This window comes from Chaetodon auriga, chromosome 22 (genome assembly GCF_051107435.1).
Source record: "Chaetodon auriga isolate fChaAug3 chromosome 22, fChaAug3.hap1, whole genome shotgun sequence".
Taxonomy (NCBI): domain Eukaryota; kingdom Metazoa; phylum Chordata; class Actinopteri; order Chaetodontiformes; family Chaetodontidae; genus Chaetodon; species Chaetodon auriga.
In genome coordinates, this window is record NC_135095.1 from 14078586 (window position 1) to 14520233 (window position 441648).

At 43.5% G+C, this 441648-nt stretch overlaps 23 protein-coding genes and 6 non-coding genes across 45 annotated transcripts; 7 read left to right on the plus strand and 22 right to left on the minus strand.

Annotated features, from left to right (window-relative positions):
- Positions 1–15967: 15967 nt before the first annotated feature.
- Positions 15968–218664, minus strand: anks1b (ankyrin repeat and sterile alpha motif domain containing 1B). Of its 6 annotated transcripts, none has more exons than XM_076722031.1 (28): positions 217996–218664; positions 164199–164279; positions 161579–161735; positions 147932–148084; positions 145166–145309; positions 138675–138750; positions 136401–136502; positions 132334–132456; positions 131292–131479; positions 127283–127414; positions 110106–110262; positions 99229–99365; positions 87863–88049; positions 69738–70396; positions 68910–69032; positions 67101–67170; positions 65028–65134; positions 56507–56605; positions 54619–54771; positions 34156–34263; positions 32696–32899; positions 30592–30717; positions 26997–27068; positions 25203–25286; positions 23735–23872; positions 23458–23625; positions 18455–18546; positions 15968–17261 (listed from the first exon to the last, which is right to left on the minus strand). In XM_076722031.1, the coding sequence occupies exons 1-28, from the start codon at positions 218124–218126 to the stop codon at positions 17213–17215; spliced, it is 4020 nt and encodes a 1339-aa protein (XP_076578146.1). In that variant the 5' UTR covers positions 218127–218664; the 3' UTR covers positions 15968–17212. The 6 variants fall into 6 exon arrangements, with proteins under 6 accessions (XP_076578146.1, XP_076578145.1, XP_076578147.1 ...); XM_076722030.1 differs by having other exon boundaries at positions 25203–25289; XM_076722032.1 differs by lacking the exons at positions 87863–88049; positions 99229–99365 and having other exon boundaries at positions 25203–25289.
- Positions 218665–223420: 4756 nt separating this feature from the next.
- bltp3b (bridge-like lipid transfer protein family member 3B) lies at positions 223421–254458 on the minus strand. 6 transcript variants are annotated; one of them, XM_076721988.1, is made up of 24 exons: positions 254070–254458; positions 244469–244631; positions 242735–242773; positions 241039–241130; positions 240009–240198; positions 239774–239914; positions 238985–239152; positions 238171–238351; positions 237984–238067; positions 237575–237736; positions 237046–237161; positions 236789–236930; positions 236183–236376; positions 235346–236095; positions 234097–234794; positions 233246–233329; positions 232361–232509; positions 231780–231937; positions 231428–231578; positions 229346–229387; positions 226698–226957; positions 226161–226269; positions 225863–225996; positions 223421–225134 (listed from the first exon to the last, which is right to left on the minus strand). In XM_076721988.1, the coding sequence occupies exons 1-24, from the start codon at positions 254111–254113 to the stop codon at positions 225006–225008; spliced, it is 4380 nt and encodes a 1459-aa protein (XP_076578103.1). In that variant the 5' UTR covers positions 254114–254458; the 3' UTR covers positions 223421–225005. The 6 variants fall into 6 exon arrangements, with proteins under 6 accessions (XP_076578103.1, XP_076578104.1, XP_076578106.1 ...); XM_076721989.1 differs by having other exon boundaries at positions 234109–234794; positions 254070–254421; XM_076721991.1 differs by lacking the exon at positions 233246–233329.
- A 1565-nt stretch (positions 254459–256023) lies between these two features.
- Positions 256024–259498, plus strand: ckap4 (cytoskeleton associated protein 4). Its single transcript, XM_076722532.1, has 2 exons — positions 256024–256374; positions 257930–259498. Exons 1-2 carry the CDS (start codon positions 256057–256059, stop codon positions 259145–259147), a joined length of 1536 nt encoding a protein of 511 aa, XP_076578647.1. The 5' UTR covers positions 256024–256056; the 3' UTR covers positions 259148–259498.
- Positions 259499–259712: 214 nt separating this feature from the next.
- On the minus strand, positions 259713–264953 carry ikbip (IKBKB interacting protein). 2 transcript variants are annotated; one of them, XM_076721771.1, is made up of 4 exons: positions 264516–264953; positions 264318–264435; positions 261777–261998; positions 259713–261615 (listed from the first exon to the last, which is right to left on the minus strand). In XM_076721771.1, the coding sequence occupies exons 1-4, from the start codon at positions 264719–264721 to the stop codon at positions 261049–261051; spliced, it is 1113 nt and encodes a 370-aa protein (XP_076577886.1). In that variant the 5' UTR covers positions 264722–264953; the 3' UTR covers positions 259713–261048. The 2 variants fall into 2 exon arrangements, with proteins under 2 accessions (XP_076577886.1, XP_076577885.1); XM_076721770.1 differs by lacking the exons at positions 259713–261615; positions 261777–261998 and adding an exon at positions 262181–263545.
- A 666-nt stretch (positions 264954–265619) lies between these two features.
- arfgap3 (ADP-ribosylation factor GTPase activating protein 3) lies at positions 265620–272573 on the minus strand. The gene is made up of 16 exons (XM_076722541.1): positions 272411–272573; positions 271642–271760; positions 271221–271293; positions 270960–271091; positions 270730–270810; positions 270515–270608; positions 270370–270429; positions 270229–270275; positions 269992–270140; positions 269728–269859; positions 269498–269626; positions 269244–269396; positions 268997–269114; positions 268560–268647; positions 268311–268435; positions 265620–268224 (listed from the first exon to the last, which is right to left on the minus strand). The coding sequence occupies exons 1-16, from the start codon at positions 272477–272479 to the stop codon at positions 268207–268209; spliced, it is 1587 nt and encodes a 528-aa protein (XP_076578656.1). The 5' UTR covers positions 272480–272573; the 3' UTR covers positions 265620–268206.
- Positions 272574–273290: 717 nt separating this feature from the next.
- On the minus strand, positions 273291–292534 carry pacsin2 (protein kinase C and casein kinase substrate in neurons 2). 4 transcript variants are annotated; one of them, XM_076722289.1, is made up of 11 exons: positions 292396–292534; positions 285356–285447; positions 284918–285074; positions 284490–284725; positions 282834–282989; positions 282181–282356; positions 281957–282077; positions 279783–279913; positions 276503–276646; positions 275265–275446; positions 273291–275183 (listed from the first exon to the last, which is right to left on the minus strand). In XM_076722289.1, exons 2-11 carry the CDS (start codon positions 285410–285412, stop codon positions 275071–275073), a joined length of 1473 nt encoding a protein of 490 aa, XP_076578404.1. In that variant the 5' UTR covers positions 285413–285447; positions 292396–292534; the 3' UTR covers positions 273291–275070. The 4 variants fall into 4 exon arrangements, with proteins under 4 accessions (XP_076578404.1, XP_076578405.1, XP_076578402.1 ...); XM_076722290.1 differs by lacking the exon at positions 276503–276646; XM_076722287.1 differs by lacking the exons at positions 273291–275183; positions 275265–275446 and having other exon boundaries at positions 276038–276646.
- Positions 292535–293792: 1258 nt separating this feature from the next.
- ttll1 (tubulin tyrosine ligase-like family, member 1) lies at positions 293793–302957 on the minus strand. The gene is made up of 10 exons (XM_076722695.1): positions 302477–302957; positions 302217–302340; positions 301454–301662; positions 301166–301346; positions 300887–301024; positions 300515–300623; positions 300155–300298; positions 298554–298640; positions 297340–297503; positions 293793–295971 (listed from the first exon to the last, which is right to left on the minus strand). The coding sequence occupies exons 2-10, from the start codon at positions 302327–302329 to the stop codon at positions 295842–295844; spliced, it is 1275 nt and encodes a 424-aa protein (XP_076578810.1). The 5' UTR covers positions 302330–302340; positions 302477–302957; the 3' UTR covers positions 293793–295841.
- trnay-gua (transfer RNA tyrosine (anticodon GUA)) lies at positions 296157–296243 on the plus strand. Its single transcript is given in 2 exon segments — positions 296157–296193; positions 296208–296243. It is a non-coding gene; the product is annotated as a tRNA-Tyr (tRNA).
- trnay-gua (transfer RNA tyrosine (anticodon GUA)) lies at positions 296667–296753 on the minus strand. The gene is given in 2 exon segments: positions 296667–296702; positions 296717–296753. It is a non-coding gene; the product is annotated as a tRNA-Tyr (tRNA).
- On the minus strand, positions 297115–297201 carry trnay-gua (transfer RNA tyrosine (anticodon GUA)). The gene is given in 2 exon segments: positions 297115–297150; positions 297165–297201. It is a non-coding gene; the product is annotated as a tRNA-Tyr (tRNA).
- trnay-gua (transfer RNA tyrosine (anticodon GUA)) lies at positions 299280–299366 on the minus strand. The gene is given in 2 exon segments: positions 299280–299315; positions 299330–299366. It is a non-coding gene; the product is annotated as a tRNA-Tyr (tRNA).
- Positions 299629–299715, minus strand: trnay-gua (transfer RNA tyrosine (anticodon GUA)). The gene is given in 2 exon segments: positions 299629–299664; positions 299679–299715. It is a non-coding gene; the product is annotated as a tRNA-Tyr (tRNA).
- trnay-gua (transfer RNA tyrosine (anticodon GUA)) lies at positions 299897–299983 on the minus strand. Its single transcript is given in 2 exon segments — positions 299897–299932; positions 299947–299983. It is a non-coding gene; the product is annotated as a tRNA-Tyr (tRNA).
- A 1199-nt stretch (positions 302958–304156) lies between the features above and the next one.
- bik (BCL2 interacting killer) lies at positions 304157–306065 on the plus strand. Its single transcript, XM_076722854.1, has 4 exons — positions 304157–304932; positions 305105–305257; positions 305348–305462; positions 305949–306065. The coding sequence occupies exons 1-4, from the start codon at positions 304838–304840 to the stop codon at positions 306063–306065; spliced, it is 480 nt and encodes a 159-aa protein (XP_076578969.1). The 5' UTR covers positions 304157–304837.
- On the minus strand, positions 305890–308651 carry mcat (malonyl CoA:ACP acyltransferase (mitochondrial)). 2 transcript variants are annotated; one of them, XM_076722735.1, is made up of 5 exons: positions 308029–308651; positions 307677–307764; positions 307384–307601; positions 307121–307258; positions 305890–306935 (listed from the first exon to the last, which is right to left on the minus strand). In XM_076722735.1, exons 1-5 carry the CDS (start codon positions 308470–308472, stop codon positions 306663–306665), a joined length of 1161 nt encoding a protein of 386 aa, XP_076578850.1. In that variant the 5' UTR covers positions 308473–308651; the 3' UTR covers positions 305890–306662. The 2 variants fall into 2 exon arrangements, with proteins under 2 accessions (XP_076578850.1, XP_076578851.1); XM_076722736.1 differs by having other exon boundaries at positions 306738–306952; positions 308029–308643.
- Positions 308652–309024: 373 nt separating this feature from the next.
- Positions 309025–317038, minus strand: def6c (DEF6 guanine nucleotide exchange factor c). 2 transcript variants are annotated; one of them, XM_076722732.1, is made up of 12 exons: positions 316560–317038; positions 315635–315775; positions 314598–314780; positions 313677–313907; positions 313452–313598; positions 313144–313252; positions 311745–311965; positions 311553–311660; positions 311100–311266; positions 309846–310044; positions 309650–309740; positions 309025–309458 (listed from the first exon to the last, which is right to left on the minus strand). In XM_076722732.1, exons 1-12 carry the CDS (start codon positions 316653–316655, stop codon positions 309247–309249), a joined length of 1905 nt encoding a protein of 634 aa, XP_076578847.1. In that variant the 5' UTR covers positions 316656–317038; the 3' UTR covers positions 309025–309246. The 2 variants fall into 2 exon arrangements, with proteins under 2 accessions (XP_076578847.1, XP_076578848.1); XM_076722733.1 differs by lacking the exon at positions 316560–317038 and adding an exon at positions 315945–315999.
- A 3268-nt stretch (positions 317039–320306) lies between these two features.
- Positions 320307–321395, minus strand: LOC143314790 (tetraspanin-7-like). The gene has a single exon (XM_076721958.1). The coding sequence runs from the start codon at positions 321393–321395 to the stop codon at positions 320307–320309; it is 1089 nt and encodes a 362-aa protein (XP_076578073.1).
- Positions 321396–324148: 2753 nt separating this feature from the next.
- Positions 324149–328830, minus strand: LOC143314644 (uncharacterized). Its single transcript, XM_076721685.1, has 9 exons — positions 328676–328830; positions 327966–328168; positions 327785–327886; positions 327615–327710; positions 327422–327532; positions 327207–327324; positions 326332–327109; positions 326170–326228; positions 324149–326074 (listed from the first exon to the last, which is right to left on the minus strand). Exons 1-9 carry the CDS (start codon positions 328779–328781, stop codon positions 324552–324554), a joined length of 3096 nt encoding a protein of 1031 aa, XP_076577800.1. The 5' UTR covers positions 328782–328830; the 3' UTR covers positions 324149–324551.
- A 599-nt stretch (positions 328831–329429) lies between these two features.
- Positions 329430–333100, plus strand: washc3 (WASH complex subunit 3). The gene is made up of 7 exons (XM_076722606.1): positions 329430–329636; positions 329983–330081; positions 330201–330266; positions 330363–330500; positions 331123–331239; positions 331326–331390; positions 331503–333100. Exons 1-7 carry the CDS (start codon positions 329586–329588, stop codon positions 331600–331602), a joined length of 636 nt encoding a protein of 211 aa, XP_076578721.1. The 5' UTR covers positions 329430–329585; the 3' UTR covers positions 331603–333100.
- On the minus strand, positions 333013–336982 carry dram1 (DNA-damage regulated autophagy modulator 1). The gene is made up of 7 exons (XM_076722605.1): positions 336584–336982; positions 336150–336217; positions 335801–335943; positions 335533–335710; positions 335289–335347; positions 334495–334587; positions 333013–334397 (listed from the first exon to the last, which is right to left on the minus strand). The coding sequence occupies exons 1-7, from the start codon at positions 336712–336714 to the stop codon at positions 334353–334355; spliced, it is 717 nt and encodes a 238-aa protein (XP_076578720.1). The 5' UTR covers positions 336715–336982; the 3' UTR covers positions 333013–334352.
- A 1938-nt stretch (positions 336983–338920) lies between these two features.
- gnptab (N-acetylglucosamine-1-phosphate transferase subunits alpha and beta) lies at positions 338921–356105 on the plus strand. The gene is made up of 21 exons (XM_076721870.1): positions 338921–339189; positions 339845–339930; positions 340341–340460; positions 340922–340972; positions 341717–341919; positions 343317–343381; positions 343547–343681; positions 347561–347722; positions 347806–347985; positions 348336–348506; positions 348618–348741; positions 348828–349043; positions 349307–350355; positions 350434–350633; positions 350709–350928; positions 351049–351162; positions 351284–351369; positions 351472–351570; positions 351659–351826; positions 352765–352855; positions 354277–356105. The coding sequence occupies exons 1-21, from the start codon at positions 339028–339030 to the stop codon at positions 354346–354348; spliced, it is 3774 nt and encodes a 1257-aa protein (XP_076577985.1). The 5' UTR covers positions 338921–339027; the 3' UTR covers positions 354349–356105.
- A 447-nt stretch (positions 356106–356552) lies between these two features.
- On the minus strand, positions 356553–364919 carry chpt1 (choline phosphotransferase 1). Its single transcript, XM_076721871.1, has 8 exons — positions 364495–364919; positions 362412–362559; positions 362130–362271; positions 361956–362040; positions 361364–361495; positions 361124–361282; positions 359966–360091; positions 356553–358156 (listed from the first exon to the last, which is right to left on the minus strand). Exons 1-8 carry the CDS (start codon positions 364732–364734, stop codon positions 358040–358042), a joined length of 1149 nt encoding a protein of 382 aa, XP_076577986.1. The 5' UTR covers positions 364735–364919; the 3' UTR covers positions 356553–358039.
- Positions 364920–365736: 817 nt separating this feature from the next.
- mybpc1 (myosin binding protein C1) lies at positions 365737–392874 on the minus strand. The gene is made up of 32 exons (XM_076722730.1): positions 392608–392874; positions 388329–388355; positions 386873–386944; positions 384634–384681; positions 382767–382808; positions 382177–382218; positions 381283–381393; positions 380515–380663; positions 380292–380409; positions 380154–380205; positions 379404–379460; positions 376419–376585; positions 376130–376262; positions 374851–374859; positions 374435–374559; positions 374212–374317; positions 373877–374043; positions 373598–373763; positions 373412–373518; positions 373170–373306; positions 372753–372912; positions 372556–372660; positions 372284–372472; positions 371556–371690; positions 371181–371348; positions 370961–371049; positions 370690–370885; positions 370431–370570; positions 370185–370344; positions 369622–369758; positions 368996–369182; positions 365737–366574 (listed from the first exon to the last, which is right to left on the minus strand). Exons 1-32 carry the CDS (start codon positions 392627–392629, stop codon positions 366477–366479), a joined length of 3621 nt encoding a protein of 1206 aa, XP_076578845.1. The 5' UTR covers positions 392630–392874; the 3' UTR covers positions 365737–366476.
- Positions 392875–399286: 6412 nt separating this feature from the next.
- On the minus strand, positions 399287–401673 carry LOC143315121 (transcription factor Spi-C-like). Its single transcript, XM_076722603.1, has 5 exons — positions 401622–401673; positions 401398–401485; positions 400800–400921; positions 400617–400722; positions 399287–400525 (listed from the first exon to the last, which is right to left on the minus strand). The coding sequence occupies exons 1-5, from the start codon at positions 401658–401660 to the stop codon at positions 400044–400046; spliced, it is 837 nt and encodes a 278-aa protein (XP_076578718.1). The 5' UTR covers positions 401661–401673; the 3' UTR covers positions 399287–400043.
- Positions 401674–405492: 3819 nt separating this feature from the next.
- Positions 405493–410381, minus strand: LOC143315066 (uncharacterized). The gene is made up of 2 exons (XM_076722511.1): positions 410254–410381; positions 405493–406708 (listed from the first exon to the last, which is right to left on the minus strand). The coding sequence occupies exon 2, from the start codon at positions 406535–406537 to the stop codon at positions 405800–405802; it is 738 nt and encodes a 245-aa protein (XP_076578626.1). The 5' UTR covers positions 406538–406708; positions 410254–410381; the 3' UTR covers positions 405493–405799.
- Positions 410382–411157: 776 nt separating this feature from the next.
- Positions 411158–416244, plus strand: atp6v1e1b (ATPase H+ transporting V1 subunit E1b). The gene is made up of 10 exons (XM_076722309.1): positions 411158–411247; positions 411369–411429; positions 412118–412183; positions 413443–413552; positions 413791–413857; positions 413952–414041; positions 414319–414387; positions 414512–414606; positions 414697–414784; positions 415468–416244. Exons 2-10 carry the CDS (start codon positions 411397–411399, stop codon positions 415528–415530), a joined length of 681 nt encoding a protein of 226 aa, XP_076578424.1. The 5' UTR covers positions 411158–411247; positions 411369–411396; the 3' UTR covers positions 415531–416244.
- A 114-nt stretch (positions 416245–416358) lies between these two features.
- On the plus strand, positions 416359–422408 carry ada2b (adenosine deaminase 2b). Its single transcript, XM_076722308.1, has 10 exons — positions 416359–416506; positions 416848–417227; positions 417817–418036; positions 418122–418332; positions 418460–418587; positions 419701–419791; positions 419897–420005; positions 420106–420263; positions 420729–420931; positions 421531–422408. Exons 2-10 carry the CDS (start codon positions 416927–416929, stop codon positions 421616–421618), a joined length of 1509 nt encoding a protein of 502 aa, XP_076578423.1. The 5' UTR covers positions 416359–416506; positions 416848–416926; the 3' UTR covers positions 421619–422408.
- Positions 422257–427646, minus strand: LOC143314951 (putative polypeptide N-acetylgalactosaminyltransferase 8). Its single transcript, XM_076722307.1, has 11 exons — positions 427502–427646; positions 425611–425845; positions 424951–425117; positions 424591–424774; positions 424265–424462; positions 424018–424132; positions 423284–423469; positions 423024–423161; positions 422736–422831; positions 422489–422656; positions 422257–422391 (listed from the first exon to the last, which is right to left on the minus strand). Exons 1-11 carry the CDS (start codon positions 427644–427646, stop codon positions 422257–422259), a joined length of 1767 nt encoding a protein of 588 aa, XP_076578422.1.
- A 1785-nt stretch (positions 427647–429431) lies between these two features.
- rad51ap1 (RAD51 associated protein 1) lies at positions 429432–432679 on the minus strand. The gene is made up of 9 exons (XM_076722604.1): positions 432339–432679; positions 432188–432234; positions 431552–431687; positions 431178–431284; positions 431007–431096; positions 430736–430864; positions 430443–430628; positions 430210–430350; positions 429432–430127 (listed from the first exon to the last, which is right to left on the minus strand). Exons 1-9 carry the CDS (start codon positions 432353–432355, stop codon positions 429997–429999), a joined length of 984 nt encoding a protein of 327 aa, XP_076578719.1. The 5' UTR covers positions 432356–432679; the 3' UTR covers positions 429432–429996.
- Positions 432680–441648: the final 8969 nt, after the last annotated feature.

Genomic DNA, 441648 nt, shown 5'->3' on the forward strand with positions numbered 1-441648 from the left:
TTCAGTATTCCTTCATGGGTTGAGGAAATTGATGAATTTTTCCCTGTTCTGAAGCAAAATAAATCATCTTAAAACCCACTGGATCGCTTGAAAATTGCATTGTCACGAAGCAGACAGCGGGTTGACATTTTGGAGCTAAATAACTTAATTTTCACAGGACACATACATTGATGTGTTACAATAACTGTACAGATAATAATGTGATCTTGAAGTCACGGGCTCAGTATGTCCCGATTCTAATTAAAGTATCAGTATTTATTACGAGCACCGCAGCCTCATGCTTTTACTCTCCCCGCCACAAGGGGCGCTGCTGTACACACACGGTGTAATGATTATAGCGCCATTTCCGGTTGACTTCTGATGGCGGGCTAGCCAAATTCAAGTTTGTAGAAACGGACGAAAGAAGGGCAAAATTTCTTGGAAAAAGACTATAAGCAAATGAGGAAACCGACAACTACAACAATAATGGTGAGAAGAACAGCGAAATTGCAGAGTCTGAGGATAACTGGGGATGAAAACAACCAGACAGTGAGAGAAAGTTAGCAAACGGCTGCTATTCCAAAGTTTGTTTTGAAGCTAGCTAACGTTAAGCTAACGCTGCTAAAGTGACCGCGGCACCTGAAGAAGCAATCAAACGACCCGTGTGAACACCTGTGAATGCTGCTTGTCCAAAATGGGAATTATGCCCGAAAGAATGAACTAACAACCAGATGAGCTTCTGCACGGAGACAACATAACTTGATTTAAGGTAAGACAGCTTGCTCTGTTACTATCTTTTTATTGTTTATTTTGCTTGTTTAACTGGGAAGTTAATGCTTAGCCCGGGACATGCAGGTAGCAGGACATAAATTCAGGCTTGATAATTGTGGCATTCTGATAAATTTGGGTGGAAAGCAGAGGGTTTTGTTATGATTTATTAGAGAAAGTCACCAGCAGATATACTGTACTAAGGCTCCTTTGAGTTGGCTCACAGCCTCTGTGTTGTTAATCTGTCGTTGGTGTATCCTCATCCTGGGAGCTGAACATAGCAGAATGAAGTGCATATTAGCTTGAGTTTGAGTATTTCTGTGCATATGTGTTTGTCCTTTACCCATCTGTAGTTATTTGTGAGACAATAGCTAAACCACATTATTCTAAAGACCCTGGAGCTGCCACTGGTGATAACAGTTAAATGGTTATGTGAAATTAGAAACAACAGGTGGAGCTCTTATTCCCCATACGTATATACAGTATATATATATGTCCTACATACTGACGTCACACTACTGATTTACACACAGGCTGAAGGACAGTCTGGATTGCGGCCCATGATGACATGACATGTTCACATTCACTTAGGCAATGTAGCTGATGTATGTTTTTAACACCTCCCTGTCATCACATCCATCAGTTGACTTTGCGTAAACTTGTGTCGCAGGGTGGAGGCTGGGATCCAACTCTCAGCAGAGTTATGTGCTAAAGCGGTGATTGATAAAGCCGAAGTGTGATTCATCAGTGCTTAATTAATGAGATATCTGTGCAGAGGTCTAACATGAGAGATGATAGAGGTAGAGGTTGTAGTAGTGTGGTATCAAGGCTTGTTGCAGGAGATTTTCCCTGGACAGTGTGTCAGGATGGACATTTTTCATAGGCGTGGTCATATGAAATAATTTAACTTGTATCACACTAACTTCTGATGTCAGATGGTTGTGATGATGATGATGATGATGATGATGATGATGATACTTTTTACTACACCATTTATGCAATTGATGTTTGAGTGGTCAAGAAAAATCAGTAAAATCAGACCTCTTGCTGGTAACAAGGCAATGTCAGAAAACAGCTGCTCAGTCTGAAAACAGGCCACTCAAAAAGCCCCAAGTAACCTTGTACCAAGATCTTTTCCTGGGCAAAATATGGCTCTCATGACCTCACCACCTGTTTCTCATCTTGAGAACCAGCTCTGAATGCTTGTGGTAAATCTGTCCTTTATATAAATTTAGAATAACGATGAGCTCCAGCACACAACAAGAGGCCTTGTTATCTGGCCAGAACAGGACAGCATTACGTACTTATCCTCTGACAGTAAACTTGAAACCATTTGTCTTGGGGTCTTTAGACATTCTGGGCGCTGCAGAGCATCATGGCTGCCAGTCAGATTTGGGACCTGGTCCAATCATGGTGCAAGACTTGGAGCCATATGACATGCTAATGCAATGTTGCCAGCTGTCATTTAGACTTCTGTGCTTTCTATTTATATACTGTCATTTCGTGGGTGATGTAAAGGCGTCCTGGTTTTCTGCTGCACATGCCTTAGTCTATATATTGAGTAGTATATTCTCAGTGACGTCTGAGCTGAATATTTCCAGGATTTGAAAGTGGTTTTAAAGAGAAAAGAGAAAAAAAAGTGCCAAATTTAGGGTGTTGTCTTTCATAGGTGGTGGATTGGATATATGCTGCATGGAACAAATGATTCAGAGGAGGTTTTAGTCATGTTTCAGCTATGATTAGACACATTTGAATAAGAGCAAAGGAGGCTTAGGTGTTTGATTTTAGCATGCCCTTAGCCAAGGGCTCATGTGAGGAAAGAATGAGCATCTTAAATTGTTGCTGATGTCGCGTTTTCCTCTGTGCAGTTGCCAAGTTCAGATAATCAGCAGCGATCCCTTTGCCTTCAAGTGTAGATTAAACATATCGGATACTTTCAGCCTGGAGAGGGGATTACTTTCAGGTGTCTGGTTTGAAACACTAAATTCGTCTGGATTTGTTTGTGTAACAGCACATCTCATGTGGCTTTTTCAAGCTGAAAAACTGGGAAAATATTGACTTCCACGACTTGTTTCCTTTTCTTTGGGTGCGTCTTCATCACCACATGCATTTACACACCCTGCAGTCTCTGCAGGAATGGTGGGAACTTTTTAAAGTCTGGTTGAGGTGTGTGCTAACCTCATTAATTCTGCTCTCTCCTGCTTAATTAATCTTTGTCTGCTGCTGAAGTAATTACAGCTATCTAGCTGTCTGAGTGTCTACACAATGCTGACACCACCTTCCCCTCGTGGTTGCAGCTGGGTCAGGGTTTCCTTCTCGTCTGTCATACTGTAATCACTAATTCACTGTGGCATGAGCGGGAGTTGAAAGGGCCTATGAACTCCTGAATGTTGTCTGCCTTTAATATTTTATGAATTAAAATATACTCTTCTCCTGCACTCATGAGTGCCAGCAAAATATTTACAATTTCCCAAAAATGTTTCATTGTGTCCCTTTGTTTATTTAGATTTAGAGGTGATGAATTTGTCCTCAGAGTGAAGGCAGAGGAAGGACGCTGAGCACTTGTTGATTTAATATCATGAAGTTGTTTTGATAAGAAATAGAAAACAAAGTCATAGTAAAAAATAAAACCAGGACATTGTTTTGGATATTCAGATTGCAAATTGTACCCTGGATAATACCGTCTGCTTTTAAAAGTCATTTAAAATGTAAAGTTCAGAGGCCCACTAGCCTAATTAGCCTGATTTAGTGGCAGTATCTGTTTTGGGGTGTAGGCTAATGCAAGGCTGATATTTAAACCTTTGTAGTTTTCCCAGTGAGAGGTCTGCAGTCACACGTGGACTCCCAGGAGATTTAAAAAGGTTCTGTTTCAAAAGAACTAAGCTCCCCTCCAGCTTTCCGTCTGCTGTCGAAGACTTTCATTTTGTTTTCATTCTCTCTCTGCTCATTAATTTTTCACTGCTTGCTGTTTTTCAAGCTTGTGGCTATGCATTGTGCAATTGTGCATGCAGATTTTTGGAGTATCCAGCCAAACACACCGACACACATGCACACACAGTGATGCCTAAATACAATCGCACATGATGTGTGTCGTCACGAGAGAGGTGTGAAGCATGTCTGAGTGTCAGGTTTTGCTCGTGGGAGGGGGATTTGTGTGACTGTGTGGCATCAATATAATGAATGTTTGTGGTGTACAACTGGTCTCTCCCTGGTACCTGGTGACACCTGCCAACAGCAGCAGCTACAATGATTACAGGACTCTCTGTTACACCCACGTATTGTCCTTCTGCCCTCTGACCATTGGAGCTCTGACATCCCTTGAGTTTCGGGTCGCCACATTATCTGTCCCCTGTGTTTTTTGACCCTGTTTTGCTGTTACATCCTCACCCCATGTGGATGTGTGTGTGTGTGTGTTTCTCCTGACCTTGGCCAAACATTGGTTCCTGTTCTTGTCAGCTGTTGGCTCAGCTGCACTCCACCTTTATTGCTTTCCCTGGTGGAGCCAGAGGGCTGAGAGCCAGGACTCCTTCCACGTCGGGCCGCTTCCCATTTCTCCTTAGCTGCCTCACCTTCCCTCACCCATCTGCCCAGATGGTTTGGGCTGATTTTAGGAATCAGCCACGGCTGCGTCAGACAGAGCAGGACTGAGAGATATCAGAAATGTAGACCATAGTCATTATTGTGTATAGTAGTCAGTGCGCAAGATAGAGGAATGAAGTGGAAATTGCAATGGAACAGGGCCCAGGAGGAGCAGATGCTGTAGTCACCTGTGCCTCACCTCGTCCAGTAGCTCACCCAGCCAGACCAGCAGCACCCACGCTGACACGCCGCAGGAAGAAAGGGCGGGTGGCTTACCTTGTCTTCATCTGTCCAGCTGGAATGAATGAAAGAGGCTGTTTTCATATCGTGCTCTAGGAAAACATTCAGCGTAACATTCAGGCTCCTGTGTACTGTTTTCACATAAGACATTCTGACTTGTCAGAGTAGAAAAAGCAGGTGTAAAAGATAAAACGAATGATTGAATCTAAGAGGCTCTGATTATCTAGAAGGGAGGCAGAGTGGGAATTGATTATCTGCCAAGATTATGTGGAACAATAAAAATCAGCTTGATTTGATGGATTTGATTTGATGAAGGAGACATACATGTGATTATTTGTCCTGTTCTGCTTTCAGTGTGCACAAGAGCAGCGTTTGACCACGTGAAAATGTGGTGTTTTTACAATCATGTTAGGTGTCACTTAAGGGCACCAAGGCCTTGTCCAGATTGGGTTTAGATTGATTTTAGAAAGTCAGCAATAAAAAAACATATGAAATATGATGTTTGCAAATCTAATCCGAGGCACATTTGGAGGTGGCTTGAAATGCGAGAACTAAGTCTTCTGCAATGCAACATGACTGCATGGTGGGGCAAAGCAAGCCATTTAAAGTCACCACCTTGGGTTTTAGGGAATCGTGATGGACGTCTTTTGTTCTTTTCTGACGAATAATCGATAATGAAAATAAGTGTTAGTTGCAGCCCTACTGTAGTGTACTTGGGCAGATGCCATGAATATTGTAGTATTTCTTGTAATTCTAGCTAAGGTGAAATGGCTGTTATGAAAGCATGTAAGACCCCCTTATCACCCTCATCAGAATCAGAATCAGAATCAGAATCAGAAAAAGCTTTATTGCCAAGAATGCTTTTACACATACGAGGAATTTTTTCTGGTGAAATTGGTGCATGACACATCTACTAAAATATGACACATCTATCTCATGCTCTTCATCATAGGAATAACAGCATTACTAAGACCACAGTGGCTGTTTCTGTCAGTGTGACTCTCCTGCTTATTCACATGCATTTTTCTTACTTTGTGTTTTCAGTCCCACTAAAGTCTGTAGTTTGCTGTGAGTGTTGGATGAGGTGTTACGAAAGCAGCAGTGAGTAGACATTGAAGTTCCTCTCATCCAGAGAGAACACATCATTGTCTTGCTCAAGGGCACCTCAGCCAGCCTGTTGATGATGTGTTTGCATATACAGGGTGTTTGCAGGAGAAGGCTTTTGCTTACAAAACAGTTTCTGGAAACCACTCCGCCACCCTGCAATCACACGTTATACAACGTGCTTTTGAAGCAGACAATCAAACTGTCTTACTTGACAACTCATTTGTCCCCATTGTATCCCCGCTGCCTCTTCAATCACACACTCGCTGTCACTCATATTCAGCTCAGATGCGTTCAAGAATTATGAGGCTGGAATCATCCGAACCTTCACAGCAGCAGTTTTTAGGATGAAGCAAGGTGCTACTCTCCACAGATAAACCCCAAATACACACACACATGCTGTTCCAGATAGCGCTTTATGCTTTAATCTGGTTTTGTACCCGTGAACAAGATTCGTGGCATGAGGAAAAGTGCAGGCCACCTAAAGTTCAGCAGCAGTTTTAAAAGCCTCTTGAGGCTCAGTGGAGTGACAGTCAGTTTTATCTTACCAGCATTATGGTGGGGGTATACTGATCAGATTATAAGGTCCCAAGATGCAAGTCCTAATGTTTTACAGCATATGTGTCTTCTTAGGAAAAGCTGAACAAAACTGCACTTCAAAATAAAATCTGAGCTCTTTAACTTCTCCATCATATGCTGTGGTTATTACATAAAGAGCTTTCATGAGCTGGATGAAAACATGGTGCATCTGAAAGCCGATGATCGTTAAGTCTGCGGAGAGTTATTATCCGAAGAATATCACAGGATGAGCAAGTCACAGGTCACACTGAGACAACGAATATGAGCGATGCCATACCAAAAGATGTTATCAAAATTTTAGGCCTGCAAGTGATAATTATTTTTCCTAATCGATTAATCTTCCCATTATTTCTCGAGTATTCATTTGGATTATAAAAACCCAAAGTGATGTCTTTAGATCTCTTGTTTTGTCCAGCCAGCAGTCTAAAACTCAGAGATGTTCAGTTTAGAATAATATAAAAATCAGCAAGTCGTCACAGTTGAGATGCTTAAACTTGGGAATGTTTTGCATTTTTTATGAAGCGATTTGCTGTCGATTGACGAGTCGATTAACTGCTTCAGATCTAGAAAATGTATTCCTGATTCTCGTCTTCACTCTTATGTCGGCATTAACGTATTATCGTATAGTATTACTGTATAAATTATACTGGGTGTAATATGGGATCTGAAGACCTGTGATATGTGTTTAAGGGTTAAAAAAAATATGGCACTTTCTTTCTGTGGACTCCTGTTGACAAGAAGTTGGCCTCATATTTTGTGCTTATTGCTGTGGGACATTTAACTCTAATTATTTAGAAAGCTCGAATCAATAGAGCCAAACTTCTGTTCACGGTGCCCAGAAAGGCTCTTGTTGGAGTGACTCCACTGACTGTGGGCTCACTGGCAGCAGTCATGAAGGAGACACACATCCTGCCTTAAACTACACCCAAACAAGCCTTCAACTTTCTGCCGCCTCTGTTTCTTGGTGGTTTTGTAGACCAGAGTCTTGTTTATTTGGTTTGTTGTTGTGAGGTTGTTTTTGTTGTGGGGCAGTTTGCACCTTGTCTTCAATTTTATCACATCTTGTGGCCCTAAAAGAGTCCTTTCAGAGTTTTTATGGTATCAGGCCATGGTGCAGCTGTTGTCTCCCGTCAGCTATATTTACTGAGGGACCTTTTTTTACAGATTTATTGTATTACATGTAAGCCCACATCAGCGAGTGGAAGGTATTTTCTAGTCAAAGTTTGTTGTGCAGTTACTGACATTGACGTCTGGGTAATCAATTAAGAGAAGCGCTAATCGATTTGCTGCTTGCAGGTTTTATCTGACATAGTAAATTTAATATTTTTGGGTTCTGGACTGAACAAAACAAGACATTTAGTGATGTCACCTTGCAGCTGAGGATATTATGATGGGCATTTTTTACTGTTTTCTGATGTTTTATAGACCAAACGATTAATCGAGAAAATAATCAACAGGTTAATTTATAATGAAAGCAATTGTTGCCTGCAGCCGTAGTCTAACTGTACAAGATCTTTGCCTAAATAAAACAACACAATTAAATGAAACTGTTTGATCAATGTAAGTTAACAAGTAAACAAGATTATGGCAATAAAATCATTGTGGTTTGACCCCTCGCTTTACTCACATCCCAACAGGATAATCAAAAATCTGAATCCATAGGTCAGAAAGTAATTAGCAGGGAATGAGAACCATCGGGATGTATGTAGTTTGTCACGTATCTCAAATAAATAACTTTACATAACGATTATGAAAGCGGTCTACAGGCCCTCGAGGTTGTCTGTGCTACCTTTCAGCTTGACCGAGCAGCAAACTGAGTCATTTTAACATGTTTTTTTTTTTTTTTTTGTAAGGAAGCCATTATTAGATTTACTTGTGCCAGCGCTCTCACACCATTTAGCATTAAACATTGGTTGTCCCAAACAATTAGTGCTGCTGCCGTTGAGCTCAAATGAAGGCAGACAGATCTGGAGCGGAGTGACTGGAGCAGGCTGATGAGCTGTGTGGGCTTGTAGTCTGTCTAGCCTCAGGAAGCTTCTGTGATGGTGCATTTGTGCAGTTTATCTGCTTCATGAGCTCCTTTTGGAAAACATTTGTTCACTCATTTGTAGCACGGCTAAAAACGGCATCATGGACACAGCAGCTAGGCTTCATGTTGGTTTTGACTCCAAGGATTGAGATGGGATGAAAGTCGGTGATGGCTTTTCCCTCTTGCTGTTAGATTAACCATTTTTGACAACAGATGGCTTAATATAGCTTAATGGTTCTGTTTTGAGCAGCTCCTGCCTGCCTGTTCAAGCAAAATGCTCATTAAATAAAGCGTCTCAGTGTGTCAATTAGTTTGAATATACAGCAGGCAGTGGTGTGGACAGCTTACTGTGTGGTCTGCCTGAGCTCTAGACACAGATTTTACATGTTAGTGATGTGATCAGTGATTGATTACCTCCACTAAACCTATGATCAAGCAAATAAGTGGTTCTAGAGGGAATTATGTCTTTTAACTTGTAGCATAGAAGTTCCTCAAAATATGAAATAATGTTGGGCGCCAGACAGGAGAATACTCAAAAAAATCAACCTGCCAATATTTTAAATCAAATACTACCAGAAATTTAAGAAATAACCCAGCAGCTGGCTTCTTCGCTACAAAAGTCACACAATAAAAACACAGCCAATTGATGCAGTCAGTAGGTTTTCTTATTTTCAATCAAATATTAATCAAAACATATCAGATCAATAATCAAACTCAAATGTCTCTCAATTCATAAAGGTTCATTCATAAAACAGAAACCAAATTCAAAGGAATTATTCTGAGAGTAATCACAAAAAGCAAAAGTTCTTTAAATAAATAATAACAGTTCCCATCAGTTAATGAAGAAAGCAAATTGTGGGTTTGTGGATGTGTGTGTGAGTGTGTATAGTTTTGGTGTCTTTCGGTGAGGGGAGAGAAAAAACAGCGTAGTTTGAGGTCTGACGTTAGGAGAAGCCAGGAGAGGTTCAGGAAAAAGGGGACTTACCTGCTTGACCATCACCCAACTCGGACAGAGATCTTTGCTGCTTCATCCAAACAGGCCAAGGACCGTAGACTCAGCTTCTTTCCGCCTGCTCCAGGGATCAGCTTCTTCCTCCAGTGTCCAGTTTAACGTCTTTAATACTCGGTTTAATTCACTTGCTTTCTTGAAATTAAGCCGGCAACTTAAGCAAAATTTGAGTTATCTCCTTTTCTTTCTTTCTCACTTCTCACCTCCTTTTCAGTCCTCCTTCAAGCATCCTTTGTCTGATTTCCCTCCTCTCTTGAGCTCTCAGGTGTGTCTGATTTATCATCTCCCTCCCCCTTCATTTCCAGCTCAGGTGGAAAAGGCTGTGTTGTCGTTTCCTTTTCCCCTTCCTGCTACAAACTCTTTCTTGATGAACAGTTTATCAGTGTGCTCTGTACTTCAGTGCAACTTTTCTTCACGCCAAAGTCAAGACTCACAAATCCACCAACTGTGGATTTAAACTGTTTGTGTTCAGATTAAACACACACATTAAGTAGAGAGTAGGTGTCGCTATGTGTATTTTTGATCTTTGGGGAAAGCCAGGCTAGCTGTTTCCCCCCTGCTGCCAGTTTTTATGCTAAGATAAGGTAATCACTGCCAGGCTCGAGCTCTGTACTTAACATGCTGACATGTTTTCTAACTCTTGGCCAGAAAGCACTCAGAGATATTTCCCAAAACATCAAAACTAGTCCCTTATATGGGAAAATATCTGCAACCTAGCAGTGGTGAAACTGCTGGGAGGTGGTGAGTCTAACTGGGATGATTGTTAGTGAATTACAGCACTTAACTACTCATCATTTTGTTTTGGATTTACTGAAACTCTGACAGCACATTAAGCTAGTGTTTACCAACCTGGAAGGTTTAGGGCAGTTGTTTTTTACTTTATTAATTTGTGTCTTTTTGGTATTTCCTGTGTGGGATTAAAGCATTTCACTGGGCTCTTTAGAGGGAGCTTGTTTGTTTATCTGTTTGTTTATAGAACAGGGACGGTACAGTATAATATTGCACAGGAAAAAGAGATGCAACAGATGCTGAAGCTTATTTGCAGCCCCTGTATCTCTATTAACAGCAGGATGCTCTGCTCTTTTGCAGCTCCACTTTGTGATTAAGGGGAAAAAGATTAGTGGATTTTTTTAATATAAATATATATAGATCTCCTGTCCTATCTTTCTTTCTGCAGCTTCTTCCACTTTTCTCTTGGTTTTGGCACCTGATCTCACATTTCTTCTTAATTCTTCATTGCATAAAAGATTAGTTTGTGATCTCCGCTGTGCTGATTCTTGTGTACTGGAAAGGTGACATAAGCAGCTTTATGTGACTGCCTGGCTTCGTTGCCGTCTTGTTGGTCGGTTGACTGCTGGGAGACGGCTCGCTATGAGCCCGCAGCGCCATCGCAGCTTCAGGTGTTTTGGGACTAGACGTCAAAGTCAGCTCAGATATGTCGGCCAGGACGTTAGCTAGAGCCTGTCAGCTCTTATCGCAGTCATGCCGGTTGTAGTTTTTGTGCTCTCCAGGGTAAATCAACATGCGGCTCTCCCACATGCTGTAACATCAGCTACCTTACAAGAAACGTTTCTGCTCTTCATTCAGCTGCACGAATTTGTTGTTATGTAAAGTGCTTCCTCTGAGCCTTTTGCTGTGCTGTCAAATCCCATTTTGCTGTAGCACTTAACCTACATGCTTATCCTCTGCCTATTCGGCACTCCATGCCGGCTCAAGCTAACAAATACAGATTTAAATTCAGTTTGATTTTTCTTTATGCAGATGTGCAAATTCAGTGAATACAAACTTGAGGCACACCAACCTGGGGCCATGTTCCAACTCTGTTTTGACCAGCTCTCCTTGCACAGGCCAGGAGCGTAGGTTATGTTAACCCTCGAGTCATGTAGCTGCATGCACCATTGTAGTCGAAGCAGAGGGGGGTGGGGTAATTTCCTGGAGGTCGTTGGGTTGATGTCAGGGTCCACATGGGTGATATGGCAAAAAGAATTTTTTATTTTCCCCCAACAGGCTCTCAGTGTTCTCTCAGTGGCTTGTTATGAGGTGCACATGTACAGCGTGTCTGTCTTTCTATCAGACTTTAATACTAAAACGACAGCATGTGGTGTGTTTAGTAAACTCAGCCAAGCTTTCTGTGCCGTGATTGGTTGTTACTACAGTAGGTTGTCCACAGTGTTTTATTCTGTCCATCATGGGTGGGCGGTATAACAGTTTCAAGATTTTTGCTTCAAAACTGAAGCCCAAGGATCGATCGATACCAACCAGTTTTGCCATTTGTATGTTGCTTTGTGGTTTATTTTACTGGTTAGCCTGCTGAATTTGGTGTTAGCACATTCTGTGGCTAATGTGGCTAGTAGCATCTGTTGTAGACCCAAACGTTGGAGCAGTGTTGGTGTATTTAAAACTGAGGGACAGTCAAGAGAAACTGTGTGAACGTTAAGCCTCATTTGACACCAATAACATAACCAGAGTAGCAGCTTGGATGTTGGAAACTGTTTTTTCACGTAGCTTTTGGTGTCGTCTCACATAGCCAGACCTAAGGTTATCTCCACACTTCATACTGCAACACAAGCTCAGCTGGTTCTGTTGTTACAGGAAAGCCTCCTCTGCGGCGTGCTGCATCGGTGTGTGTGTGTGTGTGTGTGTGTGTGTGTGTGTGTGTGTGTGTGTGTGTGTTGCTGCCGCATGTAAATGTACTTGATGTACATGCCCCGTAGTACACTGACTGTTGTACTTATGTAATATACTTTGGATTTTTTGCTAAATAAATGCTGTTGAAATGCCTAATCCTACTGCTTGTCTAATTCTGAGAATTAGTCACATTACATTTACTAATTAACCCACATTATGGGGCAGGTTACTCCTTCCATGTGGATGTAGGCCTATAGCTCATTTTCATTCCTGTGAGGAGCCAGTAAACACTGTATTTTAATCAAGGTGTGTCCACTTACATTGCTATTAGAGTGAAAGGAGGTAGAATAATGTTTTGAGTGGAGTGTCCCTTTTATTTTTGTAATACCGTGTTTTAACACACATATATTTTAGGTCATGTTGGCCATCCCTACTGTCTGTGTCACCCAGCTCTACAGCACAGCGATGGATATGTTTTCCAGATCCAGCCCCTCCCTCCATGAAACCTGAGGTGGCAACACTTCACGGATGTGTTTGCGAATGTTTCTGTTGGAGGACAGTGCAGGATTGTTTTGTCCAAGTTGTTTCTTTGTACCCTACAGAGATAAAGTCTGCCAGAGTCTGCTGTGAACGTGCTCCGGTGTATAAAAGAGAGAGAACCTCTTATTATTTGTCCAACTCTCCTCACTGTGTCCAGCTTTATCAGGTTGCACATAGTGCGCCAAACCAGCGGGATGTGTATCTGTGTATGTGTGTTTGCTTTCCTTTTGTTTAAGTCTTTTGCAGAGGTAGTTTATTCCTCTATCACCCACTTTCCAGCGTTTTGTATTCATCCAGTCATTTACCAAATGTCCTTTTCGTGAAGTAGTTTCTCTGTGCAGATCATCCTTCCATTTCTTGGCTCTGTATATGCACGAGAGGTGTATGAATGTGGATTTGAGTGTGCACACAGGATAAACATGGAAGATCTGGATCTATCTAAGCTGTCCCTGTTGACTGAATGCCAGATATTATTGTGATTGTTACATGAGCAGTTTTTACATAGTCGTCTCATTTAGCCGGTAGCCGTGGGCAGTACACACCATCTGGAACTTTGGCCCTCTCCCACAGTCTGACACAGACGGTGAAACAAAGCATGTACTCTTCCTGTCTTACACTTCACTGCAGACAGTAGAAATTAGTGTCCGTTAACAAACCACCGTCCTACCATCTATCAGTCATTTTCTCTTCACAGCGCTAAAAACCTGCAATGCGTTCCTGCCTTCCTTCATTATTCTGTCCTCGTTGTCCCTCTTTGTGCACAGTTAAGTCCAGTGCCTGCACCCCTGCCAGCAGCAGAAATAAAATCGAGCTGTTTGAGCTTTGGAAAGCCTAAATACAGCAGCCACTGCACTACTCTCCCCTCCTGGTCTAATCTTGCAGAAAATAACGTCTTGAATTACCTCCCACTCTCATCCAACAGTGGTGTGCTCCGAACAAACGATAAGATGTTTTGTCAGTTTTTAACAGAATGCAGCAAATTGCAGATTGGCAGTAAATCTTCAGCAAACCCGTGTGCCGCAGCCTCGGTCCTCTCTCCTCCAATCTCAGAAAACAGCCCAGTGGTCGCTGGTATTGGCTGCAGATTGTAACTGTAGATTGTGAGCCTTTTCATTCGGCGCTTTATAGCTCATGACAAGTGCTTGTTCAGCCTTTCAGAGGCTCACTGTAAATGTCACTCCACTGTAGTTTTGTAGACACTCAACCACAGGCGTTCACCCTTACTTTCTTACCACACGTACTGTTTTCTTTTTTTTCCAATTCAGTTTTTATAAGGCTCAGTAAAAGACAGTGATAGTGTGTAAATCTTGCAATAACACCAGGGTTGTAGTGCAAAGTAAACACTCTAAACAGTATATATTTGTGCAACATACTTCACTTCTAGCATTTGTAGGAGACTTCAGTTGTGAATAACTAAAACTAAAAGATGTAGAGTCTTTATGTGTGTTGCTGTGACCTTGACAATGACATGAGCAGGAGAGGATATGGCGTTTTAGTTAAATATGTATGTGACACTTTCAGGGCTGCAAGTAAGATTGATTCTTGTCAATCAGTTGGCAGATTGTTTTCCCTATTGTTGAGGTTATTTCATCAAAGTTCTTGTACTATTTAAGGAGAGATGTGACCAGGAAAAGCAGCAAATTGTCACGTTTGAGACATTTTTGCTTGAGCTTTATCAATTATCATTTAGTCTTGATGAACTGCAAAAAATATAACCTGAGCTGTTACAGAATTAACATTAATCAACTACAGCTTTCATAATCTGCTGCCGGTGATGTTTGTCATTTTAAATGGAGACAGTAATTGTCAGCGGTGCCTAAAATAATTCGGCTGACATTACCTGACGGTTATTTTCATTATCACATGGTGACATAATTTGCCCTCATTTACCTGAGAGACACTTACCTTTGCCACTGTAGATCCTTTCAAAGTAGTAATGTATTTTTCAGCTGCAGCTTCTGTCAGTCCAATCCAGGTGGACCATGTGCTGAGAACAGTCAGAGGGGCTCTCAAACCCTGCTAGCCTTTTCATGTTTGTTTAATTAAAGTCCTCATCTCTGAGCTTTAAAGGAAAGAGCTGTAATGGCAGCTGCATCTAAGGTGACATACTAAGCACTCTGCTTCCAGAGTGGTACCTGAGTTAGAGAGATAACCTGCCTCTCTTTAGGTGCAAAGTCTGAAATGGTGTGCACAAAGCTAAAATCTGGCCCAGGGTCTCAGCCACCTTCCCTCCCATTCAGTGCTTGGAAATCCAGAAAAATGCAGGTGGAGGTTTTGTTGCTTGCTGTGGGTGCTTCCACATTAGCAAAGTCCCTTCGGTCAACAAATGGCTGCTGTGGTGGTCTGCGGCCTATTTATCATGGCAATGTCAATGTGCATTTGTGCTTTTTCAACATTACATAGAGGCTTATGAGTGACTGTAACTGTGAGCGGATGTGGTCACCATAGAAACTTGGCAAAGCTGCAGCCTGGTCTATCATTACCACATGTGTCACAGTGTCAGTCAGGTGGTCTGGAGGCCAGTGGAGGTGGTTGATTGAGTTGATGAGAAGGCAGCTAAGTGCTGACCTGCTGCAGACCTCCCTGTCAGAGTCGATCTGTCAAAATTGAGATGTCTTGCATTCGTTAGTCACAAGCTGGAACTGCTGTGTAGCTTTGAAGAGGTGTTACCATTCATCTGATCATAATTAGCTCTAAGATGTTCTTTGGCAGTCCTAATCACTTATTGATTTTGGACAAAACAAGTTCAAACAGATGACCAGATGACAAGGAGAGCTACTTGAATATCTGTTGTAATTCCAGCTGTGGATGAAGTTCTTGATCATCAGATCTTTACTCATTTGAGATGTAAACATACAGAAAACATACTGCTGGATCAAAAATAAAATAAAAATAAAAACTGCTTTAACATAGTTCAGCCTTGAAAGAACTGAGAAAACAGGAGAAAGTGCAGTAAGCTATCATATCAGCTGTATCACACCACCCTGCCCTCTTGCTGATGTCATCAATAACTCACTTTGACAAGCTACACCACCTGTTTTGCCCTCGTGTGACTGGGTGCTAAGGCAGAAACTTGTCCACTCTAAAGATGAAGTAGAACAAACTGATTCAGCAGCTTAGGTTATCAGTTAGTATGTGAACGATTCTTTGTTAGATTCTTGGTTTGAATTCTGCAGAAGATTAATAACTGTTTGTCTGTCTGTGTCTCAGTGTTAAGGTGCTGGAAGGACGAGCGCTGAAGCCACTGCCACCACAGCCTGGACCTACAGCCAACACGAGGTATGTGACAATCATTACTACGAGGTCAGTTTGGTATTAGATGGCTTATTGTTGACAGAACGATTATACATAATTAGCTGTATGTTACATAAATGTAGACGTTTCTGCAATGAATAAAATTCTCCTTTCACACTTTCTCAGAATCCCTAAAGGACGGTAGCCAAACCTTTTTATGTAGTGAGCATTTAGAAAAAGGAAATAACTCGTGACAGCTTTATCCCAGGGACAAATAATGGTTTTACAAGTCATATTTTATTCCGTGTGCTTTACAAGGATATAAATAATGGCCAAAATTACAAAAATCAGTGTGCTGGAAGCCCAAGCCTATGTACATAAGTTGGTCAGCAGTGATGTCACCAAACAACCCATTTAGTTTTCACTCAAAATACAACCTCTACAATCTACCACTTCTTGATTTCCAACCTTTATTTTGGTACCTTGTTTCCAGTGCCATGTACTGCAAATCCTTTATTCTTTTCTCTTTTACATTACATGTATGAACAATGAGTTGGCAAAATATCTATATACATTTTATAATTGGACAATTTCTCATCCAAATAATACAGTAATACTGCGTTTAAAATAGTACATCTGCTAGATAAGAGTAGAGCCCCATGAGAAATGATGTAGGATTCGACCTGACAAGAGTTAGCTAGCCACCTGCAACATTCACTCAGTAAGTATGATCATCTAGTTTCAGATTTTTTAAAGGATGGCCATCATTCTCAAGCCCAAGGTTCATATCATAGAAAAATAATGTAACATTAAGACAACAGTAGACAAGAATTGCACACAAGAATAATCATAATCATCATGGTAATATAATACTCTCATATTAAACATTAAAATGTCGGGCAATACGAATAGAATACTTTTTTTTTTTTTCTTTTTTTTTTAACGCCAGATGCTGTTTTTGTTCACATAGGTTCATCATCTGTTATGACGAGACACACCTGTTGCATCTTGAGCGTGTTGCAGCTCGTCCAATCACATTTACACGCTTGTGCATATATCTCTGTATTATTTTCTGACTCGAAAGAAAATAAAACCAAAAGCGCCAGCCGGACGTCCTCAAACCCATGCCTATTCCAACATTGACGCGAGCCCATTGTCTGTCACCAGCAGATGCCCTGTAACCATACTCACAGTCCCCACGGAGACCCCGTGACCGGCCCTAAAGTTCACAGGTCATTCCTTCCAGTCGGGCACATAAAACGGATCCTGCTGTAGTTGCAGAAAGTTGAGGCTGCTTTCAAATAAGTGTACATTCAGAGCAGACCGTCGTCTGTCAAGATGCAGTCCTGATAGTGTGTTTAAGTGTCTGTTTGTCATAATGTTTACTGTGTCAAGCATCATGTGGATGAATGATGTTAAAATTTTGTAGTCAACCTTAAACACTGTGGAGTAGCGTCCATGTTTGGAGTCCTTTGTAGTCCATTTTGCATTGTATGTGTGACAAGGTCCGTGTTTAGGGCTGGCTACATTCTTTGCATTCCACAGTAATAGACATGAGCGTCCGGCATTGCCCTGCAAATGAGATGACATCACTTATCGAGAGAGCCCTCACACCCCGCCTCTCCACCGGCCCCCCTGCTCAGCAAATCCAAAATGGCCACCATGCGTCTCACAAGCCACATGCTAAACCTTTTACATACAAGATTTTTTTTCCCCCTCCCAAATAAAACAAAGTTTACAGCCAGGGAAAAATCCACGTGGTTAAAAGAATTCTGAACACATACACACACATGTGCCGAAAAAAGGTGCTATAAAAGAAAAAACTAAAACCACCTACTTCTTCCTGTGTCACAGGTCAAGTTTAAAGTTGTTTGACAAAGAAATTCACAAGTTTGTTAGTATTTTCAAAAAAATAATCTGATAGAAAGAATCAAAAAGTTGAAATACATTCTAGTAGCCTGCTGGATGAACCAGTTTGAGTCAAAGTTAGACTGTGCTACATCACCTCTCCTGTAATTCAGCTCTCCTTGTTGATTTAAAAAAATGTCTAAAAAGTCTGACCCTTCCTCCAGTTGTCATCGTTTTGACAACAGCCCTCATCATTGTCAGCTCCCACTCTGGGCTCAACAGACAGCTAAAACACTGTCACAGCGCTTAGCAGTACTCTGATAACAAATCTCATTCAAATTGTCAGGGGCGGTTTGACAAAGGGGCTGAGATGTAAAGAAAGCGAGGGATGGAGGCAGTCAGGAGAAAAAAGGAGGAGAGAGACGAAGCCAAACGGTTGCACCCATCAACAGGAAGAAAAAAAAAAAACAGAACGAGAAGCTTGAAGCAGAACAACCGACTGGTTGACTGCTGACTGACCGACAAACAGGAAGTGGAAAAACAGACCCAATTCCCCTACAGGTGGAGACAGAGAAGTGCACCACAGCCCTGGGTTCAAAGGTCATGCGCCAGCCCTGCAGGCAGGAGGATGGGGCCCGGGCCAAAGAGGGGGAGAGCAGAAACGAAAGAGAGGAGACAAGGAGAAAGAACAAAGAGACAGCGCAGCGCCAAACGTCATCATGCAGTGGACAGGCTCGGCTAACGGGGGCGGGGCGGGATGTTTTGTTTTTTATTTTTCAGCCGGTGAGGTGACGCGGCGGCGTGCGTCGCTCGTGCCCAACTCCGGGGCGGGGCCCCAGTACAGGGCAACCTCTGAAAGGCACACACACACAGGAGTGGACAAGGCGGGTGTATGTTAGAAAATAGTGGTCTCGTACTTGGTGTTGACTCCTCTCTTGGCCTCCTGACCCGGCTCCACAATCCACGGCACGTTGGCGTGGCCCTTCTGGTCCATGGACGGCTGCTCCATCTGACACAGAACGAGATGTGACAGGAGAGAGAGACAAGTCTGAAAAAGAACCCAATTATTTTCAATGACCTGCATATTCTCAACGATACTACGCATTACTGTTTTGACTTTGTACTTGAGGATGCATGATTTCAAACCAAACCATCCCATCATTTTGAATGCAAACAGCTGTTTCAGTTGAAAATCGACATTTTGCACACTGTAGGGGCAATCTTCTGATACAATTTCATGCTAATAAAGTAAGTGAAAACAGAGTTGGACGGTAGAATCAATGAGATGGAGAATTTGCTGCTTGAAGTCATGTAATGGAAAATAATCAGTCAAATGAAAAAGGGAGATGGGGCATAGATGAGGAAGGAGAACTGAGATCATAGACAGAAGCTCAGTCTGAGAGAGGAAATTCATTTTCCATATCTGCACATCTGTAAATACAAGATGCCGGTCCTGTCCGGTATGTACATGTACAGCAGTGCACTTCCTGTATATCATGACAGCTTCGACTGTCAGGAGCTGTGGACTCTTGTCTGCTGCTGCCACTGTGAAGTTATTGTCACTTCAAAGCTGAGAAACAAACCAAGCAGCCCTCATTGCTTTCAAAAATAACCTCACAGCAACCAATCAGACGGCTGGGTTTTGTTGCTGAGGGTGTTTTCCCTCTAATCTATTGGGTTATTTTCAGATAATTTGGGGGGAGGGGAGACTTGAGTGTGAGAGCTGCGGTTTTGACAGTAGGAGACTAAATTTGTACTTGCGCTCTGTCTAATGCTAATAATAATACATGAACAAAAATATGAAATGCATCTAAATATAGTGTTCATATTTTCTAAAAAGAATTAAATCTCTGCTTCTGGGATCGACAGAGTTAATCTCAGTTCTGCAGTGCACTAACAGAGCCATGTTTCTCTTATCTTCTCTCAACACTGCTACAGCAACAGTACACAAACTAACTAATACTAATCCAGTTCTCTACCCTCTCACACAACCACAGAAAGACCTTAAAATCTTGTTATGGGGTAACAGAATTAAGGACAAACACACTTTCAATCTCACAGCAGCACAACGCCATCATGCTTAGTGACGAACTCACCAGAGCATCACCAGGATCAAATTCATCATGATACATGAAGCCTTGGAGGGAACAATGCCTGCCTTCAAAATATGTTTTACACCAACACCGCTGTTTTGATTTTATGCAGAAGGGTCAGCTTCCAGCGTGTGATTCGGCTCTGCAGACCCTCAAAGACAGCAACCTCAGTTATCCAAACCGATGCTAAACATGCCGTCTGCAATGGAATCACGCTCTGGCCATGCAGTCTTCTTCTGGTGACCCTTAAAAAAATTCAACTGCCTTGTGTGAGGGGCGAAGAGGTGGATGAATGAGGGAGGGAAAGCACTCCAAGTGTGAAAGCTCATTCCAAGTATTCAATGAAGGTTTTAATGATTTTATAAACTTTTAGCGTATCTTAAAGTGGTGCTTATAGCAAATATGCATCTTAAAGAGGCAGTGTATCCCCATCCACAGGTTGAATCGGCACAGCAGGGCAAGTAAAAACAGATGGAGGCACTGAAGTCGAGGTCTGTGTTTGGCTCTAGATTAGCTGTAAAGAAGAAATGGGCTGGCTTTTCGAGAAGTGACACATCTGTGTTCTTCACACTAATGCTACTAACGGTTATGATATGGGAGATAGGGGTAGGAACTGAATAATGAGACACATTCACTGCAAACAGACCACACAAGGATGCAGAGTCAGTTGAATAAAAGCGAGAGAATAAAATGGAAGCACTTACAGACGACGCTTTCTCCTTGACTCAAAGAAAATAATGTGAAAATAAAGGATAAGAGAAGGAAAAGCGTGGAGGACCTGTGACTGAGCTTTGTGAGGAAGATGGAAGAGTCGAGGGGGAGGAAGAGGAGGGTGGAGAGGAGGCCGGTGAGGGGTGTAAATGTGGCCCAGTGACCAGCGGCTGGAGGGGGACATGATGACCTACAGGGGCAGAGGTCATACACAGGTCAAAGTGGGCCTGCTCAGCAACACGAACAGGGAAAACAACACAGCAGCAAGGCGAAACCACAGCGATGACAGAGCGGCTGCATGGAAACAGGGAAAGGCAACACCACGCCAAAACCATGGCAAAAACATGGCAGCAAAGTCATCGCCCTGGCAGCGTAGTGGAACAGCAGCGTCACTACAAAACTAAAGCTAGGCCATCTTGCGCCACATTTATATAGCAACAACTCCCGGATGGCAAAAACACTCCGAGCAAGATGAACACGGCACGGCCACTGTACAAAACCTCACTCTGCAGGAGCATCGTCACAAGACAGACTTCCAATTTCAGATCGACTCAAGGTCGTGAAAAATCCTGCCAATGAGGCGACATAGCTTGTGGTTCCACTTCAGTCGAAAACGAAGCAGCAGCTATTTTCACTTCACTGGAAGGCTTTTTCACTCCCTTTTCACAACAGAAAAACTCAATCATACACGGTTTGGGTCATATATTTCAATCCCGTTTTGAAGCTGCGCTCAGATTACACAACATGCCGATGCTGATCAAAGAGAACAGGGTCACATCGAACCCACTCAAACACACAAGGGAAAGTTAAGTAGATGTTGAGGGACATTTACAAGCAGATATGCTCACATACATGACATAAATATGAATAGGAGAGTGTGGAGAAACAGATACTTGTGGGCAGAGAGACAAAGCAACTGTATTTTAAGGCACAGGGGCTTGAGAGGTGCTGCAGGATGGAGATTATGGCTGGCAGGTGGCAGGAATATTAAGTGAATACTGCGGTATCTTTGCCCTGCTGCACACCACAAGCCATTAACTACACCACACACACACACACACGCACACGCACACACACACATATGAACACAGGGAGGAAAAAGGCAATTAATGGTTAATGTAATGGTTGCAGAGTCAGCAGATTGTGCATACACATGCCATCGTCCATCATCTCTGTAGGCACAGGACCACACGCAAGCTTTGCGAAAGAAGAGAGCAAACACACAAACACATGTGCTCTTCTTCTAGCTTTTCCTCTCACTCCGTCTTTCCTCACTGCCTCACATCTCGCTCTAACTTTAGAAAGTGAGACCATTCCTCCGGAGCCACCGATTCACCTCCATCACCATCTCGTTCTTCCGTGGCTCACAGTATGTAAATGGACTTAATTTTGGTCTAAGCACACTACTGCCGCCGACGTAACACTATACCACTGTATCCTTTAGACACACACGTGTGCTGCAGTGCCAGCCGATGTGTGTCGGTGGAGGAGTGGGTTAGTGTGACTATTTTAACGCTCTGTCGCGGGTTAATGGGAGGTTGAAAGGTTTACAGATAGACTTTGTGACGCTGTGGTTGGAGAAGGCATGAAGAAAGGCCACACATGTTTGCACGTATACACACACAGAAATTCATGATAGAATGTGGGACAGAAGTATCTAACACCACAAAGCTTGGGCTGAGTATCGAACGGCAATACGGTATTGTCCTGACTGAAATAAGACTGTTAAATGGACCCTGTAGCATTTTTGACCACTTGTAGCGTGATCGCGTTCCACTGATTGCCACTAAGGGGCGCTAACATGCAAGTAGGCACAGCAAGTTGCCAACAAAGATTAAGTTAGCGAAGCATGGATGTAAACAATATCCGATGTAAAAATCGTCTGGTTTAACTTTAGATCTCAAAGTTGGGCTTTGGTGAGAAAAAAACGAATGTAAACATAACGTTTGTATGTTTACAAGTAAAACCTCCAGAGGGCACCTTTAAGCACAGAAAGCTGGCATCAAATCTCTGGTCAGACTCTTAATCTTATTAGCTCTGAATCAATTCAGCCAATTTTGGGCCATTTGTTGGACAGAGTCCTTGTACTGCTGCTTGTGTTGGTTTCCAGAAAAAACATTTATCAAAACAAGGCAGTGAAAAAGTTTTGCGTCCATAACCTTTAACAAAATCAACAGTAACGTGTGTATTTCAGGTTTAACTCTGCTGCTAATGAACTAACATCAGACACTGGAAACACGATAAACAGGTAAACGTTGGAGGTCGGTCTGTAGATTCTGTGCACCCTTTGCTGTTTGCTCAGACACATCAGAAACCCTGCACACCACAGCAATCTTTGATGAGGAGCTCATGGACTGAAATGTCAACAAATTAATTCTCCATGCAGGGCTGCAGTATGTAGGAGTCTTTCACTTGAGGATTCTTTACCTTGTTGCACACAAACACACACTCTCACACACACACAGTGAGGCGAGCCCAGAAAGCCTCCCCAGAGCGCTATGCAAACAGGCCTCATCAATCAGCCCAGTGTGTAAGAGACTGCAGGGACAACAAGACCGGACGGACGCTTAACAGATCAAATATCCACCTACACCTCTGCCACACTGTCTGCTGGACCAAGGCTCACACACGCTAAACACAAACGCTCCAGGAAAATCCCAGTGCACCAAACTGAGACTGAAACTGAGAGTAGGAGAACGACGTAGTTGAGCTGGGATGAGAGACCGGGACGAATCAGAGCAGAGGGATGGAAATTGTGGACAGTTTCCAGTGTAAATGGGACAGAGTTGATGGGATGCTGGTTAGATTTGATTAGAAGCAGATACATAACGGCTAAGTTTGAGTCAAGAGTTTGAAAGGTAGTATCAGAAGTTAAAGTGAAAATCCATCTTAAAACACAGTTCTTTTATGATCAGTCCTGTTCTGTGTATCAGTTTTTGAAAGACCATCTAAACCTTAAGCTTATCATGGAAAAGCTGTAAGATGTAGAGGATCCACTTCATAGAAATGTTATCATCTACTCCATGAGGAACCTTCAAAAACCAGCTGATGTGAATTTCAGATTAGGATGGATTTTCTCTTTAACAGGAGTGCGGCTGTGTGGCAGCGATGCTTACAGATTTGCGGATGTTGACACGGGGTTTGGGGACGGGTTTGCTGGGCTTGCTGTCGAAGCTCTCAGGCAGCGTGGACGATCCGTGGCCGCTCTTCCTGGCCTGCAGGGCCAGCTGGTAGGCCACCTCGAAGGCCTGGCCAAGTGTCAGGATGATCTCATACGCCAAGTTCTGACAAGAGGGTGAAAGCAAACAGGCGTGAGAGTCCAGTGTGACATTAGAGGCACTGTGAGTATGATATCTGTTCACAGAAACACACAGATGCAGCGTCAGCACTGACCACATCAAAAGCAGTGAAGACGTGGCAGTAGTGGTGACTGGACTTGAGGTCTTTGGTGATGTAGGCAAATGTAGAGAGATCCTCTGGATCCTGAGCCGCACACGAGATGTTACGAATCTCATGTTCTGCTATGATGTTCTGCAGAGAGACAGAGAGAGCAAAGAAAGACAGAGGCAGGAAGATAAAGAGGTGCAGGGAGAGATTGTTGATTATCTCCAGTGAGCCACTTCACGGAAAAACAAATCTGATTTATTATTCATCTCATTTCACACATCCCAAAACCATAATGACTGTAGCACAATTTTGGTTTGAGAGTTTTCTGGAGTCGCTGAGTTGGAATGTGTCCTCTGGTAATGTCGCTGGAGAACACTTAGACTTGTGTTAATTAAAGCACATCTCAGAGCTGTGAATTATAGAAACTCAAAGCCCCAAAACAAAGTTTAGTGAGGGCAAACATTAGGAAAACAGATTTCTTTTGGTCATACTATTGATTGTTTTTGTAAGGTCAGTGGGAATCCACTGTCTCTGCACTGTGACAGCACAGAGGTGAGCTCAGGAAGGGATTTAGTACTTTCACAAAATATTCCAGAGGTGAATCCAGGTGAAGCTGCTGTCACTTTTTAGTGTGCCTTATCCCTTTAATTGATTTATTACTCTTCTGTTGTATCATTCTTTATTCAGTCTGTAATGTACAGTAGGATCTGGGGACTTGGAGAAAACTGAGATGTAGATTTTGTAAACGGGTCAGCTGCTAAATGTCTGAGCAGGGTGAGTGGCGATGCCTGATGTTAGAGGCGGGACCAGCTCATGTTCTGTTACCACGCAGAGCCAAGAGAAAAGTTTGTCTGACACTGAACAGTTTGGGCAAAGAGAGACACAACACATCCTGGTGTCTGGTGTCACCATCTGGCCACCGTGTCATCACTTTCTGTATTACTTGAGTCTGTGCAGCGTCGCCCGGGGACGAGCTCTGAACTCCAAATGTACCGACTATGTGCAAATTATGCTCATCTTCTGCTGCATGCGTATAATTATCTTCAAATACTTTCTCACTGTGCCCCGTTTTCATCCAGGCGGACTGTTTTACATGTATGAACGGGACTCTTTACCTGACGGGAACGACTGCCTTCACGTGATATCGGCACACAGACACAAACTCATTACATTAAACACATTAAACCCTCCAAAGTTTTTTATGAGCTTTTCAAACATCCCATTAAGGATTTAATGAACCCAGTTGATTGTTATTGATTTTTCCCAGCATATGTATTCCATACTAATTATCGCCTGTTTGTGTTTTGCCCTCTTTTACACCTTATTGATTTTTTACACCATATAGTCTTAAATCAGTCAGGCTGCAGCCAAAGCAGACCTCAGCACTGCTGTGTCGGCCATTTCTGACACCGGCTCAAAAGCCTGACCTTTCACGTGTTACTTACAGTCACAGGAAGTGAGCTGTGAGTGTTACCTTATTTGTGGCATCGATGAACTTCACTCCTTTGTAGGACACGGAGAGCACGATGGTCGGCACTTTCTTCATCTGTTCCGTCGACTTCTTGGAGCGCACAAAAAACAGACAACACAAGAGGAGGAAGGCGGCAGTGACTTTTGAGGCAGTGATCAGTTGAGAATTATAATTTGACTCAGATTAGAGGATTTCAGTTGGTAGACGTCTCCAGTGAATTTAATAACCTTTCAGTTTCATACGAGACTTCCGTCCACGTCTGGGAAGCTATGACGCCATGTGAGAAAAACAAATGGAAGCTGAAGAGCTAAAGAAAGCGTGAGGTAAATGAGCTAATCTGGCTTTTAAGGCTTCCTCCTTAATTACCAAAGTCAATTCAAATCATCTCCAAAGGTTAAGGGTTGTCAGGGGCCTCATAAAAAAAACCAACTGCTTCCGAATTACATGTCTAAACCCAATCGACCGCAGTGCTGCATCCAATAAGTCTATCAGCTTATAAGCCGCATCAGGCTCCTGCTGTATATCTCTCTTCGTTCTTTTTAATTACATATTGGCACTTTAACACACCGCAATTACCTATATTTAAAGTCATTATGCAGCGAGGTGCTGTGGCGAATCGTGTGATTTACAGCGATGTCAGTGTCACCCTCTAAGCCGTCATTCTACCTGCCAAAAGCTGTAATATATTCACATATATCAACATGAGATGAGTAACTTTCCTGCTTTCTCTGTATCACTTCTTGTCTTTCATCGCTTGTCTCTCACTATCCATATTTCTGTCACGTGCCATCCCTCCTTTCTCCCCATTGCTGAATCTACTCGCTGCTATCTCTTCCCTATCTGTTTCTTTTCCTCTGTTCTGTTTCTTTCCTCCCTGCTCGCAGCGTGTTGCTGCGGCGGTTCAGCCTTGTCAGGATCAGGTAACGCTGAAAAGCTGACAAAGGCAGCGCTGCCTGGCTTCGCTGGCAGATACCCAGCTAGAGGCTGTGAAGTCGGGATTTACACATCCATGGTGGAAGGATGGAGGGACAGATGAAAGGAGGGATGCTGGGAACCGGAGCGAGCGCGTAAAGAAGGAAGGTGGAAGCCAGAATGATGCGATGTGCATCTCACTGCACTTAATTACGACCTTGGTGCGCAGCAAAGGTGTGACAAACTGAAGAAGAAGAGAGGCAGAGGAAAGAAAGATGCCCTCTGATGTGGCAGCATAGACAGAAGAAGAGAGGGAGGACGGGAGAGGAACAGAAAGCTCTGCTCATGAATATTAACATTTATCTCCACACTGCAGCAGCTCAGGATGAGAGTGAGAGTCAGTGTTACAGTAAAATATTGAGAGGGTGAGCGAGCAGGAAGAAAAGACATGATAGCAGGAGACAGATAACAGCAGTGAGAAATACAGCAGAGGAAGAACAAGATAGAGAGAGCAGCACAACACAAAGTGAGAGGAAGTGATAAGGTGATGTGAGGTAAAAGGGGGGTCACTGAGCCACCCAGGCAAGGATATTAAAAATAAATCCCTCAACACACTTAATCCACCAGCATGATATTTTAAGTTTGTAGAAGTTCTAGTGTGAGTGTGAGGGCACTCAGACTCAGACTGTGTCCCAGATTTAAAGGTCTAGTAAGGGTGTTTTTTATGCCACGCATCCTCAGTTTATTACAACTCGGGTCTTTTTTTCATAGCTTCTTTCTTCAGCAATATTTCCGTGTTTCCAGATCTCAGCAATAGATATTAATAACGTTAGCAGGATCTTTCCTAACAGCAGCAGAGGTGTAGTGTGCTCGGTGTTGCTTTACCCTCATTTTGGCACAGGCGTCTTGTGTGGACTCCGTCCCTCTCAGCTCCTTCACCAGCATGGAGCCCAGGTACTGTGGAGAAGACACACAAACACAGAGCATGCTCAGAATACAGGAGAGGCATGTGAGTGTCTCGTTATGGCTGTATACAAAACACTGCCACCATATTAACCTCCTGAGCTGTGCCAGACACTCTGGTGGGTCCGTCTTTTCGAACTCGTGCTGTGCAGCCAGGCATTGTGCAGCTTCATTTTCACAGCTCGCATCCGAGGGGCTTGAACTGGGAGGAGTTTGGCATTTTTGCTCGATCAATGCAAAGAGTGGTTTGTTGTAGCGATTGAAGTAGTAGGGCTTTCATTTAGAGCTGAATTATTCTCTTCAGTGTTTTGTCTGTTGTCTCAATGAAATCAATAGACAAAAATGTAAATTATGTGTACTTATTTATAGTTTTAATTGTGGAGTATACCTCTCTGTGACAGCTGCACCAACATGTAGTTTGATTAAATGCACACAAACACACACAGCAGTGATTAAATCCACCTAGAGAGGCTCCTGGAAGGACAATAACACCTGAGTGTGGCAGATCCTTCACTCTGGATGCGACTTTGCGTCAGACATTCTGCACACGTAGCATCTGATTTAATAAAGAAGCTCCTAATAGTGACAGTGTTTTACAGGGACGATGTTTATGTCGACATTAGAGCACTTAATGGGTGTGACATTCACCACCTCGCGGTGCCCTTCCTGCTTATGGAAGAGGCCTTATTCCTTAAAGCGGGACCCTTACAAGGCTTTTAGTGGATTAGAAGAGAAATATTTACAGCTTTTTTATCTCATCTGTACATGACTCCAAAACTGAAGTGATAGATTTGCTTATGGAGGAAAAACCTTTTCGGCAAATTGTTTTGCGTGATGAGTTACTTTCTTTCCGTAGCACAGACTGTGATTATCGGTTTGGTCTTTGGTGGATCAGAAGGAGGTCATGTGGGCATGTTAATACTTTGTCTTGATTCAAGCTAACAATCTTAAATCACTGTTATGGCGGGATTGCTGGCAGTTATCCTAGAAATTGCATTACAGTTGCACACAAGACCAGCTGCTGTCCTGTCTACCACGTCCACAGCAGTATTTGTTGGACACACAGACGAGGTCTTTTATTAGGTCTAGATAACGTTCAAAGAGGTTTGTAACATAGAAAGATTCAATGTCTGAGGCTCTGTGAGGCTAAATGCTAATGCCAGCCTGCTGAAACAGTCAAAGTCACAATGCCTAACATACTGATGTTTACAAGGTGTTATGTCTCACCGTGTTTATCATCTGAGTTCTGTGTGTTAGCATGCTAACATCTGCTAATTAGCAGTAAATACAAAGTACAACTGAGACTGAGGGCAAAGTCATTCGATTTACAGGCTTTTTTGTCATCAGTCAGAGTGTTGAAAGATCAGCAGTGTGATTACAGAACATGACAATCCATCCAAAAGTTGTCAAGAAATTTCATTTCAGTGTTCATACGGGACTCTGAATATTGTTTTAAAACAGACTTTGTCCTTAAAGGTTATGTTTGTGTCATGTTTCATCACCGGCTTTAAACCTGACATTAATTACTGAAGGAGGAGAAGACTAGAAAACTTAAATGAGGACAATATTGGTGGTGTCAGACCTTAAATCGAACGGTCAGAAAAATTCAAAATGGTGCAGAAATTTGTACAAAATGCAGGTACTACTCTGTTCATGAAGGGGCAATCCAGGTGAAAGCAATTATCCTTTAGAGATTAAAACGAAAAATGGATGACATGACTTAAAAAATAAGAAGAATAAGGCTGTAATTCAACATGTATATTCGATGTAGCTTTCAGATTAATATGAAAACAGAATAACATTGGCTGTTCATGCTGTCGAGTGTGGTAATGGAGTTTGAATGTCTGCAGGGTTTTACTGGAAATAGATCTGTAATAACTCCAGATAATATTTCGGAGCTCTGGCTGTAAAGCTGACATAATAAAGTTAAGATGTCATCTGAGGTGGTCCTGAAAGTGGAGGTTTTGTTTATTTTGAGCTGGAGATGAAAATGAGAGCAGCGCTGATGCATCAGTTCTGTCCTTTCGCCTTTTTACCATCCCGGTTTCTCTATTAACACAAACACAGTGTACTCCTCTCTTTCCTCTCTGCCTCCCATCACTGTCTTATCCATCTAATTTATTCGTATTCACTCTCCATCTTCCTCCAGCTCACAGATATTCATACAGAACGCTCTGCCCACCCCCGCCGTCGTGGCTCCTGCTCATTTATCTCACTCTGAGCTTCCTGGAGCCCGTTGTCCTGGGACAGCGAGCATTAGAGATGTTGTCATAAACGGCTCCATGAAAGCACCTCCATATTTTCCCCCGACAGCCCACCCGTGGTGCGTTCTCCACCATCCGCCCAAAACACATCGCCTGTGTAGTTATACATCTGTCAGAAGCCTAATGGTCCACGCTGCTGCTATCAATCTTCTGAGGTGAGAAAACGAAAAAGGGGCGATTTTTGACTAAGGGAAGACTCGCTCTGGGGAAACTCCTTTCTTATTCACTTCCTCTCACTCATCTTTTCTTGCTTTCATTCATATTTGATTTCAGCATCACATTTTATTTCTCTTTGTCCAGCTCTCTCTTACTTAATCATCCAGCTCACATCTTTTCCGTGTCTTCACAGCAGTGCCTCTGAACCCATCAGAGCACGAATCTCTGAGATACACAATTATTAATAATTCCCCCTCTTTGTTTTTGAGAGCCAATGGCACGTCAGGTTGCTTTTCTGTACTGTTTTAATTGCGTCAAGTAAGTAATCATTCCCAGTCTGGATGCTGAGCATTTTACCAATCAGAGGTGCAAGTCTGTATCCCTGGTAACGTGGATATATAACACTCTTTATGTAACTGGCAAAGGTCTAAATTTATCAAACTGCTGAGATGCAGTATGGGTGCAGTATTATCTGAAAGGTGAAGCTGAAGGTCATTGATCTTTAAGGAGTTTAAGGAGGACCTTAGGAGTATGTTGATTAGTCATTTCATTGACAAGTCAATAGAAAATTGAGGCAACTACAAAACTCTGCAAAGCAAAAATGCCAAAATTCAATAGGTTCAGCCTCGAACATGTAATTTGAACCCATCGACTTGCGTTTTGGACATTTTTGGGGGGTGGTGTCCTTACTCAACCAACAAAGGCAACAATACTTTTACTTAAGTTGACAACAACTGCACTCGTTACTGTAAGCGTAATAAAACCTTTAGAAGAAATCCAGTAAGAGTACTTTCTCAGGACAGATGAAGTGTACAAAGCGATATTTTCACCTATTTTACCGCCAGTCTCACATCCACCGCCAGTACGGTTTACACAACCACAGCTCATTGGCTAGTCCAACAGCTAACTGTTAAGAAGCTAAAATGAAAGCTGAATTTAGCTGAGCAAAAAAAAAAATGTTGTCACCTTTTTGGGCCATCGTCAGACTAACAATCAATCCATTAATCAAGAAAATCATCTGCAGATTAGTTAGTAATGAAAATAATTAGTTGCAGGCTGGCGTGCAGAGTGAGGTGAGGTGGACGGGGAGGACTCACGTAGGCTTCGTAGTCACAGGACTGAAAGATGAGCTTCTCGGGGTGATGCTGCCAGTACTGCACCGGGGTGGACGAGGTGGCCTCGTTGGGCGGACGCAACGTGATCGGCTCGCACCACTCGCCTGCCTGAAACGACAACCAATCGCACATCAGGACACAGGCAGGATCACACGAGATTACAAGATAGGGCACGACATGAGGGGCTTGCGCTGTGTAACCCGTGTTGACATAACTCGTTGGCCTCATAAATGTAAGTTCATAATGCAACAGAACATGAACATGCCTTCAAAGGAACACGCTGCAGAGAACATCCAAGAGGAAATTAAACTTGGATGAATTATGCTCGGCTTCTACATGTTCCCGTTCCTTAGCCCAGTTTAAGACTCTTTGCTGCGTCTCACTGCTTTTTCACCCACTGAGCTTTCACCTTTTACACAGAGGAAACAGCTAAGTCCTATCTGCATCCCTCTCAGATGTCTGCGGATAACAATTAAGCTTGTTTTATGGTCTTTCATTCCTTGTTAAGTGAAACCAGATGATTTCCTTGTGCACACATCCTGTGACTGTACGCTTGTGTGTCTATCTTCTATCCTTATCTGATTGCTTGTGTGTGTAGTCGCTGTCAGAAAGTTGCTGAGGCGCTGTGGAGGTGAGATCTTATGAGCAGATGTAAAGATGTTGGGTAAACAGCCTGTGGATAAGCCTTTAGAAAGCACCAGATTTACAATATTACACACGCTTTTCCCACAAACTTTGACCCTGCTTATGGACTAAGTTTTTAATGCATCGCTACCCCAAGGACCTAAAAATGTGTCTAGAAAGACGTCAGCTGTCGCACTTGTTTTGTTGGGGGAGAACAGAAGTGGAGGGAAGAGCCAGAGAGAAAACAGTGATGAGGGAACCAATCACAGAAACACGGCGACAGTCGGAGAGGAGGAGTAATGAAACGGAGAATAAAGATATTTCCTCTTTTCTATAATAGTTATCCTTCTCTTCTGGCAAAGCTGACTCATCAGAGCGTTGTTTCTAAAACAAGGGGGGAAACACTGTGACGCACACACACCGAGGAGATTCAGCAGGGTAACCGCAAGTGTGTGGTAGTCTGCACTGATAAGCTCTGTGATTCACACGGAGACACAAAAAGACCCCAATCATAGTGAATCAAAACACAGCTGCTGCCTCAGACGTGTGTGTGTGCGTGTGTGTGTGTGTGTGTGTGTGTGTGTGTGTGTGTGTGTGTGTGTGTGTGTGTGTGTGTGTGTGTGTGTGAGAGAAAAGTCACCGTGCTGCTGCTGATTGGAAGACAAAGTTCTAATTTTGCGTTTGGATGAGATTGAAATTGGCTGGAAAGCTGAAACACTTGCTCTGAAAAGTCTGTCTTGTTGACGCAGATCTATTAAGTGTTGCATCTTTTCGTGTTCGAGACAGACTCCCACAGATAAACGTTTATTTTGTCAAGAACTTGTTTATGCCTGATTGCAGTTTGCATATTTTATCGTTTTACAGCCCAAAGTTTCAGGCATAAATTTCTTGTTTCCTTGTTCGTAAAATTTCGATGAGCTCTAAAGCACAAAGACGGCTGGTGGTGTCAGATGGTCTGCCTGCTGCAGATTATTACTGGTGGATTTTCAACAACCGAACAGGCAGATAAAACACTTTTGGCCTGCATCTTGTAGTTTTTTGGGACCAGCATTTAATTAGTGAGACACTTAATTTATGATTAAGACGTATTCCACCGTCCTGGTGAGAAATGTGATCAGCCTGAAAGCTCATTAGTTTATTATTGCTTCCAATTTGTAAAATGACAAGATACAACTTTGAAATCTCGCTGATTAATACACATTTGGTGCTGTGGTGAGTATTCATGGCAGCAGGACGGTGTGTGTGGGATTGACTCAAAGTAAACTATAGTGTAGGTGTTCGTGGAAATTAAGGAACAGTGTGGCTCATTGACGCTCTGCAGTAGAACGTGTGTTTGTTGACAATAAGAAAGAATATAGAATATTACCAAACTTATCCTTGAAGCATTTCTCCAGCCGACTTCGACCATTCATAATACAGTCCACCCCCCCACTCACCCTCCAACCTGTCCCCCCTTCCTCACCATGCTGACTTGAGCCATCTGTCGCTCCAGCTTGGATCGCGGCACGTCCTCAAAGTAGTTGTCATTGCTGCGCTGCCTGCGCCGGGCGTCCGCCTGCATGATGAGGTGCTGCACGTCCAGAGATCCGCCCGGGACCCCCGCCGTGTACGCTGCCTGGCCCACCGACGGGCTGAGCTGGGGAGGAGTGTGGTTCCCGCCGGGCTCCTGGGACAGAACGGGTTGGGGATTGAAGCGGTGGAAGGCAGCAAGAGAGGGTTCATTCATCATTTCATAATGTGCTGTGTCACTGCTGCAGCTACAATAAGTAGAGCAATTGCATTCACTGTGCGCTGTCACATTTTATTTTTCAGCTACAGCGCTGCCATACTGCTGATCACTAGTATCTAAGCGTTTTGTGAAGCGGGGGGCAGAGACGCTCCTGTTACAGGAAGGTCTCAGCAGGTCCATGACAGAACCCTTAAGCACAACACTGAAGTGAGAGCATCGGGCAAGTGCTTAAAGTGGAAAATGGTGTTCATTTAAAAGGTTTTCCAGGCTGAGCGGAGACAGACATTCCCAAAAGAATTACAACTTGTATGTTTTAACGGTGAAGTGGTCAAACACTACAAGGTCATCTCATTTGTCCTGAGAGATTATTCACTCTAAGTCGATTACATATGAGAAGAGTCTCAGCAGAATCGATTTTTCAGGTGATTTTTTAAAAATATTTCTGGGCTGTGGAGGCTGACGTATAAAAACTTTGCATGCCAGCTCTCCTCCTGGGCCATTTATCCTAACGTGCTCGGCTGTAAGCCACTATTTGTACTGTATTTCAGAGCAGACGCAGCCCTTAAACACATCATGTCACTCTGTATTAAACCACACAGTCTAATCTTGCTTTTCTTCAATCACAAACCAGGTGCAGCTATTTCTCTGTGAAACTAGGGCTGAAACAACTACTCCCTTAATCTATCCAGATGGCAAACATTAGCTTATTCCAGCTTCTCAAATGTGAATATTCACTTCTTGTTTTCACCTCTGTGCAGAACTGATGGACATGTTGAGACACAGTGAACAGTTTGAAGTTGCAGAAAGTTCAACACATTCAGCGTCGTCTCAGAAGCAGAAGGCCTCCGTGGCTCAACAGTAAAAAGAGCAAGAGACTATTGTAAGGACATTAAAGTGAAGCCCCGATGGGAGAGGGAAAGCCAGTTCCTTGTGATTAGTATCCAGGACAAGCCGGCACTGAGGAAACTGCAGTGGGTCGGCCATTTTGTTCCTGTCTGAGAGATTTGGGTAATCAGTTGGGTGGTAACAGCAGCAGTGGGGAGGCAGCAGCCCCCTCAGAGAAACACGGCCATCTGGGAGGGACTGGTGCTTTCTTCCTCCGTCCGATGACTTCGGAATAATTTGATTCCGCCTTGCAGAGAGTTTTCATGGTTCATACATCACGTACTGCCTGCTCACTGAGTCTCACTCACCCTGAGGGAGATGGCCCGCGGAGGCTTTTGCGGGGTGTCTTCGTGTAGCCGGTCCCCCAACGAGGCCAAGATCCGTTTTCTGTGTCCGATGAGGCTGATCTTCAAAACCTGAATGAACACACAGATATTAGACGTTAATGTTGAATAACATGAAGGGTTGTTTGCATCTTTGTGTGTATTAAAGTATCACTGAAATGATCACATGATCCGTAGAAAATGAGTCATTTAAGTCATTTATCAAGCAAAAATTCAAACATTTACTAGTTCCAACTTCTGAAATGTGAACTTCTTCTAAGTTTTATATCGTAAATTTAATACTGTTGGTTTTTGGACATCACCTGTTGCTCTGGGAAAGAGTGATGGATATTTTCCACTTTTTATACACAATGATTTGTTGATTGATCAAACAGATTAACAGATAGTGAAGATCATTCGTTGCAGCTTTACACTGTAACACAGTATGAGTTAATATGGCTGTTTTTTGTGTTCTCTGCAAATACACCAAAAACGCTGGTTCAAAATCCACTGCGCTCTCAGAAAAGGATGACTTTCACTTTCATTTGCATAATTTATAACAGCTTTTATGAAGAGCAATAGTTCAAAGGCTTTCAGACTGGATAATAACAAGATTATATCTGAAAAAAAAAAAAAAAAAACCTTTAAAGGTAAGAGACCATCATCATCATGAGCCTGAAATGGAGGATAATACTGCAATCCAGAAAAGAGTTTCACAGAGAAAAACAGCAGAGTGCACTGCAGAGCACTCAGGGACGTACTAATGAGTTCATAATGACATAAAATGCCCCGGAGCACATGCATACATCATGTTGTTATTATTACATAACCGATATGGCTTCAGCGACTGTGTTCAAGCTGTTGGTTGTGCTGTGAGGTGGGAGAGATCCAGTGTACCAGTCCTTTAATGTAAAACACACATGCCAGGATCCAGTGTGAGACTCACACACAGACAGAGACAGAACGAGAGGCAGGCATGGAAAGACTAAAAAAGATTATATTAATTGGTTCTCCTATTGTAATTTACTACTGTGCTCTGTTCTTCCAGTTAAATTAATAAGAAACTAATATCCCCTGAAGAAGCAATGTATCAGGATTAATTAGAGATGTAGACTCGGGACCAAAATGAGGATCTGAGACTTGACATGATTTGAGACTTAAAAGCTAAAAAAAAAATCTTTAGGTTTTGATGTATTCAAATCCTGGATAATTGAAGAACGACTGAGACGGGGCCAACCACACACCTCGATTAGTTAATTACAAGCCCAAGTCCAAAACAGCTGGGACGCTGTAAAACATGATAAAATGATGAATGATGGGAATGATGCAACGCTGCTAATAAGCCCTAACATCGTCCTCTGTTTGGTCAGCCAGGCTAGCTGCTTCTGCCTGCCTCTAGTTTTTATTCTGCTAACGGCCTCATAGCTCCAGCTCCATGCTTACAGAGTGGCATTGATCTTCTTATCCAACACACGACAACAAAGTTAATAAGCATATTTTTCCTTTAAAACCTTTCTGGCATTAATATACTAAAAAAAAAAAAAGTCCCAACACAAACCAGAAGTATTATCAGATTTTCAGGTTCATTGTTGAGGGCACATGATAAAACACTGTTATTGAGAGCTGAGAGTTTTTGCACTGACAACCATGAAATGCAAATTCAACAATATCAGATTGTGGCAAATGTGCACTCGTCTATTGATTTCCCCGAGGCGCTCGTTACACAGGCACAAACAGAGACAAAACACACATGCACACTTGGACTCCAATGAAAGCATTCATTCTTTCTCTGGTCACCAGGCGGCCGCTGACTGTGCCAGTTACTGGGTTTTCTAAAGAGACGGGTTGGAACACGGCAGCCTTCTGCAAGGCACCTTCTGGCACCCGTACTCCAGTATACAACTAACTGCTGATTGGTTTAATGGGGCTGCCTCTGGAGGTCTTCCAGTGAAGGTATGTGTGAGTGTGACAGTGTGTGTCTGTGTGTGTCTTTAGGGCAAAAGGTGGAAATTAGCCTCAATCTGAGGTCTCACTGTGAGTCTAATAACAGTCTGATTTGAGTAAATGCAGCTCACACACACACACACACACACACACACACACACACTTCATCCCCTGCAAAAGTGAGTGCCCCACACCTGCTGGAGAAACCAACAATGAGAATGGTGAGATGCACGTGCACGGTGTGTGTGTGCATAAACCTAAACACACAAACATAAATAAACCAACACCAACCATAATGAATAATGTATTTATGCAAACTGAATGTAAACAACTGATATATAATGTATCAAGCAACTTCAGAAGTGCTCACACGTCATCTGTTCTGTGATTAGTAGAAGTCATTTTCAGTCAGTCAATAAGGAGAAAGGACAGTTTGACTGGTTAAACACACAGCAGCAGCTCATGGGTTAAAGGACGTCCTACGCTGTTCTTGTCTGCATGGAAACAATGTATTTTAATTGTTAAAATTAGATGGATCAAAGGGAAACAGAGAGCAGAGCTGGGACGAGCGGGTAGTGGAACTAATTGCCATATTATGGCCGCCCTGTGCTCCCTCCGCCAATTTTTACTCCCTCATCTTTCCCCTCATCTTTTCTCTCCTCTCTGGCTTCCACAGCTCTCACACCAACCTTTATGGACACACATGTTTCCACACAGAGTTTGTTTCAAGGCTTCTTTCATCCACAAGGCTGAAGATCAGAAAAGGGAAAATAAATCAATATGTTTTTCAGTTTTTGACTAACAAGACAGGCCGTTTCAGAACATCACCTCGGGATTTAGGAAGCTGTGATGGGCAGTTTTTACTATTTTTTGGGAACCAAATGATTAATAGATGTGCTGAGAAAATAATCTGCAGATTAATCCATCGTGACATTGCAGTCAGGATAATTTGACATTATTGCTCCGTTAGGTAAAGTTCAGTAAAGTGACACCTGATTCCCATAAAATAATAAAAGATAAAAGATTGCTTTATTGACCTGTTACATCAGAAATAAAATCTGATGGATTTGAGTGATTTTTTTTTTCTTTATGCAGCAAAGGTTATAAAACCTCCATTCTCATGCTTCTGTCTTTCTGTCTGTCTCCTGAGGGCTAACAGCGTGACACTAGTCCTCATGCTGCTGTTTCATCACTTACAAATACACACACACTCCAGCAGAAGCACAGTAACTGCCTTACATGGTGCGCCCGCGTGTGTGTGTGTGTGCGTTAGACTTTGTCTTATGCAACAGCATCTACTTCAACTACAGTCGAAGCCTCAACCTCAGCTTCAAGTTCAACTGTCACCATGGCAACAGAGAGCCACAGCAGTCACCCACACACACTCATCCAAAAAAAAAAAAAAAAACATAAAATCCACATGCACGTGGATGCGTACTCTAACACACACACACACACACACACACACACACACACACACACACACACACACACACACACACACACACACACACACACACACACACACACACACAGATGTTTGGGAGCCCGGGGAAGAAGATTATATTGTTATCCTTGAATGGGCGAGAACTCGAATGCAACCCGACCATTATTGTTAAAACACACACTCTCTCTGTGATGTCGACTGCAGCGTCGCACCATTTGCATTTAAATGATATTCATAGCAGCTGTATACACTGACAGGAGAAGTGTTGAGCTACCACAGCGTGCACCCCTCTCCTCACTTTCCATGCACTGCAGTCGCACTAACCACGCATTCACTTGAGCTCAGATCTGTTCACATAAACTCTGACTGATCCTGATCTTCCTCTGTCTCTTTGCAGTGTAACAGTGGTGTAACGTCGAGTGGCGAGAGCGTCCAACGAGGGTTACTTACCCTCTGGTCCTCATTTTATTATTGCAGTATGAAGTGATTTCAGGCGCTGTTTGCCTCCAGTATCTAGCTGGGCGTCTTGTGTGTGTGCCGATCAATGCACTAATCCTGTTAACGGTCCCGTTAGCCCAGATTGAACAGGCTTGATTAACGGATTAGCCGCCACACATATGAGTAATGGAGCTGTGCTCTCATGCAGCCATGTGCTCTCTGCAGTCTTCTGTTTATATATTTAACAAACAACAACATGATTCCTTTCCAGTTAAATATCTGTGTGACTGTAAACACCTTCAAGTTATTTAATTTTGCCATGAGGCATCACGTAAATCAGATCAGATCAGAGATTATTTCACTTGTGACCACGAATAAAATGAGATTTTTTCATTGACTCGCCCTCTTTCACGACGCTGAATTTGTATAAACTTCCAAGAATATCATGAGAACACACTGACCTCTTTAAACGCAACAGCAACCACAGAATAATGCCGACAGCTGCGACAAAGTGACATATTTTGCAAAGAAACCAGTGCAACAATAAGGGCTAAGTGGAAAGTGTCTGTGATTGGGGACATTAACAACGACCTCTCTCATTCAGGACACTGGAGACAAAAAGCCTTTTCTCTGTTTCCTACTGGAGGGGAGGTTGGAAGCTGGTCGACTCACTGGAGCATAAAACCCAGTGAGGGAACCAACAGTCCAGTCACTGTCTGTGCTCAAGCTAGCACATAGTTTTAATGATGGAGAGGGAAGGGACTGAAAACGCTTTCAACAGTTTCTCTGCTCCTGTTTAATCTGCACTAACTGCCTAAATATCCCTTTCATCACACTCATATCCCGTCCCACTCTCCGGCCATCTTCAGGTTCCCTTGACCTCAAATTACCTCCCATCATCTGCTCTTATCTCTCCTGATGATGGGAGGAGGGGCTACAAGCAAAAAGACTGTCAGAGGGAATAAGCAGTGCGAGAGTGTCAGTGATTCGGCCTAATAACACAAGAGGCTCTGCAGTTGCACTCAAAAGAGCTTCTTCTCTTCAGCCTTAGCAACTGCGTGTGATTGGTCCATCTTTGTCCGTCGGCTTGTGTGCGTCTACCTTCTCCAGGTTCATGTCGATATGATCAATCACCTCTCCCCTGTAGACTATGAGGTTGTGACCTCTGTGATATCAACAGACCCCTGAAGCCCCTCAGGCGCCGTCTGCTAATGGTGCGATTGGGGCCCAACTGTTTGAAGAACGCTGCATTGATTTTTCCAGATCCAAGAATCACTGGCGTAAGGTTACTTGAATTGTCCAGGTCAGAATACATTACAGGCCGAATGAATGGTAATATTGATCAGCAAATAGCCCATGTCTGTCTCAGTGATATCTTAGAGGTTGAGTACAGGGCTGTGGTGACTATTGAGGACATAAAGGGTGGATCCTCTGCAATGTTTAGGAGAATTTGGGGTTTAGAGTGCTTTTTTTTGGACTAAATATCTTAAAAAATTGAGTCAGTATAGTCAATCATTCAAGTGGGCGCAGTATTTAAAGGCTAAGTTCATCTAAAAACACAGGAAGGAATTTATAATCTATGATAACACACATTTTAGAGGCTGATTCTGATACCTTTCAGACTACGTATCCCAACATTTTACTCGTAAAACTAAAATAAACTAGAAGAGGATTCATTTTCCAAGACTGTCAGGATAGAGACGACATGTAGAACATTATATTGGGGGTGAACTTCAGGGAAATTTAACAGTTTGTACGTGTGTGTGCCTTTTTTAAGCAGTAGTTTAACATTTTGGGACACATGCTTCAGAAGATTGATGCCACTCTTATATCTGTACAGTGAGTCTGTAGCAGACGATTAGCTATGTTAGCATAAAGTCTGGAAACGGTGAGCCTCACTCTGTATGATGGGACATTAGTGTAAAGACCACAGCTGTCATTTGGATGTTTTTGGTTATGTGCTGGACTCTTCTTTGGCTGGGACACAAAGAAGTTACTTTCCTTTAAATACTCTGAATATTGTACATAGTTTGGTTGGTGGCTGGTCTGGCTTAGCGCTGAGGGAGTATTTCTAACACCCTGGACAGCCTGAGTTGAATAGTATAATTATACACTCCTACTTTGTGGCTTTTGCAAGAAAAACGCAACTGAGAATAAACATTAGCCGATAATAAAGCCAGAGCTGTGGCACTAAATCTGTCAGCTGAGATGGGATGTAAAAGAGGATAAAAGTCAAAGCTGGCTCCATCATTGATGAAGTGTGGATAACGTGTGCAGCACCCAGTGAGTGAGGAAGAGGACATTTACAGCGACAATGCTTGGCTCATTTTTCAGCCGGATTATTGACGTTTTCTCCAACCCTGAATACTTAATCACAGCCAGCCACCTTTGCCTCGCTCCTTCCTGACTGCTCCATCCCTCACTTAATGTGTGTGTTGTTTGGAGGAGGGGCTTCATGGCTGGAAGGATGAGTATCGATTTGCCTGGACTCGCAGTAGATTACACACACACACACACACACACATCACATACACATATACACACACACACACACACACACATACACATCACATACACATACACACACACAAACACAAACACACACACACACACAACACATGTAACTAACAGAAAGCAGCCAGCAACTGTGAGCTACGCTGGGTTCATGTCAGTCAAGTCCAGGTTTCAGTGTTATCTCTTTGCTCTGTTTAGAACCACAGACACAGACACACACACAGACACACACACACACACACACACACACACACACACATTGTGTGGGGGGGGACACTGTAGGGAAACGAGAGACCACTGGTTGCTTAGCAACCAGAGAGCGGAGGGGAGTTGCAGCTAAGGGTGATGTTCTGAAAATGATCCAACAGGGTCCAATAGGAGGGCTTGTTTCAGTGCTGAGAGAACAGGCAGCCAATGAGAGTGGGCCGTTAATAATCCCGCCTACATGGAGACAGATACGTCTCCATTAATAGTAAGAGAACTGTAACTATGACTGGAGCACAGGCTGCGTGCATGTGTGCGCAAATATCGCCAAGTGCTGCAGGATCAAGGTTGAAACAAGATCTCTCAAAGCCTGTGTTCTGCACGCACGCACGCACACGCACACGCACACACACACACACTTTACCACACACAGAGGAGCTCATGAATTGAATTCTCAGTATGATGAGAGAGGAAATGGTGTATGATATTTTTATGGGTTAATAAATACTTCAGACCTCCAAGATGGAACCGATTTTAACACCGTGTGTGTGTGTGTGTGTGTGTGTGTGTGTGCGTGTGTGCGCTTCAAAGAATTTATCCTCCTCTGGTATTGCTACGGTAAAACGTAGACAGGTTTAGATTTCTTGAAACCGCAATGAAAATTAATTAAATCTCACAAAAGGATTTCTGTTTAAATTTGAAATATTTGGCTTTTACAGAACCACCAAGATAAATTAAAGCTGCATATTTGATCACTGAGGCTTCGTTTCACATCGTGCAGCTCGCGTGACGTGCACGTCCACATGACATGACACAGTTAAGGTTGACGTAGCAGCAGACAGCCTCGTGCAGCCTCGTGGAGTGATGTTTACATTGTTCTTTGGTACCGTTCACTGCAGAGGTGCAGTAGGGCTCACACACCACAGCTGCTCACGCTCACTCAGTGAAGTGTGGAGCATACGGACGCACTATTCAGGGGAAAAAAGGCCACAGGTACAAGATCAGGTCAATAGGATGCTTGTAGCAGCCATATGTGCATCTGTGTGCTCTCTGCTGAGAGACAGCTTTGGACGGGGCCGTGCCGTGTAGCCTTCATGGTCCCCAGTGAGAGGAGGAAAAACTTCAAAATGAGAAGAGAAAGGAGGCGCCAGCGGTGCCAGTTCTCCTCCTCACATTTATGTTGTATGTCGCTTATCAGAGATGCACTATAACTTACAGCACAGGTTTGTCTGCGTCTGCTGTATTGTGTGATGTTTCCCGCCGGAACAAAAAACCCTGGATTGTGTTGCACCAGCGGTTCTTAAACGTGTTACCAAGTTTGTTTGTAAAGCGAGCGAGTGGGCGTGTTGGTGACATCGCAGGAAGTGGAGCTGCTTCATACTCTTTTCTGCTTGCCTGTATGATGCTTTCCACTCTTTCACTGACATTGTGGTTATTGATGAAGACAAAATCATCATTGTGGATGAGTCGTCCTCCTCCTGCACCCTCCAGGCGCCACCGCTCGCCTAAACCAAACGGAGTATTTCCAGAAAGTGAGAACGCTCTAACACAGATAAATGTGATAATGTGACAACTCTGGACAGTGTCTGGACCTGATTCTGTGGACACTGTCTGGAGTTCATATGAGAAAATGGCTCTCATGTCCGTGTATTCAGAGCAGGCAGCATGATGAAGCAATCCAGCTGCCTCGCAAGGTCACGTGACCCAGGGCAGCAGGACTGATTACTAGCATCAGTTGTTGGCGATGATGGACCTCTACTGCATCTCTGTTGTTCTCATTTGGAACCGTAAAGCTTCTTTTCCAAAGGTCATTTTTACTATTTTGAGTCTTTTGTTTTTAAACTCAAGCACTGTCTCATGTGACGGTCGTTATTGTTTGGTCCAAATAACCCCGAACACTACGTTTAGTCACTCAGGCTAACGTTACTAGCTGAACACATGTTGTGATTTGAGGTATTTTGTGTTTATTTTGGTGAAATGTTACTTAAAATCACAGTTCAGATTGGTGTTAAACAGCACTCTGATCAGGTGTTAGGTCAGCTGTATTTCATACTGCCTCCTCTTCTTCAGTCTAAACCAGTCAGATGTTAGCTAACCAACATTAAACCCATCAGTTAGCTTGTAAATTAGCCTACAGTGCAGAACAGGCACATTTAGCAATGTTAGCTGCAAATATTAAACAACAATGTCCAGATGAGAACTAATCTGAGCAGCACAGCCTATTTCAATATAGTTATTAAGCTTAAATCTCCATCTACATTATATCAAGGATCAGTTTGAACTTACAAGCGACTCCTGATGATCTGTACCAGACATGCTAATGAAGCCACAGCCGCAGTGTACGGCAGGCAGTGAGGTCAAACCTGTCACTCTTTCAGCATTTCAAGCCTCAGCCACTGCACTTAACCAGCCAATGAGGACAAAAGTTTGTGTTCCTGTTTTGCAGAGCAGTTCATTCCGAAATAAGATGTCAGCACTTTGAAAATAAACTCTCCCCTACTCATATAAATGACCGGAGGGTGTGAAATAGTGTTGATGCTCTGAATCACTCGAGCTCTCGCTTAAAAAAAGACGATAGGGTTCACTAAACAGAGTCTGAAAACACTGACAGCATAAACAAAACGGTGTTCAGAATGTAAATCCACAGCATCAGTGCACCAGTTACTGCCTTTGTCCACAGCGTCTCTCACGGCGTCATCCATCAGGCTGTGGTTTCTCTGGGCTGCCCACTGTCTAATGCCAGTCACTGAAGGGGGATCTAAGGCTGCGACTCCTCGCGGTGCCGATTCGATGAACGGGAGGCAGGATTATGATTGATCGCCGGTGTCTGAGGTAAAAAGCACCTGCAGGATTTCCAACTCAATCTTTCTGTCAGTTTGGGCTGTTCTTCAACAGCTGGGAGAAGACAAATACTTCCTCTTCCTGTTGTCCTGCTGGGACCTGTCTCATTCCCTCTGTCACTTACTTTCCTTTTCAGTCTTGCACTGTCACTGTTCCTCTTCATGGCTGTTGGGTAACAAGCCCGTACAGGTTAGAAAATATTAATTTACCGTCTTGGTTGTTTGACTGGTGGATTATGGGCGATTTAAAGCAAAGCCAGGAAGCCCTCAACTGACGCTCAGTTCAAATCGTTTGCTCATCATCATTTGAGTGAGTCTGAAATGCCATTTGGCACAGAGAGCGGGCCTAGAAGAAGTAATAGAGGTATAATTTGAAAGCTGAGATTAAACACCTGAAAACGGTCGTCACATGACAGCCGATTCACCTTCCTTGTTCTACTAAATGTTTTCAGTTTCAGCCTTTACGCCCGCAGACTCTTACAAACCAACTTGAAGCCACAACATGCCTTTCTTAAGCAGCTACATCCTTTCTTGGTCTCGTCCCAGATTCTCGCCATCTTCTAAGAGTCTGTTAGCGCATGCAAATGAGGATAGGACACAAATTAGGCCAGCAGTTGTATCTGAGTGTATTGAACTGTAATCACAATCGCTTTTTGCTCTTTCTCTCTGCTTCCCTTGACTCCATCTGGAACTACGGGAAAGAACTGGCATGTCCTGAGCTCACATCCGACTTGGGATTCAACTCGCCTTTCGTGACATTTAGAAACATGAGTCCAGTTTCTGGCAGGGATTCAGACGATGCTCAAGAAAACCAAAAATACACCCAGTACACAATGTCAGGAGACATCCTTACCATCTGAGTAAGCATGACTTATAAGCATCGATTCACGCATCAAGAGGCGTCACTGGCTGCTGTGTTGTGATACTTGTGGAATAATCAGAGTTTGCAGCGAACTCAAGTTTTATCAAAGCACAGTCGATGCTTCACTGTTTCAGTGCTGAGCTCATCCTCTCAGGTGGCTGAAGGACAGACTCCCACACACTAGATGCACAAAAACACACACCTCTAACTCCTGCCCACACACACACACACACGCACGCACACACGCAGTCACACAGCAGTAAATTAGCCCAGTCAGCAGTGTTGATTAAGCTCTGTGGAAGCATTTCATATGTTGCAATGGCCTCAGCTCGCCTGAGCACAGAGGTGACAGATGCATTGATAAAACAAGAACAAAAGGATCAATGGCTCATCATGGTGTCCTAGACTTTGTCTTCCCTTGTCTCTTCTGTGTTTTAACACATTTTCCTCATCACTCATGCCCTGTCCCGTCTTCTGCAGGGTTACCTACCTCCCCTCAGCACTGGACTTATTCCAAACGAAGGAGTCGTCTTCAGTTTGCTCTCCTCCGTCGCCCGCTGCCTTGTCTCTTCTCACACTCTTCTGCTTCCTTGCTGTCCAACACAAGTGTGTCTTCCTTCTCCTCCTCCTCTTCTTCTCTTCTGTCTTTCCTCCTCGCCTCCTCACCACCAGCTTTTGTCTGCCTTTCTCTCACTCTCTGCAGATTTCCAGCGCTCACCAACTCCTCCTCTTTCTTCAGCTTGCGGCAGCCAGACTACATCTCCTACATGTCTCTGCCTGAGCGCTCGCTCGCTCGCTCCCTCTCTCTCCCTCTACACACTCTCTCTCTCTCCCTTTCTACCCGGTGTACATTTCCCCCTCCTCCTCCTCTCCATCTCGTCACTATGGAGACACTGGGCCCGTACAGAGACAAGCTCGTGCTGGCTCATAAGGAGCGTAGATGTGTTTTTGTGCAGCAGGAGTTTCAACAGTCTCGTCATCACTTCAATGTAAAATACCACATAAATTACTCAAAACTGGGTTTTTCTATTTGCTTTTCTGTTTGAAAGAAAAGGACAGAGCTAGGCTAGCTGTTCGCCCTGTTCCCAGTCTTTGTGCTAAGCTAACTGGCTGCTAACTGGAGCTTCATATTTCCTGTGGAGACTTCTCATTTGACTTTGAGCATGAAAGTGCATCAGGATACTTCCCAAAATGTTGAATTGTTCCTTTGATGATCTCCTTAACGATGCTCATGTGAGGAGTACAGTGTGCTCTGCTGAGAGGCTCTGAATACAATGCCCATTAGACTGTTGCTATGGAGAAGAAACCAACCAGAGGTGTGAATAAAACACATTTTTGTTGCAGTTTGCCACAAACACCTCGCCATAGTTGTCGAATTCATCCAAAACTGACCAAAAATCTAAAAGCGAACTGATTCAAAGTGCTCAGTGTTTTCTACGTCTCTGCTCGCCAAACGCTCGCCGGGAAGCAGTTCCACTTGTCTCTTTACATTTCTCTGTACACGAGCTTGTACCTTTGATACTTCATCAAAGACATTGATGTTGTCTGATGCAGCTCCTTCATACTAATGATAGAAGCTGAGTTTTTGTTATTATAGCCAACAGTGGAGAGATTAAAGGAAACGAGGGAGTAGAGCTGGATGCTGAGGGTGATGGTCAACGGCCTGACCCCGAGGCCTCCATGCCGCCCCTCAACCTGGAGAGTTTGATGCCCCCTCGAGCCCCGGTAGGTCACATAACGTTACGTTCATGAAATTAATGGGACTTTTACCTAAAATAATCCCTTCCACTCTGCAACTCTGCCTTCAACTGTGAAGGGTATCACATTTTACTGCTCACCTACAGATGCTGACAAGTTTAGACATTTGGCAGGAAGTAGCTCAGAGCAGAGAAACCCCCGTTTATCTGATCCTAATTACACGTTTGAAATCTCCCTTTAGGCCTCATGTGCTTCAGAGTAACGTCATCACTGAGCAGACGTGAGCGATATCTGAATAAGACGTGAGAGCCATAACAACCAAATATCCTTGTCTGGGTGGGAAATGAAGCATGTTTGAAACCTGACTCACTGCTGCAGTGTCCTCACAACCAACAGACCACAGGACAAAACCGGGTCCACACCAGTGCCTGTGTGTGTGCGTGTGCATGTTTGGTGCATTATATTAATCGTGTTTATGTGTGAGGATGTATATTCACATGTGTGTGACTGTAAGTGTCACATAAATGAAATCCAATCCACAAAGCTCGACGTCATTCTGACTATTTCTGTCTTTTTTACTAGAATCTACTTCTGTGATCCCGTCGGATGAAAACCAAAGATAGTGCGTAACTCCTTCCTTCTTGTCTCTGAGAAAACACTTTGACAAGTATAGACTTGAATTAAGTAAATATACCTTTAAGGGTAAATGGAAGACAATTTACAAATGCACTCAAAACTTTTCCATCACCGCTACGTTTGAATGCAGCTGCCCTGTTGTGCAGACGTGTATTTAAGCCATTTAAACCAGTAAGATAAAACTTCAAATCCAACAGATCTTAAGAGGAAAGGAAGAAAGGGAAATGAGGATGCTTCGACCGGCTTTTACCAACATCCAACAGAATTCACAAAAACTGTCACTTTCTGCAGCCAAAAATCACGTAGAAGTGATTTTCAAATTTACTGTTAACACCATTTATTTCAATAAAAACACCTTTGGAGATCCATCCGAAGAACTTCTTCCTTTACTGCTCTTTCAGCTTCAACCTAAACAGCTGAAACAGAGTCTGAGTCGTTACCTGCTGAGATAACTAGTGAGGATGTTGATTGCGAAGCAGCGGACCAGCAGCTGCAGCTCTTCAGGTTCAGGGTGCGCTCGGGGGGTCACACACATTCTCTCCTGACACCTCCTACACTATCTCCACACTATCTCCGGCACGGCGAGCGCTACGACGGGAAGCGTGAACGCCAAATAAGGCTGCAGGAGAGTGATATCGGCAGGCGGGGACGGTGAAGTACACTGCAGTCCTGAGGCAAATCCACCCACACTAAAGCTGCAAACTCACTCCCTGTTCACACATACTGCATGCGAACGCGCTGTATCCTCACATACTTAAACACATCGGACATGTATGAAAACCTGCAGCTGACACGAGTGTGCGACAGCTGCACTTATGTACCTAACGCACATGTAGACGTCTTTTTTGGTGTGAACGCGCAGGAATCTGATCTGTTAAACTAATTAACAGAAGTGTGGATGCATGTGTGTGCGTGTGTGTGTAGGCACTCTTGTAGGATATATAGGGTTTAATCCTGCAGAGTCTAACGAAGGCAGGAACCATCTGGTGTTGGGATGTGAGACAATCTGTCCATTTGGAGAGGTGACAAAGAAGGTGATAGGCACAGGAACATGAGACACACACACACATAAATCCGGAGTATTTGGAGTAGTGTCAGCAAAAGGCAGTCCAGTACACACACGTTTCATTTATACCAAGCGCACATATCTCTAGTCTCTATGGTAACTAGTAGCCGTCATGGCAACAGCGTACAAGCGGTAGAAGAAAGGCTGAACTCTCCTGACTGTCCTCATTTTATTTTGGACCCCTTTTACACACACGCACACATGCACGCACGCACACAGTTAGTCCTTTTAAGGTTTTCAGAACACATTCCCAGTCGTAAAGTCGTGAAGTGGTACGCTGTAGTAATACTGGGGAATGCAGGGACAAGTCAGGCCCTGCAGGTGAGTGACACACACACATGCACACACACACACACACACGCTCACACAAAGGGAACACACACTAACAGGCCTTCACATGCAGGAGACAGGCATGAAGGAGCAGAGATTCACTCACATACTGTAACAGGGTTGGGCGATATGATGATATTTACTGTACATGAAAATACCTGTTTAATATCACAGCTTGTGTTTGGTCAGTGGATTCAGACCTCGGCACGCACCTTTCTGTCTGAACCCGACAGACTTTTTCTTTTTTATGTCCAAACCCGACCCGAGCACGACGCAGTCAGTGTGAGCTGAAGCACCCAGTTTGATAACAGGTGTGTTTCATAAAGGCTAGAGATAGTTTTAACATACACACACATTACTCAGGTCTCAGGTGTTCACCTTCTAGTCAAGAACGCTCCAAAACATCACAAAGTAAAGCTGCGAGGTTAAGAAATGGCCAAAAAGAGGACATACAGAGGTAGTGCTTTTACTATTTAAGGCTCTTGTGCTTGAGTATTTCAATTTTTTTTTGACTTCATATTTCCAGTTCACCACATTTCAGGAGCAAAAACTAGTTTTTAATCAACTCAGACAAAAGTGTCACACGTCAACACATCAGGAATAATAATCCAAATCCTTTTCATTTTGATACTTAAAACGCATTTTGTTGCTAATACTCGTTTACTTTTACTTTTGAGTGTCGGACTTTTACTTGTCACTAAGTTTTCACATTCCTGCGACACAGATGTTTTCTCTGAGAAGGCCACATTACTCTTCACACAACTCGTGGGATTCATTTAGTGGGTCACAGGTTCATCATCCAGCTCGAAAACAAGAAAAAATTCTATTCTGATTAACAAATTTATGTTAATCTTTCAGATGTTTTTTTTCCAACATTTGCTTCTGTTTTGTGAAATACTTTCTTTCTTTCTTTCTCTTTCAGGCCTGCTCCTGACTTACAGACATGCAGCCCATCTCCGTGAGATGCTGCTTGTTATTATGGGGTCACAGCCAGGAACAGGCTGGAAACCGCCGATGTGGAGAAACAGGTGTATCGCAAAGCCAGAAAGACTTCCTTTAATCTCTGACCTTCAGTCAGACGCTTCCCATTGTCAGCACCGTACACAGGTAACCAAGGACACTCAAAGCACACACATTTGAAGGCGCCCTCCTGTGTGATATTAGACTCCACTCATCCAGAAAACATTAAGGGAATTGTTCCTGGAGGATCAGAAGCTATCTGCACTCCGCCGCCGTGAACGTGGCTTTCCAAAGCGAAATCCATTTCTAATTGCTTCGCTCTGCGCTCTCTGAGGACTCACTCGAAATGAGAGCAATTTGCAGCCCTGACGCAGTTGTTTTGTACTTTACTCGCATGGAGACGAGGCGGCCTGACTGCACGGAAAGGCAGCAGCACCACCGTGTGGATTTACACAGGATGTGTCTGCAGCTCACCGCAGGGAGGTGAAGGCGAACACGAGGGGTCCTTTCATCTGCTGCTGGACCACAGAAACACTCAAACAAGAAAATATTAAAATAATAAGCTGCTTTTTAGAGGCATTGATCTGACTTATGTTCCTGATCAGACTGACCATCAGCCAACAGCATTAATGCTAAAGCTAAGACGTTCCCACATGAGCCGAGCCGAGCCCCGAAGCTTCACAGAGCTCCGATCACGGCAGCAAATTATTCTTGAGACAGCTGACAGATTTTACCAGGAGACATGTGATATTAAAAGCAGCCCGGTAAGAGTCATAATGTCTTGCTTTGTTATATTGAAGCACCTGACACAGCCCTCTAAATTAGTTTGGGTTCAGGGGAAAATTAAGGGCACAAAGCAGCTTAAATGGCAGCTCCCTGAAGACGAAGACGTTTAAAAACTGCACACAGACTCCGTTTACAACCGTCAGACATGAAGGAAGGCAAGAAAATCTACCGAATGTTTCCTGTTTTACTTGATAAATTAAAGATTGATGAGTAATCACATATTAATCTGCTGTCAATCCAGTGTGAATTTTAGCACTATAGGTGGAAGTTAATGGGCTCGGTACGTTCAGCAGAATATGATTAGTTAAATCTTAGCATAATGTAAAAAAAACTCCAATTATAAGCAGTATGTGCACACTTACTCAACCATTTTTAATACTGAATTCTTATTAATTATTAATATTAAGTTAATAATTCAAAGATAGAAAGTCTAATTTAATGAGTTTTCATTTCAGGTCTTAAGGCTTTTAATTCTCACTCTGCTTCACAGAACAGAGCAGAACATGGCGGAGCCATGAGTAGCTGTACATACACTGACAGTACTGACTGTGTGTGAACGCCTCCTTCTCTGTGCTGTAAAACTGAGCTTTCATAGTTCATTTTGCCCTGATGAACAGATGTTCAAGAATAATTCATTTCATAAAAGTTGGGACTTATTTTTGGAGTTTTGGCCATCATCAGTAATAATAATAATAATACATTAAGAAATATTAATGTGCGGGAGGAGGGGGGCAAAGAACCCCAAAAGGCTTTTTGACTGCCTCTGCTTACTGTAGATGATATCAAATGAGGAAAAGAGGTCTGTAGGTTAAGACCCCGGTGGCCTCTGCTTTCACACTGTTTGGGAAAATGAAGGTTGGATGTTATCTTAACTTGTTCCTTTATTTTAGGACCTGAGTCTCTTTTCCAGGAGCCACACAAACATCTAAGAAAATCTAAAAGTGTTTACACACGGGTTCAGTCCATTAATGTCCTTCCTGTGGACTAAATGTAACAGTTAACCTGGACCAGGTGTGACTCAGATGAGTGAGTCTGATGACATAAAACCTGAGAGCCACACACACACACACACACACACACACACACAGTATACTGCAGACAGAGAGCAGGTGCAGCTCTCTGTCTGCAGTATACTCTGTGTGTGTGTGTGTGTGTGTGTGTGTGTGTGTGTGTGTGTGTGTGTGTGTGTGTGGACGGGCAGGATTAAAAGGTGTTTTGAGATGCTCTTGTAATCCCACAACAGCAGGACGGCACATATGTGCCCAATCAAAAGGACACACACACCCACACCTACACCCACACACACTCTTCTATTTTAAAACGCTCCAACAATGCTTAATGCTCCGCCCTCGTCTCCCTGGACACCAAAGCATCTGTTGCCCATGGCGATTATCTGGCGATTACATGAAAACAGCCTCCAAATTCTATTTAGACTCATTGTCCTCTCTCTCCTTCATCCCCTCCTTTTTCTTACATCAAATATATGTACTTCACCACATCACTCCCACTGTAATAACACACACACACACACACACACACACATACACACACACACCTCGAGTACAGAAGTGACCTCTCCATCACCCCAGAGACCACTTCAGCAACAGTGTACTGCTGCAGAGGTTCACTGTCACTGCTTGGCATGACAGCTTTTACAGCGCGCGCGCGCGCGCGCGCGCACACACACACACACACACGCACGCGCACACACACACACACACACGCACGCACGCACGCACGCACGCACGCACTTGCACACCATCAAACAGACCTGCCTCAAATGGCCAAAAGTATGTAGACATCTGGTTCACAGTCTGCGTTGAGTCCTAAAGGTGTCGGTCAGGTCGAGGTCAGGGCTCTGTGCAGACCACTTACTGGTAACAATATTTTATGGATCACATGACCTCCTAATAATTTCAAAGGATGCTTCCTGGACATTTGGTACTACAAGAATTACAGGGGACATAAAGGCAAACCCCTTTAAGTAAATATTCCTTCATTATTCATCCATTATTGCAGACTGTATTCTCCATTTATGCTAAATTGTTTGCTGGACACACGTTTAGAGACTGAGACAGATTACTGAGTGGGCGTAGCTTCAGGGGCCCAAAGGGTCGAGGGGCAAGAGCCTCTTTACGAAGTCACTTTTCGAGCAGTTCTTGTTGGAAAGTTTCAAGTCTATGTAAATGAGTCTTTTGGCCAAATCTGACATATTTGTGTGTGTTGACCCTGATAAATAAGGAATAAAGTCACTCAGCTGCTTACAAAAAGTCAAACAGGAGTACACTGCAGTACTTTGAAGGCTGCTCTGACCGTCAAGCGTCTTGTAATCCATTCATGTCTTGAGGCTCTACTAACAATTAACGGTAACTAATTCTTTGGAAGTATGACAATTAAACACCACCTCTATTTTCTCTGAAAACCTGCACATAATACATAATCTTTTCCAAGACCAAACAAGGAAAACTATTTCTTTATGGACCTGTCTTTGTGATCACACTGAAGTATCAAAGATAGAAGCATCCTGCTGTTTAAAATATAACTGTGCTGTCACCTTAATGTCTCCCTAAACTGGAACAAAGGGCTCAGCTCAAACTATGATGAAGAATCCCAGCACTCAGAAGTATGTGGAGACCTTGTTGTGTACTTGTGCAGCCTCTAGTGGCTACAATGTGTACTGCAGTACAGCTTCACTCAGAATACTACAATAATTCTTCATACAGACAGAAGAATTCTGCTCGACAGTTTTTTTATGCACACACACACACACACACACACGCAGGTTTAGACGGGAAAACTAAAGGAGAAGAAATGCACCTCACATGTGCATCACTTAGACTCTGAGGCTCCTCTGTCTGCGTGACAGAAAGGAGATTGTTGTTTAGTTTGTGATTGAAAAGTGAGACATTTTAAACACACACATAAACACATAAGCATGCATTAACACTTCCTCTAACTCACATATGCATCCACAATCACACACACACACACACACACAAGCACAGCATGTGGGCGGCATCCCCAGCGCTGTGAAACATCTTGCATCCCACATGCTTATATAACTCCCTCTCCACCTCCTCCAGCTGATCACTCATCACTTTATCACTTTATCCTCCGCTGGGAAGGAAAAACCCCTTCTTCCCTCTCTCTCTCCCATTGAAATCAGCCAGGCGGGCGCCCTCTGCAATCGAGCATGATTTCGTTACACTCGGAGCATCAAAAGAGCACATCGCTCCGCTGAGATCAGGCTGCAGCATTTCCCATCTCTGGTGAAGATTTTATGTTGGTAAAAATTGAATCACAGACCTGCACTACTTGTGACAACATAGAAGCTCAAAAGTCAAACCTTGTTATCATCCGGCATCACTGATATTTACAGAGGGGGAACGTTCGATGAAGGGAAAGCAGCTGCAGACTACTTGCTTTTTGTTACTGCAAAATGTAAACCACAAACTTCTACAACGAGATGAAGAGCTGTTATGACAAGAAGCAGAGAAATAAAAAAAAAAAAAGCTGCAGTGAGGTTGTGATGTAACAGCAAAAATGCACCTCCTTCCTGTTTGTATTCTTAGCACGCAATGTACAGTAATGAGGAGAAATGCCTGATGGGCATTCTGCACAGTATCCCCTCAGCATCGCTCCCACAGGAGGAACTTTCGCATCGACTTCAGCCGTGTTTCAGATAAAGAGCCAAAGGACAAAGCATGTGCTCGTGCTGATGTATGGGTCTCCAGTGTGATGCACTGAGCAGGAGAAACAAATCCGGTCTGTCGCTGAGGTGAGAGATGACGACAGAAACTAACAAGGGTTTAGCTTCACAAAGCCCCAGCTGATGTCCTCTGCATGTATTCACCATGAACTAGCTGCTTATTAGCAAACAAATCGGCTCTTTATTAATCATTATAAAACACTTATTCTGCAGGTTGGATTATTAAGATCACACATCATGGACAACAACTTCCTTACAAGCAGTGATAAGGGGCTTATTTAATGCCTGTTAGTGTCCAAGTAGTTTTAGAAAATGGTCATTTAGAATAAGGCATTAATACATGCTTTATAAAGAGTCTAAAATGCATGATAATAAGCAGCTAGTTAATGACAAATATGTGTACTTTAAAGTATAAACCAAAGAAAATATGTCCATCAGAATCTGATTTGAATTGTCACACAAATGAGATGAGAGTGTGTGTCGACACAGTGTCAAGGTGGCGTCGCTTGAATGAAAAAGAAGTTGTGAAATGTTTGACATCGGTCCAGCTCGCACATGTTCTGTGTTTTAAGAAGAATTTGTTAAAGGTTGACTTTGTCAGAGTTTAGAAACTGAAGTATCCTGATCTTCACGTGTCAAAATTTGCAGAGCCCCTTTAAAAACAGGTCAGAAATATAAGGTTTTATTTTTTACAGCGTGCACTGCGGTTCGTATTTAACAATTTTTGGGGACTGTTTTCAGCTGTGGATTAATACTGTACGTGCTGGTGCATTGGCGGCTATTTACAGCAGCAGGATGGTGCATGTGGGATGGACTAAAATATACTGCAGTGTGTTTTTACAATGGAGGCTTGTGACAAAGATGAATAAGATATATCAGGATATGGATACACAGACAATGCTTCGGTCTTTTCATGGGAGTCGTTGGCAAGAAGTAAACAGACTCTCACAGCCTTATCCTGTAAGAGGAACATTTTTCAGGACCGCGCTGCTGTAGAAAATAACTGGGACTTACATTGATGAGCTCGATCTCCCAGATCTTCTTGACCAGCTCCATGGAGGTGTAACCGTTAATGAGGAAGGACTTGGTGTAGTCGCCGAGCTCCAGTGATTCCAGCCACTCTGCCACCGACGTCGGGTTGTTGCCGTCGTAACCAATAGGCCGCACCTTGGGTACAGACAGGAAGGAGAGAGAGAGAGAGGGAGAGAGGGAAGGGAGGAAAGTGAGGTTTTAACATACGGCTGAACATGTTTTGTAATATCTCTGCACACTGGCTGCTGAGGATGCTTCACTGCGTGTTTTCCTCCATGTTCTCAGAAATATAGTGATACTGTGAGGAAATGTTGGGTGTGTTTTGCTGTTTTTCTGCCCATATGGCACCCGACCTTTGACCTGAAGCTCGGCAGCATAGAACAGCTGGATTCTTACCTCTGTTCAAATGCCAGCTACGTTACAGCCTACGTACCATTTTCTTACATAACGTGACAGCTGTTTGAATTCTATTTACGCTATGTTTGACTGCTGCGCTGCACTTTTCTCATTTTCTGTCTTCATTCTGCTGCAACAGCCTCATTCCTGCACGGGGTTCATTAAAGATTTATTCTATGTTAAAGAGCTTCTCCCAGTTCAGCAGAGCACAGGAGGAAACACTGAGCTCTAACAGAGGGAACTTTTCAACACAGAGCTAAACCTTATAAGCATGTGCTGGATTAAAATCATGTACTTCTCGTTTATTTGCAGCGCAAACAAGTAAACACAAGCCTAATGTTTGAGAGAGGGCAGCATAGGACACAGACAGCGGGGGGTTATTGCCTTCAGTCAGACACTTTGAGAGCGTAGCAGATTATTCATAATTCATTCACTTTTATTTTGACAGTCGGAACAGCTTCAGAGAGTTTGTGGTGCCTCAAACAAACATCCCACATCCTCCACCTCAAGTCGCGCCTACGTGTGAGGGCAGACAAAAGTTAAAGGTTTCATTTTTTACAGTGTTTGGGAAAGTTTGGGGGGGGGGGGGGGGGGGGGTTAGAGGAGGAGAGTGGAGATCAAAGTTTTCTGGGTGTCTGTATGAAACCTGCTTATCTCTGAGCTCAGAGTCTCCCTTTTCTTTCCGTCATCTCTTTTTCAGACTCCTTTTTGGCTGCTCTCACTTCATACAGTCACACACCTTTGATCTTACTCTCTGTCTCACACACACTCTCACACACTCTCACACACTCTCACACACACACACACACACACACACACACACACACAGAAGCATTTGACCTTGCACAAACTTCCCTTTAAGTCTGCAAGTTTTCTTTGTATTATTTCAACCCCCGCTTTAAAGCAACTGTTGGACCAAAGAGTTTTCATGTGTGTCAGGACGAAGTGCATGTAGACTCAGCAAAGTCTGAGCAGTCATCATTTAATTTAATGTGGATTCGATCACCTTTACACTTTGCAATAAAATGTCTCTTGTGTCCAGACTGCATCTAGATATGATTTCACCTGACTGCACTGACACCTGGTGTGTGTCTCCAGGAGGTGTTATGGCCGAGCGAGTCGCAGTCCGTCCTCAGTGCGTCTCAGATGGATTTACACCTGTACTCTCATGTGGTCAAGCGCTATCCGATTTCAACCCGATGACCCAAAATGCAGTTTAATGCAAGGTGTGAAGGGTGTGTTAGTGCATATTTTCTTGAATCTCCTCGGCACCTTGTTTGAGTATTCTGCAGAACATGCAGAGAGAAACCTAAACATCCACAGACGGACTGGCTGCAGCTGAAGATCAGCTTGTGTTACGTTAACCAACAACCTGGAAATGTAGTTTAAAACTTAATGAATGTATGTAACTTGCATGAGACTGAGTTCCCATTGGTCAGAGCTGTCTGAGACGCTCTTGTTGATTTGTACTGACCCTTGGCAGCAGCCGTATGGCCTGCAGGAGGCGTTGTCTGTGAGCCGAGTTGAGGATTCCAATCTCCAGCAGGTCCTGGTCTTCCACCACATTGCTGCCCTGCAGAGTAACAGAACAATAGCTAAAGTTAGCATTGATGCATCATTTCTCCACCAATAACAATGCAACACCAGTGTGTTGCATTGTCAACATAAAAACCTCCAGTTTGCTTGTTTTTTGTTTTCAAACAATACGGCATCAAAGACAACAATCTGAGAGTCAGAAGATGAGAAGATAACAGTTCACACATCACTTTCAAAGCTACACACACAAGACACACATACAGCTGCCTGTATGGGTATTAGAGTCAATGTTCCACCTTTAATTAATCCAATGGGAAACCTTACAAGACCTTTCAGTCATCCGCCCTCAAGAGAGGCAGAAGCAGAGAGCCTTAATGCAGACAGATAATTACAGGAAAGATGGAATGCATGGAGGGATGGGAAGAGATGTGGTGTGCATGAAGACAGCTGCAGCGCAGAGAAAGGCCAACTCAGCCCGAAATACAGTCCGAAATATAGATTGTGACAGAAGTGAAAAGTAAAGCAAGGTAATCACCAAAATGATGGTACAGAAATAGCAGGAGAGGGACCATGTGACCAGCCTGGAGGCAGTCTCAGGACCATACACACACACACACACACACACACACACACACACACACACACAGCATACATACACACACACTCTGGTACAGGAGTGAAGGATTGCACCTGTCAGTCCGTCTGAATCTCCTTCCTGTCAAACTAATAACAGTGATAAACATCCAAAAGACGAGACGGAGAAAAAGCAGGTGGTAGCAGATATCTGCTTTTTCCTCCCTCTGCTTTACTTCAGTCCAGAAGCCCACTCTGGGGACCGCCGTGCCCTCGAAAAGGACATTTCGCTTGTAGGCTGGGACGCTGTACGTCCACGTAGGAGACAGCTGTTTAGCTTTCACTGCAGTATCCTGCATAACCTCTGCTCAAGTGGCTTTTACTTTTGAGACTCCAGATCTGCTGGCCTAAGCCTCTAGATCATCACAATTAATTACTAGACGTTCACTCTCTAACTGCAGAGCTCTGAACTGACAGTCCACAAACTAGTCAAGACCTGGCGAGCAACTGGAATATCAAGCACGAGGAGCGGTGTCAGGAAATGTTGGAGCACTGCAGGAGTTCAGATTCTATTAAGCACAAGGTTCCCATCTTGACTCTGAACTCTAGAGCAGCCTGTCTGAGTTGCCTGAAGGCTCTGGTTGCATTGTGGGCATCTCCCAAATGTAAATGTGTGGATCTTAACTTGTCTGAAAATATGAATGATGGCAGTGCTGGAAAACTTTGCACAATTATTCATGTTTGATGGAGTCATATGGGAGAAAAAGTGCAAACTTGTTCACATGGTGCTTAACCTTGGTGTCAGACTCTTCCACTGATCAACAGCTGGTGGCAGCAATGTGTCAACAAACGTAGCAGCTACCAAGAAAAGGCAAGAAGAAGACAACCACCAGCAGGCAAACATTTACATGAATAATCCAGGGTTTAAAAATTCTGTAAAAGACGGGCTTTACAAATGTTTAAAGAGGGGGTAAATGCTTTTAATCTTGGTTGGAAACATTAACATTAATCTGCTTTAAAGTTAAATCCATGCTAGATATCGGAAGACGGAAAATATAACTGCAGTACCTTAAAACCAACTAACCCGCCCACATCGGTTCATTGTGAAGGTCAAAGGTCCATAGTGAAAGTTTGTTTCCATTAAAGCATCTTTTCTTTGCTCTTCCAAAGTATTTGTTCAGCTCATTTTATGAATCCACGAGCACAGACGGCTGTAACACACACTCGCTCTGTTAATCCACGCTCACTTTTTATTTATCCATGCACTTTTTTAAAGCTTTCTTGTGCCTTGTTCTCCCGACTGGGGATTCCCTGATCACTTTATCCTGATGAATTAAAGTTTAAAATGTCAACATACTTTGAACCAAAAAGCCACTTATACAGTGAGTGACGTTGCTGCAGGTTTATTAGTATAACAGCGTCTGCAGGGCTCCGCCTGTCGTCCCTGCAGCAGCTGATTGGACTCATCCTGTGGCTAAACTTATTCCCTCCGACGTTCGCCTCGCCGACCTGTACGACGGGGCCTCGGTGAGAAGAGCGCAGTTCATAGATCAGCTCCCAGGCTGATTAATAGAGTGCAGAGCAAAGCGAGCGCTGGAGTTACCGTGCTACAACTTCACAGCAGAGTAATGACTCAGAGTCAGCGCAGGGTAGATTGTGGGGGGATTCAAAGGCATGACTAATTGCTCCCTGTTGGGATCCTGATAGAAAGAGACACAGTTCCTTAATATTTGTTCTTTTTTTCTCCAAACCTGTCCTGGCCTGTTTCCCTTTCTGTCTTCACATTATGCTTGCCCCATATCTGCCATTTCCACGAGCACATGATGGATCAGGGGATAAATATCACAGGGATACATCAATATTAGTCCAGTCAGGATAAATGAGAGTGACAACAGAAACCAAACAAAGTCTGTGTTTTCTCAGCTCAGCCCTTCCTTCTCATGCCCACATTGCCTTTTTAAGTAAACTCACTTATTCTATCTTGCATATGTATGATAAATTTCCCAACACTTATTATGCAGCGCTGGGCTGAGTAATCTATTTTGCTGGTGTGGAAGGTGTTTAGCATCCACAGTGTTGATAGAAGCGCCATGTGGTTAGCTTGTGATACTTCGACCGCATTGCTTCAAACCCCGTCGCAGTGGGTCACAAACACTTTGAACGCAGGAATTAAAATTCATGCAAAGCAGCAGGGGGTCGAGGCAAGACTAGAGATGGGGCTAAAAATGATATTCAGTGATGGTAGCGAAGGCCATAATCAGCACCAAAAGGCTGAAGCCAGTACTACAAGTCATGCTCGGTCTGCTGTATCTCTTTCTCTGGTCTGCTCCTCTCGTTCCTCTGTTCATCCTTCGCCTTTTCCCTCTCATTTCTTTGCCGTTCTCGTTATCTTGTTCCTTCTCTCTTACTGTTCATCTCTGCTCTCATTTGCAGTTTTAGTCCATAATTCATTTTGGGCTCTTTACAGCCAGCAGTGGCTTAAGTTTCTCCAAAATGCTGGCAGTTTGCTGCTCAGAGTGTTTTCTCTACGTTCCTTTATGAGGAGGATTAGAGGTGCCACCTTTGAATGAAATATGGATAGTGGCAATATTTCATTTCAGATATTGTTGGTTCTTCCCTCTGAGGAACAGTTGGGTCAAATTAATTTCAGTAGCCTCACGGCCGCTCTTATCGTCTGCTGCGTCTTTAGCGCACGCTGCACGACATCATTATCTCTTCATTTCTGGTGTCTAATACTGCACCCCCGTTCACTTTTATGATCCATGTGCAAACCCAGCCCTGCTCTGCTCTACCTCTGTCTTCCATCTTTCTTTTAGCTCATTGTGTTGCATGAAACTTGAAATTTAAAAAGCATCGCGACGGAAGGACTTTTAAATGAAATGCTTTCATTGTTCACAGCAGCGTTTGTGTGTTTCAGCGCCTCCACAATTCAGGAAGCATCAGTTGGTGTGACGCTTACGAGTCAGCTACAATGAATTGTGCTCAGTTTTTCTTCTATCCGCCTCCGTCCCTCTCCTCCTTCCACTTCCACATTCTGGTCACATTTCTAAGTGTCTATGCTGGCATGCCATGTTTAGTGAGGAGTGTGTGTGTGTATTGGTTGGTAATGACGAGTGTTAACAGCGAAAGTGTGACTGCAGTCAGAGGACTAAGCAAGGTGAATAGGCTCTTTGCTGCAGACTAGACCCATAAAGAAGACTAAGATCCACCATTAAGTGGTTCTGAACATGCAAGAACTTGAAACACTGCTTTCAGTCACACTGATTGGATGCACATAATGCCAGACGTCGCAATGGAAACAGCTTACTGTTTAAAGTCACAGTCAAATCACAGTTTTCCTACATTCACAATGGATGAAATGAAGAAGGATGAATGTTATGCAAATGTGCTGCCTGTAGTGATGAATAGACCAAATGTATCCAAACAACAGAGCAAAGCAAAGCTAGCAGTTTTTACAGCTTGCTGTGATGCCCCCAAGTGGCCAAAAAAACCCTCCCACAAATGTAAGTTAATTGTTAATTGATAGGAAGAAAAAATATGAAATATATATATATATATATATATATATGTGTCTTCAAACCTGAGCTGAGTAGCGATGTGGCTCTGTGGCCAGTAAACTGACATTAGCAGGCACATTCAACAAGCCAAAGAGGCACGTGGTTTTGGTTGTACCTGCACAGACATTAGCAAGAAGGCTAATGTTAGTGGTGTCCTGAAGTCTGTGGCTCTTTATGAGCAGCCTCTGCAGTTAGTCAGTGGATAAAAATCTCTTTATGAATCCACTCCCTCCATCTACTCATATGGACGTGTGTACAGTCTTTTAAAATAGGCTTGATTAGTCTCCATCCCGTGTCCTTCACATTAAACACCGTCTCCATAACAACCACGCCGCCCCTTTGCTATTTGTCCATCAGTGTAGCAGCACTTGTCCTCTACTGGCTGGTTAAGGTGACCAGACATGCGCACTCTAATGACCCACATTAGTGGTAAATGGTGATGGTAGATTGGTGCGGTCCATGTTTAGGTGTATATGCACATGTCTGCACACATTCCTGCACAGTGCATGGTGCCTTTTCACTGATACAGATCAGACTCCAGGTCAAATTCATTTACAAACCAATCAAATATACTTGAACCGGCGCAGAAATGAAAGAAAGAAAAGCTTTTATGTTCTACTGCACACTGACTTGTTTCGGTTGGAGTCTGCCATTCAACTTGATTTCCCGTACTGAGCGCTGCCGAAATGAATTTGACCCAAACCTCTCCTTGAAGAATCCCCAGCCAACAATACAAAGGAGCACCGCAAATACCAATGTAATCCCTGTAGCCTGCGCCTCAACTGCATTAATATCAATCTGGGAAACCCACCGAGCTTTCCCAAGGTCGGAAAACATTAACCGTCTTCCTGTTTAGTCACGAACAGCAAAAAGAGATTAAAAAATCCACTCAGCAAGCGGGACGCAAGAGGAACTTTAAACAGAGAAGGACCCAGCCACAAAAAGGACTTTGAAGTCATCTTAGCTGTTTCATCTCAGCTCTTTTCAATATTAATTGTATCCAAGAGGCATTTCAGAGGAGACGACTGAGCTGCTGAGAAACGCTTTTAGACAAGATGGGAGAGGCCAGGAGAGCAGAGAAGTCTCTCAGAAGTACTGCCAGAAACTGTTAGCAACTATTAACTAGGTGCAAATGAGAGTAAAATTGTTGGTACGCTGGTATGATGGCAAGTATGTGTGGGAGTGTAAATGAATGGAGGGGGCACCTGGGGACATTCCTAACAGAGGAAAGACATTCAGAGCTTCAACAGAGTACTGCTGACGTGAACATCACTGTGAGAAGATGTGACCCAACGTAAATACACAGGAAATGGGGTGGAGGGGAAGTAAATGTATGTTTTAATTCAATGTGAGACATGTGGAAGAAGAGATCTGCCAACAGCAAGAGGTGTAATTTAATTTGAAAGATTCATATCTAGAAGGGGGGCAGTTGTGACAAAGGAGAGGTTGGATAGGTTTGGTTAGATTGTCAACGCCTTCGATTTTTAGGAGCGAAAACAAAGAAACCCTACAAACAGAACAATGTGTGCGACTTCTCTTTGAATTTATAGCTTTAATATTAGCACTGGGTAAATGTGTAATTTGAAAGGCAGCACTTTCCCTCAGTTCTACAGAGCATTCGAGCTTTTCCAGCGGCCTGGTTTGGTTTGATGTCCTGCAGCTTCACAGTTGTTTCAGTCTCAGCGCTCTCATCAACGTTGTTGCCACAAGCAGCAGGCTGCCGTTTCCAGCAAATAGCTCTCATAAAGCCGCTGTACTCTTCCTGCCCAGCACCAAACAGCAGATTAAGTTAGTGACTAGCTGGTGAACTCAGTGGAGCTTTTAGCAGCTGAGGAGCTAAATATTTCCCTCGGGCTTCGGTAGAAACCAAAGCAGAGAAGAGGAGCGACGACTGGACTTGGTCGGGTGGACAGAAGCACTCCAAATGAATATAAGGCATCTGCTATGTGTGTAAAAAGGCAACTGTTTGCTTTCTCATCACAACTTTCTACAGTAATAACAATAATATGTGTTGTTCTTACAGCTTGTTGTGCTGCCCCCAAGTGGCCAAAAAAATAAATAAATTATGCTGCTTTTATGTAAGTTTTTGGGTGAGGACATGAGAGTTCACTGACACCAGGATGAATTTGGTCAAAAGGTTCAGGTGAATAAGGGAAATTTATATCCTTATATTTGGAATAAATGTATACAACAGCCTGGAATGCAAAACGTGTCGAATCCTGAAGTGCATGAAAGCTCTTTTTCAGACATTTTGAGTCCTTTATTCACCCTTGGAAATCTGTGTTTCTGCATATTTTGCCTGTGGGAGTTACCCACAGTTCATAGCGCTGTGATGCTAAACACAGGGTTATACTGGAAGCCCGGAGTGTTTAAATGAAACCATAAACATATCTGTTAATCCAGATGTTGGCACTCTTGAATATTTGATAAATTTCATTAGTCTATATGCAATGTTTTTTCTTTAATTCACAAATCTAATTCATCACATTTTCTCCTAGAACTGAATTCTCCACTTCTGAAACATGAAACTTCTCCCCCTGAAACCTCTGAATATGTGTTTATTTGTGTGCATGTGTACTCGTTTTCTTGTTTTTTGTGCAGCTGTCCTTTAATATCTTCATATTATGGTTTTCATACGTGTTTGTGTCATTTAAATTTGATGTGTATGTGCTGCTATTGTTTACCTGAATGTTTAGATGTAAGTGTATGGTGCTGTTTGGACATAAACCACTGAAGCCCGGAAGATGTTCAAATCAAGCAGTCGGTCCTTTAAGAGCCTTTGCCTTTAAGAGAGTAAAAGACTTAAAAAGTCTCAAACTCACACGGTGATAATGACACAAAGTGCTGTCCCATTCATATTTATACCATTCTGGACCCTCGCAGGTACCAGGTGATGTTAATTAAGTCTATGAGGGTTCAGGATTTAAGGCCAAAGGGGGAGCATTGAGATTAGGGTGAAAAGAGAGGATGAAGGAGAGGAGAGTGTTGATATGTCGGTGTGTTAGTCGCAGTCATGGATGAAAATGTAGACGAGCAAACACGAGGAGCAAGGGTGTCCTCAAACGCTCAATTAACGGCAACCCAAAAGCCAATTCATCTGCACTGAGTCCTGAAGGAAGCTTGTACAAAAACATACAGACACACAGTGACCACGTGTGGGTGAAACACATGAAAAAGAAATGGAGAGGTTCTCTGATTTCCTCCTGTTGCCAGGGTAACCAAATGAACACATGCAGGTCAGTGAGTGGAGGACCAGAACGCACACACACATACTTATACATAAATACATACAAATGCCCACACACGCATTGTTAGTTGACCTCATCGGAGAAAAGCGCGTTGAACTGCCTGATCTGCTGGCGGCTCGCAGCCCGATCGTATAGAAAACACCTTCTCCTCTACTGGTCGATAAAATACTGTAACACTATTGGTTGTTTGCGTTTTGAACCCTTTGGATAAGCCCTTCAACATTTGTCTTTTTGGTCTTGTAAAGTTGCCGTTTGTGAGATAAGGGTTTTTTTTCCCCAACAGCAACAATCTGCAACTCCAGATAAACTCATCCAGTCAGCATCCCTCTGCTGTCTCCATCTTTCTGCCCCTGCTGCAGTTTCTCTCACTGTGGCATCATCGCTTGCCTTCGCGGTCCCTCATTTCCGATTTCATCGCTCACTTACTCTCTCTCTTCCCGTGGCTGACCCACACATGTACACACACCCACACCAACATCACCAAAAAAAAAGAGTTTCTGAATACGAAACGGCCCAGCAAGTTTCTCTTTCTACGTCATCGTAGATGAAGGGACCATCGGATGAAACAGGATCCGGTAGCGTCCTGATCACAGGCTACAGGTGGTTGTGTTTCTGTGTGCCTTCATGCACCAGTGTGTGTAAAAACTCGGAAACAAAGCATGTTTTTGGCAAGCGTTTTTAGTGGAGTGTGAGCATGTATGTCTGCAGCTTGACGCTGGAGATGTGGCGTAGGATTTCTGTGCGTAGGAGGACCTCACATGGCATCAGTGGGGAGAGGCAGCGATGATGGGAAAGGAAGAAGGAGAGAGGAAATCTAATAAACGAAAGAGATCGGAGTGAAGGAGAAACAACTAATCACTGCAAAGAAAATGATGAGAGATGACAAGCTACACGTAGGGGAGCAGAGAGAGCTTAGAGGGAGGTGAGACAAAGAGATAGATCACATTTAAAGCACGAAAAACAGCCAAAGCAAAGGCAAAAACAGGGAAGAGGAATGCATGAGCATATCCCATCCTAAAGTCCCAGCATCAGCATTTCTCCTGCCTCCTTTTCCCCCCAAAACACTTGAGAAAGCACTCACCATGAACTGGACGTTGTCAAACCCGTTGGCCAGCAGGTGGTTCTCATACTGGACCAGGCCGATGGAGTCGAGCCACTGGCCCACAGACTGCAACGGGCAGCGGGGACCTATGAGGGGGTGGAGGGGCAAACGCTTCAGTAGGGAGTAGCCGTCCACGCGGTAGCAGCGGCAGTCCGGCTGAGATAGCTGGCACTGCCACATCATGTTATGGCGGGCGAAGTGGCTGTCGAAGGAGCCCGCCATGCTTTTGAGGAGTCTTTTGGCAAGGCAGCAGGAAGAGGAGAATAAAGGGGAGGCAGGTAGAGGGGAGGGAAAGGTGAAGAAAGGAGGTGGAAAAGGAGAAAGGGGAGGCTAGGCTACAGGCATGGTGAGGATGGAGGGGGTCAGCATGCAAGGGTGCAAGCGGGTAAAGGGTAGGTGAAGGCGTCCAGATGCTGGTATCTCTGAATCCAGCCGGAGGGAGGATGAGAAGGGGGAGAAGGCTGAAGTTGTATCCAGAAAAGAGCTTCCGTCCTGGGGTTAAATCCTGCCAGAGATGGGTGTTGGATAAGACTGGAGGTATAGATCCGCAAGCGTCTGACTGTGTGTTTGTCGCGCACAAAACAGCAGCCGCTTTCTTTTTCAGCTGTTGCACTCGCTTGGCTGCTCCCTCGAGCGTGTGTGTGTGTGTGTGTATGCGAGTGTGTGTGTATGCGAGAGTGTGTGTGTGTGTGTGTGTGTGTGTGTGTGTGTGTGTATGTATGAGAGAGGGAGAGAGAGAGAGCGAGAGAGCTGCCTGTGCTGTAGATTTCTCTTTATCAAGTACTCCCACTCTCATCTGTATGCTTCTGCAGCCTCCTCTCTCTCTCTCCCTCTCTCTCTCTCGCAGCAGTGCTTTCCTCCCTCATTCCCTCACTCTCTCTCTACCTCGCTCTCTCGCTCACTTTCCTCTGTCTACCTCCTGTCTCTATCTTCTCTCAGGGTGTTGATCGTCACCCGGCTCTCTCTACATATATCTGGCTCACTCTGCTGATAATAGCCATCACAACAGCTCCAGCTTCTTTGTCTGCGAGAAGCCGAGCTCCCTCCCACTCACACACCACGCTGAGTGTATGTATGCAGGCGCAGCTATATGTTTGTCTGTGTGTGTGGTGGAGCTGTGTGTGCGTTTGGTGGTGGTGGTGGTTGCGGTGGGCTGCTTTGGCACAAACAGGATTTCTCCCTGTGGTAACCATGGTTAGCAGAGGCTTTGCATTCATAGATGAAAAGAGAGGAAGAGGGGAGGGGATCAGGAGGTGGAGGATGGGGGAGTTAACACATGGAGAGGGGGATGAACGCAGTAAATAGAGATGAGCAGCGCAGGATTCAAGGTACGCAGGTGGGGGGAAAAAAAGGGCAAAAACAGGGATTTGATGCACAAGTCAAAGTAGAATGATCCACAAACACTCCTGCAAATTAAAGGATGGTTCTGATTTATTGCAATTCAGGTCTTATTTCTGTAGTTTTGGCCATCATTCCTCTGGTTATAACGGATGAAGCTTTTAGTGCACGTTAAGCAGGGAGACAATAGTAAGTCATCATTCCTCTGGGGCTCCGGCTCTCAGTTATTAATCAATGAACTCAACGAGATCTATCCACAGACTTCCTGTCAACCCATGAGCACTGAACTCCCTTACCTGCTTTGTCTCTTTAATCTCATTACAGCCACCAGTGGCGACTGTCTGTAGCTCCCGAGGACAGGGGCTGGTAACTTTTTGGCCTTGTAGCCTCGTTAAGCAAGTTTCTACATGCAGCACATCGTCAACAGTTGCATGTCTAAAGCTAAAGTAAAGCAAAAAGTAATTACCAGGCCCAAAGATGTAGTATTATCTTAACATCTTGTAATATTATTGCTGCACTTTCTGCTTTTTTCATCCTGTAAATGTTCTCACTTCCTCAGGATTTATTGCGTAACCTCTTGGAGGGTCTTGACCCCCAAGCACAGTGTGATCATAATCAATAGTAATAATGGCGAAAACCACTAAAATTAGGCCCAAATTGGAATAAACTGGAATTACCCACACACTCACACATACATACTTGTGTGAATTTTACCTGAGGTGTCCTCCTTGATGTCCAATCCGCTGCCTATTCCTGCCCCGATGGAGCTCATAATCTTGTCAATCTGAACAAACGGACGAGAGAGAGAGAGCGAGAGAGAACCAGAGTTACAGAGATTTACAGCATGTGCAAAAGAAAGTCATTTCACATTAATAAGCCTAACCCCTATTTCTGGATTCAAGTTTCACATAACACGATCGTTACGCCCGTCAGCACGCCGAATGTCAGTCACTGAAAAAGCACAGAGGAGCAGAGGGGGAAAAAGATGTCTGAGAGCGGAGATGAAGGAAGAGGAAGACTCGATTGGAGGGAGCAACAGTGGCTTCATTAGTCTGTCTGCTGGCTGTCGGCTGGTCATCCCTGACCCTGGACCTGCTGCTAACCACTGAACTACGTGACCTGCACATCCATCCACCTGTCAGGACCACTGGCTCACCACGGGTCAGAGGAAACTGGCCTCGCTGGGACTGGTCCGAGACCAGCGTTTAAAGAGACTGACAAATACAAAGGGGTTTTACAAGCTGGTGGAGCATGAAGGTGGCCTGATCTTATTAGCTGGATAAACAGGCAGCAATTTCTGCACATGTCACTACACTTAAAGCATTGATTCACATGAATCTAACAGATGGAATGTGAAAGTGAACGCACTGGAGATGTTGATTTCCATGCACGAGAAAAAGAAAAAGAAAAACTCTTTCTCAAAGTACTACCATTCTGTTACCGGCTCTTAATTACATCCAAATTACTGCAACTACAAAACTTAAGCAATTTTCAAGGTAAAGCCACATTAAAGCACAAATTTGTAACATACAGACGCTCCTTTAATTATGCCTGTAGCACTAATGAGTATGGATATCTTGAGATCATTGACTGCTGAGGGACCTCCCTCGTGACTCGCCTCTCACTAATCATGCAGCTCTTTCCAGACTCTTTCCTACAAATAGAGCAACTTTGTGATTTTTTCCTCTGAAATCCCCATACATCACTCCACAATTTCCCTGAAGCCATCTTATCCCATCCTCCCGTAGCATGCAATTAAACAGGAAAGGTCACCTTAATTGCTGAGAATTATGGGAAATTCCATATGGTAATTCATCACCATCAGCAAGTTAGGAGCTGTGTTGAGGAACTAATGAACGTGCACATGCAAATGCGGAAAGACATGCACAAGTGTACTTTCGCTCACACGCATTAGCATCTTCTTAAAAATAGAACAATGAAGTCATCCTTTTAATTATAAAATGAAACGCATGAGATTCTTCATTTTCGGCACGCATTAGCGTCAGTTTGCAAAGTGCTGTCTGCGGTGTGAATGATGACCAGTGAGCGGGAGCTAATGTGTCTGTGACCCAAAGAGTTTGTAAAGGGGAGAGCCGTTCAGCCAATGGATCACATCTCTGTCAGAGACCCTTTAATGCCGAAGAAGCCTCAGGCACAAACACGCAGAGACCGGAACACACAGCAGCCTCGACCTCCGCGCTCTACAGCCTAACAGAAACTGCTTTCTGTCTTATAGCTGGTCCTCCCTGCAGCTCCAGTGCTGGTTACAGGAGAAAATCAGTGTGGGAGCATGTGAAATTGGCACTGGGGCTCTTTCTGCACTGTAATAGCTGAGCTGATTTCAAAGGGAGGAAAGACTGAAGTAGCTCAGTGCTGTGGGTGCAGAGCTTCGATTGGCACCTGCAGAGATGGTTCACGTGAAAACGCGAGTTGGTTTTAAGAAATTCCACAATGGAAATGCATGTAGTGTCACAGTGAAGGGACTGATTGACCATCCCGTAATATTCCAAAACCTCGTCTTACCTCTTCCCACTCAGCAGTGAAGGAAGGCGTTCTCTCCAGTCTTCCCCCTGGACTGGCACCCTCCCCTGGGCTGGGACTTCCAGGCCCCTGGCCTCGAGATCCAGACCCCCAGCTGTGCTCCTCCTGGACACAACAAAAGCCAAAAATTTGTTTTCATCCATAATCAAACTACAATGGTTGCCAAATATTTTAACCTTAACAGAGCACTAACAACTGTTTAGAGAGTCCTTTCAGCGCTCATCAAAGTTTCATCTAAAGTGAGGCACTTTTCATCAAACAGACTATGTATTTAGCTTATGATTTATTGACTATGACTTAAAGTAGAAGTCTCATAAAATGTGCTGCACAGCAGGGTGCACTGTGGCCCAGTTTAGTGAGTTATCTAATTGGTTGGACTGGTTTCTGTGCCGTTTCTGAAGTCTCTCTACATGATACAGCAGGATGCAAACTACCTCCACGGCTGCATAATTTATACAAGTGAATATTTACAATAAATACATTTGCTTTCATGGCTAACTGAGATGTTGATGCTGACCTAAACTTTTACAAAAAAGTATTTTTTAAACTTTTAATAAAAGAGACTTTTATGTTATCCTCGGCTTCTTACATAAGAGCCTCAGAAGAATGAGACGGTATCAGAGAAAAGGCTGAGTTAAAGATTTAACTCACTTTCATAATGCAACATAAATGCTGGGCCCTATTTTATATGATGATTTATAAATCATGCTCTCGTTAACGCTTTGATTTCACATAGAATGAGTAATTTTAGGTAAGATAATAACGAAAGCAGATGAAAAATTAATTTGAGACACGTCAGCAACAACTTGCCTGTATGGGAGATACAGCTACCAGGTTGGAATCAGACTTGGACAGAGACTTGGACAGCTGCAGGTCCAACACACTGCGGGGCATGGACCTCATCCTCCCCAGGGTGCAAGCCCTCTCTTCGTAGCCAGCACCCACTGAACTGCCCTTGGGCACACCTCCCGTCTGGATCCCCCGTAACTCTGCAACTTCCCCGTTCTGACCTGAGTAGGAAGAGGGTGGGCGGCCCAGTGTAGACCAGCCGCGAGGTGGATCCAACTGCTCGCAGTTCTTGGGTTGGGCCTGGTCCTGGTTGACTCTAGTGTGGAAGATAGTCCGGTACACCACCTGTGGCTTCTGGGGGTCGCTGGCGGTCGACTGAGGTGACGACTCGCTGCCTGTCCTGGAGAAAACCTGAGTGGGTCCTCCTCCGATCACGATGTTGAACTCTGGGGTCTGCAGCAGGCTGCTCTGGACGTCTGTTGAGGCATATTTGCGGGGTTTGGGGTTGTAAAGGTGGTAAGGCGTGTCAGGGGTTTCGCAAGCCGGGGAAGATCCATGAAGGAGGCCTGCAAATTCCTCTGGGATGTGGCTCTTCCTCCGGTCCTCCAAAAGAGCGTTGGATGTGGACGAAGAGGACAGGGGAGGAGGAGGAGGCGGGTCTCGCTGGCACAGCCCGTCGTCTGGAAGGAGGACACACAACAACAGTGACTGATTAGGATTAAATCACACAGATTTGCATAAAATGGCCCTGTCACAACAAAGATACACACTAATGAATTCACTCGATCAGGAAAACAAGACGGAGATCAGAAATTTACACTCACTGCACAAACAGAGCACACGATAATATTTAAACCTGGGGAGCCAAATGCTGAGTACACAACAGAACAGAGAGAGCAAAGCAACGGGGCTAAAAAAACAAACACTGCAACACAACCAAAGCTGCAAATGAGAAGATAAGAAGGAGGTAATACATCTTCGACTTCCCTTTTGAAAAGCTGCCTGGAAAATGAAAGAACTCCTGACTTGGATTTTACACCCCTGCTCCTTCGCTGTTTGGGTGAAAAAGTGTGTGTTTGGGTGTGTGAACCTGTGCATGTATGCATGAAGTCATCGGGGCAGATGTTCCTACATCATTGACTGGGTTTTTTTTTTTTTGTTGTTTGAGGGAATGCTTTCATGGCCCGCTCACTGTCTGTGTGCAGCGGGGTGAAAGAAACGCCGCTGAAAGCTTCTTTTGGTTCTCCTTATGTTAGTGTAAGTGTAGATGCACGTCTGTGTGTGTGTGTGTGTGTGTGTGTGTGTGTGTGTGTGTGTGTCTGACTACTCGCCTGTCACTCTGTGAAGCTTATGTTCATATCCACAAACAAGTTACACCTGAGGGCACAACAATTGTCTTGCATGTTAAAAAGATGTCCTCATGATGCGAGATGCAAAATGAGAGATGCATTATTTATTCTTACTCTTCCAAGATTATTTATTACAGTTCGCCAGAGCAGCGACATTCTCAGATTCAGAGCGATAAATCTTCAACTCAATGCAAGTATGGAGCAAAGGAGCAACATCATGTTCATCATATTTATGTTTACAACAACCAGTTCTCCCATGAACCCACTGTCCCCGAGTGCTGCTTTCTGCTTTCTGTATGAAGTTTGAGCAAATCCATGTGTCAAATAACTGGTCAGTGTGGACTGTGATATACTGTATTTGTATTATTACAGCTGGCATGATTGAACCTTGTTACCACCTACTGGACTTTAAGATGCATGGCTGGTATCTGAGGTAGGGCATGGGGCCCTGGTAGTAAACCTGGGCCCCATGCCCTACCTCACAATGTTAATGAAAGTGAAAAATAAGGGCCGCTCCAGTATTTAATGGATTCTTCCTTAGTCCATGCTACACCTGCTAGTAGACAACAAACTGACAGACTGACTGAAAACAACCTTGTTGGTGGAGGTAATTAATGCTAATGTTGCTCTCTGTCTGCTAACTGTTTACCAACACCTATTAATGTCAGTACTCTTGTTGCTCTGCCCCCGAGTGGCCTCAAGTTCATTCACTACAAATCATGCACACTTTGTTATTATTATTGCCGACAGCTTTCAAATGCAGGATGTACAGTTTGAGAATCTTGGATGTTTTTTTTTTTCCTACTGCTCCGGGAAACCACTGGTTTCTTTTCAGTGATGTGAAACGTCTGTGCTGCATTACCTCGCATAACGCAACTTTGACAAAAACTGAAGCAGACTGATGCTCACAGTGTGCAGCCTACACGACTTTCAAGAATCTGTTCATAGATTTTCATCCTGTGCAGGAATGAATTCAAGCAAATGAACGAAAGGAACAGTGTGAAAAATACATTCATACATTTCTCCAACAGCTTGTTTGGCACTAATTGAGAGTACTCAACACTGCACTGGGGCTGAGCATTTATATGTAATTTACAAGAGCAGGCAGGACTGCTGGAACCATCTGAATGTCATCATCAGCAAGTAAAAATGACATCTCCCTGATCTGCCCAAACTCACGTCTGAAACCTGCAAGAGGCTTGTCAGGATCTGAGTTTGTTTTCCACTTTATCAGCTGATTAAACTGTAACACAACATCATATTCTGTCTCATCACCTTATACTCCACAAACAGCTGAAAGGGAAACTGTGCGTTTCTGTCCGGAGTCCAGACAATCTCACCGCTGATAAGTATCACACACAACAGTCTAACAATCACGTAGTCACTTGAATGAGCAGAAACAGTGCCTGTCCACACACACACACGCACACGCACACACACACACACACACACACACACACACACACACACACACACACACACACACACACACACACACACGAATGCTAGACCCTTGTAATCAGAGCTGTCACTTGACTACTTGTGTGTACCCCCACATTCACTGAAAGTACAATGTAATCATCTGACCACATAGTCCTGCTGCCTGTCACCTCTTCACCCCACGCACACGCACACGCGCGCACGCACACACACACACACACACACACACACACACATTTGTTGTCAGCCAGTTTTTGCTAGCACTTCATGACTGTCCTCGGCCACATTTCCATATGAAACAATTACATAATGTGAGCACAGATTTGCATGAGAAAATCTAAGTCTGCCAGAGTCACTCACATAAGAGTGACTAACCAGAATCATTCAGGGTGATTAAAACGGACGACGCTCGAGCTCCTCACGCTGTGGAGGAATGAAAGTGGGAGAAAGTGGAAGAATACGAACGCCAGTCCTCGAACAAAGAGCCATTTCACATCTTGTGAAATGTGAACGTCGCTGCACCTTTAACAGTCTGATGCCTTTAAAAGTACGCAAAGTGCATTAACGGTCTTCAGGTAATGAGGGCTGAAAACGTGACTCATCTTCAAGCGTTACATCGACAGACATTGTCATTATTTCCTCTCCAGGCTGAAACCTCTTTAGTCATGACTAATCCTCAACATTAGCAGAATAAATAGTTTCTAATTGGCTGAAGGGTCAGCATAAACACACAGTGTGTTGACATTTGTCCTCAGTACTTAATTTATCTTTTTATTCCTGCACTGTCTTCACACAAGGAGCATTTCTAGAGATGATCAAAGCATTAACACAAACATTTCCTACATTTTGACGCACCTTGAAGGTGCTGATACTGTACATTATATTTCTCTTTCCGCTCTGTCCTTCCTGTACATGCTTCTCTCATCCCTGCCGTGCGCTTCTTTTACAATCCTTTATGACTTGCTCCACGCTGCTCTCTCTTTCTAAAGATGAGAACTGTTGGCAACAGGTGAGCCGGTTGGTCGCCATGGCAACAGAGAGCCCCAGCGCCAGCATCTCTCCCAGTTTTTGGGCCATTAAGTGTCTTCGGCCTTCGGGTGATAAACACAGCAATCAAATCAGCAGGTGTGGGTTAGGGTTAGGAAAGATAGCAGGAGGAAAGCCGTGTGCGATGTTTTTTAAAAAGTTTTCTGAAAAGACTTATTTCAGGTAAAAAGAGAGAAATAAACCTCACATCAGTTGAGCTGATGAGGATATTGACATACTGGCAACTTGTGCCAGCCAAATTACAGGATGGATAACGCTGCAGAAGTGTAATTTGGCTCAACTCAAGCAGGAAAGTCTTGTTTCTCTTCTTCTTCCCCTGCAAGCAATCAATAGTCTTCCTCTGTGTGTTGTTTTAACATTCATCACTGAGCCACTTCTGAGCCTTCACATTGCTCTGCAGCTTCGCCTCGCTGACTGCCCTCTGTGTGAGTGTGTGTGTGTGTGTAGCTTACCTGGACATCCGAGGTAACATCAGCTCAAACTAAGAACAATCACACTGTGTGCAGTGAGCACATCTATAGTAACTCCCCGACCCGCTGAAATGCAGCAAGTGTCTGAGAGTCAGATGGTGAAACGGCAGCGGCATCACTCTGCATACCTGCATTTTTTATTGCGGAACTAGTACTCAAATACACATGCATGCAACCACACACACGCAAGTTGTGGCATGCAGCCGCTCCGCCCAGAGACTCATCGGTATTTGGATAAGTTGTGTTCATCTCAAGACAAACAGCCACAGTAATGTGTGTGTTTGTACACACCGTCTCCATCACCAGATGCCTCCACAACACCGGCAAAGGCTGATTTATCAATAACATTATTGATTGATTGACTGACTGATGCAGTGATGTGTCAAGTCATCATTTCCTCAAGTTGATACAGTGTGAGAGGCAAAACCTTAAGCTGTGTACATCTTCCCACCACCCACCTATTAGTGGAAGACAGGCAGAGGAGACGGCAGTGGGTGGGAGAGAAAAGGATCTGAAACCGAGCTTTTACCAACATACCTACACACCATCTATTCCACTGCACTGTCATCTATTTATAATCTACTTGAAACTTATCACTCCTGAGTATACATTAAATGCATGTTGAGGATGATAATAAAGTAGTTATTATATAAAAATATTCGCTCTAAAATAGGCATCGCCAAAATAAGTATTATATCTGTTAACATTAATTTTCCTGTCTTGTTGAGCTTAATTGGCCGGGGCGGCTCCAATGATTGCCTGTCATCTGTCAGCCAAGTTTCTATTGTATAATAAATGTATACAGCATAGAGAGGGAGCATCAGTCGTTTCAACAGCTGCCCCAAAACAGCGCAAGTGTACGTTCAGGTGACAAGGCCCTCTTCACAAAGTGCTTATTTTAACCCAATCATGACCTTTCCCTGGACAAACTGTTTCTGAACCTAAATGAACCAAACCACAGCACCGTGACATCACACAACAGATTTACATAATGTACACAATATGAGTACATACTATGGAACTGGCAACTCTTTGTTCCTCAAAATACTGTTAAAAAAATCCTGAATTTCATCATATCGCTCATTCAATCATTCTGTTGTTCGTATACAAGATGCTTTTCACAGCAGGCTAAAATGAACTTGCTACAGCTGGAAAAACACAAGTGTAACTAATAACATTAACAGTGTCCCTGTTCTATTCAGAGACCCACTAAGCCACGACAGAGCCTGCATGCATGGAGGTGTGGACCTCGTACATCTAAATGGAATGCAGTTATAATTCCCATTGTTAACTGCACCTGTGCTCATCTTGCTGCGACATGCTAACGGATACAAACAAAGAAAAACCCAACGAGGCCTTTGGAATACCACTGTACCACCAAGTGTTTTTCATAAGAATTAATCCATTAATTTCTGAATGTTTATTTTCTAACATTCTAATTTCCGACAGCCGTCTCACCACCATCTGCAATTTGCTTTGCAGCTGCAGGCAGCTCCTCCATTTCTTTTGTGCATTGCAAGACAACAGTATCTTGCAAAAGCACACTCAGAAATCAAGTGTTTTAGTGCAAACACTGTTAGAGTATACTTCATTTGTCGCTTTCTTCTGTGAACACATTATATAACCTGCTTAGAATTAGTATGTAATATTGCACTGAGACATACTTTGGTCTTAAAACCACATTTTTCTGTATAGTAAAAGCTCTTCAAAGTAATTTTCTCAATTTTTCCTGCAAGCGGTCACTTTGCAGAAGTAAGATTTAATTTCAGAGTGGCAATTAAGGCATCTGCACTCAATGAAGCCCTTCGCACAGTATCTACAGAAAAAGATTCATTGGGAGGAAGGCGGAAAAAAATGTTAACAGTTGTCAGAAGAGAAAAATATACACTATATATCCTGGATAAGTGAAGGGTGAATCCATTTTCCTTTGCTTTCACACAAGCCACAAGATTTAAAGACGTGTTTAATTGCTCATTATTAAGTGTTTGCTGCAGCCGTGGTGGACACTGCTGGCTTCTTGGCCAGCGTTCAGGATCGACAGACAGAGAAACAGAAGAGGACAATGGGGGGAAAATGACCTGAGGGAGGAGGTGGAAGAGGTGAAATAGAAAGAGAGAGATAAGGAGTGGGCAGCAGAGGGAGAGGAAGCAGAGATAAAGATGGCAGAGGAGGCTATTTGGATGGAAAACAGAGTTTAAATGGAAGGGCAGAAGAGTTATGGAGAAGCAAACTGTAGCAATACAGCAAAAACGAAAAGAAGGCGGCTTGACGAATGGCAGCGAAGCTGAGGGAGAGTGAGGGGGCGGGCGGGTGGGGAGCATATAACAGTGAATGACAGGCAGAAAGAGAGACAGAGCAGCGAATGAGAGCTCAGGAAAGTGGCTAGAGAAATAAGGGAGTGACAGAATGAAGGATTGAATGACGGAGGGGGGCAGGAGGGAGAGAAATGAAAGAGTAGAGATACAGAGCTGGAGGTTATATGTCCAAATGGGAGGAAAAAGCAACTGGGGAGACGGGAGTATGGCTTGATCTGTCAAAGTAAAGGCATTCAGGCCACGCAGGAGCAGAACATTTCCCTTGAAGTTGGGTTTGTACAAATAATTAACTGAAGGTCCTGAAATGATTTAAATTTCAACTGAAATAAATATTATAGCCACAAACACTATTACTGATGTGTCATAGTGTTAAAAATACAGCAAACTTCTGCAGAAAAGATGGACCAAGATGTCTCACCGCATCTTTATCCAGAGCAGACCTGTAGTAATGTCCTGATGGACACCAGTCGTCCAGGCCTAAGATGATCCTACCAATGCAACAAAACATCACAGCCTCAATGCAACCAGCTCATGGATTATACCTCCCCCTCCCCTCACTCTCTCCTCTCCCCTGCCTCACCACCTTTGGGATTCGCTAATAAGATAGAAGCGGTGGGTAACCCCACTTCTGCTACCCTGAATATGCCTCTTCTTTCACGCTGGCCGTGGAGCTACCGCCTCATTCAGTGGCCTCCACCATCGCCCAGGAGCAGGATTTTCTTCTGCACATCCTGTTTTCATAAATAGCAGACTGAACAAGATGCACTCAACTAATTCTGCAAATTTATCAAGTGTGATATTAATTCCTGAGAACACAAATGTTCAGAGTTAATCAGAAAACGTTGTACCGCTGAGAACACCAGTGAATTATTCATTCAGGCTTTCTCTTCCACACCTGCTCCCACCTGGGTCTCCGTCAAGGATCTTGTGGATGATTTCAGTCCTAAAATTGCAAACGTTATCGATGCTGATGCTCCCACTAAGGTAAAGGTAAGGTCTCTGATAAGAAAGAAGCAGCATGGAGGTGCTGGTAAAAAATCTATGTGTCTACACGCTGAAAGTAGGTGCTGAAAAACAAATCTCTGTGTGCATAAGTCTACAAAGACTTTGCATTTATAATTTTGAAATGCAAAGCAGCCATTCTTCTGACATCTTTGCCAAAAAAACATTTAATGCACATGCCTTGTTTGTTAATGTTGACAGGCAGCTGAACTTTTATCCACCAAGTCGTGCAATGAATTAACTTTCTTCACTGACAAAATTCAGAAAATCAGACAGTTGTCCTTACATTGACTTAAAACCAGTTCAATCAGCATGGCCCAATTTGATCCTATTAGAAATAAAACTAAAGAAAGAAATCTGAAATTCTGCTCGTGCTGCCTGCTGCTTGTGTTTTTAACTGCCTGGTATCATTTGCAAATAGTCAACACTTCATTATTCTTGGGTTTTCCCACAGGCCCGGAGAACTGCAGTTATTAAGCCACTCTTGAAAAAGAATAATCTAGACAACTCATTAATGAACAATTACAGGCCCATATCAAAGCTCCCATGTTTACATAAAATCATTGAAAAGATTGTTATTGAACAGCTTATCTCCCTCTTGGTTATAAACAATTGTTTTGATGTTTTCCAGTCAGGACTTTGACCACACCCCAGCACCGGGACTACTCTTGTTAAGGTCTTGGATGACGACTTCCAGCCTTGTTATTATTAGATCTCAGTGAAACATCTGACACAGTCGACCACAGCACAACAGACTAGACTAGAAAACTAAGCTGGACTTTGTGGCACAATGCTAAACAGATACTGCTTTGTGTCGATTAGTAAATTACACATCTGAGCTAACAAAAATGGTGTGGAGTTCCCCAAGGCTCCATTATCGGGCCTCTTCTGTTTAATATCTACATTCTTCCACTAACACAGAAACAACAAAATATCAGGCAAACAAAGATAAAACAGAAATTCTCAATGCTCACTTCCAGCTGCTAATGTTTAAAACCATAAACCAGGCTAGCAAAATTGCTGGAGTATTAAACTCACGTTAAAACTACATCAAGATTTAAAGGATTTATGTCTCAGGATTTAGAAAAACGTGTCCATGTGTGCGTCTTCACTCAGCTACAGCAATGCTGTCTTTAAAGTTCTCTTGAAAAAGTCGATCAGACGGCTGCAGCTGATTCAGACAATGTTGCGAGGTGAGTGGATCACATCGCTTCGGTTCTCAGATCTTTACGCTGGTGTCAAACTTTAAAATACGACTGCTGGTTTATGAGACACTGAATGGTTTGGGGCCAAAATCCATTCCTGGTCTGCTGTTGTAGCACGCTGTTTTTATGCATCACATATCTGGAACAAACTCCCAGAAAACTTGAGATCAGCTCCGATGCTCAGTTCTTTTAAATCAGAGCTTCAGACTTTGTTTACCTCTGCATTTTATTAAAGTCAATTTGGGACAATTCAATTATATGTTGCACTGCACTGGAGCTGTACTGTAATTTCTATTCTTTTGTTTGATTTGTCTCTTTCTAGTTTAGCTTAATCTTTTCATCCAATTTCTTTGTTTTACTCTTAAAATCCTATTTGTCTTTTATATTGCCTGGTGTCTTTTCTTAACGCCTCTCTGTCTTCAGTAAAGCGCTTTGAATTGCCTTGTTGTTGAAAGGTGCTACACAAATAAACCTGTTTTTATCATTGCCTTCATTTTTTTGTTACATTACTGAAATGAACTGTGAGTGGCTGAATGCAGACAGACACACAAACACGATAAACACCACACACACTATTTGTTGTTGGATGTTTCCCTGTGTGTGTGTGTGTGTGTGTGTGTGTGTGTGTGTGTGTGTGCGTGGTGGAGGGAGGGGCTGGGAGGTGATCCAAACATCTGATAGCGCCGTGTTCATCTCTCCGTCTCTTGTGGCGCGGCACTGACTTAAAAACTACAGAGTAATATCTCAGCTGTCAGTCATCCCACAGATTTAAGACTGAGTCTATTTCCTAAGTGCCACAGGCCTGGATAAATCATTATCAGCTCCCTGAGCCTCAGGTACTAAGCTAACGCTAGGTTAGTGCTAGGCTATGCTAACAAAGGCACATCAAGATGGTACTGTAGGCCTCTGGAGGGCTGCTGGTTGGACTGATGACAGGAAATGGTCTGAAGTCTGGATCGTTGACTTGACAAAGTGTTAAGGTGACAAGAAAATAGATGAATCACATGTGAGAGCTGTAGATATGCTGCTTTCAAGTGCTGTTGGAAATGCCAACACTCTGAAGAAGCACTGGTGGAAGGATGTTTTAATTATACCCAAGCTGTGATGTTCAACCCTAAGCAGTCCCAGTGAACGCCAGCTTTAGGTCATGAATAAAAAACTGATGAAAGCTTTGTAAATAATTCACATTGGAGGTGTTGACCCAAGCAGCCTGAAAACCTCCCACAAAACTGCTTCACCTGCACATGTGCAGCACATCTGCTAAATATCTGAAGCTGATAGACATTTACAGACAGATAAATGAAGTAGAAAAACTGAATTTCTAGCTTGGGACTGAGGTTAGTAACTGTTGGTAAACGAGATGTAGTTTATTAACAGTTATGAACAAACTGTTCATCATGTTCAACAACAAGGTCTAGAACGTGAGAGAGAAACACACCATCCCTGAATCTGCCTTCACTCCTCTTCATTGTAATGCTGAGTTAAAATGTCTCCAGATGAGGAAGAGCGTTCCCTGGCTTCATCTTTCTCTCCCAGTTTGTGCGTGACCGTGCACCTCAGCTCTGTGACACCAGAGCTGAGAGCATCACCTCATGTCTGACAGCCCGTACGTATAAACCCAGCCTGAAAGGCACTGAAGGGCCAGTCTGCAGATATCGAATTCACATTTTCCCTCCTGATTGGAGTACGCAGACTATATTGCCACGGCAACTGGCTCGTCTCCCACGGTAACCCATTTTTCGAGTCTCCTGAAGTCGGGAATGATGGCAGCTTCTCACGAGTGTCATTCAGTGTGTGTGTGTGTGTGTGTGTGTGTGTGTGTGTGTGTGTGTGTGTGTGTGCGTGAGCAGGCAGGCGACATTCAGAGTTAGATGTGAAGAAAAAACAAGCTCAACATGAAGCCGTGTGACCGCTCACCTCCACCCTCATCCTCCTCACCCACTGTTTTACTTCAAGACGAGGAGGATGACAGCTGAATCAAACACGCTCTTTGAAAAAATTATGATTTATTTCCCCAAACATTCACCTCCTATTATGCTTTAGCCCTGCTAGCCATCCACCAGCTAACAGTCAAGTGTGTTTTTCCACGATGGGCTCGTCAGGTGAAGTCATCACAAATCACATTTGATTTATTTATGTTTATGTAACTGCCCCCGAGTCCGAGCTGAATCATCAAAATATTTAGTTTTGCAGGCAAAGGAAAGAAAAGAATCACTGCGACGCTGAGATTTACAGATAAATGAACAGTTAAGAGCGGGACCTGGACTCGAACACTGTCTTTAAGATGCAAACAGAGCGTTTACTCAGATCAGGACGATTTCCAAAAGTCACCTGACAGTTACAAGCGATGCCAGCCGCAAGTTGAAGTGAAAGCAGCATGCAAGTGTGCAGTACAACACTGAGTGTGTATGTCAAAGGGCTGACGTCTGTCCCAGAAATACTGAACATTTCTATGAGTTTACATCATAATTAACGTGTTTTATGCAAAGTTGCAGCAAAACTCCTGCACTACTTTCAAACCTTTCAAGCCTGCACGACAACAACTCGGCAGAATTCAGTGTTTTTCTCAAGGACGTGCAATCAAAACCTCCATTAAGAGGTAGTCACTGTGGCAGTGACAGTGCAGCCTGTGACTAAGCACATCATAATACACAGAGTGTGTGAATAGAGGAGCAGTGGGACCCTCTTTAAACTGTTCAGCAGTACAACCACTTGGCAATTAGAGCTGCCTTACACCACAACCACTGCCTGTGAGCATGACCTCCACAGGCCACACATTTATAGAAATCTCTTCTCCAAGATCACACAATGAAGCTCATGTTTATATTACTGCTTTGTTTATTTAGCATTTTTCTTATTTATAGTGATATGAAAGCAGAAATAAAGAAAGGCTATCAAGGAAAACTGCTCCTGGTATGTTTTTTGATCATTGAACGCTTTCTACGTTTGAGAGGAATTCAAGGACACATGGTGGGTTTGTTAGAGGAATCAACCAATCACCACGAAGAAATGAAGGGGGTTTAACCCTAAATATAGACTGGAGGTTGTGCCAGAACATTACCTGCTATCAGCTACAAAATTAACAACATAAATCCTGTCAAGGCGGGTTCACAAATGACTGTACAGCATGACAAACAGATGACTACATAAGAACAAAGTGCAGTACAGGCTCTATAAAGCTGCTGCTGTAGTCTCCTCGTCACTGCTGCTGAATTCAATCAACAGCCAGATGAGCTTCTCTCCGCATCCGACTGGATTCTGTTACTTTCTGCTCTGCTGTTTTGAAGTCTGTGTGTCTGTGTGAGCCTCGTTTGTGTTCAGAGCTTCCAAACATGAGTCACCGTCACCTACAGCCATGCTGGCGGCTCTGTGAGGCTGTACTTTGACACAGCAGCGCTTTGAGCTGAGCGCTAACATGCTCTCAGTGGCAAAGCTAACACGCCGAGGTTAAGCAGGTATAATGTTCACTGTGTTCCTCGTAGTTTAGCACGTTAGCATGATAACAGATTTCTTCCAGACCTGTTTAAGATGAATATAAAACACTGGACTTTCGCATTCTCAGTGTTTGTGCATTGCAGGCTTCAAGTTCCCACATCACACCTGTGTACAATCAATACTGGACCATGATTGGCTTCCAAACTATTTGTGATGTCACAAATCACACATGTAGGCCCGCCTCTTTAAAGCTGGGTTTTCCATGAGCTCAGAGAAACTTTATTTCAGCAGATGAATGTGGAAAACAGCCTTCTAGTGTCAAACCAACAAACACTGCCATCCCTGGAGCGATGCAGTACGGCTGGAAAATTCAACTGACGCCCCCCCCATCAAACACACACCACAGACAAAGCCTTTCAGTCTGAGCCTATTTTGTTAGCACGACTGCCTGAGGTGAAAACTAAATGATACAAGCACACAGAATGTGTGATCAAGACCATCCCGCTCATTAATGAAATTATGCTGTAATTAGAGCCTCGTCTCTGAGGGCGCTGCAATTTGGAGAGTTTTACCATGAAGACTGGCGACGTCCGAAGGGGCAAGACTGTGAGCCCACTCTGCGTCAGGGAGGCGTTGATCCAGCTGTGCAGTCATTTTTACCAACACGAGGAGGACAGAACCAAATAAAACAGCCATTAAGCAAATTCCTGCCATTTTTCATAAGAGTCTCGAGGTTGCACCGCTGCTTCTCTGATTCGACGTAAAACACGGGAGGAACGGGAAAACTGCACGATACACGTTTGTTTATGTTAAACACCAGAGGCTGCTAATCACAGGGTTACTTCATGAAGCTGCATGCTATGCTGGCACACACACTTAAAGAGGAAATGTGATTGTGTATAACAGAGAGCAAAAGGTTGAGCTGAAGACGTCAATGGATGGAAAATCGAAAAGAAACACAAGTGTGTGTGTGTGTGTGTGTGTGTGTGTGTGTGTGTGTGCATGACTATCAAATTAATGCTGCAAACAAAGGCGCCGCTGACTTTGAGCATGATCTAATGATCAAGCACAGCGGGCTGACAGATCGACTGTGCATCTGTGCAGAACAATGTGCTCGTAGCTGTGAGTTCATGTCAAGGTGCATGACAATTGGGTGGTATTTTGGGAACAAAGGGCTGAATTAAGCAAGCAAGCTTTAATGAACTTAACTCTTTCAAGTAAACACGCAGCCGGTGCCGCGCTGGCACACATGCAGAGCGGTTGATCGCTTTGCCATTTACGGCTCATTAACTGTAAGAGCTCATCGATCACTCAGCCCCTCTGTGGCCACTTGCATTATGAAGAGTACGAAGTCTTTTGCTTTTTCAGGTGGCTGTTTTTCTGTCTGTTTGTGGCTAACTACTCTACACCTGCATGTAGCTCCCTACAGCAGCTACAGGGACTTCTTGAGGACCACCTCCACCAAAGCCTGGGGGGAAATCTTGCTCTTTTAGCTTCTTAATGCTAACCAGGTAGCTGCCAAATGTTGTGTGTCTGCAGTTTGGAGCTGGCCAGGCAGTGCACAGCTGGTTTATCTGAGCTTTCTTCATCAAAAACAGCCACCTGCTGCTTCTAATAAACATGATAGCAAGAGAGCGAACCAAAACAAAGAGTTGAAAGAAGCTAAAAAGCTACGCAGAGCTGAGGGGTTAATCACCAATTTCACGTTACATGCAGTCACCTGACCCATTGTTTATGTAAAAACAATGATTAGCGCAGCTTTAAATGTTATTATGCTCAGTAGTCATAAGAAAATGACCCAGGTTAATGCTGGGATTTCCCTTTAAATGACATTAAAAATAACACAAACGTGAGTGCAGCATGCGACATGTAACAGCGTATTATTAAAATCTGTGCTTGCATTTTCATTATGAAGCTCTGATGTATTCCAGCAACTTAACAGCTTCCAGATGAATAAATAGAGACCTGCAGATTTGTGCCTGTTTGTTACTGACTTGTCGCAGGGGGCACTGCATAATTCATGGAGGACAACTGCATCAACAGTTGCGCTGTTTTTGCATAACACTGCATTGCACTTGGCACTCTGCACCGAGGGCACCGGGGGAACATCTTCTCCAGCGTTGTCCAACATTACGTAAAGTGTAGCATCAACAGCAGCAGCGGTTATAAATAGACCTCCTTTTTATCCAACTGCCCCCGCAGGTGGATGACACCTGCATGTTCTGCTGCAGGGCCGGAGATTTTTTTTTTTTTGTATAAATGTTAGGATGGCGAAGAGCGGTTCAGGATTTTTAGGAAGCAAATGAGCAGAGAGAGACAGATACTGACAGGAAGGAAGGAAATACCTTTTATGGTGTGCGTGTGTGGGGGGGTTCCTTCACTTTCTTGTCCTCATTTCTCTATCCAACCCTGAAATCTCTCTGTTTTCCTTCATCGCCCCTCCCCCCTCTCCTCCCCCCTCTCTCTCCCTCACCCACTCTCTTTTTCACTGGCATCCTTTGAATCCTGTGACTCCTTGCCTTCTGCATCCACATACATACATCCTCCCTCTTTCGCTCATCCTCTCCCTCTCTTCTCTGTAAGCCACTTGTTACCATGGCAACTCGACAATGGGCCCTATAAAGCTAATAAGTGAGGAGAGCGGGAGGGATGAGCGGAGTAGCAGAAGAAGAAGGAGGAGGGGAAAAAAAATAGAGAAAAGAATTAAATGGAAATATAAATGGTGCCAGTCTATTCCTGGTGTTGGAGCTTCAGGCGAGGAGAGCGAGACAGAGAGAAACAAATGGATGTAAACACACTTAAAATACATTATTAAGTGTATCTATAATGTGTACATTATGTGTAAAATCAGCAGTGAAGATGAAGACAGTCTTCCCACCGCTGCTTCAGGTTGCAGTATGTTTGCGTCAGTCACATTTTCCCATAAGCAAATATTACAGGTACTTCCAAAAAAAAAACAGGAGAAGAAAATACTGGATTTGTTTGGACTGTCTGGTAACGCTGGTCACATTTCATGCTCTCAAACTACGATGAAAACAACGATGCACAACAATCTGCACAACTGTCCACGACGTCCCGTTTGTCAGCCTAGTGTGACCACGTCATGGCAGACAGGATGAGATGCCCAAACGTTCAGGCCAGCTAACACAGCTAACACGAAATGCATGGGCCAAACAGCTGCTGTGAGTGAAGCTCAGGTAATGATGGGTCAATAAAGCAGCTGCGGTGCCACGGTTGGTACAGCCTGTCTTCTCCCCTTAAGCTCACATGAGGGGCTCTGATGCTCCTTTTATTCACACAATTAGCCAGGAGTGCCAGTAAGTATCAGCCCTGATAAGAAGTATTGTTGTTTCTAATAAAATCCAAAGGACAATCATTCTCACTAATCACACCAGACTTGTTAAAACTAGCCACAAGCATCTTCTAACTCATTAAATCCTTATGTATCCATAATTTAACATTCCCCAAAATTACTCTGATATCCAGTAAATTAAGCATGTTGAAAGTAAAAATGAGAGCTGTGATCAAAAACTGCTCCTCGGTCTTTGTCCTCAGACGACATCGGTCAGACGTCACCGTCAGGCCCGACACTCGTGTGTACGTTCAAAGGGGAAATAACACACTCTTGTTAAATAAAGTCTGTGGTGATGCTTCAATGAGAATAGCAGATGAAGAAGTCTCAATCAGTTCTACATCTGTGTGTGTGTGTGTGCGTGTGTGTGTGTGTGTGTGTGTGTGTATGTGTGTACCTGTGGATTGATAATGAGTGTTTTTCGTTGGAGGCACTACACACATCAAAGTCTAACTGGGCCTCTGAACTGCTCCTGAATGAAACACACGCACACGCACGCACGCACACGCACACACACGCGCACGCGCACGCACACACTGCCCTCCGGCCTGGTCGACCTCCCCTGCTCTGCCTCGTCTGTCGGTGCCTGATAGGAGCAGGTGTGACTGAATGAAACCCAGGTGAGAAAAGAAAGCATCCGGCATCCAGTAAACTATCGCCAAGGCCACCGCTTCGCCATGACAACAAGGAAACGCATCGCTATGGTAACATGTGCCACGAGCGACAAGTAAAGGATGCGAAGGGTTGAAGCAGTGGTTCCCAAAGCGTGGCACGGGGACACCGATGGGTCCTTGAGACAATGATACAGGTGGAGATAAAAAGGCTGAATTAAAGTTCCATATGGGGGTTAAATGTTAGGAAAGAGGGTCACAGGAACCACAGTGTGGTTATTTTAGGATCCATGATGTGAAAGCATTCGTCTAAATAAAAGCACTGGAACGTGCACGTGTGCAGATTTAACACTTAACCCGCCTCATTATGGGACTCTTACGAGAAAACACCTCGTTCGTCACATGGAAAATTCCTTTTGGAGGAGAGACTTTTAAACTCAGCGGGGGGACGTCATTAGATGAAACTAACAGCGTTTCATCTGCTCTGACAGTAAAAGAGCCTCCACACAGAAGTAAGGGAGCGTCTTCTGCTGATGTCTTGGGGCCTCGTTTTTAAGATATCCGGTGGAGTTTTCCCCTGAAAGTGCTTGTTTGCATCCTGATTTCCAGTCAAACAGACTTGAGACTAATTTACAAGTTAAGAATAATTTTCACCTCAAAAGCCCTTTGAAATGTCCTCTTTTCAGAGCGAACAACAGCTACGTTTAGTATTTAACAGGAAGAAATACGTCTCGAGAACAACATGCTCGTTTAGGCTTCGTCAGAACAGGTAAAGTAAATAAATGTGTGCAATGTGTTCAACTTCAGTGAGTTCACGAAATATTATAAAGTGCTGACCTTTGAGGGAACACAGAGACTCCAGACAGTCAGTGGGATGGGTCTCTTGAATAAACTTGTTGTCCCATTAGCGACCAAGCTAACCAGCTTGTTAACGTAGAGTCAGCTAGCTCAAAAAGCTACAGCGACTGACTGGCAATAGCATGTTCCCGGCTGGCTAAGTAGTCCTGAAGGTCGGCACTATGTCTCCTCGAACTAATGTCATACAGTCACAGATTGCAGCATATTCTGAACCATATCCCTAATTCTCATTTGGCAGAAATGTTGCAGCTGTCATGGTGCGCCCTCCACTGCCTCCATAGTCCAACTGAGTCCAGCAGTTCTTTCTAAGATCTGTTTTGAGCCTTTAAGGCGTTTCCCTCTTGGCTCTGGTCTCAAGTATGACAGGAGCAAGTATGATTTCAATTTCCTCCGACCAAGAGCGAGAGGATTAAAATTTCATTTGGTTTCCAGTTTGAAGAGTTTGAACAACATCTGCACCAAGGCATCAAATGCAGAATGAATGAGGAGGCTCCAACAGCAGGAATGAAAACAGATGAGCAGCGTTAAGACAGTCGACTAATAGTGAAGAAATTAATGCGCCACAAGGCCAAAGGTATTATACCGACACTCAATACGCCGACTTTCAGAGTAAATTTGTGCTTTATGCATTATTGATGACATGACCGAACAAAACGCTGTTTCAGGCTTTTTAAAGGTGAGTGTTTGCTGCTTTTCTTTGTCTTCTATGATATTAAACTAAAAATCTTTGAGTTTTGGACTTTTGGTCACAGAAGCCTTTTTGAAATTGTGATAACTTTTTGACTATTTTTGGACATTTTATCAACCAAATGATACATTTATTAAGAAATAATTAGTTGCAACCGTACAGTAGAGAACATTCACTGTGAACCTAAATGTATTTGTCTTTAATGTGTTTTCATATTGTGATCTTCCCCTTAAAGGGATATTTGTTCTTGCTGATCCTCCACAGGGAGGTCAGAGGTCAAGGTGTGTTTCAGCCGGGCCGACGCTCACTCTCTCTTTGGGCTGAGACGCGGCCTTTAACACCCACTGCACCCTCCTGCCTGCTTCATGAGCTACCTGTGAGCTGACAGTCGTCGTTGGAGCCTGCAGAGTCCTCCTGGTTGGGGCTGAGCGGTGGGCTGGCGGGGGGGCTGGTGCTGAAGCTGGCGTAGCCCAGGGACGAGCTCACCTCGCTGGGCTCACAGCTGTGGTTGACCGGCCTCTGGACGTCCAGGGATGAGGACAAAGAGGTGCGCTGCTTGGGCTGGAAATAGGAAGGGAAGAAGAGAAGGGCAGCAGTCAGAGAGGTGAAAGCATCTATTCTGTTCTTGCTCATACAGAAACTAAACTTCACTCTCTCACATGGAGCTGAATGATTGTGGGTTTATCCATTTCTGCTTTTGCATTTTAAATGAACGCATTAAAAGTAAATGCTTTGGTTTCTTTGCTTGTTCCTTTTGGCTTTCAGTATGAAATACACGGAATAAACAGCAAAATGCCAATTAAACAAACGCTGAGAAATGATGGTGCTACCCATTACATGCATGGTGGCATTTTAATTTTTTTCTGTATTACTTCCACTATCATAAATGGTGATTATTCTTATTATAATCCTCTTTGGTACTCTTGGCACGGGACTGTGTATTAACTGTGGAAGTCGTCTGCGATCTTCACCCCAAAACACACACAGAGGTCATGTGACATCAGTGCCGTACAAACGGGCATGTTGGTGATTTGGGGTCGTATTCTTTGTGTTTTCTGTACTGAGATCTGCTACTGACATTTAAAATGAGTGATCTCAGACAACAAAAGGTTGTCATATTCAAGTACAGCCACCATCTTAATGAGCAGCCAGCGGCTACTTATGCAAGCTATGACTGGCTGAGATGGAACATGTCATCTCTCCTTCCATCTGCCAAGTCACAACAAGAGTTTATGACTTAAAGAGCGGCGATCATCTCGAAATGCCAAACTGTTGTGCAGTCTGATCGCAGAATGTTTGCAAGTCATTCACTGCGTTTTCCTCCTGAATGACAAAAACCCACGTGGCGTGCATGACTCACAAATTCAGACTTATTCCTGATGACACCTGAACATGTGTGTGACATAATGTGATACATCAGCAAGTTTTATGTAATGTAAAATGTGAATGCAGAGGTGAGGGACACAGGTAACGACAGAGAGACGTAATGATTCGCTTACAGCAAGTGAGAAAGTGAGAGAGTGAGAGAAACAAGCGAGGCAGAGGACAACTGAAACTGTAGACTGGCATCTGGTAAACACATCTTACATAATGAGGCATTTGCAGTTCTCAACAACCTGCTGCTATGCTTCACAAGCAGCACAGGCAGTCAAAACCCTGCTGGTGTGTGTTTGTGTGTGTGTGTGTGTGTGTCGGAGGATGTAGGCAAAGTGAATCAATACTGTGAACCATAAAGGCAAAACAACATCCTGAATGTTGAGACCCAGACACATGACAGGCCACCTTCACGAGACCTTCGCTGTCTTATGTGAGACTCGAGGCACAAAAACCGAACCTTGGGAGAGGAAGAGCGGGGGCAGAGGATGTGAAAGGAAATGAAAGCAGAGGAGGAGAGAGGGCTCTTCTCCATGCGCGGTACACGCAAATTGGCCTTTGAAGAGTCTTCAGATCGACTGAACTAAACTGAGATGAAAAACAAAAGCAAAACAAGAGAAAGAGGGAAATAGGTTGAGCAAGAGAAGAGCACGAAAAATATGAAGAATGTTTTCATTTCTGCCTGTCAGTGAGTGGAAGCACTGAGGGAAGAAAGGGGAAGGAACAAAGAAGAACAAAGAACGGCGTGGAGGATGGTGAGAGGAAGGAATTTTAAAGAGGAGATGAAGGGGGAAATAAAGGAAAGAGGAGGAAGAGGAAAGAGAAGAAACAGAGGCATTAAAGGAATAGTTCAAGATTCTGCATGCGCTCCCTTTCTGGCTGAGAGTTAGATGACAACACTGATACCGGGCTAACTCGGCCAAACGTGGAGAAATCCAGTATATAAGAGGCAACCACAGCCGCTTTAGAAGACCAGACTGCAGCACAGATACAGCAGCGAGCTCGACTTTTCTTTTCTTTTTTTTTTTCTAGTGTAGAGCTGGTCAGAGGGGAATAACACCACAGCAGCAGCATCCTGCGAGTCCGGGGATGTTTAAAGGACCACAGCATCAACCAAACAAAATCACAGCAGCCCAGAGACGCAGCGGGGAACAGGATGATGATGCATGAGCCCAGCAGAAAGTCACCCTGACGGGGCGAGGGGAGGGACACTGCGCAGGCTGCCGCCGACAAACATGTATTTACACATTTTCTATCACATCTCTGTGATCAGAAGCACCGCTGACCTGCGTTTAAGTCAAAGAAAACATACTAACGCTAAACCGCCTCACACAGCGTGCCTGCACGGATGCAGAACCTGCAGTGTTTACTTCGCCGCAGGCTGAACAACTAACAAAAAAGGACCCAAAAATAAATGAGATGAAACAGCAATCAACCCAGAATGATGGAGCTGCTGTAATGTGACTCTCTGCTGTTTCAAAGCGGGAGGTTCAGGCTCTGTGTGTGCGTGTGTGTGTGTGCGTGTGTGTGTGTGTGTGTGTGTGTGTGCGCAAGCCATCTAATGTTTAATGAGTTTAATACCAACTTCAACTCCTCCTATTCATCCTTTAAACATCTCTTTATTCCTGCACTTATCTCGCCATTGTCTGTGTGTATTTGGCGTCTGCTTCTCTCACTTCTTCTTCTTCTTCTCTCTGAACTTGTGTTTATTAAGAGCTGGCACACACAAACACACTCCGACACATGCAACAAAACACACACGTACACTGTAGCTCCGGCTGAGGCGTAGCGTTAACAATGCAAACGGGCAGCAGGCTAATGAACATGTCATGGCCGATTGGAAGGGGATTAATGAGCAAAGACACACAATCACACACAAGGACACACACACACACACATATAAGCAGGTTTCCTCCATGCCTCACTAAACTACAGCAAAAGACATTTTCCCCGCCCGGATCAGCATCCCTGTGGGAAAGAACGCCGTTTAATACCTCCCTAATGTGTGTGTGTGTGTGTGTGTGCTTGGGCGCTAATAAATGACGCACCCATTAGCTAAAAAAATGCAATTCCTCACCTAAGATGAGGTGAGATGCGCTTCTGTGTGAAACTGAGGAATGGTGCTGAATTATAAATAACGGGATCATCAATTTTCATAGAATTATCACGTTTAATGAGCTGCATTGTGGTTCTCCTGGTGACCTGCCAGTTCTGCTCTTCTACGCAGAAGCAGAATTTACAGCATAAACTGCGGAAAACGTGTCGAACGCTGATCGTACCAAAGAGCGAAGGTGAGCTTTTTATCCCAAAATGTTGCCTTACCCATGAAATGTCTTTACTGGTTGACTAATTTAGCAATTGAACGTGAGCAGGGGACTGAAAGGTAATTATCAAACTGCGTGTAATTGATTGTTGTTGGAGCACCTTTTCTTCTGTTCATAGTAGCGCAGAGCTAATGAAGCTCACACGGAGCAGCACACGCGTATTTTGCATTCAGCGCTTCTGCTTCTTTTGCATTCCCCCGTATTTTCTGTGTTTGGTCGTCCTGACACAATCACAGAAAGATGTAAACACAGAAACTCAAAAGGCAAAAAGCAAAAGGAGCAAAAAGATAACAAGAGAATAGAAAATAAGAGTAAACACGCAAACCCTTTTCCCCCCGCACATCCAAAACAAACTGCAGCTCTTCAGACTATAACACCACCATTCAGCTTGATTCTGCATTCACCTCTTTCTTCCATCTTTTTCCTGTGATGATCAAGCCTCTTTTTTTTCACTCAGGTGAGCCTCTGAGGCGCTGACAAACTTCAGTGATATTAACATATATAGTGCCTCTTCTGAAGGCTCAAACATGGCTCATGCAGCAGCTCGTACGGCCTTTCCAGACACACATGTACAGTCACTGCATAGCTATTGATAGCTCTACTTTCCCTCCACTTTGATCAGGAGAGCTGTCGCTGACTAAAATAAACATGGTTTAAAGAGCCTCTTTTTGCCTTTTTGTTTAATTATGTAAATATAATACTCTTCAGAGCTAAACAGCGTCTCAGCTAGTCATGATAAATGTGGCAGCAGAAGCACTCATGAGTAATATAATAAGTTTTCTTGCTTCAGCACAGCCTGATCTCTTTAAAAAATGGTTAATTTGTCCGAAGGAATGCTGCGTTTTTTTTGTCTCTTTCACTTCACTTCTATAAATTTCGCTCTCATTGTTATTTCATGTTATTGAAAACACACACAAGTCAGTTTCTGCATTGAACTAAGATGCGAAACAGCCTGAGAGGTTGCAGAAATTAAGCCTTATTTCAGATACAAAGCCTGAATTATGAAGGTCAGGAGTGGGTCAAACCATTCCTCATATGTTCAGCTTGATCTGGCGTCTGCGCGTTGAGTTAAGTTAAATATCATTGGAGGTTTTTCCAGATTGCAACCTCAGAGCAAACAGCTGGTTTTTGGCTTTTTTTGGCTTCAGCTTCCACACAGAAGACTTCCACTTTGTGTCGTCAATCACATTATCTGCTGTCACTCCAATTGGGTACATTTACTCAGACCGTACCATCGGTCCGATGACACAGTCTAATCTAAATCTGTGAAAAACTCTGGGAGCTTCACTGAAGCTCAGTTTGAACTAGAAGTAATTCACCTTCTGACTGTTATAAAGTATTAAAGCAGCTGTCGAATCTATCGCGGCACGCAATTTAAAATGCAGTGCAGAGGCCAGTGAAAGCTAGCGGTGCTCTCAGCTCACAGCTAATGAGGTGAATGAACTGCATGATTTATTGAAATCATCAAAATGTTACCTTCCAATCCTTTTAATACAAGTGGGAAACACCAGGAAATAACTCCCCCCGGAGAGCTTTTAGCATTAGCTTGAGTCAGTCCAATTAGCGGCGTATGATCCACGCCTCTCCTCGAGGGGGTTAAGACCAACCTACTGGATGGGCAAGCAAACCTCAACCTCACACACACACGCACACGCACACACACTCATAAAGATCTTCACCAACTTCAAAACATTCAGGTGGAGCAGCTATAATGAGAGGAAGGTCAATTGATTTTTTTTTTTCTATATCTATTTACTCTCCTCTTGCTTCCCAGTAGCCTCCTTTCTCGCCACCTCTCTCTGACACCAAACAGCTGCCACGATTGTTATTGATTATTGACTGCGTGCGGACTCTCTGCACAAACGCAGCCTCCTGTTCGTCGAGGTGTGCCGTACTCCGCACACGTGGTGTAATTACGCACATATCCGAGCAAATTTACTGGAAGATTAACTAACTGGAGCAACACTGTCAGAGAGCGATCATCAAGTGACTGTGTGTATTCAGCACAAACATAGCCTCAGCGGCTAACTGATTGATGAGTGTGAGCAGATTAATGAGCTCTAAATGCCAAAGTGATTAGAGCTCTGTCTGTGTGCATGTCTTGTATTACAAACTGGAGTTCTTCTGGTGGAAAAAAAAAAATGACGTTTTTCATTATGAATCAATCTGCTGTTTGCTTTTGTTCGTTCGTTCGTGTCAATGAAAGATGGAAAAATAGTGACAGTGTCAATCACAAAGTCACAGAGCCAAAAAATCTAAAATGAAATCATTTCATCGCGCAATTTAGAATTTAATTTACTGTTTTAAAATGATATAAGATTGAAAAGTTACATTACACATGACAGGAGCTGAAACCAGAGAATATATTTTTGATTTAGAAATAACTCAAAATGATGAACAGATTATGAGAAAAAGGTATTAATCCACTATTAGAATTGATATACTGCATTTCATCAAGTTCATACTGGTAACGTGCTGGTGAACGTTCCAACTGGAGTGTTAAACATAAGTTCAAGACCTTATTTTAGTCTTGTTTAGTCCATCGACTCCCAAGGAAAAAGAAAATCCAGAAAAGGGGAAGTTTGGTTTGCTTACTGGCCGTTTAGTGATTAGCAGGTAGCCTCTGATTAGCCTGTGTGAGCTCGTGAGCTGCCGAACGAGGAGCTGTTTCGCATTGGGTTTGGCAGCACCATCAATTCTTTTGATTTAACATTAATATCAACAATATTTTTCAAAAGAAAAACCAGATTTTACATAATCTCATGTGTTTCCTGTGGAGCAGAGGGCGCTAGCTCTCCCTTTGGCTTTTATAAAACCAGATTTTTTTGTTAGATTTTCGCTCGCTCCACCAACTCCAATTATAAGGAGCTCAAAGAACTTTAGCTCCATTTGAACTGAGAACAGCTCAACAGATTTCCAATGAAAATGTGTACTTCAAGAGTAAATCTCCGGCTGGTGGAGCCTGGCAGTCATTTTCCTGACTGTCTTATTTGTTTACTATAATTATGCTGTCATCTCAAAATGACACTGATGTTGAAATTACACATATCACCTTTAAGTTCAGCAGATCTGAGCTGGTCAAAACAAACCATCTCAGGAAACTAAAATCAATACCACGTTTTTTTATTCAGCCCATTGATTGAGGATAATGCTGTTCATGCCTTGCTGAAGAGCACCTTGACCGCTGTAATTTGGACAGTTGAGAGTAAAATTCATTCAGTTTCCTCCAGCAGATCGTCCTGAGGGATTTTCAACAAACCGGCTTCAAGCCTGCTCCTTAAAGCTCTTCTATACGCTCTCTTACGTGACAGCTGTGTCATATTCTGTGCATTTAACGCCGAGTGCCTCTCAGCCTCTGGATGGGAAAAATATCTACTATCAGCACACCACTGAAAAGCATCAGAAACCAGTTAGCCTGCCTTATCTGCACTCCTCTCTGAGTGTGAGCGTGTGTGTGTGTGTGTGTGTGTGTGTGTGTGGTCAGGAAAGCTATCAGCCTGTCACTGTGTGTATTCTTCTACATGCCCATACATATGTAACGCAATGTGTTCATGTGTAACAGTAGGTCTGAATGTGTGCCGTGCATACTATACTGTAGTCTAGTGGCTTTAAAAGCAAGCTGTTCTCTACGACGCTCGCTGTAATACACTCCTTTGCTCTTAACCTCAAAGTGATACTCTATACGTCTCTTATAGTCCCAGCAAATAGACGATTTATTCCAGTGTGAGTAAGGGTTGTTCAATACTACAGAGCAGAGCTACAACTCAATAAATTCTCCCCTCAAGGAGGCTGTAATGTTCATTTCTGTTGAATTTGTTTAAGAGGGCTGCTGATTAAACTTTATGGTCATTTTGGAGGTTGTAATTTGAGCTGCTGTTGAACTGTGCCATCCTGAGAGGTGTTTCTAATATTTTGTCCATCACACTTACATCAACGGGAGCTCGCCAAATTACTTTTTAATTACAAACACCTCGCGGTAAAATGCACCACAGACTGTATCCTCCAAATGACCGTAAAGTTGAATCAACGTAGAACAGCCTGGAGAAACATTATAACCTTCCTGAAGGTAGAATTTACAGCAGCATTAGACTGTAAAAGTTTCAGCAAGGTGGACCAAGTAAACCGGCAACCGAAAATACGTAAAGTCAGAGCAAATGAGGCTGAAGTGAGGCATGGTTTCACTCACTCAATCAGGGAGAAGATAAGATACAAGCCAGGAGGTCCATTTTTAATAAAATACCTACGATATGGGAACACCTTTAAGAGTCGTTAAACGAGGTTTTGAGCTTTTCAAACTGGCAGAGATTTCTCTTTCAGAAGAACTGATGTGACTCAGAGGTAACGTTAATGCATAAGAAGCACAAAACGGGGCTACGCCAATGCAGTGGCCTGACTGAGATGAAAGAAGAGGCTGCTTTTCTGACACAATGCTAATGTTGATCTGAATGCAGCTTTAATCCTCCTGCAGCATTTAGAGGAAGAGTCGACCGTCTGAGGAGAAAACGTCTAGACTTTAAGGTCTGAAACGCAAATCCGTCCTCACAAACACAGGAGAGCGACAGAGGCGATGCCCAGATGTGTGTGTCGTATTGTGACGATGTGATGGAGCTTTGTGGGCGCAAACGTGAGTTCTGTCACGAGGTGACTGTAACCAGGAATCTCTCATAGACAAGAAATGGGGATTAAAACATACTGTTATCATACTGGCACAAAAGCAGCAAAGTAGGACACTGAGCCAGCGGGTGTGAAACTGATAACCCCGTGATGAAGAGTCTGTCCGTCTCCCTCTTCCTGCTTCTTTTTATCTGTTTGACTATTCCCTCATTCCTTTCTGTTCACGTCCCATCTGGCCAAGAGTGTGATCAAGAGCCCGAGATCTAACATGTCCAGCTGACACTTTGGACAAGACGCAAGGGACGAAGAAAGAAAACCGACCCAAACGCTGAGCCCATGGATTTCAGCCTGTGTGGTCCTTTCACGCTTTTACAAAGTCATCACGTGTTTTTTAAAAAATTCTTTTTAAATACATCAGCAACTCGCAGCATTAGTGACACACAAGCTGAATAATTTCTTTTAAACCTGGATTTAAGGGGATAAATTACTCGAACATATTTTTATTGCAGCAAAATGTCTTGGGGGGCCTTGTCAGGGGCGAGGGAGGTTTACACACTGTAAGAAATGTGCAAAGCAGGAAGTCTTTAAGCCTCAGAATCAAGCCATTGGTTTAGTCCACTTGTTTTAAGTCTGGTTTCAATGGATTTGAAATTCAAGAGTTAATCTTGACTTTAGATAAAAGGCTAAAATTAAACTCTGTCAGGTTGCTTTTGTAAGAAACACAAGACTTAGCTCCATATCTACATGAAAGAGGAAGCAAACACTGTCAGTGTGACATCTAATGAGCAATAGACTAAAAGCACAAACCGAGAGCTACATTATATTATTCACCTCTGTTAATGCAGGAGGAGAGGACAAGGCAATAACACTGAATAGAAATAACAGAAATGACAGTATAAAATGAAGCAATTAAATCAACAATTTGTGAAGTGTACGTACGACAGCGGTTCTTGGAAATTTTTAATATCAAGGTCCCTAAAGGGATTCTCTTCAGATGTATTATTCAGCTTTGTCCAAAGCAACTTGAGAAAATGTGACTGCTCGAAATGATTTAATTTAGAATCGCATGACTGTTGAAGAGATGGCAGCAAAGCATCTGATCAAATCTCCCTCACAGTGTATCACCATGTCGAAAACAGTGAAATTGAATCTGTACTTCTTTTTCTGAAAAGCACCACATTAATATTCCAATGCTGAAAACAAAGACTGTACAAGACTCTGCTGTACATGCTGCAGCCGTCATATGTGAGTTTGTGTGCATGTTAGCCCGAGTTGCACAGTGTGTACTGATGAAATAGCCAGCGGGAGCACTAATACGAAATGAAATGAATGCTAGAAAATTAATTAGGCGCTATAAAATTGAACTCTGGTGCTCCTTGATTATGCACGCTTCAAGCCGAGCGGAGGCCCGCTGGGCACCGCATGTGATCCCCCAACACACATTAGTTAACGTGCCAAAGATAGGGCTCGCGATGAAGGATGAGGCATGATGGGAGAGGAGGCGAGGGAAGGAAACAAGGGAGGGAGGAAGACATCGAAGGCAGGTGAGGTTCTGGGAGCCATTTCGTCTCTTAGTGAGAGGCTAAACTCTTAAAGCTAAGACACGTATCTCACCCCACTGTCAGACATTTTGCTCATGCTTCACCAAACTAACATTTTATGACTCATCACTAAACGAGTAGTTCAGATGGAGCCTTGTGTCACACGTCATCCGCAGACCGAGAAAACAACTGCCTTTAATGATCAAGGTGCGAGAAACGCTGGCGCCGAGCTGCTGCGTCTGATACTATCTTCCCCGTGACAGAAGTGAGAGGACTGAATTACTCCCAAGTCGCTAATGATGCATTTGAATTGCTGCGTGTTGATTTGAGGTTATTCCTGATCAGTGACAAATGATTAATTTATGATGTTTTTTGCTGCACAGGTCTGTTGTGGAGGTAGCAGACAGTGAAGTCGTCTGAGCGTTAAGGCGCACACAACAGGCTTTAGGATGAAGGTAATCTCGTCCACTCCTGATATGATGACACTGATAGATATTTGTTGCGTATTTCCTTATTGCCGCCCCGGTTGCCCAGGAGGCCCCTTCCCTGAAATAATCCTACTGCGGCATTTTTATTAGATTCCACACAAGTATGCGTGAGTCATTTCTGTATCATCATTTCAGCGTTAGATGATGAACCCACCTCGGCTTCAGGCTGCCTGGACACTGAATTTTAACAGTCTGCTGGATTTGGCTTCTCAATCTGGATCAGATACTATATCGTCCATGTTATCGGAGGTCTAAAAGATTAACTGATGTGTTAAACGGTTCAGATGATGAGCAACTGCTGTGTGACCTCAAAATGCGACTGTTCATCCGGCCTCTCACTGCAGTGCAGTAACACAAGAGGGGTTTACCCACTTTCTCAGTCCACTGCAGTACAGAACACAACTGGAAGCTAAGAGTGAAGCCGAACAGTCAAAATCACAAGCAGTTTATATATTTGAAAAAGTTAAGATAACTGAATAATTTGTCAAAAATGAGCTCCCACACACTGCAATGATTCACCACATCAGGGCTCAGCACTGGACCACGCACTGCGTCTGCAGCTGGACGCTCACCGTCGTCGCCAACTAATGAGGATGTGCTCGTCATCTTCACCTGCAGCGGCTCTAAGACACTTTAATGGCCACAGAGGTGGAAGTTTTTTTGTTTTTTTTTTTACAATGGCTGCACATCACCATTGAACAGCACGCGAGTTGTTTGTTTACTTCCTGATTCTTCTCAAAACTACGTTGGCCATCTGGTTGTGTTTTTGAAGGAGGTGGAAGAGGAAGCGATGAGCCCGGAGGTAAGAAAGATCAACAGCCCAGCTGAGGCTGCAGAATGAAATGCTTCAAAACCTCAATTATACAGTTGTGGAGGTTTGCGGGCGCAGTTGCAGGAGACTGCAGAGAACTGTGTGCACACGCAGCACACAGACACAGCATGAGACACGGATTAGCTCTGTTCCTGTTTACATCCACAGCATTAACGTCTCTCGCAGCCGCGCAACAACCACAGTCAAGCCCTCGAACCCAGGACAGGGGCTCATCTGGGTTTCTGTAACCAGGATGTGATGTTCAGATAAACAAACACAAGACAGACGTCCCCTAAACTCCAATCTGCTATGAGAATGACTGACAGAGACGGAGGAGAGCAGACGAAATAAAACAGTGAGAACCAATCTGAGGGAGAATACACAGACAGAGACGTTTACCATTGTGTGTGTGTGTGTGTGTGTGTGTGGGTGCAGGTGTTTAAGTTACTCGTAGGTGGATACTGTGATGTTCAATAATGCATCAGGTGCCCCTGCAACATATTCATTAGTGTGTGTGTGTGTGTGTGTGTGTGTGTGTGTGTGTGTGTGTGTGTGTGTGTGTGTGTGTGTGTGTGTGAGCGCACTCACCTGTGGGCGGATGACTCTCTCAATGTTCTTCAGGGCCGTGTCGGGAGAGGGGGGGGAGCAGTCTGGAGTTGGGCCCGTTGTGCAGTTGCCATGGTTACTGTGCTCCCCCTCACTCACCGTTGCATGGGACAGGTGACCTTGGAGAGAGAGCGACAGAGTGAGAGAGACAGGTAGAGGAAGTGCGATGTCGCGTGTTATGCTGCGATGGCCGCCGCCGTGGGTTCGACCCAGAGCTGTCAGGGATTCATGCTAACGCCCACGAGCCAGCAATTTCTTTCAAGATGGCCACTATGTCCAGTTTGGTGATTACAGTCCTGGCATTTCCAAGTTTCCTGCCCTGATACACTCCACCTTATTTAAGTCAAAACACCAGTGGTTTGTGCAGCATGTTTTGCACCAACTACACTGATTATCACGGCACAGCTTCACTTCAGGTTTCTCCAAACAACTGAAATCGCTCGACACTAATTCTTTTGTTAAAAAAAAGGGCACAAAATGGACGATATCTCCAAAGAGCTTGTGCAGCACAGTACCCAGTTCTGAAGCGTCTGGAGAGCTTTGTACTCCATCCTAATTATCTTCTTGAAACTTTTCCCAGTCGCTTCAGGGAGAAAGTTTAGAATTACTACCGAGCCGCATCAGCCGGCTAACTATATTGACATAAAAATGACTCCTTAGTGCAATTTTGGCTAAAGCGAGAAATGAAAAAGAGGGTTGAGCTCAACACCTACAGCGCTGAACTGAACCCTCTTGAGCTGAGGGTTGAGCTCAACACCTACAGACAATCACAGAGATGTGTCAGCATGAGAGAGACGTGAGGGGAGAGCGTTTTGTAAATTGACAAGCCTCTGCAACAACCACAGCAGGGAAGTATGATGGCTGCCCACTGCAGCTTGATGTCTATCTCAGGTGTGTGTGTGTGTGTGTGTGCGTGCGTGCGTGCGTGCGTGCGTGCGTGCGTGCGTGCGTGCGTGCGTGCGTGCACAGCTGAGTGCAGAACCCAGTGTCAGGGCTAATTTCCCCTGCGTATGATCATTTAGCAGAGGGGAGGGAAAAAACACAAGAAGAAGAGAAGAAGAAGAGAAGGAAGTGCTGAGGAAGCACAAATTAAATTTCAGAGGGAGAAAGCATCTGTCTTAATCAACCGGAGGAGACTCAAAACACAGACCGGCGCACCTTTCCCAAAATACTGTTGTCAGAGAGCATGCACACACACGCACACACACATGCACACACACGCACACGGACACACACAAGTGGCTTTTTGTTAGCTGCCACCTGTCCACATGGATCCTATCAGACAGCGGAATATCATCCAATTACGGCCAGGACCCAGCCAGGACTTTCAACGCGCACACACACACACATACACACACACGCACACACAATGACATCACCATCAGTGACAGCAGAGTCACATCTCTGCTGTGGAGCGACTGTTGCTTAAACATTCACTGCATGAATAATCACATTTCGAATCTCAAACTGGGAATATGAACCGTATTCCTCGTTTTAACTTTCAACGTCCATGAAGGTGCGATTTTTCACAACTCCCACAAATCATCTTCACATATTCAAAAAGAACAAAGACACACAGGGGGAAGAAAAAAAAAAAAGTGTCACTGTTGCTTTAGATAATGACAGCCGTAATGACACAGCTTCCTGTTATTTCATTAGATGGGAGCACCTCCATAATTAATTTGCCAGGATGTTTTGGTTGCTGAGTAGGAGATTTGCATTTTATGAAAACTCCATGAAGACGAAGCGACAAACGACACACAGAGGAAAAGTTAATCGTGGCTCCCCTTTTCCGTCCACTGCCTCTAATATTTGATGAGACTGAATCGGTTTGGTCTTGGCAAACAATTTTTTTGTTCATCTCGGTCTTTTAGTTGAACTCCCTGATTTGTGAGTCCCAATCATGTAGTAGCACAATTTCACTCGGAGAAAAAAAAGTCCTGCATGTTCTTACTGTAGCAGGGCCAGGACACTTCAGGCATGAGTGGAAAAACTGAGAAATACTGCATGTATCCGGGTCTAAAAATGCTTGAGTTAGCCAAAAAATGTGCATGTTTCTATCTGTAAAATGCAAACTCAAGCCAGGTTAGTAAAATCTCCACATTCCCAGAGAAAACATGGAGGACGCTGGCTTTGCTTCGTGGGTCGACAGGGATCAGTTTGTGTCCACAGCTTGTGTCCAAACTCTTTTAATGACCTTTTTGATCATCTGCTTGCTGTTTGTGCATGGTTAGGTCTGAAGGACTAAAGCGATGACTGGAGAATGACAGAAGCGCTCTCACGCCCGTCTTTGCTCGTGTCAATCACCGCACACCCTCGGCTCTTTCCAGGAAACCGACGTTCAAGCTGCTTCGCTCTCTGCTCTGCAGCGTTGGGACGACTTGCTTTGAAGCAGGTGTATTAAGTCAGTTTTATGTTCGATCTGAGCTGTTCTCATGTTACATTTTAGCTTTTGTTTGCCTGCAACTTTGACACAGATCAGCTTTTTGAAGTGTGCATATGTATTTTTGAAATTCCGGTGAAGCAGTATGTTAACCGGAGCTCAATTCAAGACATTTTCTGGGAAATTTGTGCAAGGACATTGGAAGGTATTCTGACTGACTTTGCCATTAAAGTGAATAAATAGAGAAAAACAGCAGCTAGAAGGGCGCACTCTCTTTGCTACAGAAAGCAGTGGGGTTTATTGGAGATGTGATCGTAACCTTGAGGAAACACAAGCAGTAACAATTTTGTAGCCCGAGAGATTAAATCATCTCATTTCTCTTAACCAGCAATTTCATCTGTTTTAATTCTCACAGCTCAATCGCGAAGGCTGTGTGAAGCTCAGAGTGTCTGCTTCTGCTTCGCCATCATCATATATTTATTTTGAGTTTCAACAGCCTGGCTGCAGACACACAATCACACACCCACATCAGTCCTTCAGGGAAAGTGACACAGCTTCACAGCATGCTCTCACATCTATCAACACATGTGTCTCTTAACGTGTGTGTGTGTGCATGCATGTGCAAACACAGACAGAGGTAGTCTCTAGATTTGACTTAAGGGTTGTGCAAGAATACACCGCTGCAGACGCACACACATCATAAAGAGCTGCCTGGAGCTGAATCAATGATTAAATGTGGGCGTAAATAGATAAAATATAAACTTGAAAAAATGAAGGAAAGGGAGAAGAAAGGAAGGATGCAACAGAGGGATATATATAGATAGAGACTGAGCTTTTGTCCTATTGAGTAAATAAGCCTGTCAACGCTGAGGCTTTGATGATGGATGTGAGGTGTGTGTGTGTGTCTGTGTGTGTGTGTGTGTCTGTGACTGTGACTGTGCTTCCCTCAGATCTGCCTTGAGCTCACTCCTGGGAAACACTCTGAGCCCTCCCTGCCAAAGGGAATATGTGTTTGTGTGTGCGTGCGTATGAAAAGGTGCATACACCTAACACATGCGTGAATGTGTAGATGTAATAACTGTGGGGCATTATCACTTGCTGTTTACATCCATGTGCTCAGATGTGTGTGAAGCGGTGAGAAATAACATCTGGGAAAAAGAAAATGAATAAACTCTGAAAGGCTTTCACAGGTTTCAGATATTCTTTGCATGGCGGGCATACATAGAGCCGTTTGTGCGCGCAGCACAGCATGTGACGGCCTGGATTAAAGGCCAGCTGCACGGCTTGTTAATGCAGGCATGCAGCACAGTGTACAGGAGTGTGTCTAAGTGAATGCCTGCTCGCACCAAGCGTTCAAATCAGCCGGCCTCTTCCCACCCGCCTAACAAGACAAAAAACTGTCAGTTTCAGACGTTTTCTTCAGGCTGTCAGTTCTGCCTCTGTGCCACTCTGACAGGTGGCATTTCATATGTATACTGTGTGTGTGTGCAGCTGCCCTCTCATGTTCCTCTCGATGTCAGAGTGGCAAATTGCAGCACATCTCTCAACACAGTGTCTGAAAATGATCGAATACTGCAAAAAGAACCGTAATGTATACAGTGCTTTCTAGAAAAAAAAAATCACAAATCTGCGACGAGACGCTGACAACTTGAAGTCAAGGTTCAGTCCCACAAAGTGATTCTGATTTTCCATGTTTTAAATTAGACATCACACATTCAGTAGTTTGTTTAGTTCACAGACTTCCTTTCAAAGGCTACTCTGTGTTTTTCGACCAACAATGATCCACTCAGTATTGTCCACGAATGCAGAGTCTGATCATTCCTCTGTGCCACAGAGCTCCACTGTTGTCTGAAAACTATTAAAAACACATCAGGGATCCACAGCATCACACTGGCTGACGCGTTCCTTCGTTATCATAAACACAGCGATTGTTGTTTGACGTTAATCTCACATGACCCGCCCCTATGCAGTAAACATTCACTTTAAAACCAGATCCACAGCTGAAAATAATCCCCAAGAAATGCATCGTTTACTCCTGTTTAGGTAGTGTTTTAGGACAATTAATGAGTCAATTATATTTTTTTTAAAGATACATCTTCGGAAGACTAGCACACAGCCGGTTTTGGTCTTTTGGTGGGATTTACTGACAATAAGAGAAACACTGAATAAAAGCAGCTTTATCTTTGAGGAAAACATATTTTAAACTTCTCTTTAATCCTTCGTTAGAAATGTCTGAAAGATGAAAAAACTAAAACTAAAACTTCAAATTAACAAATTCAACTTGAATAAAAATTCAAAACTCAGGTGAAAAAAAAAAAAAAAAAGCGTGTGAGCATGCGCGAACTGGTTCCAAACATCGATTTCTCCTGGCTGTCAAAGAGGAACACACTCTATTGCCTCCCTTTCAACAAGTCAATGGGCCTCGACCCTTTTAATGGCAAAGCCCTGGAGTTACTACTTGCTGCCATTAGCCACTCTGAGCCTAAGTGGGATAAATGGGGCAGAACGCAGAAACATCACAGCTTTATCCACCAGAGAGAAGTGAGGGTGGAAGTTAATACGGGAGGGAGAGTAAAACACAAAAGACTGAGACCCTTGTCATAACTTACAGGGAGCAGCACTGCAGTGTGACCGCTTCATCTGAACTCCTTCACAGATGAAGCGCCGCCGCCTCCTTCTCTAACATAATCCAGATGGCAGCTAATGAAAATTAACATGCTGATTAAGCAATATTTTATATTAACCACCCTGATTAGACTGTGCGCAAGTTCAGAAGCCGGCAGACTATGAAAGACAAACAGCCCCCCCCCATCAGAGGTCTTGACATCCAAAAATGTTCAACAAACGGACGTGAAGGTGTTAAATTAAGCAGCCGACTCTGTAAAAGTATTTCAAACTCCTTCACACTGCTGCCATACATTGAAAATCCAAAACTCCACCTGTGTGTTGACCTATTTTGTCATGAAAAAGTTTGCTGAGATATGCGACGCAATCTGCAGTGTTGCAGAGGACGCACACATGCATGCGCACACACACACACACACACACACACACAGGTTTATGGTTTCATGTTGTACACGTCAGCAGCCGCTTGTTTACCGGCTCAAAACAAGCGTGTGTTTATCTCGGGAGGAGTCTGTCGATAGCAGTTTGGCAACGCTCTGCGCTTTCTGTCTGCTCCATACGTGACTGGAGGCGGCGAGGCTTCGCCCGCGGGTCCCTCCTCACCGCTCCGCCGCCTGTCTTCAAATCTCCAGGATCACATTTCACCTGCATGCTTTTGTGTTGAGGCAATCTGGCTGTCAGAACCGCGATCCTGTGGTTTTAACCTGTTGTGGCAGAACTGAGGATGAGAGCTGATCTGCTGCTGTCCGGCACACAGTCCACAATTACAAACGCTGAGGGATCATGTTGAATTGGTGATGTCCAAGTATTGAGCAATGGACAGAAAATAATAAATATGAAATAAGTGGGTATGAAATAACAAACTTAGGAATGGCTGAATTCCATTTAGCTGCTTCAGCTTCATGATGAAACTAACCACCGTCATGACTTAAAGCGCCACTGAACAGAAACGCTTCGAGCAACAACTACGACTTCTTCCACATGGTCTGCTGCGAAAAAGGCCGACTGATGAGAACAACGGTCAAAAAAAGGAATAAAATGCTTGCTTGTCAGACTAAAGCAGAGTCTTTCCTTGGCTCCTTGAAGGCTAAAGGATTTCCTCATTTGTAACAAATGAAATTCCACTAGAAAGGAATCCATTGAACACAACAAGTATAATCCTAAATTAATGTACACAATGACTGCCTTAGGTCTCACTGAGCAGCAGGATTATGCACATGAGTCTGTACTCGGTGTGCTTTGCATTGTAAAGAAGAGAATCCCATTTATTCACTGTCAGAAGTGACAGTTGTCATGCCAGAGAACATATGGCGCCATGGGATATCATGCATGCGACACTCCCATGTGGTCTTTCATGAATACAGCGGCGACGAAAGTGGGACGCTGCTTCTAACCGGTTTCGGAAAGTCGGAAAGGGAAAGAGTGATAAAAGTAAAATAAAAAGAGAACGAGGCGGAGAGAGATATGGAAGCAGCCAGGACATGAAAAATCAGGGAGCTGTTTGGGGTGGCAGCTTCACTGACAACAGGTCCCTGGTGTTTCTGTAGCGGCGGCGCTGAGTGACACTCACTAGATGGATTTTGATAAAGCCGCCCTGATTGCCTGAAGATTCGCAGAGCGCCGTAGTGTCTCCGTCTCCTCGACTGTGAGACTGCAGCAGCCCAAAGGCGGCAGAAAACTATCTAACAGCACAGGACAGGTGGGTATCAGGCAGGGCTTACACTGCAAAAAATATCTGCGCACATCCCTCATCCCACCTTCGGCTTTCAGCGACAACTTCTGCTCAGATGAGCTTAACATGCAGTTCACTTGTTCAAAGTTTGGCAGGCTAAGCTCACGGAGGGAGCAGCGGCGACGTGGGCTTATTCTAAATAATTGTGGATGGTTGAATAACTTTGTAAATTGTACCTCTAACATCCATCAGCCTTCAGGCAAACTCCTGACAAACTTTAGGAGAAACTGTGGAGGATTCATGACTGCACATGCCCACATCTTTGTTATCTGGATTTGAGTGTTTTTTTTCTTCACCTACTTTAATCCTGTTATCTTTGAGCTGATCACCCTGCCCTCGGTCATCTCATGATAAGCAGCTGATTTCCTTTGCGAGGAACTTAAAGAAATATCTCTCCTGTGCCTTCAGATGAGTGTTTCGTATCTTATCTAACAAAATGACAACTAGCCACGCTGTGAAATGTGTTATTGGTTATGCCTGTGAAGTTGTGTCATGAAAGCAGTGGGACACGCGCTTTATTATTCAGCATGAAAAATGAAGGTAATGTGGTTGTGGGGACAACAAGCGCTCCATCATTTAGCCATTAAAGTCATTAAAGCGCACACCCGACGGAGCAGCGGGGCCCGATACATGAAAGCGATTCTACTGAGACCTGCAGTGCTGCTGGCCAACGCTTCACCACCTTGAAACTAACGGCAGTGTGATAAAAGAAGGCAAATCACACTTTCACTTTGTCCAGAAAATGAATATTTCTTTGGGTTTGTGACATTATAACATATTTAACTGCACTTATCTTTTTCACACAGTTCATGCATACATTTATTTCTTGGCAGTTTCCATTAATTCTGTACTAGTTTCATTCCTTCTGCCGCTCCTGTTACTCACTGCTCTCATTAATAACCCCTCAAACAAATGCTGAGGTATTTCTTAAGGATTAAATTACACACAAAACTAATTTTACTGTCTATCTCACGTCTGCTCTCTTATAATCGTATTCTTGTTACTTTTCTGTGTATTTGCCTGTCATCTCACTTCTATACTGCACATTGTTTAGTTTCATCTCAACCTAGAGAAAAGAAAATGGCATCTAATCATGAAAATGTGATATTAAAACAAGCTGATTTGCACTGGCGAAAGACTGAATGATCTCACCCAAGAGGAAGATTTTTAAGCCTCAATAACAGCCCCGTTGACTTATCAACATGGACACTTTTTTGCAGTGTAATGCAGCAAGGCGCTCTCTGCTCTTCCCCTTTCCCTTTCTTCTCATCTCAATCCCTCTTTCCCCACATTCCTTCATCATCATATCCTTCCTCTCAGAGGCAGATAACGAGAGACTGACTCACACCCATGTCCAATTAGCCTAACATGTGACTGGACTCAAAGCAGGAATCCAGGATTTTCCCTCCTGCTGCGTCACAGACTCACATTCATGTTGACGGCTTAGCCTGAGACGACCCTCCAACTTCCTCGACTGACTGTATAATCCGCCCTCTCTCCATCTCAGACTCTTTCCTCACCTTTTTTTAATGTCTGTGTCTCTGCAACAAGACTGTATCTGCGCCTTCAGAGGCATTTTTAGTCATTTTCAGCGATGACATGGAAATGCATGGAGCTCTCCCTCACCTTGCACGTTGTTTCTATGGTTTGCTTTTTGTTTTTCTGCCTCTGCTGCTCTCCCACATTATGCGCTGATGTCTCCCTCGCTCTCATCTACATCCTCTCTCTCTCTCTGTCTCTCCCATTTGGCCAGGTATCAGCGTTTAGAGAGCTGAGAACAAACAGAACACCCACACTGCTCACTTACGTCAGTGGAGCAATTTTATACCAAAAGACACTTTGACATAAAGCAGCTAACCTCACAGATCTCTCCCTCACTCACACACACACTCTCTCTCACACACACACACACACACACAATCCACTCTGTATATTGACAGTTCAACTCTCCTCTATCCTGCAGCCAATCACAGATGAGATGTAACAGCCAAACGTGGGACGAGACACGCGTGAACACACACACAAAACAAGTCTCTACAGTAGCCTCTCTCAGCTCCTGTTGGGGGGGAGGGGGAGGGGGGGTGCCACTAGCAAGGCAGTTCCCATGGCAACATACAGGTGACTCATCAGCCGGTGATGCAGTTGCCCTGACAACCTGCAGTGTGTAGCATCGCTATGGGAGCTGAGTGAAAGGGAAGAGCGCATTGTGGGTGTCTGCTGTCGTGGGTGTTCAAGTATAACGCCGCACACCGAACAACTGATGAGACTCAGGACACAGAGGGAAGGTCCGAGGCTGCAGGACTAGCTCACACTGAACTGAAAGCAGGTCTGGAGACGGTGCTGATGACAGTGGAAAAGTGTGCTGAAGTTACCTTGTTTGGACTGGACTGACATTCCAGGAAGAGGTGGGTAGCAAAATGTTTGGTTCTGGCTCTCTGTGACTGCATTAAAGCCGCTGTCACACACAGACGGTGCTTTGTATTATAGAGGAATATCATTAAAGCTGCACTGTTGAACACTTTCTATATCAAAATGAATCAAACGCTCATGCGTGATGTGAAAGGTGTTGCTTGTGGTGATGAGCTCACAGCCAACACCACAGGTCCCTCAGCACAGCAGAGAGTTTCAGCATCTTTCAGCTCACTGCTTTAGTTTCACCGTTTCGCATCAAGCAGCTACTCTTGGCAAAACTCACTCATTCAAAAACACAACATAATGGAGTTTGAGAGGTGAATATCGGACGTAAATTCACCAGGTAGAGAGAAACACAACCCCAGATGAACATAAATCTTACTGAATGTTGTTTGTTAATGTGTTCACCATATTGCCTTTACAAGGTGTCACTGTCAAAACCTGGCGTCCACATTACCCACAATGCTACGTGACTGTCACAACTTTTCCTCACTTGCAGTTGTACTACTTCAGACCTGTAAACCGACTTTGTAGTTTGTTTGTTTTTTTCAGATGACGTTCATCTGTCCAGAGGGAACTTAAAATAAGGAACGATAAACAAGCACACTCATAAACAGAAGGTATTTGAACTGTGATTAATACGGGGGAGGGGAAAGATATATGGCATAGACAGGACTGACATCTGATCCATGCATGCAGCATTAAAATCACCCAACCTCACCTAAAGAAATAAATCCCAAACAGAGCAACAGGCATAAATTCAACAATACATATATCCCAAACAATGTTGCTCTCACTCTCACCCACATTTTCCACACCTGATTATTGCTATGAAAGTTGTGTTAATGTCGAACAGGCAATATGCTCGGTGGTTCGAGTCTTCCACTGAAGTCGTGATCATCACAACAGCGGGACGTTCATATGGATTCTTGCTTGTGAACACAGTAAACATGGAAACACTGGAAAGCACCATATGTTTATCTTAAACAAAGGACAGAACACAAAGTGTGAACAAAGAAAGAAATCCAGTAAAAGAACACAGAGTGAAAGTGCTGTTAGCAATGACCATGACCCCAACACTGATTCAATCTAACAGCACGGTTACGTAATAACTAAACACATTCAGGTTTTCAGCTCTTTTGGGCGTCGGTCAGCTGATGCAGTGACGCACCTGTCTGACTACAGTTCAATGACTCACTGTACATTTTTGTACCACAAGCATCTGAGTTGTATCCTTTTAGATTGTTGGTAATATGATCATCGTTCTCATTCTTAGCATTTGTTTCGATGTCTGTGTATTCCTCAGAAGCATTTATCTCATTATGATGGCAACATCCACGTCAGGTCGACCCACCAACCCATTAATAGCTTGTGCTAAAACACAGCACTTCTCTCTTTGGAGCATATCTCAATCTGTTCTACAGGCTAGCTAGCTTAACTGCTTAACCCCATCAAAGGGTGCTAGCTGCCTCCTCACTGTATTAGCACATTAGCTAAAACACCATTCCTCTCAGTTAGCACTCCAGCTAATGAAGATGGAATTTTTTCTTTCCCCAACTTTGATGTAGGCAATGATTTTGTGAGGGAAAAAAAAATACTGTTAAGGTTTAAGCAACCTACCAAAAACTGAAGAAATACATCGATCTGTGATTTGATGAACTTTTAAGAACAGCTGGCACTGATTGTAAAATAAGTGCTTTGCCCTACCATTGCGTGGACACGCGTTGAGCCGGTGGTTGATATCGAGCGAGCAGGGTTTGCGTGTGACGGCTGTGGTCACAGACTCGTACGGGTTGTCCTCGTCCTCTGGCAGGAAAACATCCAGTGATGGAGAGGTGACAAACTCTGCTGAGTGCTTTGAATCCTGGGAGAAGGACAGAGAAAGAGAAACAAACATTAAACACATTATCCAGGAGTGACTCCAGCAGGAACCAGCAGCAGTGCTACAGTCATTGAGCTGAACACAAACACACCACTAATTGCATTATTAATTATGTACTGCAGCCATACTGGCCTATTATCCCTTCCAACAGACCCATAAATGAAACATTATGCTAATTAATAGTGCTTGGATGGCATAGTGAAGAGGCCTTTCACTGTGTTCGGATGCAGCTCCAAACCCAAAGACTCACCCTGGTTTTATGAGCCGCATGTGAAAGACAGACAGCGCAGCAACAAAGCAGCAAAGAGATATTTGATGCGGCTTTCAAAAGTGTGGCTATCCAGGGCCAAAGGCGTGTTTTCGTTCACCTTTGCTTGAGGTGCATCATAAGAATCAAAAGGAAAACAAAACACATCAGCTAAGTAATCTCTCACTTCGGCTCAGGGCTATCATTCAAGTCCAACCACGTCCACACAGGTGGATTACCATGAAAGATTCAGCCCTATCTTCAAAGCAAACACACACAAAAAAGTTTTCTTTCTTCTTTTCTTGTAGAGTACATGTGGGAAACGTCAGGCCTGCAGGCCACAAACAGCCCATGAGGCAACTCATACATACAAAAAAGCAATTACTTTTTTTTTTTTTGGGATAAAGAAAATAAAACAGAAAACTGACATGTTCTTCCGAGTGGTTCCTGAACGCAACACGGAGTGGCTGATATCATTGTACACAAGTTAGTGTTTGAAACACGCTACACTGGATGAGCTGCAAGGACAAATGCACTTTGCAAGTTGACCCTCTTTTTTTTTTGGTTGGAAGCCCAACAAGCAGCTTTCAGAGGACCACATGCTGACAGAGACAGTGTCGTGCACGCAAGTTTTATGGTGAGCGAGCTAATAGCTAAGAAGCTGAAGGAGAATTTGTGAAGGAAAGCCTTTACACTGCTGCCGAGCTGTTACCACCGGACAAAGTCAAATTGTTCCGAGGTGTCAATTTCTCCGGAATAATTCAGAGATGAGGGAAAACCTGACGTGGAAACTCGTGATTTGACCATCATGCTGGACATTAAGTGCCTCTCAGAGCTGAACCTCAAGCTTCTCTCTGCTCTCAAATGTGAAATCATTTGAAGCTAAATTAAACTTCTCATTCTCCTACTGTGCAAGAACAAAAGCCTGCTGTGATATGTGAACATGCTGATGAGTGCGAGCACTCCTTCAGGAGTTTGGTGAGAGGTTTCAGGATATGATAAGAAACAAAAAGGAACTGAACATATTTGCTATGCTGTGTAATGTGGAGCCAGCTCATGTGCCTGACAACACACGACATGAAATCAATCATCTACTGCTGTGAGCAGCTCTTCTCAACGGCCGGTCGCTGTAAAGTCTCGTAGGCCCACCTCTTAAAATCTGATTTTCAATGAGAAGAGAGAAAATTTCCACTTTCAGCAGATGGATGTGAAAACAGGCTTTTAGTGTCACACCTTCACATCCATGATCCCACACAGCTCAAACATTCGGCTGAAGGAACAAGAGGAAAAACGCATTTTGACTGAAGGGAGACTTTAAGGGTAAGTCACAGGCGATCTTATGTTGATTTGCTTGTTGTCAAGCGTCCAAGTGCCTTTAATGAACATCAGATTGTCGCGAAATTGCTGCAATTTTCTGAAAAATTAGGCAGCCATTTTAAGGTTTAAGGTTTTTATGTAATGTGTTGCTAAAAAGCACATATTTCTAAGATATGTTTTATAATGTACACCCTTAAAATGTGAGATAGAATAGTTGCATTTCCATTCATTACCTTCCTAAATCATAACAGAGGTGCTTGTTGTTGTTAATATCTGTCCTTGGACAGTGAAACAGCTTCAAGGTCTCATCACATGCTGTGAATGAATTTCAAAAAGAGAAAAACAACCGCTGAGAAAACAGGGCGCAAAACTGTCCAAAACACAACAGCAGCAGAGCTTAAAGTCGGAACGGCGTCTATTTTGTCTCAGCTGCTGGCTGAGCGAATCCAGTTGGCAGCTGGAATTGTTTTACAATGAGCCGTTTTTGTTTGAAACACGTTTAAAAGGCTTTCAGTCCCAACAAGGAGGTTTCTCAAACGTGACAAAAAAAGGAAAACTGAAACAAAGCACTCTGCTGTTTGTGTTTGTCTTCAGGAAACCAGACACACGAGGGCAGAGCATGAGACTACAGGGTGTAATCAGGTGGTTTAATACGAGTGAATCTGGATGCTTAATCTCTTTCTCTGAGTTTCTCTGCTATGCTCTTAAACTCCAACGAGCCTCCATCCACTCTGCAGCCCTTTGAGCAGTGCCCTGCAGCTGGAGGTAAAGTTCTCCTGCTCAACTTATTCAAAATGGTTTGACGTCGACCTTTTCAAGTTAGAGCGATATTGCAAATGTTCTAGCATCTGATTTTGCTCTTTTATGCTTACATCTGCTGAGTTAAAGCAAAATGTCACCATGTAAACTGCTCGTTAATCAGCGGAGATGATGACCTCCTCTTTGGCTCTGAAGAGGAAACAGGTGTGCTTCTGCTCTGAGTTTCAGTTGAGTCTGAATCTGTTTCTCCAAAAATCTCCACCATCCACCGCTAACCTCAGTTTGATCCTCAACAAACAACTGTGCCGAGCGGTCCACAGAGCAGCCACCACCTGATCCTGCAGATTTGATCTCTACAACCTTTGTGGGATCAGACGCAGCTTCACCGAAAAGTCCATTCGACTGCAGGTCGTCTAATCCGCAGGTCTGACTGCTGCAGCTGCATCCCTGTTATTTCCCCTGGCTTTACCAGTTTACCAGTCTTATGGAGGTTAAATGAAAATGTATGATCTGTTAAATTTTACAGACTCTATCCATTTTCTGATACAGGTGGAAAACCATTCGTCTGACAGCACATCGCCAGGCTGCTAATGGGAACGATGTTGTTGCTTTACTTCTCTTAATTAATGCTGTTGCACTTCTTGTTTGTTAAGCTGATTGTTAGTCTCTCTGAATAGAGTGTCTGCAAACGCCTAAATTGTAATTTGCATACGAAATGAAATACATCAATGATTTTTGCCAACAGGGACTTGCAGCATTTTGAAAGAAACATTTGGAGGTGATTAATTCAGAGTAAGATGAGGAGCGGGAGACGTTTCTCTGGGACCTTTATATAACAGCCTTCTCTTTGGGTATTTCACAAAAATTTCAGATTGCACTTTGTTGCAGCATTGGTGAAAAGGTTGAGCCCCAAAGGGCTCAGAGAGAGAGTTGAGGACCAAAAGGTCCCTTATCTCTGAGGCAGATGTGTACCCAGAAAGAATGAAAAACAAGACTGAGTGATGTGAAGCAAGGGAAAAGGTTACGGGGGCGAGCGCCATTTCAGCCAAAGAGACAAAACAGTTCTTTCCAGCGACGCAGCCTCTGGATATCTGCCTTTTTCCCACAACGCAATGCTCCATCATCATTTCTGGAGCGTCACTTGGCAACCTGCCCCTGGTTGTACCCTCTCTAATGGGATCAGTGGTAAACTTGTCACCATGGCAGTACGCTGTGGGTGTGGCTACGCCTGCTCTCAACCCTCTGACTGCCTTTTCCTCCTTCGCCCTCCCTCGACCTTCTTTTCCTTGTTCAGCGGCCGTTCCTCTTCCTGTCATCATCTGCTACTACATTACCCAGACTGCACCGGGCCATCAATCAGGCACAGAGCACACTCAGAATGGATTAATCATTGTGGTTGACAGAGCAATCAGTCCCTTGATGATTTCTCTCACTTACACCCTCTGCACTCAATCACAGCCTTATTTTACACTGCACTTTTTTAAAAGGCCTATAAACTACAGCGCCCCCCCTCGCCCGACCCCCCACCCCCCCTTTTGATCGCCATCAGCACTCAATTAGACCGCCATTAGGAGTTAATGGACATCCAGTCGGTCTTTTATGCTTTCGCTCCGCAGGTGGCCCCGCCTCAGCTGATGCTGATTGGACGTGACGACCTGGTTAGCGGCAGATTTCACCCCCCCAGAGCTGATGGAAAGGCTCAGAGCGCTCTGATGAAGCCGTTAAGACCTGCTGCTAGTTCAACAGACGGTTCAGAGACATAAAAAGTCTACTCCAAATTATAATCTCATCTGACAGCTCAGATTAAAGTTGCAATGAATCATCTTGACATTCATTCTGAGACTTTGGCATAATTGTGATTGCAGATCATCAAGACTGGTATTCTCATCAAGCCATTATACTGTTTCTCATACAGTGTGTTAACATGCACTTGCTTTCAACACTAACCTGATTTCCCACTATATTTCTCCTGCAGGAGACCATGTACAGATGCAGGAGTACATCTAACTGGGTTTCTAATCAGCCTTAAACAAGTACGCAAGTGCATGATAACTGTGACCATTCCTGTCTAAAAACTACATTTATTTACTTCGGAGGAGGCTCACCTGTAATTAATGAAGAGCAACGTCAGTCAAAGTCATGCTTTTTGTAAAACATATCACATGGATTTTAGTGACACTGAGGGAAAAGCGACAAATCAGACAATTATAAGCGTGCAGAAAGGTGCAGAAACACGCTCCACCAATAACTGCATCGCCCTCTCCTTCCATTTGTCTCTCTTGCCAGTAGCTTTTCTCAACATCACCACTGAATCCTAATGTTTACACAATGTGTACATATCCTTCAAATAATATAGTATCAAGTAATGCATAATTGTGTTTTCATTTATATAAAGCAGGGATGTTAACAGCATGCCATTTTCAACCAGGGATCTGATTCTGACCACCTAACTGTAGTCACTTCATGAAGGAACTCGTTGACCCAGTCCTTGCTGCTCTGATATTTTTAATCAATTCGTCGCCTCGTGGTGAGTCTCCTCTTAGAGTTCATTGTAAGAAGCGGTACGAGGACCAGGGCAAAATGCAGGGAAATTTCCCTTATTTTCAAATGCCAGTGCTGAGCAGGTACGAGATCCGCATGCATGCAGCAATGGAGCCGTGCACTCAAAACAACTCCATCCAAAGTCTGACTGAAACTGAAATCACCACAAATCAGAGTGATTTTAAACTGTTCGAGCTGTGCTCTCACTACAAATCCTGTCCTCTCACTGTACCATCAGCCCTTCGACGCACCGACACCGACACCGACACCGACACCGACACACACACACACACACACACACACGTATCACTAATGCAGTTAAAGTAAGAAAGTAAGTCTTTGAAAATAAGGATAGGGGAGGGAGTGTGTGTGTGTGTGTGTGTGTGTGTGTGTGTGTGTTACAGGCAGGAAACGCAATAGATTGCTTCATGGCACGAAGCTGGAAGAGGGAGCAGTTCTTCAGAACACAGAGATAAAGTGTGCGAGTCACTGGAGGTTAACACAGATTCAAATGGAAACAGAAACAAGCGAAACAATCGTCTTTGCAACAGGAAGTGACAGGGTTAATAGAAAATGCACGTCCTTATGTGAAAGTTAAACATCAGCTCTAATAGTTCTGATGAAAGCGAGACTGAGGCTACCGATCTTCTCAAGCACGGTCTCGTTTGTTTACAGCAATTACCAAGATGTCACGATAAATTAACGATGAAATTCGGAAGTTTTAAAATGCCACAGGTACAACAGCATCATTAATAGAAGCACTGAAGAACGAGATTCCTCTGCAGCGTCTACAGGGAGAAACGAAAAAATGCAAATTAAAGGAGAGAGAGGAAAAGACAAAGACAAAAAAGCAGGAAATTAATAAGAAATGTGCCTGAAATGATCTTTAAAAGGACAGATATGAGGAATCACCCATAAGGTGTAAATTAATTTCTTCTTCTCCCGCCATGAGCTCCATCTATTCTTCCCCACCTTTTATCACTACTTCTACATCATCTTTCATTATCCCTGTTACTCTAAATCTCCAGCTTCCATCCCACCAGCTTAGAGAGAAACAGAAAGAGAGCGGACAAGGTTAAAGCTGGAGTTACAAAGCCCATCGCCAAGGGTAAGGACAGAGAGAGAAAAGGGAAGGAGGAGAAAACACACAGGTAGATCAAAGGACGCCAGGATCCAACTCAACACTTACTTCAGACTGTCAGTGAACTCCGAGGAGACGAGCACGAGACAGAGACAGAGCGGGAAGAGGAAAATGAGTTCGTACTGAGGAAGGGAAGCAGAGGAAGTGGGAGTGCAGAGAGTTTGGAGCAGGGACTTCCTCACTCACACACACACAGATATGCAAGTCAAGTAAAGGCAACATGCTTGACTTCTCACACACACGACAGTGCGAAGAGAAATGGCCAAATATCCAATTCGGCTGCATCGAGGTGAGCGACGACCTTAAAGTTTGAGCCAGCGGAAAACTAGTTTGCACTCCATCACGAGCAGGACAGTCTCTAATGCTCAAGGCCGCAGTGAAGCCTGGGAGCAAACCAAAACCTGGAGATGGAATAAATCCGGCGGTGTGACAACAGGTTTAGCTACCTGGTATCTTGACGTATCCTCAGTCTTCCTCCTCTTCAGCCCTGGAGGGGGTCAGACGGCTTTATGAAGCAAGAGAAACGGCTTCGCTTGGTTCGATACGCGCAGTCCTCCCAACAAACAAACACACTCGGTCTTCATTCATTTCCCTCCCTCGCCCTCCACCCTCCCTCCCTCCCTCCCTCTCTTTCTTCCAGGGCAGAGATAGGACACAGAGAAACTTGTGTCTGAGCTGCACAGGAAGAGAGCAGACAAACAGAGGCCTCCTCTGGCCACTAATTAGCAGGTCGTACGCCGCTCCCGTCCAACTGCAGCAGCCAGATTAAACGTCTGAGCATGTGTGTGTGTGTGAGTGTGTGATGGCGCCTGCACATGTGACCAAAGGACTGTGTGTAACGGTGTGTGATTATATCTATGTGGGGTTTGTACGTGTCTGTCTGCTTGCAGCAGTTATAGTTAACGTGTGGGATCATGTGAGAGCTTATGTGCATGCTATTTTGTGTGTTTCCACGCATAAATGAGTCTGCTTGTATCATACAGTGTGTGTATGGCGTGTGTGTGTGTGTGTGTGTGTGTATGTGTGTGTGTGGGGCTGATAGCCCAAATAGGAAACGGGCAGTCGCTTTGGTCACGTCTGAGGAACTTCTACCTGACAGCCTTAAGTCTCTCGGTCTGTTTTAACCCTGTAGTGTAACACAGCCCCGCCCTCTGCCTCACACACTGAGAATCAGGTTCATAGGCCATCAGATATGAATAGAGACTATAATTTGCTGGCATTTCCTCATGGAGGCTATTTGATTAGAGAAAAAAGGGAGGGGTGGACACCAGAGAGGACAATGGGCCCTCTGAGGCCCTCAGCGAGGGGGGAGACGGAGAGAGAGGTGCAGTCACAAGAGGACAGCACTGGAGAGACAAACTGACCAAAACACTGAGAGGGAACATGAAGGAAAATTGCAGCATTTACAAAAAAAATGAGAGGAGGCAAATGACAGCTCACCCCTCAATTCAGGCTAATATGCAAGACAAAACAAGCTTTCTTCCCTCGCACGCTAATTAGCACTAAACATCAAGTACAGCTGAGTCTGACGGAAATGTCATTAGTTCTGCGGCTTTTTCCAAACCATCAGCAGTTTATCCATCAGCCCTCAACGCTTCCAACTTGGCAGCCTCACTGCGATGACAAGACTTCAGGAAGCTGCTCACAGTCACTGCGTCCAACTTCTCTAAAGCCTCACCTGGCAGCAGCTGGACTCACGAGCTCATACGAAATCACGCCATGAATCCATCCTGCTTCAAGTTGTGCGCTTGCGGCCGAACATATAGTTGAATGATGGTTCATCCAATCACCTGTCAAGTACTTTTTCAACAGCACCTGCCTGTTTCCAAACATTGACAACTTCCCAGATGGTTCTGTGTAACAAACAATGGGCACATCACGTTATCTACAACCAGACTGTCATTCATACATTCCTGTTTAAAAAAAGATGCACCTTTCTCAAATTTAGACTTCTTTTTCCAGTTCGAACAAAGTCAGGCAAAACTATTTGAAGAAAGCCAATAAGCGTATTTCCAAAACTGTGAACCGAGCCAAGAAAGGGAGAGGTAAAAGGGTTAATGGCAGAAAAAAGAGATGAGGAATACAGCGGCATAAAAGATGAGAGAGGGAAACAGAGAGAGAGGTGCAGGTTGGTCAGAGCGGAGCAGGGATTGCCTTGCAGAATTGGATTTCCCTCCATGGCTGGCTAAGCCCACAGAAATCAGCTAGCAGAGCCACCCATGGGACACTGACAGTCACTCCTCAGAAAATAACACCCTTCATATTCTCCATGATGGCTTCTGTATTGAGCACAGCTCAAACTGTGGCTTCCCTTGGCTCCACGCTTAATCCCACAGACACGGCAGCCAGCCAGAGCAAGAGGCTGCCGACAGAGAGCCGCTGCTGCGTGACCCGACTTTCACTGCGTTTAACTCCAAGCTTGACAACTCTGGAGGAAGTGATGGAGAGCTGCTCAGCTGCATATTTCTCTCTGTACAGTATGTGATGGCCCGAATTCCTGCACCAGCATCTCCACTGAACTGCAGTCAAAGCCAGCCAAATGCATTAAAAACTCTAGCAGGGGAGTTTGAGCTTCTTTGCAGCGGTTTGCGCTGTGTCACAGAGGACGTCACGTGATGAGGATTCCCACTCACGAACATCAAAGTCATGTGAAGTTTTCCATTTCTAGTTAGTCTTTGTTGTTCATGCGTCACAAATGTGTCTTGTGATCACTTCTGCAGGAAGGAAAACACGTTTCTATGATTTTTCACTTGTCTTTGCAATGTGAATTTCTAGTATACATCAACATATTCTATGTAGCAGACCAGATGGGTTTGAACTAACTTCCTCTTGGATTCGCTTCATGCATTAAAACATTCATCTGTTTCTCTCTGTTTGCTGCAGATCAGCCAGAAAGTGGCTGAGAAAAACTGGAAATACAGAATGTTCACGCTGCAAATCTTAATCTCACAATCCAATTTTAGCCCAGATTTTTGGGTGAGAGATTTTTTTTTAAGCTCGATTTTTACTTACTCCATAAAAGGTAATTAAAAACCATCAAATAATGAAATGAAGAGCCACTCTGTGACTGTTTTACTGCATGACTTTTCCTCGTTCTTTGCCGACCAGGCAGCACGTTTAGTGGCAGCTCAGAGTGCTAAAAATGACTTCCTATTTATTACTTTTATGGGTAACTCTGCTTTTTATATCTCAATCATGATACAGGGAATTGCTTTAGAGGATGTTTACGGCTCCCGTCAGATTTACAGCGATCTTGAACACACTCACTGATGCCTGATGTGCCAACAGCACAGCATGACAGCTGATCTGCCCTTGTTTTGATGGGCTTTGTTTTAGAGGTAGTGAAACATAGTTTGCAATGTTTTGAGGCTGTTCTTGACAGAGGTACAATGCTGTGGGTTCAGTAACTGTCATTTTAACCAGTAAAAATCTACAATATACATGACACATAGGCAAACAGTCAATATCTGTAATGAATCACCTATAGATGTTCAATTCAGCCAGAGAGAGAGATAAAGAAAATGATGAAAGAATGAAAAAAGCCACATCAGGTGAATGAAGAACAAGGTCAGAAAGAGGAGAATGAATTGGAACATTAGACCTCAAATTATCTGTCACAAAGTCGTTCTCCTTGAGAAACCTGCGAAGCACCACTGAACTGCCACATGACGCACGTCTGGAAAGAAAATACAAGGTCCCTGGCATTAAACCGCAGCTCAGCAACAAGACGAGTGCCTCCTGGAACTTCCTGTGACTTTTCAAATTGTCTTCATTTATAGCTGCTGGGCTCTCCACATATGGTCTTCACATAATAGTTTGACATTTGGGGAAAGTGCTAATCAGCAGCACTCTCATGTCTGTCGGTTAAATATGAAGCTACAGCCAGAAGATGGTTAGCTTATCTCATCTTATCTCTGAGTTAGCTTTAGAGGTACAGGTAGGCAGATTTTTAGCCATAAGGTGGCAATGTTGGTCAGTCAGCCAGTCGGTCGACATGTCTCAAATACCTGTAAAACTAATCACACTCCCATAAGCCTCAGCTGCACTCTGTGTTCCATGCTAATTAACAAACGTTAGCTTTCAACATGATTAACTAAGATGCTCATGATGGCGTTCATGTCGCTAAGTGCAGCCTCAAAGAGCTGCTAACATGGCTGTAAACACGGGGTGATGTTGAACCCTTGCTGGACAAAGCCAGACTAACTGTGCCCCCCCCCCAGCTTCTAGCCTTAATGCTAAGCTATGCTAACTGGCTGCTGGCTGTAGGTGTAGCGCATCAATCTCCTCGTGTAAATTTCAGCAAGAAAATAAATAAGCATATGTCCTGAAACACTGCAGTACTGCTTCAACAGTGACCCGCTCTTTTCTGGTGACTCATAAATCCTTTGTGATTGAATCAAATTCAACTTTATTGATCCCTGTGGGGCACAGTTACATCACCCTGCTGCAGCCTCCGTATCTCTCAACAAACCTGTTAGTTGTGAATAAATCACTCAAAATGACAAAAACTTATTACAACGAGCTCTGTCTTTCGATGACCGTGTTGCCAGGAGCAAGAGGAGGAGGACAAACAGTAACTGTGTGCAAACACCATTAGCTGTGAATATTTACAAGTCATCTGGGGCCACAATAGAGTGACTCATATGAAATATTAACTCCACAGTTATGTGCATGTGCGCAATGAATTTTCTTTAAATATGAACCAAGCAAATCACCTTTCTTGTTTGTCCTTTTTAAACACGGGGGCAGAAAAGCCTAATTACAACTTCTTTAATTCATTTACACAGAAATACACAAGAAGCAAATGTTCCCTTTATCTCCCTCTGTCACCTGTGTGTGTGTGTGTGTGTGTGTGTGTGTGTGTGTGTGTGTGTGTGTGTGTGTGTGTGTGTGTGTGTGTGTGTGTGTGTGTGTTGCACGTTAATCCCTGGGATGTTAACTTGGTTTCGACGCATCACCGCTAAATGATCGCACACATTCCACCATTCTGTTGGTGCTCCAAAGGCACTTTAGGCTTGACTGCCTGGCTCAAGAGCACCTCAACACCAGTGGCATGGCTGTTGTGTTGTAATACACAGTAGTAGTAGTAGTAGTAGTAGTAGTAGTAGTAGTAGTAGTAATACTGTGGAATGTACTTTTTCCTGGCTCCTACTCCTCCTTCTCCAATCTTTTCTCCCTTTTCCTGTTTACCTCAAGGACAAGAAGATCAGCAGGATGTCAGACTACACAAACACACACAGGGAGCATCTCCGAGTACTAAAGGGCAGCATACTGGATGTGTGTGCCAATCTATTTCTGTCAAACCGCCATACTGTAGGTGTGCGTTGAAGGCGATAGCTGCAGAGTCTGCAGGGCATAAAGTCATGAACGAGTGCAGAGTGCAGAGTGCAGAGCTGCAGAGACGGAGAGCAGGAGGTTTCATGTGTGTTTTCAGCTAATAAAATTAATAATTACGTGAGAGATATAATTAACAGAACAAAGACAGAAACATCCTTGAGAAATTAAAAATCACATCTTTTACCCAAATAAATAAGCTCTCCGCTGGATAAAAGCACATGAACTGTCAGAAGACTCAACCAGGACTGCGAGTGACCATTCATCTGTAGACTGGTTCATAAAATAGTGAAAAATGCACATTAGGTCCAAGCGACATTATCAAAAGACTAGTTTTATTCAACCATCAGTTTGAACTATTAAGACATTCACTGTGTTTTAATGTGTGACAAAAATGCATGAAATCCCGATTGACAGGATTAAATGATCGTCTGAATAGTTTTCAGTCAAATAATTGTTTCTCAACGGCTATCTGATGATGTCCTGCTGATGTTCTTGAAAGAAACTGACATGTCTTATGTGGTAAACTGCATTTACTTTACTTTAGTTTTATGTAGATAAAGAGATGCTTGTAAACATTATGACAAACCATGAAATGAAGAATGACCATAAAACAATATAATTGATTCCTTGAAGTGAGTATTTCCATTTGAAACAGGATGTTGGGTTTTGTGGTGAAAAATAATGTCAGTCAGTGTGCTTTTTTTTAAATTTAGTGTTCATAGCTTTCATTATTAAAACGAAGAAAGGTGTTTCGAGAAATATCAGAAATCCACTTCTTCATCTCAGCGAGGCCGGAGGGGGCGTGTCTGTGTTTGATTGACAGCAGCTGAAAGGCTGCCCGAGTGTCAGAATGATGATAAGTGCTGCAAGTGTCAGAAATCCGAACTTAATGTGTCCATTATTTAAGAAAGGAGTGAACGAGCGGACAGGGGAGTGATTCGAGACGCAGCCACAAACAGCTACTCAAACTATTACTTTAATGGCATTATTTCTGCAGCAAAACTCTCAACAATATTGAACTAATCAAACAAAGCGCCAGATCGATAACGTCACCCTCCCACAGAATATATGAGCTCCATTTACAGGCTTAGAAACTCTCCACATAATCCCTGACGTCTCAGAAACGCCGTCCTGTGAGGCCCCTGAACATCCTCGAGGGCCCTCACAGGTTTCTGATCTTAACCTCCGCCAAGTGTGACATTGACCCACCCCCCACCCCCACCCCCGTCTCCAAAACTCAGCGGGCTGAGGACGCTAAAGGTCAGCAGCCACCCACTCGAGAGAGGAAAAGAGAGCTGGAGAAAGAGAAATCTGAGGGGGAAGTCTGAGGAGAGACTAAAACAGGAAGGAAGACGTTCAGGTGGTGAAAAGGGGGGGAATGAAGCTTGGACACGCAGCCGGGAAACGCTGACGTGTGCCAGCGTGCGTGTGTTTGCGCGGCACTCTGACGCACCTGCGCTGATGGCGACCGAGATTTGTCAATGGTGGACATCCCACGCCTGATATGGCATGAATTTCTGGGTTGCCTGGCAACCCGGCCGACCTCTCTCCACTTGAATCTTTGTGTTGCGTTCGTTCATTATCCTTCTCCCCTTTCATTCTCTGGTTTGCTTTCAAGGTTTCCGCAAGTGAGGTCTGAGCGTCTTTGTTCAAGTCAGCGGCGCGGAGGAAACCTCCTCCACGCACGCTGCGGCGTCAGTCGACGTCCACATGGGAAGGGTGGGAGGAAACCCGTGGAGGCAAATTCACAGCGAGGGACGCGTCCTTATGCAGGCACGTACGCGCACACGCACACACACAAACATGTGACAGACTAACGACTGAAACATGAAATTCATTCGCTTGGAACACAGCGCACTCTTTCTGGCTCATCTAACGTAAAGTATTACACACACAGAAGCAATCACATGATTTGTGCAGGCATCTGCTAAGGCACGTGCACACTCACGCAGACATATGCAACACAAACACAGGAACACACACACTCAGTTTCCAGTTTCTTTGATACACCGAGTTCAAGCTAATGCAGGCTAATACGCTGCTTCTGCAGTAAATACTGCTGCCATGAAGGTTATATTCTGTCTTTGCTGAAACTGTTTCCAGAGGAGGAGGATTCAGTTTGTGGTGCTGTTATATTGTAATGCATTAGATGGCTTAAACGCTGTGGTACTATTAAGCTTAACTGCATGTAAGTGTGTGCAACTGTATGTGACACCAACAGCACACAGTTAGCGACTGCCTTGGCTAGAAACATGACCCCAAATGAACGTGAAGATATGACAATATGTCACTGTGGTGCTCAGAGCGTGTTTCTTCTGCTCCAGATTAATTATTCATGATTAAATAAGTGACGAGTAATAAGCTGCTGAGGCACAAAAATGACATTTTTGCATGATCTCTCCAGTGAAAGATACAGATGATATGAACAGAAATCCACTCGGCTTCACACAGATGTTAAAGAACTCGATCTGTCTGTTTCATGCAGTGAATCTCGGTTAGCTGAAGTTTTCAGAGCAGCGATCTCGTCTGCATCGCCTGTTAGACGAGTCCAGTTCTTTGACTGACAGGCTTGAGTGACAGCTGGACAACCAGGAAACTGGGCGCTCTGACAATCGAAACAAAGGTTAAGACATTTCTGCTGGGATATAAAGTGAAAGATAAACGCGGCAGAGAGAGGGAGAGGTGAACATGGGATAGAGAGGGATGACAGAAAAGAAGGAGAGCGGAATGAGGCTGGCAGATCTCATGTGGGACGATGAGACGATAGGATGGGATGGAAAACTTTGTCCATTCAGGCTGCACCGGCTTCTGTCTTTATACTAACTCTGTTTATTCACAATTACAGAGGGCAAATTAGCACTTAATTATGCAACTGAATGACTCTTTCCTCACTGACACTGTTCCTTCTTTTTTCCGTCCTCTTCTTTAAAACCCACCCACGCAGACTCAAAATGACGGCGCGCCACATTCAGAGGCGCACACACACACCGAAGCGGATAACACCACATATGCTCTGCACACCCCCAGGCTCACATTTAAAAACAAATGCACAGATATTCCTTTTTGTGATGCACCAACATATCAGCACACGCACACAAACACACACACACACACACACACACATCCAGGTGCAAACCTCTCCAGGCAGCATGCCAGTCAGCCCGGCACGCTGCCAGCGTACAAGACAGAGGGTCTGTTGTGTTGTAAATGTCAGATGTCCTGCTGTTTGAGCCAGCATGCACCTCGCCGCTAAGCAATCTCATCTGCACACACTTAACCACATTTATATAGGCAGCACGGAGGGCTTAGGGGGGAGGAAGGACGGAAGGAAGAGTGAAAGACGGAGCAGGAACACAAGGCGGTGGAGGAGAGTGTGGATTCAGCTCGTCTTTCTAGAGGTTTGGTTAAAGGTAAAGTACTTCACACACTGGAACTGAGAGGTAACGCGTGTTTTTTATCTATTAAAACTTTAATTCCTATAATTCATCCAACACACTGCTCATATCAGTGTGTGTACTCAGGTACAAAAGGTCTAAAGTTAGTGAACTAAGCTCTGAGTTTCTCTTCAGGCTAATAAATATACTTGTTTCGTTTCTTCTGTCATGACAGTGGAGCCAGTCTACAAATATTTGTCAAGGTGATCGACTGTGAAACCACACAATTCTCCTCAGCTGCCATCTTTAAATCCAGTATTGCTTCGGCTTTCGTCCCCCCTCTAGTTTACCACATGTAGATTAGGACCTAACGTGCTTCTGTTTCAACTCATTACATAACAAACCTCTAAGCTCAGTACCCAATGTGGAGTAAGAGTATTAATCTTTCATTTTACTGTGCAATATGTGCTGATTTGCACTACTAATGTGCAGTACTTTAATGTGCACTATTAAAGTACAGTATATATTTCAATATGTTATAAATCTCTCGTTTTGTGTGGAATTTGCACTTTCCAATTGCAGAATTAAGTACTTAGAAGATCAACATTATTAATCCCTTGAGGGAAATTCAATAAGAGAACATATTAAGACTTAAACAGCAAAAACATTCAAATGACTACAGAAAAAATATATGATTCAAATGGGGAAAAAAGACTATATGTACAAAGTGTGTACACATTTACCAAGTTAAATGGAGCTGGAGTGCAGGAAACTTACATATAAATGAAGCCGTGTTTCCATCAACATATTTTCATGTGCATTTTGAAGTTTCTCATTAGGAAGGGTTGATGTAAAGGGGAAATTTGAAAGTTTTTACACTTTCTTTAGGTGGTTTTCGCCTTTTTCAAAAGAATTAATGCTCTTGATGGGACACAGAAACACCTTTTCCCCTCTGATGTATCAGTGGTTTCAGATCTGATGTAACCTTCCTCACATTAACAAAGGAAACAAACAGAAAAGTCACATCTCTGTCGCGTTTTCTACATCTTTTCACAGGTTCAGGTTTGCACATGATGGTTTCATATCATACATATTAAAGGCTTTCTGACCAGAGACTTAACATGACAAACCAACTCCTAATCATCCCAGAGCAGCAGTGGTTGGGAACATGCCTTAATTCACATTTTCTTTGGCTGATTTCCTTGAAATTCGGTTAAAATTGAAATGTTGCACATATGAATGGAAACCCAGCTAATGATTGGTTTGACAGGGCTGAAGGGAAAGCAAGGGTGGTGACAGAGTAGGCAACTACTGTCGGGAGTGTGGTAGCACCACAGTGTAATTACTCCCACTGCCAGAAGGGGAAGACGAAGGCTCTGCTCTGCAGGTTTAAGTAAAAATCCTTTCAACTGCAGCTTACTGCGGAGGGCCTGAAGCTCATGAATATGTGAAGATGTTCTTCATCTTTTTTTTTGTAACGCTGTACAGCAATTCTCTCACTCGTGCATATGTGTGTGTATAATGTTCTGGTTTTAAATTGGTATTAACAATATACAAACACGGAGCATATCAGAGCTTAGAGATCAGCTGTCGACATAATGTGCACATAAAACTGCTTCACATTAGCTTTCTGACAGGATAAGAAATTGGTCCCCGACAAAACAGGATATCAGCCAAACGCTGAAAGTCACACATATACATACACTGCTTTGTATTCCTTTCCTGCTGCAACATTCACATTTCCCCCCACAGGGATGATCGTCCTTTCATGTGATCTCATCCAATCAGACGTTTCAGCTGAATGCTATTCATTCAAAGTTCACGAACCGAGTCCTGCTCATAAAAGGTAAAAGCTTGAAAACTGGAGAGATTTTCTTGAGAATTCTAATAAGGAGAAAGAAGGCGAACGTGGAATATAGACAGAAGCAGGAGTGCGACGAGAAAAGGACGGATGCTGAGCAGAGCGTCCAGAGCTGCCTCATTCGCCGCGTTCCCAAGGTAACAGTCAAAGTATTCACTCAGAACAATGGAAATATTACTAGCCTGTAATTTCACTGTACTGAAGCAGCGTGTGTGTGTGTGTGTGTGTGTGTGTACTGCATTATTCCACACGTGACAAACTTATATGTTGATTATGAAGTGATATGATGAGTGTGTTATACAAGCCCTTTAGATGCACACTGTAAAAGATGATGCATACTGGAGTGAAAATATTTGCTGTAATTTAATTGAGTTGAGCAGGTTCATTCAGGCTCTGTGTGCGTGTGTGTGTGTGTGTGTGTGTACCTGTGACAGGCTGGAAAAGCCCAGGTTGTGGCAGCCGTTGCAGGGTGTCAGGGACTCCCAGAATCCAGTGGGGCCACAACTCTTTTCTGCTTCATCCTCCTCCAGGGCCGGAGGGAGAGGCGGGGTCGGCCGCTGTGAGCGCAAAGGTGGGAAAAAATAAATAAACTATTCGACTTCCAGGACGCCAACATGATGAGCAACCGATAGGAAAGAGGTCAAAGGTCGCAAGGACTGGGAATTGAAACAAAGTGTGTTTATGGATTTAACACTCCATCAAGAAAAGCTGCTATAATCAATATTTTTACAATAATGATGGATCAGATGAAAACGTGTGACGTCAAAGGGGTCACTCAAATAGATTTATCACCCGACTCTGCTGCTCTCCTCAGCTCCGCAGACTGCTGACTGAGTCTGTCAGTCCATTGTTTCTCACAAATGTACTCTTTTGGTTCAGTCTAACGGCTCTCACAGCCACAATAGGCAGCAGTGTTCAGCGATGAAGCACCAATAAACCCACTGTCGGCTTCCCGCCCAGCACCAAATCACAGATAGGCAAATATAGTGACTAGCTGCTGAATATTATGGAGCATTTAGCAGCTTAAAAGTGAGAAGTCTTTGTCAGGAGCTGGTAGAGACCATAACAGAGCTAAAATTAAGTGCCAAAAATACATCTTTTAGTCGTTTCACTTCATATTGAGGTTTTGTTTATTGGTTGGGAGAGTTTCAATGATTGCTGAAAGAACAATCCTGAAACACCATTTAAAGAAGAAATGGCTTTGCATCGCTTCTCTGGATGCCACAATGAGTTAACCAGAGAGGGGAAAGTTGCAGCTTCAACACACACTCATGCACACTGTGTCCTTTCCTGGGGCTCTTTGGCTCCCAGGAGCCAGGTGTGTGGATGAGCACTGTGCCATGAGGTGTCAGAGGGCACACGCAGCCCACCTGATATCTCAGTGAACCATATAATGCAGCAGAGGACGCAGGTCACGGCAGATAACATAGAGGCGTATCAGATATCACAGCAGTGTCTGATACGTAACACCGGAGGAAAGAGAGGGAGAGAGCGGAGGGAGGTCTGATGACGACAGAAGACAAACCACCTTCAGAACGAAGAGAGACGGCAGAGAAAACAAGGTGGAGAGGGTTCAGGGGGGAACTTGGGGACATGTTAAAGACAGGAAGACGTGCTTGATGGAAAGGCTTAAGAAGAAAAATGTGAGAAATTACACTGAGAGAAGACACAGAGGGAGGGAGGACAGATGGGAAGAGCCAACGCGACAGCGAGACTGGAGATGGAGGCAGAAAATGAAGCTGAAATCAAAAGGTCACCAATCGCTCCAGATTGCAAAGGGCCCTCTGCAACACCGGAATATTGATGGATGCAAAGCGGACTGCAGTCCTCACATACACACACATACTGCACTGTAAGCACAGACAATAGAGACACATCCTTTCATTACAGTAAAAATCACATAGCAGCGTGTTCGATAAAAAGGACACCATTAATTATTCATTCGTGAAGACTGCATTACTGATCAATATTACATTAGACGTCTATGTGAAACCCTTAAAGGGATAGGTTACTATTTTGGGAGTTTTGTGTTTTGGATGTGTTTTTTTTTTTTCTTTTCTATGTGTGAAAGCTTGTTCAGAATTGACACGTGAAAAAAAATCATGTGATGTGAAGTGAGAGACAGTGTGGAAAACAGCATGTAGAGCCAGAATATTTCCACATGTGACTGTGAATTCATTTATTAGACTAAGAAACTCGCACACTCCTGGACTGTTAGTTGGACAAAATGAGCAACCTGAAGACATCACGTTGGGTTCAGGGACAACAAGTTAGTACGTTAATGATCTATTTCCTGACAAAAATGATCTAATTAATCAATTTAAGACTAAATATTGGTGGCTGCCTTTGTGCTCATAAGGAAAACGGGTAAATTCAAAGATACTGCATGAATATATCCAGAAAATATTACCAGTGTTAGCAAAACAGTGAGCACACACACTGACGTATTCATCTGAATACAAGACACACAGACAGGCATCTTCATTATCGCTGGGTTTACACACAACGGGTACCAAGGTGAGCCTGCGTTACCGTCCTTTCTGTATGCGTGTGCGCGTCTGTTCGAGAGGCGCTGTCGTAGGTTTCTGCATGTTTTATTCATGTGAAATAGACACATGGAATCACATACTAATGGCTCCGGCCACAGGTAGACAGTAGCCTTGGGGCACATAAACACACATACACACTGTGAATGTCAGTAATGGAATACAAATTGGTACTTATAGAGAGAGAGAGAGAGAGAGACAAGATGGATTGAGATAATTACAGCCTAAGTCAGAGGAGGTGTGTGTGAGCGCGTGTGTGTGTGTGTGCGCGGGCACTCAACGTACACGCATGTGTGTGTAAGCAGGTTTGAGCACCTGCTGCACTGTACGTAAACAAGCCTCGCTTTGCTTTCATACGGAGCTCATGACAGACGTGAAAATGATGATGAGCTATTGATCAGTGTCACAATATTCCATCACCGAGGTGTGTGTGTGTGTGTGTGTGTGTGTGTGTGTGTGTGTGTGTGTGTGTGTGTGTGTGTGTGTGTGTGTTGCTGTATGCTGGTGAACAAGAAGGAGGAAAAGAAAAATGGAAACAGACGTGCCGTAACAAGCGAGCGAGAAGCGCAGATGCACACAACGGCATGTCTTTGGATGCTTCTGTGCGTGTGTGTGTGTGTGCGCGCATGTGTGTCTCTAAAGGCTCAGGTGGGGGGGCCAGTGCGATGGATGACCTCAGTGTCCTGCGGTGCGTCTGACTTCCTGGATGCTGGAATTGAAAAGGCTCAGCACGTCTCGGTCACGCTGCGCTGGATGTTAGAAATCAAGTGCAGCTGTGATTGGCTGGTCAGCTGTTTCACCCCCTAACTGGACCTCAAACCTATCAGGTCTAATCCTCTGTGTGCGTTACGGAGAGAGAAAACGACTAACAATTTCTCAGTATAAAAAGGCACCAAATGAGAAGAAAGCAAGGTCAAGAAAAACAATGTCTGCAGGCTGTGAACAGCTGTTTGAGCACAAATAATAATTACAATTCTAAACAAATTCAGGCAAATAACAAACAGAAGCTGCTGTGTTTCACCAACAACGTGTGAATACTGAATTGGACGAGCCAGCTCAGCAGCATCAGTCTATCTCATACTGCCCCCTGTTGTCAGAATAGACAAAGTACAAGCATTTATGATGAGTACCTCTCACGCATGCGTTACTGTGGCACATCTGGATCCTTTGTAGTGTGATAAAACCTCAAAAATGATCATGCCAAATGACATGCATAGGGAAATGCTTTTAGTGTAACAGAAAAAAAAGCCTGCTTTCATGCACTTCACACAGCAGAAACGTGTGGTCTGTGTGGGTTTTCTGTCTGCAAATGATCAAATGCAAGGACAGAATGCAGAGGCTGTGCATATGCGTGGCACTGATAACACACCACGCAGTGAAGGTGTTTCTGTGCACATATTTGAAATGACAGGTGTTTTTGTTGAAATGCCACATCGCAAGAGAGCAATTTGTGTGAATGCTTGCATCATCGTCTCCCTCGATAATTCACTTTATAAAAAGATACAAAACGCTTTCTGGCATTTGTATAACCTGTTATTAAGTGGCATTCAAAACACCGTAACCACAAATAACAGTTTTAATATGGCTGCAACTGAGAGTCCAAGGTGACATCTTCATTTTGCTTATTTTGTCCAACTGCGGCAGAAAAACCCAATGACATTCAGTTTACAGTGACAGAACACATAGGAAGGCATCAAATCTTCTCATTTAAGAGGCTGAAACCACTAATTGTCAACTTTTTTGCCTGATAAACGGCAAAACTGCTGTCAATTAAACCCTTGGTGACTAATCAATAACTTGATTTCCAGCTAAAGTTCTGATATTGGCAGACCCAGGATCAGGGATAACACAGCATTGTAACTTTCTCCTAAACACCAAACTCCTTCACCTTGGTGACTCGGGTCAGGGTGCCGTTGGGTCGATCGGGCCGCTCCTCGTCAGAGAGCCGTCCGCTGCCAAAGCTGTCCATGGAGTGGGAGGAGATGGTGTGGCAGAGCTCCTCGAAGGAGTAGTCCCTGTCTCTGCACTTCTTGATCTCGTGGAGCAGTTTGGACAGCTCGCTCGTCACGGCATCGTCTGGGGAGAGGAGGAGGAGGAGAGAGAGAGGAGGGGGGAAAAGTAAGAAATACATCCAAAGTTCCTTAAAGCATCAGGATGAAGCCAGAACCGGTCACACAAAACAGACTGTACCACCAAAACACACTGTGCGGTACACAAGATGAAGAAGACAGAACTAATGGTTGCAAAGCACCTCCCCCGAGCCCCTTCTGCACTGCTGATGTGTTCAAAGTCGTATTCAGGCACATTCTGAGGAGCAAACTGTGCTAATCACTTTCTCTCACCCCCCTCTAAGAGTCCCAGAGGTAATTATGGTATCTGCTGACAGTCAGTGAGAGAGCAGAGTGGATCAGCGGGAGCTCAGCTTGCTGCAGTGTCCTATCCTCAACACAGGGGGCAGCGCTGGACAGGAAAAACGTATGGCTGCTCACAGGAGTAGTAACTGTCGCTCTCCACTGAAGGAGCTGCTCTCCACGGCTGGATCTCTATTGCATTGTTTGCCCACATTGCAAAAATGAATGATACTTCAAACAAAGTTTAAAGATATTTTTTTCACCACATGAGGAATATATAAATGCACAAACAGCCACGTGAAGTAGATTTCAGATGGAGGATTAATTCTGCAGAGTTGGCCTCCAGTATATTTCTTTCTATTTGAAGTATTGAGATGTATTTTAAAACATATTCTGAACCTCATGCAAAATTGATTTTTTTCCAGTGTGATCTGTTATTTAAAATCTCTCCTGCTGCCTTCAGTCTTTAAAAAAAAAAAAAAAGACTTATTTTCTCCCACTTTGTCTTTGAGCACGTTGTGAACCGACGTACTGTACTGTGGCTGTTCCATCATTTTGCATGTGTGTGTTTTTACTCACTCTTGTGTCTGAGGGAGGGGGAGGCAGAGGGCGAGGGAACAGAGGTTCGAGGTGCAGGGATGGGACACTTGCGAACGGGTTCCTCCATGATACTCCTCCTCTCCATCTCGTCACTCATGTATTCTACAGAGACACGGAGACAACGGGGGAAACGGGGTAAGAAGATGGAGAGCGAGGAGGAGAAAGACACACAGGACGGGAGGGGAAGGTGATGGTGGGGAAGGATGGGGGAGGAAAAGCATTTCAGAGGCATTTTACTGGATCAATATAATAGCACGGCCATCAGCATGGTAAACAGCTTGTGCTGCATTCAATTCGCACTTTTCCACGAACTGCAAATTCACTTCACAGCTTCTGCTAATAGAGCACTCTGCTGTTCATAGAAGGGAAAGAGAAGAATTATGTGGGAAAAGAAAAAGAGGCGAGACGGCAGGGCGGGGAGGAGAGAAAGCACAGGCTCAGGTGTGGGGGCAGAAAATAAGTAGAAGGCTGGATAATAAACTCGCTTACATAAGTGAGGCATTAGCAGGCGAAGACACTTACAAGGTGAAATCATGTGGAAGATTCCCTGCAGAGTCCTAATGAGGAACCCTATTAATGTCAAGCAAGCGTGTGTGTTTCAATACTATGAATCTTCAGCTCAATAATCATGATATACAACTACATTTGCATACAATTATACTAAGTATGAGAGTGTGCATCAGAGTCAGAGGAAGACTTAAAATGCTTTGACAGTTTTATTCCTCCGCACTCATACTTCATAAACAGCAGAAGACGTACAACCTGGAGTCTCGGTGTTAAACTGCTGCACTGCATCGTAGTACACGACCGGCTGCTGCTGGGCAGTAAAAGGCGAACTGTTAATGAATTCGAACAGTAGGATGAGTCATGCGCTGCAAATCAAATGAGAATCTATTCATAATTAGGCGCCTGTGGCAACCAGGAAGCCCCTCAGCTGCTACAATTGAGTAAATGACAGGTCTTTTGCTCTTCGAGTGTGTGTGTGTGTGTGTGTGTGTGTGTGTGTGTGTGTGTGTCCTTTTCCATCGCCTCTCCAACAGGAAATGGCATGCAGCTGATCTTTTTACTAAGTCACAGCTGTGTCCTTTTTTTCTCCCTCTCTCTTTCTTCCTCGCTCGAACAAACACATTCAGTCTCCCATTTACGCTGAAGTCCAAATCTCTCTGTTTTCCAGCGCTGGTTTACTGAGATTAGCCTTTGATGGCCGCCATGCCTGTCCAACTATCTACTATCTCATGGATATTTGGCATTTTAAAAGCCACAAGTGGCCCGTTCATGTCTATAAAGGTATTTCCATCTTTGACTCTGGACATCTTAAAGTCTTTCGGTTTCATAAGTGCAGTGTTGAATGAACATATCAACGACTCAGGGTTTGAGCAGCAGAATGTAAAGGATGCCGGATGAAATTCAAGCAAAGAATACATTTATCCTCTTCAGCCCCGCTGACCCGTGAGTGATCAGTCAGCAGAAGGTCATCCTGCGCAGTCACGCTTTGTTCAAACCCATCAAACCTTACTCTAAATTTTAGCGATGCTATCTTCCAAAGATGTGAAATATGTCAAGCTGAATGTGGGGAAATGTGAACAAAATAGAAGGTAAGACATCCAGAGGGTTTCCATTTGGAGGCTAGCAATAACTGATTTGTTTGGCCACTTGGGGGAAGCAGAGCAAGCTGTGAGCACAACATTCATCTTATCTCCTTGTGGCGAAGGTGTTCGCACACAGATGATCCTTTGAGCTCTGCTGTTCTCTGCGATATCTCCTGAGGGAAACATCTGGCTCTTTAGCTGATAAATGCACCACCATGTTCACGTCGCTGTACCAAAACAATGAGCTGAAAGATGCTAAAGAGGAGCCTCTGAATCAGATCATTCTCAGTGGATTCTTCTTCACACACAACCCTGATTGATTGTTAATGTAGAATTATTGATAAGTGCAGTCTCCCCACTCTTAACATATCCTTTGAGCAGATGGGAAACTGGAATCACAAGGTGCAGCTTCATTGCTGTGCCTGTTGCGTCCCTGTGTTTTCCCTGGTTTAATGTCAGATTTAGACGTGTTATTTTCTAGCTGTGGCCAATGTGCAGCATTCCTGGGATTCAGCCCGTGTTCCCCTTTCTATCTTTGCCTCCTAGTTAAGACTAGCTCGCTGTTAATTTAGGCTCTGACATATTTTCCTCATCCCTCTTTCGCTCCATTTGTGTCTGCCTTTATCTCCCTCTCTTTAAATCATCTGTAACTACGTGCCTTACATAAACCCAGAGATTACACAAGGACAGATAGTGAAGGCCTCCAAGCCACAGATTACAGAGTTCATACTGAGGCTCGTAATCACCTCAGGACAACACTGTCTTTGGAAGGTGCAATCTGGAGAATCTTTGGGTCTCCGGGGACTGTGGAGCCAACTCAAACTAACAATCACTGGTCACACACAAAACACTCTGCAGTAAACATGAGAGCAAGAACGGGCAGGTGGAAGACTGAAGAAAGAACTGAAGATTCACTGTACTTCAGCTGAAATAGACCGACCAGGTGTGTCTCTAGTGGAAAAGTCTTATGAATTTGCGACATTAATGATTAAATCCAGTTTAATTACGAGGCAGATACTTAAGTACCGTAAAGTACAGCTGAAAACTTTTAGTCAACAGACAGGAAATTAATCAGCAGTTATTTTTTTTTATTGGTTAATCATTTTCAAAAATGCCAAACATCCTCCAATTTCAGCTTCTGAAATGTCAAGATTTGTTGTTTAAGCTGTTGGTTTGCTAAAACAAAGAATGAGAACACTTCACCTTGGGCTATTTTTTACTGTATTTGCATTTTACAGACGAAAGCATGACTCGAGCAATTGAGAAAAGAATCTGTAGGTTGAATGATAATGAAAAATAATTGTTAGCTGAAGTACTGTGAGGCACTGCGGTCCATCCAGAACAGTATTTTCTGGCAGCTCCTTCGAACATGCTCATTCCCAAAGCATTCTTATACATTTACACACTTCTGAACAGTCGCTCCTCATCCTAACAGCTTGATTTCATTGGAAAGCCTTTAAAAACTTGCGACTTTAATGCCCCAGTCTGCTAGCAGCAATAAGCCCGTGTTTGTCAAACATGTCCATATTCAAGTTTCAGCCCGTGCAATGAAACCTGCTCAGTTCACATTTAAACAGACTATTTGGAAGAGATTGTGGTTTAATGCTTATAAAAGTGTAAACATTTAATGACAAGGCAGCCCTGATACAATTCAACAGAACAGCATATAGAGTAATAAAAGTGACATATACACAAAATCTGTGTGCACAGCCTGGTCCTGCTGTTCCTGAATGATCTGTGCCCACACATCTTATACACCAGTTTCTGTTACAGTGCTGTGTTTTTGTCATTGTGCACGATCCACAGTCACCGTTTCTAGTAAATTCAACATACAGTAGATGCCAAATATTCCACCAAGCTGCACTCCATTGACCCATTAAACTGAAATACAACAGCAAAACAATTAGCAGCTATGAATTCTATCACAAGTTCCAAAAGCTCATCAACAACGACGTTATTCAAGATCCAGCTCGGCCAATAGGACAATGGAGGAGATGTGGGAAGAACGCTGCATTGTGGGAATATCAAGGCTAACGCATAGAGCTCCCATTGTTTCTCAAACAGAAGATAAACTTCCTGGAAAACAAGATTTTTCTAAATTGGATCACATCCGCTCACAACAGCGGCCACAATGTCGTACTCTACAGCCACATGCCGAACATTTTTAAGTCAAGCCAATTTTCATTTGTACACACTTTACCTCAAATCTTACAGCCTATATAGTATATGAAGACATCAATTCACATGATAAGATCCAAAACACGAGTCGCTGCAAAGCTCAGGACATTCAAATCTCAACATCTCCCCCTGTTCACTGAATACACCATCTATAATCTTCATTATGTTGTACTGCATTTACTGTACACGACTTTCTATCTTTTCCTCTGCGATGACCCAGTTTTTCAAGTGAAGTTCATCTAAATCTAAAGCGTGTGTGTGTGTGTGTGTGTGTCTTACCTTGGATGAGAGCAGTGATCTGCTGGGATTTCGGAGCAGGATGCTCTCTCAGGATCTCCAGAGCTGTTCTCCCCTGGCAGTCTCTCAGATTGATTTCAATTCCTGAGACGCAAACACACACAAATACAGCATAAGCGCTGACACACATGAACAGCAAAGCGAAGGTCAAACCACGACCCCATGACTTTTCCTTGCTCAAAAAACACCCTGAACTAACAACCATACATGTACGCTCACAGACCACATCCAGAGCTGCTGACACACCCACTCCAGTCAGAAAAAGATGAATGAGCTGCAGTTCCCAAAAGATGAACGTGGATTTTATTAATTCATAAAGAGCCTTTACTAACAGTAAACAGAGTTTTTAGACCAGAGGTTTTCCTGCATGAAGCAGCACTCCCTCACTCAACGTGCACGCTTTTACCAGCGAGACAAACGAGCTCCACATTGTGCAATAAAAACATTCAAAGTCTTCCTTTCACCGTAAGTCCTCGTTTACCTGACTGTTAGCCTGTCTAATCCCTTCCTTGTGCTCATGAATCCAATTCAACATGAAAAATAAATGTCAGTCTAGTCACTGCTGGGCGCCATAAGACCTGATGTATTGCACCAATGCTTTCTTTTTCACACGTTTTACCACTTTCCTCTTCGTTTAATAGAATTTTCACTTATTTCTCCTTCTGGGCAACAAAATCCAACGGTCAGCACCTCCACAGCTCACTCATTAACACAACATATATTATCTCCTTTGTTTAAGTTAAGTTAAGCTACATTTGAGTCGCAAAACGAAGAAGAACAATAACAGAACACTACTGTCCACTCATGGCTCTTTCATTTGGTGCCATCTCCAGGATGATTTTCTAGAGCTCCCTCTGTACTGAGTGCTTTGTCAGACTGTTATTTGGGATGCTTTAACAATGTCCTCATGCCCCTCGGTGCGTGGAGAGCTGTTGCTGGACTGCTTCAGCGTCCATCCATATCGATCCCCTCTGGTTTTCACAGCAGTGGGTTTGATCTTGTTCTCCAGTTTCATTCCCTCATGGTGAATATCAGCTACTGTACTGCCTCTCTGCCATCTGGGCACATATGATGCATCCACTGGCGACGTATGGGCTGGTTATTGATTTCTGGTGGTGGGTGTGTGTTGTGTGTGTGTGGACCCAGTGAGGCATGGACCACATCCTGCTTCACCCTTATCCCACTAGTGATAGCGTGAGAGGGCGAAGCCTCAATAGGAAATAAAACATTAGTAAGGTACAGTAGCTCCAGATTCTATGAGTGCAGCCCTCTAAGCTGTGAGTGCGACTGAGCTCACAGATCAAATGATCCATACCCACAGCAACTGAGGAAACTATCTGCTGATCAAAACTGTGTGACACGGTTGAAAGCACCAGAAAAGGCTTTGATGTGAGACTGAATGAATGAACTCTAATGCGTAATGTATAACAGTAAATCCAAAACATGCCACAGATATCTTTGATGCACTGACTGTATATTTCAACATCCTCAGCTGTTTCCTGCGTAGCTCATGTCTGACACTGAGAGGCTGGCTGCCCATCCTGCATCCCTACAACAGCCCCCCCCTTCCTCCCCACCCCACACACATGGACGCACTGTGTTTGAAAGGTTGTGTCGGGCTAAAGTTCAGTGAGTCAGGCCAGCGCAGCTCTGCGGTGATTCAGGATGTTAATGAAATCAAGGCCAAAAGAACATGTCCACGCACAGGAAGTCCTGCAGGAAACAGGAAGTGCTAAAGGAAAGTGGGTGGGGGTTGGCAGCGGTATCAAAGGACAGCAGGGTCCAGACTCGATCTGCTCTGAACGTAAGGAGTGTTAATGTGCAAAGGTCATTTTTCCCACACTTTAAAATTGGTTTTAATAGTTCTGTTCACAATTTTTTTTTAAGATTCAGTGGGAGAAAGCCACATGATTTCCACGTGTAAGCCCTTAATTCAAACAAAAACTGGGAGCTGAACCCTTTGACCCCATTATCAAGCCGAGTGACATGAAAATGAGACACAATATATCACATCCTGTGGAGCTTTCAGCACCTCCCCCTGACACGAGTGGAAAAAATGGGCCAAACAATAATAAAACTGGCAGTCCAGGATTATATAACAGCAGCTGGAGTTCACCTGAGAGCAAATTCAAACCACGATCCAGGGGAAAACAGATCCAGCCGCAGGTTAAAATAAGAAGGGAAAACAAGGGAAAGACACACAAACAAACACACTCACAGAGTTTCTGTTTTTCCAGGATACATTTATAGACCCACCTGACTGAAGCAGAAGGCGAACTACATCCATCTTCCCAAAGAGGGCTGCCTCGTGGAGTGCACTGCCATTCTCGGTCTGAGAGAGAGAGAGACGGGGAGAGTGTGTGTGTTCATATTCCATCACTTTAACAACCGAAAACAGACAAAAATAGAGATCAATAGAGAGGACAAAATTTTGATTTGATACCATCTCTCCTTCTCTCTGACAGTCAAATGAAAGAGCTTCAGGAACATTAAAGTCACATTCCCTCGCCTGCAAACAGTGCAAGGCCACACCGATTTCTAACCATTACACAAGCAGCGGGCGCCTGTGTGGAAATCTCCCAATTTCCCTCAACATACGCCGGCCCGCGTCAGCCTCCAGTGCTTCTAATGAGGACATTACAGATGTGATGCAACACATGGAAACTAACAAGGGGAGGGCACTGGTAAGTGCTTCATCTTGGATCAGCGGTGATGAGAGAGACGATTACTCAGGCAAGCTCTCTTTTAACAGAGCGATACTCGGGAGCCACGATAAGAAGAAAGAGCAGCTGTTTACTGACCCTGCATGGGAGGAACTGGGAGAAAAACAGCTGGAGAAGAGCTAGCGAGCACTGGTTGTACCTGTACACTGCTTTCTACAGTGCACTGGTGTGATGCACCTTGATGGAGCGCGGGGCTCCTGACATGAAAAGCGATGCCTTTTTCCCTCAGTGTTGGTGTAAACACCAGCTCTCAGCACGGCTACGCCTCTTTTGTGAGGCTGTAACAAAAACACGCCCTCACAGCCAAGCACGCCTAAAGCAGACCGACCCAGAACCGTGGAAATCCTTCTATTAAGAGAAAGGTACAGACATTATGGTGGGCTGTTTAGTCAAAAGCAATACAATATTTCCTCTGCTTTCAAGGTCAAAGGTCATGACTAGAAGATACAGTTCAAAGAGATATGACATTTTAAGCTTGCCACTTTGGTACCAGTGAAACCTGACACTTACTCCTCTGGAGGATTATGGGACTATATGTCTCCATTACATACAGAACACACTTGAAGCTGAAACACCCATCAGGGACACCGAAGACTTGAACCGCACACTCGTGTGTACACGCAGCCACAATGTAAAAACACACTCTCGCACACACACAGCGACACACATATGCTGATTGCGTTGCATCCTTCACACTTGGCTTCCTGACAACACAGATGAAAACCTGCCCTGAACCAAACTCCCAGCCTTAATGAAGACAAATTCTTTGGATGACAGCCAGATCCGCTGATTCGAGACGGCAAAATTCAACGGCACTAGATCAACGTGCTCATCCTTTTTCAGGGGATGCTAAACTTACTGTAGCCGTTCTGTCTCCTCTGCAATAAAAGTGTCATCGGACAACAGCCACTCTCACACCGTGTCCTCAAAAAGGTCAAAGGTCAATCATCCAGTTTTCTTTGGAGGATACTGCAGAGGTATAAATCCCAAGTGACGACAGATGTGTGGTCACATTTGCAGCTTCACTGACTGTATGAAACTATGGAGGTTTAGCCTGGGGAGATGATCTTTAACCACATGCAGGCAAAGGAGGTGGGAGCATGGGAAATGATCCAGCCCCTCTTCCTCACAAACACACACCATCTCCATACCACTTCCTGTCCCATTTCCCATGGCGATCAAGCGGTGATGTCACAAGGAAGCGAGGAAGGCGATTCTCGCTCTCTAAGAGTTTCCGGGCATTGAAAGGCAGACGACTTTCTGTTTCAGGGCACAAATGCTGATGTTGGGATGAACGTAAAAGCTCAAAAAAGGCAGTGTTAGTGTGTTTAGGTGCGTATATGTGAGTGTGTGTGTTTGTGCTAAACTTTTGCCCTTTTGTTGGCTACCTGCCCACCCAGCAGCAGGTACCCAAACCCATAGGGATTCCCCCTCATTATTATGCTCAACAGTCAGAGAGGGAGAGACGCAGCAAGTGAAAAGAGAGCTATGAATTATTCATCCACACACAGACAGACCTATATGGTTTGACTCCAATTACTGACCTGTATGATCTCTCTCTCTCTCTCTCACACACACACACACGCACACACTCCGCTTGTGACAATTTACAAGGTGGCCATCTGTGAGTCGCCCACAGCACCCACTTTTTACTGTCAACAGCATAGCTCCAACGCTGTGGCCGTGCAGACAGTGCTATAAAGAGGGAGGGAGGGTGATATAGAAAAAGAGAGGGAAAGGTAGTGGGAAAAAAAGAGGACAAATCGAAGACAGACGTGATATGTTTATCCCTACCCGCCAGGGCTCGAGACCAACGGCGTCCCCGGGGACGATAGAAAATGTGTTTGGGATGAACAGAGATCTTCCTACTGTGGCAGAGGGATGACCCGCCCTGCTCTGCCTCTGACTGGCTTACCCTGATATTCTCACCCTAAGCCTAACCAATCATCAGGCCTCATGCCTAAACCTAAACCCAACCAGTGACGGCGATGAGTATTATACATAGCGGGTCGTCCCTTCGCCATGATAGGATTTGTAATTTAGCCTCCAGGGCTAAAGGGATTTTTGTATGTATGTATGCACAATTATCATAGCATAGCACACGAGCTGGTTAAACTAACAGTGCTAACAGCTAAAGCTAAACACAGGAACAATCAGGAAGTGTGAGGTGAACAGCAGGTTCATGTTTGGAGGTAAAAGTACTGCTAATACTTTTCACTTACAACTATAGGTGGTAATAAAGAACGATATTTTGATTTTGGGATGGTTTCCATTCACTTCTGGGTGGTGGAAAGTGAGAAAGAGAGAGAATATGACTTGTGTGTAATGACTGCACCTCCAGTCCTTATGCCGCATCAGACTGACGTCACGGGTTAATCTCTGGGTATCACTGAGTACATTCACTGTATACCAGTATGAGTTTTGAGCCCATTGGTGTTGTTACCAGTCTGCTAGCTTCTCTGTATACTCATCAGCAGTGGAAGCCGAGAACAGCAGTGCAGTTTGTTTCCACATTACGAGCGTCAGACTTTCATTTCAGCACGCAAACCCTCATTAGATGGTCTGTCATCATATTTCTTGTCTTACTAACTACTACATAAACCGGAGTTGACCAAATTACAGAGAATGACAAGAAGCCTGCTGGTCACAGTTTCCTTTGGAGGAATCCAGCTACCACGGGTATTTAGCTAGTTTTCAATTCACTGTTATGTGCAGCCCAGATGGACTTAAAAGTCATGGATATTAGATGCAAACAAAGAGTTTATCTCCTCTTCCAAGCTCTGGAAAAAAGTTTACCTTTCTAATCACTCAACCAGGACAACAGATCAGTAATAAAGGACATTTTTCCTAAAAAGTGAACTCCTAAATCATCTTATAATGAGAAATAAAGATGAAATCTCACCTAAATCACATCACAAACAAAACGATTTCTCTTCAGGGATCCAATTAAACCTGGCTGTTTCTGTAGCTAGTGGTAATGACCTCTTTTTATATTTGAGCTCCTCAATAACAGGATAAAAGTTAACACAGATACTCCAAAAAGTCAGTCACAACCTAGTTCGCAGTGTGCATTACATGTTTAAATGTTAGTGGTGTGCTCATGAAGCATGATCTCCAACAAGCTCAACCCACCCAGGTGACAGCTCGGTTCGCCAGGTGTGCAGAAGATTGTTAGGCCTTACTGTGACTGTGATGCAGAAAAAGGCAACGATGGTGCTGCTTCTACACATCATTTTCAGACAAAGGCTGATGGAGCAGCACAAGAGTGAAGGCTAAATTGCAGAGAAGATTTGAGGTATCAAAGGCTCGCAGTGCTCATCATCACCAGGCAGAGAGAGACGCGGAGACGGGGAGATTTGCAGCAGTGTGTATGGAGGAGAGGACGAGGCAAATCAAAGGCGTGTAGTGTTCATCTTCACTACACACATGGAGCCCAAGGCCAAATCCCTGCAGAGAAACACAGCCCTCCTCTTCAGATCAGAGCATGCGCGCACACACACGCACACACACGCACACACACACACACACTTTGCAACAAGGACAGAAGGCAGAGAAGATGGGCGCGATGCCACTGAGTCATGTGTCTCCTCGCTGTGAGAGCACAGGCTCCCTTATCCAACAGGTCAAGTTGTTTATGTCTTTCCAGAATTGAAATACACGCACACACATGTCCACACACACCGAATTCTCCAAACTACAGTTGGAATATTTATGTGACAGAGTTGAACATATTCTGGGGGTCAGGGGCACGAAGTGACCCTCCTCTGCCTTTAACAGTAGAGCAGAAAAAGGTCGTTTTACATGCTTCATATACTGTACACAACTGTACTTTCGCAGCATCTGTTATGCCATATGTCTTTGTGGTGAATGAGCATCGAGTCAGATGGGACAGACGTGAACTTTAAGTCTCAGATTCATCACCAGTCCGCACAGTAACAACTATGCATTCTGGTTAAACATTTCTCAGGGTAAGAAGGGAGTTTTCTTCATAGGATTTCTTTATTCTCCTGCTTGTCGAGCAAACTCTGAAATGGATTTCTCCCCCATGCCGAGGCTCCTCAATGTCTGAACTGTCTTGATTCAGACTCTGCAGCTTCCTGAGGCTCTGAGTCCCACAGAGCACTGAAACCCTTGAAGCTGTTTTTCCTTTAATCCTTCATGATCACCTACCAGCACTGACTGATGCAGCAAACGTCCAATTATTTGTGCATCTATTCAATATATTTTCACTGAACATCTTTCAAGTAAAAGATGAAATTATATAATCTGGTTCAGTGAATAAGATCTGATTTTTATTCCAGGTCAAACAAACAAAAATCGAGGATTAAATCAATAGCAAACTTAAGCTGAGAGGAGCTCACACAACTTCAGTCACAATCTGTAAATCCCACACAGCGTCTTAAGATCTGTGACCGAAACCCTTGAATCAGCACAGATTGAGCAATTTCCCGACACTTCTCGACTCCATAACGATCTGAGACAGACGCAAGGTACAGTTTTCAAACACGTTTGATTTTCAATGATTTTATCAAGATGCACTTTTAGCTGGAGCATCTCAGAAATGAGATTGAGGCGGAAGATGACAAACTATGTTTTCATTAAATAGCCGAATCATTCACACCAGTTGTGGATCAATCTAGTTAACTGGTCAGTCCTGATAACCTAATAATAAAGGATTAAACTCAAATAGTCTTATGAGACGGATTAGTAGAGCGAAGGGCTGCTTTTCTGCACTTAACATTTAAGACAAGCGAGCAAAGTCAAATAGTTTAGTTTGTCAAAGAAAATCGTCTCAAGAGAAAGAAAACAGCGGTGGAGAAAGCAGCAAAGCGTGGCTGCATTTTGACAAGGCTTCACAATAACAAATGGCCCAGAAAGGGCCGGGACAAAGCTGTGTTTGAATCATCCGGACAACTCAGAATACACAATAAGACAAAATGTAAATGAACAAGGAGAGAAACAGTCCAAACAGCATGACAGAAAGCCGGTAGGACACTCTATATTTCTATTTCTTTGACATAAGACGTGGTGTGTGTAAAGAGAACAGAGAAGACCATGAACTCCGAGGACCTCTCAGGAACACCCTGTCCTCCGCCTCCTCCTCCTCCTCTTCTTCGTCCTCCTGCTCTCTCAATCTTTTCTCCCAATCAATTATTCATCCCTCTCCACCACCACACCATGGGAAGCATGCATCGCATATACAAGCTCTCTGGCACACACACACGCGCACACACACGCACGCAGGATCTGCCAAGCATTTATGCCCGCGGTGGATTATATACGCAAAAAACAAAGCTGTATCCTCTTTCATTAAAAACATAAGACAGCAGCTTGTAAAATATTCACACCCAGCAGAGACGAGAGGACGGAGATTCAGTCGCAGAGATTTTAATATTTTCTCAGACAGAAGGACAAAGTATTTTTCGGGTCACCTTCTCCACTTGCAGCAGCATCATTACTCTGTTCTGTATCGGAACTTATACCTACTGACCAAAAGTAAAGTGGGTATCGTAAAGTGTACACATGTGTGTTTTAAAGGCACGTTTCAACTGTAAATACATTACAAATGATTCAATTTAATGTGCACAACTCTTTTGCATGACAGCATACAGAACGGCATTTTCAAAACCTAGCATCTGTACCACTCACAAGCAAAGCATCTTTCTAAAAATAATGACAAGATTACTCATGAAAATCCCCAAATCTCAATGTGAGCACTTTACCTGAGAACTGCTTCCTGCTTAAGTACACCTTCCAGCTGTCCATTTCAAAAAAGGAACGGCTAACCGCGGATTAGCATAAGTAATCACGCACACAGACATTGCTCAGACTTCTTCAAATCCAATTTTGTCAAAAGGAAGATGGTTCGCTCTAAGCCACAGAAGCAAAAGAAAAAGCAATGTTCTTGTTATTTCATATTTGTCCGTAAGGCTGTTACAGTATAATCTGTGCCAGAAATCTGTTAAATCCTTGGATGTTGATAGAGGACACTCGCAGCTAAAAGCTGTTAATTTTTTTTCTTACCACACAGTTGACGTCCATGCCGGCCTCGAGCAGGGTCTGGACGGTGCTGTGGTGTCCGTTGCGTGCAGCCAGGTGAAGCGGAGTGTGTCGGCGAGTGTGGCTGGTCATAAGGTTGGGGTGAGCGCTCACCAACATGCGCACCACCTGCGCACAAAAACACAGCCACATGTCAGGGACAAAACAGCAAAGTTTGAAGAAACTGGGCCATTAGTCACCTTGTAGCCCCTCTAAGAAAAGTCACAGCAAACACAAAGTTTGAAAAAGTAATTGCTCTTTGGCCCTGAGAATCAAAGAGAAGCAATGTTAGGTAATCACACTCAGAGAAATTAATTAAAGCAGACCCAGACCGATCTGTACCAATGTCACCGTGACAGAAGCCTCACCAGCTAATAATGCTGCTAAACTTTCACTGAGCACACTGAATAATAAACTGTTAGGCGAACAGGATTTACTTGAAACACACTGTTGTCTCGAGCAAAGAGTTTGGAGGATGGTGTTTGTTCTTAGCCTTCAGAAAACCAAATATACAAGAGGAAAAGCAGAAGGAATTAATTAAACAGAGTCCGTCAGCTGCAAACGTCAGACTGTAGGGCTAACTGGCTCACAGCCTTTGTTACTCCCAAAACCGAGGAGCATATCATGAGCTAACTACATGGACGTGAACATGTCCTGGACAAGAGACAGGATGCTCATATAGCAGAGTTTAGGCTACCTTCAGAAGCTCTGTCCTGCTCTTTATTTGATTTGGGGAGACAGCGTGACCTTTCTGCTCCTTATTCACATGTCTCCTACATGGACGCTGTCTTCTTGGCAGGGTATGTAGCCATTATGTGCATAAAACCCCTTAAGACCCCTTCTTCTTGTTTTAAAACGAGTAAACTAGCAACGTTAAAAAGGCTGCCCTATTTTTTTTTTTTTATTTTTTTTTTTTTACAGTTTTCAGACAACTCAGAGTTGGCATCAATGTGAGAAACTACAAGTCTGCTTCTGTTTACTTCTGTGTGAAATCAATACAAACTGTACTGTGAATTTTGAATGGGAAATGCGCGGACGGCATCACTGTAAACGGAGATGTGTCAGGCTATGACGAAAAGACTGACAAGCAGAGAAAGAGAAACTCAAGGGGTGAAGGCTCAGCAAGATGGAAAATAAGGATTTAAGGTTGTTTTCCAGCCAATCCTGACTGGAAATACAGCGTAGGGTCCATTTGTTTATTTATTTCATAATGCAACTCCTTGTATTTAAAGACCTGTCAATCAACTTGGGCGTAGCAGGAGGCTGTTGCGAGCTGTGGTCGTGGAGCCGTCCTTCTCTTTGATCAGGGATGGTGCCTTTAATAACTCAACATCACAACATTTTCTCGAAAGCTACCTCCTTTAATGTGTGTCTTTGCGTGTGTGCTGTGTGTGTGTATATCGTAAACTTTTGCCCCGTGTTAGTTACATCTCCATGCTGCAGTAGTTTCTACCACAGGGATTTCCCTTCATTATCATGCAGAGAAGGAGAGCGAGCGAGAAATACCGCTGCCTTTATAAATTATTCATTCACACTCAGACAAACCTGTATGGCTTGACTGCAATTACTCACTACCTTAGCAGAGAGAACGTGTGATTGCAGCTGAACATCAGCAGGCATTTGTGGCGTGCACGCCTCCGTGTGAATGTGTGTGTGTGTGCGCGTGTGTGCGTTTTGTCACATTTCTGACAAAGGAGCGAAGTTCTAAAAATGTGTACCTGCCTGCCTGTCTCGCACCTGAAGCATCTGAGGAAGTTTTCTTGTCATTAAACAGCCACCAGATTTAAAATAATCAACAGCGTATCCCAGTTAGGAGCAGCTGAATCCAGTCATTGTTCTGAGGACGGTGCAGGCTGAGTCACCGGCTGCTTCACCAGGATGCATGCAGAGGTTCACATATACCTCCCACACAGCCGAACCTCCTGTAGGAGTATCTGTTACAACAACAAAAACACGATCCCTCACCTGCCTCTCAACGCTGCTGGTGTGTTTTGATTGATTCAACGGACGAGCTGCTAACTAGTTTCCTGGACTGTAATTATTAATTAAACGTGTAGTGACCGCAGCAGACGTATGTGAAGCGTTCTTATCAATCTAAAAAGCTTGAATCAGTCTGGAGTGTCCTCTCCATCCTCTGTGTAGAGATTTGAGCTTCTGCCCTCTGGACTCACCAGAAGGTCAGGGTGAGATAGCGTTTTATCCCTCTTGCCATCAAACTGTTAAATCCTCCTGTACCAGCTGAGGTGAGATGAGTCTTCCAGATAAAAACTGAGGGGTTAGTGGTGTTGAGCTGCTGATGATGTTTCAACTGTCTTTAAATATTTATATTGTGTTTCATGCATCTTAAGTTCAAGTCTTGCTGTTTAATGTTTCTCCTGTCGCAAATTTTAGTCAAATTTTAGTCTTGACTGGTTCAAGTCACCAGTATTGTAAGAGACAGACATCCAGACAAGCTTTTCCAGGTCTTTAGCATCAGATCACCACAATACTGTATGACAGATTCAAATTCTCAGCGGTAGTACTACTACCAAACCTAATGCATGCTGACTAAATGCTTCTGTACCTTAAATTCAGGCTGATCGGGACAAATTTGCACCTTTAATTTTTACAGCAGAGGAGCTCTATTGTATTTTAGCAACACCATGAAAAGGCAGTGAGGATCATTTTAAAAGCCAACTTAAAACAGCTCGCTCACTTCCTGGCCTTTGTAGTGTAAAATCTACGTTTTCAGACTGTGTCCTTCTCACTGACCTGCAGCCGTCCATACAGCGCTGCCAGGTCCAGAGGTGTCTCCTGCTGGCTGTTCCTCATGGTGGGGTCGGTCAGCTCCTGCAGCAGCACCGAAACCACCTCGGAGTGTCCATACTGGGCTGCACAGTGAAGCGCTGTTTCCCTGTCATGGTTCTGTGGAAGAACGAAAGGAAAGAGGGATCGACGGCAGGAGGGGTGAAGGGGAAGAGAGAGAGGGATGAGAGGAGGGGTGGAGGCGGATGTAGGAATTATGGGAGTGATGAAGAGTGGGCAGGGGGGGCGATGAAGTGAGAAGAGCGAGAGAGGGTTAAAGATGACAGAACGATGGAGGGGTGCAGTGAGGCAGCAGCGAAGGTCAGAAGTGAGAAGAAAGGTGGGCGATGGAAGGAATGAGAGGATTGGAAAAAGGTGAAGGAAGGTGTTTAAGGAACAGAGGACAAAAGCATGAGGTGCAGTGATTAACAGCAAAGGAAATATGGAAGCATTGAGTTGTCGGGTGGGTGGGTTGAGATATAAGGGAAGAGAAGAAGAAGAAGGAGGAAATAGGCAGTTAGTTTAATTTATTGGAAATCTGACACAAGGTGAAATTCTAGATGGGAAGCTGCATTCTGTGCAGACATTTCTGCTCCACATGTGTAGCAGCCAGTATATCATCCTGCATGTACAAATTCCAGAAGCGTGTCAGGTTTGTGAGAGCTGTCAGGGGAAATCTACAGCTTCCTGTCTGTGAAATAGAAGCGATGGCAGAAAGCAAAATGTTTTACTCAAATCCTCTGTGCCTTTTTGGTCCAACACTTTCCTCTATACTCGCTGATTGAGCCTGTCAGCCAATCCGGTCAGCATATTCAGAGCCAGTTATGTAATGTTTATATCTCTAAAATCTAAGTTTTTCGATTGATTTCTTTCAATCAGTTTCTCGCAAGTTACTGATGATTAATTTGTTAATTCTGCTTACATATAACCCCATTTACACTTAGTTATTTCACACATCTTGGTCCATCCAGTATCAAAAATGTGGAGTGTAAATGCATCGAAGCGAGGCTGAAGTGAGACTTATCCTGATTTGCATGAAGCCCACAAAAACTGAGACAAGCTGCAGTCAGATTTGTGATCTAGCTAACAACTGAGCACTTAAAAGCAGCATATAAACATGTGCTGTAGAAGGACATTTTGAGTATTTGTCAGCAACAACTTCCCCTGTTAAGACATAATTTATATTATTACAACTGAGTTTCACTATGGTGCCATTCGTTATCTCTTTATAGAGCAGCCTCATAAGAGTTATTGATGTTAACAAATATTAATGTTTATATCTGCGACACAACTACCTTACAGTCTGTTTTAAACCACTTATTACATGTTTATATACAGCTTATAAATACTAAACAGGGTACTTAAAGTACAACCTCAAATCCATAAACATGTGAAAAGGTCATGAGTTAATCTACCTTCAACATTCACATTTATCAAAGTCACCGAAACATCTATAAAGACGTTAATTTACACTATGCCAACATTTTGGCCTGAAATGTCTCAGAGGAGTGTGTGTGCCTTAAAGGTTACTTTGAACTTCAGGGGGGGCTTTCATGTTTAGAGGAACTATGGCCATTTTCTGGTTCTCCGGGGGCCCCTGTCAGGACAACAACATTGCTGGTGGTCCCTGGGGCCCTGCAGCTCTGGATGAAAACAGCCCAGTAGTGACTGGAAAACTGGGCAGAGGGACACCCACCCATGAAGGAGAGAGAGACATGATGGATAGTCATATCGAGGGAGAAGAGAGGGAGGAAGATAGAGAGAGCACCAGTGGGCCCTACAGGGATTAAATCTGTGGACGTCACCATATACTTGGAAATGGATAATCTGGCAACCATATACTGTAGATATACACACACGTGATGGAGGCACACACGTGCATTTAGCCTTCTGTGGATGATATCAAAGGGGAGAAAGGAAAGTTAAAAAAGGGCACGTGTCTGGCTGGATTTTGCGCTCGTGCTCATCCAAGAGGAAAAACCTACATTTTGAGTCGGTGGCTGATATTTAATACGCCATGATATAACATTGCCGGGGGGAAAAAGGAGGGAGAGGATGAACAAAAGCAAGGGGTGATAGTGGGAGAAGAAACGTCTTCTTTTTCTTCTTCTGTCTGGAGTATAAATTCTTTGCGGTCTAGACCATAAAGAGAAGTGTGATAAAATCTGTGACACTGCTTTACGCTCCCCGTCCACAGAGTCACATTCACACCGACCTGTCCAACAACCCGACGAATAACAATGGAAAACAGGTCTAGAAATACAAAAAGGGACTGGTAGAAGCAGAAGTTTACAGAGTGAACCAACTGTTTGAATCTAACTCCTTCATGCTTTGATGCTATGATGACATCATCAGCTCAGTTCACACGTGCCCATTTTTGCCTTTATGATGAGCATGCGCCTGAAACAACAGCAGCAACAATGGCCGACTACTGATTACATTTTGTTGCTAGCAAAACTAATAGAAAGTTACTACTGACAAAAGAGAAAAGGCTCAAGGCCTGAGTTGTTCAGCTACTCATATAGATTTGCTGCTGGGCCTATTGGTTGCTAATTCCACTCACCAACCAATCAGAGCATAGTAGGCAGAATTAGCAGTTGTGATGTTGTCTTCATTTCGTAGCAAGCTAGCCAACTTGCTATATCCGTGAAACAATAACAGAAAAATGGCCACAGCTGTACAAGCATCGGTGTATTTCTTCGATATTAGAGAAAAACATTTAGTCACTGACAGCAGCCACAACCACTGCTTCCATGTCGACTAATAGAAAATAAAATAAGTTCCAACAAAAACTGAGTAAACACAATGTCAGGCGGAGCGCTGAATGAGAAATGAAACGTTCATTAATGCTGATTATTCTACGTTTCTTTAAACACTAACTCGCCTTTTCGTGTAGGTAAAAATATTCGGTTTCAAGCCTCAAAATGCAGACCGATCCGTAATGTTTCCTCCATTTCCTTACATTCCTTTATCAAATTCCCTCACATTTCCTGCCTCGCATGAGCCACCCAAACTTCCATGATAAAGCTCCAAAACACCATAACCACACTCGGCTGCTCAGATCTCATCTCATGCCTTTTCTTACTCTCTTCCTCCCCAGAGCCACAGCCCGCCCTCCATCTCCCTCCTTTCATTTACCCCTCTGAGCAGTGAGAGAGATGACGAGATACTGTGTGAATATCAAGAGGGAAAGAGCCCCTATATGAAGACACACAAACACGTGATGGAGCGGGAAAAACACCACAAGCGCGCTGGAGAGCTTTGCCTCCTCCTCAGCCAATCAGATCCATCTGTTTTCCCCCTGGACCGCACACCCCTCCACTGACAGCAGAGTGGAGCCTTCCAGAGAAGGTCTGCCGGCAGGCCCACTGTACCGAAAGCACAATAATCACACACTTGCACGCTGTAATTCACATCCCTCACAGTTTACTGGTGTAATTGTTGGTTGCGTTATGTTTAATAAACTTCATTTGCTCTGTTCCTGTGTGGATATTCTACCGTATTTTCCACTTTCCCCAAGGGTTCACTTAACTTTCACTTGATCCAGTCTACTCTATAAACTGTCTTCATCACAGAGTAACATACTCGCACCAAGTAGCAAACCACCGCAAACGCTGCACAATTAATCATCATCTGCCATTGACAGGATTTAGAGTAGAACAGCAATGCAGCGTCTGGAGAATAGGTTATCTATTAAAGGTTAAATGCAATATAGCACCTGGAAAACAAACTCAATAGGTAATGTAGTTTTTGCCATGCTGCAATTACAGATATATCTGCAAGTAATGATGCACAACAAAGTATCTTGATGTATGAAAATAGGTGGAGGTTGAGAACGACATATGCAACCACATTTTTGTGGATGCACATTAGCACACAGGTTCAACACTGCATAGAGCAAGGCCATTACTTCAAGTGGATAAACACCTTCACTGGCCTGGTTTTCTGTCTGGTTTTACAGCCAAAGCTCAACTAAATTAAACTTTGAACCCAAATACGCTGACTTCCACGATGCAGGTACAATGAGAGCGTCACTGACAGGAGATGAGAGTCATGAGAGTAGTATGGAGAAAAATGTAGTTACGGGTTAGAAGATTTACACTCTTCACAGCATCCTACTTAGCTTCTTGACAGGGTTACGTGGTGCACTTCATCCTAAACACTCGTGTTTGGTTTGAAGCCACAATCAGATTAATGTATTTGAATAATTGGCGGCCTGAGGAGGTAAAATTATCCAGTAATTCACAAGAGAAAAAAAAAAAGATTAGAGGAAATGAAAAAGGATTTTTCTGTTTTTCTATCCTGTTTTTCATCTCGCAACCCCTGAGATTTACATTTTTTGTTGTGGGGTACAGTTGAAAGCTCCAGAGCAGCGACTGACTGGACATTGTGAAAAGACTGTTAGGCCAACTGCTGCTTCCAAGATCAACAATGAACCTTAAAGTGCTCAAAACAATGGCCATTTGAACACGAACCATTCCATGACTGAGCAACTCCATCTGCTGATGAAGATCATGTGACACAAGCAAAAGGCTCCAGAACAGCTACTGAGATAATGAGATTGTTTTGTCAATATTTGGTTATTACCATTTGGAAGCAAACCAATCACACACACACACAGAAAAATACTGAGATAAATTTCAACACGGATATGATAACCACAGGGCGGAGATTGCAACTATTGTTGGCGCCGCTGCTGCTGACCTCTTCTGCCTCTGCAGCCTTAAACGGACAATAAAGCTTTGTGCTGTGTGAGGTGCAGCGGATTGGACTGACAAAGCTTTAGATAGGGAAAAAACGCAATTCCCCGACAGAAAGACGAGTGACAAAGAGTGACAGGATGAAGGAGAGGAGGAGAGCGAGAGCAGGGGAAGCAGAGAAAATCCTCCATCCATGTTCGGAGAGAGGGCTATATATTTCCATAACGCTCGCCCTGACAGCTTTCCGATATCATCTAGCACTCGGTGTATTGTTGCTGATTGGGCTCTGAGCAACAGCCATCCACTAATGACACTTCAACAGGCATGGCAGCACATTATTGACAGGCCCGTACAAATGGATGTCAGTGCTTTGCTCTCAGCAGCATACGGTGCTGACACACAGTTAATGGTCACAAATGTAAAAAGTGTGGGTAATGAAAAGGTATCTGCTTGTCCTCGCTCTTCTCACCCTGACAGTTGTGGTTTTATTATAGATTAAGGAGGATTCTGTGATCATTTTTTTTATGATATTTACTATCCATGCAGCATCCCCTTCTTCCTCACTGAAGGACACCCAGAAATTACCTGCACATTACAGTGCATTTACCTCCACACACATACGGACGCGCACACACACACTCCCCATGGTAAACACTATCAGTTTTATCTAAATTCATCTCCATGGGACTGAACAAACACCTACGTCCATGTAAATAAGCGAGCCTTATCAGACGGGCCCGGGCTGAAATGAAACCAGAGCGAATGAAGCGCAGAGGTATTTGTTTGAACATACACCGTGTTAATGCTGATGGACTGATATGCAGGACGAGCTTCGCCTTCGTTACAGCATCTCATAATCCCAGCAGCTCAGCCCGCCGCCCGGGGAGAGCTGGGTAAATAAATACAGAATGAAAAACACGAGACACACAAGGTGAAACTCCTCTCCTTCTCGCTCCCGTCTTCTGTTCTTAACACGGATCTGAATACGTCCAGTAAATCAAAAATATTTCAAGATTTTACGTATCTACTGTTTGTTGTTGCCCACCATACGTATCACTGCACACAGGAAATACACACATCACCCAGTTTAGTGAACACTGACATTGCACGAGTGAATTTGTCAGACTTAAACTTTAAATATTCTCGGTGTTTGTTGTCGACTTGCCACCCCGAGTCCCAAAAAAAGTTGTAACGCTGATCTGGTAATTTGACTGGTGCAGTATTTGTGTGGGTGGTCATTCAAATAGGTGTTATTTAATCTCATGTGTGATTTCAAAACTCATGTCTTTGACTGTACTTGATTCAAAGTACCAGGGAATTAGCCACTTAGCTTGTTTCCCCGCATGCAAATGGTCAATCAAATCAACATCTACCAATCGAGAGATATACTATTAAAACGACTTTCAGCCTTCAAAAAAATAGGCATGTATAATAATTGGAGCCCTGCTGTGTTGGTAAAGAAGCAGACGGGGGTATAAAGATATGTTTCCTGGAGCATAACGTGACAACTTCTGATGTTTTTTTGGTCAGTGAAAAACGCAAAGCTGTTCAGTTCACAAAGACGTGAAACAAAGAAAAGCATTTGCTTGATAAATGAATTAAGATATAAATAGATGATCAAAACTGTGGCCAGCTAATTAACCATTTAGCTCAACTCTCCTAATAACACTTATTTGCTGATAACTGCTTTCAGTGCTGTTTGCTCGTATTTTGTAATGATAACAGTCTAAAATTAAAATGATATCCTCCAGGCATAGTTACAAACGTTTTACTGGATCTCCGTTTCCATCTCCATCCATGAGTCAAAGACGTATTCACTAATGAAACCTAAATTCAAAATTTAAACAGTACTGCACTTTCATAAATTCACTCATTTATGGGGGCAGTCTTTGACTAACTCCTTTATCAAGTTGAACTGCTTTTGGTCCTTTGAGCAAAACACAAAATCCTTCATGAAAATCCGAAACTCTGACCTCCCTACTGGTTGGCAAAGTGAAGAGGAATCTTTTTGTGGGGCATTACGCACAATATTTCAGCTCTCTGTCAAATTACCACAGAGGAAAATCCTGCAAATGTTTTTCTGTGTCTTCATATAACACCTCGGTTAACACGCTCACACACAATCTGCTCCCAGCTCGCAATAATCACTCAGGGCTGCAGTTTGTTTTGATCCATGGCGAGATGAATCGGTTTTCTTTTACTGAACTTTAATTAGCAGGCCCACTGCCGACAGAGCGTCAGGCTGAGGAAAACATATGACATAACATTTTTCTGAAACAGATTAGTCATAAGAAAACATCCTATGGCTCAGTGTGACTGTGTGTGTTTTGGCAGCGTGGCGGTAGGCAGTGTTTGAGCAAGGATTTTCCCAGGGCGGTTTCTCGTAGTAGCGTGCGCTCTCACAGGGGCCGTGTTCGCACGTTGACCGTCAGGAAACATATGGTTTCATTCTCATGTGTGCATGACGGGGCATGGAGTTACCAGGACTGTAAGATGAAAACACACAGGCACACATGCAGACGGACATTTGGGGAAACACGCAGCAGGCGGGCAGCCTCGTGACCTTTTACCTTCGTCTTAGTTCACACAGCCTTTAGGCTCCCAGATGGCCTCTCTGCACCTGGAGAGAGGCCCGCAGGAAGCAACTCATGCATGCATGTGCACGACACATCGCAGCGCGCACCATCCTTCTAATCTCTTTTATAATCTTTGTGATTTTATGCTGACGATCTCCTCTCTCCTCCTTGTGGGAGTTAAAAAGGGAGGAGGGACAAGACAGAGGAAAAAGCGAATGGTATAAAGCCTGCGTTCTTCTGTTGGTGGAAAAGAAAACATTCTTGGGATGTATCTGCAGCACAGGGGGACATACTTGACCTAGTCAGTCACCCACGCACAGAATAACCCTTAAATTGACTGGACCAGAGGCTCTGCACAGAGGAGGCCTGAAGGATGTGTGCTTGTTCCCACACACACACACACACACACACACACCAACACATTAGTCAGTCAACATACTCTGCCTGGATGCCTGTTATTCCAAACACTGCTGGTTCCAATCCTGGGGCCAAAAAGCCTCTGAGCAAGGGGCCTGTTTGTGTGCATGTTGCTCCCCATCACCCTCTGCTCACATTCCTTGTTATCTCACCAGTCAATTCTATAATAAAGCCATAAAAAGTCAGACAGAAAAACACTTGTTTGTTGAATCTATCCAACAATACTAAAGCACAGCTTACTAAAACGCGATACAGTATCCAAAGAGCTTGGCCCATTCACTGCAGTACTGTATGCATGACATTACAGCCGCTACAGTCCAAATGAAAGTTAGACTGAAGCCACTGGTCTCAATTTCAGAGTTATTCATGACTTTAAATATTTTGTTTTGCTCTGACATTAGGTGTCATTCACTGCATGAGGCTGTTCAACAGAATTCAATTTAAAGCAAGAGACAATCACATTCACACTATTCTTTTCATGGCATCGACAGTATGTTTGCTGATTTGTGGTGATCTCGATTAGATTTTTACCACAGCAGAGCCTGTGAGTGTGATGCTTTCCAGTGGCTGATTTCCAATTGTTGGAGCACCCTTGAATGCACCACCAAAAACCTGTAAAGACAGGCTGAGTGGTGACAGATGAGACAGGTGGCTCTCAGACGAGGAATCACCAATACTGCTTCTTTTCAGACCAAGTACAAGTACTTACATTTGGGTACTTGTCGATACCGAGTACTGATACAAGTACAAAAACAGTAATGCCATGCTCAGCACACACACACAGTAGAGTGGTGAAGCATCTTTCAATGGCCTCGTCTGTTTCTGTGGTCTAAAGTCACAGCAGAAATCACCTCTGATGCTTTGGCAGACGGCTCACTTTTCCTCAAACAGTCTTTGTACAAGTGTCCACGGGCGAGCGGTGACTTTGTCGGGAAGCTCGTATTTGGGCCCAAATATTCCCAGAGCCTGCTTCTGCTCGATGAGAGGCTGTCTGGTCACACGGTTGCTGTGATGTGGCGACAGCTGGGTCTCTCATACTGCAGCTCCGGTACACTGAGAAGACGATTAAGTCCTGCATTATCTACGACTCAGAACGGCTTGTCATCAGGAGCACACTGGGTAAGAGCAGCTGTTATTCTGACCGCCTGTGGGTTGACTCTGGTCCTTTTCTCTCACTTCTCCAGCGTTTGCTGCAAAGTTGGTTGTTGCCATTTCCCTCTGGTAGCATCAGTAAACTCCTTGAACTCTGATGTGCTGCTTCTTTAGAGGTTTTATCAAAATGCTGATTAAGGGAACTTTTCAATTTTAAACTGCTGAAACTGAAACCGCATTATCGTAAAGTCTTAGTAGGTGCTGCGGTATTTGAGTGGTTTTATGATTACAATCATGACTTCATAAACACAGTGTGGGACCTGATACTGGCATCGGTGCCCACCACTTTACTGAGATGCTGTGCTATTCAGTGACTTGTTCATCTTCTGAAATGTCGATGTGGTCAAATGAAGGCCGAATGAATACATGTGAAATCTAAATGTGTGTGGAAATGTCATTCTCTCTTTAATAGGCACTTCTTGGCTTGTCCCAGGATACTAATAACGCCTTTTAACGAGGCTGGCCCAACAGCCCCGGACAGCTTATTTAATTGACTTTTCTGAAGTCCAGACAGACTTCAGTTCACTGTTTTGGGGATGTAGTAAGATTAGGCTCAGTCATTCCCATCGTTCTCATTTTTTTCAGTTCAAGACAGGCAACAGTGGGACTGGAGAATCCATCAAAAGCTGTCAATAACAGGCCATTGTTTGCACGTCTAATGAAGTATTTTTAAAAATTCTTAGTTGTTAACCCTCGGTTCAGACCCGAAGCGGAGCATCAGCTCATGAGTCAATCTGAGAGGGAGTAAAAGAGATCACAACAAACAACGCCTCACTCCTAAAAACATGCATTTGGCCCTGAAAGCAGAGTGCAAGCCTCGAGTAAACAAGCCATCTTTCACCATCTATCACTGTCTCACTGTCTCTCACACATTCAAGCACACACATAAACATGCACACGCACAGTATGTGTAATCATCTTATCCAGTCAGATGGCCTCCACCTCTCTCATACACACACACAAGCTCCCACAATAAACAAAAACAGCTGTGAATGGGAACTACTGGGACCAATTAGGCAGTAAATAGTGGCTGGAATTGGTTCACCACCAACTAATAACTTCCACTAACCTTGAATAATCCTCCATTGGCTCTGGAACTGGCCCACCTACACACTTCCGCTGTCTCTCTTTCCGTCAGTTTCTCCCATTTTTCTTTACACTCTCAAGACCTTTCGAGCTCATTACAGCTCTTTCCTGCATCCTTTTCCACAGTCATATCGCCATTTGTCACCCCATGTACAAAAGGTGAATGCAACCGCTGCGTTTATCTCTCTCATGTAAGAAAAGAGCAGATATTAAGACAGAAGAGTGTGCCTCTCTGGAATCACCCTATAAAACTAAGCTGCACACACACATACACACACCCGTAACCTCTGACATGAGAAATAGCGTGTGTGGGCAGAGTAATATCATTGAGAATGGAGTAATGTGCAGCCAATGGCTTCCTGCTGTAAGTCTGGATGATGGGTGTGCACGTGAGTGGGACTCAGTATATCACCCTGGCTAATGTATGCAGACCCTGCTCTCCACTGCAGACAGGACAGACACTGGGAAAATATGTAGCTTGTGCATCGTAAACACGACAAATCTATAAATCTTCCACTCAGATTTATGCCTGCAACCTGGGAACAACTGTACCCTCACCGTAACAACATAACTGCAAGACTGCCGGACAAATACAGAGTTATTATGCACAGGTACCATCATTAGTGCAAAACCAGTATTTTACAAAACTGACTGCATCAGGCAAATATGAACACTTTTAAGAGGGTTTAAGAAATCGCAAAGCGCAGTCTGGCTGTAGTCTGTTGCTGTGCTGTGTGACAGACTAATATGAGCTCTGTAGCTCAGCTTCTTCACCAGTGTTTATTATACAGAAGGAGAGATGAAAACTGTTGACAACAGAGTAGATAAAACCAGTAATTTCCAGCTTGTTGATACACAAGGCTCAAAGTGAGATGCATGATACAAGGAGGGATACGAGAAAAGCTGATCAGTGTAATTACATGATTTAACGAGCGAGGTGTTAGGAGAATTTATTGAAAGAAGCTCCCTTTCCCCTGTTACTTCACAGATGGACATGAATATGAGATCATTTTAAGGCTAATCAGATGGGTTTTGTCAAATCTGAATATCACAAATAACATTTTTTTGGAGGCGCGGTGGACATCACTATCAGCCTCTCTGTGTGGGGTTTGCATGTTCTCCCCGTGCCTGTGTGGGTTTCCTTCAGGTGGTCTCACTCCCCCCCGCCACAGTCCAAAAACATGCAGGTTAACTGGAAACTCTAAACTGCTCTTAGATGTGAATGAGAGTGTGTCTCTACGCATCAGCCCTGTGATTGACTGTCGACCTGTCCTGGTCATAATCCGCCTCTTACCCAATGTCAGCTGGGATTAGCTCCCACCCCCCTTGACCCCCAGGGATAAGTATGCATAGCTAAAGGATGGATGGAACTTTTCTTGCTCTCAAATGTAGTTAACGCTTGAACAGATTTAGTGAACGAATGCAAACCGTTTTTCACATTAACATTTATAGATAACGATGTAATTTTTATTGGTTGCAGTCAAGTTTAGTTTAGTCAAGTTTACATCCGCGTCTGTCCAGACTCAGATTATGAAGACTCTGAGGGAATTCAATTAAAAGGTATTAACTGTCTTTTGGGGCAAAATGGACGTAACTTAGAGACTATTTTTCCAGAGGAGCTTCATCACATGGTGCAAGACAATCACCTGAAGCTCAATATCAGCAGAACCAATGAGCTTGTTGTGGACTTCAATGCTTCAAATATGGAAGCTACTGCAAATGCATGTTTTGTGAGGTCACAGTGACCATTGACCTTTGACCGCCAACATCTAATCAGTTCATCCTCACACATTAGAGCCAAATTTGAAGAAAGTGTTCCTGAGATATCACGGACATAAGGATGGTCACAAGTGTGGAGGCATAAAAATGAAAGAACAGACAGTAACAAAGGAAGACAAACTGAGAAGTAAGCAATAATTTGCAAAACTTGGCATCAAGAGCAAGATACTTAACTTGGCATAAGAAATCCTTTCAGAAGGATCCAACACTCGATTAGACAGAAAGTACTACTTGCAATAAGCAAAGGCTTTTTTCGCTCATGCCTTCGTGTTTAAAATGTGCTATAAATATAAAGCTATCCTGCCTGTACGTGTGTAAGTCCATTTATACATGATTCAAACACATTAGTTTAAATGTCACCACTGCATGCTTAGTTTTATAAAAGAGCAACAGCAACAGTGTCTTTGTAAAACAACCATTTTGCATCAGTTCCAACATGTAGAAATCCTTTGATGAAGAAAAAAACATTACTCAATAGACCAAAACTGTAATGCAGGCACAGCTCGTATCTTTGTATATGCTGGCAGCATGCAGCGGACGTCCTCTTTGCTTTTATGTGCACACCAAACCACACACTGACACAACAGCATCAGTCTGTCTCCATTGTTAACCTTTTTTTGACTCGAAAATTATGCCTCAAGGCGACAAAGTCTTTGCCTCCTACACATCAACAGCATTAGGGTTTGCTGAAAGTTACTGTAGAAAAGTCGGCACAAAAACACGGACATGCCAGAAGAAAGACTACACTTCATCACAAGAATGACTACAATGTCTGGCGTAGAGTATCAAAAAGCACGTCACAGAGATGTTCCTCATCAACGAAGTGAGCATCACTGTACAGTATCTCCTCAATCAGCACCTTCCACCCTGTGTGTCCACGCTGCATGCACTCAGCTCAGCTCAGCTCTACAAGTCACTGACCGGGTTCAAAAAGAAAATTACCAGTATTCACTTGGAGACAAACCTCTTCATTTCAGGGACAGGGGACACCATTTATCACAGCAAACAATTAGGCTCTAACAACTCTCAGAGGGAAATGATTTGGCTAATGGTGACAGAGGAAAATGTGCTTATTAGGCAGAGTAAATAACGCTCCAATAACCTGGGGGGTCCATTACTACTACACCATCAGGGGCAGGAATATTAAAACAGACATCTTAGCCATTAACATTTTAGCCAGCACTTCCTGGGCGCCTTGTACTCCTCTTAAAATGCGGCGCATCAGCAGCCGTGACATCACCAATATGCTGCAAGCAGAGACGGACAGAAAAAGAATGAGGGAGGAGAAGAAGGTCATTTTTGCTGATGAGGAATGACAGCAGCGGCAGGCCGAATGCTCCCAGAGCTGAAACGCTCACCCGGCTGTCAGGGAGAGATCACTGGGAACTGTAAAAGATCGGCTCTGTTGGACAGGAGCCATAATGAGACGACCTGTGGCAGCGCTGGTTTAAATGCCCCGAGAAACACAACAGAAGAACTCAACTTCAATTTAGCTGGTAAGACCTCTGTTGTTCTGGAACCGTGACAGTACACAGGGAGTGAAGAAAGTAGTCTAGATCTTAAGTTTTAGTGATGCTGTTCTCAGTTTTTTCCAATAGATATGTCGGCCCTCAGCTCAGGCCCCATCGAAGACAGATCCATAGTAAATCTCCCTGAATCTGACGAGCATATTTAAAAAAAAAGAAAGACCACATCTGACAGGGATCCGAGGGCAGCCTGACCAAACCCCACTAAGGATGATTAGAGCTGATACAGAATGTAGTAGACCCAAACAGACTCACATGAAGTCTATTTATTTAATTATCTGTTTCATTTACCTGTCAATCAGTGCCCTGGTATACCTATATGTTACGTTATTGACAGAGTTTACTCGTTAATGTACACCTGCAAATTATGGTGTTTACCTGTTGGTTGACCCGGCAGTGTGAGGGTCCGTGGTGGATGAGGATGCGGACGATGTCCACGTCTCCCCGCCAAGCGGCCAGGTGCAGCGGGAAGCAACCCTTGCTGTCAGCCACATTTGTGGACGCCTCGAACTGCAGCAGCTTTAGCACCACTTCCCTGACAGAGACAGATACATGCATACAGATCAATACATCAAAAGAGTGAAAGATGGAGGGCTGGAGACAGGGAGCAGGAGGAGAGATCAGCGCTAAAACCTGAAATCCATATCATGAAATACTGCCACGTTTCCCTTGAGATTTCCCTTTTTCTGTATCATGTTCTATCAAGTCACATCGTGGGCAATTTGACCAAACACATGTTTTCAATAATTAATCACCAACACCATCTTTAAGCTTCAATCAAAGCCTTATTGGCTACTTTAGCTGTAACACCCTCAAAGAAAAAGGATATGGATGCTGTTTTATTTCTAATGAAACACAAAGACTGGATAAGACAGAATAAACTGCACCACCTGCAAACGTCCACACTTCACAACTGCTTGCCTGGCATTGCACATAAACGACTGAATCTCCAATTATTCGCATTATGGTTTGTTCTGGCTTCACTGGTCCATTCTGGTCCCCTGTCTACTTTTGTGTTTCCCTGACTAGCTAGACAGGCAGGCTTCACAGGAGCTTGCAGCCATTTGATCCGGCTGGCACCTAGAATAAAGCTGGTTTATGGGTATTGGGGGGACTTATGGTGTTACTATGAGTGAATGATCAGTATACCAAGCAGTCGAAGAGGCAGCGACAGCAGCGAGTTCAACTGGAAACGATCACGACTGCTTCCATGTTTTGATCAAATAACATAATCTCAATTACACAAATAGATAAAGTGCTAAATCACGAGCTTGCGGGGATCCATTTAGCTGCTGCACAGCAATACTACTTCATATTAGGAAGTCTCCAGCTGAAGTCGTCACCTCTCCGTGGAGGAGGAAAGGTGAAGTGCTTCATTTGCATTCGGAATGTCAGGAGGAGAAACGGAGAAGGTAGAAAGGGAGAAAACTCTCCCAGGAGCAAAGGTGAAGGCAGCGCGGAGATGCTTAATGAGCTGCTTTGTTAATTAAATATTTATTTCTATACAATTCACTCAGTTTTAAGTGGCAATTACACAGCAAAATGACAGTGGGAAAATCTCAGGGTCAAGTATGGGAATGTTCAACTTCCTTCTGATTGGATTGAGCCTGCATGTAAAAAGCTTTTTATATCATAAACAATTATTAAAAAGATGTCAAAAACAATTAAAACCCAGCCTGAGGAACTCATATCTGAACGCAGCACTGCCTGCTGCCAAGTCTCTTCTGTCTTCATCTTCGTTGCCAGTTCTCTTTTTACTTTCCCACCTAGACGCTAAAAACACTCAACAGCTTTTTTGTTGGCGGCCTAATTTCCACTCTGAGGCTGCGTTTTTCTCTCCCACCCTCCTCTCCTCTCCAGTTGATCTGAAGTAGGAAATCCATATAATTGCCCCCAAAACACAGGACTAATCCTTCAGTTCCGCCAGGCTGGGATAGCGGTCAGGCTTGCAGCTAATCCACACTGTGTAACGGATTTCTCAGCAGGCCCAGGTGAAGAAAGGAAGCGGCACAGTAGCTCTGAGCAGCCGTAGACACACGGACCATGCACGCTTTTCAACGCTGTGTTATCAAACATCTTACGGTCAGACTTATCTAAATTCATCCACCGCTCAAAGCTGTCTACATCTTGACAGTTGAGTCGGACTAATTTGGCATTTTCTAAAATATTTTTCAAACCAAAAGAACATGGCTGATTGAGCAGCCACGTCAAAGCCAGACCACTCAGCTGCCTTCACTCCAGCACAAAATGCTCCGGAACAATCCATCAGTTACAAGCACATTTTAGTGGGAAAATCCAGCAAGGGGTGCAACAATACACTAACAGTGTCTAAAAAACACATTTCAGACCTGTAGCAGAACTGAGATGCTCATTAATGTCGCGGGGGTCAGCACTTCAATTAATCTGACATCTAGACTGAGCATGTCCATTGTTCGCACCTGTCACTGATTACTACTGTGGAGACATGGCTCCTAGCTCCACATTAGCTTTGGGTAGCTAACTTTTTGAGCTTAAAATAAATTTGGCTTCACTTTTTTGAAGCTGTCTAACTTGCAGTTAAGAGTTAAGGCACTACTGACCCCTCTAAACTCTCTTTGTGAAACCTAACCGGCGCAGAATCACCTCTGCTTCAGGCTTTGTAGCGTGCTTCTGCTAGCTAGAATTAGCTAACATTAGTTCTCCCAAACAAAGCTTGACCATTTTAGCTCACGCTAACCGCTCTCATAGCTCATTTTCAGCAGCAGCAGCCAACAGTTTTTAGCTGTACACAACCTGCTCAGCGCAGAACAGCAGACAAAGTTAGCAACCAGCTAACTTAGCAAAGCTAGTCGAACGGTTAGCAGCTAAAGTGGTTTTAGAGCTAAATGTTTTTTTCCCTCAGGAGTCGGTAGAGACCAAAACCACAACGTACTAACATTTAACACACACCTCTTCAAATTTTTTATATACTTAACTCTACAGTACTTGGACAGCGACATAAACACTCGTGCAGTTTTACCTGTGTCCATTCAGTGAAGCGTGATGTAAAGGTGTGTATCCTGAGCTGTCTGTGCAGTTGACATTCAGGCCCTTCCACATGCTGGAGAGAGAAGAGAAATATATCAGAATTAATCCTCATAGTGAGAAACACACAGTTCATTTGCTCCAAAACAGCCACTTTTAAATCATCTTAGTCCTGAAGGGCCTGTAGTTTGCTAACCTGCTGGCTGAGGCCTGTTGACTGGCCTGTTGAAAGGGCTGTTGAAGTGTTGTTTTTGGGATGGTATTAACTCGTTGTCACACACATTTTGAACTCCTTCCTTGTCAGAAAATATGACACAGACTTGAACAGTTTAGCATGTTTATTTCAGCAGCTTATTGGAAGTCTGTTACCTCCCCTATCTGCTGCACCTGTTGCATTTCAGATCCAGGAAATGGCAAACCACACCCAGCCAATTAGGATTCAGCCTTGTGGAACGCGCCAAATGTCAGATAGGTTGAGGGGGGGTTGTGATGTCATTCTGAGAAAATGCTATTCTTCTTTTTTTCTCTTTTAACAGTTTGGTAATATTACATTTATCTTCTGAGAAACAGACGAATCCCTGCTGTGAGTTAATTGATTTATTAATTGTGGTGTTTCCTGTCGTAGCAGGAGCTACAGCTTGTATAAAAAAAAAAGGAGGTTGGAAGATTAAAGAGGGCAGAAATGCTTTCTCCTTGTTTTCTTGTTTGTTTGTTTTCTTGTCGAAGAAGCATTGGGTTTTGTTTCTTCAGTTGCTTCCTCACACAGAAGAATTTTACTTTAAAGTATTTGGGTCCCGAGGCGGGAAGTGTAATTTCTCATTTGGGGCGAGAGCCAGAAGAGTTTAAGTCCTATTTCATCACATTGGCAAATAAAGAAAGCGAGCGAGGTTGACTCTTGTGCCAGCAAAAGGCTGAGCATGCAAATCAATCCACACAAAACAGAGTCTGGTGAGGATAGCCAGCTACGCACAAGACACACACACACACACACACATATCCACACAGAAACAAACATACACACACACACTATCACACAAATAGAGCCCAGGGTTTTCCCAGAGCTATAATTATATGACCTCTCTTTTTCACATGAACTCCTCCAAGCGCGTCAGGGAGAAGTACTAATTAGTTGAGTTGCAGTTTGAGCAGCTCTGGGCTGAAAGGCTGAATCAAGTGACTTCTACAGTAGAGGCGACTATATTACTTTTTTTTTTTTAATTAAAGACGACCCGATACTGTGGCTTCTGACAAAGAGAGTCCCAAAATGCGACTCTGTGCCTGACAGTATCTTTCACTGACACACATGATGAGCTGGTAAGACTGCATTCATTTTTTAAAGGGATTATTTGCATTTTGCTGTTTATTCAATTTGCCAATCTGGTCTCTAAGATGCACTTTACTGGTATTTAAATAAAGGAGTAAAGGCATCCTGGCAAGTGAAGACTTAAATATCAATACTTCCCTTTAACTTCTTCCATTCTTTCAACTGTTCATGATTTTTATTGTACAGTCATTTTAATTCACAGCCTGTATTTATCGGAGAAAATAAATGTTTCCTCAACAGAATCCACTTAAAAACAACTATTCCTATTCAATTTACTGCAATACATGCATTGCACTTTGACTGTTTCCCCCTTCACTGACAGCTTTTTGTGTCTAAAGGTGAATTTTACCTTTTGAGAAACCGGAGCCGAAGCTGCCAGCAAACAGTTAAGCATTGTGGAGGCAGCAGAACATTCACCAAGCCCGACAGACATCAACACAATGATCAAGGTCAGCGGTGTTAAGCGGTGGGCGCGTGCACACCAACACACAACTAAACCTGAATTAAAAGTGGTATGAAGGGCTGGCTGCACATACACACACACACACACACACACACAGAGGGAACACAGTGTACATTGATCAATAGAACAGATCTGTTGTATTGAAGTATGCAGAGCATTTTACTGCTGAATTCAATGCTAAACTAAATGATGGCTGCAAAACAAGCACGACCAGGCGCTCAATAGCAAGATGCGTCAAAGAGCTGCGTTTTTGCATAAAAGTATAAAAAAAACAAAAGCAACAAGAACAAATTGCACAACTGAACACACCAACAGAGCAAGAGAAACAAAGCAGAGAAAAGCACATAGAGACACACCTGCAGTATGTCACAGTCAGAGGTCAGAGAGCAGGAGACCACAGACAGACAGACAGACAGACACAAGCTTGTTTCTATTGGGTCAGCTCATCTCTGCAGACTGCCAGCGTGTGTGTGTGTGTGTGTGTGTGTGTGTGTGTGTGTTCGTATCGATCGCGCTGCTCTGCTGACCCCTCTCAGCGCTGACCGATAGAACCAGCAGGGCGGGTTGTTAAAAAGAGCAGACTGACAGAGGCTGAGAGATCAGGATGCAGCGAGCCCAACTGTAAGGCAGAAATAGAGACAACGAGGGGGAAAATTAATGCCAGTTTCAACTCAAATGTCAGGAAAATGTGGACGGATTTTATTTTCCCAGATGCACGAACACCAACATAAAAAAGAAAAGTGCGACTCAACAAACGTCTTTTACTGTGAGCTATTGGCATGTGTACCATATATAAAAACTAAGGAATACACCTGGCGTTATTATATACGGGAGAGATGACAGGACTGACGTTTCTGGAGGTCCTTGTGGTAATCAAGCCCACATGATTGTTAGCTGCTCAGGAGGAACTCGGCCTCAGGTGCCTTTTTCTTTGATTCGCTCTTCCTGCCATGCGTGCTGCTTAGGGAAATTAAGACAGACAGCAAAGAGCTCTGCATACAGTGAGATCCAAGGCGCACTGGGACACAACAGAAGTTTAACTCAAATAATTCAAAGCTAGTGTGACATGAACACACAATGGCATCATATAATGCAAAAAAATACCTTTGTGATAGAACACAATGTTTGCTGTTGTTTGCTATAGCTCATTCTTCATACCAGTAAAAAGTAGTACAGTAATCATATTACTTATTGGCAGAATTGACTGCTTGAGAGTTAGATGAGAGGCCATTAGCTTAGCTTAGCATAACAAGTGGATATGGGAGAATTGGCTACAAATACACCCACCAGCACCTTTAAAGCAAACTAACTGTTAGCGGTATTTCTGTACTTTGGAAAGAGCTAGGCTAGCTGTTTCCACCTGTTTCCAGTCTTTGTGCTAAGCTAAGCTAATCCCCTCGGGGCTCGAGCTCCATACTTAACACACAGCAACATGACAGTGGTATCTGCTAGCAGGTCACACTTGTTCAGTTGAAAATGCTGACGCTATACGACGACAGCAGACAGAACATTACAGATTGTATATCTAAAAAGAAAAAACGTCTTCAAGGCTGAATGTGAGACCAAATTTCTTTTAACATGCTTTTGCAGTATAGCAGTTTTATTCAGTCTTCACCATCCAGCCCTCCACCCAGGGAGCTCGTTTAATCAGCATATGCATGTCTATAGCCTCTTAATGCAAATGTCTTCTTACTAGTAAAACACAGTTCCACCTTAAAGCAAACCTTAGACAGGCATTGCAGTATCTATGTGAGCTTTATGAAAATGTTCCACTCAGTCAGTACCTCATTAATCACATAAAAATACCTGGATGGAAACACAGCTAATGTTCCATACGCTCCCGAAAGCAGTTGTCTGTATCTGATTGCCGTTCACCGAACAAACAGGACCTTGAACAGACACACACACGTACACAACACACAAATGCACCAATGCTGCTACCTTCAAACGACCAATCTGTACACCAATTCATTAAAAATGTGCTGCACAAAGAGTCTTTCATGTGAGCTGGCTCTGAGCAGCCCCAAACACAATCCACCTCTCCCACACCCCCACAAACGCACCACAGTAATGCATAAACACTGCAGTCATACCTCGAGACGCATAACCTCCATAAAAAAGCTGCACAAACAAATAAAGGTGGCCACTTTGTGAGGGAATGTGTAAACCTTGTTCACAGTGTGCGCGAGGCTCGCTGTGATGGCCAGAGCCGAGCAAGGTGTGGTGTTTTCTTTCACTGTTACATATGTGTTTGGCGTGACACCAACCGTGGGTGTCACTAGTGGGTGCTTTAACACTTAGCAAGCATTCTGTGGGTGGCTACTTTCAGGAGTACGATTTAGCAGGATTTTTACAATAGATATGGGAAAAAAAACCCTCCACTAATCATTATTTTCTTATCTCACTGTGACACTCAAATGACGACGTGTGATGTAGAGGAGGTCACTACAGTGACATTCACCTGAAGCAGCATGGGAGAACATCAGCCATATCAACGTTACAAGGCCGTGTTTTGCGTCCATTAGCTTGTGTTTGGGATCCATCCGCCTCCGACTAACTAATTTATTCAGGTTTTAAGTCTTGATTGTGCTTGAAGACATGGATTTTGTATGGTGGAGGCCTCCAGTTTTATCAGCATATCTAAAAGAAGGTACTCAAAGACTTACAATGAGTCTGTGGTATGCAGTGGTGGTGAGTTTATGGCTGCTTGTCACTGTTATTGGTGATATTCCTACAATAGTCCTTTGATATTGTGTGTAATACTGCATTTATGTGAACCGTTACACAGTGAAACAATCTATGACAAGTCAGTTTATTGAGTCCAAAGTGTGGCTTTAAGAAAAACAAATGCCACACATTGGAAAACAAGTGATCTGATCGTGGTGAATCACTTCCTCGCTTTTCTTATCGCAGCTGTTCATTTGTGCTCTGCTGCCATGTCCCACCGCTAAATTCCCAGACTCCGTTTGGTGACATATCACTTCTCCATTGTTTTCTGTGCTTTCGGTGAAGCCAGCCAGCAGGGTTGAAATAGAATTAGTCAGCAACTTGAGATTAGATAATGGAGGAGAGGTGCTGCTGCGGGAATGCAGAGTCTTGGTGGATTAGTCAAATATGCAGACGACGTCCCACCTAATTAACCTCAGGAGCTGCAGCAGAGAAAACCTCTGGTGGGAGAAGCTATCTCGGTCTTTGTGTACATTTGTAGTGCTGCCGTACTTCACATTTACATTAAAGTTTAATGGGCTGTTTTCGCGTGCTGTGCTTTGACTTTGCCTCGTTCTCCGCCTCATGCAACAACATGCAGGTGTTATTCTCCATCAGAGATTTCTGACTCAATCTTTAACTGCTAGTTTTTCTCCTCCTCTGTCTCTGACTATCCTTCTCACTTGCTGAGGGCCAACAGTCTTTTTTTTTTTTTTTTATTAATGCACTAAAAGGTAAAGGGGTCAAACATCATGAAAGGCCTCCCAGCAGGCAGAGCAACGCTGCCCTCTGTTTGAACCCTTCTTCAGTTACAGTACGACAGTTTCTCCTTGACTTCACATCACTTTACTACAGCACAGCACAGTGAGGACTGCACTGACATGATATAATGCTGGAAAACCAATAAAGAACAAGCTGTTTTGGTTGCATCTAACGACACAAATCTAGTAGCGAAGTGTACTTTGGAGTAAGTGGCATCAGTTTAATTTGAATGATACCTAAAAGTAAGGAATTTCTGTTCATATAAAAAAGGTCATACATCATTTCCTCACACTGTTTGTCAGTTGGAAATGTGGTTTCCCCAGACTTGCGAACAGGATATTGATTTGGGTTTTGATTCATGCTGGATCAAAAGTGGGAGGAAGCGAGTTCTCTACAAATGCAACCCATTTGCAAAAACATTACCTCAAGCAATTTCCAAATGTTGTTGCTCATCAAAAAAAGAGCTGAAATTACTCCATAACTCTTTACGAGTGTCGTTTATTATCAGTCGTTCTGGAAAAGGACCCGTAGTGTCTTTCTCATTTTGGATGCAAACCTCTCATTCGGCGTGTCAGAATGAAAGCCCCCATTTGCTGGTTCTCACCATGGTTATTAAAGCTGGCATCACGTTGCAGCAAAGTTCAAGCTACATCAAAGCGGAGCATTGTCTTCAAAGGAAAAGGAACGAAGGAGCTGGGAAAACCTTTGTAGTCCTGGACACTTCGTGGAGGGAAACTTTCCTTTGTGGGGTGGAAAGTTAAGTCGACTGAATCCAAAAGCCTGTTAAACTTCAGCCACCGTATGAAATGTAAATTAAAGGCTTTTCGGCAGCAGCGGACGGCTCAACAACAGCGGCAACTTCACGGGAAATACAAAGGGGACAAATAAGAGGTGCGTTCGCTATCAGAGCAGGTAGCAGCAGAAAGGAAGTGGACTCGCTTCATATCCTGTTTTGAGCATGAAGCAGAGGACATACCTGCTGATTAGGAGCAGTGTTTCAGGTGCACGCTAACTGATATGACCTATAGGATGGCAAACACACGCATACACACACACACACACACACACACACACACACACACACACACACAGAGACATGGATGCATTTTTCTTTCGAGGTGGCCTTTGATGTTTTAACCACGGCTCACGCAGAGACAGTCAATCCCCCATGATGCTTTAGGGCATGAATATTCTGCTTTGCACTCTAATGTCTCGAGCAGGTGTGCAGGTATGGATATGGTTTATTTAACTGTGTGTGTGTGCGTGTGTGTGTGTGTCAAAGGTGAGATCAGCTCAACCACAGAGAGAGACAATTATAGTGCAAGGTCTGTGTCAACTCTCAAAAGACCAATTACATTTGTGCAGAGAGAGGTATGAGCCGACCCCCTATCTTTCTCTCCGTTTTTCGCTTTTCCCATCTTTCCTTCCTCAGCCTCTGTTTTTTCTTCGTTGGTACATCTATATACCCTGCAAACAAACGTGCACGCATTTAATCTGCAGATGCACAGTAAACGTGAAGGCCCTGCAAATAGAGGGAGTGGGAGAAGCAGCTGAGTTTATATGCTAATGTATGACAAAGCAGTCACTTGCTGCTGAACGCCTATGCTAGGCTAAGTACGCCTTAGGCACACACACACACACACACACACACACACACACACATTGGATTTTTTGAAGGCTGATACTAATAGTGATATTTCTACAGAAAAATCAGTCAGTCTTGATATAGGCAAATAAAACAAATAGACAGAGTCTCTCAAATCTAGTTATCGAAGGTACTCTGTGAAGGTTTTGTCCACTAGAGGCGCTCTGGAGCGATGGTTTTAAGAGTGGGCCCTGATTTCATGCAGATGGTTTCATGCTGTTTCCATCAAAAAAAAAAAATAATCAAGGATGAAAATGTTAATGCACAAGTGAAAAAATGTGTTAATCAGAAAAAGGGTACCTTCAAAGGTGCATTAAAACTATTTAGTGCTTTAATCTGATTAAGCTGTGGGGCTTCAAATTTAAAAAACTGAACCAGCAGAGGCCAAGTTATTCTGATATACTATATATTAGCTCCTGGTGCTGTTTTCAAAGGCTGAGCAGTACTTCTCCTGCCAAGTAAACTGATGTTCACTCTGTTCCAAATAAATAAGAATATATTAAAGACATGCGAATATTTTAAAGTACAAATATACTGCATTGAATTAGGGAAATAAGGTCAAATAAACATATATAACTATAGTGTTCATCTGTAGTATTGACAGATAATATCGACCGTGTCGATATATCAATCATGCTCTATAATGACACACAGTCCACCGGCAGCTTCACACCACAGACATTATGCAGCCTGAGGATTTCCACATGTTCCGCTGTGACCTACAAACACTGCAGCCATTTCATTTTCACTTCGTATTCCCACGACATCGTGAAGAAGAAATCCCATTCACACCTACACAACTCAACAGGAGATCCTGCACTGCTTTCACACAGAGAGGTGTTTCCCTCTTCTCTCCGTCTTCACTTCATCCCGCTCACAGATCTGTCACTCTCCACTGCTTCATTTCTACACCAATTACAGTGCCGGGTAAATCCACAGGGCAGCGTGGTTGATACAAGGAAAAGAGATCAAATGAGAGATAAAAACGAAGGCGCACGTGTCAAAATTAATAGTCTCTTATTGAGTTTGTGACCACAAAACAGCTGTTATTACAGCATTTGGATATTTACCGACGACATGGATGTCTGAATCTATCAATTATCAACAGGTCCTTCTTTTTTAGTCTTGGAACGACTCAACGCGAGACTTCATATCTGATGAAACAGGCAGCTATTCTGCCTGTGATCTCACCCTCCTCATCAGCATCTGGCAAATCCCTAATTTGCTGAAGTCATTCTTGTAAAATTGGCTCATATGTTTTTGCAAATTTAGCAAAACAGCAGCTCCCCTCGACAAACTTCCTCGTTAGCAATTTTGTTCATTTGAATACGCTGTGATGCCCCCCCCCCATCATGGGACTCCATCCAACTTGCAAATCAGGTCTATTGCTGCCAGCAAACATCAACAGCTAAAACCAATGAAATGAATATTCCTCAAAATACATCTCCATTTCTCAGCCAAGACCCCACTGAGGAGCTGTATCGGATTCTTAAAGTGGCAAACTGCATCTAGTAAAGCTACATTGGATCTTCTAGTATAGTTTATGACATATAGTGTAGTGGCAGAGGTTTGAGCAAGCCAAAGTCGTTTGCTTTTTTAACTGTAACATTTACCTTATAACAGAATGATTAATTATATTCCATTTTCAAACAGTCCAAAACAGAAGAAAGAGGCAATAAAAATCAAACTTGCTGTGGCAAAATCTGCACAATTGCTTCTATGCATCATTGCTGTAATACAGGCAAAACATACATACGAAATAATCTGCAACACAACCCTGTGGAAAGCAGCAGATTGTCATTTTTACACTTTACACACTTAACTTTTGTATGAGTCAATGCAGCTGTTTCCTCCTGGTTTCTCCCCATCTTCATGCTAAGCTAAGTTAGCCAACTGCTAACCATAGCCTCATACTCAAAGCACACATATGAGAGTAGAATCCATCTCCTCATCTAACTCTCAGCAACAAAGAGAATAAGCATATTTCCCCAAACCTCATTACATCATTAAAATACATTTTTATTATAGATATCCAGATATTCACTGTGAAGTCGTGCCAGGTTTTACAGAAAATGAAGCACAGAGTCCTGAGATACGAAGAGAGGCTGCTCGCTGTATAAATGCATAAAGATAAACATGCAGAGTGTCCGTGAATGAATGAATATGCAACGGGGCCAGTCGGTCAGTGACGAGGAGCAAACATCAACTGACAGGTTCAACAGGTCAAAGGCCGCGACTCCCATCACAGGAAGCAATTTATCTTTGGGTCAAACTGACCTCTGGTGCACAACAGAACATGGAGGGATGCTGTCGGGGCCGGCGGGTCACACACACACACACACACACACACACACACACACACACACACACAGTGACTGACCCCACTATTTTATCCGCACTCACCAATAATTAAAACAAGACACAAGTAATCGATAGCTGCACAACTCCCTGCTGGGATTTAGTGAGTGTATTGATGAAGTTTGAGCATTGATCATTTGGTTGTCCCGAGGAGGAGTCACTGGACTGGAGAGAGGGAGGGAGAGAGAGCCTCAGGAAACACACAGAGGGTCAGCGGCATCATTAAAAAAAAGTAATGCATTTTGTTGTAAATACGTGTTTTCATCCATCTTGGTGCAGGACAGGACATACGAGCGTGGTGCTGGGCCGTCGTCGGATCTGTATCCAGGTCAGTGAGATGTGGCTGGAGTTATGGGCTGGTTATCAGTAAGACTAATGCCTGCACGGGTCTTCGATTCATTAATCACTGCACTGCAACACACTCATAGCTTTTATTTCTGTAGCATTCACTGGCAATTACACACTCTGTGGCTTTAATACCAGGAGACACGGTTGGATGATACTATATGATAATATGTGCTTTTCATTACATACATTTCACCTTTTATTTATCACTTTGAGAAAACCTAAACATAACAACATAATGAAGACAAAGAACTCAAATATCCGCTGGCTCCGCAGGACACCTTGTACAAAGAAACCCAAATGCCTCTGACCTTTGACCTCTGTCATAAGCTGACATGTCACTTGATCAGGATGAAAGGGTCAGAGGAAGGAGGGCAGATGAGAGGCAGCAACAGGAAGGAGGGGGAGAGGAAATATATCTAACGTGACAAAACTCTTGTCATGCGACACGTCAAAGAACAGAGGAAACTGAATTAAAAAGAGATAGTTGGAGAGTTAGACGTCCGTCTGACGACAGCTGAGCACACTTTACACTTAAGCAGCTTCATCAGAGCAGTCCGTCTATTTCCAAGCCTTAAACAATCTGGCAGTTTGTCTCTCAGCCCACCTCCTTAAATAGAGATAGAAACAACCCTCCTCTGTCCTGAGCCGACTCCTCTTACTCTGCACGAGAGCATCTGCATACAGAATCCACATCAGACTGGCAGCTTCAGCACAAAGGGTTGCAGTGATTTTATATGAAAAACACCCCTGTGACCTCTCTAGAATTAGTTTTTTTTTTTTTTTTACAGGAGTTTGGCTGGACGACTATAAACGTGCTGAGACCCAGGAGTCCTCCAGGCTTTATATTAAACCTTTAACCAAAGTTGACTTTTGATTAAAACTGTAGCAGGAGTCCTGATATGAGCACCCTCATGCAAATCACTTCTGAAGCTGATAGTCTTCTTTTCTCCTTGAACAAAAACTGTCATCATGGCAAATCAGCACGGGAACTGCTTTCTTTATTGTAAAGGTTCGTTACCTAAATGTTGCTGCTTCATCACTGTCACTAAATGGTACACTTCACATTGCACAAGTGAGGCCTCTGCCATAGAATGAGCTCACAATGAATAGCATGGACATGTATTCGGGCTATAGACTGAAAGATAGATTGTCCGATATTAGTTTACTGCAGACACATCAGTACCAGTGTATATGTCTGCTGATAATTTCAGTTTTTCAGTACAGAAATACCCAAGATGCTCTATAACATCATGTAGACACCAATACAGACCTGAGTTCAAGCTCAATCTAAATCATAATTGGAATATTAAAAATCACAGCTACAAATCATTTAGCCTTGACATGTATTATGAAAAGAGATAAAGACAGCGGGGGGAGGAAGAAGCCTCTAAAGTCTCTTTAAAAGACAAGCTGGTGGACACAGCAAGAGGGACAGACAGGGAGACAGCGACACAGAGAGACAGATGGAGGCAGACTACATTTCCTCCGCTCTCCTTCATCAAACTGTGAGGAGCGGAGGTGAAGAAATGGCCGCAGTCTGCTTCACCGCTGCCGCTATTGATTTACACTGCAGCCTTTCCAATCAGTCACAATCTGGAGAGCTCCAAACAATCTGTGAGTGCGTGCATGAACTGTCTGTGTGTGTCTTCCTATGGCAATTCTCCTCACAGAGAAGAGTAAGTGACAGAAAGCCTTAGATGTCCACTTAGCAACAACCAGCCACAAATCCATCTGACCGAGCATCGATTTAGCCCCGATCTGGAGCATTACGGATGGGAAACGTCAGCTCCGGATCTCAATCTAAGTGGGATACCTAATCCATAGAACAGATTGAAACAATCGATGCATTTATACTGTAAATCTAGTGAGGAGAACTCAAGTGAACTTCTTAAGACCCGCTGGTCTGACCCTTGTGGTTGGACATGGAGCATCCTGCTGCATGGTTTATGCATCGAGCATGCTAACAATGACAATGCAAACATGCTAATGTTTAGTAGCTATAATGTTTACCAATCTTAGTTTAGCATGTTAGCATACAAATATTCAATAATTAGCAGTAAACACAAAGCGTAGCCGATGGGAATGTCATCGGTTCCGCATAAACTCAGCAAAGTTAGTACAATTCATCCTCAGGGGAACATGAATTCACAATTTAATTTGGCTCAACCTTTTGCTGTCATGCAGCAAGGAACTGCAAAAACATGCAAGCGCCCTCTAAATTCATGCATCTGTTACTCAAACTGCACTTCCTTATTTTATTGTCTCATCGGTACCTGAAGCAACACATCCCCACCACCACAGGCCATCTGAACGCCCACTCGATCCAGAGTGAAACACGATTATTTGCAGCCCTAAATGAGATGCACACATTTCCTCACATACAGCAGGAGCAGCCGTTTTTCATTTAATCACCACTGAAAAGCACTGCGGGAGCAACAAAGCCATTTCTTGTTCTTTGTTATTTTCCGATCTCCCTGGGCAGTGTGAGGATTTGAACCAGCGACCTTCAGAACAAGCCTGCTTTTCTTTATGTTCACTTCCCCTGCCAAAAGCTCACTCTGAGTACACAAGCTACAGGAGTGATTGTGAAATGTGTGAGGCCAGTCGCCCGCTTCTATAAACTGTACCAAATGCTCGCTGTGCTCATGATAATTCACTTCTACGTCTGAGGTCAATTCAACTTGGCAAATGCATTTTACACCCAGCGTATTTTCTTCAAAATACAGAACATGGAGTGCAGTGATTTGCAGTAAGTCAATTCAGGCTAAATATCATCTGGCAACTCATCAGGTTAGTTACAGCCACGCCAAGTCTATCTTCATTATCCACTCTGCCACGAGGAAATTAGCCATGCAGCCGCAATGGAAATCATGATAAAACGATATCAGTGGGAGAGTCGTGATGATGAAAAGCAGAGAGGACGCTGGAAGTAAAGTGTTTAATTCAGCACAGCTCTCAGAGGTGCGTTAAAGAAACAAAGAAACAGCTCAGCTTGGTCGCAAACTAAACATTTACATTGCTGCTCGGCGTATGTGCTAAACTCGCAAACATTTTCAAACCGTGTCCGTGCTGATTGGAACAAAGCATCGGTCCGGTGAAGGTGGGGTGTTTGCATGTGTGTGTACAGCATCAGGGCAGTAGCAGGGATCCATGGCTATATATGGTCTGACAGAAGGTTTTGGTTTACACAGAGACCTCTCCATGTTTCTGTCTCTCTCGCTCACTTCTCCAAATTTCTAAACAATGAGCGACCTCCCTTCATAAGCTCACATGAGACATGAAAATCATCTTTGGGATACATCCCACCGAACACAAACTGGAAAAGTGCATATCAGGAAGTAAAATTTATGGAGAAACTGAGTCATAAAATGCAAACATTGAGGTCATTTTGGAGAAAAGGTGCCTGATTAAAAGTTATAATGACAAATGCATAAAAAAAAATGTCACAAATGAGCTTTTCTCTCTTTCAAATGTCAGAAAAATGCTCAACTTTCCTCTTTTATTATATTTACATCTATACTTATACTAAAAATAACCCACTTGTTACTGTTTAGACTGCAAACCCTCCACACTATGAGTGAACAGAGGCAAAGGGATTAAAAAATAAAGTACGAAACAGAAAAAATGAGTGACCTCATCCGAATAATGTAAGAAACACATGAAGCCAGTGTTAAAAATCTCATCTATAATTCAAAGATATTCACGGTCACCTGCGTAGATCAACACCTGCACAAAAGCCTGCAAAGAAATCTGTCCAGTCTGTCCAAGCATGTTTGATAACAGCTGACCGGTTTATGCTTTTCTACATGTTTTGTGGTATTGCTGCGATAAAGAATGGAGGAATGCAGCGCGCTCACGTGCTGAACAGCTGTGTCTCCTCATGGCATGCCAGTCTCCCCCCCCTTTCCTCCCCTCTGAGAGTGTATTACGCCTGTCAGCAGGACTGCCGCATCCCATTTAAACTGCTCAGACCGCAGGATCACACATCTGCTGCAGCAGGATCGCGCAGGTGAACACCACTCAAGTAGACACTGAAACACACACTAACTGTGGCTGGGTCGGGGCTGATGTGTCGGGATGTTCTTCTCACACACACACACACACAGAGCAACAGGGTGAGAAGAAGATGATTATTTCAGGAAAACCGAGGTATTGCAAACCCATAATGTTGCTGAACACGTCTCATTGTTGTGAGAAGCACGCTCCGCATTTGGTGATTATTAATTATTCAGATCAACTGCAGGATTAAAGTTTGCTTTATACAGGCTACATCTTATTTTTTCCTCTAAAAAACAACTGAAACGTTTGAAAAATTCATAGATACGAAGCTGAAAACTTGTTTGTGGGCATCGTTTTCAAATAAGTGTGTACAGGTAATTAAATAAGCATATACAGATTCTCAGAAACACACACAGTAAAACATACTGTATGTTGTCAGAAGCACAGAAGAAGGAACTTTTTTTGTAATCCAAAATAAATGTACTCAAAATAAATATTCTCTTTATGAACAAACATGTTTTCTCTCCAGCTCTTGCATATTTTGAGTATTTTCAGCACACGGATAAAAACCTTATAACAGATTTTTTTGGGATATTTTTTTAAACTCAAAGGTCAACTGGTACTTCTAATCATCTTTGGCATCCAATCAGCTCATATGAAAAACCAATGCCAAGTTCTTAATAGGTCTACATGCTCTTGTTGTTGTGCTGGTGAAAACATTGCTGCTTTATTAAGTGCGCTGACAGTCTCTGGTGCAGCTGCTCAGGTATCACTGGGCACCGATCCCACTGTTATGATGTAGGTTTGTAGAAAACGATTTGAAGTGATGAGCTCATTTGCCAAGCTTGATATTCTTCGCTTTCTGCCAAGAAATATGAAAGATAAACCCCCCTGTTCTGCTGGAAATGCTCAAGAGCAAAGAGCTTTGACGGAGCATTGACCTAAACTGTGGCTTTTTATCTATGATTCTTACAGCAGAGAAGAGTAAATGAGCTGATATGAGCAGACATTTAACAGAAACGTCAAATAAAAAGATAGTTGGATGTGTCAGATGTGTTTAAAGAAACACAGGAAATTTTGTTAATTACATATATTTGCTGTCTTGCCAATAGTTAGATGAGGAGATTGATACGACTCTCATGTCTGTGCAATAAACAAAAAGTACAGGAGCCAGTTAGCTTAGCTTAGCTTAGCTTAGCTTAGCACACAGACTAGAAACAGGGGCAAACAGCTAGCCAAATGTAACAAAATATACCTACAGGCACTTCTAAAGCTGGCTAACACTTTATATGTTATTTGTTTAGCAGCAGGGGAAAAATCAAGTGTAAAGAGGACAAGCTGTGGCTTCACAGGGTGTTATGTACCTTTGGACAGAGTCAGGCTACATGTCGCTGTTTGCCAGATTTCAGTCTTTATGCTAAGCTTGGCTGTGGCATCAATCTTCTCATCTAACTTTTAGCAAGAAAGTGACCTATAATGTTATACTATTCCTACCTTAATTATCCCTTTAGTTTTAAAATGCCACTGTCCTTGATTGCTATTAATCAACAAAGCCCATTGATACTCCTTAAATACACAACAGTTCTTTGTGCAACAGGAACGTGACACATCCTGCATCTTAACAAGAAACAGTGTTTTGTTCAGGGCCACTAATCGGATTTTGTTCCAGTGTTTTTTCCTCGGTGTGAAAGAGCACGAAAACCAGGCTATTGAATGGAAGTATTACAGATATTCTCTGCTGCTGATCCCCAATAATGAGGTGAAATGAAACTTGGATGGTCCCCGAGGGGAAAGCGGAGGATCAATAGCGGATGTGAGTGTCAGCACGCGGCTACATCCGTCAGTGGGTCATTGACGTGTTTTCAGTGTCGACATAATGCAGCAGGCTTAAGTGTGAAATCAGGGTAAAGTATCAGTATAGAAGCAGTGGTTGCAGTCTTTAAGGGAAAAGTTTGACATTTTGGAGGATACGCTAACTTGTTTGCTTATCTTAGAGTTAGATGAGAAGATTGATATCAGATAAAGCTGGAGGCAGGAGATGGTTAGCTTAGCTTAGCTTAGCTTAAACTGGGAGGTCTGCCTCATTCCAATGATAAAAAACACCAACCAGCATCTCTTAAGGTCACCAATGACACTTTGGGTCTTTTTTATGGATTAAACAGGCTAGTTGTTTTCTTCTGTTTCTTCTGTTTCCTGGTTTTATGCTAAGCTAGGCTAACCATCCTAACCTCAATCTCAAACGTACAGATATGAAAGTATTATTTGATCTAAATGTTGGCCAAAAAGCAAATCAGTGTATTTCCCAACATGTCAAACTGTTCCTTTTACTTGCTCTGGGAAACTGTGAAGAAGAGAAGCGGCTAATGCTCAAGCAATGCTTTGACTTACCGCAACAATCCCTCAGTCCACACAAACAAACACAGAACAGCTACATATGGTTTTTGTCTTTATACACAATACAGGGATTCATATTCTGTCTGCAAATATGATGAGTCATTTGTTTCTGTTCTTGCCGTTTTGAAGCATCCCACAGAGGAGGTACATGTTCAGGTTTTAGCCGGAACGAGCGCTCCCTTGAGGCCACAGGCAACACATTTTCTGTCCATCCGTCACTCCGGCGACTTCACTGATTGGGACAGCTCATTACTCGAACCTTATTTCCATGTAAATACCTTTGTGTCCCGCGGATACTGAACGCATCTTTCGCTATCTGTCTGCTTCCATCTCCGTCACTTTCCTTGCCCTCTCCATCTGCTGCCGTCCCTAACTTTAAACAAAATTATACATTCCCTTTCACAAGTTTTTTTTTTTTTTTTTTCCATCTTAGCTGCTATTCTTCCCCTTCTTGCCAATCACATACACCCAAAAGAGCACACACACACATGCACTGCCAACTTGTGTTCACACACAGCTGCATGCAATTACCCGCCACAAGAAGGTATTTAAAACATGAGACTCTCTGGCCCATGTTATTTATCAGATCTATCAAAATAGCTCTTCCATGAATGTCTATAAACCTGCCAAGTGTGTGTCTTGAGTGTGTACAGCAAGCGGCATCCTGCTTACGATGCACCGGAGGGTTGAAAGCTGTCTCAGTTTAGCAGAAGAACAACTTGTTCCTCTCGTCTACATCAGTCTCACTCCTTGTTGTGGACTGTCGAGGAGCATCATTGTTGTGCCGACGACTGCAAATGTGTAGGATGTTTCATATGATTCACAACAGATCAGCGTGCACGTGAAGGCTGAAACGCCGGCACGAGCCAGGATTGGGCGATAAGACGAATATATCGGCTACTGCGAATTGTCTGTGTCCTCCGCCAGTTGGCTGCTTTAGGTGATTTTTGTCATTTTATTTTGCTAATTTGATGGCCAGCAACATCGGAGAGAGGCAGCGAGGTGAAATGAGAACATTTTCACATCGAACTCGGTGAATTAAGAGTAGTGCTCTATGATTTCTGTGATGCAGAAAATATGGATGGAATCGTGGATCTTGATAATAAAAACAGAGTCAACTGTGAAATGCGGAATATGGCAGAAATCACCAATATGGTAACAGGTTATTCTTAGCATTATAAGCCCTTTTTCACTGCTAGCACGCTAGTAAGAGCTCAAACTTTCAGAAGTGCAACTGCATCAGCAGATGCAAGACGAGAGTTTGCTGAAGACTTTGTGGCTGAGTCAGATTTTCTCCACACGTACAGATTATCTGTATACAAGGAATATTCAGATTTTGGTAAGAAAAAAAAACATCAAGTGGACTCTGGAAAAAATGTAAATGGATTTCACAGGGCCTTAATTAAGGGTTTGAGTAAGATAATCAACCTTTTCCATTATATCTGTCTATAAAATCTACCAAAATTAAACGCTGTGAAGTAGAGGCATTTCTCGAATTATTATTGGCAAGTTATTAAAAAACAAGAAGCCAAATCATAATGACTGTTTTTTGAGTTGATTTACGCTCAGCTTTTCATTACAAGATCAGAGGGAACATAAAACCACTTCAAATCAGAGTAAGAAGGGTTCATTCATCACTCAGGTTGAGTGAAATTTCTTCAAAAACAGAGCTCCCGACGCAGACTTGGAAAGGGAGTAGCTCAATCAATCTAGAAGGTTATCGCATGAGAGGCAATTAATTTATTCCAATTATGCTTACGCTGAATAAACATCCAGTGCCTTTCAGGACTCGAGCTCCTCTGTAGCACAGAGGCTGTTCGTAATGCGCTATCATCCCAACAAATCATCTGAAAAGCTTCCCTGCTGCATCATCTGACTTACATGCACGGGGCATGATGGACGTGTGCTGTGTTGTGGTTTCTTTGTCCTTTTTGAACAAAAAGCTCTGCTCTCTGCACTTTGTCCTTGAAAACATACACACAAAGGGAGAAACATCTGTGAATCCACACTGCACCTCAGGCCATTCCCCGGGTGATAACAGCACAAACGGTGTTCACACACAACAAGCTCTATTGTTGACCGGCACGGTGTAACAGAGAGTCAGTCATATTTCTTTTAAGGCTGAGCTTCAAACATTCCTATGTGTTTGCAACCTGGCAACTGTTACTCATACTCTGGTCACATCCTGCCTAGATTATTAAAATTCAGGAATTGGTCAAAACTCCCTGGCATGCCTCCAGAATGGTGAGAACGGCAGAATTTTAATTGGTGCCAAGAGAAGACAATGCTTGCATCCATTCGCTGGCTACCTGCCACGTAAAGAGTAGATTTCATTAGTTGTGAGGCAGGTAGACAGCATGTCTGGCTCCGTCAGCTCACTGTCTGAGAGCCTTCGATAAAACCTCGCAAGCTGCTCTTTAGACTAAAGGTGAACTTTGAGAATAACCGATCTGAAGAGATCAGGTGAGCGAAAAACATTTCTTTCTTTTGAATCACCCCTAAAAATTCTTGTGAAACATGAACCGACTTTTTTACAAGCAAGCCAAGAGGAACTAACGTGAAGTTATATGGGGTGACAGGTAACTCCCTCATTGGACAGTCTGGGTCTGCATCATCAGCACTAAATGGACTGAAGTGGAGAAACCAAATATTTACCAGCTTTTTAATGAGAAGGACTTAACAGCAGACGTCTGTCTAAACTCCTTTTGGCTTCCTGATAGATCAGGGAAAACCACACACTCGTGCAGGCGCGCAGATTACCATGATTTAAATGATCTTGCATATTATCTTACATATATCACTTACACAGCACAAATCGCTTGACAATCTTCATGATCATAAGATGGATTTCATAGCTGTTTACCATTTAAAATCACTTATCTACGACCACACAGTCCCACCATTAGTCTGATTCGCTTTCACACCACAAATGAATCATGCCGGAGTCCAATTGGATCCACATCAGTCTTGGTCTGGGTGTTTAGTCCACATCAAAACTAAACTGACAGCCTGAAAGAACCACAGCAAACACACCAGAGATCACCAGAACTGCCTGAAAGCATCTTTAACAAATTTTGTCTTTTATTTTTTTCTTTATTTTTTTGTCTTTATTAGATAGTAGCCATGAGGACACACAGGAAACATAAGGCAACATAAGGACTCCCTGCGAAGGAGACCATATCTAGGAGGTGCATTACAGTAATGGTACTTTATTATCCAGGACCTTGAGAGCTTGTTCACATCCAGCTTGTGCAGGCTTTAATATTGTATCAGTGCTAAGAGACCAAGTGGTTAAACGGTATGTTATGTGCTCAATGTGCTGATTGACATCACATGACACATCTTTGATAAAAGTCAAATTGATTAGAGCTGCCCTCATCAGAGCCGACACATGTATAGCCGGGCAATGGAAAGACGTACAACCGCCTACATCTGCTATGGACGAGTTATCGTCCTGTTCACCCAAAGAAAAGATGGTGAGGAAGCCTGGAGAGTTCAAAAAGACTTGTCCACAACACTGTACTCCTTTGATATTCAATAATTACAGAAACAAACTGTCATGCCTGAGTCAGACACGCTTTTTTTTTAATCTTTCTTGTTGTTTTATTCTTTTCTTTTTTTTCCCGCTCTTTCAACTTATTTGACACATAAAGACTTTCATGTATTCCCTCTCTGCAACTATCCCGTTTTATGTTTTTTTTTTATACTCCGTAATGTTTTTATTTATTCCTTTTTCTTTGAATCGGTACATATTCTGAAGAAATTAGGGGTCGGACCTGAAAGGGTGGCTGAGCTGGCATCTAAGTGATTTTATTTATGAACCTCAAGGGTTGTTACAAAACATGTAAGATAACACAAAAACAGTAAAAGTGACAAAATCGGAGCATGGAAATAAATCTTAGCAGCTTCATGGGTCAGGTATGTTTGAATGAGTCTAAAAGCAGAAGCAGGGAGTTGAGTCACTGAGGTATCTGAAACTGGAAAGCACTTGTAGCTTCTTCTCTAGTATCAGGATGAAATATTTTGATGTTATTTCTTGCATTTAAATTATTCATCCTGTCCTGTATTACTTTTACTCTGTGCTCTACAAAACAAATTTCATTACTACAATTATTCTTAGTGCTGTGGTGCGCAGCTGCTTTCTGTCCTGTCCATCTCTGAGAAATCATGTGAAGGAGCGGCGGCTTTTCAGCACCAAACTCACAACAGAAGAGGAAAAAATAGGTGCGATACAGTGAATCAGAGGCCACAGGTGTGCTGTGGGAGACATTTACTTTGGACTCAATAGCTCTAAGGTGCAGTCTTCTGCAATCTTGGTTCACACAGTTGTGCAACACACCTGCAAATGCATGAATCTGACACGGCGAATGCAGAGGAAACAAATGGCTCTGGCCTGATTCACGCAGAGCTACTTGTAATCCCACAGTCGCTCACTCAGGCACAATGGTGGAACGGAGCACGTTGTAATTTAGAGTGTGCAGGGTCGTTTAAAGAGAAAAACAAGGACGCAGCCCAGTCATAATGATCACCTCTCAGTGTCGCACAGACACGCACGCTCCAATGAGCACACACGCACACATAAACACGCACATAGCACGCCGCCCGCCCGCTCCGTCATTAGAAATCCCTTACTAACAGGGAGGAAGACGCCTCTGGAAAAGGTGCAGACAAACAAGGGCCTATTACAGACCAACACATAAATCTATGGCCAGCCACATTGAGATCGTCATGCAGAACACACACACAGTGTGAGCACGCCGTGTTATTATATATGCAAACAGCTACGCAGTTTTTACACATACTATAAATACATGGCAGGGCAGGACCATAAAGGCCACTGCAGATGCAGGGAAATGTCCCCTGTTAAACAGTGATCACCCAGAGCTCGTAAACAACAAATTCAACCATCTAAATGGGTCATTTTCATGGTTATTAAAAACACAGCAACAATACAATGAGCATAAAAATCAAAGCACAACTTAAGGCCTTTTGCGACGCACAAAAACTCACATTATGCACTGAGAGCGTGTGTGTCTGTAAAGCAGCAGACAGGTATATAAGAAAGAAGTGGAGACAAAGAGGGAACGCATGGAGGTTCATATTACTCCATGAATTAAGCCATTATCAGTCCCCGTGCTTCAGAGGAGAGGTGTACGAGGCCTAAAAGGTATTTATGTAGCACTCTGAATCAAAGGGAGAAGACTGTTACTGAGTTACAGGCACTCTTGTGGTTAAGAGACTTTTTAAATGCTCTTAAGGAGATCGCAAAGCACCCACAAACACAGGCCCGAACAGTGAAATCAGCCATGTACGCAGAGAAAACCTCAAGAAACTTTTCACTCAGTTGCAGGAATTCAAGGCAAATTCAGTGGCAATCTGCATCCGTTTCTCGCTCTCTCATCTTTTTCTCTCGCTTTCCGTCTCTCTTCTCTCACACACTTGAGCGCAGACTTGACCACATCGTGGGAAATGCCCACTTGGCTCTGGTTAGAGGAGAGTAGACAGAAGGAGGGCAGCGTGGGAGTTTCCCACGCTGATACTAATCTGAAATGATGTCCTTTCACAGTCACTGCGATGATACAAGCTCAGTAACACGCTGTACTACAGTCTGACGCTGATCTCTGAAGTGAATAATTCTCAGCACACAGACAGTGAATGGCTGCAGACTCCACCTGGTCTGGCTTCAGTGCATGTCACTTCCTCTTTTGATATTTGCATTCTCTAAAACTGGCAGTAAAGCAGCAAACCCACGCTCAGTGTTCCTGATGGCTCATTTGTTTATCCCTATGAAAGTTGCCTGCCACCTGTTTGATCTGCCTGCACTTCTTTGTGGCTTTAAATGTGTGAAATTTTTTTAACATGACTGTACATCTGGTTATCTTTGGAGGGATGAGACGACTGGACGGCAGAATGCTCCTAACTGTTAAGTGCTTGTAACTCAATCTGAATAAAGTCTAGTGACCAGGATGCATGTTAGCTGGAGGCCAAGCTGACTGCCAACGGTGGCTTCCAACTTGCAGATACACGTATGAATCCTGCAGGGTTCTCGCATGGATCACAAGTGCAGCCATTGTGTAACAAAGAGCAAGAGGAAATGACCAAGTGTGGCAAACTGATTACAGTTTGGTGAAGTATGACACTGAGATGTGATTGATTTCAGGGTGACAGTGACTTCACTCGTGGTGGACAGCAGCTGCTGCGGACGTTGGTTGTATTAATGTATATTTTTTATTAGTGGCCACTTTAACTGCTAGCAGTACATACTGTATTTTAAAAAAGACAATGGTGATGGTGTTGAGTCAAATGAGTGAGTAATGGAAACCAGAAACAACCTCAGACACCACCCCGATGAAGGCAAAGTGGATGGAAATTAAAGCATTTTTAATGTTCTAACTTAATAAATAAGTGTTTTTTCCACTCTTCAATCTTGTCAAATCAATTGCATTTATATGTCTGTAATAAATAAAACTATTAAATCTAAATCACTATGAAAAGATTTGGCTGTAGCAGCATAAGAGATCAAAATAATTGCACTATTTGAAAATGTTGATATATAATCAATACTTAATAGCTGTTATGAGTCTCATGGGAATATGTGATCGGAAGCCTTTGTTTTATTCTGCTTCATAACTGAAAATCCGACGCTGAAAGAACCACATAAATCATCAATCTGCAGAAAGTTGTTTGCGGTTGGCTCTGATTAGTCTTGCCTCACAGCGCTGCACTGAGGCACTCTGTCCTGTCATGTGCTTGTGTTTATGCCTGTAGGAATGCTGCAAATCACATAAACAGGCTAATTTTAGCCCGAATATGCCGGCAGACAAAGGTCCATTTGAGTCACCCTCTGACCCGGCTTTCCCCTGCTTCCTCCCCCCTCTTTTACAACACGCTCTCCGCCAGCACATGAAGTTTTCAAATAAATAAACCTATAAAATATCTACATCAAAGCAAATCCTTGACCCTGTTAACAGTCGATCATATCTCTGCAGCACCAGTCTCCCCACAGGAACCATTAGTGTTTCATCTCATCGGCTGATTTGTTAAAAAAAAAAACCATATGTCAAAATTCAGACTTGTTCAGCATTCTTGTAACAAACTGGTCAGTAGCTGCAGCGTGAGCTGAGCTGGAGATTAAAATGCCCAACAGTCTCAAGTATTGAAACACACAGGTCGTCTACGGTTAGTCATTACGATTCTCCTCGTCTGGCAGCCTCTCTGCAGCTGTGTGTGCGTGCGTCCTCTTGGTGTGGGGATTTCCCTCCTTCTTTCTATGATCTTCCTCTCTCTCTACCTCCAGCTCATCACTTCCCTCTTCACTCTTCCCCTCTCATTTATCTCCCACCATCGTCCTCTCCCTGGGTTTACTGTAGCGCCCTGCAGGCACTCCAATGCTCCTCCATACGCTCTCTTCTCTCGCTGCCCTTTTCTAATGAACGACAGAGGAACAGAAACACTGAGGGAGATTTCCTGGGAAGACAACCCTGCTTACAGCTCAAAGACAGAGGCAGCACACACACACAGCGAGGCTCATGAAAAATGCATGCACACATGGTTAGCTCAGTACTGTACTTTACAGAGCACATACAGTATGACCTACTTCATATGCAGCACAGGAGCACACCAGGAAGGAAAAACAATTCATCCTCACAGTGGACTGAGCTTTGTCCTTAAGGGAATTACAGATCCGCGATGAGGATGTGTGACTTCAGAGCGGTTGGTTGCATAGCTGAACTCCACAGATCCATATTAGTGATTGATATGGGACAGCTAGGCCAAACACACCTACGCAACAAACAATCAATCACAGTCTTGGCTTCGGATCTTCTGCAAGCAGCACTCTCGCGCCTTCTCACTCACAGTTGTTAATATTAGGTCTGCCGAGTCTGCAAAGTGGCCAGTCCAGGTCCACTGGCTCGGTTCACTGACTCAGGTCACTATCAGGTCAACAGCATGGGGTCAGATCTGCCACAGTAGTGGTGTAAATTAGATAGTGGCACATATGGAAGGGCCACCAACCGGGATCTTTGTTTCTGGTGCAGCAGTGTGATGCGTCACGGGGTGGTCATAGGAGCCGAAATTGGGTAACTGCAGGAAAAGCTGCAGGAAAGCTTATTATCTAAGCAGGATTTGGTCCTTCAGGATAACATTCACCTTCAGGACTTTATCCAGGATTTGAACTGACAACCCTCCAGTTAAAACCTGCTGTACTTACAGACCATGGCTCATCGTTTTTGTCTTTCATCGATTACTGTATCTATGAGGCTTAGTGAGGGTAGACTGGTTTGAAAGGACTGGTGTGCAGGATTTAGAGGCATCTAGCAGTGAATGCCAGCTGAATACCACCTCGCCTCACGGTTGCCACTAAAAACATGAAAAACGCAAATGCCCTCTTTGCAGTCAGTGTCTGGTTTGTCCGTTCTGGGCTACCATATGGTGGTTCCACAAGGCAAACTCTGCTGCCTCTGTAGATATGAACAGCTCGTTTTAAGGTATGTATGTCAGGGGAGGAAAGTAAGGGTATGAAGGTCAAATGGTGAATGGGTGTGTAGCACATCAGGCTTTCATGTGGAAGCCTGGAGTTTGCATCTTGTCACAGACCCGCAATTAACTTTTGCCTATTTATTAACTGTAACCATCATCTTTCACTAACCGTAACCAAGTGTTTCAGCCGCCAAACCTCAAGGTTCAAGGTTAATTTACTTATCGTTCTACTGCACGTGGCTGTACAACAAAATGCGAGCTGTACACATAAAAAAACATTTTTTATGATGGAGTGTGGAGGATGACCTGCGGAGTCTCGTAGCCTCAGGAAAGGAGCTGCTCTGTTGCAGACGGCAGCAGGGTGAACAGACTGTGGACGGGGTGGGTCGTCCTTTCGAATTCTTAGCACTGATGCTCAGTAGATGCACACCAATGATGTTCTGTGTGGCTTTAATCACCTGCTGCAGAGCCCTCCTGTCCCGAGCCATGCACATCCAATACCAATTTCTGTTGTTTCCAGTCAAGATGCCGGCGATTGCTCCTCTGTTAAGAACTTTGCTTACGTAAGTTTCCTTCAGAGGACAGAATCAGATATGAAGCTACAACAAAGAGACAGCTTACAATAAAGACTTGAAACAGGGAAACAGCTAGCCTGGCTCTGTCCAAATGATTTACTAATCAGCCACCCAGCATCTCTTTCATTTTATTTCATCTTTTAACACAATCTGAAATCTTCCAGGAGCAGGACCAGGAGCAGTGACTAACATTTGGACAAAGCCATGATAGCTGTTTCCAGTCTGAATGCTAAGCTAAATTTACCACTCAACTCCATAATCGCTGTGTTTTTGGATGCTTAACCCGAACCATAACATTAAGCACAGCTAATCTTTCCCTAACCATGACCATACTATAGTAGCTTTGTCCAGACAGCGTAGAAATCAAGAATTCAGCATTGGACATAATCTGTCACACTCGGCCAATATCAGCGATTTTCCTGGCCGTTGGGTTGCTGTAATTTTCACTCTTAGATCCCTAAAGATGTTGTTATGTTTCCTGCTGCAACAGGATACATATCACAGCAGTTTACAGTAAACGGGCTCCTCTCAGGGAAAATATGCTTCCAGGAATAAACATTGAAAAGAAAAATGTGGAGAAAATAAAGAGGATGATTATGGTACACATTAGCCAGGGTTTATTAAGAGTAAATCAAAACCTGAGGGCTGGAACTTCAGTACAATCATGCTGCAAATGGTATTTTTATAATCTGATTTTTGCATTATTGATTTTTCTCATCCAGCTTCCAACCGTGCACCTCCTGGCTGTGTGTATGTGTGTGTGAGAGGCTGCAAATCAGCACGTAATAACATAATTTAATAGCATCTTAAATCTCAATTACAGTAAATGGCACAGGCAGGACGCCGAAAGTTTTAAGCATTTGCACCGACGGGCCACTAGATCAAATGTTGAGTCAGCGTGAAATTGTTTTGAGAATTGTCGAGAATGTGCAGTACAGCTGCAGCTGATACAGGACATCCAGCTTTGATGACACGAACACGACCGTGTTGGGATTTGAGACACATGCTGAGTCAAAACTTGCAGACACTGTGTAAACAGCTCTGACCTGAGTGTATTAAAAGCTCAGTAGAACTTGGCCCTGACTTAGACAAACCCACATCAGTGTGTCATGGTGAAGGAAGGTCTGTATGCTATTAAGCGCATTCTCGATATCATATGATACACTGATCTGCTGGCTCTGCGGCAAACCTCCACAGCACATGTCGGATTCCTCTTGACTTACAGTATAAAGTACAACAGGCTGGAAATGTGGAATGTGCTGCCTTGAGTGAGTGGGTGCAGAGATGTCCGAGGAAATGTCTGTGTGTGTGTGTGTGTGTGTGTGTGTGTGTGTTCGAGGTTTCCATCTTCAGTGACCAGCAGAGACGCACAAATAAAGACATAAAGACACAGAGACACATCAGAAAACTGCTGTGTCACCATCCCAAGCAGGCAAGCTTATGTAATTCAACACCTGGATGCAGTAAAAAGTGTGTATCCATGAACTCACACACGCACACACAGGAAAACATTTCTAGGTTATCTAATTTTATCTACTTTATACCACTATTCTCTGCTCATGTGGTTCATAATTTTCTCAGACTTTCTCTTTTAGCTCATTAATTTTATGGACAGTTTTCAGCGGTGCGTATTGATTCGAGCAACTTTATCCTCTTTGCTTTTTGAACACAACAAGACTAAAAGTCTATAGACACGCTGGCAGGCCTGTGAGGCTCGATAGCTCATTAAACAGCAGAAAACTACAGTGTTCAATGGGCAAGAAACAGACACAACTTTGCTGCTGTTACAACCTAACTACTCTAAAAGTCATGCTGTTATTCTCTATTGAAGAGTGCTGTCAGGTTCAGTTCTACGCTATCAGACTTTCAATGCAGCCTCAGGTGGACTTTATTCAGCTTTGTGCTGAATGCTAACATTAGCACCACAACATGACTGAAGCCCAGTTCAATCAGTAGCATGTTAGCATGTTACATTGCTACGTTAGCAATATTATGTATTTATCAATTGTCAACAAATCCCACGAAAACTAAAGAATTGATCCCAATAAGTCTTGTTTGTGTAGCCGACACCTGATATGTCATATTCCTCTGTGCCATAGAGCTCCATGTTGTCCAAACAACACATCAGGGAGCCACATTGTTGCACTGGATGACACGTTTCTTCATTATCATGAACAAGACCCCGGTGGTTTATCTCACATACACCCTCCTACTGCTGTAAATACTCACTATAACACCAAATGTGTAATAATCCACAGCTGAAAATAGTCTCCAACAAATGCACTTGTTACTCCTACTCGAGCAATGCTTGCTGCAGTGCCCAGCTGCTTTAGCAGATTATTTCACCGCTTTAAAATGTGAAGCAATACATTGATGACCTGCTTCTGAAACACTGCAAAAACTCAGCTCTCAAAAAGAAGACATGAATGCGATAAAGTAAATAAATGCTGGTCTTGTCATGGTATTTGCTGATACAAATCTAAAATATCACCAGCCTTATCCTGATGGTCACTATTGGTTGTTATTATTGAGCTATCCTACGATGAACTGCAGGTCAAGCTGGACAAAAATGTTGACCTCTTAGCAGCACTAGAAAACAAAGTCACAGGCCTCTGGGGCCCATGAATGTCTTTACCAAATCTTGCAGCAATCCATCCAATGGTTCTCATGATGTTTTACACTGGACTCAAAGTTTTCCACCGAGGGAACAAAACTGCCGTGGCCTAAAAAGTGAGCACAAACGCACCACACATGCAGCAAAGCATACAGAAAGCACGGGTGTTCTGTTCTATATTGGGCCTCTGAATCAGCAGCAAAACATCCTCGGGACGGCAACATACACACACACACACACACCCCTCTCCCTTTCTCAGACACACATACCCTGTCGCCCAATCCCTCTGACCCTCAGTTTCACCCCCAGTGGTTGTCTGGGAGACACAGAACAGACAGTACAGCCTGTCTAGTTTGCGTGGTTTAGATGGGCCAAGAGATCGCAGCTGACGCCAAAGACCTTTCCACCAAGAAGAATGAGATACCCACAAAACAAGACACACATACAGATAAACACACACACACACACAACCGCGAAGGTACGAATGCATGCTCATTCACAGGCGCTCTTTCTCACACACTCAGATGACCTGGAATATGTGACTCAGCAAGACCCACAGGGACGCTGAACAGCGAAGATGGATGGTATCACTTGCAGATTTTATACACTGCAAAAAAAGTCTGTCCCGAATGGTTCAATGCGACTTGATTTTATTTTTCTTACGGGACAGGCTTTGATTTTGTCAGGTCTATTTTAATACAACACTCTTGTTCCGTACCGGCCACAACAGAATCCCTTGAAGTTCAGCTGAAGTTAATATGAGGCTCCATCAGTCGTAGTTAGCCAAATTAAGCGTGTGGCTTCCACAGTTATGGTCTTTTTACTGCAGAATCCCTGTTTGTGTTTCCAAAGACAGCTTTTCATCCTCTCAACTGACTTCAAACAAAACCAAAACTACTGTTTAATAAGAAGAGAAGATAATTGACCCATTTCCACTCAAAATTAACTTGTTTCAAGAATTTGCTTTAGTCGAATCTCAACTTCTGGACAATCTTTTTGGACCATTTCGGGGCAGTTAGCTGGAAAATTCACAGTTTCACTCATTTGAAAGGACCTCTTTGTGCTGGTTGAGTCGTCTGATGAGAGATACAGTTCAAGTCTACAGCCATGCTAGCAGCTGTGATGATGTGGCACTTTGAGCTAACATGCTAACACTAGCATTTAGCATGCTGGTATTTAACAACAACAACAACAATGATAATAAACTGTATTTGTATAGCACCCTTCATACACGAAATGCAGCTCAACCTGCTTTACCGTAAAGAATTCACATGCACCAACTGCTCCACATTATAAAACACAGAGTGAACATTAAGAAAATCAATGTAAAATAAGACAGAGAATAAAACCCACTTGATAATAACAGTAAAAACAGGATAAACATAAGGACAGATCCAAACGTCAGAAAGCCAGTGCAGAGCAGCTAAAACTGGGCTAATGTGCCCTCTACTCGAGGTTCTGCTTAATGGCTGAGCTTTTAATGAGTCTCTCAGTGCTTTTTTCTAAATAGTGCATCACAGTTTAGCAGGTACAATGTTCATCATGTTCAGTAACATTAGTTAATAAGCACCAAAACCACAGCTGTGGCTGATAGAAATGTCAAACTAAAATCCTGACCTTATTATGGTGCCACATGGAAAGTTAAGGGCTCACCAAAGTTATCTGAGTTTACTCTGATGGGGACTTGAATGGCTGTACCAAATGTCATGGCAGTCCATCCATTAAGAGTTTAAATATTTCAGTCTGGACCAAAGTGGTGGACCAACCACCTGACCTTTCCAGCCTTAGAGCCATGCTCCTAGCATGGCTAAAAATCTGAATAACAAGGTAAGAGATTCATTAAAACTGACATTTTTTGAGTCTACAGAAAAACAGCCTTCTTATTCCAGCAGCTCTGATTACTGACATCAACACCATTGTCTAGAAAATCTCCCAAAATGTGCATGCGTTGTAACATAAGAGCTAAAAGCTAAAGGTAGACGGTGATGGTGGGCTGCGATGCTGTGAATTCAAACCTGTGGCTTGTGCTGCTCTTTTGTCCCTCTCCTCTCTTTCCTCCTCTCACCCTCCTCTTCCCTTCTTTCTCCCACTTGTATCGTCAGTCTTCCATGAACATCCTGCATGCTAACTAACTCTGCAGCACCGGGCAGCAACCAAGCGTTCATTGAGCAGACAAACATTTGCAGATCCTGCATTCACTGAGCCAGTGAACAGGTTTTGTAATTTAATTGAGGCTGTGTGTGTGTGTGTGTGTGTGTGTGTGTGTGTGTGTGTGTGTGTGTGTGTGTGTGTGTGTGTGTGCGTGCATGTGGTTCTGACACGGGCTACGTTCAGGGACAAATTTCAGACTAAAGACCGGTTAATTGGGGACGACTTGTCCAACTGGGGACAAAAGCTGCGGTCCCTATTGGAAAAGGGCTGATTTTTGGATCAGTGATGAAGGTTAGGTTTAGGTTAGAGTCCTGACAAGTACAAGTATGTGTACATGTACATGTATTATTCATGTTTTGGGGACATATATCTGTTTCCTCATCGTGGGGACTCATCTTCCTAATGGGGACAAAATGCAAGTCCCCATAACATTAATCATCAAATTTTAGGGTGATGACTTGGGTTAACGTTTGGGTAAGTCTCCAAGAAATGAATGTAAGTCTGCATGATGTCCCAAAAGTGACAGACACACAACTCCGTGTGTGTGTGTGTGTGTGTGTGTGTGTGTGTGTGTGTGTGTGTGTGTGTGTACTCTCATGTTTCTTGTGTGTGATCTGTGGACGCCCCTCGGCGTTCTGCTGCCCTCCCCTGCTTCTTGTTGACAGGGGTAGCTATTATCACAACCAGGCAGATGTGTGAGGGCCACGGATGACAAGGTGACGGGGAGCGAGAAGGCGGGAGAGAGTGATACGGCGCAGAGCAGCACGCCGAGGCAGACAGCCCAGAGTCAAAACACGGTGAAGCTACATTTAGCTGCACACACATGAACCCAGCGTCCTAACGATCTTACATGTTCCCTGCAGAGTTTTTGCATTAGTGAGTAAACACGGACGTAAACAATGCCGGATTGAAACTACTTAAAAATGAGCTTTGTCAACGTTTCATTAAGAGGGAAACATAACACATTTACTACAGACACAATGCGTTGTGGTGTGTACAGTGGTCTGTATTAACTGAGTATATTTACTCAGATACTGTTGTTTACTTGAGTAGTTCCATTCTATGCAGCTCTTCTACTCCACTACATTTGTCTGACAGCTTTAGTTACTGGTACCTTTCAGTACCAGCGCTCCTTCGTGTGTGTTGCCTACCGCCTGCTCAAGTCTTCCGCAGAAGTAAAATATTGACTGATATGAACGGCGAAATTACAGTGGTGATCAATTCTTTTGTCACTGAAATTAATGAGAGTGTTAAGTTGCTATCGTAGCAGCGAGCAGAGCGATTATTCACACCCATCATTACAGTAATGGCTTAAAAAAGCAGAGAGAACTTGAGAGGGAGGGAGGTGATATGAAGGAAAGCTTCACGTACCATTACCACGCCTTCCAGTGTATGTGTATATTTATATATATATATATATATATATATATATATATATTTTATTTTATTTTTTTTTTTAGTGCATTTCAGTGCCAGGCAGGCCGATGCACCACACAGTTACCAAATGATTCATGGGCAACAAGGGAAGCTGCCGGAGAGGACTCCTCCATATTAGATCGATAAAATTCTGCACTGAGCAGTGATTTAACTCCCACATGGCCATCGCCACAGCAGGAGGAGAGAGGGAGAGCCCTTTATATTGTGGGAGAACTCTGAAGGATTGTGGGTATTCAGTTTTGCTGTATCACGGTGGTTTTTCTTAAAAAACAGCAGCTTTTATCTGCAGAGTGGCATTGAAATCTTGGCCTCAAGGAGCTCAATCAGGTTGGATAAAACAGCATTTTTCAGATGTTTGGCCACCAATTTTCCCCTTCAACCTTAACTATTGACCTCGACAGCCATCCTGTGTGTCCCAAGTCAATTACTGGCTATTTGTTCCGAATGCCAACCTGAACTATGAGTGGAGGTACAAACACAAACTCTCTCTGGAGCTTGTGTTCAAGGCTTAATTTAAAGCTGACAAAAGCCTCAGCCAGATTTTTCTCCTGCTCTCCCAGAGCGCTAAAACAAACAGAGAAGGAAGGTCTGACTAATGTAAGATCTCACTCCCATTAAACATAACCCCTCTGAAATGGAGATGGAGATTAGCAAACTAAAAGTCATGAAAACTTTTCAGTTTAACAAACACTCCCAAAGAAAATGTCACACATGCCACCTGACATTTTAAATGAATCATATGCATTACAGCTCTGCACACTGAGCTTCAGTGTGAGTGCAGATATGGATTTCAGCTGTCAAAGGCTTTAAATTAGCTTCCCTGCTAAAGTTTAAATAATAAGTTAGCAATCACGTAGAGGTTCCCAACCTTCTCGCTTGTGAGACCCAAATGAAGCAAAGTCCGCTAATCACAGGTTAGGGTCTCACGGTTGACGTGATCAGTTTGAAGTTCAGCCAAAGAGATTCTCAGATTGCTTCAGCTGAATGATTTTAGGAGCTCCAAAGATGTGAAAATTAGCAAAGTTCTGACATTTTATAGACAAAACAATGATCAAACAATCGAGAGGAAACTATAAACGGTCCTGGCATAGCATCATGTTTAAGTTTATGTACCCTCAAGTCAGCTGAAAGCACTGATTTGAAGGAATTTAGGGCTCTGATGTAAGAAAAATAGACGTACATATGTGTGTATAGTACGTATAGATAGCTTCAGCCTCAGACATAGCAAATGTCATTGACATACTTCATATTCAGTATAATCTTTATTTGAAGATCAGTGCTGACATCCACACTTCATGCCTTAAGCTCCCACGCTAACTCATAACTGCTGACAGACACAGCTCCTGGGCACGCACACACACACACGCACACACACACACACACACACACACACACACACACACACACACACACACACACACACACACACACTCAGTGAAATATGCTAACTCATAGCCTTGGGGTAGGAGAGCAGAGCAGAGCCAAACTACTGCCTGTCTGCTGTCGTGACACAACAGTCTGAGGAACTGCATCAACGAATTAGCTGCTCATTAGAGAGGTCGCGACCTCTGAGCTGCCACCATACTCTGCTAAGCTAGGAGGGCATTCAAGGAGAAGTGCATCAATCAGGGCAGGCCAAAGGGCTGCACAACCTGCACCCACACAGACAGACAGATGTACGCACAGACTGAGCGCCATAAATTCTCAGGGCTTGTATGTTGTTGTATTCAGCAGACTAGAAAATGTTTAAAATCCTAAAAGCATCATCTTTATTTAAAACAAATGTAAAAAAAATATAGATCGTTAACAATAAAAACAAGGCAACCATAACTCCAAAAGCCAATTAATAGACTCTTACATAATCAAACTGAACTGCAGGAAGAAAATCTAACACTAAAGCAAGTCTGACTGCCTCAGGTAAGTCGTTCCAAGGTCTACGCAGAATATTAAGATTTCCAAATGTAATGTTTTATCTAGCTAAAATGCACTGACTGTCTCACCCATCGCATGCCTTGTTGCCCTGTCTAGGCTTTTGTTGTTGTCAATGCCAGCACCTAAATGGAGAAAACTAGTGAGCCGTGCTGAACAGATAAGTATGACACCACAGAAGAAATGTGTGTTTGAATGTGACTCCATAGATGGGAAGATGGTGGAAACAGGTCAGACTGTTAACTGACTGTTAGTTCTACAATATATCTATGAAGATGGCTTCAGTCAAACTCCTTGCATATGCACACATATTTAATAAAGCCGATTCTGATTCTCATTCTGTAACAGATGCTGCAAAATTAGCGTGTTGAGCTAACTAGCAGTAACGCTAACGCAGTGTTGTTTCCAAGGCCAAGGAGCATGTCGTTTTAACTTACATTATTTTGTGGGGTTACAGGTCACATTAGGAAAAAAAGCAGGTTGGTGTGGTTTGGATGCAGCAATATCAGAGGCTAACATTAGCAAGAAAGAGAGGTGACGAGCTAAGACAAGGGGGAGACAGGTGAATTATTGTATATTTATGTAAATATTGATGCTATTACTACTACTGCTATAACAGATACATCACTATATTGTTTAAGAATTCTGAATAGCATATTTAATGTCTGTAATCATGTACCGTGTATAACACGTGAGAAGCCCTGCAGAGGGTCTCTGGTCAGGGGCAGGCAGGGCGACGCCCGCTGGGACCCGGCGGGACCTGCTGGTGTCCAGTCCTGCTCCTGCCAGTGCCCTCCATGGCAGTAACAGACGGTCAGACGCCCCCTCATCCAGCTAACACACCTCAGGAGGCAGAGCATGGAGATGTGGGCTGACTGCTCCCGCTGAGACGAGGTGGCGGATGACAGTTGGGACGTGTGCAGTTGCTGGTGTGTGTTTCTGAACGTGTGTGTGTCCGAGCCTGGCGCATCACACCAAGAAGAGCGCGGGGAAAGATAGAGAGGAGGAGTGACAGATCATTTGTGAAAGCTCCATTCATTTGTGAAAATGGCCTGGATGTCAGTCACTATCAGCATGTCTGCGACGGCTGTCTGAGCAGCCTGGGAAACGGCAATCTGGAGTTCAGATTTTAGTTTAGAAATGAGAGAAAGAAAGAGAGCAACTGAGAGAGCGTTCCCATAATGATTCTGTCATCGCTCCATCCCTCCGTCAGCTACGCCACATCTCTCTCTACACTCTGTTCCTTACCCTCGTCTTATGAATATCAGCTGTTACTGCGGCGCAAAAGTATTCACCCTAACAAGTCATTTCATCTCATGCTGGGTCTTAAACTCTCAGTGGGGCTGAGATAAGTTCAGCTGTTTCCATTTCACGTCGACTTATTTCAAGAATTTACCTCTAAGAAGTGTCACTGCGATACGAAGGGAGCTCACTCTGCTGAATTTCACGACGCTGAGTGTGTCTCTGACGAACAACTGGAAAAAAGCAATGAGTATGAGGCAACTAATGATGTCAATGTCATTAAAGGAATAGTTCTGCATTTTGGGAAATATCTGCTTTCGAGCCAATAGTTAAATGGCAGAGCTGTGCACTCAGTATGAAGCTACAGCCAGCAGCTGGTTAGCACAGCTTAGCATGAAGACTGGAAACAGCTTTTCTAGCCCTACAAAGAGATAAAAATAATCACCTATCAGCGCCTATAAAGCTCAATAATTAACACATTATATCTCCTGTGTTTAATCTGTTCAATTTGTCACATTTGTCATGGTTTACAGGTGCTTGATTTTTGATGTTTGCACAGAGACAAACTAGCTGTTTCCCCCTGCTTCCAATCTTTACGCCAAGCTAAGCTAAGCTAAGCTAAGCTAACTGTCTCCTTGCACCGGCTTCAAATTTAATGGACAGATCTTATCAATCGTATCAATCTGATCATTTAAAAAGTGCATTTCCCAGAATGTGAAACTATTTTTTTTTTTGCAATTAACTCTTGTATATGAAGGAAGAGAAACCAGATGAGCTGTTTAGCTTTTGAGGGAGCAGCGCTGTGATTGGCGGAATAAGAAGAAGAAATAAGGAGCTTTTAATGTTCCTCCCTTTGACTGTCAACACTCCAGCGTCATTAGATGTCGCTGGCAGAGTCATTATGTCTTTAAACACAAGTGGTTCCCAAGGTTTTTTAATCCAGGGAACCCCTTCATAGACATTTAGTTTTAATAGTGGCCATATTTCCACTCATTGGCGTAACTGCTTATTTTACAGGATTGTTAATACAGTTAAATTTCAACTATTTCTTCAGTGAAAAGTTATTAAAATGCACAGTAAAAAAAATGGAAGCAGAGCTGCAGCACCCACTGCAGCAACACACACATGCACACGCTCACATAATCAATAAACAATATTTCAGAGCAGTGAAATGTCATAGTATCAGCACACAGTCAACACAGACGTCAAAGAGCAAGTCTGAAAAACACACAAAGAGAGCAGGCTGGTGTGAAGAAGCTTGATTGATTACCCACATACACAAACACACACACGCACTCAGAGAAAAACATCTCATCAGAAATCATCAAACTGGTAAAAAAAACAAAAAAAACACATTGTGTGATTTTTTGCTATGTGGGGAAGAGAGACTCAAACCGGTTTGGGAGAGAAGAAAAGGACGAGGAGAAAGAGAGCTTTGCTCAGAAGCCAAATCTGTGGATGCTGAAAGAAAAAGTCCTGAAAGAGTGTGAATGAGAGTGTGTGTGTGTTTCTCTCTGGCTTTCCCATGGCTATTTACAGCCCAGCCAGACACTGGGGACTGTCTGGAGTTCACACACAGAGCACTGGAGCAAAAAAACACACACACACACACACACACACACACACACACACACACACACACAAACGTGACCGTGAGCAATACACACTCTCAGAAACATCTCATCTCCTGAGGCGTCCAAACAAAGATACAAACACACACACAGTCTCATTCATATCAAAATATCATCTCTCTAGTTGATCCTTAAAAGAATTAACTTAAATCACACCCCAGTGGATCCACAGGAGTTAACCCATTAGTTTCAGTGGAATACTGACTGAAAAAGTCATCTGCATATGAGCAAATAGTTGTACTTCCAAGTATTATCGTGATTCAAATGAGGAGGCTTTTTCATTGGCAGCTCATGCATTCAGGTTTCGGGAACTGTGGACAGCTGCAGCAACATCTACAAAAGCAAAAAATAAAGCAATATATTCATTGTAAAAAACATTTCCGATGACTATTTGTGATGTTCGAGGCTGGCAGTTTGACTGGATTCTGTCATTTCCTGTTCGTACAGAACTGTAGGTACACAGCTGCAGTGCACTGTCAACAGCTGTACATAATGCTCTGTGTATAGCACACACACATTGTATATAAAGCTTTCGCGCTGACGACAAAGACAGAACTGAAAGGGAGAATCTCCAGGATTAATTTAGTGTTAAACGTTCCAATATCCTGCAGTACTTGGCAAATACCTTCTAATCCAATCAGCACACAATCAGATTTGCCTTCATGATTACTTTAATGTTTGACAGTGAGATTTGGGATCATTCCAATGAATCAGACAAATTAAAGGAAAAGTCACGATAAATGAGTGCAGAAACAACCCCAATGCTCCCGTTTATGCAGTGTGATGACTGTGAAAACGTTATGCATCATATAGACTAATCTACCGGCTGATCTACGCGTCGTGCTCTCTATCATCGCCATCACCATCCAGCTGAACGCAGTTACCCTGACAGTGAAAGCCCGGATGTCAGTCATTATAGATGAAATTAAACTGTGTAATGTGGAAGTTATTCAGTCTCAACACACTATGTGACAAATAACAAAGTGCCACCTCTGTCCATCCTCCACATCGACACTGTGCAGTCAACAAGCAGCCATTACTCGCTAGTTCATGATTATAAATCAGCAAAATTGCGATTAATGACTTAACTGTAATCAGATGAGCCTCATTTAATAAAAATGTGAGACACATCAATTTGTTGAGTGCAATAAAAATATGCGGAGAACAAGGAGCCGGCAAGTTGGCCCGGCAGTGGCTCGCTGCAGGCAGCCGTCATGGTGTCGCTGACTTCCTGGCTGATTTTTGGCCCTCTGCAGGCAGACTGCTTATCTTTCAGCGGTGAAATCGATTCAATGGAGCTGAAGCTTGTGGATTCTGCTTTCTGTTCTTGTTGTGCTGAAGTTCATGGTTGCAGCAGCCGATAATGGCAAAGCCAAGCAGTCGTGGTTTTGAGGATTTATAGGTGAAAAGAGGTTAAATGTTTCGGACTGTATTTAAAATGAACCAAATTCAATGCAAAAGTTTTCAACTGAAACACCACGACAGGAGCAGCAGGGTCAGCCTACAGCCTGGATTAATCCTCACTGTGGCCTTCACGGACACCAGATCTCAACCTAACTGAGTGCTCATGAATATATAATTAGTGTTGTTCATCCCTTCAGTGCAGTTACAGAAACTTGCCAGGCAGCACTCTTTTTCTTTAATTTGTCGCCCATCTGTCCATGCATACACAAAAAGTTAGCTTCATGTCTGTTGTCCTATCTGCAACCTCAAACACTACGTTTGTTTAACCGTGAGATTCCACTGCGCTCAAAACTCAACTGCAATATGATTTGTTGTTTGTTTATTAGAACAGAGCGGGATGGCAGACGCACTGCGAGATAAAGGGATGAAGAGCGCTATGATAACATTTTCAAACAGAACGGATGAGAGCAGCGACAGATCTTTGCCTCTCAGGTTCTTTAGATGTTCAACAGACTGAAATATCACTGACATTAAGCGATGCCGGCGCATTATTGGCTGCTTCAAATGATGTGCGTAAACACTGCATGGACGTTTGTGTCCAAAGCAGGGACAGACGATCAGAGAGGTCAAGTGTGCGTTCGAGACAGAGCCTTTTAAAGAGTTTATGGACGGCTAAAAGCAGCCAGCCCATGGGGACAGATGGGGCGAGAGACATGTAGGAAGAGAAGGAGAGCGAGAGAGGACTGATTCAGCTGCATCATGACGGTACGACAGAGGAACGAGAGACGAGCCAAAGACGACGGCAGAGAAAAGAAGGAGAACAAAGGGGATAATGGAAAAGTAAAGATTAATGAAAAAGGCAGGAGGGAGGATGATGAGTCACCGGACAGCTTGATGTGAATCCACGTCATGGTGGTTCATACTGGGAGGTGGAATCAGGAGTGACTCCAAAAAATAAATGGACGTGTACCCATGCCAGAAGTAATGAACACCACAGCTGTGAAACATGCTATTTTTAGAAACGGCGAAGACTCATTATTTCAATATCATTACTTTAGTCCCTCCAAAAATGGATGAAAACCAGTGATAAACCAGGTGCTGACAGGTGTTTCAGGTAGACAGGTACTGTTAGCAGTCCCATTTACCTCTATTTTAAAGGCTTGGCTGCAGAAATCTATGTGATATCTGTTTTACTTTATTTTGCATATTTGGGTGAACCAACACTTTAAATTTATTGATCTAAGTGGAGCTTTTAATGCACTTCTCCTGCTGTAGGACATATCCAGTAAACTTTTAGTCTGCACAGCATCTCCTGTCTTCCTTTACTAATGGCGTCTTTTGTTTCTCTGCAGTTGTGAATGAATGTGTGAACGACAAAGACTGAGCACTCCTACTTGCTCCAGATGTCGTGCGACTGCTGAGATGCTTTCAAATAAAATTAGCGTAACATGTCAGAAGCTTAATTGGAAAGCAAATGTTACATCACTGACAGCAATGATGATGAGATGACACGTTGTCACACACATTTATGCTAATCCACGATCATAATTAGTTTTATTTCTTTTGCAAAAGGGCTCGATTAACAACAACTATGTGCAAGCTCTTTGGCGGGTTGCTGTTAAATACAGCGAAGTATAAAAGTGCTTTCCCTTGTTTCCCTCTTGCATTTACACTGGATAAATTATGCCCAATTAGGATAGCAAACCGGCTCAGACTGGTTAAGCTGAAGTCAAAACATTTCTGATTTTGATTCTTCTTCATTGTAAATTAGTACTTTGATTGAAAACTTTGCTTGCTTGCAAACTACCTTGCTAGCATAGCTCCGTTGCTAATTGTCAAATGGTACAACGAAGAGCACTTCTGAGCAGAGGAAGACGACTTTAAGTGTCGAGCTAAATCAGCATTATCAATTCTGTTACTTACGTACAAGATTACTGACAATAAAGAGTAAAAGAAATGCAAAGAATCGGATGTTGTGAGAGTTTATCATTTCTAAAAACAGGCGGCAGAACGTCTGACTGACGACTGTTTGACAAATGAGAGCTTCTTCCTGTAAAATCTCAAACCCCTCATCGAGAGGCTGCACACAACGATTAAACTGTCAAGGACACAAACCCCCTTAATGCAGAAGGCCATCATGACAATGCAGATTAGATAATGCGACCGCCTGCCGGTCACAGTGACTCACACACACAGACGGGGGGGCATATTGACAAAATGTCAGACTCTGTTGTCTGACACATTTCAACAGGCCATCTTCTGTAGTTAATCAGACCGCACACACACACACACACACACACCGAGCCAAAAGCAGCACAATATATTATGGAGTGTGTGCCGTGGGATTTTCTATCATGTCAATAAAGCTCCCCTGACTTGGAATTTAAATCTACAACAGGGACAGAGCGACAAAAATAGACAGAGAGAGAAAGAAACAGAACGGAGGAGCTGTAGAAGAAGCCTGGTAGAAAATCCATAGCCGGCCTGTTATCTGGACGATAATTGGTTTTCCCCTCTACACCCCTCCACCCCTCTCACATCCTTCCTCTTCCTCCTCCTCCTCCTCATCCCTCCTACCTCGCCTGCTACCCCTATCTCTCTCCTCCACCCCTCCATCTCTCCCTCGCTCTGCACACACAGCTACACACATTCCCCGACACAGGCAGGTAACAAAAAAGCACAAATGACTGTAAATACATCATTTTCCACATTCGGTGTGTTTTGCACCCGAATGTCTCACTGAACAATGAGCTGACGGCTCCGTGGAGAAGGCTTAGTGTCTACCGATGCCCCTCGCTGTTATACCAGGCAAAATTACACATGCACAAACATGGTGCACCATCACAAAGGCGTTGCACATGCACACAGTCAGACACACGATACATGATTAGCGTGAAGCGTGTAATCAGTGAATGGCCTGATTAGCGGGTTACACTACAGTGCAAGACAAAGAGATTCATTTACTCTTCCACTTCAGGAAAAAAAAAAGAAAAATGAGGGATTGTGGGGGTGGAGACACAGGGGAGAAGCTATAAAAATCATTTTAGCTGTGTGGAGATGCCAGAAAGACAGACAGGGAGCAGACAGACACACAGTCACGCTGCCAGATCCAGACAAAGAGGCGAGGAAGAAGAATGCAGGGACCAACAATAAATACAAGAGAGAAGACAGGCAAGGGGGGGAAAGAGACAAGAAAGAAGGAAAGACACCGGAGGACATGAGGAAAGAAAGGCGGCCTTACACACACATCATCACACACACAAAGGGTTGGTGTGTAGGCTGAAGTCTGCAGGGGGGCTCTGCTGTGTTCACCAGTTCAAGATTCAGGAGTGCTTACTCAGCAGACCTCCAGTGTCCCCCTTTATACTGAGAGTGAGTCAGAAACGGAGACGGGGGGACGAGGGGTGGAGGGAAGGGAAAGTCCTCATGAGGGTTGGTTTCACATTGATACCAGATTTGTACTTGTGATGAGAGATGGTGGCTAAAAGAGGCGAATATCTGAGAGAAGGACTGATAGTGTGAATACAATGGAGCAAATAACTTTGACAAATACATGTCGGAGCGCTGCTGGCCAAGCGCCTTCCACTGACTGAAGTCACGAGTTGTTAACGTACAAAGCTCAGGACTTTGACGTTCAGGGTTCCTCTCAAACAAGGTGCTTGAAAAACAACCACTTCATGCAACGGCTGGCCAGCTGTGCAGAGGAGAACTTGTCCTTCAGGTCACGTCGCTCTTCACACACTGACTTCAGTCACTTTCTGTGTGAACCACAGAGAGCGACATCATGAATGCTTTTGAAGAGAGAAAGGTGCACTTTCACACACAAAACACAAAGCAACACAGACGTAGAAAAGCACAGAGGTCTTTGAGTGTGGTTATTTGGAACAAGTGTAAACACCTTTCTCCTGTTAAACGCTTGCTTAAAGTTAGCTTAACACTGCACTTCTCAAACTAATGATAAGCAGCTGGGAAATCAATCAAAATCAATGCAGCAGAACCACAGATTACATCTTTCCTATTCCACACACTCGCCTTCCTCACCAAACTTGGTGCCTACATTACCCACAATACAACTCAACCACCCACAGCACAGCTGGAGATTCATGCGTGTCATGCTAGTCGCAGCTAATGTAGCCTCCAGCTGCTAGCCTCAGGCAGAGATTAGGAGCAGAAGGCTTTATAGGACTTTTTTGTGCAGTGATACTTCATAATCATGCCTAAAATACCAGAAGATTTGGAACAAAACGCACTGTGCATTTTACAGGTAAGTTAGTATGAATGTTAGCAGCAAACAGTGTAAATAAAATATATCCCGGGCGGCATTACATTTCCCACAAAACCCAATTTTTATGCAAATAGGTTATGTACATGTACGTAATTTTTATAGACGGGAAATAACAACATCTGAACTCTGTTCAGATGAAATAAAGGTTGATTTTTGATCAAAAAATCAGTTTATTTCATTTCAGGTTTAAAAAAAAAATCAAACATGGAGCCGCAAAAACGTACCTTGTTCCATTTATTCCTTCTTTACATAATAATGCCCCCTTACTATTTCCTTTAATCACTTGTAGGTCTACATAATGGAAACGTGAGGGATGGGGGGGGGGGGGGAGGTGAGAGAAAGGTTGCGTGGAGGTTTGATTTCTAATTTTCAGACCTGTCCCTCGGGGTTGCCAGGTGTGTGAATGTGCAGCACACACAGCCCGAAGCCACAGACACACAACACCTTCACACCAACCTTCAGACCCCTTTCTAGCATTCCTCCCCCTCCCCCTCCCCCAAAACACACAAACACACTCTTTATTCCCCCACAGGTCTTTTTTTTCCAAACATTTTTTCCTACTTGCTTTTTTTTGTCTTGTTTTGGGGAGAAGGGAGACCACCACTCCCACTTTGGAAGACACTTGATTTCAATTACAGTCTAGAACAGTGTCCAGAGAGCTGGTGTGTGTGTGTGTGTGTGGATTTCTTCTCATCCCCTTCCTGATTTCTTCCCCATCTCTCCAATCTTAGTAAAAGTCCCAAATAATGCACCACAGGCAAGTCTAATCATGACTAAAAAAGCTTCCTTGGATCGTGATTCGCCTTCTCATCAGTCAAAGGAATCTCGCACTTAACCGTCATGCATAAAACAATCTGTGGGATAACTCATACCCGCTTCCTCAGCCTCGCTGCTTGTCGGGGATAAGTGAATTCTGAATTTGGGAGAAGAGGAACGTAAAATGAGCACTCGGTGAATGATATATTCTCGATTTTTCATTCAGTAGTTTGGGGGCAGATGAATATTTGATACCTTTTTTAAAAAGACTCATTCATCACATAGTTCACGTTGGCCAGGGGAAACGAACGATGGGGTTATGGCGAGACAGACTTATGGAAAGCGTCCAGTTATTGAGGCTCATTATCAAGAAGATCGAGTACGCTGGTGATGAAGTTGAAAACGTACGGGAGGAGAGGGCTGAACTGCAGCGCTGGATGAAGCTCCATCTGCATTCAGAGCGCTTAAAGTCGGAGATATTGAGCATTAAAGTTTTTCTCCTCCTGAAACTAATATAACTTTTTGAATTTACAGGTCAGCCTCTTAAATAAACTTTTCAAAAGTCCACCCGCCCTCACATGTAATGGATGAAGGTGAAGGATCTAAATTCTGTCTTGAACCTCACACTCAGAACAATATTAGCATGCTAACTCCTTAAACTAAGGTGCTGCACAAGGTAAACGTTACACCTGATAAGCATGTTAGCGTTGTCATTGTGAGCATACATGACATTAGCATTTAGCTCACTGTGTGCAGAGCAGCCTCAGAGCTGGAGCGGCTGTAGATTCAAACACCAATTATGTGCATTTCAGTGTGGTTGTTTTCTATAGGTTTTCAGAGGGAACTTTACCATGGGAATATTTTGTAACCATTGATTTGCGCATTCAGTGGGAACAAATGAAGCTCTGGAAAGGTAAATGAGAGACTTGAACTGTATGTAAGTACCAGGGTAGTTCATTAAATCATACATGTACATGCCGTATTATCCATGTGTGGGCGGACATGTAGTATATATGGGTGTCTGAATACGTTATATCCATATATCCTCTTGATGCTGCGTCTGTGTAACAGCCTGTAGTGCGAATTATCATTGGCTGACTGTGTCGCTTCTGTGAGTGTGAGACAGAGACCGTGACACAACAGGAGGCAATCTATTGGCATCAGCAAGGCCTGCTGGGAAATGTGTATCCCGTGGGAGGCTGTCAGCTCAAGGTAATTTACTTCCTGGTTGCTCTGCACACGCTCTCTTGATGTCAGCACCGAGGAGAAGAAGACGAGCGGGGAATCAATCACAGAGGGAATTAAAGAGGCCATCAGAGCCCGTCTAGGTATCTCACACACACACACACACACACACACACACACACACACACACACACACACACACACTGTAAACTCAGCCCTCAGCGCCATCACTCACACAGGTAAATGCCACTGTTCTCCACACCTGGTGACAAATTGCATAAGACACCTGTAACAACCATATGTCAGGAGAACACACACACACACACACACACACACACACACACACACACACAGTCTGAATTTGTGTTTAATATTCATACGGAGTCTCTCTGTGACAGGCTGGGGAGGTGTTCAGTCGCACCATAATCTGATCTGATTAGCTGTGTGTGTGTGTGTGTGTGTGTGTGTGTGTGTGTGTGTGTGTGTGTGTGACAAAGAGATTCAGGGAGAGCCACATCATTGGGAAAAGTCCATCTTTGCACAGACTGAAGAGTTTCTGCAGCTTTTTCATGAATGAATGTGCTCAACTGCAGTGCAATGTGCCTGGAATCTGTCCCGCTGCATCTCCCAGTCTGCGTGTCATCTCACATGTATATTTCATGTGTATGGGATGGCGTGTGTGCGCTTACCGCTGCTGTGTATTCATGATGTGTGTGTAATGTTTCTGTACTTCACTTGTCACGCCACTGTCTGGTTCAGAGGAGAGACTGCACCAGTATGCGAATACCAGAGTTACACCAGTATGGGACTGCTGAACAGCTCATCCCAGAACCACAGGCACAAGTCCACGATGATAACGGCCTGCATTCTTCCCTGAAGGCTTTCAACACGAGAGGTGAGGGGTTGAGGTCAGGGCTCTGTGCAGACTAGTCAAGTTCTTCCACACCCAACTGAGAAATTATCTCTTGATGGACTTGGCTTTGTTCATGAGTGCATTGTCATGTTGAAACAGGAAAGGGCACTGCTGAAACTGTCGCCACTAAGTCGGAGGCACAGTGTTGTTTAAAGCAGTGGTTCCTGACCCGAACCGGTTGCATGACGATTACCTGGGTGGGAAATGAGAAAATCAAAATTCTGCTACACAAGATGTGTTTGCATTTCAGAGTTTGCTCTGATTTTGCTTCTTTTAGGTGAAATATTGAACGGCCTCGCCTCCTCGGGCCACTAAAAAGTAAAAATCACACCTCATAGACCTCCACCGCGTAAGGAGGGGTCAAGGGTACATCACTTTGTATTAATGGGTCACAAGAACAATTACCGAGGGAGCACGGGTCTAAACCATCACTGTGTGCTGTGGCAATAAGAGTGTCTTTAATCGAAACTAAGGGGGCTTAGGCCAAACCTTGAAAAACAGCCCCCCACACCAGAAAGTGGACAGTGTCAACACACGTGCAGCCACACTGCACATGTGTGAAAGTGCAAGTAAATTACAACATATGTCTCCACTGACTCGTAGTTCCTCCTTTAAACTCCTTTGGGCCTTGAATTTGCTTGGACTACTCGTGGGGAGCAAACATACAGTAAGTACAGCAGGTCGAAGGACCACAAATTTAACTTCTAGAGAAGATAGTTTGGTTGTTTACAAGCAGCCCCAGCATCTCAAGTGCTCTTGTTGCTGAACTACTGTTGAGCTGTTGTGTCCCCACATGTAAAGCAATTAAGCTAGCTAATAAACATTTACCATAGCTGATAGGAAAGAGGGCCAAAACTATAAAAATGTAAAAAACATGGATTGATTTGAACAGGAATTTAGCAAAAAGTGGAAGTGGGAGGTCTGGCATGAAAAGGCCAAACTCAAAAATACTGAAAAAGAGCAGAAAACACAGTCTTGTCAGTTTCATTTAAAAACGATAGCAGGATTGGACTTCAAAAGCCCAACCTCACGTAACACACACACACACACACACACACACACACACACACACACACACACACACACACACACACACACACACTTCATGCTTAACTTCCCACCGATGCCTCCCAGCGTAGCCCTTGCCCTAACCACATAATGACATTAGCATTTCTAGCCCTCTTCTCTCCACATCTTATCTACTTCAAAAGCAGCGCTTCATTAGCTACTGCCATCTATCAGAGAGCAGGGAGCTGGCTGGAGTGTGTGTGTGTCTGTGTGTGTGTCCACAACACTTGCAGTGTTATTTGGGGTCACAGATTCGTAGATTAGAGCGACAGACTGGACGTCACACCTCTCCCTCCGTCCTCCAGCTGCATGTAGCCTCCGCGTCTCCTCCACTCAGTATCAACATGTTTCAAAGACCAAAACACAACATGGCCCGAACAGGAAGTGTGCAAAATGGACTTGTGCTGAAGCTAACAAAGGGGAAAGTCGTGAGAGGATTTAATTAACAAGAAATTCCCAGCAACCCTCTGCCGGTAATGGATTTCGCACATTACCAGCGTGAATTATGTCTTTCATTAAGTATTTAAGCAACAAGCCACGACAGCAGTGATTGACACAGATTGTCCAACAGCTAAGGCTGCCTGAGTTGTTCTAAAACCAAAGTATGAACCAATTTCATGTCCAATATCAGTTAAGAATTACTAATTTTAGCTACTCAATAATCATGAAGTAGAAACAGCTGACAGGCAATTACACAATTGTTTGCATCCAGAAAGAAAAAAGAAAATATGATGCTACTTTGTCACTTAGACACAATGTCAATAAAGCTAAGCTATGCTAATGAGACTGTTACAAAAAGGCATCCAGCAGTTTGAACAGTCATTTCCTTGATTTTTTGTCTAAATTTCACCACCTGGAGGTCATAGCTCAGCTGTTCAGTCTTTCCCGATGTGACCTGGTCAATCCAAATAAATCTCAGGTTGTTGCAGGTTGCAGGGTGAAGAGCTATGGATTCCCCAAATTCCCCATTTGCCACCGTCAACCAACACCAATGTCACGCCGAGAGGCATGATGGGTAAAAGATGTTCCCACATGGTGATAACAGATGTAGTGGTGAGTGAGAGAGATGGAGGCACAGGGAGAGAAGGGGGGGAGTTTTTTATAGGTATGGAGCAGAGGGAGGAGGAAACGATAAAGAGTGACAGCAGAGGGGTTGGATCGTCCGTCTCTGGAGGGGAGCGGAGGGAGGAGGAGAGACTGTGGAGTGAAGTGATGGAGGAGGAAGCCAGAGAGAGATACTGACAGAGAATCCAGGGCACCAGATGGAGGGAGAGAGACAGAGATTTGAGACAAAAAACAAAGATTTAGATTGAGGGAGGAACAAAGTGAGAGAGAGAGAGAGGCTTAGAGTGAAAGAGAGAGAGAGTGAGTGTGTGTGTGGGTGAGTATTACTCACGCTGTGGGGACATAAATCTGTTTACACAGTCACATTGTGGGGACTCGCCTTCCTTATGGGGACACAGCCCAAGTCCCCATAAGGAAGGTCAGGGTTAGGTTAGGTTTAGGTTAGGGTTCGGCAAGTAGTCTTTATGGTTACAGTAAGTCTCCCAGAAATGAATGCAAGTCTATGTAATGTCCCCAAAAGTGATGGATATACGACTGTGTGCCTTGGCGAGTGTGGAGGTCTCAGTTTCTTGGCAGGATGCTGCAGCAGAGTTTGGCCCGGACCCTAATGGAGATGTAAGAAGCCTCGGAGTTTGATCACACACACGCACACAAACACGTGCACATGCATACACACTTTCACACCCTCATCCTCTGTTGATCAGTGTGGCTCCAGACAAACTCAATGAACTGACGCCGCCGTTGAGCACGATAGCCAAAGATTCACTGAATGGCTCTCGCTGACATAATAACGCATCTATACAGGAAAAGCTGCAACGTCCCAGGATTTTGTCAGGCTTTCTCCCGCCGATAATAAGATTTTAAAAAATACAGTCTGCGGCCTGAACGCTCCGTGGCACCGCTTTGCCGTTTTGGTGCAAAAACCAGAGGCTGATCCGGGTTTGCTCCATGTTTTCTCTTCACCTTTCTGGAGGGGGCCTTGAAAAACGGGGACATAAAATCTGTGTGAAGACCTCTGAAGCAATTTTGTCCTTCAAAAAAATGCCTCCAGTGAAAGTTTGTGAAACCAAAGCACAATGAGACTGAAGAGATGGTGTTAAAGCCCATCAGAGCAGCAGCTAACCATCACTTTTTCATTAACTGTTGTCGCTTCAGCTTTCTGTGAGAATATATATACTACTGTGTACATACAGTAAATATCCCAACATACCATGTACAGTACATGGCCCACCTCTCATTAGACTTAAACATAAGGCGCCAAATTAAAAGAACAATCTGTTCCAGTAAATCCCATTTGCACAATAACTTGTGAACCACAGATGCTCTTTGGCTTTGTGTGTGTGTGTGTGTGTGTGTGTGTGTGTGTGTGTGTGTGTGTGTGTGTGTCATCCTCTAAATCCTATCCTCAATATGACTTTCATTCTCCACAGTTAACCTCTGACCCAGTTTAGATGGCCTGCACCACATGTAGCTCTTGGATTCCCCCACCAGCTCAGGTTATGCAAGGACGGTGGTTATGTCACACACTAGGACTCACAAAAAGTCGCATGCATGGACGCGCACACACACTCGCAAACACACACAAAGACACAAGCTTCCAGACTTGGATTTGGTCGTCTGATTTGCTGTTTCCGCAAACACGCAGCCGAAGTGTTGCGGCTGTGAAACAACTTGAGATAAACAAACAGAGTTCTGCGGGTTTCTTTCTCACTCTTCATCCTTATTGGACGAGGCTGAAACCAGTCACTACACACACACACACACACACAAACACACACGCACACAGAGCTCCATGCTGTGAGCTACAAAGACAGAGCGCTGCTTTACACAAGTAAGGGAAGACATCAGAAAATAAACGTCGGGGGAGAGCGCCTGTGAGGACGCCAATTAAACACAGTCCATACACAAGTGTGTGTTTGAGTGTGTGTCTCCTCTGGGAGTCACTTCCCTTCACTTAAAGGTTGTTTGTTTGCAAAGGAAGAGGGAGGTAAACACACCTAGCCACACACACACACACACAGCCAACAAAACAAGACGGGCTTTCCCCCTGAACATTATTGAGCGAGTGTGTGAGAGCGAGGAGGGATCAGCCACCATCTGCTGGATCATGACTCATTCTCTGTGAGCGAATCAGCTTTCAATCACCATCACTCCATCGCAGCCCATACCCTGTCACACGCAGCACATGCGTCCGTCCTCGTTTCCTCCGCGCACACGCCACGATATGTACGATCACATCATAAATGTTTCTTCACCGTTAATATTGGTCTGCATGTCAGGCTGTAAAGGGAAAATCCTTTCCCACACCGCTAGTGCCACGAAGAGCTGCACGAACATGAACACGTACGGATGCATCTCAAACCTCGCAAACCCTGCCTTCGAAACAGCTTGGCAGTCCAAAAGTGGATTTAATTCTTGCAAACTTTACATCCAAATTCTTTAAGAAAGCTTGAAAGATCAAATTAAGGCTCATCATCCCCAAAAGACAGGCGGTAGAGGTTATGAGTTGCAGGAGATATTTTATCATAAATACCATTTTCTCGCACTGACTGTCCCCCTAATCTGTCCCAGCTTCGCCTTTCAGCGATCTTCACAGGCCTAAATTTGTTAGGTGAGAGATGCATTGATGGCACAGACATTTACATCTGCATGTGCAACGTTATTGTGCACATAAAGACCTGAAAATTGAACGGAATTAATGAGAAAAAGGCTGAAGTATGCAAATAAGGTGACGAACTGGAAATGTGGGCATGTTAGTAAAGAGAGCCTGCGATAAATGCTGAAGGGCGAATTAGCACATGTAGATGAGACAATCTGCTAAAGCGACCTGATTAAGCAGATCAGGTATCGGCCTGACGTGACTGATCCGTATCAAACACAGTTTTTGCCACATTCAGTCACAGCGAGGTGAGTTCAACAGACGTATAAAGATCTTCAGTAAAAGGGAGAGAGAAGGTTGCAAAGATCAGCACGTAGTTACTGGTGATTAATTGAACACATGGTCTCATCGAGTCCTACTGAGTATGTTTACATCAACAGTAGTTCTTGGACAAATGTGCTAATTACCATTTTATTTTGCAGACTTTTCTCTAATGTTCTTACAGCTTGCGTGACCTTTGGGTGGAACATAACTAATGACTCAAAACACAGCCTGTGCTTCGATGCAATGCATGATGGTCTATTAAGGCCACTGTTTCTGAAGACATGAGCATGACTGGCTCCTCTTCAGGGCTAGAAATTTAATGTAAAATAACATGGAGAATACAACCCACTTGATAATAACAGTATTGCTTAAATGCATTGATTTACAGTTCATGTCAGATTGATCAACATAACGGCTGGACGTAACTGCATCAAAGCTTTTTAAGGGTTAAGTGCTTGCGAGTGTTTTCCAGCACAGAGACCTACAAACACACAGTCACCACGTACAATGCAGGTCATCTACGAGAGAATATGACCCATTAAACAGCAATGAGATCATCCAGTATTGATTTTCCACTGTGCACGTGTGTGTGTGTGTGTGTGTGCGTGCTGCCCTACACCACGAAACTGCAGCATTACAGCCAGAGGATCATCTTCTCCACTTCTAGTGCTTATGTGTATGTGTGTGTGTGTGTGTCTTGTGTGTGTCCGTGCTCATGTCCCACTTGGCGGTTTAGTGCGATTCTTTCAGCGAAAAGAGGAACCTCATGACTTAGGAATGCCATGAATGGCTCAGAGGCCTTAAGATGGGAAAGTATGCATTGATTCCCGGAGATGGTTCCCATAACGTGGGCCTGCTCACACTCCCTGTGCCCTCCCTGTTGTCCCGCTCATCTGCTCACATACACACTTTACGAGGAGGCGCGTCGCACAGCCGGTCACAAACAGACACACATGAACACACGCGTGCCGGTGTCCTGAGCCAATGAGAGGCAAGCGTCTGCAGCACGGCAGACAATAACGCAACGGCAAAACCTGCAGGTTTTTCCACCCATAATGCATCGATCTGACCTCGGCTTCGCTCTCCATGTCAATCTGCCTTCAGAGTTTTGTTCTGGTTTGGATTCCTAAGAAAAACCAGCTGCTGTGCTTTGCTTCTCTAACGACAGAACGATCCAAAAGCTGCATTTCTTCCAGCATTTTCCCTCAGCCCTGTCATTCTTTAATTGCTTTCAGATTAATTCAGTGTTCTGTAAATAATCACTGTCCTCCAATGAATTCAATTAAATCCCAATCTGCAAAGCAAACACACGATGTAACGCTGTTTACAGTTTTGGGATGTGGGAGATGAGATACATACAGTAACAAGCTGGGTGTATATTTTTCGGTTAAGTCCCTTTTATCAACACAAACTCATGGCGTGAAGGACAAACAAGCATCAGCAACGTTTCCGGTGAGCGTACCATGTATGACGCTCTCTGTGGTTACTAATGCGCCCTCAACAGGTTTGCTTTGAGCTAAATGCTACAGCATGCTAACATGCTCACAGTGACAACGCTAACATGCCGATGTTCAGCAGGTATAATCAGAATCAGAAAAAGCTTTATTGCCATGTACGCTTTTACACATACTAGGAGTATAACTTTTATCATGTATATCTTATTAATTTAGCGAGTTAGCGTGCAAGAATTTGCTGATCGGTACAAAACACAACATTCAGCTGAGGCTAATAGCTAATAATGAAGGCACAGCTTTGCAGGTATTTGGACATAAACAAAAGTCTTGGACAAATTAGAGGTTTAAAATGATGATGGTGCTGGAGGAAAAGTAGGATTCATCCTCTGGGGACCATGAATGTCTGTGCAACATTTCATGCTGATGAGGTCAAACATTAAATATATTGTCATTGTGCTGTTTTCAGTTGAGCATATGTCAAAAAGGATGAACGAGTTATCACATTCTGTTTAGTTCACGTTTCGCACAGCATCCAAACGTCTATGAAATCGAGGTTGTAGTATGACGGCCAATGCTGTATACAGTTGGTACTGTGGAACTGGGGCACAGCTTTTATGTGGCAGGCCTACTTCTCTTTTTATAAAAGACTGTGTGGGAACCAACAAAAACACAAAAAGCATGCAAGCAGTTTCAGTGATTCCTTCCCACCTAAACAAGCTATCATCCGAGAGAGGAAATGATGTGCAGCAAAACAAGAACAGAAACAAACGGACATAATTAAACAACAGCTCGTCAAACGGCGCACACGAGCAGTGGTGACACGCAGAAACAATGCGACCCATGCTTTCGGCCACTTGTTGCAGGCAGCTGTGAACTCTGACTCTGAACGTCTTCCCTTTTCCTATGAGGTGTTTTACTCGTAGAGGATAACAAAGGCTGCAGACGTGACCATCAGCTGATGTAAGGTCAGAAAACAGCACCGCATTTGTCACTGCTGTCGCTTCCTCTGCAGGATCTGATCAGAAACTGGATTAAATACTCCTGGAGCCAACTTCCAATGAATCACACAGTGCTTAATCTACGCTGTCTTTATCCTAAACGAGTTCAGTTCTTGGCCTTTAAGGCCCCGCAGGACTCCCCAGACCCCAGTTTCTGAAGCCCCTGCTTAGTGTGCGAATGGTTGGCATCCACCCCGCCAGCGTGCGACCTCGGCCCGGTCGTGAGACGCTCTGCTCGAGGGCCCGAGGCAGTACTCCTCCCGTACGCCTCCAGCCTTTGATCTCCTAATCACCTGGTTCAGCGTCGGCCTCAGCAGAGAGAGGGTGAGGCTGCAGGGGCGGGAGGAGAGGGGGACAATAATAACCTCAGCAGTTGTTCTCGCGGCCAGATTGCAGCCTTTGTGGTTTGAGCTCAGGCAGAAAAGAGGGATTCAGAGTGGGCTGTTAAACTCAAATGTTGAGATTGGTGATCTTTTACAAATTCCTGTGGAGATTTCTGACATTTACCGCCACAATATTGGTTGGATCGCGTTTTAAGGAGGGTGCCGTGCAGCCAAAAAATGGGAAATTAACTTTCATATAAACACTGATTCATGGGTGAGAGGCTCAAGGTGTTGAGGTGAACCTGAACCAAACCACCTGCCACCTGTTAATCTGATGAACCAAACAGCATCCCCTCGCTTCACTCTTCTTGTAAGGAAACTAGAAGCGACGATGCAACTGATTTCAAACATCACCTTTTCAGGAAATCCACAAAGAAGCACGTGAATGCAGAGCTGTTTTCAAGCCAGCTTGAACATCCTGCACGCCAGGCTTCCCCAGCATCATGTGAGCAGACACAGTGCTACACGAGCGCCACAGCAAAGTCCCTATAGGATCAATGCAGTGATACTATTACAGTCAGGAATACCTTCAGAGCCACTACAGGGATATAAATACATAAAGACAGGAGGGTACGGTGGCTTTTGTGACTCGCTGCACATAAAAGTCCAAACAAAATAAGAATGAAGACACTCTGAGGGGAAACTAGAGCTGCTACACATGCATCCATCATCCAGGCATCATGTTCTTATTCAAAAAATCAACATTTCGACAGCTGCCAGAGTGGCGAAGCTGAAGGTACTGTCTGTTCTTTTTGAGCCCTGAGCGCTCGAGCCGATGCTGGCACCCGGAGAGGACGGGATGACGAACCTTTGGTCACATGCTGGTGGATTCTGTCTGACATACAGTATGTGCCTTATGCATGTTTGGCCTGCAGCCTGCAGCAATCCTGTCTGCCTTGTCGTGCACTTTGCTTCATACCACTCTTGACTTTGCATAACAGACTTCCCTTTCTCTCTTTTCCTCTCCTGTGTAATGCAGCATGTTGCAAACCTGCACACGGCTCTTGAAACCCCTCATTTTCTCAGGTTTTTATCTCAGGGACACCATCGTGCTGCTGGTACTGTACTGGTTGTATACTGTGTGCTCCATACTGCAGCTGGGAGGAGGGAAGCTGAGATTGGAGCAGTGGTTCTTGACTAATTCAGATCATTGACCTATGATGAAGCTAAATTATGCCTAATTTCGCAGCATGGGAACCCCCCGGCCCCCCTCCCTCCCCTGGGATCCCCCCCCCCCTGCACACCCGGGGGCTCCCCGGACACTGTAGCGGTCATGGGAAGGAGATGAGAGCTTCTTACCTCAGTAGGTTGGGCAGAGGGATGGAGCCGGAGCCTGACCCCAGTATCCCCTTCTTCCCACTCAACAATTTCTCCACCAGGGCGACATTCCCGGTCCGGGCGGCTTCCAGCAGCTCCTGCTCCTTCCCCATCCCGGACACAAGTTTACAACGACGGGGTGATGAAAATCCAACAGATCTCCCATAAATCCTCCGACCCCTTCCCTCACTGGCTGGTGTGGGGAAGCATCTGAAAGGGTTCCTCTCACTGCATGCTCCCGCTGCTGCTGCACGGTGATATAGGTGTTATTGATGCTGCAGAGCAGGTTTGACGTGCACTGCTCCCCCGGTGCCTTGAAACCTCAGTCCGTTCACACGCACGGCGCCGTAATCTCCTCCCGAGTGAGTCCGCTGACGCGCACGGCTCCCCGGTGTAACCTCAGTGCAAACAAGCGCAGCAGGGGGAAACCGGGGGCTCCGAAGCGAATCCCTCACTGTGAAGTAAAGAGTAACCCCGGTTACAAAAGAAACACACAAACTCCTTCTCTGTCCGAACAGAGGCTCCGGACGGGTCTGAAACTCCAGCTGGTGACCAGTCAGATGGTGAGACCCTCCTCAAGAAGCTCTCCAATCCCGCTGTACTCACCTCCTCTTTACCCCGAACCTACCGCACTGGCCGGTGCCTATCAGTGTCGCCTGAGACACAGGTGTCAAGTTATCCGGGATAAAATTACGAACTTCCTGTTGCAACTTTCAAAATAAAACCTTTACTTAGCAAAGGGTTTAAAGTTAGCTACTAAAACAAACTTGACCAACTTGCCTCAGACATGAAATGATAAATGTCAGAAGAACATGTTATATTGCTGTTATATTTGTTTCTTTTCTATATATTTTTTTTATGTTTTCTATGTCCTTTATAAGTTCTTCTTTGCCGTTCAAATATCCATAAACTAGCTGCCTTTTAGCCTTCCAGTTAGCTAGTACGCAAATCTAGCTAGCCACTCAACTAGCTAGGTAGCTGTATAGCTAGCTTGATAAATTTGGCAACAGTAAAGGCAAATACAATCACTACCAGACCAAGAAAGCTGCCCAGTCATGACATAAAGCTACAAATAAAATTGTCTAAGATGAACAATTAAGCAAAACCTTACTTTTCATCGTTCTTGTATGAAACTAGCCAACATTTATATTAGCTATACAGCAAACAAGCTAAATAGATAAATGGATAGATGTGGTTAACAATAAGATAATCCCATCCCCAGACCAAAACAATCACAAATTCACCAGGCTACAATTACTGAGGATGCAAATGCATTAAAGGACAACCTTTTTTACGATGTTCTCCTCATAACGAAGGCAAAAAGACAAGTATCAGAAGGATCAGTACTACCTGGCTTCAGAGTTGCCATCTGCTGATTTGACAAAACACAAATCAATTTAACAACAGGCAATATGTAAAAACATTTTTTGATGTTGTAAAACTGTGCTTTCATGGTGTGTATTGCAAAAGATTTTTTCTGTTAAATTAAAACAAACCAGTGAACACAGGCTACCAGGGTAAACCAGGTTTTGAGCTTTGGGACCCCTGAACTGCTTTATTAGAAGCCTTGGACAATAATTTTTGCTTTTGCATTTCTGGAGATAAAGGCAACTGAAAATAATGCTCTTACGTGGCAAAAGTAAATATATATATTTTTTAGACATTTATCATCACACTATATTCTCTGGTCCTGGATGCACCTTATGCAGCTCAAACCTTTTATTTTGAAAGCATACCCGCCATTTCCCGCTGCTATTTTCTCTGACTTGGCTGAGAGACTTACTGTACAAGCTGGGCGTGGATGACGATGCTCCGACACCAACAGGAGGCGATGCCTTTGTTAGTCTCTTTAAAAAGTCTCACTCAGACCCACCAGCCGTGCCACTTCATGCCACTTTCAGACCACTCACTTATTCCATTAAAGACGCGCATGCGCACTTCCCTCCCACGCTGAAGGTGTATTCCCTTCACAATTGGCCCCGCTGCTGCTGAATGGATTTGGAAACAGGTGAGATCCTAAAATAGCTTCACTGTCATGTCACAGCAGGGTTTGTATGAATGGAGAATGAAGGCAGAAGATGGATTTTTTTTAATGTTCTCTGATCTGTCCACTGACAGCCTGGGAAACAGACACACCCCCTCCTCTTCCCTCTGCCTGGTGCATGCTGGGACCTGTCTGATGGCTTCACTCTGCTGCCTAATTGGAATTTAGGCAGAGGTGTTGCCTTCAGGTGCCCCACCTACAGCTGCTATGTCCAACTTCTGTGCAAATTGAAGATACTGATTGAAGTGAGTTTTAGCCTCCAGGGGCCCTTTGTTCTCATCACTGATTAATCTGCTGATTATTTCCTTGAATTAATTACACGTTTAGACTAAAAAAATGCCAAAAAGTAGTGAAAAATGTCTGTTTTCCAGAGTCAGCGCTGATGTATTTAAATGTCTTGCATTGACCAACTGACCAAAACACAAAAATATTCAATTTCTAAAGATAATAATAAGAGAAAAGTGAAACATTCACATTTCCAAAAGCTGGAACCAGAAAATTATTGTCACAGAAACACAATAATGAACAGAAGAAACATGGAAACCACAGGTAGATGAAAAAATAATGAGGGCCGTTAAATTGAGGTAATCAAGCGACATAGAGAAGAAAAGAGGAGAGAAGGAAAGCAGGCATGTAATTAATATAGAGCTGCAGTTAATCATTACGCTCATTATCAATTAATGTGTCAATTACTTTGTCAATATATCAAATAATCGTTTAATCTGTAAAATCTCAAAAACTTCACATTTTCCTTTAATTATATTGACAATTTAACTGATTAATTTTATTTTATGGTGAAAAATTGAGACGCTCAAACCTCTAATGTGTATTTAATCTGCAATGATCTGATGAAAAGAGTGAAGCTGCTTCGGTTTCAGGGTCCTGGTGTTCTGCATGTCGGCTCACAGTGTCGTTTCTTACTGGGACGCTTGAACAGAACAGAACCATCATTAGTGGTCTCAGTAACACCTCCTATGATAACAAGTAAAAATGTCTGCCGTGAAAAAAGGCCTGTTCCAGCACTCTGAAAATGAAGCAGCTAAATGGAATTCAACCATCATTAATTTTATTACAGCAGTATTACAGGATCACTATATTTGCAGTGGGGCTCCAGCAGAGAAATAAAACCAGGGAATGAAACAGCGAGCAGGCGGTTGCGGCCCCACTGGGTGTTTGGACGCAGATTCTGGACTCTGCGCTGAGCCAACACACAACCTGATGCCTCTCGCTTTCAGCATTTTTCCCATAATCCAGCTGTACATGGTGCTGGCATACCGTCCTGGACAATTTCTCCAGTGTGCACACGCACACGCACACACACACACATACACACACGTTAGGTTTTCATCAGTTTTGAGGACATTACATAGACTTTACATTCATTTCCTGGAGACTTACCTAAACCATAACGTCTTCACCCCAAAATGTAATGATTTACATTATGTGGACCTGGAGTTTGTCCCCAAAAGTGAGGTGAGTCCCAACAATGTCCCCTGAACATGAGTAATACATGGCCACACATTACATAGACGTACATTCACCGTAACCTCAAACACTGGCCGAACCGTGACCCTGATCCGAACCTTAATCCAAGTCTTTACCCTAAAATTTTATGACTTACTTTATGTGGACTTGCCTTTTGTCCCCATAATGTACCTATAGAAACAGATTTATGTCCCCATAAGTAACACACATCCACACGCAGACTATAGAAATGAATGTGCAGATGCTTTGCTTACACAAACGGACCTGCGCTGTGACGTATGGCCGTCATCACAGAAACATTAAGCTACAGTATGTAAACAGGCTTTCATGTCAGCAGCAGCAGCAGAACAGAACTTTTCTCTCCCTCACACACACACACACACACACACACACACACACTTAATGCCCTTCTTTGACTCACTGCACTACTCCAGCCGTAAAATGTCATGACCATTTATGTGCACAAAGTCCAAACGCTCTCCTGCAGCGGTTCAGTGCAGCTCGTTTGGGCCCACAAAGAGGCTGCACTTACATTTAAAGAGTTGCTTGTCTCCACTTATCACAGAACAAACGTCAGCGTTGTTTCTAATTCATGCACAAATGCTGCATAAAATTAACTCATATAAGCTCTCAAACTACACAAAACCCTGAACTGTAAACCTTAAAAGGCTTTAACTGAATTATGCAGTGAATGCTTCGTGTATATGTGAGCTATTCATCTGATTTCTGCACTCAAAAACACTGATGAAAATGCTTTTGCACCATTCACAGTTCATTTTCAGTGCATATAAATGTCTGTCTGTTTATTGTTGACTGGCTCTTCTTGTGCGTTTATTATTTTCTATGCCGTGTTTTGTGGTAATGTGTGACCTTGGAGTGATATCGTCGGGGAACTCTGCTGATTTTACACATCAAAGTCTGTTTACGGGTCTTGAGGAGCCCGACAGAATTCTGAATGTGGAAGAAGTTCTATAATAAAACTCTTATATCACCAAAGGTAGCAGTGCAAAACCATGGACAGGTTAAAGACAGTGAAATCTGCTAAATAGCCTCGAGTGATGTCATCTGAGGCAGTGTTGGCTGGCCCTGAAAAAATCTGGAGGTGTGGAGTTAGAAGTGATCTTATCAGACCCCTGTAGCCCACCCCTCATCTTTGATTGAGGCTAGCGGCTCGATGCTACATTAACTGCTACCAGCGTAACACAGCCACTGATGCTAGCATGATTTTTGGCTAACTTACTTAATACATATAATACTGTATATAATAGCTAACTGAAAGGATCAGCGTGTAGGATTTAGTGGCATCTAGTGGTGACGTTATAGACTGCAACCAGCTGAATACCTCGACCCTAACCCTCCCCTGCAGTGGCTGCAAGAAAAAACGCAAGAAGATTTGTTCATTCTGCGCTACTGTAGATACAGGAGGGTGCAACATGGCGGACTCTGTGGAAGAGGACCTGCTCCTCATTGTTTCAGGTGATTATACACCAATGAAAACAAACTGTGAAAATGATGTGAGTTTCCTGCCAATAGATCCCACAAAATCCAGATCCTACACACTGGACATGTTATATAAGCATAAAATAAACTCAAAAATTCAAATAATACATAAATAAACTCAAAAATAAACCTTATATAAACATGTTTGTCTACAAAACCAAAGTTTTGACAAAGTTTTCAAACCTCGTTCTCCAAATAAACAACTTTTGACATTTAAATGAAAATAATGACAAAATTAGTGATTAGCAAAACAGTTGCTAATTAATTTTCTCTCGCTCAACTAAACATTTAATCGTAGCTTTGATGTCCGGCAGCATGCAGGAGGAGGGATATGATCTATCTGATAAAGAGGGGAAAAAGCAAACATACAAACATGAACCCTTTTAAACTGGATAGCCTCTTTTATTTTCATCAGTATTTCAGCAGCTTTGACAGACAAAATACTACTTATTACTTTGTGTCTCTTCTCCCTCCACGGGGTTTCAGAGTCTCCTGGAGACGGGAGGAGGAGGATGAGGGCTGTGATGAATTAACGCAGATGAAAAACAAAACTCTTCACATACAATCGTGTTAAAATCCCACCTCTGACATTTCAAGTCATGACGCTCCGCTTGCGTTTCACGTCTTTTACAGGAACATTTTTTTAAGACAGTAACTGAAATGAACGGGGCTGAGCTGGAGTACCGGCACGACAGTATCTGAATCCATTTTGACCGTTAAGGTAGAGCCGAGGTTCAAACTGTCCATTTCTAGTCTTTTGTGCTGTGTTGCCAAAGCGTGTGCTGTTCGAAAAGTCAGTCACTTTTAGTCATTTTTAACATCTATTCAGGGATTTCCCCCGGAGTCGTCACACAGGCGTGAAGCATGGAACAGCAGCAGATATGTTCGACACTTATTCATGAAAAAATTACACATGGCGGATTAGAAATTTACATAAAGACACACACACACACACACAGTCAGGCAGCTTCAATGTGCCTTTATATTCCTCCTCGTGTTTGAAGGGGTGAGATACTTTCCTAATCGCTCTCTCCACTTGTCGGCTTAGCTCTCGTTCTCTCACAGTTCGAACTGTTGTATTTACAGAGCCTCAGTTTTAAAAGTGCTGCACATGGTAATCAGCTATTTACACATAGAAAAATAGGAGTGGTGGGGGGGGGGGATTACAGACATTATTTGTGGGGCATTTTGCTGACAAAGCCGTGGACCTGATAGAAATTTCTCCTCTGCTTGTAATGAAATGCTTGTTCTGGCTGAGACAAACACACACACATTCAAGTGAAACACTGCATAACCATTCAAAGTTCTGAAGAAAATAGTTGTGTGTTCACATTCTTATACAATATACACTGTACACACAGCGAGGGCGAGCGAGAGAGTGATTTGTCTCGTCCCTTCCGAATATGAAAGCACTAAATTACAGGTTTAGACTGAGCGCAGTGCAAAAACATTCGTGTGAAGGTACAACATTCAGGATTCCTTCATACCTACACGACTGAATGATCCTTATTTTTTAACTTACACAACAGGAATAAGTGTGGGAAGGGTTTCGTGTAGGCACAACCATGGATATAGATCTTCATCCTCACACACACACAAACACACACACGTTTAGTCCCACTTCATGTCATTTCTCCCTTTCCGACTCTCTCCAAGTGTATCGAGCCTCCACAGTCCAAAGTGGAGAACAAAAAACAGACGACAAGCGTGTAAAAACGAGTATTTTTGAGTCTCCGCAGACTCTGCATTGCTTTATGAAGGAATTATGTTGAAGTCTAAAGTCACATGGTGGCTCACTCAACAATAAAGCGCATAAAGGAGCAGGTTTAGTCGAGAAATCCCCCTTTTTCCTTTACTTGTTGATGTTGCCTTTGATAATGTTGCTGACCCTCGACCTTCTTATGACCGCAGACCAGAGGTTGGTGAATGACTGACAGGCCGGGCGCGACGAGAGGAGCCGGCTCTAGCTGGTGTTGACTTTGAGGGTCTTCATGCGGTGCAGCAGCGAGTCCTTCTCCATCTGAGCCTCAGCCAGTGCCATCTTGGCTCGGGACAGCTCCACTTTCAAACATTCGTTTTCCTCCATCAGCATCTGTAAAGAGACAGAGGAGGGGCCACGGGGCGGCGTCAGAGTGTGTGTTCGGCTCGTTTTGGCAGCGTAAAAAACTAAAGCATACAGTTCACTTTGTGGAGATTTTCCAGAGTCAATAGCAATAATAATGAATCCTAATAAAACAATAATTTGCCACCTCGTCTTATTCGTGACACAGCCCTGAACTACAGCGTGTGCAGTGTGTTTAAACACTTCGTCAGACACGCGTTCGCTCGTCGATCTGAGGCTTTTTGTGGTCATGTGACTGGCGTCTCTCAGAGCCAGAGGTGTGATGTTGTTAAACATTAGGGAGGAGGTCAGCGTGAATAGCTTTTTTTAAACAGAACGACAAACAACCTGCTTTGCTGTTTAGCTCGGAGGACTCGCCGGTCGTTATGCAACTCTTCTCATTCAGCGTTCCATCCCAAAATGTAATACGTGCATTTTGCATAAATTGATAAATATCACTCCCACTGTACATGAAATGGAAGCCAAGCGGGGAGCTGGAATAGCTTAAAAAACCCAAATTTTGGCACTCCATCCAGAACGATCGGCAAGAGAGAAATGTCTCCTTTGTCCAACAGTTTATGTTTGTAGGAGGAAAACACAAGAAGAGAAAAATATGTGTGGATACGTGCAGTTCCCTCAAGTCTTCGCCTTCAAGATGGTCTGCAGGTGATGTGTGTGCACTTCTGCTCCCATATACCCCCACGCAGTACACCTCTCACCTTTTCTTTCACGGATGGAGGGGGGCTGGTGGGCGGGGCTTGGGTCTGCGTAGCCTTTGGTACTCTGCAGATGGCGCCCACGACCTCGGGGACCGCGCTCAGGCCGCTGGGTTTGGCCTCCGCTGCCGTGTCCACTGTGAGGAGAATCAGAGACGGCAGAGGAGAATCAGGAGGCGTGGATGCACCGAGAGCGGACTTGAAAGCGTTTAATAGGACGTGTTATATAACTGCAGTGAATCAGCGCTTCAGAGGAGGTGGAAATCTCTGGCAGATCAGAGTGTGTGTGCGTGCTTGTCACCTCCTATAGAGAAGGAGCCGTCGTCTCCTCTGTGTATGATGAGGCTGTCCACATGCAGGGTGATCGGCGACGACTCCGAGTCAGAGGGGTTGTCCCGGGGACCGTCGTCCTGCGGGGAGACACGGCATGTGTTCAGTGTGTGTGTGTGTGTGTGTGTGTGTGTGTGTGTGTGTGTGTGTGCACAGGATAAATTATCCTCATCCAGGTTTCCACATCGGTTCCACGGCAAACCTACTCACCCGTGACGGAACCAAAGAGCGAAGGCAGAAAGGCCTTTCTATGTCATTTAACATTCAGCTCAAATCCAAAGTCCAATTAGGACACGGTTCAAAATATTTAACTTGGTTACAGGAGCGGCTGCACCGTACGGCGGTGAGTTATGGGGTCTATTAGTGTGACGTGATCGGAGAAACTAGGACAAATATCCTGCTGGAGTCTTGCAGGTAAACAGTAGTTGTGCAACAATAACCTGAGGGTAAAACAAAAAGCAGCTGGAATCATTAGATATAAATATACCTCAACATCGGGGAGTCTCACCTTTAAGTTGACGTGAGTGTCCCTGACGCTGATCTCCATGGGCAGCACCTGCGGGGCCGAGTCGTCCTCCAGGAAGAGGGCCAGGTTACGCAGCGTGGACATCAAGAAGCTGGCTTGGTATCCGTGGAGGCGCAGCTGCAGGAAGCCGTTGCGCTCGGCCAGCGGGGAGTGAGCGGCGGCGCAGGGTCCGCTCTCCAGGCGAGCCCGCACCTCCGGACTGTGGAGGCCGCCGACTGAGGCGGAGCTGATGTCGCCGCCGGCTGCGAGGGAGGAGACGGAGGCTGCGGTTAGCATTAGCTTTAGCTGCAGTGTCACGTCTGTGTAAGGCACGTAGAGATGATTCAGCTGAGACACACTCAGACCTGACATTAAAATACACCCAACGTGAAAAAGGATTTCTCCGTCCTTTACCAATTACTGCCATTTACATACTCTGAATCTGACAGTAAGCTCCTTTTTTTGTCTAATCCACTTCTATCCTGTGCGGATCAAAGGCTGTGAAACAAAAATGACTTTCTTCAGGTTCGAATGTCGCGTTCAAGTGAAAACTGCTGAGTTATCTGTTGGTATCACCCATCATATAAAAACGCGATTCAAATGTTAAGTTTGTGATCCAGTGAAGTTTGAAGGATTTCCTCGTTTCTCTCGCATCTATAGTCTGCGTCACAGTATGGAAGGTAAAGACGTTTTTGACTTCAAAGATGCATTACAAGACTGATTTTATGTCATTTTGCTCACTCTAAAAAAAAAAAAAGGGGTGCATGTTAAGGTCAGGTTTAAATGAGGGTGAAGTCAGAGGCAGGATGAAGGAGAAGACAGAGACTATGAGAAAGAGGAGGGAGAGAGGAGGGAGAGAGAGGGGGAGAGACAGAGTTGGAAACAAAGAGGAAAAAAGCAAAGTGAGCCGAAAAAAGAGGAGCTGGAAGGAATCAAGAAAAAGGTGGGCTGAAGGAGACTTGAGATTTTCTACAATCCCACAGGCTCCTCGCTGCGGTGATGTTTAATTATTTCTTAGGACTAGGGATTAGAGGCTTCAGTGGAAACTCCCACCTAAGCGTCGAGGACTCAAAGTGAAATTTTAACCATCGAATGAGTTCGTCTCCGTTCCACGAATCAGACACTCTACAAAACAAAACTCCAGGGTGCTGAAAACTGTGAAAGATTTGATGTTCTGTCTCTATATTGAGAGTTTCCTCGCTGAATGACCTGAATTTGACTCTCAGACACATGAAAAGTGATGATACGACTCCCTGTTTACTGGGAAAAAGAGGTAAAGGGGGAGAAAAGGTGAGGACAGAGAGAAAGAAGACAAACTGATGAAAGCCGAGGTGATCAAAACCTCCTTATTCACAAACTTTACGCACAAACTCAGCTGGCAAGCAGACACAGGCAAAAGTTCTTAACAGGCGAGAGACACCACGAGAAACACTAAGCAAGGCATGGAAATGGCCACTTGGAGACATATCATCATTACGACGGCGGGAAGAGCGTCACGTCTCTCTGAGGAATGTCAAGAGAGGGTTAATACCACAGAGCAATTTCAAAACATTCACACGCACGCAAACGCACAAGGCTGTCAGCTTTTCTCCGATAAAATGACATATTCTCTCAATCCTGGGCGGCTAAGGTCGCGGCAAACGCAGAGAGGGAGGAAGAGGAGATGGGAGTGGGTGAGGAGAGAGGAAGGGAAAGAGAGGGAGGCAGCCAGCAGCCAAGGACTGAGTGACTGTGATAAGACGGGGACGGAAGAGAAAAGATGGCCTAGAGAGGGAGGGGGGATGAAGGGAAGAAAAGGTGGAGAGAGGGGAGGGGGGGTTAAATGACAGAGGATTAGTAGGAAGATGGAGTAGGAGCTCGAGGGAAGAGTGAGGAGGAAAGGTGGAGGAGGAGAGAGAAAAAAAGAGCGGGAGAAGGACAAGGAGGAGGGATTGCTCTTGTGAGATAGGAGGAGGCGGAGAGGTAGCGAGGGGTAAAGCTGGCGTTTCTCTCATTGCCTGAATCACTGGACTGAAACTGCAAAGTCTGCTGCAGTGGAGAGATGAGGGAGGTGGGGGAGGAAGGAGGGGAGGGGGAGACAGGGAGAGGGCAAATTAGGCAGAGAATGGGAAGATTAGGGGTTAACACCAGTCTGCACAAACAGTTGCAGTTAATTCGAATCCAGCTGACACACACACACACACACACACACACACACACACACAAACACACACACACGAACACACACACACGAACACACACGTTTAAGTATCTGGGCCTAATGTTGCAAATAATAGGACCACTCACTCCATTACTGTCAAATTTAACCTCTCCAAAGTGCCACACACACACGGACAGACACACACACACACTGGAGGAAAGCGATCTCAATGTCACCATAAACACACACTGCTGCTGCAAAATTAGCAGTCAAACACACACATCATGCGACCACTTGCATTGCAACGCGCGTCTGCATCTGCAGTGCATGCCGTCGAGCAAACGTCCCGAGTCTGGAAATGAGATTTGACAAAAGACAAACTGGAAGAAAACACACGCGCGCACGCACACACACACAGGCACGCACCCACACACACGCAGGTGGAAAACAGACACGCTGAGGCAAGCATGCATGTTAAGTTACAGATGGTGAATTAACACACAGCAGTTACCTTGGCTGCTTTGAGCAGGTATTGGTACTGAACACACCATACCTGTGGGGAGTTATGGCAAGGTAAATAAAAAGGAAGGGCTGGCTGTGTTAGTGTGTAAATGTGTGTGTGTGTGTGTGTGTGTGTGTGTGTACACTTGAAATAAAGATCAACCTACTCTAGGATTGGATTCAGGCGAGGGCTGCCACTAACCATCATTTCTATCACTTAATGTCTCGCTTTGTCCAACCGAAGACACCAAAACCCAAACAATCAACTCTCACACTGAGAACCTGGAGCCATCAAATGTTTGGCATTTCTGCATGAAAACTGACTGAAACTACTCATCGATTGTGAGAGTCGCTGGCAGTTTGTTTTCTGTGTTACATCTTCGCTGTCTACCAGCTTCCTGCTCCTGTTGCTCGTGAAACAGAACATCCTGATGTTGCCGCCCGTCTCTCCATCTGTGTGTCTTGTGTTAAGATGTGGACGAGCAAAATACAAGGGCAGGAGTGTGGGGTGGGTGTGTGTGTGTGTGTGTGTGTGTGTGTGTGTGTGTGTGTGTGTGTGGGGGGGGGGGGGGGGGGGGGGGGGGGGGGTCTGTTATGGAGCATCCTGCGAATCACAGCTTCAAGTCTGTTCTGGGACCTTTATCACACGTGCTTCCTCGTGCTCGTGTTTCCTCTTGGCTTTCAAATAAGGCAAAATACCACAAAAGATAATCTGACAATAATCCACAAAAGAAAAAAGGAAAGTTTGTTACGTGGCCGGCTTTAGTCTAAATCCACACACGCACACACGCACACACAGTGCAATCATTTCCCGGCCGCTCCTTCTTGTTTCATATCTGCCCTACTTGTGCGCTTAAATCTTGACAAATGCCCCTTCGCTTTCATCTTCAGCATGAGTGTGAACCTAAGAACAAGGCTGCAGTCGACTTCAGCAGAAGTCTATTTTGGTGGATTTGGTTTATGTAATCAACCAGCTCACAATTTAAAAACTGGAGCAGCTTGGTCTTCACTCCAGCGCTGTGCCAAATTGTGGCTCGAGATACCGTGATTCATCTTTGTTTCTCAACTTTCACAATCTTCACATGGCAGTTTGGTGTAAGCTCGGAGCATCAGACACATACAAGTACAAACGTGCAGCACGTCCACGAGCTGCTTTGCGTCTTGTTGCATGGAGGACGTCACCACAGGGTTCTTGGACAGCTCCTCAACTTCAGTGCTTTTGAAGACCTCAACAAATAGAATTTCAGATCCAGGCTATTTATGGAGTCCTAACATTCGTCATCATTTGACTTAAATGAAGGCTGCCTGCTCACTGTGTGGGGCTCCTCAGCCCTTTGTGCTTTTTTTTTAAGCCCAATCCCAACTGAGAAGTTGCGAGGGAGTCAGAGGAAGTACCTGGTGTGCTACGTGCAAACAGCACAGGCATTAGCATAGCCCCGCTAGGTGCCACAGCGTACCATGGGTGCATTTTCATGCAGGATTCAACAGCTCGTACCCCCTCAGTCCCTAATGTGAAAGTCTTTCAGGATAAATTACACTTTGCTTCGCTTCCTGCTGATGCCAACCACCTCTGAAACATCCTCTGACCATGTGTCATTAAACTTGCATCTCCACATCCTGGCTCATCCTGAGCTTGTTAGCTAGCTAGCAAATACAACTGACAAACAAGAAAAGATGACATGAAGCCAGATGTCAACATCAGTAGTCTCTCACTGTTTAATGCCTTAAATGCAGCATCTCTAAATTTAATACCCAGAGCAAATTTACAGTAAATTAGGGACAATTTCTGGCCTTAATTTCCCTGATTTTACTTTAAGACCCTTTAAAACTTTTTAAGGAGCTGTGGGAGCCCTGTACTACTTCCAGGCTCAGGCATCATCTTTACTGCTTCTTCCATTTTGCTTTACAGAAAAGGATAAACGGTTCTGTGCCTTTACCTTTTCTCATTAATTTGTGTTAAATACTGTGCATAACACCTGTAATGTTTACTTGAAATGTGAGTCTAAAACAGAAATCATACAGTAAAATGCCCGTTATAAGTGTAATGCATCATATCAGAGCACGTAACACATGTATGCAGGCGTCTTCTTACCCAGGCTGCGGTTGCTGAGGTACTGTCTGAGGCTGACGTTGCCCAGCTGGCTGGGTGTGACCTGGCCCACCTCCAGAGCCACGACCGTGCTCTCGCCCACCACCTCCATGCCAACACACACCGACTGCACCTTCAGCACCAGCACCGACACCTGGAAGAGAGACCAGAGCAGTCAGGAACATTAAGCTCATGGTCATACGAAAGGGTTTCTACACACTATGTTCTAGGACAGTATTAAGTCATACGTCTGAGTTAGAGTAAATATTATTGTTCACAGTGAGAGGCGTAACAGTGAATGCTTTTCCAGACATTTTATCTTATTTCCAAACTTCTCAAAGTTCCGGTATCTCACTATATCTTTGGTGGGATCGTCGGTGCTCTGAGAGGTAGCGCTGACAGTGTCTGGGGACACGCCTCCCTCCTGCTCCTGACCTATCACTGCCTCGGTGGCGCTCTCAGTGGCACTCTGTTCACTGATGGCGTCCTTGAAGCCCGAGATGGAGACGTCATCTGTACCGCACATAAAGACACACAAATATTTCTCATAAGGATGAGGCGCACATGTGACTTTTATACGCTGCCAGGCTTCATCAAGACATGTAAAGAGTAAAGAAGCTTCCCCTGCAACACTGTACATTAATGACATATCAGAACAATGCTGCCACCTTCTGGTCAATATAGTTTCCTACTGGTGCATGTGCAGTAATCATATTCTTAAAACATTCCTGATGCTTCCAGAGGAAAAATTCTTTGTTTGCGGTGTGATATTAGACGTAAAAACATTATGCTCTCGTCTGATAATGTTCCAACACTCCCTTCCTTGTGAGCTGGACACAATAAATAACACAACTTATGTGTAACTCATCCAACTTTGGATAAATAAAGGCTATCACTGCACATTTGCGTGTAAGAATGCATTAACGTTTGCTCCACCTCTCTCCAGCAGGCTGTATGGGTCTCCGTCCTCCATCAGGTAGCTGTCTATGGAGATGTTGTCCAGCGACTGCAGGGACGGACTCTTCTTCATGTTCTTATAGGACACTGAGAAACTGGACTGGGAGCGGTCCCGCATCAAACGACCACTACAACACACAAGATGTGGAGTCACAGGGGGAAGAGTGTGTGACAGACAGATCATTGAAGTCTTATCTGTTTGAAATCTGCTCGCACAACACTGTCCATGCATGCCATCGATTTATGACTAACTGATACAAAGAGAGGACGGAGGAGAACAAACAGGCCCAGTGCTTTTATTTCACCATATCTGATCATATCAGAATCTTGTTCTTATGCCGACACTGAGCCGAGACCACTGCGCTCTCAGAGAGCTGACAGGGCTTCCTCGTCGAGTCATGAATTAAATATCTCTTCGTTCCTTTGTGTGGTGTTGTTTAAGGTCATGTAAGAACCAAGTGTGCTATCTTCCCAAGTGCCAGACACGATCTAAAGAAAATTCACGACGGACAAAAATCAAAGCGGCTGCCAGAAGACTGAGAACACAAGGCTGGGGAAGACAAAAAGCAAGGAAAACAAATTAAAGAAGGAGCTTTGTTTTTCATCACTATCGTCAACCACTGGTCAACAGGTAGAGACCAAACACAGGAAAAACAGACTGATTTAACACACACAGACATCACACACAGACAAGGATGTCATGCACTCATGCAAATGCATGCCAATAGGAGATTCACATACACACATCTGCACTGATTTTTGATCCGAGGATCACAAGAACAAAGACACACTCACACATACACACACACACAGTACGTACACACACACTTCTTATAACAGCTAGTCACAGATCCAGTGCCTTACATGTTGGACATGGAATAAAGGGAGGTGGATCTGCTGGAGTTTGAGGAGCTGAGGAGATCAGAAACCACAGACAAACTTCCTTTCCTTGGTAGAGAGAAAACAAACACACACACGCACGCACGCACACAGACACACACCTCGCATGGGTCAAAGCAAAGGTCAAGAGGCAGAAAAGGAAGTGAATGAGTTAAGAAATGACAAGACTACGATGAGCGGACGGACGGTGGATGAGGACACAGAAAGACACGGCAGCTCGAGGCCAACCAACGTTCAAAATGTCAGACGACAGGACGCTGACGAGCAGTCTCACATGAGAGGTCAACGCACAGCTCTTGTGTTCAAGAACAGACAGATAAAATTAGAGAGACAAAAGACTCATTCATCAGATTCATCATCTGTGGTGAAGCACATGAAGGATTCACTTATCCAATCAAAAAACGGCCACACATGATTACTTGGATGTGATCTTTGCAGGGTTGAAACTCATCGACCCATCTGTTCCAAAATGGTTATTTGTTTAGTCTACAAATTGTCAGAAATTATAAGAAAAGGCATTTACAGCAGAGCCTAAACAGACAATGATCAAAGGATCAGTGCGAAGATTTAAGGGGCTCTATTGGCAGAGACGTAAATATCATGAAGCAGAAACACTTCATATTCGTTTGAGCTCTGAGAACATGTGAAAGATATTTGACAATACTTTTTGACTTTTCATAGATTTTCGTGACTTTTTGATTAAAGAGGAAAATGAATCAGCCTGAAATGTGCTGAAATCAAAACAAATGACCTTGTGTACAGCACTGACTAATGAAATGAACAGCGTTTCTGTTTCTGAGTGATAACATGAATACCTGGATACTGACTGAGGCATCTTGTTGGCTGCAGCTGAGTCCTTGTCGCTCCAGTCTTTGCTGCTGAGGGGGTCAGACAGGGGGTCACTCATCTGGGTTTTAGGGTCTAGTCCAGCCCCCACGTCTTCACTCCCAGCCAACCCATCCACTACTGCCTCGCCCGCTTCATCTGAACTCCACCTCCCAGAGTTCTTAGATGAAGTCCTCTCCTCCAGTGAGGCTTTGTGATTTGAGTCGGGACGAGGGGTTGAAGACGAGGTGGGGGCGAGAGGGAGGGGACCGTGCATGGCTCCACCCTCTGAGCTTTCGCCACACAACAGCTGGTCTACAGTGCATGCCGCTTTGGCTGCTCCTCCTTCAGACCCAGATCCAGCTCCTTCACTCCCCTTCTCTGCCCCGTCTCCTGCATCGCTCCCAGGCTCCAGAGTTCCTCGGCTCTCTGAGGGGGAGAGCTCGGACCCCAGAGGAGATCTCGAACCCTCGGGCTGGGGGACGGGCTTCAGGAGCAGGGACACCTCTGCACTTTTCAGCAGGAGGCCCAGGCAGACAGTGAAGGGCTGGTGGTCTGCAGGAGGCTGAGAAGGATCCTTGCGGTCTCTCTTGGAGCCCATCTCCTCCAGGTCCTGCTGAAGCGTCTGCTGCAGGGCCTTGATGCTGCGCTGAAGATGCATCAGAAACACGTACTGCCGGTGGCTCACCTGAACACACACACACACACCAAGGTGGGTATTACACAGTATGGTGATGAATTACTGACTCAAAGAGTTATTGTGATGAATAAAGATTCCAAACGAATAGAATAAAGCAACTTCTGCTGCAAATAACCAGTTCTAATGACTTTGATAATCCCTTGACTTTCACTCAAGCACCACCAGCAGGTCAAACTTTTCACATCCTCGATATCTACTATCTGCGTTTAATGTTTGCCATATTTGATAAATGACAAACATATTTTCAAATATCAAACGTTATTTTAATTTCAGCGCTAAAGGCAGCAAAACAATCATCATCCTTCACAAGATTTCTCCTCTCTTGTGGTGTGATGTATCACTTCCACAAGTTAAATCAAAGATCTGATGAGCAATAGCCAAAACATCACGCATGACTCACAAATGAACAAACAGAACACTGATCCATCATCACACTGTTGCTCTGTGTCTACAGTCAATTTATACATTCACCGGTGAGAGAGTAATAAACAGTCCAGCTTTCTGAAAATTATAAGGATAAAAAGAAAAAAAAAACATACCTGAGCACTTAAATGCTTCTGCACCTGCACCAATACATGCACAGCTGTATCTTTACTTGACGGTGACAAAGAAGAGGAGGAGGAAGGCAGACTGTCCAATGAGAGGGGTTTGTGGAGTCCGTTACTGGGCGGCAGTGTTGCATTGTTGCTCTGAGATGATGTCTGTGTGCCATCGGTACTGTAATACTCCTTTAGTAATCGCTTCCTCTGCAGACGTGCGACAGCCTCTCCAGACGTGCTCCTGGACAAACCCGACCCAGCAGCACCTCTGAGCCTCTCCTGGTGCTGCACAATCTTCGCAGGCTGACACGCCCACACGGTGAGGGGGAAGGAGTCCACAAAGGGCTGCGGCCGCCCTTTGCCTCCACGGGTGCCTTCATAGTCCACCCAGAACTGAGCAAAGTGCAACGCCCAAAAGTCCGTGGCGGCCGGCATTTTGAGAGCGTCTGTGCCCATCGTCGGCACCACCAGGCCCCGGTAGATGTCGTGGAGCCTGGTGTCTTGTTCGTGAGCGTGACGCTGGAAGACTGGATGGAGGAGGGGTAAGGAGGAGGAGGAGCGAGGGAATGAGGAGAAAGTGGGAGAGAAGTAGGGCTCCTCCTCAAATGCTTGCAGCAGGGCCTCGAGGTGGGAGCGCGTGCAGTTTGCCGGGTGCCGGGTGTTCGTGGCCACCATTTCTGAGGTCTGCACTGAGATGGAGCGAGGCAGATCAGCGGGGCAGGAGGCGTCCCGATCGGTGGGAATCACCAGCTAATGAAGAGAAGGATCACAAAACCACATAAATACCAGAGAATACACACAAAGGTCACGTGTCCACCTTTCTGCGCTCCAGCATACCTTGAGCATGAGGCCGTCGACCTTGATGTCAACGTGCTCGTCGGGTTTCTGCGAGTCGCTGAGCTTGTAGATCTCCATGAACTGCTCCAGACTCTGTCTGAGGTCGAGGGCGAAAAGGTTGATCCACACCAGGCTGCGAGGATCCAGAACCAGCTGGAGGGCGTTGAGCTGGACGTACAGGTTAGGACACGGGACTAGAGGAGCGGGAGGAAGTGGGAAATTTTGTGGTCATTTTGAAAATTTGTCAAAAATAAACCATGAAAATTCATTAACCAAAAAAAGAAAAACCTCCAATTGTTCATATAATGTTTCCTAATGGAGGGAATTTGTGAGGAATCCATAACATGAGTTAATTGAGTGATCCCTCATTAATTGTGCTGAGCGTACTTCAGAAAATCAATGTCCTCTCAGCCACATAGCAGTCAATGACTCCCCTGCAGCTGAACGAGAGGGCTGAACAGATCCAGATGGGAGGTGAGAGACACAAAGTCCCTGCCAGAAGAGTGGGCCTGGTGCAGAAACACAGCTACCTACACAGCTCACAACCTACTAAATGAAGATTAACGTTTTTAAATTAGATGCTGTGTTAAAACACAGGAGTCTTACTGGGGTAGTCTTTTCCATCAGGGAAGTAGTACTCTGTGAACTCCACATGAATGGCTGGCATCTCTGGGGGAAGGTACAAGGATTTCTTATTGCAGGAGATCATGGCCTTGGGGCTCGAGCGACGCTGATCTGCTGTTGACACCTGCGACACACAAAAAGACACAGACACTATCATTAAAAGCTAGTAGCGCAGCTCTATATAGTCCCAGTGTCTCCATAAATGCAGGCTTGCAAGCCCGAATGTGTTTGTTAGGGACCTGGTAGATGCTGAAGTCAGCCATCCTGAGAACAACAGAGCTGGACATGAGCTGGGTCTTGGGGCTTTGAGTGGGAGGAGGACTGAAGGCGGTGCTGGAAGAGGTGTTTATCTTACCTGTGGAAAAGGAAAGAGACGGACATATAGAGAAAGAGGATGAAAACACAAAGACAAAGAGGGAGACAAACACAGCGGCTGCTCAGTTCTCCAATGAGAAACCTCTGTGTCTTGCAAAAGGTGTGTATCACCGCACAAAGCTGTGCGCACACACACCGCGGTACCTGGCTCTAGACACCAGCAGCACTGGGCCGGAGGCTGTGTCTGTGAGCTCCACTCTAGGAGTCCTCCATCTGCCTCCCTAAGCCCTACTCCTCCTGCTCTCTCCTGACTTCCTAGAGGCCCATACACATCGTCCCGAAGGGACACTGGAGGACAGAAATGGTGATGTGCTGTGTGCGTGTGCAGGGAGATACAACAAAAACATAAAAACACCCCGAACAAGCCGAATTACACCTAGCGCGTGTGGTTACCGAGAGGCGGGGAACTGTGCGCAGGGGCCGGGCCTTGCTGGTCTCGAACTGCGCTCTTTAACATCTCCACGTTGGACTTGAACTCATCGAGCAGACTCCGCGCCCAGCCCTCTCTGGTCTTGGTGGCCTCGCTGTAGTGCATCCAGTGGACACAACTGTCACCTGGAGACGGTTGGAGAGGAGGAAAATTGGTCCATGACTTGTTTTGGTTCTGGTTCTGCTTAACAAGATGCTGTGTGCTTTTTTTAATCGTACACTTTCATTTTTATACTTGTGTTCTTCGTACTTGGTTTTGTTTTATTTAACACTAGCAGTGTGTTTATAGTGAGGACGCAAGTTTTGCATAGTAGTATACAAGTTGAATTAACTTCATGACAAGTTGCTGTTTTTATCACTGCAGGATTCATACCTGCTCTGTGGAAAGGATAGTAGTCCAAAGTGATGGTGCTAAAGGAAAGCTGCATGGCTCCACCTGTTATCCTCTTATTGATCACTGCACAGAGGGAAGAAAGACAGAAAATAGTTGAAGGCTTTTTTGAGGTGGCAATGTAATATGAATAAAAACAAGGGAAAAAAAAGATCTGCATCTACGCTACCTTTGTCCTTAGCGTGGATGTCGTCACATATGTGCAGGTCGAGGTGTGTGATCTGGAGGTGGTGGGACGTCTCGCAGACGTCGTAGGCACTGAACAGCTTGGCCATGGTTGCACTCTGGTCAGCTGCTGTGGACGCCTGCTGAGTGCGCACCTGCTGGGCTGAGGGGGGCGCTGATGACACCTGGCGAACACGGATGCATGCAAGCGAAAAGGTGCAGATACAACGATTAGCAATGAAGATTTTGATTTTGATTTTCTTTTTTTGAAGATTTATTTAGTCTGGTAACATTGTTGTTGGTGGTGACAAACGACTGAATCATGCAATACTCAATTCTTCCAGCAGATGGCGCGTCACACCAAACTACCAAAAATGCACTGACCACTGTATGTTTCATGGGATGAGGATGGGTGTGAATTTGTGTGGGAGTTCAATGTACATTTGTGAGTGTAAGTGTTGAAGAAGCAATAAATGGGACAGACTGAAAGACACTGACAGCAGCAGAGAGAGACGAAGATGCTGTTGGCAGACAGACGCCATATGGCATCGGGGGAATGACCGAGAAGGGCAGACGTGATTTCCAGGGACACAAGGACAAACTATCAGACCATGACGTGGCTTATCCACAGGGTGGAATTAGGGCATGGACAGGGAGAGGGAGGGGGACATGTTAAAAAAAGTGAAAAAAGTGAAGGAGACAGAAAGAGGGAGATAAACCAAATTCACCGCGTGAGAAAATAAAGAGAATTCTGTCCTCTCTGTGTGGATGAAGTCACTGTATTTGTGGATATCTGTGCGAGTCGGTCATGTGTGCACCTGGTCTTCCGTGGCCATGCTCTTCCTCTGCTGTGCAGACTTCTCCATGGCCTCGCTGAGAGACTTGGCGTACTGCACCATGGCCTTGAGCTGCGAGTCTGTCAGTACCCAGAGCAGGTCGTCCAGGATGAGAATCAGCTTGGAGGCCACCACGTTACAGTCCTTAATCTGCGTCAGGTAGAGCCGGTTGGTAAAAACATGCATTATGCAGGTGCAGGTAGCCTGAGAGCTCTGTTAATGTAACCTGACACTCAAAGGGAAATTCTCTTCTTGTGTGAGGTCTTCGTTTATAACCGGTAGGGATCAGCTAAATTTACTGGAACTGTACTGAACTGCTTTTTCATGACTCTGAATACTTTTAAGCACACATTACATATTCTTTATCAGCTAAAGGCCCAAGAAAATCCCTTTTTACAATGTGAACTGCACTGTCAGCATATGTGGGAGAGTTAATAAGTTTGTGTTTGGTGATTAACGCTTTATTCAGCAGTCCTGTAAAAGCCTAAAGAAACAAACGGGCTTAATTACCTTTACAAAAAAAGTCTTTGTGCACTTAATGCTGCATTACATTAAATCTCCACATGTGCAAAACAGACATCAGCAGTGCCACACAGAGGGATTATTGTTCACAGTGGCAGAGAGGATGTTGCTGAGAGCAGTCTGGGTTTCAAGCCTGGTCCATCAAATTTCCAAATGTGAATCTATTCAGAGGATCTAAGGATCTAAGTGTGTGTGTGTGTGTGTGTGTGTGTGTGTGTGTGTGTGTGTGTGTGTGTGTGTGTGGCTGACCCGTCTCTTCAGAGTGACTCTGATCTTGGATTGGTTGGTGATGAGGCGAATGGGGGCGCTCAACATCTCATGCTCAGCGCTCTGGATGGCGTCAGCCTCGATGCGGATCATCTGCCAGCTGATCTCCTTGAACGTCAGGATCTGGACCAAACAGGCGCAGTGAGTACAATAAGAAACTACGGCTGAAACGACATCTTTGTAGCCCCTTGAATAAAAGAAAGAATGAAATACTGACCTCTCCCCTCTGAGGGTCTTGGATGCGAGTGAACCGCAGGTCACTGATGCTCCAGCTGGTGTTGACGCTGTAGACCTGCAGCTGGGAGAGCTCAAAGGAGGCGTTAAAGGCCTTGGCACTGATCCGGATGACGATGGAGTTGATGGACAGCGACATTCCCTCTACCACCTTCTCTGCAAAGCCATATTCACTGGAGACAGACAGGTGGACAGGAGTGGACAGACATGTTATTACTAGTCTGTACAGAGCACAATTAATTACAAGCTCAAATACTTCAGATATGACAGAGAACACCAGATTATCTAGAACCACACACAGCACAGTGAGAACAGTGTTATGGACAATGATACCTATTTCTGCCTATAGCCTATTGTTACGACAGCAGCATGGCTCCTTTAAGGAACAGGGCAGTGTGTAGTGTGTGTATCGAGTGTGTGGTTGAGCGAGAGAGCGATGGTGGCTTTGCTCAGAGCAGACAGGTGTGGAAATGGTGGAAATGTTAGCAGTGAAGCGGTCTAGTGGGAGTAAATGTACAGTGTTGGTTACAGTTTTGCCCATGAATCAACGCTGCAGCTCCTCAGTACTCTAGAGGATCCTGTGTTTTGCTTCCCAGCTGGGGGGTACAAGTGAAGGGGGTTAGGCCTGAAGTCAGCTGACCACAGTCTGGAAGCTGCAGCAGGAACCGTTCACACTACGCTTAAGCTCCCACATTAAGCACACCGTCTGATGATACAAAATATTTCAATACTAGTCAGAGTGATGAGTTACTCCCACTGGTTTGCTACTTGCGACACTTACTGCACGTTCATTAACAAGATTTCACTTGCCAAATGGAAAATCTACCCACATTTGGTGCTTGTCAGGTGTTTATTTTGGACTCTGTGTGTGTGTGTGTGTGTGTGTGTGTGATATTTTTTGTTCAAGTGTTTCAAGCTTGTGTGAACCAAATAATTCAATCCAAGTAGAGATTGGTCACCCAAATAAAGATAATGAAGGTACAAGAAGCAGAAAAAATAACTGCAGTGCTCACCTTTGTCCTGATGCTGTTGCTATGGGAGATGGGCCATTGGGGGGGCGGGGCTCATCACAGGTACTCATCTCCATCTCCACTTTATCCAGGGTCTGCAAGCAAGTCATGAGCTTAGCTTCACAATGCACGACCCATGTCTTCTGACTCTGTCGTTGGCTGATTCATATCTTTTTTGTCACCACAGGAATCCTGTCAGGCTGCATCGGCCGTTTCCATCAATCTATTTATTTTGCGCCTCATTCTAGTGTTTGTCCTCATTGGAAGAAAAGCGCGTCTGTCAGCTAATTACAATGTTAGACTGAAAAAGGGAAAATCTGCAAGTTTTGCAGTACCGTTGAATGGAGTTGTTGCAGCATGCTTAGCCTTTTGCCACTGGAGACGTGGAAGTCGCCAACATTTTCATGTACACACAGGAAGCAGCTCATCAGCTAAGATAAAACACCTTGAAACTCTGAATTGCTGTCTCTATTGTAAAATTTATACAAGTCTTAACACAGCAAGCCTTTCATCGCTGTGCAGATTAGCTTCAGGCAGTAGCCTCTCTGACAGTTTACAGCCATGTTATCATTTGCTGTCCCGCTTTTCCAACTGTTTAATGCAATAAATATAATATTTTCACAGGCTTAGCTATTGTTGATGGTGTGATAGCATTGTGTTCTACAGTGCAGTGACTACCAGCAGATTCAACACAGTGCTGTTGTGCTACCTAATCATGCTAAATGTCTGATTATTAATGTTGTTATTGTTTTGTGTTCCCAATATGTTTGCTGTATCTTAATAATACAAGATATGAATTAAGACAGCAAGCCAAAACTGTTGAGAAACACAAGGTGCTAGAAGTATATTTAAAGACTGTGGACAACATGTCGCCTCCAGGTTTTGTAGATTTGTCGAAGCGTATGTTCCTCCTGTTGTTGTTGGTTTCAGGCAGCCTGTGTGCTGGGAATTACAGCTACCTGGGGACTGGGACCAGCCTGGCAGTCTGTCAGCCTGACACCTGCGCCCTGCTCAGCAAGGTGGCAGCCATGAGGGAGAAGCTGGCAGCCATGACACGCACACAGAGCAGGCTCGAGCAAAACCTCGCCGCCGTGATGCGGAAAATGGCCACAATCGAAGCCAATTTAGAGTCCGACAAAAGCCAGGCCGAGGGACTCCGGAAGAGCTTTCAGGTACAACATGTGCAACAACAACTCAGTACAGCCCAACTCGGTGGTGCCACTGATGATGCACAGCCAGAGGGTGGTGTCCACCTGGGACACCGTGGGCGATGATATCAAAGACAGTGCGACCAGCGTGGCGGTGGTGCAGCTGGAGGCTGGAGACGGCATGTTTGTAGAGCTCTATGCAAACAGAGTGCGTCTATAACGACAGCAATTACTGCAACACCTTCAGCGGTTTCCTGCTCGTCACCTTGTGATGAACTGCGTCACTTAACACGTGATTGAGGGTACGTTTCTGCAGGAGCACAGGTGGTTAATCTGTCCTGCTACTTTGCAAAATACTAAACTGTTTTAACTTCATTTGTGGCACAAGAAGATTCAATGATTTATGGGGAGATACTACATGTGAAGGAAGGCTTTTAAAGAGGAGTTTGTTCATATATCATTCATAGCCTTACTCATACATCATTTCAGTGCAAGAAACAAGGTAAAAATTGAGTTTTTAATGGATGTCAGGTGCAGTGGGTGAAACTTACCAAAGAGATTGGATGAGTCTTCAACTTTGTCCATGGTATCTGTGAAGGAAAGCAGAAACAGCAGCTTAGCTTTTCAGCCTTACAGTATTCTGATCCTCATAGCAAGCACTTGGCCTTTCAGTCCTCTCAAAACGCTGAATTACCAGCCAGTGGGACGTACAAATCAGATGAAACGCAGCCGTGCGACTCAGAATTAAATCAAGCCCAAACTGCAGGCGAGGTAGCTCAGAGATGAAGGAAGAAAAAGAAATCAATGAGTCTAGACTGAGTGGCAGATTGCTCCATTCAGCTCCAGAGCTCCATTAATCCTCAACATGCAGCCTCCTGATTCAAGCCTGCGTCAAATTATATAGCAAAAGAGATTAAATGCTTATGTTCACATGCTGTTTTTTCCACGGAGCGACTCGTTCTTTGAGACGTCATAAATCAAGACGGCAGAAAATGCTCAGGCTTTACAGCTCTTATTGAATTGGAGACACGTTTTATTGGCCTTGATTCTCTGTCATGGAAATGCCAGGATGTGCCAGTAGGGGGTGCTAACTCAGGCCTGTCACTTTAAGTCATCAAAGCTGAAACATTTATCACGCCTTAAAAATCAGTGTATTTATTATGAGTAATCAATAAATCAACTTTAATTTAGATTAATTTGTGTTAAATGGCGATGTGAGAGTGTTGGGTTTAGTTCCCCTGTAACAGGAAGACACAAAAAAAGAGATGGGGATCTTACAAGAGAGGAAGTGAGATACGGATCTGTGTTCTCCTTTTTTTTTTATCAGTTTAACAGTAAACAGTGTAACACACAGTAAGCTGGAGGCAGGCGGGAGCACAGTGCTGTTCGCTGAGAAATATGATGCTCCACACACACTTATTGTCAATGATGTGGGTTTTATAGTTGCAACACAGCAATAATGTTACACACTCAGTCGATGACACAGCAAACAAGAGAGCAAAGTGTACTGAGTAATAACATGGGGATTCAAATGTGAAGGCAGATACGACAGAGCAGAGAGAAAATCCCGGGGTGGAGGAGGAAAAGAGAGGGTGGAAAGTGGACCTTGGTCTGAATAAAAGTCCAGTCACGAAGAAAATTACGCAGCTCCATTCACCGTTTCCAGGGTGTGTCAGAGTCTGCTCTTGTACACGACACTTTGCTGGCGACCACGACCACATCAGGGGCCTCAGACAGCTCCAGCAGAGTGTGTGTGCAGTGCAAAGAGACTTTCAAGATAGATGATAATTGGTGTCTAGCTACTGTGTTCATCTAAGTATCAGGTTGTCTGTACAGGTTGTCTGTTTATGCTGTTTTCTAGGTTTCTATTGATTAAATGTAATAACCTGATTTACATCAGATACTTTGTATGAGGGTCACTGACAGTCATGACGTAACTTTTATTCAGCTAATAGTAACATGCATTAGTACAGTTAATATATGTACTACGTACTACACTATAGACTACTATATTATAGACGCGCGACCTCGGAGAGATGTCGGCCACAATAATTCCTCCTCATGGATGAGAGGAGTTCAGCGGTTGTTGCGCATATTTTTCAAATAATGCTAAGCTAATCTACCGACGCCTTTATAACTACTGTAGTGTAGTGTACTGTACTGTGTTGAGAGGCCTAACAATCTTCTAATGTAACTCTCCCCCAGAAAGAGAATGAGTATATGACCCAAAATGTCAAACTGCTCCATGAAAACTGTCAAATTCAGCATGTGACAGTGTCCCTCACCCTGATGGCGGCCTTGTTGCAGCACACACGGTTGATGGCCAGCCAGGTGGGCAGGTCCAGCAGGCTCTGGAGGACCTCCTCATCCAGCTCCAGGTTGGTCAGCTGGCCCTCGCCCTTCAGCGTGCTCAGGTTGATTTTGTCCGGCGACAGGTTCTTAGCAAACCTGTGAGACACAGATGAGAAGTGCAGCTCTGAGCGTGGGAATATTTATAGAAACAGGCTGTTGGCAAAGTGACAGGACGGCCAAACAAAACCCCAACTGTTAGGCTTTGTGTGTTGGACAAGAACAGAGGGATGCCTTTCCAATGCAACACACACACACACACACACACACACACACACACACACACACAATTTTTAAAAATAGTTTGTCATGAATATCAGCCATTATTGTTTCCAAAGAGAAAAAAACAAGCGAAAACGGTTAATTTGACAATGAGACAATTCACTCAACGACACAAATGGAAATAAAATACTCGTTTAAGTGACACCTGAGTTTACAAAAGAAAGTTTTTCTCTTCATTTGAGCTTTTCTGTTAACCGTACTGGTTTGGTTTGTTTCCATACTTACTGTTGAATCTGATAATGATAAGGGGGAAGAGGGGGGTCAGGTGTGTTAACCAGAGGTGATCAGGGGTTTGAAGTAGAAGAGTGATCTCCACCAGGTGTGTCCGGGGGCATGAGGGCGGGGAGCAGAGTGTGCAGGGCAGGTTGTGTGTTCCGCATGTTGTGCATGACAGAAGTGGAACGAACGGGAGACAATATGAGTGTGTGTGTGTGTGTGTGTGTGTGTGTGTGTGTAGCAGCTATAGACAGACATGGATATAGTCACCCTGATGTCACCCAGAGGTTTCTGAAGAGCCATTGTGAAGCTCAGTGACGGTGGTGAAGGCCAACACCATCTTGACAGTGTTTGACTCCACCAAACTCAGGAATAATCCAAAAATGGGCAAAGAGGTGGAGCGCGGGTGGAGTTGAGGCAGGCTGAATGAAGCCTGGTTGCTGAAACTTGGCATCAACCAGCCATCAAAAGCAGCCCTGACCATAACCTCGACCTAATTCTAACCCAACCCTTAAAACCAAGTCAGAAACTTCAAACAGCTCCGTGAATGCCTGTCCATGCACACGCACGCGCACGCGCACACACACACACACACACACACACACACACACACAGTCCAAATGCATTATCCCTGCCAGGTTACGCCTGGTGGACAATAATGACAAAACTTAAAATATACAGTGAGCTGCAATACCAGGATTTAAGCGCAGCGGACAGGGTTGTACAGCGAGAGACGAGGTAAAGGCCTTCAAAGGTCTGACACTATATCATATATTGGCATTCAGAATGACTACTTTGTGAGTTCCATGCCTGAAGAACATGCGTGTCCACGGCAAAGGACAAAGTGTACTCAAACCTCTCGATAAGGCGCCGACGGTCACCTTCAATTAAGAGGCGTGAGCAGATATTGGTATTTATGACCTCACCGTCTTAGAGAACCGCTGTGTATGTTCAAGTTCTCTGCAGTGATTTGTGTGTTTTATCTATTTGCTCTTTCTCTTAAATAAATAAACTTGAACACACACACCTCAACGTCCATGACCTAAGTGTTATCTGCCCTCCCACAGTTTGATTATCAGTTAATAGTTAGCAGAGTGGCCAAATCCTAAATGGTTTATTGACTTGCACATCTCCGCAAGCGGGTCTAATGGAATCTCCTAAAAGAGCGACATTATTGATTTCACATTCTCTAGCTGTTGAGAGCCACACAGTCTTGGTCCTGAGACATGAAGAGGTGCAGGATACCCAGTGTCCTCCCGGTTTTTACATGTTTGAGCCCCAAGAAAACAGCCGTGGTGGTTTGTGGTCATGCAACGATGCAGCAAAAAAGAAGCTTGAGTCGAACTAGTTGGTAGTAATGATAAAAAAAAGCAGACTCACTTCCTTTTAAACACACACACATACAGTACAGGTAGGCTTAATCTTGTTACTGAGCTAATCTCTCACAGTTAAAGCGTGTGTGTGTCTGTAAATAGGGTCAGATCAAAGCTCAGAGTTTCACAACTAACACACACTCCTCCTGACAGAGTGACCTGATTGTCAGGGCCGTAACATCACGACAGGGAACCAAAGCTTTAGGACTTTACAGCGTTGATGCGCCGAGTTTTGTTTCAAGTTCTTCAACATCAGCGGCAATACAATACCTGATTTTTGGCAATGAACCATGATAATGATTATTTTTAGGTGAAGAAGGGTCCATGCATTGTGCAAACTGGTGTTTCAGCAGACAACTGGGACAGAATCTGGAAAGATGAGGGTGCTTGGGTGCCAATATGACATGTATTTCAGCTCTTAAGGATTTTGATTTCAAAAGTATTTCGCTTTTTGTTTGCTTTTTAAATACATGACAGAGAGTAAAAGTTGATTCATACACTTCTAGAGACTGTAAAACGTGACTCATATTTCCAAAAACAATGCCCGTCACATGTTGGTCAGTCTTTTTGAGTTTTATTTCAGCAGCTCGGATTGGTCCCTAAATAAAATAGTCACAGGTGCAGCAAGAAGAGCATTTGCATTATCAGCTATCAGCCAGTGGTGATGTATGATTGTGGGGCCTCTCAGTAACTGGATATTCGTAGGGACACAAAAGGTTTTTGTTCTTCTGCTCTGAGTCTTCACTGATGGACGGCTACCTGGAGACACAGCAAGCTGCAGAGACTCAGTATCTGCAGCGTGAAAGAAACTCTGTCCGGTGAGCAATGCTTTGTGAATCAGCAGCCCACGTTCTAAATGATTCAGTCTGTCAAATTCCTGCCTCTTTCCACTCAACACCTTCTTCTGGCGCCGTCAGATTCTTCTCTAATTCAACATCCCTGTAAATTATTCAGCGGCGGCAGCAGACATAAACAGAGACTCGGCGCAGCGGAACAAGAGAACAAGGCAAAAAAACATACTCTCTCACAAACAAAACAAGATTAATATCATGCACGTACGCTGGCACGGGCACACACACACACACAGACAGACACACACTGAGAGATAGGTGTTATTGCCGGAGCGCGTCAGCCTTGTGACCGGTGAAATATTCATCCCTGCCTGCTGATCAAGTATCAAGCCGTTAGCCAGCTAACTTCACTCGCTGCCTTGCTCCTTATCCGGCCTCTTGGTCTCCCTTGGGCCACCTCTTGCTTCCTCTCCCCTTGTTCCAAAGTCATAAATAAACCAGCACTGTAATCAAATAATAAGCTGCTGATCGGCTGTCTAATACCAAGGCCGCTGAGGCTAAATAAGCTAAATTACACACGCCAACAGAACCTACTCATTGTTGAGAACAACAGCGGGAGGCAGAGGGTATTGAGTTCACACACTGACATCTTTCCCCTTCATCTCGTCAGCCATTATTCCAGTCGGCAAGGCCGAGCGCACCGGACCAAATCCAGGACCATAAAGAGATCAGGACTGGCTACTGAGCGGAGAGGAGCCTGTCACACATAAAATTAACCTCTCAGCAATAAAATCCATGCCCACATTCCTCTTGCAGGGTTAGTTTATCACGTTACTCATGTCTGCTGCCTTTGTTCGGTGAGAGATGATAAAATGTGGATGAATTACCATAAATGAGTCATGATGAAATAAGCAACAGCGCTGGTTTGTTGCACAAGCCTGTTGTTCTTAAATACTTAATACATCGATTTATCTTGTGTGTATTTCGGCCAAAATCAACTTAAAGATGTCTGCAACAGTAGGCTGATGTTTCAGTCATTAACCACAAAACACTGGGAGCAGACTTCAGTACGCCACTCTTTATGCTGATGTCTGTGGATCCTGTGAATGGAAAGAGGGAGACTCCCAGCTTTTTCCTGCTCTGACGGTGTCTTCGTGGCGCAGCTTGATGACATCAGTGCCAGAAAGAGAGGAGCCTGAGGGAAGATGGCCAGAGTGACTCAAGCCGATGACTGGCTTGTTTTTAGCAACCAAGACTGTGGCGACGTAGCAAGAGAGAGAAAAAAAGAGAACGCAAGACACAGAAACTCAAGATGAAAAGAGAGAGAGAGGAGGCATCCTCCTCTGGGATTTAGGAATGTGGTTTTCCACAAGAAAACAAAAAGGGATCTGGGATGACAACACAGTCTCTCCTGCCAGGGCTCATTTGACCAAGCAGCAGGCTTGGCTCAACAACAAAAATGGAGAATGTGACATTTAAATGGGCCTTAAATCCTTCACTGGCCCATTCAGTGTCGACGGGAGGGTGTAATGAGTCTGCTGCAGAGAAGTCTGACAGCTCTTCTCAGCAGAGTCAGTATTCCTGAATGGACATGGAGGCACTTTACACACCAGCTGACAAACAACAGAGACAGCCACTGAGGATGCTTGTGGTAAATGTGACAATCCAGTGAATTCAAATGAAACGACACTGAAGTGTTTCTCAAAAACATGCTGGTGGTCAACCGACTTCATTCTGAAACAAGCCTCTCTGATATTTTGATATATGAAATGTAATACAGCATTGCTGTTTGTAAAGTATATTTTTATTGGCTTGTCGGGGATTGTGTGTTCCCTCCTCCTTTACTGCACTCCTGTTAGAGGCCAGCAGCACAGCAGGACTTGGAGGCAGTCCACCTGCAGTGTGGGACAGCAGGTAAACCTTAAAACAACCCAGCCTAAAAATAACACCCACACACACGCGTGATCCTCTTCTTAATTACCAGTCTGCATCATCGTCCGTCTTTACTCAACATTCACATTGAATAATATCACTCTGAGGAATCTTCTGTTGACTTTGAAGCTTGGTTGAGGTGGATAACATGAATATAATCTCATAGTCCTTCTTATTTGCCTTTTCAGCATGTAACACAGCTCGGGTGTTTTTATTGGCAAAACTTTCCAGTCTTTTACTGTTAGATGTCTGCAAAAGGTGACCAAGGAGTTACCAAATGCCAAGTGGGCTGGTTTGGTTTCAGAAGCCGCGAGGTGATGCAATGAAGGCTGAGGTGTTTAAGTTTCCTCTTAGTGGAAATCGCACCCTTATCCAGTGCTAACCAATTGATCAACGCTGGCTAGCCAGTAAACGTGTTGTCCCCAAAATCATGAAAGGCGCTGAATCCTGACATAAAAAACATCATCTGTCAGGACTTCAGAGGCTCTGCAGCACTTCACGACCCTTAAGCAAATCATGTTTTAAAGATGTTAAGTTGTGATAAAGCTACTGATTGATACACTTCAGCTGAAAGAAAGTTGTTTTTTTACATAATATATTGTCAGCAATGGTAGGAGCATATATATGCTGGAAAAAAGCACAAATGTGTTGATGAAACTGGTATTTTTCCTTTGTCTCAATGTTCCTGCTTTATGGCTGCTGTGACATCAAAGCTCTTTGCAAAGTGGTGATGACAAAACTGTATTACGCAGCCGTAACCCAACAGTTATTAAAAAGATTGAGTCATCTTAAAGTTATCATGGAGAGATTACTTGAATTACACACACCTCCAGCCCCACACATGCACACAAACTCCTCCAAAGCACCTCCACACAACACGTCGACAAGGACGACACTTCAGCAACACGCAGGCAACATGTCAAAGTGAGGGGAGCTGATATTGGCAGCGAAGGGCCCCACAGTCCTGGAATATTCATGACCCCATGGAGACAGAGAAAAGGTTAGCGTGAAGGAGAAAACAATCCAAGACCCCAGCGACACCGCAGCGAGGATGCCAGGACGCAGAGGGACTCTGGTCAAATGTCGCTCTCTCACACCAACGTATAAAAACACACACACGCATTTCACAGCTACACAATGATGAGACACCCACAGCTAGGCACTCAGTCATGACTCATGCCATAATAGCCTTCCCACCAGCAGTGAGCGATAAGACAGAGAATAGTGGAGTTCATCGCTGTGGTGCATCATCACGCAGCTACTGCAGGATGGAAAGAGCCAGGCCTAAAGAGGCTCATGATGACAAACACGATGGCAGAGATGGACTCATCTCTCGCACCCCGATGGGCACTAAACCTCCACTGATGAAAAAGTGAGAAAGTTATATGCGCACGCAATGGAGAGCATGTTCATAACACTGGTGTTACAATCCCTCATGCTCAGCCTCAGCTGACTCAGAGCAGAAAATGGTCCCCTGAACTAACCAGTCTCCTCTTTACTGACTGAAAACGTAATGGATGAAATTCTTGTGGGATCGGTTAGTGGCTCTAAGATTACCGATAATCATCTTTATTACATCGAATAAAACGCTACCGCTGACAGAAGGAAAACTGAGTCTTGGGCTTGAATGCTACTCGTTCAACATTCAACCCTAAAAAGGAGAGGAGAGGTGAGCAAGGCTGTGTCTGGTAAACGTCCTGACTTAACCCCAGAACGGACCTGCATACCAGCCTGACTTTAAGTATAATCTCCCAGGTCATGAACTCTTTCCATTAGAAGGGAGTGGTAATCTTTTCATTCTCTAAAGGGGCCTGTTCTGGGTAACTTTGTCTATCGACAGCTTCGCTTTATGCACATCAAGCAAATTTCCCTCCACCACTCAAAATGTCCTCATTCCCCTGTGACTGAGGATGTGAATTATGCTGTCTGCACTCTGCAGGACTGTTGAGCCGTGATCTTGTGACATTAATGAGGAGCCATTTGCTCTGTAACCAGGATGGTATGGAATACATAGAGCAAGGGTCGTTTCAAAGCCAAAACATACTCAATGCACCATGAACTACCAGTATAAGGGGTTGCTTCAGTCTAGCTAAAAAGAAAAGACACTCCATAGATGCATTTCGCTTAGCTTTTCTCTGCTATGTATCTTTGTACATTAAAAATCCTTGGATTATGAAGGGTATTTCAGACAAAACAGGAGATTTGAAGATGTCACCTTGAGCTCTGGGAAACTGCCTTTTGCCATTTTCAGCCATTTAATCGAGACAGCCTGAATGGCTCTCAGTTAAATGATGAATTGAGAAAACTGGCGACAGTCAGTTTAGTTAGCCCTAAATGCATTTATTTAACATGAAAATAAGGAAATAGGGCGTGGGAGTGGAGGACAACGAGAATGTAAAGATGGAACGAGGAGCGGAAGTGAGAAAGGAAAGAAGGAAGGAATGAGGAAAAGGAGGCAAGAGGGAAGAAAGTAAGCCATTTAAAGCCTCCTTTTCTCTGGCCTCACTGTGTTCAGCCATTTCTCCATCCATGTACGTGTGTATGTGTAATGTGATCTTGCTCTGTCTGGCTGCGGGCCAGAGGTGCTGTCGATAATCTAAACCTGTCTGTAACGCAGACAAACACACACCTTGTCATGCAGTCACCCCCAGGGGCTACCTCAGTTCGACCTTTGAAACACTTCATCGATACAGTCTCACGTCAGGAAAACACTGAACTCATGAACGCCAACAACTCAGCCATGTCAGTTAACATTAACAAACTCATCCTGGCACACGAGAAGTCACACACAATGCTTCTTCTAATAGCTCACATTGTACAAAAAGGCCCTCCCAACTAGTCTAATATGTCGTGCATGCCTCAGTGCACTTGTCTCGGCCAGAGGAGGAACAGCCATTGTAGACTTCTGAGTCAACGAACTGTGAAGATATGGTGCCGCCTCACCCTAACAGACTCATCCTGGTCACAGACAGCACTGCACAGACGTGTGTCCTCTGCGACTGTTCAGCATGGAGGCTGAGCTGACATGTTGACACCCACAACACAACCTGTAGCTGTGTAAGCACACCTACAGTGTGTATGAATAATCTCGCTAGAGGTGCAAACTATTCCTGGCTGGTGCTGATGAAGCAGCACGAGACAGCAACTGAGCAGATAAAATCTAACCCATCCTCGAGCTAAATCACCCAAGCATGCATAATGACAGTCTAGTGTATTTGCAGCCATACATAAGGTGCTGCTGATTATTCTGACACCAGCACTTTCGCCGTGACATCACCGCACCGAATGAAGCGGGATTGGCTGACCGTCGGGCAGGTCAGCTTCTGCCGCTCGGCACCCGACCAATCAGGCCAGCGCAAAGAAGATCAGATGACAAGCCCAAAGACAGATGACATCACAATTCTTCAAGTCATTTCCTGTCAATGTTGATGCTAATGCTGCTGAGGGCATGCACAGTCATCTGCACAAACTCCTGCTTCAACACACACACACACAGCACAAGGAGACACAAACACACAAGTTAGAGTACTAGGACAATGAAGGGCATGCTGCTCGCAGGCTGTGTGTTGCAGACAATGTAAATCTTGGTTGTGGCGCTGTGCACGAATATGAAGGACAAAGCAATCCTAAATACCATCAAGGTAGTAAGCAGTGACTGACTGATTAATCACAACTCAGTCACCACAAAGACTTCTCTCATCAAGCACAACCACCTTTGTGCTTTTTCTTGTAAAGAGTGCGAACCGGTCCACCTGCATACTGATGAGTTTTTTAAAGACCTGGTCACCTGTGACCTGCGTTATAAATGTGACAGCTGTCATTTCTTATACCTCATGTAAGCACTGTCCACCTTCACTTCTATTATACCGTGACTGTCATTATTATTCAGTCCACTTTGCTGTTTGAAAGGCAGCTGAAGGTGTGAATGTGCTGTGTTTAAGGTCATTAGCAGGTTAGTCTGTGGGAGGAAAACAGTTCTGCATGTTTCAAGCTCTCCCCCTGGAACAAAACAAGGAAGTAGTCCATTGAAAGTCCCTTGAGGGACAGTGGAAAATAATAAATAATAGATGTAAAGCGGGTCGAGCTGGATGCGGCCCATAACTGCAAGACATTAAAAAAATAAATGGGGCCTTACACAGCAAGTGGTAGCGCCATTACACAGATCCTGAACCAATATTAAGGTCATTTATCTCAAGGTGCATGAAAAGGCGCTTACTGGCGCCACAAAATGATTAGAAACACGTTTAATCAAGGTGACAGTAAAGCAAGTTTCCCTCTATAAATGATGTGTGCTGAGGGTCTGTGGACCGTGTGTGGTGTCTCACAGGGAGGCACAGTGGTGAAAAGACCACATAAGCAGGGTTTAGACCCGTGTAAATAAACCCGCACCCCACTGAAGTGCCCTTGCGCCACTGAGTGCAATCCGATCTGCCTTCACAATTATAATAAGCATTACTTTACACCACATTTAAGTCTAGTTACTTATCTGGCAGTTTTATGATGTAGGTTTGTGTGTTTAATCGCTACTAGTAACTAGAGGATCGTTTCTTTCAGGGGAAGACTGAGATTGTCGTTTAAACAATGTGACTCAGCCACTCGTTCAACCTGCTAAACCAAGTGTTAAAGGATTAGCCCTCCACTAGCTAACTACCATGTTAGCAAAGTTAGCTGACGAGCCACGACTCGGGTCAGAGGGGGTTACGTCAACTGAAAACGCAACTGACAGCCTGACAGACAACAGGAACGCGAGCTAACTAACCGAGGACACGTTTTCTTCCCTCTCCACCAAACATTAAACTTGGTTTTCGTCTCGTCTGTCGCGTTAAACTAACAGTTTTGGTGATAGCTAACGTTAGCTAACGTCTGTCTGACAGCTGAATCCCTCCGTCGTCCCTCTCTCCCCACTCCCTGTCTGCTAACGTGAACCGCCGCTCAGTACTGACCTGGAGAGATGCTTCAGGATCTGTTTCTTGATGAGCCCGGCCATGGCCGCACAAATCCGATATCCGATCCGTTGCCGGGGTGTCTGAGCTGTCTGGCTAGCTGGCTAGGCGAACCGCTAGCTTTTCCCACTCGAGGTATATAAACAGTTCAAATTCTCATCCCCGTGTCAGTCTTCATGTTAACGGTGTTCCCGCGTCACTCTCTGGGAGATGAGGGAGTAAGGGCGGCAAGACGACATTTCAGACGTCCGAGGGACAGCCGGGCTCGGAGACAAAGCACATCACGTTAGGCCATTTCATGCAGATATACTGATAAAGCTCCAAAACGCTCCAGATCTCTGCAATATCACACGGCGAACACCTGGAAAGCGCGTCGGAGGAACGGCGTCTGTTGTCACGGCGTCTGGGCGGGGCGTCGCGATGCATTCAAGGTCTGCTGGGAAACCGCTCAACTTCAAAGTGTGGATGGATAGAAGGCAGGTATTTATTCTTTTAGGTATACCGGAATGTTTTCAGTACAGGTATTTTGTAAATAAAGTTGTTTCAAAGTTTTTGAAATACTTTCACAGTGAGTTGTTCTGGGTCCTTTGTTGATCTTAAATAGAGTTTTAGAGAGAACACAAAGACATATTGCAATTTTAACTCAGCACTGATCCTACAATAGTTTAATATGAATTGACTATAATTGCTTTAAATATATAAATTGTTTAATAATAATCCTTTTGTACACATTTGCCCAGACATCGTGGATGTGGTTTCAGAGGGTGATCTTCTTTATCAGCGTTTGCTCTCACGATAAAACGCTCTTTTAGTGACATCTAGTGTTTAAGCCGAGGAAGTAAACATGCTTTGCTGCTGTGGAAAAGTCCTTGAATGGCCTTATCATTTTTTACATGCATGGATATCTTTTTTCGGGTGGCAGATACTGTGTTATAATTTGGAATAATATCAAGAAAAAACAACAACAACAAAAAAAATTAAAAATAAACTTGATTTTCTAGTAACTTTTAGAGGAAATTTGCACGAAGATATCAGAAAAATATCGTAAAACTCAAATGGTGATATCACAAAATCATACACATTAAAACAAAATTATTATCAAAAGATTTTTACCAGCAAACAAAATAAAAGGTCCGTTAAAATGATTTAGTCACATTCAGTGACTTGGACTGTTTGCGTCTTTGTCTGACAGTGGACATGGAAGCTGATGAGTCTCACTGTGCGGGGTTTTAACAGCAGCCTGCAGCGCTCAGACTTCAGCTGCCACGTATGAAAGGAGGAGCAAAGTGGAGGGAAGAGGCAGCCCCTCCCTGCACTGTCCGTTCCAGAACCGCTTGCACAAAGTTTGCATCAGCGTTTCAGAATGGAAGCAGCACTTATGAGCGTGTGTTCCAGTCATGACACATGCATAACAGGCGGTTTTTATCTCAGTTGCACACACAAGTTTTGTCCAATGTAGTGAATCTGTTTGTCCTTTCATTTCCTCACTTCAAGTTACTTAAGATGTGAAACTAAGCTCATGTTCATTTACATGGGGACCCTGTGGAACACCGAAAAAGCTCACTAAATTTGCTTAAACCACCATTTTTGTCTTTCTTCTTCTTTTTGGAGGGTTGCACCAGAGAGATGCTCCTGCAGAAACTTCACTCTTATCTTTGGGGTGGATGATAAAAATAAAATGTTGGGGCTAGTTTTTGGTGCAAAAATAGAGCACGATCAGCAAAAAGTGTAAAAGCGGTAGAAATCATTCATTCTTTCCTGCTGTTCTGTGTCATTAAACTGGACCCACACAGAGACTGGAGTTTCACATGGGACAACCCCCATCCGCATACCTCGACGCGAAAAGCCCCGCGGAGAGCCACGACGCGCTCACTGATACGCTGCTGGTCCGGTTAGTGGGCCTGGACTAGAAACACTCTCCATCCACGACAGCAAAAAGCCCAGCAGCTTTCGCATCACACAGATTTCCAGCGAGCTCCCACTGACGATGACTGCGAAAAACCGACACAAGAACAGCTCGGCCGAGAAGAGCGGCACATCCAGCCAGGATGACGCGTCGAAGAAAAGCCAGAAGAGCACCGGTAACGGGGTGAGCGGCCCCGGACCCCAGGGGCCACGGTCAGGGAGCTGCCTCGGGCTTCTTGCCACCGCTGTGTTTTATATCACGCTACTGGGCGCTGCAGGGTTTGCTGCTTTTTATTTGCAGCAAGTCGTGGAGGAAATCCGCCAGGCGAGCGCCAGGCAGGAGGAGAGCGCACGGGAGAGCGCAGAGCTGGGCACGAAAATGGAGAGCGTCGTTCAACAGGTTGGTGGAAAAAGAGACGAATCAATGGGGAGAAATCATGTGAATGCAATAAGCAGGGGTGCCCAGAAAGTTTCAGAAGCCCCAATGACATCCAAACCTCGTACAGGGAATATGAGATGACTTTGTGTTAAATTACATAACTGCCCGTAAAGTTGTTGTACTTCATGTACTGTTGGGGGTTGGGAAGGTTTGGTGGTCCACGGTGATGGGTTTGGTGAACGCTTTGAGCAAAAGTCCAATAAGTAGAAGTCCGACTTTCAGACCTACTGAAAATGAATCATCTCTCATCATTTATTTTCTATTTTTTTAATGTTGTCTTTTGTTTGGGAACAGGTCAAGCTGCACAGGGCACAAAGGGACAAACACTGGAACATCAGGGGCTTAAAACTGATAAAGATTTACATGATTTGGAAATGCATTTCATTGTTCTGTGTTATTACCTGCAAACCAAAGCATCTGCTGGCTTGTGTGTTTGAAGCCCTCTCCTGTTTCATTCATTCTCTCCTCATTTCTATGCTGGTCCTCCTGAATATGAAGTACTCTGTGTAGAACCAGTCTGAACTATCCTCAGGATGTGGAACATCTGTTAACAGGCACCACTGCTTCAGTTATGTGAGGCCTTAGTTCACGTTAAAGTACAGGTGCAACAAGTTTGATGTGTTCAATTACTCTGGGTGTGAGCTCAGTCTTAAAATAGTACCTATAATAAAAGTTATACTGAGGAATGATAATTGCAATATGAATATTAACCATGGCGTTACCACAGCCATAAAGAACATTTTTTAATCTAGTTGCTGCATCATCTTTTCCTCCCCTGAGTAAGAAGTTGAAACCTTATTAGATATTTACTTTTTAAGTTCAGCCACAGTTCTGTATAAGCATCTTTTCAAACACAGGAAAAGCTAGTAAATGGACCCTGAGTTAAGATTAAAAGCAAAAATTAACTTCCATAATCATCTATCTGTGCAACAAAACACAGCGTGGATTGGATATAATATGCAGAAGTATTCAAAATATCTTTAAAGTTCATTCTTGACCTCCAAAGAATTAAGTTTGTTTTGCAAAATAATGGAACCTTGAGTTAGATGGACTACATACAAGCACTTCCCTGAGCTTTCAACCGTATCACATGGCCCTCATCAGTAAATGGGTGTGTCTCAGTAGGCTGAGGCAACTCTCAACTGGACTCAGGACGAAGTTAGTTAAGGGGACTTGGTGAAGATTGTTTTTTCAAACTGCAAATGTGGCTAAATGTGAGGTTTGGTTGCACTTTTGCTGAGAACCGTTGAATATTCATCAGTGCCCACTGAAAACCACGCATCTCCAGATTTGGTCATTTTGAATTTTTCAGAAAAAATATTTAAAAACCTGCAGGATCATCTGAAAAATGCACAAAGCTGAAAACAGGGTTGTTTGTTAGCTTCTGAAAAGTTTTGGAGATACATGGTTTTCACAGGACACTGACAACATGCAGTTTTTGCGCATTTTAGTGTTAAAGTGTGAGTGTTAAAATGGATAAAACACACTTGTGCTGTATGCTTTCCTTGTTGCACAGGTGGAGTCTCTGAGGAGTGTTGTGGACGGACTGGAGTCATCACTGGGCATCACACGGGTGGAGCTGGAGGGAGCCATCAGCCGGATGAAGAGGGGCGAGGTGGAGACCAGGAGGGTGGAGGAGGCCCTTCAGAAGCTCCAGAACGATCTACTCAGGGACCTTTCAGAGGGCATCAAAGAGGTGAAGGAGGCCCGAGAGAAGGACTTCTCTTCTCTGGAAAAGACTGTAGAGGAGCGTCTGGCTGAGGTGAGTCAGTCCATCGCCGCCAGTGTGGCGGAGTTCACCGAAGCGCAGGGCCAGGCGCAGAGCCAGCTGGCCGATCTCAAAGCCCGTCTGGGCGACATGGAAGACCCCGTGCTCATCAAACAGGAGCTCTCTGCCATTGTTGAGGCCGTAGCTGAAATCAAAACAGCCAAAGAGGATACTGACACCTCAGCAAACTCACTCAGGGAGCAGATAGGCACCGTGAGGGCAGAGCTCCAGACTCGCAACCAGGAAGTAGCCTCGTTGTCTCAGGAAATTGAAACAGTGAGGTCAGTGATGCAAGAGACTGTGGGGAGTCTGAGGCAGTCGCTGTCTGCAGCAGCGGCCGGCGTCCAGGCTCTGACGGAGAAAAGCACAACGCTGGAGAGCAGCGTGGAGCAGGCGGCCGACGTCGCTCGCAACGCGGAGAGCCAGGCGAACGAAGCAGCCGCTCAGGTCAAGAAACGATCAGACGACCTGGAAGCCAGAGTTAAAGCATCAGAGGAGAGCGGAGATTCGCTGTCAGCATCGGTGTCAGACATCACCAGCAAAGTGGAATCGCTGCTCAGCAAATACGACAGCCATGAAAGCACTCTGGCTGCACAGGGGCAGGCGGTGGAGAAGGTCAAAGCTGGCTTGGAGCAGGAGATGGAGGCACTGAAAAGCAGCCTGGGGGAGCTCCAGTCCAACATGGCCGCTCTGGGTGACGCTCAGACCGAGCTCCCTTCGAGGGATTCCAGCGTGGGTCAGCAGGTGAAGGACTTGGAGGAGAGGCTGGCCGCCCTGGAGGGCAGCAGCAGCAGCGTGAAGCCAGAGCAGCTGCAGAGCTTAAAAAGCATGGTAGCCAGCTTGGAAGCCAAAGCAGCCAAGCTAGAAGGCCACGATCAGGCGATTTCTACCCTTCAGAAGGCTCTGCAGGAGACCACACAGACACTGGCGGGCTTATCCCAAGCCAATGACAACAAGCAAAAGTAGAGATTTTGAGGTAGTAGTGTGACATCAAGATACCAGAACATGGACAACATCGACTCCCAGAGGGCGACCACACCCCACTCTCCTGTTTTCATGAAGAATTACTTCTCAGACTTGATGGTTGATGTTGCACATGTTGGTAGAAAAAGTAGCCAGTGTGAGGAAAACTGGTCGGGGAGCTGAGACTGCTGATCTGTGAATTCAACTCCACATCATTCTGCACTGTAGTTTTCTTTTTTTTCTTTTCGAATGTTTTGTGCCGATGCTGTTTTTTTGAAAACCAAACAAATGCAATAATAAGCTCTTTTTGAGCACTCCTTTGTTTACTCACGTGTTTGTTTGTTTTTAAAGAATAAAAACTCTTGTTGACCCGAAAGCTGTGACGAGTTATTTCTTGGTGTGATGATTTATTGCTCTGGTATTGCTGCGTTCACTGTCACATCATGGGTGATCTGTTGATTGAGTGGGTGGGAGTGAACCGATAGGCGTGATATACCCCAAGGGCTGCTAAAATCAAGCTCAAACCCAACAGGAATTCCATCTCAACTGCATAAAACATCTTTCTTTTAATACAACAGCCAGAGTTTATTGAAAGAACCTCTCACATGAAGCAGCAGCACCAGACATTTCACATGTAAAACCAACAAACACTGAGCGCTGAACTCTTTCATGTGCAGACAGCAGGGACAGACATGTCATTTTCCTCGTCCAGGTGTTCTGCAGAGCGATGCTTCACCTGAGGCTGTGGCTGTGCGAGCACTTCAAAGTGATCTATTTTGCTGGAAGACATTCGGGCTTGTAGAAGAAAATAGTTTCAGGTTTATCTTTGTGTTATCATTCGTGTAGCCTGATTGAAGCGCCGCCTTTCTGAGGAACAGTGAGCTCGGCTGAGACAAATTGTTTTGCATTAATTAACAGACCTGTGTGATTAAATCTTTGCCACCTTGTGAGGACCAGCCCTGCGAGGAGTCACACCTTTACGACCAGCTGCTCTTCCTTTGGTCCTTTCATCATTACAGCAATCTGAGTAACACTGAAGTGCAATCTATTTCACCCAGGAAGCCCAGTAATCAATTCACCTTTAGCTCTGAAACGATTGTGTATTAAACTATTGAACAGAAGTGGACCTGATGGGTGTTTTTCTTCAACAGACATTAACAGACTAAGTAACACAGAGGGCCAAAAGATCCGAGGAACTGATTCACAACATATTTTTAGTAACACACTAAGATTATAAGTCTTGAAACACCACACTGGAAAAGGTGAGGAGCTTTTGTCGGGGGGTTAATGAGCCAAGGGTCAGATGTGTGACAGAAACATCTAGCCTGGCTCTGTCCAAAAGGTAGCAAAATCTGACCAGAATTACCCCTAAAGTTCACAAATTAGCATGTTGCAGTATATCTTGATTGTTCAATAACTATAAAAATCAAAAACAGTGAAAGCAACGATTCACTGCTTCATGGGGGGGATTATCCGATGGACTGTTTCAAGGCTGGGACCAGTGACTGTAGCTGTAACCCAGTAACAGGAGTAGGTGTTTCCAGTCTGCCAGCTGCAGCTTCATATTTTCCAAACAGACATGAGACATGACACGAAACTCTCTTACGCCAACATTTTTGTGCCCGTACTGAACAGCATTCATATAAATGCCAAAATATGACATGAGTCTACATTTCCTCCACATTTCCACACCCTCTGAAACATGACGCACACCCACGAAAATAATATGTGTATGATTGTATGTGGATTCAGGTAAGAGCACGACAGCAGAATCAGTTCATCAAGACAATAAACCGCTCGAATCTCCATCAGGTAAATCTCACACAGCTGGACGGGAGCCGACAGGAAACAATCGTTATCTTTCTGAAGCAAACTTGGAGATCCGTCTCCACTCGTGAGGCTGCTCATGTTGGCTTGTGCATCTCTCCAATATCAGATATATCTGCTATTTCGCTGACCTGTTTGGTTGTAACACTTATGTCTCCCTCTACTGCGGTGAGGTTAGCCAGTGTCTGTCTAAGCTCAGCGATCTCCTGCTCTCTCTTCGTCAGATCCTCTGCTAGTCGTCCAATCCGCAGAATCAGGTCTGACAGCTGAGGCTCAAACGCCCCAAAGTCCCTCTGAATAGTGGCAACTTTTGGTTTAAGATCACTGGCAAAGGTCACCGTTCTTACCAGACGAGCCCTGCCGCTCTCCAGCTGCCTCAGGTGCTCTGAGATCTGTTTGTCAGCGGTGATGAGTTCAGGGACGCGTCTGCGGAGCTGCTCTATGGCCTGACTGTTGCGTTCGGATGCAGCGCGGAGGTTTGAGACCCTGTCGATGCTGTTGGCCAGCACGTCCCCGATGCGTTTGACCATGTTGCTCTCCACCTGAGCGGCCTTGTCCTCCAGCTCCCCCACCTGGGTCAGCAGAGACTCCAGCTCAGAGCGCAGGCCGTCCATCCTGCGCACATCTGTCCTCACTGACGCCACCTACAGGGGGACATGAAGAACACTTGATGCTTCTGAAATGTGAGGATTTGAGGCTTCTTCTGTGTTGTATGCGATTGTAAATAATCACAGCTGCCACCGGCAATAGGACAAAAGCTCCTCGTCCATTTCTTTCCCTGTGATGAAGAAACAACCTGACATACCTTGTTGGTGAAGTCCTTGGCGATGGCTGAGGTGCGTTCTTCGATCTGTCCCACGGCGTCTCGCAGTGCGGTCAGGCTGGTCTGAAGCTGAGCTCGTTTCTCAGTCAGTCCGGAGGCCCACTCCTTCAGCCGGCTCACATCCTGCTCGAAACCCTCCAGCTGAGGCCGCAGGGCCCCCCGCTGAGCCCCCAGACTCTCCAGCATCGGCTGGACGCTCTCACACTGAAACAGGATATGCAGTGCATGGATTGATAGATACAACCGCTGTAAGTTCAGGAGGTGGAAGCAATTTAAAGTAATCATACATTACAGGACATTATTTCAGGTTATTTTCCTTTGAGAAACACAGGAGAGAAGCTAGAGCCTCGGTAGACTAAAGGATTACATACGAGGACAAAACGAACGACACAAATAAAAGCTTTTTAATAAAAAATGTGCTTTTTAATAAGTTTTTGTAATGATTGCCATAGTGTGAACAGGTGAGGCATAACAGATGTATCAGTATCAGTGCAAATGGCCAGCGTGTGTGATGTTGTATACAGTTACTATAGAAATGTTGTCACTCCACGTTTACCAAACAAGAAGGTGGCTTTAACACCTGTAGTTCAGTTCATTTGGTCTCAGCCAAGGGAATAAATGATGCTGCTGAACTTCAGGTCAAGAGGAGTGACCATGACATTATACAGACTGACAGCTAACAGTGCGTGTTTACCAGAATTCATGTTGAAATGCAATGATTGTCACACTTTTCTGATATTAAACTGAGGTACATATATTAAAAACTTCACTACCGAACTTTGACAGCAAATACGACAGGGCCGCTCCTTTTCCTCAGCTGACCCAAAACAATGACATCATTCAGTGAGGTCATCATACAGAGGCTGAGTTGTCATGTCATCTTTTTCCCACTCCTCCTCCTCCTCCTCCACCTCCTCCTTGTCTCTCCATCCTTCTTCCTCCAGAGTGCCAGAGTCCTTCTGGCTGTCGACCCTGTTGTCCCTCAGCACCATGGTGAGTTCACGGACCGCCTCTTTCACCACTGACAGCTCATTTTTCATCTTGAGGATGCTGTTTTGGGCCTGCAGGGTGTCCAGCTCCTGTCTCATCTCCAGGATCTCACTGAGTGCTTTCAGCATGCTGTCCTCAGTCCCAAACACCTGCAACGTCACCTCCTCCAGACGCTTCTCCATCCCGTTCAGATCCACCCCCAGCCTCAGGATGGAGCGCACCGCCTCCTCTACCTGGGGCAGGTGCTGTTCACACTCCTGCGCTCGGGGAATGTGCTCCTGCAGCTGAGTGCTGAGCTCAGCCTCCCTCTTGTTCAGGCTGCTGATCTGCTCCTCCAGGTTGTGGATCTGCTTGGTGTTCCAGTCCAGCTGACCCTGCGCTCGCTTGGCGTCGTCTTCCTCCGTGCGCTCCATAGCTCGGGCGTTCCTCTTAGTGCTGTCCTCGAGCTCCTCCAACCTCTCCGCCAGCGACCGTGCCCTCCGCTCGGCCTCGTTCACTCGCTCTGTGGCTCCAGCGTGAGCCTCCCGGGACTCGGCCTTGAGGGCGGCCAGGTCAGAGGTGATGGCGGCCAGACGCTCCTGCCACGTCTCCGTCACGTTGAGGAAGTGGCCGTTGACCGTCTGCAGGTCACGAGAGGCAGAGTTCTCCTCGTCCTGCATCACCATGACAGCTGCGTGGAGGATGGAGATGTCCTGCTGGAGTCGTGATGCCAAGGAGACGGTGGAGAGCGCCTCCTGTAGGTCATCCTCAGAGGCAGCAAGCTGCAGCCACAACACAAAACAGGAGGGCTGTTTCTGTGGGAGCTCTACGGTCCTCAGTATTCATATAAAACTCATACAGCAGGAAACAAAGTGCATGCACACAGGAAGGGACTGTATGCAATAGAAATGAACAGTAAAAGTGAATAATAGAGAAGGCGGGATGCAGGAAATGATATTTGTGCTCAGATGAAAGCAGTTATTCTTAAATTTTCCACTAATAAACAAAACTTAGTCTGCAGAGGGTTTTATGTAACGCAAGGTTCATCATCTTCTTCACTTATGATCCGCTAAAAATAAGATAAGTCTGCAGGTTGTCACACTTTGCATCTGTTTATGAGCTATGAGTTTTATTTTTTTCCTTCCTCAGGTTGTTCCATTTCACAAGAAAAGCAAAGACATGAGTGAAATCATGGCAAAAATACAGTTTCCGGGTTGGGAACCAGTCATTTAGGCACAGTACTCGTCCCTGTCTTCACTAAGGAATGTGTTTCTACACAAATTTAAAGCATCATCAGAATTAACATGTAATCATTACCTCCTGTGGTATCTAGCTGCACAGATAGTTTGGGTTTTACTTGTGCGACACCTGTCCAGATTCCTGCCTCCTCCTCAAGATGCACACGTCTTTTCTCTGCAGAAAGTGTGTCCCTGTTATTCTGAATAATGCACCTTCAGCAGGCTCTGCAGGGGCCACTGGAGGTTAATTGATAGTGTACTTTCTTATAATTTGGGTGAACCGACCCTTTAATGTTCCACCATGAATGAAACGTACCTTCTTAGAAACTTTCAGGACTTCTTCCTCCATGTCGAACAGACTCGAAGCCTTTCCGTGCAAAAACTTGTACTTCTCTTCAATTTGGGAGAACCTCTCGTTCTGCTGGAGGACCACCCTGAAAGCCAAACGGACGCAGGGACGTTAATGGAGGACCAGGAGCCAACATTCACACACAGGTTCGTGTTGTGGACTCACCAGCTCAGAGCTCCGCAGGCTGCAAGCGACAGTAAGCACATTAAACCTCTGACATCCAAACCCGAAGAGGTTTTATTTGCTGCTGCGCTGCTTCCAGCTTCCGTCTTCCCTTTCTGAGCTTCATCTTTGCCATTTGCCGGCGACGTTTCGGACGCTTCGTCACTTTGTTTCTGTGACTTCTTCCTCTGCTTCACTTCAGTCGGCATTTTAACGCACTGTAGGAAGTTTTACTGCGGAGGAGCTCAACGGGCCTAACAGTTAAAACACGTCCAAACAGCTATTCGTTATGTCGCACAGTAAAGTAAAACACGTCTTTCAAAGATAAGTGCATAATATAGGACACTAAAATGGCATAAAAATGTATAATTAGCCGCTAGGTTTCCAGTATTTCACCGCTACAACCATCCTTGCTCCTTACCCTGCTCCTTGGGAAAATGCGGCTTTCATGTGCTCTTCGTTAGCTCGTAAATAATTTCACGCCCCGACAGCTGACTTCCTTTCTTAAATTTTCTAAAACTACAACTACAACAAACCAACCCCTGGACTAATGTTTTACCTTTAACTTCGTGTGTTATAATATTTTCTAATACGTTTGCAATTTTCAGTCTTTTTTCAGTTTTTATCGTTACACGTCGCTCCATCCTGCAACCACGTATTCCGACAATGAAGGAAGCACCGTAAACGCCTCAGCCAGCCACGTAAGCGCCTTGCCAGCATTTGTCCTGAGGGTGGGCATGCTGGATTAAACTTAAACAATTAGTCGATTAATCGATTATTCGAAGGACAGAAAATGACCTGGCAACAATTTTTGGAGTTGATTAATTGTTTAAATCATTTATTAAGTAAAAAATATCAAACATGTCCTTGTTCCAGCTTCTCCACTGTGACGATTTGCTGCTTTCCTCTGAATTATATAATTGTAAATTGAATATGTTTTGGTTATGGACTGTTAAAATGTCAACACAAGACATCGGATCAATTTGCAGCCTTAAAATGTGACACTTTTTGCTATTTTCTTACAAACTAAATGATGAATCAAATTCATCAAACAGAGAAGGACACATTTCTGTGTGGCACAAGCACAAAATGACCAGGCAAAAGAGCTTAAGCACAAGCCATTTATTTGGCATGTTTCCAAAAATCCTTACTTACATTTTGAGTGTCAAAATATGGCAAAACTTGATTATCAGTAGCTTTCTATAAATGGTAATTCAAAGCCCTATACAACATTGTATGTAGCAGTTCTCAGCCTACTATACAGTTTTTGTTGAACAATTCTGTGAATTACATCGTTATTTAACAGGTGGGTTCCAGCTAGCTCGTATTCAAGATGTGTCAGCTTTTAACTACAAGACCCATGCAAATTACACCAGCTAGTCTTTCATGTAACAATTAACAATATTCAACAGCAGAAGACACGAACAATCTCACAAAGATGAACAAAATACAAAAAGTTCAACATGGACGCATCATCAACTCAGAGGCAAAGGTTCAATTGCAATACAGTATATTCAAGCAAAAGCTGCCACGTGCAATTTAAAACAAATTATGTGCAAAAAGGGTAACTAGTGGACTCCACAATATTGCAAAATGAGGGCATGGTAATCTTTGGACTAAGGCATAGAGTGATGGAGTAAACACATATTTGGTCATTGAAGGATGTACAACTTTCACTTTGACCTCCTCTTTTAGTGTTTCACACAACTCAAACTCCTGAGAAGCATTAACAGTACAGAGATTGTTCAGTAATATAATCATCTTCTTCCCAGTCAGGATTTTAAAAACTGTAGTCCACAGTTAGATAACTGGAGTAACATTTTAGCATCAAGTCAAACTTAATCTAAATGCTAAAGTACAAGCTGTAGTTACTCCATACCAGAACCACGAACAGGTATCAAGCTGCTTTTCTATTGCTTTTAAATGTCAAATCCAAAAATCACACTATGGCACCACCTGTAGTGCTACTTGTGCCCAATTACCAGCTCCGTTAGAGGGAATTAAAGACCTGGACTTCGGCAGTTTGTTACAGCAACAACAATGAATTCTGCCGGCTTCAAAGGGCTTATTTGCATTCATATTTTAAGTCAATGTGTTGCTGTAAAGCTGGGCCTGAAAGCTACAAAGAGGTCCCACCGCATCAGCAAATTCATGCCTCCATGGATCTTAAGTGTTTGCCTTTAAATTAAAAACCAAAGGGGGCAACGCAGAAAGTCTCCGCAGACATATTAACACAAATTCCACCAGAAAGCACCAACAAATTCAAACCAAAGCATCAGCAAAAGGCACCCTCTAAATGAATATACATGTTAAACTGTTGACCATGTTCTTGACAATGTCTTAAAGTGTCTTAATCCCAAGCAACTGGATTGAGAAAAAAAAAAGAAAAGCATATAACACATAGTGCAACTGACCTTTCTCAAGTAGAGTCATTCTAGTGCTATGAAGTTGATTTTTTCCCCCAAAGGAACAGACTTTGATGAGGAGACTGATACCACTCTCACATCTGTCCATTAAATATGAAGCTATATTAAACAGATGGTTAGCTTAGCATATAGACTAGAAGCTGAGAGAAACAGCTAGCCAAACAGCTAGCTGTCCAAAGGTATCCATCTAAAAAGCCAAAGTCTTCACTCTTCAGCCTTTTGGGTTCAGTGGTAGGCTAGCTGTTTTGTTTGTTTTGTTTCCAGTCTTTATGCTAAGCTAAGCTAACCAGCAGCAGCCTACAGCTTCATATTGAACAGACAGATATGAGTGGTATCAAGCAGAAAACCAGTATATTTCCCAAAATGTCAAACTTTTGATAGCTGCTTAGATTTCATACCATCTTGACCTGTTGACCCCATTATTTACACCAGGTATCAGACTGTATCAGATCCCATTTAATACCAGCTGCAACTGGGATGTGTGTGGCTACAGATGCACGGCCTACGAAAACAAAGGAAAACATAACTTTTAGCAAGATAATGAAGCTTATGTGCTGAAGAGGCCAAGTCCAATTTACATAACTGATAGTATATGCAATGGAGAAACATATATGTCTGGTCCCCCGAGGCCTCTTTGTCAGGGTTTGGTCCTGAATGTGGAAGAGCAAACATAAGTGCACTTTGGGGACGGAAAGGACACTTTCAAACCTGTGGCAATGTGCAAAAAAAAAGCCCGACACTACAGAGGGCATGCTAACCAATCAAAAACTGAATTTTTTCTCCACAGTTTAGTTTTTTTTTTTTTTTTTGACCTCATCAACAAAAGGAATGAAAAAGCAAATCCCCTCTTCATGACACCATAAACCTTCTCAGACTGCTACATACGGCATCTAAAATATTTAAATCCCCAGACCTCAAAGCAATTAAGTAATAAACTGCAAGCTAAATATTCTTCGTAACTGAACTCTACACATAGAACTCCCTTCAAGATGCCTGCAGGGAACATAATTCCACTGAAAATGTTGTGCTTCGGTCATCTTGATTCTTACAGCCCTCGTATTTACATTATCTGATAAAAAACTAGCTATAGATGTATACAGGGTTATTTGGGGGTACATTTTGATGCTGTCACAGAGCAGATTTGCACTGCTGATCCTTCTTCTTTCACTCTGCAGATGAGTGGCCACCACTCACTGAGAAACTTATCACACTCTGTTAAACAGAGGAAGTCGAAAAGGGCGCTGCATCCAAGAGGAGGCGCAGCAGACTCAGGAACTGTAGTGATCCTGGAAAAAAGACAATAATACATATTATAAGAAGCTTACAAGATGTTTATGTGATCTTGATTCAAAGGCCGCTTTTATTGACTGACCTGAATTGAGCTAACTACGCCACTGGCCATGACGGAGAGCTTCCCTGCCACTGAGCGCACTCCCAGTTTGAGCTGCGACATGTCGGGAGCACTGGGCAGCACGTTGGTCAGACGGTACGAACTCGCTGTGTGCACAAGACAAACACAGACGAGCAGAGAACAATCAGCTTCATGCAAGAACCAATCGTACCAGCAGATTTGTTCGTGAGTGGAACATATGAGTGATCTAAGAGAGCAGCGGTCTCTTACCGGCCTGTTTCTTTGGATCATCAAAAAGGTCGGCTGAACTGATAGCGGTGCTCCCAGCAAATCTTTCCAGTTGTGTTTTGGCCTCGTACTGAAGAAAAGAGATACAGACACATTTCTGAACAGCTCTGATTACGTGGTACATCATTATCACTGCTGTGCAGATCAACCACGTCTGAGTAAAATCTTACTCACGCACTCAGACTCAGCCTTCATACGTGGTACACCCTCTATCAGGTGAGCTACCGGGGCGCCTCAGTAATCGTTATGTATTGGGTCTGTAAAATCACTATTACCACTGGTTTAATCCATGATTACACATGTGTGCTGTGTACTTAACATCTATACTGACCATCAACTGTAAAAACCACACAGCATGAATATAGACAACAGTGCAGACAGCATGTGGAGAGAGAAGGATGCACGCTGTCATTGTGTACCTCAGAGTTATCCTGTTTTCCAAAGTACATGTCAGAGGAGATAGCTTTCACGTCTCCAAACTTCGTCCGAGCCTCTCCTGTGTCCAACACTGGCTCTGGTTTTCTTCTGGAGGTGGGCCTGATTACAAAATAAAACAATGATGTTATCATCAGTACCTGAATTTTAGCCATATTTCACAAACAAACCTGACATGTATGCACCTGGGAACACAAGATGTACATTACTCTGAAACACACAGAATCCTACCTGTCATCCAGCGATGACATCGTGGAGGTCAACAAGAAGTCCGGCTCCGGTTTCTTGCTCTCCTTCATCCAGCCTCCTCCCTCACCCCTGTCATCCCACCGTGAGGAGAAACTATCAGAGGTTTCGCTTTGATCCCCAAACCGGGACATGACCCTAAAGAAAGAAGAAGTTCAAAATAACTTCAGGTGAAAAAATGCAGATATGGACTGAAACAAATGAGATGAATGTTTTCCAGTGACAAACAATTATCTGACCTGGAGCTGAAGGTCCCTTCATCATCATCGTCGTCTTCAGTGAACCGTCGTCCTTTGGTGGTCTTGGCCCCCAGTGGACTCTCCTGCTGGATGATCTGCATGTCCGACGTCACAGAATGAGACACTCCACTACGGAGGAGAGCAGAAATCAGAATGAGAAACAGCACATGTCGAATTAATGACTTCAATCAGCTAGAGGATGGCCAGTATTCGCCTCTTCATCGTCATACCTCCTCATGCCTAGCCCCATGCCCAGTCTCTCAGCTTGCTCTCTCTTCTTCCCCTCTAACCCCTTCAGCTTCTGCTCCTCCATTTTCCTCTGCTTCTCCAGATCCATACAGGCCAGTCGCAGGGATGGAACGCTGACAAAGAAGGAGGCAGGTGAGTTGAAGAGTACAGCGGCAGACAGAAACACTAAAAACATGCACTGACCACAAACAAAATGGCAGGCAAACATCAAAAATAGTACAGATAAAAGAAGTAAAGACACGCACATGGATTCCTCAGATTGAATATTCTTGGCAGCAGTAGTGCTCTCTTCTTTCTCTCTCAGCTTGTCAGCAGCTTGAGCCTTCTTCTCCAGCTCTGAGAAACTCTTGCTGCTTACCTTCTGAGCACCCAGACCTCCCTTCTTAGAGGCCAACTAGAAGCAGTTTACAAAAAAACACCATGAATGAAAGTCTGTGAACACACATACTTATGAAATTTACAATAATACAGGGAGTACTTACGGTTTTCTTGGCACCGGCTGGTTTCTTCTTCAGGAGAGAGGAGAGTTCTGGAGAGTTGGAAGGACAGTAAAGTTACATCTCCCACAGTTCAAAGTCTTTAAATAAATGGGAAAATCCTAAACATGAAGAATTTAAACCAACCTTGATTTGCTTTTGGAGAAATACTCAGCATCTCCACACTAGGACCCTCCTCTAGATTACCTGAAAAGGTTTAAATGGTACTGAGATAAATGCAACTAGTGCACTTTTGTAGTTTCTACATTGTTCAAGAAAAAACACTGAATACCATTTTTATCTTCCTCTTTTTCTGCAGTTACAAGCTTCTCTGATGTGGAGGGGCTGAGACTCATCTTGGCCATGTTCAGATTTTCAGGGACAGCCTGGCACAACATTAAACAGACACATATGGTGAAGTCTCGGATCGCTGTCACTGTGTGGGCACCCCAAAAAAACAGGTATTTGGATAAAAATCACACCTCTGCAAAGCAAACAGTCCTATACCTGTGAATGCAGACTGAAGAAGTCCACCTGCTTGTCATCTGGTGATGTTGGGGAGAGAGGAGCCTGACTGTCAAGCCACAACTGTACAGAGGAAGAGCAGTAAAACTGAGACGGCTATCTGCACATGAAGATCAATTTTATGCCAGGTGTAATAAAGAAAGAGATAGTATACAGGAAGCTTGTTCGGAGCAACCTGCAAGTGTAGGGTGCTTTAAGACTGTCTGCATTACCTCAGTGCCATGGCGTCTGGTGGCTTGTGTGGCTAAAGTCTTTATCTTCTCCCTGTACAGCTGAGCAGCTCGGCTGTTGTACTTGGCATTGGCAGCGCTGGCTGTGCAACCGTGTTGATTGAAAAATGCAATCTGCCATAAGAGGGCCAGAACAGATACAGGACAGGAAGAGTGGCATAACGTTAGTTCCCATGTTCGTCGTGCAATGGTGGGATTTCAATCTGTTGACAGTGTGCTGATGCTCTGCGTTTAGGTACTGACCGCACTGGCATTGCCTCCCACTTGCATACATCTTAGCTGAAACCACGACCAATTGAAATCCAGCTCTGTGGACCTGTGTAACACAACAATGTCGGGATTTGAACAGGTATGAAATGCATCTCATTTTGCAAAAGAAATCTCTCCCTACGACCTGATAAAGCACAGGGATCACATTACAGCAGCGTTGGTCTCCACTGGATGTTTCCAGAGCTTAGTAGAATGTGTGCTTGCTGTCTTTACTAAATTTAGGAATAATTTACCTCACATGAAATGATCCAATTCAACTGAAATTCACTTGCTCTTAACTAGAGTTTTGCTTTTCAGTAAATCCTATTTTGTTATTTCCTGCTACATGCCTTTATTGTGAGGCACTTTGTGACTTTTATTTTGAAAAGTGCTATGTAAATAAGTGCGGACTTACCTGATAAAGGACAGGTGCACCCCCAGAGATCTGTGTACTCCAGAGCAATCTATACATAGGAACACACCATAGGTGATGCTGGCCCAGCTGGGGTTCTTAACCGAGCAGTCAAAGCAAATCTAGGGGGGGAAACAGAGGAGATGCGTCCATATAAAGCTTCACTTCAAAATAACAACACACATTTTAAAGAAACAGTAAGGACAGACTCCTCATTCAAGATCCTATGTTCCAAATCAATAAATAGACGTGGAAGCAAACAGTGTGAAGGTCTGAAGTGCACGTAGCCTGTCAAATCCAAACAGCTGGGGGTGAAGTGGGTTGAATTCCGCTTTGAAATGAACTCTTGCTGTCTAGGTACAACACACATGTTTTGTCCTTCTTATTCGGGCTGTTTGTACTAAATATTTCCAAGTGGACCAAAGGCCGAAGCAAACTAAAATTAAATGTGAGCGACCACAGCTAATGTCAGCTGTCAAAATGTAGCTAGCTAGGCTGTCAACCGCTTGGCTAACGTTGCGTTTGATTACGGTTCACGAGTTTTTGTGACATATTATTCTCCTTTAAATGTTACCAGGGAATAAAAGGGGTATTTTTCTCGACAGCACCTACCAATTTTCAACATGACATGCATCAGCTAGCTTTAACCGCTCAGTTAAGCAGGTAAGTTAAAGCTAGCCTTAGCGTCTCTCAAAGTGCGACGTGTCAGATATTTAGTTGCGCTAACTTCCTTGTTAAGGAGAGAGGCTCGTCAGCCGTTAAAAAGTCTCACCTTATTCGTAGGAACGGAGCGAAGCCGCTTAAAGATAGCTGAAATGTCCTGCTTGCTGGGCTCTGACATTTTTCTATCTGTTGGCAATACCAGCTGGTTAAAGACGTAGCATGAAAAACAGCACTGTGTTTTTCCTCAATAAGAACCCAATACGACACGTCAGTAGGAGAACATCATGGTCTGGCTCTGATTGGATAAAAACTACCCGTGGTTATGTTATTGTAGTAAGGGCTTCTGGGTAATGTAGTGTATTTTGGAATCTAAAGCTCCGGCCGTGTTTTCACAGCGGTGTAGGACATATTTTGATCCTTTACTGAAGTCTTACAAGTAAAAGTACTTTTAGTGAAGCCTGGCCTTACGTTTATATAACTTTTATGTGAATTCAATTTATGTTGGCCTGTTTAATCTATAGCTATGCTCAAGCAGGCTATATAGGGTTACAACCACTCAATTAAAGTTTTCCTTTCTGCCTCAGCTTTACATCAAGGTCCCTCAGAGGAATGCATATTCCTACATTCAACTTAGTATTGTGCCAAAATACATACTTTTTATTTGCATGTATGGGGTATTTTTGCCTTCTGAGTAACTTTATCAATTTTAACTTTAACTTTAGTAATGACCACAGCGTTGTGCTCACAGAAGTCATATTGCCAAGTAATTACTGCCAATGAGTTGGAACATGGATGTATTTAGATACTAACCACAAATAGACAAATGTGAAGTAAAAAATATTTTATACATACAGAATCTCACAAATAAATAGTGTAAGTGAATCATAAAGTTGTACAAACTTCCACCACTTGTAGGATTCAGTGGTTAAGTTTGGTGTAATCTAAAATAATAAATATTAGAACAAGACATTAGTACAAGACAAAGAAAATATTTTTTCAGATAAATTCATTTATTATGTTGTGGGACAACATTTACAAACCTTACTGTGCAAGTACAACTGTTGCTGCATTTTGACGACAGCATGCCCTGAAAACATGGCAAAACATCTCATTTCTCACTATTATTAAAGACAAGAAAATTCATCTTCCTCTCGTGCTGCAGTTGAAGGAACCGAGAAGCATCTTTCATTTCACTGATACATTGGGCAATTCATAAATTTCGAGCTTGCACATGTGAAAAGTCTGCAGTTTATCGGCAGCCAAATAAAACACTTGATGATCAAAACAAGTATTAAGCTCATGAAATCAGGCATATCCATTCATGTCATAACTCCGAAGAGAAAATTAACAGTTATTCACATGGTATTTGATGTTTCAGTCAATGAGTATGGCCCTCTGTGAAGAGACACAAATGATCATATTTACAAATACAACAAAATAACAGATTCAAGGGATATTTGCCATAAAATATTCAATTACTATACAAACTGATTCTCAGTCACAGCATTCTAACAAGAGTAGATCAAAAGCACTTGTGGCATCATAAATTAACAATCATCAATTTCCAACTACATATCATCTGATCCTGATGCTTTATTTGTTCTAATATGTTTCATCCCGGCTATTTACATGCACGTATGGAACGCCGTGCTCGGCTGCTGTTTTATTGCTATAACTTGTAATATACTTATGCAACGACATTTAACAAGAAGCGAGAGGAAAAAAAAAAACAGATTCAAGTGAGATAAACCTTTGTGAAAAACGTTCAGTGTTGCATGAAAAATAACCCATATGGTACGATCATCTACTATCAACAGAAAGCAGAGGGATCTGTGTGAGGGAGAGGTGCTCAGGGGGTTAAGGGGTCAGTGGTTGCAAAAAAAAAAAAAAAACATCAGCAAAACTGAACAATCAATAAGTGAGAAAGTACAATCAGTGAATATACATTCAATTGCAGTGACACGAGGAACATAACCACTGTGAATTAAATGAGGACTACGTCATATAATACGGCTCTACTGAACTTTGTCATTCCTTATAAAATAACCAGAACAGTTAATGAACTGAGTGGAAAAACAAAACCCTGAAAAGGAATGACAGAACAATGTAAGCACTACTTTAAAATCAAGTTAAATCTGACACCAAAATCTCAATATAAGGATCTGCTTTGTCAAAAACAAGGAACAAAGAACATGTATGGACTGGATTCTAACAGGCCAAAATGGTTTTAAACCTAAAACAGATACAAAGAGGGTCATCTCCCTTAATGAACCCATACGAATCCATAGTGGCTTGCATATTAAGGCTGCATGTAACATTGCAAGGCGATTTGTCAGACTGTCATCCCAGTGTTTCATTTAAACAATATATAAATTCACACATAAATTTCATTGAATCTTATCTGATATATATTTGAAAAGCTATTATTTTTGTAACAGCATAAATGGGATTCTAAGTAACATATCTTACAACGACAGCAATTTTTCTCTGTGATCTTCCTCGCTTGGAATCATCGGGAAACTTGTGGTCAATTTCCATCTCTGTATTTTCTGAGGGTCAATCTGTGGCAAGCGTCAACATCTCGAGTGGTCCTTTTATGATCTCCGACTTCTCTTCTCTTCTCTGTCTTACTCCCACACCAGTCCAGTCCTCGCCAACAGGGAGAGAAAGGTTGAAAATAACGCAGAGCCTTCTCGTTTCCAGCCGCACTGTCATTTTGCAACGCACCCCTTTCTTCTTTCTTCACATTTATTCATTTGTGATGATTCATTACTGGATGTTTTCCACATAGTTAGCAGGATAGAGGCCAGTTTGTCCGTCCTTGAGCCGGCCTTTGCACCAACCCTGATCATCTTCTTCACCAATTTTGGTGAACTCCTCCCCTGGAGAAAGGAGGAGGAAGGGGTGAATGATTGTTCTGCAGAAACCTCTTGTGAGTCTTTCACACCACTCTTGCTGCTTACCTGCTTTGAAGCTCAGCTCATCCTGCTCCTGTCCTTCATAGTCGTAGAGGGCTCTGACAGGCACAGATATGACTGGAGAAGCTGGCTCATCTTCAAATGGATTCCCATCACCGTTTGAGGAGAAAGGGTTACCACCTGTGTCTTCATCCGACCAGTCTGCAGTCTTCTCCACACTGCCCGCACTGGATGGACAGACAAAAGAGCCACTTAGAAAATGCGTTCTTATTTTTATCTCAGGGCCTTGTGCATTGACGGGATGAAGCAGGGACAAAAGTGAGAAAAATAAATATCACAACAAGTAAAGTAAAAACACATAAACAAAATATAGTGGGACAGCTTTGTGATCCGTCCTGAAAACTTCCTCCCTTCAGTTCTAAACAAGAGGAAAACATGCTTACTTATGGCATCAATGCTGCGAAGCAAGCGTTCGGTTCAGGCAGCATGACAAGTGATTTAAAAGTCGATTTGACGACACTCCAAGATCAAGTGAGAGTGCGCACAATGCTGAGGGAAGGCAATGCAACAAAACGACATGACTACATATGAAGAGGCACGTGGAAAATACAGCAACATGAGACCAAGCAAGATGAATCACTGTGGCGAACGTGTGATTGGGTTTGAACCTGAACGGCCAACAGAGGGAGCCACCTAAACACCAGAGAGAACTCGGCTCTGACAGAGTTAGAAGTTGAAAAACAGTAAACACACACACTGGCGCACACATGAAGGATTTACAGTCAGATCTATTCAGTGTCTTTTAACCTACTCCGTTTCTTCTGCAATTAAGTAAACATTTAAGCTGATTTATGCCAACAAAAACGCAGTATGATGGTTCGCCCCAAGGCTGAATTCACACATACATGTACTCATACATGTACATCTATATACATGTGTGTCAATATTCAGATCTGACTGTAAGACAGAAGCCTATTGGTGTGTCCCCCCCCATGCGCCCCCATGCGCATGACATGTGATGTTCTGTGAGACATGGCGCTGTTAGGAGCGAAGGACAGACACACACTGGCCTGGTGTGCAATGCCATTCCACTGACCATGCAGCAGAGCAACACAACAACCTGCCACCTGAGGGAGGAGAGAGGGTTACAAGGAGGAAGGGAGCAAAGGAACCGAGACGAAGAAATGGCAAGAAAGGCGACCCATGAAACAAAGATGGAAACAGAAAAGGCGGGGGGGGGGAGGGGTTGTGGGTCTGCGGAGTGTTTTCTCCTGTTCACCAACGTTTTTATTTCCTCTTTTTTCACACTGATGTGGTTGACTGTGGTCTGCTGCTCCACGGCCATCTCCTCCTCCTCCTCCTCCTCATCGTCGTCATCTTCAAATGGGTTAGAGCCCACTGGTGCTGTTTTATTGGGCACAGTCAGGCTGACAACATGGGACACAGTGAGAGATGGGTTGCTGACATGCACACACACATAAAGACACACCTGTGACATACGCGACCTGTGAACAAATTCAGAGAGTGATGCAGCCGGCCAATGGCGATGTTGACAGTCAACATGTGTTTTTAATTGCAAATACTCTTTCACATTGTGGACCTGCTGTGAAGGGCATATACGATGACGCAGCAGACAAACACAATGACCACTTGCAATTGTCCAATCATAGGTTAGCAGCCATGAGGACTGTTAAAAGACTGATACAGTTTCTGAAGAGGACGGTATCTTTGTTGCTTAAATGTACGCCGCAAATGTTAGCATACCCGGCTAATGAGTTTACCGTAGTAGGCATTCATATGCAGTATTTCCTCACTGAATGCTGGTCTTGGATGCTATCACACTGTAGGGTAACGTTAGCAGATCTGTACTGCTCTTTAGGATTTATTGGTTTACACTCCAGCAACCTCAGCCATGTAGTTATCTGAGATAGTATTACATTCGCCAAACACATCGGTTTATCATCATTGGAAAAGGATGTTCTCTAGTACAACCCCAACTGAGCCTTTCCAGGATGACCCTTTCATACCCAATCATGATACTATCACCTGTTATTTCTGTATCATTCTTATAACACAAGGACCAACTGGCTGTACACTGCAATACAAAAACAATGCCGACTGTTTATCTCAATGAGAATTATCATCCAGTGAGGATGCAGAATCTTTGCTGAGCCATGTAGCTTCGGCTCAGTCCAGCATTATACCAGCAAATGCTTTAAGATCCTTAAGTTAAGATTTAAGATCCTCTTTGAGGGTTCTCCTTTCAAAATGAGTCAAAAGGAAACATTAGTCAGGCAGAGACTGAGTTCTCCACCGACTCATGAAGCTAACATTACCTTAACTAGCTAACTAGCCGACTTAGAGCTTCAGGCCTTTGGCAGCTGTCATTTCAAGCCTGCCAAATTGTTTTTGGTCCGAAATCAAGGACCTACTATTACAATACAAGACTAAGAATTTTAACAGTACCATTGTAAATTGCATAATGTGTCATGTTATGATGGAAAGCTTTACACTAACAGTTACTTAGGTGGCAGGGCTTAACAAAAAAAGTTAATTGTGGTTTTGTACGTATTTCTATGTAACAACAAGTCACACCAACACGGCAGTGCAAACAGTCAACAAAACAACTGTGTTTTAAAGTAAACACAGATAGAAAAGATGTGACAACAACTTGTTTTGACTTGAGTGCTTCCACTAAAACCCGCAGGCATGCACATGATAATTAATACAAAGCTGTCAAAACATCATGACGCCACTTCCTGTGTGACCCATCAAATACTTAATTGTCAGCTCTGGGTTGTGTAGGTGATAACTCTTTCTTTAGTTTACTTCCTACCATTGTCACTTTGCACATCTAGGAACAAACCTTGCACTGGCTCTCCACCTGTATCAGAGGAAAGGCAGGGTTTCTACTCCTTGTTTACAGAATTATTGGACCGTGAGCAGCAGTTGGCCCTTGAGAGTGTGAAGTGGAGAAATGTAAACGCCTTTGTTTGCACAGTCATGCCATGCTCTGCCATGAGCTGAGCCTGAGGAGTTATTACAACAAACACTGCTCCACTGGGAGTCTGGCACAATGTAACTTTGGGGAGTTTCAGTCAACAAACAAAGCTGCCCTTATAACTATGAACTTAAGTGTTCAAGGAGCTGTGTTACTGTGTTATCCAGTGGGTGTTAAAACCATGAGCAGTGAAGCTTCAGACAAAGGGAAAAAATCACTACGGGCCTGGAAACTTTCAAGTTTTGATGCTGATAAAATTCTACTGAAAATTCAATCAAGCCAAGTCAAACAACATTCACAGTGAGGCCTGTTTTTGACCCTAAGTCAGTGCTCAGTCACGATAGAGAGATGATACCAATTATTTCCCCTATCCAGACCCTGTACATACACAATATTCTCCAGTCATGCCAAAAGATGTCGGAAGTGTCGGGAAACAATGTGCTGTTAATGCTGGTTAGGGGAGAGGCAGTTCACTTTCCCAAGTTCAGAGGTCAAATGCTTTCCGCGCCTGACATTCCCTTTGTTGACTCCTCAACACACTCCTCTAGTTCTCTCATCACTTCTGCATACACGCCACTTCCCACTGATGTCTGGAAAGATGGAGACAGCAGGTGTTTGTATTAAAATAAGCTGCAAAGGAATGCGAAGAGTCGAGGCCGAGTAATTTTAACAGACTGGCCGGACACGGGACAAGATAATGGCAGCTAATGCCGCTCTAAATCCTGATCATTTTCCACTTTAACTTAACACACATCTTTGCAAATGTGTCTCTGAAATGCGACAAGCTTTTATTTTAATCAGCTGTTTGTTGCCGTTTCCATGCACCACTGTTACTGTATGTTCTTAGCGCTGTTGCTACAACACCAAAGACACATTTCTCTGCAAGGGAGTTCTTATCTCTTCTTGGCTTGGCTTAGAAAGATTACATCATGTGACTAAAAACTGCCAATCAAACATGAAGTGGCTCTGGATGGAGCGGCTGCATTCCATTACACGCCACGAGATGATCACAGGGTTAAATCATTTAGAAGAAATTGGAAGAAAACCTTTTGCTTGAATCTCGAACAAGCCTGTGCTGTTTTCCTGTCACAAAAACATGTTAATCTGACTCCAGGTGTTTGACTTAAACACTGATCCAGACTTCTCTGAACTTTCCAGGACTAATATTCATGCTATGAAGGTCTCAGCGTGTGTGAGTAATATTTCCACAATTCTTCTTGGCCCGCTTTCAACTATGTACCAGCCGACTGCAGTCTCGCAGGGATGAACTCTCCCCCAACAAACTGAAACAGTCCTAAAGCTGTACGTCACTCCCGGAGCTTCCCTTATGTAATGTTCTACAAGCATTCCTTCAGGGGACGACGCCATGAGTGGTGAACTGGATTAGCTTCCGATGTAGGGAGTTGGGATGATGAAGACAAAGCATAAGTGTGCGTGTGTGCGTGTGTGCGTGTGTGCGTGTGTGTGTGTGTGTGTGTGTGTGCATTTACGAACAGATGCTCAGTTTTCTGTGTGCTTGTCAGAGACAGATAAAGTGAGTCAGTGAGCGATCAGGTATCTACCTGCTGCTGGTCTTGGCAGGCTGAACAGGCTGGTCTGACCCAGTTTGACTGATGCCTGTCAGAGTGACGCCCTCCGATGGCTTCTTCTTCTCTCGTCTGCTGAGGGTTCGGTTCAGGTCTATGGACCAGTCCTAGCGGACACACACAGACGCAGGTAAGAGTCAGTTATCACAGTTATAACTGTTCCAAATTTGGCCAGCTAGGTGGCTGAACTTGGTTCAAAACATGCCTTCACAGACAATAAGGAGAGAGAGCAGAGAACAAGTCACAGGCATGAGCACAGCAATATACACACACTTCAACACGGTTCAACAATATGTAAGACATTTCTCAGGCTGTGAGACGGACTCTGGATTCTAAAACTGTGCATGCTTTTGTGTTTATATAGTACAGTGTAGGCCTGACACAACGATGACCAGCATCCACCAGATGATGGAAAGAAATACAGCACCAAGGAGTCTCCCCTCCACCAGAGGCTAAGCAGGGAGAGCAGAGAAAAAGAGATAGTCCAGTACCTGAACAGCAACACGCTCAGAGAGAAGAAATGTTTTCTTTTTAGAAATTTTGCTGCAAAAAGCTTTCCCCCCCCCACAAATGACTGGTTTCATTCTTGGATTTTTAGTGTTGTTGAACAGAGCCTACACTCACAATGACTGACTTACTCTTAAAAAGCTTATTTGAACGATACTGGAAATTTCCAGCATCCATCACGACATGACAGCATGATATCAACTTTGTGTTGGAGCTAGATGTCTGAAATAAATCAACAGAAGTCGTACGGTCACTCTCATATAAATGACAGATGACAACAGTAAGTGTGACCTGACCCCTGTCTGACCCCTCTGATTTATCAGGCCTCTCAAACTTTTAAAGATCAAATGGTATTTCGGCCATGGTGGCATCATGTGATGTACTGCAGGGGTCATATGGTAGGGGTCAGAGTTCAAAGGTTAAAAAGAACAGTAAGAGCTGTGCCACGGAGAAAATGTGATATCCGGGACAAGCTTTGTAACCATCCTGCAGTCTCGGTAATATTCTTTGAAACTTGAAAACGAGATACAAACAGTATCACTTCAAACAAACACACACAGATGGAAGCAGTAAGGAGTGAGAGTGCTGTTGGGAAAAAAAGGATCCCCCCCCCCCCCACAGCTGTTGTGAGAAGAACAGCCCTCCCATGCAGAACTCACTACAATGGACCTTCTCTTAAAGGAGCGAGGATGGGACCAGTCCACATTCTGTCAGACATGGGGAAAGGGAAGCAGGTGACAGAGCAGGGTTAATGCAGAGCTGGTGGCTTGCAGAACAATTAAGATGCAAGTGTGCTGTATTGGTTTGGGCGTTTAGTTCAATATCCATCCGAGTTTCTTTTGGATATCTACCGTGTCTGAGCTGTCTGACAGGTTAAGTGTTTTTGTCGTGTGCGTGTATCTTGCTGCATTCCTTCCTTAAAAAGCCTTTCAAAAACACAGCGGTACTCAGAGAGAAAAACAGCCTGGTAATGATGGAAGTGGAAGAAGGCGCCTCATTGGAACAGCTATGCCTGCAAGATCTCTCAGCGGCACTATAAATTAGCATTGCAGACGCATGCAGCTTTCCTTTCCCTTCTCTTTTTCTTATTTCACCTCCTGCTGGGAAGATGACATAAACTACGTCCCTCTCATCGCGACTCTGACCACGGAGGAAAGACTTATTTCCACCCCTGCTGTCAAACAACATACATCAATGACAAAAATGACACCGGGCTGTAACTCCTGCTTGGTCTCTGTGTAACACTGTGAAAAACCATGGCACTGCTGCCCTTGGTGTTTTTTCCTAAAACATTTTTCAGCATGATTTATTCATCCATTTCTGCTGTCATCTTGATTTGTGGTTCTAACAGTTGGGCCTGGGAGAGCACCAGCAGCCTTTAAGAGGAGATACTAGCATCACTAGATAAATAATTCATCCATATTTACCTCGCTAAATAACATGGGACTTCCTTAAGAGTTCATGTGATTAAATAAAGTGAGGGACCATGACCTGATAGATGTCCGTTTGTGGATCTGTGACATTTTTTGGGAAACTATTGAGAGCCACTCTGGATGGTTTTCCACCTCCATTCCTCTATTAAACATTTAGCCATGTTTCTGTTTATTCTACTTTTTTACTAGTTTAAATCAAGGGTGTAGTACCTCAAACTGGGGCCAGTTCATTGGCATGCCAGGGCCTTGATTGGACCGGAACCATTTCAGGTCCTCCTCCGCATCAGTAGCAGAGACTGTGTCTTCCAGCGTGTGGTAGATTGTCTGGAATCTATGGAGACAACATTACACAGTGAAATCTCAAGCGTCAACACATGCAGACATTCAACAGCCTGTCTGACCAGCGCTTGTTAGCGAGCAACCCTGTGTCTCACCTGTGATTGGTGGAGAGATCCAGGTGCTGTTTAACCTCCAGCAGCAGCTCTTTGAAGAAGCGGATGCGTTTTTCCTCAAACTGCTGCCACTGCTCAAACACCTGCTCCATGTTCTCCATATACTGAGGGGTCAACTTGTCAAGTTCTTCCAGGGATTTCTCATAGCGTTCTTTAGTCTGGGAGAAAACGAGGACGAAGTGAAGTGACAACTGGATCACACTGACAAACATGAATTGCTGATGATGGACTTGTATCTAGACTGCCAGCTCAGTCTCTAACAGTGCTGATGTCCTTTTTAACAGACCAGTAACATCTGTGACTATATACATATCGTATACCCATCAAGGCTAGCACAAATATTGACATTTTGGAAGATATTCATAGATGGACTTTAATACCACACTTAAGTCTTAGTTCACACAGAGTAGGTCTTTTTCGGTCAACACCCATTGAAGCAACAGATAAACTTAAGCTCTTCCAGTAGTGAAAGACTATTATAAAGCAGCCTAACTAAGGCCTTTAATAGGTTGGTGTATGCCTAATTATAAGGATTTACATCGAAGAACATTTAAGACTGAACCTTGAGTGGGCTAGCAGCACGTCGCACTCTCTTAAGCCAAAATAAAACACCTTCTTTCCAAAGGAAGCTCTACCTTCTGCACCTCCTGCTGACACTTCTCCACCTTTTCCTGGAGCTTCTTCTGGGCATCAGGGTTGTTGTTGCTCTCCAGTTTGCTGTTGGTCTCCCTGCTGGCTGCCAACTTCTCCTCTTTGCAGGCAGAGTGGTAAGACTTCTTCATTGTTTCCATCTGTGGATTCAACCGATAAAATGGTGGCAGTCGTGTAAGGTAACTTAGAACAGCTGTGCAGAGCAATCAAAGATCGGTGTCTGACTCAGGGATTTAAGTCAGTCAGTCACTGAAAGCATTCTATCTTTAATTGAATGAACAACAACATCTTTTAATAACAGAACTGTTGTCAACTATTCTAAACATAGCCATCTGTTTCCAAAATGAACATGCATGTCACTACCCCACCGTCACTTCGGAGAAAAGTCTTCGAGGACATTTTAGTTAATTTTCTTTTGTTGAGGCTGATAACATGTTCACGTCTGTGCCTGAACTATGTGTCATTCACCAATTCATCAGAAGTTTGTTATTTTGAGGCCAAGGAAGAGAGGAAACATGGAAACAGTGATGGTGCCTGATAAGTTTTATATGGGCTGCATTTACAACAACAGGAAATCACCCTCCTCTGTCACCTTGTTTATTTTAGAACTCTAACAGATAAGTATTGAGGAACTCTTCCATGCTAGTTCTATTTGAAGAGTGTCTTGGGCAGTGCCCAGTGTAGCTTGGGCCAAGGCCAGAGCAGCCAAAGGCAGCAGCCGGTCCTCCTCCCCAATTTGGTGTAACAGGCATTTCAGTGTTCCTCTATTTGTGAGTGCGGAAAACAAAATGTCAATCCAGTAAAACACATGAGGGCTTAGGACTATGAGTCACATACTGTATCTGGTTTAGCATGTACGTATGTGTCTACTATTGACATACTGCCCCCGTCAGCTACTCATTTCTAGACTAGTTAATTAGCCTCATTTCCTCCCTGCCCTCTACCACTTGTCCCTGCCTGTCTGGTCAATCAATAAATCACTATGGCTACAAAACTGTATTGTTCTGTCCCTGCTCAATGACAAGGCCAGGATATCACCACCCCCTGGTGACATCATACACACACAGGAAATGGGGGGGGGGGGTTTGGCCTGGGAGTTGCGAAACGTCCAGTGGCTTTGAACATACAAACACTTGCATGTGCACAGTCCTATATATGCGTGCAGAGAAACGTAAGGGCTTTGTGTACTGCAGAGCAAGCAGGCTGCTAAAATGAAAGCAACGTAGGAAATACACTGACCTGACTTTGAACTAAGAGGCATCCTCACCCTGAAAGCTCTCTGTGTTTCCTCCCTTTTTACTGACAGTCAAAGAACTACAGGATACACTAAATGGCACACTGCGGCTAATGTTTGGCAACAGCTTCTTATCCAAGATTAAGAAGTTGCGCTTGTGGTTCTGCTCTGCTCTGCTGTTGTTTAGCAGGCAGGTAGTCATGGAAGAAAACACCAGTGAGTCAGTAACATGTAATCATGTGAACTGAAGGGTAAAATTGGCTGTAAACAGTGACTTGAAAAATGACTTCCTTGTGGTAACTAGTTGGCAGTTTGATAGAAATGTCTCTAAAAAGGTGCTACCACTACACAACACATCATACTGCTTAAGTATCCTGCGAGCTCCTGACAAGTCTGAGATCCAAACCTCTTTGAGTTTCTTTGCCCACGGCTTCTGAGCCTTGCGGAAGCCGTCGTCAGCCTCTTTAGTCTCTTTGAAGCCGCCGATCATCTGTTTGTGGTAGGCGTCTCTCTGCCAGTTCTTCAGCTTCTCATAGTCTTCCCCCATCAGTGCTGCTTTCACCTCCATGTGGAGCTCGCTCACCTTCTCCGCCTCCGTGCACAGAGCCGACCACGCCCGCTCCAGCGTACCATACTGAGGGCCTGAGGAAAGAGATATTTACCAGTCAGAGTCTGTGAATGTCAAGCTTTGAGGGGTTATGGAAAAATCACATCTGTTTGTGTTTTGCATGAGCACAGTGTTGTGGTTTAAACGCATTGCCCCTAAGAGAGCAGCGAGCACAATGACCGGGACTCTTTCTCCTATTGCTGACATTTTAAATATAATATTCCAACCTTTTTCTATGAGTTGCCGCCAGCGCTTCCCCCACTCTGTGAGCTGCTGTGCGTAGGACTTTTCAATGCGTGCCCGCTCATGGAGGCAGTTCATCAGATCGTTGCACAGTCGGTTGCCATCGTCTACCCGTTTCACTGTTCGCTTGTAGTTACCAACCTGAGAACAGGCAACAGAGACACAAACAGAGAAAACAGACAGAGAGCACAACAACGTTATTGGCTTAATAGTTTCTTTTTAATGATCTGCAGCAGCACTTTTGTGTTGCAGACGTGTTGCGGCAAAGTTGTTATATTCATTGGATTTATTCTACTTATTTCATCAGTTGCTGCTGGGATGTAAATCTCAACACAGCAGTTTTCAGCAACAAGCATTCACTGCGGAAGAACTGTTGTCCTGGATTTAAGGGCAGGTGGTGTAAAGGATTTAATGCGCCTCACCTCCCAGAAGCTGTCACTGGAGACATCGATCATGGAGTCATCGTAGGAGCCTGACATCGCTGCTGCCCTGAGTTACACTCAGTGCGTAGGGCCTAGAAAAAAACACATAAAACAAATGTGTTAATGAATGAAGGTAATTAAAACACCCTCTTAGATTCCTGGCTACTCTTAAGGGATACAAGTTTTAAGAACGTAGAAAAAAGGTTAATTAGTGGTCAATTAATATTTAGCAGAGAAAAATTAACCATAAAATCAACTATTTATCAACTGTAAAACAGATAAATAGTTTTATTTTCCTCCTCCCATGCTTACAGCACGGAACAAGACAGCACTTAAGACAGCTTAGTTATTAAATATATACAGAAAAATGGAAGTGAGACACATCTTTTACACACTGTCTGACTTGTTCTCATCATATGTAGTGTGAAACCAACAGTTGAAGGACAACAAGGTCGAGCCAACTTTATCATTCTGTCACACCAGCACTCCTCAGAGACTACAGGTGTGGATCAGACGCTGATAAGAGCGTGAATACTGTGAGTAAGAAAAGAAACAGTTCAGAGAAGTGAGAGGTATGAAAACGGAGGGGGAATGAAAGTGTGTGATCTGGTTTAATAATCTAGACAGCAGGTGGTTGTTTTCAGACATTTCTATAACCTCACTGCGCTAAACACATGACAAACTCAAACCACAGTGGTTGCTGGCAGCACACCGAGTCTCTAAACTGTATATGTGTGTGTGTGTGAGAGAGTGAGAGATTCTGACAGAGATAGAGAATAAGAAAGTGTCAAGAGGCACTCAGTGGGCAGCTTCCGTTTCCTTCAGACGGGTCCGACAGTCAGTCCTCTGTTACCCCCTCCCTGTGTCCATCATTTCAAACTCAACAGCCCTGCAAACAGTCTCTCTTTATTCCTCTGCTCCATCCTCCTTCTCCTCTCTGCTCACTCTTCTCCTCCCTTCTCCATCAGCCTGCAGCGTCTCCTCTCTCTACAGCTCTGACTGGCCCTGTTCAGGTCTAGCATCTGGTAACCATATATATATATATATATATATATATATTCAGGCTGTGGTGACGTCCAGCCGGGACAGACTGCAGGCATCAGAAGTCGTCTCGAATGCATCTCGAGTGACAGCTCGAGATCAGATTTTACTTTCCAGCTCACATTCAGTTGCACCTCTCTGAAAACCTCAACCACAACCAGGAGGGGAAAACTACAAAGAGCCACAACAAGTTATCGATGAGTCATTTAAGAGAAGATTAATCAAAAATAACTTTCATGATTAACAGACTACATGGCTGAGTCACTGCTTATAGAATTATTGATAATTTCACTGACTATGAAAAGGGTTGCAACCCCAGTGCTCAGCCATGCAGCAAGCCAGAGGATGAAAAAACTAATCGACCTTGTTTGGGTTTTTTTTTAGCAAGCGAGAAGTTCAAAAGGCTAATAATCTACTCAGAGGGGCATTTGTGTTCACACTCAAGTGATAGAGGCTTTCTGACACAATACAGATATCTACACGAGATGACAAAAAGGATCCCTTGAAGATCACTTGATTTGGTTTTTGGTGACATCTGATCAATATTTTCAAGTTTAAAAATTAACCTCAAACCTGAAACAATTAACTCAACGGACAGTCAGCTACACTCATTCAGACAGCAACATCTGTCGAAACACCCATCATTAATCTGAAGCTGTCCAGAAGATGCATTTTAGCGCTAAGTGTGAACACAGAGGGCCTCTTTCAGCTGAGGGAGACAGCGAGAGGATGAGGGCTGGCGCTTAGTGTGTGTGTGTGTGTGTGTGTGTGTGTGTGTGTGTGTGTGTGTGTGCTGGCCGGTGGTCAATGGCCCGTGCCCTCCATGGCAGGACTTGGACAGAGGCTAGTATTGTGATCACTGCTAGCTGGGGAACAATCCTCCCTTTAACTGTGTTTGTAGTTTACAATCAGGTCAGTCAAACTGTCAAACACACACAAGTACACACACAACCACATCCACGCAAATAGATGTCTGTCAGCATTTCTGGGGCCAACCATATGTTTAATTTTACTCAACTTGCTCATGAAAGATAGCCTTGGTAATAGACATAACTGTGTGTGAACTTGTCTGCTTTCTTGGTTTTTTCTTATATGATTCTCACACACACACACAAAAAAAAATATATGAAAAAAAATAAAATATTGTATATGTACAGGGCAGTGGTCCAAAGTTTTCTGTTGCCTCAAGGCCTCATGAGCATTGCAATGGACAACAATTTATCACTGGTGCGATCCATCAAACATTACATGTGTGTGTAATAGAGGAAGGAAAACAATAGAAGTCAATTTCTCATCATGAAAAATCACACACTCTCCAGCCCAGCGTTGTCCTCTTGTCCCTTCTGCGTTTCCCTACCAGCTGTTCATATTCGTCTTTCACCAATCACTGCTGCAGCACAAGAGACTGACACACAAGGGACAAATGGAACGAGCCATGAATATCTTTTCTAAACATGGCAACAACTCATCTGACATTAAACACTGCTGACTGCAAACGTTCACCAGCAGCATAAGCAGAACAGCATAAAATCTGTTTAAAGAAATGACAATTTCAGTGATCTACAGGAAAGACTTCTTAAGTCAGAACTATTAATTGGGAATTCCTTCATCACAAAAGCTCTCTCCCAGGCGTGATGCAATCAGCAGCAAACAGGAACAGCCATCTGCACACCCTTGGCTCTGTAGGACACGAGGACTGCGTTAAACAATTGAACGAGGCTTGACCCAGAACTGTAAACAATACTGTTGACTAAGTCGAGGTCTGAAGTCCACTCAGTCTGTCACTCCAGAGGAGAATGCTGGAACGCCACGAGCTGCTATGCACAACCAAGAAAAACCCACATGGGAGAATTTGTAGAGAACGTTGAGATGGAAGAAATTACCGTGCAGCATCGTGTTTTTGTCATCTAAATTTAAAGTGACAAATAAACACATAAATCTGTTTCTTTCCTGTCAACAAATGCATGATTTCATCAAGTATGTAGAAACCTGGCAGAATTGGGGTTCTTAGATTACAGGCTTAGTGGTTATGTAATCGAACACAACAATGAAAGTCTGATAAGCGAATGTACCGAGCATGCTGGAATTTAGCTGCGGACAACAGCCGAAGATAGAAGTGAACAAATGCATTCCTCAATGCTACCATGCCCAAACTGAACCTTGGCAAGTTAAGCAAGTTCCCACACTGTCACGACTCATCCGGCTCATTCTGGAAACAAAGTTCATGCAGGATTAACAAATATCAGTAGTTTGTTGATATTGGGGATAATGATTCTGAGAGCGGCAGCTGCCTGCAACAGGTGACAAGTGGCAAGATACTGAGACAGCAAAAGCCAGAGATGTGGGGTATTAAAAGCACATGAAAGCTAACTGTACTGTGCTGCTGGAAACGAGAAGACCTGAGTCACGTCTAAGTAACAGACACATGAGCTGCCAATGACCTTTCCAACCGGCGCAGGGAGGGGAGAACTGGAAAAGAGGACGCAACCAAAGGAAGAGACAAGGTATGCAAAACGTTGGAAATATAAGCCCCAGTACAAGAGTATATTCTTCCCCACAAACCACCAGAAAACTGTCTATTCCCCCGTGTTTATGTTTCTCAGAGAGCTCTGGAGGTTGTCACTCCGAAACGGCGTCAAGAATGGAGCTATGGAGCAGGAAACAACAGGATACACAGACCTGAGAGATGAGCGCATACTCGGCTGACAGGGACATGCATACCTGTCCTGAAGCCGTGTATGTTTTTGTTAGTGGGTGAAAAGTAGGAAAACAACCCGAGTGGTGCTTTTTCACTACAGAACAAACGTTTATCAGCAGAGTTATAGGCAAGGACATCGCCGGACTAATGTCACACAATCTCAACATTTCATTCTGCTTCAGTCTGGCTGGTCAAGTAATCAGTAACTTCTGGAAAGTGTGCACAGCAAGTGGAGTATCCTGAGGTTTGCTGCTGGGTCATACTTGGTTTTCTGCCAATACTGTGACCTCCCAGCCTTATCGGCATGATGGCAATGTAAGCAAGAACCTGCTATGCTCACAGGTTTTCTCTAAATGAGAGTGCATGACTTGATTTAGGAATCTACTAGTCCCTTTTTTTATCCAGCTGTTTCCAACCATTATTTTCATAATCAATTAATCTGCAGACTATTTTCTTTATTTACTGTTAAAAATGTCAGTAAATTGTGAAAAATGCCAATCACATGTTCCTTGTTGATGTCCCCAGATGCCTTGTTTTTGTTATGAAGAATGACAGAGAAACAGCAAATGGTCAAATTGGAGAAACTGCAAACAGAGAATTTTTGGCATTTTTGCTTAAAGAAGTAGCGACAACGATTAATGGATTATTAAAATAGTTGCAGATAAAGTCTACTGACTCACTGTTGCAGCTCCAAAGTGAAGACCTTTGCCTCAGGAACAGTAACGTGATCATTGGGATTGAAAGACAGCACCATTACATAACAAGCAAGCTTTAAAAAATCCTGTGCAATGCCTTGATGTCTTAATCACATGAAAATTGCTTCTCTGACCGGGGGTGATTTTTTTTTTTTTGTCTGTTTCCATTTCCTTCCTTTGTTGCATAAAACGGCTGCAATATCTCACAGGCAGGGACTGCAGCTGAGCTGATCTATCCCTTCAATATTGCGGTTTCACAGCAGGACATTGCTAAATCCCGACTGAGCTATGAGAGAAAAAATACAATCATTCCTTTGCTTCTTTCTCTGTCGGTGCACGCTTGCACACAAGCTTGAAGGTCAGAAGTTTCCATGGCAATCACAGGTCATGGCCTTGATTTTCTTTCCCTGTCAGTCAATCACCTCTGCCCTCCTTCCTCATGTGAGCTCAACAGCTGCACAGGACTGCTGATCTCACACGGATGGGACATTTCGAATGTGGAGTACTGACTCCCACCTATCCAGGCCTTATAAAGATCACTGACCGAGCTTCACACTGTGGTTAAGAGGTTCCAAAACACCAGACAATGAAGCCGTTGGTCCATCAACACCAGGTCAACTGTAGCCTCAACATAACTGACCAGTCCGCCTGCTCAAAAACCCCATGCTCCATGGTTGAGGAAAAACAATGGCATTTGTTCCACACTTTCAGGCATTTTCCACAGGACACACCAGCAGCATAGAGAGGAACATAATGGAGGGAAATTCGGTATTACATGACAGGGAAGGGGAGATCCTGACGTAACCGTCAGGCACTTTTTCCTGTGGAAGCCCCTGTCCTGCACGCAGAGTCTCATGTGATGCATTTAAAGCTGCAGACTTTTCAGGAAAGTGCCGTGAACACAACTCATGTGCTATGTACACATTAGCAAATTCTTTCACAGAGACAGAGAGCACAGAGGAGCCTAAAACTTGGCTTCAGCGTTTGAAACTTTCTGGAGCTGCTTACTGGATTTAAAAGAACCAAACAGCTGTGAATAAGGGCTGCAACTAACACATATTTTCATTAGAAATTAATCGTTTAGTCTATGAAGTGTCAGAAAAATGCTCATTAAAATATCTGAGAAAACAAGGTGATGCTTTCAAATGCTTTGTTTTGTCTGACTGACAATCTCAAAACCCAGTTTTCACTAATATAAACCCTAGACAAAGAGAGACTGCTCAAGTTTAGGATCCAAAATCTAAACATATTCGGTTTATCATCAGCAAAGCAGCCAGCAAATAATCACATTTCAGAGTGGGATTAAATATTTCCACTATAATAGCAAATTCAGTGATTTTGGGGGGCCAGATCTGTGATTAACTTAGTGAAATAAGCTTTCACAGATTAGCTGACGCTCACTCATGCTGGCAGGCTGCATGAACTGAATTCTGCTGGACAGCGGCTCATGTCCCTGTAACTGCTTCATGTGTGCTACAGATCCCTCTAAATGGAGAACAGTGCCTGCAGGATAAACTGGAATACCCTTTCTAAGTTTAGCTCGGTTCTGTGACGGCGCAATCAGTTCACATGGCCCCCCAGAAACTAGGAACTATAGGATTTTTCACAGAGCTTTCACTACTGCTTTACCCTGACAACACTACTCTCCTAACAAACCAGATGCAGATATACAGTCACCAAGCATGTGTAGGTATCCCAGCTGCATGACTGTGATGACTGATTTCTTCCACTGATTCATGACAATATCATGGCTGTTTGTCATGCCCAGAAGGTTCCCTGTTCCCTGCCTCACGTGATTAATGGTCTCGTGTGGACACGGATTTGACTGTAAATGCTCTAAATGCTGTGTGTGCATGCAGCTTGGGTTAAATGTACAGTGCAGGAGTCAGGACTGAACTTGGCAGCCAGCTGGCACTGCGCAAATAAAAAAAAAAACAAGAAACCGGCTGAACCGAGCACGGAGCACGGGGCAGCCCTGAAACGAAACCAGGCTGCCAGCAGGAACTGATGCGTCTCTCTCCATTGAAAATGACAAAATCGTGTATTGTTGTGAGCGTAACCATGCAGCATGATATGACACAAACCAGGGGTTATCTTTACTTGCGAAACCTGCCCCGCCCTTTATCACTCCATGCAATGAAACACTGGTCTGTAGTCTGTGAAAACTAGACAGCTAGGGCAAAACGTCTTGAGGCAACTACATGAGTTCAGCTGGTTCATAACAACCAAAATGCGATGTTAATAAACTACAGCAGCACGTTGTAAACTACGACCTAACGGTGCTAGCTTAGCATGTCTTTGGACTTTTAATACCCTGAAGTTACTGCAACCGTTTTGTAGATACAGTCGGTGAACTAGTTAAATATCATTTTTATATTTAATTCCACATCTGAAATCACGCAAGCACCGCCGCTAATGTAGGTTTTTCTCAATTAAATCATTTTCAGTTTTTATGAACACCGCAGTAACGTTACCAAGCGTCTCCCATCGGGAAGTAAGTTAACTTCAACGTTAGCCACTAAGTAGCTCTACTGTTAGCGAATTAGCCACAGCCCCTTTCGTAAAAAGTTAGAAGGTACAACGTAAAAGTTTTGGTTTAAGCTTACCCGGTACAGGTTTATTCCTCTTGCTGGTTTAGATTTAATTGAAGAGTTAATTCTCCTGTTGGTGCCAATTTACAAATCTTAACGCCCGTTTTTCTGCTCAGCAGCGGCACCATCTATTGACTGGTGACTGACACAGCCGTCACTTACCCGCAGTGTGGCGCAGCACATCCGGTATAAGTAATTTCAAAATAAGACCAGCAGCAAAGAAGATAAGCGTTTGAATTTCTAAAACACCTCACAAATGTTCTAAAATAAATAAGTACATGGACTGTAGTTAAGTACAGTTTTGAGGTAATTGGATTTTACTTCAGTATTTCTATATCCAAGTAGGAATTTAAGTCTTTTCTCCACAATTGTAACAGTTATAGTTGCTACTTAATTTGAAGATAGAGGTTTTACTTAGAAAACATGTGATCACCTTAGAAAATATGATGCATACAGAATAAACTGTCTCAGAGTATATATAATAGTAGTTATATAATAGTTTAATAGTTGTAGTTTCACCTTGACTGGTTACAACATTAAAATACTACCTAGTAGTTCAGTAACAATAATCAAATAAAATAATACATAAAGACATAGGATGTCTTTTGCTTGTTGTAATGGAGTATTTCTACATTGTTGTATAGCTATATAACTTAAGTACATAGACAGTATATGTAGGGGTTCTGGTACTGAGATAATGCCTGTTGAAGCTATGGAAGCCACTGCTGAGCGACGCCATGAAGTGTCAGGCAAGTGTTGAAATCTTTATTTTGAAATCTACTCTCTTCCGATTTTGCCGTATACCAAACCGGCCCGCTTTATGCAAACAGTGGAGAGGCGCGGCTGTCTGACGTCACATCCCTTGAAAAGTTTTTCTAGTTACTTTGTCCTGAGGCTCCCTTAGCACTGGTTCCCCGAGGTCTGGGGCCCTGCAGGGGCCCTACAGAGGCTTCTAGGGGTCAGTAAAATTAGTTTTAGTTTGATTTCTCTTAAAATCCCTAAGAGCATACACTCATTAGTGGATATTCTTAAATTTGCAGAAGAAACTAATTACTACAAACCAACTGACACTTCGGGCCCTGGGGTAGTTGCCTGTTTTGACCCCTTGGTATTTAATCTTTAATTAAAATTTTACATAATAATCTATAGCAACCAAGTTCATAATTTGAGGGGTTATTTATGTCACAGCGGGTCATATAAAAATTAATTAAAGCACATGTTTAGCAGCAAACTTAAGTGGTGTCGTAAGACAGCGTGTTTCATCAGGCAAAAATATACCAATCAAATAATAATGACAGTTTGTGACCACAAATTCAACATCTTTAAGACTGAAAGGTAAGAAGTGTGTTTATCGTAACGAAGGCCTTCCACTGAAAATATCTTTCCTCATAAAGAAGACATAAACTAAATCTGTAATTGGAGCAGATACATTTAATGCAGAGTGGCGTAATGCAGACCTTCAGATGTTCAACATGTTATTTTTGCTTTATCACAGTCTGAGATGATGTGAGCACTGTCAACACATTAGAAAAAAAATCCCTTGACACTTTAAATATGCTGTAAAACAAACAAACAAACAAAAAACAAACACATTTCATTACAACAAATTAAAGGGCCACCTACCCTTGCTTTGAAATGCACATTATTTATTGTCAATGCAGCACCAATATGGATATTGTATTGAAAGGAAGACAAAAACTAAAAGGAAACAATGCATTTCTCATACAGACGTCTCAGCACTGCAGCGCTTCAAATGGAAAAGCTTTGTGTCATGTAAACAACACAGTTTAGAACTACGGTAAAGAAAACGAGGACGCAGACAAGACCAGAAACTCGCCTCACGTCGACCCGCTTCCTTCTTTGACTGGCAGACACACCTCAGTGTACAATTTGGTCTCGGGCGCAGGAGGATGTGTGTCTTACAGACCCGGCGATGACTAAGACCAGTCCGTCGGTTTGGGGAATTTGATTACCTGTCAAGCCTTCAAGGTCAAGGAACGGCGCCATGCAGAGATTTACATAAAGAGCAGAAAGGTCACCTGACCTCTGACCGATCTAAACTCCAGACAGATTAGATCCATGAAAGGCTTTAAGGCCCCTTAAAACACTGAAGTGACGAGAAACAAAAAAAAAAAATCCATCATTTAAACAGGTTAAATGGAAATTCTATTAAGTAAAGAAAGCAAACAAAGAAGCCTGTTAGATAATCAGTCCAGAGTTTTCCTTCTGTTTGTTTTTCACATCAAGAAATCAACATTTAAATCTCACAAAGCACCAAATGGGTTTGGTGTCACAGAATCAATGGAGTCCTTTCAACACCTTTCCTTCATCCATTGACAGACAACCTTTGCTTCAGAGTACATATAGTGATCATTATGAAAATCCATGGACTGATGAGTCTGCATAAAGAAAACTGAAAACCCCCCTCTTTTCTTTAAAACCACACAAATCATCACACAAAAAAAGTGATGAGCTTTTTCCAAAAGGTTCTAAAAGCTGCAAGTGAAAATGTGTAAATTTGTTTTATAAATGCAACTATACTGCAAAAAAAAAAAAATCAAAATAAAATAAAATCCAATCCTTTTCCAAAGCCTTACTTGCAGGAAATAAACAGCGAACAGCTAAAAATTCATACATTCCCAACACATATTCATATTTAAGATGTCAGATGTGCAGCAGATATGAGTCCAGTGGTCGAAATGCAACGCATACATGATATATTCCACAAAAATAAAGTACTAAAGTGCAACAGGGTTCAGCACTGGATACAATCAATCTTAATGATAATGCACTTATAAAAAACATTATTAAATCTATGTTGGGGTTTATACACATTTAGTACTTTTAATCAGTAACTTAGATCTCACACAGTTCCTTCATGTCAGCACCTGTGCGGTGGGTCAAGATAAACGTCAGGACTCAGTAATCATGCGCAGGTCAGGTTGTTGTAATCCTCCTTGTTAATGTTGGATGTTAATTTACAGCTTTCTTTTCATTGGTGTAGTTGCCATTTTCCCCCCAGCAGCCTCCACTGCAGCCCCCACCCTCCAAGCAGAGGGATCTTCTTTTCATCCACGTTTTTTAAGCTTTCCAGGAGGTTCTTGCTCATCTTCACGGGGGCCGGGGGTGTGAACCGCTGCTGCTTGTTGTTGTTGAGATATGTGAGACTGGGCATGACCTTCAGCCCCGCCAACATAATTTCTACATTTTTAGTTACTCATTCATACAAACTCCAGCCTTAAAACTCTCTAAATAGGACCACATTATTGATTTTCCTCCCTCCAGCGGTGGACGTGTCCCTCCCTGCGCCCTCAGTCACTCTAATGCAGAGACAGGGAGCCGTCCCCCATTGAAAAGTTGGGCTTCAAAAACAGTCTGGGTGGTTCTTTTTTATCCCCTGTGCCCCACTGTTGGACCCTGCAGTAACGTACAGGAAGTCATTAAGAGTTTGCAATATCACCTCACTTCCAGGTGGCAGCAGCAGGGCGGACGCCTGCACTCCCCTTGGTGCCCTTTGACCCCAGGGACTGGCCCGAGCGGCTCCGCAGGTCACGCTCGGCATTCTCGCTCTGCGCCTGTTCCTCGTCGTACCTGGTGACACACACACACACAGTGGAGTCATGTAGTGAAGGAATTCCCGCTGCCCTGGACTGTGGAGTATGTAAACAAATCACCCCCCCCCCCCCCCCCGCGCTCTGCACTAATCCCACTCAACCCCCACTATTGTGTTCACACAATTGAGGATCCGGATCGCGTCTGTTCCAGGCCCTGACATCCCTTCGATAGCTCAGTTGGTAGAGCGGAGGACTGTAGTGGCTGTTCCAGGCATCCTTAGGTCGCTGGTTCAAATCCGGCTCGAAGGAGTTTTTTTTTTTTTTAGCTGATTGTAGTGAAACATATTGTCCGATAACACCCACTGTTGGACTGTATGATTTAGCTAGCAGCATGGCTCTAGGGATGACTGTCACTCACTCCATCACTTTGGTCTAGTATCTGGATGCTTTGTGACAGAAGTTCCTACAGACGTTCATGGTCTTCAGAAGATGGACCCCACAGACTTTGGTGATCCCTTGATTTCCTCCTCTAGACATTTGTTTGTTTGATTCCAAAGACCTTTTCCATTAAGGTAACAGGTAGTTGTTGAGCAGCAGTAAACTATCTTGAGTTCAGGTTGTTTAGAAGAGAGTGTAGAGTCTCTTTTCATATATCAATGTACCATCGAAGCACCCGAAGGAGATTCAGAGAGAGCGTGTTTCTGATCACATGACTCTGTGATCAAAAGCTTCTCCTTCGAGCCGGATTTGAACCAGCGACCTAAGGATGCCTGTTGAAACCACTACAGTCCTCCGCTCTACCAACTGAGCTATCGAAGGCAGACAGCGCACTGAACACGTACCAAAGGTCAGATGCCATTATGTTTACGCTCACAAACAGGGAAATAATAAAGATTAAAGAACGATAGAAATGTTATTTGTATACTTCTGTCAAGGATTGAGGCGGAGGAAGAGGAATAACGTAGTGATGTCCCCCCTGTGGTTGCTTTACATAGACTCACTATGTAAACAAATTAAATTAAAGCACACAATACGCTCTGAATCCAGTATGTTATGTTTGACCTGCAGGTAACTGGATGAATTATGGATCTCTCTCTTCTGCTTTAACTCTATCGAACATGACTGACATGTTTTTCATCATCTGCAGTTGATATTCTGTGTCCTGCAGGTGAAAAGATTCTCCTTCGAGCCGGATTTGAACCAGCGACCTAAGGATGCCTGGAACAGCCACTACAGTCCTCCGCTCTACCAACTGAGCTATCGAAGGGCTTGAGGTCTGCTAAAAATAGACAGCAGGTTGAGCCCAGTAATACGAGAAAGCCAACGTTCAGCTTTGATATGTTTCTCCTCTTGGCATTCAGGGGCCGCTGAGTTTGTCTATCTGGCGGATCGTGATGTCACTCACAGGACTTGATAGTTGCCCAGGGCCTCTCGGGGCGGGCTGCGATTCCAGCGGCAGTCTGGGATGTCCCCGTTGGGCGTGACGATGTTGAGAGTGTCGTTGATGAGGTTGTACTTCAGGATGCGGTCGTTGGCTGTGCTGGAGGTCAGCGACGGTGAGGCGTTGACCTGAGCGTGACACAGACAAAGACTGCGACGTTTCCATTTGAAGAGACAGGAAGGGCTTAATAATGCACTTTAGGATCCAAACAGGCATGAGCACATTGTTTAATTTCCTCCTGTGTCCATATAGAAGCGCTTATCAGGCAGGAAATTCTGCTGCTAATGTGCTATAACAGCTGTGCTAACACACATGCATTCAAAGAGGAAAACTTGCCTGAAAACATGCCTGAGTGCCCCAAGAGAGCCGTTATCAACACACACTTCATATCTTGAATAGATGGCATGAACAAAGGGAGTCTAGCTTCTCTGCTTTTGTTATGCCCAGTTTGCTCTTTATACCTGTTAAAAGCCTTCTGTTTGCAGGAATAATGAACAAAAGAAAGAGTTCCTGACGAGATTTGTGGCACACGTTTCTTCAGTCCCTCACTGAGGACCGTTTATGTCCTACAACCAGCTTCATGTCGCCCAAAATAGATGAGCTTGGTGCCCGTTAACAGAAATAGTTCAGACCTAGCCTGGAAACCCAGCTACTCATTGTGCAGCTGTCAAAATGAGTCCAGTAAAATATGACAAGCCACATAACGAGCGCAACATCCAGATCGCAAAAACACACGATAAATTGATGACAGAGGCATCCTATTTTAAGTTTTAACATTAGCCAGCAAATAGCCTGCACCCGCCTGGACGACATAGTGCACACTCAGTTTAAAAACAATGTTTTCAGCAGTGTTTTTTTCAGCTGGAATAAAGTGGCGAATAGGTTAAAGACACACCTTCAGCGCACATTTGGTTACAGAGAGGCGTTCATCCAGACATACACACACAAAGATCGACCTCAGGGGCATTTAAAGTTGCTTAACACTCAGGGAAAAGGAACGTGGAGTCACTGTGTAAGCATGTCAAGTATCTTTGGGCTTGGCGAAATATGCAGCGGATGTCTTCAGGATTGAGGTGCAGAAAAACATGTTGCGTTAACACAGCCGAGGTTAATTTTTAACGAATGTGACTCGTAGGAGTGCACGCATGCAATAACTCTCCCAGCGTTCAATGACTCACCTCGATAAGCCACGGCTTGAGCTTGTCATCAATAATGATGTCATACCCGTAACACTCGAAACAGTGCTTGTCGTTGTTCATCACAGGCTGCAGAGAGAAAAGACTGAATTAGGAAGAGGAACTGGCCCATATTGTGGGCGACTGTGATATATCGGGAAGTCTCATGCAAGAGAAATTGATTGGGCAGGGAAAGGTGTTGGCAAATGATCAGAGTTAAATATATTCCAGTGGACAGAACTATTAGGACACAGAGCAGCCTGCGAGAGAGGGGAAGTGAGTCAGATCACTTCGTAGAAAAAGGGAAGTGGGCATTAAGTCGAGAGCACCGTTGTGCTAAAAACGAAAAGGCATCACCCACACCGGGGTGGCTCAACAGCTGCTGAGATCAGGGTTGGACTAACGCTAAAAAGAGCATCTCAACAGGAACAAAGGGAGAACACAGTCAGTGCAGGCCTCAACGTGTGTGCTGTGTGGCTGCAGCAGCACCTATGTGAAAGGTCCCTGAGCAGTTGTAGAAAATGAAATATTGTTCCGTCTGCTCCACTAACGTCACAACTGTACTCGCACTGTCAGGTTAAAAGTTTCATCCGAGCAGCTTCTAAAATATGATGTTAGAGTACGCGTTCGATCGCTCCTGTGTGTTTTTACCACCCATGTGTTGACCCTGATGCAGTCTGAACTGTTACATCTGTACGCACATCAGCAAGCTCCTCACTTAAAAGCTTCTCCTTCGAGCCGGATTTGAACCAGCGACCTAAGGATGCCTGGGGTAACCACTACAGTCCTCCGCTCTACCAACTGAGCTATCGAAGGATGATGACTCCCGCCAGAAGGTGACTGTCTAGTTCCTGGATTTACAGCTGCTGTAAGCTAAGAATTGACATCACAGCAGGACCTCTGTTGAAAAAAAAAAAGCCACTTCACACGTAGTCAAGTCAGTGCCTAATATACAGTATGTTGGCCAGTTAACTAGTCCCAGTTAACTGGTTACAGCATATTGTAGAAGTGTGCTGATTGTTTTAATCTACTGGCTGCTGAACTCTGTGAACTGCGGGTTTAAACACTTAAAAGCTTCTCCTTCGAGCCGGATTTGAACCAGCGACCTAAGGATGCCTGTTATAACCACTACAGTCCTCCGCTCTACCAACTGAGCTATCGAAGGGTGATGACACACCATGAGTAGAATACGACCATCACAGGAACTGTGGCTAGAGAAGAGAAACAAAGACAAAAGAAAAATCTATAAAACACCGAGATAATGACTCTACCTGCTTTGGACAATCATACCCACTTCAGTTACTAGTTAACTAATCACAGTAGTGTGATTAGCAGATAAAATTCGCTCCTTTGAGCCGGATTTGAACCAGCGACCTAAGGATACCTGATGGAACCACTACAGTCCTCCGCTCTACCAACTGAGCTGTCGAAGGGCTCAAAGCCTGCCCAAAATAAACACCATGCTAGGCCCAGCAACAGGAGAAAGCAATCAAAAGGGACATAATTCAAACTTCCTAAAAGTCTTGTAACTGTGTGCTGTCACTTCACATGTGTTCACATTTCAGGTCATTTTGGAGTAAAAAAAAGACTTCACGTCCACTTACAGCCACGGCCTTCAGGGACTGCACCACGATCCAGTGGATCTGGTCAAACAGTCGGCTGGTCACCTCCTTCCCTCTGGTGCTCTCTAGGTACAAACGGAGGTTACTGACCGTCCACTTGCCTCCATGGACGTGGTTGTAGTCATCCTGCGTTGAAGGTACACAGTCTAACTAGATACTGACACTTTGGCTTTTGTTTCTGGCGCAAAAAGATGCACAGATGAGCTTAGAGATGAAGATTATTACTTGAAATTCCTCAGTCTTTGGAACTAGTGAGCAGAAGTTATGTCAGTGTAGCTGATTAAAAACCCTCTGTTCTAAGAAGGACCTCTACGAGCCACACTGAACAGGACGCACACTTACCCCATGTTTTTGGATGGCCACATTGGTGAGGTGAACAAACATGTTGTCCAGTTCACTGGTGCTGGGAGTGTACTTGACTGTGCAGAACCGACAGAAGCCGAGCTTGTACCTGAAGATCAAACCACGGAGAGATGCATCGTTACTGATGAATTTTCACAATTAATCAATTGATTGTTTTGTCTATAAAACGTCAGAAAATAGTAGAAACAAGCCCACAATTCCCCACAGGCCAGGGTGATGTCTTCAGATTATCTGTTTTCATTCAACAGTCTGAAGATATTCAGTTTATATTCTTATATTATGAAGAAAAGCACCAACGTGTCAATTATCAAAATGAGTTCCAATCAGTTTTCCATGCATCAGTATGCTCACATGTAGCATTTGAGAGGCCGGTACGTGGTCACCAGGACGTAGAGACGCAGGTCGAACTTCTTCCCTCCGATCAGCAGAGGGTTGTCGATGTACAACGAGATGACGTAGGCCTCTTTGCCGCTAGACGCTGCTACAAACCTGGAGGAAAAACCAAATAAGACGTCTTCACTGACTGAGCGGAGGACAGGATGAGGACAGATGCTCTTTGGCGCAAGACCATTAGGAATCTCTGCTCGGGCTCGCTGGCTGTGTGTTATGCTGGTGTCTTCGGTAACTCACGTGGACGTGCGGCTGTCTCTGGACCACTTCTTGATCTGGGACAGCTTGTTGATGAGGAAGATGCCTTTGCCCTGAGCCTTCCCGCAGGGCTTCATGATCCAGGTGCTGGACGGGTTCTTGCGGAACTCCTCCACAAAGAGATTATAATCGGCGGGGAGCATGAACGTCACGGGGACAAAATCTGCACGAAATACATTGAGAACAGTTAAACGTGTTCAGAGCAGGATGCCTCCTCATGTTTTAGGGGGGTAAAAAAGGGGGAGTGTGCATTTCAGCTCAAACTGATACCTAAATAAATGTATTTCCCGTTCTCGTCCTTCTCCGCCAGCGGACTGCCCTCTTTCTCCAGCTCCTTGCGGTAGCGTTTGATGTTCTTGATCATCAGGTCCTTCCTGGTCAGCTCGTAGTGGTTGGGGAAGTGGTTAACCATCTGGTCATCTGATAGGCGGTAGCCCGTGTCCACGCTGAACACATTTCTGATGGTCTGGATGCTCATCCTGCACGTGGGTACAAACCAACCTGCATTATCGTGCATTAGAGCCGTGATACAAGCTTGGTGATAAAATTACTGCTCATTAATGGACATGAAAGGGATGAACATGCGCTCTGTTTGCAGCTACTGAGTACAGAGTATATTGGGTGCTTGTACTTTACAAGAATATTATTTTATGCTGCTCCACATAACTTCAGAGGCATATTTCGCACTTTTGACTGCACTACAGTTGATTGACAGATGTTCTAACTTGTTTTCAGGAGCGTATTTTGCATAAAAACATTTGATAGGATTATAAAATACACAGCATTTTACAGTGCTGCAGGTCTTTGATTTTTCTTCTTCTCTGCCTTTTTAATTATCTCACGACCCCAGAGATTTATCCTGTGACCATTTGGCAACACCTGAAACAATGGACTGATTTTGAATGCAGCATCTTTACTAAATGAATGGAGTACTTTTACACTGTGGTGTTGTCAGCACAGAATATGAGTTTCTATGCATCCACCTGGTGCTTGCGGAGCATGGGTGCGGGTTCACTGTAGATGGAAAACCTACCAGTAGAAATTCCAGTCCTCGTTTTCTGAGACTGGAATCCATTCCCTCTTCTCAAAGTTGTTGATGAGCACCGATTTCTCAATATCTGTCACCCACTTCACCTTACCGGCCATGGTGCCTCCCACTAGGGTGGAGCACAAAACATCAAGTAAACATATAGAAAAGCACATGAGCACACATACAGGACTCGCTATAGTACAATGCAAAGAAAAAGAGGGGGACAATGCATGCAGCTACCACGCGCCACAGCCGTCACCTACCTGCAAATCAATGTCAGGAAAGAGCCAGTCATCAGCATGAGCTAGCCGGGCAGGCTCAGTTAGCAGGCTGCTGAATCCTCCCTGAAGTGCTGCAGAGGCTGGGCGGACATCACCCAGTCAGTGATGCAATCTCACTAAACTGTCGGTGTCTGGACTCACATCCGAAAGAGGCGGCACGGCGGTTTGTTAGCATCGCTTGTAGCCCCAGCTAACGCCAAAACACTGCTTCCATGTTAGCGGTTTCACTGCTAACAAGCTAAATTTATTGATTGAGGCGTCGTGAAGCTGGACACAGTGGCGAAACGCCCACCGCGGTCAAACTACTCTTCACAATAAAAGTCTCAGTTATTGAAGCGTAATAACATAAATACATGATAACCTCATCGCGCGACTTAATTACAATTTAGGGACATTTGTTAAACATGAAATATCTTAAAAATATTAAACGACGTCGTTATGGGCTTGGTCCTTCCGGGAGAATAACCTAGCAACGGAGGACGCAGTGATGTCATTGCAGGGTGTCGTTACCAAAGCCTACCAGCAGGTGTCAGCATTGGATTGTCTATGGAACTTATACTGATTTAACTACATTACATTCACACATGAATTTTCCATGAATTTCAAGAAGTTATCAGTTGAAAAAGATAAAATTTGTTGAAATAGAGAAAAGACACGTTGGATAGGTTTGCCACAGAAAAGAACGCCACATATACACTTTACATATCGACCTCAAAGTGTTATAACTCTGTCACATTTCTAGATTTTCTATGAAAACCAATCGATCAACCAATTAGCGCAAAAGATATCGCATTTTGATGGCTATCCATGCAATCAATCCAACAATGTTTCTCAGGTGTAGTAAAGGTGTTATTGGGTCAACGATGTAAAAATGCTTTAATAATAATTTATATTACATTCTGTTGATATATTACAAATCTTCCAGTTACACCAAATTATTTTAGTTTACTGTATAGTACAAGGGTGTCGAATTAATAGTCTGTAATTAGTGTGAGACAATAAAAAAAAAATACAAGTACTCAGAAGAAAAAAAGACTCTTCCGCTTTCTTATTACAAACTAAACAGGATGTCGCCCCCTGGTGGTCCCTCCTGACAGCAGCAGGTCAAGGCGTGGCCAATCATATTTGTGGAAGTTACCTGAGAGCGACGAGATTAAAGGACGCTGCTGTAAGTACAGCAAAACGACGATATTTCTTATTATTATCATTATTATTCCCAAAACATTTTAATAACAATGTCTTTCTGTTTCTTACAGGGCGGCGTCTACTTTAATCTACACAAAAGGTAGTTTTCACTTTCTTCTTCTTTTTATTGTGCACGCACCTGTGTTTCTGTCTGGACGGAAGCATCTATATTACCTTAATATCTAACATGATTCGGTTCATGATGGTCAGTGTGGAGATGTAGTTTTAAATGAATTAATGTGTGCGGGTTTAATGTATAATCCAATGTGTGATCTTCAAAACGACCTTTGTTTGCTTTGCTTGAGGATGACTTCATCTCTTTGTTATGGCAATATGGAAAAAGGCTCGACGCTATTACACGATTAATACTCCAAACTGTCCTCTGGGTATTATTTCGGAGCTCAGGCTATGATTATATCATCAAAGTTCCCACATTTAGGTTTATATTTTGATTGCAAACTGGCATAAACAGTTTAAAGATAAATCCTTATGATTACACACACGGAAACTAAAACTTTAAGGTGGATTAATTCAGGATTTGCAAACAAGCAACTATTGAAAGCCTGTAAGCAGATTCTCTGGGGTCGGTGGTGTTTTATTTCTTCTTGGTGAGGACATTGCCGTTTGGTTGATTTGAGTTATGGAAATAGAGCATTTGCATTAAAGCACGTGAGTGCAGGTGCAACAGGAACTGGTCTGAGGACAGGTGCATGTAGGAGGGAACAAACCTGTTTGTGAGGAGAAAACAGGAAATACTGAGTAAAAAAGAAGAGCAGATGCACAGTTTCTTGCACAAACTAGACCTAAATATGCAAAGCGGAGCTTAGACGCCCTTTTCTTGCAGAATACTGTAGTAATTGAGCTACATCCATTGGACTTAATCCAGCGGGTGATGTCACCTCTTCAAACCTGGGAGAGCCTGTTTTATCAGCCTGGATTCTCCCCGGTAACACAGCCGCCGCCTATCCTGGTCACATGACCCAGTGTTTACATAGCCCGTTTATGAACGTTGGGAGCGAAGCAAAGTTACTGTACAAACACCTACGATCCATGGAGCCATTATGTGTCCTGCATGGCTAATGAGGCTCCAGGCTCTGTCTCTCACATGTGCTCATATGAACCATTTGCCTCGTACCTGTTCTCCTCTCAGAAAACAAGATGGTGGAACAAACAAGACAGCCGAGTCGTGTCGTCTCCCTCCAGGCTGGACCTGGTGAGGTGGACACAGGCACCCTGATTGAGGTGAACCTCAGGTACAGTGCAGGCCCGTCCACATGCCCATCATAACAACACCAGCTCAGCTCAGTACAGACTGAGCGCACCTCAGGCAGCAGACCATGTGGCTTTTGTTTGGAGGATCAATTGTGTGTAGGATTATGTTTCTTTACACCTTATGAATATGAAAAAGAGTCCCGTCTGTCACAGGATCAACGACAGGGCTGCACGGGCCTTTGGGCGTCAGTTGGCTGGAATTGGAGACCAGCTGGATCGGGAATGGGCCAGCAGACAGCCCAGCTGGCTCCCAACTCCTCTCCACATGCTGAGACCCGCTCAGGCACTGACCTGGACCATCTATCGGTAGAAAATCTGAAAAAACAAACACCTGTTTTTACAGCTTCTGTGCCACTGGCTGATAAGACATTGTGACCCGGTGTTGTTCTCTTGCAGGGATATCCACAGTCAGTTATGGGGCTTCCAGGGCCTGTCTGCAGCAGTGAAGGCCTGGATAGCGAGCACTGCGCTCGGGCAGGGGACCCTCAGGGCTGATGGCTCAGCAGCCTGGGTAACACTCGTTCTCCATCGCGTTATATCTATCTCAAATGACAATTCACTCAAGAAAACAAAAGTGGATGCAGAGTGTCGGCTTAAATACAGCTGCTGCGAGCAGATTTTATCAGTTATAGCCAGCTGGTGGAAGGTAATGCTAACACTAGATCACAGCTGTAGGTACCAGTTAGCCTGACGTGCTAACATTTGCAGCTTTCACTGGAGAAGATCAACACACAACTGAATTAAATCCTCAAGCTTTTGCTCTTGTATTTTTGGTTTTCAGACAACCACAAGGTGTTTGTTCTAGTTTGACAGCACCGAGCAGAGTGTGAGAGGGGAAATGAGTAAAACTGACTGGAAGAGGTCATCACTATGTGGAAAACATGCATCTATTTGCACAGAATATTTATTTTTTTTGCTCAAATAAAATCATTCCTTGTATGACGATTTATCTATTTATTATCATGACAAAGAGTCTAATTTGACTTTCATTTCACAGGTGTCCAATTTGAAAGCAGTAACCTGCACTGGCTGGACCAGAGGAGCGCTGGTTACTGTGGCACTGGTGGCCGCAGTGACCATTTTCGGTGCACTGTGGGTGGAATGGAAAGCCTAGAGGGCCATAAGCAGGTCTTTTCGGCCAAAAAATACTTGCAAATGAATGACAATTACTTCTGATTTGTTTCTGCTGTTTACTCTGACTTCTCTTTTTATACTATTTTCATGAGCGGTATTGAATTTGACACTAAATGACCGGAAACAGGAGTAAAAACTGTAAAATGGATGTGGAAATAGTTTAAATCAGTTTACAGTGTTGGCCAGGATATTGTAGCCGGGACATGTTGGTTCACAGTTGTATTAATGTCTTAAAGCCCGTTTCCTGTGTGTGGACTGTTGCTGGCTTGCAGTCTTTTGTATCCAGATTACTTTCTTGCTGGTTTAAGAGTCCAAAAATGTTTTTTACAAATGATAAGTCGCCTGGTTTTAATATAAAATGAAGGGAGCTGGACTTTCTGTGCTTTTTTACGTGTTGCAAATAAACTTTAAAATGATGACATTTTGTAGTTTCATTACTTAAAAAACATATTTAATTACATAATTATACACAAACAAGGCCATAAGAAGCAGCCACGGGCTCTTGCAGCGTTGACAGGTTTCACCAGTCGTGTAAAAAGTGGATTTTTGACCTCCTGCTTGAGTCCACGCTGCGTCATCAGTCTTCATGCGTGGTGACTTCCACGTGTTCATAATGCTCGAAGGCCTTCCTGTTACACTTCTGAAGCGTGGCTCCGAGCTGCTTGCCCGGGCCGACCTCGTAGGTGTGAGGGAACTGCCTCCCCTGCGCCCTCTCGTAGATCTCGTGCAGACATTGTTCCCACTTCACGGGCGACACCAGCTGCTTCACCAGCTGCCTGCGCACGTGGGTCTCGCTCATGTAGCGTTTTCCATCCACGTTGGAGTAAACTCTGATCTCGGGACGACGGACCTGAGTGGGAGAGACATCTGGGTGAGATGACGAGTTGTAAATCAGTCAAGGTTTTCCCAAACAGGTGGAATCACTGGGCATTATTGTACAGCCGTTACTGGCACAGTAAGCATTAACATCATAATGATACGTTGAAGTGGGGTGGGGCTGGGCATCGAGGTGGTGCCACGTGAGTTCAAACTGACCTCCACCTGTCTGAGCACCTCTCTGAGGGGTTCAGTAGCCGACTCCATCAGCTCAGTGTGAAACGCTCCGCTGACTGGGAGTGGTTTGGTCCTCATGAACTGGAGACTTCTCGAGTTTTGCTGGAGGAAATCAAGAGCCTGTAAACACAGTCATGATGAGACGGATCGTAAGAGGAGTCCTGAGCAGCTCTGATGGCATTTATATAAAACAACAAGAAGCATGTGAAGGATTCCTTAGAATCAGAATTTCCGAGGATTCGTACCTCTTGGTGTCCTGCGATGACCCTGCCATCAGGGAACAGATAATTGGCCACAGAGCAGACCGGGTCCTTGATGCCGAGGCTCATGCAGTACTCTTTAGCCTGCACACAGGCATGTTTATAATGGGCCTGCCGTCTACCGATGACTGACAGCATCCCACTGGGAACCAGCTCTGATGCTTTCTGCATGGCCTCTGCACGCACCTTCACCGCATACAGCGCTGCAAGACCAACCAGTAAAAATGAAACACTGACTAACAATGGTTTTTGACTTTGTCATGCACGCTCATGTTTACCTTCTGCATAATTCATGGAACCAGAAAAAACCAGGGCAGCAAATTCTCCCACGCTGAAACCTGCAGCGGCAACACACGTCTCAATGGCCTGTGGACAGAGGAGTGAAAACATGAGCACACACACTTGTTCCAGTATGAGGTCGTCCTCCTAAACTAGGTAACAAACTTCCTCTGAGGTTACTGAAGTGCTGCGTTCAAGTGCAAGTTTGAGGCGCTTTGCTTGAGTACAGGGCTGCAACTAATGAGTGTTTTCATTATCAATTAATCTGTCGATTGTTTTCTTGATTACTTGATTAGTTGTTTGGTCTCTAAATCAATCATTTTTAGATTAATCGACTCATCTGACAGCTACCTCGGGGTTTTCGTGGCTGAGCCTCTCCACCGCAGCCAGGGAGGTGACGAACACCGCCGGCTGACAGTGGACCGTCTTCATCAGCTCCTCCTCGGGTCCGTCCAGGCACAGAGACAGCAGGTCGTACCCGAGGATCTTCTGGGCCACCCTAAACATTTCTTTAACGTTGGGGTACTTCAAAAGTCCTCTACCCATGCCCACAAACTGGCTGCCCTGGCCGGGAAAGAGGAGTATGGAGCAGCCGTGGGGGTCTTTCTTTGGTCTCCGCTGCTTCACCTCGGGCGGCTCGCTGTACGGGAGTGGAGCGGGGGTTTCGGGCGGAGGGTGGCGGGTTCCATCCGGGGAGTCGGGCTGGGTGCTGGACAGCCTCCTGCCCAGACAGACCAGCGACCTGACCTTCCCTCTGGAGGCTGCTGTCAAGCTGAGAGCCGCGGCGGCCAACATGGCGCACTCGTCGCCTAATGATGTCTCGACGGGTTAAGAGAGACCCATTATTTGTAATTCAACTCTAAAATAAACTGTAGTTAATTAAAAAAAAAAGTTATGGAAAAGTTTATCTTTGTACCTAACGGGAAGCGTTTCTACAGTCCGCAACACACTTTCCAGGGAGCCGCCATATTTATCGAAATAACCAGGAATTAGCTTGTTTTTCTTCCGGTTCAATTTTCGGTTCTTTCCTGCTGCAGCGCCACCCTCAGGTCACAACATGCCATGAGTTTATTGGTTAAGCAGTTAATACCATGCAAGTCCTGCATTGAAAATGTGACTTTAGGCAAAGGAAAATGTGTTTAAAGTACTAAAAATGAAAGTGCTCAATGCAAAATCGGCTCCTGTGACAGTTTTGCAAACCTCAAAATTATAGAACAAAACATTGTATTTATAAGCATGTTGTATATTTTGTATGTAAAATTTGTTAGGCTGTCCAGGGAAATGACAAATATTACATTTAATTATTCACCAATAAACTTTATTGTACAAAACTGTAAATCTGTTGATCTTCGTCAAATGTGTTTTCATTTAATCCTGCGTCACATTGCACTCATCTTCCTCACTCTCCATCTTAGTGCGCATTTCAACATATAAATATAATACAACCTTTTTTTATACTGTATATTACTTTTCCCTTTTCGTCCCACTCTGAGTTTTAAACAAATGCAGAATTTCTTTTATCGTTTCTGAACTTGCAGTTTTGAAAACTTGGTCCCGTAACTGTGAACATCACATTTGTCCATTGGGTTTATCCTGTGATTCGTCCGATCCATCTGACAGGTTGGCGGCCTCCATTTGCTCCTCCAGTTCCTTCTGGCCTTCTGGTATCTGGCTGTTCTGACTGGCTCTTATCTTGTATTTGTTGATGAACTCGTTACTGGCCAGCGCTCCTTCCTTTTTGGGACACATTCGTTTTGTTGATAGGCGTTGTTCCAAACGTTCTACAAAAGCATTGACAACAAAAGTTGATCTTTGTGATGTTCACTGATGTATCTGACTTTGAGGTTGCATACAGATGCATACTTGATATTTCTGTAGGCTGCGTATTTGCCCTTAAAGCAAATTAAGTCAAAGTTGTTGTGTTGCCCTTTGAAATCAGACCCAAATAGCCCAGATTAAGAGTGCACTGCACCTGCAGGAGTGACGGGTGTCATCAGGCGGTTCAGCTGGACGTTCCAGTGCCGGACGTGTTGACTGGCATTCCTCAGCTTCTCTTGTACCTCCTACAATAAGAAAATCAAACAAGAAGTTTCTCATGAGAGCTTTTTTTTAATACTATTAAACACGCTGCACACTGAGCCAATGCAAACACACGGCCTCTTTCTTACCTCCAGGCGCTGATGGCTCCTCTGGCGAGAAGCCTGCAGATCCTGGAGCTCCTGAGAGGCTGAGTGAAGAGCTGAAGGGGTGTCCTCGTCTGTGCTGCCGTCTGAGGCCTCCTGTATGGGGCTGAGGTTCTGCAAGGCCCTCTGCTGCTCCTGGAGGAGTTGGAACTGCTGCTTCTTCTCTTCTTCCACCTGTAGCAACCTGGAGGGGAGAAGAGAGAGAGGAAGCGCTAACTTAACTCAAGTAAATCCAAAAGTCTGCATAGTTTGGTTTGGTTTAGAGTACAGGTTTCAAATTGTTAGGCACCCAGGAAGTGGGGAGGCGAGGGCCTGAAAATAACAAAAAGATAGTTATTATAGTTTGGCCACTGATTTGGCCCACTTGAATGTGCTTGGCCACCATGGTGTCTGTGGTCAGTGGTTGAAGCAGCAGTGGCTCAGAGGCAATTAAGGTCGGAGCACTCCTTCTTCCCTGAGTCATCCTAACTCAGCTATATCCGAACACACAGACATGACACCCATATTTTTAGATTCACTGCGCCTTAGACTTTCAGGGGATGTCACTGCATCTGATGTCCATCACAAATAAGCGTCCATAAATTCATTTAGAATTTAGAATATATATATATATATCTATAACTAGAAAATCTGCATAAGAATCAAAACATTTTTAAGTTTTCTTCAGTTTCAAAGTAATCCAGTGATAGTGTGATGGCTACATTGCAAACAGAAACTGTTAATAGCTAATTCAGCATAATTTTTTTAATGGTGCCAATTTGCCAAAATGTTAAAAAAAACAAAAAACAAAACATAGTAGAGCTGCAATGATTAGTCGATTTGTTGATTGAAAGAAAATTAATTCCAACTATTTTGATAATTGATTAATTGTTTTGGTCATTTTTCAGTCAAAAATGTCAAACATTTGCTGGTTCCAGCATCTTAAATTACAGATTTGCTGCTTTTCTATGTTATTTATGATAATAAATGAAGAGATCTTTGGGTTTTGGACTGTTGGTTGGACAAAAGAAGCAATTTGAAAGCATCAGTTTGGGCCCTGAGAAATTGCAATGAGCATTTTTCACAATTTCTGACATCAACTAAATGATAATGATGGTCTTAGCTCATTGCTAACTAACATTATACTTCCTATTTATATCCGTCAAAGCATTATGGGAACTGTTGTCTCAAAGTTTGCATCACCACCCAAACAGAAATAAGAAAAAGAAGGGGGATACAATGAGCGTGTGTGTTTGTTACCTCTCCAGCTCCTGCCTGGCCCTCTCCTCCTCCAGCCGAGCCTGGATCTCCATATTGAGAGCAGCCTCCAGTTTCTCCTGCGTCACCTCCAGCTCCTGGATCCTCTTCTTCTGTTGCTCGGCCTCCCTCGCCTTCTCCTGCATCTCTGCCTGCATGCTGTCTCTCAACTAGGAGAACGCACACACACACACACACACACACACACACACACACACACACACACACACACACACACAGAAATTGGGTGGAAAGAACCGACCTATTCCTGAATCACCTTTTCCAGGAATGTCATTATAGTCTCTCCACCACTAAAAATCACTAAAGGTTAAGCCTGAATTTTATAATGTCAATATTTTCATGCTGTATTCAGAGGTCAAAGTCAATGGGATGGACTCTAAATCTCATTTCAGCGAACTGTAAATGAAGGTTGTCATGTGGAAAACTTCCTCTTACTGTCTCGGCCTCTTTCAGCTGTCTCTCCAGCTCCATCTGCACCTCCCTCTGTTTCCTCCTCTCTCTCTCCTCTGCCTCCCTTCGCTTGGTTTCTAATTCACGTGCATGCTGCAAGACACAGATGAAGCAAGTTTGTAAAACTGACTTTACATTACGATTGACAGTCCCTGTGCTGATTCCATCCGCTCTGACCTGTATGATGCTCTCTATCTCCATGTCCTGTCTGTCTTTCTCTTTCTCCATCTCTTGGATGTTGGAGTCGTCTGATTGGCTGCTCCGGCTGCTGCAGCTGCTCCGGGCGCTCCGGCTGCGCTCCCGTTGGCTGTGTTCTCGCTGCACCCGTCTCTTCACTTTGAGTTCGTGGTGAAGGGAGGACTTGCCCTCCCTCTGGAGACGGAGGGCTGTCTGAATAGCTGGGGAGGTGCAAACACACACACACACACACACACACACACACACACACACACACACACACACACACACACAGATCTTAAGGTAATGTTTGTTTTGCCTGGAATAAGACAAACTGAAGGTGCTGTTGGTGTTTCTATATTTTGATTACTGAATAAAACAGCATTGGTTTTTCACTTCTTGACCAATAATCCATAAACTAATGGAAACTGCCAATAAAGCAATAAAGTAGGTTTTGCCAGTGTCTGATCCATGTGTAAGATGCTGAGCAAGCACTAATTTATAAATTTTTAATAACAGTGAACTGAATATAATATCAAATAACTTCATTTTGTTGTCATTAATAATAAATTATATCTCGTTTGTTCGACCTGCACAGAAAACAAAGTGTCAGAGAGTGTTACATAAACTTAAATTACCTTCCTGGAAACTTATCCTAACCATGACCTAAACCTAACCTTACCCTAACCTTAGCCCAAGTCTTCACCATAAAGTTGGATGATTTACATTACAGTGACTTTTTTGTCCCCATAAGCAAGGTGCGTCCCCAAAAATCAAACAGATTTACATCCGCACAACGTGAGTAATACAGATCTACACACACATGCATGTTTTCATCACTATGGGTTGGTGTGCAGTCAGTTTAAAGTCGCCACCAGGATATAAAAACACACACACAGAGTGCAACAGGTGGATTCACCTGAAAACACAGCAGATACAAGGCGGCCAAGGCAAACTTAAGACAAAGAGCACCAAACAAACACTGCACATTAAATGAGTTCTACCCAGAAAACAACAGTTCAAGAGTCAAAACACATTTTCAAAGGAGCACAATCTTGCCTGCTGTTATTGAAAAGTTATTTAACACGATCAGCAGCTCCTCAGTTCTAAGAAAACAAATACATCCATAAAACAAGTCCCCGTTACTTAACTAAGAGTACCTGAACAGAAAAAAAGTGAGGGACCCGAAGGTCGCTTGGACCCCGACTTCCAGCCCCCGTTGAGCGTAAATGCATTTCCCAAAATGTCAAACTCTACCTTTAAAATGTCTCATCTGAATCCAGTGAACTGGATTAGAAATCACCGCTGACCACACGCAATAAATCAGTGGAGTCAAAATGTAATTTCTGACTCCATAATAATAATAATACTGTGCTAATTCTTATACACACCAACACACCTTGAGTCCACTCCACCTTCTGCCTCTGGTCAGACGCGCTCATCTCGAAGGTTTTATTGTGGGTTTTCACACACAGCATGCAGCGCCTCCCCTCCCTGTCTGGAATAGGCTGAAACAGAAAGAAGAGGCAGTCACACTCAGAAAATATAACACATTTCAGATTGATGGTTAGAGCATGGAATCAAAATACCAGGATTATAGGATTTATGTGCTGTAAAAGACTGTGTTTTAACACATCCAAAGTACAGCATTTGCCTGTAAAGCATATAATTAAACATGCAGTGTTTATATTACATTTCCTCACCCACCTCTATGACGCAGTTCTTATCCAGCTGGATCTCCCCTCTCTTGTCTTTTAAGTCCTCGCTGACGTAGTAACACATGGAGGAGGGCTTCAGCACGAACCACCGCTCGGTCCAGTTCCTACGTACGTGCCCTTTTTTCCACATGTAACCCTGAAAACAAGGGGCAGAAATGAAGGAGAGAGACAGACAAAGATGGCAAAGAGGGGAGGCGACAGAACAGAAACTCACCCTCTTGAGGACGTTGTGATACATCTCCAGAAAGACCTCATCCAAAGCCAGACTGAAGGCCTCGGCGCTGGTGACTCTCAGCAGCTGGCCTGCGCCCATGTGCTCCAGAAAGCTCCACACAGACATGCCCTCCTCCCGCCCTGTGGCGTCCTGAGATGTTAAGTCCTCCAAGGGCTTCCCATCCCACTCCTGGCTCATGGCCGTGGATATTTTCTTGAGGAGATACTCCACCTAAAAGCACGCAAATATTAGAAAAGCGTACATGTTCGCAGAAAAGATCACAAAACCAAAAACTGACTGTGAAAACAATACTGGAGCTGGATCATGGCTGCTAATATTGGCCGATGACACATTGTATCAGTGTATTTCTGCAACATATAGCTTTACAGAGGAAAGCTACTGTGCCGATAGAACAGAAGTGGTTTATTTTCGTCTCTCTTGACAGGAAACCAAAAGCATTATGGAGGAAGTGCAGGAAGGAAGAGACTCATTAACTTACTTACTTGCACTTGCTTTTTTCTGCTGTGAAAAATGTAAAATGGCCTCAATTTGTTGGGACACATGCCGGGTTTATACGGAGCATAATCTTTCTAGCAATTAGTGAAAGTGCCTCATGTGACTGCCTCAAAAACCTTGGTGTTGAGTTACTGTAGTTATTTGCCCATTGAATGTTAAGGGAGGAATTTTTGGATGTATTGGATATTTAATATCAAAATATGACCCTTTTCTCTTGCTGTACAATGTGAAAACGTTTCTATTTTATGCTCTGAGAAATAAAAATCAGATAGCATTAGCATGGATTTAAGTCTTCTGAGCCAACCCAAAACCAACCAGGTCTCAATCAAATTAAAAAATTAAAAAAGTCGCTCCAAATGTTTCCTGTTTCGTACATTAAATTCCTCTCTCATGAACAACTTTTACCTCCTCTGGTATCATCACCAGCGGGTAGCGGTCTTCAGACAGGAGGTTGAATAAACAGAAGAGCTTGAAACAGTCTCTTTCAGATAGCAGCGCCCCCTGTGGAACCCCCTTGAAGTTCTTCTTCCTGGTCATCATCCAGCACAGGTCGTCGAACTTCTCCTTGTCAAACATCCCCTCTTTGACCTGAAAAGACAGAAAAAGACTCATAATGACGAAACTTAAAATGTCACGTGATGGAAATAGTTTTAGGAAATGACACAAAAGTAATTCCTTGCTTTGTCTGTGGCACATCTTTTCATGTCCACTGAAGTTAAAAATCATTAAAAATGTGTAAGAAATATCTACTTTTATTTTGAATTCTTTTTTTTAAAAAGCTAAATACTTTCCTAAAACAGCAGGGCACAATAGTTTTTAGCAAATGTTACTCAAACTGCAGCAAAAACTGTATTTGTCGGGGACTATTTTCAGCAGCGGATTAATACACATTTGGTGCCTTCGTGAGTGTTTATGGCTGCAGGGCAGCCTGGTGTCTAAACAGATAATGAATGAAAATACAGTAACACACAGTTATAATAATAGAACATAAGTCAACTATATCTTCATATGTGAACATATAATTGTTGACAATCTCTAAATATGAATATATGTATACTGCAAATAAATGCTAAATAAGAGGACTTTAAGTGCTATCGATAATATACTTTCTGAATTTACAGAGCACATTTCAGATGATCAAGAACACTAAAGTAAAATACGTTTGAAGTACTAGAGGCTGTAAAATCAAGCATCAGAAGCAGTTTTAAAATAGTGAGTTTTGAGTAATTTCTTGAATCTTATAGTTTACTGGAAATGAAAATAGTATTCATTGGTGGCCGTGTACTGTAGTTATGGCATTGAGAGGACATAGGCATATTCAAGAACAATCACAGGAGCTAGAAAGCAATGATTATCGTACAAGAAGTACATCACGACAGAAATAGATATATAACATTTCTGTATTCAAATAACTGCCACTGAGGAGGTGATTCCAACACTACCTTATCCAGTATGTATTTGTTGAGGTAAGGCATGTAGCCATGATTAGACACTGGCCCATCGTCATCGTCCTGGAAGTGCTCCTCCAGAGCCACAGGGTCATGTGGGATGTTCAGCACGGTGTACAGGTTGTGGGACAGCACCTGAAGAAGAAACACAGACATATAGAGGTTTATATTTATCTATGCAGAGGGCGTCATACCACTTTAAACGTATACAGGTCAGCACATAGCCTCAAGGTTTCCCCTGTGTACTCCATATTTCTTCATACATCCACAAACACACAAGCACAAACAGCCAGGCCTCAGTCACCGAGCAAGTCAGGACAGCTTTCTACTGTTTCCCTGGATTCTTCTTTCCTCTGGAGGCCCCGTCAGGCATGTAGGAACTGGATGGAAAGCAACATCACAGAAAGAGTAACACCAAGAGAAGAGACTGAGAGTTAGTTTCTCTCGGTTGTTCTCAGTCTTGTCTTTTTTAATTGAAACCCTGACAGTGGAGGTGTTATGTCACTGTCTGTGTTTCTCGGCCACAGGGAAAGGCTGGACTTTGATCTTGAAGCTGAAACTGGGCTCACACCTCCCTCACCTCCTATCTGAGTAGATTACGTGTGTTTGCAGAAGTCTTAAAGCTTTTTATAAATCTTTGGAGTGGTGTTTGATTCAATAGGGGGGTTGTGTGTTAACTGCTGCTCAGATTGCAACGTTGATTCATCGAATACAACATAGAAAAGCAGAAATAAAAAATATTTCATAACATATGAAGGCAGCTTTAGATTCTGGTGCGTTTTCATTTGATTTCAGCCATAAAAAAAAGCAATTTAAAGGGCAAAGCAGCGCTCTTAAAGTCTGTTTGCGCGCTGACCAGCGGACGCCCCTCGGTCTCAGTTTCCTGATCTGGAAGTGACTATATACGCTCCCCGCTTACCTTTAGCTGCGATTTGGACACCTTCCCGCACTTCTCGACGTCCAGCGACGTGAAAGCGTACCAGATGGACTTGAGGAGTTCGGATTTTAAGTCCATTTTGGAGACCTCGTTGTGCGCAAAACAACTACATTTCCAAGCGCAGCGCGGCGGCTTTTACGCAGCGTCGGGCGAACGGTGGCGGTGGTGAGGAACGCCAGATAAAATGTGGGGCAGAGTACAGGCTGCAGAGCAAACTGCAACGGACCAAAAGCAGTCAGATGTAGGGCAGATTTAAAGAGGCGGAGAGTAGAGACAAAGGCCTACATTTCCTCCACAACACATTTAAAAAATTTGTTTTGACATGTCAAACACTAACGCAAGTCTGCTTTACATTCTTCCCAATTATGTTTTGGATAATTTTCTTGCCATCCGCTCTTAACGACGAGCATCTGAACGAAATGGTTTAACTTACAGGCCAGATTTAGGCACACGTAGGCTAAGTTAACAAGACAGACAGTGCAGGATGGATTTCTGAATTCCTCAAGTGCTGCCAGCCAAAACCCAAACAGGAGGGATCGGTGTTATTAGATTCGAGAGGCTGGATTTGAAGACACACCCATTTGTGTGAAGAGCCTAAAGCCATATGTATTTCAGCAGCTTCAAAATCTGTGAAGAAAAGGGACACAGCAGTAGTTTAAATATAGAAAAATCATTAACTTTTGAAGATGTCTCAATGTGTTCTGATGTAGCTTATGTGAGAAATAGATCCTACCAACGGTGAGAAGTTACATGTTTGATATACAGCATCAGCTAGGAAAGGATTTATTGTGTGTTTAAGGATTTTAAGTGAACCAACATACAAATAGGAGAACTGAGTCCATGATTTTTGTGAATCAAGCGTGTTTTTAAGGCTGGAATCCAAAAATACAGAGTAATGTAGTGAGTAAGTGTATAGGTTAAGGTTAGTATGTAGAAACCTTTAATTAATGAATGTTGTGATGCTTAACATTCCCAATCAAGTTATTATATGTTTTCTTAAATGCTGCTCATCTTTAAGGAGTGTTTTGGGGCTATGGAGCTCTGATGGTGACTATAATTTGCACCACTTGCAGCCATCCCTTCTGGTGAGCATTTGTTTTGGTAGACTAGAAGTCATAAAGAGTGCACATTAAAGTGCCCAACCCAAAATAGCTTTCAGAGGTATCATGAGTAAAATGCCCCTTGTGGTTTCCCTGACTTAAGGTGTTGATCGAACATCTCAGAGCTCATCTTTTGTGTGATGAAACAGCTGGTGGGGATGTGGCAACCTCAGGCAAAATAGGTTAAACAAGGACAGTGTAATCAGACAGAAAGCATCCGCAAGCCTTATTGGAGCATGATGTAGGCTAATCAATACCATAATTAGGTCATGAAAATGGTAGTGATTGTGTAGAGGCCACAGCTCACAGCCTCTCTGTCTCTAAACGTTGCTACGTGTAGGTTTTAAGGTAAACTTTGAGATGACTGCTGGAAATCTACTTCTTATTACCCAATTTGAGCAGAGGATGTAGGTCACGATTTATTGCTCCATAAAGTAATCAATGCTGGCTCAGGCTGTTGTGTTTCGTCGCGCACAGCAGAGCATCTGTATATACTGTCTCCCCATCAAGGTCAGATGTAATCGCCGTTGTCTCAGGTGGTAGAAATGAGATGTCGCTCAGTTAGCCATAACTCAGAATTGCCTGGCCAGAGGTCCCAGTAAAGATCAACCACTCCCAGCGCTGAGAATTTACCACTCTGGCCCTTTTCCAGCAAGGCCTTTCTCATAAAATAAAGACCTGGAGGTCTTTAAAATGCAGACAGGAGGTTCAAACCTGCCACCTGTCTGGCTGAAGTATATATTCAACTTTAGAGAGTAAAAAAAATCACATTGAAAGCCCAAAAAGTGATTCACAAGATGTTTATTAAACATTACAGATGTGCTTTTACCAATGCTGTACTGCACGTTGCTCTGTCGTCTACATACAAGACTACATCAATATTGGGCTACATTACAAGACTGCTGTTGTCATTCATATATTTAATACATTCAAGGGCAGCAGACCTTGACATTCCCATTCCCATTGTCTAATCAATATCATATCCTGTGATGAGGCAAAGATTTTCTGTTTATTGTTGACATATATTTTAGTTTCAGACATGCTTGTTTGCACCGTTGGTCATTACTAGAATAGATTATACATTCATGAACATGTGATATATATATATATATATATCTCATAGATTATAATTACAAGAGCAATAAAAGAGCATACTGAGAATAAGAAAGGTGGGATGTGTGAGGTTGGAATGAGGGCAAATTTGTATGATCTCAGTGTATTTGGTCGTCTTAAAACATGAGAAAAAAAACACACACTTTCATGTTAATCATTAGATAAAATCACAGTCCCCTCCCCCCCCGCTCTCTGTCTCAGTCTGCTGGCATTAGCTTCATATTTAGCCTACAGCGGTATCAGTCATCTCATCTAACTCGTAACAAGAAAGCAAACAAAGATATGTAACTACGTATTTAAGACAACTTGAATTTGATGTTAAACTCTGATCCAGACTTCTACCCATGCTAGTAGCGGGTTGCACCACATCTGGCTCACGGAAATGTACGAGAGCATTCTGGAGGTAATGTTCAACAGTGTAATTCACAATATTCAGTCATTTACAACGTGTGTGCTTCAAGTAAACAAACTCTCGCAGCGTCTGGAACAAACCATTTTACAGCAGTCATTGCACCAAAGAAATAACTACAGCTCAGGTGTATAAACAGCACAAAATACCACAGACAGCAACAGATTATTCAGCTCTTTTTAAAAGCACCATTCCAGCACAGTGTAGTCTTTGTGTTGGGAAAACTAAACGATGTAGATACGAACATCTGTTGAACACAGGCAGACTAAATCATCTCATGTGGAAAACTGCTGGTGTACATTCCTGTGCATTCAGTGGTTAGATGATGTTTCCACCAAAATGAAAGTAGTTTAATGTTTGAATGGAAGTATATATTCTATGTAATGAAGCATATTAATCCATGCCAATATTTAGACCTTGATGAAACCAAATCATACTGCAAATTCATGGAGCAAAGTCTCTTTGTACTGCCTTTTAGTTTTTGAGATTTACAGTCCACTGGCCAATCTGATCACACCCAAATTTGTGATGCCAGGCTTTGTCTCTGCAGATCTCAAATGGACAGAAGATTAACTTAATGACACACCTCTCACCTCACCCAACCCACACTGAATAAAAGAAGCATTTTTTACTTCAGGCAAACAATGAATGTAAGAGAGTTGCAAAGTGTGAGGAGTTTCTGCCTGCTGCAGTATTTTTTTTTTTTTTAGAATTATTCCCATTTTCTTATGATGATATCTTTAAGGTTTCTCAACATAAAAACGAACGAGACATTTTGATAATTTAACAACACTGTAGGTTTGTATTATAGTTATCAGTTTTTTGTCATTTGCATTTGGCAATGTAAAATCATGCCATATCTGCAAGCCTAGAAAATGATATTTTATGCATCAGTCTACAAAATGTTAGCATTAACTTAAGCTCGCTGTCAAAGCTCTGCAATTCAATGTTTCTCAAAATGCACCTCAGTGCAGAAAATGAACTTGGAAGTACCTCCCCCAACTTTGCAACTCTATAACTCTTTAAGGACATAGTTCATTCCCAGTCCTAATTATCTACAAATTGGTCAATCCTAGGTGAAGGTCACCCAACTTTTAAAATTGACCATTAATGTGCCACCACACGTCGATGTTGTCTTGGTGCCAGTTTGTTGGCCAGCAGACAAGCCAGGGCAATGCCTCCGATCTGGGTGAAGGCCAATCCTAACACACTGGCGGCAATGTGGAAGACGTTGTCGTTGACCAAACTGAAGACTTTGCGGAAGCAGCCGTGTGGATGGATTCCTGCGGCCAGTACACCTTCGCTATCATCGGACACGAGAGGTCGATTCTTGCAGCCCTTGCGCCTCACGCAGCAGCTGTCCGGCAGCGACACCGAGGTGGCATTCTCGGTGGGCAGGAAGGTCATGTGCTGAATAGCCCAGTCTGAAGTGAGCCAGTCACGCCAACCCTCAGCTCCACAACACTCCAGGGCCCTCTGCAGGCTGTCTAATGCATCGGCACGGCCTTCATCCTCTGTGTAGCCAGACACGGCTCGCTGTAAGCCGCTGCGAAATCCTCCGGCAATGTCTTCACGATAGAAGAGACCTGAGAGTCCAGCTGCCAAACCTGCTATAAGTGCAGCAAGTTGAAAGAACCCGTAAGCCCTAAGTACGCAGGGCAGGTTTGCAGCCACCCCCAGACAACCCAAGAAGCCCCAGGTGGTGATGGCAGCACCTGTGGACAGAAGGATGAGTGGTGCGTTGGGGTAACGATTGGCAGACAGCAGCATGTAGTCTGCCAATGAAATCTGTGCCCACACACCCAGGGTGAAGATGGCTAAGCCAGCTGCCCAGAAGAGACAGCTGAAGGCCAGGAGACCCAGGCGCAGGAGGTGCATGACTCCCACCGGGCGGCAGCAGGGTGGGGCAACGCCCACAGGTGGAGGTGCAGGGGGCGCCAGGGAGGCCTCTGAGCACACGGACAAGGATAGTCGCTGCTGCTGCTGCTGGAGCTGCTCGTCCTGCTCTTGGTAGGGTGGCAGCAGGTAGCCAGGGATCGCGGAGGGTCGACGAGGAAGAGAAGGTGGAGTGAGAAGGTCGAGACCCCGTGGAGAGGAAAGTCGCCGCACAGCCAGCTGCTCCTGTTCCCAATCCAAAGCTCGTCTGCTGGGACTCGGTCGAGCTGACAGCGAGCCGTACGGCAGAGCAAAGCTCATGGTCCTGGCTTCGGCTTTATCTACTCCCCTCTCTCTCTTTTACACACTCCTCCTCTCTCTTCCTTCCTCTATCAGCGCCTTCACTCTCGTCCTCCTGCAACACACAATCCCCCACTTCTTTATGACTGGTTATTAATCCGCCACCAACACCACCAATGCCAACTGGACTGTAAATCACACTGATGGGCGTCGCGCTGCGCCGTTATCTGCATCCGCAGCCTCCTTGTTTCCACCCTATTTATTTGTTTATCTTTCCACCTGCATGGTCACCAGCTCTTCAAATACCTCCGCTGATAGTCACATCCCGACATCTGCTCGCTCACTGCTGCCCCTCGCTCTGGTCAAGACGAGAGGTGTTTGCAGTGGGAAGGACCTGAAATCCATCCATGCACACCCTCTTTCGGTGTGGAGGAGACATCCCTTTGAGTTTTACGACAGTCCATTTGTGGAATAAAAGAACAAGGCAAAAGCTCTGCCACCATCAATGAAGTGTGTGTGATGTATTTGTAAAATATAAAAACTTTCCCCATGTTTAACTTTATGATGAGGTGACAAATGAAAATACAAGCTAGTAGCCTTTTTAGCATATTTTTTTGTGGAACAATGCCAGTCAAGGATGTGACTAAAGCTGATGACAATAGCAAGTTGAATGAGAATTTTTATGTGTGCTGTCTCTTTAAAAGTAAATTAATAAAAGCTTCCTTTTAAATTATGGACTTATTACATTCCTGTATACAAACATAGAAAAAATATTTATGTGGCACATAAAATCACATCCTCAGATCCTCTACAATCTTGACGGTACACTAAATGTTCATTACGGAAATGCATTTATAAGAAAGGTAACACAAATTAGCATTGTTTATGAAAGAAAAAAGCAAAGTCAACACTACAGTACAGACATTACCACCAAACAGAAAGATTAAAAAACAGCCAAAGGAGTTTATTATCATTAATAAAGACATTAGTTATTGATTATGGACCCTTTATAAAGGATGCCTTATGAGAAAGTGGCGCCACATCAAGAAATGGACTTAAATTTGTACATATTCACCATTTTGCTTCACATTAAACACATTACACGCATTTCCCAGTCACTGTACTATATATAATCTCATGTACAATTGTTCTTTTTTTCACTAACAATTTAAGATACATTTGGAAACTCATCCAAAGCTAAAAACAGACACATTTTTTTTAGACTGCGCTGTAATGACACTTTGTTGGTCCCCTGTTAAATGATGGAGCCAGTTTTATGCTGGTGATTCCTGCCTGGCATCTGCTTCCCTCCCATCAACCCTCCACCGGATCAGAGCTAATTAAAGCCTCTCAGGTAATTAAGCACATTCAAATGGCTATTTTTATAAGGACAAGTATAATAGGGACATAATGACATAGAGGGGAATACCCAAACAGATTGGCTGGAAGAGGAAGGGTATGCAGACCTGCAATGTGGTGTTAGACTACAGCCTCCGATCCCTCATTTTGTTTATTTTGTCTGCAGAGGATTTATTTATTTTGCACGAATATATATAAGTCTTTTCCATGTTACAAAAACGTACTCCAGCATCTTGTTTTCCAGTATATGATAAACAAAACTGTGAGCAGGGTGAAGACAGAGGGATTTTACCACAGTCAGCTAGAGGTGTGTACAGGAAATGAGGTTATGTTTACGGTGTTTATAATTAATCTTTGCTCTATAACCATCAGCTCATCGAGTTTTATGTGCACTCAGGACACTAATGAAGGAAATGCATCACCTGAGACATGCAGAATGAGATTTCAAAGGCACCTCCAGCCATGGGGAGAAGAGGTGTGGGGGAACCACTCCTCCATTTTTGTGGCTGTGGAATCACCCTTTTGAAACAGGCAATAAAGCATCTTTCAGGGAACACCTTAAAGCAGCGTTTCCCAACCTCTCTGGCTTGTGATCCTTAAAACAAAGCTATGTCTACATGCAATCCCTTGTTATAGGTCACATTTGTCTGTGTTTTGAGTAGTTTTACCCAAACAGTCAGCTAATTATTCCTTCTTAAATTGTAATATTAATTTTTACAGTCCAGAAATGGTAAAAACAAGAGTTTACCGCAAGACTTTGAGTTATGATTCATCCTGACGGGTAGATGATCGTCTGTGCTAAAGCTCATAGCAGGTCATCCTCATGGTGGCACTAGAGGGGGAAAGAAGCATCTGGTGCAGCGTGTCTTCTATCCTGTTAGGATTGTGTCATGACTGTAACTCGTGACACCTTGGTGTAGCGTGACCTCAGGTTGAGAACCTTTGCCCTGAAGCATAATGCAATCTACAGAAACAATGGTGTCAGGAAAAACTGAGAAGTCCTCACTTTGTAAAGACAGCAATTTCTGCAGGGCACTGGGTTAATATTACACAGGTGTCACCTTTATGGGCCAACATTTTAACTTAGGCCCCACCAACAGACAACAGGAAGAGCCTAAATTACAGCAGACAGGTCAAGTTACGCCCTGGTATAAGCAGACAGAAATTTTTAACAATATCACGTTCTCGATTATGCAACGATTAAATCAGGAAACTTAAGGACTATTTGGAGTTGTAAGATAACTGCCACAGCTCATTAAGACTGATGACATTAAAAAAAATTTAATCAGGTGTTAACCCTGTTTCTTTCTGACTCTCCTTTGCTTTCTAATATTTTATTTTTTCAGTTTGTTCTAAACCTGAACCTGTCTGTGCACCCCACTGCCACACAGTATTACAGCACACACAAAGAAACAGATGGTGAAAAATGTATTTATTGAACATTTTCATTCACCTGTGATCTCCATTTCATACAAACCACTTTTGATTGATTCAAGTATAACTGTAATTTGCCTGTTGCACACTTCAAAGCAGAGTGGAGACGAGAGTAAAGCAGATATTTTCTGATCTGTGTTTAACTATAAAAACCTGTTTTTCTGGTATTTCCTAAAAGGCTGCAACACAGCAAACACTTGATAATAAAGTCGGTATAGTCAAGACATGAAGCTGTGGATGCACATTTCTCCCCTGAACCGCATAAAATTTTCTCTTCTAATAAGAGCTTGTTAAACTTGATCAAGCAAAAATATCTGAAGTGAAACTGACATTGCTTTTAACAATTCCACTAGTTGAACCGCTGAGATTGTCTCTATGATTCGTTTAATTGATTGATTCCTCGGGCTGTATGGAGTCCACAGATGGCGCTGCTTCTCCGTCTTCCCTGTGCGTCTCCATGTGTCTCCTCAGCTTGGCCTTGGATGCGAACGTCTTCATGCACCGCTCACAGTACGGCTTCAGCGGCTTCAGCCCCGAATGGCTGCGCTTGTGTCGCGCCAGCTCCGACGAACTCTTGAACTTGAGCTGGCAGATGTTGCAGGGGTACGGCCTCTCCCCCGTGTGGATACGCCGGTGCAGCTGAGCCTCGCTGAGGGTGAGGAACGTCTTCTCGCAGTGTCCACAGGGGAATGGCCTCTCCCCCGTGTGAATGAGGTTGTGTCTGGTCAGCGCATACGGTTTGGTGAAGCCCTTCCCGCAGTAGGTGCAGGGGTACGGGCGTGCGCCGCTGTGGGAGACGATGTGCTCCTGCTGGGTCTTCTTGCTCTTGAAACGCTTGTCACACTGAGGACACGAGTAAGGCTTGTCGTCCACATGTGACCTGTGATGTTTTGAAAGCTCCCCTTGTGACAAAAAGCCCTTCCCGCACTGAGAGCACAGGAAAGGTTTCTCCCCCGTGTGCATTCTCTCGTGTCTGGCGAGCACAGACACCAGGGTGAACCTCTTGGGGCAGTGGGAGCACTGGAAAGGCCGCTCGCCTGTGTGAACACGGAGGTGTTTAATGAGCATGAAGTGGAGCGAGAAGCGTTTGCTGCACTGGTCACACTGGTAAGGTCTCTCCCCAGTGTGGGTGGACAGATGCCGCTTTACATCCGATCTCCGAGTGAATGTCTTCTCACAGTGTGGACACTTAAACTGACGCTTCACTTGGTGCACCTGCCGGTGCTGGGAGCGCGCGAGCAGGGTGTCGAAGCCTTCGCCGCAGTGGTGGCAGATGTAGAGCTTACTGGTGACATGAGACTTTTTGTGCTCCACCAGCTCAGAGGAAGTGGGGAATTTCTGGCTGCAGATGGAGCAGATCTGAGGAAGCTGGCTCTCCTGCGAGTGAGACTTCTTATGGTGGACGGTCAGTGCGCGGAGGTTCGCGAAGGAGCTCCTGCACAGCTGGCAGGAGAAAGAAATGGCCGTGCCATGGTGTTTGCTCTCGTGTTTGGCCAGATCCCACGAGTGCTGGAAGGTTCGGTCGCACTGCGAGCAGTGAAATGGTCGCTCTCCAGTGTGAATGAGCTGGTGCCTCCTGACGTCCGACGTCCGGGTGAACGTCTTGCTGCACGTTTCACATGTGAGGGCCTTCTGTCTGCTCTGGGACTGAGACACATCGACTTTGCTTTGACTGTCAGGCTGTTCTGCTTGGCTCGGCTCTGTGTTTCCTTTGGGGAAAAGTTTAATGGATGTAAAAATTTCATCTGTGCTGGAAGGAGACGGTGTAAATTTGGCCCCTGAGAGAGTCGTGTACACTTCAGTGCGAACCGTCTGCATGTGGATGTGAGGAGTGCCGTTCTCATCAGAGCTGTGGAAGGGACACTGTGAGCAGGTGAAGATGATCGATGTCATCTCGTCCGAATCACCTGCACATAAAAAAAAAGACACAGGTGTGAGTAAAACACGTGGATTTTATTGAAAAAGGCTCAAGATGTTTCTCTTCTTCATGTCAAAATAATACCTTTGTTCATTCCTTTGATGGCTATAACAGAGGGGGCAGCTGATACATCAGGCCTGCTCCTGCCGAAGGAAAAATGTTGAATCTTTCAATGTAGGTCACTCACACTGTTCTGACATTCTGACATGAAGCAATTATGTTATAACAGCAGAAATGTTTTTGTACATTTTTGGTTCTTCACTCATTTCTCTGCATGGCCTCTTGATTTTACACGTCTCCTGCCGGCTGGGCGAGGTCTTCATTTGTAGACGAGTGGATCGGCGCACATTAGCTGAGCAGGAGGACTGCGTTTCAGAGACGGGGTCTTCACTGGGGACATCTGCCATGTCCTCATGGACAGTTGAGGATTCACGGTTATCCTTCGAGTTTGTAATACATGAGTTCACGTTGTTTTTTGTGTCACCAGGGTGGAAATCCTCCTTCGGCTCCTCACTTTGGTTGCTTGTTTCATGTCCTTCGTGTGTTTTTCCCTCCTCTGCAGCATCTCCTGACCCAAGCTCGTCATTAATGGATGAATCACTACTCTTCCCCGTGAGTACTTCTTGACCAAGGCTCTCCTTCCTTAGTGCAAAAGTTTTTGTCAGCGTCTCCAGAGCTTTGGCCACATCCACAGTTTCACTGGTTTCCTCTGCCCTCAAGCTGGTGGCCTCCTCACCGCCGGCGCTGTCGACGTTAACAGCCACTATCTCTTCTTCATAGAAATCCGTCTGAACTTGCACTTCAGCTGACTCGATCATCTCTTCGCCTACTACAGACGCTCCGACTTCCATTTCGGTGTAAACAGCCACGACGCTGTACTGGTCCGTTCCGACAAAAGTGACAGGGTTTAGGATATTAGCGTAGTTGTGGATTGATTCCAGTCCCACAGAGATGTTTGTCTTTTGCGAGGGAGGAACGGATAAAGCAGACATGATGCAGCCACCGACGGTGGATGAAGGGCCATCTTAAAAAAAAAAAAGAAACAAGGAGTTACTGGTTGACAAATGTTGCTTTCAGGGCACTTTCTGGAAACGCTTACTTAAACTTTCAGCTCTACTCACATGGCATTTTCAGAAGTCCTGAACTTTTGTAGTGCTCGTAGATTAACTTCAGCTCTTGAGGCGAGGACTGAACACATTCCTCCAACACAGGAGGAGCAGAGCCGAGCCAGGCTGCAGTCTGTAATGACAGTGCAGCTGTTATTAAGTGTGTGGTAAATGGCATGGTTTTTGCAGAGGTGAAACAGGGCGAGACATCTGGGTGGACTGCTGAATACCTGCTTTAAGTCTGGTACTGGGAGAAGCTTTTCCAGTTTCGAGAGCAGCTCCCACAATAACACATGAAGGGCAGCGTCATATTGTGGCCCATATTCCACTGGGAACACCTCCTGGAAGAGATTGTTAAAACTTTATTACCGTAAGAATTTTTAAGAGTATGCTCAAGGTAGACATGATTAAAATCTGTCTGACCTGGAAGAAATATGCTCTCTCAACTGGATCTTTCAGCAGGCTCTGAACAAGTGCAATGAAAGTGGACTCTGTTGTTTTCACCTCTGCATCCCTGTACTGCCAAAGAGAGGATTCACGTCATTTAAGGATTATTGTTTGTTTTAAGAAGGGTTTGCCTTCACTGTACTTACATCTGTGTTTGCAGAGGTTACTGGGAGTCTATCCAAATGCCTCTGGATCACCTGACGATCGACAGAACCCCGAGCTGATCCTTTGCAAAGCTCCAGAATCAACTGCAACACCAACAAATTGCTATTAATTATTATCAATTATCAAAGCTAGAATTTATGAATATGATAGACTTCTGCTCACCCTGGCTCTTAAACCCAGAATGAGCTGGGCTCTCTGTCGGTGGTTAATCAGTCCAGGGACGGCCTCGGTCACCATGAGCACAAAGTCCTGGAGCTTGTCATAATTCAGCACATCTTTCTGCTTTGCCAGCTGCCACATAGCAGCAGACAGGAGCTGCAATGGAGGCACCAGGAGGCGAAGCGATGAGAGAGGCAGGCAAGGGTCTGAAACATACAAGTGTAATGCGAGAGGCGGTCTGTAGAGGGCGTCAGTGAGCTTTTAACTATAGAGAGCACTTTCAAACAAACTCAACAACACTAATTTAAATTAGCTGTTTCACAATGAAAATATAATAAAGGTAAGAATTTGCTAAATAACAGCAATGCGAAAATGGCTGAGAAGTCTTTAGATGATTCCCTACGAGTAAACTAAAAGGAAACCTGCCTATGAACCAGTATAATTACTGGATAAACCTGTGTTATTGGAGTTTCAAACTTGCAACCTGAGGAAGTGTCTGCGACTGTGCTTCAGTTTTCGGAACAATGAACGGTATTACTTGATAAAATTGTTTAGAATTTTGACATAATATGTTGATTTGCGTTGCAACACCACCACTCTGACAGCTTCTGATTGTAATGATTCCCTTAAATAGACGGGTCCCGCTAAATGTCTGCTAACATAAACATAGCCTGTTTTCAATTACAGCGGGAGCAGATTATCAATTTACATACCGCTTATTTTCTCTGTTGCACCGACAGCCTCCATTAGCGGCATATGTCTCCTGTAGCGTTTAGAAATAAGAAAAAATATTGTTGTTTGATTTTTTTTGGCTAACATGCGCTGTTAGCACGCAAGCACCCGTTTCCTCAACTCGTCTCTGCGTTTCCTCTTTTCAAAATAAAGGTCTCACAAGTCGACTGTGGCAGCAATTTCTAAACGAGTTTCTTTCCTCCTGTCTTGAAGTTCAAACACAAGACGTGCACTTTAATTATCATTTTTAAATTTATACAGCTGACCTGAGCTTTCATATTAAAGTTTTAAAACAAGTTATGGATGCAGAACAAGGACGCAAAAACGTAGCTCTGAAGCACAACTTTAATGTAAGTTTAAACCTTTTTTTCCGAGACACAGGCTAGATCTATAATACTATAAATAACTTACAGAAAACGCAACCCTGTGCAATCAGGAAAGTAAATTTAAAAGACTTAAGTGTTATGTTCAAACAGTCAGTTGTTTATGCTGTTTGATTTGTGTAGTGAATATAACTTTATTGTTCACAGGCCTAAAACGTTAACTTCACATTTCATTAACACGTAATAAAAAGGTGCGTACCTCTATAAAAAATGTCACAAACAGAAATGGTCAAGTGTCGCCACAAGACAGAACCGGATGTTATTGTTTTCCATAAGACAACGGGGATACTTCAAAATAAAAGCTCATATCACAATTCCCATTGGCTGACTGTAACGGAAGTATCCTCCTGACGTTTGTGACGTTGCGACGTGATCACACAGTTCAGTGTCACATGAAACGTCTGACAGAAAATATTTTTATTTGGCGTTTTTTGCCTTTTTGCTCTGAAACTTGTTGCTATTAGAGCTGAAACTGCACTATAACCTACAGGAGGTTCACTAATCCAACATGGACGAAGACGGCCTGCCGATTGTGGGGTCTGGCGTTGATCTTACCAAGGTTGGTATTTAGCTTAGCTAATATTAACGGTAGCTAACCAACGATAAGCTGTTTTATGAGGAAATGAGAAGAAACGGGTCAAAAAACGGTATTCCCATGGCTTAATAGATGACGCTCTCCATTGAAGCTCTTTAATGTTCATATGAATTATTTGACTGAAGACTGTTAAACATGATGAAACTGTCTGGTTTACTGAACTTTAGCAGCAGAAACGCTTTCACAACGTCGTGCAGTATGTTGTCAGGTGTCCAGATTTCGTGACCTATCCGATCCTTTGACCTGATGACAGATTTGATGGCTATTACAGCAGAAACTAGTGATCAATCTTAAACTGCGTCTCCTTCAGGTCCCTGCTATTCAGCAGAGAAGAGTCGTTGCCTATCTCAACCAGTTTCTTGTGCACACGGTCCAGTTCCTTAACCGTTTTTCCACGGTTTGTGAGGAGGTTTGTACATCTTCTTTACTCTTATCTTTGAGCATCCCTCTGCTGTCCTGCGTAATTTACACAAACGACCTGCATAACACGTAGATCTCGTCCTGAACGGTCAATCTTCTTTCCCACAGAAACTTGCAAACATATCTCTCCGCATACAGCAGATTGAAACAACCCTGTGCATTTTGGAAGCCAAGGTGAGTTGCTGAGCCTCTGTAGTCATTCTGCATGCTCTATACACACGTCCTGCCTGTGCACTGATCACTTATCGAATATCGCTGTGCTCTGAGCAGTTGTCCTCCATTCCTGGGCTGGAGGACGTCACGATAGATGGACTCAGTCAGCGGCAGCCGGCTCAGGCTAATGGACCCACAGCCACCAATCAGAGCCAAACGGATGGGCCGCCAGCCGAGCCCCTGCCTCCTCCACAGGTACACTGACATGCACACAAGCTAGCATATGGTATTTTTCAGCATGTAAATGCATTTTATGTAGATTCACTGGTCAGTTCCTGAGGCCGTTCTTATAAAAGTTTGCCAATGTGTATGTTGTACCCAAAGGAATAACTGGGGATTTCTGTATGTAGAGGTTAAACAAAGCAAATGCAGCGTGCTAACTTGTGAGCTTTTCAGGTGCTGGTATGTGGATTTGGCGTGAGCCAGGCTAGCTGTTTTCCCCCGTTTCCATTCTTTATGCTAAGCTAAGCTAACTGGCTGCTGGCTGTAGCTTCATTTTCAAATGAACAGACACGAGCTGTATTGAAATTCTCATCAAACTCTCTGCAAGAAAGTGACCAAGCAAAACCCAAAATGTCAAACTGTTTATTTACTGAAAGATAAAAGGTGGCAAAGATGAACTTAAGCGCCATAAAGCATATAGAAACACAAACAACACAGCTCTAGCTCATCAGTGATCATGAAACTCTCACAAACTCTGCAAGTTGAAAACCCAGAATACCAAATGCCAGAAATGCAAAACCAGGTACCACTTTCAAAACCCTGTGCTATCTCAACACTTGTTACATCTCTTGCCTTATTAATTTGTATATTTCAGCCCACTCAGGCTGCACCAGAGCCTGCAACCACGCAAAAAGCAGAAGCAGCTGCAGAGAATGTGATGACGGTGGCCAAAGACCCACGTTATGCCCGATACCTAAAAATGGTTCAAGTGGTAAGCCATCACTAACATCTGCTCAGGGACTGCAGGGATAAAGAAATGTGTGTTTTGTGTCTCACTCCATGTTTTATCTGTCACAGGGAGTTCCAGTTATGGCTATAAGGAATAAAATGGTCTTGGAAGGTTTGGATCCCAACTTGCTTGAGTGAGTGTTTCACTGATGGTGATCATAGATTAATCTGCCGGCCTTCGTGCAGATTCGTTGTGCAACTTTTTATGAGGCTAACCGACAGTATTTCCTCCGCTGCCGATGACAGCACACCGGACGCCCCCGTGCCCGACGGAGGAACGAGGAGCACAGAGGATCAAGACGTCGCCGCCACCAGCTCTGACAGCGAATCGTCTTTCAGCGACTGACATCTGTCCCCGTCGCCGCAAAACTTCCTGCAAAAGCCATCCATCGCTATCCTGAGCTTCTGTAGGCCCGTGCTCTGAAAGAGAAGGAGGTTGTAGTGTGCCTGTGAAGAGGCACCAGCGAGAGGGTGCAAACGCAAGTGCCTGAAACAGAAGAATCCAACCAGAGTGATTGTAATTTCAGCGCAAAAACAGCTGAAATAGTTTCGCTTACGGTCGGCCATTGACCTCCTGCATTTTGATACATTTAGCGTTTTTGACTAAATCTAACTGTCCCCGTTGTTTGTGTTAGCAGCCGGTCTCAGAACATGGCAGTAGCAAATCATTTTTGTACAAAAGGTAACGATATACTGTAGAAGTTGTTGGTCTTGCTTCTGTTGCCGCACTGCTGTCACAGTCTAATGCCTTTAAGAGATCATCAGTTTAAAGATGTGTGGTGGATACTTTGAATGTTTAACACAAACATTGTGTGTGTGTCAAGGCCAGGGAGGAAATATCACAATAATCCACCAGTATTGACATACAGTATATCACAATCGCAGCTTGATAGGAAATGCTTCATGCTGCCATTTCTTTCTTTATTTTGTAGCATCAAAAACGGGTTTTAATGTTTCCATATGAGTACTATCAAAGCAGGAGTTATAAATTGGCATCTTATTACACAATGTTTTGAACAAGTTGCCCTTGTGGAGCGTCATGCTTTACCACCTTTGTAACCACTACACAGCGGGGGGATGCTTTCTTTTCACTGTCATCACCAATATTTGCAGGTGGCCGTGCTGGAGGAACAAAAACTACAGTCCATTCTGTGTGAGGCCTGTTGGGTTGAGGTGTTTATTTTAGACAAAACCTCAGTGAATTTGCAAAGTATTCAGACCTCTTTGCTTTTTGCGCATATTATACATATGAGATGGATTACATCGTTTGTTTTGGCTGTAAATTTACACACAATGATGTCAAAGCAGATTTATGATACAGGAAAATGCTCTATTATATGTCACAGATGAAAGACTGTGCTGCTTCATGCACTCGCCTCGCTAACATTCCTCCATTGACATGTCTTTTAATGCCTGGACAGCGTCCTGCACATTAACTCTGCTGGAATGAAACAGACCTGCACTGAGAGTTTCATCAGTGATGAGCGCCACTCGTTAGAAAAATGTAAAATGCAGACTTTCTCTGTGTTGACTGTGTTGGTTGTAGTTAAGACTCTTTATCGTTACATTCATCAGGACTCAAATAGCGAAGTCAAGAAACTGTGTTAAAAACACTTTAGCACAAAATAAACTGTATTCATGAGATTTTTATGAATGGTTATTACACTATAATGACTGTGAAAAACTGAGTGTGGAGAAGTCTGGAAAGCACTTTGTTTACAAAAGCATCTGTAATAAATACTCAAACCATTTTCTTAAAAAAAAAAAAAGTATCTTTATTTTGCAGGTCTTGTGCAGTACATTATGTCAGAGGCAAAACAGTACCAATACAGAGTAACTGAATTAAAAAAAAACAAAACTCCCTTGTAAATACTCTCTCTGTAGTGAACAGGTGAATCGTTTGTGTTCATGTGACCTCCATTCTGTCCACTTACACATTACAGCACAGGATTTTCTCCTCAAAAGTACTCTGAAACATATCAGCTGATGTACGTGTTAAATTGGGTGACACGGACACTATGACACAAAGGTCTGACCCCTTTCCTCAGCATGTCAGAAGAATATGTTGAATGTAGTTTAAAGCATCTCAAATGCCTTTCTTAATATGTAACATGTACCACTGCAAAATAATGGATGCAGTGACTCCCAACCAGGGCCATCTTTTCTCAGCTGATTACACTTTAGGAGTGAAAATGATGTAAACACTGCTCTAAGCCAAAGAATAAATGCCTGAAATTAAATTTGCCAGTTGAACTGAGCAAACTAACTTAAGCAGCCTAATTCCCAGTGCATGAACTGTCTGCAGGCTGCACACACACGCAAAAACCACATCCATAGGTGCGCTGTACAACCACACAGCAGTATCAGATGAAACCATTTAGCACGAGTTGTGTACAGAACTCCCAAAACAACAGAACTCTGATCTGGAGGATCCATAGAAAGAGTTTTTTCTGATTAATCTGACCTCACAACAGTAGAGATGCAAAGAAAACACAACTGTAAAATGCTGAAACTAAAAACACTTTGATTAAGGAAGTGGCAGCATTTGAGTAATAATCCCATTTCAAGTCATTTTTCATCATAAAATGAGCCTCTACAGACAGTATCAGTGGGAGATAACTCATCTCACCAGTTTCTCACAAAAAGCCACTCCCACTGTTTACCCACAGACAAACTTGGTATTAGTTTGAGTGGTATTCCCTTTTAACCACATGTGAAGCGATCATGTGCTCGCTGTGTGATGAACTTCTCTTATTAGTAGTCACAGGTTTGATAGGACGTGTCACACTGGTGTGGCAGCATTCAAGAGCAAAGTGCAAAGTGACGTTTGACTGAATACCACAGCAGTAAGTACACTTATAAAAGTATAAAGATACAGGTCATGGTCAGCCAGCTCACATAAAAAACAATGTACTGTGTTCTACCAATAAATTCAGTCAAGTCATAGAAAACACAAAATCTTGTAAAAGCCTTGCAGTGTAAAATGCAAATGTACAAAAATCTATGAGCATTTCTTTTATAAAAATAAATGCAGCACATTTTTAAACTTGAAAATACTGATATTCATACAAAGGTTTGCTGGTGGTTGGAGATCGGTCAAGACAGGTACTCGTACTCTGTTTGCACTCGTAAGGTAAACAGCTGGAGGGAATAAAAAAGGAGAGAAATAAGGCCCCGCACAGCAATAAATAAAAAAAAAAAAGAAAGAAAAAAAGTGTTTGATGGTGTGATAACTCACTTTAAAATCATCGATGTATGTGAGGAAGAAGCAGATGAAGCTGAAGGCAACGATCCACTCGCATACAGCGCTGGCTAAGTGGAAGGGATAGTCCTGAAAGAGATGACAGCTGCTGCAGTCAGTGCACGCTCAACACGAGTGATGATGAAAATGATGAAGGGCTACAACTACAATTATCAATATATAGTTCATAGTTTGGTCTAAAGATGTACAAACCGTTGCCACATATTCATAAAGTCCCAGGTTGTGTTTTCACATAGCTTTTTTTATCCGACTGACTAATAACTATTTCAAGAGGTTAGCCATGACAGTTAGCTTACTGCACTATTTCAATACATTACTTTTACTTCAGCTATTTCAAATGTTTTCTTCTTTTAACTATTACTGACTATTTATACTTACACCAACTATTTCAACTGTTTATTCGTTAATTTTAGCTAACTGTTCCAACTGTTCTTACATTAGGCTAACTTTTTCATCTGTTACCCATTAGTATGAGCTAACTACTCCAAATGTTTACATTAAGCTAACTTTTCAATTGTTTATCCAATACTTTGAGCTACATTTAAACCATATATCCATTGTTTTTATCAAACTATTTCATTTCTTTATCCATTACTTTTGGCTGACTGTCAACTGTTTATCCATTAGTTTCAGCAATAACTATAAATCCATCACTTTTAGCCATTTTGACTTCTCTGCTAGCTTGCTAAATACATTTCACACACTTCACTGCAACACATTAAGGTGTGACTCAGGTTTACACTGATGCACGGTGACAATCTGCAGCCTACCTTGTCATCTGTGTCTCTGTGCAGTGTGGTTTGTTTCACAAAGAACGCACAGATGACAGCTGAATTATCCATGAAGGAAAAAGACCTTTAACAACTCGTACAAAAGTAAGGAATATAGCATCATATGGCTCTATCATGAACATATCAATGAGGGAATAATGGTGCAATTATAAAGCTAAGTTCCAAAAGAAAATCAGGAAACTAGAGGATGTTTTTAACAGATATGATTTCTGTGAAAGGATACTGGGGAAAAAGGCCAAAGTTGCAATGATGGTGATACCCAAACGTGCTCGACACACACCCATGGAGGACCCAAATGGATAAGCGTGATGTGATATAACGGACTGGAGGATTGTGTAAACGACACCAGAGACAAAGAACAGCAGAGCTCCTGCATCATGTGCTACCGTGACCGTTGTTTCCTGCAATTAACAAGTGGAAAAATATGCCATTAAACGTTACATGAAATTCTTTTCATGGGATTAAAATGTGCACTGTGTGTGAAAACATACCTGGAAGGTTGCAACAATACACATTCCCAAACAGGACATCATCCCAACCAGAAGAGCAGCTTTATTGAGACATGGACCCACCGCTCTGGTTTCCGCGCTCAGCTTCTCCACAAACTTGTACCTGGCATATATGGTGGCTATTCCTGTGCAAAAAGTCACACCGTGAATTTACCACAAAGTTTTGCGAACTCGTGCATTCCAACAATAAACTCTGCTTTCGTTTTCTTAAAAAAAGGGAAATATGACTAACATCTTTGGGAAGCCTGCTTCCTCCCTTGGGAAAGCCCAAAGTTGCCTAATAAGAGTTTACAGAGGAGACACTGCAGATGTCCACGGGGGGTGAAAATACCTGCGCATGCAGAAATGAAAGTCATCAGGCCAAAAATGCAGCTCTCTGGGGGGTTTGCACCGGTGTCACTGAGCAGAAAAGAGACAAGACGTGTTGATAATAGTCTAAATCGTGACCTCCCGTTATTTGAGGCTGTATGAAGGCTGTTATTTGTTCATTTTCACACTTTAGCCGCATTCTCTTAGAATAAAAGTCTATTTCTAAAGGGAGAAGTGGGTAAACAGATCATAACGCGGCAGCAGTCTACTAAAACAGCTGTTCGCGCAGCTGGACTTTGGTTGTCAGCCAGGATGAAGCGCATGAAAACGAAACTAAACTCTGGCAGAACTCGTCTTGTTTTGTCTGAAGTCACAGAAAATAATGTCAGTACCTCAAATCTGAGTCGTTAAAGTTGTTCTGCCCATCTCTCAAACATGTGCGTAAATACAACTTACCTTATGTAGGGAAAGATTATGTCGACATCATGTCTGAAAAGCGCAATAAGGTAGGAAATGATGAAAGTGCCGGAGGACCAGACGACCAAAAACGCTGGCAGAAAGCACAGACCTTGTCTGAACCAAAACATCTCGGACGGATCGTTATGCGGAACTTCCAGAAAACCCTGCTAATGAGCGCATTGAAACGGTGCCATGCAACATGAATTCGCGTCCTCAGTGCCAGTGCAGGAACAGTGCTGAGTCCGCTGAAGTCTGTAACCGGGAGTCACATGGTGGCGTCAACTAAGATGATCTTCGCCTTTACACTTTACAGTAATCTCTTCCCCAAAACGACTCCCTGTGAGCAGACCGGCCCACGCAAGTAGGAGCTCCCGCTATGATCCTCCAACGCTCCCTCCCTCCCTCCCTCCGCGTCACTGACAGTAAAAACCAGCAGTCAGTGGGGGAAGTATTCAGATCTTTCACTCAAGTATGAGTGGAAATACCACCATGAAAGTAGTTCCTGCAAGTAAAAGTCTTGCACTTGAAGCTCTGCTGTGGAGGTGATTTTGACTACTTTAAACCCTTTTGGGTAGTTTGTCCATAGCAATGCATCATACAGAAAATAATCTGTACAATAACACAGCCTTTGTTACACTGTGAGTCGTGGGCTTTTGGGGTCCCTGATGGTTTGTGGCCTTGGAGAAGTTACCCCTTCTCCTGGTTGTTTATCTTTCTTTGGATACATGGCTGCACGTTCTGAATACTTGGGGGATAAATCCCTGCAGGATGGGAATTTTCTTGGATTAACTGGCAGGGAAAACAATGAGACAGTCAGAAGTATTTAGGGTGAACCTGGAACATCTGGCTCAGGCTCAAGTCCAGAAGTCTGTAACTCACACCTCTGAGGAGATTTTCTTACTTTCAGAGGAAAGCTGAGGAAGGAGTCCAAGTGGGGCCACTTCAGAGCCTCAGTTGTTGATGCAGCTATTGAAGCCAGCCAGTTCGTGACTTGGCAGCAATCTTAAGAAATTGTTGGTTGAAAGGGCCTTTTATCAGACTTTGTTAGCCCAGGGGACTCCTCACTCAGCAGAGAAGATGGCTACTGGCAGGCCAGGAAAACTGCAGCAAACTGGCATGGATTGGCTCAGCTCGACTCACTTTTGGTATTCTTTCCTTGATTTTGTTTTCCACTGCGGACAGTAGCCTATAAATGCACTCTTAGCTCACTGTCATAGTGACGCCACAGGAAACTGCCTTGACATCATCTTCAACGGCACGCAAACACAGGGACAATGGAGGATATCGCAGAGGTGGTGTTCTGGGCAACAAGACAAAAGGCTGCTGAAAAAAAACAGGAGAGTTTGGGAATATGTCTATGCTGGACTATGGTGATGCTATATACATGCATACATCTGCACAATGACTGCACATGCTGGAAACTGTGTACCATGGAGCACTGAGATGTATTACAAATTTTAAAGCCTGAACTCATCATTGCTGTTTGTATGCTTGGGTTGGATGGTCTGCCTTGTCCACCTGTGGACTTAACAACTGACATATTCTTATTTATGAAGCTCTTCTTTATCTTATCTAAGCCTTTTTGCATTGTTCAGGGTTCTAATGCAAGTATTTAAGAGTGGAGGTTCAGGAGCTATGATCCCTCAACCGCCATATACAGCTATCATGTGACCCGAACCCTGTACATAGGTGGCAAAACAGGAAGTTACTTTTTTCTCTATTTTCTTTTTTCAGTCTTATCAGTAGTTCTGATCAGCTGTATTTCCTCTTCTGTTCTTTTGTTGCATTGTATATTTGGTATACCTTTCATAGCTGGAGATTTGTATTTAATGTAGTTTATGTAGTTACTTCAGGATTTAGGGAGAGATGTGGATTAGATTTCAACCTGAGAGGACAAACTTTTTTTGTGTGTGTCATGAAGGACTCACTCTTCTGATAACATCAAAGTGAATGTTTATGTCATCTTTTTGGTTTTTCAAAAGGAATTTTTGCCCTTTAACTTTGCAGTGATAAATCTCAAAGCTGCGCCATTAGAAATAATCGAAATGGAAAGAAATAGAAAATGGATTAAATGGCTTTGTGAAACGTGAAGCGGTGTTGTTAGTGTTGTAGTAAGTACACAATATCTTTTGAATTGTTTTTCCTTTTTTCTAAAGTTCAGTTTTTATTTTTATTTCATTTAATCAAAAGTTGTAGTTTTTAGTTTAGGGCAATCATAATGACCCTGAATGCATCACGGACACCACTCCTGTGCACTAGAGGGCGACAACGAGCCCGAAGTGAAGACGCGGCAGGGCGGCAGCCGCGTCATCGCCGTCGAGGAAGCGTGAAATGTATAGTTGTCATGTGTCACGCAGTCTGGCTGGTCAGCTGACAGATCCGGGTCGCTTGTGATGTTTACTTTCTTTGTTTAGTGTGTTAACCTGTGCTTTTTTGAATGAATGCAGCGCTATGCTTCGCCAAGGAGAACCATGGTAGTCGTCAACTCGGTGCTCAAGCTGTTGCAGAGGCAGACGTACACCTGTCTGTCACACCGATATGGACTCTACCTCTGCTTCGGGGGGCTCGTCCTCATGATAGTTTCCGCGTTTCAGTTTGGAGAGGTGGGGTATTTCTGTTTCTATTAACGCCAGTCACTTACTGGTGACCGTTATTGTTGAATGAGCTTACGTCAGTTGCTCGACCGCTGTGTCTTCGTTCTGTTGTATTGAGGCACAGTCTCACCAGACTCCACTCAAAATTCTGGTGTTTAAAGCGATCTCGCTTTGTAGCAAATTTAAGCATCTGTACATACTTTTTTGGGACATTTAATGAATAGTTACGATGTTCATGCTAGTTCGGCATAATAATGAAGTACTTAACTTTACATTTTCAAAGGAAAGACTGACATCTCTGTAAGAATTGACTCTGAGGCTTGCTAACTGACAGCCCTCCACGTTGTAAGTTAACCATTTTTGTTAAGGAGGATTTATGAGTGTGTAAATGTGTATTTTTTTATTATAGCTTGTGCTTTTATGGTGGTATTCGGGTATTTATTATATCGAAGAGCTGTTTCTAAGGATCCTTAAAAATGTTAAGAAACCCTTATATTGTGCAGCTTATCTACCTGTGCAGGTAGGTCGTGAACAAGGAAACAGCTCTGTTTTTGAGTGTGGATTAGTGCGGCCTTGGCTGTGTGTGAAACTTGAGAGGTAGAAACATATGGAACTGCTTGTCCTCGGGAGCTGTGTCATCTAAAGTCCCGTCCTCTCCAAACAGGTGGTGGTGGAGTGGAGTCGAGACCAGTATCATGTGCTGTTTGACTCCTACAGAGACAATGTGGGTGGGAAGTCATTCCAAAGCAGGTGAGCAAAAGACAACATTAATGCTCCCACAGAAGGGTACCTTGAACCCATCACAACAAGAGAAATACACAAATTTCACCATTGTCTCATTTATGTAGATATATGTAGATGCTGTTTTCAGTTGGTCTCTGCTCTTACAGCTACAGGTGCAAAATTTTCTTGGGTTGGGCTCAGAAGTAAAAACTCTTATTGTATTCATAAATGTGAACGTGTAAACCCTCAGCCCACTTTCTGCAGAAACCTTTCATGCCACTTTGGACTGTTTGTACCCTTCCCTTGAGAGAAACGGACGAGGTGTAACCATGCATGAATAAAAAATAATTCAGACTCGGTGCCAGAAAGTGTGCGCCGGGGAAGGAAGCAGGGTTATGGCTTTACAGTTTGATGTGAGTGAGTGTTTCTTTTTGCAGGCTCTGTCTGCCCATGCCCATTGATGTGGTGTACACGTGGGTGAACGGCACAGACGTGGCTCTGCTGAAGGAACTGAAGATGGTCAAAGAGCAAATGGAGGAGGAACAAAGAGCTCTGAGGTAGCGGTGGCTCTGCTGTCTGTGGGAATGTGGTGCAGTGAAGCGTGATTGTGAGACGGAATCAGTGTTGGCTTGAACACACAGCCGCAGTTCAATGCAAACCTTAATTTTCTGCAGAAAGTGTTGATGTTCAAAAGCCTTCAGTTTTTCAGCTGAGTACAGTCAGCAATGGCGTACGCGCTTGAGCTGTAGCATTATCACTTTCACTCTGATTGACCTGCGCACACATTGCCCCAGAGGCAGAGGGAACCTTAGATCAAAGGTTAGAATAAGTTCCTGCAGCTCGTTTCAATAGTCTCTGGACCTTTCTTCTCCTCTCAGCTGCTAGCATGAAAGCAAAAGTCAAATTCCTCTGTTGACTGGCTTCTCCTGAGGTCTGTGAACAATGCCATGCTGTAAAGTGTTTTTACTTTAGGGATTATATGATGAAAATAAGAGGAATTTGCTGTTTTGTTGCACAGGGAACGCCTGGGGAAAAATGCAAGTGAGACAACTGAAGTGCCAAAAGACAGGTGAGTCTGGAGATTGTGATGGTCCTCGGAGGTCCCAAAGTTAAGACTACATGCTTTGACACGTTTGTAACACATAAGAAACACCTCAGTGTAATTCAGTCACGTTCAGTTGCCCAACTTAGTGCTTGAGTAAAGCCTCCAAACGTCTCAGGCCTTTAAAAACACTGGAAGTGACTGTTAAGGTGACCATGAAACAGCATTGTGAGAATGCTGAGTGTGGTGTTGAAACAGGAAGTCGAGGTGCGTTAAACCACAAAGAGATGTCATTCAAGTGTAAACTGGTTTGATATCAGTTAGGGAGACAAAAGCAGTTTGGTTTGAGGTGAGACAAAGTTTTTGTTTTGATAACTGATTGTTTTATAGTTAGAGGACTTAAAAACAGGATATGAAGCTACAGAAAAATCGAAATTAAAAAATTTTGCACTGACTGAAATGGTCGACAAACAACACGCTGAACTGCAGTGAAGATTGGACTTCAGGGCAGGTTTTTCCTGTGTTCACCACCAAAGCCCCCCCCTCCTCCTTTCTATCAAGATTACAAACCCATCTGTGAGTTTTAACCGCAGCCTCAAAGGGGGGACTCGATGCAACAAAGGAAGCTGTTTGCTGAATGTGTGAAATTCACGAATGTCATGCATGAGTTGGAGTATTTGTAAATGCAAGACCTTGAAGTTAGAAGGAAGTGGGGTGAGAATACAAGGTCAGGATGCATTGACTAAAGTACAAATCTATATTTTTTTTCAGTGTGAAGCCAGAATGCCTGCTGTCCCACTGCATCATAGCGCCCATGCTGGCCCTGGATCCCGCTCTGCCGGCCAACATTACACTCAAAGAGCTGCCGACGCTCTCTCCCTCCTTCTCTGCTGCCAAAGAGCTGCTGCTGATGAACAAACCCTTCCACCCGTCCACCACCGCCTCTGTGGTAGTCTTCCATTCGCAGGCTGACGGTAAACACGCACACAAGAGAATCCAGAAACAAAATGAGATCAGACCGTTTCTAGTAACAAACGGGGGCAGAATTTGGCAGGAAACGATGCTCCCTGAGTGATTCCAAGCAGCGTGCGAGCGATTCTCCAGGGAGAGCAGTGAAACCACAGAGCAGTGTGATGACTGAACCCAGCAGGACATTATCACTGAGATACAAATATTATTTACACCGCAGAAGATGTTATTTGAAGGAAGATTAATGAGTAACCAGAACCAGAGCACGCTGCAGCAGTGGGGCTGTATTACCAGTAACATGCATGCAGCATCAGTGAACCGTGCAGTGAAAGTGCGAGCTCGGGTCGGATGGTTTTATTCGATTCCTGGATTTAAGAGCCGCATGCAAAAAAAGGGAGAAGATAAGAACAAAAAGACAGATTGAATGCAACACGTTGCCTGAACGTGCAAAGACTTTGAACATGCAGGAAAATGAAATAATATTAAAAAGAAAATCTGAAGGTTGTTCAAATTTTGGCCCCCAAACATTAAGATCCAACAGAACTACGTCTCTGAATTTGAGCAGAATTTTGACACCTGCAAATATTTGATGTCTTTTCCTTTTGGGCATCTTAACACCTGATCTCCTGCTTCATACTGAACCCTGTCAAACTGTCCTACACTCATAGATGTACATAACATTTTCTCACAATAAGAAACACATAGCTAACCTTTTCAAACGACTGTATGTGCACCATCGCTAGCTGTCGTGGAGCCAGCGGTGTGTCGCTGCAGTCGCTGACAGGACGTTGAGCAGACGACACCTTTGCAGTGTGGATTTTCGAGATGTGTCACGCTGGTTTATGTTCACTTTAAAGAGCTTATAACTCAGTGCTATATGGCAGTTTTTTTCTACACCTGACACCCACACCAGGAGCTGACTAATCGGAACATTTTGATCATAAAGACAAACTCATCATTGGCTCGTTTGATTGTCGTTGGCGTCGTAAACCAGCTGAATTTGCTCAAATGATGGTTTGTATAACCTCTTTAGTGTGAATGAACTGATCTGATGCTGCTTTTCTGCCTTAGTTGATTCTTTTATTGAACTTCCAAAGAGATGACGGTTAACAAATGTCAATTAACTTGTTAGTATTGAAACATGATGTGTATCCTGTTACTGGTGGACTGTAGAGCACTAAAAGAACTCCTTCACAAAGATGAATAGAAGTCAGTTTATCAGCATGTGATAAAAATGTCCCTTGTTTTCTTAAAGCTGGCACATGATTTTCTAATTTTAACAAAGTAAACATGTCTCTAATCTAAAAGTGGGGGGTGGATTGAGCAGCCCCCCCCCCCCCCGATTTCCACATACTGTTGCTCACTGTTTTCTCATTGCTTTTTTTTTTTTTTTTTTTTACAGCTGATAAAGCCTATACAGACGTGTCCAGAGAAGACCAGAAGTTCTCTGTGTCCAGATGTTACCTGGTGAGTTTGTATTACCTGTTAAATGCACGCTGACCTGTGTAACATCTGCATCCGTTCCTATCCTATGAAAATAACACAGCCCTCATTGACAGATCGAGGTCATTAAACGTCCCAAGTTGTTTTTCTTGAACGTTGAAATCTGCCTCTTTGTTGTGCGTTTTGCAGACGGCGGATAAAGAGGCTCCAGGTCTGATCCGCATGCAGTCTCTGGCCTATCTGAGCGGCTTTCCGGCATCCTTTAAGGAAACGGAGCAGCTGAGAGTCAAACTGCCTTCTGTCATAACCAGTAAGATCAAACAGGTAAAGCAGACATTTTTTACTTTAACTTACTAAATCATTGTTTATTACCAGCGGGGTCACAGAGAAAGTTTTTCTTTCTTTTTTTTTTTTTTTGGCCCTGGTGCCATTGGTGCTGTCCCTCATTTCCTGTAAGGTTTTTACTTTTTCTTACTGATCCACAAATGATCGATTTAAGATCTCTTTTTAATGCATTTTTCCCTTAATTTCAGTTTCAGAACAGCAGGGGGCAGAGTTTCACACCTGATAAATGTCCAGAAGACACTCTTTACTTTCATCTCTCTTATATTAATTGTATGCTGCAGAGATTTTGGATTATTTTCCAGAGTTATTCTGGAAGTATTGTCAGTGATCATGTAAAAAGCAACTTTGTCATACCCGACTTTGCCACCAGATGTCACTCTTGCAGCGTCTTAGTGCTGCTGCTGCATCATCGCCACAGACATGTACTGTATGTTTGTGTGTGCACAAATTAAAGGTCTTTTTATACATGATAGCAATCGTAATCCAAGAAAGCGCTAAACACAAATGCCGAATCTTCCCTGGGGGAGGAGGTGCTGCTAAATATGGGCTTTTTCTATTTTAAACCTGTTCTGATGTGGATAAAGGGCCTCTGTCAGCTCTGCGGTCTGTGTGTCTAATAATTTTCTCTAATCAGAACTCTGCTCTATATTTTGAGAGGGAGGAATGCCACTAATGAGCGTGGATTACTCTGAAATAATCAAAGAAAACATAACAGCGCAGCCCGGAGCGGAGTGACCCTGCAGGCGGCAGGACGGCCATGAGTCAACTGTTGTCCCGTCTTCCGATAATAAAGTCACATGGCTGGTTAGAATTAATGGGCGACGGATTTAATAACATCTTTTATAACCACCTTTTATGATAAATGCATAACAGAGGTGTGACGCAGCAGCTTGACTGCATCAGCGGACTCTTAAGAAGCCTGAAAAAGATTTGCTCAAAGCCTTAAAAAACCCACCTCATTACTGTGTTTTAGAAGCAATTTGTCAATTAATCGATTAGTGGATCATTTTTTTAAGCAATAATTCTCAAAAATGCCTGTTCCAGCTCCTCAAATGTGAATATTTGCTGGTTTTCTTGGTCTTCTGGGAGAGTAAACTGAACATCTTACAGCTTAAGTTACAAAAAGCTATTTTCATTACTTTCTGACATTTTATCGACCAAATGATTGTTTGAGAAAATTATCAGCATATTAATTTATAATGAAAATAATTGTTTGTTGCAGCCCTGCTGTCTTTAAAACATTTGTAGTGTTGATTGGAGCTGCACTGCAGCTCTTTACACATTTGTATGAACAGATTGAACTACACAGTGTTTCAGATCAGTAAAGTTTGGGGTCAGTTCATGATTGATGAACATCTCTTTAAGGTTTTCTGAGGGTTCATTTGATTGCAGATGCACATTTATCCATCGAAACAAGGCTTGATAACCCTTTTAAATACTTCTCAGAGAGCCTCTTACTGCATGCTTTCCCAGAACACATTTTTAGCAAAGAGTAAACAAAGTTATACTGTCTTTTTTTTACTTCATTCCTTAAGTTATACACAGAAACATACCCAGTCTGTGTACTGTTACACAGGACACGAATGAAGATCGTGATGTCACACAATCTGCTTGTTTCCTTTTTTAAAAATCTACAGAACTAAACTGGGCAAATCTGAAACCTGCAGATATTCTAATAAGTATTACAGTACACATACACACAGTAATACTATACACATAGTATTACTGTATACGGTAGTGACACACAAACAGGTGGAGGAGCAGCGTCAGTGAACCTCGGGGGAGTCACTGTAACGTTGTATGTGATGACATGTAGGTTAAACGCTGTTAACCTACATATCATCATCAAACCCTGCTGTCCCATCATTCCCTGCATTGTCGCCCAGGTTGTAGCCTGACAGGTCATGTGATAATAACCAGCGGCATTCGGGCTGTAACCTTAGCTGGCGGTGCGGGGGTTAACTGCAGAACAGCTGTTTGGAGTGGCGCGGCGCCAGCCAGCACGCCGAAAGGTCACAAGGATCGGAATGACCTTCCCTCTGTGACACGCCCTGTCGTCTCACCCACGTTTGTTTATTCCTGCCTTTACCTGCTTGGAGTCCAGTTTTCATCTTTTATGAGAGGGACAAGCTGGAAGAGGTGTCACTCCGAGTCCAGGAAAGAGGGTGTAAAGTGTGCGCGCGTGTGTTTGGTGTTTAAGGTTGGGGAGGGATTTTCTTGGTACACGGGCCGCCACACAATGCACAGTTTGGATTTCAAGGTGCTTCCTGGTGTCGCCAGGCCGATTCTGTGAAAGAGGGATGATGTGCATAGTGTGGAGGGAGAGGTTCAGCGGTGAGAGTCGGCCGGTATTTATAGCTGGTGTTAGAGAGGACTATAGTGATGAAAGCTGCCCCACAACCCCGATCGTCAGTGCTGCCCCCTCTGTCTGTGTGCACAGGCCTGCTGATGTGTTCGCATCGGAGTGTATTTTCACGTGTTTTGAAGAGTCTGCGGTCGTCCACACGGTGTCTCATCTCCGCTATGAACCAAGATTTATTCCTCATACAGTATGTGCTGTGCCGTACACATGAGGCTGTGTGCAATAAGTAAATAAAGTAAGACAAAGATAAAGGTTCATTGGTAACAGTTTGTCAGTAAATAGCCACGATGCTAATCACAAGTTCGTCTGTCAGCAGGAACTAGATTGCTTTCAACACTCAGACCATCCTTAAATGTGGTTGTCAGGCCCAGCAGGAGACGCACGATGTGGCAGCTTCAGCTCAGATGTTGCCGTCTGTGGTGCCGCACGCCACCACGACTCCTCATCTGCTCACACAGATCACTCACCACAGGGTTAATTGGTTTACACAGAGCGTCAGCTCAGTTTTTGCAGGCTAATTACATTTTCTGTTGCCGCTGCAGTGACACACGGTGACCACAGTTTATAATACGAGGAGAATAAAACTCACACGGGACATTTTGATACCGTGCTGACGATTACCTTAAGCTGCTGCCTGGAGGACATGACAGTCAGCTGATGAGCCACCAAAAAGAATCAGCTCGCCACACTCAAGTATTCACTGTGTGTGTGTGTGTGTCAGAGCATTATCAGGACTATGAGGAGAGCTATAATAAAGATGGCAATGTGATCCGGGGCTTGCTGTCTCCTGGCTGCTCCCCGCCGGGTTTACAAGACACAGCTAATCCTCCTCACCTAAAAACAGGAGCAGAGGAAGAGGAGCGAGTCGAGGCAGAGCACGAGTTCAAGCGAGACGTTTGGGATCAGTGTGGGATGATGGAGGGAGACGGGCTGAGCGTTTTCCTGGGAAACTTAGAGTTTGAGAGATGAGACATGAGAAATGGGCAAGGCCAGGGGAATCACACACACACACGCACACACATGCACAGAGTCCCTCAATGCCTCACATAGCTTTCCAGAGATCAGACAGAGAGCCATGGAGAAGAGGTGACATCACAGAATTTTCCGAACCTCTTTAATCACACACACACACACACACACACACACACACACACCCTTGCTGTTGTGACTGGAGGCTGCGGCAGCCAGCAGATGCCTCCACACGGGCATCATCGCTGCTTTGATTTGACCTCTGCAGCTGCGGGGTCAGAGGTCACCGGCGTCTTGTGATTTTCATCCACAGTCTTTCAGAAATGTGTCCGTCTGTCTGTCCTAATGCTCGACCGATGTCTCTGTCACGAGCTGCAGATAAATTATGTCACTAAACTTGTGACTTCAGCTGTTTAGGATGTTCTCGTTGTGTTTGTTTTTATTTAAAGGGGCACTCCGCTGATTTTTCCATCTGGCAGCTTCAAGCAATTAACGCCTCCCTGTTGATATGTTTATTTGTCCCTCAGTTCGAGTTGTACTCTGAGGCCAGCATCGCTCTGCTCCACCTGAAAACCCCGCAGGATTTCACCGATCTGACCCAGCAGGCTAAGAAGAACCTGACCCTGGATGGAAAAGAGTTAACCATCAGCCCCGGCTACCTGTTCTGGGACCTGACCGCCATCTCACAGGTACGACTGGCCCCTTGTCATGATATTTACACCCTCTCAGCTGTTCATTACGAGCACTGTTTAGCGTTCGCTCCTCTCTCCAGTCCAAACAGGATGAAGACGTGTCAGCCAGCCGATTCGAGGACAACGAGGAGCTCCGCTATTCGCTGCGCTCCGTGGAGAGACACGCCCCCTGGGTGCGACACGTCTTCATCGTCACTAACGGCCAGATTCCCTCCTGGCTCAACCTGGATAACCCCAGAGTTACAGTTGTCACACATCAGGTAAAATTTAAGCCTCTGCACTGCACTCTTTAACGGGGACTGATGGTTAGCCTGTTTTTACTGCCTCCTATTGCTTTGCAAAGCATTTAAACCCAAACAGAAAAGCACCAAATGACACAACCTGTTCCTGATGTTTACATTTTTGTCACACTGGAACGAAGCTGATCTGAACACCTCTGCTAAAAATATGGTTAAATTGCACGTTATGGTTGTATTAAAGAGCTTTAAACAGCCAAATCTGCAGACTGGCTCAGTGAAGTCTCTCTTCAGGGCACATGCATTCGTCACAGAAGCTTTGCTTTGTATCGGCTGGAAACGACATGTTTAGCTTGTCATTATGTGTTTTCCAGGATATCTTCCAGAACCACAGCCACCTTCCCACGTTCAGCTCCCCGGCCATTGAGGCCCACATCCACCGCATCCCAGGGCTCTCCCAGAAGTTCATCTACCTCAACGATGATGTGATGTTTGGCAAAGACGTCTGGCCGGACGACTTCTACAGCCACTCGAAAGGACAGAAGGTGTGAATGCAACATCCAGAGCGCTCGGCTTTCATTTTAAAATGAGCGCTGCAGTTTACTGGTTTAGTACAATGTATATGCTAAGACTGGCCTTTCTTCTTGTCCCTTTAGGTGTATCTCACCTGGCCTGTCCCCAACTGTGCTGAGGGCTGCCCAGGATCTTGGATCAAAGATGGTTACTGTGACAAAGCCTGCAACAACTCAGCCTGTGACTGGGATGGAGGAGACTGCCTCGGTAAAGAGATCCGCATCGTCTCTCCTGTATCGATAAGCTCATTTGTTTCAGTCACATCTGACATGTTGTTGCTTTTCTTCTGACAGGTCCCGCGGGGAACAGTCGGTTCGCGGCGGGGGTCGGCGGCGGTGGACCCGGCGGAGCTGGTGCACAGGTGTGGCAGTTTGCAGGTGGTCTTGGAGGCCTTGGGGGGACGTCCTACTGTAATCAAGGCTGTGCCAACTCCTGGTTGGCAGACAAGTTCTGTGACCAAGCCTGCAATGTGCTCTCCTGTGGTTTTGATGTGGGAGACTGTGGACAAGGTGAGTGAAATAAAACCGATGCTAATGTTGATGTGTTGATGCTGCAGATTGGTCGGGTTTTGCATTTTTCTTATTGTCACCAAATCCCATGAAAAGACCAAAACCAAACATTAATTCATCCTCTAAGTATTGTAATACAGCCTGACAGGGAATTGAATGATTATAAATTACCCAAAGCACTTTGCATATTGGATGACATATATGAAGATACTGTTAAGAAAACTCGAGCCTTATCCATTATCGTCTTTTCGTGTCTGTTGTAGAGCACTTTGGCCAGCTGTACCATGTGACCCTGGTGAGGAATCAGAGCCTGTACTTCCTCCCAGGAGGTGAAATCAGGCCATATTTCACCTTCGATAGAGTGGCTCGCAGAGTCTCCGAGGCCCACGTCAGCGACAACGTGGTGGTTCGCCACACCTCCGTCGCCAACAAGTGGAAGACCATTCACCTGCTGCTCCATCCGGGCCACAACGCCACCCAGATCCACTACAATCTCACGTTCCAGAGAGAAGACAACACAGAGTTCACAATGAGCTTCAGTGTAGCTGTCAACACCCGCTTAATACCCGAAACCAACGTGTCCCAGACGGCGAGCAAAGGCGCCGGCAAAGAGCCGAAGCCGACCGTGACTCCAGAGCCACCGTTCCCGTTCTCAGATATTCCTGAAGACAAACGGGGTCCTAAGATCCAGAGGAAGCAGCCCGGTGAACTTGAGGTTGTCATAGAGGTTCCTTCACTGAATGTGTCTCTTCTGCCAGCTGATGTGCAGACTGAGCTGCAAAAGCTGGAGGAGAAGCTTCTGATTGGTGACATCACTATGAAGGGTTATAACCTCACAAAGGGGGAACTTCTAAAACCTTACAAGACACTGGCTCAAAAGCAGCAGGTCTCAGATTCACATCCGGTTAATGGGGCTGCAGCCAAGATCCAGAAAAAGCCCTTTAAAGACTTGGAAGGAGAGCACCTGGAGGGAAACCCACCTGTGGAGGAGAAAGCTGGAAATATCCAGGAAATATCCAGGAAAAAAGTGGCTGTGCAGGAAAAACATGTCACTCCTCTTATCCCAGTCCATATCGATGACAATCATAAGGAAGATTTTGTTCCCAAACATCATAATCTGAATGCTGTGATCGAGAGGCCTATGACTTCCAAACTGCTAAGCAGCATTTCCAAAACCAAGAGCGGTGAGAGTCAGGCAGAGCCAGCCGACGCTGGAGGAGCTCCAGTGGGGAGGAGACTCCAACACTTCATCTCCTCAGACAGAGGCTTCCTGCCGTGGGAGAGGAGGAAGTACTTCCAGGAACTGCTTGAGGTAAGTAGGGGCAACAACTTCCACTTTCCAGTCATTTTGATTTCTTTGAATACTCATTTCTTTGCGTTGACACTGCAGGAAGAGGAGCGTCTGCAGAGAGAGCTGTCGTACGAGACTGACGGTGCCGCCACCGGCCGAAGGCTGCAGGACACGTTCGCCGACTCGCTGCGCTACGTCAACAAGCTGCTCAACGGCCAGTTTGGATTCACGTCCCGCAAAGTCCCCGCACACATGCCTCACATGGTCGACCGTCTCATCATGCAGGAGCTGCAGGACACGTGAGTGTGGTGCTTCCGTTTTTAGGTATCCCTGAAGAGGCAGCACCTTAAACTGCTCTGCGCTCTTTCCCGCAGATTCCCGGAGGAGTTTGTTAAGACGTCAGCTCACCGTGTTCGCCACTCAGAGGACATGCAGTTCGCCTTTTCCTACTTCTACTTCCTGATGAGCGCTCAGCAGCAGCTCAATGTGTCTGAGGTGTTCGACGAGATCGACACCGACCACTCGGGCATCCTGTCCGACCGGGAGATTCGAACTCTGGCCACTAGGATCCACGAGCTGCCGCTTAGCCTCCAGGTGGGTCCTAGCTTTGATACGTCTTCTCTACCGAACATGAGGCTTTGAGAACGGTCAGAATGTAGTTTACAAGAGTAGTTGTAATTTTGAAGTACCTGCTTGTCTGTTGCTGTGTTCTAGGACCTGACAGGGTTGGAACAGATGTTAATAAACTGCTCTAAGACTCTTCCAACTAACCTGACCCAGCTCCACCTGGTGAACCCAACTCAGGAGGCCTACTATGACCCCAGCATGGTGAGCCGTGCTTGAAATAAAGGAGCCAGAAAAAGAGCTTAAGTTGATATTTCCTGTCAAAAACCTTGAATCCTCGAATCCTTGAATGACTAATATTCTGTACTTTTTTTTTAATCCACAGCCTCCTGTCACAAAAGGCCTCATCCTTCACTGCAAACCCATCACAGAGCGTATCCACAAAGCCTTCAGAGACCAGAATAAGTACAAGTGAGATCTTAACTACTGTTACTCCGTCTGACAGTTCAAATTGAGATATTCATCCTGCTTTGCTTCGCTGTTGCTGCCGCTCACATGTCCTCTGTTGGACAGGTTTGAGATCATGGGGGAGGAGGAGATAGCTTTCAAGATGGTGCGGACAAACGTGTCCCATGTGGTCGGCCAGTTAGATGACATCAGGAAGAATCCCAGGTGGGACTGACGGAGAAGATCACCTTTTTAATTTTAGTTGACCTGTTTACAGTCTGTTAACGTTTGAGTTTTCACTGATCCCCAACAGGAAGTTCATCTGTCTGAATGACAACATCGACCACAGCCACAAGGACGCTGCCACCGTGAAAGCTGTGCTGAGAGACTTCTATGAGTCCATGTTCCCGCTGCCGTCCCAGTTTGAGCTGCCCAGAGAGTATCGCAACAGGTTCCTGCACATGGAAGAGCTGCAGGAGTGGTAGGACATGACGTTTAGATCAGTATATGTTGGACAGTTGTACTCGTAGCTCGTAGCACTGCTGTGCCTGAGTCATCCTCACACGGCTGCTAGCATGACTGTGACTTTTGCTATCTGGAGGCTATTTTTTGATGAATCAATTAATGGTAAAAAAGTGTCCCGACATGCTTATTTTGTCCCACCAACCGTCCAAAAGCCAAAGAGAAGCAGTCTACACTGATATAAAACAGAGATTAGCTGAAATCCTGACATTTGAGACAGCGGAACAAGCACACGTTTGACATCATAACAAGTGACAAACTGTAGATAATCAAAATGGCAGACCATTAATTTTCTCCAGATAGATTAAGTTGACAGTGCGGTTATTAATGGTTGAAGCACACATACCAGCCCCGACACTTTTTCCCCCAAGCGGCCTTCATGTGAGTTAAGAATCTGTGGCTGTCACCACATGGGACTGAGCGCTGCCAGGCCGGAGCAGTGGGAATCCCTCTGGGGCTTCAGAGGGTTTTTGTCAGGGATCCTGCTCCTTTATTCTGGGGGCTTCAGCTGGAGAATGTGAGCCTTTAAAATTAGACCAAGCCGCTTCAGATCAGTCGCTAGCTGCAAGATACTTGTAAGATCATCACACCGCTGAGCCTCCCGCCTCCTCCCCTCCCTCTCCACCTCTACTGTGTCTGAGTAGTAAGTAAGAGACAGATGGTGTTGGGTGATGTCACCTCGTCACCCTGTTGCCCCGCTGCCCTCTGCATGCTGCATGTTTCCTCCTCGTTACATCAGAGCAGGACGAGCCTCCAGCGAGACGTGCCACCGCCGATATTTCTGTCACCCAATCAGGAAACACACGTTTTATTTCACCTGTGCCTGCTGGTGCAGGATGGGACTAAAAAAGATCTTTATTTCAAACTAAATTATTATTTTTTTTTCTTTAATCTCAGGCGAGTGTATCGGGACAAGCTGAAGTTCTGGACGCACTGTGTCCTCGTGACGCTCGTCGTCTTCACCATCATGTCCTTCTTCGCCGAACAGGTCAGTGTGTCCATCTCGGACCGCACACGGTTTGTTTACACATTCAGATGAAGACACACAGGACGCTTGCCCGCACACCTCTCTGTTTCCATGATTCACACTCGAGCTATGATTCAGACCTTGGCTTCCGAAATTCCACTCGGAGGCGCGTCCGTCTCGTGTGTCGCGCTCGTATGACCGGCCAGGACCTGACTTTTCAGAAATGAAAGACGCCCGGCAGTCCTCCATGAAACACGAGTTGTCTGTCTTTGTTGGCGTTCATCATGCAGAGCTTGTATTTACTTTAACGTTCTTTGCTGCCAGATAGGTGGGATTTCTGGCCGGAAGAACGTCCAAAGAACACTGTAGCTGAGGATTTTTAAAACAGGATCGTGTTCTTGGACCGCTTTCCTGTGAAATGCTTCCAACTTGGTCCTGGGCAGAGAGGAAAAATAACGCCAGGAATTGTTTAACAGATACTGTCTGACTCTGTTATTAGGCACTTCCCTAAATCCATAGGTTTCCTGTTTCTCCTCAGTGAACCTAAAGAAAGGTTAATAGTTGCAGTGACCTTAGGAGAATTTCCCCCACAGCGACTCGTGGGACCAGCGTTCCCTGTTGAGAATGTGTCAGACTTGTCTGGAGTCTCTGCCATCACACACAAACATACCTGATGTCTCTCTGGCACACGAAGAGTCTGGCTGTCCTGCTGATGATTAAGGTAGAGATAGTTTGAGTCACCTTAGTTCAGTTTAGATAAGAGAGATTAAACGCGTTCACAGGGAGGTGATTTTACTCTGCTGGCCGACTTCTAAGATTATCTTTGCTGGGGTCATCAAAGGCCTGAAGGGAATTGGTGTCAAAGTCCTTTTGAGTTACACAGTCTTAATTACAGGTCACCATTTTGGGAAATATGCTTATGTGCTTTCTGGTGCAGATTTAATATAGATGAGAACATCAATACCATATCTGTCCATTAGCTAAATGTGCAACTGCAGTCAGCAGTCGGTTAGCTTAGCATAAAGCCCGGCCTGCCTGGCTCAGCCTGAGGGTAACTAAATCCGCCCACCAGCACCTCTAACTGTCAGTAATTAACACTTAATGTCCTGTTTGTGCAAAAACCAGACTGTAAAACAATTGTGTGGTGCAACAAGGAAGTTACGTTACTGGTCACAGGCAAGAAATAATCAGGTACTTCACTGAATTATTTATAAGGTTCTGCTCCAAATACTCTATGGTTACTACATGGACAGAGGCGTTGATCTCTTTAGGTGACTTTCTGCTGAATAAGTGAATAAGCGTGTATTCTGAGGTGTAAACACCCCCACCCTTCGACAGCAGAGTCATCCTCGTGCTGTCAGACCGCACAAAGCGTTTCTTGTCTGTCCTTCGCTGCTCGCAGTTTCTAATTATGCCACTTCCTGTCTTCCCTCTCCCTGCAGCTGATTCTGCTGAAGCGAAAGCTGTTCCCCAGGCGCAGAGCGAACAGGGACAGCAACCCTGAGAGGGTGTGACAGAGGAAGACTTCCCTCTCCTCTCCTCCCTTCACCTCAACCTCCACCCTTTCTCCCCTGCTCAGTGGAGAGGATTCAGAGCGGGAGACCGGGTGGGAACAGGAATCCGAAGTCCGCGATGCTTGTGTTGCGTCAGCCCGGACCGAGGATAGAGACTCATGTGAGGTGGTGATGAAAGGTTTTTCTGAAGATGATGGATGGGGCTGCCCGGTGAAAGGAATGGCAGCCAGCATGAAGAGGCCTGTAAATCCTCTTTTCCTCCGTTGGGGGCATCTGAGGCTTTTGTACGACACCCTTGCATACACAAACAAACACTCCCTCCACACTGCGCCTCCCGCCCTCGCCGTGCCATTGATTGATGTGCCGTTAAAGTGTGAAACATTTGATAGCAGCCGGTCAACACTCCCTCTGTTTGCGCGCGTGCTGCAGCTTTTGCGTTTAAAGCTCAAACGATTGGCAGGTGGATCAATGAAGCCGATTGACAGAGAGCAATCTGTTTTGATAATCGATTAATCACTTCAGTCACTTTTCAAGGAAGTTGAAGGAAATTCCACAAATTTGTGCTCTTTGCTTCTCTGTGTTTTATATCCTCATACGTTTAAATCTGTTGGATTTGGGACTGTCACCTTGGGTGCTGGGAAATTGTGATGGGCATTTTCACAGTTTTATAGACAAAAGAATTAATTGATTAATTGAAAAAAAATGCTTCAAAGTGGAAAAAAAAAAAAAGGTACTTGCGGCCATGTTTGTGTTTGGCTTTTACTGCTTTGGCTTCATTTTAAAGAAATGAAAGAAGTACATATAGGAAGGATAAAATGATTCATTTAAAGGTCCTATATTTTGCTCATTTTCAGGTTCATACATTTATTTTGGGTGTCTGCAACAAAGTGTTTACATGCTTTAATGTTCCAAAAAGTCCCGGTCTGCTCTGATTGGTCAGCTCCGACGGTCACTGTAAAGTTGTGACACAGCAACTTTTCTCAGTGGAGTTAGTGTTTTGATACTTTCACAGTATTTATATGGCACCTAGGCCTGCTTTATAACGAAAAACGATAAGGAAATCTCCCTTTCTACAATATGGGACCTTTAAGTGTTGGCTGTTCTACTTGTTGTCTTTAAAAACATGAAAACTTGAAGTGCCTTCGTTGTTCATTCCTGCTTGTTTGAACATTTTTGTTTATGTCCTGTTGTTGTTGTTGTTGGGTTTTTTTTTTTTAAAATGTCTTCTTATAAATGTTAGCCACATCACACCCTAATCTAGTGATGTCCTCTGAGGATGAATGGGATATAGGATAATATGGTTATCATTCTTAATGTGGTACAAATGTAAGTGATACTACAGCTTTCATCGCCACCTGTGTGTGTGTCCCTGTGGGACTCAGCAGGCTCGCTACTGTCTGAAATTCAGACCCCGTCAGCATGTTCTGTAACTTATTTTGATTGTATTGTGACGGTGAGCCCAGTGACTGATGCATCTGATTGGAACGCCGCAGAATGTAAACATACCTTCAGACAATGCTCGGTAACTTTTTCCTCCGAATGTCAGTTTTACAAAGTCCTTTATTCTAACGACGAAAGTGGAAGCGACTTCTAGATATTGTCAGCATTTTGCCGATAGGATACCAGTCATGTGGTGTACAGTGTGATGTCAGCAGCGTGGCAGGCGAGACGATGAGTAACGCATCTGGAAATGGGATTCTTCAGATTGCATCAGTTCAGTGGCTCCTCTGACTCAAATAAAATGTGATTTGGTTCCAGTCATGTGAGCGTTTTTGTCTTGTGTATGTACGACTGTAGCCTGAACGTTTCACTACGTGTCACTGTTGCGCTTGCTGTCCTACGGCACATTTAGCAGTTCCTGCTTTGTACGTGTTTGGTCCGAAACCAAAGTATCTGGACACTGAAATTTTGACCTGATGGTGGCAGTAGAGCAAAAGTTAAAGAAGTCAGACAAGTCATTTCTTCTTCTGTCCTGCCCAAAGTAGTTCAAAGTAGCTCCACCCCAACCAGCTACAACAGTAAACTATGTGCACATGGATGTACCAGTCTAATGTTTACAGTACTTTCACTTCTGATACTTCACATTTTGCTGATACTTCTGTACTTCCTGCCATATGATTTTCTCCTGTAATGGACTATAAATATACTGTGTTGGGATTTCAGGATCTGAGTGCTTCTTTCACCACTGACAGCGACAAGAAACTGCATGAAAAATATTTTCTTTATTACAATCTTTTCCACTCATGTCTTAGTAGAAAGGTGTTTTACTGTATCAGTGAAGAGTGCAACATGGTGTTGAAATCAAGGTTGTACATTTCAATGCATAGCTCCAAAGTCCATCGCAAATTATGCAAAACCATGTTTTTAGGACCCTCTATGAAGCAGAATCTGAGAGGAAGATCGTTTTATTTTTCCAAAATTGCTTTTTTTACCCTTAAATTGCTGACAGAAACATCCCTTTTGATCCCAGTGAACCTGAAAAATGAGTTAGTCAATGACAGCTATTCAGTAATAATCAAACATTACAAAATTACTGATACTCAACAAATCTTCAACAACCAAGTAAATCACTCACCTATACTGTACATAATACACATGTGTATAAGTGAAGAAACTTCAAGAGTGAACAGATAAAAAAAAAAAAAATACCTTCCCGTCGCACTGTATTCTTACTATTGTTGCATCTGGTATGAAAAGAACGTACAACGCTGTTTTAAATATTCACAAGTTAAACAGTAATTACAACAAAAATATTTAAGGCGTCTTCAGTTGAATTCTGTACAATCACAAATAATTAACTATTAGCCCTTTAGGGAGAAGAAAAGAGAAAGCAGAAGAAGTCGTGTGTTAATGCTTCATCAGTCGACGGCGCTCTAAAGGCCGGCGGTGAGGTGTTTTTTTATTTTCAGGACTGTGGGATCAGATGAGTACCAGGAGATTCACAGAAAGGTGTTTGTAAGAGGAGCCTGATAGAAGGACCCGTCGTCGTGTTCAGCACTAACACACACCGCTAACCCTCCACGAAGCACATTGACAACCTGCCAGTCCACATTGCAAACTTCATTGGAAATTATGAGGTTTTAAAGGTCATTTTTAAAAATTTAAGCCGTATTTTCAAGCCCTGATTCATGTCAGATTGAGTTCATTTCATCGATAAAAACAAGTGATTAAGAAAACCTTCAGCAGGGATTTCATTTGCTTTGGGCAGATATCAGAGATTTACCTCGCCGAGCTGTTTCCATCGATGTTCTTTTGAGTATATTTACGCCTCGTAAATACATGACAGATTTTAAGCAGATGAAAATGCTTTGATATTTGCCCAAGCTGTAAAATACCTGCGAAAGAAAACATTTTGGTGTTTGAGTTGAATAAGCAGAAAGTGTAAAGAGTGCACTTCTGACGTGAGAGTCTAAATTTTCCGATAACATGCACTGATGTTTGAATTAAAACTCGTCGGCAAACATTTGATCGATCCATGCTTTTCAAAACCTTTTTTCCCTCTTTTTTTTTTTTTTTGGTTTATAGTGTCAAGTCGGTTTTATTTTTCCATCTGCTGTGAGAGGCAGTTTTAATCAGAAGTGGTCACTTTGTCAAGGCTGCAGTGGCTCGTGGGCGCCTCCTCGGCGTCATCTGCTTTCAGGAGCGGGGAGAGGTCCGCGTCTCCCCCCGCCTCCTCCCGCCGGGCAAGCCGTCAGTCGCGGTGGGCGTTGCTCGGCGGCGTGATGCTGAAGACTCGGATGCGCAGGTGGGAGGCGATCTGGAGGCACACGCTCGTACAGTAGCGCGTTAGATCCAGTAAAGAGAAAACCTGAAGAGAGACGGAGGGGATCGAACATTAAAGGCCGGATGAAATAATCATCATCGCTTTCATGAGTGGGAAAAACCAGGAGCAGTAATTTCATGTCATATTGTAGCTGCATGTCTAGTCCATGGTCCACCCACGTAGGTGTTTTCACTTATTCCCCCTGATTAGACCTGCTTCCTCAGGCCTGCGTGGGTGTGACAGACCAGACTTGACTGACAGCTCCCTCAACTTACAATAGACATTTGTCACTCCATAAAGACTCTTTCACCCTGGACAAGAAACCCACCAACACCCTCTGACATCTGGCTTTTGTCCTCAGTGGGAAAGGGCACAATCGGCATTCATTCCTGCACCATGTGACTCTCTGCAGTCGTCACAGGCTCCAGCTCTGATCAGCACTGATGGAAACATGACACCTGGGTGGGCACGCTGGTTTTCGCCCCTGTTCCTGCGCAGTGCCACGACACCTCCATGCTGCTTTCTGCTGTTTGGAGTGAACTGATCTGCTGGATCAGGCTAAGTTTTATGCGTCTTTTTCTCCCTGATCAGACCTGATTCCTCTGGACTGTGTGGGCGTGCACAGACCGGACTTAATCAGCAGCTCCCTCAAATTACAGTTAACCTTTATCACTCTTATACAGCTTTAATTCGACAGACATTTTGGCTTGTCATGGTAAGAAAAGCACAGGTGGAGCCAATAACATGACTGTTGGCTCTGTTCCATTTAAGTGTCACAGTAAGCGAAGCGAGTGAGCCAGCATGCGTATACTTAGGTGTACCTTTCCTGCTATGAGGAGTCAAAATGTCCGCTGCTGTGACAAAAGGCCTATTTATACCCTGAGTCTGGTGGCCTCACTGAATACCCAGCATATCTCCACCCAACTTGAACCTGAGCAGACATCTAATCAGCCAGGATAACTGAAAACATCTGTGTGGCTGCAAAGAGCCGTTCAGAGCTGCTACTTATTCTACTTTTCTTAGTCAAAAAAATAAATAAAACCACTTCAGACTGTTGGTCAGAAAATACCTGGATGTCTTCTAATATTATACCAGACATATGAATCTGTTTAAAGCTTGTAGATGAAGCACATAACATCAAAGTTTGTTACTCGGTTGTCTTATGAAAATTTAATGCAACAGATTCTCTGTTCTAAATGTGTGATCACTGACTTTAAGATGGCTCTAACAAAAGAAGGATTTTGCAGCAGCAGCCACTTTCATATCAAAGCTGATCAGTATTAAACTGGTTAGAAGCAAAGATAACACGTGTCACAGATGTCATCTCAGAAAGGAAAGGACATGTGAGGTGAAGCTTGAGCTTTTCAATGATGAAGAGGAAACCAGCAGAGCTCAGAGTCCCACAGACAGGACTGAAAGCCGCCACGCCGGCGTGTCCACGGTCTTAACTGTGCTTTGCTCGTTAGTCATCAAGGCTCACCTGCCCTGCAAGTTCCTGCCGCACGCCTCCACACCTGCTTCTATTAAGCTGTCATGGAAAGGGAAAGGGTGGGGCGCGCCATGAAAAGATGGCATTAACAATGAAATCGTTTGGTCGGTTTTTCTGGTTCTTTTCTGGGCAACAGTTGCCACATTTTTCAGCAGCCTTAAAGATACGTTTGTTTGTTTGTTGGGTGAGTCACGGGTGCAGCCTCGTGAAGCATCAGTGTCAAGTTTACATGTAGGATCAAAGCTGTCATGATGAACAAATATGGATGCAGATGTGCAGGTTTTCGTCAATTTGAAGCTGAACTGAGCAGGACATTCTTCCTAAACCCAGCAGAGGCTCATTTAGGTGGTGTTTCAGTCACTTACCATGGCGATCCAGAGGACTATGTGCTCATCAATGAAGCTGTTGAAGTACTGGTTGAGGAAGAGGAGGCCGGGACCTATGAAGGCTGAGTCCGCGAGGTGTAACTCACTCTTGGTCATGTGTGCGATCTACAGAGATTCACATGGGGGGAAAAAAACACTGATTAAACAGAGTCTGCAATGAATAAGCTGGTTAAAGACAAACAGGAAGTGTAATGATTATAATGGTAAATATAAAAGCACTTTAGAGTCGGAGTCTGTCTCAGTCAAAACGATGAAAATAAAAAACAATGTGATGATGTGGACGGATCGTGGGAGTTGTTTCCTCTTTCCTAAACGACCACCTTTGTGGATGAAAACCTGTCTGATGTGACTCAGGCAGAAATGTTCACAGACGAGGTCGTGTTTTAAAGTTCAATTCATTTAATGTTTAGTTGCGTTCACTGACTTCCTTCCTCGCTCTCTGGCACATCATCTGGTGTTTCCTGTGTTTTTTAATTAATTATAGCGCCAGATTAAAGAATTAAATCACGGATTTCTCTGGATTTAAACATTGTTGAAAACATTTGGGAAAATGTAATTTCACAGCCGAACAAATTTACAGCAAAGATCTAGATGTTTTTGGACATTTTAATGTGGAAATTTTAAATATTCTACCCTTTAAAGCTAAAGCTAAGCAACATTTTCATGAGTGTATTTACATTCTGTAATTAGCTCTGTATATATTCACTGCTAGTGGTGGAGTCCGTCATTCTCATGCTAGATTTAAAATGCCTTCGCACGCAGGAGCGATTCACTGGAAACAGTGCAGCGTATACTCCAGCATTATTTTTAATTTTGCCTCACTCAGACTGACTGTTCGCTGTCCTACAGCCGTACCAGAGCTACATTAAGATACTGCTAATTTCCTACTGCTGCGGCTTCATGTTGTCTATTATTTCTTCTCATTCTGTTAATAATTTTAGTCAATTTTTGAATGTTTTAAGCTCTTTTAAGTTTTAAGTTCTTACGTACATATTACACATTGCACCCTTAAAGCAACATGGGTTTGTCTGGCTGCAATGTAAACAGTTACACCACGAAGTAGCTGCAGTATTAAACCTCCCTTGCTGTTATCACAGTGACACCAGGTGTTGCTAGACAAGGACCAGATGAACGTACCACCAGCTTGTTGGAGATCTTGGACATGACCATGCCGAAGGTGAGCAGGTACAAACAGGGGTGGTGCTCAAACAAGTGGCTGGATGACTTCTTGAAAATGATGAAGGCCAGAGTGAGGACGAGTCCGACGTGCAAACCAGGACTCAGCACACTGGTGTCCTGCACAGAGGGAAGGTCACTGAGCTTGAATCACAATACATTATCTGTTCTATGAGTTCAGGCAGATGTGCGTTCACTTACAGCGACAGTGGAGCCGTTTTTGCCGACACCTCCATTCAGAATGACGTGGAAGTAGTTGTAGCAGGAGTAGAGGGCTCCACCGATGATGCCCATGATGGGGAAGGCATACAGCTGCAGTCCGAGGAGGGGCAACTACGGAAACACGTGAAGATCAAATTAGTGTGAGGGCACAAAGCGTTCTCCTTATAGCAAGAAGAAAGGTGCTAATATGAAAGCTGCAGGCATGCCGAGCGTGATGGGAGGGCAAAGCAAAAAAAATGAACAAAAAAAACTAAACAAAACAAAATACAATGCGGGTGACATCATCAGCTTTTTGAGCCAGATCATGTCCAATAGATGACCTGTTGCCATGGCGTTAGCTACCCATATTTACCTTCTCACTTCTCTCATGTGATGTTAAGTCAAGCCTCCAAAGGCAGCACGGAGTAAAAGTAAAACACAAACGCTATTTAAAGACTAGAAGGACGACTACAATCTAGAAACTGATCATAAGTTTAGTGTGAAAACGAGTCGACTGTACACTCAATGTGAAATGAAAGTGTTTCCGTGTGTGTACAGTACTGCATCTGTACGAAATATATCGCTCTGTTACCGTGGTTTGCCAAAGGCTCACGCCTCCGAAAGCCGACATGAAATACATGATGATGATGGCGACCTGCACCTCCGTCACGTCAATCCTACGAAGATGAGGGAGGAGAGAGATTAGCCTTAAGTTTAGTGGTGATATAAACAGCATCTGTAAAACGCTGATGAAGGTGTGACTTACAGGCCAAAGCGGAGGGTCCCGGACACGTAGGTCTGCCAGTGGGCGCAGAAGAACATGAACATCCCGATGAACCCACAGAAGAACATCCAGTTTGGGTATCTTCCTATTCCACATGAAATGCACGTCCCCACAGCGACAAAGACTGAAGGACGGAAGAAGACAGGACAAACAAAATGAAACGACAGAACATCTCGCTGATCCACAAATGCACTTATTTTCAATCGACTGCAAATATAATAAAACCCAGCAGAGAACAACAGTCTGGGTCCAGCTGTGAAGCACCTGTGGAGACAGCGTCGCAGCCGTGGTCGAAGAGCTCCCCCAGAGCTGAGCTGCTGTTTGTCCTCCTGGCCTGCTTCCCATCAATGGCATCCAGAGACTGGTAGATGAACAGGCCCAGGGCGCTCATGATGAAGGCCCATGATGGAGCCTGGGGGTGGTGGAGACTTTATTTAGAGATCTCTGCTTACAAGAAGGAGCACAGACTTGTACTTTATTCCTCTATGACAGTAAACTGAGTTTTTTGGGTTGTGGACAAAGCAAGACATTTGAGGACATCAAACAACTAATCAAAAAAAAAACAATGAAAATAATCGTTAGTTGCAGCCAAGGACTGACCCATCATTTGAGTAATTTTTCAGATTAAAAATGTTACGGGGCTGCACTCCACAGGCCCAACTCGCACAGAAATCAACTCAGCACTTCATTACTTCCAGTAAACCAACAGTGTTTGAGTAGTAATCTATCTGTTTAGGTAATCAATAAACTGAGATAGCAGATTTGTGTGTTAGAGAAGTATATTTTCGTGTGTCACCGTATGTATCTGTGTGTCCTGTCAGTGTGGAGAAGGAGGGATTCCTGCTGACTGGAGTGTTTCACTTCCTCTTACTAGGTTGGAGGTTATAGACCATCTGGACAGTACAGCCAGCCAACACAGTGTGTTTACCACTACAATGTGTGTGTATGTGTGTGTGTGTGTGTGTGTGTGTGTGTGTGTGTGAGAGAGAGAGAGAGAGAGAGAGAGCATTTGTGTATGTTTGTGAGTGTGTGAGGGGGGAGACAAAGATAGTCTGTGTTTCCAGAGAGATCAAGAATCCCATGCTGTCCTAAATATTCAGAGACCCTGCTGTTTTCTTCGAAGTCCAGGTCCTGAATGCCTTGTGGACTGGTGGGGACGGGGACAACTTGTTTAGGGTTATCACAGAGGTCATTTATGGGGAGAATTCTGTACTGTGTCCATTGCTTCATATGAAGTCTTCTAATGTGTTTGTTTGCACTGGCATGGGACTTTCATACCTCTACAGTGCACGGAGAAGAGTGGACACAGGCCAGGTTTTGCCACAACGCTGAATAGCGAATGGGGTAAACTGAAATGCCTTTGCACTCATGGAATTTGACAGTAACGACATCCTGCATGGACTGTGGACTTTGTTGCATTGGACAAAATGTGTGTTTATCAGTGTAAATCTGATAACCAACCACACACACCTATGCAATTCCCGCTTGGGTCACAGTACCACAGTGAACCTGGTGACAGAAGTTAAGTAGATCAGGGGTCAGCTATTTGTTGCAATGCCTGTAATTGTATTTGTGGTAAAGGTTTTAGGATTATGTAGCTGAGACTACATTAGAGTTGGATCTACAGCCATTTGACTTTAACTTGTTAGCCTCGACAGTTATTTTTGTTTCTAGTGTGTACGCACTGACGTTAGACCCATGCTAATTATATTAATTACATAGTATTTGCATCTTCTCTAATGGTAAACTAAACAAGAGCAACATTTTGGTTCAGATTGCTGTTTTACCATCAGCAACGTGAGTCCGGGCAGACAACAGCACGTCTGAACTGTGCGTCGTCGCTCCTCTGCCGGAGAGATGTCACACATAACCCCATCAAAATCTGGCATTTTAAAGCGCCCTTGCGTAAATGAGGCCATTCAAACATAACACCTTGTGATTTAAGATCATTCCATAATCACGAGGAGACAGTCTCCAATTCGGCTTACACTGTCAGACATGAAATAGGGAATACTTCAAAAAAACGTCAACTTCCCGAGGTGATCCGTTTGATAGAGCCCGAAACCTTGGCGCTAGCGGACAGCGTGACCCCGTTACTGAAATGGAAATGTTATTAAAACATGAATGTCTGTGAGGCTCAAAGGTATGCCGAATTAACCAGTGGTCTCTGCGGTTTCGGGAAATATCTTAAATTATGTCTTTTGAGACGTGTGACGTTTGCACAGTTGGCTAACTTTAACTTATGCATTTTCTGAATGGAGGATCCGCGTTCCTTCCATACCAGAGAAGGGCACGTAATTGGGGCTAGTCACCGTGTAGAAACTTTGGCCAAGGTCGCTTTACTCACCTCCTCTGTTGCCGTGGGACAATAATACACAAGCACCACCGTGGAGATGATATTGACCAGCAGTCCAACTATGGTCAAAGTGTTTGGTGCGATCCATGTCGGTGTTTGCTGGATGAGCCAGTTCCAGTAGATTTGACACGGTGGCTCAAACAGGGATCGACCAGAGGCGCTGTATTTATGCTCCTCCAGCCGCTTGAGTTGAGCGGCTGACAGCGACTCTGGCCACAAGAAATGTGGCATTGTTTTTCTGCCAATCACTCCTCAAATTACGGTAATAAACTTCCAAATAGTCCCTGGTAGTAGCTCAAATAGGGCTATCTTCTCTCGGCCGACTCCAAAAAAGAGCAGCTCATTTGGCATTTATAGCTAAGTGACTGGACGAGGCCATTTCCACGGCGGAACCATGAGATGTCGATACTCTCTACGTTTCTGCCCGAGATGCGTTTCGGCAGGAAGCGAGAGTCCGGAAGGGAATAATATGGCTGTTTACCGGGAATTTTAAAAACGTAAATTAAAATGTACGGAAATTACGAGATTATTTACACCACAATACACACTTTTAAACAATATATTTAAATTCATATCTAAATTTATATTTAAATGAAAGATATCACATCCGTAGTGCTATATGAAGGGTGAAGATGTGTTCAGGGCCATAGCCAGAAATGCTGTGGTCATGAGTCTCTATCCCCCAAGAAGTCAGGTTTCTAATTTTGTAATTTTATTTTTCATTAAAAGAAATACGGAATCCTTAATTTATTTATTAGCCTAAAATGAGTCAAAACTAAGTCTAAATAGAGCCTACTCTGAAAAAAGCCAATGAAACATGCAGTTTATACTGCATTACTGCATATACTGCATGTACAAGTATTTAAGTGTATAATGTAAACTCCCACGAATTCCCAGAAGAAATACCAAGGATGTCGACATTGATGGGAATATATTTCTATTAATTAATTAAAGATATTTTTTTAATGAATAAATATTTATTTAGTGGGTTTTTATGTCATAGTATCCCATACATTTTGATGGAGGTTAATATGTTATAGCCATTGTCAAACCCCATCATGTACTGTATATAGAGGTCCATCAATTTAAGTATATATTTGGTGTCAGTCCAGTATTGTATCTTTGGATAGTGCAGGTGTAGAGCCTAATTTTTTAAATTACAAAAATAGAACAAAAACAAAAATAACAGTACAATTATTCACATAACTTATTTATTGTAATCCATGGGTCATAATTACAAAGGTAAATGCATGCGCACATGGCTGAGCATCAATCAGGCCTCAAGTCCAATAAATCCAACAAGCATAATGTGTCATGCAGAATATGGACTGTGTGTAAACCTCTACATTTAGTCACTTATTAAACATAAATAAACTACACAGAAAAAGTGAAATGAACAAATATTAATGTCAAAGGGTCCACACATTCATTTCTCCAACATTACTCTGGTCTATTTTTTTTTTCTTGCCATATATAAGTTTGACACATCCTACAAACATTAAACCTTTGTTTATACATTCCCATGTCCCTTCTTTCAGACCCCAGAAATAAATTATCACCTTCAGCAGGCACTCCCAACAAGAATCAGTACTGTAGGTGTGTCACTGTGCTATATATGTGCTTTGTATTTTTTCATTTTTATTTTTTTACACACTACATGTACTTATCAAAGCTAGAACCACAACACTGCCAACATGCATCTGAGCTGACACAGTCTTTCAAACACAACTGGGTGACAAAGACATGACCTGGCTTTTTTTTTTTTTCTATGGTAGCTAGCTCCACACCTGCACACAGCACACCACACCACAGACCAGCACACCCTCGCCCACACCTCCTCCACCTGTCTCTCCATCCCTCCATCAGCCCACCCTCCATCTTCAGGCCGCTGACCTCAGTAGGTGAGAGAAGAGGATCACTAGTGGCGGCAGATGTCTGCAAAGCTAAAGTGTCTCATTGCACTCAGTCCAATTTTACTTCTCTTGCTCGACAATCTTCGTCTCGTTCATGTACTTGTCAATTAGGTGTAGGGGCACTCCGCGTTGCATGAGTTCGTAGAAGGTGAAGCCTCCTGAGGGACAATAGGAAAAACTCTCTTATGATATTGTTGGGAGGGACAGAGAATGGGGACAGTGGAAAAGAGAGAGGAAGATGAAGGAGAAGAGGAGAAAAGATGATGAAGAAGAGGCTGGTCAAGCAAAGAGAATGCAAAGGAGACGGGCTAGGAGTTCACAACGCTGGATAAGGGGTGAGAGGAGAGAAGAAAGGTGGTCAGAATAGCTCATGTATCAATCCACACTCAGTTTGTAAATCCATGTACATCTGCTCAGGCTTGCAGAACTAGAAGCATAGTTGGTTCCACTGAAATACAATGCAGGTCAACATCCTTGGAAAAATCCAGATTAATGAAGCATACACTGTCTTTAGTCATCCACAATATGCTAACAGTGGTGGAAGATGTACTCAGATCCTCTACTTAAGTAAATGTATCAGCGTCACAGTGCTGATTTACACTGTTACATGTAACAGTAATGCATTCAAATGTTTACCTGAAGTAAAAGTAAAATGTGCTCAAAGTATCGAAAGTTAAAGTATTCATTCTGAAAAATAACATGATTTAGAGTCACACTTTAAAATATATCATATTAATGGATTATTACTTTGTGCATTAACGTGTAGCCGATCACGTCTGGAGCTAATTTAAACCAAATTATAACCTCTTGGGCACTTCACAAATCATCATATGTCATCATAAATTCTAATCTACAGATCTAATCTGACTGCATCTGTCAGATAAATGTTGTGGAGGAAAAATACACAATACAAAAATATGTACAAAATTCCACTGGAATGTACTCAAGTAAAGTACAAGTTCCTCAAAACTGTACTTTAAGGAATAATTTGACATTTTGGAAAATACATGGCAACCTGGTGGCATCAAGAGTGCAGGAAGTTACTGCACCTAGCCAAAAGATAGGCTGATATGTAACCACTCATAAAACCACAAATTGTTGTTTTATAGTTTGTTGAAATATTCCTGTCATAACAGTACTTACAGTGCTTACTTTCCACCACTGTAGGATAAGGGATATGACAGGAACTGTGCTGTCTCCTATTGTGCATACACATCTCATTACTCTCCAAACAGAACATGGAAAATACCCGCTGTTAGTATGCTTTGTTTAGATCCTGGACAATTTTACTTAACAGCAGAAAAAGGATATGTAGACCACATGCCAATGTAGCATAAAACTCAGTCTCAATCTCCACAGGTGCTGCTCTGGATTTCTCTGCAAATGTTAGCAAGTTTGCAAAATATTTTACTTACCTTATCTTTGGCACAAAATACATGAGAGGTAGTCTTTGAATTCATACCATACCAACAACTATGGCAATCAATTAAAATATCCAAAACAGGGTCGTTAAATTCAGCCAAGCAGAACTGGGAAATAATTTGGGCAAATGTTGTCATGCAAACCTTGTGTCATTAATGCTTGATTGCTGAGAAAAGTGAGGTTACAAGCTGGCTGAAAGATGCATAATGAATGACATAAGCTTCATATGCCATAACCATATGAAAGCTTACCTTATATGAGAACATACATTCACAATTCTTGAGTTTGGACTGGGGGAGAGAGAAGAGAAGAGGGGTTAACAAAATGTTTACATGGTGTTATATGTGTGCACCAGGGAAAACTGTTGAGTTATTACTGAACTCTTATATGAGGAGTTAACTGTGTGGCATAAAGAGGACACTGGAATCTGTGGAGAATAGTTGAAGACAACACAAAAACATCACAGCTCTATATGTTATGCCTACTGAGGTGTGACTGCTGACAGACTGTGTGTTGAGGTGGTGTGTTGTGATGATGAACAAGATGACTGGATGGACTGGACTGGATAGAGTTGTGTGAGAACACAGGGGATAAACCTCTACATGTGGTGGTGATGGAGAAGTGTCACCAGATATTATGTGCACTGCACACAAATGATTATTATTATGTCATTATTTGTACTTATTTTGAAAGTTGTGTCCAGGAGTTGGTTGCACCAGCTGTTCATAAGCTCAAACTTTGCCAAGTTTTAACATAGTGGAGACACATTGCTGATGTACTCAGAACTTCAAAAAGTCTTTACACACAACTGTAATAATGAATTTACAAATAGCTGCTGCAACTCAATCATATACTTACCTTTCCACCGCCTATGTGGTCAGCCCATTGGTAGACTGCAACACACAGCTCAAACACCACTGTGCCCGTGTAGAGTTGGTTTCCCAAAGTCACCTTTTGACTAACGGTTTTTATTAAAAATCTGCTTGTTTGTCTTTTTTAGATTAAGAAACAAAGACCCCTAAAAGGGAGGAGATGCTTAAAAATCAGAAGAGATGCAAAATAAAGGAACAAAACTAAGAAGGCTTTGGTAAACCAGATTCAGACACAGACAGGTACCCATGAAGGCACGCAGAGCTCGCCTCCTGGTCCACACTGACCTTTGACCTCCAGCTTGCAGTCCACTTGGGCCTCTCCCAGATCGTTGATGGCCTTGCAGGTGTACATGCCACCATCATAAGGGCTGGGCTTCCTGATCTCCAGAGTACATACTCCCTGGTTGCTAAACATGCGGTAGCGTGGGTCGTCGATAATGGCTATTTTGTTCTTCATCCAGATTACTTTGGCCTGCAGTCAGACAACAGAAGCATCAGCAGCATGATGTTGATCCAGCAGACAAATTTCATAGTTTCAGCTATCATTTCTATCAGTTATGATAACATTATACTCACCATAGTTATTGGATTCTTGTAACTTTGGGTTTGTTGGGTCATAATTTTCTTATGTCTAAACTTCTTTTTCTTTTTCTAGTAAGTTTGACTAATTGGGGGTCTGTCAGAAATGAATGATGAATGATGGAATGATGGCCAAAACTACAAAAATTAGATCCAAGTTTCAATAAGCTGGACCCAGCCTTTAAAAAGTTGATAAAAATTGTCTTTAAAATGTTTTTGGCACATTAGGAACAGAATCAATGCTATAAACATGATGATCAACGTGTATATTTACCTGAGTATAATGCTTAATCTACACATACACTACTTTTACCTGTGGTTCCCCCACCTACCCTTGGGTTGGCACGAACGCTACAGTTGAGAGTAGTATTGTAGCCGGCGATGGCAAAGGTGTTGATCAGTGGCTGTGTGAACTTCGGCGCCTCCTTGAAGTCATGGTCATTGTAATCGTGCGTTTTCATCTGCAAGCCTGTTGGGGGAAGGGTAAAGGAATGGGGTTGTGCATGATACTGGTGCTGAGCGGTATCATGTGGGGAATTCCCTATGTGATGAGGGAAAGACAATATTTCTTGTTTATCATCGGCTGAGTGTACAACACCACCGTTTAAAGGCCTGTCAGTCATAGCCCGACCCCTGCTAGACAAAGTGAGACTGTAAATTCAGGCTCACTTCAGGGTGGAAAACATCACTGACAGTACCTTTCAGATAACAGCTGTGGACGGAATACTGAAACAACAACTTTATTGACATTTTCAACATGTGAAATCGGTGAAATTTGTTCCAAAGTTTTGGCTTTGGAAGCATTTCCCCTCCATCAGAAAGGTGAGGGAACTGGTTTCCTTGACCTCACCCTTCCACACAAATATTCACTCACTAATAGGTCAATGATCGTTACCTTCTTTGACGATGAGGGCACTGTTTTTGGTTTGGGTGGCAGTTTCGCTGAGGCCACACATATTTTCTGCAAAGATCCTGAAGAAGTACTCGTTCCCAACCACCAGCTCTGTGATGGTGATGCAGGTGCGATGGTAGTGCTCAATGCATGTGTACCATTCCTATCAAGCAGATCGAAGCATGTTACTATCGAATACACATCATTTGCAGTTTCAGCTTAGGATGTTTTGTAAAACGGATCTTCTACCATTGTCTTCTTGTCTGCTTTTTGAATGGTGTAGCCTGTTATTGGAGCATTGCCACTGTCTTTTGGAGGAGTCCAGACCAGGGCTACATTTCCTCCCCAAACATCTTCAATTGTCACAGAGTGAGGAGGCCCAGGTAGGTCTGAAATTCAGAGAAAAGCATAATAGTAATCTTGTTTAAGACAGAGTTGCTGCTGACTTTTTAAGACCATTAAGACCTATTATGAGGAAGCTAAATCAATAAAGGGTCCATTCACTCACCTACGATTTGTATGTCAATAACAGCTGTGTCCACGTGGTTTTCAACCTGCACACTCATGTCATACTTTCCAGAGTGGTTGCGATCTGCCTTACGAATGAAGATGATGCTGTCACAGTCTGTGTTGCGGATGCTGACGTGTGTGGGCTCTATGGGCTTGCCATCCTTCAGCCAGGTGACCTTCGGCCTGGGTTTGCCCTGCAGACATCACACAGGGTTTATCATTATGCTCAGAGACGCTGCGAATATTGATCAATTGGGAAATTACTTTACCATAAATGGCACAACAAGGTTGACCGCTTCTCCAACTCTACGAGTGTATGTCTGCTTCAAGTGTCGGGGGACGCGGATCTTGGGTGGTTCTGAGGAGGAGATAGACCAAAACTTAGACTTAAACCAAAAGTTACAGCGGAAAAGTTGTTAAGATTTATTTCTAGAACAGTATCATACAAAAGCAGTTCAGAGAATCTTAACACCAGTTTTCAGAGCTCACCAATAACCTCTTTGACCAGGATAGAGTGCTGAAGGGTCCGTGGAGCGCTGGCTCCAGCAGCATTGATGGCTTTGACTCGAACTAAGATTTTACACCCTGGAGTCAGCCCAGTGATTGTGTACTTAGTCTTCTCTGTCAGCTCCTTGTTGGATACCACCCAATCATTAGCTGTAGAGACAAAGGAGTCCAGTCGAAAAAACAATTTGTTAATACTCACTGAATACTCTGCCGTTTAAATTTAAGTTTCTGTTTCATGTCTGCTTCTGCTCCAAATTCTTTCATGACCAAAGACCTCACCATGTTCATCTCACAATTGTCAAATTTCATCACAATCACAGTCTGTAGGGGCCTTTATAAAACTTGAGGTTGTCTCACATCCTTCAATGCAATACTCCACCAAGTATCCATCCAAACCAGCAGCTCCAATGGTTTCAGGAGGACGCCACTTTACTGTCACTGTGTCGTCGGTGACATCGTCCACAACCAGCATGGTGGGCTCACTGGTCACAGCTAAGTGCAGATAAAGATTTTAGAGATCAGGAGAGCCATAACCATCATTCCTCATTTTGTTTTCCAATAAAGGCTATGAACGAGATCGGAAAACATCTATTTTGGCAAGTCATCAACACGTGAGCAAGGCGCCTCTCTCTCTGGCTGGTATGCTGTCAGTCTCCATGTCAGATCTCATTAGTCCCTGCTCTTGCCTTCTATTCCTGTATTCTGAATCATATTTAACTCCTATTGAACCCTCTGACAGACCTGATCTCCTAAATCTCTAATCCACTGATGATTTGGCAGCCATTATAAAGACATATTTAATATCCCGTAAAGCTCCTGCGTGTTCAGTGGAGGTCACAGTCAGAATGCTTGGGATGGTGGGGTATCGGCAGGAACAGCTGCGTCGCCGGGGTACCAAGGGCAGATCACACATGCACTATCACAGGATCACTCTTTGAAATTTCCTCCAATGGTTCCTGAAATGGTTGTTAGATAAACTAAAGCCTTGGATGATACTTTCCTGGACTGATTAATAGGAGAAGCAGCTCAAAGGCCAGAGTTTAGACTGGTAAGTGGATATTCATGGTGACATTTGGGCTACTCACCAAGGGGAGTAAAGGCTTTGGAGGGTTCACTGGGCTTGGACACACCAATGGCATTGACTGCAAAGATCCGCACTTCGTATGGGACTCCTTCAATCATCTTCTTGGGTTCGAATGATGTTTCTTTGATCAGGTCAAAGTTCAGTCTCATCCATCTGGAGCTCTGTTTCTTCTTTCTCTCGACGAAGTAGCCTTTAGAGGACAGCCATGAAGTCTTTCATTTAACACCAACACAAATGCTTAAGCTGTGGTAATAAGGAAGATGTGACGTTTACCTAATATTGGTGAACCTCCATCATATTTTGGCGGTTCCCATGTCATAGAGCACCAATCACCACCCACTGTTGGCACCAAGGGAGCCTCTGGAGCGTCAGGGATGTCTGCAGACGACACAAGGTCATGTTAAGGATTCAAGAAACAAATTTGCAATTCTCCACATGTTCTTTTTCTTAAGCGTTTTGTGATGACTTACCCACAACCTTGATTTTGACGGATGCTGTGGCCTCACCAGCCTCATTCTGCAAGACTATCTTGTAGTTGCCACTGTCCTCCCGCTCTGTGATGTCAATTGTCAGGCTGGTTTGGTCACCAAATGTTTCAGCTCGGACACGATGGCCCGAGTCAAGAATTACCTAGGACAAACAAGACAGAAAAATAAAACTTGTAAGCCTTGAAAATTAAAAATTATTTAGCCCTTTTTAAAAATGAAAGTACATATTTGTGACCAGTTTTTAAAGATTTCTGTCTTCAGTTGGAACCAGTGGGCTTGGGCCAGAGTGTCAGACACATGATAGGGAAGTTGGGAAATACTTTGATTGTGTTTTTTCATGGGATTTTTTGACAAAAAAATCCACTGAAAGTTTTTAAGATTAAAAACACTGAAGCTCACCCTTTCTCCCTTCATCCACACCACCCTGGGTGCTGGTTCTCCACTGATGGGGATCTCCAAGCGAAGTTTGTTTCCTGCAACAATTGTCACTGTGTTGTCTGGGAAGTTCAAGCTATCCAAGTGCACCCTCGGTGGGTCTGCAGAAATTTAAATGATCAACATTGTAAAAAATATTACATTGAGGTGTTTTTAACATGATGTTAGGATATGAAAATTGACCAGATGAAGTATATGTTGTGTACCAATGATGTGAACTTTGGCAGAGAGGCTCTGTGAATATCCCTCAGGTACAAAAGTGTAATCTCCTGCATCATGAAGGGAGCTGGCCTCAATTTCAAGACGATGGACCCTGGGAAACCAAAATGATGCCAGTCAGCATTTGTGCAAAATTGGCTTTGATTTAACAGATTTCATTAGAGATCACACACTTGTTTCTGTGTATGATGGTGATGTGGTCATTGGGTTGGATCAGCTGTCCATTCCTGTACCAACGACCTGGGACATTGCCTGGGTAAATCTCACAGTGCAGCTTCAGTGGTTGACCCAGCATCACTGTTACATCCTGCAGGTCCTGGTACACCTTCAGTGGCTTCACTAATTAACATTTTGAGAAGTGTATAGAACAGAAGACGTAATTTTTATGACAGATTCTTTTGAAAAGCGTGCAAAGAGAAAGAGATTATGAAAAAGGCTGGGATGGTACATACAGTCAACCTGCACGTGAGCCTCAGATGTGCCACCAGTAGCCATGATGGAGTATGTCCCGGTGTCCTCCCTGGAGGCGTCATCAATCACCAAGAAGTGCTTTGTTCCCTCACACTTAACTCGGTATCTGGAGCGCACTCCTGTCGGAACCTCAACACCGTTCTTCATCCTGGATGAGGAAGAACATGACATGGATAAAATGAGTAGGAAACAACTTACAAGAACTAAACATAGACATGAGTATTTCATTGTTACACCAATAGTGTTATAGTATTAGCTCAATTTTAGCTATTATTAGCACCAAATTAAAAATTTTCCAGAAAATGCATTGGCTTACCATTTGACTTGAGCACCTTCCTCTGACACCTCGCACTCTAGCTCAATCCTCTCATTCACTGTGGTCTTCACAGGCTCAATACCTTTAACTATCTTTATAGGCAACTCTATAAGACAAGAGAAGATGAAGACACTGAACAAGGACACACAACAAGACACACCAACAAATCTGCAGCATATCTGGTTATATACAAGGAATACAAGTGAACAGTTCATTGAGATACCTTTAACAAACAGCTCTGTGGAGCACTTCTCATCTCCTGCAGCTACAGAGTATGCTGCGTCATCATTCATGGAGCAGTTGTTGATGACCATAATCCTTTGTGTGCCCTTATGCTCAAAAATATACCTAAACAGGAAGTCCATTAGTCACATCACGAGTCGAGTATACTAGCCAGAATATTGTGTCCTAAGATAAGCATGGATATTAAGGATATCAAAGACAGTTATCACAAATATTGTTGGCAAAAGAAATCAAAAATCTTCCAATCAAAATATGCATCAGTGTTGAAAAAAATAAAGAACTGCATCATCATTATTATACCCAACATGCATCAAGTGCACTTCACAAACCCAAGGGTCAGGCTCACACCAAACTCTGACACTGAGAAGGGCGAATCGACTGGACGGATGGACTTACTTCCTTTGACTTAAGGTCAGCAGAGGAGCCAGAATGGGGCCGGAGCACAGGGAGTGTGCAGAAAGTGATTATGGCAGACAGAGAGGAACACCATGATATGACAGACAGATAGACAGACAGACAAAGACAAAGAGACATCATGCGTGGAGGGGTACATGTAGTCAGCAATAGTGTCAAAAGAGAGAAAGAGTGTTTTATAGTGAAGTCTTCGGACCAGGGAGCCTCGGAGAAAATGCCACAGGAGACCAAAACCAGAAAACAGCAATAACCTCCCAGATGGCTTTAACTTTGCATGGCTTTGAACAGAAGTTTCCGCTAATGTATATAAAGCTAAGCTAGTCTTTATCTAGCTGACATCACAAGTGTGTAATCCTAATATCGATCTATTGTAGTATTCTATAAACACTTTTAATTCAATGTGCACTGCAGAATATAGATGATGCTAATTAAGAGATTATTAGCCTGATCAGCAAAGAGTGATATGCTATCCTATTATGAGATAAACATTTTCTTCTTATTATTATTATTATTATTATTGTAAGTCAGCCGTAGTGGATTTGAAAATCATGACCCGTACATAATAATAAGATAGTTCTTGTTAAGATTACAATGGTAATCACTTGTTAAAGTTAATGATCTTTAGCAACATTTACTATGTGATTTAGCATCTAATATGAAATTTGTTCTAAAGCCAGACTTAGTTAAAGACCTGTGAAGGAGGTACCACCTTTTTCCTGTGCAGAGGAGGACATATAAAGTTAATGGCATAAAAGACAACATTTAACATCATACAGCGCGTTTACACCCAAATGTAGCTCTGGGGCCTTTTACATAGCCTTGTGAATTCATACTGTTCCTACTATGTGTGCGTTTCCACTGTGTGGAATCTGGTTAGAGCCACATTAGAGTCGAGAGAGCGTTATTTGTTCTCTGGCAATGGTTCACAGTAGAGTGGGATGGACTGGCTGCACATGAGGAAGACTGCTTTGTAAAAGATGATGGTTACACTAGAAATACTGTCTTACTTAGCCACTGTTCTGTGGGGCTATTTGTAAAAATGTAGGTCACATGATATGTTTTTGAGGACAAAGACTGGATGAATCTGTGTGGTGTGAAACATGTGAACCATTGTGTTTTTGAGTCGTGACAAAATGAGAACACAGAATACCAAAGAGAAGGACGAAGTCAAAAATGAAACACATTTTTAAAAAAGTATTTCATTTGTGCCGTGTTGAACGGGAGCGGACACAGAGGACAGACTGAAAAAAGTGTGACATACTTGGGAGTGGGTCTGATTTCCTGCCCATTCTTGTACCACTTCAGCTCAACTGTGGGGTCGGCCAGGTCGACCACCAAGCGGATCTTTCCACCTTTATCCACCTGATATGCTGGTTCCAGTTTCTTTGCAAAAGCTTTGAGAAGGCAAAAGAAATCATTAAAAGTCAATATGGTGCTGATAAGATCAAAACAAGATCGAGATTCCCTTTTGACCACACATGAAGACTGATATTCACTTGGTGAGTATTGCTGCAATGAAACTTTATTAAAGGAGCACATCCAAGATTTACCTTCACTTTTCTTCTCCTCTTTTGGAATCTTCTTCATCCTCCGCAGCAGACCCCTCAGATCTGTGATGCCGTACATAAAGGCAATCTTCTCGTACTGATCTGGTCGTGCGTTCTTCAGGATCTCCCACACATCGACCTCTGGAGTCTCATCCTGCTGTTTCGGCTCCCTAGTGGTGCCGGATATGAAGGAGCGTTGTGAGGGTCATAGTCATAGGCTGGTGTTTGCAACGTGTCCTGAGGAACAACTCATTAACCTCTAGAATAGGAGACTTTTGAGGCATTGGTAGAGAAAGTAAATGCTCTACTATGTGCACTGCTAACTTTGTCTGTTGTCTGTAGCTGGTTAATGCTTTCCTTGGTTCCTGCCCTGCCATTTTTGGTTTACATATCCCATTTCCTTGGAGAGTGTTCCTCAGGACATGTCACACAAAGGGATGGGCATGATGAGCTGTCTGCAACTGTGACGAGGTGGAGGCGCTATTAAGACAAAACACAGAGGTTTTCTCAATTTGCTTAGAAGTTGTGGAGGGTTAATCGTGTGTGTGTGTTCAAGGCAGAAGCATGGTGCAAATGTCAGGGAGACTTATGGTTAGTGAAGTGTGTGTAAAGTAGTGCACGGTTCCTTGACAAGTAGAACAAAAGATCTGAATACATCTTTTTAGATGGAGACGTGGGGAGGTAGTGCGAGGAAGTTATCTATGGAAAGAAGCAAAAGAAATCTATATAGAACATTGAAGACCAATCCTCTAAAGCAATGCTTCTCAGGCTTTGAAGAGGTAAAAATTGTAAAGTATTCAACAAAAGGAGAAAAGAAAGTTGAAGGTCTGAAAATAAACATTGATTTGTGTAGAATAATTTAGTTACAAAACTATACTTTAAGTTCTACTTTTATTAAAAATGTAAGTAATTAAGTATAAAAACACCCATTAAATTAATTTCCTGGCGACTAGCAATCATCCTGAGGTCAGCGACTCGTAATACACCTGTAATACACATGTTTATCTGGAGGAGCAAACCAGAGTACACAGGGGGGACGAACATAACCAAAAAGTGTGATTTTAAGGTCTTCTTCAAGTTGAGTGTGTTACAATATTCTGCCATTTAGCGTTGCCATTGGATCCATAATAGTGCCTAAAATGGCCTATTAGGGTTTCTTGCATGCACTGAAGGATTTAAAGGGAAATACTAAAAGAAAGAAAGAGAAAATTCGGGTTGGGTTCTGTTATTGAAGACTTAAGAGTCAGTGTGGGAGATGAAGCACATAAAAACAGACACAGATCAAAAAAAGAGAGTTTTTTTCCTATCCTGTGATCTTGTGAGCAAACAAAATGTCATTCAGCGCACTGTAATGCTAAATGCCTTGTGTGCTGAAATGCAGCATGCAGGGATTCAGGGGAAACCTGCAACAAAGACTTTTAATGAGGATTTTAACATCTTTCGTATCGCTCTGATGAACTGGCCCATCCCTTTGTTTGTTGTTGGTTTGAGTGATCACTTCAGAGATGCTCCGAGACTGTTAGATGATAAAAGTGTGTCAAAGAGACGTTAGATTTGTGAGATTCGAGTTAATAAAAACGTCGTCCTGGATATGAGTGTATCCATTAGTTTATATGAAGAACATTCAGTCAGCCATTCATAGACATTTTCTCAAATGTCAGAAAGGTTGGAGGTGAATAGCGTAAAATATTACTCCATTCTACGTTTGTATTTCTGGTCTGTTTATTTTCAGGCAATTAAGAAGAAAGCTGAAATAAACATGGTGGTATTTGCCTTGTATTTCTAAATCGAAATAAAATGACAACGTAGCGATAACACTATTTTACAGCATCATTTCTCCATGGCCCGCGAGCACATCATAAATGATTCAAAATGCTGCACTCTGCTTCATAAACGTGGCATTTGACTTCATGGCTTGATGAAGTGCTGTCGCCTGAGTGTTTATGATGCAAGGCCCATTTCCATCATTAATGACTGCTGACAGAGCGGTTAGGAATGCTGCCTTCAAATGAAGTGTTACCGTACTACAATAGGCCAACACTCTTGCTCGTCCAATTCCTAGAGCTACACGTCATGCTGGGGACTCTACAGGATTATAGTACTCACCCGCAGTGAGGCCTAATCGTTTTAAAACCTATGGGATTTTCTCTACTAACCTTTGATTTCTGAATATGTAGGGGAGAAGAAGAGACAAGCCCACAATAAATGTGTAATTTAGCTGGTGAACAGTGTCACTGCCTAGGACTATTTTCACTGTATCATCTGAACTATGCATCATGGTGTTTGTTTTTGGCTACCACAGCAGCTTTGGTATAGCACAGAGGTTTTCAAACTGTGAGGCACGCCACCCAGGGGAGGGTTGAAGGGGGACGCAGAGGGAGGGACTTGAGGTAAAGATACCGCGTGAGGAGAAAGGCAGTTTAGCTACTTCTACTTAGCGCCTGATCGCTGCAAAATCTGCACTCCTTCTCAAAGTCGTAACTCAGTTAAGTCTGCCTACACGGACAGTATACACATGCTTTTAGAGACAATATGACAAACACTTTCTGAGGACATCATTGTTTATCATTGCCAGTAAACATCCAGAAATCTGCTTTGACATAACTGAAAAAAAAAATGCTGTCTGTACATCCATGGCTGCATTGCAAACAAGAACTGCTAATAGCTAATTTGGCATACTTTAAATGGTGCCAATTTAACTTTATCATTTGCACTATCAATATTTTTTTGTCATGTAAGTGGTGTTGGGGAGGCACAGGTTTCTCTTTTTTTCTGAGGGGGTGCCCACAGTGTTCATCTTTGAAAACCCCTGGTATAGCATCATGTATCATCTGTAAATATGTACTTGCCACTCAAACAGTAGCCTATTACAAATTAAATTTACAAAAGATTTGAAAGAAAGGTAAAAGAAGCACATCCATCAAAAAAACAGGGTTTAAAAATACTAAAAAGGACAAAATCCACTCAGGGTCGGGATGTGATTCTCACCTATGTTTAAGGAGACCACTAAAGTCAAGCTCCCCTGCATCTTCTTGTCCTTCACTGCTGTTGTTAACAAGGAGAGATTAATGAAGATGTAATCAGAGCTGAAACAGTTACAGGCACTAGAAAACAATGCTAAAAGAGCAACACAAAGCAAAGGCTCTGACGTCAATCAGTCCATTAGCTCCGAGCTAACACACGATTGGTGCTTACACAAAAACCCTTTTTTTGTCTTTTTCCATGTAAAAGCTTGAAACAAGGTGTTTTGTGTAAGACACGTTAAGAGCGGTCCCAGACAATGTTGCCACAGTGTCTCTGCAATGTTGAGGCAACATTAATGAGCAGCAACATTGCACAACTGGGATGCTTTGCATTGCTTTCCAGACACATTGTTTAAGGGAGATTTAAAATGCAAGAGTTGGCCTTTAACTACACATTGACTCCACTGGTTGATTTGTAATTACCTTTGCAAAAGGTTAATGACATTATTACAACCATCTTGTCACACTTATATGTCATACAGTAATATTACTTGATGGTGAAATGCTCATGGTACTTGTTCTTTTCTTGACTTTTCAGCAGCATTTATTAGTATTAATAAATTCTCAGAGATGGTATTTCCTGAAATGAAAAGCTTGATTTGTTCAGTTGAAGTAAAAAAAGGAAGTACTGTTGCATACTGAATTCATAATAGCTGCTGTTGACTCCTTCACAATATCAACTTGTCCAGTAGTTGCATCACACTTCTTTCATTACCTTCTTTTGAAAGCTGATCGAATATCAATGCTCTGTGAGCCCTGTTCAGCTTCTGCAAGACAGTGACAACACATATGCTAGTCTGTATTTTGTGGACATATTAGCATTGACATAATGCACTTTGATGCTTTAACAGACCTTTAACCTCCAAGTCAAAGGAGCAGCTGTCAAACTTGTCCTTGTAGTTGACTTCGCATCTGTAGTTTCCAGCATAGTTTTCTTTGGCCTTGATGATGTGCATTTCGAAAGTGTGGATCTGCCAGGGAGTGATATATGAGAGTTTTTACAGCTCCATTAGTGCACAATTTAAAGTGGTGGTCATGTAGGTGATGGGATAGATGGGTGTCTTGCTGTACAGTACCTTGGTTAATCGCTCAAAGGTCTCTTTCAGCTGCAAGTGCTTTCCTGTCTTGCTCGCCAGATCCATCCATTTTCCTTTAAACCACTTGATAGTGGGTTTGCGGAGAAGATCTTTGGCCTCCACCTTAGCAACAAAGGTGATGTCTCCACCTTTAGACACAGAAAACAGAGTATGATCAAAGAGAAAAAATGTCCAATTGTCCAATCAATAAATCATTAATGAATTCGGCTGAAAGCTGATTTAATAAAATATAACATTATGGAAGCATTATGCTCTCAAAATGCCTCTTTAGTGTGGCAGTAATTTAGATGCTGTGTTTATTGCCACGCATTTTATACAATGTGCTTATTGGCTTTATTGAGCATAGATAAGAAGATCAATACCACTTGTGTGTTTAACAGTGATAACAGATGAAGCTAGAGCCAGTAGCCAGTTAGCTTAGCTAAGCATAAATCCTGGAAACAGGGGCAATAGCTACCCTGTTTCTCTCGAGAGCAAACAAAACACTCCTACACTTCTATTGATTTGTGAGATTTAGAGGTGCCGGTATGAGTATTTTCTTCTCTTCAGACAGAGCCAGGCTAGCTGCTTCCAGTCTTTATGCTAAGCTAAGCTAACTGGCAGCTGGTTCCAGCTACATATTTATTGCACAGACATGAGAGTGGTCTTCTTCAAGAATTACCTTCAACCCCTTTAGAACAATCACATCATAATTTCCTTGTTTTACCATCTTCAGCTGCTCTTTAACTCCTCTTAGCTGTCACTCACCCACAGGTACAGTGGCACTTTGGGGTCTCTCTATCAGCAGGGTGGACAGTGGTGGGGTGTCAATAGGCTTTTCCAGGTCTTCTGGGGCCTGGCCTTCTCCCAGAGACCACACTGATCAGTTAGGAGAAACACATACATGACAAAGTGCTCTCCATTGCCATTGTGCAAGGAAAAAGTATATAGCAGTACAATTGAGGAATTCATACACCCACCTTTCACTTGATTTGAAAGTCTTACCAGAGGAGAGTTATACAGACAGACAGACAAACACATTTTCTCACTTTCAGTCATCACATACAACTGCAGAATTTAAGCTCTTTGCAACATGGAAAGCGTGAAACAGACAATATGAAACACAGAAAGTGTGTCTAATTTCCAGAAGAGGCCACATTCAAGGGACATTTCCTGCAAAAGATGAAGGATTATGAAAACTCATGGTGTTTGTGAATTCCTCATTCCCCTGATGCTCCAGTCTTCTTTGCAATGGGAGATCTGAATGTGGATGAATCACACTGTTACCATGTGGTTGTTCTCCAGAAGTTGTGAAGGTACTCTGTCTTCACACTTTATGGAAGGTCAGCACTGACAAAATTGCCAATCAAATGCTTTGTCCTCATGCAAATGAAAAAGATTTAATTTTCCATAAACCCCATTATGTCCTACATGCGGCAAGGAGGACAGGAGGAGTTGGGGCTTGCCATATCTTTTTCATGTTGCACATCATAGTCTTGGGACAAATTAACTTGATTTATGCTAAACTGTTGATCAACTGTGATGGCAAACAGGAAACTGGTTGAGCCACATTCTGATTTTCTTGATACCAGTCTGAAATGTGTGTGGAAAGAAAAGAACAAAATTACCATAAGAGTCTTTTTTTGACTACCGCTTTATTACCTGAGTCTTTTCTCCCCATGGCTGGCACAGGGACGCTATCATCTAAACAAAGACAGAGAGAAATTTACAGCATATTGTAAAAAATAGTACTGTAAAGTCCACTGAAGCAAGCACACACACATAAAAAGGAAAAGCAATTACAAATTTGCAAGGAATTCTGAATCAATGGTGTGATTATGCTCTTTTTTTTGCTTTCAAGCTCAATTTTGGATATTGATTTAATGTGAAAAACCTAATTAAGAGTGTTACGATCAGAATTCCAAATGTATTCACATAAATGGCAATTTATGTGTACAGAAAACAAAAAAAAAACAAAAAAAAAACATGGTCATGTAACAACCGAACGTCTAATCACATGAAGAAAAACAATGAGTTAATAGATGTATGGTAATGTGTTAGCAAGGAAATTATGAACACCTTCACTTTCTCCTATTTAAAAGCTAACTTCCAAACACACAGAAATATCTAGAAATAAACATGTCACCAACATGTTTCCTGCAAACATACAGTGGGTAATTTTGATTTAGAGTGGGCTACTGGTTTGGTCAGAGGAACTAAAATGATGGTAGGATTTAACAGAGGGATCTTACTAGGCAGCTCTATTGAGAGTTTCTTGAGTGAATTGGCATCCTCTGTGAAAAAAAGCACAGTTGTCATTGAAATTAATCACGATAAACTCAACTATCTTAGATAGTTTGATGAATATTGTGTCTTCACCAATGTGGGTTTGACTAGCTGCTGGATGGATTCAACTGAAAAGCTAATGGGATGCAGCCATGTGCTCATATTTTTCATTTGGAAGGTGACCTATATTCTCAAACTTGAAGTGTTTTTTCTTGCAAAGCTGAAATAAGTTTACTTACAATATGGCAAAAATTCACTTAAGTGTGGCTTATTGCAAGTACTCAAGTGCAGAGGCAGTAATGCACCAATTCTGGTCTTACAAGACAGAAGATAAAGATAATGAGTCAAAGATAATGACTTACACTTGGTTTGGCAAATGCAGATCTGGTTAACTTCTGCACTGTACAACAACTTTATTCAGCTTTTTTAATGGGAAGCATCCAGGATAACTGCATATAGCTATAACTGAAATTAAAACATAACCAAGATAATTCAGAATACTTATTTGGTGACTTACCAATAGTAGAGGAGCAGTTTGTGCGTTCAGTACAGTGGTGGCACAGTAGTTAGCCTAGCTTAGCATGAAGACTAAATGGAGTGGGAAAGCTAAAGTAGCTCCGTCCGAGGTGCCTTTTCCCAACTCGAAATCATCTTATTTAAATAAAATTTAAAAGAATTGTGGTTTAACTAGCAGTTACCTCACATACTGGAGATATTTTTTGAAAGTAGTAGCACTTTACCAATCTAAACAAAACCTAGCTAACTGTTGGGTGACTAGCTTGGTGGATAACAAGATAAAAAACAATGATAAGACAGTTTTCCAGTTAGTGGAAGGCTTATTTTCTTTTCATTCAGACACACACTAGCTTAATCCTCTGCTTCTGTGTCCAGTCTTTAAGCTATAGGCTAAAAACATAGGCTACATCACAGAGCTAGCTAGTTTTGGATGGACAAAGATGAAATTGGTATTGATATTAAGACAGCAAGTAAGTGAATTTCACATAATTTCTGAGTATTTTACAATAAACGTAAATCAACGTAAAAGGGAATGCCTGTGCTCAGAAATGTTGAAATCACAACATTAGTTATTTGTTAGCATCACCTGTTCTCTCACAACAGCTACGAATCAGAGCGCAGTTCAATGATACACGGTAAAATTCTAGCATGCCTATAATTAATACCTGCCAAATGGATTTAATATTCATTAATGTCCAACTGAACATAGAACCAATATATTCAAAAGTTGAAATCCAGCAGCATTCCCTTCTAGTCGATAGACAAGTTTTTAAACAACATATTGACCAATATTGCGCATGTGTATTAATATGTATATACACATTAAGCAACCATGTATTTATTTTGTATGTATAATATATACATGTGAAATATAATTTTCACATCCATACCTTCATTAGTAGGTTAAATAAGGGTTGATGTGGTTGGTTTTTTCAGGTAAAAATCACACATTAACTACATGTATGTCAGTGCATAGACATACATCAGAATATTTAGAGGTTGAAAATCCATACGTAGAAATATAAAGGCTTCCGTTTCAACAGTGGAGTAGATTTGGGCCAATGCCTTTTGTTACTGAAGACTAAAACACTGAACCCACGAAGCTGAGATGCACATTATACACCAGAAAAAAAAAATATTGGATGAAATAGCTTTATTTTGCTATTCTCAGATCCGTATATAATGCCACAATATAACTAACAACTTGCCATACAAATATACTGGTACTTTAGCGCTCCATCATAGATGCTCCATCTTCAAAAGGTGAAGTGAAGAGGAATAAATTAGGAAGTACAAAGGGTTGTCACGGGTACCAACCTGCTTGGGGAGTTGGGGATTTGGTACTGGCTGCAGCATCATCATCATCTGCAATAAAGGTGTCATTGACAAATAGACCCACCTATCAAAAAGCTCCAAGTCCATCAGTTGCAGGCCAAAAAGACACAAGACTCGCACGCCAAGATGGCCGTCGGTCACATGCGAAATAAGACTTGAATGAATGGAAGATAACATGCAGCTCTTGGACAGGAAGAAAGAGATCAAAATCTCAACCGATGATTTGGTTTGTGTCCTATAAAACCCTAACTATTGTATGTCTGAGGGATGAAAGAGTGTGGGATCATGAAGGTTTTGTGCTCATTGCCACAAGCTTCTCAAGCTGCTGAAACAAAAGCACAAGCTCTCTAGCACTGCAGCGTGCATACACACACAGGTGTACCATCAAAAATCAACCTTTAAGCAGCACCTGCACAGAAATGCTCATGACCAAGCCGAACGAAAGCTTGAAAACCAGTGTAACCTCAGGGAATCTCACCTTTTCACTTAAACTGGATCTTCTCTCTGCCTCCACACAATAAAGATCTATTCATTCCAACTCAAATGAAGATAGTACAGGAACAAAACTGATAGAAGGAAACCACCCGGCCACCTTGTCAGCACATAGCATATGTGTCTTTGTTTCTGTTGCCTTGTTCTGCTGACGTATTTATGTTTCTGGATTGTGGGATAAAGAATTGAGTTTGATGACTCACCTTGCACACAAATTGCATCACCTTCAGTTTGCCATTTCGGGATTTAAAGTACTTCATCTATTAGTCCTTATTTATCAGTTAGTTCTTATTTTTGTAATTCAGACACTGCACCGAGTAGTACTACACTGCTGCACCATAAATTCCTGAGGTGGAAGTACCAGTTTTACTTCTTTAAAATCTGCATGCAATTCAAGCAATATAGGAATTAGAGCGCCATTTTAAAAGCAAAAAATAAATCGATGCATGGCTCCAATCAATGAGAGTGAAGTCCATAGCATTCTTGCATTCTTAGCAGAGAAGTAGAGGTAATCTATTTGCTTTAACTGATTGGAAATCTAGGTTTTAGACAATAAGATTAAAAAGGGCTGTTTTGCCATGCTGCTGAGCTGCTGTAGTGCAAACGGAAATGACAAGTAAGACTTTCAGGGCTTGTTTCAGTAGCATTTTAAGTGGAAGAGATAGAGGGGTGAACATGCATTTTGAGAGAGAAATGGGGATTGATTTATGTTCAAGAGGTATACTTACCAGGTGGTGGGGGAGAGCAAGAGCCCTCTTCCTTTACAGTAGAGTTACTGGACTCTGCTTGCTCTTTTACCCCATTCCCACCAGTTTGTGGTTGGTTTGAGACATTCTCAGCAGGGCTTGGCTCCTGAGCCACCACAGCCTGTAATGGCTCAGGCTCTGTGGCCTCTGGTTTCTTCCCATCAGTCTCTACTGGCTCTTTCCCCTCTGTTACCGTCTCTGTACAGCAGACAAAGCGCTAGGCTGGAGCAGCAAGCATCAAGCACCACGGGCAGCCTTGCAAGACAATGCTTGCTCAAACAAGGTGGGTATAAATAGCTAATGACCAGATAGCCACAATCCTAATAGGTCATATTTGATTAAGGATGGTCATTTCAAATAAATCAACTAAATAATCAATAAATTATGTCATATACATATTATTAAAGCAAAAATGTGGTAAGCCATGGTGTCTCGTGTTTTGATCATGCACACCATCTATCTGATCATTGCATATCTATACTGTAAAATGATCAAGAAAGCAGGGATTTACTAATTCACACTATATCTAAATAATCTGATTACTTGTACCATTAAATTTAGTCAGGTGGCCTTTGACTAGAGTCATCAGAGTTAGTAAAACCCAGCTTTCCCAATCCCACTGTACCTGCTGTATGATGACTCAATACATCATACAGGTACACAAATACAAAGACAGCCACAGCAGAGTTAGTGACAGCACCAAGCGTCAAGGCAAATGCAGGCAGAGAAGAGCAGGCATGTGGACATGTGCACAATAAGTGAGGAGGTGGTCTTACAGCTAACCTGATTAACTTTTTGTGTGAACACATGGTGTGTTGAGTAATCATACCTACGCAAGAAAAGTGCAGTTTCAGGCCTCTCAGAGTGAATTAAGTGAAAGAAAAATCGTGATGGCACACACCAAACGAACACGTGATGTGAGTGTGATGTGCACAGGAAGGAAACATTCTGGGGCAAATGAAGGGGGCATCAGGGTTACCCACCTGGGGGTGGAGAAACCTCCAGGGAAATCTCAGGTAAAGGCGGGGCACCATTACTGTCTGGAGCAACACTTTCTGAGCATGTGACAAATATAGTGGTGGATGGAACAGCTGCTTTTTATAAGCACAAAGCTTCAGCATTTGCAATGCCTCTCTCAGTCTCTCACTCAAACATACACACCAAAACAAACACACAAACAGACATAAAACACACAAACGTGTACTAACTCACATACCTTCACCTACCCACCTGCCTGCATGGAGACATTCACACTTAAATCATGTTTTCAAATCATTCTCACATATGATACAACACGAAACACACATAAAAACCATATTGTGAGACTTGTTTTCCTTGTTATAAATGTACAAAATGTGCTGTTAAAGTCAAAATTAGAATTATTATTATATTATATTTATTATTGTGTTATAAACTCTATGGGATTAAGGCGTGCTTGTATTGGGAACGAGGGGAACTCCACTGAAAATGGCGTTACTGGATCATGAAATGCAAGTTACCACTACACGTGTTCTTACATATGTCATGAACAGTGTTGGGCAGTAATGTAAAGATGGGGTGGCAGGGTGGCAGGGCACAATGCTCGCACATACATGAATGTCAATTTACATTCTAAAACTATGGCCACAGGTAAGCCTACATTCAGAATTCACCTGGTTTTTGACAGTGTTCAAACCCCACAAAGTACATTTTTCAGGTTACTTGCCCAACACTGGTTATGACACTAGAAATCATGAGCTAGTGCACCGCTTTTCTAAGCTACCGCTAAGTTCTAATTCTTAAATAATTCTGAATAAATAATTAATCTGACAAATCAAAAGTCTTCCCAGGAACATTTTTAGTTAGACCCTAAAAAGCTGAGCTCTCTCTACAGCCATGTTGGAGCCTCAAGATGCTGCAGCTTCAAGGTCAAACCACAGCGCCGGCAAAAAGCCAATTGCATGCCAGCACCTTGCTCATATGGGGTGTCCAGGGCGTCAGCTGAATCAACAGAGAGGGATCAGCTGGCTGGCAAGAGGAATGTCAGAGATGCTGACAGCTTGGTCGTCGCCAAAGATCACTCTGGAGCACAGCAGCACATCCATACTGCCGACTATTGGCTCCACATTTACACTCCTATGGTGCTGTGTTTGCACATTCACGCTGACTTCATCACGTTACATGTGTAGACAAGCACAGTTTTGCCATGTGTCTGTACACCTTGGTGCAAACAAGGGCTGGTGTTTGATGTGTACACTTTGAGAGAGCTATTCTCTTACCAAAGGCCACAAGTGGGTTTCCTGTTCCCTCACTTTGTTCTACTTTCACTTGTGCAGCTACGTTTGTTTCGAAGCAAAATATCGATGATTGTATGTCTGTTTTGTGCACACATTGTGCAGCTATAATCTGCTAGACTAAGAGGTGACAGGGGAGATTAGATGTCTGTCGCCGTCCACTCACCTTCTGGGTGGCCATTTGGTGTCTCATCTAAAGAAAGAAAAACAGAACAACACTGTCAAATATAATAATGATACCTCTTGCAACATGTCTTTAACGCAATCAGCATACAATACCCAAAAATGTCTTTCCATTTGTGCACACTGACCAATATCCATTCACCACTAAGCCATATCATCTTCGTGTGGGATGACTGGCTCCTCATGCTTTGACCTTATGTTGTCTTAACTGATTACGATGAAGGCCCCCATAACACACCATTTGTTTGCCCTCTGTCTCGTCTAGACTTACGAAACTAATGGGCAGGGGGTGCATGTTTAGATATGACATTCAAAACCTGTAACAGGACTCAATGCAGGGCCTTGACGGATCAAAGCATCTATACTACCCTTTGCACGCAATGACAGGGTTAAAAATTAGTGGGTTAGTGGAGCATAGAGCTATGAGAGGTTGTCTCGTACTCATGGGAGTTTCAGACTGGTCATGAAACATCTGGAGGAGCCTGTTCTTTTATTGTCCTTCCTCAGATTGGTTGAAATTCTCACAAAAGTACATGAGGCAGGGGGATCTATAGTTGGGGGGGTGTAGCTTCAAACCCTACACACCTCCTCCAAATTGCAACCACACCTTGAGTCTACAATGGCTACACAAATACCATGCGGGAATGGCAAGAACTTTGGTGTTGTTATGTTGGATTGCATGTTACACAATACAGCCTGTGGTTCAGGGCTGCATCCTTTTCTTGTGCTGGCATTGAAAGTATTCAGTTTATTTAGCCATGGGGCTTAGTGGTGACTATTTCCATTGGTATTGCTGTTAAGTATAAATCCAATCAAATTTCAGAGGACTGAAGCAATGAAATAATGATGGAGTAACTGGTAAAAATCTCTCTGAATGTGCTACAGTTTGAATCCTTGAGACTGAATTTGATGACTATTTGATTGAATCAAAGCAAATCATTCAATGGCAAGAGCTTTTCACATACAAGCCGTGGGTACAGGGATTAGTGATACATATTTGATGTGACCACAGTTGACAGCTCTGTTTCATCATGTGTTCAGACCTGACAGGTTCCAAACACCACTCCATGAGGAACGCCACAGAAAGAAACAACAAAGAGTGCTTCAGAAATTCCAGTGTACCTGTGTTTTTCTATGTTTCTTTGCTGATTCCCATGGAAAGGTCAGTGCCTGTCGCCTCTTTATACTTTCTTTCTTTCTTTTTTATTTTATAAAAGATAGAAACACGGGAACAGGAGGGATAGCATATCAATACACAGATAATCAATTCGGAGTAGTAGCCTCAAAATATTAATATATATAAAAGAGAAAAAGATCCTGCATGAGTGTCAATTTAAGGCGTAAGGTGTAAGTCATGATTTCCATGGAGTGTAGATGGTTAATGGTGTCAATGAAAAGATCCGTATTTGGGAAACCCAGTATATGGGTTGGACTCTAAGAGCCTGATGTGTTGTTGAAGTCCTTTACATAACACAACCAATTTTCTGACACTTGAAGCTCTTCCTTTAGCATCTTTAGCTTAAGAAAAACCTTTGTTCTCTTCTTAGCGAGTCTCAGTTTCTCCATGCCAGCTGTGTGCAGTCAGTCTATGAATACTGTAACCCTCATGCCATGTATTCACTATGCACCATTTTTAAAGGCCATTTTCTCCCATTGCTTCGTGGCCTCTGATATCCCCACATTTGTAATGATTCCCTGTGAACATTCCTTGTCAAAATTAGCCGCACTGCCATCTCACTACAAAACAATGTGCTGCTGGCCACAGGGCTGCAATCCTGCAGGGTCACATCATGCACCCGAGAACTGCGGCTCTGTCTCATCACCATTGAGATAATGAGAGTGGAGAAAGGTTTTGTTTTACCTCTGAGGACTCCCAGTGCAGCTGACAGCCCTGCAGGTATTTTCAGCTGTTGCCCCTACTGGCGTGCAGACAGAAGGGCTCATAGAGGTACCGAGGTGAGCCAAACTACTGGCAGCTTAATTTTTCCTAATATAGACCTTTATTGCTTTAATAAAGATGAGCCCACATTAATGACACACTTGTTGTGGTTCTTTATTTAACTATGGCTCCTTGTTTTTGGTAATTATGGTAAGACAAGGACTTTTATGAGGAACCTTTATGAGACTTTAAGCGTCTGGTGAGAGATGAAAGCTGAACTTGTGCGGCAATTAGCTGATGACAGGCCTCCCCCCCATATCTTACCAAGGTCTGATTTATGAGGTGGTATTCTGTGACACAGTGTAACAGTGTCAGAGGACAGCGTCCAGGGAGAGTGAGGGGTCTTATTGACAGTAAACATCATGAGGTGAAGACATGGGCTTGTCCAAAGCTGAAACCCCAAACTGAGCAGCAGCGAGGACAGCACTGTAAGGCCTCTGGGCACAGGGTCAGATGGTTGATGTCAAGGTGTCTGAGTGTTCCATCCTGAATCAAGGGTGGCAGGGTGATGTCTGTTTTGGTGTATGGCACAAGAGAGGAGGAGGGGTTGGGTGGCTGTGAAGGGAGATGGCAGGGAACAAGGGATGGGGATTAAAAGTGCGCTCATTCTGAACTATTCCAGGGACAAGAATCCCAGTCCCAAGAGATCTGTGGGCGACTCAGCCAGTCCGTCATCTCTGGTTCAGACTTTTTAAAGGCTTGAGAGTGGGGTGTCTAAAACAACAGCACTGCCCTCCTCCTCTTCAGCTGTTCAGACTCATTTAAAGAACAATACTTTTCTACCCTCATTTATCTGCTGCTCTGTACTACACAGCTATTTATGGGTGGTGTTGGTAGCAGACTGGAATCTGTTGCCCCTATTTCCCCACGGCTCTGTCTCTGAGGGGATCAGGGATGTTTATGGCAGTGGATGAACACTGTGAGGGCAACTGTACACAGTACAAAGGTATATAATGATAAAGGCCACGCTGAGTATCGCACTATCGTACCTAAGTTTCCTCTTGCTGTTGCAAACTTCTGGTACCACTCCACCACGAAGGACCCAACAAGAGACTGGGATAAAATTTGGATGTGATAAATGTGATTTTGGAGTTTGCAGCTGACTGTTTAAACATTTCCCCAGATGCATCAATGCTAGAAAAAGAGCTCTTGAAAATGCAAAAAAATCCAAAAGGCATTGGACATTTAATCTATTCAAGACCTTTGGGTAAAGAAAACAAATTTATATGCTGGGACTAACAAAGGAAGAAACCTCAGTAAGTCCTACAGGGCAGGGATCCCTCTTCTGGGACAGACAGACATGAAATAGATGTCCCGTGTACTGGCAATTATGTGCAAATCATGCCAGTTGTGTCAGCACCAGCCACAGACAGATCAGTGAACCCCTGGAGGATAACGGGTTTATTAAAAACGTGTATGCGCTCTCATCAGGACGGCTTCCAAGATCCAAACAAAATGTTCCATTTCCTCTACATGGGCATGTCTGGGTCGACAGCAGACCCCTAAAGAGCTGAGCTAATGGGGAGGGTGGTAGTAATACCATATCGTAATGACAGACAAGGGCGGATTAAGAGGGAATGTTGATGGACAGATGAGTGATGTTACGGTGTGGAGACAGCCGACATGAGGGCAGGAGAGGGATGGGTTAAGACATTTGTGTTGAATATGGAGTTGAATTATGTGCAGGGTGCTGGTCTGAAGGTGTCCTGCTCAGCTCCCATCAATCAAAAGTAAGACAAACACAATAAGGTTATTATTTATCCTCATACAGCCCAACCCAGATTGCTACATCCCTCACAGGTCTTTACTTGTGTCTGCCGCGGCACTCAACAACATTCTTCCACTGGGCTTCATCATTGTTTCTTTCTCTCGCGGGATCACTCAGAACAATCCAGTATGTTAAACCCCCGGCAACAATAGTATCTGTTCATAAACCTCAAATCTTCTCTTGCCCCCGGGATGGTAGAAACACGCATGCATCAGTAATACAATACCAATGTCAAAGTCACTTTGAGGATTCCTATGAACAAGCTGGCAGACGAGCCATAAAGTGATGGAGCTCCCTGCACCAAGTATCAACTGACTCCGCTCCTCTCAATCAAAGACAACAGACAGGCACAAATGGAATAAGACCAGAATTGGTCTGACCATGCCAGAATTAAAGAAGCAATCATAAAAAACATCATAATTTAGAGTCAAAGTTAAGCATTTTTGTTCTCAAATTAATCAAAACTTGCAGTGCAGCAGGCTTATTTCTGAGCTTTTGTGTGACTGTTACATGCTTTGATGTTACTGATCCCATCCTCACAGTCAACACTCCTACCTTTCTTTGTGGGCTCTGGCATCTTGAGCCTTGTCCCAAGAAAAGAGCGTCAAGGAGTCAAAAGGTGCAGGTAGGTAGGTAGCTGCCTTCAGAGTAATGAGTCTCTACAGGAGGTTAGGTAAGGCGTGGCAGCCCTCTCGTCCAGGAGGGAGAGAGATGATGATAGGACAGTAGAAGAACAAAAACCTCTGGGACCCCTCGGACCAGAGTGATGGGAGACGAGGAGGGCACAGGGATACAGTTTGGAAGTCTCAGTGAGGGAGGAGAGAAGGACCAGGGACAGATCCAGGAGGGACAGGCTTTCAGGCCTTATATAGAGAGATGGCATGCTCCTCCTCTTTGTAGTGGACGACGCAGCTCTGTTCTACACCTACTGTTGCATCACTGTCCCCTACCCACTGGCTGCTATGCCAGCTTTTTGCATAAGAAGCAACAGCAAGTAAATGTGAAGTTTACAGACGTGATGTTATATTTGCTTTAGCTGTGAAACCGCCTCTTTTATTTCTGCTTAAGAAATTCTGCATTTTACTTTGTATTGCCTTACTTGATTAAAGTCCAGTATAGTTTTGTAGTTGGAGCAAAACGGTTCTGAGTTGTTCAGAACGCAGATTTTGCAAAAAAAAAAATCCAGTAATTTGATGCTATAGCCGGCATCTGGTTAGCTTAGCTTAGCATAAGGACTGGAAACGGGGGAACAACTAGCCTGGTTCTGTCCAAACGTAATAAAATCTACAGCACCTCTAAAACTCACTAATTAACATTATATATCTTGTTTGGTTAATCTCACACACAAAAAGTCAAAATTGTCACCACTGCTCCGGGCCAAGAAACAGTCCAGCACAAAACGTCCCCTAAAAATCACAACATATAATTCTTACACTTTGGTTTTTCAACAAATAAAACAAAAGATATAAGGTGTAAATTGCTGAATTTTAGAGGTGCTGGTAATTGGATTTTTTTTACAATTCAATAGAGACAGGCTAGCTAGTTCCCTCTTTCCCAGTCTTTATGCTAAGATAAGATACGTGTATGCTGGCTGTAGCTCCAAATTACCCATACAGACATGACAATGGTATCAATCCTCTCATCTAACTATCAGCGTGAGAGCAATGAAGTTTATTACCCAGACATGTGGGAGTATTAATTTAAGACTCAATTTGTCATCATTACATCCAGATTTCCTCCTCATAATTAGGGTGAGGGCTGTCAGCCTGGCGTCAGAAGTGAGTACCGTTAATGCAGCACAGAAGTAGGTGAAGACGGAGGAGGCACGGAAATCAGGAGGTGGCATAAAAGAGGGAGAACTGCCATCATTGTCACAGGTCTGAAGCTGATGTAATACTCTCTGACAATCCCACATGACATACAACATATTCAGAGAATCTGTAGCTTTATCGTAAAAGAAAGGCTTGAGATGACATGCAGCGACTTGATGCCAGATGCCAGATATCAGTTTAATCCAGGGGGGATGCTGTCCAAGAACAGCCGGCTTTCCAACCTGGTAAATAAATACTGGGGAAATGCCTGGGTGGTGGTAATATGGGCTATAATTAGAAAGCTATCATAAACCTTGACATTTGACATGTGTATCTGACATGAAAAGATGGTTTTGCAGTGAATTATGTCATTGATGTGGCTGCTTTAGTCCTAATGCATCTTTTTAGCATGTCAAACACAAGCGATAAATCAGGTACGGTCTCTGATAAGGTCGTAAAGATTAAACAGCAAGGCTGAAAGCTGCTGGATTTACGAGCAGCAACATGCCCGCTGCTTTTTTAACCAACGCCGCATTGAAGCATCTTCGCGTCTGCAGTTGCGAGCTCCTGCGGAGAATCTAACAGGATCATAACCACTTGAGCATGTTAATGATCTTGACATGAGAGTGCATTTAAAATATGCTCAGTTAATTCCTCAGACAACCCAACAGGGCAGTCAAGACAAGGCACAGCTCTATTTTTGGGGCCTGTATACCGTCTGCGCACAGCTTATATCGACTGTCAGAGGCCCACCATCCTTACTCGGACAATCATAGCACACGGAGAGATCTTCGAAATGAGTCACTGTCACTTCAAAATAGGATCTATACTGCAAACCCATGCATATCATATGATGTGGAAGCTTTTAATTAAGGACACACTCTTTCCTTAAATGACTGTTTTAGTAATTCAGCTCAAAGTATGTGGCCTTTCTTGGTAACAGACACCCATAGCTCAGTTAGCCCATTTATAACCTGGAGTGGGCTCCAGCAGTAAATACTAGGCTTAGGGAAGTATCATGTGGGTCCACTACAAAGAGCACAAAACCATTTGGTATTGCCGGGGACGGCCGAGAGTTCACATCACAGAAGCGATTTAGCCATGAGGTCACACCCCACAGGAAAGGAAAAAGAAGAAGCTGGAGGCTTTGAGGTGGACTACACTGACACCCTCTGGTTCCTAGCAGCCATGAAAAACTATTACATAAAGGAAAACACATGCATATGCATCGCTGTCATCAGGTCAAGACGCATTATGAGGCTGCTGCATGACTGTCTCTCAGGGGAAAGACAGTGTTCCTGCAGTTGTAGTAGAGATGTTCAGGCTCAGTGTGACTCATGAAATCACCTGGATGGGAAAGCAACCTTTTGAGAGTAAGAGAAAATGTTTTTGACAGAAATCAAGAAAAAGTGGGAAACACCAATGAAAAGACTGCTCAAATAATCTGCATTCATAATTGTACTTTAGTAGAAGTACTGAATTATCATTGTATATAGTACATAAAGTATGCTCAAAGAAAATGACTTTTGCAGAATGGTGCTTTCAGAGTTTTCTGTATTTATCATATTATGTGTGTGTTTAAAAGTAAGCAACAATTAAAAGTAGACAACTGAGCTGCAGCTGATTTGAGCTGTTTTAAAAATAGCTTTTGGTCGTTCAGACCCTGTGCAGCCGAGGTTAATCCACGCAGGTGCTTTCACTTCTCAGGCTTGATTACACACCGTTTGTTCCTCTCATCCTGCTGTTCGTATCATTGAACCTGCAAATGTGGGTGTCACTTTTCACCATTCTTATTAGTGTTTCACAGCACAGCTTTGGCTAACTTTGGCTAAATAGGATAATAACTCAAAGCGCCTGTGTGTGTGTGTGTGTGTGTGTGTGTGTGTGTGTGTGTCTGTGTGTGTGTGTGTGTGTAGCCATGTATTACTCACATTGTGGGGACAAATACATCCGTTTACACAGTCGCACTGATGGGGACAAATTACATTTTAGTGTGAAGACTTGGGTTAAGGTTAGGATAAGGGTTGGGTTTTGGCAAGTAGTGCATATGGTTATGATTAGGGTGAGTCTCCAGGAAATGAATGTACATTTTGGATGTGTGAAGGTTCAGACTTGGTTTTAAACATTAAACTTGTGATGGTTAAAGTTAGGGTAAAGGTCTAGGGAATGCATGGTAGTCTAGATTCAGATTAAGAAAAACTTTATTGATCCCCTCAGGGAAATGGCTTTGTTGCAGTACAAATTCCTCAACACACAGTTGGAAAGAAGGATAAAATACTTTAAAAAATGACATAACCATAATACTGATAAAATAGTAAAAATATGCAAATGTGTGTGTGCCAGAGGTAAATGCAATGTGCCAGTGGTAAGTAAAATAACAATAATTTAAGAGGAAAGATAAAAAATGCACAGTATAATAAAAAATAATGCTGACAATAACAATATAAGTTGAGATTTCTGTGATAGAAATACTTGCAGTGGCCTTTAATCTATAATAATATATCAAGTTTCATCATAATATTTTAAGGTGATCATAAGTTTGCATGAAAATTTAGTGTAGCTGCTAAATAAAAAAAAGCAACAACAGCCCATTGAAATGCATCAAGAATGCATGTATGTAATTTAACCAGTAATTTGCACCAACCTGCATCGTTCTTCCAGGAAACTTTCATTAATTCACAAAAATAACCACTAAATATGGATGATGGAACACTGATTTGAGTGTAAATCAGTCCTCACTTTTTAAAAACCTCTTCATGTTGTGCTTTTAAATTCTAACTTCCTGAAAGGTAACTAACCTTGCTTTTTTTTCCGCTCTCTCTAATTGTAATATGGTAATTTATCGTGTCTCCTTTCAGACTTCAGTGGTTTAATTCACCACAGCTGTTTTCTTTTACTTCATCAACCTGCCCATCACCCATGGCCTCCACCTGTGAAAGCACAGATATATCCAGTGGAATAAATGTACTTTGTATTGCCCCGGTTCAATAAAAAAAAAAAAAAATGTAATGAAAGCACGACAATCTGACCCCACTGTAAGAGTAAAATATGTTCCTTTATGTCTTTTTTATTATTTACACCACAAAGTCAAAGCATGTAGAACTTCAAGAAAGCTGATTTGTGGAGGAGCTTTGACACACTGATGACAGACTAATGTTGGACATGAAAGTTTATATGCGATGATGGGAGCTACACAGTCTCTAGTCTACATTATGAATCTCCTTGATGACGCTTCTGCAGTGACATCAGGGTGTCTTGGCTGAACTGGTAGGTGAGCTTCTTCTTCACCTTGAAGATCTCTCCGGACCGGGCGTAGTTCCTGAGGGCGCGGGACATCTTCTGGTAAGTCATGGGCCTCTTGTTGCCCTTTCTCTGCCCCCAGAGTGCCGCCACCTGGTCCTTGTTGGTGGAGGAAAAGCGGAAGACGCCGGCGGCGGCCGGCACCCAGGACACGCAGTGGGCCATGCTTGGATCCTCCAGCATCTCAAACAGGAAGTGAAAGAGTCGCACCTTTCTGCCTGCAAACAGGAAGTGGCGCAGTGATGGATTTACAGGGATTTTAAAAGCAGATTTTGGGAATATAACAGCAGCTGTGCCTCACTAAAACTGTTAGTGCTGGTTACGGTTAATCATTTCCTTGAATAGAACAATTCCCAGAAAATCTCTTCGCTGGTCGGATTTAGAGGAGAGGGTAAAGCTGTAAACACTGCGGTTATCTGATAGATATGTAAAAACAGCTATTGAGCTAAGCTCCATTGTTTTTTACAGTAAAGGGAAGGTCTCTTATTTGCTCTCTTGGTATTGTTTCCCTCAGGCTACTAGCAACCGGGGTAATAACAGTATCTAGTGACCAAAAAAAGGAGAACTCACCACTCCCCGCTGCAGTGGCCGGGTTTTTTGTTGGTTGTCTTGTTGATACAAAGTTTGGCAGTGACCCACGCTCACACAATGTTGCTGTTGTGTTTTGGCTGAAGGCTGGTGGGGCATCGTGTGCCAGCAAAGGCTGAAGTGCAGGTTTGATATTCTTGGATGAAGGAAATGATGGAGAAAAAAGCTTTAAAGACTGAGTTATTTGTGCACACAGGTGTCTTTTGTGGGGAAAAAAATTACTTAAATAAACATTCTGATGCTTACAGGTGGCTCGTAGCACGTCCAGCGCTGCTCCCATGATTCTCCATCTGCAGTCCAGTACACCTTGCCCTCTATGAGAAGCAAAAAGTTGCTCAAACACTTATTTATTGGTATTATAAATAGATTTTCCAGGATTTGCTCTTACCGTTTTCTCCAGTGTTTTGTTTGTAGTACTCCTCCAGGAACTCTAAGATCACCTCCAAATCAGACTGAGTCTCCTGGAAAAAAAATTGATAAGTAATTCATTCAAAATCAGCCTTGAATAATGCAGTTTTCAGTGTTTTGCCTTGAGGATATTTCAAGGAAATTCTAGTGTGCAATAAGTCTGCACTTTACCATCTCTGGTTAGGTTGATTCTAATGCAGCACAGTCCTTGCAGTTTGGGAGAATTTCACCAAACTGACTTTGAGACGCTCAAGTGCCCAAACTCTTATTATACCCCCCAACAGGAACGGGCTTTCTACATAACACCAGACTATTTCTATACCCCGGGCTCACAGGAACAATGACCACCATCCCACAAAGCCCCAGCACCAGCACCAGTCAACCCATCAACAAAGCCTCCCAGCACTGACCACATCCTCCCCGCTGAACCAGATAAGACCTGGCCTGGAGGCAGCGTCGACAAAGCGCTCTCTTTTCAGGAAAAACACACTTGGTGCCATATTTTTCCTCACAGGATGTGTCTTAATTTCACATTTTGTTGTGCGCTTGTTGTAATATTTCACTACAATGGTGACGGTGCCAAATCTTCCAGCACAGTCTTTATGTATTTGTTTGATAATGCCAGTTTGGCACAAAGGACACGAGCGCTGCTGCAGTTTGTCACCATCGTGTCTGTAAGACGAAGCACGAGTACACAGATCGATTTATTGTTTGTGTTCAAAAGAAGACAACAAATGAAAAAATGACAAGCTGAATTTAAAAAAAAACACATTTATTCATGCACAATAAATATAAAAAGAGTACAAAGATTTTTCTTTAATACTTTTACCAAGACAATTATCAAGATTTACAGAATGCTTATTACTGGTTGCACAAGAGGAGCCATGGGCAACTGTAAATTGTTATTATTGTTCTTAAAAACCACGTTCATTCCCTCTCATACACATCAGATTATCCAAACAGTGCATCTCCATTACGAGTGAAGTTTTTGTACATTTTATATTTGAATATTTTTCAGGAAATCACTTGAAATTAAATTGGAAAATATCAGAAAAGACAAGAATATTTTCTTAATCTATTTATTGTTCAATGACGTTGTTTATTTAAAATGTCTGAGTGATGAAAATCTTGTCTGTTTTGGATTAGATGTAGGGCATTATATTTTAAATCTAGGGGATTTATTTTTATTTTTTACATCTACTGATCAAATTAAAGGATTTCCTCTTTCATCTTCTTTCAGCTTTAAAGTATTCACAATTAGTTTACAGTGACACTCCTAAAAATACAGAATATCCAAACACATTTGACTGACAGTGTACAAATCCACAAAGAAAGAAATAGTCAAATTATGTTTTTTTTCCCCCATAATTTTAGAAATTAAATTAATTGGCTGAATATAGATCCAGAAAGTTTGACAGTAGGAACAAGCAGGTCTCTGTTAGCTGTGAACTGGCTCTCAGATCTGTTAAACACATGCAACACAATAGCTTCAGGACAAATATACATGTGTATGCAATAAGTATGTTGTTTGCTTCATATGTCTAATCAAAGGGATCAGAATATTTGGCAAAACTGATCATTTTTAGTTCGATTCGGGCTATTTTTTATTTGCATTTAGTGATTTTCTGAAGGAAACACAATTCTTGATTCACTCGTAAAATTTCCTCACTCATGTTTTGAGCATTCATTTACAGTAATCCCTCTATATGGAGCACAAAATGTTGAAATAAAGGGTATTTAAACGGAGGAATGTTACCGTTTGTAGTCCCACTTCAACATAAAATACATGCAGGGACTGAATGTGGACCCAAGTCTTTGAAAACCTTCTCAACCTTTAAGGCTTCAAGAGATTTTTTCTCCTGTGTGATCAAACCATCCTGCGGCTCAGAGTTTGGTGATGCTGTGTGAAGTGAAGCTGGAGGCCAGGTCGTAGTCTTCCTGCAGCTGGTAGTGTCCGTACCAGCTGTGCCAGTCCGCCCCTGCAGAGCCGCCGTGGCTCTGCTCCGCTGGGCTCTGCTGCCGAGCGTGAACCTCCTCCTGTGCAGGGTGGCAGGGCAGGTGCACGGGCACCTGTGTAGAGCCGAGCCTGTGCAGGATGTCGGGGTTGAACTGGTAAGTAAGCTTGCGTCTCACTTTCATGATCTCACCGGTGCGGCTGTAGTTTCTCAGAGCTCTTGCCATCTTCTGATAGGTCATGGTCTTGCGGTTGCCCTTGCGCTGGCCCCAGCACTCAGCCAGCTTCTCCTTGTTCTTGGAGATGAAGTGGAAGATGCCGCTGCTGCTGTCTGTCCACTGGATTGAGTCGCCCATGTTGGGGTCATTCAGGGCCTCGTGGAGGTATTCATAAAGCCTGAGCTTCTTCCGACCTGAGGAAGTGATTGATCTTGTTTTAATGATGGAATGGAATAAAAAATGAAATCCCAGAGGACCGCCCATGTAGAGCATTAACCTGCTTACCTTTGCTGCTCCTCAGTGGTTGTATCATTGAGTAGAAATGAGGCGAGTCATTTTGCACAGGGTGACCCAGGGAGACATCAGGGATGACCTGAGGCCACGACTGGTGCTGGAAGAGTAACATTTAAAGTCAAAAAACTAATTCTTTCTGCAGCTTTTCTCACAGAAATCTGTTGCATGACTTACAGCCACATCATTCCAGTCATATGCAGGAGGTGGTACATCAGACGGGTGTGTGACGAGGCAGCAGGAGATCTGGCACTGCAGCGATGGCTGCTGGGTCCCCAGAGTTTCGTAATATGTGTAATCTGAAAAGAAAAAGAAAGGTGGCAAATTCAGGTCAGGTGTCATGGTATCCAGATAAAATACAAATGAATTAAAACGACAAAATCAATCAAAACAGCTTTCTTCACATGATAGAAGAGAAGAAAGTTGTAGACAATAATGATAAAAATAGTAATAAACTTCATTTGTACAGCACCTGCCATACAAAAAAGTACAGTTCAAAGTTTTACACATAAAAAAAGACATAGAATGAACATTAAAACAGGGATAGAGTTCCATAATTAATGGAAAATAAAATGTATAGAATAAGATGAAAAATAAAACTACTGAATATCAATAATAAAGTTAAAATAGAGTACATAAAAATGCATAAAATAAATAAAATAAAACATTTTAAAAGAAGTGCAGCAGTGTATAAGTGAGAGTTTTGATTTTTAAGCATAAAATCGTGCATTGAAAATACGACAAACAGCAGAAGTTCTGCAGATTTTTACCGTACCTGAATCATAATATGAATTATTTGAATGCTGCTGAATCACATCTATTGCATCCTGGAAGTGTTGGTTGATGTCATTGTCCAAGGAGGTCTGGAATACATAGACACAGGGGACAAACGTCCTCTCTTAACTCACTTTTCCCTTTAAATAAGGATAAAAATTAAGAACAAGACACAAACTCTTCTAAATGAAAATGCAATCAAAGTCTAGCATCCTCACAACTCACCATCTTGTATGTCTGAGTGTTGCCTTCAGTTGAGGCCATTTCTACCCTATTAGGTGAGCACTGCTACACTAGTGCAGGTGTACACCGCTTGGACAGGTATATATACGTTGCAGACCTCCAATACCTGTTCACTGTTCAGCCACATGAGCAGATTGAGCCGGTCAATTTAAATGTGTTACCGTCAAGATGTCCTGCAGCGCTACACTTCTTCTTTTTTGGAAACAGGGATCAGATAGACACCTGAGCATCACTCTCTCTCTCTCTCTAGCGGAGATCACAATCTACAAACAACAAAAACCTCTTTTATTGCACACTCGACCCAGGAATAGCACCAATTCTCAGCCTGACCTGAGAATTTGCATACCAGGCGAGATACCTGGCTAACATACACATCTATAATTGGTTGCTGTTCAGTAATACGCTTTTCTGTAAATTGAAATTTGAGCCTATAGAACTGCGGGAAGCTTTCGACTGTGCTCCTTTGTTTTCTGGCGCTAAAGTGAATTCATATTTGCATGATGAGTTATTTTCATAGGAGGCGGTAGCCAGGCTCTGAAAAGTGGAACACACAATGGATAACCACTAACTTCTATTAAATTAATAATGTTAATCATTTGTCACTGCCTTTAAGAATATGACTTATATTCCACTTTAACTTAAAGGCTAAATTGATCTCATTTTTTCAGTATCATTCAGTCTAATTTCAACCAGTGTTTTAAATTTGAAATCTTGTGAAGTTTTAGTTACATATTTTGCTCAGAAAAAGTAACTTACAAATGTTTTCTTCTGCCACCACACAACTACAAAAAAGTGCTAAACTAACGACAAACTGGCAAAAGCCGAATTTAAAAGCATTTCATTCCTCACAGAGCAACCTGAATCCTCTCTGATCTTGTAAACAACAAACTTTGTTCCTCTTTTCTTCACTTGTTTATTCCTTTACGACATTTGATGCATCTTTTTTTGCATTTACCCTCTTAATCAATGCTTGCTTGGATTTTATGAGAAGTTTATTGTACAGTAGAAATTAAAATACGTCTGTAATCATTATTATTATTATTATTATTTTAGTTTTTTGCAACAACTCTTACACTATTTCATCCCTTTAATGAAAGTCATTAAATCCTGACTGAAAACAAGCTCAGCATTCTGCTCTCAGCAGGTGCTCCATGTGGAGCTGAGGACAAATTAGAAGAAAAGTCTTAGCTATTTCAGTTTCCAATTGACCAGCAGAATGCCATAAACACAGCCTCAGATGAATGTGATTGTAAAGGTTAATGGTTAATGACGTGGTGATCACTGTTAAACTCTGCCTACGCTTTTTTCCCCACTGTTCAAATAAACACCGGCTTTTTGAGAAGTTCATTTATCTCCGGTGTGCAGTTTTAAATATCAACTGACTTGCCCCTGAAGTTCCCCTTTCAGGCCGGGTAAGAGTGGTGGCAGTCAGGCCTGAGCTGGAAACATCGTGAAAACAAAGAAAATGAAGATGCACAGATTATAGCAAAGTCAAAACATGCATTGTTAGCTTAGAGGAACACTCAGCCGACTCAGCTCTGATCTGACTTGTATGCATATTTTGTTAGATTTTGACTCACTAAAGCTGTTTTCCCACCAGTAAAGAAAAACACCTTGTCACAGTATTTTACCATATTGTGCATGTCTGTGTGCGTGCGTGCATGCAGGAGGAAGGAGTGTCTGCGTGTGCATGCATGCAAATATGCATGTGTGCATGTGAGGTGCGTGTTTGTGCGCGTTTCCTGCCTGTGCAGCACGCTGATAAAAACAAAGAACCACAAACCTCGTCCCCTCAGCCTCTCCGTCTTTCAGGGTGAAACTTCTGTCAGATCAGCTCCATAAATTAGAGACCACAACCTGTCTGGCTGCAGCTGAGGCCTGACAGCTGTGCACTGGCGTTGGCACCGTGTGGGATGCAGATTTGGCTCCCTCGTGCTCCATTAGGCTTCAGTTTGAGGTCTTAGAGTTGTTTTTTAATGTTTTATGCCTGTTTTGTTCTTTAGAATGATATAATCACTGGTATTTTATTCATAGTGCTCCTCATCACCTTTTGATCTAAACTCACAGGTGATCTGAGATACTTTTCTTTATGATTGTCAAACTAGTGTCTCCAGTGTCTCTCAAGGCACCATTTTGGTGATTAAACCTTCATTATCCCCAGAGGTTGAAGTGTGATAACTTTGGTAATCCTCTAGCAACGAACAATTACCCACAAAACAAATTACATTCCCATCAGCCTCAGCTGCACCTTGTGTTTAATGCTAATTAGCAAATGCTAGCATGACCACGCTTAACAGAGATGGTAAGTGTTATACCTGCTAAACATTAGCATGTTAGCATTGTCACTGATTGTCATTGAAAGCATGTTGGCATTTATCTATTTTTGTATATTTGACACATTTAAAGAATAATTTTATGCAGCCCACCTTACATTTATTGCCATTATCTGTGTATTATAGTGCTGAGGCTGTCGGTGAATGTTTATTAGCCCATGTGGTTACGAGCTGAAGAGATTCATGTTTATCTATGAAATTGGTACAGTGTATTTTCTGACAGAGCAGACATGCTGCACCTTTATCTTTCTAAACAAAGAAGCACTTTCCTTCCCCTTCTCAATTCAATAGCTGCGTTTGTGTCGGCAGCGATGTGGGAAGGGTAGGCTGACCGCAGCACAGTCAGCCCCATTGTTCTTCTTTATTTACTGGCACTCGATGAAAATCAAGAAGTGTCAAAGCCACTGGCGCATAATTATGGCTGAATGCTGGTGTGACCGCAGAGTTATAATCATTATCTGTGACCATGTTCATGTCCTGTGCCTTCACTGTGTTTTATATCAGTTTTTTTTTTATCTTTAGACACATTTTCAAGAAGATTTCTAGATTTCTAGCTCTCGCAGTGTAAACCAAGTTGCAGACAAAACTTTTTTTTCATCAATTTTGTCTCCTTTTGTAATTCAGGAGATGCATTTCTTTCTTATTTCCTTCTTTCCCTCTGATTTACCAGAAAAGAAGTTCATTAATTAAGTGCTAGTTTAAATGTGTTTCCTGTTCATGTTGATGAGGTTGATATTGGTTCCCTGGTTTGTTTCTTTAATGACTGAAATGCTGCTGACTGACCACCAGAGGGCAGCACATAGCAGCTAAGATGTGAAGCTCACCTCTTCCAAGGTCCTGGCCACAGGTGGGGGGCTGTGGCTGAGGCAAAGTTTTAACCACCCAGCTGCAGTCATGAGAGATTTTCTTTGTCATTCTCATACAGCCTAAAGTATAAGCCTCCATCTACTCTTAAATATCCATTTAATCTGTCAGATTCTCTGCTGTCTGATCTGGCCTACAAAAACTCTGTATTTCCTGCATGAAAGCAACAAAAATCACTTTCATTTACTAAATTTGATTAACAAAAACAACAAAAGAAATAGAGTAGGCTGTGTAATTTCTACTACAGGGAACTGTCAGCTCTCTGTGCAGCTCACTGTAAACCACTGAGAAGCTAAACTTAAATCTAACAAGTTGTAGTATGGACTAATCTGCTTTGCTGCGTGCAGGTCTGATCATTTTCCACCCACTCTGTCCAGTTTACTCTTTGTGTTTGTATCCAAATCTGTTGCACTCTTTACACAGGGAGGTCAAAGGTCAGGGCTGACACCACCAGAGCTGGGTGGGGTTTGGAGTCCTTCACAGGTTCACCCTAATGCACTAATGTTCCCATTCAAATCTGCAATCCAGCCAAAAGGTTTCCTTTGGCTGACTATCTGAGTGGCAGTTCTTCAGTAAATCTGGAATAACATGACAGCTAGAAGAGGAAGTGGTGAGATAATAAGAGACGCAATCACACAAAGAAACATCCACAAACATTTCAAGTTTCAGGATTCTTTAAAATTGTAACTTACGTGATTTTACATTCCAGGTTTCACTGACTAAATTTCCTCAGAGATCTATGGTACACAGAAAAACAAAGGCCATGGGCTCTGCTGTGAGCTGAGGTAGCACAAAACGAATCCGAAAAATCAAATTGATGTGTCTGATAATGACTAAAATACAAAGAGTGTCGGAGAATAAAATCCAGAATTCAGAGAGTGAAGTGGAATATTTCGTTTGGAATAGACTTGAAAACAAAAGAGTTGTGTTGAAAGGGGGATTCGTGGTTAAAGGAGGGGTTTTCTACTTTCTGCAGTAGGCCACAGCACCATATGCCACTACTCCTACAACGGCTACTAAAGCAGCGCCTCCACACAGCAGCTCAGTGGAGCTCAGAGGTTTGGTAGTCTTTTGTAGAGCAGCGGGCTCCGGCTTTTCTGGCGCCGCCTGAGAGGCTTCGACTGAATGTTCCTCCACGTCCGAGAGGGGAATCTGTGAGAATTTTAGTTGCTCGAGGCTTTCTATCAGAGGCTCTGCTGCCATCGGAGCGAGGATAGAAGGAGGGTGGAGGCCCTGAGTAGAATACAGCTCCTCAGCTTCGGAGGTTGTGGTTGAAGGGACCGGGGTGGATGTAGTGGAGGGGGGGTCGAGCCTGACGATAGGCAGAGGAGGCAGCGCCATCGGGGGAACCACCTGCCTGAACTCTGCAGGCTCCCTCTCCATGCGGGGCTCCTCTGCTGACACCAGGAGCTCCTCAGTTTCTGGGGCCTGGAGGTCCTGCTCCTCCTCTCTCAGCCCAACCAGCTCCCTCTCCCCTCCTAAGACGCTCAACACGCTCGTCTGCAGCTCCTCATCTTCCTCCTCCTCTTCCTCTGTTCTCCTCCCCCTCTCCTCCTCCTTCTCTGCCTCCTCGAGCATCTCGGCCTCCTCCCGCTCCAGGTGGACCATGTCGGAGTTGGAGGAGTGGTTCTCCTCTGCGGTCAGAGCCATCCCGTCACTGCTGTCCAGGCTCTTGGTGTCCTCAGGGTCCACGTCGCCCATCGTGGACCAGGACTCTGCCAGCAGGCTTTCGCTCTGCCAGGGTCCGGGACTCTCTGCATGGGTCAGGGGCAGAGCAGCAGGTCCGGGGCTGAGGGGGCCGGCCTCCCCGCCTCCTCCATCCCCCCTGCTGGGCTCGACTGGGGCCTTTCCCTCCAGAATGAAGGCTGACTGCTGCAGAGACAAAATGGGTAAATATTTCCATTTAATGCTACAGAGTTCTTCTTCTGTGCTACATTTCAGACATGTTTTACTCAACATGTCTCATCTGTTTTATTATTATTATTATTGCTATTAACCTGTGGTTAAACGTTGTAAAACATGATCATTTTGTTTTGAAATTTGCTGTATAAATTAAGTGTATCATTGTCATTAGTATTAGTAGAATTAGAAAATGTCTGACTTTAGCACACCCTGGTGGTAGTATCAAAAAAAGGCGCTGTAGCAGAGACGAATGCATACCAGCACACTGAGAACCCAGCACATAGACTGCACCAGTTTCCACCAGATTGTGTATTTTTGCCACCAGTCAAAACTTCATCCTATCAGAATCATTTGAAAAGTTCTTCACATAGTGGATTTAATAAATAACAATACTGCGTGTTCATTTGTCAACAGGTCCGTGTTCTCCGTGACATCAGTGAGGCTGCGGTTGGAAAAAGTTGCTCACTGGCTGCTCTGTATTGCAGCGGCTGTGACTATCTATAGCCTCGACCTGCATATCTTACTATGTTTAGGCACTATATACATCTCCATCTGTCACCCAAGAGTGGAAGCTATTTCAGTGATTTCACATGACAAGATGAGAGTAGGAGCATATGATGGAAGTGACATGTTATTCATTTTGTCTGAAACAGCACAATTCCTGCAGTCCACCTCCAAATCCAACCAAAACTGAGACCTTAACGTTTAATCTCAGAATCCTGATTTCTGAAAGAAGTGCTACCCAGATTAAGGCTGACCACTGTGTACATGGTTGTTTGCGTGAATTAGGTTCAAAAGTCTCGGTCTCAAGGTGACCCTCCTCACCCCTCAGCTCGCCGTCTCAGCTTTGATTGCAGAAAGTATTCACGCCCGTGCCAGCCCCAGAATAGACGCTCTCAACACTTGCTCTTCACTGTCCAGAGTTGTATCACGTTCACAACATGTGGCCTGTTTGTGGTCACTCATATGCTTTATAGTGAGAGCACAGGAGTGGAAACGAGCGTGTGTGAATGTGAAAAAATATTTGGGTGAAGTTGAATCTATGTAATGAAACCTTTGAGCTTGAATTAAAGTAATATTTTCAGCTGATTTGGCTGCAGTATGTTCAGAATCAGAACCAGATTCAGATTTTTGTGTGCACATAAAAGGTTATAAGTTGCTCTCATTGTGCTTATACACAGAACAGCTAGAAACAAGGCCGTCAAAGCTGAATAAAGACATTTAAAATAAACATAGAACTATCATATACACGCAAGTAGGTGAAAAGATAGATGTAAGTATGTATATAAAAATGACCAACAGCATAAAATGTCAATATAAAAATATTTTTGTTTGTCTGTATTAGAAGCTAAAATGAAAACTGCTCAGCCTAATTCCTGAAATATCTCATAAATTAACAGTTTCTGGCTCAGATGCATCCTCTCCTCCCTCCATCAGCAGTAAACCTGCACATCAGTGAGTCCACACCAGCTGTAAGAGGGAGGAGGGCAGCAGGAAGAAGTGACTGATGCTCTTTTTAATATATAATGGCTCTGTTGCACAAATGACATTTTATTTAAAATACGAATAAAATCTAATCCTGGTCTGAATTTCTTCTTCTTTCAGTCAAATCCAAATGAGATTTGACACTCATACTGTTGACCTTCATCAGGTTATGATCAGGTTCTTGTTAGATTCTGGTTCAGCATCTTGGAGGTCTCATTTTCAGGTTGTAGCTTTTGTAGAGTTTGAAATGATCCAGATCAGGTAGAGAGACACAATACGAACAAAAAGTAGACTCTGTGCTGTTTGAGGCTTAACGAAGCTTAATGCATCCATGTACTTTGTTAGGTCTCGAGTACATTTCACAATTCTGTAGCGAAACGTTTAATATCAAAAACAGATGCATTCATGTTCTTTCATTTATAAGAACAGCTGTGGCCTTTCATTTTTCCTCTGTGACCCTAAAAATAAATGTAAGAGGAGAGCCCTGCTTAATGAAGATAAATCCTCTAACAGCCTCTTCAGGGCTTGAATATCTGTTACATTTGCACTCAACCTTACGCTAAGTTGAGAATCCAAAATCTAAGAGGTGTCGCTGTTTACTGTAAGCAAAACAAATCGTTGTAATTAGTGATAATTAGCAGCAGCAGGAGGAAAGCGGATTCAGCAGTTAGATTCATTGTGGGTTGAGCTGTATTTCGTTTTGTGGAAGTAAATAAGCAGGAAAGCTGTAGAAGTTACTGAAGAGTGTGTGCATCAACGGCAACGTTTATCATTTGGTCTCATAGAAATATGCAACTCCGAGGAGTCGTGAGTGAAATCCGAGTCATTTTAATGGCTCTCAAGACAAAAATATTGAGGGCCATTGATCTAGATTTTCTCTGGATACGACTGGAAATGTATATCAGAAGTTCTGTCTTTGAATTTCTTTCCTTTTTTAATTCCTCAAACAGCCTGTTCAAGCCTCGAGGATGCCTTTGAGATTCGTCCCTGAAATCTTGACAGAACTCCCCCGACCACATCTAAACCTCACGTGTAAATATGTCCTATTAGCAGGGTCTTCATTTGCAAAATTCCTTTTGTGTTGCCTTACAGGAAAAGCAAACCCCCTTCCTGCCTGTTACACAACAGCTTGGTACTTTCTGTGCAATAAAACCTTCTGACTCTGAGTCCTGCAGCTGCGTGAAAGCAGTAAAAAGCCTTGAATAAACATTTCGAGCACACAGCAGTGACTTTATGGCGCTAAACGAGCTCATTATTAATGATCGGGTTTGTGTTCCAGTAATCAGATCTGTTCATCTACATTTTATCTGATTTGAATATTTTGTATATTATCATTTTTTCTCACATCTTCATGACTAAACTTGAATCACTCCACCTCTTCCAGAGTGATCAGGCTTCAGTGATTTAATGGCCAGCTAGCTGCCATGTTTCTCTGTCCTGCAGACCTCAGCTGACTTCAGTCCACAGTAAAAGTTGGCCACATGCACATTTTGAACCCTTCACACACACACACACACACACACACACACACACACACACACACACACACACACACACACACACAGACTCATCTCCTTCTTCTCAGCCACCCTCCTTCACTTACTGGCCTACTTGAGTAATTGGATTCCCATTGATCCTTTCCCAGCGATAACACACTCATGGTGAAGCAAATGATGAGGGAGATTGAGGGCATTCTTTCTGTGCTAATGTGTGAGGAGGGCAGAGTGATATCAGATCCCAGATTTTACTAAAAAGGTCAGATTTCAATGTCAGAGTTGGTCGAAGAGACAAACCAGCTCTTCACAGCAGTTTCTGCCTTATGCAAGGTGAGATTTTACCCTTCACTACAGCACAGTGACCCGTAATGACCCTTCTAACTCCGACATGTTTACAGACAACACCCTTCTAACAAAAGGCCCATAAAAATCTGATCACGTTCTTGACTCAAGCCAAAGCTCTTCTTCGGACTTCAGGCTTTGCTGAAACTTTCTGCCGTGTGAATAAAAAGGAAGAACGAGATCCGAGCATACCTGCGTCCTCTCGGCGCGGCGCTGAAGGAGCTGCTAGATAAGAAGCAGATGCTGGAGATCAAAGTGAGACGTGCATTCACACACGAAGCCTCGAAACAACAGAGAGGCAGACATGCATGCCGTAGCTGGCTCAGGAATAACAAGATGGGCAAGCTGTGCAAAAATCTCTCCCTCCTGCCCTCCCTCCCTCCCTCCCTCTCTCCCTCACCCACCCCTCTGCCCAAACCCATGACATAACAGTTGGCCGGTGAGCAGTCGGTGGTGACTTTGCTGTCTGGTCAGAGTGAGAAAGATAAGGAATATTGTAAATAAACAGCAAAAAATCTTGCCTCAGACTTTGACCTGTGTGTCTGAAAGGCCAGCAGAGGTCAGTGGGTAAGCGTTTCTCTCAGGTAAACAGTCTGTGGACTCTTATGTTCAGTGACCAAACAGCAGATTATCAGTCAGTCACTGTGTGCTGTGAGCAGGTGACACTGAGCGGAAAACGCATGTCAGACAGGGAGAAGAGCTATTTCTAAAGCTGAACTTTCCATGTTCTACTTCCCTCTACTGGCAAGACGTGTTATAAGGCTGGAAACTATGCCAGGAGGCTTCGCTGTGGTGCACTTGCACAGTTTGCTACCCCAAATCAATAGAGTTCATTTCTTGCTGTACATTTTCCCCATTTAAATTGCATAAAAGACAATGCAAATAAAGACAATACGGTGGTAAAGTTTACATTATTTCCATCTAAAATGATTTCAGTTCATTTACAGTATATTAAACGCTTATATTGATATGCAGTATAAGTAAAAGAGACGTATAATACAGTAGATAATATTCCTAGTTTATCTTTCTACGTAAGGATAAGAGCGTCTCTTTTCCTCGCCCCTGATTGGCTGTTCAACCGGAAGTAAACATCATGTGACGTCGCAAATCAGCTGATCCGGCACAGACATCTTTACGAGTCACGACTGCAGCGATTAATTCAAACCTCTTCGTCTGTGGTTTTCCGGTAAATAACCGTCGATTTAAAGCTCAAGCTGCAGCGTTAAAACCTTCTTGTGATTAACGGAAGTCTCTTTTATCCCTCAGCGGTTTTATTTTTGGTGTTTTTTGCTCTTTTTTCCTCGCAGGCCCCGCGGATCTTTGACAGCAGCGACCATGGCGCTCAGCGATGCCGACGTACAGAAGCAGGTAACGAACCGTTTTAACCTTCAAAAATGACACCATTCAGCTGTTCCTCTTCGGTTACTGATGAAGGGCTTTTGACGTTGCTAACCGTCCTATTACAACACTGAGAAATGTTTCTAGGAGCTATAAGTTGTCGAGGTTTGTGTGTCGAGGAGAATGACATTGAGAGAGCTGCAGTGTGTTAGCACCGAAGTAAACATAAGCTAGCTATAACACTTAGGCTGTTTCTGACTGGGGGTTTGGTACATAATAGTGCAAGTTTAGCAAAGTAAGCAGCCATTTTGAAGCCGGTGTTGTGTGGATGCTACGGCTGAGATGTGGAGGGTCATATTTCCTAATGGTCACATGACGAACACATGCCAGGCCTGATGAGGAACTGGGAGTGAGTGAGCCACTGTCTGGAGTGCTCAATGGGAAATGTTAGCAAACACCGAAAATAACCGACAGCAGGCCTGATGCAAAGCTGCAGAAGTCAGCTGGGTCTTATGAGCTTTGGTCTGAGGTTCGTAAGCAAAATGGACAAAAACATTCCTCACTGTAGTGACAGTCAGCTCACAGCAGGGTGAGGAATCATCTCCAGGTTTCTCTGTGAGAGAGATGACAGTACTCTCAGATGAAACTGTGTGCATGTAAAACCCTAAAGAAGTCATGGCGGAGGAGGTCATGAATGTGTCTTTCTTCCTGTTTGCAGATCAAGCACATGATGGCCTTCATTGAACAGGAGGCCAATGAGAAGGCAGAAGAAATCGATGCAAAGGTAAAGTCACACGGCGGCGCAGACGGTGAACAGAATGGATGATTTCATTTGTAGTTTTTGGACATTTGCTGCCTTTTTAGGAGTGAGTCAACAGTAGGGAGATGACAGGTCTCACTGGACTCGGGCCATGATCAGAGGCTCAAGCTCTGAGGGCCGTGTCTTAAATGTATTGTGGGAAAAACACAAGTATGGACTCATTCTTCAATACTGATGCCGGCAGATGTCAGGATAGTCAACGTCAGCATGTCTTTTCTTCAGACTTGATCAATATCAGGCCTGTGATACAGCAACTTATGGCATTATAGTGTGAAGTTTATTGCAGTGCCCCCATCAGATGTGTCACTGTTCCTTTAATTCTTTATTTAAACAGGTTGGGTCGCAACAAGAGAAAACATATACATTACAAACATGGACAATCACACAGAAATGAACATCGTCAGACATAATAGACACTGATTCCACATGAACGAGATCTTTCCAGGTGGCATTCAGACTGTTTGAGTATAATGTTTTAAAATACAATCATTAATCTCAGCATAAGGGGAACTAAAAGTTGGTTAGTTATATCAGTGTGTTGGATTTAGTGACATCTAGTGGTGAGGTTGCAGATTGCAGACAGGTGAAGACCCTTGTGTGCCTTTCCAAACGTGTAGGAGAAAGAAAGTCAGAGTTTGGTTTGTCCGTTCTGAGCTTCTGGAAAAAGTTGGTGGTGCAACATGGAGGAGGACCCGCTCCCTCTGTGATACTATGAGCTCATTCAAAGGAAACACAATCACTGATCCCTATTGCACCAATGAAAACATGCATATGAATATTATATTATAGCTCCCCCTAAATCTTACACACTGGCCCTTCAAACATATTTCTATGGAAGCTGCGTTATAATAATATTTATATAAGGCTGACGATCATGTCGTCAAGTGGCTTCAACATCAACCTTTAGTTACAGTACATATGTCTATGAGGCAATAAGGTTATTATCTTATTGTACAGGAATAGTTTATTATTATCCTGTAAAACCCATTTCATTATACATCTGATTTGATTCTATAAATTGGTATAGGATAAGATAAGATAAGGCTTTATTGATCTCACGCCGGGGAAATTAAGTCAATACAGGCATCAAGTATTACAGAAAGCAAACACAGTAGCACAGAAGGGTCAAGATAAAGAAGTGTGCAGGAGATAACAAAGTGTACAGGACGATGGAATAGAAAATCAAGGATTTCTGGCCGACTGAACTCTGTCTCCTCCTGCAGGCGGAAGAGGAGTTCAACATCGAGAAGGGCCGCCTGGTCCAGACTCAGAGGCTGAAGATAATGGAGTACTACGAGAAGAAAGAGAAGCAGATCGAGCAGCAGAAGAAAATGTGAGTCATGGCGAGAAATCACATGACACGTGGAGCCCTCCCTTCCTTAATGCGGCCTTTTTAAGAACAAAGAAAAGTCTGTACACAGTTCCCCTAATTTTATAAAGTGGCTTCATCCCACAGTGACTCTTTTGTAACCTGCCCCAAACAGTCTCCAGTGTTTCCATGCTAACAAACACCGTCTCACTTTGGGATCCAGAATGACTCAATGTGTGTGTGTCATTTGTCTGCTTCACAGTCAGATGTCAAACCTGATGAACCAGGCTCGACTGAAGGTGCTGAAGGCCCGCGATGATATGATCTCAGTGAGCAGCCGCACATCGTCTTGTCATCACGGCGTCGTGTAGAGATGCTGTTTGTAAATAGTAGTAAAAATGCTGTGTGTGTCTGTGCCCTCAGGAAATGCTGAATGAGGCCCGCCAGCGGCTCACTAACGTAGCTAAAGACTCAGCCAGGTACCCAGCTCTGATGGACGGGCTGATGCTACAGGTGGGTTTAGGCTGCAGTGTTTGCTGATGTTGATTTGCGTTATACAGAGAAGTGTTGCTCTTATAGAATATGCTCATTGTTATAAGTGGGATGGACGTAATATTAGAAATACCTCTCAGTACGATGCAGTAAGATAAGGCAGTTTCAGCATAAACTGAACGTTATGAGCTTCACGTGCAGCTGATATGTCAGACTGTATTACTCTCAGCTCGCGTTGTTTATGAGGGTGTTGTTAAAAATGGAGATCTGATAACCTTTTTATAATGTCTCACATCAGGGATTCTATCAGCTTCTGGAGCCCAAAGTGACTATTCGCTGCCGCAAACAGGACGTGCAGATGGTACAGGTGAGTAAATGAGTGACAGTAGGTACAATCCAAGCCACTGTGGATCAAGGAGAGGCCATCGAGTGCCACGAAGCTCAGGGAAGCAAGTGACATCTAAATTCAGATTGTACTGTGACCCTTTCAGGCTTCCATCCAGAGGAATATTCCCATATATAAAGCAGCAGTGAAGACCAACCTGGAGGTCCGCATCGACCAGGACAACTTCATCCCCCCGGACATGTAAGCAGCGTCACGTTTGAGACACAAGTCAGACGTCACTGCGGTTAAATGAACTCCTGAAGACTTTTGATTTCTCGTTGTTTGGTTCAGTTCTGGAGGCATTGAGCTCTACAACGGTGACGGGAAGATCAAGGTGTCCAACACCCTGGAGAGCAGACTGGACCTCATGGCTCAGCAGGTAGGACGTCGAGACAGCTGATGACTGTTAACTGACAGCTGAGAAAAGACACAGTAGTCACACCCCTGTAAATATGCTGCACATGTGCAGGTACAGCATGTCGAGATTTATCAGAATATGGAAGCACTTGTCTTGTAATTCTATTGTTTAATAGTTTTTAGATTGATTTTTACATTAACTTTTTATTTAAATTGAGTTTGTGATTTTTTTTTTGTATTGTCTCCTTTATATTTGATTTGTGGGAACTCTTTAAAAAGAGAGTTTCCTGGTTAAATAAGGGTCAAAAGGCCATCACTGGTCATCAATGGCTTTTAAGAGTAACAAACCATTATTGGCCTAAATTGAATTACTTGTTACCCGAATGAGTGCAATTGTTAACAGACTTGACAAAATGAGATTAGTGCAGCTCTCGTGTTGTCTGAACTTACTGTCACAAGGTGGAGTGACAGATGCCTTGTGGGTATTTACGTGTTTGTCTCTTTCATTTATTCTTTGGTACATGTGACCTTTATTTTGCATTAAAAGTGCTGAGTTTATTAAAAACAAAAACAACAAAAAGCAATTAAACACAGCAGCTATTTTGAGCAATTTTAGCAGTTTTTCAAGTAAACCCACCAAACCTTCACCAGCTCCAGCCTCTTAAATGTGAGTTAAATTGTATGAACCTGTGTTTGTGTTTGCAGATGATGCCTGAAATCCGAGTGGCTCTCTTCGGCGCCAACCCGAACCGCAAGTTTATGGACTGAGTAGCTGTGCTGTGTTAGAGAAAAGCCCTCCTTTTATTTTTTATTTTGTCATATGAAAAGACGTCATTCCTCTGTCTGTGAAACGAATTTCCGATGCAAACGAGGCGCATTGTTGTCGTGTGATGTATTGCTGTATTTTTCTGTGCATTAAGGGACATGATGGACGCTGCGGCTCAACGTTACAGATGTGCGCTGTAACAGCTGTAATGACCGGTTTACTCTGCTGCTTCCCTTTCAAGGGTCCTGGTTTACACTGTTTAAAGATGGCCGGGTCGGCGGATTGGCTGAATGTTTGACAGGTTGTCCTCTAATTGGATCAGTTTCTGTGACAAACATTGCAACTGCGTCACGGTTTTCCCACTTCATTAACCTCTACCCCCACATTAAGTATTATTAAGTTGCATGGGGCATTGTGTTGCTAATGGGTGTCTGCTCCAACCAATCAGAGAAAAACATAGCATCCAGGAAACTAAAGCGAAGGCTGCACATGACCTAAGAGTTAATTTATTGGTGTTGCATCGACCGTACATCATTCTGCCATGAATTAAACGAGGGGGGGTTATCATTCCAGAGCGTGCACTGTATGTATATGAGGTTTCCAGATTAAATTATACGTATGTGTGGTTGTTGTTTTTGTTCTTTTCTTTTTTTGATTGTGTCTCAAAATGTTATATTGTGGAAATGTAAAACCTAATTAAATTGAAATCATTAGTATCACGTCTCAGCTCGGTGTGATTCGTCCTCGCTGTAGAGCAACGTACGCTTTTAACATTTATTCTGCAACACTGGCCATTCATGCTTTTTTCATTAGTTTATCACATGGTGTTTGTCAGACAAAAATGCTTCAATTATCCAGTCGCTCCGAGGATTTTGCTGACATGCTAGACTGATAGCGGAAGCTGTTGTGGAAAACAAGCCAAGTCTTCTGGGAGACGGCTGAGCGGAGACACAGGACGCCAGGAGCTCCTTCCTGCTCGTGAGTATTTTATATTTTGAAGTAGCTAGATTTGCCTTTAAGGTTTTTCACTTACTTGTTTAGTTTCTGTGAAAGATCTGGGGCTTGTTTGTCGATTTCCTTCACTTCTTTGTTGGTTAATTTTGAGTCGGGAAGCAAAGCTACCACGGTCAGGCTGCTGAATGGGCTTTGTCATCACCGTAATGCGAGCTGAGCAGCACCTTATCATTTAATGACATTGAAACAAGTTTACCTTCTCACTTAGTTGGCAGCACTAGACTGACCCCTCCGCCGAGGCAGAGGGGCTTAAATGACATTAGTTCATGTCTCACAGGGTGTTTCTTCTTTTTCTTTCTTTACAGCAGCGAATACATACAGCACTCCTGCTCCGGTGGAGGGTCTGTGATCATGTTCTAGCACCCTCCTGTGGCACATAAGGACATGGTGATCTCAATCTGCCGGGCTGTGGTCACTTATGTGCCCCTTCTGTGGTTTCTAAGAGTGACTGAAGGGATGCCTGACCCCGCTCAGAGGGACCTGCTGATGCGTCAGGAGGCATCCAGACAGACGGGCGGCCGAATGGCACTGACGCCGGCCGAGCAGAAGCTGGACGCTTACCTCCATCAGCTGAAGGAGAAGGAGATGACTGCCACACTGTTCCCCCCCGCTGTCCATTTCTTCAGAGCGAAGCCTCTCATCCAGAAGAGCTCCATCTTCAAACTGCTGCAGAAGATGCCTAAAGGTGATGTTGCAAGTAAAAATGGACCAGCACAGGTCCCCAAGGGGTCAGAGCCTCCAGTCAAATCTAATCCAGTATTTGTTTTTCTTTATTCTTGTCTTTGATATTATATCTGCACAGAAACTGCTGCTAAAGTAAAAGGCCCTAACATTAGAAAAAGTTCTATCATCCAAAGACCAAGATGATGTCCTCAAATGTCTTGTTTTGTCCACAATGTAAAGAGATTCAGTTCACTGTCATTGAGTGAAGACACCAGAAAATATTCACATTTAAGAAGCTGGAATCAGAGAATTTTGACATTTTCTTTCTTAAAAATTGCAGAATTGTTGACAGCTAATCAACTAATCGCTCCAAGTAACAGAAGAAAAATCATATATGATAAATACCAAAAGAGACACAAAACAACTTCAAAGTTACACAATGACTAAAAAGAGATACAAAGTGATTATAGGAAAAAATAAGTACAAAGGTACATAAACCAACCACAGAGAAATGCAAACTACACAGACACGAAATGAAAAGACACAACTACAAAGAAACAGATACGTTCAGCGGATCAGTCTGAGGCTCTGTGCTGCTGTTTTGGGGACAGGTGCAGCCCTCCACATCCACACCTCCTCTCTGGTCAGTGCTGAATGGCTGGTGAAAAACGTCACCTACAGGCCGCACTGCTACATCTGCTTCACGTGGGACAACTCGGTCCGCTTCCTGTTCTCCAACCGCCAGCCCTTCCCACAGTGGGACTGCTTCTACTGGCAGCTGCTCGAGACTTTTCGAGCCAGAATAGGAGACCCTGTAGGCTTTGATAACAGGTAGAGTAAGACACCATTTCAAGTCAAGATATAACAGGAGAACTAAAGCCAGAATAAGTGTTTAATGGGGTTTTTGTTTTTTCAGTTTAATGCAGCACCTCACGCTGTTCACTGAGGATCCAGATGGTGAGTACCCAAGCCAAGATGTTGTGTGGGAGAAGTTTGAGAAGGCTTTCATCGCAGCTGCTGGGCTAATCACCCATGCCCCCGTACTGAGGGATTACTTCTACGAGGGTCTCAGGGAGCTTCATCTTGACAACGTCATGTATCTGGAACTGAGGAGCGGCCTCTCGAGGGTTTGTGTTCGCTTGCTTGTTCACACCTGATCCTCAACTCCAGCCTCCTTGAAAGAGCTCTCTGGAATGTGGATGCAACACAAATGTTAGATTTTCAAATCTAACCAAACCTGTTGGTGTGTTTCAGACGTACGAGCTGGATGGAACCATTCACGATAAGGTCTGGACTCTGAAAATGTTTCAGCAGGTTACTAAGAAGTTTACAGCAGATCATCCGGACTTTCTCGGGGCTCGTATCATAATTTCTGTACACAGGTATGTATTTACAAAAAACATCACAGCCAACAATATGTTCAAAGAATCTCTACAGGGAAGAGACAACGAGACATGCGTTCCCCTTTATGTGAGTGACATAACATAAAACAGTTAAAAAATCCTCTGACACAAGTAGAAGTCCTGCATTCAAATCCTACTGGTGTTATCAGCATGTTGTTAATATATCATATTTACATTTTCAGTGACAAAATAAGATGGTTGCTTTTTGAAAATCCATACAAGATAAACAAGCTGTAATTCATCAACAACTATGTCCCTGTGTGGAAAAAATTATAGTTAATTTTATTTTTATAATTAATCAGATTATCTCTTAATTCTTTGTTTCCTGTTTACTGGGAATGGAAGTTATTGCAGTTTTTAAAGGGGTATTCCACCAATGTAGCACTACTCAACATATGAACACAGTATGCTATTGCATTGCATCATGGGAACTGTAGGATCCAGGGCTTCATCTAGCGCCATCATTAGGTCAAAATTTTCTTGTGTCCATTCAAAACGGACATTCCCATCAGCCTCAAGTATATTTTCTGTTTAGCGCTTATTAGAAAAAATTAGCACGATAACATGCAAAACTAAGACAATGGCAGTGGTAAACATTATACCTCATTAGCATTAGCATTAGCATTAGCATTGTGAGCATGTTAGCATGCTGACATTAGCATGTAGCTCAAAACACCTCACAGAGTTGCTAGCAGGCCAAAGAGTCTTTTTTAATCTGTTTCCCCAACTTTATGCAAATGCTACACAAAATTGCTGCAGAGCCCCTTAAATGAATTAATTAAATGAAATTACCTTGTTACAGACAGCAATAATAAGTAGTAGTAGTAATATCAGTGTGTGTGCCCCTGCTAAGCAGTTCTGTTCAGCCAATATCATATTAAGTACCTTTTTCTCAGTGTTTGTATGAGGCTCCTTGCAAATATGGTTGTTTGTCAGGATTGTCTGAAATCTTGACACAGACAGACATCTCATCATGTCAGTGTTAATGTAAAATTTTTTTTTTTTTTTTTTTTTGTTAGTGAGCCTTGCGGCGTCAGTCAAACAGAGAACTACTTTTGTGTCTTTTATTATTATGGCTGCTGTTTGTTTCAGGGCTCTGGGTGTATCTGAGGTCAAAGCAGCTGTGAAAGAGGCCATTCAGCTGCAGAAGGACTTCCCAGATGTTGTTGCAGGATTTGACATGGTAAGAAGTGATCTGTCTTGTTAAATGACTATAATGGAAATAATTCCTCTTGTTTGTCGAGAGAGTTTAATTTGGTTTTCCTTGAGCTAACATGATTGTTTGAAGGTCGGCAGGGAGGACGGCGGGAGGACTCTTTGGTACTTCAGGGAAGCACTTTCCCTGCCGGCTGAACTGGGTGTCACGCTGCCGTATTTCTTTCATGCAGGGGAGACAGGTGCGTCAATCAAAAGCATAAAATACATTAATTACAAAAAAAGCATGTTTTTTAAAAAATCTGTTAAAAGGCACATTGGTTCCTCTGTGTATTTTTGTAGACGATGAAGGCACCGATGTGGATCAAAACATTCTTGACGCCCTTCTGTTCAACACCTCACGCATCGGGCACGGCTACGCTTTGGCACACCATCCACTTGCCAAAGAGCTCTCTAGGAAAAGAAACGTGGCTGTGGAGCTGTGCCCCATCTCAAACCAGGTCAGAAAACCTATTGTCACTGGCACAGTACAAATTAATATTTCCCAATCCAAATGTCCTCCTTGGACTTCTGTCGTACATTGTATGAGGCGTTCACTGTCATGTCAAGATGCTGCATTATGTAGTAGCTATAATAGATATCATCAGAATGTGCTGTGGAATTAGACCCTCAGCTCAGGATCCTCACATGGTAGATGGACAAAAATAAACCTTTGCTTGTCTGACTTTGCAGAATATAGCAAACAAATCCACATTTTTTCAACATATTCTATCATATTAAATCTGGTGAAGTCTGCACCCCCAAGCAGACTCTGTGGAAGCCCCCAGAAGGTCTGCTTGAGGCGCTCTGTGGATGTTTGGAGTCTGATAGTCTGCATGCGCAGTGAAGTCTGGACATTTGGATTCAGTGCATGTGCCAGTCTTCTTCCGTGAAGTACCCAGTCATGTTTGACCTTTGACCTTCAGGTGCTGAAGCTGGTATCGGACCTTCGGAACCACCCTGCAGCTGTGCTGATGTCTGAGGGCCATCCGATGGTGATCAGCTCTGACGACCCGTCTCTGTTCGGCACCACAGGCCTCTCCTACGACTTCTATGAAGCCTTTGTTGGCATCGGAGGGTTAAAAGCAAACCTGGGCACCCTGAAAGAGCTGGCTGTGAATTCTATCCGGTGAGAATCAGCTGATTTTATTTCTTTTTACGCTTTTGCCTTTTAACTAATGACAGACTTTACTAAGTATGTTTTTAGATTGTCTGATGATATTCTATGTTTTTCTTATTCATGATTTCCTCCTGTTTGAGTAACATTAACATTTGTTCTGGATTTGTTGACAACGTAAAAAACACTCTCATGAAACAGACCCCAGAACAGCCACATCTTTATTTCAAGAAAAAACCAAGAAGTCATTATCTTTTACAAAATGTCCATATTTGCTTATTTGTCTTTGAAAGCACCAGCAAGGAGAAATTCAAAGAGCTTCCTGTTTGAAACCGTTACAGTACAACAATAATGTAGCTTCTTACATGAATCATGTGACAAAATGTTGATTTTTGTGATGAATTTACCTCTCAAACAAATTGTTGTTCTGAAATGAATAGTAATTCAAGACAGGAAGTTAAACGCTTACAGTGAGCTTTGATAGCCGTTAAGAACATGGTGTAAAACATGGATGTTTTTAGCCAAGTAAATTCACGGTAAAGGACTATAATGAACCCCACAGTGGTATATTCAGTGAGTTCATTCTCACTAAAAGCTTTTTCTTCCTGCAGGTATAGCTCCCTGCCAGCTCATCTGAAGGACACGGGTTACACCATGTGGCAGAACAAATGGGATGCCTTCATCTTTGATCATTCTTGACAGTCAAACCACAGCAGATCCTGTTTGACCTGTACATAATAGAAAAAAACTAAAGCAAATGGCGGCCATTATTTAAACAATTCAAATTCAATTAACCATGCTTCACTAGAACAACTGATGTCTGTAATGGATAGGCTGAAAAGAGTAAAAGACCCTGAGGACGATCTGGTCTGACATAGGAAGGTAGGTACTGTGGTTGAGGTTTCTGAACGATTTTTCCTTTTCTTGGAAAAACTACAAAGGAACTTTACAATAAAATAATAAATGCTGATGGGAAAAGTGATTCACAACTCATTCAGTGTTATCTGGGGAATATAAAAAAGAAATGACAACCATTTGTTCATCATAAAAGGAATTTCACCCAAAATCTATAACACCATTATTCACGAGGACATTTTTGAATTGAAAACCAAGAAAAAAAAATTACTTAATAATACTTCATAATTTGTCTCACAGATGTAAAAACTCAAAATTAAAAAACGAGAATTAAATGAAAACGATGCCTTCCTCTCAGTGATCCAGTTCACGCTGTTCCTCCACAGACCAGCAGTCAGACTCCATCTCTGACATGAGATGGAGTTTTTGCACAGCAGTATCTCATTTGCCATCCTGTCCTCTGTCCTCTGCCCACCAGTCTTTCAGAGGTCTTTGATGACATTTTGGATCTTCCAGCTCTGAGCAGTGCACTGCTGAACAACAAGCTTGTAATAACCGTCCTGACCCATCGCAATTTCCAGACATCTCTTTGTGTCTCTGTTCTGGATCGGTCCTTTCTGGGAGTAAAATACAACACAACAATAAAGCACATTTCATTTTCAAACAAAATGCCATCTGTGGTGTGGATTTAGATTTTAAAACTGTGATATTTACTTGTTTAAAATCCCACAGCATGTGGAACTTCTTCTGCTGGGCGACTTTGCACTCGTACAGTCCCGGGTAGACTCCAGTGCCGGGGTCCACCAGACAGCGGTTGCTATTGTACTTGTGAGATTTGATTCCACCGATGTAGATTTCTCCATTGGAGCGATAATAACAGTGCTACCCCAGAAAAGAATAATAATTATTCACAAACAAAAAAATATCACAGTCTGTGTATGCAGTGAATCCCTGGACATACCTGAGGTGAGTAGTAGTGGCAGCCATACACAATGGGTGTGCTTCCAGGCATTGGACCTTGGTCAACACAGAGGTCTGGTTTCAGGTCATTTATCAGCTGCCAACAGAAGCATAAATCGAAAGTAAGCCTTTAAAGCTTCCATTAGAAAGAGTGGCACAACAAAGGCCAGAATGCACCTAAAGTAAGTGGGTATTCTTTTTTATATTATTGTTGGTTTTCTTGGGATTTGTCAGCAAATCTTAAACCTGCAGTGCACTGCCTTTATATATCAATGAATGTTCTACTCACCCCTCCATAACCTAGCAGGTCATGTAGAGGGTCCAGCATGGGGTAAACATTATCTATATACCACTTAAAAGGTTTGCAATTCAGCCTCTCTCTCAGCTTTTTCCTCTCAGACACATCCCCAAAGTCTATCCCATGATTCTGTTGGAAACATCACATGGTCAAAAAGGACATAAAGATGTTTTGATCAGTAAGATGAACAACAGTGTTTTATTCCTTTATAACACCCAAATTGGTACTGGTACTTCAGCATCAGCCCTTACCTCTATGGGAAGGTTCCAGGCAATGTTGACATTGTGTTTATACTCATCCAGCCACACCTCTGCCACCCTCAGTGCATTACGTTTCATCATTACGCTCAGGTCTGGGAGGTAAGGCTTTCTGGCTCGTTCAATGTGGGCAATTTTAGAACAAGGTATAACTTCTACACTTCCCCCACACAGCCACACCTGGCAAACACAAAGTGCAAATATTAAGAGAGTACACTTTAAGGGTATTAAACACACGTACCGTATGTAATTAGCTCCCATGCACAAGGAAACATACTGTACAAAGGAGCCCAAGGCAACATGCTGTCTGCACTCTAATGCTCAGCTATACAAAGCTAAATGTTCCATTATTTCTCAATGTCCCAGCATGCACTAGGCAAAGGACAGGTAAACATTCTGAACAAATCACCAACAAAGATACACAGAAAGTCACCGAAAGTCACCAAAAAGGAAAGAGGAAACAGGTATACAGAAAAAAACAGCCTGCAGCCATGCTAGCATCTCTGTGAGGCTGTACTTTGAGCTAAATGCTAACATGTTGATACTAAACCGGTAGTGTTCACCAGCTTAAAGTCTTAGCATGCTAATATTTGCTAACTAGCACCAAACACAAAGTACAGATGAGGCTGAAGGGAAAGTCATTAATTTTGCACGTATTTGGTCATAAGTAACTGAGTATTGGTCAAATTCAAAATTTGACCTGATGATGGTACAGATGAAAATCTTACCCGGATGCCAAGCTCCACATTTTCACCACCATATATTTTCATTCCTCCATCGAGGCTTCCGATCTCTCCAAAGAACTTGCGATCAGCTACAAGAATCCCCATGATGGAGGGGCTCCTGAGGACACAGAGGCACACATTAAGACGTTTTGCAGCTAACGCTATAGAGGAAAATTAAAAATCATATCTACCAACTGTGATGGTATGTTTTTGTGATTTGGGTGGACTGACTCTTCAAACGGGGACATACTTGCCAGGCTGTGACGCGTCCTTTAAAGCGTACCACTCAGGTCTGAAGGACTCATACATGCACCACAGAGCCCAGTCAAAGGCATCTGCCGCAGGTACATAGGGAGTCAATGTCAAGTCATCGAAATTCACCCTGTCAAAGACTGGTGTCAATATCACCGTCCGGTCCTCTTTGATTCGAGCTAACAGTGGCTCTGCCCTGGACAAACAGCGACAGCTTAACTTAAGCGACATGAACAGAAACAAAAGGTATGACAGCAGGTGTACCGTAACAAAGCAACACTCAAAGACAACTAATCTGTGACACCTCAGATCACTCAAACCAACCACTGCACATGAACTTCTACGTGAGCATCCAAGATGGCTACCACGTCCCCGACGGCAGCTTTCCATCCCGACAGTCTGGCCTGAGTGAGGCCGAGCTGCTCCGAGTGCCTGACTTTCTTCACCAGGCCTGGACACTCCTCATGGACGGAGCTGATGTATTCATCCAGTTTCTCCATTAAATCCTCTGCAGGAAAGAAAAGTTTACAGCATGAATCAGTTTAGTATCTGATCTGTAGATTCATATATACTTTTAAAAAGGTTCACAACATGATTCACAAAGGCATTTTCTTCATTTCATCTTGCCTTTAATGTCACTTTGTACATCTCAGGGTGATCTACTCAAGCCTGATTTGTCCCTACCGTTGGTGCTGTGATCGTCCACAAGTATGATCTCCTTCAGAAGCCGGGCTGGTGTCTTGTCTATGATGCTGCGGATGGCCCGTTTAATAACAGAAACGGCTTCATCCAGGTAGATTAACACAACGCTGATGTTCGGCAGATCCTGTGGGTACTTCTTCTCAGCACACCTGTGAGAGAAAAAAAAGGTACTTTATATCATAAAAGACAAAGAAAACCAGCAAATGTTCACATTTGAAAAGCTGGAATCTGAAAAGTTTTGACATTTCTGCTTAAAAACATTACTTTACAATTAATTGTTTATCAAATTGCTGTCAATTCATTTTCTGTCCTTCAAATCTTATTAATGAAAAGGGTGAAAAGACAAACTGTCAATTTAAGATGTTTAATCAAAATATACAGCTAAAATTGTATCAAAAATGCCAAATACAGAAAAATTTGGCCAGAAATTGATTAAATTTTACTGTTTTCAATCAGTATGAAAGTTATACAACTGACTCAATATCTGGCCAAAATTGAAAATAGTAATAAACTTGCATTGGACCTGGATCTCAAACTGAACAAGCATCATAAAGCAGCTCATCTCAACTAAGCAGGTGTGGAAACAAGGTGGAGTTGATCAGCAGTTTATTAGTTCCTACAGGAGCAGGATGTCAAGGTCACCTGGGGGGCCTGGTGTCCGGGATCTCTCTGTTGAGGGGCAGCCTGTCACTGAGGAAGGCGTTGTAGCCGTATCTCTGAAACATCCTCTCGGCCTCCTTCTGCTCCTCCTCTGACAGCTCGTCACCCCACTTGCTGAACAGGGCCGAGTTGGGGTACAGCTTCTTCACCACCTTCTTCTCTTTCTTCACCTCCTCAATCTGCGGCTTTTTCCCCTCAAATTTATTCATTGCGTTTACTGTGGACAAAGGGAGTAGCTGTATTTGTTTTATCCTTTTCATCGTGCTGCACTGTATGTAGATAAGAGGCAGATGGCCGAACAAACGTTTACTTCATAAAACAAATGTCAATGTTTGTGTTTGCATTGAAGCCAACATTAGCACATGTGCCCAATGATCTGTTAAGCAAACCCAAAGTTAATGTGGAAAACATCTTCAACCTGTGTGCACTGTTACTGTGAATGAGCTCATCTGGTGATTTGAAGGTCAGTCTTGTTAAAATTGAATTGAATTAGGTTGTGCCCAAAAAGTCTTGATTTGCTGCTTCACTTTGTCATCTTCAGGCTTTGGACTGTTGGTCATATTATAAACAAAACAATAAATGTGTTTCATCAAACAGCATTTTAATTACTGAAGTTAAATGTGAAGCTGGTCAATGTAGTGATGGAAGAAGTATTCAGACTCAAGTAAAAGTAGCAAAACTCCATGTAAAAACACCCCGTTACAAGCAAAAGTCCTGCAATCAAAATGTTACTTATGCATAAGAATATTAGCATCAGGATATATTTAAAGGACCCAAAGTAAAAAAGTACTCATTATGCAGAATGGCCTATTTCAGAATAATCTCATCATCATCATCATCATCATCACTGGATTATGGGTGGATCAGTGCTGCAGCTGGTGAAGATGGTGTTAATTTTAACAACCTTTTATACTGCTGGGTGGTTTTATCTATAATAATACATTCTCTTTATTTCCAGCATTTCATGTGCTTTGTCTTACCTTCCATTGAAAGGATATGAGGAAGACTCTTCTATGTTTACTTTAATTCTCCCCACCGCCTAGGTGTTTGACAGTATTTCATGTCACGTCCTGAAGATTATGGAGACATCTCTGCAAACAGGCACCTCCCCAGGTGCCTTTAACACAGCTGCTAAAACCATTATGAAAGAAACCCAATCTAGAGTGAAACACTCACCAACTATAAGCCAATATCCAACCTTCCATTCATCAATAAGATACTGGAAAAGGTAGTTTCAGTGCAAAAGAAGATCTTTCTTAAAGAAAAGTCCGACTTTAGAACAAACCACAGCACTGAAACTGTCCTGACTAAAATAATCAGCGACCTCAGACTAAATTCTGATGAAAAAATTTCTTGTCCTTTTGGATCTAAGTGCTGCACTTCTTTTAAAATGTTGTATTTTACTTGATTTTATGCATTCTATGTACTCTATCTTTCACTTTACCTTGTTTCTATTATTCTGTGGTTTGGCTTTCCATCTTATGCATTGTCTCCATTTTCATCCTTAATTCTATCTTATTTTTACAGTTATTATCAAGTGGGTTTTATTTTATTTTTATTTATTTATTTTACTTCTGTTTTCATGTTCACCCGTGTCTTTATTGAACTCATCTCCTTCCTCTTTTTGATGCGACGTGACGCACTTGGTGCATGTGCTGTCTTTGTTACAAAGCACTTTGAACTGTAATTCAGTTATGAAAGCTGCTATGCAAACAAATTTGTTTATTTTTTGAATCTCTCTCTCTTAAAAGTACTTAAATGTAAATGTTCTTCCACTATTGCCTAAATGTCTAACAATAAAAAAACCCTTTCATCTTAAGTTTACCTTGTTGAAACCTAATTCTATACTTTGATAAAAGAGACTTTGACTCACGCAGCCTGTTGATGTCTGCTTCCATCTTGTCCATCCTGTTGAGCATTCCCTTGCCCCTGATGGAGTCGTTGTGGTGGGCCCTCTGGAGTTTCTCTGAATGGGTATGGACTTCCCTCTTAATGGAGTCGAGGTATAACAGAGCCATGGCCACGGCAAAGACCAGAAGTGATCCTTTAATCCAGCCAGGTCTCATCGTGGAGCTCCTGCGTATTTCATGCACTTTGTTTTACCTTGCATTGAAAGAAAAGGGAGGAGGAAGACTCATCTACCTTAAATTCCTCCCCACCCCCCACATACACACACACACACACACTTACACAAATACAGCCACGGCCATTGACACACCATGGCTGTGCTAACTGATATCCTGAAGTTGATGCTGGGAGTGAAATTGTCGGTCCTGGTTGTCACTCTGCTGCCTCTTCATTGCAGTACACCTGGAGTGCAAGGTGCAAACCATTAGCTGTAGTTACCTGGGAGGATAGAAAACCAGCAGCACTCTTCTGCAGGTAACAGGAACAGGACTGACAGAGAAATCAGGTGGTACTACTCCCTGCTAATTGGCAAGCCTTTTTTTCAGTTTTGATCCTGCTAAGAATTGGATTTTTTGTCTCAATGAGGGGAAATCTCAGACGGCTCTTTTAATCCACGTCATGCTCCCTTTGAATCCCTTCATGCATTTGGCTCCCAGCTACAATTTCTCAGGAAACAAATGCAAATGGAGATGTTTAATGTTTTTAAAATTGCACTAAACCATGATGACTTAAATTAGGCTTGTGGTGGCTTTATGACATGTTGATGTTTGTTCTTATTCTTTTTTAACTTAGTGACAGATGAAGAGGCAGCGACAGTTACATTCAGTAACATTCAACTATGGGCAACAAAAGATGCAGTTTTCAGTGTTTAAATTAGCAGGTTGTATGTGAGAAAGACAGCAAGGGCTGCTGAGGATATTATACAGGGTAAAAATCAAAGTCAGGCTGCGTGCACTGATACGACCCAATCAAACCAACAATAGATGTAATCTGAGATCAAAATCCTTTCCTATAAAGTACAATAATGACTTCATGGCTAGAATTGATCAAACTGCTAAAAGGATTAAGATTCTAAGAGGTCTCTTAAATATAAAAGCAGGGTTTTATTGTTGTAGTTGGTTGAGCTGCAGAACTTTTTCAACTATTTTGTCTGCTACAGAACTAACAATTCCTTTCATGATGGGTTAATCTGATGACTATTTTCTCAATCAATCATTTGGTTTGTCAAAATTCTGACACATTCTCACATTTACCAAGAGCACAAAGTGACACCTTCACGTTTGTTTTGTTCAACCAATTGTCCAAACCTCAAACTGAGTAAAATTAAAAGGAAAAGCAGCAAATCTCACATTTTGAAAACTGGAACCAGGAAATTAGTTTGCTTAAACTGTTGACCATAAAATGGGATCAAACCACAACGTTCGCCAACATGTGGAACCACACCATCTACTGGTTAATAAAATCCGCCCACAGGCAGTCAGACATTGCACCATAAACACTGATTTGGCATCAGGGCTTTGATCCCATCTCAAGACAGTCTCAACAAAATGTCTTAGAGTGGATAAGACTGATTGAAACGATTCCCAAAACAATTCGAAACAGTTGATAAATGACCAATAGTTTCAGCTATACTTATCTTTGTAAAGTAACTAATAACTAAATCTGACAAATTCACTGCCGTGGATGAAAAAGTACAATATCACCTTCTGATACATTGTGAACTAGAAGTAGAAAAGAAAAGCCTGAAGTACCCCTAATTTGTACTAAGTACAGTAGTTGAATAAACGTAGTTGTATTCCATCAGCAGCAGCTTAAGCTCATGGTAAAACCTGTGTAACCCCTCTTGGAGACACAGCATACAAAATGAAACTGCTTTTATGTTTTATTTTATATTTATGTACATAATATACAGTGTTTGCAAATGATAGGAAAAAGAGGAGAAAATTATGAGACTAGTTAAAAAATTCAGTTCAAACAATTCAGACAATGTGAGACGCAAACTCCAATGGGAGGAATAAAAGAAATCTGAACCTACAGACAAAAAAACTGTCCTGATAATGATGCGATAAAGGCAACAATCTATGATTTTTTGTCACCAGAGTCAACAAAGTACACCATCTGACTGTTCCATGACCTTTTTTTACCTCGTATGGTGAAGTAATAGCTTGAAGAGCGAGTCATAAAGTTGAGAGCACTGTGTGAAAATACAACCCTGATTCCAGTTGGGACGCTGTGTAAAACATAAGTAAAACAGAAATGTGATCATGTGTTAATCCCTTTTCATGTATACTGAAAACAGTACAAAGACAATCTGATGTTTTAAGACGTTTTACAAAGCATCCCTACGTATTTGGATTCAGGGAAGTAGCACAAATCGAGGAATACAGAAATGAAAATTTAGAGGTATCTTTTTAAAATAAGTGATAAAGCCAAGAGGAAAACAGGCCAGTAATCACTCAGTCAGTGACTCGCAACGCTGGGGTGAAGAGGTTTGACTCGGACGAGGCGGGACAGGCCCAGCCGTAGACCCTGACCTGGAGACTTCACTGCTGGACTCTGCTGGGCTGACGTGGAACTTTTACCAAGCTGACCTGCAGGAAAAAGGTTTTAACATTACTGAACCACACTGGAACTGTCTCTACAGGTTTATATTTATGCTCACTCGCACTGCACCTGGCGGGGTCCACTTTGGTATTCTGCCCCCTGTTGGGCTCAGAGAGAATGCAGGTTTCAATGTGGACACTGTGGAGGATGAAGCAGGTCTTTTGGGTGGAAGTTTGGCAGTTGGAGGACTTCTCATTGGTGTGGAAGCAGCTGAGAGACAAAGTGGATTTCATAACAATGACCAGATGAAATTACAATCGCAGCAAAAGGCAGAATCTTCTCTGAAGGATTCAAGAACGTACCTGCTGCCTGTGATTTGGACTTTGATGGTTTTGATGCTGGCTTTTCTTTTTTAGAGGCAGGAGGTTTTTTGGTCTTCTCACTCTTGGTTACTTTATCCTTCTTTTTCGTTTTGCTGACTTTCTTCACTGTGAATTCCTCATCTTCGCTCTCAGCGGGTTCACTGAAATCTTCATCACTCTCTGAACCTGAAAAGGCAGGATTGCCATTTTACTGACACAAGAAGAACAACAACATAGAAAGTCAGTAATTAAACAGATTCCAGATACTTAGGGAGGGATGACAGGGTGACAACCTGGTGTAAGTTTGGGCTCATAGTCTTCATCTTCATCTGTAAGCCTTTTCCGCACCTCCTCAGTGGCTTTAGATGCAGCTTTTCTCTGTCTGGAAAGTGACTCTTTCTCTGATGTGATTTCATCCAGGCCTGAAGAAAACCAAAGATTTACATCAGCAGAAAGTCATATTTCTATCCTTATCAATCAAGGATAAATTAAGGACAGTGTACTGGGCAAGTGTGAGGAAATTAAAGGTGCATTAAAAGACACTGGACAAAAACAGGTATTTACCCATAACTGCACCATCCACACTGCAGTTGGACCGGTGCAAAGAAGCTGGATCTGTGTTTTCATCTACCAGAACTTCACTCTTTATATCTCCTGGAGAAATTTTACAGGAATGTAAGCTGACAACTCTTTAAGAATGGACAATTAGAGTTCTAATATTAAGCCAAAGCATACCTTTGCTGGTGTGAGACGGGTGCTTTATCCCCTCTGCACTGTTGAGCAAGGACAGTGTAATGGCTGCTTCTAGATCTCTCACATGCAGCCTCTCATCCAAAGGTCTTCTGTGAGAAACAGAATTAATTTTGAGGATTACACTCGTTGTATGCATAATGTTAAATTGTGATTTTCGACTTTTATTTTATTCATCAGCCACCTCGAAGAAAGTGGTTAATTTTTTCATCCTTTCATATGTGAAAAAGAACAGCAGATGTTGTTGTGCACAGTGAGGATTTGCTTTTGTTCTCAGTCGGAGCTTGTGGAGATCTCCACCATCTCAATCATCTTGTGTATGTACATATTCCATTGTGTCATATTATTTTGTCCACTACCTGCTCTTCTGGCTCGCTGTGGACTGTGAGTTGGACTCCTGACTGGAGGAGTAGCTCGATGGTTTCTTGTGCTGCTGTTTCACATCCTCCCTGGCCTTTTTGCTGGGTGGAGCCTTCACACAGGCAAAATCCTCATCTGCCACAACATGAACACAGAAGATAAAGATATGTTGGTGGTGAGACAAGACTAAGTCTGTTAACGTGTCAATGTGTGTACCCCTTCCTTTCTATTACAAGTCTCCTGCAAATGAGCTGTACTGACACAATTAAGAAAGCCTCTCCTTTCCCTGCTTTTGTAGATGATTCTTCTGAAATTATATTCTAGTTGACGGCTGTTTATTTTGAAGCTGATGGGCATTAACTTTAGCTATTAAGCTAAAGCTAATGTAACAGTGATGACTGGATACTGTAAATGTCACCATGGGACAGCTATTTTAATGAGCAGACATTACTTGCTTTCATATACAAAACATTCTTAACAGACAACAAGAACATTCAAGAATATGATTTCTTTTCATTTCTAAAGTCAGTGGTTCTCTCCTTTAATTAAACTAAATCTCCCTTACAGTAAACATGTCAGTATCTTATTGAAGTAAATAAACAGCGCTAATTGATTAAGAGACTACAGCTTCTCACCATCATCGACGTCCTTGGTTTCACAGTAATTCACAACCTTTGTCTTCCTGTAAAGTTATGTCAACAGTAAACAACGTGTTAGCATTCATCTGACATAATAACACCATCAGGCAAACTGGACGAATTAGGTTTTAAAAAGGGGTTTCCAAACCTTGGTGGTCGGTCCATTCCTGATAAACGTAAGAGCTGATAACGCTTTTTATTCAGCTAACATCAGCCACATCGACGTTAGCTTAGCTGCTAACGTTACGCCAACGCTGAAGCCTGAAGTGAAAAACGCAAGCTAATGTTCGCTTGCTGGAGAAGCTAATGTGGCCTTAACTTTAGATAATTTCAAATGCTAAGACGCGTCCGATCATTTACCGAGAGAAACGTGTCTACTGTAGCTAACTAACGCGTTAACTAATGCTACTCTGGTTACACAACAGCCAACTAAAGAACTCTCTGCACTTTCAACCAGCCCGCCTGAACCGAGGAGACGTGACGTTTGTTGACGTATTTGACGAAACCCGGAAGCTGATTCGTTTTCTTAAGAAAAACTCACTTATCAGCTTTGTGGCTCTTTGAAAAAAAAAAATGAAAATAAGGCAGAAAACGATTAATTGACCTGGTCTTCAAAAATAATAATTACTAATTATTCGATTTGATTTTTCTGAAAAAGAAAATGTGTCGAATCTGCTCATGTTAAATCAACGGGCGCTCCTACTCGCCAGATGAATGGACTGAACGGATGAAGAAGAGTCCAATCTGGTCAGTAACTTTGTGTTTCTGGAAATAAGATACCTGTTGAAGGAAATCTAACCCATTTAGGTGTAAGGGGTCTTAAGAGCTATTGCATGTTAATAATGATATCATAAATATTGCTGTGTTGTGCCTGTGAACGGCTAGCAGGGCCAGAATGCAAACAGTGAAGCTAGCAAAGCATTTTAATTTCATATCAGCTGTTGATAAGATTTGTAACACAGTACAACAACTATAATTAGAAATATAATTAAAATCACGAAAATAAATAAATTAATGATCTATAAGTTAATTACCTCAGTAAAACTGTACTGCTGTATCTAACAATTATATTCTTACTATATACTACATCTTAGTTTCACTGTTTTCACTTGAATTGTTTTATTTCCTTACATTTACCCTTTATAAATAACTAACAGCTGATGAGGAAGTTATTATAAACTGTTCTTTGCTTTGTTGATTAGTAATATAATATTATAAAAGTCTATGAGAGTATTGAAAAATGCCATCAAAGTTGTTTATTTGAGATATTCAGTTCACAATGACATCAGAGCCCAAAGTCTTTCTATTGAATGGGAATTGCACATTTTGGTCAGAAAAGAAATGTTAAGTTGATGATCAAAATTTCTGCTGTTCAACTAATTAATCGATTAATATTTTTAGTTCTAGAGATTTGAACAACATCAGTGGAAGCCTTGCTGTTGTGCTTTTTATTGGTCAGTATTAGCAGAGCACAGATACATTCATCTGGGCACAAATGTTGGCTGATAAGTAAGAAAATGCCCAAATTTGCTGAATGTGTTGCATCATTTAGACTCTTCATTACGTAGATTGTCCAGCAGAGAGCACTCACATGTTTGTTTTTCATCTGTAGATTTAACTCAACACTTATCTTCCTTACAATTTAATAACCAAATTTAAGGGATCCATTTAAAAATGTGTGTGTCTATATGTGTGTCAAACACCAGAATCAGTCTCTGCCTCTAAAATCCAAGATTGCTCATGTTCCACTTTACATACACGATCAGCTTTGATTAGACGAGTCAAACTGAAATCACCTTTTCGACTCCAGTGTTTATTTCAGTAAATTCAAGGCGAGGACAGCATATGCAAAGTGGCACATGATGTCCGTGTGCTTCCTGTTCTTCTGAGTAAATATTTTTTTTTCCTACGAGCTGAAGAAGGGACATTTTGAGACAGCGCATGCCAAGGACAGTCTAAGGCAGTTACTCATTCCACACCTACAGTACCAGGCAGCCAAACCCAAGTCTGCATGAGTGAACATGTAGGTGTGCGGGGACCCAGGCTGAAAAAATAAACATCGCTTACTTAAAAATATGTTTTTAAAGGAAATCATTAGTCAGACTGTGCAGTATGCTGAAGGGTATATTAAGGATGTGCATGCAGATATCAGCTGTCATCTGTTAATAATATATTTAAAATCAGTGTCATATACATAGAAATGCATCTTTCTGGACAGTTTTTTTTTTTTTTTTTCAGATTTTAAACAAACTGTGTTCAGATATTAATGTGAAATATTCTTCAGTGTGGATGTTTGCGGTGGCTCCAATACAGATTTGATCATGCGACCGTCTTATCATGAATGCTTTAAGCTGATAAAATAATGAAAAATCACTGAATTGTTGACTTTGTGAGGACGTTTCTGTTTCTCCATTTGCAGGCCCTCGCAGTGCCATTTATGCCAACCGAGTGAGTTCAGCCAGCAGTCCAGCAGATGGCAGTAGGAGTCTGATGCTTCAGGGCCTCAGGTCACAGAGGTACAGAGTCTGACCTGCTGATTGACATGTACATGACATGTCCTCAGCCGCACAGTCGCCCACTCTCAGGGCGGAAGCAATCACGACTCCCTTTGAAGTGCAGTAAAAGGGAAATCGCTCCATTTTTACCGGACTTCTAAGAGAGCAGCAGCCGTCTCGAGGGTTGTCATTTTCTAGTTTGAGAGTGGGTGGCTGTCGGCTGCGGTTTGTCACACACTGGACCTGGAGGAGACGTTCAGGGGTGTGATGGTCCGTGTCTTCGGACCCAGACAAGGGAGGAAGACATGCAGCCGTGGGGCCAAAAGGCCCTGTGGTCACACATTCCTAAACTCCTCCAGCGCCTCCTACAGCCGTGACCAAAATATCAGATCCAGTCATGCAAACACTGCGGTCGAAACACGCTTCCAATCACACATATAGATGTTTATATTGTGTCCCAGACTATTACAACAGCCGTGGTAACACAGGTGACTTGTCAGCCACCTGAGAGATCATAAACCTACAGTAATCACGAGAATCCCTTTTATCTGGCACTTTTCTATATACGTACATCTCTTTTTAAGTGCATACTGCTGGAGTGAAAGTAGCACCGCCTCCACTCTTCTACTATATGTTCAAAAACAAATGCACGTGACCGCCGGCTGGAGAACAGAATGCACTATATACATGCTTCGCTGGAGTGAAAGTAGAAATATCCTCCCAAATTATGACTCTCGTAAAAGTTATGTACTGAAAATTGTCCTGGGTTAAAAATATTTAGGCATGTCATGTTAAATGTTCAAAATAAGTAAAGTATGTATTGTACTTTTGGTTCATATAGATTTGTACTCACAGAATATTCACGCTGGTTGCCTGAAATGACCATGTAAGGTTTGTAATGTCCTCTTTTAACTCTGTTCTTGTAAACCATGCTTTTATTGGAGCTTACTTGAGTTATTTTGAAGTTAATTTCAGTGAAATGAATTGTCTCTTTATGTCTTTTATATTATTGGATTTGGGTTTTCTTATTTTATTCTTAACCAGGTAGCCAGATAATAAGTCATCTTATCTATCGTGTCATGCATATTTGAAACATTTGTCGGCCAAAAACACAACTTCACAGCAAACCAAGATTTTCTTCTTCATCCCGAGCCCCACGGGTGAAATCTGCTACGGCTTTACCTAAAACACAACTCTATTTTTTTAGAGCATTTTACTAGAAAGAGTAAGAAAACATGACGTGGACGTTGCCTTCAGTCTCATCTAAATCACGTAAGAAACCATCAAACCTACTCGCTTTATAGCTCATATTAATGTACCTGAACTAAGCAGCGCGGTAGAGATCATTTAAAGTTTGGTTAGATTTAATATGTGATTTTATATTTTGTTGATTTTAATTAGCTGCCTTGTGGGAAGCACTATATGAGCACTGGGTATTGGAAAGTTCTTTAAAAATAAGGTTTTATTACTATTATCATTGCGTATGGTACAAGTAGAATACAAAACTGCAATAAAAATATCAATATCTGTTCTTAAAAATTGAATAAAGTATAAAAAGGCAATGAAATACAACCAAAAACAACATATTAAGCAGTCTCAGCATTGGTGAGAAGAAGGAAAGAGTCTGGATTAGTTAAAGCTTAGATATGAATTCTACAACTTTATGAAGGTGCTGCTTATTGCACTGGTAAATAAGGTCATACAAGCTAGTCTTTCTATAACTAACTGACTTCTGCACACCTGTTGTATTTCAAGATGTTTAACAAACCCATGACTGTCTATCTGTGGCACCAGCGGGCTGTATTACCAGACTATTTTGGAATTAGACATCCAGCTGGATTTACTAGCCTAGTTGGCAGTCGCAAGGTCATCAGTGGTCTTAATTTGAGCTTGTTAGTTGGAAGTGGTCAGGAGGCAGTTTTCCCCCTCAACCACTGATGTGAATGCCATCATTATGTACTGTATAGCATCTCAGACTGGTAGTTTGTGTGGGCCTCTCTCGGTCCAGCGCCGTTGACCCTGTATGGCTGTTCCGCAGGCGGAGACTGCAGTGTTGTTATTTACATTCCTCGCAGAGCAAATAAAAAGTAGGTTGTTTTGTAACTATTGAGATATTTCAGGTAAGATGCAAAAGACTGCCATGTTCTGCATGAAGATGCAAGGCCGCTGGCAATGTGGTAAAAGTATTCAAAAGATTGGTTTGTTCCATTCGGCTTCTCATAAACTCTGTGTCATTATCCTGCAGGTATTTTTAGAATACCTCATGAAGACAAAATGCTCTGTCAATGAGAAAATGGATTGGTGTTCTGGAGGGGGCACCAGTTATTTACAAGCCCCAAACTAAATATGTCTCGATGAGTTCCGAAGTGTTTCGGATATCCGGCGTTGCAGTGTCAGTGTGGTGCTGTTATTGTAACCTAGAAATGGCCTTGCGTCACATGTCTTGAGGCATGGACCAGTGGCAACCACAGCACAGCCGCAGCAGCCACGGCTTTAGCCAGGGAACCAGAGTGGGCAGACAGATCTGTCAATCAGTGGCTTCCGGAGTTTGTTTTCTACAACCTCGTCTTCTTAAGTGCATGCTTTCCTTGACTTTTTTTTTTTTTTGTACACATGCAGCAGCCACGAAGGCTAATTGTAAGGGAGATGAGAGACCGGAGAGGAACAATCACAGAGTTTTTAGGAAGTGTGGGCATGTGACGGCACAAACTTTGGTGCTTTTGTGGAAGACACGGCATGTCTCACACAGAAATGCAAAAAGTGATTTAAGCTATGAATCTGCTTTTTGCACAGTAAAGTGTGATTGTTTAACATCTGGCAGGTGACTGACAACCATGGGGAGTGTTGGTTTGTTAGATTTAAAGGTATTTAGAGGGTGCTGGAGCAGGTGTTTTCAACCTTTTGGGCTTGTGACCCCTTGTTACTGGTTATGGCCTTATGCTGCATTCATGGTACCTGGGAAGGATGGGAGAATTTCCCATGTTCACAACACGTGAGCATTCACACCAGTAAGACAGTTGTGTTAGCACAGAGGTCATTATGTGAGAATTAAAATTCTGTGCATTGGCGATATGCTATCATATCCATTAACGTTTGGGTTTGATTACATTGAACAATAGTTTTTGGCTCGTGTGAGGCGGCTACATTAGCCTCCATTAGCATAACACACCCGAATCTCCGACCAAAATGTCAGTGGCTGAGTTGCATTGTGGGTAATGCAGGCGCCAGGTTTTGAAAAGGAAGAAGAACGCCTGGAATAAGAAAAGACGACTTCACTGATACTGCAGCATCGATTCTGATTCGTTTACTGACCTCTGTGAATTTGACATTGTTGTAGAATGAATGTTAAATCGGAGGAGTACTCTTAATCATCTGGTGGCTGCTGGGCTCGAGCAAAACATAACACATGTACTGCACAAGAGTGGTATAATTAAGGCTTTAGCGTATTCTAATGTGCTGAATCATCATGACAAGCTGTTGCTGCTTGTGTTTTTGGGCGGCGTTATTGCCAATATCAGGCGCCAGATCAGGAATCTGCAGTATGATTATATGCGTTGACAAGACGGCAGGGATATAAACAGCATCAAAGGGCCGGCAATAATTCAGCGCTGCCAGTTTTACACTGTGACACCATTCAAAATAGCATCTGTAACGCAGCATTGTTTCCTGCACTCCAGCGTGGCACTTGAAGGGCACCCGGCGAACGGTCTCATTAGGATGACCTTTTAACGGGGAGGTCGCAGGCGAAAAGCACACGAGCACATGACACCTCAGTGACCTCTGTCCCGTCATGCCTGGGATGCACTGCACTCACTGCTGCCTCTTTGTTGATAGATCAGCTGAATCAGATTCTCTATTGTGCACTTCCCAGAGTACACTGCACTGAACACACGGCCATCTTTGATAACCAATAGGTGCCCACATATTGCCTTGCCTTATTATTGCCGTATTATATTGTTTCCCTATGTGTCATTTCAAGCTTCTTACTATTCCACAATCCCCTTTGCTGCCGTAACACTGCAGATTTCCCAGATGTGGGATTAATCATCTTATCTCATTTGGTCTTATCTAGGCTCTCAGTGCACTTCCTGGAGCGATTCCAGGAACTCCAGTTTCCTCACAAGCAGTCATGCAGCTCATTGAACATTCACTCTGTGTCACTCAGTAAGAGATATTCTCAACTTTTAACTGTAAAGTCGAGAAGTGATCAAGCAGTGAGCCAAAGCGTAAATGAAGAGTCATTGCAATCTATAGCTCTGGCTCAGTGGCTCATTACTAATCAAATGATGCCTCGAGCTTGTTCTATTTTATTTTGATGCTCCTCTGAGACACACTACCTGCAATGCAGGGTCAGCAGATGACACAGTTTCTTTACTATGTTTGAGCATCTGGAGAGCACATTAAGCATCAGATGAAGCTCCTGTGGTTCAGTAAACACACACTGAGTTGAGCGTTGTGCTTGCATGTTCTGCAGAGAATTCCTACTCCAACGAACTCTGCTTCTCCCAAGTTTTACTCAAAGTAAAGTGGCATCGATTCCAGTCAAACCACATGCCAGTGCTGCAATGCAGTGAGTTATCGTCCCTCAGACGGACACTGGATGTCTTTACATCTGTCTGACACCAGAGGGCGATGTCCTCACGAGAGAGGGATGGAATGAGGTGCAGCAGGAGCTTTTCTCTACTGTGTTGAAGGAAAGTTTTGTACAAGCTGGACTTTTTCTCACTGTCATCCATCATTAAAACACGTTGCACCACCCTTCACGAGTACACCGAGCTTTATGAACCTTGCCTTCTTCCTGGTGGTGTCACGTTGTTTCTGGTCCCCTTATATAGAGTCCGTTGACCAGATAGAATTCACTGTAGATTAAAAGTTCACAAATCAACAGTGTCATAAAGAATGAACTATTTTTTTTTTTACCAAGCACCACCCTACAGCTGCCCACCAACCGTCACAACTGAGTTTCCCTCTCAGCTCATCGCCGGACCGATTCATCCACCCACACAGTGGTGGTGCTGTCGGTCACTGTCTGCCAGGTCTTTTTTGGTTCCTTTGGTTCCTTGTTGCCTTTTAACAGCAGACCTTTTTAGCTTTTTCCTTCATTCATTCATTCATTTTAACCTTATCCTTTTAGTTAATAATGACGTTACGACAGTGTGACAGTGAGTTAGCATGCACATTGCCAGCACCCTGACACTGAAGCAGCTAAATGGAATTCAGCCATCATTAACTGGTCAGAGTGTCTGATGTGAAAAAGGCAATTTGACCAAGAGAGTTTCATCACATCTGTTTGGGCTCCTGGAAAGTGATATCACTATTATCTGATATTTTATTGGTTGTTCCTTGTTGATTTATTGTTATATGAAATAATCAATAAATTATTTCATTATGAAAATATTTGCTAGTTCCATGCCTAGCCGACAAATTATGAATCACTTCCTTTCAAAGGCTCAAAGGCAAAAGTAAGGTGACTCTTCAGAAAAGCGGTCTGGATAAACCTCAACCTGCCGCTGATTCTTCTGGATCATTCTTGACTATCATATGTATTAGTCGCTCTCCAGGACAGGCAGCATGCCAGAACCTTTGATCAACTCCTTGGGGGTTTAGATTTCATCCAGCAGGGGCCGTGACAAAAATAAATGATCTGATCTTTGTTGTGCTGGCCGAATGACAGCAGCTCCGTCCAGGATGACTCACTCTCTCAGCGGTGTGCCATTCCTGAAGCTCTCCTCTTCCCATCAGCCAAATTGCCTTGATCCTCCGCTCATTGCCGCCTCTCGCCCACCCTCACTGTGGAGCAAGGTGGTCGCATCCTCGGGGCCGGCGGCACTCTTTACATCCCATAGGGGTGAGAACGTGCAAAGCGGCGAGCAAATGTGCTGGGAGAATTCCTCGCATTCTCCTGCTCGGTCCTGGTGGCCTGGCTTGGTGTTGGGTTCCTGGGAGAGAGGGAAGAGGAGCCAGGGGGAATCGGCTGCCGACTCAGCAGCTGACACCTCCTCTGATCTCTATCTCTTCCTACCGCCATAAACCAAACTGTCTGACTTTTCAGCATGGCAGCCATGTAAACAGAGCCTTCCTCATGGCCCCAAGTCAGTTTTTTTGCCTCGAAGGAGCCAGTTATGGCGAGGATGTGGCAGCAATGAAACGTTAGACTCAGTGTAACCCATAACTGATATTTGGTACAGTGGAGAGAACAAGCAAGCCAAATTTGTTAGTTTAAACAGAAGACATCTAAGAAGATTAACATTAGAGCTCCCTAAGTGCTCCCTTAAAGCTATGAGTCCGATACTTTAAGAAATATCATCAGTTTTTGCTCTTCTTGTCCACAGAAATTAATTTGATATAATGGGTTTGTTGGCAGGTCTTCGTGGACCCTAAAGCAAAGGCCCTTAAATCGGATCCTCTGGATTCGGATGACAAATAAATAGATATATAACTGCCCTGCAAAACATACTCTGGGCAGTTTTTAGGACCTCATGCTAAAGATTTTTTGTGAGTCGACAACCCTGCTGAGTTTGCACTCTCCAGGGTAACACGGCCCACCGTGAAAGGCTCACAAAACTTCGATCACATCTTGTTAAACAGACGTTTTCACATCTTTCAGCTCTCATGGGATGTAATGTGATTACTGAGCTTAAATGGAGATCAATGGCCGTGATGGGAGGCGTTCATGGCTGTTTCTGCTGTGAGTTTGAGCATTTTTTCCGCAACCACGGCGTCTTCAAACATGGGAGTGGCCATTTTGTGATTCAAATGTTTGACAAGGTAGTATTCAGACTTTATTGATCCCAAGAGGGCAGTTTAGCATCACAGCCATGAGCATGTATTATACATTGATGCTCCCTAAAAGTATGTCTTTAGACAATTGACAATATTTCTATTGATCACCAAAGAAATCTCTGTCAGATCTACAACAAAAGGGATTTGTGAGCACTGCATTTTTGTTTGTATGTCTGTAGT

Excerpts from the sequence above, each read along its gene's own strand:
- ttll1 (XM_076722695.1), bottom strand. The coding sequence starts at position 302,329 with ATGGCCGGTAAGGTGAAGTGGGTGACAGATATTGAGAAATCGGTGCTC. Across the intron at positions 300,624-300,886 it reads CGGCCTCTCAAATGCTACAT|GTACAAGCTCGGCTTCTGTC; the intron begins GTGAGCATACTG and ends TTTGATCTTCAG. Across the intron at positions 297,504-298,553 it reads TCAAGCCGTGGCTTATCGAG|GTCAACGCCTCACCGTCGCT; the intron begins GTGAGTCATTGA and ends TGTCACGCTCAG.
- LOC143315066 (XM_076722511.1), bottom strand. The coding sequence starts at position 406,537 with ATGGGCGACGTGGACCCTGAGGACACCAAGAGCCTGGACAGCAGTGAC.
- def6c (XM_076722732.1), bottom strand. The coding sequence starts at position 316,655 with ATGGACTTAAAATCCGAACTCCTCAAGTCCATCTGGTACGCTTTCACG. Across the intron at positions 313,599-313,676 it reads ATCACAACGTCCTCAAGAGG|GGTTACATGTGGAAAAAAGG; the intron begins GTGAGTTTCTGT and ends CCTTGTTTTCAG. Across the intron at positions 310,045-311,099 it reads GCCAGGCAGGAGCTGGAGAG|GTTGCTACAGGTGGAAGAAG; the intron begins GTAACAAACACA and ends TCTCCCCTCCAG.
- ada2b (XM_076722308.1), top strand. The coding sequence starts at position 416,927 with ATGGTGATCTCAATCTGCCGGGCTGTGGTCACTTATGTGCCCCTTCTG. Across the intron at positions 418,037-418,121 it reads CCTGTAGGCTTTGATAACAG|TTTAATGCAGCACCTCACGC; the intron begins GTAGAGTAAGAC and ends TTGTTTTTTCAG. Across the intron at positions 420,264-420,728 it reads TGTGCCCCATCTCAAACCAG|GTGCTGAAGCTGGTATCGGA; the intron begins GTCAGAAAACCT and ends TTTGACCTTCAG.
- ckap4 (XM_076722532.1), top strand. The coding sequence starts at position 256,057 with ATGACTGCGAAAAACCGACACAAGAACAGCTCGGCCGAGAAGAGCGGC. Across the intron at positions 256,375-257,929 it reads TGGAGAGCGTCGTTCAACAG|GTGGAGTCTCTGAGGAGTGT; the intron begins GTTGGTGGAAAA and ends CTTGTTGCACAG.
- arfgap3 (XM_076722541.1), bottom strand. The coding sequence starts at position 272,479 with ATGTCAGAGCCCAGCAAGCAGGACATTTCAGCTATCTTTAAGCGGCTT. Across the intron at positions 271,294-271,641 it reads GTGCACCTGTCCTTTATCAG|GTCCACAGAGCTGGATTTCA; the intron begins GTAAGTCCGCAC and ends TGTGTTACACAG. Across the intron at positions 268,436-268,559 it reads TGATCCAAAGAAACAGGCCG|CGAGTTCGTACCGTCTGACC; the intron begins GTAAGAGACCGC and ends TTGTGCACACAG.
- washc3 (XM_076722606.1), top strand. The coding sequence starts at position 329,586 with ATGGACGAAGACGGCCTGCCGATTGTGGGGTCTGGCGTTGATCTTACC. Across the intron at positions 329,637-329,982 it reads CTGGCGTTGATCTTACCAAG|GTCCCTGCTATTCAGCAGAG; the intron begins GTTGGTATTTAG and ends CGTCTCCTTCAG. Across the intron at positions 330,082-330,200 it reads TTTCCACGGTTTGTGAGGAG|AAACTTGCAAACATATCTCT; the intron begins GTTTGTACATCT and ends TCTTTCCCACAG.
- bltp3b (XM_076721988.1), bottom strand. The coding sequence starts at position 254,113 with ATGGCCGGGCTCATCAAGAAACAGATCCTGAAGCATCTCTCCAG. Across the intron at positions 232,510-233,245 it reads CTTTATTCCATGTCCAACAT|TGGTCGTTTGATGCGGGACC; the intron begins GTAAGGCACTGG and ends TGTGTGTTGTAG. Across the intron at positions 225,997-226,160 it reads CGGCTCCTTCTCTATAGGAG|TGGACACGGCAGCGGAGGCC; the intron begins GTGACAAGCACG and ends TTCTCCTCACAG.
- LOC143314644 (XM_076721685.1), bottom strand. The coding sequence starts at position 328,781 with ATGTTAGCCAAAAAAAATCAAACAACAATATTTTTTCTTATTTCTAAA. Across the intron at positions 327,533-327,614 it reads AGAGAGCATATTTCTTCCAG|GAGGTGTTCCCAGTGGAATA; the intron begins GTCAGACAGATT and ends AATCTCTTCCAG. Across the intron at positions 327,110-327,206 it reads AGGACTTCTGAAAATGCCAT|ATGGCCCTTCATCCACCGTC; the intron begins GTGAGTAGAGCT and ends TTTTTTTTTAAG.
- mcat (XM_076722735.1), bottom strand. The coding sequence starts at position 308,472 with ATGTTGGCCGCCGCGGCTCTCAGCTTGACAGCAGCCTCCAGAGGGAAG. Across the intron at positions 307,259-307,383 it reads TCATCGCAGGACACCAAGAG|GCTCTTGATTTCCTCCAGCA; the intron begins GTACGAATCCTC and ends CTGTGTTTACAG. Across the intron at positions 306,936-307,120 it reads AGGTGCTCAGACAGGTGGAG|GTCCGTCGTCCCGAGATCAG; the intron begins GTCAGTTTGAAC and ends TCTCCCACTCAG.
- LOC143314951 (XM_076722307.1), bottom strand. The coding sequence starts at position 427,646 with ATGGCTCTGTTATACCTCGACTCCATTAAGAGGGAAGTCCATACCCAT. Across the intron at positions 425,846-427,501 it reads AGCAGACATCAACAGGCTGC|TAAACGCAATGAATAAATTT; the intron begins GTGAGTCAAAGT and ends CTTTGTCCACAG. Across the intron at positions 424,775-424,950 it reads GGACGATCACAGCACCAACG|AGGATTTAATGGAGAAACTG; the intron begins GTAGGGACAAAT and ends TCTTTCCTGCAG.
- chpt1 (XM_076721871.1), bottom strand. The coding sequence starts at position 364,734 with ATGCCACATTTCTTGTGGCCAGAGTCGCTGTCAGCCGCTCAACTCAAG. Across the intron at positions 361,496-361,955 it reads TGAGCCTTTGGCAAACCACG|TTGCCCCTCCTCGGACTGCA; the intron begins GTAACAGAGCGA and ends GTGTTTCCGTAG. Across the intron at positions 360,092-361,123 it reads AGATCTCCAACAAGCTGGTG|ATCGCACACATGACCAAGAG; the intron begins GTACGTTCATCT and ends GAATCTCTGTAG.
- atp6v1e1b (XM_076722309.1), top strand. The coding sequence starts at position 411,397 with ATGGCGCTCAGCGATGCCGACGTACAGAAGCAG. Across the intron at positions 411,430-412,117 it reads ATGCCGACGTACAGAAGCAG|ATCAAGCACATGATGGCCTT; the intron begins GTAACGAACCGT and ends TCCTGTTTGCAG. Across the intron at positions 413,553-413,790 it reads ATCGAGCAGCAGAAGAAAAT|TCAGATGTCAAACCTGATGA; the intron begins GTGAGTCATGGC and ends TCTGCTTCACAG.
- mybpc1 (XM_076722730.1), bottom strand. The coding sequence starts at position 392,629 with ATGCCAGAGCCCACAAAGAAAG. Across the intron at positions 376,586-379,403 it reads AGTGGTCTCCTTAAACATAG|GGAGCCGAAACAGCAGGATG; the intron begins GTGAGAATCACA and ends CGGCACCACTAG. Across the intron at positions 371,349-371,555 it reads GGAGTATTGCATTGAAGGAT|CTAATGATTGGGTGGTATCC; the intron begins GTGAGACAACCT and ends TTGTCTCTACAG.
- anks1b (XM_076722030.1), bottom strand. The coding sequence starts at position 218,126 with ATGGGGAAGGAGCAGGAGCTGCTGGAAGCCGCCCGGACCGGGAATGTC. Across the intron at positions 69,033-69,737 it reads TAGCTGTATCTCCCATACAG|GAGGAGCACAGCTGGGGGTC; the intron begins GCAAGTTGTTGC and ends TGTTGTGTCCAG. Across the intron at positions 17,262-18,454 it reads AAGAGAGGAGTCAACACCAA|GGCAATGCCGGACGCTCATG; the intron begins GTACGAGACCAC and ends TCTCATTTGCAG.
- rad51ap1 (XM_076722604.1), bottom strand. Across the intron at positions 431,285-431,551 it reads ACAGCGAGCCAGAAGAGCAG|AAGACCTTTGGATGAGAGGC; the intron begins GTAGTGGACAAA and ends TGTTTCTCACAG. Across the intron at positions 430,865-431,006 it reads TGTGGATGGTGCAGTTATGG|GCCTGGATGAAATCACATCA; the intron begins GTAAATACCTGT and ends GGTTTTCTTCAG.
- LOC143314790 (XM_076721958.1), bottom strand. The coding sequence starts at position 321,395 with ATGAGCTTTGCTCTGCCGTACGGCTCGCTGTCAGCTCGACCGAGTCCC.
- bik (XM_076722854.1), top strand. The coding sequence starts at position 304,838 with ATGGTGGAACAAACAAGACAGCCGAGTCGTGTCGTCTCCCTCCAGGCT. Across the intron at positions 304,933-305,104 it reads CTGATTGAGGTGAACCTCAG|GATCAACGACAGGGCTGCAC; the intron begins GTACAGTGCAGG and ends CGTCTGTCACAG. Across the intron at positions 305,258-305,347 it reads CTGACCTGGACCATCTATCG|GGATATCCACAGTCAGTTAT; the intron begins GTAGAAAATCTG and ends GTTCTCTTGCAG.
- ikbip (XM_076721770.1), bottom strand. The coding sequence starts at position 264,721 with ATGCCGACTGAAGTGAAGCAGAGGAAGAAGTCACAGAAACAAAGTGAC. Across the intron at positions 264,436-264,515 it reads GCCTGCGGAGCTCTGAGCTG|GGTGGTCCTCCAGCAGAACG; the intron begins GTGAGTCCACAA and ends TTTGGCTTTCAG. Across the intron at positions 263,546-264,317 it reads TCCTGAAAGTTTCTAAGAAG|CTTGCTGCCTCTGAGGATGA; the intron begins GTACGTTTCATT and ends TTGTGGCTGCAG.
- dram1 (XM_076722605.1), bottom strand. The coding sequence starts at position 336,714 with ATGTTTTGGTTCAGACAAGGTCTGTGCTTTCTGCCAGCGTTTTTGGTC. Across the intron at positions 335,944-336,149 it reads TTTCATTTCTGCATGCGCAG|GAATAGCCACCATATATGCC; the intron begins GTATTTTCACCC and ends CTTTTTGCACAG. Across the intron at positions 335,711-335,800 it reads GTATTGTTGCAACCTTCCAG|GAAACAACGGTCACGGTAGC; the intron begins GTATGTTTTCAC and ends TGTTAATTGCAG.
- pacsin2 (XM_076722287.1), bottom strand. The coding sequence starts at position 285,412 with ATGTCAGGCTCCTACGATGACTCCATGATCGATGTCTCCAGTGACAGC. Across the intron at positions 284,726-284,917 it reads GCGGCAACTCATAGAAAAAG|GCCCTCAGTATGGTACGCTG; the intron begins GTTGGAATATTA and ends CTCTTTCCTCAG. Across the intron at positions 279,914-281,956 it reads TGAACTGGCCCCAGTTTGAG|GACTGGTCCATAGACCTGAA; the intron begins GTACTACACCCT and ends TGTGTCCGCTAG.
- LOC143315121 (XM_076722603.1), bottom strand. The coding sequence starts at position 401,660 with ATGGCCTCAACTGAAGGCAACACTCAGACATACAAGATG. Across the intron at positions 401,486-401,621 it reads ACACTCAGACATACAAGATG|ACCTCCTTGGACAATGACAT; the intron begins GTGAGTTGTGAG and ends TATGTATTCCAG. Across the intron at positions 400,922-401,397 it reads TAATTCATATTATGATTCAG|ATTACACATATTACGAAACT; the intron begins GTACGGTAAAAA and ends TTTTCTTTTCAG.
- gnptab (XM_076721870.1), top strand. The coding sequence starts at position 339,028 with ATGCAGCGCTATGCTTCGCCAAGGAGAACCATGGTAGTCGTCAACTCG. Across the intron at positions 347,986-348,335 it reads TTACAGTTGTCACACATCAG|GATATCTTCCAGAACCACAG; the intron begins GTAAAATTTAAG and ends TGTGTTTTCCAG. Across the intron at positions 350,356-350,433 it reads ACTTCCAGGAACTGCTTGAG|GAAGAGGAGCGTCTGCAGAG; the intron begins GTAAGTAGGGGC and ends TTGACACTGCAG.